Source organism: Macaca thibetana, chromosome 19, assembly GCF_024542745.1.
Source record: "Macaca thibetana thibetana isolate TM-01 chromosome 19, ASM2454274v1, whole genome shotgun sequence".
NCBI classification, from domain to species: domain Eukaryota; kingdom Metazoa; phylum Chordata; class Mammalia; order Primates; family Cercopithecidae; genus Macaca; species Macaca thibetana.
In genome coordinates this window covers 13,648,878-14,100,320 of record NC_065596.1, presented here as the reverse complement: position 1 = coordinate 14,100,320, position 451,443 = coordinate 13,648,878, and the positions used below count along the sequence as shown (strand labels likewise).

Genomic DNA, 451,443 nt, shown 5'->3' with positions numbered 1-451,443 from the left:
TCCATCTGAAAAAAAAAAAATTAGCCTGGCATGGTGACGGGCACCTGTAATCTCAGCTACTTGGGAGGCTGAGGCTGGAGAATCGCTTGAATCCAGGAATCAGAGGTTGCAGTGAGCCGAGGTCGCACCACTTGCACTCCACAGCCTGGGTGACAGAGTGAGACTGTCTCAAAAAAAAAAAAAAAAAATCAATAGTTCAGAAAATACCGAGCACCCCCTGCATGCCCGGCGGCAGAGCCCCTGCCTTTGTGAGGCTGGCATGGGGCAGGAGCTCCGACTTCTTTACCCTCCCCCTCGGTCCCCAGGCTCTCTGTGCTTGGCCTGAGAGAGCCCATCATCATGGTGCCTTCTGCCTGACTTCCCCATGGCAGGACTGATCTGCCCGGCTCCCTGACACCTGCCTCGTGGACCTGACCCCCTCCTCACTTTGTGCCTCCAGAGCTATGCCAAGACCAAGACGAGGGCCGAGGTACGGGGTGGTGGCCGGAAGCCTTGGCCACAGAAAGGCACCGGGCGGGCCCGGCATGGCAGCATCCGCTCTCCACTCTGGCGAGGAGGTAACTGGGGACAGGGTGGAGGGGGCAGAGAGGGGTGGGGGAGCCAGGGAAGGACCTGGGTGTTTACTCACAGCTGCGCACATCTGGCGTGGTATCGTGTCAGCCCTGTTCCCTCCACCTCATGGAACCACTGGGCTGGTGACATTGGAACTGAGGTCCTTGGACCTCACTACCCATGTTGGGGGACAGATCTGGGAGCCATCCACTCCTCCTTCTCTCATGCCCTCCCTCTTCAGCCCGTGGCCACAGCCCCTCTTGACCTCACCTCCTGTCATCCTCTTCTGACCCACACTTCCCACAGCACCCGCAGAGCTCTTCCTAAATCTCCCACCTCCCTCAGCCTTTGCGTGGAAGCTGAACTCCTGACCTTGTCATCGTGGGCCCTGGTGGCTGCACACCTTGCCCCCTCATCCCCTCCTTTCCCTCTCTGACCAGGCAGAGATGACTCTCTTTTTTTTTTTTTGGTTGTAGTTGTTGGTTTGTTTTTAACTTTTTATTTTCTTGGATGCTAACAAGATGATTCAGGGTGGTGCCAGCCACCCCGTCACCTGTTTACCTGGCCAGCTCTCCTCACCTTTCAGGGTTCTGGGCCACACCTCCTCCAGGAAGCCTCCCTTGATCTCCTTTCCTTCCACATCCCCCAGGGCTACCCTGATTTCTTCTACAGCTGAGCCTCTTTTCTGCCCTGCCGAAATGTGAATGGCATGAGGGCAGGGACCATGTCTGTCGTCTTCTCTGCTGCATATCCAAGGCCCAGGCGAGGGCGGACACCAACACATGGTGCTTGCAGGGGTCTCCCCAACTGTTATTGCTCCCAAATCATACTGCTAGCTCCACTGGAAAGTGTGCCTGATGCCTCCCTCTCCCCCTAGACCTGAAAGTTCGAACCTCCTCATAATTTCAGCATTAACAGCTGTGCTTGAGTTAAGTTCACCCTCTAGCCACTCGACGGAATCCACACCATAACTCCTGGTGTCCTATGAGGCAGTAACTGTCTGATCTCAAGGTGATTTGTTTTTTTTATTGTTTGCTTTTGAGGCAGGATCTCACTGTATTGCTCAGGCTGTAGTGCAGTGGCGCAATCATAGCTCACTGCAGCCTTGAGCTCCTGGGCTCAAGTGATCTCCGTCCTCAGCCTCCCAAAGTGCTAGTATGAGCCACCTTCGCCAGCCCTGTCTCAGAGTGTGACAGCTGGGGAAACTGAAGCCCAGTGAAGCAAAGTCACTGGTCCCATGTTGTCCCTGATCCAGCCTCCCCTGAGGCCCCACCCTCTCTGCCTGATTCCTGGCAGTGCCCCCTCTCTCCTGTCACCCCATGCCAGCCACTGCAGCAGATTGCTGACCTCCAAGCTCTGCAGTGGCCCCTCCCTGCTCACACGCCTCTGTCCCCACAGGAGGTGTTGCCCATGGCCCCCGGGGCCCCACGAGTTACTACTACATGCTGCCCATGAAGGTGCGGGCCCTGGGCCTCAAAGTGGCACTGAGCATCAAGCTGGCCCAGGTATAGCCATGGGGGGCCCAGACAGCTGCTAGAGGTGGGGCTGCTCTGGACCCAAGGCTCAAACCATCCTTTCCTTTCACCAGGATGACCTGCACATTATGGACTCCCTAGAGCTGCCCACCAGAGACCCACAGTACCTGACGGAGCTGGCGCGCTACCGCCGCTGGGGGGACTCCGTGCTCCTCGTGGACTTGTGAGGACACAGGGCAGAGCAGGGGCAGGGGGCCTGAGCTCTGTACTCTGAGGGTTCAACCCCCACTCCCTGTCCTCTCTTACAGGACATACGAGGAGATGCCACAGAGCATCGTGGAGGCCACCTCTAGGCTCAAGACCTTCAACCTGATCCCGGCTGTTGGTGAGCTAAGGCCCAGGCCCCCAGAGTGTGCACGTGCAGTCTCCACTGTTAGAATCACAGCGGTTCAAATCCAGCGTCTGGTCGCTGAGTGGCCTTGGGCAGTGACCACGCGCCCAGACCCAACTCTCAGCTTGCCCAAAGCAATAATCTTTCCTAAAGAGGTGCTTGGCTGGGGATGGTGGCTCATGCTTGTAATCCCAGTACTTTGGGAGGCCAAGACAGTCTGGCCAATATAGTGAGGCTCCCATCTATACTAGAAATAAAAAAGTTAGGCGTGGTGGTGTGCACCTGTAGTCCCAGCTACTCAGGGGGCTGAGCTAGGCGGATAGCTTGAGCTCCGGGGGCCAAGGCTTCAGTGAGTCATGATCGCACCACTGCACCCAAACCTGGGGGAGAGAGCGAGACTCTTGCCTCAAAAAAAAAAAAAAGGCTCCAAGGTCACCTCTGCCAAAGCCACAGTCTGTTCCTTTCACAGCCACCAGATGGCGACGTGAGCCTGAGTCAGGTCCTGTCCCTCAACCCACAGCCCTTGCTGGCTTTCCCAGCTCTCTCAGGATGAAAGCCCAAGTCCTCAGGGTGGCACATCAGGCCCTGCATGACCCGCCCCGTCACTCCCCTGCCCTCCCATCGTTTGCCCTGGGTCTCCCTCACCGGAATGGGAGCCAGGAGTCCCAGCCAGGCACAGGGCCGAGCCTGGCATTCCGAGGGACTCGGCCAGCAGATGATGATCTGGGAGCAGCTCCTTGGCCAGAGGCTTACAGGCAACAAGCGGCCGGGCAGGGTCTGGCCCTGGGCTGCTGGGCTCACAAAGTCACACTAGACCACGGTGAAGGTCTCTCTTCTGTAAGCACAAAGGGACTCCAATGTGGGTGGGATGAGGAGAGAGGCAGCCCCGCCCTGACCGTCCCCCACCCCGCCCCCAGGCCTAAATGTGCACAGCATGCTCAAGCACCAGACGCTGGTCCTGACGCTGCCCACCATCGCCTTCCTGGAGGACAAGCTGCTCTGGCAGGACTCGCGTTACAAACCCCTCTACCCCTTCAACCTGCCCTACAGCAACTTCCCCTGACCCCCGCCCCACGCTACCCAGGGCCCGGTGGCCACCCCGTACCACTCATGATGTGAAGCACCTCTTCTGAGCCAGGCAGAGCCCGTGGCTGACTTGGGAGCCTCAGGCCCACGCCCACCCTTCGAGGATGGTGCCACCTGGACCCCCTCATTCCAGGGAGGAAACTGAGGCCACAGGGAGTGGCCATCGCCATTGGGAAGGGGCGACTCCACAGAGAGCCCAGGCGGGCTCCTGCATCCATTCTCTCTTTGTTTTTAAAATAAATTGTATTTTTGAATCAAGGAGGATAAACAGATAACTTCTCAGTGTCATTTTTAATAACTGCATTGGGCACGTTGGGCTCCTTCCCAGGTTCTGGGCACCGCTGAGGATCCGCCATCTCAAGAGGCTCACAGTCTGGTTTCAGGGAACCCCAGGGCTGTTTGTGGAAATTACAAGAATTCACTTACCCGGTGAGTCAGACTCCCGGAGCTCACAGGTGCGTGGGCGCCAGCACTTCCTAGGAGCTGACTCCTGCCACATCCTTCTCCTGAGCACTGCTGCCAGCCATTCCCACCCCGAGAGTGTTTGCAGTCCTGTCTGCGACAGTACTTCATGCAGTCTGAGAGCGTGTGCTTGATTGTGCAATTAGATGTCATGTGTAAACCTGAGTTTTCAGAGTGACTTCCTGTAAGCACAGTCAGAAAAGTAAATGTCTCGCTGTAAGTGAGCAGATAAGCACATGTTTAAAAACACCAGCTGGGCGTGGTGACTCGCACCTGTAACTTTAGCACTTTGGGAGGTCAAGGTGGGAGGAGCACTTGAGCCCAGGAGTTCCAGACCAGCCTGGGCAACATGGTGAAACCCTGTCTCTGCAAAAAATACAAAAATTAAGTGGGCATGGTGGTGTCTACCTGTGGTCCCAGCTACTTGGGAGGCTGAGGTGGGAGGATCACCTGAGCCTAGGAAGCAGAGGTTGCAGTGATCAGAGTGAGCCACCACACTCCAGCATGGGTGACAAAGTGAGACACTGTCTTACAAAAAAAAAAACAGCATCCCAATTTTTGATTTTGCTGAGGTTGTTTGCCTGCCAAGTTAATTTTTCTTAACAGCCATAACAGACTATAATGCAGACAATGTGATCGATTTATTTAAAGTCAACCAGCTGGGTGCGGTGACTCACGCCTATAATCCCAGAACTTTGGGAGGCTCAGCCAGGTGGATCACCAGAGGTCAGGAGTTTTGAGACCACCCTGGCCAAGCCGGGAGTGGTGGCGGGTGCCTGTAATCCCAGCTACTCAGGAGGCTGAGGCAGGAGAATTACTTGAATCCAGGAGGCAGAGGTTGCAGTGAGCCAAGATAGTGCCACTGTGCTCCAGCCTGGACGACAGAGGGAGACTCCATCTATAAATAAATAAAATAAAGTCAATCAGGACTGCCTTCTGCCTGTGTGGGCCTGGCCAGGCTAAGCAGTCACACAACCATCCCTACGTGCTGGGCCACCCCTGACTGAAAACCTCTCTGGAATTCCTCTCTCGGGATTGCCTTCGGAGATTGCAACACATTCTCCAAACACCCTCAGTGGACATAGACTTTGCTCCTTGAAGCAGCAGATTTGACTAAATAAAAAAGAAAAAGCTATTAAAACCAGTTGGCCGAGCGTGGTGTCTCACGCCTGTAATCCCAGCACTTTGGGAGGCCGAGGCTGGTGGATCACGAGGTCAGGAGATCGAGACCATCCCGGCTAACACGGTAAAACCCTGTCTGTACTAAAAATAAAAAAAATTAGCCGGTCGTGGTGGCGGGCACCTGCAGTCCCAGCTACTCAGGAGGTTGAGGCAGGAGAATGGCATGAACCCGGGAGGCAGAGCTTGCAGTGAGCCAAGATCACGCCACTACACTCCAGCCTGGGTGACAGAGTGAGACTCAGTCTCAAAAACAACAACAGCAAAAAAAAAAAAACAGTTAAGGCCAGGTGCAGTGGCTCACGCCTATAATCCCAGCACTTTGGGAGGCCTAGGTGGGTGGATCACGAGGTCAAGAGATCAAGACCATCCTGGCCAACATGGTGAAACCCAGTCTCTACTAAAAGTACAAAACATTAGCTGGGCGTGGTGGTGGGTGCCTGTAGTCCCAGCTACTCAGGAGGCTGAGGCAGGAGAAACACTTAAACCCGGGAGGCGGAGGTTGCAGGAGTCGAGACCGCACCACTACACTCCAGCCTGGCGACAGAGCAAGACTATCTCAAAAAAAAAAAAAACCCCACACAGTTAAAGGCGTGCCGAAGCTCAGAAGAAAATGCCGCCTCACTACTGTTCCTCTTGCCAGTCTTGTTGGGGCATCAAGGCCTAGAGTAACACCCAGCTGTTGGCCTGACAGTGCCTGGCCCAGCCTGGAGAGTTGCAGCCAGGAGTATAAATGTGGTTCAGTCTGCGTAATACCTGTCAGGAAACATGGTGAGACCAACTGCTGCCCAGACAGATTTTCAAAAGAAGTGGGTCAGAACGTATTCCCCCACACCGGAATCCCTCAGCCAGATTGAGGATAAAAACAGGCATCAGAAAAAAAATGATACAGACGGGCCTGGTGGCTCATGCCTGTAATCCCAGCACTTTGGGAGGTTCAGGCGGGAGCACAGGAGTTTGAGACCAGCCTGGGCAACATAGTGAGACCCTATCTCTACTAAAAATAGAATAGGGTATGGTGGTGTGCCTGTGGTCCCAGCTACTTTGGAGGCTGAGGCAGGAGGATCGTCTGAGCCCTGGGGGTGGAGGCTGCAGTGAGCTGAGATCGCACCACTGCAATCCAGCCTGGGCAACAGATCAAGACCCTGACTCAAAAAAAAGAAGAAAGAAAAGACAACTATCATACACTGCCTAAAATGTGCTTTAAAATAATTGGCATATGGCCGGGCTCGGTGGCTCAAGCCTGTAATCCCAGCACTTTGGGAGGCCGAGATGGGCGGATCACGAGGTCAGGAGATCGAGACCATCCTGGCTAACATGGTGAAACCCCGTCTCTACTAAAAAATACAAAAAACTAGCCGGGCGCGGTGGCAGGCGCCTGTAGTCCCAACTACTCGGGAGGCTGAGGCAGGAGAATGGCATGAACCTGGGAGGCGGAGCTTGCAGTGAGCTGAGATCCGGCCACTGCACTCCAGCCTGGGCGGTAGAGCGAGACTCCGTCTCAAAAAAAAAAAATAAATAAATAAAATAAAATAAAATAATTGGCATAGTTGGACATGGTGGCATGCACCTGCAGTCCCAGCTACTTGGAAGGCTGTGGCCAGGAGTTTGAGACCAGCCTGGGCAACACAGCAAGACCTCGTCTCTATAAAAAATAGGCTGGAGCAGTGGCTCATGCCTGTAATCCCAGCACTTTGGGAGGCCAAGGCAGGTGGATCACTAGAGGACAGGAGTTCAAGACAGGCCTGGCCAATATGGTGAAACCCCGTCTCTACTAAAAATACAAAAATTGGTGGGACATGGTGGCAGGTGTCTATAATCCCAGCTACTTGGGAGGCTGAGGCAGGAGAATTGCTTGAACCTGGGAGGTGAAGGTTGCAGTGAGCCGAGGTCACACCACTGCCCTCAAGCCTGGGGTGACAGTGCAAGACTTGGTCTCGAAAAAAAATGAATAATGAATGAAGGAATTAATGGATTAATTAGTTAATTAAATAGGTGGGGTATACGAGTTTGTTAGGGCTGCTGTAGGAGTGCCACAAACTGTGGGGGTTGGGGGGGTTAGTCAACAGAAATTTATTCTCTCCTGTTTCTGGAGGTTGGAAATCCAAGACGAAGAACAGGATTAGCTCCTTCTAAGGGAGTCTGTTCCAGATCCCTCTCCTAGCCTCTGGCGGTTTGCTTTGCTGACAATATTTGACATTCCTTGTCTTGTAGCCACACTGCTTCAGTCTCCACCTTCATCTTTACATGACGTTGTCCCTGTGGGTATGTGTCTGTTTCTGTGTCCAAATTTCTCCTTTTTTTTTTTTCATTTTTTTTTTTTCTTTTTCTTTTTTTTTTTTTTTTTCAGACAGAGTCTCACTTTCTTGCCCAGGCTGGAGTGCAGTGGCTCGATCTTGGCACACTTGCAACTTCCGCCTCCTGGATTCAAGTGATTCTCCTGCCTCAGCCTCCAGAGTAGCTGGGATTACAGGCAGCCACCACTACACCTGGCTAATTTTTGTGTTTTTAGTAGAGACAGGGTTTCACCATATTGGTCAGGCTGGTCTCGAACCCCTGACCTCAGGTGATCCACCCACTCTGGCCCCCCAAAGTGCTGGGATTACAAGCGTGAGCCACCGAACCTGGCCTATTTTTTTCATTTTTTTTTTTTTTTTTTTTTTTCAGACAGAGTTTTGCTCTTCTTGCCCAGGCTGGAGTGCAATGGCGCAATCTCGGCTAATCTCAACCTCCGCCTCCCGGGTTCAGGCAATTCTGCCTCAGCCTCCCGAGTAACTAGGATTACAGGCATGCTCCACAATACCTCGCTAATTTTGTATTGTTAGCAGAGACAGGGTTTCACCATGTTGGTCAGGCTGGTCTCGGATTCCCAACCTCAGGTGATCCGCCCGCCTCAGCCTCCCAAAGTGCTGAGATTACAGGCATGAGCCACTGAGCCTGGCCCTCTCCTTTCTATTTTTAAAATCTTTTTTGTGGCTGGGAGCAGTGGCTCACGCCTGTAATCCCAGCACTTTGCAAGGCCGAGGCAGGTGGAACACTTGAGGTCAAGAGTTTGAGAACAGCCTGACCAACACAGTGAAACCCCATCTCTACTAAAAATACAAAAGAATTAGCTGGGCGTGGTGCCGGGTGCCTGTATTCTCAGCTACGAGAGGCTGAGGCAGGAGAATCGTTTAAACTCTGGAGGCGGAGGTTGCAGCAAGGTGATATTGCGCCACTGCACTCCAGCCTGGGCAACAGAGCGAGTCTCCATCTCTAAATAAATAAATAAATAAGGAGCTGTATTTCAGAATTTGGAGAAGGTGACACTAAGAGTACAGAATACACAGCTTTTGTTTGTTTGTTTGTTTTTATGGTTTTTTTTGTTGTTGTTGTTGTTTTGAGACAGAGTCTCGCTCTGTCACCCAGGCTGGAGTGCAGTGGTGCAATCTCGGCTCACTGCAATCTCTGCCTCCCCGGTTCAAGCAAGTCTCCTGCCTCAATCTCCCGAGTAGCTGGGATCATAGGTGCCCGCCACCACTCCTGGCTAATTTTTGTATTTTTAGTAGAGACGGGGTTTCACCATGTTGGTCAGGCTGATCTCGAACTCTTGACCTCATGATCCCCCCACCTCGGCCTCCCAAAGTGCTGGGATTACAGGCATGAGCCACCGAGCCTGGCTCCAAAAAATATTTATTAAAACTATGTTAATGCTGGCCGGGCATGGTGGCTCACGCCTGTAATCCCAGCACTTTGGGAGGCTGAGGTGGGCGGATCACGAGGTCAGAAGATCAAGATCATCCTGTCTAACACGAGATTCTCATGCCCCAGCCTCCCAAGTAGCTGAGATTACAGGCTTGTGCCTCCATGACCAGCTAATTTTTGTATTTTCACTAGAGATGAGGTTTCACCAGTTTGGGCAGGCTGGTCTCAAACTCCTGACCTCAAGTGATCCACCCACCTCGGCCTCCCAAAGTGCTGGGATGACAGCTGCCTGGTCAGCAACTGTTGTTTAGACATACACATTTTATTTGCTTGTCCAGCATGATCAGCCCTCCACTTTTTAAATTTTCTTTTATTTATTTTTTTTGAGACAGAGTCTCACTCGGTTGCCCAGGTTGGAGTCCCGTGGCGTGATTTTGACTCACTGCAACCTCTGCTTCCCAGGTTCGAGCAATTCTCCTGCCTCAGCTTCCCGAGTAGCTGGGATTACAGGTGCGCGTCCCCATGCCCGGCTAATTTTTGTATTTTTAGTAGAGACAGGGTTTTACCATGTTGGCCGGGTTGGTCTCGAACTCCTGACCTCAGGTGATTTGCCTGCCTTGGCCTCCCAAAGTGCTGGGATTACAAGTGTGAGCCATTGCACCCGGCCTTAAATTGTATTTTTTATTTTTTTTTGTAGAGACGGGCTCTTGCTGTGTTGCCCAGGCTGGTCTTGAACTCCTGACCTCAAGTAATCTTCCCACCTCGGTCTCCAAAAGGGCTGGGATTACAGGGGTGAGCCACTGCACCCCACCTTCCCTCTACTTCTTGATGGTTTGCTTCTGCTATGAATGTGCATGTCCAGTTGTCTGCTTCTTAGAACAGATATTTACCTTCCTCATTCATCGGCCATTGGAGGACTGGGACCACTCAGATTATTGATCCGGCCCATTCTTCCGGGAGAGTTTCCTGGTGGCTGTCTTCCATCATCATAACCGGAATCAGATGAGTTTCCGTAGCCTTTTTTTCCCCCCACATCTTTGCTGAAGCAGAGTTTTGAAAAACAAAACCACAAACTAAGCTATTCCCCAGAAGAAATCTGTAATCAAAGATAAGGTCTGCCAGGCACAGTGGCGCTCACGCGTTCTGGAGGCCAAGGTGGGTGGATCACCTGAGGTCAGGAGTTCTAGACCTGCCAGGCCAACATGGTAAAACCTCGTCTCTACTAAAAATATAAAAATTAGCTGGTTGTGGTGGCGCATACCTGTAATCTCAGCTATCTGGGAGGCTGAGGCAAGAGAATTGCTTGAACCTGGGAAGTGGAGGTTGCAGTGAGCCAAGATTGCACCACTGCACTCCAGCCTGGGTGACAGACAGAGCAAGACTGTGTCGCAAAAATATACATAAATAAAATAAAAAGTAAAATAAAAATACAAAAGTTGGTTGGGTGCGGTGACTCACGCCTGCAATCCCAGCACTTTGGGAGGCTGAGGCGGGCAAATCATGAGATCAGAAGTTCAAGACCATCCTGGCTAACACGGTGAAACCCTGTCTCTACTAAAAATACAAAAAATTAGCTGTGCGTGGTGACACACGCCTGTAGTCCCAGCTACTTGGGAGGCTAAGGCAGGAGAATCACTTGAACCTGGGAGGTGGAGATTGCAGTGAGCCGAGATCGTGCCACTGCACTCCAGCCTGGGTCACAGAGCGACTCCATCTCAGAGAAAAAAAAAAAAATTAGCATGGCGGTGGGCACCTGTAATCCCAGCTACTTGGGAGGCTGAGGCAGAATTTCTCGAACCTGGGAGGTTGCAGTGAGCCGAGCCAAGATCACACCTCTGCACTCCAGCCTGGGCAACAGAGCAAGACTTTGTCTAAAAAAAAAAAAAAAAAAAAAAAAAGAAAAAAAAAAATTTAAATAGGCCGGGAGCAGTGACTCATGCCTGTAATCCCAGCCCAGCCCTTTGGGAGGCCAAGGTGGGTGGATCGCTTGAGGTGAGGAGTTCGAGACCAGGCTAGCCAACATGGTGTAACCCTGTCTCTACTAAAAACACAAAAATTAGCTGGGCCTGGTGGCACACGCCTGTAATCCCAGCTACTTGGGAGGCTGAGGCAGGAGAATCACTTAAACCTAGGAGGCAGGGGTTGTGGCAAGCCAAGATCGTGTCACTGCACTCTAGCCAGGGTGACAGAGCGAGACTCTGTCTCAAAAAAATAAAAAAGAAATTCAGCAAGTGAAGAGTTCAGCAATTCAAATATTAAGGTGAGTGTAAAGGAACGCCCAGGATGTGGCCCAGGATGGAGTAGGGGGATATTATTTTAGCAGAAAGCTCAGGCCACAAGACAGGAGGAGCCAGCCTTGTTGGGGATGAAGGGAAGAGCATTACAGGCTGAGGGAAATGCAAGGCGGTTGCATGGGACACCATGGGATGGCTTCTGCCCTCGGTGGGCAGCCTCTGGTCTGAGGCCATTCTTTGGCCTGCCTGAGACTGCCTGGCACCCGGGAGGAAACCCTGCCCTTCCTGAAGATAGAAGCAAAGGTCTGGGGAATCTCTGCTTCCGTTTTCCTTGAGAAAAAGCTTAAAGGAGCAGAGGACTGGTAGGTGCCTCCTCCCTCTGCCAGCCTGCCCCCCACCATGGCCATCCCACTCCCATCTCAAAAAGGCTCGGACCCTGATCAAGGAGTCATCTCCCTTGTCCCAGCACCTCCAGTTGGCCCAGTCTCCAAAACGGATGTCAAATTCAGCCCTTTCTCCAAGCACACTGCCCAGTCCAGGCCCCATTATTCATCTGGACTACAACAGTCACCACCTCTCCCATTTCCTAGCTGCAGCTCTTGAAGCCTCAGCTGGGCCCTTGTGAACACTTGAGTCAGGGCAAGGTCCTTCCTCCGCTCACAACCCTCCATAGCTCCCACCTCACTGGGCATAAAAACCAAAGTCCTGGCCGGGCATGGTGGCTCAAGTCTGTTATCCCAGCACTTTGGGAGGCCAAGGTGGGCGGATCACCAGAGGTCAGGAGCTAGAGACCAACCTGGCGAAACCCCATCTCTACTAAAAATACAAAAATTAGGCATGGTGACGCACCCTTGTAGCCCCAGCTGAGGAGGGAGAATCACTTGAACCTGAGAGGCAGAGGTTGCAGTGAGCCGAGATCACGCCACTGCACTCCAGCCCGGGTGACAGAATGAGACTGGGGTTCACAAACAGACAAAACAACAAAGTCCTCCCCAGGTAACAGGCACTTTCACTTATCTGCCCTGTCATCTCCCTGCCTGCTCCTCTCCTCCAGTCTCTTCCTTTGCTAAGCCTGCTCCAGCCACGCTTGTCTCCTGGATGTTCCTTTTTTTTTTTTTTTTTTTTGAGGCAGAGTCTCACTCTGTCACACAGGCTGGAGTGCAGTGCATGGATCTTGGCTCACTGCAACCTCCGCCTGCCGAGTTCAAGAGATTCTCCTGCCTCAGCCTCCCAAGTAGGTGGAATTACAGGGATGCACCACCACACTCAGCTAATTTTTGTATTTGTGTAAAGACGGGGTCTCCCTATGTTGCCCAGGCTGGTCTTGAACTCCTGGGCTCAAGGGATCCTCCCATCTCGGCCTCCCAAAAGGCTGGGATTACAGACGGGAGCCACCGCGCCCAGCTGGATTTTTGTCTGACTCTGTTCATTCTTGCGTCCCCAGTACCTGAAAGGATGCCAAGCACACAGTAGTACACTTAATAAACATTGAGCCACATGTTGAGAAAAGAACGGCGCCATTGTGGCTGCAAGTGGGACTTGGACCGCGCGGGGGAGCTCGCCGCCCGCGCACCTCGGGCTGGGGCGCGAGTCCGTAGAACCCGCCCGAGGAAGAACCCGTGGCGCAGGATTTTCCCAGGCCGTCTGAGGACCAGGGACGTCCCCAGTCCCACTCTGTGACTTTGCTCAGGCCGTTCCGGGGCGGGAATTCAGTACCCCTCAGCCCCCCAAGAAAAAAATAACCCCGTGGAAATTCCTTGGGAATGACCGAGGCGGGGAAAATATGCGTCTCTGGATGGCCAGTGACTCGCAGCCCCCTTCCCCGATAGGAAGGGCCTGCGCGTCCCAGGCCCCTTCGCTTCCCTTTCTGCTGCGCGACCTCCCTGGCCCCTCTGAGATCTCCACGGCGACGCCGCGCGCGCCCCACAACAGGAAAGCCTTAGGCGGCGCGGCTTGGCGCTTGGAGACTTCAGAGTCCCCAGCCTCGACGTGGTGGATGTCGAGTCTTGGGGTCACACGCACAGGCGGTGGCCAAGCAAACACCCACTCATATTTAATGCACGCGCCTGGGTTGCGGGAGCCTCGCGCGGAGGGCAAGGGTTCGAGCACCCCCTCTCCCTGCCTCACCTCGGAGCCTGGGGGCTGCCTTGTTTCCCAGCTGCAGGAAGGGGTTCGAGCGCCCCTTCTCCCTGCCTCGCCTCGGCGCCTGGGGGCTGCAGCCTCAGTTTCCCAGCGACAGGTAGGGGTTTCGAGCGCCCCCCTCTCCTCCCTCGTCAAGATCCAAGCTAGCCGCCTCAGTTTCCCCGCGGAGCCTGGGACGCCAGCGGAAGGGCTCGGCGCGTGGGGATCACGCAGCTTCCTTCCTTTTTCTGGGAGCTGTAAAGACCCTCCCGCGGCCAAGGCCGAAAGGGGAAGCGAGGAGGCCGCGGGGGTGTGAGTGCCCACGGGTGTAGAGAGAGGACACCGATTTCCCCGGACGTGGTGAGACCGCGCATCGTCACTCCCATGGTTCGCGTTAGCCGGGAGGTGCCTGGCTCTGCTCTGGCCGCTTCTTGAGAAATGCCCGTGTTAGCTGGGTGGGGACGTGACCCTAGGGGGAGGGGCACCCCTCAGTGGAGGGAGCCCGGGGAGGATTCCTGGTCCCCCACCCAGGCAAGGGGCTCATCCACTCGATTAAAGAGGCCTGCGTAAACTGGAGAGAGAGGACTTGAGTTCGGATCCCTTCGCAGCCTGGAGTCTCAGTTTACTGCTTTGTGAAATGGACACAGTAACAGTCCCCACTCTCCGGGGTAGTTGGCAGTATTTAACAGTACTTAATAAACCGCTTAGCGCGGTGTAGACCGTGATTCAAGCTTAGCCTGGCCGGGGAACGGGAGGCGTGTGGACCGGGAGCAGCCCCCGGGGTCATCGCCCCGCCACCACCGCCCGATTGCTTTAGCTCGGAAATTCCGGAGCTGCAGCGGCCAGAGAGGGAGGACGACCCTGCTCGGCCCTGGCACCCTCTCAGTCCGGAAATACAGCAGCATTTGTTCCGGAGGGGAAGGCGCGAGGTTTCCGGGAAAGCAGCACCGCCCCTTAGCCCCCAGGTGGCTAGCTCTATAAAGGACCTCGCGCCCCACTGCGTCCCACTCGACGCTGAGCTCCTCTGCTACTCAGAGCTGCAACCTCGGCCTCGCTATGGCTCCCAGCGGCCCCCAGCCCGCGCTGCCCATACTCGTGGTCCTGCTCGGGGCTCTGCTCCTAGGTGAGTCAGGGGTGGGGATTGCCATCGGGCCAGCTCCGCAAAACTCCGGGAGGACCGGTTCCCAGGTCAGGTCATGCATACTTAGGTAGCTGTTTATGGGAAGGTGGGCTAGAGACAGCGATTGAAAGGCAACAGTCAGTGGGTTCGAATCCAGACCCTGCATCACCTCCACGTGTGGCCTGGGGCTATACATTGCAGCTTTGAAAAAGGGGGTTGGAGATGGAGGGGAAGGGCAGACCTCATTTTGTTGCCCAGGCCGGTCTTGAACTCCTGGGCTCTTGTGTGAGCCACCGCCTTGCTTGGCTAGATTGGGCCTCTTAAACTTCAGTTTCTCAGCTGTAAAACGGGAAACGTCATAGCAGCCACCTGGCAGGGTATCTTGGCCCAGCACAGCACCTGGCCCCAGGACTCAATCATGATGGTTTGGGAACTTGGCTGTGTGCCAACCCAACAAGGCTTAAGGGACCCCCACCCACTTCAAGATGTATATTCTGTTCCTCATCCTCTCTGCCCCTGGGGAAGTCCAGGGCTGCTTCTACTCAGGGGAATTCCAGAGCTGACTTATCCGTGGCCCAAGGCTGAGAAGTGGGAGGCGCCAGCACACCCTCCCCCAGCTCCAGCCTAGCTAGGACAGAGGGAAGGGGTCAGAGGATCTTTCCCGGTGGTGTAAGTTTGGGGAACCAGGAAGGTGGGAGATTGACAGCTTGGTTAACAGCTCAACAAAGCCTCAGATCCAGGCCAGCGTGGTGGTTCATGCCTGTAATCCTGACACTTTAGGAGGCCCAGACTGGTGAATCACTTAAGGTCAGGAGTTGGAGACCAGCCTGGCCAACATGGTCTCTACTAAAGCCCGTCTCTACTCAAAATACAAAAATTAGCTGGCATGGCGGTGGGCACCCGTGATCCCAGCTACTCGGGAAGCTGAGGCAGGAAAATCCCTTAAACCCAGGAGGCGGAGGTTGCAGTGAGCTGAGATGGTGCCACTGCACTCCAGCCTGGGAGACATAGAGAGATTTGGTCTCAAAAAACAAAGCGTTCTGATCCAGACTCAGACCCAGATCACACTGCTTTCTAACTGAGTAACCATTTCCCTTTATGAAATGGGAATGGTCCCAGAATCTCCCTTGGAAAATATATGGAGTCAATGTTCTCACACCCCCATCCAAGATAGAACAAATCCGAGACAAGAATCTTTGAAGTGGGGCAGTGCTGGGCTCAGACATTTTTTCCCACCTTCGGAGGCAGCAGAATCTGAGGGACCTAATACAAATAGGCCTGCCCTGCCGCCTGCCCTCCCTCCATCCCTCCCTCCCTCCCTCCCTTCCTTCTTTCCTTCCTTCCTTCCTTTTTTTGAGACAGAGTCTCACTCTGTCACCTAGGCTGGAGCGCAGTGGCGCGGTCTGGGCTCACTGCAACCTCTACCTCTCAGGTTCAAGCGATTCTTCTGCCTCAGCCTCCCTGAGTAGCTGGGACTACAGGCGTGTGCCACCACGCCCGGCTAATCACTGTGTTAGCCAGGATGGTCTTGATCTCCTGACCTCGTGATCTGCCCATCTCAGCCTCCCAAAGTGCTGGAATTACATGCATGAGCCACAGTGCCCACCGTGTAAGCCCCTTCTTTCTTTCTTTCTTCCTTCCTTCCTTCCTTCCTTCCTCCCTTCCTCCCTCCCTCCCTTCCTTTCCTTCCTTCCTTCCTTCCTTCCTTCCTTCCTTCCTTCCTTCCTTCCTTCCTTCCTTCCTTCCTTCCTTCCTTCCTTCCTTCCTTCTTTCTTTCTTTCTTTCTTTCTTTCTTTCTTTCTTTCTTTCTTTCTTTCTTTCTTTCTTTCTTTCTTTCTTTCTTTCTTTCTTTCTTTCTTTCTTTCTTTTTTCTTTCTTTCTTTCTTTTATTTTGAGATGGAGTCTTGCTCATCCCGCAGGCTGGAGTGCAGTGGCACTATCTCGGCTCACTGCAAGCTTTGCCTCCTGGGTTCACGCCATTCTCCTGTCTCAGCCTCCGGAGTAGCTGGGACTACAGGCGCCCGCCACCACGCCCGGCTAATTTTTTTGTATTTTTAGCAAAGACAGGGTTTCACGGTGTTAGCCAGGATGGCCTTGATCTCCTGACCTCGTGATCCGCCCGCCTCGGCCTCCCAAAGTGCTGGGATTACAGGTGTGAGCCACCACTCCCGGCAGCCCCTTTCTTACCTGCCCTTACCTGCAAGATAGCCAGTTGCTACCTGCCCTGTGCTGAGTTACTTGTATTAGCAAGGAACAGGGTGGCTATACTCACACACCTTACAGATGGGGAAATTGAGGCCCAAAGAGGGGGAAGCTACGTGTCTCAGGGAGTGAGGAGCCAGTCTGATTCCTGGAGGGCTGACTCTCTCCACCTTACTTCTTGGGAGGGAGGAGGGCACCAACTTCACGTTAAAATCTGGTTGGACACAGTGACTCACACCTGTAATCCTGGCATTTTGGGAGGCTTAGGTGGGAGAATCGCTTGAGGCGAAGAGTTTGAGATCAGCCTTAGCAACATAGTGAGACCCCATGTCTACAAAAATGTTTTTCAAATATTAGCCAGGTATGGTGGTGTCCTGTAGTCCCAGCTACTTGGGAGGCTGAGGTGGGAGGATCACCTGAGCCCAGGAGTTCAAGGTTACAGTGAGCTATGATTGTACCACTGTATTCCAGCCTGGGTGACAGAGGGAGACCTGTTAAAAAACCAAAAAAACCGATGGCTAAAATCCTCCCATGGCTCCCTATTGCCCTAAGTATAAAGAACACATGTGGCCGGGCACGGTGTCTCACACCTTGTAATCCCAGCACTTTGGGAGGCTGAGGTGGGCAGATCACTTGAGGCCAGGAGTTTGAAAGCAGCCTGGCCAACGTGGCGAAACCCCGTCTCTACTAAAAATACAAAAATTAGCCGGGTGTGGTGGTGCTTGCCTTAGTCCCAGATACTCTGGAGGCTGAGGCAGGAGAATCACTTGAATCTGGGAGGCGGAGGTTGCAGTGAGCTGATATCGCGCCACTGCACTCCAGTCTGAGTGACAAAGCGAGACTCCATCTCAAAAATAATAATAATAATAAATAACAGCACACATCTTTAGCATGGCCTTCAGTGCCCATGGGATCTTCCTTAATTGATCTCCCGCTCTTCATCCTTGCTCACTCAGCTCCAGCCACCCTGCCCGAGGACCTCTGTACTTGCCTGGAACTTACTTCCCTTTTCTCTGGACAGCCAGCCCTTTCTCATAATTTCGATCTCTGCTGAAATATTACCCTGTCACCAAAGCACTGTCTATTCTATCACCCTGTTTTGTTTTTGTCAAAGCTCATATTAACATCAGTTATTAATTATCTTGTTTGCTCATAATTTTTTTTTTTTTTTTTTTTTTTTTTTTTGAGACAGAGCCTCGTTCTGTTGCTCAGTCTGGAGTACAGTGGCACAATCTTGGCTCACTGTAACCTCCGCCTCCCGGGTTCAAGTGATTCTTGTGCCTCAGCCTCCCAAATAGCTGGGACTACAGGCACATCCCACCATGACCGGCTAATTTTTGTATTTTTAGTGGAGACGAGGTTTCGCCATGTTGGCCAGGCTGATCTCAAATTCCTGACCTCAAGTGATCTGCCCGCCTTGGCTCCCAAAGTGCTGGGATTACAGGCGTGAGCCACCATGCCTGGCCTGCTCATGAATTTTCTCTTTAACTTCCACATCGAAGGCAAAGTATTGTCTTGTTGAGGCTGTGCCTCCAGCACCCGGCGCAGGCTGGGCGCACATTCCCATTGATGAACCTGATTTGTAATGCCTGTCACCTCTTCCCGCGTTTCTTCTAGGACCTGGCAATGCCCAGACATCTGTGTTCCCCCCAGAAGTCATCCTGCCCCGGGGAGGCTCCGTGAAAGTGAATTGCAGTGCCTCCTGTGACCAGCCCATCTCGTTGGGCATGGAGACTCCGTTGCCTAAAAAGGAGATACTCCCGGGTGGAAACAACTGGAAGATGTATGAACTGAGCAATGTGCAGGAAGATAGTCAACCAATGTGCTATTCAAACTGCCCTGATGGGCAGTCATCAGCTAAAACCCTCCTCACCGTGTACTGTGAGTAACTGAGCCCGGAGGGCTGGACTAGGCAGACTGGAGTGGGAGAGACGTAGAGGGGCACCTGCAGTGGCCTGGGAGAATCTTTGTTACTTGCTGGTAGGGTCAAGGAGGGGCTCCTTGAAGGGCAGGTGGGGACATCCTTAGAAAGTCCCTTTAGGCCAGGCACGGTGGCTCATGCCTGTAATCCCAGCACTTTGGGAGGCCGAGGCGGGCGGATCACGAGATCAGGAGATCGAGACCATCCTGGCTAACACGGTGAAACCCCATCTCTACAAAACAAAAATACAAAAAAACTAGCCGGGCAAAGTGGCGGGCGCCTATAGTCCCAGCTACTCAGGAGGCTGAGGCAGGAGAATGGCGTGAACCTGGGAGGTGGAGCTTGCAGTGAGCCAAGATCCGGCCACTGCACTCCAGCCTGGACGACAGAGCGAGACTCCATCTAAAAAAAAAAACAAAACAAAAAAAAAACAAAAAAATTAGCCAGGCATGGTGGAGTGTGCCTATAGTCCATCCCTGGGAGGCTGAAGCAGGAGAATCACTTGAACCCAGGAGGCGGAGGTTGCAGTGAGCTGAGATCATGCCACTGCACTCTAGCCAGCCTGGGTGACAGAGTGAGACTGTGTCTCAAAAAAAAAAAAAAAAAAATTAGCTAGGCATGGTGGCATAAGTCTGTAATCCCTGGTACTCATGAGGCTGAGGTGTGAGGATCACCTGAGCCCAGGGAGATGGAGGCTGCAGTGAGCTATGATCATGCCACTGCACTCCAGCATGGAAGACAGAATGAGACCCTGTCTCAAAAACAAAAACAAAAAAACAGCAAAAAAAAAAAAAAAAACCCAGTCCTGGAAAGAGGTCTATAGGTGTCCCTACCTACAAGGGAAGTGGTGGGAGTTATGGCACTATTCACTGCCACTTTGTACAAAGGGCAAATGGGAAAGGCTAGAGAGAGAAAGCGTGGCTTGGCCATACCACAGAATAGCATGCGACCGTGTAGAAGAATCAGGAAGTTCCTGTGAACTGAAAAAGAATAAGCTCTGGGGTGTATTGTAAAGTCAAAATGAAAGAAGGTGGCTGGGCGCAGTGGCTCATGCCTGTAATCCCAGCACTCTGGGAGGCTGAGATGGGCGGATCACCTGAGGTCAGTAGTTCGAGACCAGCCTGACCAACATGGAGAAACCCCGTCTCTACTAAAAATACAAAAAAAAATTAGCCAGGCATGGTGGCACGTACTTGTAATCCCAGCTACTTGGGAGACTGAGGCAGGAGAATCTCTTGAACCTGGGAGGCAGAGGTTGCGGTGAGCCGAGATTGCGCCATTGCACTCCAGCTTGGGCAAGAAGAGTGAAACTCCGTCTCAAAAAAAAAAAAAAAAAAACAAAAGAAAAGAAACGAAAGAAGGTATGTTGAATATGAATGGCATGCCACCCTCACATTAGGGAGTGGCAGAGGGGCAGTTTCGGGGAGGCTGTATGTATGTATAAAATAGTCCTAAGAGGAAGTGGGAGAAATGACAATATTAGTTGGCTATGAGAAGACAGGCTGTGAGGCTGTGGGAGACGGTTTGGGTGTGGAGAATTCTTTTTTTTTTTTTTGAGACAGAGTTTCACTCTTGTTGCCCAGGCTGGAGTGCAATGGCACGATCTCTGCTCACTGCAACCCCCGCCTCCCGAGTTTAAGTGATTCTCCTGCCTCAGCCTCCCGAGTAGCTGGGATTATAGGCACCCGCCACCACGCCTGGCAAATTTTGTATTTTTAGTAGAGACAGGGTTTCTCCATGTTGGTCAGGCTGTTCTCGAACCCCAACCTCAGGTGATCCGCCCACCTCGGCCTCCCAAAGTGCTGGGATTACAACGTGAGCCACTGCGCCCGACCGAGAATTCTTTTTTGTTGTTGTTGTCTTTTTGAGACGGAGTCTTGCAATGTCCCCAGCCTGGAGTGCAATGACGCGATCCCGGCTCCCTGCAACCTCTCCCTCCTGGGTTCAAGCGATTCTTCTGCCTCAGCCTCCCAAGTAGCTGGAATTACAGGCGCCCACCACCATGCCCGGCTAATTTTTGTATTTTTAGTAGAGACAGGGTCTCATCATGTTGGCCAGGCTGGTCTCGATCTCCTGACCTTGTGATCTGCCCGCCTCGGCCTCCCAAAGGCTGGGATTACAGGCGTTAGCCACCGCGCCCAGCTGAGAATTCTCTTTGCGTTCTTCCTACTTTGGGGACTTTGAATGGTGGGAATTAGTTACCAAGGCCAAAATAAGGAATTCAAATGAAAACAAAACAAAATCAAAGAAGAAAAAACAGAAGAGCACTGGGCAGGCCAGGCACAGTGGCTCTATATGCCTATAATCCCAGCGATTTAGGAGGCCGAAGTAGGAGGATCGCTTAGAGGCCAGGAGTTGGACACCAGCCTGGGCAACACAGCAAGACCCCATAGCTACAAAAAATAAAAAACCTAGCCAAGCGTGGGTGGCATACTTGTAGTCCCAGATACTCAGGAGGCTGAGGTGGGAGGATCGCCTGAGCCCGGCATGTCCAGGCTGCAGTGAGCCGTGATGACACCACTGCACTCCAGCCTGGGTGACTGAGAGAGACGCTGTCTCTAAAAAATAAAAACTGGCCAAGCGGCTTTGGGATTAGCCTTGGGTTCTAGTCCTAGCAAGGCCTTTAACAGTGTGGGGGACATGGCTTCTGTGTTTACTTTGCAATCAGGTAAGACCTCCTCTGATGGGTAAAATGACACGATGAGGGACAAAGGACGTTCTCCTATCATTGTGTCAGGACAAGGAAGCCTCTGGGTAAATGATCAGCTTTGCTCCTGATTTGGAGGGTGGGTGAGCAGATGCTGACCTTCCCAGGTGAGGGAAGTCCCTGAACATTCCAAGCAGCTTCTGAAACCCCCAGGGAAACCTCTTTGAAGGTCTTTTCTGCATCTCTGATAAGTTGTTTTTTTGTTTTTGTTTTTATTTGAGACAGAGTCTTGCTATGTTGCCCAGGCTGGATCACTGCAACCTCCATCTCCCAGGTTCAAGCAATTCTCCTGCCTCATCCTCTCTAGTAGCTGGGATTACAGGCACCCGCCACCATGCCTGGCTAATTTTTGTATTTTTAGTAGAGACAGGGTTTCACCAAGTTGACCAGACTGGTCTCGAATTCCAGATCTCTGGTGATCCACCCGCCTCAGCCTCCCAAAGTGCTGGGATTACAGTCTTGAGCCACCACTCCTGCCTCTGCCTGATAGCTGAGAGCGTAGAATTCCAGGTTTGAGACCTGGCTCTGCCACATTTCTCCCTCTATGACTGTCAGTGCCCCACTTTGCCTGAGTTTTTACCTCTGTGAAATGGAGCAGATGGCTGGCACAGGTAGCAAAGGAGTAAAAGGTGTGTGGGAGGGTGTTACCTGAGAGAGACTGTAGCTTAGTCTTGCGCCACCCCTAGTGTAAACATAAAGAAGCCTCCCTGGATGGCTCAATCTTCTCCAAAAAGGTTAGAGGTGTAATTCCTAGAGGTGGTGACCACTAGCTGGGCTTTGAAGGATGTGTAGGAGTTCATAAAGACAGGCATTCTGGGCAGGGGGAACAGCCTGGGCAAAAGTTTGGAGCAGGGAGGAATCTTGATGGGGGCAGGAGGAGGAGGAGGTAGGTTAGTGTGGGCCAGGTGCAGTGGCTCACACCTGTTATCCCAGCGCTTTGGGAGGCCAAAGCAAGAGGATTGATTGAGCCCAGGAGTTCAAGACCAGCCTAGGCAACATAGCGAGACCCTATCTCTAAGAAAAAATAAAAAAATTAGCAGGGTACAGTGGCATATGCTTGTACTCTCAACTACTCTGGAGGCTCAAGTGGGAGGATCATTTGAGCCCAGGTATTTTTTTGTTTTTGTTTTTTTGAGATGGATTCTCTCTCTGTGGCCCAGGCTGGAGTGCAGTGGTGCCATCTTGGCTCACCGCAGCCTCCGCCTCCTGGGTTCAACCGATTCTCCTGCCTCAGCCTCCCGAGTTGCTGGGATTACAGGTGCCCACTATCATGCCCAGCTAATTTTTTTTTGTATTTTTAGTAGAGATAGGGTTTTACCATGTTAGCCAGGCTAGTCTTGAACGCCTGACCTCAAGTGATCCTCCTGCCTCGGCTTCCCAAAGTGCTGGGATTACAGGTGTGAGCCACGGAGCCTGGTCAAGCCCAGGAATGTGAGGTTACAGTCAGCTGTGATTGCACCGCTGCATTCCAGCCCGGAAGACAGAGAGACCCCACCCCTAAAAAAAAAAAGTTGATTGATGGGAGGAGGGGTGAGGTTGGCAGTGCCTTGAATGCCAGGTGGAGGAGCTGGGACTTCCCTTCTCGGGGTGATAGGGAGTCTTGGAGGGTTTGTGAGCAGGCCAGGGATTAGATAGCTGAAGGCTGGATTTACCGGAAGCCAAACAGCAGTTGGCTATGGTCCTTGTCCACGCGGCCCATGTTGTGGGCAGTGACCGTATCCAAGAAGGGAAGGACAGACAAGTATTTGAATACTTCAGTGACCAGGATTTGGTAAAGGACTGAAGGTCAGAGTCAGGAGAGGTGAGAGCAGGAGACACTCCCTTCCCTCTGCACCAGGCAGCTGAGCTGGGTTTCCTCTAGGGGCTGAGGTTTGAGGGTACCTCAAGTTCTCTAAGAGTCTGTAGGAGGTGGTAAGAAAGAAGAGCTGGAAGGCCGGGCGCGGTGGCTCAAGCCTGTAATCCCAGCACTTTGGGAGGCCGAGACGGGCGGATCACGAGGTCAGGAGATCGAGACCATCCTGGCTAACACGGTGAAACCCCGTCTCTACTAAAATACAAAAAAAAAAATTAGCCGGACGAGGTGGCGGGCGCCTGTACTCCCAGCTACTCGGGAGGCTGAGGCAGGAGAATGGCGTGAACCCAGGAGGCGGGGCTTGCAGTGAGCTGAGATCCGGCCACTGCACTCCAGCCTGGGCAACAGAGCCAGACTCGGTCTCAAAAAAAAAAAAAAAAAAAAAAAAAAAGAAGAGCTGGAAGTCAGAGTTTTCTTGACCATATATATATATTTTTTTTTTTTAACAGCTTAACAGCTTTCTGTTTTATTTTTAGACACAGGGTCTCACTTTGTCACCCAGGCTGGAGTGCAGTGGTACAATCATAGCTGACTGCAGCCTCCAACTCCCAGGTTCAAGAAATTCTCCTCCCACCCTTAGCCTCCTGAGTAGCTGGGACTACAGGTGTGGGCCGCCAGAAAGCCCAGCTTTGTTTTTTGTTTTTGGTGTTTGTTTTGAGACGGAGTTTCACTCTTGTTGCCCAGGCTGGAGTGCAATGGCACGATCTTGGCTCACCACAACCTCTGCCCCCCAGGTTCAAGCAATTCTCCTGCCGCAGCCTCCTGAGTAGCTGGGATTACAGGCATGCGCCACCACGCAAGGCTAACTTTGTGGTTTTAGTAGAGATGGTGTTTCTCTATTTTGGTCAGGCTGGTCTCGAACTCCCAGCCTGAGTTCGAGATCCACCCACCTCGGCCTCCCAAAGTGTTGGGATTATAGGCATGAGCCACTGTGTGGCCCTTTTTTTTTTTTTTTTGAGATGGAGTCTCCCTCTGTCACCCAGGCTGGAGTACAGTGGCACGATCTCAGCTCACTGCAAGCTCCGCCTCTCGGCTTCACACTATTCTCCTGTCTCAGCCTCCCGAGTAGCTGGGACTACAGGCGCCCACCACCACGCCCAGCTAATTTTTTGTATTTTTAGTAGAGATGGGGTTTCACCGTGTTAGCCAGGGTGGTCTTGATCTCCTGACCTCGTGATCTGCCCGCCTCGGCCTCCCAAAGAGTTGGGATTACAGGTGTGAGCCACCACGCCTGGCCTGGCCAGGCTGGTCTTGAACTCCTGACTTCAGGTGATCCATCCGCTCCAGCCTCCCAAAGTGCTGGGATTACAGGCATGAGCCACCGCGCCTGGCTGAAGCACAGCTTGTTTTTTATTTTTTATTTTTTTTGAGAAATGAGGTCTCGCAATGTTGCCCAAGCTAGCCTTGAACTCCTGGCCTCAAATGATCCCGCCTTGGCCTCCCAAAGTACTGGGATTACAGGTGTGAGCCACCATGCTCCAGCCTTGCTTTCTTGAGATATGATTTAGAATACCATGAAATTCATCGCTTAGATGGGGTTTCGCTATGTTGGTCAGTCTGGTCTCGAACTCCTGGCCTCGTGATCCACCCGCCTTGGCCTCCCAAAATTCTGGGATTAAAGGCATGAGCCACCGTGCCCTGCCAACCTGTTTATTTTTTATTTTTCTTTGAGATGGGGGTCTCCCTATGTTGCCCAGGCTTGTCTTGAACTCCTGGCCTCAAGTGAGCCTCTTGCCTTGGCCTCACAAAGTGCTAGGATTACGGCCTGAGCCATCACACCTGGCTAACAGGTTTTTTGTTTTGTTTTGTTTTGTTTTAAAGAATGTCTAGACCAGGTGTATTTGCTCTCACCTGTAATCCCAGCACTTTGGGAGGCCAGGGTGGGCAGATCATTTGAGGTCAGGAATTGGAGACCAGCCTGGGCAACATGCTGAAACCACATTTCTACTAAAAATACAAAAATTAGCTGGGTGTGGTGGCGCATGCCTGTAATCCCAGCTACTCAGGAGGCTGAGGCAGGAGAATCGCTTGAACCCAGGAGGCAGAGGTTGCAGTGAGCCAAGATTGCGCTATCGCCCTCCAGCCTGGGCGACAGAAGGAGACTCAGTTTAAAAAATTAATTAATTGGTTAAAAATAAAAATACAGGCCGGGCGCGGTGGCTCACGCCTGTAATCCCAGCACTTTGGGAGGCCGAGGCGGGCGGATCACAAGGTCAGGAGATCGAGACCATGGTGAAACCCCGTCTCTACTAAAAAAATACCAAAAATGAGCCGGGCGCGGTGGCGGGCGCCTGTAGTTCCAGCTACTCAGGAGGCTGAGGCAGGAGAATGGCGTGAACCCAGGAGGCGGAGCTTGCAGTGAGTCAGGATCGCGCCACTGCACTCCAGCTTGGGCGACAGAGCGAGACTCCGTCTCAAAAAAAAAAAATAATAATAATAAATAAATAAATAAATAAATAAAATAAAAATACAAAAATTAACCAGGTATGGTGATATGTGCCTGTAATCTGAGCTACTCAGGAGGCTGAAGCAGGAGAATCGCCTGAACCTCAGAGGCGGAGGTTGCAGTGAGTCGAGATCGAGCTACTGTTTGCCCAGTCTAGTGCATTGGGCTGCTGAATTTATTTGACCAGACACCTAGCAATTGACTTTGAAGTTCTTTTCCACTTTTCACTCTAAGATGCTGCTGTCATGAATAAGGAATTTTTGATCCCCTTCACAAACACTCGGGTCCCTCTTACCAGCTATCACTTGACATTCCTATCTGCTTAGGTGTCTGGGAGTGTTTGGGGGAGATACCGAAGAGGTGGGGCTCCCAGGCAGGTGCGGTTTGTCTGTTAGGCAGGCAGCAAGGTCCAGTTCACCAGACACCCCCACCTCTGTTTTCCCGCAGGGACTCCAGAACGGGTGGAACTGGCACCCCTTCCCCCTTGGCAGCCGGTGGGCAAGAACCTTACCCTACGCTGCCAGGTGGAGGGTGGGGCACCCCGGGCCAACCTCACTGTGGTGCTGCTCCGTGGGGAGAAGGAGCTGAGCCGGCAGTTAGCGGTGGGGGAGCCCGCCGAGGTCACGACCACGGTGCCCGTGGGCAGAGATGACCACGGAGCCAATTTCTCGTGCCGCACTGAATTGGACCTGCAGCCCTATGTGCTGAAGCTGTTTGAGAACACCTCAGCTCCTCACCAGCTCCAAACCTTTGGTGAGGATTGAAGAAGCCAGCAGGGAGAGGGTGGAGGTGGGGTATCCTGCAATGGGGTGCCTGTGGCCACAGGATCTTTTGAGACAGGTGTGGCCCCGGCTAAGGGATGCGTGTGTTCTAGGCTGCTGAGTCACCCTGGAAGAGGATCTCGCAGGAGGGGGAATGAAATGCCCCAGAGAAGGGTTTCAGGATGTCCATCCCCATCTGCTCACACCTTCCCTCTCTCCCTAGACCTGCCAGCGACTCCCCCACAACTTGTCAGCCCCCAGGTCCTAGAGGTGGACACGCAGGGGACCGTGGTCTGTTCCCTGGACGGGCTGTTCCCAGTCTCAGAGGCTCAGGTCTACCTGGCACTGGGGGACCAGAAGTTGAACCCCACAATCACCTATGGCAACAACTCCCTCTCGGCCAAGGCCTCAGTCAAGGTGACCGCAGAGGAGGAGGGCACCCAGCAGCTGTTGTGTGCAGTAATGCTGGGGACCCAGACCCAGGAGACACGGCAGACAGTGACCATCTACAGTAAGAAGAGGCAGGGGTGGAGCGGGGCTTCTCGGGGGTGTGACCTGAATCCGGGACAGGGCTCACTGTGTGCTCATCCCAGGCTTTCCGGCACCCAACGTGAATCTGACCAAGCCAGAGGTCTCAGAAGGGACCGAGGTGATAGTGGAGTGTGAGGCCCACCCTAGAGCCAAGGTGATGCTGAATGGGGTTCCAGCCCAGCCACCGGGCCCGAGGTCCCAGTTCCTGCTGAAAGCCACCCCGGAGGACAACGGGCGCAGCTTCTTCTGCTCTGCAACCCTGGAGGTAGCCGGCCAGCTTGTACACAAGAACCAGACCCGGGAGCTCCGTGTCCTGTGTGAGTGGGGCTTCTGGTCAATGACCCCTATCCCCCAAAGCCCAATCCCTGAAGTCCCATCAGGTCTTGCCCTCCAAGTCCTGCCCCTACCCACCTACATGGCATCTTGTTGTGTTTTTCCAGATGGACCCCGACTGGACGAGAAGGATTGTCCGGGAAACTGGACGTGGCCAGAAAATTCCCAGCAGACTCCAATGTGCCAGGCTTGGGGGAACCCCTTGCCCCAGCTCAAGTGTCTAAAGGATGGCACTTTCCCACTGCCCATTGGGCAATCAGTGACTGTCACTCGGGATCTTGAGGGCACCTACCTCTGTCAGGCCAGGAGCACTCGAGGGGAGGTCACCCGCGAGGTGACCGTGATTGTGCTCTGTGAGTGAGCTGGCGTGCACAGCTGGGTGGGGGAAGGGGCCATGAACCCGATGCAATCCTCACCCCCCATTGTATCCTCCCCACAGCCCCCCGGTATGAGGTGGTCATCATCCCTGTGGTAGCAGCCGCAGTCATCCTGGGTACTGCAGGCGTCGCCACGTACCTCTACAACCGCCAGCGGAAGATCAGGAAATACAGACTACAACAGGCTCAAAACGGCACCCCCATGAAACCAAACACGCAAGCCACGCCTCCCTGAACGTATCCCAGGACAGGGCCTCTTCCTCGGCCCTCCCATATCGGTGGCAGTGGTGCCACACTGAACAGAGTAGAAGACGTATGCCATGCAGCTACACCCACTGGCCCTGGGATGCCAGAGGACAGGGCATTGTCCTCAGTCAGATGCAGACAGCATTTGGGGCCATGGTACCTGCACCTAAAACACTAGGCCACGCATCTGATCTGTAGTCACATGACTAAGCCAAGAGGAAGGAGCAAGACTCAAGACCTGATTGATGGATGTCAAAGTCTAGCCTGACGAGAGGGGAAGTGGTGGGGGAGACATACCCCCACCATGAGGACATACAGCCGGGAAATGCTGAAACTTGCTGCCTGCTGGGTATGCTGAGACCCCACAGACTTACGGAAGAAGTGGCCCTCCACAGACATGTGTAGCATCAAAACACAAAGGCCCACGCTTCCTGATGTATGCCAGCTTGGGCACTGCTGTCTACTGACCCCAACCCTTGATGATATGTATTTATTCATTTGTTATTTTACCAGTTATTTATTGAGTGTCTTTTATGTAGGCTAAATGAACATAGGTCTCTGGCTTCACGGAGCTCCCAGTCCTAATCACATTCAAGGTCACCAGGTACAGTTGTACAGGTTATACACTGCAGGAGGGTGCCTGGTGAAAAGATCAAATGGGGCTAGGACTTCTCATTGGCCAACCTGCCTTTCCCCAGAAGGAGTGATTTTTCTATCCGCACAAAAGCACTGTATAGACTAGTAGTGGTTACAGATTCAGGGATTACCCAGTGAGGCCTTATTCCTCCCTTCCCCCCAAAACTGACACCTTTGTTAGCCAGCTCCCCACCCACATACATTTCTGCCAGTGTTCACAATGACATTCAGTGGTCATTCCTGGACATGAGTGCCCAGGGACTATGCCCAACCTATGCCTTGTCCTCTTGTCCTGTTTGCATTTCACTGGGAGCTTGCACTCTGCAGCTCCAGTTTCCTGCAGTGATCAGGGTCCTGCAAGCAGTGGGGAAGGGGGCCAAGGTATTGGAGGACTCCCTCCCAGCTTTGGAAGCCTCATGCGTGTGTGTGTGTGTATGTGTGTGTAGACAAGGTCTCCCTGTCACCCAGGCTGGAGTGCAGTGGTGCAATCATGGTTCACTGCAGCCTTGACCTCCTGGGCTCAACTGATCCTCCCATCTCAGCCTCCTGAGTAGCTGGGACCATAGGCTTACACCACCACACAAGGCAAATTTGATTTTTTTTTTTTTTTTTAAGAGACAGGGTCTTGCAACATTGCCCAGACTTCCTTTGTGTTAATAAAGCTTTCTCATCTGCCTCAGCCTTGTGTGAGTTGAGGGGAGGTGTCATATCCAGCTGGAGTCCTTTCCAAGCAGCCACAGCCAGATCCTCCCACTTCCTCTCCCAAGAAAACATTGTGGGTTGATGGCCATACCCTGAGGTTCTGGTCCAAATCTGGGACTTTCTATGACCTTCTGGTCTCTAGTGAAAACTAAAGACTCCTCTCCAGAAAAAAAATTTGGTTTTCAATGAGGCCTGGAATCTCATTCTTGACCGGGGGAGGGGAATTTTTGCAGGACTCCCCGGCCCTCCGTTGGGGCGTCCCCTCTCTCTCTAGGGTGGAGTCGAGGAGGCGGGGCTGCGGGCCTCCTTATCTCTAGAGCCGGCCCTGGCTCTCTGGCACGGGGCCCCTTAGTCCGGGCTTTTTGCCATGGGGTCGCTGTTCCCCCTGTCGCTGCTGCTTTTTTTGGCGGCCGCCTACCCGGGAGTTGGGTGTGCGCTGGGACGCCGGATTAAGCGGGCGCAAGGCCCCAAGGGTAGCCCTCTCGCGCCCTCGGGGACCTCAGTGCCCTTCTGGGTGCGCATGAGCCCGGAGTTTGTGGCTGTGCCGCCGGGGAGGTCAGTGTGGCTCAATTGCAGCAACAGCTGTCCCCAGCCGCAGAATTCCAGCCTTCGCACTCGGCTGCGGCAGGGCAAGACGCTCAGAGGGCCGGGTTGGGTGTATTACCAGCTGCTCGACGTGAGGGCCTGGAGCTCCCAGGCGCACTGCCTCGTCACCTGCGCAGGAAAAACACGCTGGGCCACCACCAGGATCACCGCCTACAGTGAGGGACAGGGGCTCGGTCCCGGCTGGGGTGAGGGGAGGGGGCTGGAAGAGGTGGGGGGAGGGTAGTTGACAGTCGGCTCTTTAGGGAGCGCCCGCGGCCCTCACGCAGAGGCTCCCCCTTGCCTTAGAACCGCCCCACAGCGTGATTTTGGAGCCTCCGGTCTTAAAGGGCAGGCAATACACTTTGCGCTGCCACGTGACGCACGTGTTCCCGGTGGGCTACTTGGTGGTGACCCTGAGGCTTGGCGGCCGGGTCATCTATTCCGAAAGCCTGGAGCGCTACACCCACCAGGATCTGGCCAACGTGACCTTGACCTACCAGTTTCCTGCTGAACCCCGCGACTTCTGGCAGCCCCTGATCTGCCACACGCGCCTCAATCTCGAAGGCCTGGTGGTCCGCAACAGCTCGGCACCCGTTACACTGATGCTCGGTGAGGCACCCCTGTAACCCTGGGGACTAGGAGGAAGGGGCAGAGAGAGTTATGACCCCGAGAGGGCGCACAGACCAAGCGTGAGCTCCACGCAGGTCGACAGACCTCCCTGTGTTCCGTTCCTAATTCTCGCCTCCTGCTCCCAGCTTGGAGCCCCGCGCCCACAGCTTTGGCCTCCGTTTCCATCGCTGCCCTTGTGGGAATCCTCCTCGCTGTGGGCTCTGTGTACCTGTGCAAGTGGCTACCTATGAAATCCCAGGCGTAAAGGGGGATGTTCTATGCCGGCTGAGCAAGACAAAAGAGGAATATGGAACCATTTGGGGAATCGGCCAGACATGGTGGCTGACGCCTGCAATCCCAGCACTTTGGGAGGCTGAGGCAGGAGAATCGCTTGAGCCCAGGAGTTCGAGACCAGCCTGGACAACATAGTGAGACCCCGTCTATGCAAAAAATACAAAAATTAGCCGGGTGTGGCGGCCCGCACCTGTGGTCCCAGCTACCCGGGAGGCTAAGTTGGGAGGATCGCTTGAGCCCTGAAAGTCGAGGTTGCAGTGAGCCTTGATGGTGCCACTGCACTCCAGCCTGGGGTACAGAGCAAGACCCTATCTCCAAAAATAAAATAAAAATAAAAATAAATATTGGCGGGGGGACCCTCCAGAATCAATAAAGACTTCCTTAACCAGCCTCTGCCCTGTGACCTAGGGGTCCACATTACTGCCATTCTTCGGAGGAACTTTTTTTTTTTTTTTTTTTTTTTTTTTGCGATCACTTTCTCCAAGTTCCTTGTCTCCCTGAGGGCACCTGAGGTTTCCTCACTCAGGGCCCACCTGGGGTCCCAAAGCCCCAGACTTTGTGTATCCCCAGCAGGTGTCACAGAAACCTCTCCTTCTGCTGGCATCATCGAGTGGGATCAGCGCGGGGCCCGGGAGGGCCACAGGCAGGGGCAGGGTGCGGTTCATGGTATGGCTTTCCTGATTGGCGCCGCCGCCACCACGCGGCAGCTCTGATTGGATGTTAAGTTTCCTATCCTAGCCCCACCTTCAGACCCTGTGCTTTCCTGGAGGCCAAACAACTGTGGAGCGAGAATTCATCTCCAAAATAACTTACCATGCTGGGGTGAGACCACGAATGGTGGGGAGGGGAGGGTCCCGTGGACATATTGAGGGACATGGATACGCAGAAGACGTATCCATGTAGTGGCAGCCGGCAAGGGGTGATCAGATGTCTACATGGAATATCACAAACTCGAATTCTGAAGATGTCCTGGTAGTCACCCGGCCAGATGAGCACATGGAGTTGGGGGGTGTCAAAGCTTGGGGCCCGGATGCGGAGTCAAAAGCGTCACCTTTGGTCCCTCGTTCTTGCATGGAGGTCCAGGGCCCCCGCCCACCGAGCAGAAGGCGGACTCAGGGGCGCTCCAGGGTGGCTGGAGCTCACACACGCTGAGTAGACACGTGCCCGCTGCACCCTGGGTAAATACAGATCCGGAGCCGAGCGGATTCTAATTTAGACGCCCGCGAACGCTGCGCGCACGCACACGTGTCCTCGGCTCGCTGGTACTTTCGTCCCGCCCCCTCCGTCGCGTGCCGGGGCTGACCTGGAGGGGGGCTTAGGGGTGTGGCTCCGCGGGGTCAAAAGGAAAAGGATCGGTGAGAGAGGCATCCCCACACCCTCCCCTAGAACTGTCCTTTCCCTATGTAGTGCCTCCCAAATCTCTCTTAGTCCCCAAATGCATCCCCGCCCTAAGGGGGGCTGGTGGGAGGAGCTACATGTGGGGGCGGAGCTCGGAGTCCAACTCATTATCATGGCATCTCAGCCAGGGCTGGGGTAGCGGTTTGGAAAGGGCAACCCAGCATCCCCCGATCCCAGAGTCGCGGCCGGGGATGACGCGGGAGAGCGTGGTCACCCCCAGAAGGCTCCGGGCCATCATGCCGGCCTCCACGTAGACCCCGGGGGTCGCTCGCTCCTGCCAGCTCGCCTTCACTAAGGCCAGGAGCTTAGCGCAAGCTCGCCTCCCGCCCCCCCACCGCCTCTGCCGCCGCCCCCTCCTTGGAAACCAAGTTACCAACGTTAAACCAATCCCCGAGCGCAACTCTGCCTCCCCCACACCCCACCCGCCGCGCCGCGCGGAGCCGTCCTCTAGCCCAGCTCCTCGGCTCGCGCTCCCCTCGCCTCCTGTGCTTTCCCCGCCGCGGCGATGCCAGGGCCTTCGCCAGGGCTGCGCCGGGCGCTACTCGGCCTCTGGGCTGCTCTGGGCCTGGGGCTCTTCGGCCTCTCAGGTAAGAGTCCCGCTCTGGCTTGGGGTGGACAGGGCGGGGGCGGAGTCCCTGGACCTGGGAAACGGCCTCCTGTCCCTCCCAGCTCCGCCCTCGCCTCGCTCCCACGCCTCTGCCCCCACCTGGAGCCTGAGTCTTCTCCCCTTCCCCCTCCTCCCCAACACACACCCGAGTCCCAGCTTCCCGACTCCTCGATCGCCCCTACCCGCTTCGAGATCCTAGGTGTTCTTCCGCACCCAACCCTTCGCCCTGGAGACCCAGTGTCTCTCCTGTCCCCTCCCCGGGTACCTTCTCACGCTCTGCTGTGCACCATGGTCCACGAACTGGCATCTTCCCCACTCGCGGTCCGCGAAGACTCCATCTCTCCAACTACCGTGACTCAGAGGCGCTGTTCCCGCTCCACCCAGAGCCCTGGCAACCGGGTCCCTCAGCTGTTCCCGCGGTTCCTTCCATGAGCCCAGCCCTGCGTCCCGGCTCCGTGTTCTTCACCAGGTGTAGGGTCCTTCCTGATCCTTGACCCAGCCTCGTCTCTCCTTTGCCCTTGCCGCAAACGCACTCTCCTCGTATCCCGGCATTCTGCCCGGACCCTGAGAATCTGTTCATCTCCCATCCCCCACCCGGGGTCCCCTTCTCTGAGCCTTGCTGCGTTCATCGGAGACCCCACCTTTCCTCTCCTCTACCCCCTCCCCCATGCTTTCCCGCCGCTCCATCGGCGCTTTGGGGGCCAGGGCTCTCTGCTACCACGTCCCAGAGACACCCTCGAGGTTTAGACTCTGGGAGCGCGCCTTTAAACCGGAGGCCTGGGCAGGACGCGGGACGCCTGGGTTCTTTCCCCGGCTGCAGCCTCTCCTCCTTCTCCCCGCCCTCCGAGAATCCTTGACTCGACACAGGGGCGCTAAGATGTCAGGGAGTTGGCTCCCCAGGCTGAGCCCGCGTTTCCCTGGGCAGCGGTCTCGCAGGAGCCCTTCTGGGCGGACCTGCAGCCCCGCGTGGCGTTCGTGGAGCGCGGGGGCTCGCTGTGGCTGAATTGCAGCACCAACTGCCCTCGGCCGGAGCGCGGTGGCCTGGAGACCTCGCTGCGCCGAAACGGGACCCAGAGGGGTTTGCGTTGGTTGGCGCGGCAGCTGGTGGACATTCGCGAGCCGGAGACCCAGCCCGTCTGCTTCTTCCGCTGCGCGCGGCGCACACTACAGGCGCGTGGGCTCATTCGCACTTTCCGTGAGTTCTGGGTGGCCACGCGCGTACTCCACTACTTTCCCTCCCTCCCAGGCCCCGCCCCCTGGGTCCCAGGGTCCTCCCCTTCAGGCCCCACCTTCTGTATCCCACCCCCTCCCCTGGGTTCCAAGTTCCGGCATTCCAAGAGCGGAGGACTCTTCCCTCTTGCAGAGCGACCAGATCGCGTAGAGCTGATGCCGCTGCCTCCCTGGCAGCCGGTGGGCGAGAACTTCACCCTGAGCTGTAGGGTCCCCGGCGCCGGGCCCCGTGCGAGCCTCACTCTGACCCTGCTGCGGGGCGCCCAGGAACTGATCCGCCGCAGTTTCGCTGGCGAACCACCCCGAGCGCGGGGCGCGGTGCTCACAGCCACGGTACTGGCTCGGAGGGAGGACCATGGGGCCAATTTCTCGTGTCGCGCGGAGCTGGACCTGCGGCCTCACGGCCTGGGACTGTTTGAAAACAGCTCGGCCCCCAGAGAGCTCCGAACCTTCTGTGAGTGGGTGTGGGGAGGAGATGGGGACCAAGTGGGGTCGGGTCGGTGTTTAGGAGGTTTAGAGGCAGATACATCTGAATGCTGGTAGTGACTTCAACCCTCACCGACTGAGCTGTTGCCCCCTCCGTGCCTTGAGGATGATAATACGATAAGATAGTGCATGTCAAGTGTTTAGGACATATTGAGCGCTCGGAACACAGTTCGTTCAAACTTGGTTCTTCGACCCCTAGCCCTGTCTCCGGATCCCCCGCGCCTCACTGCTCCCCGGCTCTTGGAAGTTGGCTCGGAAAGGCCGGTGAGCTGCGCTCTGGACGGACTGTTTCCAGCCTCAGAGGCCAGGGTCTACCTCGCACTGGGGGACCAGAATCTGAGTCCTGATGTCACCCTCGACGGGGACGCACTCGTGGCCACTGCCACAGCCACAGCTAGTGCAGAGCAGGAGGGTGCCAGGCAGCTGGTCTGCAACGTCACCCTGGGGGGCGAAGATCGGGAGACCCGGGAGAACGTGACCATCTACAGTAAGGAGGGAGGCGGGGTCTCCGCGGCTCGGAGGTGGGACCAGAGGAACGCGAAGGCGGGGCGAAGAGTGGGTGGGACCTCAGTACCAGAACAGGCGAGACCCGAGTGTCCCGAGAGGGCGGGGCAGGTGGGGGCGGAGACGTAATCATTGGGGTAGAGGAGCCTGTACAGCCTGAGAGGCGGGGCGCGGTACCCTAGTTCCATATCAGCACCCCAGGATTCAGGCAGATAAGAGGCGGGCCTTGATCGGCGGGAGGGACGTGGTCAGTATACTCCGACTAAATGCTCCGCCCCCAGGCTTCCCGGCACCACTCCTGACCCTGAGCGAACCCAGCGTCTCCGAGGGGCAGATGGTGACAGTAACCTGCACAGCCGTGGCCCAAGCCCTGGTCACACTGGAGGGAGTTCCAGCCGAGGTCCCGGGGCAGCCCGCCCAACTTCAGCTAAATGCCACCGAGAACGACGACAGGCGCAACTTCTTCTGCGACGCCACCCTAGACGTGGACGGGGAGACCCTGATCAAGAACAGGAGCGCAGAGCTTCGAGTCCTATGTGAGTTGGTGATAACCCCTCGCCCCACACCTCCTGGTAATTTCCAAGGACCCGCCTGCTCCCTGGCCATGTCGTGGAGGCGGGGCCATTTCTCACGGTCCACGTCTAAGCCTCTGTAACCCCACGCCCTGCCCGCAGACGCCCCCCGGCTGGACGATTCGGACTGCCCCAGGAGCTGGACGTGGCCCGAGGGCCCAGAGCAGACGCTGCGCTGCGAGGCCCGCGGGAACCCAGAACCCTCAGTGCACTGTGCGCGCTCCGACGGCGGGGCCGTGCTGGCTCTGGGCCTGCTAGGTCCGATCACTCGGGCGCTCTCAGGCACTTACCGCTGCAAGGCGGCCAATGATCAGGGCGAGGCGGTCAAGGACGTGACGCTGACGGTGGAGTGTGAGTGGGGGTGCGCAGGGTGCATCTCTATCTGGTTCAGGATCTGGGGGGTGGCCAGCTTCCAGGGAAGAGTAGGAGTAGGGTATGAGGTGTCCCTTTGGGTGGGGTTTGGGGAAAGGGAAGAGGCTGGTTAGTGGGGTTGGGAAAGATCTTGGAGGATGGAAGAGACCGGGTGGGCGTGTCCCTAGCCCAGGGCGTGGTATGTGGGCGGAGTCTTGGAAAGGCGGGAGGTCCAGAATGTTAAAATTTTTAGACCGAAAAAGGCGCCCCTGGTGGCTCAGGGAGCTCCCAGACAGAGTGCATGGATCGACTATCGTGACACCCCCTTGGATTGGCGTCCAAGGGTTGTGCAGGAACAACCCTTAGTGGAAACCTTGAAAGGCCAAGGAAGATCTAGGGACGTCAGACTTGCCCCCAAACCCCAAAGCCAACAATACGCTCCCTCCTCCAGACGCACCAGCGCTGGACAGTGTGGGCTGCCCAGAACGCATTACTTGGCTGGAGGGAACAGAAGCCTCGCTGAGTTGTGTGGCGCACGGGGTACCGCCTCCTGATGTGATCTGCATGCGCTCTGGAGAGCTCGCGGCAGTCATCGAGGGGCTGTTGCGTGTGACCCGGGAGCATGCAGGCACTTACCGCTGCGAAGCCACCAACCCTCGGGGCTCTGCGGCCAAAAATGTGGCTATCACGGTGGAATGTGAGTAGGGGCACCGCGGAGTGAGGCAGGATCTGTGGGACAACCCCGGCTGGACTTCCTGGCCCGCGTGTGAGCCCCTGCAATCCTGTTTCCCAGATGGCCCCAGGTTTGAGGAGCCGAGCTGCCCCAGCAATTGGACATGGGTTGAAGGATCTGGGCACCTGTTTCCCTGTGAGGTCGATGGGAAGCCACAGCCAAGCGTGAAGTGCGTGGGCTCCGGGGGCGCCACTGAGGGGGTGCTGCTGCCGCTGGCACCCCCAGACCCTAGTCCCAGAGCTCCCAGAATCCCTAGAGTCCTGGCACCCGGTATCTACATCTGCAACGCCACCAACCGCCACGGCTCCGTGGCCAAAACAGTCGTCGTGAGCGCGGAGTGTGAGCGAGGCCCAGGCGGGTGGGGAGCGGGGGTGCCCCACGGTCCGGGCACTCCCTGACATCCCCCATGGCTGCTTTGCAGCGCCACCGGAGATGGATGAATCCACTTGCCCAAGTCACCAGACGTGGCTGGAAGGGGCTGAGGCTTCGGCACTGGCCTGCGCCGCCCGGGGTCGCCCTTCCCCAGGAGTGCTCTGCTCTCGGGAAGGCACCCCGTGGCCTGAGCAGCAGCGCGTGTCCCGAGAGGACGCGGGCATTTACCACTGTGTGGCCACCAATGCGCATGGCACGGACTCCCGGACCGTCACCGTGGGCGTGGAATGTGAGTGGGGGCAGCACTGGATGGAGGGGACACGGCCTCGGAAGAATGACTCGCAGCGGTGGGAGCATTCAAGGGCACCTTTCCCAGTCCCATTCTCGGGGACAGGGAATTCCAGCCTAAACCAGGGGTAATGAAAATTCTAGCCAGGCGCGGTGGCTCAGGCCTGTAATCCCAACACTTTGGAAGGTTGAGGCGGATGAATCACTTGAGGCCAGGAGTTGGAGACCAGCCTGGCCAACATGGCGAAAAACCCTCTCTACAAAAATCCAGTCGTGGTGGCGGGCGCCTGTAGTCCCAGCTACTTGGGAGACTGAGGCAGGAGAATCGCTTGAGCCTGGGAGGCGGAGGTTGCAGGGAGCCGAGATCCCTCCACTGTACTCCAGCTTGGGAGACAGAGTGAGACTCTTTCTTAGAAAAAAAAACAAAAGAAAATTCTAGGGAATAGGAGCACGGCCCTCCTCAATCCTGGATTAGAACACTGGCCTGGGCTTCACCTCCTTCCTTTCAGTGAAGAAGGGCGAGGAATTTTAGCCGCAACAGCAGCCTGATTGTCGGGGAAGGAGGCTCTGATAGGAGGCAGGATCCTTTTGTGCCCATCAGAGGCGCGGTGGTCTCACATCGATCGTGGTGGGCCGGAGCAGGGCATTTGATCAGTGGCTGGGCCGGCGCTAAGCCCCACTTCACCTTCTGTGCCCTTCAGACCGGCCGGTGGTGGCCGAACTTGCTGCCTCGCCCCCTGGAGGCGTGCGCCCAGGCGGAAACTTCACCTTGACCTGCCGCGCGGAGGCCTGGCCTCCAGCCCAGATCAGCTGGCGCGCGCCTCCGGGTGCCCTCAACATCGGCCTGTCGAGCAACAACAGCACACTGAGCGTGGCAGGCGCCATGGGAAGCCACGGCGGCGAGTACGAGTGCGCAGCCACCAACGCGCACGGGCGCCACGCGCGGCGCATCACGGTGCGCGTAGCAGGTAAGTGGCAGCTGGGGAGGGGCGAGGCGAGGTATCTGCGAGGGGGCGTGACCTGGGAACTGAGGCGGCCGACCCCGCCTGCCTCCCTCTCGGTCCAGGTAGATGAGACATAAGTGGGACAGAGTAGAAGTCAAGGGTGGAGCTGTTGATCACACTTTGGAGGGTGGGAGATGGAGGTGGCGGGGGGACTGAATTCAAGGGGAGGGACCCTCCAGGGCTGTCAGTACTGCAGGAAAGGACTTAAAAACTTGGAGTGGATTCTGCGTGGTGGATACTTGACCCAATTCACCTTCCACTGTGGGGAAGATTGGGGAGGGACCAAAGTCATTGGATGATGGAGGGAAGGGTCAAGATCGCCTTCTCTCACTTCCTGAAGCTCATGAGGCTGGATTCTCTCTGGGGTGGGGAGAACCTGACCTGGTCCTGCCAATCCTCGTTTTCTGGGGGATGGGGAGAGTTGACTTGTCGCTAGGGGGCTAAGTGTGGTCACCATTTTATGTCACCATGGGCTGAAGTGCGATGTAAATTGAGTCTTGGGTCGCCCTGGCACTGGGAGTGGCCTTCCTGCGTGGGGTCTGTCCCTTCTCCCAAGGCCAGCCAGTGAGCTCCCCGGGGCATGAGGACTGACCTCGTACCTGTGAGGGGGCGGGGGACGGTGGGGGAAGCCCCCCGGAGCTTGGCCACCCTCCGCGAGGGTCTCCACCCCGCAGGTCCGTGGCTGTGGGTCGCCGTGGGAGGCGCGGCGGGGGGCGCGGCGCTGCTGGCCGCGGGGGCCGGCCTGGCCTTCTACGTGCAGTCCACCGCCTGCAAGAAGGGCGAGTACAACGTGCAGGAGGCCGAGAGCTCGGGCGAGGCCGTGTGTCTCAACGGCGCAGGCGGCGGCGCTGGCGGGGCGGCGGGCGCGGAGGGCGGACCCGAGGCGGCGGGGGGCGCGGCCGAGTCGCCGGCGGAGGGCGAAGTCTTCGCCATTCAGCTGACCTCGGCGTGAGCCGGATCCCCTCTCCCCGCGGGCCGGGGGATGCCCCCCAGACGCACACGGGGGCTTATTTATTGCTTTATTTATTTACTTATTCATTTATTTATGTATTTCAACTCCAAGGGTGTCACCCCCATTTTCTACCCATTCCCCCAATAAAGTTTTTATAAAGGAACTCCCGGTCTCCGCCTCTGTTTCTGCAAGGTGGAACAAGCCCAGGGTACCAATCGTGACCTCCCGGGTTATTCATTCCAAAAGCGATTTTTGAGGGGGCCAGGGATGATGGCTCAGGCCTGTAATCTCAGGACTTGTGGGAAGCCCAGGTGGGAGGATCCTTTGCACCCAAGAGTTTCAGACCAGCCTGGGCAACATAGGGACATTCTACAAAATAATATTTTTTTCAAAAATTGGACAGGGCAGGTCGCGGTGGCTCACGCCTGTCATCCCAGGATTTTGGAAGGCTGAGGCGGGCAGATCACGAGGTCATGAGATCTAGACCATCCTGGCCAATATGGTGAAACCCCATCCCTACTAAAAATACAAAAAATTAACTGGGAGTGGTGGCACACGCCTGTAATCCCAGCTACTCGGGAGGCTGAGGCAGGAGAATCGCTTTAACCCCAGAGGCAGAGGTTGCAGTGAACCGAGGTGCAGTGTCTAATATATATATATATATTAGACAGGGCCGGGCACGGTGGCTCTCGCTTGTAATCCCAGCACTTTGGGAAGCTAAGGCAGGTGGGTCACTTGAGGTCAGGAGTTCGAGACCACACTGGCCAACAGGGTGAAACCCGTTCTCTCCTAAAAATACAAAAAAATGGCCGGGCACAGTGGCTCACGTCTGTAATCCCAGCACTTTGGGAGGCTGAGGCGGGTGGATCACGAGGTCAGGAGATCGAGACTATCCTGGCTAACATGGTGAAACCCCGTCTCTACTAAAAATACAAAAAACTAGCCGGGCGTGGTAGCGGGCGCCTGTAGTCCCAGCTACTTGGGAGGCTGAGGCGGGAGAATGGCGTGAACCCAGGGGGCGGAGCTTGCAGTGAGCCGAGATCGCGCCACTGCACTCCAGCCTGGGAGACACAGCGAGACTCCGTCTCAAAAAAAAAAATACAAAAAATACAAAAAATACAAAAAATTAAGGCCAGGTACAGTGGCTCACGTCTGTAATCCCAGCACTTTGGGAGGCTGAGGCAGGCGGATCATGGGGTCAGGAGATAGAGACCATCCTGGCTAACATGGTGAAACACCGTCTCTACTAAAAATACAAAAAATTAGCTGGGCGTGGTGGCACATGCCTGTAGTCCCAGTTACTTGGGAGGCTGAAGCAGGAGAACTGCTTTAACCCCAGAGGCAGAGGTTGCAGAGAGCTGAGATCGCACCACTGCACTCCAACCTGGGGAGACTCTGTCTCAAAAAAAAAAAAAAAAAAATTAGCTGGCGGTAGTGGCACCTGCCCTGTAGTCCCAGCTACTCGTGAGGCTGAGGCAGGAGAATTGCTAGAACACAGGAGGTGGAGATATTGCCATTACACTCCAGCCTGGGCAACAGAACTAGACTCTGCCTCCAAAAAAAAAAAAAAAAAGTGTTTTTTGAGGGGGCTGGGCATGGTGGCTCTGGCCTGTAATCTCAGGACTCTTGGGAGGCCCAGGTGGGAGGATCCCTTGTGCCCACGAGTTTCAGACCAGCCTGGGCAACATAGTGAGACCCTACAAAAAATACGTTTCCAAAAAAAATTTTTTTTTAAATGGAGTCTTATTCTGTCACCCAGGCTGGAGTGCTGTGGTGTGATCTTGGCTCACTGCAACCTCTGCCTCCTGGGTTCAAGCAATTCTCCTGCCTTGCCTTGGCCTCCTGAATAGCTGGGACTATAGGCATGCACCACCATGCCCAGCTAATTTTTGTAGAGATTTAGTAGAGATGCTAAATTAGCCCAGCTAATTTAGTAGAGATGGGGTTTCACCACGTTGGCCAGGCTGGTCTCGAACTTCTGACCTCAGGCAATCTACCCGCCTCGGTCTCACAAAGTGCTGGGATTACAGCTGTGAGCCACCGCGACCGGCCTATTTTTCAAAAATTAGCCAGACTTGGTGGTGCATGCCTATAGTTCCAGCTACTTGGGAGGCTGAGGCAGGAGGATCCTTCGAGCCCAGGAGGTCAAGGCCACTTCCAGCTATGATACTGTCATTGTGCTCCAGCCCAGGTGACAGAACAAGACCCTGTCTCTAAAAACAAACAAAAAAAATCCAAAAACTTTTTTTGAACACCTACTATGTGTCAGGAACAATCTAAGTTGTCTTTTTGTTTTTTTTTTTGAGACGGAGTCTCTCTGTCGCCCAGGCTGGAGAGCAATGGTGTAATCTCAGCTCACTGCAACCTCCACCTCCCGGGTTCAAACGATTCTCCTGCCTCAGCCTCCCAAGTAGCTGGGATTACAGGTGCAGGCCACCACGCCTGGCTAAGTTTTGTATTTTTAGTAGAGACGGGGTTTCACCATGTTGGTCAGGCTAGTCTCAAACTCCTGACCTCGTGATTCACCCGCCTCGGTCTCCCAAAGTGCTGGGATTACAGGCATGAGCCACTGCACCCGGCCAGCTATCTTTTCTCAGTGTGACCTAGAGCTCGTCGTCTCTCAGTGCCTGTTTTCAGCTCTCTTCACACCCTTGGGCAGGGGTGGGGGCCTCACTCCTTCCTCCTACTTATCTCTTCCGTCCAGCACTGCCCTCTGATCCGGGTCACTCTTGGAGGTGGGAGCTAGGTGCTTCCCCCAGGCCTGGTTACTGGCAGAGCTGAGGCCGCCTTGCCAGGATGGGTGGAGGCCCTCTCCATCGCGCCTCTGCCCTGAGACTTGGGTGAGACCTTCCTGGGCAGGCACTGGCCGATGCTATGGGTGTCAGCCCTTAGCATGTCCTGCCTGTTAAAGGGTGCACCCCTGCCCCACCCTCAATGCCTCCTTCATCCTGTGTCCATCCACAGTGCCTCAGTTTATCCCCACCTTACCTTTCCACTCAGCCCATCATGATTCAGAACAGACACACACAGGGTATCAGCTGCAACCCCCACTACACGGCACCTTCCCCCCTCATCCCCAACAGCATAAGGCACAACAGCTGGGCCTCCTCCCCACAGCCTCCTCCTCTGCCCCTCCTCCCTCAAAAGTAGGAACACGGAGCCCTAGAGAAGGAAGCCAACCCCATGCAAACACGTAATGAGCAAACATAAGACGGGGAAATGGCACAAGAGGGCAGGCCCATGCTCGGTGGTGAGCCAGGGGCCAGGTACAAAACCCAAAAAGGCACCAGCCAGGGGCAGCCCCAGCCACTCACACCACCTCACCTTTTCTGCCTGTGCCCCCCCTGCTGAATGATCTCCCTCCACTCCTACTGACGGGCGCGGTGGCTCAAGCCTGTAATCCCAGCACTTTGGGAGGCCGAGACGGGCGGATCGCGAGGTCAGGAGATCGAGACCATCCTGGCTAACACGGTGAAACCCCATCTCTACTAAAAAATACAAAAAAAAAAAAAAAAAAACTAGCCAGGCGAGGTGGCGGGCACCTGTAGTCCCAGCTACTCTGGAGGCTGAGGCAGGAGAATGGCGTGAACCTGGGAGGCGGAGCTTGCAGTGAGCCAAGATCCGGCCACTGCACTCCAGCCTGGGCGACAGAGTGAGACTCCGTCTCAAAACAAAAACAAAAACAAAAACAAAAACAGAGCCTTCAGATGAGGTATTTATTTTAGTAGGTTGGTGCAAAAGTAATTGCTGTTTTTGCCATTGAAAGTAATGGCAAAGGCCGGGCATGGTGGCTCATACCTGTAATCCCAGCACTTTGGGAAGCTGAGGCGGGCAGATCACGAGGTCAGGAGTTCAAGACCAGTCTGGCTAACATGGTGAAACCCTGTCTCTACTAACAATACAAAAAAAATTAGCCGGACATGGTGGTACATCCCTGTAGTCTCAGCCGCTTGCGAAGCTGAGGCAGGAGAATTGCTTGAACCCTGAAGTGGAGGCTGCAGTGAGCCGAGATCACGCCACTGCACTCCAGCCTGGGCCACAGAGTGAGACTGTCTCAGAGAAAAAAAAAAAGTAATGGCAAAAACTGCAATTACTTTTTCTTTTTTTTTTTTTTTTTTTTTTTTGAGACGGAGTCTCAGTCTGTGGCCCAGGCTGGAGTGCAGTGGTGCGATCTTGGCTTACTGCAGCCTCTGCCCCCCAAGTTCAAGCAATTCTGTCCTGCCTCAGCCTCCCGATGGGATTACAGGCACCCACCACTATGCTTGGCTAATTTTTGTATCTTTAGCAGAGATGGGGTTTCACCATGTTTGCCAGCCTGGTCTCGAATTCCTGATCCACCCACCTCGGCTTCCCAAAGTGCTGGGATTACAGGTGTGAGCCACTGTGCCCAACTTATTTTATTTTTTAATTAATTTTTTGTTTTTGTTTTTGTTTTCAGATGGAGTCTCTGTCTCCGAGGCTGGAGTGCAGTGGCACGATCTCAGCTCACTGTAAACTCTGCCTCCCAAGTAGCTGGGATTACAGGCACATGCCACGCCTGGGTAATTTGGTAATTTTTGTATCTTTAGTAGAGACAGGGTTTCCCCATGTTGGCCAGCCTGGTCTCAAACTTCTGACCTCCGGTGATCTGCCTGCCTCGGTTTCCCAAAGTGCTGGGATTACAGGAATGAGCCACTGTGCCTGGTTGGGCATACATCTTATTTTTTTCTTTCTGATAACATAGGGATGTTATCAGAAAACATCTAACATCTATAGTCTATGTTATAACATAGATTATAGGGATGTGCCACCATGTCCGGCTAATTTTTTTTGTATTGTTAGTAGAGACAGGGTTTCACCATGTTAGCCAGACTGGTCTTGATAACAAGCGATTCCCCTCCCTCAGCCTCCCAAGTAGCTGATACTACAAGCGCCTGCCACCACGCCCGGCTATTTTTTTGGTTTTTTATTAGAGGTGGGGTTTCACCATGTTAGCCAGTCTCTAACTCCTGACCTCAGGTGATCTGCCTGCCTTGGCCTCCCGAAGTGCTGGAATTACAGGTGTGAGCCACCATGCCCGGCCTGAGTGGTGGGAGGTGTCTATTTTAGACTGAGCAGTCAAGAAATCTTCTCTGAAGAGGTGATGTTTGGGCCAGGCCTCCGCAAACGATTAGAAGGTGTCAGCCATGGGGAGATGTGGAGGGAGGGTGTTCCAGGCCAAGGAAGGGTAAGATAAAATAATTCAGCTGGGCGCGGTGGCTCAAGCCTGTAATCCCAGCACTTTGGGAGGCCAAGACAGGTGGATCACGAGGTCAGGAGATCGAGACCATCCTGGCTAACCCGGTGAAACCCCATCTCTACTAAAAAATACAAAAAACTAGCCGGGCGCGGTGGCGGGCGCCTGTAGTCCCAGCTACTCGGGATGCTGAGGCAGGAGAATGGCGTAAACCCGGGAGGCGGAGCTTGCAGTGAGCTGAGATCCGGCCACTGCACTCCAGCCTGGGCAACAGAGCGAGACTCCTTCTCAAAAAAAAAAAACGATAAAATAATTCAGGGATCTGAGGGCAGAGGAATCTGGACTCCAGTTCTCCCATTCAGGGCTGCCCAGTTGAGATAAAGAGGATCTCATAAGGGTGTGTGGCTTTGTGGCTCACTCATGCCCACAGGACCATGCCTACCCTACCCACCTTTTTTTTTTTTTTTTTTCCTGAGTCTCCTTCTATTACTCAGGCTGGAGCACAGTGGTACAATCACAGTTCACTGAAGTCTTGACCTCCAGGGGCTCAAGCGATCCTCCCACCTCAGTGTCCCAAGTAGCTGGCAGTACAGGTGTGCACCACCACCCTTGGCTCATTTTTTGATTTTTTTGGTAGACATGGGGTTTCACTATGTTACCCAGGCTGGTCTCGAACTCCTGGGCTCAAGTGATTCTCCCACCTTGGCCTTCTGAAGTGTTGGGATTACAGGCATGAGCCACCACACCCAGCCCACCACCCAGTCTTGACTCTCCCTTCTCCCTCCCTCCCAGTGAGTGCTGGTGGCCTGTGTGTCACGCCTGCTGAAGGCTGCCTCTGACTTGTGGCTTTTGACTTCAGGCCTGGGAGACACCCTTTGGCTGGGTTAGGGAGATCTTGAAAGGGGGTAGGGGACACAGCAGGGGGTAAGGAGAGTGACACACTGCAGGCACAGGTTGGGTGACAGATGAAGGATCCATTGGTATATGCTGCCCGTGTGTGCCATCTACTTGTGTGTTTTAGGTGTGTTTTGTGCATGTGTCCTGTGCGGGTTGTATCTGTGACACAGCTACGTGTCAGCACATCCCTGTCGATGTGTGTCTGCTGATATGTCCATCAGCATGCACGGCTGTCTTGCATGCGTCTTTTTTGACACGGAGTCTCGCTCTGTCACCCAGGCTGGAGTGCAGTGGCACCATCTCAGCTCATTGCAACCTCTACCTCCCGGGTTCAAGCGATTCTCCTGCCTCAGCCTCCCAAGTAGCTTGGATTACAGGCAGATGCCACCACGCCCGGCTAATTTTTGTATATTTAGTAGAGACGGGGTTTCACCATGTTGGCCAGGCTGGTCTCAAACTCCGGATCCACCTGCATCCGCCTCCCAAAGTGCTGGGATTACAGGAATGAGCCACTGCGCCCAGCCAGACATGTGTCTTTTTTTTTTCCCTCTGTAGATAACAGGGTCTCACTATGTTGCCCAGGCTGGTCTCAAACTCTTGGCCTCAAGCAATCCTCCTGCCTCAGCGTCCTAAAGTGTTGAGATTACAGGCGTGAGCCACTGAACCCGGCTTGTGTGTGTTTTTCTGTGTCTGTTGTGTGTGTCTGCGGGTAGTGGCTGTTTCCATGCATGGGATATTGTGGTAAATGTGGCTAATTCCCCGTGTGGGGGCTGCTGCTTGTGGATAAGACTGAGTCTCTGTGCATGTACATGTGTGCGCATGCCCCTCACAACCCCAACGAGAAAACACCTGTCCACCTTACCAGGCTGGCAGAGGGGCACAGGAGACGGGATCCCAAATCACAGGCTTTTTCTCTCTGAGTATCTCTGTACTTTATTGTCCCTGCTGTAACAATGCTCATCCTTCCTGAGAGCGTCTCCTGAGGGGGCCTCAGCCAAGGCTGCCTGGAGAAGGAGCCAGTGACCCCTAGCAGGCTCTGCCACCTGAGGCCTGGGTCTTCCCCTGGGATCCTTGAATCTGGAGATGGCAGAGAGGAGGCAAGCTGGCTCTTTCCCCGATCCTCCTAGGAGAGCTGCTTCTGCCCATTCTCCCACTGGTGAAATGGAGGCAGAAGAAGCGGTTCAGCAGGGTGAAGGTGGGTTTAACCTTCCTGAATGGGGTCCAGGGACACTCCACATCTGCCACATAGCCTCTTGGGCTGGACATTTTTCCTGGGCACCAGCCAGCAGCTGGAGCAGCGAGTGCCATATTTCTTGTACCTAGGGTTGGGGGACAAGAAACTGCCATTTAGGATGCAGTGGGGGCCCAGAAACTGCCACAAGGAAACCACTTTTCCCAAGAAGTAGGTGTTTTGCTTTTTGCTTTCCCCATATGCCACGCTGGTTACACCTGGACTGATTTGGGGACCCCCACCTCAATTCCCTCCTCCATTCTAAGGACCTGATCCCACAGGCGTTGCAAAGAGGGGTCCCATCTTCGGCGTCTCTCCAGAGCGGGGTCCTCTGGGTCTGACAGGAAGCACAGCGCCGGGGCTCTGAAGGGTCAGAGGTCAAAGGGCAGGGGTCAGAAGCCACGCAGATGAGCTCAGGAGGCCTGTGCGGGGTCGGGCATTTTGTGGGGGTCTCAGTCAAGGCCCCACCTGGCTCTGGACCAGCCCTGGGAGTTGCCAGCTCTAAGCCACAGCAAAGCCAGGAAGGGAGACAGATGGCAGCATTCCGCAGAGGAGGAAGCTGGGGGTGGGGGTGACTCAGCCCAAGTGGAGGGGGGTGGTGCAACTCCTCCCGGAGGGTCTAAATGGGGAAGCAAGATGGAGAAGGGGGGGCAGGGCGAAAGGCAGGGAAGACAGGAAATTGGCCCCCAAAATATTTATAGCTCTCGGGTTTTCAGGACTCACCCAGGGCCTCGCTGCCTGCTGAGTGGGCCTCAGTGCCTCTTGGGTGGGCTGCAGGGCCCCCAACAGCATCTGCAGGGGATTCCTGAGAGCGGCTACTACAGGGCAGGCTGCGGGGCAGACAAGGTATTAGCATCGGAGGGGATCCGTAGCTTGTCCCCAGTAGCCCCCCAAAATGAAGATTTAGTATCAAGGTATCAGGCATCCCCCAAGGAGGCAATTGATATCTGAATGGCCTGGCTTTGCTTCTCATTAGTAATAATAATAATATTATTATTATTATTTTTGCAGATGGAGTCTCGCTCTGTCGCCCAGGCTGGAGTATAGTGGTGCCATCTCAGCTCACTGCAACCTCTGCCTCCCGGGTTCAAGCAATTCTTGTGCCTCAGCCTCCCGAGCGGCTGGGAATACAGGCGCACAACACCATGCCCAGCTAATTTTTATATTTTTATAGAGATGGGGTTTTACCATGTTGGTCAGGCTGGTCTCGAACTCCTGACCTCAAGTGATCCACCTGCCTTGGCCTCCCAAAATTCAGGGATTACAGGTATGAGCTACCGCGCCTGACCTAATTATTATTATCATCATTATTATCATTTTTTTTTTTTTTTGGGACGGAGTCTCGCTCTGTCACCCAGGCTGGAGTGCAGTGGCGCAATCTCAGCTCACTGCAAGCTCTGCCTCCCAGGTTCACGCCATTCTCCTGCCTCAGCCTCCCGAGTAGCTGGGACTACAGATGCCCGCTGTCACACCCGGCTAATTTTTTTTGTGTTTTTAGTAGAGACGGGGTTTCACCATATTAGCCAGGATGGTCTCAATCTCCTGACCTCATGATCCACCCGCCTCGGCCTCCCAAAGTGCTGGGATTACAGGTGTGAGCCACCGCGCCCGGCCAATTATTATTATTTGAAAAATAGTAAGCACAAGGACAGCCTGCCAGGTTCCAATCCCAGTTCTCCATGTCCTTGCTCTATGAGCCTGGATACATTATCTCCTACTCTGTGCCTCAGTTTCCTCATCTGTAAAATGGTCTTCCCAACACAACAGCTTTTTTTTTTCTTTGAAAATTTTATTTATTGATTTTTAAAAAGAAATGGGAATCTGGGTAATATAGGGAGATCCCGTCTCTAGAAACATAAAAAAATTAGCCAGGAGTGGTGGTGCAGGCCTGCGCTCCCACCTACTTGGGAGGCTGAGGAGGAAGGATGGCTTGGGCCTGGGAGGTCGAGGCTGCAGTGAGCCATGATTGCGCCACTGCACTCCAGCCTGGGTGACAGAGCAAGACCCTGTCTCAAAAAAAAAAAAAAAAAAAGTGGGCAGGCATGGTGGCTCACGCCTGTAATCCCGACACTTTGGGAGGCCAAGGTAGGTGGATCACCTGAGGTCAAGAGATCGAGGCCATCCTGGCCGACATGGTGAAATCCCATCTCTACTAAAAATACAAAAATTAGCCAGGCTGGTAGTAGGCACCTGTAATCCCAGCTACTCCAGAGGCTGAGGCAGGAGAGTCGTTTGAATTCAGGAGGCAGAGGTTGCAGTGAGCCGAGATCATGTCATTGCGCTCCAGCCTGAACGACAGAGTACGACTCCATCTCAAAAAAAAAAAAAAAATTATTGTTTTGGCGGCATAAGTTATAATTATAATTTTTATAATAACAATAAATAAGTAAAAATTAGAGATGGGGGTCTTACTATGTTGCCCAGGCTGGTCTTGAACTCCTGGGCTCATGCAATCCTCCCACCCTGGCCTCCCAAAGGGCTGGGATTACAGGCGTGAGCCACCAGGCCCAGCCCCCCAAAGGTTTTTTTTTTTTTTTTTTTTTTTTTTTTTTTAAGGGGTCGGAGTCTTGCTCTGTCGCCCAGGCTGGAGTGTAGTGGTGCCGTCTCTGCTCACTGCAACCTCCACCTCCTGGGTTCAAGTGATTCTCCTGCCTCAAGCCTCCCAAGTAGCTGGGATCAAGTAGCTGGGCTTATAGGTGCCCATCACCACTCATGGCTTTTTTTTTTTTTTGAGACTGGGTCCTGTTCTATGGCCCAGGCTGCAGTGCAGTGGCGCTATCTCAGCTTAGCTTACTGAAGCTTTTGCCTCCTGAGTTCAAGCGATTCTCCTGCCACAGCCTCCCAAGTAGTTGGGATTACAGGCACCTGCTACAATGCCCAGCTAATTTTTTGTATTTTTAGTGGAGATGGGGTTTCACTATGTTGGCTAGGCTAATCTTTTTTTTTTTTTTTGAGATGGAGTCTCACCCTGTCCCCCAGGCTAGAGTGCAGTGGCACGATCTTGGTTCACTGCAACCTCTGCCTCCCCAGTTCAAGCAATTCTCCTACCTCAGACTCCTGAGTAGCTGGGATTACCGGTGCTTGCCACCAGGCCCAGCTAATTTTTGTATTTTTAGTAGAGATGGGATTTCACCATGTTGGTCAGGCTGGTCTCGAACCCCAGACCTCATGATCCACCCACCTCGGCCTCCCAAAGTGCTGGGATTACAGGCGTGAGCCACCACGCACGGCCTGGCCAGGCCTTGAACTCCTGTCTTCAGGTGATCCGCCTGCCTTGGCCTCCCAAAGTGGTGGGATTATAGGCATGAGCCACTGTGCCTGGCCTCCCCAGGCTTTTGAATGAGCCCATACACATCAAATACTGCCTGTTAACCTCTTATTGTTGTCACTACCAACAAATAGTAGCTGTTAACATCACTGGGAAAAATCACTGCAGCCGCAGCTGCAGCCTAAACTGCAGCCTAAGCAGGGCCAGGCCTGATTCATAAAGAGACCAGGTCTCACACTGGGAGTGGGGAGCGACTGAGTCAGGAGGGGCAGGACTGGATCTGGCACCAGCTCAAGTTGTCAACCAGAGACTGGGCCACGTGTAACCTAGGGCACGTGTGAGGGTCCACACTGACACCAGGGAGCACCCCTACCTCCCACACTGGTGTTTGTGTTGTTACTGGGAGAAAGGGCGCCCTGGCCCGAGCCGGCCCCTACCTGTACGTGGGGATGATCTGCAGGCTGGAGTCTGGCTTTATCTGAAACGTCAGAGTCACCCCCTCGAACCCAGGGTCCACTTCCTCAGTGCCCCGGCAGGGATTCGGCTGTTTCCGGGGCCTTCTCTGGGGTGGGGCAGGGGGAGTCCCCGGGGGCTGCAGGCGGCGGTCCTTTTGGCTGATCGGGGTCTGTGTGTCCTTGGAATCCCTGTCCAGCAGCAGGCGGCCCTGAGTCCCCAGAGCCATCGGGTCCCAGCAAGGCCCCAGGACCGGGGTGTCCTGGGTAGGGGACTGACCCAGCCTCTCCACTGTCTCTTGGAGGAAGCGCAGGGCGGTGACCGAGTCCTGGCATGCAGGCCAGAGGGACCTGGGGAGAAGGGCAGTGGGGTCACTTTTTCTTGGGTGACTCCTGGGTTTAGCCGGCCAGGGGCTTCCAAACTTGGGCCGGCTCTTTGTGTACCCTGGGGCAGCTACACACTCCACCTGAGGTTCAGTCATTTCTAACTCCGGGTGGAAGGTTTAAGAGTTGCAAAGTAATTGCAGCTCACCTCGCCCAGCGTGGGCCTCCCAAGCACACTCTCAGCCCTCCACATCAATCAACCCTTTACGGCACCCGTAGATCACCCAGAAAGGGACCGCCCTAGGTGACCGAGGCAGGATTTCAAGCCTCTGGCTGCAGGATCGAGAAAAAGGTTACTTTTTTTCTTTGTGTTTCTTTTAGAGACCGAGCTTCACTCTGTACCCCCGCCTGGAGTGCAGGGGCGTGATCAGGACTCAGTGCAGCCTAGAACTCCTGGGCTCCAGCGATCCTTCCGCCTCAGCCTCCCGAGTAGCTGGGACTTACAGGCGCGCGCCACCACGCTGCTGGCTTGCCATAATATGATTACGATTTTTATCATTTTCATTATTATTGACTTGCCCTCCCTAACCCCTGGATGATCCCTGGGGAGTGCCTATATCAGCCCCAGAGACATGGAATTGCATGGCCTCTGATCCCTAGATGACCCCAAGTGTCTCTGGGGACCAGAACCTCTTTGTAAGTTTCAGCAACTATTATAAAATTGCCACTTCTGGATAACCCCAGGAACGAGAGGTCACGACCCCCTGATCACTGAACCAGCTGGTGAAGTGCTAGCGGGGTCTGGGGAAGGGGTTTGGCCTTACGCACCTCCCACTGATTCTGCAGCATCCTGGGGTCCTCGGCTTCTCCTGGGAGGGGGATCCTCCCAGCGGCTCCAGGTCCAGACAGGGTGGCGCCAGCAGCTTTGCTGGCATCGAGGAGTCCGGGGCTGGCTCGGCCTCCATTGCGCCCCAGCCCAGCCCCCTCCCTAATTTCACCCGGCCCTGTCCCGCTGGGCCCACCCGATGAAACCCACCTGGGGGGGGGGCGGGACCTGTGGGGTGGGAGCGTTCCTGGCCAAGGATGCGATGAGCCTCAGCTGAGAGCGACCAGCCTCGGAGGCGCCTTTCCTCTTTCTGGCTTTTTTCAGGTCATCTGCGCACCCCTGCGTGCCAAGGGCGGCCTGGACCCCACCAAATCCTTCCGCAGTTGCGGGGCGGGGCCTTCCATGCTGGCCCTACCCCTCGGAAATGGGGGCTCCCAGGCCTCTGCTTCGGATCCCCAGCGGGATCTTAGATCCCAGAGGGAGAAAAGAGTCGGGGACCCACCACAGCAGATGCAGTTTTTTTTTTTTTGAGACAGGGCCTCATTCTGTCACCCCGGCTGGAGTGGAATGGCCTGATCACCGTTCCACTGCAGCCTAAATCTCCTGGGCTCAAGTGATCCTCCCACCTCAGTCTCCCGAGTAGCTGGGACCACAGGCACTTACCACCACTCTACGCTAATTTTTACTGTTTTATAGAGACAAGGTCTCGCCATGTTGCCCAGGATGGTCTTAAGCTCCTGGCCTCAAGTGATTCTCCCATCTTGGCCTCCCAAAGTGCTGGGATTACAGGTGTGAGCCACGTGTAGACCCCAGATCTGTCCCCCAAGGACACTCATCATGCTGGAGCCTGTGATACTGATTTATTGCAGCTCCAATCTGAGTCCACTCCTACTCACACCGATTCTCAGGGGTTAGGGGACGGCCACCCCACTAGGGGCCTGGTCCCTGCCGGAGCCTGGACACGGGAATCTCTCCCAAGCAGGGGTGTTGTCATTCGCAGGGGCTTCCACGTCTCTCCCGGGCCTGTCCGCTCCCTGGGCAGGGCTGGCACTTGGCTATTCCCTCAGTCTGGGCCCTGGGGTCATGGCAATGTTTAACAGTCCAGGTGTCCACGTCAGTGGGGCTTGGGGACGTGGCCATCCACGTAGAAGTTCCTGGTGATCTTGGGCAGGGTGAATTCCGCTCCTTCCAGCTCCGGCGTCAGCACGATCTGGCAGCCCAGCCGCGAGTTCTCCTGGAGGAGGGGGGCCATGTCTAGCATGTCGTCTTCCCTGGGGTGGCGACACGGGCAGTGTTAGCCAAGGGCAGGCTAGCTGGGTGGGTGAGGGGCCAGAGGCAGGGGAGGGAGGAAGCTGACTGAGCGCAGGGGGTAGTGTGCGGGGAGGCAGCTCCCCTTCCAGGAGCTGAAGTGGGGAGGATGGTGGGGGCTGTTCAGTGCTTCAGGGTGAAGCTCCCGGCTAGGCAGGGCTACCCCACTCACCTCTCCTCGGGCGGAGGCAGGAGATCCAGGTGGTCTTCACTCACGTACACGTGGCAGGTGGAGCAGGCCAGGGAGGCTTCACAGGCCCCTAGGGGCGGGAAGTGAAGTGGGCGCAGGTGAGTGGCAGAGTCAGGAAGGGGCCGCTCTGCGAAGGGCGTAGAAGAGTAGATCTCTCCTCCACCACGTGCCTCACATCTCCCTCCCGGGCCTGCAGCCCCACGGTGTGCACCAGGCACGGTGTCATGTCCTCAGTGTCCTTAGCTGGCTGTTCCCCAGTGTGTAGGGTTTACAAAGGGACATCCGGGAGGCCCCATTTCCCAGGGACTCCCCAGCAGGCTGAGATGCAGAACCATTAAAGGGCATGGACGAGGTTGCCAGGTAGCTAAGAGGGGAAAGTCCAGGCAGGCTCCCTGCAGCCTGTGAGCCCTTGCTGTGACCCTATCACGGTGCTGGGCAAATGTGTCCCCACCTCTCCGCTGCTCTTGGAGGATGGACCAGCTGACTCAGCAGTCAGTGTGGTGGGGGAAGGAAAGAGGGATTAGATTTTTTTTTTTTTTGAGACAGGGTCTCACTCTGTTGTCCGGCCTGGAGTGCCGTGGCTCAGTCATAGCTTACTGCCTCCAACTCCTGACTTAAGTGATACTCCCACCCAAGCCTCCCAAGTAGCTGGGACTACAGGTGCACACCACCACACCTGGCTAATTTTTTTTTGCTTTTCTTTTTGTGTTTTTTTGAGGCGGAGTTTCACTCTCCTTGCCCAGGCTGGAGTGCAATGGTGTTATCTTGGCTCACTGCAACCTCCACCTCCCAGGTTCAAGCCATTCTCCTGCCTCAGCCTCCTGAGTAGCTGAGATTACAGGCACGTGCCACCATGCCCGGCTAATTTTTGTATTTTTAGTAGAGACAAGGGTTCACCATGTTGGCCAGGATGGTCTCAATCTATTGACCTTGTGATCCACCTGCCTTGGCCTCCCAGAGTGCTGGGATTACAGGTGTGAGCCACCATGCCCGACCATTCCTTTGTTTTCCTTTATAATTTTTTTTTTTTTTTTTTTTGGAGAGACGGGGTTTCACCATGTTAGCCAGGATGGTCTCAATCTCCTGACCTCGTGATCTGCCCGCCTCAGCCTCCCAAGGTGCTGCGATTACAGGCAGGAGCCACTGTACCCTGCCTGTTATTTTTTTTTAAGAGATGGAATCCTGCTCTGTTGCCCAGGCTGAAGTGCAGTAGCGTGATCTCAGCTTACTGCAAGCTCTGCCTCACGTCATTCTCTCTCCAGATTCACGCCATTCTCCTGCCTCAGCCTCCCAGAGTAGCTGGGACTACAGGCGGCCGCCATCATGCCTGGCTAATTTTGTTTTTGTATTTTTAGTAGAGAAGGGGTTTCACCCTGTTAGCCAGGATGGTCTTGATCTCCTGATGTCGTGATCCGCTCGCCTCGGCCTCCCAAAGTGCTGCGATTACAGGCGTGAGCCACCACACCTTGCCAGGCCACTGACCTCTACTGGCCCAGCGCAGTGGCTCATGTCTGTAATCCCAGCACTTTGGGAGGCCAAGGCAGGTAGATCAACTGTGGTCAGGAGTTTGAGACCACCCTGGCCAACATGGTGAAACCTCATCTCTATTAAAAATACAAAAATTGGCCGGGCGCGGTGGCTCAAGCCTGTAATCCCAGCACTTTGGGAGGCCGAGACGGGCAGATCACGAGGTCAGGAGATCGAGAGCATCCTGGCTAACCCGGTGAAACCCCGTCTCTACTAAAAAATACAAAAAACTAGCTGGGCGAGGTGGCGGGCGCCTGTAGTCCCAGCTACTCGGGAGGCTGAGGCAGGAGAATGGCGTAAACCCGAGAGGCAGAGCTTGCAGTGAGGTGAGATCCAACCACTGCACTCCAGCCTGGGCGACAGAGCGAGACTCCGTCTCAAAAAAAAAAAACAAAAATTTAGCTGGGCATGGTGGCGGGCGCCTGTAATCCCAGCTACTCGGGAGGCTAAGGCAAGAGAATCACTTGAACCCGGGAGGGGGAGGTTGCAGTAAGCCAAGATCACGCCATTGCACTCCAGCCTGGGTGATAGAACGAGACTCTGTCTCAAATAAATAAATAAATAAACAAATCAGGCCGGGCGTGGTGGCTCAAGCTTGTAATCCCAACACTTTGGGAGGCCGAGACGGGCGGATCACGAGGTCAGGAGATCGAGACCATCCTGGCTAACATGGTGAAACCCCATCTCTACTAAAAAAAAAAAAAAAAAAAACTAGCTGGGCGTGGTGGCGGGCGCCTGTAGTCCCAGCTACTCAGGAGGCTGAGGCAGGACAATGGCGTAAACCCGGGAGGCAGAGCTTGCAGTGAACTGAAATCTGGCCACTGCACTCCAGCCTGGGTGACAGAGCGAGACTCTGTCTCAAAAAAAAGCAAATCTATTTCACATTCCAATCTCTGTCCTAGACTACTGGCTACTGGATTCCAGAACAGAACTTGACGTAGGCCTTTCATAACCCCTCCCAACATATCTTCCCCTTTAATGATAAAATCAGGATCCCTGATATATTCATTCCAAAAGCAAACCCTGTATGTTTTCTTCCAGACAACCCTTCCCAAGTTACTCATGACATAATTATATATTTACCTGTGGGATTATTGTCCCTATTAGGCCGAAATGGGTGTGAAATGACAGAGGCCTTATGTGTTTTGTATATTGCTGCCTGACGAGCAGTAGGTATTCATAAAAAGGCAACACAGATTAGTGGCTAAAATGGACTGGTGAGTCTAGTATTGTCACTCACTTGACCTTAGACCAGGTCTACTTAACCTGGGGTTTAGTTTCCTCATCTATAATATGGAATAACAGTCTCTACTACTCAAGTTGTCATGAAGATTCAGTCAGTGAATATGTATTAACATAGTTAAAGATATATATATATATATATTTTTTTTCTTTTGAGACAGTCTCGCTCTGCCATCCAGCCTGGAGTACAGTGGTGCCATCTTGGCTCACTGCAACCTCTGCCTCCCAAGTTCAAGTGATTCTTGTGCCTCAGCCTCCCAAGTAGCTGGGATTATATGCATGTGCCACCACACCCCGCTAATTTTTGTGTTTCTTGTAGAGACAAGGTTTCACCATGTTGGCCAGGCTGGTCTCAAACTCCTGTCCTCAAGTGATTCACCTGCCTCGGCCTCCGAAAGTGTTGGGATTACAAGCGTGAGCCACTGCGCCTGGACAAGAAATTTCTATTATTATTTTTCTCTCAACAAATTATCAAACACCTGTTACATCCTGACAGACAAGGCAACAGATAAGCATGAATAAGAACATGGGTCTCCAGTCTCACTGGGGGACAGATGACAAAGTAGGAAACAAAACAGCCTGGCATCGTGGCTTGTGCCTATAATCCCAGCTACTTGGGAGGCTGAGGTGGGAGGATCACTTGAACCCAGGAGTTCAACGCTGCAGTGACGTATGATTGCATCATGGCACTCCGGCATTGGCAACACAGCAAGGCTGTGTCTCTTGAAAAGACAAAAAAGTGAGAAGTGCTATATATCATATCACACTGATGAGACAGAGTAACTAGCGCATGGGTACTTCAGCTGGGCTGAGGGGAATGGGATTGTTAGGGACATGACATTTACATTGAGGTCTGAAGGATGAGAAAGAGCCAGAATGTTTGCTGGGCAAGCACTTCAGACAGAGGGAACAGCAAATGCAGTGGACCCGAGGCAGGAAGGAATGAGCTGGACTATTTGAGGAACCACAAGAAAGCCAGTGTGGGCTGGGTGTGGTGGCTCACGCCTGTAATCCCAGCATTTCAGGAGGCTGAGCGGGTAGATTGCCTGTCAGGAGTTTGAGACCAGCCTGGCTAACGTGGTGAAACCCTGTCTCTACTAAAAATACAAAACTTAGCTGGGCTTGGTGGTGGGCGCCTGTAATCCCAGCTAGTCTGGCAGGTGGTGCAGGAGAATCGCTTGAACCCGCGAGGTGGAGGTTGCAGTGAGCTGAGGTGCAGTAAGCCATTGCACTCCAGCCTGGGCAACAAGAGTGAAACTCCATCTCAAAACAACAACAAAAAGAAAGCCAATGTGGCTAGAATACAGGGAGGAAGGGGGAAGAGAACACAAAATCCTGGGAGTCAGGAGTCCTAGTGATCTCTAATAAATGCTTAATAAATAAGAGCTTGGCAACAGATGAGGCCGTGGTAAGGGGTTTGGATTTTAGTCCATATTTGGTGGGAAAACTCATGAAGAGACACACCTGGTTTGTTTTTGTTTTTGTTTTTGTTTTGGACAAATGGATAAGGACCTCCTTAACTCCCTGTGCCCAGTTCCTACCTTCCAGGTCCACCCCGTGGCGCTGTGCCAGATGGAGAACATTGTCTCCGACTCTGCCGCTCACTGGGATCCGCTGGCCTGAGCGGTCTACGAACACCACGTTCACCCTGGGGACAGATGGAGGTGCGAATGCCGAACTGGATGATGGGCTCAGGGCCCGGGTAGAATCTGGGGTTAGGAAGTAGGGACTGAGGCTTGACGCACAGGTGCTGAATAGGGCAAAGCAGAAGGGGGACCGCGAGATGAAGCTACAGGGCAAGATGGGGACCAGAGGAATTCCGTGGGATGAGGAATGGGGGACTTGGCCCCCTGCACTCACACGTCCCCGGGCTGCTCGGGGCCGCCGGTCTCCTCCTCTCCCGCCGAGCGCGAGCCTGGAAAACACGGTTGAGTGAGCGGCTGCGCAGAGCCCCGCCCCGCCGGCATCTGACGGGTTAACGCTGCCCGCCCCGGGCGCCTCAGGTACCTGTCGCTTGAAACTTTCTGGTTGTCCCCGGCGCCACCCCCTCCCCCGACCCCGAAGTGCCCCCAGTTCGGTTCCACCAGGTGCCCCTTGCAGTCTGAAGCAGAACCCTGGCACTCACGCCGCCCCGGGTCATGGAGGCAGCCATGACGTGCATCACGTGACCCACCGACTGAGCATGCGCCGCGCCAGGGACGCGAGGTAAGGGCCCGTAATCACTGGAACAGAAGCGCAGATGTTTGCTTAGGGCCTGCGGTGACAAGGAGGGAAGAGCAGGGCGGGATCCAGCTCAGGTATACCCGCGGGGCCATCCCAGACCTCCCACTCAGGCCCACTGTTTGTCCCAAGAACCAGCCAACTCTGATTTCTTTAAAACCATTTACTTACAAACTTTAATTCAGCAAAGGTCCGTGTGGGGAGATTGGGGTGGGGTCCGGGGGAATAGTCCCCTTGGAGTGGATGTGGACCCCCAGAGTCAAGGGAGGGAAGCTAGTGGCCCAGTTGGCTGGGGGCAAGGCCCAGGGTCACCTCAGGTCGACAGGTCCTGCTGGTGTGCGGGCCCAGAGCTTATCTTCATGGAGTGCTGGTTTCTGGCCCTGGGCTGAAAGGAGGCCAGCTCCGGGGATCTGGCCTGGGGTGGGCAGGCAGAATTCAAGAATTCATCTTCAACAAGGGAGTGACAGCAGAGGCTCTGGGAGATGGGCACAACGTCCGACTCCCACAGACAGACAGCAGGGGATTGGCAGAGAAAGCCCATCTCTGCACTGAGGCCCAGGCAGGAGGGGGTGGTGGGGCTGGTTAGCCAAGATGAAGGCTTTGCCCTTGTACTGTCCCCAGGGTGGAGATCCTAGGTAGGGTGGCCCAATCCCTAGGCCAGAGCTGTTTGGTCCATAGTCAAGCTCCCAGAGCTTGGCATCTGTGGCTCTGGCCAGCAGGGCCTGGGGCCCAGCTTTTAAGGCATCAGAAGGGGAGGGGGCTGCGGCAGGGACCCCGGGCCCCGGGGCTGGGATATTGGCCAGATGGGCAGGCAGGGGCAGGAGACAGCCATGCCTGCAGCAGATGTGGGAAAAAGAGCTGTTTCAAACTGCAAAGTGTGGAATGGTGGCCCGGACAGGCCGGACCTTGAAGGAATCACAGCTGGGGGTTGTCCGCGGTGGTTTTAAAAATAAAAATTAGAAAAGGAAACAGAAGTCAGTTGTCAAAGTTAAAAAAAAGGAGACAGTCTCTGTATCCTCACGGGAGGTCAGGGAAACCTCCAAGGCACTCGAAAGGCCAAAATTACAGGATCAACGAGGCAGGAGGGCTCCGGAGAGACGGGCACATCGGAAGAGGAGATGGGGGGAGGGAGGGAGAGCAGGCCGGGGCCCCTCTCTCTTAAGGCTGCAGGGTTTCGGTGTGGGGAGCAAGCCAGAGGTGCAATGAGGCCTCCAGACTCCCCCACACCCCTTGGGCTCCTGGGGCTCCAGCTGATTGGTCAGTAAAGTCTTTCAGAGATTTTTCTATTACCGAAAGAGAGAAAATGGTTTAAAAAAACACAAAACAAAACACCAGAAAACCCAAAAGCGATTTGGTGCAGGCCCTTGAGTTATCTCTGGCACCAGCCACTTAGAAAATCCTCTTCCGCTTCAGATAGGAGTCTGCGTAGTGGCCGCCGAGGCCCTGGGAGTGCTGGCCCACATAGCTGCCTTCTGGGCTGGGCTCGGGCGAGGGCAGTAGGTGGGCAAAGCTGCGTTTCTGGCCGCCCAGTGGGGTCTGGAGACAGAGGGCAGGGCGGGGCAGGTCAGGGGCCGCTGGGGGGCCGGGGCTCCCCAGCCCTGCATGTCCCCACCCCCTGCCCGTACCTTCAGCAGGTGGCTATGACCATTAGGCCCTGGGCCGAGGCCCAGGAGCCCTTCTCCGGAGCCCAGTGGGGAAGAGCCGATCGCCTGGAAGAAATGGAGAGGTGGAACAGGTTACTCCCTGGGGGCCAGAGGAAGCACCCCTCCCGCCCGGCGCCCGCGCCCTCCCCGCCCTCCCTGTCCCCGCAGGCAAAGGGTTTCAGGTTTCAGGTTCAAATCTTGCTTCTGCTACTTTCTAGCCATGAGACCTGGGGGCCAATTGCTCCATTTTATTTGAGCCTCGGTTTTCTCATCTGTCAAATGGGGCCAAGTAGCACCCACAGCCTGGGCTGTAGAGGGAGGAAGTGACAGAAAGCCTGGAAGGCTAGCAGTGCTAGGTGCTTGATGCACAGGGTGGATAGAGGACAACAGGCTGTTGCTACTCCACCCTGAGCAAGACCGACCCCTGCCACCACCCCAGCTTTGGCCTGGGTACCGAGGGTCACAGAGCCCCGGTGGCAAGCACCCCCGAATCGTAGCTGTCCCAGGATGCCTGTGTTCAGCCAGAGAGGCTCCTCACCTTGCTGAGGTGGCTCTGCTTGAGGCCAGCCTGCAGGCCGCTGGTGAAGTAGGAAGTGGGCGAGCCTGAATAGAAGTGAGAGAGGGGGCCCCCGCCACTCCCACCGCTGCTCCGTTCACCGAAGCCACTGGGCGGGGGGGACATCTGCGGAAGAAGGGTCGGTGGAGTGAAGCAGACAATTGTAGTACCCAGCCCTGTGTATATGATCCTCCAAAATGATTCTGGGCTTTTTTTTTTTTTTTTTGAGATGGAGTTTCGCTCTTGTTGCCCAGGCTGCAGTACAATGGCATGATCTCGCTCACTGCAACCTCTGCCTCTCAGGTTCAAGCGATTCTTCTGCCTCAGTCTCCCAAGTAGCTGGGATTACAGGCATGTGCCACCACGCCCAGCTAATTTTTTGTATTTCAGTAGAGATGGGGTTTCTCCATGTTGGTCAGACTGGTCTCAAACTCGTGACCTCAGGTGATCCACCCGCCTCAGCCTCCCAAAGTGCTGGGATTACAGGCGTGAGCCACCATGCCCAGCAATTCTGGGTTTTGCAAAGACTAGCTTTGACTAATAGGACTGAGGAGAGCTGGCACGTGGGTACCCGCCTCCTCTTCCTCCTCCAGGAACCCGGGGATCATCACTGCACGAAGGGACACAGAGAAACTGTTCCAGCTTATGGACGCCAAATATGTGAGGCCACGTAGCTCACTGAGGCCCAGGTGAGTGCCAGGGACCGCCCACTGCCCCACAGAGTAGCAAGAAGTAATACAATGCCTGGCATGGCACCGTGGCTCATGCCTGGGATCCTAGCACTTTTGGAGGCCAAGGTGGGAGGATTGCTTGGGCCTAGGAGGTCTGGACCAGCCTGGGCAACATAGGGAGACTTCGTCTCCACAAAAAGTACAAAAATTAACCATCATGGTGGTGAGTGCCTATGGTCCCAGCTACTCAGGAGGCTGAGGTAGGAGGATCGCTTGAGCCCAGGAGTTTGAGGCCGCAGTGAGCTATGATGGAGCCACTGCACTCCAGCCTGGGCAACACAGTGAGATCCTGTCTCAGAAAAACCCCACAAAGAACACACAAAATACAAGGTCTGCTATTCTAGGCTACTAAGTCATGGCACAGCCTGTCATATAGTAAAAGCTGATTGCTACACACACCATACCAGGTGGCTCTCACCTTGTGTCGACTGGGTCCGTGAGGCCCAAGGGCTGGTTCCCGTGGGTGGGAGAAGAGCCGCCGTGGTCCCACGTCCTGAATCAAAGTGGGAGAAGCACAATGGGTTGGAGTCTGTCCCAGCCTCACCCCTGGCTGAACTCCGCTGGCAGAGCTGTCATCAGGGAAGACAGCCCCCACCACTCTGGGACCAGGAAGAGGCAAATTTGGGGCTGGATGCAGCTTGGCCCCAGGGATGGCTGCTGTGAAAGGGGTGCCCCCCATGGGTCTAAGTGTTTGGAGTTTCCCAGGCAAGCTGGGAATTCCAGGTATGTGGACTCTTGCAGTTTTCCTGTGTTGGCGTTAATTTCCGTTGTTATTTGTTTGAAATTCAGAGGGGGCGTTAATTTCCGTTGTTATTTGTTTGAAATCCAGAGGGGGCCAAACATCACCCAGGTGACCTATGGGCGGCCAGTTTGCAATTTATTTTATTTTTTTTTTTTTTTTGAGATAGAGTTTTGCTCTTGTTGCCCAGGCTGGAGTGCAATGGCGCGATCTCGGCTCACCGCAACCTCCGCCTCCCGGGTTCAAGCAATTCTCCTGCCTCAGCCTCCCTAGTAGCTGGGATTACAGGCATGTGCCACCACGCCCAGCTAATTTTATATTTTTAGTAGAGACAGGGTTTCTCCATGTTGGTCAGGCTGGTCTTGAACTCCCAACCTCAGGTGATCCGCCCGCCTCGGCCTCCCAAAGTGCTGGGAATACAGGTGTGAGCCACCGCACCTGGCCCAGTTTGTAATTTCTGACCTGCCAAGGAGTTTGGCGTCATAGAAGGACCAAATCTCCAGGAGCACAAACAGGAATCAAAGGTGAGAGAGAGGGACAGAAAAGGTAAGCCCTGTCTCTGAGGAGAGACAGTGTGGCCTAAGTCCTCTTGGGAGAGACAGACAGACAGAATCAGGATGACAGACAGACTGAGACACAAGATCCTCCAGGTCTTGGGAATGGACAGACAGGCAGGTGGACCGGGAAGCAGGGGGTGATGTGCAGAGAGACAGGAAACTTTAAGGGCATGAGGCTGGGCGTGGTGGCTCTTGCCTGTAATCCCAGCACTTTGGGAGGCTGAGGTGGGCGGCTCACTTGAGGTCAGGAGTTTGAGACCAGCCTGGACAACACAATAAGACTCCGTCTCTACCAAAAATTTAAAAATTAGTTGGGCATGGTGGTGCATGTCTATGGTCCCAGCTCCTCAGGAGGCTGAGGTGTGAGAATCGCTTGAGCCCAGGAGGTTGAGGCTGCAGTGAGCTATGATAGCACCACTGCCCTCCAGCCAAGGCAACATAGGGCGATCGTCTCTAAAAAAAAAAGAAAAAAAAGCAGAGACCATATCCGGCACGTTCCCTGTCGCCTCCCTAGCACATGGCCTGGCATAGTCCATCCTAGAGAAATATCAGTTTGGAGAATGATTTGGCCTCAGGGGACAGAGAGCTGCAGCCAGGCACTCACCGAGGGGTAGTCGAAGCCGTAGCTGTCAGATAGCCCTGGTTCGGGGGGCAGGCGGGCGCTGCTGAGGGGGCTGAGCAGGCGGGACTTGAGCTGGAAGGCTTTGCTGCTGCTGCTGCCACCTCCAGGGGCTGGGGGGTTAGGTGGGGGGCCCTCAGCTGGGCGGCGGCTTCTCCCGGCGCCTCCCCAGGCCCGGGCCTCCTTACCCGCCAGGTTGCTGGCCGGGAGCAGGCTGTGTAGGTTCAGGTAGGGATTCAGGGGAATCCGGTAGTCCTTGGGGGGCTCCCCCAGCAGTGAGACCTGCAGCAGGAGGGCCAGATTCACGAGGGCCCCCAGGAAAGGGGACTCTGTGGAACAGGAGGCTGGTGTGGTGCCGCGCGCAGGGCAGGGCCTTACCCCAGGGGGCGTCGGCAGAGGCCCACTGTCTTTCTGGAGGCCTCTGAGGCCAGAGCCTCGGAGCCCCACAGGGGCGGGGGGAGGAGTGAGCTGGGCCGCTGGGGGACCCAAGCCCAGGGCCTCCCGGTCACCCCCAGCAGGGCCAAGCACGGATGGCAGCAGGGGTGGTGGCTTTCCTCGCCGGGGCGGCAGCTCCGGGGGCAGGCCCCCTCCTAGGGAGGGAAGGAGGATTTCAGGGGCCCAGGCTCAGAGGACCCCTCTCCCCAGGGCCCTCCAGCTCCCACCTGGACCAGGGCCCAGTGGTCAAGAGACAAATCCATGCTGGCCACTGAGCAGAGCTCATGCCTGGGCCCTGGGGGAGACACCCAACTGATGGACCAGGGCGCGGGGACCCACAGAGGTTGGGTCACTCGTCCAAGGCCACGTAGCAAGGAAGGAAGCGGAAGTGGCTGGGGGACACCGTGTGGGCGGGGTCTGCGTTACCTGCAGGCAGCTCCCCCAGGAGGGGGTTGGCCGGCTGGGCCCCAGGCTGGAGGGCGCCCAGGGGTGAGTCTCCCAGGATGCCGGGCTTCTAGGGACAGAGCAGACAGTTGCAGATGGCGGCAGGGTGGCCCAGGGAAGCAGACAGGTGTGGCCCAGAGTCTTGGCAGACACACCCTGACCCCAGGGCTCGGTTGGTCCTGGGCAGACAGGCATGGGGTTCCCCAGTGCCCGCCACACTCCAACCCCATCATTCGTCCCATCAGCCATGGTGACCGAGGGTGTCCTGAGCGCCAGGCCCCAGTTCCCTGGCCAGTGATTACAGCACAGTATCAACTGCAGCCACATGGAGTGGGACAGCCATACAGTGTTACAGCCACTTTTAGTCACAGAAGGTCAGACCCACAGGCTCACGTACTCTGTCAGTTACCACCAGACAGATACACTGACACTACTGACTTAGAATCCAGGGAACCACACCAGACAGGGCGGAGCATGGGTGTACGTCTGTGTGTGTGCGTGTGCGCACGCGCGCATATATGTCTTTGTTTCTGCGTGCGTGAGTCTGTCTTATGTCTCTCTGTGTGTCTATGTGTGTCTTTGACTTATGTCTGTGTCTGTCTCTGTGTGTGTATATCTGCATCTTTGTATGTGTGAGTCTGTATGTGTACCTGTGTTTCTAGGTGTGAGTTGTGTGTGTGCGTGTATGTGCGTGCGCACTGAGGGGATAGACCTGGAGTTTCTTCCCCAGGTGCCTCTTCCACAGGGGAGCTTCCGAGCAGTCTATTCACAAAGTGGTGCCCAGCAGCCGTGCTCCCAGCCCACACCCAGTTTCAGGCTGTAAATGGGCGTGTCCAGGTCCCCTCACCCCACCCCAGGCACCAAGTCCAGGGGCCCTCTCCAGAATGGAGGGAAAGACGGCAAACCCTGTCATGAGCGATTGCCAGAGGGGGATGGGGATGTGGGTGGGAAAGGCAGGGGTTGGGGGGAGTCGGCCTCACCTGGGTTCTGGGCCCCCAGGGCACAGCCAGAGGTCCCCCCAACCCACCAATTGCGCCAGCTGTGTTGAAAAGAGCAAGGAGGGGCTATAGAGCGGTGGGTGAGGGGGACGTGTGTGTTACCTTCTGGCCTTGGGTCTGCAGGGCGAGCTGCAGCAGCGCCGTGGACAGGGCTGGCCCACTGAGCAGCGGCATGGCGGGGGGAGCACCCAGGAGGCCTGCAGGGAGACATAGGAGGATGGGTGGGGGTCCCTGTGTCCTCCCTGCCCCGCCTCATGAAACACAGCCCTGAACCCGTTGAAGGGGCAGGAAACTGATGCTCTAGGGCTGGGGGGTGGGCAGTGGACTTGCCCAAAGGAAGGGCCTAGAAGGAGCAGAGGCTAGTCCAGTGAAGTCCACCCCCTCTTGCCAGCACCCCAGCTCACTGCAGGCCGCTGTGTGGCCCTGGTCGCAGCCCCCAGTTGTGGACAACAGCAGCTCCCCCTATGACTCCACACTCCCCCTCAGCCCTACTCCTGGGCTCCTGTCACTGTGGCCAAGATGAGCAGTTTCGGGGAGTGCCGGAGACAGTGCTGCAGCCCGTTCTGCACAGTGGGGGCCCCTGCCCAGCCCCACCTTACCCTGCTTCCCCCCCGCACTGCCGTGGAGCAGGGGGTTGAGCAGCAGCTGGAGGGAGGCAGACGGGCCCAGGTTGTTGAGCAGCTGCAGGATGTTGGGCTCAGGGAGGAGTCCCTTCCCCCGATTGAGGGCCTGCAGGAACAGAGCAGCTCAGAGCGCCGCCGGGGCCCTGATATCCCCATGGGGCTCCCATCCCCACCCCTCCACCCCTGCCCACACAGGCTCACCGTGGCCTGGGCAGCGATGAGAGCGGCCAGCATACTGCGGCCGGGGGGCCCAGGGGCGCAGAAGGAGACTCGCAGGTGGCTGCCCCCCAGGGCCAGACCGTCCGCCTGCTGCTGTGCCTCCTCCGCCATCTCAGCCGTCTCATACTCCAGCACCGCGAAACCCTTCAGCTGCCCATCCTGGCCGCACGCCAGCTGCCGGAGGAAAGCAGGCAGTCATGAGCACCCGGGCAGCAGTGACTGCACCACCCCGGGAAGCGACAACCGTAACCAGACTCTGCTTCCCCATGAGGGTGAATTCCACACCAGGCCTTCACTGCCCTGCGCCTCGTTCCTGCATCAGCTCATCTGATCTTCCCAATGACCCTGGGCGGCTGCATCATACCCATTTATCAGAGAAGGCAACTGAGGCACGGAGAGGTCAGCGCACTCAAGACCACACAGCTGGAGGGAGGGCGGAGCTGGGAGCCGCCTCACCACCAAAGCCAAGGCCACGGACGCAGTGGCTCACACATGTAATACCAGCACTCTGGGAGGCTGAGGCAGGCGGATCACGAGGTCAGGAGATCGAGACCATCCTGGCTAACACAGTGAAACCCCATCCCTACTAAAAATACAAAATTAGCTGGGCGTGGTGGCGCATGCCTGTAATCCCAGCTACTTGGGAGGCCGAGGCACGAGAATCAGTTCAACATGGGAAGCAGAGGTTGCAGCAAGCCGAGATCGCACCATTGCACTCTAGCCTGGGCGACAGAGTAAGACTCTGTCTCAAAAAAAAAAAAAAAAAAAAAAAACAAAGAAAAGAAAAGAAAAAAAGGCAGCCGGGTGCGGTGGCTCAAGCCTGTAATCCCAGCACTTTGGGAGGCCAAGACGGGTGGATCACGAGGTCAAGAGATTGAGACCATCCTGGCTAACACGGTGAAACCCCGTCTCTACTAAAAAATACAAAAAACTAGCCGGGCGAGGCGGCGGGCACCTGTAGTCCCAGCTACTCGGGAGGCTGAGGCAGAAGAATGGCGTGAACCCAGGAGGCGGAGCTTGCAGTGAGCTGACATCCGGCCACTGCACTCCAGCCTGGGCGACAGAGTGAGACTCCGTCTCAAAAAAAAAAAAAAAAAAAAATAAAGAAAAAAAGGCAGGCACTGTCAGTGCCCTTACTTTGTAGGTGGGAAAACTCAGGCTCAGAGAGGGACAGTCCCTTGTCCAGGTCACAGTCTAGAGCTGGGATCAGACAAGGCCAGGCTGACAGCCTTCATGGGACCAGCCACATCAGGGTACTGGTGATGGCTGTCCCAAGAAACAGTGCTGCAGCAGGATGTGGTGGTACCGGGCTATGGTCCCAGCTGAGTGGGGAATACTGCTTAAGCCCGGGAATTCAAGATTACAGTGAGCTATGATTGAGCCACTGTACTCCAAGGACAGAGCAAGACCCTGTTGCTTAAAAACAAAGAAAAGGAGGCCAGGCGCGGTGGCTCATGCCTGTAATCCCAGCGCTTTGGGAGGCCGAGGTGGGCGGATCACCTGAGGTCAGGACCAGCCTGACTAACATGGAGAAACTCTGTCTCTATTAAAAATACAAAATTAGCCGGGCATGGTGGCTCATGCCTGTAATCCCAGCTATTAGGGAGGCTGAAGCAAGAGAATCACTTGAACCTGGGAGGCGGAGGTTGTGGTGAGCTGAGATCACGCCATTGCACTCCAGCCTGGGCAACAAGAGCCAAACTCTGTCTCAAAAAAAAAAAAAAAAAAAAATCAGCAAGGGGTGGGGAAGGAAGGGCTCTCGTTCCAGACAGTGGCCAAGCCAGGTAGCAATGCTAAGGGAAGTGGCTGGGCCTGGGCCCCAGCACTTGCTGAATGCCCGGGCAGCAAAGGTGCAGGTAGCAGCCCTTTGCCTTGGCCCACGCCCTGTGCCAAGGTCTGGGCACAGATCTCCCATAACCACACCCATCGTTTTGGTTTTTTTTTTTTTTGAGATGGAGTCTTGCTCTGTCGCCCTGGAGTGCAGTGATGTGAACTCAGCTTACTGTAACCTCCGCCTCCTGGGTTCAAGTGATTCTCGTGCCTCAGCCTCCCCATAGCCGAGATTACAGGCATGCACCACCACGCCCAGCTAATTTCTTTTTTTTTTTTTTTTTTTTTTTTGAGACGGAGTCACGCTCTGTTGCCCAGGCTGGAGTGCAGTGGCCGGATCTCAGCTCACTGCAAGCTCCGCCTCCCAGGTTTATGCCATTCTCCTGCCTCAGCCTCCCGAGTAGCTGGGACTACAGGCGCCCGCCACCTCGCCCAGCTAGTTTTTTGTATTTTTTAGTAGAGACGGGGTTTCACTGTGTTAGCCAGGATGGTCTCGATCTCCTGACCTCGTGATCCGCCCGTCTCGGCCTCCCAAAGTGCTGGGATTATAGGCTTGAGCCACCACACCCGGCCTTTTTTTTTTTTTTTTTTGAGATGGAGTCTTGCTCTGTCACCCAGGCTGGAGTAGAGTGGCGCGATCTCAGCTCACTGCAACCTCCGACTCCCGGGTTTACGCCATTCTCCTGCCTCCGCCTCCCGTGTAGCTGGGACTACAGGCGCCCGCTACCGCACCAGGCTAATTTTTTGTATTTTTAGTAGAGACGGGGTTTCACCGTGTTAGCCAGGATGGTCTCGATCTCCTGACCTCGTAATCCGCCCGTCTCGGCCTCCCAAGTGCTGGGATTATAGGCGTGAGCCACCACGCCCGGCCTAATTTTTGTATTTTTAGTAGAGACGGGGTTTCACCATGTTGACCAGGCTGGTCTCGAACTCCTGACCTCAAGCAAGCTGCCCGCCTTGGCCTCCCAAAGTGCTGGATTACAAGCACGAGCCACTGTGCCCGGGCATAATCACACCCATCTTAGGGATGAGCAGAGAGAGACTCAGAGGGGTCACAGAGTGATCAAGGCCACACAATTCCTAAGCAGGGGGACTGATGTGTGAACCTCAAGCTGCCTCACTGTCAAGCCCATCCTCCATTCAAACAGGTCACCTAACATTAAAGGTGAGCTCCTTGGAGGACGTCACCTCAATGCCTGGTACTCATCAGATGCTCAACAAATGTTTGGTGAGATCAGGCCCAGTGGCTCGAATCTGTAATCCCAGCACTTTGGGAGGCCGAGGCAGGAGGATCGTTTGAGCACAGGAGTTTCAGACCAGTCTGGGCAACATAGGGAGATCCCATCTTCACATAATTTTGCACCCATCACCAAGCCTGGCTAATTTTTTTTGTATTCTTAGTAGAGACAGGGTTTTTTTTCTGTTTTTTGTTTGTTTGTTTGTTTTTGAGACAGAGTTTCACTCTGCCACCCAGGCTGGAGTGCAGTGGCGGGATCTTGGCTCACCACAACCTCTGCCTCCCAGTTTCAGGCGATTCTTCTGCCTCAGCCTCCCAAGTAGCTGGGACCACAAGCACATGCCACCACACCCGGCTAACTTTTTTTTGTATTTTTAGTAGAGACAGGGTTTCACCATATTAGCCAGGATGGTCTTAATCTCTGACCTCGTGATCCGCCCGCCTCGGCCTCCCAAAGTGCTGGGATTACAGGCATGAGCCACCGTGCCTGGCCTTGAGACAGGGTTTTACCATGTTGACCAGGCTGGTTTTGAACTCCTGACCTCAAGTGATCTGGGGTTACAGGCATGAGCCACTGCACCCGGCCTCTACGTAAAATTTTAAAAATCAACTGGCCATGCTGATGCATTCCTGTAGTTCCAGCTTATATGGGAAGCCAAGGCAGGAGGATCTCTTGAACCCTGGAGGTCAAGGCTGGAGTGCACTCCTCCAGCCTGGGCTCCTGCAGCCTGGGTGTTAGAGTGAGAACCTGTCTCAACAAAAAAATAAAAATAAAAAAAATAAGGCCAGGCACGGTGGCGCACACCTGTAGTCCCAGCTACTCGGGAGGCTAAGGCAGGAGAATGGTGTGAACCTGGGAGGCGGAGCTTGCAGTGAGCTGAGATCACGTGACTGCACTCCAGCCTTGGCAAGACTCCATCTCAAAAAAAAAAAAAAAAAAAAAAAAAATTTAGTGAATGTTCCAGTGGAGAAATGAATGGGCAGCTGTTCACAATAATCTGATCATGAAGCACTAACAACCCCATTTTGAGATGGGGAAACAGGCTAGAAGAGTACCTGTAGCTGGTCATGACCCTGTGACCTTTGATCTCCACATAAGAAGGTAAGGCCAGGCCAGCACAGTGGTTCATGCCTGTAATCTCAGCATTTTGGGAGGCCGAGGTGAGCAGATCACTTCAGGTTAGGGGTTTGAGACCAGCCTGGCTAACATGGCGAAACCCCATCTCTACTAAAAATACAAAAATTGGGTCTGGTGGCGGGCGCCTGTAATCCCAGCTACTTGGGAGGCTGAGGCTGGAGAATCACTTGAACCCGGGAGGCGGAGGATGCAGTGAGCCAAGATTGCGCCTCTGTACTCCAGACTGGGTGACAGAGTGAGATTCTGTCTTAAAAAAAAATAATAAAAAATAAAAATAAAGGTGAGGCCATTGTGCTGACTCATCTTCTGTCCTGAGCCCGCACAGGCGGCCTGGTATGTAGCAGGTGTCCAAGAGAAGGCGGCAGAATGAATGAATGAATGAATGATGAGTAAACAGAGAGGGGATTCCCATGGCTCATAGATACTCAGCTTTTTGTTTCTTTGTTTCTTTGAGATGGAGTCTCGCTCTGTCGCCCAGGCTGGAGTGCAGTGGCACGATCTCCACTCACTGCAACCTCAGCCTCCCAGGTTCAAGCAATTCTCCTGTCTCAGCTTCTCAAGTAGCTGAGATTACAGGCACACACCGCCATGCCTGGCTACTTTTTTTTTTGGTTGTATTTTTAGTAGAGATGGGGTTTCTCCATGTTGGTCAGGCTGGTCTCAAACTGCTGACCTTAGGTGATCCGTCTCAGCCTCCCAAAGCTTTATAAGCGTGAGCTACTGCGCGTGGCCTGTTTTTTTGAGATGGAGTGTTGCTCCGTCACCCAGGCTGGAGTGCAGTGGCGCGATCTCGGCTCACTGCAAACTCTGCCTCCCAGGTACAAGCGATTCTCCTGCCTCAGCCTCCTGAGTAGCTGTGATTACAGCCCTGTGCCACTACACCTGGCTAATTTTTTTTGTATTTTTAGTAGAGACAGGGTTTCACCATGTTGGCCAGGCTGGTCTTGAACTCTTGACCTCAAGTGATCCACCTGCCTCGGCCTGTCAAAGTGCTGGGATTACATGCATGAGCCATCTCACCCAGCCTGTTTCTTGTTTTAAATATAGAGATGGTGTCCCACTATCTTGCCCAGGCTCGTCTTGAACTCCTGGACTCGAGTGATCCTCCTGCCTCTGCCTCCCAACAGACACCTAGTTTAAATGGGGCACCAATACCCCACTTACATGAGAGGGACCCACTCAAAGCCACAGAGCTCGGGGTCTGAGCCCAGGACTCTTTTTTTTTTTTTTTTTGAGATGGGGGTCTAGCTCCATTGCCCAGGCTGTAGTGTCATTGTGCTGTGGTGCGATCAAGGCTCACTGCAGCCTCAGACTCCCAGGATCAAGCGATCCTGCCACCTCAGCCTCCGGAGTAGCTGGGACTACAGGCGCACCATCATGCCTGTCTAATTTTTGCATAGAGAGGATTTCACCATATTGCCTAGGCTGGTCTCAAACTCCTAGGCTCAAGGGATCCGCCCACCTCAGCCTCCCAAAGTGTTGGGGTTACGGGTGTGAGTCACTGCGCCTGGCCAGGCCTACCCCTTCTAAGCCTCTGCACTGGCCTCCTCTCAGTGGTCCAAGCTCCGGAGCTAGGCTGTGGTATTCTGATCCCAGCTCTGCCAGACCCTGGCTGTTTAACTCTGGGCAAGTTACTTGACCCCTGTGTGCCTTGGTATCCTCACCTGAAAATGGGAGTGATACCTATCTCTCAGGGTTGCTACAGGATGAAGCAACTAAAGGTTACGTACTCAGAGTCCACAGTGAGTGCTGGAGGAATGTCCCCTTCAGGATCTCTGGGGATCAAGACCTTCTGGGGGCTCTTAGAGAGTGAGTCTGGCCTATTCTCGCCCCACTGCACCTGTCACAGGGCGAGGCACACACACAGAAGTGCCTGGCACATGTGGTCTGAATGAACAAGGGGCTGTTTTGCCAACCCATTGTGCAAGTATTGAGTCCCTGCTTACGGAAGAGGAAAACTGTAGATCAGAGAGCCAGTGACTGGCCCGAGCTCGAGGGTGGGGCTGGGATCTAGCGAAGCCTCAGTCTCTGACCTCAAGGTTCAAATAGACTGTGGGCTCCTCTGCAGCCTCCTCAATGCCTGGCCAGGGTCTGGGACCCCATGGGAGGTTTGATGAAGGTACCAGCGAATGAGGAGGTGAGTGGTGAGCAAGCCTCGAGATCCAGTTACAAGAGTGGCCTCACCTGCATCTGACAGAGCGACAGTGAGGCCTGAAGTTGCACAGGGATGCAAATCCTCTGGCCGGGAGCGGTGGCTCACGCCTGTAATCCCAGCACGTTGGGAGGCCAATGTGGGTGGATCACCTGAAGCCAGGAGTTCAAGATCAGCCTGGCCAACATGGCAAAACCCCACCTCTACTAAAAATATAAAAACTATCCAGGCATGGTAGTGGGGCACCTATAATCCCAGCTACTCTGGAGGTTAAGGCAGGAGAATCGCTTGAACCCAGGAGGCGGAGGTTGCAGTGAACTGAGACTGCATCACTGCACTCCAGCATGGTTGACAAAGTGATACTCTGTCTCAAAAAAAAAGAAAAGGCAGATGACTCCAAAGACTCCCTCAGGTGCTCCGGGCCTGGCACCTGCTCCCCAGTGCTCTCTGCAGGGCTCACCTGGCAGAAGGTGGGGCTGTGGACAGCTGACAGCGCCCGGCACAGAGCGTCCACATCATTGAAGCCAGGTGGTAGGCGGTCCACACAGAGGCAGCGGGAGTGGAGAAGGGCAGGCGTCAGTTGCCCGGCATCCGTCCAGTGCACGTAGAGGGTGCGCGGTCCCAGTGGCTTGCCCAGCAGGTCCGACTTGGCACGGGCAGCCGAGTCCTTCTTCATGTACTCGGCAAAGCCATACCCCTTGGAGTGGCCAGTGCGCTCACTGTAGACCAGGAAGCAGCGCTCCAGGCTGCCGAAGGGCCGCACCAACTCCTCGAACTGCTGCTGTGTGAGGCTGGGGGGCAGGTTGGCCACGCACAGCAGGGCATCCGTGGGCTGCAGCTGCACCGACAGCTCGCGCTCCCGTAAGCAGCTCTGGTGGAAAGCGTTGATTGCGGCCTCGGCCTGCTCCCCATTCAGCAGGGTCACGAAGGCTGCGGTGGGAAGAGGGCAGTGCGAGGTCAGCCGGGCCCCGAGGGCCTGCCCCTCCACCCTGCCACCCTGCAAAGCAGGTGGGACTTCAAAATGCTGGGCATTTCAGGTGCCTGCCGATCTGAACAGTTGCCAGCCTTGGTGACTCACACAGGCGAGCACGCCTGCCATTGACTCCAGGCTCCACGAAGCCCACTCCCTCTCCCAGCCCTGCGTCCACCCGCACCCATAGCAGCGCCCACCAACTGTGGACCTGGCTCTGTCCTAAGAACGCCGTGGGTCACTCGGATGATACCAAGGGCAGTGGTTAAGCCCATGCTCACTGAGGCCCAGATTTAAGCCCAAGCCCCAGGTGGCTTGGGGGTATTAGTTTCCTCATCTGTCAAATGGTTGTAACTTAATCATCACAACCAACATTTTGCCAGTGAGGAAACGGGCCCAGAGCAGCACCCCTGTGCCCAAGTAGGGGAGCCTGGACTTGAACCCAGGCAGCTGGACTCCAGAGCCCCACTCTACACTGCCCACCCCTGCCACCTTTCCAGGCCACCAGTGCCCTGAACCCTGCTGCCACATGCTGCCCCAAATTTGCAATCCACCCAGAGGCCACAGGAAGCTTTGTTCAAAATGATAACCAGATCACGCCACATCCATCTGGTGGCTTCTAGCTGCAGGGTGCAGTGCAGCCTGCGTGGGCTCGCTGACCTCCCCTCCCATCTCACTACTGCTATCCGGACCACACCAGGCACACTCCAGAGGGGCCTTCGCAGCTGCTGTTCCCTAAGCGTGGAACACTGAGCCCCACCTCCTCACCTGGCTAACCTGGACCCACCCAGGTAGAAACCCTGTCTCTACTAAAAATACAAAAATTAGCCGGGTGTGGTGGCACATGTCTATAATCCCAGCTACTTGGGAGGCTGAGGCAGAGGAATGGGCTGAACCCAGGAGGCAGAGGTTGCAGCGAGCCAAGATCACACCACTGCACTCCAGCCTGGCGACAGAGCAAGACTCCATCTCAACAAAAAACAAAAAACAAAACAAAACAAAAACACACAAGCATGGGTGACTGGCTGGGTAAGGAAGAGGCAAGAGGGGTAGGAAGAGAATGAACCCACGGCCAAACGTTGTCAAGAATTAGCTCAATGCCAAGCGAGTGGAGTAGGAAGAGAATCAGCCCAATGCCCAGTGTTCTTCAAGGAGAACATGAAGGCTGTCCCAAGATGACAGGATGACAGGCAGATTGGGGCAACCTGCCATTTTGGCCTGGGGGGCAATACTGGGCCTGAAGTTCAGAGCAGCAGACAGTGAGCCAGAGCCCTCCCATCTTCAGGGACGGTCATTCCCTGCCCTGGCCCACCCCATGGCCCCACAAACCTGTCCCTTTGTATTTGTCCACAAAACAGTATTTGAGCTCATAGTCACTGAGCAGGTCATGTACTTCCTGTGGAGATACAAGATAAAAGACAGGGAGTTACTGGAGATGGAAGGGGGCAAACCGGTGCCGCCCTCATAGCTGCCACCAGCTATGAAGGCAGGTCAATTACCACCCCCCATTTTACTAATGAGGAAACTGAGGCTTGATGCAGTAATTTGGCCAAGGTCATTCTGCTCATACCTGGCAGAGCTGGGATTCAGAACCTAGATGCAGACTGTGCTATTACCCAGGCAACATGCTCTTAAAGGGTATACCTTTAGCTGGCTGGGTGGGGTGGCTCATGCTTATAATCCCAGCACTTTGGGAGGCCGAGGCGGGTGGATCACCTGAGGTCAGGAGTTCGAGACCAGCCAACATGGTGAAACCTTATCTCTACTAAAAATACAAACATTAGCCAGGAGTGGCTACTGGTGGCGCCACTGGTTATAGGTGGCGCACACCTATAATCCTAGCTACTCGGGAGACTGAGGTAGGAGAATTGCTTGAACCCAGAAGGCAGAGGTTGCAGTGTGCCATTGCACTCCAGCCTGGGCAACAAAGGGAGACACTGTCTCAAAAAAAAAAAAAGGCCGGACTCACGCCTGTAATTCCAGCACTTCGGAGGCCGAGGCGGGTGGATCACGAGATCAAGAGATCCAGACCATCCTGGCCAACAAGGTGAAACCCCGTCTCTACTAAAAATACAAAACAACAGCTGGATGTAGTGGAGTGCACCTGTCGTCCTAGCTACTTGGAAGGCTGAGGCAGGATAATCGCTTGAACCTGGGAGGTGAAGGTTGCAGTGAGCAGAGATCAAGCCACTGCACTCTAGCCTGGCTACAGAGTGAGACTCCATCTAAAAAACAAAAAAAAAAAACAAAAAAGGAGTATGCCTTTAGGAAAGTCATTTAACCTCCATGAACCTCCTTTTGCAAGATTCACTGTTTCTAACAACTCTGTAAGTGAAGTTATTAACAAACTCATGTTGTACACGAGAAAACCCAGGCTAGGAGAAGTGAAGAGATCGGCTGGAGGCCATGCAGTCGGGCAGTGCGGCCACCCATGGGTACCTGACTGGGAAGCCCACCTACTAGTAAGCCTCACATTCGGTAAGTTCACATGCCTCCCAATTTCCTCCTCCTGATAAGGCTGCCCTCTTGCAAGCCAGCTCATTTATTTTCTTTTTTTTTTAGAGACAGGGACTTGTTCTGTCACCTAGGCTAGAGTGCAGTAGCATGATCATAGCTCACTGCAGCCTCAATCTCCTAGGCTCAAGTGATCCTCCCACCACAGCCTCCTGAGTAGCTGGGACTACAGGCACGCACCACCATGCCTAATTATTTAAAATTTTTTGTAGAGATGGGGGTTTCACTATGCTGCCTAGGTTAGTCTTGAACCCTTGGGCTCAAGACAGCCTCTTGCCTCAGCCTCTTAAAGTGCTGGGATTAAAGGGATGAGCCACCGTGCCCAGCCTCAAGCCAGCTTTGAAGGCAAAGTGCTGGGGCCTGCTGGGGCCAGATACACTATGCATCTTGCAGGAGAAACAATGTGTTTCCTGCTTAGAGACTGCAGACACTGAGAGGAAGACCCAGAAACAAACCTGACCATTCTTAATGATGCCTGCCCCGATCTGTCCCCAAATTCAGCCCCTCCCAACATCCCTGGGGTCCCACTAGCCAGGTGCCCACCCATGGGCAGGGAGGGCCAGTGGCAGGTGTGCTGGTGGGCCAGAGAGCAGGGATTCTCAGCAGAAGGAAGCGAGAACCTGTTTCACCGCCATAGGGAAGGGCAGTATAGATGCCATTTCCCCGGGTCCAAAGAGCATCGGGAAGCGCTTCCCCATGCTGGCCCCATGAGAAGGGCACTCCTAGCAGGAAGATTAGCCACGAGGGGATCCATAGAACACAGGCCCCACTTCCTTCCTGTAGGTCTGTAGGCTGGTGGCAGGAGACCCCATTTTCCCAAATTAATCCTGAGGTTTTGGGGGCTGAGAACCAGGGGCTGCTTTTACTTCCGGATTTATCTCTGAGAGCAGTGAATAAACGCGTGAGATGGAGGGGCATACTCTCCGCAGTCCTGAAACTTATGGATTTGAGGTCCCGCCACCCTGTGGTAGAGTGGGTGGAGAAAAGCATCATCCAAGCAGGGGGCAACTGGTGGTCCAATGTACCAGCCCATTCACAATTCCCCAACAGGACCAAAGCTGTCCGCCCCCTTCCATCACTTGGTGTCGACCAAGCCTGTGGTCGCCCCTAGCAACGCCCTCCCTCACTTCACAGCCGGTTTCCCCTTTCATCACCGCCCCCCACATCCCTCTCTTGGTCTCTCTCGATCCCGCGTGGATCCGGTGCTTAGACGCCCCCGCCAACGACCCCCGCGCACCTCAGCGTTGGTGTCGCCCGGTTCCCCCCGCGCACGCGCACCGTGGTATTTCCCGCCACGCTCCTACACCGCCCCCCCCTCCAATACCTGGTTGGTCACGTCCCCCGGGAGGCCCCGAATCAGTATCTTGCGGCGGTTACGGAACTGGCGCTCGGTGTGTTCCAGGCGTTTCCGGATCTCTTCTGGATCTAGAGGCGGCAGTTCTTCTTCGGGCGCCCGGCGCTCCGCGGCATCGTCGGCTTCGACCTCGGCCCCAGACTTCGGGCTCAGCAGGGGCCGGTGAGTAACGGACACGTCCGCCGCCATCTTGGGAAACCCGGCGCCTTCTGGGACCAGCGAGCCGGGGCGGAGCGGCATAGAGCGGCAACGAGGGCGCGCCCGTCGATTGGCTGAGAGAAGCCCCACCTCGTTCCCTCCCCCCTTATCCCATTGGCTAGGCCCCAGCCCGCCTCTCAAGAGTTCAAGGTGCGTCTGCGCGCCACAGACCCCTCCTCCTTCCGTCGCAGCGACGCTACTCAGTGGATGTGCACCTGGGTGGGAGAGCCTTGCAGCGCGGGTGGAATCAAACCACAGATTAGGGAGTTTGAAGGCTTTATTGGTGCAGAATCTGAGGGCACAGCCAAGCCCCTGCCAACTTTGACCCCGGATCCCAGCGTCACTCAGCTCTGGACGGTTCTTCCCCCATTGCCTCTGTCGGCTGCATAGACGTGAGGGGCAGAGAGGTGCTCTCCTGCCTAACATGGTACCTGCCGCTCCGTTTATGCTCCCTGAAGACGTACATTAAGGCCACTACGACAGTCACCACGCCCAGGATCACTAACACCGCCAAGAAGACAGGGACAAAGTGGGACTTCGGAGCTGTGCAGAGAAAGCGCTAAGTCAATATGCGTCCCCCCCTGTCTCCAACCCCCCCCGCCCCCCGCGGCTTGCCAGTCCAGGCCCGCGGCCCAGTGTTAGCTCACCCTCAATATCCATCACCACGACCAGGGTGTATTTGCCTCGTGAGCTGGACGCTTGGCATTGATAAGTGCCATTATGTGTTACATTGACGAAGAACGGGATCCCCACCGGCACCTCCCGGTTGGAGCCTTCCTTCAAACACCGCAGCTGGGGGTACGGGTTGCCCCTGGCTTGGCACTGCAGGACGTGTCTCGTTTTGTCTTTCCACTTCAAGTGCTGGGGGCATGTGGCTCGGTCAATTTTGGGACCATCTGTGGAACCACCATGTGTGATCAGACACCCAACACACCCGAGGCACGGTGGTGCAGAGGAGCGTCTAATCTTTCCAGGGCAGGGGTGAAGGGATTAAAGGTCAGGGTGACCGACTCACACAGGACACGCAGCTGGACGCTGCTGTTCCTACACAAGAACTCGCCGTCCACCTCGAGAGTGGCACTGCAGAAGAAGTTGCGTCCGTCGTCACTCTCGGTAGCATTTAACTGAAGTTGAGCTGGCTGCCCCGGGGCCGCGGCTGGAACTCCGTCCAGCGTTACCTGGACTCGAGCCCCAGCCATGCAGCTCACGGTCACTGTGGACCCCTCGGGGGCGCTGGGCTCGCTCAGGTTCAGAATGGGTCCTAGGAAGCCTAAAGGCGGGGCATTGCCCAGGAGCTTAATGAACAAGACCTTCCTGCAGGTCAAGCCGCTCCCTCCGCCCTCCCCTTTCGTCTCGGGATATCCGGGCCACGCTTTCGGCGTTCAAGCCTCGCCCTCTTTCTGGGCTTTGTCCAACTTCGGGCACTCAGGCCCAGCCCATGTTGCAACTACTATTGGGGCAAGTCAGGCCCCACCTTTTCGGCTAGTCTCCGCCCCCTCTGCCACGCCCCCAGACTGCTGAGGCCGCGCCCCCTTCCCACGCCTCCTCTTACTAAAGACCGTCAAGTTCTCCCGGGCCTCCAGTCTCTCGCCCCCTAGGATCACGTTGCAGACGATTTCCCGCGCACCCTCCTGATCTGCGCGCGCTGTGGCTGTGGCTGTGGCCGTTAGCATGTCCCCGTGGTTCATGACTGTCGCATTCAGCATCTGGTCCCCCAGTGCCAGGTAGACCTGGGCCTCTGAGGCTGGAAAAAGCCCGTCTAGAGTGCAGTTCACCGGCCACGACTTTTCCACCTCCAAGAACCGGGGGGCCACGAGGCGCGGGGGGGTCACCGGCAGGGCTGGGGAGAAAGGTGGGCATGAGCACAACCCCCAGGACTGTGCCTTCCTCAGGACACCTTCATCCCCCCCATCAGGAATTCTTGCCTACTGCGTCACCCTTCTTCCCAGGACACACACGGCCATGAAAACGGCCTTCTCCAAAGATCCCACGGCTTGGGCCTCCCTTCTGGGGCCACCCTGCCCAGTGGCCTGGGGCTTTACTTCTCAGAAGCCTGTGAGGTCCGGGGCACCCCACTCTCATGAGCCCCAAGGCCAGGGCACCCTCTACCCTGACTCAGCTCATCACCCACCATCTGAAGCCCCTTCGCTCACCAAAGGTTTGGAGTTGGCGGGGGGCTGAGGTGTTCCGGAAGAGTTCCAGCCCCTGGGGCTTCATGTCCAGTTCTGTGCGGCATGAGAAATGGGCTCCGTGGTCCTCTCTGCTGGTCAGCACAGTGGTATTGACCTCTGCTGGCTCCCCCACTGCTGGCTGCCGGGTCAGCTCCTCCTCCCGGCGGAGCAGCACCACCGTGAGGCTGGTGCGGGGCGACCCACCTTCCACTTGGCAGCGCAGGATCAAGTTCTGGCCCACCGGCTGCCAAGGAGGCAGGGGTGCCAGCTCCACGCGCTCCGGGAGGCCTGAGAGAGGAAGGGAGGATGGCACTTAGCGGGTCTTGCAACCCCACCCACCCACCCCAAGGACTGGGGAGGAGACAGGGCGGTCCTGCCGAGAACTGTGAGCTTTGAGTTAATAAACTTACAGGGCTTAGAACTGGGCCAAAGCGTTTGCTATTATCATTAATGCAGTGATTATCATTTCCTGTGTTGTCAGACACCTTGCGAGGCACTAAACAAAATTTTCTGTTCTCCAGGATGGCACAATAAAAAAAAAATTAATAAAGAAGAAGGAAGGGATGAACGTTTATGACTATTTGACATGAATATTACAAATTCCTGTTTATGGCCAGGCGCTGTGGCCCACGCCTATAATCCCAGAGCTTTGGGAGGCTGAGATGGGTGGATCATGAGATCAGGAGTTTGAGATCAGCCTGGCCAACATGGTGAAACCCTGTCTCTACTAAAAATACAAAAATTAGCTGGGTGTGGTGGTGGGCGCCTGTAATCCCAGCTACTTGGGAGGCTGAGGCAGGAGAATCGCTTGAACCCGGGAGGCAGAAGTGGCAGTGAGCCGAGATCACACCATGGCACTCCAGCGACAAGACTTTGTCTCAAAAAAAAAGAAAAAAAGAGAAGAATAGAGAAGATTTCACTAGGTTGTTGTGTGCATGAAGGTGGATGACCTCTTGAAGGTCTAAGGAAAGATACTAAGGAAAGATATTAATAAGCAGTAACTATTTTTTCCCCCCGAGATGGAGTCTTGCTCTGTCGCCCAGGCTGACGTGCAGTGGTGTGATCTTGGCTCACTGCAACTTCCGCCACCCGGGTTCACGCGATTCTCCTGTCTCAGCCTCCCGAGTAGCTGGGGCTACAGGAGTATGCCACCATGCCAGGCTAATTTTTTTGTATTTTTAGTAGAGACGGAATTTCGCCATGTTGCCTAGGTTGCTCTTGAACTCCTAAGCTCAGGTCATCTGCCCGCCTTGGCCTCCCAAAGTGCTGGAATTACAGGCGTGAGCCACCGTTCCCGGCCCTTTCTCTCTCTCTCTCTTTTTTTTTTTTTTTTTTTTTTTTTTGAGACAGAGTCTCGCTCTTGTCGCCCAAGCTGGAGTGCAGTGGCAGGATCTCGGCTCACTGCAACCTCCGCCTCCTGGGTTCAAGCGATTCTCCCACCTCAGTCTCCCAAGTAGCTAGGATTATAGGTGCCCGCCACCATGTCTGGCTAATTTTTTATTTTATTTTTAGTAGTGATGTGGTTTCACCATGTTGGTCAGGCTGGTCTCAAACTCCTGACCTCAGGTGATCCACCTGCCTTGGCCTCCTAAAGTGCTGGAATTACAGGTGTGAGCCACCATGCCCGGCCTATTTTTGTATTTTTAGTAGACGGGATTTCACCATGTTGGCCAGGCTGATCTTGAACTCCTGGCCTCAAGTGATTCACCCACCTCAGCCTCCCAAAGTGTTGGGATTACAGGTGTGAGCCACGGCGCCTGGCCTTTTTCTCTTTTATGGATGGAGAAATATATAGCCCAGAGAGGGGAGGTGAATTACTTAAGGACGCACAAACGGTAAGTAGCAGAGGCGCCTCCTGGATATCATGTCTAGGGACTCTGTTGGCCCCTTCTCCTAGCTTCTGGCCTGAACACCTGCTTTGGCCTCTACCAGAGATTAGTTCAGTTCTCTCCAAGCAGGTTCAGACACTCAGGGCTTTCCTGGTTCACCAGCCCTGTGGCAGCCTCTCAAGATGCTCTGGTACAGTCACAGGAGACTTGACACTCCCAGGCTGGGTGCCCTCCCAGGTACACCTACAAAACCCTGGGCCTCAGGGTGGGCACTGTGGCTCATGTCTGTAATCCCAGCACTTTGGGAGGCCAAGATGGGCAGATCACCTGAGACCAGGAGTTCAAGACCAGCCTTGCCAACATGGTGAAACCCCGTCTCTACTAAAAATACAAAAATTAGCCAGGCGTGGTAGCACGTGCCTGTAATCCCAGCTACTCAGGAGGCTGAGGCACGAGAATCACTGGAACCCAGGAGGCAAAGGTTGCAGTGAGCTGAGATAGTGCCACTGCACTCCAGCCTGGTGACAGAGCGGGACTCTATGTCAAAAAAAAAAAAAAAAAAAAAGAGCTAGGTGACTCACGCCTGTAATCCCACCACTTTGGGAGGCCGAGGGAGGCGGATCACTTGAGGTCAGGAGTTTGAGACCAACCTGGCCAACTTGGCAAAACCCTGTCTCTACTAAAAATCAATACAAAAATTAGCCAGGCGTGGTGGCACATGCCTGTGATCCCAATTACTAAGGAGGCTAAGACAGGAGAATCACTTGAACCCAGGAGGCAGAGTTTGCAGTGAGCTGACATCGCGCCATTGCACTCCAGCCTGGGGGACAAGAGCAAGACTCCGTCTCAAAGGATAAAAAAAATAAAATCAAAAAGTAGGCCAGGCATGGTGGCTCACGCTTGTAATCCCAGCACTTTGGGAGGCCAAGGCACTTGAGGCCAGGAGTTTGAGACCAGCCTGGGCAACATGGTGAAATCCCGTCTCTACTAAAAATAAAAAAATTAGCTGGGCGTGGTGGTGCACACCCGTAGTCCCAGCTACTCAGCAGGCTGAGGCAGGAAAATCTCTTGAACTTGGGAGGTGGAGGTTGCAGTGAGCTGAGATCGTGCCACTGCACTCCAGCCTGGGCAACAGAGTGAGACTCCATCTCCAAAAAAAAAAAAAAGAAGAAGAAGAAAAGGCCAGGCATGGTGGCTCACGCCTGTAATCCCAGCACTTTGGGAGGTCGAGGCAGGTGGATCATGAGGTCAGAAGTTCGAGACCAGCTTGACCAACATGTTGAAACCTTGTCTCTACTAAAAATACAAAAATGAGCCGGGCATGTTGGCATGTGCCTATAATCGCAGCTACTCAGGAGGCTGAGGCAGGAGAATCGCTTGAACCCGGGAGGCAGAGGTTGCAGTGAGCCACGATTGCACCACTGCACTCCAGCCTAGGGGACAGAGCAAGACTCCGTCTCAAAAAAAAAAAAAGAAAAAGAAAAAAAAAAAGTAGCCAGGTACAGTGGCTCAGGCCTGCAATCCCAGCTACTGGAGAGCTGAAGAGGATTGCATGAGCCCAGGAGTTTGAGACCAACCTGGGCAATATAGGGAGAGCCTGTCTCTAAAATAAAAGTATAAAAAAGTGTAAATATAAAACCTCTATTCACCTACTGCTGACTGAAAGGGGTACCCCCTTTTTTTTGCTTAAGAGACAGGGTCTTACTTTTTCGCGCAGGCTGGAGTGCAGTGGTGCAATTATAGCTCACTATAGCCTTGAACTCCTGGGCTCAAGCAACTCTCCCACCTCGGCCCCCCAAGTAGCTGAGACTTCGGGCATGTACCACCATGCCCAGCTAATTTTTTTTTTTTTTTTTTTTTGAGACGGAGTCTCACTCTGTCGCCCAGGCTGGAGTGCAGTGGCGCAATCTCCACTCACTGCAAGCTCCGTCGCCTCCCGGGTTAATGCCATTTTCCTGCCTCAGCCTCCCTAGAAGCTGGGACTACAGGTGCCCACCACCACACCCGGCTACTTTTTTTGTATTTTCAGTAGAGATGGGGTTTCACGGTGTTTGCCAGGATGGTCTCGATCTTCTGACCTCGTGGTCCGCCCACCTCGGCCTCCCAAAGTGCTGGGATTACAGGTGTGAGCCACCACGCCCGGCCCCAGCTAATATTTTTTATTTATTTTTGTAGAGACAAGGTGTCCCTATGTTGCTCAGCCTGGTCTTAAATTTCTGGGCTCAAGCAATCTTCCTGCCTTGGCCTCCCAAAGTGTTGAGATTATTGTTGGGGTCAGGCAAGGTGGCTCACACCTGTAATCCCAGCATTTCGAGAGGCCAAGGTGGACAGATCACAAGGTCAGGAGTTAAAGACCAGCCTGGCTAACATGGTGAAACCCCATCTCTACAAAAAATACAAAAATTAGCTGGGCATGCTGGCGCATGCCTATAATCCCAGCTACTTGGGAGGCTGAGGCAGGAGAATGCTTGAACTGGGACCTGGGAGGCAGAGGTCGTGGTGAGCCAAGATGGCACCGCTGCACTCCAGTCTGGGCTACAGAGCAACAGACTTCATCTCAAAAAAAAAAAAAAAAAACTTGTTGGGGCAGGGTGCAGTGGCTCATGCCTGTAATCCCAGCACTTCGGGAGACCAAAGCAGGCGGATTACCTGAGGTGAGGAGTTCAAGACCAGACTGGCCAACATGATGAAATGCCATCTCAGGCGGGCGCAGTGGCTCAAGCCTGTAATCCCCGCACTTTGGGAGGCCAAGATGGGCGGATCACGAGGTCAGGAGATCGAGACCATCCTGGCTAACACGTTGAAAGCCCGTCTCTACTAAAAAAAATACAAAAAACTAGCCGGGCGAGGTGGCGGGCGCCTGTAGTCCCAGCTACTCGGGAGGTTGAGGCAGGAGAATGGCGTAAGCCCGGGAGGCAGAGCTTGCAGTGAGCTGAGATCCGGCCACTGCACTCCAGCCTGGGCTGGACAGAGCCAGACTCCGTCTCAAAAAAAAAAGAAAAAGAAATGCCATCTCTACTAAAAATACAAAATTACCCGGGTGTGGTGGCGTGCATGTGTAATCCCAGCCACTCGGGAGGCCGAGGCAGGAGAATCACTTGAACCCAGGAGGCGAAGGTTGCAGTGAGCCGAGATTGCGCCACTGCACTCCAGCCTGGGCAAAAAGAGCGAAACTCTGTCTCAAAAAAAAAAAAAAAAAAAAAAAAAAAAATGTTGGTTGGGGCCCAAGTTAATTGATTTCACAACTGCTGCCTTGGCATGAGATTGAGATGTGTCTCTATGTCTTTGTATCTCACACACACAAATGTCCAGGTCTGAGCTCTGGGTCAGAATCCTGGTCCATTCTTTGCAAACTGAGGGTCTCCATTCTCCTGAGCCATCGGCCACCTGCCCACACCACTACCCAACACCAGTCCCACCTCCGGACACATCGACTCACTGTACACGGTGATGTCAGAGAAGCCTGTTATCTGGGAGCCATTGCAGTACCCTGAACAGAGGATCCGACTGTTGCCAGTCACGTTGCTGAGCTGGAAGGCTGCCCAGCCCGTGCCATTGTCCACCAGCTCCTTTGATAGGGACGTCTCCAAGATGATTTTCTTAGAGCTGGGGCAATCAGTACTGCAGTTCACCAACAGGGACCCTCCAGCAGGAAACACAGGGTTCTGGGGCTCCACCCGCAGCAGGAACTCCTGCCCCTGGGCACCTTCAGGAACATGAAGAAATCCTGGTGTTTGTTTTGTTGCCCCCCAACCCGCGTATCAGCAGGCCCCACCATTTAACACCTCTTTCCTTGTGCCGAGATAGAAGGGTTCCCACCCTCATGGTCCAGTGGGAAAGGCAGAATCCATCAGGGACCAGGGAGAACTCAGAAGGAGGCCAGAAGAGGCTCTGATCCAGCATAGGAGGAGGTGAGTCAGGGAAGGCTTCCTGGAGGAGGGGACCATGCCAGCCTGAAACTGAAAGCTAAGTAAGAGTTAGCAAGTGAAAGGGACAGGTGATCCTGGCAGAGGGAACCACATACGCAAAGGGCAAATTTCAGGAGTTCAGATGGAGCAGGAAGCGTGAGGGGGGTGTGTGTGTGTGTGTGTGCTGGGGAAGAGGGATGGCGTAGAAGCCGTATGCTGGGGCCTGACCACCTGAAGGCAGAACTAAGGAACCAGAACTTTCTCCCGAGGATACGGGGTCAGCAGCCAGGTCGCAGTGTGGCAGGATGCAAAGAGTGTTGCATTCTCTTCCTCCACCTTCTACTGAGCCCCAAAACCCAGCCCTCTCCAGCCCTCCTGGGCTTGACCAGCCTCACCTGGGGTCAGCAGACAGCAGACCAGCAGAGTCCAGCAGGCCCCGGGCCACGATACGGATGGTACTATGGTGGCCATTCTGACAGAAGAAGGTGCCTTCCTGAGGTGCCCCAAGGGCAGGCAGGGGGAAAGGCGGGGCCTCCCACTGAGACGGAAGCACAGCGGTTAAGATTGCAGAAGTCTGGGGACTGCACCTTACCCAGGCCTGTGGGGAGAAGGGGATGCTGTGGCCCTGGGGGGCTAGAATGGGGGACCCAGACGGGGCTCTGCAAAGTGGCCAGCACTGCTGAGTCTCCCCCAGGGACAGGGCTGGTCTCAGTTGCACTGCTGGCCCCCAGTTCCTAGCCAGGAAATGCTAACTGAACTGGCTTCCTTTGTTCTCAGCACTGGGAAGCCTGGGTGTGGGGGTATGAGGCATCTCCTTCCGGCTGAACTTAGGTGGGGAGGGGAATATTCTGTTCCCAGAGAGGAAGTTAATGGGGGAAACCTGTAGGCACCACTGTTTAGATGCTAAGGTGGGATTTCAAGGAAACATAAAACAAACAAACAAACAAACAAAAAAACCAGAAGCAGAGTCTTGCTATGTTGCCCCGACTGGTCTTGAGCTCCTGGCCTTGAGATGGCCTCCTCCCATCCTGACCTCCCAAAGTGTTGCGGTTACAGGCGTGAGCCACAACGCCTGGCCACCTTTGAAGATCTTGAGGACATCTCCCTATCTTTGAAGATTTTGGGGATCCCCCCTCCCATGCACGAAGAGCTAAGGTAGGTGATTTGGGGACAGCTGAGTCCCTGAGCCACTGTCCTTCCAGGATTCGATTTGGCTTTTGTTTTGTTTTGAGACAGGGTCTCACTCTGTTGCCCAGGCTGGAGTGCAGTAGTGGGATCTCGGCTCACTGCAGCCTCTGCCTCCCTGGTTCAAACAATTCTCCTGCCTCAGCCTCCCGAGTAGCTGGGATTACAGGCATGTGCCATCATGCCCGGCTAATTTTTGTACTTTTTGGTAAGAGATGGGGTTTCACCATGTTGGCCAAGCTGGTCTCAAACTTCTGACCTCAAGTGAGTCGCCTGCCTTGGCCTCCCAAAGTGCTGGGATTACAGGCATAAGCCACCTCACCCAACCTTCCAGGATTCTACTTGTAACTGGCCTTTACCTCATCCTGTTGCCCCCTTGCCCACCTTTCCAGGCAGCTGGTCACTTCATTCCAAGGGAAGGCACCAAGGGGACCAGGGGGGACTCCCACCTTTGACCTGCCGCTGACCTCAGGCCTCTGACCTGTCTTCTGGGCCTAACATCTGAGCACCAGAGAGGGACCTTGTTGAGGGCCTTGATGGAGCCCTGCATTCACCCACTTTTCCCAGACCTTGAGGTCACAGCACCTCCTCTCTCATCTGGAGCACCCCCACCTTCCTAATCAGGTCCCTCCTCTATTCCTCTGCCTTCCAAACAATTCATTTCCCATCTAGTGTTGAGAGAGCAGCTAAAACCCAAGTCTAGTGTATTTGTAAATAGCAGGGCCCAGTAGCATGGACCTGGTGCCTGTAGTCCCAGCTCCTTGGAAGGCTGAGGTGAGAGGATCGCTTGAGCCTGGGAGATCAAAGCTGCAGTGAGCTGAGATTGTGCCCCTGCACTCCAGCCTAGGCGACACAGTGAGACCCTGTTTCCAAAAAAAATAATAATAAAATAAAATAAAAAAGATGCCAGACTTAGTGGCTCAAGTCTGTAATCCCAGCAGAACTTTGGGAGGCTGAGGTGGGCAGATCAAGAGGTCAGGAAATCGAGACCGTCCTGGCTAACACAGTGAAACCCCGTCTCCACCAAAAATATAAAAAATTAGCTGGACGTTGTGGCGGGCGCCTGTAGTCCCAGCAACTCGGGAGGCTGAAGCAGAAGAATCACTTGAACCCGGGAGGCAGAGGTTGTAGTGAGCGGAGATTGTGCCACTGCACTACAGCCTGGGTGACAGAGCAAGACTCCGTCTCAAAAATACATATATATATATATATATATATATATATATATATATAAAATAGATATATAAATATAGATCTATTATATCTATTATTATATATAATAGATATATATTATATATTATAGATATGATTTATAATAATTATGTAATAGTGAGACCCCGTTTCTAAAAATAAAAAAGAAAGAAATATTTGTAAATAAGTAATATTTCTTTTTTGTTTTTTGAAACAGAGTCTCACTGTGTCACCCAGGCTGGAGTGCAGGGGCGCAATCTCAGCTAACTGCAATCTCAGCCTCCTGAGTTCAAGCGATCCTCCCACCTCAGCCTCCCTAGGATCTGGGACCACAGGTGCACACCACCATGCCTGGCTAATTTTTTGTAGAGACGGCTTTCATCATATTGCCCAGGTTAGTCTTGAACTCCTAAGCTTAGGGGATCTGCCTGCCTTGACCTCCCAAAGTGCTGGGATTATCAGTGTACCCTTCTACACCCTCCAGTAATATTTCTGATGATGAAGTATTTCTGGGCCAGGAGTAGTGTCTCACACCTATAATCCTAGCACTTTGGGAGGTCAAGATGGCCTTGAGGTCGGGAGTTCCAGACCAGCCTGGGCAGCATGCCAAAACCCTGTCTCTACTAAAAATACAAAAAATCAGCCAAGCTTGATGGCACACACCTGTAGTCCCAGCTACTCAGGAGGCTGCAGCAGGAGGATTGCTTGAGTCTGGGAAGTGGAGGTTGCAGTTAGCTGAGATTGTGCCCCTGCACTCCAGTCTGGGCGGCAGAGAAAGGTCACCTACACATGTTTAAGGAGCTCCTGCACATATCTCAAGCCGTTGACAAGAAAGCAAATACAGTCTGGATTGCAAACAGTGTATAAATTAAACTCCAGCTGTTTTTTTTTGTTTTTTTTTTTTGAGACAGGGTCTGACTCTGTCACCCAGGCTGGAGTGCAGTGGCACAGTCTGGGGCTCACTGCAACCTCTGCCTCCCAGGTTCAAGTGATTATCCCACCTCAGCTTCCTGAGTAGCTGGGATTATAGGCACGCACCACCACACCCGGCTAATTTTTTGTATTTTTAGTAGAGACAGGGTTTCTTTTTTTTTTTTTTTTTTTTTTTGAGATGGAGTCTCGCTCTGCCGCCCAGGCTGGAGTGCAGTGGCCGGATCTCTGCTCACTGCAAGCTCCGCCTCCCGGGTTCACGCCATTCTCCTGCCTCAGCCTCCCGAGTAGCTGGGACTACAGGCGCCCGCCACCGCGCCCGGCTAGTTTTTTGTATTTTTTAGTAGAGACGGGGTTTCACCATGTTAGCCAGGATGGTCTCAATCTCCTGACCTCGGCCATGTTAGCCAGGATGGTCTCGATCTCCTGACCTCGTGATCCGCCCGTCTCGGCCTCCCAAAGTGCTGGGATTACAGGCTTGAGCCACCGCGCCCGGCCGAGACAGGGTTTCACCGTGTTGACCAGGCTAGTCTCGAACTCCTGACCTCAGGTGATCCGCCTGCCTTGGCCTCCCAAAGTGCTAGGATTACAGGCCTGAGCTACCACAACTGGCCTCCAGCTGATTTTTGACAGCCACATTGTTGCTATAGTATCCTTTTTAGGAGTGATGGTGATGGTCTCTGGTTCTCCTCATTCCCACAAAGGTTGTTGAACCACAGCACCAGTAACACTGAGAATGCTAAGGGCTCTAACCCAGGCTTTCTCCCAGGTTCTCTGGTGTGTGCCCTCCTGGTGACAATGAAATTGAAGCTAATTGCTTTCACTGGTTGAGTCTCTGATCTTGAGTGGCTGTGTCCACATTTCTTTTTTTTTTTTTTTTCTGGTAGGAATAACTACTTTTCTGCATCCATACTCCATAGACTCTGTCATTTTCAGACATCCTGGGATGAAAAGATTTGGCTTTTTTTTTTTTTTTTTTTTTTTTCCTGAGACAGGGTCTGGCTGTGCCGCCCAGGCTGGAACGCAGTGGCTTAATCATGGCTCACTGCAACCTTGACCTCACAGGCTCAGGTGATCCTCCCACTTCAGCCTCCCTAGTAACTGGGACTATAGGTAGGTGCCACTACACTCAGCTCATTTTTGTATTTTTTCGTTTTTTTTTTTTTTTTTTTTTTTTTTTTTTTTGAGACAGAGTCTCGCTCTGTCACCCAGGCTGGAGTGCAGTGGCCGGATCTCAGCTCACTGCAAGCTCCGCCTCCCGGGTTTACGCCATTCTCCTGCCTCAGCCTCCCAAGTAGCTGGGACTACAGGCGCCCGCCACCTCGCCCGGCTAGTTTTTTGTATTTTTTAGTAGAGATGGGGTTTCACCGTGTTAGCCAGGATGGTCTCGATCTCCTGACCTCGTGATCTGCCCGTCTCGGCCTCCCAAAGTGCTGGGATTACAGGCTTGAGCCACCGCGCCCGGCCATTTTTGTATTTTTTCTAGAGATGAGTGTTTGACATATTGCCCAGGCTGATCTCGAACCCCTGGACTCAAGCGATCCTCCCACCTCAACCTCCCAAAGTGCTGGGATTACAGGAGTGAGCCACTGTGTTTGGTTTTCACTCAGGCTATTAAACAATGAAGGTAGTTATTGATCCTGTCTCTTTCATATTCTTCTTCTTGTTTTTTTTTTTGAGGGGTGGGAATGAGTCTCGCTCTGTTGCCCAGGCTGGGCTCACTGCAACCTCCACCTCCCGGGTTCAAGTGATTCTCCTGCCTCAGCCTCCTGAGTAGCTGGCATTACAGGTGCACGCCACCACACCTGGCTAATTTTTGTACTTTTATTAGAGACGGGGGTTTCACCATGTTGGTCAGGCTGGCATATTCTTCTTTCTAAGAACTGAAAGTGAGGGGGCTGTATGGAATATCTTCATGCACCAGGAACTGAGTTCTGAAGATGATATTATTATTATCAGTATTTCTTCAGATGAATTCTCACTTTGTTGCCCAGGCTGGAGTGCAGTGGTTCAATCTTGGCTCACTGCAACCTCTGCCTTCCAAGTTCAAACGATTCTCCTGCCTCAGCCTCCCAAGTAGCTGGAATGACAGGCACCTGCCACCACATCTGGCTAATTTTTCTATTTTTAGTAGAGACAGGTGTTTCACCCTGTTGGCCAGGCTGGTCACATCTGGCTAATTTTTCTATTTTTAGTAGAGACAGGTGTTTCACCCTGTTGGCCAGGCTGGTCTCGAACTCCTGACCTCAGGTGATCCACCTGCCTTGGCTTCCCAAAGTGCTGGGATTACAGGCGTGAGCCACCGTGCCCAGCTGAAGATGATCTTACTAAATTGCTGTTCTGATAATCATGGATTGACACTGTTCCTTTCCTTTATTGTGAAAAAGCTAAACTTGGCTGGGCATGGTGGCTCACATCTGTAATCCCAACACTTTAGGAGAGTGAGGTGGGAGGATTGCTTGAGGCCAGGAGTTTGAGACCAGCCTGGGCAACATAGGGAGACCCCCATCTTTATTATTAAAAAAAAAAAAAAAATTAAAGAAAAAATTAAAAACCCTCTAAAAGCCTTTTGGGAATCTTCAATAAAAACATGGGACCTATTCCATAAATAAACTTTATTTTTTTCCTTTGCGACTGAGTCTTGCTCTGTCACCAGGTTGGAGTGCAGTGGCACGGTATTGGCTCACTGCAACCTCTGCCTCCCAGGTTCAAGCAATTCTCCTGCATCAGCCTCCCAAGTAGCTAGGCCTACAGGCGTGTGCCACCACAACCAGCTAATTTTTGTATTTTTAGTAGAGTCAGGGTTTCACCATGTTGGCTACGATGGTCTCAATGTCTTGACCTTGTGATCAGCCTGCCTGGCCTCTGAAAGTGCTGGGATTACAGGCATAAGCCACTGTGCCTGGACTTTTGTTGTTGTTGTTGTTGTTGTTGTTGTTGTTGTTGTTGTTTTTTTTGAGATGGCGTCTCGCTCTGTCTCCCAGGCTGGAGTACAGTGCCGCAACCTCGGCTCACTGCAACCTCCACCTTCCGGGTTCAAGCAGTTCTCCTGCCTCAGCCTCCAGACTAGCTGGGATTACAGGTGTGTGCCACCACACCTGGCTAATTTTTGTATTTGTAGTAGAAATGGGGTTTTGCCATGTCGGCCAAGCTGGTCTCGATCTGCTGACCTCAGGTGATCCACCGACCTCAGGTGATCCACCTGCCTTGGCCTCCCAAAGTGCTGTGATTACAAGCGTAAGCTGCTGTGCCCAGTCAAAATATCATATATTATGTACAGAAATAATAAGATCAGCCAGGTGCGGTGGCTCATGCCTATAATTCCAGGACGTTGGGAGGCTGAAGTGGATGGATTACCTGAGGTCAGGAGTTCGAGACCAGCCTGGCTAACATGATGAAACCTGGTCTCTACTAAAAATCCAAAAAATTAGCCAGGCATGGTGGCTCGTGCCTGTAATCCCAGCTACTTGTGAGGCTGAGGCAGGAGAATCACTTGAACCTCAGAGGAGGAGTTTACAGTGAGCCGAGGTCGCACCATTGCACTCCAGCTTGGGCAACAAGAGAGAAACAATGTCTCAAAACAAAAACAAACAAACAAAAAAAAAACAAACAAAAAACCCAAGAAATAATAAGACCATTTGGAATTACTGGACTAATAGAATAGTTAAGGTTTCTATAGAAGCAACAAAATGTATTTTGAAAGGGCTGCTAACTATTGATACTGACAGTATTTCATTCCTATGAGTGATTCAAGCATATTATAAATAGCTAGTAAAAGCCTGGCCAACATGGCTACTAAAAATACAAAAAATTCACTGGACGTGGTGGTGCACGCCTCTACTCCCAGATACTTGGAAGACTGAGGCACAAGAACTGACAGCCTGGAGGCGGAGGTTGCAGTGAGCCAAGATCGTGCCACTGCACTCCAGCCAGGATGACAGAGCAAGATTCTGTCGCAAAAATAAAAATAAATAAATACCTCGTAAAGGGAACAGAGCCTGTGGGGGGTTGAGCAAAATGTACTAGCTGTACCTGCACTGAGTATAACGGCTTTATGATTATGAGGAAACAACCTTTTTTTTTTTTTTTTTTTTTTTGAGATAAAGTCTTGCTCTGTCGCTCAGGCTGGAGTGCGGTGGTACAATCTCGGCTCGCTACAACCTCCACCTCCCCGGTTCAAGTGATTCTCCTGCCTCAGCTACCCAAGTAGCTGAGATAATAGGCGCCTGCCACCACACCCAGCTAATTTTTTTATTTTTAGTAGAGACAGGGTTTCACCATGTTGGCCAGGCTTGTCTTGAACTCCTGACCTCAGGTGATTCACCCGCCTTGGCCTCCCACAGAGTTGGGATTACAGGCATAAGCCACCGCGCCCGGCCCCAGCCAAAATCTTTAATAGCAATGCAGAAAAAGGAAAAAAAAAGCAGGCCAGGCGCGGTGGCTCATGACTGTAATTCCAGCACTTTGGGAGGCCGAGGTGAGCGGATCACTTGAAGTTAGGAGTTCGAGACCAGCCTGGCCAACATGGCGAAACCCCATCTCTACTAAAAATACAAAAATTAGTCAGGCGTACTGGCCCCAGGCCTGTAATCCCAGCTACTTGGGAGACTGAGGCAGGAGAATCGCTTGGACCCAGGAGGCAGAGGTTGCAGTGAGCCAAGATCATGCCACTGCACTCCTGCCTGGGCGACAGAACAAGGCTACATCTCAAAAAAAAAAAAAAGTTAACAAGACAAACAACCTAGTTTCATCCACAAATATGTTGCAAGGGGGCAAAAGACATAAAGAGGAACCCATAGACCAAAAGAGACTTACAGAAAACTGGCCTCGACCAAATGCAATTGGGGACCTTGTTTGTATTTTTGTTTAATTTAATTTAATTTTTTGAGATGGAGTTTCACTCTTGTTGCCCAGGCTGGAGTGCAGTGGCGCAATCTCGGCTCACTGCAACCTCCGCCTCCTGGGTTCAAGCATTTCTCCTGCCTCAGACTCCTGAGCAGCTGGGATTATAGGCGCATGCCACCGCACCCAGCTAATTTTTGTATTTTTAGTAGAGACGGGGTTTTGCCATGTTGGCCATGTTGGTCTCTCTTGACCTCAGGTGGTCTGCCTGCCTCGGCCAACCAAAGTGCTAGGATTACAGGCGTGAGCCACTGTGCCTGGCCCTGTATTTTTATTTTTTATTTTATTTTTTCAGAACTAAAAGAGACTTACAGAAAACTAGCCTCAACCAAATGCAATTGGGGACCTTGTTTGTATTTTTATTTAATTATTCAGAACTAAACATAAATGATCTATTGGGCAGGTGTGGTGGCTCGTGCCTGAAAGCCTAGCACTTTGGGAGGCTGAGGTAGGGGGATCATTTAAGCCCGGGACTTCACCAACCTGGATAACATGACGAAACTTCGGCTCTACAAAAAATACAGAAATTAACTTGAGCGTGGGAGGGGGAGGTTGCAGTGAGCAGAGATTGCGCCACTGCACTCCAGCCTGGATGACAGAGCAAGACTCTGTTTCAAAACTATGGGGACAGTAAATAACAGATCAGCGGTTGCCAGGGGTTAGTGAGAAGAGAGGGATGAATAGGCAGTGCATGAATGACTTAGCGCAGGGAAACTACTCCATGTGATACTATATTGATGGGTTCATGCTTTACACGTTTGTCCAACCCCACAGAACGTACAACAGCAAGAGTGAACCCTCATGTAAAGTACAAACTTCAGGAGAAAATGATATGTCAGTGGAGGTTCATAGTTTTTTTTTTTTTTTTTTTTTTCTCAGATGGAGTGTCGCTCTGCCGCCCAGGCTGGAGTGCAGTAGCACGATCTTGGCTCACTGCAACCTCCACCTCCACCTCCCGGGTTCAAGCAATTCTCCTGCCTCAGCCTCCTGAGTAGCTGGGAGTACAGGTGCCCACCACCATGCATGGCTAGTTTTTGTATTTTTAGTAGAGATGGGGTTTCACCATGTTGCCCAGGCTGGTCTTGAACTCCTGACCTCCCAAAGTGCTGGGATTACAGGCATGAACCACCGTGTCTGCCGAGGTTCATAGATTCTAACAAATGTATCACTGTGGTATAGGATGTGGACAGCAAGGGAGGTTGTGCAGGGGGGTGGGGGGGAGGGGGCATAGGAGAACTCTGTATTTTCCACTCAACTTTGCTGTAAACCTAAAACTGTTCTTTTTTTTTTTTTTTTTTTTTTTTTTTTTTTTTTTTTTTGAGACGGAGTCTCGCTCTGTCGCCCAGACTGGAGTGCAGTGGCGCGATCTCGGCTCACTGCAAGCTCCGCCTCCCGGGTTCACGCCATTGTCCTGCCTCAGCCTCCGGAGTAGCTGGGACTACAGGCGCCCGCCACCACGCCCGGCTAATTTCTTTTTGTATTTTTAGTAGAGACGGGGTTTCACCGTGTTAGCCAGGATGGTCTCGATCTCCTGACCTCGTGATCCGCCCGCCTCGGCCTCCCAAAGTGCTGGGATTACAGGCTTGAGCCACCGTGCCCGGCCAACCTAAAACTGTTCTAAACAAATTGAGTTGTTATCCTATTACTCAAGAGGCTAAGGTGGGAGGATCACTTGAGCCCAGGAGTTTGAGACCAGGCTGGGCAGCAGAGTAAGACTCTGTATCTACAAAAAATTTTAGAATTAGCCAGATGGCCAGGTGTGGTGGCTCACACCTATAATCTCAGCACTTTTGGAGGCTGAGGTGGGTGTATCACCTAAGGTCAGGAGTTCAAGACCAGTGTGGCCAACATGGTGAAACCCTGTCTGTACTAAAAATACAAAAATTAGCTGGGCATGGTGGCAGGTGCCTGTAATCCCACTACTGGGGAGGCTGAGGCAGGAGAATCACTTGAACTTAGGAGGTGGAGGTTGCACTGAGCTAAGACCGTGCTATTGCACTCCAGCCTGGGGGACATAGTGAGACTCCTTCTCCAATAAATAAATAAATAAATAAAATAGGCCGGGCGCGGTGGCTCAAGCCTGTAATCCCAGCACTTTGGGAGGCCGAGACGGGTGGATCACAAGGTCAGGAGATCGAGACCATCCTGGCTAACATGGTGAAACCCTGTCTCTACTAAAAAATACCAAAAACTAGCCGGGCACGGTGGCGGGCGCCTGTAGTCCCAGCTACTTGGGAGGCTGAGGCAGGAGAATGGCGTGAACCCGGGAGGCGGAGCTTGCAGTGAGCTGAGATCCGGCCACTGCACTCCAGCCTGGGCGACACAGCGAGACTCTGTCTCAAAAAAATAAAAATAAAAAATAAAATAAAATAAAATAAAAAGCAAAAAGTTAGCCAGGTGACATGGCAGGAGCCTATAGTCCCAGCTCTTACGGAGGCTGAGGTGGGAGGATCACTTGAGCCCGGGAGGTCAAGGTTGCAGTGAGCTGTAATAGCACCACTATACTCCAGTGTGGGTGACAGAGCGAGACCCAGTCCCCACCCCCACAAAAAAGTCCTTTTGGGGATATTTAAGTGCCTTTCACAAATGTGTCTGACTCATAATCTATCTCACCATCTCAAGTCACACAGGTTAAGTAGAAACACTTTGCCGAACACCAGAATAACAGTAATACATTTTTTCTTTTTTTTTCCAGACAGTCTTGCTCTATCGCTCAGGCTAGAGTGCAGTGGTGCGATCTCAGCTCAATGCACTCTGCCTCCCAGTTCAAGTGATTCTCCCGCCTCAGCCTCTAGAGTAGCTGAGATTACAGGCGTGTGCCACCACACCTGGCTAATTTTTGTATTTTTTTTCTCTCAAATCTTAATTTTGTTTCCTCAACAAGAACAAACTTGGTAAATAACCAAGATTGTTCATGGTTTCATTTTTTTTTAAGTTCTAGGGTACATGTGCACAATGTGCAGGTTACATAGGTATACATGTGACATGTTGGTTTGCTGCACCCATTAACTCGTCATTTACATTAGGTATTTCTCCTAATGCTATCCCTCCCGCAGGCCCCTACCCCACAACAGGCCCCGGTGTGGATATGTGATGTTCCCCGCCCTGTGTCCAAGTGTTCTCATTGTTCAATTCCCACCTATGAATGAGAACATGCAGTGTTTGGTTTTCTGTCCTTGTGATAGTTTGCTGAGAATGATGGTTTCCAGCTTCATCCATGTCCCTGCAAAGGATATAAACTCATCCTTTTTTATGGCTACATAGTATTCCATGGTGTATATGTGCCACATTTTCTTATTTATTTATTTATTTATTTTTTGGAACGGAGTATCGCTCAGTCGCCCAGGCTGGAGTGCAGTGGCCGGACCTCAGCTCACTGCAAGCTCCGCCTCCCGGGTTTATGCCATTCTCCTGCCTCAGCCTCCTGTGTAGCTGGGACTACAGGCGCCCGCCACCTCGCCCGGCTAGTTTTTTGTACTTTTTAGTAGAGACGGGGTTTCACCGTGTTAGCCAGGATGGTCTCGATCTCCTGACCTTGTGATCCGCCCGTCTCGGCCTCCCACAGTGCTGGGATTACAGGCTTGAGCCACCGCGCCCGGCCTGTGCCACATTTTCTTAATCCAGTCTATCATTGATGGACATTTGGGTTGGTTCCAAGTCTTTGCTATTGTGAATAGTGCCACAATAAACATATGTGTGCATGTGTCTTTATTTTTTTTGAGACAGAGTTTTGCTCTTGTCACCCGGGCTGGAGTGCAATGGCTCGATCTTGGCTCACTGCAACCTCTGCCTCCTAGGTTCAAGTGATTCTCCTGCCTCAGCCTCCCAAGTAGCTGGGATTACAGGTGCCTGCCACCATGCCCAGCTAATGTTTGTATTTTTAGTAGAGAAGGGGTTTTGCCATGTTGGGCAGGCTGGTCTCAAACTCCTGACCTCAACTGATCCGCTCGTCTCGGCCTTTCCAAGTGCTGTGCTGGGATTACAGGCGTGAGCCACTGTACCCAGCCAACTTCATTTTTAAAATTTTTATTTAAAAATAATATAGGCCAGGCTTAGTGGCTCACGCCTGAAATCCCAACACTTTGGGAGGCCAAAGCAGGCAGATCACCTGAGGTCAGGAGTTTGAGAGCAGCCTGACCAACATGGTGAAACCCCGTCTCTACTAAAAATACAAAATTAGCCAGATGTGGTGGTATATGCCTGTAATCCCAGCTACTCAGGAGGCTGAGGCAGGAGAATCGCTTGAACCCAGGAGCGGAAGGTTGCAGTAAGCCGAGATAGCACCATTGCACTCCAACCTGGAGAACAAGAGCAAAACTCTGTCAAATAAATAAATAAATAAATAAATACACAGGGTCTCCCTATGTTGCCCAGGCTGGTCTCGAACTCCTGGACTCAAGGGATCCTCCTGTTTCAGCCTCCCAAAGTGCTGGGGTTACAGGCAATGAGCCACTGTGCCCAGCCAACAATAATATTGTATATTTATTAAGCACTTGTTTGCATGTCTTTCTGCTAAGCATTTTCAGACACCACCTCATGAGCTCTTTACATGAGTCCTGTGAGGTAGCAAGTCAGTAGTTATTGGCCAGGCGCAGTGGCTCACGCCTGTAATCCCAGCACTTTGGGAGGTGGAGAAAAGTGGATCACCTGAGGTCAGGAGTTCAAGACCAGCCTGGCCAACATGGGAAACCTCATCTCTACTAAAAATACCAAAATTTAGCCAGGCATGATGGCGGTCACCTGTAGTCCCAGCTACTCGAGAGGCTGAGGCAGGAGAATAGCGTGAACCTGGGAGGCGGGGCTTGCAGTGAGCCGAGATCGTGCCACTGCACTCCAGCCTGGGTGACAGAGTGAGACTCCGTCTCGAAACGTAAACAAAAACAAAAACAAAAACAAAAAACTTAGCTGGGTGTGGTAGCACATGCCTGTAATCCCAGCTACTCAGGAAGGCAGGAAAATTGCTTGAACCCGGGAGGCGGAGGTTGCAGTGAGCCAAGATCGCGCCAGTGCACTCCAGCCTGGGCGACAAAGGGAGACTCCATCTGAAAACAAAAAAAGACTCCATCTCAAAAAAAAAAAAAAAGTTGAGGCCTGGTGTGGTGGCTCACCACCATGTAATCCTAGAGCTTTGAGACACCAAGATGGATGCATTGCTTGAGCTCAGGATTTTGAGATCAGCCTGGACAACATGGCAAAACCCAGTCTCTACAAAAAGTATCAAAAAAAAACAATTAGCCTGGTGTGGTGATGCAGGCCTGTGGTCCCAGCTACTGGGGAGGTTGAGGCCAGAGGATCACTTCAGCCCAAGAGGTGGAGGTTGCAGTGAGCTGAGATTGAGCCACTGCACTCCAGCCTGGGTGACAGAACCAGACCCTGTCCAAAAAAATAAAACTGTTAAATAGTTGAATCCAGCTACCTCTGCGCTGTCTCATGCTAGCTGCTGTCCACAGGAGACCAGATCCCCAGCTAACCCACCTTTCTGAAAGAGGGCTCCAAGAATCACGGGCTCCAGCAGAGGAAACAGGAGTTTATTACCAGATGGTGGAAATGGTGGGCCTCAAGTTTGGAAGCTGGGGGTTCAAGGGCCGGATTAGTGACCCTACACATCGTGGGTCCTTCAAAATCATGGTCAGGTTCACGGCCATGGAAGAAAAGTAAGTTCACAAAGGTGGGGTCTCCAGACAGGAGTAAGGCACAGGGTGTAGGTGAGGTTGACGTCTCCCTCTTGGTTTCATCCTGGGGCAGGAAGCAGAAGGCCCCATCTGCAGCCACTGCCTGGTTCAATCCTCCCAGGCAGGGCTGCCATCGTGCCTCAGCACACACTGAACACGGAAGGGGCCTGGCCTTGGTACTTCTCATGGACTGTCTTCAGGATGGGTATGAGGTTCTCGAAGGTTGGGCGGAAGGACGCCTCTGTCTCCCAGCAGTTCTTCATGAGATGATAGACCTAGAAGGAAAAACCAGGGCTGGTGGGGGCTGCCCTCTCCACAGCAGGATGGTGGGGTCAGGGAAAGACAAAGGAAGTCTCACCTCACAGGGACATTTGTCAGGTCGTGGCAGCCTCTCCCCTCGTTCCAGCAACTCGGTGAGTCTCAGAACTGTCATCTGACCCTGGGTGATGCCTATGAGCTCAAGGAATTTCTACAGGAGAAACAAGGCAAGCTCTTTTCAAGAGGCAATGAAAGCCGGGCGCAGTGGCTTATGCCTGTAATCCCAGCACTTTGGGAGGCTGAGGCGGGTGGATCACCTGAAGTCAGGAGTTCGAGACCAGCCTGGCCAACATGGTGAAACCCCATCTCTACTAAAAATACAAAAATTAGCTGGGCGTGGTGGCGGGCGCCTATAATCCCAGCTACTTGGGAGGCTGAAGCAGGAGGATCACTTGAACCTGGGAGGTGGACGTTGCAGTGAGCTGATATTGTGCCATTGCACTCCAGCCTGGGCTACAAGTGCGAAACTCCGTCACAGAAAAAAGAAATCACTCTGCAACTTCGTGAAATCGACTGCATGGGTTCCAATCCCACCTCTTACACTTCTCAGCTGTGTGACTTTGAATTTGAGTTCACTTCTCTGGGCCTCAGTTTTCTCATCCATAAAATAGGGTAATAACATCTGCCACCAGGGATTACTGTGAACGTTAAACTAATATTCATAGAGTAAGCCTGAGTCAGGTGTTTGCTGTTATTATTAAGCCTCACAGCAGGTTGTTCTTATCATCCAGAATTTTTTTTTGAGACAGTCTCTCGCTCTTTCACCCAGGCTGGAGTGCAATGGCATGATCTTGACTCACTGCAACCTCCGCCTCCTGGGTTCAAGCATTTCTCCCTGCCTCAGCCTCCTGAGTAGCAGGGATTACAGGCACCTGCCACCACGCCCGGCTAATTTTTGTACTTTTAGTAGAGACGGGGTTTCGCCATGTTGGCCAGGCTGGTCTTGAACTCCTGACCTCAGGTGATCCACCCACCTCAGCCTCCCAAAGTGTTGGGATTACAGGCGTGAGCCACTGCTCCCGGCTTTTTTTTTTTTTTTTTTTTTCAGAAACACGGTCTTGGGAGGCTGAGGCATGAGAATCGCTTGGGCAACAAATATGAAACTCCATTAAAGTTTCACATTTAATGGAGGTGGAGGGAGGTGGAGGTTGCAGTAAGCAGAGATCACGCCCCTGCTCTCCAGCCTGGGCGACAGAGCAAGACTGTCTTTAAAAAAAAAAAAAAAAAAAAAAAAAAAAAAAAGGCCCGGCGCGGTGGCTCACACCTGTAATCCCAGCACTTTGGGAGGCCAAGGCGGGCGGATCAAAAGGTCAGTAAATCGAGACCATCCTGACTAACACGGTGAAGTCCCGTCTCCACTTAAAATACAAAAAAATAATTAGCCGGCCGTGGTGGCAGGCGCCTGTAGTCCCAGCTACTCGGGAGGCTGAGGCAGGAGAATGGCGTGAACCCGGGAGGCGGAGCTTGCAGTGAGCCCAGATCGCGCCACTGCACTCCAGCCTGGGTGACAGAGCAAGACTCCGTCTAAAAAAAGAAAAAGAAAAAAAAGAAGATGCGAGGTCTCACTACATTGCCCAGGCTGTTCTCGAACTCCTGGGTTCAAGCAGTGCTCTCGCCCCCGAGCTCCCAGTGTTGGGATTACAGGAGTGAGCCACCGCGCTAGCCTTTTTATTCTCACAAAAGCACTTTGGAATAAGCCCCTAACACACCCTTGGCTCCTCCCCCAAAGTCAGGGCTGGCCAATCCCTGTGGCCCATGACTACGCATTGATAGACCTGGGAGTGCACACAGGAACCAAGCTGGACCAATCAGACCAAGTCCTGAGAATTAAGCAGAAAAAAGGACCACTAGGACCCTGAGCCAGAGGTATGGGTTCCCTGAGGGCTAGGGGGCACTATTATCACCACACAGAGAGAAACCTTGCCTGACAGATGATACCACAAAGAACAGTAGATCCGAGAGATGGAAAACAGGATTCCTGATGAGATCTGAGGGTCCAGGATGAAGTCCCTGGCTCCCCCATCCATGAAGTTTGCAAATAGCAGAATAAATTGTTCCTATTTTGCCTGCCTCCGTTTGAGGGTTTCTGTCACAATTTGTGGCTCCCTGCACTGTAGGTGGGCCATTTTACAGATCAGTACTGTGAGCTCTTGTGGGTGAGTACTGGCGAGAGTGAGGAGCTGGGATGTGAACGCATGCTTTTCAATTTTTTTTTTTTTTTTTTTTTTTTTTTGAGACGGAGTCTCGCTCTGTCGCCCAGGCTGGAGTGCAGTGGCTGGATCTCAGCTCACTGCAAGCTCCGCTTCCCGGGTTTACGCCATTCTCCTGCCTCAGCCTCCCGAGTAGCTGGGACTACAGGCGCCCGCCACCTCGCCCGGAGTCTCCCTCTTGTCACCCAGGCTGGAGTGCGGTGGCACGATCTCGGGCTCACTGTAACCTCCGTCTCCGGGTTCAAGCGATTCTCCTGCCTCAGCCTCTCAAGTAGCAGGGATTACAGGCACACACCACCATGCCTAGCTAATTTTTTTTTTTTTTTTTTGTATTTTTAGTAGAGACGGGGTTTCACCAAGATGGCCAAGCTGGTTTTGAACTCCTGACCTCAAGTGATCCGCCCGTCTCGGCCTCTCAAAGTGCTAGATTACAGATGTGAGCCACCGCGCCCGGCCTAACTACATGGTTTTCTAATTGCTCTAGCAAACTCCTGGTGGGGCTGCGGGCCTGGCTCTCACCGTGGGGGGGCTCTGGCTGGAGTCACAGTGCGTCAGCAGCTCATACAGGGTCACCCCGAAGGACCAGACATCGGACGCATAGTAGAACTTATACTCTTTCAGGCACTCTGGGGCATACCTAGGGGAAGGGGGTCACTCAGGCCTCGGGGGGCTGCACTGAGGGTTTGGGGATCAGACCAGGCTGAAGCCCTCACCTGAGACTGAAGGACCCTCTGGGTTCAGTTGGGACCCACGCTAAAGAGCGCAGCCTGAGCGGGGTGAGGCGTTCATTGGCTAGGCCGGGTTAACCCTGCTCACCAGGCCAAGCCGCACTCTATACACAGCCCCTTGTCTCCATAGGCCCCACCCCCGCACGCACTTCACCGAGACCATGCCGTCATGAGACTCAGCATCCGTCTACTCCACCCTGCCTGTTTCAAGTGACCCCAGCACCCCCTCAGACTGCACCCCGCCTGATCACCAGAACACGGGGCTGTCCCCATCCTCGCGCACGCGGTAGTACTCGTGGCCTTCGGGCACGGCCTTGGCTAGGCCAAAGTCCCCGATCTTGACCAGCTTGTCGTTGTCCAGCAGCACGTTGCGCGCGGCTAGGTCTCGGTGGATGTAGTGCTGCGCGTGCAGATAGGCCATGCCCTGGGGGCGGGGCAGGGCTCGTCAGTTTCAACAGGGCGGGGTTCGGCCGGGGGCGACCGCAGGACCTGAGCAGCCAGCAAGGCTGGGAGACAGTCAGGTCAGGCCTGTGGCTACCCGGCCGCTGGAGAGGGCCGGATGGCAAGTGGCACCAAGCAAAAGGAGGTTAAGCCAGAGAGCAGGGACGGGGCTAGACTAGCAACGCTGGGCAGGAGGGCGAGTTGGGAGGGGCCAAGCCTGCAGTGCGTGGTCGCTTGGAGGAGGGGGTGTGGCCAAGCAAGCCGACCAATTCGGAGGTCAGCGCAAGGACAAGAGGGCCTGGGCAAATAAGCAGGGGTGGAGCGTGAGAGCAGACTGCATCGGACAGCTGAGGCCAGCCCAAGCTGAAGAGGAAGGGGCAAGCTCCGGAAGCAGGGGCGGGGCCGACCCACCTCGCAGATCTGCTGGGCGAAGAGCAGCAGCTGGGCCAGCCCGACGCTGTGCCGGGGCAGGTAGTCTCGGAGGCTGCCCAGGGGCACGTACTCCATGACCAGCTGCAGCGACTTCTCGCCTGCCGCGGAGAGGGGCGGCCCCCGTGGGGGGCGATAAAGGGCGGGCCGGGGATCGCCTACCCTGAGCCCAGCAGAGCCCCTCCAATGTCGGGAGGGAAGGCCAAGACCCGCGCACAGAACCCCATTCTCACTTGAGGGAGCTGCTGGTGGCTCCCGTCCATCCTGGCCCCAGCAGGTAGCACCCCCCAGATAGGAAGGAGGCAGCCTGACCACGCTCACCCAGCTGCCAAGAATCGCGTCCTGCAGCCTGGGGTTGAGAGTCTCTAATTGGCTAGGCCAGACTGGCCCCGCCCACAAGGGCACACCCACGCTCTAATCACGCCCCCTCGAGTATCGAGGGATTGCCGGGTCCCGCCCACCTTGGTCCTCGCAGCAGCCCTTGTACTTGACGATGTGCTCGTGATAGAGCGTGCGCAGAATCTCAATCTCCTGCTTCCAGCCCGAGCGGTGCTGGGGGCCGCAGTCTGCCTTAAGGGCTTTCACCGCCACCATCTCGCCAGTGCCGTCGTTGGTCGGATCGTAGCAGTACAAACTGACCTTGCCGAAGTGACCCTGGTCGGGAGCGCACCAGGGTCAGCTCCATCTCCCCAAACCCTGCACCACTCCCCAACCCCCGATTTCCCAGGCCACTCCTCCAGGCAGATGCTTTCGGAATACCCCAGGCCCAGCCCACTCCGCGCTATTAAGACTCCCTGGCACCTAGACCTCCCTCAAAGCAGAGGGTCTCACCCACATCTCCTGGGAATCACCTTAGGCAGGTATTTATCCTCAACCCCCAAACTCCTCCCCGACCAGGTGGGCCTTTTAGCAGCCCGGGCCCCACCCTCACCTCGCCCAGATCTCGGATCTTTTTCAAATAGCGCTTGTGGAAAACCGTAGGGTCTGACGCCGATGAGTCCGGGTTCACAATCAAGACATCAGCAAGATCTGGAAGAGCTGCGGTGGGTAAAGGCCTGACCCCGATCCTTTCCCCAGCAGGCACACACTTGGGAGTCACAAAGCCAGCCACAGCTACCCCAGGATCTGATCCCAGAGGTAAGAAAACTTTTTCCTGCAACAGCTGAATCCACTTACTGTCCAAAATGATGCAGAGTTGGCTGCATCAACACTGACACCTGTTTGGGAGGCCGAGGCGGGAGGATCACTTGAGCCCAGGAGTTCAAGACCAGCCTGGACAACATGGTGAAACCCCATCTCCACAAAAAAGTTAAAAAAAAAAAAAAAAAATTAGCCAGGTGTGGCGGCACGTGCCTGTGGTCCCAGCTACTCAGCAGGCTGAGGTAGGAGGATTGTTTGAGCCCAGGAGTTTTGAGGCTGCAGTGAATCTGGGCCACAGAGAGAGACTGTCTCTTAAAAAAAAAAAAAAAAAAGAAAGAAAGAAAAAGAAAAAACAGAAAAACCTGACATCTGGAAGTTCTGAGATTGGATAGAAGGCACAGATATTTCATAGAGAAAAAAGAAAAACTGGTCAGGTGTGGTGGCTCACACCTGTAATCCCAGCACTTTGGGAGGCTGAGGCAGGAGGATCCCTAGAGCTCAGGAGTTCCAGGCTGCAGTGAGCCATGATCGTGTCTGTGAATAGCCACCACACTTCTGCCTGGACAACACAGCAAGACCTAGTCTTTAAAACAAAAAAAGAGAAAGAAAAATGTGATATGACCAGTCGAAAATGGCATATTAGGCCGGGCATGGTGGCTCATGCCTGTAATCCCAGCACTTTGGGAGGCTGAGGAGGGTGGATCACCTGAGGTCAGGAGTTTGAGACCAGCCTAGCCAACATAGTGAAACCCCGTCTCTACTAAAAATACAAAAATTAGCTGGACATGGTGGTGGACGCCTGTAATCCCAGCTACTCGGGAGGCTGAGGCAAGAGAAGTGCTCAACCCGGGAGGCGGAAGTTGCAGTGGACCAAGATCACGCCATTGCACTCCAGCCTGGGCAACAAGAGCAAAACTCCATCTAAAAAAAAAAAAAAAGAGGCCGGGCGCGGTGGCTCACGCCTGTAATCCCAGCACTTTGGGAGGCCGAGGCGGGCGGATCACAAGGTCAGGAGATCGAGACCACGGTGAAACCCCGTCTCTACTAAAAATACAAAAAATTAGCCGGGCGCGGTTGTGGGCGCCTGTAGTCCCAGCTACTCGGGAGGCTGAGGCAGGAGAATGGCGGGAACCCGGGAGGCGGAGCTTGCAGTGAGCCGAGATCGCGCCACTGCACTCCAGCCTGGGCGACAGAGCGAGACTCCGTCTCAAAAAAAAAAAAAAAAAAAAAAAAAAAAAAAAAAGAAAGAAAGAAAAAGAAAATAGGCCAGGCACAGTGGCTCACACCTGTAATCCCAGCACTTTGGGAGGCCGAGGCGGGTGGATCACGAGGTCAAGAGATCGAGACCATCCTGGCCAATATGGTGAATTCTCATCTCTACTAAAAATACAAAAACTAGCCGGGCGTGGTGGCGGGCGCCTGTAGTCCCAGCTACTCGAGAGGCTGAGGCAGGAGAATTACTTGAACCCAGGAGGCGGAGGTTGCAGTGACCCAAGATTACACCACTGCACTCCACCCTGGCAACAGAGTGAGACTCTGTTTCAAAACAAAAAAAAAAAGAAATAAAATAACATATTAATTTTTTTAAGAAAACAATACAAAAATTTTTTTTTTTTTTTTTTTTTTTTTTTTTTTTTGAGACGGAGTCTCGCTCTGTCGCCCAGGCTGGAGTGCAGTGGCGCGATCTCGGCTCACTGCAAGCTCCGCCTCCCGGGTTCACGCCATTCTCCTGCCTCAGCCTCCCGAGTAGCTGGGACTACAGGCGCCCACAACCGCGCCCGGCTAATTTTTTTTGTATTTTGAGTAGAGACGGGGTTTCACCGTGGTCTCGATCTCCTGACCTTGTGATCCGCCCGCCTCGGCCTCCCAAAGTGCTGGGATTACAGGCGTGAGCCACCGCGCCCGGCCACAAAAATTTTTTTAAAAGAAAAAAAAAAAACTGCAATGGTCTAAATCTCTAATCCAAAGAAGTTGTGTCTTTGCCCAGACAAAACATTAAGGAGGCCAGGCACAGTGGCTCATGCCTGTAATCCCAGCAATTTGGGAGGCTGAGGCGGATAGATCGTTTGAGGTCTAGAGTTTGAGACCAGCCTGGCCAACATGGCAAAACCCCACCTGTACTAAAAATACAAAAATTAGCCAGGCAAAGTGGCACGTGCTTGTAATCCTAGCTACTTGGGAGGCTGAGGTGGGAGGATTGCTTGAACCCAGGAGGTGGAGGTTGCAGTGAGCCAAGATCGCGTCACTGTGCTCCAGGCTGGGTGACAGAGCAAGATTCCATCGCAAAATAAATAAATAAATAAATTAATTAATTAATAATAAATAAAGGAGAGCTCAGGGCAGCCAGGCAGGGCATGCTTATGAACGCCACTGCAAGAAATTGGCACACACCCTGAACCACTGTACAGACACCTCTCGTGCGCTGTAGGCACACAGCAGGGATCCCAGCCCCGTCCCACTTCCCCAGGGTCCCAGCACTGGGATGGAGCTCACTGTGGGGCTGCAGCCGGGTGAGGTCACGCAGGATGGTGCGGAATGAAGGCCTCTGGGTTGGCTCATAGGTCAGACACTGGCTGGTGAGTGTGGCCAGCTCTGGGCAGGAGGGCTCGGGCAGCCGGTGCTGCCTCTGGTAGAAATGCTCCTTCTGTTGGGGAAGGGACTCAGAGGAGTCAACATCCTCCCCTCGCCCCCACCCCTTCCCCAAGAGGCAGAGTCAAGCCCCCACAGTGGACCGCCAGGTGCCCACTCTTATCAGTCCCATTATACAGATGAGGCAACTGAGGCTCCACAAAGTGGGAGGACGTGCTCACAGCCGCAGAGCCAAGCCTGGGACCCAGGTCCAGTGATTATGCAGAGCTGGAGTGTCACAGTCAGCCTCCAGCCCGGAGGTCCCCTCCCGCCCCTCCTATAGACCACAGCTCCTCAATACACTGAAGCCTCAGCCTTTGCACAGGCCATGCACTCTGCCTAGGCTGCCCTTCTTAGCCGGACTTGTTGGCATAATTCTACACTTAGATAAAACCTTTTCTGGGACCAGGCACTATGGCTCATGCCTGTAATCCCAGCACTTCGGGAGGCCAAGGCGGGCAGATCACCTGAGGTCAGGAGTTCAAGACCAGCCTGACCAATATGCTGAAACCCTGTCTCTACAAAAAACACAAAAATTAGCCAGGCGTGGCGGCGTGTGCCTGTAATCCCCTCTACTCCGGAGGCTGAGACAGAGTCACTTGAACCTGGAAGGTGAAGGTTGCAGTGAGCCGAAATCATGCCATTGCATTCCAGCCTGGGCAACAAGGCGAAACTTCGTCTTAAAAAAAAAAAAACCGTCACTCACAAACCTCCTCTGGGAAGCCTTGTCTGACCCCGCTGCTGAGTGAGGCACATCCTCCACCCCTCTTCCCCACTCCGCAGCCTGGGCCTCTCCCATCACTGCCCTGGTCACTCTGCCTGAAACTGAAATCAAGTCTCTTACTTGCCTTGTGTGTACCAGGCACAAGTGACTTCCACAAGGACCTAAAAAGGCTAGGACTACATTGAGCCCCAACGAGTGGACCACCTGCTGGTGGCCCAGACAGACTTGAAGTCACGAGACCAGAGGGGAGGCAGCTTTGAGCTCTGATTCTGTCCTCTGGATTCCTTGGAGAGGTCCCCATCGTGGGGAGGGCCCAAGGGTCTCCTAGACATACCTCGGAGGAGCTGCGGCTCTGCAGCGGGGCCTCTCCATCAAAGCAGATCTCCAGGAGGGTGGCACCAAACCCCCACTTGTCCATGGCAATGCTTAGGCTGTTGGGCCCACCTGGGAGGCATTCGGGGGCCATCCAGGGGATCCGCTCCACCCGCTCTGGGAGGCCAAGGTCAGAGGTCACCAAGGGTGAAAGGAGCAGGGGAAGCCCCCGACTGTGCCCAGGTCCCCTCCGGTACTCACCCTCCCTGGAGAGGGCACCGAGGCCCACGCCAGGATCACTCAGCTTGATGAAGGGGCTCGTGCCCTCTGCCAGCCCCAGCCGAGCCAGCAGGATGTTCCGGCCACACACATTACCATGTACCAGGTTCTTGTTCTCCTGAGGTGGGCAGGAGAGGGGGTGTGGCCACTCAGGAGGGGCACAGATGCCAACCCCAAACCTGGACCCCATAGGGACAGTCAATGTGAAAAGGACAACTGTGACCATCACTGGGTTTCTTTTTGTTTTGTTTTTTGAGGGGGGTTTTTTTTTTTCTTTTGTTTTTTTGCGACAGGGGCTCATTCTGTCTCTCAGGCTGGAGTATAGTGGCACGAACATAGCTCACTGCAGCCTCAAACTCCAGGGCTCAAGTCTTCCAAGTAGCTAGAATTACAGGTGCACACCACGACGGCTGGCTCATTCTTAAATATTTGGTAGAGATGGGGTCTAGCTATGCTGCTGTCCAGGCTGGGGTACAGTGGTGTGATCATAGCTTACTATGGCCTCAAATTCCTGGGCCCAGGTGATCCTCCCACCTCAGCTTCCTGAGTCCCTGGGCCTACAGGTGCAAGTTACCACATTGGATAATTTTTTTTTTTTTTTTTTTTTTTTTTTTTGAGACAGAGTCTCACTCTGTCACCCAGGCCTCCCAAGGCTACTTCCTCGGCCTCCCAAGTAGCTGGGATTATAGGCGTGCACCACCACGACCGGCTAATTTTTGTATTTTTAGTAGAGATGGGGTTTCACCATATTGGTCAGGCTGGTCTTGAACTCCTGACCTCGTGATTTGCCTGCCTCGGCCTCCCAAAGTGCTGGGATTATAGGCATGAGCCACCGCACCCGGCCTCACATTGGCTAATTTTTTTTTGTATTTTTAGCAGAGGCAAGGTTTCACCATATTGGCCAGGCTGGTCTCAAACTCCTGACCCCAGGTGATCCACCTGCCTTGGCCTCCCAAACTGCTGGGATTACAGGTGTGAGCCACCACGCCTGGCTATTTATTTTTTAAAGACGGGGCCAGCTGGGCGTAGTGGCTCACGCCTAGAATCCCAGCACTTTGGGAGGCTGAGGCGGGTGGATCACGAGGTCAGAAGTTCGAGACCAGCCTGACCAACATGGTGAAACCCCATCTCTACTAAAAATATAAAAATTAGCTGGGCATGGTGGCAGGCACCTGTAATCCCAGCTACTGCGGAGGCTGAGGTGGGAGAATCATTTGAACTCGGGAGGCAAAGGTTGCAGTAAGCCGAGATCATGCCATTGAACTCTAGCCTGGGCGACAGGGTGTAACTCCATCTAAAAAAAAAAAAAAAAAAGACGGGGTCTCGCCCTGTTGCCCAGGCGGGTCTCGATCTCCTGGGCTCCTGGCCCTCCCTGACTGACACAGGCCACACACCAGGTAGCTGAGGGCGCTGGCTAGCTGCTGGGCCACCACCATCTTCCAAGCCATGGGCACATGGCCCCGCTCCCTCCGCAGCCACACGTCCAGGGGTCCGTGCTCCACGTACTCTGTCACCATGATATCTGCAAAGACACAGCTGCTCTGGGGTGACCTGCCTGCTTCTGCCCTCTGGATGGCAGGGAATTGGAGGAGAGGCCAGGGAGGGACTTGGCATGTGGCTGGGGAGGTGTCAGGGCAGAAGTGTGGGTGGAGTTTGGTCAGGGTTGAAAGTGAGTTTGGGGAGAGAAGAAATGCGGAATGCAGCAAAGGCAGTGGTGGATGAGGGCATTGGGGTCCAGGTGGTGTGGGGCATGGAGGAAGTTGAAGTTCAAGAGAGAAAGGTGGGCCGGGCATAGTGGATCACGCCTGTAATCCCAGCACTTTGAGAGGCTGAGGCGGGTGGATCACCTGAGGTCAGGAGTTTGAGGGCAGCCTGCCCAACATGATGAAACCCCATCGCTACTAAAAAAAAAAAAACACACAGCCGACATGGTGGCTCACGCCTGTAATCCCGGCATTTTGGGAGGCCGAAGCGGGCAGATCTCAGGAGTTCGAGACCAGCCTGGCCAATATGTCGAAACCCCATCTCTACTAAAGATACAGAAAATTACGGTGAAACCCTGTCTCTACTAAAAATACAAAAAAATTAGCTGGGCATGGTGGTGGGCGCCTGTAGTTCCAGCTACTCAGGAGGCTGAGGCAGGAGAATGGTATGAATCTGGGAGGTGGAGCTTGCAGTGAGCCGAAATCGTGCCACTGCACTCCAGCCTGGGTGACAGAGTGAGATTCTGTCTCAAAAAAACAAAACAAAACAAAACAAAAAAAACTTGGGAAGCTGAGGCGGGAAGATCCCTTGAGCCCAGGAGTTTGAGACTAGCCTAGGCAATATAGTGAGGCCCCCATCTCTACAAAAAATTTTAAAAAATCAGCTGGGTGTCCCACCTCCTCCACGGCACACGCCTGTGATCCCAGGTGCTCAAGAATCTGAGGCAGGAGGATTGCTTGAGTCCAGGAGGTTGAAGCTTCAGTGAGCCATGATGGCACCACTGCATTGCAGCCTGGGCAACAGAGGGAGACCCTGTCTCACAAAAAAGGAGATAAAGGTGAGCCTACAAAGTAAGCAACTAGGGATGGGGGGGATGGGCGTGGATAAGCAGACGCTGGGGGCTTGAGGTTGGGGTTTAAGTGATGTTGGGGTACCAGAGTAGTCAGGGGGCTGTGGGTCAGGGCGTCAGCCAGGGTCCAGGGGAAAGTGGGGAAGATGCACACACACAGGGGGTTGAGGGATGGGCGGGTCTAGGGTTGCTCTGTACAAGGGCTTTACTTTTTATTTATTTATTTATTTTTTTGAGACAGAGTCTCACCCTGTCGCCCAGGCTGGTGTGTAGTGGTACAATCATGGCTCACTGCAGCCTTGAACTCCTGGGCTCAAGTGATCCTCCCATTTCAGCCTCCCAAGTAGCTAGGACTACAGGTACATGTCACCATGCCTGGTCCTAATTCTTTAAATTTTTTTTTTTTTTTTTTTTTTTTTTTTTTTTTTTTTGAGACAGAGTCTCGCTCTGTGGCCCAGGCTGGAGTGCAGTGGCGCGATCTCATCTCACTGCAAGCTCCGCCTCCTAGGTTCCCCCCATTCTCCTGCCTCAGCCTCCTGAGTAGCTGGGACTACAGGTGCCCGCCACCATGCCTGGCTAATTTTTTGTATTTTTAGTAGAGACAGGGTTTCACCGTGTTAGCCAGGATGGTCTCGATCTCCTGACCTCGTGATCCGCCCACCTCGGCCTCCCAGAGTGCTGGGATTACAGGCGTGAGCCACTGCACCCGACCAATGTTTAAATTTTTTGTAAAGATAGGGTCTGGCCATGTTACCCAGGCTGGTCTTGAACCCCTGGGTTTAAGCGATCCTCCCACCTCAGCCTCCTAAAGTGCTGGGATAGGTGTGAGCCACCACACGTAGCCTATACAAGGAGTTTTGAGCTACCTGCAGAGGAAAGGAAGAGGTGGGGTTAGGCAGGGTTGGATGTGCAGGGGCTGAGGTCTAGGAGGTCAGGACACATCAGCGCTGGAGTCTGCCTGAGGCCATAGTGCTGATGGGGCCAGGGGCAGATGGGTGCTGGATTGTAGAGGTTGTTTGGGAGGTAGATGGAAATGGGGATGTAGTTGGGAATCAGGGTGGGGGCTGAGACTGAGCGCAGGTGAGGGTCGAGGTGTTGGGATGTAAGTTATAGGCTGGAATATCGTCAGGAGTTGGGGTCTAGGTTGAAGGTCAAGGTATAGCCCAGGATCAGAGTACAGGTGAGAGTCGAGAAATAGGGATAGGTTGGGGGTGTAGGTCGAGGGTTGGGGTACAGATCAGGGTGTGGGTATAAGACAGGGGTGGGCTGCCAAAGGGGGATGGGTATGGCGGGACCCACTCACTTTCAGGGCCGCGCACACAGACGCCGTGCACGAAGGCCAGGTGCACGTGGGAGACCTGGCTCATGAGGCTGGCTGTCTCATAGAAGGCCTGTGGGGGCCGGGCAGGTCAGGTGGCTGCAAAGCCGACCCCTCCCATCCCACCCCCTCCAGACACACCCCTCCCATCCCACCCCCTCCACAGACACACCCCTCCCATCCCACCTCCTCCACAGACACACCCCTCCCATCCCACCTCCTCCAGACACACCCCTCCCATCCCACCCCCTCCACAGACACACCCCTCCCATCCCACCTCCACCACAGACACACCCCTCCCATCCCACCCCCTCCACAGACACACCCCTCCCATTCCACCTCCTCCACAGACACACCCCCTCCCATCCCACCCCCTCCACAGACACACCCCTCCCATCCCACCTCCTCCACAGACACACCCCTCCCATCCCATCCCCTCCACAGACACACCCCTCCCATCCCACCCCCTCCACAGACACACCCCTCCCATCCCACCTCCTCCACAGACACACCCCTCCCATCCCACCTCCTCCACAGACACACCCCTCCCATCCCACCCCCTCCACAGACACACCCCTCCCATCCCACCTCCTCCAGACACACCCCTCCCATCCCACCTCCTCCACAGACACACCCCTCCCATCCCACCTCCTCCACAGACACACCCCTCCCATCCCACCTCCTCCAGACACACCTCTCCCATCCCACCTCCTCCACAGCCACACCCCTCCCATCCCATCCCCTCCAGACACACCCCTCCCATCCCACCTCCTCCACAGACACACCCCTCCCATCCCACCTCCTCTAGACACACCCCTCCCATCCCACCTCCTCCAGACACACCCCTCCCATCCCACCTCCTCCAGACAGACCCCTCCCATCCCACCTCCTCCAGACAGACCCCTCCCATCCCACCTCCTCCAGACACACGCCTCCCATCCCACCTCCTCCAGACTCACCCCTCCCATCCCACCTCCTCCAGACACACCCCTCCCATCCCACCTCCTCCAGACACACCCCTCCCATCCCGCCTCCTCCAGACACACCCCTCCCATCCTGCCTCCTCCAGACCCCCCAGGCCTGGCCCTGCCACTCACCAGGGCGATGTCATGGTGACTCGGGTCCAGCACTTTGAGCACCACTCGTAGCTCCTGCCCACGGTCCCTTCCAGGCACAAGGGGGTCCTCGTCGTCCATCTTGCCCTCCTCAGGGTCCCCACTGCCCTCCACTCGCAGGCGGCCCTCGTACACGTTGGTCCTTGTGCCCTGGCCCAAGTGGGACAGCTGCGGAACCATGTGGCACAGAACACTGCCGTGGTGAGAGTTCGCAGCTGATCTCCCAAGGCCCCCAGCACCCACATCCCCAGGGGCCCTGCCCTTGCCCCGGGCCCCTTCCCTGCTCCCACCTGGGTGATCTCCTTCTGGTCAACCCGGTGGAAGCTGAGCTGGCTGAGGTTGAGTGTCCTGGTGCTGGCCCGAGCCCCCCGCATGATGATGAGGTTGGAGGTTTCTGGAGGCAGGTGTGAAGTCATGGAGGGTGGGCCTGCGGGAGAGATACCACATCCCACCCAGAGGTCCCCCCATCGTCGTACCTCCTGGTTGGGGCAGGCAACGGCGACGCAGAGAGAAGCAGTCGTCCCCGGCCCTCAGCAAGCAGCCCTGCAAGGCGGCCCCAAGTTCCCGAACGCTGGGGAAGGACCGGCCCCAGCCCTCCAGCACAAAGGCCCCGGCCTGCTGCTCAATGGGGAACTTTCGGAGCCGCAAGCTCTGTGTGCCGTCTGGTGCCTGGCGGGAGGTGGCAGAGATGGGAGCGGTGAGCAAGGGACCAGGCAGGGAGCGTGTCCAGCCCCAGCCCCAGCCCCCAGCCCTGGGCACACCTGGCTACGCTGGGCCACTGTGAGGATCAGGCGGTAGGGGTGGCTGGTGCTCCACTGAATGAGGTACAGGCCGTCCTCGGGCCGCAGCTTGGCCTGCACAAACGGCTCCCTGGAAAGGGGTCCAGGGGGACTATCAGGCCACCTGGGCCACTGCTAGACCCATACCCAGGAACAATGACACTCATTACCTGCTTAGAGGTCACACACACAGCTAGGACAAGTGTGAGACACAGCCACTCTTGTGAGGACACTAACTCTGGACACACACAGCCCCTTACATGGAGACACAGCGCAGCAGGAGGCACACACCTGCTTTTTTGTTTGTTTTTTTGAGACAGAGTTTTGCTCGTCACCCAGGCTGGAGTGCAATGGCGCGATCTCAGTTCATTGCAACCTCCACCCACCTGGGTTCAAGCAATTCTCTTGCCTCAGCCTCCCCAGTAGCTGGGATTACAGGTGCCTGCCACCATGCCCAGCTAATTTTTATGTTTTTTTTTTTTTTTTTTGAGACGGAGTCTCGCTCTGTCGTCCAGGCTGGAGTGCAGTGGCCGGATCTCAGCTCACTGCAAGCTCCGCCTCCTGGGTTTATGCCATTCTCCTGCCTCAGCCTCCCAAGTAGCTGGGACTACAGGCGCCCGCCACCTCGCCCGGCTAGTTTTTTGTATCTTTTTAGTAGAGATGGGGTTTCACCGGGTTAGCCAGGATGGTCTCGATCTCCTGACTTCGTGATCCGCCCGTCTCGGCCTCCCAAAGTGCTGGGATTACAGGCTTGAGCCACCGCGCCCGGCCAATTTTTATGTTTTTAGTAGAGAGGGGGGCCGGGCACAGTGGCTTACGCTTGTAATCCCAGCACTTTGGGAGGCCGAGGTGGGTGGATCACGAGGTCAGGAGATCGAAACCATCCTGGCTAACACGGTGAAACTCCATCTCTACTAAAAATACAAAAATTAGCCAGGCGTGGTGGCAGGCGCCTGTAGTCCCAGCTACTCGGGAGGCTGAGGCAGGAGAATGGCATGAACCCGGGAGGCGGAGCTTGCAGTGAGCCAAGATTGCGCCACTGCACTCCAGCCTGGGCGACAGAGCGAGACTCCGCCTCAAAAAAAAACAGAAACAAAAGCAAAAAACAGAGAGGGGGTTTCACCATGTTAGCCAGCCTGGTCTCAAACTCCTGACCTCAGGTGATCTGCCAGCCTCAGCCTCCCAAAGTGCTGGGATTACAGGCATGAGCCACCGTGCCTGGCTACCTGCTCTCTTTTTTTTTTTTTTTTTTGAGATGGGGTCTTGCTCTGTTGCCCAGGCTGGAGTGCAGCAGCATGATCTCGGCTCACTTCAGCCTGAACCTCCCAGGCTCAAGCGATTCTCCCACTTCAGCCTCCTGAAGAGCCAGGATTACAGGTGTGCCCGGCTAATTTTTGTATTTTCAGCAGTTACAAGACCTTGCTACGTTGCCCAGGCTGCTCTTGAACTCCTGGGCTCAAGTGATTTTCCCACCTTGGCCTCCTAAAGCGCTGGGATTACAGGCGTGAGCCACCACAGCCAGCCTACTCCTGCTCTTGTACTTGATGCCAGACGGGCCCTGACAAGGTGACACACACTCCAAGACAGGAAACAGCCATCACGAGCCGGATGGGCGCACACCCAGCCACGGCCACCGCCACTCACAAGGGTGACACACGATAGATGGCTAATCACACAAAGGACAACAATCCCAGACATACCTAATCACCCAGTGTGACAAGGCAACACAGGGGCCGGGGCAACCCAGACACAGAGGTGACACAAACATGCACTATAAAGTGTCATGGCTACACAGGCCCAGACACCTACATGTGCAGTGGCTGACACACGTGGTCCCTAACACCTGTCTGTACAGGGGGCAGCACACATATAGCATTTTTTTTTTTTTTTTTTGAGACGGAGTCTCGTTCTGTCACCCAGGCTGGAGTGCAGTGGCCAGATCTCAGCTCACTGCAAGCTCCGCCTCCCGGGTTTACGCCATTTTCCTGCCTCAGCCTCCCGAGTAGCTGGGACTACAGGTGCCCGCCACCTCGCCTGGCTAGTTTTTTGTACTTTTTAGTAGAGACGGGGTTTCACCGTGTTAGCCAGGATGGTCTTGATCTCCTGACCTCGTGATCCGCCCGTCTCAGCCTCCCAAAGTGCTGGGATTACAGGCTTGAGCCACCGCGCCCGGCCTACATATAGCCTTGACAGCTGTCACAGCCACAGGCCTCACAAGGTGAAATGCCCACTTCCCCCTCCCCTGGCATCACAAGTAGGACAAGGGTCAGAGTCACAGGAGCAGTGATCCGACTAGGAGACAGCCACAAATCACGACTTGGCAGCACAAAGGACAGCCACACACGCCCCTGCACCTGATGATGACATAAGTACTGGCAACTTCACACCCTCAGGCCCACAAGTCACACACAGGACCGCTGAGACAGTGACTCACAAGTTGCCAGCATGGGCAGCCGCCTGCAGAGGCGGAAGCATCCAACATACCGCTGAATGATCACCAGCCCAGGGTAATGACAGTCCTGTGAAAATCACCAGTTCTGTGCAATGACAACCTCAACACACCATGACAGTCACAGCAGGGCGTGGTGGCTCACGCCTGTAATCCCAGCACTTTGGGAGGTGGAGGCAGGTGGATCACCTGAGGTCAGGAGTTCGAGACTAGCCTGGCCAATATGATGAAACCCCACCTCTACAAAAATACAAAAATTAGCCTGGCGTGGTGGCGAGTGCCTGTAGTCCCAGGTAGTCAGTTGGGAGGCTGAGGCAGGAGAATCACTTGAACCCGGGAGGCGGAGGCTGCAGTGAGCTGAGATCACGCCACTGCACTCCAGCTTGAGCCACAAAGACGTGCACCCACACGCACACCCTGCACAGCCCCTAGGGCTCACAGTCTAGTTGGCAGCCTTGGCAGTGGCCCCCAGTGCCTCCCCACCCAGCACTCACAGCAGGGGTCCATGGATCCCATCCTGGATGCTCATCACCAGCCGTGGGGGAGCCACCTCGTGGCACAGGTAGTGGCTGGAGTCAGCCGTCAGGCGGAAATAGCCGTCCACCAGCGACACGAAGGACAGCGCTGCAGCCCGGGAAGGCAGGCTCAGCTCCTGCCAGCCAGGGGAGCATCAGGAGAGTGTCCTCCCAAGCCATGGCGGTCCCTAGCCCGGCCCCCTCCCCGGGCCTCACCAGGCACTTGTTGTCCTGCCGGTGGATGCTGACACAGCACTCTTTCAGCACCACGTGGGTGATGTCCCGGAAGTCGCAGAAGTAGGCCCACAGTGGCTCCCGCAGCCTGTCCGCCGGCTGGCCGATTGCCTTGTGAGCCTTGGCCTTCTTCCCAGACAGGCTGGCTTGGGGGTTCCTGCCGCTGCCGCCACTAGAACCCTGAACACCCCGCAAGTGGGGCAGAGGATGGAGAGGGCAATGCCCGTTTATACTTCTGCACTTTCCCCTGGGGGGAGACTGGAGCCAGAAGGGCCAGGCACCAACCTAGGTTGACCTCCCAAGTCCCAGTGTCACAGGCGGGATGGGGACCCACCCCATAACATACACATGCTGGAAGCCGGACCCTTAGGGACGGCAGAGAGCGGAATCCTGACCCCCTCACACTCAGGTGCCAGTCCCCAGATGAAGGGGTTCCCTGGAGGTGCAGACTCCAGAAATAAGGTCCCCAAGGGGTAAGCAGATGGAGGACCTTCTCCAAGAAACTGGCCCCAGCAGACAGGTGCCCCAGAGCCATGTGGGGAGAGGGCTCAGGTCAGCCACCCTCAAAGGCCAAGGCCAAGGATGAACAGAGACCCCCACCCCAGCCCAACCTGAACCTCCAGGGCGGAAGAGGCACCTTGCTCACCTCCTCCTTGTTCACCTCCTCCTGTACTGGCCACCACTGGATGCCACCAGTGCCTGTCACCAGCACCTCATGGGTTGGGGGTCTAGCAGCAGACTCAGGGCCAGGGTCTGTAGGGGCCTCCCCACTGTCCCGGATGTAGCAGGGCTCTCCCTCTGCCTGGGCCAGCAGCCTCAGGTGGCACACGGGCACACGCTCTGTGCCAAAGCGGGGTGCCAGCCGTTCGAGTGTGGCCAGGTATTTGACCATGACCATCTGCTGGGAGAGTCGGTCCGGCTGGAAGTCCTGCAGGAACCTGCGGAAGACGTTCCGAAGGCGCAGCCGGGTCAGGGCGCTGTGCTGCCGGATCTGCCGACGGAAGGAGAGCGGGATACAGTCCTTGAAGCTGGGGGGAACACAGGAGTGGCTGGTCAGGGACCTGGGTTGCAGACCCAGCTGGGTGACACAGGGCAAGTGGCTTAACCTCTTTGAGCCTCAGCTGCCTCATCTAGATAACAGGCACACTAGCCAGGGTGGTGAATTGAGCCTGTAGTCTCAGCTACTTGGGAGGCCAAGGCGGAAGGATCCCTTGAGGTCAGCAGTTCGAGACCAGCCTGGCCAACATGAAGAAACTCAGTCTGTCTCTACTAAAAATACAAAAATTAGCTGGGCATGATGGCAGGCACCTGTAATCCCAGATACTCAGGAGGCTGACGAAGGAGAATCTCTTAAACCTGGGACGCAGAGGTTGCAGTGAGCTGAGATCGCGCCACTGCACTCCAGCCTGAGTGACAGAGTGAGACTCTGGCTCAAAAAAAAAAGCAGAGGCACGGCAATATGCGAAGTCTACCCTGGCTCCCAGATGCTCAGGACACTTCCCCCTGCCTACACAGCATCCCCACCCCATTCCTAGACACCTGGTCTTCTTGGCCACCTCCTCCAGGGGGACACCACGGCAGAGAGCGAGGTGACAGAGGTGCAGAAAGGCCATGCCCAGGCTCTCATTCTTAAAGTGGTGGATCTCCTCCTCGCTCGATAGCTCCCACAGTGATGCCACGTCATTCACAAACTCATGCTTGCCCTGGGAACAGGAATTTGAGCAGAAAGGGAGGTGTGAGAATGTGTTCACTCTCTAGCCCAGAGGTATCCAATCTTTTGACTACCCTGGACCACACTGGAAGAAGAACTGTCTTGGGCCACACATAAAATACAATAATACTAATGATAGCTGATGAACTAAAAAAAAAAAGAAAAGAAAAGAAAAAGAAAAAAAAAATCACAGGCCGGGCGCAGTGGCTCACGCCTATAATCCCAGAACTTTGGGAGGCCGAGGCGGGCGCATCACCTGAGGTCAGGAGTTTGAGACCAGCCTGACCAATATGGAGAAACCCCACTTCTACTACAAATACAAAATTAGCCGGGCATGGTGGCACCTGCCTGTAATCCCACCTACTCGGGAAGCTGAGGCAGGAGAATCACCTGAACCCGGGAGGTGGAGGTTGCAGTGAGCCGAGATTGCGACATTGCACTCCAGCCTGGGCAACAAGAATGAAACTCCATCTCAAAAAAAAAAAAAAATTGCAGCAAAATCTCAGAATATTTTAAGATAGTTTAGGAATTTATGTCAGGCTTCATTCAAAGCTGTCCTGGACAGCATACAGTCTGCAGGTCAGGGGTTGGACAAGCTTGCTCTAGCCAGAGAACTCTAATTTCCTGCATCTCACCGCCTTGAGGAGGGGAGAGACCACCATTTACCGGAAAGGCCAAATATACAGCATACACCCCTCCTCTTGTCAATCTTGTGCCTGTGACAGACATTACTAATCAATCACAGCACTCTTTCCCCTTCAACCTGAACTTAGCTGGGCATGGTGGCTCACACCTGTAATCCCACACTTTGGGGGGCTGAGGCAGGTGAATCACTTGAGGTTAGGAGTTTGAGACCAGCATGGCCAACATGGTGAAACCCCAGCTTTACTACAAATACAAAAATTAGCTGGGGGTGGTGGCAGGCACCTGTAATCTCAGCTACTTGGGAGGCTAAGGTGGGAGAATCGCTTCAACCTGGGAGGTGGAGGTTGCAGTGAGCTGAGATCACGCCACTGCACTCCAACCTGGGCGACAGAGCGAGACTCCATTTCAAAAAAAAAAAAAAGATCCCCAGATGGCATGAGTTGAAACCCATTAGCTATAATGAATCAGGGAGGGAAATGGGGGCTCCTTAACTGCCCCTAAATCTCCCACAAATAGTCTTGCCCCCCGCAGCCCTGCTCATACCTGCTCAAAGAGGTACTCAAATGAGGATGGGTCCAGGAGTTGCATCCCCTGTGCTGTCTGATCTGAGGATGCCTCGGTTCCTGGGGGCCCACAACGGTACACAGCCAGCTCCTGAGGATTCATGCCATGCCAGTTCCGGAAATAAAACCTGCAGGACGGGAGGGACGCAGCTGGGGCTTAGCACAGAGTCAGACCAGCTTCAGCACAGGAGGGGACGAGCTTTGCAAAGGGGTCTCCACCCACCTCATGCGGAAATACAGCATCAGGCTTGCATCTCTGGGGATCTCTAGGATGTGGTTTGGGGGCAACCAGACTTGGGCCTGAGCATCGAAGAGGGCAAAGAGATTGAAACAAGGAGGAGTGATACCTGGACCAGGGGAGAAATGAGGTCAGGAGTCATGTCATGTGCTACCGTCAGACCCGAAGACCCTGCAGACCCAATGTCTGCCTTCACACTCCCTCTGAGGCCCCCTCCCCCACCTGCAGCTTCAGTCACGTTGCCCCTGGGCAGAGGACAGTGCGTATGTTGACCATGCTGTGGCCTCACAGGAGGACTACATTTCCCAGCCTCCCTTGCAGCTAGGATGGGGCCAATTGCACTGGTTTCTGGCCAAAGGGATGGGCACATTTCCAAGCCTGGAAATAAATCCTCTTGTCACCTTCACCACCTGAGGTATGTTGAAGGCTTCTTGTGCCAGATGGTGAAGCTATAAGATAGAGGTGAACCATCCAACCTGTACTTGATTTTAGGTGAACCTTTTTTTTTTTTTTTTTTTTGAGATGGAGTCTTGCTGCCGCCCAGCCTGAAGAGCAGTGGTATGATCTCAGCTCGCTGCAACCTCCACCTCCTGGGTTCAAGTGATTCCCCTGTCTCAGCCTCCCGAGTGGCTGGGAATACAGGTGCGTGCCACCACACCCGGCTAGGGCTACTTTTTGTATTTTTGGAAGAGACAAGGTTTCACCATGTTGGCCAGACTGTTCTCAAACTCCTGACCTCAGGTGATCCACACACCTTGGCCTCCCAAAGTGCTGGGATTACGGGCCTGAGCCACTGTGCTCGGCTGATTTTAGGTAAACCTCGATTGTCTTAAGATTTAGGGGGACTGCTTATTCCTGCAGCAAAACTAATCCTAGCCTGACCCACATAACTCTACAAACTGCTGCAATTGTCTGGCATCTCCCTGAACTCCAGCCCCTTCCTGGCTGGAGAAACATCCAGTCACATCCTGGCTGTCTCCCCCTGGACATCACAGGCCCCCACTTACATATGCTTTGTTCCAAACAACACATCTTACCTGTGGTCGGCAAACTCCAACCCTCCCCTCCTCTGCCCAATTATTTTATTTTATTTTATTTTTTAAGGGTTGGGGTCTTTCTTTGCCACCCAGGCTGCAGTGCAGTGGTGCAATCCTAGCTCACTGCAGCCTCAACCTCCAGTGCTCCAGCGATCCTCCCACCTCGGTCTCTGGAGTTGATGGGATTATGGGTATGAGCCAGTGTGTGTGGCTTCTACCCAGTTCTTCAAACCAGGAACTTGGTCCTTATCTTCAGCCTCTCCCACCAACTCCACAACATATTGGTTACCAAGACCTGCTCTTCCTGCACTCTACATGTCCTGGGGATCCATCTGCCACCTTCAAATGCAAACCTCAACCCCAATCCAGTCTCCAGACTTGCTGCAATTTCCCATACCAGCTACCCAGGGCATCTTTCTTTCTATTGATGTCATTTAAAAATTGTATCTGTTGGCCGGGTGCAGCGGCTCACGCCTGTAATCTCAGCACTTTCACAGGCTGAGGTGGGCGGATCACAAGGTCAGCATATCGAGACCATCCTGGCTAACACAGTGAAACCCCATCTCTACTAAAAAACACAAAAAAATTAGCCGGGCGTGGTGGCGGGCACCTGTAGTCTCAGCTACTCGGGAGGATGAAGCAGGAGAATGGTGTGAACCCCGGAGGTAGAGCTTGCAGTGAGCCAAGATTGCACCACTGCACTCCAGCCTGGGCGACAGAGCGAGACTCCGTCTCGAAAAAAAAAAAAAAAAATTGTATCTGTCAGCTGGGTGTGGTGGCTCATGCCTGTAATCCCAGCACTTTGGGAGGCTGAGGTGGGCGGATCACAAGGTCAGGACTTCAAGACCAGTCTGGCCAATATGGTGAAACAACATCTCTACTAAAAAATACAAAAATTAGCCGAGCGTGGTGGTGCATGCCTGTAATCCCAGCTACTCAGGAAGCTGAGGCAGGAGAATTGCTTGAACACGGGAGGCAGAGGTTGCAGTGAGCCGAGACTGCACCACTGCACTCCAGCCTGGGTGACAGAGTAAGACTCCATCTCAAAAAAAAAAAAAGAAAAAACAAAATTGTATCTGTGGTGTGGGCATGGTGGCTTATGCCTGTAATCCCAGCACTTTGGGAAACTGAGGTGGACACATCACCTGAGGTCAGGAGTTCCAGACCAGCCTGGCCAACATGGTGAAACCCCTGTCTCTACTAAAAACACAAAAATTAGGCCAAGTGCAGTGGCTCACGCCTGTAATCCCAGGACTCTGGGAGGCCGAGGCAGGCGGGTCATGAAGTCAGGAGTTCTAGACCAGCCTGGCCAGCATGGTGAAACCCCGTCTCTACTAAAAATAAAAAAATAAAAAAAAAATTTGCTGAGCCTGGTGGCACGCACCTGTAATCCCAACTCCTCGGGAGTCTGAGGCAGAAGAATTGCCTGAACCCAGGAGGTGGAGGTTGCAGTGAGCCAAGATCATGCCACTGAGCTCCAGCCAAGCTGGACAGAGTGAGATCTAAAAAAAAAAAAAAAAAATTGGCCGGCCATGGTGGCATGCGCCTATAGTCCCAGCTACTTGGGAGGTTGAGGCAGGACAATCGCTTGAACCCAGGAGGCAGAGGTTGCAGTGAGCCGAGATTGTGACACTGCACTCTAGCCTGGTGACAGAGCAAGACTCTGTCTCAAAAAAAAAAAAAAAAAATTATATCTGGCTGGGTGCGGTGGCCCACACCTATAATCCCAGCACTTTGGGAAGTTGAGGCAGGTGAAGCACTTGAGGTCAGGAGTTCGAGACCAGCCTGGCCAACATGGCAAAACCTCGTCTCTACTAAAAATACAAAAATTAGCTGGGTGTGGGGGGTGCGCATCTGTAATTGCAGCTACTCAGGAGGCTGAGGCAAGAGAATTGCTTGAACCTGGAGGTGGAGGTTGCAGTGAGCCGAGATCACACCACTGCACTCCAGCCTGGGTGAAAGAGCGAGGCTCTGTATAAAACAAAATAAAATAAAATAAATAAATAATTTTATCTAAGGCTGGGTATGGTGGCTCACATCTGTAATCCAGCACTCTGGGAGGCTAAGGCGGGAGAATCACTTGAACCTAGGAGTTCAAGACTAGCCTAGGCAACATAGTGGAGACCCCCCCGTATCTTTTTTTTTTTTTTTTTTTTTTTTTTTTTTTGAGACGGAGTCTCGCTCTGTCCCCGGGCTGGAGTGCAGTGGCCGGATCTCAGCTCACTGCAAGCTCCGCCTCCCGGGTTTACGCCATTCTCCTGCCTCAGCCTCCGGAGTAGCTGGGACTACAGGCGCCCGCCACGTCGCCCGGCTAGCTTTTTGTATTTTTTTTTTTTTTTTTTTTGAGACGGAGTCTCACGCTGTTGCCCAGGCTGGAGTGCAGTGGTGCGATCTCGGCTCACTGCAAGCTCCGCCTCCTGGGTTCACGCCATTCTCCTGCCTCAGCCTCCTGAGTAGCTAGGACTACAGGCGCCCGCCACTGCGACCGGCTAATTTTTTGTATTTTTAGTAGAGACGGGGTTTCACTGTGGTCTCGATCTCCTGACCTTGTGATCCGCCCACCTCGGCCTCCCAAAGTGCTGGGATTACAGGCTTGAGCCACCGCGCCCGGCCGTTTTTTGTATTTTTTAGTAGAGACGGGGTTTCACCCTGTTAGCCAGGATGGTCTCGATCTCCTGACCTAGTGATCCGCCCGTCTCGGCCTCCCAAAGTGCTGGGATTACAGGCTTGAGCCACCACGCCTGGCCAACCCCCCCATATCTAAAAAAACTAAAAATAAAATAAATTAGCTGGGTGTGGCTGGAGTGCAGTGGTGCGATCATAGCTCACTGTACCTTCGGCTTCCTGGACTAAAGCAATCCTCCTGCCTCAGCCTCCCAAGAAGCTGGAACTACAGGCGCATGCCACCATGCCCAGCTGATTTTTGTAGTTTTTGTAGAGAACGGGTCTCACCATGTTGTCCTAGCTGGTCTCAAACTCCGGGGCTCAAGCGATCCTCCCACCTCAGCCTCCTGAGTAGCAGGGAGGGTGAGTAGCTCAGCCTCCAAAGTGCTAGGATTATAGGCATAAGCCACTGTGCCCGACCCTGAAGTAGTGTTTATCATTTTCATATCCTCTACAATCTAGTCTTAAATGTTATGAACTGTGGCTGGGCAAGGTGGCTCATGTCTGTAATCCCAGCACTTTGGGAGGCTGAGATGGGCAGATCACCCGAGGTCGGGAGTTCGAGACCAGCCTGACCAACATGGAGAAACCCCGTCTCTACTAAAAATACAAAATTAGCCGGGCATGGTGGCGCATGCCTGTAATCCCAGCTACTCGGGAGGCTGAGGCAGGAGAACTGAACCTGGGAGGCGGAGGTTGCGGTGAGCCGAGATCGTGCCATTGCACTCCAGCGTGGGCAACAGGAGAGAAACTCTGTCTCAAAAAAAAAAAAAAAAAAAAAAAAAAAAAAAAAAAAATCAAATGAATGGTAAATGTGTAGTATTATACTGCAGATATCCCTCTGCAATGTGCTTTTTCACGCTACAAGAGTTTATAAAGCTTCATACAGAATGATATTAGTCATTCTGGTTAAATTCGTTTTCCTGGCTGTACCATATTTCAGTATTCAACAAGATTGCAATTTGTTTAGGCAGTCTCTTGTTGAGGGACTTTGCAATGGTCTCCCCTTTTCCATATGATAAACAAGGCAGCTCTAAACATTCTCCTAAGTGTCCCTGGGAGCACAAGAGCTGACTGTTTATAGAGTGACTGTCACTGTCCAGGAGTGGAACTATATGACCTCAGGGAAGATGTTTCTGGGCTTTTTTTTTTTTTTTTTTTTTTTGAGACGGAGTCTCGCTCTGTCACCCAGGCTGGAGTGCAGTGGCGCGATCTCGGCTCACTGCAAGCTCCGCCTCCCGGGTTTACGCCATTCTCCTGCCTCAGCCTCCCGAGTAGCTGGGACTACAGGCGCCCGCCACCTCACCTGGCTAGTTTTTTTTGTATTTTTTAGTAGAGACGGGGTTTCACTGTGTTAGCCAGGATGGTCTTGATCTCCTGACCTCATGATCCACCCGTCTCGGCCTCCCAAAGTGCTGGGATTACAGGCTTGAGCCACCGCGCCCAGCCTAGGCTTTTTTTTTTTTTTTTTTGGAAACAGGATCTCACTCTGACATATAGGCTGGAATGCAGTGGTACAATCATGGCTCAGTGCAGCCATGACCTCCCTGGCTCAAGCAGTCCTCCTGCCTTAGTCTCCTGTGTAGCTGGGAGCTACAGGAATATGCCACCACACCCAGCTATTTTTTTTTTTTTTTTTGGAGACAGCATCTTACTCTGTCACCTCAGCTGAAGTACAGTGGTATGATCGCTGCTGCAACTTCAACCTCCTGGGCTCAAGCAATCCTTCCACCTCAGCCTCCCGAGTAGCTGGGACTTACAGGTGCACACCACCACACCTGGCTAATTTTTTGTATTTTTAGTAGAGACGGGGTTTCACCATGTTGCCCAGGCTGATCTTGAACTCCTGGGCTCAAGTGATCCTCCACGCTCAGCCTCCAAAACTGCTGGGATTACAGGCATGAGCCACTGCACCCAGCTTCGACTGTGTTATCAAACCACTCTCCAAAGTCACACCATGGAATTATACTGCCCCTCTGCGAAGAGAGGATACCTCCCTGTGAAACAGTTTTTGTTTTTTTAGATGGAGTCACCCAGGCTGGAGTGCAATGGTGCAATCTTGGTTCACTGCAACTTCCGCCTTTCAGGTTCAAGTGATTCTCCTGTCTCAGCCTCCTGAGTAGCTGGGACTACAGGCACAGGCATGTGCCACCATGCCCGGCTAAATTTTTGTATTATTATTATTTTTTTTGGATGGAGTTTTTGCTCTTGTTGCCCAGGCTGGAATGCAGTGGCGCAACCTCGGCTCACTGTAACCTCCACCCCCTGGGTTCAAGCAATTCTCCTGCCTCAGCCTCCTGAGTAACTGGGATTACAGGCGCCTGCCACCACGCCCGGCTAATTTTTTGTATTTTCAGTAGAAAAGGGGTTTCATCATGTTGACCAGGCTGGTCTTGAACTCCTAACCTCAGATGATCCACCCACCTCAGCCTCCCTAAGTGCAAGGATTACAGATGTGAGCTATGGTACCTGGCCAATGTTTCGTATTTTTGTTTTTTGAGACCCAGTCTCACTCTGTCACCCAGGCTGGAGTGCAGTGGTGTAATCTCAGCTCACTGCAACATCCGCCTCCCGGGTTCAAGCGATTCTCCTGCCTCAGCCTCCCAAGTAGCTGGGATGACAGATGTGCGTCACCATGCCCAGCTAATTTTCGTATTTTTAGTAGAGACGGGGTTTCACCATGTTGGCCAGGCTGGTCTCAAACTCCTGACCTCAAGTGATCTGCCCGCCTCAGCCTCCCAAAGTGCTGGGATTACAGGCGTGACCCACTGTGCCTGGCCTGAGACAACTTCTTAAAGAACCAGTCAAAAATACAAATAAAATAAAAAAAGAAAAGAACTAGTTAGACTGCTTCACTCTCTGGCTTAAACCTTCCATGGCTCCCCATTGCTCCCGGAGAATGCCCAACCCCTTGATTCTGAGTACCCCCACCCTGGCTTTTGCCTGCTATGCCCCAGTTTCAATTGTTACTTCCCCTTCCAAACTCTTAAAATTGATACCCCAGTCACCCTGAAGGTCTTTCACTTCCTCAAACAGATCAAACTCTCCAGGCCTCCATGCATGCTGTTCCCTCTGCTGAGTGTGTTTCACTTCACCCCGCACACCTGTCTGAGTCCTTTAAGAATCATGGGGCCAGGCGGTGCGGTGGCTCACGCCTGTAATCCCAGCATGTTGGGAGGCTGAGGTGGGCAGATCACGAGGTCAGGAGATCGAGACCATCCTGGCTAGCACAGTGAAACCCCATCTCTACTAAAAATACAAAAAATTAGCTGGGCGTGGTGGTGGGCGCCTGTAGTCCCAGCTACTCGGGAGGCTGAGGCAGGAGAATGGCGTGAACCTGGGATGCGGAGCTTGCAGTGCGCCGAGATTGAGCCACTGCACTCCAGCCTGGGCAACAGAGCGAGACTCTGTCTCAAAAAGAACAAAACAAAGACTCTGCCATGACTGGGCTCGAGGGCACACACCTGTAATCCCAACACTTTCGGAGTCTGAGGTGGGTGGATCACTTGAGGTCAGTAGTTCGAGACCAGCCTGGCCAACACGGTGAAACCTCTGTCTCTACTGAAAATACAAAAATTAGCTGGGTGTGGTGGTGGGCGCCTCTAATCCCAGCTATTCAGGAGGCTGAGGCAGGAGAATCAGTTGAGCCTGGCAGGTAGAGGCTGCAATGCATCATGGCTGCACCACTGCATTTCAGCCTGGGCAACAGAGAGAGACTTTGTCTCTACAAAAGAGAAAAAAAATAAAAGACTCAGCCATCAATGGGGAAGTAGGAAGTGTTATAGAAATTGATTACAGTGCTCCCATCCAGTCATGGAAAGCTCGGAATTGGGGAGGTAAGAGGAGTTTCTGGAGGAAGGTATATGTAACCAAAGCCACCTTAGAAAGGCCTTCCCTTGGCTGGGCATGATGGCTCGTGCCTGTAATCCCAGCACTTTGGGAGGCTGAGGCAGGTGGATCACCTGAGGTCAGGAGTTCGAGACCAGCCTGGCCAACATGGTGAAACCCCTTCTCTACTAAAAATACAAAAACTAGCTGGGCGTGGTGGTGCACGCCTGTAATCCCCAGCTACTCAGGCGGCTGAGGCAGGAGAATGGCTTGAACCTGGGACGTGGAGGTTGCAGTGAGCCGAGATCACACCACTGCACTTCAGGCTGGGTGACAGAGCGAGACTCCATTTCAAAAAAAAAAAAAAAAAGTCCAGGTGTAGTGGCTCACGCCTGTAATCCCAACACTTTCAGAGGCTGAGGCAGGCAGATCACCTGAGGTCAGGAGTTCAAGACAAGCCTGGCCAATGTAGTGAAACCATGTCTCTACTAAAAATACAAAATTTAGCCAGGCATGGTGGCACGTGCCTGCAATCCCAGCTACTTGGGAGGGTGAGGCAGGAGAATTGCTTGAATCTGGGAGGTGGAGGTTGCAGTGAGCTGAGATCGTGCCATTACACTCCAGCCTGGGCAACAAGAGCAAAACTCCATCTCAAAAAAAAAAAAAAAGAAAGTCCTTCCCTCCTCCAGAGGAAATTGCGTTTCCAAATATATCTACTACAGACTTTTTTTTTCTTTTTCTTTTGAGACGGAGTCTCACTCTGTCCCAGGCTGAAGTGTAGTGGCACGATCTCAGCTCACTGCAACCTCCACCTCCCGGGTTCAAGCGATTCTCTGGCCTCAGCCTCCCGAGGAGCTGGGACTACAGGCATGTGCCACCATGCCCGGCTAGTTGTTTTTTTTTGTTGTTTTGTATTTTTAGTAGAGGCGGGGTTTCACCGTGTTAGCCAGGATGGTCTCGATCTCCTGACCTCATGATCCGCCCACCTCGGCCTTCCAAAGTGCTGGGATTACAGGTGTGAGCCACCATGCCCGGCTCGACTTTCTTTTTTTAATGACATGGGGTCTCACTCTGTCACCCAGGCTGGAGTGCAGTGGTGTGATCTCAGCTCACTGCAACCTCTATGTCCCAGGTTCAAGCCATTCTTCTGCCTCAGTCGCCTGAGTAGCTGGGATTACAGGCGCGCACCACCACACCCGGCTAGTTTTTGTGTTTTCAGTAGAGCTGCCATGTTGGCCAGGCTGGTCTCAAACTTCTGACCTCAAGTGATCCACTAGCCTCAGTCTCCCAAAGTGCTGGGATTGCAGGCGTGAGCCACCGCGCCAAGCCTGACTTTCTTTTTTTTTTTTTTTTTTTTGAGACGGAGTCTCGCTCTGTCGCCCAGGCTGGAGTGCAGTGGCCAGATCTCAGCTCACTGCAAGCTCCGACTCCCGGGTTCACGCCATTCTCCTCCCTCAGCCTCCCGAGTAGCTGGGACTACAGGCGCCCGCCACCACACCCGGCTAATATTTTGTATTTTTTAGTAGAGACAGGGTTTCACCATGTTAGCCAGGATGGTCTTGATCTCCTGACCTCGTGATCCGCCCATCTCGGCCTCCCAAAGTGCTGGGATTACAGGCTTGAGCCACTGCGCCCGGCCCCGACTTTCTTTTTTTTAATGACACAGGGTCTCACTCTGTCACCCAGGCTGAAGTGCAGTGATGCCACCATACCTCATTGCAGGCTTGAACTCCTAGGCTCAAGCGATCCTGTTGCCTCAGCTTCTCAAGTCGCTGGGACTACAGGCATGCACCACCATGTCTAAAAATTGTTTTGTTGAGACAAGGTCTCCCTATGTTGCCCAGGCTGGTCTCCAACTACTGGCCTCAAGCAATCCTCCTGCCTGGGCCTCCTCAAGTACTGGGATTACATGTGTCAGTTACTGCACCTGGTCAAGTTTTCTGATTTATTCTATTTCTTCCTGTCTTCCCTACTAAAATTTCAGCTCTACAAAGGCAGTGATTTGCAGCTGCCACACAGTAGATGCTTACAAAGTGTTCACCGAATGAACGGGTGGATGGATGGATGGATGGATGGATGAATGGATGGATGGATGGATGAATGGATGGATGGATAGATGGATGAATGGGTGGCTGGATGAATGGGTGGTTGGATGGATGGGTGGGTGGATAGGTGGGTGGATGGATGGGTGGATAGGTGGGTGGGTGGATGGATGGATGGGTGGAAGGTGGATGGATGGGTGGGTGGGTGGATGGGTGGATGGGTGAGTGGGTGGATGGGTGGGTGGATGGATGGATGAATGGGTGGGTGAATGGGTGGATGGGTGGGTGGGTGGGTGGAGATGGGTAGATGAGTGGATGGATAAATGGATGGATGGATGGATGAATGGATGGATGGAGAGATGGATGAATGGGTGGCTGGATGGATGGATGGGTGGATAGGTGGGTGGATGGATAGGTGGATAGGTGGGTGGGTGGGTGGGTGGATGGATGGATGGATGGGTGGAGGGTGGATGGGTGGGTGGATGGATGGATGAATGGGTGGGTGGATGGGTGGATGGGTGGGTGGGTGGGTGGATGGGTGGATGGATGGATGAGTGGATGGGTGAGTGGATGGGTGGGTGGATGGATGGATGGATGGGTAGGTCGGTGGGTAGATGGATGGATGGATGGATGGATGGGTGGGTGGCTGGGTAGATGGATGGGTAGATGGGTGGGTAGGTGGATGGGTGGATGGATGGGTGGATGGATGGGTGGGTGGGTGGGTGGGTGGGTGGACAGATGATGAATGGGTGGGTAGATGGGTAGGTAGGTGGGTGGATGGATGGGTGGATAGGTGGGTGGGTGAATGGATGATTGGATAGATGGTGGACGGGTGTGTAGATGAATAGATGGATGAATGGTTGGGTGAGTGGGTGGATGAATGGGTGGGTGGGTGGATGGGTGTGTGGATGGATGGATGGATGGGTGGTTGGGTGGATGGATGGGTGAATGGATGGATGGGTGGATGGGTGGGTGGGTGGGTGGATGGATGGGTGGATGGGTGGATGGGTGGGTGGGTAGGTGGATGGATGGGTGGATGGATGGGTGGGTGGGTGAAAGGATGATTGGATAGATGGTGGATGGGTGGGTGGATGGATAGATGGATGAATCGTTGGGTGGGTGGGTGGATGAGTGGGTGGGTGGGTGGATGGGTGTGTGGATAGATGGATGGATGGGTGGGTGGGAGGATGGATAAATGGATGGATGGGTGGATGGGCAGGTGGGTGGACGGATGGGTGATTAGGTGGGTGGACGGGTGGGCAGATGGATGGGTGGATGGATGGATGGATGGGGCCCAGCTGCCGCTTGCACACCCACCCCAGTCCCCATGGTGCCAACACCTCAGACTCACCGACTTTATGTGCAATGTGGATGCAGACTTCCTCAGCTGTCAGCGATGACTCGCTGAAAGTGACCCAGGGCTCTCCGCCGCCTGGACCAGCCCAGTGCAGAAGCACCTTCAGGCCTCCCATGGCAGCCATGGGCTGAGCTCCATCCCCAACGGGCTTGCTGCCCCTGGTCGTCCCCCGATGGCGCAGAGGCATGCTCCCAGCAGGTGGCTCGGCTGCAAAAGGGACAATCTATCAGCTCCCAAGTCTCAGCCCAGAGACCCCCGTTAGCTCCTCAACCTTCCACCCACCCCCGCTGAGGCCTGAGGGGAAGATCCTGGGCTCCCATCTTGGCATGACATTAGACACCCGATTCCCTCTCTGAGCCTCGTTTTCCACATTTGTTGGACAGGGTTGGGGTATGCATCCCCACCTAGATCTCTCATCAACGATAACACTGAACCCTCCTCTCTTTACACAAATTGACACCGATATAAAAATCTCCTCTGGCCAGGTACAGTGGCTCACGCCTCTAATCCCAGGACTTTGGGTGGCTGAGGCAAGACGATCGCTTGAGCCCAGAAGCTGGAGACCAGCCTAGGCCATATAGCAAGACCCCGTTTCTACAAGGCATTTTATTTTATTTTACTTTATTTTGAGACAGAGTTTCACTCTTGTTGCCCACGCTGGAGTGCAATGGTGCGATCTCGGCATACTACAACCTCCGCCTCCTGGGTTTAATTGATTCTCCTGCCTCAGCCTCCTGAGTAGCTGGCGCCCACCACCACACCAGGCTAATTTTTGGATTTTTAGTAGAGACGGAGTTTTGCCATGTTGGCCAGACTGGTCTTGAACCTCTGACCTTAGGTGATCCACCCGCCTTGGCCTCCCAAAGTGCTGGGATTACAGGCGTGAGCCCCCGTGCCCAGACTGTACAAGAAATTTTTAAAACTTAGCCAGGTGTAGGGGCACACATCTGTAGTCCAAGCTACTCAGGAGGCCGAAGTGGGAGGATCTCCTGAGCCCAGGAGTTGGAGGCTGCAGTGAGCAGTGATCACACCACTGCATTCCAGCCTAGGTGACAGAGTGAGACCCTTACTCTAAAAATATAAATAAACAAATACATAAATACATAAAAATATATAAAAAGGGCCAGGCGCGGTGGCTCATGCCTGTAATCCCAGCACTTTGGGAGGCCGAGGCGGGCAGATCACAAGGTCCAGAGATTGAAACCATCTTGACCAACATGGTGAAACCCCATCTCTACTAAAATACAAAAAAATAAATAAATAAATAAAATAAAAATCTGCTCTTAACACACCTCCCCAAAATAACCAGACGGGCAGGTGTAGTCAAACAGACCTGAAGGCGAGTCCTGGAGCTCCCTGTGTCAACTCAAGCAAGCCACTTGGCAATTCTGGGCCTCAGTTTCCCCATCTGGAAAAGGGAGGTCCTCAGGGTGTTGCCATCAAAAGATGGTTGTAATGTTTCAATATAGTTCTGCATATTACACATTCAGCACAGACCCTGATATAGGCACACACAAAAATAACAAATATGACTAAAACAAGAATAACATCATTGTTATTAGTTTCATCGTGGTGATGGCCTTTCTCTTTCAGGTGACAATTCTCCTCTCCCACACATACCCCCATGAGTGACCTCAATCCCTGTTGACTCCCCAAAGCCTAGGAGAGTTTATGTCCAGCTCCATCCTCCCAGTCCAGGGCCTGAGGCTCCTGAGGGCGCCAGTATGGAAGTGAAGGGGCTGTTAGTTCCACCCATGTTGCTGGTTTCCTCATCTGGAAAATGGGCATGTAAGAGTGTCTACCTCAAAGGATTGATGGGAGGATTCAACGCGAGGAGGCAGAGAAAGTGCCTGGTATACAGTAAGCGCTTAATCAGCGTTTGCCATTAATACCTATTCATGTTATAGATGAGATCCTGGGGATGGGGCTTTCGGGGAGCCTACTTCCTCCTTCCTCCTTTCTTGTCCCCACTGGACCCGGAACCAGCTTTGAAGACGGGATCGGGGTGAGGTTTGCAACTGGGAAGGCTGCACGCCCCCATGTCCCCCCCTTCAAAACCTCTAAACCCGGCCAGCAAGGGCGGGAACTGGAATGTGCACCCACCCGGCATCGGGGCAGTGCCGAGGTACCAGGTGCTCCCATCCAAGTGCAGCCTGTCTAGCGCAGCCAGTCCCCGCGCCTCCTTCCTGAGGACCTTCGGCCGCGCCCCTTCCGCGCCCGCGTCCAGACTCACCCTTCCCAGGGGACAAGAGCTCGAACCCGGACCCCACCCCGCCCCTGCGGACAGCCACTACGTCCCCCGCCGAGACGCCTCCTCCCATTGGCCGCCTGAAACGCGCACGCCCATTGGCAGCTGGTCTGTTCTCCTCGCACGTCACCTTTGGAAGTTCTTTTTTTTTTTTTTTTTTTGGCCATGGCAGCGGCACTCTGATTGGTCCTGGGGCTCACTCGTCGCTCAGCCGCGATTGGCTGAGTCGGCACCCGGATGCGCTGTCGCTTCTGCTATTCGCTGGCACGTGGTGGACGGAGACGTGGGAGGGGCTGGCGAGAGGCGAGCCGGAGAGCGAAGTGTGTGGGCAACGCGGCCGGATCCTGAAGTTCCCCTCTGTGCTGTGGAATTGGGTCAGGCGTGTGCGGTCCTGACCCTAGGGCACAGCTACATGTCCTCACCTCGGTGTTCAAAGCTGCACCGGGCAGCATTCAACCCTCCGACGCCCTGCCCTGTGGCTTCCACGTTCCATCCTGTCCTATCTCCTTTCCTTCGTTTCTACCTGGCCGACTCCGCCCTGCTGGCTGGAATTCCCCCTCCTTCACTGCCTGGAAGCATTCCTCGCCCACCTGCTCCTGTCCTCTTCCTCATCACCGGCAGCCCTGTCCCCTGAAGCTCACTAGCGGTCAGGGTAGCAGCCTGGACGTCCCACCAGTTGTGAATTCAAATCCCCACTCCGCAAGTCGTGCCCGTTTGCTGAGAAGCCTACAGCCTGAGCGTTTCACAATACGTTATCTCATTTAATGCTAGCAGCAACTCCCTGTATGGCGGCTCTTATTATCCCCATTTCACAGAGGAAGAAACTCAGGCATAGAGAGGTAGCAAAGACCGTCCTCTGACCCTTATTCTGTGCCGTGCCATAACCAGTCCTCGACTTTGTCTTTCACCTGCCCAGCCAAGTCTTAGCAAAGAATCCTATTAAGTCATCCGCTCATCCTTGATATCTGATCAAGTTCCTCATCTTCCACCTTTTGTTGTTATTTATTTGTTTATTTTACGACAGAGTCTCCCTCTTGTTGCTCATACTGCAGTGCAATGGCGCGATCTCGGCTCACTGCAATCTCCGCCTCCCGGGTTCAAGCGATTCTCCTGCCTCAGCCTCCCGGGTAGCTGAAATTACAGGCGCCCGCCACCACGCTCGGCTAATTTTTGTATTTTTAGTAGAGACGGTGTTTCACCATCTTGGCCAGGCTGGACTCGAACTCGTGACCTCGTGATCCACCCTCCCAAAGTGCTGGGATTACAGGCGTGAGCCACTGTGCCTGGCCCTTTAATTTTTAAATTTTGTGGCTAAGTTTTAAATTTTTGTAGAGATGGGGTCTGGCTATGTTGCCCAGGTTGGTCTTGAACTTCTGGCCTCAAGTGATCGTCCTGCCTTGGCCCTCCAAAGTGGTGGGATTACAGATGTGAGCTAAGATACCCAACTCCATGGAGCTGGTCTTAACTGCCATGGCCAAGGGACATGTGGCTGCTTCTCTCTGAATCAGAAAATATGGGGGAAAAAACCTCACAGAGCAGCTGTGGACATTCAGTATGAAAATGCTGAAAGAGACCAGGCATGGTCTCTTTCATGCCTGTAATCCCAGCACTTTGGGAGGCCGAGGCGGGCAGATCACCTGAGGTCAGGAGTTCGAGACCAGCCTGGCCAATATGGTGAAACCCCGTCTCTACTAAAAATACAAAAATTATCTGGGCATGGTGGCAGGCACCTGTAATCCCAGCTACTCAGGAGGCTGAGGCAGGAGAATAGCTTGAACCTGGGAGGCAGAGGTTGCAGTGAGCCGAGATTGCACCATTGCCTTTCAGTCTGGGCAACAAGAGCTAAACTCTGTCACAAAAAAAAAAAAAAAAAAGAAAGAAAGAAAGAAAGAAAAGAAAAAGAAGAAGAAAATGCTGGTAGTGATAGTGGCCGGGCGTGGTGTCTCATGCCTGTAATCCCAGCACTGTGGGAGGTTGCAGTGAGCTGCGATTGCCCCACTGCACTCCTGCCTGGGCAACCGAGCAAGACCCTGTCAAATAAATAAATCAATTAATTAAAGAGCTGACATTTTCCCAGCCTGGACACTGGGCCAAGGGTGGGTATTTAGCCATCCCTGGGTCTTCTCAGTTTCTTTTTTTTTTTTTTTTTTTGAAACGGAGTCTTGCTCTGTCGCCCAGGCTGGAGTGCAGTGGCACGATCTCGGCTTACTGCAAGCTCCGCCTCCCGGGTTCACGCCATTCTCCTGCCTCAGCCTCCCAAGTAGCTGGGACTACAAGCACCCGCCACCACGCTGAGCTAATTTTTTGTATTTTTAGTAGAGACGGGGTTTCTCTGTGTTAGCCAGGATGGTCTCAATCTCCTGACCTCGTGATCCACCCGCCTCGGCCTCCCGAAGTGCTGGGATTATAGGCGTGAGCCACCGTGCCCAGCCTCTTCTGTTTCTTTGCGAGTGGTATCAGCACCCTCACTTGACAACTGAAGAAAAGAGGCTAAGGAGGCTGTTTTGCCAAGGCCTAGGGCCTCCTGCCCAAACTCAGACCTGGTCCATAAGGGAGGCTGCAGACCCCACATGTGACTAACAGGCCGGGGTTTCCCAGGACTGAGGGGGTTCCCCAATGAGGGGCTTTCCATGCTAAAATTGGGACAGTCCTGGGCAAGCCAGGGCAGTTGGCCACGCCACTACAGTGGGTTTTCCGGAAGGAACAAAAGCTGGGGGCTTCCCCTGGCTCTGCGAGGGCTGCAGGGAGGGGCCTCCTCAGAGCCCACTGGTACCTGGGAAAAGCCAAGAGTTGATGGATTGAAAGTAAAATACCTTTGTGTTTTCATGAATAGAGAAGTTCAGGGAACAGCCAGTCTCCTCCACAAAACAACAATGAGATGGGTTTCCTGGGAAATCTTTTTTTTTTTTTTGAGGCAGAAGGTTTCACTTTTGTTGCCCAGGCTGGAGTACAATGGCACGATCTTGGCTCACTGCAACCTCCGCCTCCTGGCTTCAAAGGATTCTCCTGCCTTAGTCTCCAGAGTAGCTGGGATTACAGGCACCTGCCACCACACCCAGCTAATTTTTGTATTCTTTGTAGAGACAGGGTTTCACCATCTTGGTCAGGCTAGTCTCCAACTCCTGACCTCAGGTGATCCACCCGCCTCGGCCTCCCAAAGTGCTGGGAATACAGGCATAAACCACCGCACCCAGCCTCCTGGGAATCTTTCCACAAAAATTCTACACTTCTTTGAGCACGTGTGTGAACCTGTGTTCTCTAGAAAATTCTCAGGAGCAACCCCAAATGGGACACTCGGTGCTGGCCTGAGAGGATACAGAAGAGTAACTTACACATATGAAGGCTGGCACCAGACGGGCTGAGTTCAAGTCCCAGCTCCATCACTACATGATCCTGGGCGGTCCCTTAACCTCAGCGTGCCTCAGTTTCCTCCTCTGCAAGATGTGACTATTTAGTCCCAAACCCAGAAGCATGTCAGGGGCATCAAATGAGTGAATACACTTCATTAGCCAGGTGTGGTGGCGCACGCCTGTACGGAGGCTGAGGCAGGAGAATCGCTTGAACCTGGGAGGTGGAGCTTGTAGTGAGCTGAGATCATGCCTCTGCACTTTAGCCTAGGCAACAGAGCAAGACTCGGTCTCAAAAAACAAACAAAAAAAAGGACTGGTGGTGGATAGCCAGATGGAGTGTGTGTCTCTTGGCTGTCATTTGAGCTACTCAGGAGGTTGAGGCAGGAGAATCACTTGAGCCCAGAGGTTAGAGGCTGCAGTGAGCTATGGATTGCGCCACTGCACTCTAGCCTGGGTGACAGAGCCAGATCCCATCTCTTAAAAAAAAAAAGAGGGGGGGGCAGGCACAGTGGCTCACGCGTGTAATCCCAGCACTTCAGAAGGCCAAGGCGGGCAGTTCACTTGAGGTCAGGAGTTTGAGACCAACCTGGCCAACATAGTCCTCATAGTTTTGTATTTTTTGTGTCTACAAAAAATACAAAAATTAGGCCGGGCGCGGTGGCTCACACCTGTAATCCCAGTACTTTGAGAGGCCAAGGCAGGCGGATCACGAGGTCAGGAGATTGAGACCATCCTGGCTAACACGGTGAAACCCCATCTCTACTAAAAATACAAAAAAATTAGCCTAGTGTGATGATGGGCACCTGTAGTCCCAGCTACTCAGGAGGCTGAGGCAGGAGAATGGCGAGAACCCGGGAGGCGGTGCTTGCAGTGAGCTAAGATCTCGCCACTGCACTCCAGCCTGGGCGACAGAGGGAGACTCCATCTCACACACACACACACACACACACTTAGCCAGGCATGGTGGCAGGCGCCTGTAATCCCAGCTACTTGGCAGGGTGAGGAAGGAGAATCGCTTGAACCCGGGAGGCAGAAGTTGCAGTGAGCCCAAGATCATGCCACTGCACTCCAGCCTGAGTGACAGAGCGAGACTCCGTCTCACAAAATACAAACAAAACCTTCAATAACAAGGAATGCAGTATTTTGAAAAACTGAAAATAACACCAAAATGTCTATGATGAACAAAAATTATCATTATTTTTTGAGATGGAGTCACTCCCTCTGTCGCCCAGCCTGGAGGCACGATCTCGGCTCACCGCAACCTCCGCCTCCCAGGTTGAAGCGATTCTCCTGCCTCAGACTACCAAGTAGCTGGGATTACAGGCACGCACCACTACGCCCGGTTAATTTTTGTATTTTTAGCAGAGACGGGGTTTCACCATGTTGGTCAGGCTGGTCGCGGACTCCTGACCTAGTGACCTGCCCTTCTCGGCCTCCCAAAGTGCTGGAATTACAGGCGTGAGCCACGGCGCCCGGCTCAAAAATTAAAATTTTAACTCGCCAGGGCACATTGGTCTCTAGTCCCAACACCTTCGGAGGCTGAGGCGGGCAGATTGCTTGAGCTCAGTTCAAATCCAGTCTGAGCAACATGGAGAGAACCCTGTCTCTGAAGAAAAAAATAATAATAAATAAATAAATAAATAAATAAATAAATAAATAAATAAATCTTGGAAGGTGTGCGAGGCTCATTCAGGGCTCCAGGAGTCCCCTGTAGCCCTCACCTGCTGTTCCCGCTCATACACAAAGCACTAAGGAAAGTGACTGGATTTGCAGCTCACTCCTGCCCCCTGGTGGTGATCGGCTTAGGCACAACAGCATTCCAGGGGTTTTTATCCAATGCTTTTACAAATATTTCCTGAAGGTCCCCTTTCTGGCACTGTGGATGTTGCAAGAAAAACTCCGTGCTCTGGTGGCACCCACAGTACATGGGAGGTGACAATACACAGTTCTGTGTCAAGAAGGGCATGTGAGGCAGGTTTGGTGGCCGAGCATGAGGGCAATTAAAGTAGGTCAAGGAGGGCCTCAGAGAAATGGCATTGATCTGTGGTCTGAGGGACAAGCAGTCCCCTCAGGCGATGTCCCCTGGGAGAGGTGGGCAGAAGTCTCTACTGGATTGGAGGTATTTCATGTCTTAAACTGATGTGTACCTGGGTGTTTATTGTACTTTAATCTTAGCTCACTGCAGCCTTGACCTCCCGGGCTCAAGCAATCCTCTTGCCTTAGCCTCCCAAGTATCTGTGACTACAGGTGCGCACCACTGCGCCCAGCACTGCACCTCTTTTTTTTTTTTTTTTTTTTTTTAGATAAGAGTCTTTGTTGCCCAGGCTGGAGTGCAGCGGTGTGATCTTGGCTCACTGCAACCTCCACCTCCCAGGTTCAAGCAATTCTCCTGCCCCAGCTTCCTGAGTAGCTGGGATTACAGGCACACGCCACCATGCCTGGGTAATTTGTTTTAGTGCAGACTGCGTTTCGCCACATTAGCCAGGCTGGTCTTGAACTCCTGGGCTCAAGTGATCCTCCCGCTTTGGCCTCCCAAAGTGTTGGGATTACAGGTGTGAGCCACGCCTGGCTGTGCACTCTCCTTTAAGACTTTTCCTGTGGCAGAAATATTTTGTAACTTTTGCAGAGAGCCAGCAAGTGCCAAGGTCCCCGTTCAGAGAATGAGCGCCAGGTGCCAGTTGTCTGAACCATTACCTCACTTGTCCCCATCACTACAGCCTGAGGAGGGCACTAGTGTGACGATGTTAGCCCTAAGAACAGGGACACTGAAGCTCAGCACATTACCTAAGCCCACACTAAGAGAAATTCCAAGTGCTCAAGGGCCAGCATGGAGTTGGGGACAGACAACAGGGCAGGGAGGTAACAGGCAGATGGCGCTGGGGCCTGGTCAGTCATAGGGAGGACTTTGGCTTCTGTTCCCAGGGAGGGGAGTCCTGTGAGGCTTTTGAGCAGAGGTGGGACATGCCCCGACCCTGATGTTCACAGATGCCCTCTGGCTGCTGCCTGTTGGGGAGCTAGCTTGGAGTGGTGAATGGGAAGGAGGCTGGGGCAGGAATTAGAGCCAGAAGGGATGGGGACCTGGAGGCCACAGGGACAAAAGGCAGTGGTCAGAATCAAGATATCTGGGGGGGGGAGACCAGGTGTGGTGGCTCACACCTGTAATCCAAGCACTGTGGGAGTCCAAGGTGGGCGGATCACTTGAGGTCAGGAGTTCAAGACCAGCGTGGCCAACATGGTGAAACTCCGTGTCTACTAAAACACAAAAAATTAGCCGGGCGTGGTGGCGGACACCTATAATCCCAGGAGGAGGCTGAGGCAGGAGAATCGCTTGAATCCGGGAGGCGGAGGTTGCAGTGATCCGAGATTCCACCACCGCACTCCAGCCCCGGCGACAGCTAGACTCTCAAAAAAAAAAAAAACCAAGGCCGGGCGCGGTGGCTCAAGCCTGTAATCCCAGCACTTTGGGAGGGCGAGACGGGCGGATCACGAGGTCAGGAGATCAAGACCATCCTGGCTAACACGGTGAAACCCCGTCTCTACTAAAAAATACAAAAAATTAGCCGGGTGAGGTGGTGGGCGCCTGTAGTCCCAGCTACTCGGGAGGCTGAGGCAGGAGAATGGCGAGAACCCGGGAGGCGGAGCTTGCAGTGAGCTGAGATCTGGCCACTGCACTCCAGCCTGGGCGACACAGCGAGACTCCGTCTCAAAAAAACAAAATAAAACAAAACACCAAAAAACCAAAACACATCTGTTGGGGCCAGTGCTGGCCATAGGGTGGGGAGATATAGTCCAGGATGCTGCTCCAAAAGGTGGTAAGGAAGCTGGAAGGCCGGGGCTCTGTGGGCAGGTGGGCAAGATCCACAAAACCCTAGGGAACGTTGACTTGGTTTGCAGATCACTACTGCCCTCTGGTGGTGATCAGCTTGGGCAACCCTGCTTCTGGAGGTTCAAGTAGGGACAGGGGAGTGGGTAGGTGAGAACTGAAGGTTAGAGGCTTTTGAGGCCTCTGGAGGAATACTGTTCCAAGTGGTGGAACAGCATGTGTGAGGCGAGGACCCACGATGGCTGGTGGGCAAAGGACCAGAGAAGCACAGGCTCAGTCCCCAATAATTCCACCAGGTTTCCCTCCCACCTAGAAGAGATGAGCTGCCTGAACAGCCCTCCAGCAGCCCAGAGAGCATCTGAAATTCTTTATTGGAACATCATTGCTGTTTGCCAAATAGAAGACACAGACAGCAGACGAACAGTGAAAACAGAGCCCAGTGACCAGAGCTGGCCCCTTGGCTGGGGACCCTCCCCTACTACCTGGTGGACCAGCCTGGCAACCTCTGCCCCTCCCCGGACCCCCGGGCCTTTGGCATAATGCTGATGGGGGGCTGCAGGCAGTGAAGCCCCTTGACTCAAAGCAGAGACTTGAATGGGCGCTGGAGAGTGGGGACAGTGGAGAGGCCAGGGAGGGCTGGGCGGGCCCCCCGGGCTGGGCCGAGCAGCGCAAGTGGAGGAAGCCAGGAGCGGGCGAGATGGCATCTATCCGTTTTCTGAAAAGGGGCACATAGGGGCCTGGAAGCAGGTGGTGGTGGTAGCTGGGGCAGGTCACACGCTGACATCCTTCTCATCTCCCGTCTTGGGAACAGCCTCCAGCAGCGGGTCCCCAGGACCTGCCTCTTCTCCCTCCTTGGCCTCACTGGCCTTAGAGTTGGGGACCCAGAGGCCGGAGTCAATGCAGCGTTGCATGTGGTACTTCGCGTCCTGTGAGGAGAAGGGCAGGCAGATGAGGTGGGGCCACCACCCAGGGGTCCCCATTATCCCCTGCACATCCCCAAGCTGGCTTCCTGCCTATTGATATAACCAATTTATTTGAGATGGAGTCTCACTCTGTCACCCAGGCTGGAGTGCAATGGTGCAATCTCGGCTCACTGCAACCTCTACCTCCCAGGTTCAAGTGCCTCAGCCTCCCAAGTAGCTCGGGTTACAGACACCTGTCACCATGCCTGGCTGATTTTTTTACTTTTAGTAGAGATGGGGTTTTGCCATGTTGGCCAGGCTGGTCTCAAACTCCTGACCTCAGGTGATCCGCCTGCCTTGGCCTCCCAAAGCGCTGAGATTACAGGCGTGAGCCACCGTACTCAGCTGGAACTTTAAATTTTATTTAACTTTAATTTAAATTTAGATAGTGCAATCTAGAACAAAAGCCAGCAAATTTTTTTAGTAAAGGGACTGACTAAATATTTCTGCTTCCGCAAGCCATATGGTCTCCGTCACGACTCAACTCTGTGGCAGAGCAAGATCGGTTGTAGATGACAGTGAAACAATTGAGCATGGCTTCTTTGTTGCAATAAAACTTTATTATAAAGACAGGCAGTGAGTCTGGGAGCTGCGGTTTGCAGAAGCTGGTCTAGATGGCTATGCCCATAGAAGCTTCTAGAAACTCATGGCCAGTCCTGCAGCTAGACCCATTTTACAGACGAGAAAACCAGGGTGACCAACCAGTGAGCCAAGTGGTAGGAATAGGGTCAATCGTGTCCTACTTAGATTCAACGTCTATTGCCACTTCCAAAAATACAGCCAGTGAGACCTTCTTTATAAAAACATAATTTTTAGAAAAAAAATCAGTGAGATGTCATGGTGTCAGCCTATAATCCCAGGTACTTGGGGAGGCTGAGGTGGGAGGATCACTTGAGCCTGGGAGGTGGAGGCTGCAGCCTGGGTGAGAGAGGAAGACCCTGTCTGTCAAAAAAAAAAAACAGATGGCCAGGTGCAGTGACTCACGCCTGTAATCCCAGCACTCTGGGAGGCTGAGGCGGGTGGATCACAAGGTCAGGAGATTGAGACCATCCTGGCTAACACAGTGAAACCCCGTCTCTACTAAAAAATACAAAAAAATTAGCCGGGCATGGTGGTGGGTGCCTGTAGTCCCAGCTACTCGGGAGGCTGAGGCAGGAGAATGGTGCGAACCCGGGAGGCGGAGTTTGCAGTGAGCAGAAATAGCACCACTGCACTCCAGCCTGGGTGACAGAGTGAGACTCTGTCTCAAAAAAAAAAAAAAAAAAAAAAAAACCAGACAAAATCCAATTAACAGCCAGCATTTACCAGCCCCTGCCGTGTGCTCAGCTCCTTTCCCCACACGTTTTGTGAGCTGATATTGAGAGAAAATATGGTTTGCATAAGGAAACTGAGGCTGGACTCAGTAACAGTGACTATCAGTCACAAGGGACATACGCTCAAAGCTCAGCATTTATCTGCTGGATGCTGGGACACAGTAGGTGCTCAATAAATGTGGGTGTGTGCCAAGGTAACACGACCCCCCTTAGTCCTTGGAGAAGCCTTGGAGGGGCACTTTCACCAACTGGCTTCAGAGACTTGGGACACAGGGCTGGGGGAGACACATGGCCCGCTGGAAAGGCATGGGATGTGGGGGTTACTCACGGTGGGGTCCATCTTGCTGATGGCGTCTTGCAGCATCTGCACGTCCTTTACATCGAAGCACTTCTGGAGTTCCTGGGGGTATAGAAGGGCTGGGGTCAGGGGCTGGGTCCCTGTGCCCTGGGGGGTCCCGCTCAGGGTCCTCCTGCCGCCCGCCTGGGCTGGGGAGCCGCACCTCAGGGAGGGACTCGTAGACCTCGACAGGGTCCAGGCCGCCGGGGCCAAGCCGCTTCTTGCGCTCCTCCTCCTCATACTCCTTCATGGCCTTCTCAATGCGCAGCTTGGCACGGCCCCGCACACGCTCCTTGAAGGCTTCTAGCTCGTCGTTGAAGCCCTCCATGTACTGGCGATCGGCTGTCTATGGGGGTCGGGCAGTGCTCACTAGACTTGGCCCAGTGCTCAGGAGGGACTGGGGGCCCAGGACCCTCCAGCCACAGCTCCTCAGAGGTGCCCCAGGGCTCCCTAAGTCTGTTCCTGACTTACATAAAGGGCTTCCCAAGGCCTGGGCTCCCCTGCCAGGGACCTCATCTGGCATTTGCTAAAGACCACCTCCTTGGGAGCCCTGCTCTACTGCAGATCCGAGACACTCGTGTCCTCAGTGTCCCTGCATGGGCACCTCTAACTCAACACGGCCACCTCCCAGCCTGCCTTGTCCTTGGTCTCCCCAGTCTTGGTAAGGGTAGCCCTGTTCCTCCAGGTGCGCAAGTTAAAAACCCGAGAGGCTGGCAGGCGCCTGTAATGCCAGCTACTTGGGAGGCTGAGGCATGAGAATTGCTTGAACCCAGGAGGCAGGGGTTGTAGTGAGCTGAGATCACGCCACTGCACTCCAGCCTTGGTGATAGCAAGACTGGGTCTCAAAAACAAAAAAAAGCCCAGAGCCCTAGAGGCACCCTCACCTCTGTCCTTTACCCACATATCCACATGGGGACCTCCAGCACATCCTAGTGCTCCCATTTTTTTTTGTAATGCAGTTTTGCTCTGTTACCCAGGCTGGAGTGCAGTGGAACACCACAGCTCACAAATTCCTGAGCTCAAGTGGTCCTCCTGCTTCAGCCTCCCAAAGACTTGGACTATAGGACTCAGTCACCAAGCCTGGCCTGACCTCCACTTTTAAAGTCTGGCAGCATCCGCCCACTTCTCTCCCCCTCCTTGGCCCCGCCCTCTCCTGATCTAGGATTGGGTGATTGGAGGGGCTTGAGTCCCAGTGGACAGGAGTCGGCCTTACCCAGAGCGCTGTGGGCTGGTTCCCTGGGGAGGGGGCCTCCAGCCACCTGGCAGCTCAGGGGACCCTACCTTAATCTTAGTGAAGAACTGCCGGAAGCAGGCCCGGGGGTCCACCTTCAGGCTCTTGGCCAGCTCCAGGATAAACTGCATGACGATTGTCTGGTGGGCCACCTGCTCCATGAGTGCACATTTCTGCCAGGGAGAACAGGCACAGTGTTACCAAGTGGCGGCCTCAGGGCAGCACCTTTTCACAGCCCTGGGGAAAGCTCCACTCACCTCCTCCACCTCTAGGTCAATGCACCAGATGACCAGGTAATTGGCCGTCTCCTCGCACACCAGGTGGACATTGTCTGACAGGTACTTTTGGCTGTCATCCCAGCGGCGGAGCATGCCTGTGGGAAGATGCTGGCAAGGTGCTGGAGGGCCCTGGAGGCAAAGGGCCTGCCCCGACCTTGCCCCCCATAACCTCACACGCCCCACTCACCAAAGTGCTTGATCTGTTTCTCGTACTTTTCCACGAAAGTCTTGTGTTTCTGCTCCCTCACCTCCTCTGAGTCCTCCTCTGTCTTCTCGGGCTTGGTGTTGACCATGCTCTGTGGTAGGGTGAGAGGGGGAGTGGGCTGGGGCAAGGCTGCGGAGCGCCTCGAGTGCGGCCGGGCGGGCCGTGGCCGCAGCGCCCATCCCATCCACGGCGGAGGAGGTGACGAAGCCATGAGCATCAAGGTGGCGGGAGCGTGGGCATGGGCCTTGGGGCAGATCAGAGGAGGGGACCGGTGGGGTGTTTCATCCGCCCGGCCCTCCAAGCCTGTCCCCCCTCCCACGTGGCCCCCGTCCGTCCCTCAGCTCTCTGCCCCACACCACACTCTTCAACTACACCGCCGCGGTCCTCCCCTGACCAGGCATTGGGTGCGCATGCGTCCTGGCTGCATACTCGCTGGCTGCGCAAGTGCACTGCCCGCCCCGCCCGCCCCGCACACCTTGCTGAAGCCGTCTTTGCTGAGCGTGTCCACGTTCCAGGGCATGCTCTTCTCCTTCTTGCGCATCTCTTCCAGCTTCTGCTCCCAGCTCCGCTCCTCTTTGCGCAGCTGCTGTGCCTCGGCCTGCAGCCGCTCCAGCTCTGCCTTGCCGCCCTCAGCCACCTCCAGCTCCTTCAGCTTCCTCTGGCATTCGGCCACCTTGCGCTTGCACTCGCGGCAGCCCCTGTCCAGTTCCTCCTTCTCCTTCTGGAACTGCTCCATGCGCTCCACCCGGGCCTGCGGGCAGGGGCGGCCTATCAACTTTGGGGAGCGGCCTGTCCCTTACCCCCAGCCCCATACCCAATCCCCGCACCAGAGATGGCCCCGGGAAAAAGTATGCCTCCACCTCCCGTGCCCTGGTCTCCCAGCTTCCGCCCCTGCCCCCACAGGTGCCGACGCACACCCAAGTGGGGTCCGGTCCCTCCGTCCTCCGCTCATAACCCTGGCGGCTCCCATCTCACTCAGAGCAGAGTCCAGGTTGTCACCACAGCCTACGTAGGCTCTACACAATCTGCCCCGGCACCTCCCCTGCTAACTCTTCCTTCCAGCCACACTGGCCCCTCACTTTTCTCACCTTTTCTTGAGACCATATTTTTTTCTTTTAGAAAAAAAACAAAAAAACAGGGTCTCACTCTGTCGCCCAGGTCAGAGTGCAGTGGCCCAATGACGACTTACTGAAGCCTCGACCTCCCTGGGCTCAGGCAATCCTCCCACCTCGCCTCCTGAGTAGCTGGGACTACAGGTGTGCACCACCACGCCCAGCTAATTTTTGTATTTGCAGTAAAGATGGGGTTTCGCCATGTTGCCCAGACGGGTCTTGAAGTCCTGGGTTCAAGCGACTCTTCCGCCTCAGCCTCCCAAAGTGCTGGGACCACAGGCAGGAGCCACTCTGCTCTGCAGAGCCTGCTTTTTTCTTGAACTTCAAGGCCTTCACACTGGCTGTTCCAACTACTTGGAATGATTTTCCCTCAGATCCCCCCACAGCTGACTCTATGGCACCTGCCCCATCTGGGCTCCATGTTGCCTTAGCGAGGACCCCTTCCCTAACCACCTTCCTATTGATGGCAACCTCCCGCTGCCCCCGTCTGGAATTCCCTGCCTCAACACCAGCCACCACTCACATCATATGACAATTATTTATCACGTTTTTGGGTACTGCCCCGCCCCGCTCTCTAAATATGGGAATGTGTTTGCCATTTTGTCTCCAGAACCAGGAACTTGGCCTGGCGCAAAGCAGGGGCTCAGCAAATGCTTGTTTTTTTGTTTTTATTTTGTTTGGTTTTCTTTGAACAAGGTCTTGTTGTCATGCAGACTAGAGTGCAGTGGTGCGATCATGGTTCACTGCAGCCTTGACCTCCCAGGCTCAAGAGATCCTCCTGCCTCAACCTCCCAACTAGCTAGGACTAAAGGTGCACAGAAACCACCATGCCCGGCTATTGGTTTTTTTTTGTTTTTTTTTTAGATGGAGTCGCCCAGGCTGGAGTGCAGTGGTACGATCTTGGCTCACTGCAACCTCTGCCTCCCGTTTTCAAGAGATTTTCCTGCCTCAGCCTTCTGAGTAGCTGGGATTACAGGCATGCGCCACCACACCAGGGTAATTTTATATTTTTAGTAGAGACCAGGTTTCTCCATGTTGGTCAGGCTGATCTGGAACTCCTGACCTCAAGTGATCCACCCACCTTGGCCTCCCAAATTACTGGGATTACAGGCATGAGCCACTGTACCAGGGCCCCTTCTAGATGTTTCTTTGTTCCACCCATAACCTTGCTCCAGGATCACTGCCTAGGCCCCCTTAGTTCTGTCTCCAGCCCAGCATGCCCTCCTGAGCCCCAGCTTGGTGTCTACCTGCTTCCCGCTCACCCAAGCCCCAGATGTCACTCCCCAGGCATTCCTTTCTCCTGATAACAATGCCTCATCTCCTCAGGCTCCTGGTCCCCACCTCACTCCCTGCCTCGCTCAGACCTCCATCTGGGTCCCCATCGGATCATTCAGGACCCTCCGGAGACCCCTATGTGGCTCCACCATCACCCCTCCTGAACCTCAGTGGGGGCTGTTCTATTCAGAGCCGCTGATCAAACCTGGAAACATGCCACCACCTTCAATTGCTGTCCCTCTCCAATCCAGGCACAGCTGCTGCCAGGGAGGCCGGTGAAACCCGCGCATTTGACCACGTGACCAGAGTCCTCCCCACTACCACGTCTTGGGGGGTCTGAATTCAGATGGGACTTCTGATCCTGGCATCCTGGTCCTGGGTCCCAGGCAGATGCTGGCCCTCATGGTTCCTGGAAAGTGTGGCCTTTCTCTTGCCTCTTGGCCTCTGCACGTGCGGTTCCCTTACCTGCTTTGCACCCAAAACTCAGCTTCGACAGAGCCTTCCCCAAATGTTCCCTGCCTGGGGCACCACTGATCCCCAAAGGACCTCCTGTGACCATCTGACATGGTGAGGGTGCTGGAGGACAGCCTTGGGGCACCGGCCCTGGGTCCTAGCCCACAGCCACCATGTACTGGCTGGGTATCCCTGGGCCATCCCCTAACCTCCTGGAACCTCAGTTTCCTCATCTTGTCAAACAGTCAACAATGCTGACCGCACAAGCTCGTCTCAGAAGAAACTAAGGAGATGATTAAAGTAAAATGTCCCGAGCCATGCGGGCCCTCAGCATGCACCCTTCCTGCGCTGGCCAGGGTCATTACCATCTGTGTAAGGGGATAGTCTCTCTCTCTCTCTCTCTCTCTGGGGAGCACTCTGGTGCTTTAAAAAGGAAATATCATCAAATGCTTAGTTTAATTTCTGGCCCAGAGCACACGCTCAATAACTGGGAGTGGTTGTTACTACATGGTCACAGCACCCGGCTGTGCCACTGATGGGAGATGAACTTTGGCCATGTCACTGAAACCTCTCCCGGCCTTGGTCTTCCCCTCTGTGAAACGGAGTCTCACAGGATCACTGTGAGGACTGAATAACTCTATGGAAAATGCTTCCAAAACAGCCCTCAGTAGGCGTGTCCCACTGTTACCATCTCCGTCCTTGTCACTGCCACTTGAATGGTCTGCTGACTCATTTCTGTGCCTTATCTGAGGCTGTGTCCCCAGGTTCTAGGGCAGGGCCAGGCAGACCTGGTCCCTATTCTAATACCCCAGGGGACTGACACAGCCAGCCTGAGCCTCGGATTCCCCCATATGAATAAGGGGTCAAGAAGGCCTACATGGTTGGGCGTGGTGGCTCACGCCTGTAATCCCAGCACTTTGGGAGGCTGAGGCGAGTGGATCACCTGAGGTCAGGAGTGTGAGACCAGCCTGGCCAACATGGTGAAACCCCATCTCTACTAAGAATATGAAAAGTAGCTGGGCGTGGTGGCGAGCACCTGCAATCCCAGCCACTCCAGGAGCTGAGGCAGAATCGCTTGAACCTGAGGCAGAAGTTGCAGTGAACCAAGATCACGCTAGTGCACTCCAGCCTGGGTGACAGAGCATGACCCTGTCTCAAAAAAAAAAAAAAAAGCTACCCCTCATGAGATAAACTGCAGCTGCAGGCTGGCACAGTGGCCCATGCCTATAATCCTAGCACTTTGGGAGGCCGAGGTGGGAGGATCACTTGAGCTCAGGAATTCGAGACCAGCCTGGGTAACACAGTGAGATTCCATCTCTTAAAAAAAAAAAGTTGCTGGGCAGGGTGGCTCACGCCTGTAATCCCAACACTTTGGGAAGCCAAGCGGGCAGATCATGAGGTCAGGAGTTTGGGACCAGCCTGGCCAACATGGGGAAACCCGGTCTCTACTAAAAAAAATAGAAAAAGTAGCCAGGCATGGTGGCACGCACCTGTAGTTCCAGTTACTCAGGAGGCTGAGGCAGGAGAATTGCTTGAACCCAGGAGGTGGAGGTTGCAGTGAGCCGAGAGGGCACCACTGCACTCCAGTCTGGGCAATAGAGTGAGACTCTGTCTTAAAAAAAAGAAAAAAAAAAAAAAAAGCAACTGTGGCCTCTGCAACTCCCTTCCTCCACGATGAGCCTGTGTCACCCTGGAGCCTGCCTGCCACCCTGCAAGCCACTGCTGGGCAGCCATCAGTCTCCCCTGTGTCCTCTGAATAGCCGCCAGGGAGGCCACAGCTAAAAAAGGCCTCTTGGAGTTGGTGGGGGCGGCAGCCTGCCCAGCCTGGGCTTTACACCTCCCATTGGGCAGGGGCTGTAGCAGGCTGAGCAGGGGAGAAGCCACCCCAGCAAGCAGGGCCCACAGGTGTCACTACCCTCCTGCCTTAGAGTTAGGGAAACTGAGGCTCACGAAATCTCAATGTCATATAACTCATTAGAAGAAACCATTAACAGCAGCTATCTCTGGGCAGGAGAGTCGGCGAGCTGGGGCTAGGAAAAGGGATTCATTTGTCCCCTTTTGGAACCTTTGGAATTTTTTGTTTTTTTTTTGAAAAGACAAGGTCTTAGGCCAGGCTTGGTGGCTCACACCTACAATCCCGGCACTTTGTGAGGCTGAGGTGGGTGGATCGCCTGAACTCAGGAGTGTGAGACAAGCCTGGGCAACATGGTGAAACCCTGTCTCTACCAAAAATACAAAAATCAACCAGGAATGGTGGTGTGCACCTATGGTCCCAGCTACTCAGGAGGCAGAAATAGGAGGATCACTTGAGCCCGGAAGGTGGAAGTTGCAGTGAGCCGAGATGGCACCACTGCACTCCAGCCTGGGTGACAACGCAAGACCCTGTCTCAAAAAAAAAAAAAACAAAAAAACAAACAAATCAAAATTAAAAAAAAGAAAAAAGAAAGACAGACAAGGTCTTGCTATGTTGCTCAGGCTGGACTTGAACTTCTGGGCTCAAATGATCCTTCTGCCTCAGCCTCCTGAGTAGCTAGGACTATAGGCATGTGTCACCACATGTGGCTGTGGAATTTTTTTTTAACCATTCACAAAAATTATTTAAATGATGATGACGGTAATAGCTACTGCCCCAAAAGGATTACAAATATTAAACGAATAAGGTAACCCTTACAACAACCCTATGGGGTGGACATCATTCAGATTCTCAGGTGCTCAGGCACAGAGCAATCAAACAATTCCCTGGCACTCACGCAGCATGTGAGTGATACAGACGGAGCTGAGATTTGAACCTAGTCAGGCCTGTGCTCAGAACCACAGCGATCTCTCCTTCCCCTCCACAATGCTTCCTTCCAAACCTGCCCCAAGTTTTCCTGCCCAGTCTTAATTTATTCTTACAAAAGTCTCAGGGAGGTGGGGTCATAGTATCCCAGGTTTCGTACGGGATCAGGGAGGCCTGAGTCTTGCCACATCAAAGAAAGAAAGAAGCAGCAAGAGGCAGGACTAGGATTGGAACGCAAGCTTGCCTGTCCTTGAACCTGTGCTGGAGACGCTGAAGCCCCCTGCCTCCCTTACGTGCCACTACAACCACCGGGTTCTCAGCGGTAGGACAGGAAAAGCTCCGTGCCAGAGGGAGGAGGGTGTGGCAGGTACACTACGCTGCAGGAGGGGGGCCCTCCCACTCGGCAGGACCAAACCATTCTCCACAGTAGTAAAGATTAACCTCTTTATGTGACAGAAATAGGTCTTCCCAAGAATAGTCTTTGGAGCTTTGTGGAAGTCTTAAATATTTCATAATAAAATGTTACACACGGCAAGAAATAGAAGCGCTAGAACTTTCTTCCCACACTCCAGTGGCTCGCTTGGCAGGTACACTACCCAGGAGACTCAGGATTTAAGGAAGAGGTCTGGAGGTGGGACTGGGAGCTAGATAAAGAGACTAATGCCGTATTCTGGAGTATTCCAAAATGATGGGGAAGGGACCTTCTAGTTGTTTCTTGGATAAATGATGGGGAGTTGTCCTATGGGAGGGTGGGGTAAGAGATCCTCACTAGAAGGTTCTGAAAGGTATATGCCCTTAGTTTAAGAGTACAACATGGCTGGGTGCAGTGGCTCACGCCTGTAATCCCAGCACTCTGGGAGGCCGAGGTGGGTGGATCGCCTGAGGTCAGGAGTTCGAGACCAGCCTGACCAACATGGAGAAACCCCGTCTCTACTAAAGATACAAAATTAGCCAGGCGTGGTGGCGCATGCCTGTAATCCCAGCTATTCAGGAGGCTGAGGCAGGAGAATTGCTTGAACCCGGGAAGCAGAGGTTGCAGTGAGCCAAGATTGTGCCACTGAACTCCAGCCTGGGCGACAAGAAGGAAACTCCATCTCAAAAAAAAAAAGAGTACAACAGACACTGATATGTGATTTGGGGTAGCAGGAGGTTAAACCTTTAAGTCTTAGTCACCCCATTGGCTTGTGAGCACTGAGGGGGTGGTAGGACATGGATCACTCAGACTTGGGATTCTGGGGTCTGGATTTGGGGGTTCTGTTGTGGTCCGATAGAAGAAGGGGTAGTGAATTTAGAATCAGACCAGGAGTCCCTGGAAAAGAGCAGGGACAATTTGGGTCACAGAGTAGCGATCAGGTTGGGGACACAAGGTGGGGTGGGTTTGGGGTCCTGGGCTTGAGTTAGGGAAGTTTCCAATGCTGGCCAAGGCTCATACAGGAAGCCAGTCTGGGAGGTGGGTGGTGACAGGGTCTGCAATACCAAGTAGGGGCAGGGGCTCTGGCTGGGCCGGAAGCCACGTGGGCAGGATTTCCTGGTCTAATGGGAAATGGGTCTACCCGAGGCCAAAGGAGAGGCTGGAATGTGAGGCTCTGTCGGGGTGGAGCTGGTAGTTAGATCCAGAGGGGAACCAGGTTCCACAACCGAAGTCCTCGGTGAGACTAAGGATCCTGAAGGGGGACGGCTCTGCACTCTAGGAAGGGGGTCCCGGGTGTGGGCAGGGACAGGAATATCAGAGTAGCACAGAGTTCCTTGTACCGTTTAGAAAAGGAGTGGCGACTCCGGATCTGAATGGGAACCCCGGATCAAGATCCCGGAAAGTAGATCCCAGGACAGACCAAAGTATTGGGGGTCCAGACTACGGAGGTGGGGGAGGGCGACGTGAGATCCCAGATAGGGAGTGGATACCCGAATAGGATGAGAGATCATCTAGAAGAATTTGGGGACCAAACTTTGAGGCAGAGTTCTGGGTGTAAATGTTAACTCCGAACAGAATTAGGGAGACTCGTCTAAGGGAGTCCAGACTGAAGAAGTTCTAGGGGGTGAATAGGGAATCCCACGCAAAAATCGGAGCAGGGGGTTGGGGGGAGATCCCGAGCAGGGACTCAGGGTACCAGTGGTACTGGGGTCCTGGAGTTGAATCGAGGCTCCTGAAAGTCCAGACTGAGGGGGTGAGAATCCTACGTGTGAACAGTGGGGTCCCTGGGCAGTATCGGGGACCACAACTCTGGAGCGGGGTCCGGGAGTGGGGAAAGGGATGGGCGCGCGCGCCTTACCTGATGCCGCCAGCGGAAGAGGCTGGCCGTGTCGATGTTGGGGTGCGTCTCGTCTTCATCATCAGACACCTCAATGTGGTCCCACACGCTGTAGTCCACCATCTTGCCTTGGCGGCCCAGCCCGCTACGGCTCGGTTGGCGGCGACGGCGGCGGCGCTGGAGACTTGGTGCGCGGAGCCCCGCCCCTTCCGCTTCCGCCCGAGTGCGGGGGAAACCCCGCCCATGCCTGACGTCACATCCCTAGTAACCGCGGCAGCGGCACTGGCTACCCATTCTGCCTTAAAGGGCCTTGCGCAAGCGTTCCAGTCCCCTGGAGTTCCCGCAGAGACTCCACCTTATCGGGCGCAGGGGCTCCGCTAGGTCTCCTGGGGGCATACGAGTGGGCACTTCAACTCCTAGCCCCCCTCATCTCCCGCCTCTCCACGGTGGGCGTTTGGGGTGGCAGGGAGAGGACGGTTGATGAGACTAAGAGGACTGTCCCCTCAGCTACGCCGCAGTGACGTCTGCAAGGGGTACGGACACGGCGGGAAGGCCCTCTCCCTGCCCTTCGTAAACGGGGACCTAAGCCTGCTCTGGAGAGGGGCGCCTGACGACTCCTGGGACTTTCTCAGCCCGAGGAGGACTGGACCTGCCCTGGGGGTGTCTAAATCGAGGGTGGTATGGCCCTCCCCTTGAGGGGTTAAACATGGAGGGGAGATTGTGGCTCTGCCTTGGGAGCTGGGGTTTCCCCACCTCGGCAACAGCCTTCTCCTCGTCCTCCAGCTCCGGCCATTAGCAGCAAGGACTCGCGCGCGCGCGCGCGCACACACACACACACACACACACACACTTTGGAATCACCCGGACCACACACACACACACACACACACACACACACACACACACACACACTTTGGAATCACCCGGAACACACACACACACACACACACACACACACACACTTTGGAATCACCCGGACCCCCCATAACGGGTCTCGGCGCCCCACCCCGCGTGACCGCTGGGTGTCGCTAGAGTCTAGCCTACGGCGCGTATTCCTGGCCCCGCGCTTGGTGGGGGAATCTTGGAGGGGTGGAAGGGGGCTTTCCTTGTCGTCACAGTCTGGGGTCACGCATAGTCCCTCCCCGTTTGTCTGGGGGTACCCTTCCTCCGCCGGGGCTCTAAGGACTCCATTACTCTAAGCATGCAGGGCCCTGGCCTCACACTTCCATGCATCCCAATCCACGCTTTTATACCAGGATAATAGGCCGCGTTGCAGTCTCGGGCCAGGATTATTTCAGATTAAAGGGTGCTCCATCGGGGGTCAGGCTGGATAGGAGGAGCTCCAGCCACTCGGGTGAGGGGCGCCTCTTCCCAGTCTCCCCCGGAGCCGACGTCGCAGGCGGTGCCCGGAGAGAGCGAGCGAAAGTCTCCAGATGGGGGGGATTCCCCAGTGCATAGAGGGGGAGGGGCCATCGGACAAAAACGCCCTCCCGCTGCCGCCCCTCCCCCTCGCGCTTCATTCAAACCCGCGAGTGGGCGGCCAGGGGCGGAGGAGTCCCCATCTCCTCCCCCTCCCTCTTCACCTCTACCCTGGCAGTCCAGCACATCAGTGGCCGTCACGGCCCGGGCACGCGCGCGCACGGACCCACACCCCGGCGGCTCTCACGATCGCACACACACATACACACACACCAGCAAACAAAGGGTCTGGACACCCCCGTCCCCTCCCGCCCCCCAGGCCAGAGAGGGCGGGGCATCCCCTCCCCAGCCCCCCGCAAGGTAAGCTTGGGGCTGCGAGCTGCGGTGGGGAGGGGGACCCGGTGCCATGGTGGGAGGGGGCCAGGACTGTAGGGGGTTCCCCGGCTCCCCAAGAAAGCCGTACCCCCACCCCCACCGTATGCCCTTCAGGGCTTCGGCCCGGTCAGCAGCATGGGGGTGTTGGGAGAGAATCCGAGATGTCAGGGATTCCCGGATCGGCGCGGGGGTCTCTTCCTGGCTCTGGAGACTGGAGCTGCCCAGCTTCAGCAAAACAGCGTTCCCGGAGCCTCAGCTTCCAGAACCGGGGATAGGGCGCCGGAAGCTTCCCCATCAACGCCGAGCATTTCCTAATCTGCCAGCACAGCACCTCCAGCCCTGGGGACTGAGAAGGAGAGAGACCCCTAAGTTGCTTTGCACTGTCGCTCTGTCCCCGGTCCCTACCCCACCCCCCATCGGTGCAAACCCTGCTATGTGTCTCCTGCCTGTGATGTGGATGGGGGGGCGTTGCGGGAATTAGGAACGTTTTTTGGGGCTACCCTTGCTTCTTCTGCTACATCCCATAACCACATAGCACTGAGCTGCGATGGGGCTTTGCCTTCCTGAGTCTCAATTTCCTCCTCTGCAAAGTGGGTAACGACACACACCTAGGATTCCGCGAAATCGTGCTCGCAGAGCCTGCTTTTGCGCCATCGTTTTGTTTATTAGCTCATTTTACATCTCTTTACCAAGTGTCTACTTACTATGTGCTGGGCACTGTGACCAGGCTTTGGGGCAGCAGCAACCAACCAACCCAGCAGGGGGCCCTGCTCCCGGCTAGTGAGGGAGCAGGATCCCTGTATAAACATACAGATCCCCACGGGTGATTTCCTACTGTGAAGACTAAAATTCCGTCCTTGGACAGAGAGAGCCTAGGGGGAAATGCACTCAAGATTAATGAGGGAGCTGGGCGCAGTGGCTCACGCTTATAATCCCAGCACTTTGGGAGGCCGAGGCGGGCGGATCACTTGAAGTCAGGAGTTCGAGACCAGCCTGGCCGATATGGTGAAACCCCATCTCCACTAAAAATACAAAAATTAGCTGGGCATGGTGGCAGGTGCCTGTAATCCCAGCTACCCCGGAGGCTGAGGCAGGAGAATCGCTTAAACCCGGGAGGTGGAGGTTGCAGTGAGCAAAGATCACACCACTGCACTCCAGCTTGGCGACAGAGTGAGACTCCATCTCAAAAAAAAAAAAAAAAAACAGATTAAATAAGACTTCTGGATCCTGCCTGCCTTCCTCCTTGGGTCTGCGCTCCATGAGGGCAGGATTAGGTCTAGAACAGTGGCTGGCACACAGTAGGTGCTCAATAAATGTTGAATGAGCCTGGCACCCTGGTGTGAGCCTATAGTCCCAGCTACTTGGGAGGCTGGCTGGAGGATCCCAGTAACACCTGTCTCTAAAAAAATAAAATAAAAACAAAAAATAAATCCTTAGCTGGGCATGGTGGCACGCGCCTATAGTCCCAGCTACTTAGGATGCTGAGGCAGGAGAATGGCTTGAATCCAGGAGGCGGGGGTTGCAGTGAGCTGAGATAGTGCCATTGAACTCCAGCCTGGATGACAAGAGCGAAACTGTCTCAAAAAAAAAAAAAAAAAAAAAAAAAAACAAAACTTAAATGACTTAAAGAGGGGATTAGATTAAGACTAGATTCTAGAACTGTAGATTAGGAGGAAGGCTTAGCATAAACCAATCCACCCCCACTCCCTTGAATTTGATACAGGAGACAGTGAGTCCCAGAATGTCAACATTTCTATAACATTGAAGACGGGCCCAGCACAATGGCTCACATCTGTAATCCCAGATACTTGGAAGGCTGAGGTGGGAGGATCGCTTGAGCCCAGGAGGTCGAGGCTGCAGTGAGCCATGATCACATCACTGCACTTCAGCCTGGTAGACAGAGTGAGACTCTGTCTCACCAAAAAAAAAAGAAGAAGAAGAAGAACATGGTTAAAACAAGTGTTGTGAACAACTGGGGACAGAGACCAGAACTGAGCACTGGACACCCCAGGAACTCCTGGTGTCCAGCCAGTGCCCACTCTTCCCCACATAGCATATAGACACAGCACTGCTTTCATCTATTCAATATTTATTCAGCACCTACTATGTACCAGGTGCCAGGGACACAGCGATTAACAGAACAAAACTGCCTGCCCCAGTGGAGCTGACATTTAGTGGAGGAAACTGAAATGAAATAACATGATCAAAAAGATGTAATGACACATTGTGATGAAGACACTGATGGAAATAGAGGGCGTGTTTGGGTATTTAGAAAGACTTCCTGGAGGGAGTTGAATTCAGCACACACACACTCAAACCCAGACAAACAGAATCCCACTACTACACAACACAGGCAAATGACCATGGGTACTGAGTGGCTGAGTAGAGATTTAAACCTGGAACCTGCATTTCTTTTTTCCTTCTTCCTCTTTTTAACTAATTAATGTATTTATTATACTTTAAGTTCTGGGAAAAATGTAGAGAACATGCAGGTTTGTTACATAGGTATACACGTGCTATGGTGGTTTGTGGCACCCATCAACCTGTCATCTACATTAGGTATTTCTCCTAATGTTATACCTCCCCTAACCCCCAACCCCCAACGAAGGGCCTGGGTGTGTGATGTTCCCCTCCCTGTGTCCATGTGTTCTCATTGTTCAACTCCCACCTATGAGTGAGAACATGCGGTGTTTGGTTTTCTGTTCCTTGTGTTAGTTTGCTGAGAATGATGGTTTCCAGCTTCACCCATGTCCCTGCAAAGGACAGGAACTCTTTTTTCTTTCTTCCTTTCTTTTTTTTTTCTTTTTCTTTTTTTTTTTTAATTGAGACAGAGTCTCACTCTGTCACGCCCAGGCTGGAGTGCAGTGGCTCGATCTTGCCTAACTGCAACCTCTGCCTCCCAGATTCAAGTGCTTCTCCTGCCTCAGTCTCCCGAGTAGCTGGGATTACAGGCACATGCCATCACACCCAGCGAATTTTTTGTGTTCTTAGTAGAGATGCGGTTTCACCATATTGACCAGGCTGGTCGAGAACTCCCAACTTCAGGTGATCCGACCGCCTTGGCCTCCCAAAGTGCTGAGATTATAGGCGTGAGCCACTGTACCCAGCCTTCCTTTCTTTTTACAGACAGGATCTTGTTCTGTCACCCAGGCTGGAGTGCAGTGGCAATCATAGCTCACTTGCAGCCTCAAACTCCTGGGCTCAAGCAATCCTCCTGCCTCAGCCTCCTGAGTAGCTGGTATTACAGGCACCTACCACCACGCCTGGTTAATTTCTTTTTTTTTTTTTTTCATTTTATTTTAAAGATGGAGTCTCCAAGAGTTGGAGGCTGCAGTGAGCTATGATCGCACCACTGCATACCTACCTGGGCAACAGCAGGAGACCCTACCTCAAAAAAGAAAAGAAAAGAGATGGGGTGTCGCTATGTTGCCCACGCTGGTCTCAAACTGCTGGCCTCAAGTGATTCCCCTGCCTTGGCCTCCCAAAGTGCTGGGAATATGGGCGTGAGCCACTGCGCCCAGCCCCCGGAACCTGCATTTCTAGGCACTGTGAAATATTGTTTTCCTCTGCATCTTCACACAGTGACACCCCCACACACCTACACATTCATATTACAGTCACACAGGCACAGCCAAACTCTTATTCACATAGACTCATGTGGTATTGCCCTAACACATAGATTCCTGCGGGTACAATTTAGTTTCAACTACGCAACACTTAGACTCACAGAAAGTTCCACTAGCCCAGTTGCACAGGCACAGACAGGTATGAAGTTCATGCACATATATGCATGTATTTGCACACACGTGCACACATGCCTGGAGCCCTTCACAATCCTTCTAAGACCTGCGTCAGCTTTGAGCATAGAGCTTGGGCAGCCGTGAATATTCAGTGCCACAGCGTAGGCAGGGGCTTTTATTCTCACTTCCCTGTTATTTGCTGCACATCGCCACATCCTTCTGTTGAAGGAAGTGGGGAGTGGGCAGGATGTCAGGCTGGGTGACATCAGCTCTCCTCTGCCAGGCCAGGCCAGTGGCTCCCAGGCTGGGCTGGTAGCTGATGGTGCTGACAACATGGTTGGGGGAAAAGGACTCTGGCGGCCTGAGCCTGATGCCAGCTGTCCAGAGCAGCCTGTGCTGCCATCTGGACCCCCCTCCCCAGCAGCCTGCTGTCCAGGGGAGGAGAAGGCAGGCTTAGAAGCATCCTCCACCCTGAGCGCTCCTGGGCCCTGCCTCCCTCGCCTGGGCTGCAGCCAGGGCCGATTGCCGCAAATGTGCACTAGTGTCCTGACAGCAGTAAGGGGCATGACTCTGCCTCTCTCGCCTGGCCAGCTGGACTCCTCCAACATCGCCTTCTTCATTGCTTTTTTCATTTCACAAGTCCTCGAGGCTGGCAACAGAATTTGCAGAGCCCAGGGAAAATGCACACACAGGGTTCCTCTTCAAAATTACAAACAATAGGCCGGGAGCAGTGGCTCACGCCTGTAATCCCAACACTTTGAGAAGCTAAGGGAGGGGAATTGCTTGAGGCCAGGAGTTTGAGACCAGCCTGGCCAACACAGCGAAACCCTGTCTCTACTGAAAATGCAAAAATTAGCTGGGCATAGTGGCAGGCGCCTGTAATTCCAGCTACTTAGGAGGCTGAGGCAGGAGAATCATTTGAACCGTGGAGGCGGAGGTTGCAGTGAGTCAATATCATGCCATTGCACTCTAGCCTGGGTGACAAGAGCTAACTCCGTCTCAAAAAAAAAGTATAAGTCTAAGGCAAAGAAAACGCAAGCAGAGTCAGGGGGATAGGAAGAACATTAGGATATTTGAGGTCTGAATATGTTCTAGGTGTTTGAAGAACAGCAAAGGGGCTGGTGGGTTGGCCAGACATTGTAGCTCATGCCTGTAATCCCAGTACTTTGGGAGACTGAAGCGGGAGGATCACCTGAGCCAGGGAGTTCCAGACCTGCCTGGGCAACATGGCAAGACCCCCCTCTCTACAAAAAATTTAAAAATTAGCTGGGCGTGGTGGTGCTCGCCTGTAGTCCCAGCTACTTGGGAGACCGAGGCCAGAGGATCACTTGAGCCCAGGCATTCAAGGCTGCAGTGAGGAGTGATAGCGTCACTGCACTCCAGCCTGGGCAACAGAGTAAGACCCTTATCTCTTAACAAAATGAAGACAGGCCGGGTGCTGTGGCTCACGCCTGTAATCCCAGCATTTTGGGAGGCCGAGGTGGGCGGATCACGAGGTCAAGAGATCGAGACTATCCTGGCCAACATGGTGAAACCCCGTCTCTACTAAAAGTACAAAAATTAGCTGGGTGTGGTGGTGCGTGCCTGTAGTCCCAGCTACTTGGGAGGCTGAGGCAGGAGAATCATTTGAACTCAGGAGGCGGAGGTTGCAGTGAGCCGAGATTGTGCCACCGTAGTCCAGCCTGTCAACAGAGAGAGACTGTCTCAATAAACAAAATTTGTTTTAAAAAAGGGAACAGAAATAAATTCACATGCATTACTTCACTTCATCTTCACAACAACCCCATCAGATGGGTGTGAATATTATTCCTATTTTACAGATGATGAAACTGAGGGCCAGAGAGGCTGAGTAATTTGCTCAAAATTATACAGGCAGAGCTGAGAGATACTGTGAGTTCAGTTCTAGACTACCACAATAAAGCGAGTATCACAATAAAGTGATACACAAAATTTTTGGCTTCCTAGTGCATGTAAAAGTTATGTTGACACTATACCATATGTGCATATGCAATATATACATTATAGACAATATAGACTATATACAATATAGACATAATGCAATAGCATTATGTCTAAAACAGCATCATACACCTTAATTTTATTTTTATTTTTTTTTGAGACGGAGTCTCGCTGTGTCGCCCAGGCTGGAGTGCAGTGGCCGGATCTCAGCTCACTGCAAGCTCTGCCTCCCGGGTTTTTACGCCATTCTCCTGCCTCAGCCTCCCGAGTAGCCGGGACTACAGGCGCCCGCCACCTCGCCCGGCTAGTTTTTTGTATTTTTTAGTAGAGACGGGGTTTCACCGTGTTAGCCAGGATGGTCTCGAACTCCTGACCTCGTGATCCGCCCGTCTCGGCCTCCCAAAGTGCTGGGATTACAGGCTTGAGCCACCGCGCCCGGCACACCTTAATTTTAAAATACTTTATTAGCTTGGGCAACACAGTAAGACCTCGTTTCTACAAAAAAAAAATTTTTAATTAGCCGGGCATGTTGGGGCTCACCTGTGGTCCCAGCTACTTGGGAGGCTGAGGTGAGAGGATCGCTTGAGCCCAGGAGGACGAGGCTGCAGTGTGTTATGATCACAGCACTGCACTCCAGCCTGTGCAACAGAGTGAGACCCTGTCTCAAAAGCAAAACAAAAAAACCTTAAAAACTTTATTGCTAGGCCAGGCACAGTGGCTCAAAAAATTAGCCAGGCGTGGTGGCAGGTGCCTGTAGTCCCAGCTACTTGGGAGGCTGAGGCAGGAGAATGGTGTGAACCCAGGAGGTGGAGGTTGCGGTGAGCCAAGATCCCACCACTACACTCCAGCCTGGGCGACAGAGTGAGACTCCGTCTCAAAAAAAAAAAAAAAACCCACAAAAAAACAGTAAACTTTATTGCTGCCCGGGTGTAGTGGCTCACGCTTATAATCCTAGCACTTTGGCTGAGGCAGGCAGATCACTTGAGCCCAAAGGTTTGAGACCAGTCTGGCCAACATGGTGAAACCCCGTCTCTACCAAAAAAATACAAAAATTAGCCGTGCATGGTGGTGCGCACCTGTAGTCCCAGCTACTCCAGAGGCTGAGGCAGGAGAATTGCTTAAACCCAGGAGGTGGAGGTTGCAGTGAGCCGAGATCGCGCCTCTGTACTCCAGTTTGGGCAATAGAGTGAGACCCCGTTTCAAAAAAAACCAAAACCAAAACCAAAAAAAATCTTTATTTCTAAGAAAAGCTAACCATCATCTGAGCCTTTGGCAAGTCATAATCTTTTTCCTGGTGAAGGGGCCTGCCTCAGTGTTGATGGCTTCTGACTGATTAGCGTGGTGGTTGCTGAAAGTTGGGGTGGTTGTGGCAATTTTTAAAAATAGGAGAACAGTCGGGCACGGTGACTCATGCCTGTAATTCCAACATTTTGGGAGGCTGAGGCAGGTGGATCACTTGAGGTCAGGAGTTCGCGATCAGCCTGGCCAACATGGTAAAACCCCGTCTCTACTAAAAATACAAAAATTAGCCTGGCATGGTGGTGGGCACCTGTAATCCCAGCTACTTGAGAGGCTGAGGCAGGAGAATCTCTCGAACCCGGGAGGCAGAGGTTGCAGTAAGCTGAGATGGCACCGTGGCACTCTAGCCTGAGTGACAAAGAGAGACTCAGTCTCAAAATAAATAAATAAATAAATAAGATAATAATAATAATACTTGAAAGTCAAATGTACTCCTTGATCAATGGGCTGCAGAATGGATGTTGTGTTAGCAGGCATGAATATATCTCCTGTACATCTCCATCAGAGCTCAGTTGCATTGACAATGAGCAGCCATATTTTGAAATGAACCTTTCTTTTTTTTTTTTTTTTTTTTTTTTTTTTTTTTTTTTTTTTTTGAGACGGAGTCTCGCTGTGTCGCGCAGGCTGGAGTACAGTGGCCGGATCTCAGCTCACCGCAAGCCCCACCTCCCGGGTTTACGCCATTCTCCTGCCTCAGCCTCCCGAGTAGCTGGGACTACAGGCGCCCGCCACCTCGCCCGGCTAGTTTTTTTTTTTTGTATTTTTTAGTAGAGACGGGGTTTCACCGTGTTAGCCAGGATGGTCTCGATCTCCTGACCTCGTGATCCGCCCGTCTCGGTCTCCCAAAGTGCTGGGATTACAGGCTTGAGCCACCGCGCCCGGCCAAAATGAACCTTTCTTCTGCACAGGAAGTCTCAACTGTCGGCTTAAAATATTCAGTAAACAGATGTGCTGTCACCCAGGCTTTGTCGTTCTATTTATAGCGCAGAGGCCTAGTACACTTAACATCATTCTTTTTTTTTTTTTTTTTTTTTTTTTTGAGACGGAGTCTGGCTCTGTCACCCAGGCTGGAGTGCAGTGGCGCGATCTCGGCTCACTGCAAGCTCCGCCTCCCGGGTTTACGCCATTCTCCTGCCTCAGCCTCCCGAGTAGCTGGGACTACAGGCGCCCGCCACCTCGCCCGGCTAGTTTTTTGTATTTTTTAGTAGAGACGGGGTTTCACCGTGTTAGCCAGGATGGTCTCGATCTCCTGACCTCGTGATCCGCCCGTCTCGGTCTCCCAAAGTGCTGGGATTACAGGCTTGAGCCACCGCGCCCGGCCAACATCATTCTTAAGGTCTCCAGGATTTTCAGAATATTAAATAAGCATTGGTTTCAACTGAAAGCCACCAGCTGCATTAGCCCTTACCAAGAGTCAGCCTGTCCTTTGAAGCCAGTCATTGACTTCACTTCTCTCTAGCGTGAAAGTCCTAGCCGGCGTCTACTTCCAATAGAAGACTATTTTGTTGGGCGGGCGCCGTGGTTCACACCTATAATCCTAGGAGCGTGAGACCAGACTGAGCAACATGGCGAAACCCCGTCTCTATAAAAATACAAAAAATTACTTGGACATGGTGGTACACATCTGTAATCCAGCTACTCCGGAGGCTGAGGAATGAGACTCGTTTGACCCGGGAGGTGGAGGTTGCAATGAGCCACGATCTCACCATTGCACTCCGGCCTTAACAACAGGCTCTTCCCATCCCCCTGACTCTGTCTCAGAAAAAAAAAAAAAAAAAAAAAAAAACCGGGCGTGGTGGCTCACACCTGTAATCTCAGCACTTTGAGGGGCTGAGGCAGGCGGATCATGAGGTCAGGAGATCGACACCACCCTGGCTAACACGGTGAAACCCCGTTTCTTCTAAAAATACAAAAAATTAGCTGGATGTGGTGGCAGGTGCCTGTAGTCCCAGCTACTTGGGAGGCTGAGGCAGGAGAACAGGAGGCGGAGCTTGCAGTAAGCCAAGATCACGACACTGCACTCCAGCCTGGGCGATAAAGTGAGACTCCGTCTCAAAAAAAAAAAAGAAAAGAAGAAAGAAAAAAAGACTATTTTGTCTACACTGAACGATTTGTTGTTGATTGTAGTCACCTTCATCAATAATTTTAGCTACATCTCTTCTGGGTAACTTGCTGCAGCTTCTATTTCTTTTTCTTTTTCATATTAAAACACGTTTACTTTTTAGGCCGGACATGGTGGCCCATGCTTGTAATCCCAGCACTTTGGGAGGTTGAGGTGGGAGGTTGCTTGAGCCCAGGAGTTCCAGACCAGCCTAGGCAACATGGCGAAACTCCATCTCTACAAAAAATACAAAAATTAAGGCCAGGAGTGGTGGCTCACACCTGTAATTCCAGCACTTTGGGAGTCCGAGGCAGGTGGATCATGAGGTCAGGAATTTGAGACCAGCCTGACCAACATAGTGAAACCCTGTCTCTACTAATAATACAAAAAATTAGCCAGGCGTGGTGGTGGGTGCCTGTAATCCCAGCTACTCAGGAGGCTGAGGCAGGAGAATCACTTGAACCCGGGAGGCGGAGGTTGCAGTGAGCTGAGATTGTGCCATTGCACTTCAGCCTGGGCGACAGTGCAAGACTCTGTCTCAAACAAACAAACAAACAACAACAACAACAAAAAATTAGCTGGGCATGGTGGTGTGTGCCTGTAATCCCAGCTACTCAGGAGGCTGAGGTGGGAGGATTGCTTTAGCCTAGGAGGTCAAGGCTGGGGGCCACAATGAATGGGTACCATTTCTTGCTCTGTTTGCTGGAGAATACAGGTTACAATCAGAGTGGTGAGTGCTTCAATGCGGGTAGAAAAACCTGCAGTGGGGGTGCAGAACATGGACTGGAGCAGTCTGGCTGAAAAATGGAGGTGACCTTTAAGCTATCTTTATACATTTATCCATTTGTTCAACAAATGTCTGTTGAGGGCCCACCAGGTGCTAAAGGCTAGGTTGAAGAAATGACGTTTACATTCATTTCCATTAATTTACATTGAACTGAAGTGCTAGCTAAGGCAATAAGGCAAGAAAAAGAAATAAAAACCAGACTGGGTGTAGTGGCTCATGCCTGTAATCCCAGCACTTTGGGAGGCTGAGGCACAAGGAGTGCTTCAGTCCAGGAGTTTGATACCAGCCTGAACAATATGGCAAGACCCCATCTCTACAAAACAACAAAAATAAAAATTAGCCAGGCATGATGGCAAGTGCCTGTAGTACCAGCTGCTACTCTGGAGGCTGAGGTGGGAGGATAGCTTGAGCCTGGGAGGTCAAGGCTGCACTGAGCTGTGCAATGATGCCACTGCACTCCAGCCTGGGCAACAGAGTGAGACCCTGTCTCAAATAAATAAATAAATATTTAAAAATAAAGAAATAAGAACTAGGCTGGGTGTGGTGGCTCACACCTGTAATCATAGCACTTTGAGTCTGAGCTTTAGTTTGAGCTCAGGAGTTTGAGACCAGCCTGGGTAACATAGTGAGACCCCAGTCTCTATTTAAAAAACAAAAACAAAAGAACCAAAGTAGGTGACAAACCAGCTAGTACATAGTAGAACTGTTAGGAACATTACACTATCAGGTTCTCAACAATAACCTGACATTGAACAGGTTATTAAACGCCTATTATGTTCCGGATTCTGTTCGGGACACTTGGGAGATAGTAATGAATAATACTACATTATTATTAATATAATAATTAAAGTTTTCGTGCCCTCCTGCAATTAATATTCCAGTGTGGGGAGACACAGACAATAAATGTAATAAATAAATTACATAGTGTGGTATGGGGGGAAGAGCAGGAAAAGGGGGACCAGAAGTCCTAGGAGGTTGTATTATATTTTTTTTTTTTTTTTTTTTTTTTGAGACGGAGTCTCAATCTGTCGCCCAGGCTGGAGTGCGGTGGCCAGATCTCAGCTCACTGCAAGCTCCGCCTCCTGGGTTTATGCCATTCTCCTGCCTCAGCCTCCCGAGTAGCTGGGACTACAGGCGCCCGCCACCTCGCCTGGCTAGTTTTTTGTATTTTTTTAGTAGAGACGGGGTTTCACCGTGTTAGCCAGGATGGTCTCGATCTCCTGACCTCGTGATCCGCCCGTCTCAGCCTCCCAAAGTGCTGGGATTACAGGCTTGAGCCACCGCGCCCGGCCTGTATTATAATTTTAAGTGGGGGTGGAGTAAGAAAGAAAGAAATGCCTGAAAGGATGAGATGTAAACAAAGACCTAAAAGAGGTAAGGAACCTGCGGATTTTTTTTTTTTTTTTTTTTTTGAGAGATGTAATCTCAATCTGTTGCCCAGGCTGGAGTGCAGTGGCCTGATCTCAGCTCACTGCAACCTCCGCCTCCCAGGCTCAAGCGAGTCTCCCGCCTCACCCTCCCGGGTGAGTAGGTGGAATTACAGGATCCCGCCACCACGCCCGGCTGATTTTTATATTTTTAGTAGAGATGGGGTTTCACTATGTTGGCCGGGCTGGTCTCGAACTCCTGACCTCAAGTGATCCACCTGCTTTGGCCTCCCATAATGCTGAGATTACAGGCCTGAGCCACCACACCCGGCCAACCTGCGGATATTTGGGGGAAGAGTTCCAGGTGGAGAGAATTGGAAGTACAAAGGGCCAGAGGCACCAGCATGCTTGCTGTGTCCAGAGACAGCTAGACCAGTGTGGCTGGAGCTGAGGGCAGGGAGGTGACTGGGCATATCTAGCAGGACTGTGTGGGCCACGTGAGGGCTTTGACTTTTCCTCTGAGTGAGGTAAGAGCCATTGAGGGCTCTGGGTAGAGGAAGATCATGATGTGAATCCAGTTCTAACAGGCTCCCACGGGGTCAGATGTTACCACGGGGTCAGATTTATTAAACATTTACTGAGTGCCAGACACTATTCTGTTCAATATGATTTGATCTCATTTCATTTTCACATGGACCCTATAGAGAATATCATCCCATTTCACAGAACAGAAACTGAGGCTCACAGAGTTTAAGACACTGACCCATGGCCAAACAGCAATAATCTTCAGCGCCTGGGTGCCAAGGTAAAGTAAGCCGGCCTTTCCCTCCCCCAAGCATTTCAGACAAGGATCGGTGGCTGCAGAGCGCACCCATCTTCGGGAACGGCGTCTGTGTCCCTGTCTGTCTGTTTCTATTTCCACACGTCCCTGTCTGTCTCCACGCGCCTCTGCCTGTGCGTCCCCCATCTGTGCCCAAGCCGTCGTCTCTCTGCGCCCGGCCCCCGCACATCGGAGCTATTTCGGGTTTAAGGCTTAAAAGCCCAACAGCTCGGAGGAGACGCTTCCTCCGGCCCCCGGCTCGGACCACGCGCCGCACGCGGCCAGCTCTGGGAGCTCCCAGTTTTTTCTGCGGGATCCCCGAGCCGGGGAAGCCCCCGCGGGAGGAAGGGTGGGGGCTGGGGCGACCCGGGCCCGGAGGCTCTCGGCCCCCCAGTGGCCAACCCGGGCATTGACGCCGTCAGGAGCCCAGTCGTGCGTCAGCTGTCGCCCTGGCAACGGGCGGGCGACGTCACCCATTGGTGGTCCGTCAGTCACCCGCTGACGTCACGTCCCAGGAGGGGTAAAAGGCAAGGCGCGGGGGCGGGTTCTAGGCCCGGCCGGCAGGGGGAGCCCCGGGGCACTGATGGCAGATGCGTTTGGCTTGGTCTTGCAGGAGGCCCTGGCCCTGCCAACATGGCCACCGCAGCCCCAACGGCGCGCTAGGTTGGCAAGATGAAGAGGAGTCGCAGTGCCCTGTCCGTGGCAGGGACCGGGGACGAGGTGCGAGAGGAGGCGCTTGGGATGGGGCGGGGCTTCGCCCCTGGGGAGACTAGCGCCCTCTAGTGACCATGGCTATTTCTTGAACGCGGCTTCACTACCTCCAAGCTGTGAGGAGTTTGATCCCTTTGTGCCTCAGTTTACTCCTTGATTCCATTTTTCTCCTGCTGCCCAGATTAAGAGGCTCTCAGCCGGCCCAGGGACAGAAGGCAGAGGCTTCTCAAATGAGGAGAGGATTTTGGCGAGGAAGTGGGAGGGGGCGCTAGGGGTGGTGAGGTCTTGAGAGTCTCAGATGTGAGGGAGGGGAGGGGGGCATTGACATTAAGACCAAGAGGGGCCCTCTTAGATGTGGAGGTTGGGAAGAGACCCTAAAAAGGTGATGTGTTAGAGAGATCTCACACTTAAGACAGAATGTCTAGATGTGACAGACCCCCAAGGCTAGGGCATCGAGAGGGGACCCCACAAAAATTATGGCTGAGAAGGGGCACTCTCAGACCTAAGAGATGGTAGGGCACCCTTTGTGGGAGGGGTCAGCGAGTGGTTCACACGTGAAGGGGAGCCTATACCCCCCATTAACTACTCCCTTAGACATCTAGGTAGGGGTGTTCTTGCGGAGCGGGGCTCAGAGCTTCCCAGCCAGGCCACGCCCCCATTCCACTTTATCCCTCCCCAGAGGCCGAGGGAGAACCCCGAATCCGGCCATGCCAACATGCTGGGGGCCGACCTGCGTCGCCCTCGCCGCCGCCTCTCGTCCGGTCCTGGCCTGGGCTGGGCCCAGCCTGAGACCTCGGACCCTAGGGTCCCTCTGCCGCCACGGCCCACCACGCTGCCGCTGCGGATCCCACCGCGGATTTCCATCACCAGGGCGGAGAACGACAGGTAGGTAGGAGAGGGAGCAGAGTGGGAGCTGGGTTGGGGAGGCACAGTGCCAACTGGGCTAGGTCCAGCCACCAGCCCTTCCCGATCTCCACGCTCCCTGTCGTTTGCAAAACTAGTTGCAACTTGTACTGTGGCGGGCTGTGACACCCCTCCTCCAAGGCAACCTTCGCAAGCTCTAGGAAACCCTTCTTTCATTTTCCAGCTGCCTGAGTCAGCAAGGGGCAGGACTGAGGAAAGGGGTGTCATGTCTCCAGCCCCCAAGATGCTCCCATATTCACAGAGCTGGGGCAGGTTGATCAGGCGGCTGTGCACCGGCTTTCGTGTCCCCGCTGGGAGGATCAGGTTTCTTCTCCGCCTTGAAGGGGATGGGATGGTGGAGTCTTGGAAGGGGTCTGGACTGGCATTTTGCTTTCTCCTGGGGAGATGTGAGAAATATCTGCGAGCTCTGGGTTCACACAGCACCTCTTGCTGGTTCTCATCTGGGGACCTTCCCGGTACCCAACCAGTTTCTCAGAGTACTCAACCCCCTTCTTGGCTCAAGAATGAGCTGGAAAGTCAGACAGCTGAGCTAGTCCTGGCTTCTGGCTGGCCCCTGCCCCCATGCCCTCCTCTGGTCACCGCTCTCGGCAGTTCCAGTCTACCCCCACCCCCATCTATTCAATTGGAGAGTTCCAGGGTCTCTGTTTCCCTCATGGTCCAAGGTTCATTTCCAGACAGGGAGAGCAAGTGACTGTCACTCGCCCATGGAGCTGCTTAATTATACCTCCCCATGTCCATCCCACTAGCCTCAGGTCCAGATCAGTTTATTCCCCCGCTCAGATCACCGTTCCTCGTTTCCTCCTTCTTCTGCAACCCCAGCTGTGGCCTGACATCCCCACCCGCCTCGCATTACGCACCCCCACCCCCCTCCACATCTCTAACCAACGTTACAGCTTTCCCCCGCCAAGAATTTGGCCCAGCCCAGGACTCTCAAATATGATCTGGGGAGAACTCGCAGCCCCTGCAAATTCCCTAGAAGCCGTTTTGAGTGTGTAATGGCGGGGGGTGTTCCTGAGAGAAGTGGGGGACACAGTTCTGGCCCTTGGGATACCCCGCGGCTGCTGAGGGGGGGCCGGTTTTTGCTCGGCGTTCGCCCACCCCGGGAGCCCCCTCTGGCGGGGAGAATAGTGGCTGTGGGGGTTGAAGACGGGCAGTCTTTTTTTTTTTTTTTCAAATAAGGAGAAGAGCGCGGGGGGAGGGCGGTAGCAGACGGCATCGCCTGCCCTGGGGAGCCCGTGAGAGGGGGCGCACGGGGGCTGGGGTCTGTTCCCCGGGTCGCGCAGCAGAGCAGTTTCGCGTTCAAGCTCTTATCGGCGTTGGGGGTGGGGGTGGGACACGCGGGCGCGTGCACTCCCCCCGCCCAGCAGCCAGCCTTGGGGGGGGGGGTTGAGGGGGATGGGGGCGCGCTCGGATCCCGCTTGCTCTCTGCTCGCTCGCTCGGCGCGGCGCTGGGGGAGGCGGGAGCGTGAGTCACGGCGACTCCCGATTTAGGTGCCGGAAGGGGGGCTCTGCTGGCGGGGGCCGCAGGGAGGAGGCTCGCCTGTTTACTCGCCTGAAAAGGGCACGGGGGTGCGCTCCGCAGCTACCCGGGACCTTCCTCAGTTTACCTCCCGCAGAAGCGCTTTAGAAGAGGCAGCGATGTATAGAGCGGTGGGCGGGCAGCTGGGGTATCCGCCATAGGGTGTCCTCCTGGAGCCGCAAGGGAACCAATGGGACACACCCCAGAAACACCCCAAAGAGGCCCCAGGCCGACCACACACACACGCACGCACACGTACACGCACACACTAACATACATAGACGCCCTCCGACACTACAGACGACAGAGGCCGAATTTCGTGCACAACTCCGCAAGCACACACCGACCACAGACGCATCCAAGCGCTTGAGAACATATTCACAGTCCCCAGGCCACCTGAAAAAAGACCACGTAGGGATGCACATCCTCCAAATAGGTAGCACATGTGCGCACACATCCTTCATCCACAGACACACACAATTATACACACAGCCAAATTCAGAGAAACGGGCAGACAACAGCAGCCAACCACGTGCGCACACACACTTCCAGCCGACACTGAAAACACAGACAACCCTTGGAAGAGGCCACGTGCGCGCACATCCCGCCCCGGGCCCGCACCATCACTATCCTCCGACGCACAGACAGGAGATCCCACACACTCTGCCGCCGCCCGCTGCAGGCACCGCGCCGGTGGCACCAGGACCACTCCTCAAAAACTACCGTCGGCCACGGGTAGCGGCGAGGACACGCCAGCACCGGACTCCGCCCTCGCCATGATGGACCGACTGACTGACACTCTGGCAACCAGTCCGGTGTCTTCTTCCAGATTGGATTAACCGTTTAACTCCTTCGTGCCCGTGCGCGCCGCGGCCAAGCAGGGTGCTTTGAAGAGAGCCGAGTTTCAGCGCCCCCTCCCACCCCGGAGCGGGGATCTGCGTGGGCGGGAAGGGCCCCCCCTCCTTAGGTAGCTGCCCCCCACTGGCCCGGACGGAGGAGGAGTGGGGCGGCGCTGACAGCCGCGGCGGGCGGGGGGCGGGGAGGGGCGGGACGGGGCGGAGGAGCCGGGGCTGGCGCCGAGCGGGGCGCGGAGCGCGGAGAGAGCTGAGCAAGCAGAGCTCCAGGCGCCGAGAGGAAGCCGCAGAGCCCGGCCCGGGGGCGATTGGCCCGCAGCGCCCCCGGGTCTGTCCCCGGGGCGCCATGGCCCTACCGCGGCCGGGCGCACCCGCGGGGCCCTGGGCTCGCTGGCTTGAGCGCAGCTGAGGGGGGTGTAGGTTGGAAGGGCCAGGGCCCTCCGGGGCGCAAGTGGGGGCCGGCGCCATGGAGCCCCCGACCGTCCCCTCGGAAAGGAGCCTGTCTCTGTCACTGCCCGGGCCCCGGGAGGGCCAAGCCACCCTGAAGCCTCCCCCTCAGCACCTGTGGCGGCAGCCTCGGACCCCCATCCGTATCCAGCAGCGCGGCTACTCCGACAGCGCGGAGCGCGCAGAGCCGGAGCGGCCGCCTCACCGGCCCATAGAGCGCGCCGATGCCATGGACACCAGCGACCGGCCCGGCCTGCGCACGACCCGCATGTCCTGGCCCTCGTCCTTCCATGGCACTGGCACCGGCAGCAGCGGCGCGGGCGGAGGCAGCAGCAGGCGGTAAGACTCCCCTTGGCGGATGCGCGCGGAACCGATGGGCGCGCAGGGAGGAGGCAACTCGAGCCGCCGGCCGCAGGGGGCGCTAGGATGCGGGTGGGGTCGGTTTGGCTGGCGGGGGCGGAGGGAGTTCGGCTGCGGGGGCGTCTAGGACCTGGCCGCTGGTTGCCCGCGTTACGGCTTCCTGCTGAAGCCCAGCCTGGGGTCCATTTAGGGGGTGCCATGCTGCGCGTGGTGTTAACGAGGTCTGGGTTGGGGAAGGGGGCTGCACCTTTAGGGGTCTGTATTCTTAGTGACAGTGCAGGACAGCGGCTAGGCTGGGAACCACTTGGAGAGACCTTCCTGGGGACACTATTCTGAGGGCTAGATTCGCAGTGTTTGGGGTACCGTTGGGGCACTCTGTAAGCGGGTGCCTGCTAGGACCAGGATCTTTAGTTCAGGGTCGGGTGCTCTCAGGGTTCTATGGGGTGGAGGACTCTATTGCGGGGATGTTAGTGGACTCTTCCTGCAGCAGCTGGGGTCTGAAATCCAGAGGGTGCCTCTTGGGGGAGCACTGTTTTGGGAGCCTTGTGTTAGGTTGGAGTTTCCCTCTCAGGGCAAGAGTGTTAGGGTTCAGTAGCTGTTCAGAGGCAGGAAACAGTGGTGGGGGGGCACAGTCCCAGCACAGAGGGAAGGAGTCCCCGACTGCAGAGGTGACAGCATAGTGAGGGTGTGTGTGTTGAGCTTGGTCTTCTCCGACGGTATCCTCCGACTGACCTGCGTTTGCTCCAGCTGTCCGGGTATGACCAGCTGTGGCTGCCTCAGTTGTGGGCTCTGCGTGAGCTTCTGGGGTCTTGTGATGGTGACACGATGACTATGTGTTCTCCAGGGACAGTGTAATTGTGACAGTATGACTGTGTATTTCCCGGGTAGTGTGACTGTGTGTTTCTGGGACACGGTTTGTGACAGTGACTGTGTATGCTTCAGGAATGCTGTGAGTGTCACAGGGTGACTGTGTGGCCTCATGGGATGCAGTGATTGGGACAGAGTGACTGTTTCTGCTCCTAGGACAGTGATTGTGCAGTGGTGTCGGTGGTCTAGGGACAATGATTGTGACAGTGTCATTTCTGGCATGCAGTGATTGTGGCACTGGGGTGTTTACACTTGGAAAACAATGTGATTGAGTTCGTGGAACAGTCTGTGCTGCTTGGACACTGTGATTGAAACACCGTGGCTGTGTGTTAGTCTTCGCCAGGTGCTCACGTCTGAGCGTCGGTGCTCTGACATGTGGCCTGTGTTCCCTCTGCCTGGTGTATCCTAAGAACTGGTGTCCTCTAACCACCTGGTGTTTCTTAGTTATTGTTCCTGCTCTGATGGTGCTCCAGGGTCTGATTGCATGTGCTCCAGCGATGTGTGCAACTGACAGCTTTGCTCGTGTGCTCTACCTGGATGCCCCACTGCTGGGGATATCACCAAGACGGTCAGATTCAGGCTTCTTATCCCTGGAGTTCCTGAGTGAGGCCCCTCTAAGATGTAGCCCTACTCTTCCTAAGTCTCTTTGGGGGTCTTCAGCAGTCATTGCAGCCCTCCAGGCCACCCCCACCTCTGTTCTGGTCACCCCCAAGCCCCAGTCCCCCTGCACCCCTGTACCCACCAGGAAGCAAGTGTCATGGGTCTAGTACATATGGGCTAATATTTCCCAAAGGGAACTGGAGGGAGGCTGAAGGAAGAGAAAGCTGGAATCAACAGAAAATGCTAAAACCGGGGGCAAGGGGCCAAACTGTCACATGTCACTGTCCTAAGACACCAAGGGGTGGGTGAAATGCAGTAGGATCCGGGCCCCATTTCTTTGCAAGGCTCTAGAGACTCCTCCTAACCTGGTCTCTGGGGTGCTGAGTCTTAGGGGACAGTGGCTGAGCGGTAATAATCATCATTTTGGTGGGTATCCATCTCGCAGTGGGTCACCCTCGGGCTCCATGCCAGGGACTTTTCCATGCATCCTCATCCCCAGTGCCAGGGTATTCCAGCAGGGTATTCCTGCTGGCATATGGGGAAACTAGGGCCTAGAAACAAAACGCTTTCTCTCTCTCTTTTTTTTGATGGAGTCTTGCTCTGTCACCCAGGCTGGAGTGCAGTGGCGTGATCTCGGCTCACTGCAACCTCTGCCTCCCGGATTCAAGCGATTCTCCTGCTTCAGCCTCCTGAGTAGCTGGGATTACAGGAACCTGCCACCACACCCCACTAATTTTTGTATTTTTAGTAGAGATGAGGTTTCACCATGTTGGCTAGGCTGGTCTCAAACTCCTGACCTCAGGTGATCTGCCCACCTTTGCCTCCCAAAGTGCTGGGATTACAGGCATGAGCCACTGCGCCCAGCTAAACCCTTTCTCTTTCTCACCCAAGCTCACACAACCAGGAGATGGGGGAGCTGGAATTGCAATGCAGGTCTGCCCAATTCCTGTGCATCTTTGTATAAGTGTCTTGCCCTCTCTGAGCCTCAATTTTCCAGTCTGTAAAGTGGGGCTGTTGTTGGCATTGCCGTGTGGGGGTCAGTTTGAGGGTTCTGTGAGCTTGGGGATGTGTGTAAAGGACTTAACATAATGAGTAGATCTCCATTCAGGGACCTGGACTAAGGAGGGGGGACCTGAGTGGATCCCATTTCTCCAGGGTGAGTAGAAAAAACAGGAACCTTAACCACATCCCCACGTAGACTCCGGTTTCTGTTTCACTGTGGGCCTGTGCACCCTTCAGTGTCTGTGCTGAGGTCCAAAGCTGGGACTGATGGGTGGGCTGTAGCTGGCATCGGTACCAGCGTCCTTCCCCCTCCCCAGGGAGAAGGAGAAATGTCTCTGATGGCAACCTCAATGCTTAGAACGGACATTTCTTCAAAAAGGGGATTTTAGCAGGGCACACACAGGATTCGGTGCTCCCCATATTGGAGTTCATCCAGCTACCACAAGGAGAGTCCAGTGAGCTCCCCCATTTGGGTCAAAGGAATCCCCAGAGAGAGGGCACTGCCCCCCGCAACCCGAGATGTCATCCAAACCTCCCCTGAGGATGTATGAGACGGCTGAGTCACGGCACAGCCACAATCTGTCAAGAGGCAGATGGAGAGGGAGGAAGAGGAGGACTTTGGTGGGGGGGAGGTGGGAAGCTGTCTGAACTGGGGACGGGGCCAACATACAGACCCCGCGTCCCCCCTCCCTGGGCCCTAAAATGCTCCCCATCAAGGTGGGGGCACAGCGTGGCCCCAGGAGCAAGTGGAGGCAGCCGAGCTGGGGTCTCCGTCTGGTCGCTGGTCTCTGTCTCCACTTGGGTCCTCGCCTCCCCCTGTCCCTGGCGCTCCCAAGTCCCTGGATGTGGGTTGAGAGCGGGTCTCCCCGCGCGCCCTCTGCCGGACGACGAGGAAGGCACAGCCTCGGTATGCGCTCCGAGCGCGGACCTGCCTCAGGGACGCCGCCAGTCCCGGAGCAAAGCAAAGTCGCCATCACCGTCGCGGCGCCCAGTATTATTATTTCATGCTTATTGAGCGTCCTGGAGAGCGGGCGCCAGGCCGGCTGACCGCAGGCTGCGTGTGGGGTCCTCGCCCTCCCGGGCTTGGGACCAGGCCGCTTTCCCCATGCGCCAGCCCCTGCCACACGCTGCGGGGACTGCCGCCTGGAGGACAGGGAGGAACCTGGCCGAAAAGTTGCAGCGGTGGAGTTCCCGTCCCGCCTCCGCTCGCTTGCCGGGCAGCCTGATGAACTCCAGCATCCTTGGCTCTGCACTTCTGTCCGGGAAAAAGAGACCATGGGACTTACCCAAGGTCACACAGCGAGGAAGGTGAGAATGGGAGTTAAAAACCAGATCTCGGCCGGGCGCGGTGGCTCACGCCTGTAATCTCAGCACTTTGGGAGACCGAGGCGGGCGGATCACGAACGAGGTCAGGAGTTCAAGATCATCCTGGCCAACATGGTGAAACCCCGTTTCTACTACAAATACAAAAATTAGCCGGGTGTGGTAGCACGCGTCTGTAATCCTAGCTACATGGGAGGCTGAGGCAGGAGAATCGCTTGAACCCGGGAGGCGGAGGTTGCAGTGAGCCGAGATGGCACCACTGCATTCCAGCCTGGCAACAGAGCGGGACTCCATCTCAAAAAAAAAAAAAAAAAAAAAAAAAAAAAAAGCAAAACAAAACAAAACAAAACAAACAGATCTCATCCACTCCAGACCTCTGAGTAACATTCACATGGCAGCCCTGCCTGCTGACTCGCTGTGTGACTTGGGGCCAGTGATTGTGCCTCTCTGAGCCTCAGTTTCCTCATCAGTCAAACGGGGCTGAAAAATAAGAACTGTCCACCCCCAGGGCTGTGGTGAGGCTGATATGTTTGACGTAGGCGCTGGGCACCAGGAGCTGGTGTTCTGAGAAAGTACTTCCTCAAATGACATCAGCAGAGAGAAAGGGGGCGTCCCCCAAACCGCAAGCCCGGGTGGCGGGGAGGGTGCCCCATATTTCAGTGGTAACAGATTGACTGCAGGCTCTTACGACTTTAGGAAAACTGGGGCTTTGGACCTGGGAGAGCCACAGTCTGGCAGGGTGAGAACAGAATTGTGGGGACATCTGAGCCCATTCTTTTCATTGTGGAGTATGAAAGAGTTCAAATCTGACTGGATGCGGTGGCTCACACCTGTAATCCCAGCACTTTGGGAGACTGAGGCGGGTGGATTATTTGAGGTCAGGAGATTGAGACCAGCCTGACCAACATGGTGAAACCCTGTCTCTACTAAAAATACAAAAATTAGCCAGGTGGTAGTGGCGCACACCGAGTAGCTGTAATCCCAGCTACTCAGGAGGCTGAGGCAGGAGAATCCAATCGGTTGAGCCTGGAAGGCAGAGGTTGCGGTGAGCTGAGATCGGGCCACTGCACTCCAGTCTGGGCGATAGAGTGAGACCCTGTCAAAAAAAAAAAAAAGGAAGGAAGGAAGGAAGAAAGGAAGAGAAGGAAAGAAAATAGTTCAAATCTGCTTTTGGCCAGGCAAGGTGGCTCACACCCAGCACTTTGGGAGGCTGAAGCGGGAGGATTGCCTGAGGCTGGGAGTTTGAGACCAGCCTGGGCAACATAGTGAGACCCTGCCTCTACAAAAAGAACAAAATAAGGACGGGCGCGGTGGCTCAAGCCTGTAATCCCAGCACTTTGGGAGGCCGAGACGGGCGGATCACGAGGTCAGGAGTTCGAGACTATCCTGGCTAACACGGTGAAACCCCGTCTCTACTAAAAAATACAAAAAACTAGCCGGGCGAGGTGGCGGGCGCCTGTAGTCCCGGCTACTCGGGAGGCTGAGGCAGGAGAATGGCGTAAAAACCCGGGAGGCAGAGCTTGCAGTGAGCTGAGATCCGGCCACTGCACTCCAGCCTGGGCGACACAGCGAGACTCCGTCTCAAAAAGAACAAAATAAAATAAGTAAATCCAGCTTTTGTCCTGTACTTGCTGTGTGACCTTCACCTGTCAGAGCCTCAGTCTCCTCATTTCTAGCAGATTCGTTCATTCCACAAACGCTGAGCGCCTTCAGAACTGTGGCTGAGAATGCTGTAGACCAAGTTTGTCCAGCCTGTGGCCCAGGATGGCTTTGAATTCGGCCCAACACAAATTCGTAAACTTTCTTAAAACAATGAGATTATTTTGTTCTTTTTTTTTTGTTTTGTTTTTTGTGTTTTTTTGTTTTTGTTTTGCTCATTAGCTATTGTTAGCGTCAGTGTATTTATGTGTGGCCCAAGACAATTATTATTCTTTCAGTATGGCCCAGGGATGCCAAAAGATTGGACACCTTTGCCATAGACACAATCCCTGCTGTCCTGAAATTGTCAGACTACAGGGTGAAGCAAAAATAGTAAGTAAAGGGCCGGGCACAGTGACTCAGGCCTGTAATCCCAGCACTTTGGGAGGCCGAGGCAGTTGGATCACTTGAGGCCAGGAGTTCGAGACCAGCCTGGCCAAAACATGGCAAAAACCTGTCTCTACTAAAAATACAAAAATTAGCTGGGTGCACGCCTGCAATCCCAGCTACTTGGGAGGCTGAGGTGGGAGGATTGCATGAACCCAGGAGGCAGAGATTGCACTGAGCCAAGATTGTGCCACTTCACTCTAGCCTGGGCGACAGAGCCAGACTCCGTCTCAAAAAGGAAAAAGAAGAAATAGCAAGTAAAGCTGTATGATAATTCAAGATGGTCACACACAAGATATGGAAAAAAGAGGGATCCTGAGGTCAGGGAAGGCCTCTCTGAGGAGGTGACATTTGAACAGAGACCCAAATAAAATGAGGGAGGTAAGGGCCGGGCGCAGTGGTTCACGCCTGTAATCCCAGCACTTTGGGAAGCCGAGGTATGTGGATCATGAGGTCATGAGTTCAACACCAGTCTGGCCAGGATGGTGAAACCCCATCTCTACTAAAAATACAAAAATTAGCCAGGCGCGGTGGCAGGCGCCTGTAATCCCAGCTACTCGGAGGGTGAGGGAGGAGAACTGCTTGAACCCAGGAAGTGGAGGTTGCAGTGAGCCAAGACCATGCCATTGCACTCCAGCCTGGGTGACAGAGCAAGATTCCATCTCAAAAAAAAAAAAAACTGAGGGAGGTTGCTACGTGGGTATCTGATGGAAGAGGATGCCAACCAGAGGGAAGAGCCAGTGCAGAGGTCCTGTGGTGGGAGTGTGTCGGATACGTTGGAGGCAAGTGTGTCTGAGGCAGAGTGAGCGAGGAGGGAGTGGAAGAAAAGGAGGGAGTGAGGTGACAGGAAGCTCATGTAAGGACTCATAGACCATGAGGCCATGATCAAGGTTGGCTTTAGGCCTCAGTTTACATCTGGCTTCCTAGGACGGGACAAGCAACATTGAGCTGGAAGGAAACTCATCCATAAAGGGCTTGTGTAGCCTCATGGCTAAAATTCCTGTCTCTGAGGCCAGACATCTGGGTCCATAAGCCAGCTCTGATCTTTCTAGATTGGGAGACCCTGGCCAAGTCACTCCTCTCTGGGCCTCGGCTTCCCCGTCTCTGAAATGGGCCTAGTAAGAACTGTATTCCCAAGGGCTGATCTGATGAATTGGCAAAACAATTCAGGGAAGCTAAGTGCACTGAAACCTTAACTGGTCAGTGAACAAAAATGCATTTCTGGGACCGGCATAGTGGCTCATGCCCAACACAGTTTGGGGGGCTGAGACGGGTGGATCGTTTGAGCCTGGGAGGTGGAGGTTGCAGTGAGCCAATATCATATCACCGAAAAAAAAAGAAACAAAAAAGAATATCACCTGTTAGGTATCTGGTGGGTATTTTGTGAGGATTAAATGAGATCATAAGACCAGGTGTGGTGGCTCATGTCTGTAATCCCAGCACTTTGGGAGGCCACGGCAGGCAGGTCACCTGAGTCCAGGAGCTCAAGACCAGCCTGGGCAACATGGGAAAACCCCATCTCTAGAAAAAATACAAAAAATTAACCAGGCATGGCCGGGTGCGGTGGCTCACACCTGTAATCCCAGCAATTTTGTGAGGTCGAGGCAGGCGGATCACCTGAGGTCGGGAGTTCAAAACCAGCCTGACCAACACGGAGAAACCCTGTCTCTACTAAAAAATACAAAATTAGCCAGGCATGGTGGCGCATGCCTGTAATCCCAGCTACTTGGGAGGCTGAGGCAGGAGAATTGCTTGAACCTGGGAGGCGGAGGTGGTGAGCCGAGATCGCGCCATTGCACTCCAGCCTGGGCAAAAAGAGCGAAACTCCATCTCAAAAAAAAAAAAAAAAAAAAAAAAAAAAAATTAGCTGGATGTGGTGGCACACATGCTACTCAGCTACTGAGCTACTTGGGAAGCTGAGGTTGAAAGATCACTTGCCCGCAGGAAGTTGAGACTGCAGTGAGCTATGATCACGCCACTGCACTCCAGCCTGGATGACAGAGTGAGATCCTGTCTCAAAAGAGAGAGAGGAGAGACAGAGAGATCATAGCAGGATATAGAGAGATGCGCAGGAAGCTTTCTAAAGGATTAGTTGCTATCATCACCATCATGGTCATTATCATCATCGTCTATATCCTCTGGCTAGTATAGTGACTTGCATATTATAAACCCTCAGTAAATATTTGTCAAATAATGATAATAACTGTAGCTCATATTAAGTGAGTGCTTACTATGTTCAGACACTTTTCTGAGCCCTTTATGTGTCCATTCATGGGGTGAGTGTAGTATTATACCCATTTTACAACTGGGGAAACTGAGGCTCAATGAAATGAAGTGACTAGCCCAAGATCAAATGGCTAAGAAGTGCCAGAGGCCACACGCAAGCCCAGGCCTCCTCACTCTGGCCCCCATGGCATCAGAGCCAACACTAGAGAAGAAAAGATATTTCACAGAGGTGGACTCGAAAATAGAGATGCACTGCTGGGGCGCGGTGGCTCACACGGGTAGATCACTTGAGGCCAGGAATTCGAGACCAACCTTGCCAACATGGTGAAACCCCATTTCTACTAAAAATACAAAAAAATAAAAAATTTAAAAAAAATTAGCCAGGCATTGTGGCACATGCCTGTAATCCCAGCTACTTGGGAGGTTGAGGCATGAGAATCCTTTGAACCTGGGAAGCAGAGGTTGCAGTGAGCCAAGATCGTGCCACTGCACTCCAGTCTGGGTGACATTGTCTCAAAAAAAAAAAAAAAAGATAGAAAGCAAGAAAATAGAAATGCACCCCCTTTTCTTTTTTTTTTCTTGAGACAGGGTCTCACTATCTCAAGATGGTGCAGTGGCACCATCGTAACTCACTGCAACCTCAACCTCTTGGCTCAGGTGATCTTCCCACCTCAGCCTCCAAAGTAGCTGGGACCACAGGCTCATCCCACTATGCCTGGCTAATTTTTGTAATTTTTTTTGTGGAGATGAGGTCCTGCCATGTCACCCGGTCTGGTCTCGAACTCCTGGGCTCAAGTGATCCTCCTGCCTTCACCTCGCAAAGTGCTGGGATTACAGGCGTGAGCCACCAGGCCCAGCTTCTAGGGGTGTCTTAAGAGTTGTAAGACACACCAGGAGAGGTGGCTCACGCCTGTAATCCCAGCACTTTGGGAAGCTGAGGCGGGTGGATCACGAGATCAGGAGTTCAAGACCAGCCTGGCCAAGATAGTGAAACCCTGTCTGTACTAAAAATACCAAAAAAAAAAAAAAAAAAAAAAAAATTAGCCGGGCACAGTGGCAGGCGCCTGTAATCCCAGCTACTCGAGAGGCTGAGGCAGGAGAATCACTTGTTGCAGTAAGCCAAGATCGTGCCACTGCACTCCAGCCTGGGCAACAGAGTGAGACTCCGTCTCAAAAAAAAAAAAAAAAAAAAAAAAAAAAAAAAAAAGTTGTAAGACACATCTCAGGACCTGTGGGTGGCATTCTAGGTTGTCCCCAAGGACTGTGGGGTGCATCTTGGGATTCTGTTCTAGGGTGTGAGACTGTCTTAGGAGCTGGAGAGGAATCTAGTTGTGTCCCTGGGGTCTATTGGGGCACCCCAGATTTTGCTGGCATCTGCATGGTTACTAGGGCATTCCCTGAGTCTGAAGGCATTCCCGAGGTTGTCTTGGGGTCTCAGCACTTGTGGGGGCATCTCAGGGATGCTGTAGAACCATTCAGGGATTAAGGGACATCTGAGGGACTGTGGAGGTGTTCCCGGGGTCTGTGGAGGACTCTAGGATTTGGGGGGAACCTATATTTGGTCTATGAAAATGGCTCTGTGGGTGTGGGGGATTCTGGGGGGACTCGGGGGAGGGTCTATGCATGATGGGATGATGAGAGTTGGGGATGATGGGGAGCTCTGGAGGAATTTTGGGACATCTGAGGAACTGTGGTGAGGGTTCTGGGATCTGAAGGGTTTTCCCTGGGATCTCAGAGCACCACTGTCAGGGAGTTTGTGGGAGCGCCCCCAGAGATTTGGGGGTATCCCTGGCATTTGTGGGTGCATGCTGGGATTCTTGGGGCACTCCTGGGGCTTGTGGCATGTCTCAGAAACAGTGAGGACACTGCTAGGATTATGGGGGCATCTGGGGAGCTATGAGAGTGCCCCAGGGTCTATGAGGGTGTCTCAGAACACCTCTACGTAGTGCTGAGAAGCCTTGGGATTTGGGGGGTACCCCTGGACTTCTTGTGTGGGGTTGTCTCAGGGACAGTGAGGGTGCTCCTTGGGATTCTGAGGGACTGTGGGGTGGCTCCTGGGGCTTATGGGTCCTGTCAACACCACGGGGAGTTTGCAGGAGTGTCCCCAGAGATTTGGGGGTGTCCCTGGTGTTTGTGGGGACGCGTCCGGCGATTGTGAGGACATCAGAGCCAATGCGGGCGGCTTTGGGGTCTGCGGAGGAGTCCCCGCCAAAGCCTTGCGGGCGCCCCAGACCCGCCCCGCCTTGGGGGCGGCTCCAGCGCGAAGCCGGAAGGGCCGAGGCAATAGGGCGGGGTAGGGCCCGCGGGCCCGGGGCTGGGCAGGCGGCCTGCGTGGGCCTCGCGGGGTGGGCGGCGCAGCTCCCCAGCGCCCGCCGAGGCGGGGCCGCCCCGCGGCCATGGCACGGCCACGCGGCCTAGGTCGCATCCCGGAGCTGCAGCTGGTGGCCTTCCCGGTGGCGGTGGCGGCTGAGGACGAAGCGTTCCTGCCCGAACCCCTGGCCCCGCGCGCGCCCCGCCGCCCGCGTTCGCCGCCCTCCTCGCCAGTCTTCTTCGCCAGCCCGTCCCCAACTTTCCGCAGGCGCCTTCGGCTTCACCGCAGCTTCCAGGATTTGAGCCGCCAGGCGTGGGCTGGGGCTGGGTAAGTGCAGCGCTGGTGGCCGTGGGTTCAAGTCGCCCCTGGCCACCTGGCGCGCGCCGAGGTCTGGGGTTCGTGGCTCACTCTCTACAGCCTCACTTTCCTCTTCTGTCACATAGCAGCGATCAAAATCATCCCTGCCCGCGAGGGTTGCCGTGGAGACCTCTGATAGGGCATGCAGTAGAAGTTTAATAAATGTTGCATCCCTCCCACTTCCTGTGCAAACCTGAAGCTGCGGTCATGCTTTGGAGGAGTGAGGGCGACCTGCCATCCAGGTCATGTGTTCATCCTGGGGATATGTATTCAGTTCTGTCAGCCTCAGTCTACTGGCCTGTGAAATGGGGGCAGTCGTGCCCTCTGGGGGTGGCCGTTTGGTGAGGCTCGGTGTCACTCCTTGTACCGGGCCACGGAGGGCAAATGGAAGTTCCCTTTCTGGCCAGATGGGGTGGGCTGCGGGGGCGGGAAGTCTGGGGGTGACAGGCTCCGAGGCCACATCCGGTCTGGTTTTCTAATGTCCTTATATCCTGGAGGCAGAAGTTGGCAGCCCGGAGTTGGGCACTGGCTGGCCCTGGGGGCTTCTCCGGGTCCTCTGCCTCCCGCTCTTCCACCTACTTTACGTGTGCAACTGAGGCACAGACCGAAGGAGGGCACGGCGGGGCAGGATCAGGTCCAGCGACTGGCCCCAGGAACGAAATGGGGCGGGGACAGAAGAGGAGGAGGGGCCGGGGCCTTTGGGAGCCCCGCGTGGGGTCCGCAGGCTGTGTGGAGGGAAATCATTCCCTCTCTCCGGGTCTCTCTCTCTGCGTCCTGCATCTCTGTCTCCATTTCTGTCTCTTCTGTCTCTGTTTTGTCTCTCCTCCCCACCCCTGAGCTGCACCTTCCCCTCCCCTGGGTTTGTGTCACCCGACCCCACACTCGGAACGAGTCCCGTTTCCCGGGGGCGCATGGCGATCAGAGACCTCGAGCGGGCCCAGCACGACGTCAGGGCGGGGAGGGGGGAAAGGCGGGGCCGGAGGCGGTGGCAGGAGGGCGGGCCTGGAGCCGGGAAACCGGAGCCCCGGGGCACCCCAGAGGCCTAGGAGGGAGGAGGCGGGGTGTGGGGGGGGGGAAGTGTGCGTCCGATTCCACAGAACCCCTGCAGGGGGAGGCAGACAGAGCGCCCGTGCGCTCCCCTCCCCCGTGCAGACGCGGGAACGCCCGACCGCCCGGGGCTGTCCCTGGGGGGGTCACCAGAGGCGTGGAGGCGGTGCCGGCAGTGGAGGCCGCAGACACCTTGGGCCTGGCCAGCAGAACGCGCCACACCGCCCTGCCGCCGTCCCCATGCGCGCCCCGACGACAGCGCTTGGCTCCCATGCGCTCCGGTGCAGCGCCCCGGGCCCGGCCCCGGCCCCCTGCCCTGGCACTGCCCCCCACGGGCCCCGAGTCCCTGACCCACTTCTCCTTCAGCGATGAGGACACCCGTCGGCACCCTCAGGGCAGATCTGTCAGGTGGGTGACCCGTGGCCAGTCAGTCCTCTCTTTTAATACTGAAGGGCACTGGCTGTGCTGGGGGGTGGGGGTGCTGAGTCTACTTGGGTGAGCCCCCTAAGTGGCTTCCAGGATCTGGCTGGGGCCCCACCCCCTTTCCTAGCCCTAAAGGGCTGGGGTGCTGCTGAGGGCTTCTTGAAGGTGGCGGCCCCCAAAATGGGTGCTGGGTCCATTCCTGCCTATCCAAGGTAGGACTTGTCACCCTCTTTGTGCCCCTAAACCTGGGCTTCTGGCATTCACTTTGACTGCAAATATGGGTGTCCAGCGTCACCTGGGCTCCACTCCCAGGCCACTGGCCTAGAACCAGGTCCCTAAGTCCCTGCCTGGCTTAGTGTCTCCAGCCTTACCTTCCCCACCCCCTCTCATGCTGGAGCTGCCAGGCTGTAAACCAAGCTGGGCTGGGGGTGGGGCAGGGAGACTCTGGGATGCATGGAGGGTGTTTAGAATAGGCTGGACTGAGCTGGGGCTGTGGGTGGCCTTTAAGTTCTGAGAACTCTCAGGGGTTTCTAGCCTTGTTCTTGCTTTCCTGCTTCATGGCCCGTAACACAGACACGCACACAGGGCCACACGCAGGGCAATCCCGGTCGCCTGGTGTTTACTGTACTAGGTGTGGGTCTTCTGGCTGCACCGAGAGGACCCTGCAGTTGACTCATAGCCGCACACAGGTGACACACCGACCACAGCAACCCTGGCCCACCCCTTGCACATCCTCGTCTACACTGCGTTCCTCCACAGTGAGGAACTCTCTGTGAGAGTGAGACACACTCTCACCAAAATACACACCCAGGGCCCACACGTGTTCCTGCAAGCTGGACTCCCACCTGCACCAGATCCACACAGGAACGCACCTCATGCCCACACAAGGGTCAGGGACTGTCACAGTATCAGTGCGACACGGTCTCATGAAGTCACCCAGACTCAGAAATACACAAAGACACAGAGATGCACACAGGCACCCATGAGCACCCAGCTCCTGCTCACACAGGCAGATATGCGACGCCACAGAGATGTCTACTGTGCGACGCCCAGGGGCACACAGACCTCCCTCTCCTCCGGACTCTTACATACTCAGCCCCCCAAACAGCTGTGTCACCTGGCACCACGCGCCTGCCTGGGAGACACACACTAGTACCCGCCTTCAACCTCTGTGTGACCTTCACAAAGCAAATGCCAGGCCTTTCCATAAAGGCTGCCTGGCACCACCTACAAGTGAGTCAGGTGGAACAGCACGGGGAGCCAGGGGAGACACCAGGCCTGCCTGCTCTGTGAGCCCCGGGGGAAGACACTCGACGCAGATTTGTAGCTAAGCTGCCTGGGTTCAAATCCATGTTCTAGGCCGGGTGTGGTGGCTCATGCCTGTAATCCCAGCACTTTGGGAGGCTGAGGTGGGAGGATGGCTTGAGCCCAGGAGTTCGAGACCAGCCTGGGTAACATAGCAAAACCCTCATCTCTATAAAATAAATAAATATTAAAAGAAATCCATGCTCTGCTACTAATACCCATGGCATTCATCCTTTCTGTGCCTCAGTTTCGTTTCCTTTCCTTTCTTTCTTTCTTTCCTTCCTTCCTTCTTCCTTTTCTTTCTTTTCTTTCCTTTCTTTCCTTTTCTTTTGACAGGGTCTCGCTCTGTCACCCAGACTGGAGTGCAGTGGAGCGGTCTTGGCCCACTGCAACCTCTGCCTCCCGGGTTCAAGCAATTCTTGAGCCTCAGCCTCCTGAGTAGCTGGGATTACAGGTGTACACCACCAGAGCCCAGCTAATTTTTTTGTATATTTAGTTGAGACAGGGTTTCTCTTTGGTGGACAGGCTGATCTCAAACTCCTGGCCCCAAGTGATCCATCCGCCTTGGCCTCCCAAAGTGCTGGGATTACAGGCATGAACCACCGTACCCGGCCTCAGTTTCTTTGTCTGGAAAATGGAGCATTAATGCATGTTACAGTATGCACAATGCCTAGAATGTGGCCTTCACATAGTTTGGGTTTTTTTTTCTTTCTTGAGATGGAGTCTCACTCTGTCACCCAGGCTGGAGTGCAGTGGTGCGATCTTGGCTCACTGCAATCTCCACCTCCTGGGTTCAAGCAATTCTTCTGCCTCAGACTCCCAAGTAGCTGGGATTACAAGCGCCCCACCACCACGCCTGGCTAATTTTTGTATTTTTAGTAGAGATGGGGTTTCCCCATGTTGGCCAGGCTGGTCTCGAACTCCTGACCTCAAGTGATCTGCCTGCCTCGGCTTCCCAAAGTGCTGGGATTACAGGCATGAGCCACTGTGCCTGGCTTTTTTTTTTTGAGACAGCATCTCTATCACCCAGCCTGGGGAGCAGTGGTACCATCTCTGCTCACTGCAACCTCTGCTTCCCAGGCTCAAGCGATGCTCCAACAGGCATGAGCCACTGCGCCTGGCCATAGTTCTTGTTATTGTAATCTTTACTAATGTATTCCTTTCCCCTGCCCCCATTCCCTAGCTTGTTTGTGTCCCATCAGTCCCTGCAGTAGTCATCCCCAAGGCCTAGACTCTCCCTGGGCTGCACAGCCCTCAACAAGCCCAATTTCATGCTCCCAAAAGCCCTCGTGGGAAGGCCTAAGGGCCACATGGAGGGGGAAACAGGTAGCAACTTCATTTGAAAGTGTCACCAATGGCCGGGCGCGGTGGCTCACGCCTGTAATCCCAGCACTTTGGGAGGCCGAGGCGGGCGGATCACAAGGTCAGGAGATCGAGACCATCCTGGCTAACACGGTGAAACCCCGTCTCTACTAAAAATGCAAAAAATTAGCCGGGCGAGGCGGCGGGCGCCTGTAGTCCCAGCTACTCGGGAGGCTGAGGCAGGAGAATGGCGTGAACCCGGGAGGCGGAGCTTGCAGTGAGCCGAGATCGCGCCATTGCACTCCAGCCTGGGCGACTAAGCGAGACTCTGTCTCAAAAAAAAATAAATAAATAAATGAAAGTGTCACCAAATGGTCAGCCTGAGGCCAGATGTGGTGGTCATGCCTATAATTCCAGCACTTTGAGAGGACGAGGCTTTGGGAGGCAGATTGCTTGAGTCTAGGAGTTCGAGACCAGCCTGGGCAACATGGTGAAACTCTGTTTCTGCTTAAAAAAAAAAAAAAAAAGCAAAAATTAACTGGGTGCGGTGGTGTGCGCCTGTGGTCCCAGCTACTTGGGATGCTGAGGGGGGAGGATCGCTTGAGCCCGGGAGGCCAAGGCTGCAGTGAGCCATGATGGCGCTACTGCACTGCAGTCTGGGTGACAGAGCAAGACCCTGTATCAACACACACACACACACACACACACACACACACACACACACAATGATTAGCGTGCCTAAGAGGGAGTCTCGGGCAGGTCATTTCACCCCCAATGGAGGGTCTGGGCACGTGGCTGTGATGTAAGGCTGGCAGCTGCCTCTGTGTCTGGGTTGCAGCCTTGGGTCCCCTGGTGATGTTGCTGGAGTGGCCTCTGGCCTAACTTTGGGCCACCCTGAGCAGTCAGTGGCAAGCCAGGTAGGGGTGACTCTCCATGGCTCAGGGGTCTGATTCTGGGGCATAGCTGGCCCTGACTCTCCCCTATCCCCACCAACTCCCAGTCAGCAATTCTATAGCGCTGTCCCCTCCCCTCTGTCCTCCCTCAGCCCAGGGGACATTGGCTTTTGAAGCACAAACAGCAGGGCCCCAGGGAGCGTCCTTTTCCCATCCAGGCCTCTGGGCTCCTGCTGACGTGAGCTGAGTCCCTTGGGGCTGGTGGATGTGCCAGGATGCTAGCTGGGCACCCGCTTGGGAACACGGTCTCACCTTCCTAAACTGCAGCTTAAATTCCTAGGCCAGGGAGTTGGAGGTGGGGCATCGTCTGTGTGTAGAATTCTCTCCCCTTCTCTGGAGCTGAAAAAAAATCCATCCTGGGCCTTAGGAGACAGGACATGGTTCTTAGACAATGAAGCCACCAACCCCTTGTCTCCTTATGCCATGGGAATATTAACAGGACCTATATGTTGCTGGATACAGTGGCTCACGCCTATAATCCCAGCACTTTGGGAGGCCGAGGCAGGTGGATCACCTGAGGTCGGGAGTTCGAGACCAACCTGACCAACATGGAGAAACCCTGTCTCTACTAAAAATACAAAAGTAGCTGGGCATGATGATGCATGCCTGTAATCCCAGCTACTCAGGAGGCTGAGGCAGGAGAGTTGCTTGAACCTGGGAGGCGGAGGTTGCGGTGAGCCGAGATCACGCCATTGCACTCCAGCCTGGGCAACAAGAGCGAAACTCTGTCTCAAACAACAACAACAACAAACTAGGACCTATATGTTAATTTATAGAGTGAGTTGGAGCCTTCTATGGGTTAATGTATATAAAGCCCTTTTTTTTTTTTCTTTCTTTCTTGTGATGGAGTCTCGCTCTGTTGCCCAGGCTGGAGTGCAGTGGCACGATCTCAGCTCACTGCAAGCTCCGCCTCCCGGGTTCACGCCATTCTCCTGCCTCAGCCTCCCAAGTAGCTGGGACTACAGGCACCTGCCACCACACCCAGCTAATTTTTTGTATTTTTAGTAGAGACGGGGTTTCACCGTGTTCGCCAGGATGGTCTCGATCTCCTGACCTCGTGATCCGCCCGCCTCGGCCTCCCAAAGTGCTGGGATTACAGGTGTGAGCCACTGCACCCGGCCATAAAGCACTCTCGTAGTGTCAGGCACACAACAAGCATTCAATAAATATCTTGTTATTATTACTCTATGCCTGAAAGGATCTAACCTGGCACCCAGGACACAGCAGATGCTCAATAAACGGACATTATCAGCCGGGCGTGGTGGCTCACACCTGTAATCCCAGCACTTTGGGAGGCTGAGGTGGGTGGATCACCTGAGTTCAGGAGTTCGAGACTAGCCTGGCCAACGTGGTGAAACCCATCTCTACTAAAAATACAAAAATTAGCCAGGTGTAGTGGCACGCGCCTGTAACCCCAGCTACTCGAGAGACTGAGTCAGGAGAATCGCTTGAGCCCGGGCGGCAGAGGTTGCGGTGAGCTGAGATTGCATCACTGCACTCCAGCCTGGACGACAGAGCAAGACTCCATCTCAAAAATAAATAAATAAATAAATAGGCCGGGCGCGGTGGCTCAAGCCTGTAATCCCAGCACTTCGGCAGGCCGAGACGGGCGGATCATGAGATCAGGAGATTGAGACCATCCTGGCTAATACGGTGAAACCCCGTCTCTACTAAAAAACACAAAAAACTAGCCGGGCGAGGTGGCGGGCGCCTGTAGTCCCAGCTACTCGGGAGGCTGAGGCAGGAGAATGGCGTAAACCCGGGAGTCAGAGCTTGCAGTGAGCTGAGATCTGGCCACTGCACTCCAGCCTGGGCGACAGAGCGAGACTCTGTCTCAAAAAATAATAATAATAATAAAATAAATAAATAAATAGCTAAATAAATAAATAGACATTATCATCAAAGGCCCAAACTGATGATCTATGATTATCTCACCTTAAGAGTGGGGTTTTTTTTTGTTGTTATTGTTTTTGTTTTTTTGAGACAGTCTCTCGCTCTGTCGCCCAGGCTGGAGTGCAGTGGCTCGATCTTGGCTCACTGCAATCTCCGCCTCCTGGGTTCAAGCGATTCTCCTGCCTCAGCCTCCCGAGTAGCTGGAACCACAGGCTCCCACCACCACGCCCGGCTAATTTTTGTATTTTTAGTAGAGACGGGGTTTCACCATGTTGGTCAGGCTGGTCTTAAACTCCTGATCTCATGATCTGCCCACCTTGACCTCCCAAAGTGCTGGGATTACAGACATGATCCACTGTGCCCGGCCTCTTTTTTTTTTTTTTTTTTTTTTTGAGATAGGGTCTCACTGTATCGCCTAGGCTGGAGTGCAGTGGTACGATCACAGTTCACTGCAGCCTCAAAATCCTGGTCTCAAGCAATCATCTCGCATCAGCTTCTTGAGTAGCTGGGACTATAAGCATGCACCACCATGCTCAGCTAACTTCTTAATTTTTTGTAGAGATAGGGTCTTGCTATGTTGCCCAGGCTGATCTCAAACTCCTGGCCTTAAGTGATCCTCCCACCTCAGCTTCTAAAAATGCTGGGATTTTAGGCATGAACCATCCTGCTTGGCACACTTTATCCATTTTTGAGTGTATAGTTCAGTGGCATTAATTACATTCACATTGTTGTGCAACCATCACCACTATCTATCTCCAGGATTTTTTTTTTTTTTTTTTTTTTTTTTGAGACAGGGTCTCACTCTGTCACCCAGACTGGAATACAGTGGCACCATCACTGCTCACTGCAGTTTCAAACTCCAGGGCTCAGGTGATCGTCCCACCTCAGCCTCCCGAGTAGCTGGGACCACAGGCACACACCATCATGCCTTGCTAATTTTTTTCATTTTTTTGTAGAGATGGGTCCTTGCCACATTTCCCAGGCTGGTGTCGAACTCCTGGGCTCAAGCAATCCTCCCATGTGGGCCTCCCAAAGTGCTGGATTATAGGTGCAAGCCACCTCACCCAGCCTCAAGACTTTTTTTTTTTCTTTCTTTCTTTCTTTTTTTGCGACTGAGTCTCGCTCCGTCACCCAGGCTGGAGTGCAGTGGCACGATCTCGGTTCACTGCAACCTCTGTCTCCCAGGTTCAAGCAATTCTCCTGCTTCAACCTCCTGAGTAGCTGGGACTACAGGTGCCTGCCACCATGCCCAGCTGATTTTTGTATTTTTAGTAGAGATGGGGTTTCACCATGTTGGCCCGGCTGGTCTTGAACTCCAGACCTCAGGTAACCCGCCCGCCTCGGCCTCCCAAAGTGCTGGGATTACACCTGTTTTTGATTGGGGTTACAGTGGTTCTCTCAACAGCAGGTAGGAATGGATTGTTTGTGAGTGGGGAGGAATCAGAGCAGCAGAGAGACCTGATCAGAAGGGATAGTGCAGCAGGTGAGAGAGGAGGCGATGTGACCTCAGGGATGCGAAGAGTCCAGGCCTTCAACAAGGTCTCTCTCTGGAACTCAAATCTGAGGCCCAGGAGGCAGGTCAGAGGCTGAGAGACGGGGTGGATGGAGGTAGGAGTGCCCCCTGGCTCCACAGCCCCTTCTCTTGGAGTGAAGAGACCAGCTGTCTGGAGGGGAGAGCAATTGGGAAACAGGACACGGGTAAAGGCCAGTTACAAGTGGCATCCTGGAGAGAAGGTGGCTCAGGACACAGCTGTCCCCAAAATACCCTCCTTGGCATTGCATGCAGGGGATGGAGGAACCCCAAGACCTTCAAAAGTAAAAGTCCCTTCAGGAACCATCCTAATAGGCGTGACATGGTATCTCCTTTTTTTCTTTTTTGAGATGGAGTCTTGCTCTGTCGCCCAGGCTGGAGTGCAGTGGTGCAATCTCGGTTCACTGCAGCCTCTGTCACCTGGGTTCAAGCAATTCTCCTTCCACAGCCTCCCGAGTACCTGGGATTACAGGCACCCACCACCATACCCGGCTAATTTTTGTATTTCTAGTAGAGACAGGGTTTCGGCATGTTGGCCAGGCTGGTCTCGATCTCCTGACCTCGAGTGATCCACCCACCTTGCCTCCCAAAGCGCTGGGATTACAGGCATGAGCCACCTCGCCAGGCTCATATCTCTTTCTTTTGATTTGCATTTCCCTGATGAGTGATGTTAAGGATTTTTTTTTTCATGTGCTTATTGACTGTTTGAATATCTTTTCTGCAGAAATGCCTATCAAGTCCTTTGTCTATTAAGCCCAATTATTTATTATTTATTATTTTGAGACAGGGTCTCACTCTGTTGCCCAGTCTGGTGTGCAGTGGCACGATATCAGCTCACTGCAGTCTCTGCCTCCTGGGTTTAAGTGATTCTCCCACCTCAGCTTCCTAGTAGGTGGGATTACAGGTGAGAGCCGCCACGCCCGGCTAATTTTTTTATTTTATTTATTTATTATTTTTTTTTTTTGAGACAGAGTTTTGCTCTGTCGCCCAGGCTGGAGTGCAGTGGCATTATCTCAGCTCACTGCAAGCTCTGCCTCCCGGGTTCATACCATTCTCCTGCCTCAGCCTCCTGAGTAGCTGGGACTACAGGCGCCCGCCACCATGCCTGGCTAATTTTTGAATGTTTAGTAGAGACAGGGTTTCACCATGTTACCCAGGTTGGTCTCGAACTCCTGACCTCAGGTGATCCACCCGCCTCGGCCTCCCAAAGTGCTGGGATTACAGGCATGAGCCACCGCGCCCGGCCTTGAGTTAATTTCTGTATGTGGTCCAACTCTTCAGTTTTCTCAGCACCATCGTTTTCAAAAGAGTTCTTTCCCCATTGCATAGTCTCTGGGGTTAGACTGGTAGGTAGATTTCGGGCTATGCTCTGACTGGGTGCAAGTGGAGAGGTAGAGAGGATAGGAGCCCCCTGTTTCCCCTTTTTAGGTCAGCCTATGGAGAGTCACCATAAGACTTTACTGGAATGGTCTCTCTACTAAGAAATAAGTTTGAAATCTCCTAGGCCTGCCGGGTGCCTAGAATCCCAGCACTTTGGGAGGCTGAGGTGGGCAGATCGCTTGAGGCCAGGAGTTTGAAACCAGCCTGGCCAACACGGTGAAATGCTGACTCTACTAAAAATACAAAAATTAGCCAGACGTGCTGGTGCATACCTGTAATCCCAGCTACCCGGGAGGCTGAGGCAGGAGAATCGCTTGAACCCAGAAGGCAGAGAGGTTGCAGTGAACCGAGATCGTGCCACTGCACTCCAGATTGGGCGACAGAGTGAAATCCTGTCTCAAAAACAACACAAAGCAAAACAAAAATGTATAAGAAGACATGCTTTGAGTTAGGCATAGTGTCTCATGTCTGTAATCCCAGCACTGTGGGAGGCCAAAGCGGGAAGATCTCTTGAGCCCAGGAGTTACAAACTATCCTGGGCAACATATTACTATTACTATTATTACATATTACCTTATTACTATAATTACTAATTACATATTACCTTATTACTGTTACTACATATTATCATATTACTATTATTACATATTAGAAGTTACTAATATACATAATAGTAATATTACATATTACTATTATTACATATTACTAATATATGTAGTATTAGTAATATTACATACTATTATTACATATTACCTATTACTACAAAAAATTCAAAAATTATCTGGGTGTGGGTGGCACATGCCTATAGTCCCAGCTACTCTGGAGGCTGAGGTCGGGGGATTGCTAGAGCCCAGGAGGTTGCAGTGAGCTATGATGGTGCCACTGCACTCCATCCTGGGCAACAGAGTGAGACGCCATCACTAAATGATAAGCTGCAAACTTGGAGAAAAATACATGATAAGGGATTTGTATCCAGAATATACAATGGGCCAGCTGCGGTGGCTCACTCCTGTAATCCCAGTGCTTTGGGAAGCCGAGGCAGGTGGATAATTTGAGGCCAGGAGCTCAGGACCAGCCTGGCCAACATGGTGAAAGCCTGTCTCTACTAAACATACAAAAATTAGTTGGGCCTAGTGGCGTGTGCCTGTAATTGCAGCTACTTGGGGAGACTGAGGCAGGAGAGCCGCTTGAACCCAGGAACCAGAGGTTGCAGTGAGCCAAGATCGCGCCACTGCACTCCATCCTGGGCGACAGAGGGAGACTCTGTTAAAACATAAATAAATAAAATAAATAAAAAACAGAATATATAGTGAATCCTTAAAACTCAATAATCAGGAGACAAACAACTGGAAAGGGAAGGTTTCTGTCCTCTCTACAGCTGTGTTCTTGTCATTGTATTTCCATTCCAGCCACACCAGCAAAAAAGTCATATCCTGCCTCAGGGCCTTTGCACTTGCAGTTCCCTCTGCCTGGTTTGATTTTTCCTACTTCCTACCTCCTGACTCGTGGCTGGCTCCTTCTCATCCTTCAGGCCTTTCTGAGATGTCACTTCTTCAGGGAGGCCCGTCCCAACCCCAGCATGGTGCAATCTAGTTCATGTAGCCATTATTCATATGTTCAATGATTCACTCGATGAACTTTTTTTTTTTTTTTGAGATGGAGTCTCGCTCTGTCTCCCAGGCTGGAGTGCAGTGGTGCCATCTCGAGTGCTAATTTTTTGTATTTTTAGTAGAGACGGGGTCTCACCGTGTTAGCCAGGATGGTCTTGATCTCCTAACCTCCTAATCCGCCTGCTTCGGCCTCCCAAAGTGTTGGGATTGGATTATAGGCGTGAGCCACCGCACCCGGCTAATTTATGTATTTTTTATTTTTATTTTATTTTATTTTATTTTATTTATTTATTTTTTTTTGAGACGGAGTCTCACTCTGTCGCCCAGGCTGGAGTGCAGTGGTCAGATCTCCGCTCACTGCAAGCTCCGCCTCCCGGGTTCGCGCCATTCTCCTGCCTCAGCCTCCTGAGCAGCTGGGACTACAGGCGCCCACCACCTCGCCCGGCTTATTTTTTTGTATTTTTAGTAGAGACGGGGTTTCACCGTGTTAGCCAGGATGGTCTCGATCTCCTGACCTCGTGATCCGCCCGTCTCGGCCTCCCAAAGTGCTGGGATTACAGGCTTGAGCCACCGCGCCCGGCCTCTTTATTTTATTTTTTATTTATTTATTTTTTTTTTGAGACAGAGTCTCGCTCTGTCGCCCAGGCTGGAGTGCAGTGGCCGGATCTCAGCTCACTGCAAGCTCCGCCTCCCGGGTTTACACCATTCTCCTGCCTCAGCCTCCCGAGTAGCTGGGACTACAGATGCCCGCCACCCCGCCCGGCTAATTTTTTGTATTTTTTAGTAGAGACGGAGTTTCACCATGTTAGCCAGGATGGTCTCTCCTGACCTCGTGATCCGCCCGTCTTGGCCTCCCAAAGTGCTGGGATTACAGGCTTGAGCCACTGCGCCCGGCCTTTTTATTTTTATTTTTTCTGAGACGGAGTCCCTCTCTGTTGCCCAGGCTGGAGTGCAGTGGTGCAATCTCGGCTGACTGTATCCTCTGCCTCCCAGGTTCATGCAATTCTCCTGCCTCAGCCTCCCCAGTAGCTGGGACTACAGGTGTGCTTCACCACGCCCAGCTAATTTTTTGTAGTTTTAGTAGAGACAGGGTTTCACCAAGTTGACCAGGCTGGTCTTGAACTCCTGACCTCAGGTGATCCACCCACCTCAGCCTCCCAAAGTGTTGGGATTACGGGCGTGAGCCACCATGCCCAGCTCAATAAACATTTACTAGGCATTTACAGTGTGCCAGGCCATCTCCTCAGCCCTGGAGACAGAGCAAACAAAGTAGACAAAAATCCCTGCTCTAGCCAGGCATAGTGGCTCATGCCTGTGTTCCCAGCACTTTGGGAGACCAAGACAGGAGGATCCCTCAAGCCCAGGAGTTCGAGTCCAGTTTGGGCAACATAGTGAGACCCCCCCCCCCAAGTCTCTACAAAAAAATTAGCCGTGGGCTGGGCGCAGTGGCTCATACCTGTAATTGTAGCACTTTGGGAGGCCAAGGTGAGCGCATTGCTTGAACCCAGGTGTTCCAGACCAACCTAGACAACATGGCGAGAGCCCCATCTCTACAAAAAATAACAAAATTTATCTGGGGGTGGTGGCATGTACCTGTAGACCCAGCTGCTTGGGAGGCTGAGGTGGGAGGATCTCTTAAGCCAGGGAGGTGGAGGTTGCATTGAGCTGAGATTGTGCCATTGCACTCCAGCCTGGGCAACAGAATGAGACCCTGTCTCATCAAAAAAAAAAAAAAAAAAAAATTAGCTGAGCTTTCTGGTATACACCTGTAGTCCCAGCTACTTGGGAGACTGAGGTGGAGGATAGCTTGAGCCCAGGAGATTGAGGCTGCAGTGAGCTGTGAGTGCCCTACAGGACTCCGGCCTGGGCGATAGAGCAAGACTTTGTCTCAGGAAAACACCAGGCTAGGTGCGGTGGCTCATGCTTGTGTTCCCAGCACTTTGGGAGGCCGAGGTGGGTGGATTACTTGAGGTCTGGAGTTCGAGACCAGCCTGGTGAACATGGTAAAATCCTGTCTCTACTAAAAATACAAAAATTAGCCAGGTGTGGTGGCAGGTGCCTGTAATCCCAGCTACTTGGGAGGCTGAGGCAGGAGAATTGCTTGAACCCAAGAGGTGGAGGTTGCAATGAGCCAAGATCCCACCACCGCACTCCAATCTGGGTGACAGAGCAAGACTGTCTCAAAAAAAAAAAAAAAAAAAAAAAAGATGAATTAAATATGTTTATGTCAAGTAAGCAGCGTGATTTTACTTTGTGTGTGTGTGTTTTAAGGAAGAGAAATGGAAAGTATTGGGCCAGGCGCGGTGGCTGACGCCTGTAATCACAGCATTTTGTGAGGCCGAGGCGGGCGGATCATCTGAGGCTGGGAGTTCGAGACCAGCCTGACCAACATGGAGAAACCCCATCTCTACTGAAAACACAAAATAGGCTGGGCGCCGTGGATCACTCCTGTAATCCCAGCACTTTGGGAGGCCAAGGCGGGTGGATCACCTGAGGTCGGGAGTTCAAAACGAGCCTGACCAACACGGTGAAACCCCGTCTCTACTAAAAATACAAAATTAGCCAGGTGTGGTGGTGCATGCCTGTAATCCCAGCTACTAGGGAGGCTGAGGCAGGAGAATCACTTGAACCCAGGAGGCGGAGGTTGCGGTGAGCCGAGATTGCACCATTGCACTCCACCCTGGGCAACAAGAGTGAAACTCTGTCTCGAAAAAAGAAAAAATATGTTATGTTTAAAATTTTAGCTGGGTTGGTCAGGGGAGGCGTCTCTGTGGCGGTGACATTTGAGCAGAGGCCTGAAGGTGGGAAGGAGGAGCCACTGCAAATCTGGGCTGGAGAAACAGCCTGTGCAAAGCCCTGAGGCAGGACTGTGTCTGAGTTTTTTGTGTTGTTTTTTTTTTTTGAGATGGAGTCTTGCTCTGTTGCCCAGGCTGGAATGCAGTAGCGATATCTCGGCCCTGACTGCAACCTCCACCTCCTGGGCTCAAGCGATTCTCCTACCTCAGCCTCCCAAGTAGCTGGGATTACAGGCACCCACCACCACACCTGGCTAATTTTTGTATTTTCATTAGAGATGGGGTTTTGCCATGTTAGCCAGGCTGGTCAAGAACTCCTGACCTCTAGTGATCCGCCCACCTCGGCCTCCCAAAGTGCTGGGATTACAGGCGTGAGACACCTCGCCTGGCCTGTGTGAGATTTTTAGGGAATAGTGAGGAGGACATTGTGGCTGGAGCAGAATTAGTGAGGGGGGAAGGGGAAGTCATGGGATAGGACCTGTGAGCTGCAGTGAGGACTTTGGATTTTGCCCAGAGTAAGGTGGGATCCATAGAAGGTTCTGAGCAGAGGTAGGACTTAACCTCATTCAGGTGTTTCCAAGCTCCCCCTGGCAGCCATTGAAGAAAGATTAGGGGTTGAAAACTGGACGGGGGTACCAGGGCAGAGGTGAATGCAACCAGTCCTGCTAGGGATGAGGGGAGCTGGCCAAGGAGTGGGTGAGAAGTAGACAGATTCTGGACAGATTCTGGCAGCAAGGCTGATTTGAGGTGCAAAGGAAAGAGTGAATGATCCCATAAATTTTGACCTTGGGGTGTCCCCACCACAGTAGTGGGGACGGGTGCCGGCGCGCAACAAGTTTCATCTTTGCCATTCTGTGTCTCCCATCTCTTTTAGGGTATCAGTCTTTCTTCTTCTTTTTTTTTTTTTTTTTTTTGAGACGGGAGTCTCGCTCTGTCGCCCAGGCTGGAATGCAGTGGCGCAATCTCGGCTCACTGCAAGCTCCGCCTCTGAGTTCACGCCATTCTCCTGCCTCAGCGTCCCGAGTAGCTGAGGCATCTGTCTTTCTTTAACATCCTCCACTTGGTTGGGCGCAATGACCCAGGCCTGTAATCCCAGCACTTTGGGAGGCCAAGGAGGGAGGATCACATGAGGCCAGGAGTTTGAGACCAGCCTGGCCGACATGGTGGAACTCCATCTCTACTAAAAAGACAAAAATTAGCCAGGCGTGGTGGTGCGTGTCTGTAATCCCAGCTACTTAGGAGGCTGAGGCACAAGAACCACTTGAATTCAGGAGGTAGAGGTTGCAGTGAGCCAAGATCGTGCCACTGCACTACTCCAGCCTGGGCCACAGAGCAAGACCATGTCTCAAAAAAAAAAAAAAAAAATTCTCCACCTGAATCTTTGCCAGGAATTCCCTTGGTCTCCTCATTCCCTCCCACCCCTTTTTTCCTTCGAGACGGTGTCTTGCTCTGTCACCCAGGCTGGAGTGCAGTGGCGCGATCTTGGCTTACTGCAACCTCCACTTCCTAGGTTCAAGCGATTCTCATGCCTCAGCCTCCCGAGTAACTGGGATTACAGACACCTGCCACCATGCCTGGCTAATTTTTGTATTTTCAGTGGAGACAGGGTTTCATCATGTTGGCTAGTCTGGTCTTGAACTCCCAACCTCAAGTGATCTGCCCCCCGCCTTGGCCTCCCAAAGTGCTGGGATTACAGGCGTTACAGGCGTGAGGCATGAGGCATGAGCCACCACGGCTGGCCTCCTCATTCCTCTTAACCTCCGTCACAGCGTTTCAGCTTCCTGACCCCTTTTCTCACCTATCCCCTGCAGCTTCGAGGCAGAGAATGGGCCGACACCACCTCCTGGCCGCAGCCCCCTGGACTCGCAGGCGAGCCCAGGACTCGTGCTACATGCCGGGGCGGCCACCAGCCAGCGCCGGGAGTCCTTCTTGTACCGCTCGGACAGCGACTATGACATGTCACCCAAGACCATGTCCCGGAACTCATCGGTCACCAGCGAGGCGTGAGCATCCCCCTGCCCACTTGCCAGTTCCCCCAGGCCTGGTCCTGCTGGAAGCTGCCCTTCCCAGCAAGGAGTGGGGGGGCACCCACCCCTATCCTGCTCAACACCCCTAACCTGTCCTCCCCAGTGAAGGGTAAGCAGCCCCCTGCCTCTCCTATAAAGGACTCAGTTCCTCTTTTTTTTTTTTTTTTTTGACAGAGTCTCGCTCTGTTGTCCAGGCTGGAGTGCAGAGGTGCGATCTCAGCTCACTGCAACCTCCGCCTCCCGGGTTCAAGTGATTCTCCTGCCTCAGCCTCCCCAGTAGCTGGGATTACAGGCACCCGCAATCATGCCTGGCTAATTTTGTATTTTTAGTAGAGATAGCGTTTCACTATGTTGGCCAGGCTGGTCTCAAACTCCTGACCTCAGGTGATTCGCCTGCTTTGGCCTCCCAGAGTGCTGGGATTACAGGCGTGAGCCACCGCGCCCGGCCTCAGTTCCTTTTTTAAAAAATATATTAAAATAGTGATCGGGTCTCACTATGTTGCCTAGACTGGTCTCAAACTCCTGGGCTCAAGTGATCCTTCCACCTCAGCCTCCCAAAGTGCTGGGATTGCAGGCATGAGCCACCCCGCCTGCCCTCAGGCAGGCGTTATAAAATAACATTTTATAGTGTGTCCAGCCAGAAAGGTGTGAGTGTCCACCCACTGCGTCCTCCCACAGTGTGTGCATCTCACCTGACCCACCCCCCGCCCTTCCCCTAGGTTTTCCTGAGCTAACCCCTCTTATCATGACACTTGTTGAGGTGTGAGCTCCCCTTGAACCTGCTCTGCCTCTTCCTCTCTCACTGGGTTCCTCCAGGCCTTGCCCCCAGCCATTGCTGTGCACACCTCAGCCCCCTTGGCCCCCTTCCTGTTCACTGCTCCCTCATCAAGCCCCGCAACATATTCACCTCAGGTCAGGCTTGGAAGCTCACACTCATAATCCTAGCACGTTTGGAGGCTGAGGCAGAAGGATTGCTTGAGCTCAGGAGTCTGAGACCAGCCTGGCCAACATAGCAAGACTTCATCTCTTTTTTTGTTTTTGAGATGAAATCTCACTCTATCACCAGGCTGGAGTACAGTGGCACAATCTTGGCTCACTGCAACCTCTGCCTCCTGGGTTCAAGCGATTCTCCTGCCTCAGCCTCCCAAGTAGCTGAGACTATAGGTATGCATCACGATGCCCAGCTAATTTTTATATTTTTAGTAGAGACAGGATTTTACCATGTTGGCCAGGATAAGATGTCATCTCTTTAAAATAAAAAATAAATTAAAAGGTCAGGCACGGTGGCTCATGCCTGTAATCCCAGCACTTTGGGAGGCCAAAGTGGGCAGATGGTTCCAGGCCAGGAGTTTGAGACCATACTGGCCAGCATGGTGAAACCCCGTCTCTACTAAAAATACAAAAATTAGTGGGGCAAGATGGCACATGCCTGTGATCCCAGCTTCTTGGGAGGCTGAGACAGGAGAATCGCTTGAACCTGGGAGGCGGAGGTTGCAATGAGCTGAGATCACGCCACCACACTCCAGCCTGGGTGACAGAGTGAGACTCTGTCTAAAAAAAAAAAAAAAAAAAATCCCAACCATATTCACCTCTCCCCTCTTCCCTTTTCCACTTTGTCTCTTCTCCCCCGACCTACCTGAGCCACCCTCCTTGACTGCCATTTCTTCCACCATCAGCTCTGGACACATGTCCACCCTTATGCAGGACAAGTGTTCTTTCCCTAGGTCCCACAGAGTCCCCTCCCTCCCGCTCAGCCTCCCTGGGTCCAGCCTCACAGGGCATCTACCCCAGAGAGTTGATACTCTGCGGACCCCTGACCTGCCTCTGTCCTCAATCACAGGCACGCTGAAGACCTCATCGTAACACCGTTTGCTCAGGTGAGACCTCTTCCCAAATGGTTAAGGAAAGAAGGAGATCCAACGCTCCGCCACACTTGGGGACAGGGCCCAGCCCCACCGCCCCTCTGGGGAGACCCCCTCCCAAATGGTTAAGGAGAGAAGCGGCTCCAATGCTCTGCCACACTTGGGGACAGGGCCCAGCCCCGCTGCCTCTCTGGGGGGACCCCAGTCCTCACTGTCGCTCCCCATCCCAGGTGCTGGCCAGCCTCCGGAGCGTCCGTAGCAACTTCTCACTCCTGACCAATGTGCCCGTTCCCACTAACAAGTAAGTGAAGGCTGGGCTGCAACAGCTGTGATCATAAGGTGAAGCATACCCAGGTTCTGCTCTCAGTGCTGCTGTGTGACCTCGGGTAGGCAGGTGACCTCTCTGAACCTCTGTTTGGACAACAGCTCCCAGAGAGCCAGAGAGCCATTGCAGCTCAGGCACCTAAGACACAAAGGTGTTTTTGTTGTTGTTTTTTGTTTGTTTGTTTGTTTTGAGATCAAGTCTCACTCTGTCACCCAGGCTGGAGTGCAGTGGCGTGATCTCGGCTCACTGCAACCTCTGCCTCCCGGGTTCAAGTGATTCTCCTGCCTCAGCCTCCCGGGTAGCTGGGATTACAGGCATGCGCCACCACACCGGGCTAATTTTTGTATTTTTAGTAGACATGGGGTTTTACCACGTTGGCCAGGCTGGTCTCAAACTCCTGGCCTCAGGTGATCCACCTGCCTCAGCCTCCCAAAGTGCTAGGATTACAGGTGTGAGCCACCGCGCCCAGCCCAGAGGTTTTTATAAATAAAGATTTAGGGGTCTGGATGCATGGTGGTGAGGCCACAGCCACAGTCCCCAGGCCCACCCTGGGCCTTGACACCAAGTTGCTGGGCAAATGGCATTCCGTGGTGCTTCTGTTGCCCCTCTGTAAAGTGATGATCACAGCCAAGCGTGCTGGCTCATGCCCATAATCCCAGCACTTTGGGAGGTCAAGGCAGGAGGATCACTTGAATTCAGGAGTTCAAGACCAGCCTGGGGGAAACAAAATAAGACCCTGTTTCTACAAACAAACAAACAAACAAAAAATTAGCCCAGCATGGTGGCATGTGCCTGTGGTTCCCACCTACACAGGAGGCTAAGGCAGGAGGATCATTTTGAGCCCAGGAGATTGAGGCTGCAGTGAGCCATATTCCCACTACTGTACTCCTGCCTCAGTGACCGAACAAGACCCTGGTTCAAAAAATAAATAGATAAATAGAGTGGGGATTGCAATGCCTCCATTAGATAACTGCTGTGAGGAGAGATGATGTCTAGAAAGTGCTAGAATATTACCCTGCACGTAGTAAGGGCAGAATACATAGGAGTGGATCTTCATTGTTTTAGGGCAAGAGATGTGGCTGAGAGCTGCCAGTCCTTCTAGGCGTGGGAGATAGAGACATCCTTAGGGGCTTGGGGGATCTGTGGGGAGTTAGTCAAGAGAGCAGAGATCTTGGAAACCCAGGACCTGATCTTAAAGCAGATCAGCCACGTGGTCTTGAAGAAGCTGTTTCACCTCCTTGAGCCTCAGTTTCCACATCTATACAATGGATTTTTCTGGGGCTCATTGAGGCTGCAGGCAGAGTACATGGCAGCGTCCCTAGGACACGGCGAGCATTCAGACAAATGAAAATTGGCACTGTTCATGGAAAGCGGGAGGCAGGGACCTGGTGGGGGGACCCAGGCTGATGTTGCAGCCCCATTTTTTTTTTGCAGGCGGTCCCCGCTGGGCGGCCCCACCCCTGTCTGCAAGGCCACGCTGTCAGGTAGCTAAGCCCAGAGGGGTGGGAAGGGGCCCCTCTTGCTGCCCCAGTGGGGGTCCCTCAGCCCCTTCCCCACCCAGCAGTCCATTCACCTGGTGAACCCCTTCACCGCGGGCTGGGGCCTCTGGGCTTCTGCCTACAGACCTTCTCAGTCACTACCCTGGCTGCCCCTTCCTTAGAAGAAACGTGTCAGCAGTTGGCCCGGGAGACGCTGGAAGAGCTGGACTGGTGTCTGGAGCAGCTGGAAACCATGCAAACTTACCGCTCTGTCAGCGAGATGGCCTCGCACAAGGTGTGCAGGTGGTGGGCAGAACCCCTGGGCGGGGCTGGTGGGGGCGGGGCCAGTGGATAGAGCCAACCACTGGATGCGAGCAGTGGGCGCGGCCTGCGGATGGAGCCAGCCACTAGGTTGTGCCTGTGGGAGGAGATAGCTACTGGGTGTGGCTGATTAGGGCGGAGCCAATCCCTGGGCGGGGTCTGGTGGAGATGGGCCCTATGGGTGGAGCCAACCACTAGGTTGGGCTTGTAGGCGAGGCCTACTATTGGGCGTGGCTCATGAGGGTGGGGCCAATCTCTGGGTAGGGCCTATGGTATGGGGTCAGTCCCTGGGTGGGGCCAATCCCTGGACGGCAGCTTCAAGGCTTGAAGCTCCTGTAGATTCTGACTTTCCCCAGGGCTGGAAGAGCCTGATGTGTGTTGTGGGGTGGGGTGTGTCCGTCTGGTTGTGCATATATCAATAGGTGACCGTTTCCGTTGGGGGGCTTTATGCTTTTATGGTCTGCAGAGGTGTATCTGTGGCTGTAGGTCTGTGTAGCTGCTGGTCTATTGGCTACGCATTTGCAGTGCTCGTGTGTTGGCAATAGATTCTGAAGAGTGGCACGCCAGTGTGTACCTGTGGAGGGTGTATAGGTGTGCACGGGTGATTATGCAGAGCTATAGGTGTGTGGGGCTCTGCCAGAGGGGTGCGCATGTCTGCAGGAGACAGTTGGACCAGATGGGAAACTGAATGTGTGGCTCTATGTGTTTGTGAATGTGTGTGTGTTTGCAGGGCTGCAGGGGTGACTGCAAGGCTCCCATGTACAGTTGTGCAGACCGTGCACTGCACAACTCCAACGGACACCATTCAGGAAGCGGGCAGTATGTGTGAATGATGCTTCCTGGAGTTGGAGAGAGTGGTAGCAGCCCTTGTGGGCGGGTGTCTATCAAGAAATGATCTGTAGGTGTGAGTGTCTTTGTTGGGGAGTGCTTACAGCAGTGGGTGGAGGCTTGTATGGGAACATACCAGTCCGAGGGCGATTGTGTCCCTGAGGGTGGATCAAGCATCTGAAATGTAGCTGTGTCTCTGGATATGGGTCTGAGGGTGTTTCTGCAATGGTGTGCGTGTGTGTGTGTGTGTGTGTGTGTATTTCTGCATCTGTGAGTGTATTTCCTTATGGATTTGTTGGGGTATGTTTGTGTCCAAGGACAGTGGATATTTGCAATGGTTGGAAAGTGTGTCTGTGGGTGTGTTTAGTGTATGTCTGTAAGTGTGGCTGGCTGGGGAGGCCAAGGCAGGCGGATCACCTGAGGTTGGGAGTTAGAGACATGGAGAAACCCCATCTCTTCTAAAAATACAGAATTAGCCGGGTGTGGTGGATGGTGCCTGTAATCCCAGCTACTGGGGAGGCTGAGACAGGAGAATCGCTTGAACCCAGAAGGCGGAGGTTGCAGTGAGCCAAGATCGTGCCATTGCACTCCAGCCTGGGCAACAAGAGTGAAACTCCATCTCAAAAAAAAAAAAAAAAAAAAAATTGTGACTGGCATCTCGGTGTCTGTCCCTAGGTGTGGGTCTGGATGTAGGTCTGGATGTGGGTCTGTGCCCTTGGATGGGGTGTGTCTGAAGGCATTTGCTATATGCTTAGCTGTGCACCTGTATATGTGTTGGATATCAGAGTTGTGACTGTCTCCGGGTTTGTGTGTGTGTGTGTGTGTGCTATAAGTGTACAACAGAAAGCATTGGGGTATCTGTGTGTATTCAAGTGTCAAGTGCCTGGATGTGTGTGGGTGTCCCTGGAAGGTGTGTCTCAGGGTGTTTGTACGTTTGTGAATGTAAAGTGGGTGTGTGTTTCTATCTCTGGGTGTGTCCATGGAGGGGACGGGTCCTGATGTGGACAGCCCACCTAGGTTCTGGCTGAGGCCCATGGTCTCTGATGCCCCTTTAACGCCCCCCCACCCCCAGCACCACCTGACATCCCATGCAGCCTGCCAGTGCTGCAGTGAGCACACACGCACACACACGGGTGCACACACAGAGCTCCGCAGCCTTCTCCTGGGACCCTTGCCCTGCCCCCCTCCCATGGGCACGGACCCCCCACCGCCTCCACCCACCACCACGGGGGGGCCCATTGGGGCCCAGGGCTAGCGGACCATGTAACCAGCGCTGCCGCTGGGAGCGCGGAGGGGAAGGGAGCCCCCAGCCCTGCTGGGCCGGCCCAGGCCCCTCCGCGGCTCCCCCTTCCACTACCCACCTGCCCGGCACCCCTTCCCCGGTGGTTATTAACCCCGGGACTCCCCAAGCCCAGCCTCCGTGTGCAACAGCCCCAGGCGGGCTAAGTCTCCAAGATGCCCTTGGTGGATTTCTTCTGCGAGACCTGCTCCAAGCCGTGGCTGGTGGGCTGGTGGGACCAGGTAGGAGAGTGCAGGGTAGTGGGTGGGCAGGCATCCCGGCGAGCTGGGCCCCTGGTGTGGGCTTGTGTGTGAAGCTGTGCACGTGTGTGGCCTGGAGATGAAGCCTTGTGACTGTCTCTGTGTGTGGCCCAGGGCTGGGCGTGGATGGCGGGCAGCTGGGGGTGTGTGACTCTCCCTGGGGGTGGACTGCAGGTCCCTCACTGGGTGTGACTGTGTCAGTGCCTGGATGTGTGTGTGTGTCTGCGATGGTGTGTGTCTGCCTGAGTGTAGGCTTGTTTGCCTGGGTCACAGTGTGGCCCTGTCTAAGATCATCTAGCTCTGACTGTGGTGTTGTGTGTTGGGCTGTGTGTCTGAGCCCAGAGCTGCCTGATATTTTGGGGACATGTGACCCCAAATGTCAGTGACTGTCTTATTTTGCATGCCCTTTGATCTGTGTGTCTGGGTTGTGTGACGCTGTGTAGGACCGAGAGCCTGTGATTGTGTGTGTGGTTGTGTGATATTTTGTGGGTCCATCTTGTGTGGATGTGTGTGTCTCTGTACCCAGGGTCTCTGGGTGGCACTGGGAGGAGGGAGCTCCCTGTCCCAGCATGGGCCATGCAGGCTCACCCCTCCTGCCAAGTGTCCCTCCTGCTTCCCTGGACAGAGTCTGCTCCTGTTTTTGGGGTGCTGTGGCAGAGCTTGGGGGTGGGGAGCCAATGCCCTTTCTCCTCTGTGTACAATGTCACAGCAGAGGCCTGTGCAGAGTGGCATGGGGGGACCAGGAGGGGCCTCCAAGCCCGATTTTGGGTATACTCTGTTCATCCGTGCATCTATCCACCTCTCTGGGGTTGGGGGAGAGGGGGCTAGGATGGGAACCCCCCTCCCCCTCCCCTGGGTGATCAAACTGGGATTTCCTCAGCTCACCATTCTCCCCAGCCCCGGCCAAACCTTTTTGTCCCCCAGAGCTTGGTTACCACGTTCCCTTTTTCCAAACTGAGCTGGGGGCCAGGAGCCAGGACTCCCAGGATTGGGGTCCATGGCTGGGAAGACTTGGGTCGGGGGCAGCTCTGGGAAGGCAAGGGTTAAGGGGCCTCCGGCTTGCCCCCCTTTTCCCCAGCTCAGCAGCTGGTTGGAGGGGGAGTTGCTAAGGAGACTCCCATCGCCATGGCGACGGGATTCTCCTGCTTCCCCATTGGTTCCCTGTTAGGCAGGAGCCCCTCCCTTCCACAGGTGCCCCTGTGGCTCCTCCTTGGGGGAAATGGGGAGGGGAGCCCCTCTTTCCTCAGGCAGGGAGGGTTATGCTGATCATGATTCCCCAAACCTGGGGACCTCCATCCAGAGCTGGGAGGAGAGGAAGGGCTGACCCCACCCCCCAGCAGTCTTATAGGGCCTCTGTTGGCTGAGCAGAAAAATAGGAGGGACTCATGGGGTCTTTAGGCGTTCTTGGGAAGGACTGACACCCTCCCCACCACTGTGCTTCCCCCATCATTTCTTCCTTGTTGACTTCTTTACCTTAGTTCAAGAGGATGTTGAACCGTGAACTCACACACCTGTCAGAAATGAGCAGGTCGGGAAACCAGGTCTCAGAGTACATTTCCACAACATTCCTGGGTGAGTGAGGGGAAGCACATGGGATTGGAGGGGGGACACTTGGGGTAGAGAGGGGTCTGCCTCTGACCCTGGGTCCTGTTGGTCACATTTTCTTACGGACTCGGACTCTCAACTCCCCAAAGGTCAAAGTCACCCTATCCAACAGCCCTCACATTGCTGATGCCTTCAAACTCTGTGAGACCCCCAGCTTCTATAGAACCCAATATTTGAAATCATCCGTGAGCTGGAAACCCTTCTAAACTTTAAAAAGCCTCCAAGTGCCAGGCACGGTGGCTCAAGCCTGTTATCCTAACACTTTGGGAGGCTGAGGTGGGCGGATCACTTGACATCAGCAGTTTGAGACCCACCTGGCCAACATGGTGAAACCCCCATCTCTACTAAAATACAAAAAATTAGCCAGGCATGGTGGTGGGTGCCTGTAATCCCAGCAACTCAGGAGGCTCAGGCAGGAGAATCACTGGAACCCAGCAGGTGGAGGTTGCAGTGAGCCGAGATCACTCCATTGCACTCCAGCCAAGGCAACAAGAGTGAAATTCTGCCTCAAAAAAAAAAAAAAAAAAAAAAAAAAAAAAAAAAAAAAAAAAATTTAGCTGGGCGTGGTGGTGTGTGCCTGTAATCTCAGCTACTTGGGAGGCTGAGGCAAGAGAATCACTTGAACCCAGGAGGCAGAGGTTGCAGTGAGCCGAGATCACGCCACTGCTGCACTCCAGCCTGGGTGACAGAGTGAGACTCTGTCTCAAAAAATAAACCAAAAAAAGCCTCCTAGCTGGAAAGCCTCCCAAACTGAGTAGAACCCCAAATTCAATAGAATTTCCAAACTTGGATTGACTCCCTTCCAAACTCAAGAGAGATGCCCAAACTCAGTAGAGTTCTCAAACTTAAGGGAAGTTCTGTGCTTCCGAGTCCACAAAAGGCCCCCAAACTTTAGCAAACCTCCAAACTGAAAAACCCCCCAAATTCAATAGGATCTCCAAACTTGGTATGACCCCCCCAATTCAGTAGACTCCCAAAATTTTAGAACCCTAATCTCTAGAAGATTATCAAGCTTAAGAACCTGTAAGAGGCAGGAAGAGGCAGCTCATGCCTGTAATCCCAGGAATTTGGGAGGCTGAGGCAAGAGGATCGCTTGAACTCAGGAGTTCAAGACCAGCCTGGGCAACATAGTGAGAACCTGTCTCTGCAAAAAAATTAAAAACTAGGCCGGGCACAGTGGCTCACACCTGTAATCCCAGCACTTTGGAAGGCCAAGGTGGGCAGATCATGAGGTCAGAAGTTCAAGAACAGCCTGACCAACATGGTAAAACACTGTCTCTACTAAAAATACAAAAATTAGCTGGGAGTGTTGGCGCATGCCTGTAATCTCAGCTACTCAGGAGGCTGAAGCAGGAGAATTGCTTGAACCTGGGAGGTGGAGGCTGCAGTGAGCTGAGATTGCATCACTGCACTCCAGCCTGGGTGACAGAGTGAGACTACATCTAAAATAATAGTAATAATAATAATAAAAAAATAAAAAATTAGTCGGACATAGTGGTATGTGCCTGTGGTCCCAGCTACTTGGGAGGCTGAGGCAGGAGGATCACTGGAGCCCAGGAGTTCGAGGCTGCAGTGAGACATGATTGCGCCACTGCACTCCAGCCTGAGCTACAGAGCTGAGATCCTGTCTCAAAAACACAAACACCTGTAAGATTCCTAATTCAGTGGAACCCCAAATGCAACAGAATACCCCAGATTCACTGGAACCCTTAAGTTCATGGGTTCCTCAAAATGCTCAAGCTAAAGATGTCCCCCAAAACTCAAGATAATTTAATCCTGGCAGTTTATCACCACACCCCAAAGGCCCCCAAATTCAGGAACCACCCAGACAAGCTCAAGAAAAGTGTTGGGGCTGGGCGTGGTGGCTCATGCCTATAATCCCAACATGTTGGGAGGCCAAGGCAGGCGGATCACTTGAGGTCAGGAGTTGAAGACCAGCCTGGCCACAATGATGAAACCGCATCTCTACTAAAAATATAAAAATTAGCCAGGCATGGTAGCGGGCACCTGTCATCCCAGCTACTCGGGAGGCTGAGGCAGGAGAATTGCTTGAACCTGGGAGGTGGAGGCTGCAGTGAGCCAGAGATTGTGCCACTGCACTCCAGCCTGGGCAACAGAGGTAGACTGTGTCTCAAGAAAAAAAGTGTTCGGAGTTTCCAGTGCTCCCATCAGTGATGGTGGGGTGTGTCTCTGAGTTCTGAGGATCCACCCAATGGGAGCATAGCATGCAAATGACCCGTATTAGGCCCTGTCATTGACTAGCTAGCTCCAGGTCACAATGGGTGACCTTGGGGAAGCTCTGGGAGCCCCTGAAAGCTCAGGAAAAGGGCTCCTGGGGCTGTCCCCTAGGCAGGCTGGTGCCAAGGTGGGTGGGGGGGGCAGGGACATGGAGCCAGAGACCACCCTTCCCTCTCTCTTCCCAGCGATGCCACCCCCCGCACCAGCACTCTTAACCCCCATGCTAGGGTCTTCCCCACCCAAAAAGGTTCCCTGGGTTGTCGGGGTAGGCAGCGGCTCTCCCTGGCGTCCCCACCTCACTTCCTGACTTCCCAGGCCACTCTCCATCCCAATCTGATGATCAGACTGGGGCCATCCCAGAGCCCTGGGCCCCTACTCCAGCCCACCACCTCCCAGAAGATTTCCCACATCCCCTCTGGTTTCCTGACTCTGAGTAGCCAACGGCATCACAACTGGAAGGGTTCTGCCCTTTCGGGTGAGCCTTCCCCGTACGTGGTAGAGGGCTGAAGGATAAGGGAGCCACCAGGGGTGGAGGGGGTGTTCACACTTGTTCCCGCTTCCCATCTTCTGCAGACAAACAGAATGAAGTGGAGATCCCGTCACCCACGATGAAGGAACGAGAAAAACAGCAAGCGCTGCGACCAAGACCGTCCCAGCCGCCCCCGCCCCCTGTACCACACTTACAGCCCATGTCCCAAATCACAGGGGTGAAAAAGTTGATGCATAGTAACAGCCTGAACAACTCTAACATTCCCCGATTTGGGGTGAAGACCGATCAAGAAGAGCTCCTGGCCCAAGTGGGTGGGGGCTCAGTAGGGGCAGGGCTGGAGGGGGTGGTCTCCTGGGACCCCGAGAAAGACTGGGCGTTGGGTTATGTCTTAGGCCAGGTTTCCTAGAAGCAGAGCCTAAGGTGAGGGTTTGAGTCCATCTTGAGGCAAGCATGCTGGCGCTTTGTACCTCTGTATCATTCATTGCCTGGGGGCGGTCCCCAGGGGTGGACGTATCACCTCTTCCACGTAGCTCCTGTTGGGACTAGTCAAAGTGGGCAGCTGTGAGTCTTAGCAGGCAACACTCCCAGCTGCAGGGGGATTGGCGTACAGACCAGTAACACTGATCCAGACTGCGCCCCCATAGTGTCCCCAACGGTCCAGACCCGGGTTTCACTCCTAGCTCTTCCAGGAGACAGTGGCAGTGGAAGTGATCCATCTTTGGTGGCTCACTCAGCCGAGGCTCATTGTAACCCTCTTTGAGCCACCTCCTCCAGTGAATCTTCCGTTCAGTCACCTGGCGTTTAGTTATTTATTTATATTTATTTATTTATTTTGAGATGGAGGCTTGCTGTGTCGCCCAGGCTGGAGTACAGTAGCATGATCTCGGCTCACGGCAACCTCCACCTCCCTGTGTTCAAGCGATTCTCCTGCCTCACCCTCCTGAGTAGCTGGGACTAAAGGCATGTGCCACCACACCTGGCTAATTTTTGTATTTTTAGTAGAAATGGGGTTTCACCATGTTGACCAGGCTGGTCTCAAACTCCTGGCCTCAAGTGATCCACCTGCCTTAGCCTCACAAAGCGCTAGGATTACAAGCGTGAGCCACTGCACCCGGCCAACTGGTGTTTATTAAGCAGCTACTATGTGCTGGCTGTTTTCTGGATTCTGGAGAGGCATAGAAAATAAGCCCTTCTTCCTTTCTCCTCTGGGGCTGGTGAACAGCTTAGCTAAGAGGCTGAGCTGTGCTGGGGGCCTGTCGTGCTGGGTTCCCACCCTAGCTTTGCCACTTATGAGCTGCATGATCTTGGAAAAGTCACATTGCTTCTCTGAGTCTTGGTGCCTTCACCTGCCAAATGAGATCAAGTACTTAGAGCAATACTTGGCAGATCATAAGTGCTCAAAAGACAGTGGCTGTGATTGCTTTCGTTATTTTGCAGCCCAGTAGGACGAGGGCAGTACATTCTGTGCTGTTGAACCTGTCACCCACTGGGTGAGCAATAATGGTGCTTCCTTCAGACCAAGGCTTCAAACTCCTAGGAAATATTCTCCAGGGCCCTGAGTTTTACAGGCTACTGACCTCTGGCCTCCGTCTCCACCAGGAACTGGAGAACCTGAACAAGTGGGGCCTGAACATCTTTTGCGTGTCAGATTACGCCGGAGGCCGCTCGCTCACCTGCATCATGTACATGATATTCCAGGTGATGGGGACAGCTGGGAGTGGGCCCGGGTGAGGGGCTCAGAGTGGCACGCTGGGGGCCAGCAGAGGTCACCACCCTGCCCCTGCCTGCTCTCAGGAGCGGGACCTGCTGAAGAAATTCCGCATCCCTGTGGACACGATGGTGACATACATGCTGACGCTGGAGGATCACTACCACGCTGACGTAGCCTACCATAACAGCCTGCACGCTGCTGACGTACTGCAGTCCACCCACGTACTGCTGGCCACGCCTGCGCTAGATGTGAGTGACTGCCCTGTCTCCCCGTCCCCGTCTGTCTTTGTGACTGCCTCTTCAGGCTCCTGTGTGTCTCTCTGACCCTGGTACTCTGACCTCCATCTCTTTTTGACCCTGCTTCTCTCTTTTTTTTTTTTTTGAGACAGAGTCTCGCTCTGCCGCCCAGGCTAGAGTGCAGTGGCACGATCCCAGCTCACTGCAACCTCTGTCTCCCGGGTTCAAGCGATTCTCCTCCCTCAGCCTCCTGTGTAGCTGGGATTACAGGCACCCACCACCATGCCTGGCTAAGTTTTTAAAAATATTTTTAGTGGAGACAAGGTTTCGCCAAGTTGGACAGACTGGTCTCAAACTCCTGACCTGCCTTGGCCTCCCAAAGTGCTGGGAGTACAGGCGTGAGCCACTGTGCCTGGCCAAAAATCTTATTTATTTAAAAAAAAAAAAAAATGTTTTAGGCCAGGTACGGTGGCTCACACCTGCAATCCCAGCACTTTGGGAGGCCAAGATGGGTGGATCACCTGAGGTCAGGAGTTCGAGACCCGCCTGACCAACATGGTGAAACCCCGTCTCTACTAAAAATACAAAAATTAGCCGGACGCGGTAGGGCACGCCTGTAATCCCAGTTACTCCAGAGGCTGAGGCAGGAAATTGCTGGAACCCAGTAGGTGCAGGTTGCAGTGAGCCAAGATCGCGCCACTGCACTCCAGCCTGGGCAACAAAGCGAGACTCCATCTCAAAAAAAAAAAAAAAAAAATTGGGGAGGTCAGGCAAGGTGACTCACACCTGTAATCCCTGCACTTTGGGAGGCCAATGCAGGTGAATCACCTGAGGTCAGAAATGGCCAACGTGGTGAAACCCTGTCTCTACAAGAAATATTTTAAAAATTAGCCAGGCGTGGTGGTGGGCGCCTGTAATCCCAGCTACTTGGGAGGCTGAAACAGGAGAGTCGCTTGAACCCAGGATGGGGAAATTGCAGTGAGCCAAGATCGTGCCATTGCATTCCAACCTGGGCGACAAGAGCAGAACTCTGTCTCAAAAAAAAAAAAAAAAAAAAAAAATTAAGGCCGGGCGCAGTGGCTCAAGCCTGTAATCCCAGCACTTTGGGAGGCCGAGACGGGCGGATCACGAGGTCAGGAGATCGAGACCATCCTGGCGAACACGGTGAAACCCCGTCTCTACTAAAAAAAAAAATACAAAAAACTAGCCGGGCGCGGTGGCGGGCGCTTGTAGTCCCAGCTACTCGGGAAGGCTGAGGCAGGAGAATGGCGTAAACCTGGGAGGCGGAGCTTGCAGTGAGCTGAGATCCGGCCACTGCACTCCAGCCTGGGCGACAGAGTGAGACTCCGTCTCAAAAAAAAAAAAAAAAAAAAAAAAAATTAAATTTGAAACAGGGTCTCGCTAAGTTGCCCAGGATGGCCTTGAACTTCTGGCCTTGAAATCCTAGGCTCAAGTGATCCTCCCATTTCAGCCTCCTAAGTAGCTGAGACTACAGGCAGTCACCACCATGCATGGCTTCAATTCTGTTATTCTAACGTCCGTCTCTCTCTCCCAGGCAGTGTTCACGGACCTGGAGATTCTCGCCGCCCTCTTCGCGGCTGCCATACACGATGTAGATCACCCTGGGGTCTCCAACCAGTTCCTCATCAACACCAGTGAGTGGCCCTCGCCGGGGACGGGGGTTTGCTGAGTTGGAGGCGGGGCTGGCCAGGCTTGGGGCGGAACTGACTAGGCTGGAGGCGGGGCTGGCGGGGCTCGGGGCGGGGCTGGCGGGGCTGGGGGTGGGGCTTGCTGGACTGGAAAGGTGATGGCCGGGCTGGGGTAGTTGACTGGGCTGGAGGCGAGGCTGCCCAGGCTGAGAAGGGGTTAGCTAGTTGGGGGCGGAGTTGGCCCTTCTGCGGTTGGGGCTGCACACGTGGGCCCTCCCCTGACCTCCGGGCTGGGCTGCAGATTCGGAGCTGGCGCTCATGTACAACGATGAGTCGGTGCTCGAGAATCACCACCTGGCCGTGGGCTTCAAGCTGCTGCAGGAGGACAACTGCGACATCTTCCAGAACCTCAGCAAGCGCCAGCGGCAGAGCCTACGCAAGATGGTCATCGACATGGTGGGCGGGGCTGGGGTGGGACGGAGCGGGAAAGGAAGCCTTGGAATCGAGGGCTTTGGGGAGGAGTGGGTCTGAGTCCCAGAGGAACCCTCAACCTGGACAGAGCGGGCGGCTTCTACCTGGTGAAAACTTCGGATGCCCGGGTCAGTCTGGTGGGCTGATCAGTCTGGTCAGCAGCCCCAGTGACGCCCCCTTGCCCTCAGGTGCTGGCCACGGACATGTCCAAGCACATGACCCTCCTGGCTGACCTGAAGACCATGGTGGAGACCAAGAAAGTGACCAGCTCGGGGGTCCTGCTGCTGGATAACTACTCCGACCGCATCCAGGTGCCCCCATGCCCCATCATCTAAGGAGGCGGGACACTCCCCCAGCCACACCTTTAGGTCTGGGTAGCTAGCTGCCCCTTCCTCAGCTTCTTTCTCCCATGTGGCCCATCTTCCTGTCTCTTTCGTTTTTCTTCTTCTTTTTTTTCTTTTGAGACGGAGTCTTGGTTTTGTTGCCCAGGCTGGAGTGCCATGGCGCGATCTTGGCTCACTGCAACCTCTGCCTCCCAGGTTCAAGTGATTCTCCTGCCTCAGCCTCTGGAGTAGCTGGGATCACAGGCATGTGCCACCATGCCCAGCTAATTTTGTACTTTTAGTAGAGAAAGGGTTTCTCCATGTTGGTCAGGCTGGTCTTCAACTCCCCACCTCAGGTGATTCCCCACCCCCCCCCACCCCGCCTCAGCCTCTCAAAGTGTTGGGATTACAGGCGTGAGCCACCGCGCCCCGCCCTCTTTTTTTAAATTTATTTTTATTTACTTTGTATGTTTAAAGGAGAGCTAGGATCTCACTATGTCACCAGGCTGGTCTCAAACTCCTGAACTGAAGTGATCCTTCTGTCTTGGCCTGCCAAAGTGCTGGGATAGCTGGCGTGAGCCACCACACCTGACCTCTTTCTTTTTCTGTCTGTCCGCTTCTCCATCCTCACTTTCCAATCCCTTCTCTCCTTCCCGTCTCTCCCACCATTTCCTCCCATTTCCCCTAATTCTTCCTGTCTTCTCATCAACCCCTTCCAGGTCCCCCGTCCCTCTCCCTCACCATCTTCTCCATCTTCTCTTCCCTCACCCTCCTTCTGACTCCCCCCATATTTTCTCCATCTTCCACATACCTCTCCCTGCTACCTCCTCTGTTCTCTCTTCTCCCCACTTCCTCTCCCCACTCCCCACACCCTCCCTCCCCAGGTGGGAGATAAGAAAGCCTAAGAGGCTTGGTTTGGTGGCTCATGCCTATAATCTCAACTACTCTGGAGGCTGAGGCAGAAGGACTGTTTGAGGCCAGAGGTTTGAGACCAGCCAGAGCAACATTGCAAGATCCGCTTTCCTCTCCTCTCCTCTCCTTCTCTTTCTTCTTTTCTGTTTTTGTTTGTTTGTTTGTTTGAGACCAGGTCTCTCTGTCACCCAGGCTGGAGTGCACAGACCTTGGTTCCCTGCAAACTCCACCTCCTGGGCTCAAGCAATTCTCCCGCCTCAGCCTGTACAGTAGCTGGGATTACAGGTGCCTACCAGCAGACCTGGCTAATTTTTGTATTTTTAGTAGAGACAGGGTTTCGCCATGTTGGCCCGGACAATCTCAAACTCCTGACCTCAAGTGATCTGCCCACCTTGGCCTCCCAAAGTGCTGGGATTACAACAGCGCCCGGCCCCATTTCTTTTTCTTTCTTTCTTTTTTTTTTTTTTTTTCCTGAGACGGAGTCTCCCTCTGTCGCCCAGGCTGGAGGGCAGTGGCACAATCTTGGCTCACGCAACTTCCGCCTCTTGGGTTCAAGCAATTCTCCTGCCTCAGCCCCACTATAGCTGGGATTACAGGCATGCGCCACCATGCCTGGCTAAGTTTTTTGTATTTTTAGTAGAGACAGGGTTTCACCATGGTGACCAGGCTGGTCTTGAACTCCTGACCTCATGATCCACCTGCCTCAGCCTCCCAAAGTGCTGAGATTACAGGTGTGAGCCACTGCGCCCGGACCCCATTTCTTAAAAAAGAAAGAATGCCTGAGGTCTCAGACTGGGACAGAGGCATAGCCTCTGAAGATTCCCTGTGCCCCGACCCCATGCAGGTCCTCCGGAACATGGTGCACTGCGCAGACCTCAGCAACCCCACCAAGCCGCTGGAGCTGTACCGCCAGTGGACGGACCGCATCATGGCCGAGTTCTTCCAGCAGGGTGACCGTGAGCGTGAGCGTGGCATGGAAATCAGCCCCATGTGTGACAAGCACACTGCCTCCGTGGAGAAGTCTCAGGTACAGGCTCGGGACATTGATGTACGGGGACAGGGTGGGTCTCCCCAGCCCATCTTGGCCTGAAGTGCTGAGGCCCAGGAGCTCCTCTCCTGCCTTTCCACAATGCCAAGTTTTCCTGTTTTTTGTTTTGTTTTGGTTTGGTTTTGAGACAGTCTTTATTGCCCAGGCTGGAGTATAATGGTGCAATCTTGGCTCACTGCAACCTCTGCCTCCCAGGTTCAAGTGATTCTCCTGCCTCAGCCTCCCGAGTAGCTGGGATTACAGGCACGCACCACCATGCCCGGCTGATTTTTGTATTTTTAGTAGAGATGGGGTTTCACCCTGTTGGCCAGGCTGGTCTCAAACTCCTAACCTTGTGATCCACCCGCCTCGGCCTCCCAAAATGCTGGGATTACAAGCGTGAGCCGCCGTGCCCAGCCTCCTGTTTGTTTTTCTTTAATTTATGTTCTATTTATTTATTTTGAGACCAGGTCTTGCACTGTTGCCCAGGGTGGTGTGCAGTGGTGTGATGATAGCTCACTGCAGCCTTGAATTCCTGGGCTCAAGCAATCCTCCTGCCTCAGCCTCCAGAGTAGCTGGGACTACAGGTGCACACCACCAGACTTGGCTAATTTAAAAAATTTTTTCATCGAGATAGGGGCTTGCTATGTTGCCAGTCTTGTCTTGAACTCCTGGGCTCAAACCTTGACTTCCCAAAGTGCTGGGATATGGGGTGAGTCACCATACCCGGCCTTGTTTTCATTTTTCTTTTTCTTTTCTTTCTGAGACAGGGTCTCATTCTGCCATCCAGGCTGGAGTTCAGGGGCGTGATCTCGGCTCACTGCAACCTCCACCTCCTGGGCTAAAGTGATCCTCCACCCCCGCCTCCAGAGTAGCTGGGACTACAGGCGTGCACCACCATACTCGGCTAATTTTTGTATTTTTCATGGAGACGGGGTTTTGCCATGTTGCCCAGGCTGGTCTCCAACTCCTGGGCTCACTCAATCCGCCTGCCTCAGCCTCCCAAAGTGCTGGGATTACAGGGGTGAGCCACCCTGCCTGGCCCCTCTCCACTTTATATCCTCCCTGGTGAAACCCAACCATCTGAGTTTGATGTCTCTGCCCTTCCAGACCTGGGTTTCTAGACCTCAGCACTGTTGACATTTGGGTGATCATTTTTTGTGCTAGAAGCTGCCCCGGGTATTACAGGGTTTTTAGCAGAATGCCTGGTCTCTACCCACTAGATGCCAGAAGCATCCCTCTGCTCATCTTTTTTTTTTTTTTTTTTTGAGACAAAGTTTTGCTCTTGTTGCCCAGGCTGGAGTGCAGTGGTACAATCTTTGCTCGCCGCAACCTCCGCCTCCCGGGTTCAAGTGATTATCCTGCCTCAGCCTCCTGAGAAGCTGGGATTACAGTCATGTGCCACCCACTCCCAGCTAATTTTGTATTTTTAGTAAAGACGATGTTTCTCCATGTTGGTCAAGCTGGTCTCGAACTCCCAACTATGCTGGAGGCTGAGGCAGGAAAATCGCTTGAACCCAGGAGGCGGAGGTTGCAGTGAACCCAGATCGTACCCTTGCACTGCAGCCTGGGTGACAGAGTGAGACTGTGTCTTAAAAAAAAAAGAGAAGGCCGGGCGCAGTGGCTCAAGCCTGTAATCCCAGCACTTTGGGAGGCTGAGACGGGCGGATCACGAGGTCAGGAGATCGAGACCATCTTGGCTAACATGGTGAAACCCCGTCTCTACTAAAAAATACAAAAAACTAGCTGGGCGAGGTGGCGGGTGCCTGTAGTCCCAGCTACTTGGGAGGCTGAGGCAGGAGAATGGTGTAAATCCAGGAGGCGGAGCTTGCAGTGAGCTGAGATCTGGCCACTGCACTCCAGCCTGGGCAACAGAGCGAGACTCCGTCTCAAAGAAAAAAAAAAAAAAAAGAGAAAAGAAAAACAGAAAAATACATACAGGGCTGGGCACAGTGGCTGTCACCTATAATCGCAGCACTTTAGGAGGCCAAGATAGGCAGATTGCTTGAGCTTAGGAGTTTGAGACCAGCCAAGGCAATGTGACAAGATGCGGTCTCTACAAAAAATACAGTAATTAGCTGAGTGTGGTAACGTGCGCCTTTAGTCCCAGCTACTGGGGAGACTGAGGCGGGAGGATCACTTGAGCCCGGGAGTTCAAGGCTGCAATGAGCTATGATCACACCACTGCACTCCAGCCTGGGTGACAGAGAGACCCTGTGTCCAAAAAAAAAAAGTGTGTGTGTGTGTGTGTGTGTGTGTGTATATATATAAACTGCATCAATGTGTATGTTTTTTGTGTGTGGTTTTTTTGTTGTTGTTGTTGAGACGGATTCTTGCTCTGTCACCCAGGCTAGAGTGCAGGGGCGCAATCTTGGCTCACTGCAACCTCTGCCTCCCAGGTTCAAGCAATTCTCCTACCTCAGCCTCCCAAGTAGCTGGAACTACAGGCACGCACCACCACGCCCAACTAATTTTTGTATGTTTGGTAGAGATGCGGTTTCACCATGCTGGCCAGGCTGGTCTCGAACTCCTGACCTCAAATGATCCAACCACCTTAACCTCCCAAAGTGCTGGGATTATAGGCATGAGCTACTGTGCCTGGCCCATAAGCATGTTTTTCATTTCATTAGCTCCCACAATGTGGTGGTACCATCCACCCCATAGGCTGCACATTTATACGTTCTTCCCCTCCACCAGGTGGGTTTTATTGACTACATTGTGCACCCATTGTGGGAGACCTGGGCAGACCTTGTCCACCCAGACGCCCAGGAGATCCTGGACACTTTGGAGGACAACCGGGACTGGTACTACAGCGCCATCCGGCAGAGCCCGTCACCACCACCTGAGGAGGAGTCAAGGGGGCCAGGTCACCCACCCCCACCTGATAAGTTCCAGTTTGAGCTGACTCTGGAGGAGGAAGAAGAGGAAGAAATATCAATGGCCCCGATACCGTGCACAGCCCAAGAGGCATTGACAGCGCAGGGATTGTCAGGAGCCGAGGAAGCTCTGGATACAACCGTGGCCCGGGAGGCATCCCCAGCGCAGGAGTCATTGGATGTTATGGCACAGGATGAGTCCCTGGAGGCCGAGCTGGAGGAAGTGTATTTGACACAGCAGGCACAGTCCACAGGCAGTGCACCTGTGGCTCAGGATGAGTTCTCGTCCCAGGAAGAATCCGTGGTTGCTGTAAGCCAGAGCAGCCTCTCCGCCCTGGCTCTTCAAAGCCCCGTTCTCCCTGCCTGGAGGACCCTGTCTGTTTCAGAGCATGCCCCGGGCCTCCCGGGCCTCCCCTCCACGGCGGCCGAGGTGGAGGCCCAACGAGAGCACCAGGCTGCCAAGAGGGCTTGCAGTGCCTGCACAGGGACATCTGGGGAGGACACATCTGCACTCCCAGCTCCTGGTGGGGGAGGGTCAGGTGGAGACCCTACCTGATCCCCAGACCTCTGTCCCTGTTCCCCTCCACTCCTCCCCTCACTCCTGTTCTCCCCCAACCACCTCCTCCGCTGCCTCAAAGACTCTTGGCCCTCCTAAGAAAAAAGAAAACGAAAGGTGGGTTTTTTTTTTTCTCTTTTCTTTTTTTCCCCTTTCCCCCCGCCCCCACCCACGGGGCCTTTTTTTTGGAGGTGGGGGCTGGGGAACGAGGGGCTGAGGTCCCGGAAGGGATTTTATTTTTTTGAATTTTAATTGTAACATTTTTAGAAAAAGAACAAAAAAAAGAAAAAAAAAAAAAAAAAAAAAAAGAAAGAAACACAGCAACTGTAGATGCTCCTGTTCCTGGTTCCCCCTTTCCACCTCCAAACCCCTCCCCTCACTGCCTCCCATGGCCCCCCAAGTTCCAGGCTCAGTCTTCCAGCCACCTGGGGCTCTCCACCTGGGCCCAAGCAGGTGTGGGGCCTCCTTCGGGCGTTTTCTTCTGAATTTTAGAGGATTTCTAGAACGTGGTCAGGAATAGCCATTCTAGGCGGGGCTGGGGCCGGGGTGGGGGGCAGTCACTGTGGGAGGTCCCAGCTCCAGCCCCCTCTGGTTTGCTGCCTCCTCTCCCTGTTAAGAGTCTTCCACTTGATTTTGCACAATTCCGGCGATAATCCCGGCGATAATCCCGGCGATAGTGACTAGAGAGTCAGGGAGCTGGGGGAGCTGTTCACTTTAGGATATGCGGTGGTGTGGAAGGGGGCGTTCCCACCGCCAGCCTCGGGCCTGGGATTTGAGGATGGCCCTAGACCTCCTCTACTCTCCATCCTCTTTCCCTTCCACTTTGGGTTCACTTTGAATTTTCTCCGTTTTTGGGGGGCGGTGGCTCTGATCCATGCACACCTCCCCCCTCCCCACCCCACTTCTAGCTGCTTCTCCTCTTGTTTCTGCCTTAATAATTTCCATGGCCACAGGTGAGGGGGTTGCCGTGGCTGCCTGCACCTTGCGTGAGGCAGGGCCAGGCGCCCAGAACCCCCATCCTGGCTGCACCTCCCTTTCCAGGGTCCTCCAGACCCTACCTTCCACACTCTGATCACAGCCCCCGACCTTTTGCCCTAGGAAGAAGCAATAATGGTGTATACCCTCATTCTCATTCCTGGGCAACCCTTCCGTCCACTCTGTCACCAAAATAATTTCTCCTCCATCCCTACCTTGCCAATCCGCTCCCTCTCCCCCAGCTAGTCCTGAGCAATACGGCAGACAGATGCAAGGCCATTTTTCTCCAAGCCATGGGGGACTGTTTGGAAGGAAAGATCCCCTCTGTCCCTCCTCCCCTCACCCCTCGGCCTGGTTCTGCAGCTGGACCGACCTCATTCATCGCCTGCCCCCGACCCAATTCTGAGCACACGGTACTGTAGCCCCCAGTTCCTCCCGAGCCTTCCATCCGTCTGTCCACCCCAGGGGGAGGTAACCCCCGACTCGCACTCCCTCGATGCTGTCTGTACAGGGTTCATATTTTGTAGCGAAAGTCGTTTTCGTCCCAGCCGGCGATCGGAGTGGGCCTTTTCTTTTCTTTTTGTTCATTCTTTATCTTTTTTTCTTTTTCTTGCTTTCTTTTTTGTACATACTGTAAGGTTGGTTTGTAAATTATTCTACAGAGGCAAAAAGGGAAAATAAAAACTTGCCCTTCCCTGGCTGACCCAGTCGGGAAGGTAGGGAAGGGGGTCTCCTGTTGGGAGACTCTCCGTTCCTGCTGTATTATACAAACTGTACCATAGTCCCGGGAAAAGGGTGGACTCACCGCTGTCGTTTTATGGGAAGTCGTGTCATCCTAGGGGTTGGGGCTGGGCAGAGCCTGTCCCCTCCCCCTTTGCCAGGAGCCAGGGGGTGACTGGAGAGACAGACCCCACCCCCAAGCAGGGCTCCTCTCCCCAGGGTGGGCACAGGACCTCTGTACGCTGCTTGTGTATTGTCCACTTTGACGATCAGTCATTTGGTCCGTTGATCAATAATCCTTCGATCTTGTCTCCAATTAAACCGAGGCTTTCACCGATTTTCCTGACTGATGTGGCTTCATTCCCCCACGTTGTTTGTTGAGGTGTCTCCCCGCTGCATCGTCGGCTTGGGTTGGGGAGGGAGTTTCTGTCCCTGCTTGTTCCCCAGCAGACGGAATTGGGAAGTAGAGCTCAGACACAGACATTCTCCAGCCTGAGTCGGGTTATAAAATGGAAATTCAAGCCGTGCAGGGGTTATTTTGTTTTGTTTTGTTTTTTGTTTGTTTGTTTTTTTTTGTTTTTTTTTTTTTTTGAGGCGGAGTTTCGCTCTGTCTCCCAGGCTGGAGTGCAGTGGCCGGATCTCAGCTCACTGCAAGCTCCGCCTCCCGGGTTTACGCCATTCTCCTGCCTCAGCCTCCCGAGTAGCTGGGACTACAGGCGCCCGCCACCTCGCCCGGCTAGTTTTTTTTGTATTTTTTAGTAGAGACGGGGTTTCACCATGTTAGCCAGGATGGTCTCGATCTCCTGACCTCGTGATCCGCCCGTCTCGGCCTCCCAAAGTGCTGGGATTACAGGCTTGAGCCACCGCGCCCGGCCTTTGTTTTGTTTTTGAGATGGAGCTTCGCTCTTGTTGCCCAGGCTGGAGTGCAATGGCGTGATCTCGGCTCCCTGCAACCTCCACCTCTCAGGTGCAAGCGATTCTCCTCCCTCAGCCTCCTGAGTAGCTGGGATTACAGGCGCCTGCCACCATGCCTGGCTAATTCTTTGTATTTTTAGTAGAGACGGGGTTTCACTATATTGGCCAGGCTGGTCTCAAACTCCTGACCTCGTGATCCACCCGCCTCGGCCTCCCAAAATGCTGGGATTACAGGCATGAGCCACCGTGCCCGGCCATATCTTTTCCCTTTTTAAATACTGCATGGGGCTGGGTGCAGTGGCTCACGTACTTGAATGCTGTTAATTCCACTCACCGAGACTAATTTTCCCACATTTATTAGACTCCTTTTTTTTTTTTTTTTTTTTTTGGTGGCAGAGACTCTGTCACCCAGCCTATAGTGCAGTGGTGTGACATGATCATAGCTCACTGCAGCCTCAACCTCCTGGACTCAAGTCATCTTCCTGCCTCAGCCTCCCATGTAGCTGGGACCACAGGTGTGTGCCACCATGCCCGGCTAATTTATTTTTTATTTTGTAGAGACAGGGTCTCGCTTTGTTGCCCAGGCTGGTCTCAAACTCCTGGGCTCAAGCAATCCGCCTACCTCGGCCTCCCAAAGTGCTAGGATTACAGGCGTGAGCCACCACACCCAGCCCTATTAGGCTAATTAACAAGCCCCTGATTTTACCAATAGAAGGTTTCTGATATTATACTAATGAGCAAAACTTCTGAATATAAAGATATGGATAGTGGAAATGTTTGTGATTTGGACATTTGTTAGAATACTGGTTACCTCGGCTGGGCACGGTGGCTCACTCCTATAATCCCAGCACTTTGGGAGGCCGAGGCAGGTGGATCACTTGAGGTCAGGAGTTCGAGACCAGCCTGATCAACATGGTGAAACCCCCATCTCTTTTTTTTTTTTTTTTTTTTTTTTTGAGACGGAGTCTTGCTCTGTCGCCGGGCTGGAGTGCAGTGGCCGGACCTCAGCTCACTGCAAGCTCCGCCTCCCGGGTTCACGCCATTCTCCTGCCTCAGCCTCCCGAGTAGCTGGGACCACAGGCGCCCGCCACCTCGCCCGGCTAGTTTTTTGTATTTTTAGTAGAGACGGGGTTTCACCGTATTAGCCAGGATGGTCTTGATCTCCCGCCCGTCTCGGCCTCCCAAAGTGCTGGGATTACAGGCTTGAGCCACCGCGCCCGGCGAAACCCCCGTCTCTACTAAAAATACAAAAATTAGCTGAGCGTGGTGGCACGTGCCTGTAGTCCCAGCTACTTGGGAAGCTGAGACAGGAGAATTGCTTGAACCTGGGAGCTGGAGGTTGCAGTGAGCCCAGATCGCACCACTGCATGTCAGCCTGGGTGACAGATCGAGACTCTGTCTCAAAAAAAGAATACTGGCTGCCTCTAGGGTTTAATAAACCAGGATGCACATGAAAACACACAGTGCTTGAGTAGGTAGACACAAGGGGACGCTAGACATATGTTTTTATATCATGCATGTTCTGAAACAAATGTGAGCATCTTGCCTGGGTCCAAGGAAAAGTCCACCTGCCTACTCTGCCTTTTGTTTCTAGTCCGGGGACTCTGAGATATTTTTCTTTTTTTTTTTTTTTTGGTAGAGATGGGGGTCTCCCTATACTGACCAGGATGGTCATGAACTCCCAGGCTCGAGAGGGACTCTGGTTGGTGACCTTGGGTTTGATCTCTCTGAGCTTCCCTTGTTTCTTCTACTAAATGGGGATGTATTAGCTGGGTGTAGTGGTGTGCACCTATAGTCCCAGCTACTCTGGAGGCTGAGGCAAGAGGATCACTTGAGCCCAGAAGGTTGAGGCTGCAGTGAACTGTGACTGAGCCACTGCACTCTAGCCTGGGTGACAGAGTCAGACACTGCCTAAAAAAAAAAAAAAAAAAAAAAAAAAGTAAATAAATAAAATGGGGCCAGGTGTGGTGGCTCACACCTATAATCCCAGCACTTTGGGAGGCTGAGGTAGGCCGATCACCTGAGGTCAGGAGTTAGAGACCAGCCCGGCCAACTTGGCGAAATCTCATCTCTACTAAAAATACAAAAATTAGCCAGGCGTGCTGGCGGGGATCTATAACCCCAGCGACTCGGGAGGCTGAGGCAGAAGAATCACTTGAACCCGTGAGGCAGGGGTTGCAGAGAGCTGAGATCGCAACATTGCACTCCAGCCTGGGCAACACGAGTGAAACTCTGTCTCAAAAAACAGAATTAATTATTTAAATAAAATGGGATAACAACAGTTCCAGAGTTAAAGAGTTGCTCTATAGTACGGTTTGTCCAGTAAAACTTTCTTTTTTTTTTTTTTTTTGAGACGTAGTCTCACTCTGTCGCCCAGGCTGGAGTGCAGTGGCGCAATCTCCACTCACTGCAAGCTCCGCCGCCTCCCGGGTTCACGCCATTCTCCTGCCTCAGCCTCCCTAGAAGCTGGGACTACAGACGCCCACTACCACGCCCAGCTAATTTTTTTGCATTTTTAGTAGAGACAGGGTTTCACCATGTTCGCCAGGATGGTCTCAATCTCCTGACTTTGTGATCCGCCCGCCTCGGCCTCCCAAAGTGCTGGGATTACAGGCGTGAGCCACCACGCCCGGCCTAAAACTTTCTTTAAAAAAAAAAAAAAAAAGGTGTAGAGGTGGGGTCTCACCATGTTACATGCCCAAGCCGATCTCCTGGAAATCCTGGGCTCAAGCAATCCTCCTGCCTCAGCCTCCCAAAGTGCTAGGATTACAGGTGTGAGGCCACTATTCCCGGCCTTAGTACAATTTTCTGTGGTAATGGGAATATTCTGTACCTGTGCTATCCAACAAGTTAGCTACTAGTCACATGTGGCTATTGCGCCCTTGAAATGTGGCCAGTTTTAATTTCCCACCACAGTGGTGGCCAGGAGCTACTGTATTGGACTTAAGTTCTAAAACTTCAGCCAGAGTTAATGGAAAGTATTTCGGCTATACAAAGAGTTGTTTGACAACAGCTGTGAAGATTCGCAGTAGATAGAGCCTAGAAAAGTGGGAGGAGAGAAGCAGAGCTTGAAAACTAGGTAGAAGTTTTCAGGGAATCTGAACTTTGTGCAAGAAGCAAAAAGACAGATATTTTCCCCAGGGACTTTCAAAGGGAGGCAGAGATGGAGAAAGGGCTTTGGGCTGGGGGTCAGGAGGCGACAGTACCAATCCTGCAGTGGACTGTGGGTGACCCTAGGCGAGATTTCTCCTTCTAGGCCTCAGTTTCCCCAAGTGTAAAAGGGCAGGCCGGGTGCGGTGGCTCACACCTGTAATCCCAACACGTTGGGAGGCTGAGGCAAGCAGATCGCTTGAGGTCAGGAGTTCGAGACCAGCCTGAGCAACATGGTGAAACCCTGTCTCAACTAAAAATACAAAAGGATTAGCCAGATGTGGTGGCGCATGCCTATAGTACCAGCTACTCAGGAGGCTGAGGCGGGAGAATCGCTTGAACCTGGGAGGCGGAAGTTGCAATGAGCTGAGATCGAGCCACTGCACTCCAGCCTGGGTGAAAGAGCAAGACTGTCTCAAAAAAACAAACAAACAAAAAAACACCAGGCGTGGTGGCTCATACCTGTAATCCCAGCACTGTGGGAGGCCAAGGCGGGTGGATCGCCTGAGGTCAGGAATTCAAGACCAGCCTGACCAACATGGTGAAACCCCATCTCTACTAAAAATACAAAAATTAGCTGGGCGTGGTGGCAGGCACCTGTAATCCCAGCTACTCAGGAGGCTGAGGCAGGAGAATCTCTTGAACCCAGGAGGTGGACGTTGCAATGAGCTGAGATCGTGCCACTGTACTTCAGCCTGGGCAACAGAATGAGACTTTGTCTCAAGAAAATATAATTTTTTTTAAAAAAAAGGGCAGATATGATGTCCCGAACACCTCCTGTATTGGGACAGACTGAAAATGTGCATCAAAAACGGCAGTGATGGCCGGGCATGGTGGCCTACGGCTGTAATCCCAGCACTTTGGAAGACCGAGGCAGGTTGATCACCTGAGGTCAGAAGTTCGAGACCAACCTGGCCAACATGACGAAACCCCGTCTCTACTAAAACCCCAAAACTTATCTGGGCATGGTGGCATGTGCCTGTAATCCCAGCTACTCAGGAGGCTGAGGCAGGAGAATTGTTTGAACCCGGGAGGCAGAGGTTGCAGTGAGTAGAGATTGTGCCATTGCACTCAAGCCTGGGCAACAAAAGTGAAACTCTGTCTCCAAAAAAAAAAAAAAAAAAAAAAAAAAAAAAAAAGGCAGTGACATGTGACCCTCAGCTGGCTCTCCTGGGTAGGAGTTCACTTTTCTTCAAGCAAAGGTGAACAAGGGCAGTGGGGCACAGCAGGGAGGCCATGTAATCTGAAGGAGGCCAGGGGGACCTGGGGAAGGGGTGAAGTCGGTTCAGTCTCTGAAATTGACATCAAGGCTTGCAGGCTTCCTGGTACTGGTCTTGGGCAAATGGCTCCGCCTCTCCCAGCCTTTAGAGGGCTCTGTCCTGTGCTAAACTTTTCAAGAGGATTATCTCATTGACTCTCCAGCTGTTCTTGAGAATGAGCTATCATTGGTTCCATTTTGCAGTTGAAGAAACTGAGGGCTGGGATGAGATAGCACAATATGGAGAAAATTCAAGGAAATAAGACGAGGACCTCGCTTCACCCAGTGCCTGTTCAACAGTGATAGCTGTCCCCATACTTTTATGTTATTTCAGGTGTACGAAATCTTGAGATGTAGGTAGTATTTCTCCCTCTTTAATAACATAAAAACATGTCAGTGCAGGCCAGGTGTGGTGGCTCACGCCTGTAATCCCAGCACTTTGGGAGGCTGAAGCAAGTGGATCACCTGAGGTCAGGAGTTCGAGACCAGCCTGACCAACAAGATGAAGCCCAGTCTCTACTAAAAATACAAAAATTAGCCGGGTGTGGTGGCGCACATCTGTAATCCCAGCTACTCCGGAGGCTGAGGCAGGAGAGTCCCTTGAACCTGGGAGGTGGAGGTTGCAGTAAGCTGAGATCACGCCACTGCACTCCAGCCTGGGCAACAAGAGCGAATCTCAAAAAAAAAAAAAAAAAAAAAAAAAAAAAGTCAATGCAAATCAAAATAAGACATTTATTTTTTTATTTTCTTTTGCAAAGCATTTTCACAGCTCATTTCTGTTCATGGAAGCGAGAACATACAGCTTTCCAGGAATGGTCTGACAATATTTATCAAAAACATAGCCAGCTGGGCGCAGTGGCTCTTGCCTGGAATCTCAGCACTTTTGGAGGCTGAGGTGGGAGGATCATTGGAACCCAGGAATTCAAAACCAGCCTGGGTGACAGTGAGACATGTCTTTCTCTTTCTCTCTTTCTCTCTCTCTCTCTCTCTCTCTCTCCCCCCCCCACCCCCCCTCCTCTCTCTCTCTCCCCCCTCTTTCTTTTCTTTCTCCCTTCCTTTCCCCTTCCCCTTCCCTTTCCTCAGTTTCCCCCACTGTAAAATCCAAACAACAAATTAGCTGGGCGTGGTGGCGGGCGCCTGTAATCCCAGCTACTCAGGAGGCTGAGGCAGGAGAATTGCCTGAACCCGGGAGGCGGAGGTTGCAGTGAGCCGAGATCGTGCCACTGCACTCCAGTTTGGGCGAGAGTGAGACTCCGTCTCAAAAAAAAAAAAAAAATCCAAATAACAATAGCTCAGGTTTACCGAGAGGTTGTTATGTGACAAGCCCTGTTTGTTTTACGTAAATCATCGGGGTAAATGCTCACAACAGCCCTATTAAGTAGGTACTATTATTATAAAAAGGGTCACAGGCGTAGGCAGGGAAGGAGGCAGGGCTGGGAGTCGAAGACCGTGAGCGCCGCCTAGAGTAGGGCTCGGGGAGGGGGAGTCGGGGGACCGGGGTGCTAGATAGGGACCCGGCGCACGCGCAGAACAGGTGGGAGGCGTGGCGAGAACGAGCGGGAGTTTTTTTTTTCCCGACTACGATTGGCTGATGTAACTGTCATCACTTGAAAAGGCAGCCAATGAGAGGCGCGGCCGCCTCGCCCATGGAAGCCGAGGGCTGAGCTAAGCGAGGCGTGCGGAGCCAAAGGCTCTCGACCGACAGCGGGCGCCACGGACCCCAAAGTGGTTGAGGGGATCCTGCCACTCCCGCTGAAAGTGGCCCCAGCGTCGTTCCTACTCTCTTCGGCAGACCCCGGCATCGTCCTCCTTTTCCCGAGAATATCCTGACATCAGTCGCCCGTTCCAAAAGGGGACACTTGGAGTCATCCCTTTTTTCTGAGTGACCCTAGAGTCGTCCTTACTTCCTGAGGGGGATCCTGGCGTCATCCGCCCTTCTTGAGGGAACCTGCTGTCACTCCCCTGTCCTGATGGCCAGCACCGCATTGTCCTTTCTTCCTGCGGGAAACCCAAACTTCATCCGCTCTTCCTGGTGGGGACCCCCATGCCATTATCCCCTCCTGAGGGGACCCCAGAGCGTCCCCCTTCCTCAAGGCTTCCCAGCGTTGTTTCTTCTTCCCGAGAAGGGGCCTGGTGCTGTTCCCCCATTTCCAGAGTGTTTCCTATCGTTGTCCTCCGCACACTCAGAAGGGATCTGTCATCCCCTCTTTTTCTGAGATCAGTCCCTTCCTCCTTTCCAGTTTAAGGTCGACCCCTGCAAGGCTTCGGTGACCCCCATAGATAGAAGTCCCAAAGACCCCCTGTGTCCCTTGCCCCCAGCTGAGCAGAGGGGAAGGCAAAAGACTCAGCTCACCCCGCGAAGATGGGGAGAAACCGAAACTAGCTGTTAAAGGAACCCACTATGTCACATGAGAAGTCATTTAGGGCCGGGCGCGGTGGCTCATGCCCGTAATCCCAGAACTTTGGGAGGCCGAGGTGGGTTATCATATGAGATCAGAAGTTCGAGACCAGCCTGGCCAACATGGTGAAAAACCCGCCTCTACTAAAAAATACAAAAATGAGCCGGGAGTGGCGGTATGCGCCTATAATCCCAGCTACTCCAGAGGCCGAGGTAGGAGAATCGCTTGAATCCCGGAGGTGGAGGTTTCAGAGAGCTAAGATCACACCACTGTATTCCAGCCTGGGCAATAGAGTGAGACTCCATCTCAAAAAAAAAAAAGAAAAGAAAAAGAATTTGCCTGTTAACTACAAAATTTTTAAACAACTTCTATATATACTCAGTTAAGGCAGACAAAACAAATCTCTATTTCATTCACTGAGCCAATATTAATTTTATTTATTTATTTATTTATTTATTTATTTATTTATGTTTTGAGAGGGAGTCTGGCTCTGTGGCCCAGGCTAGAGTGCAGTGGCCTGATCTCGGCTCACTGTAAGCTCCGCCTCCCGGGTTCACGCCATTCTCCTGCCTCAGCCTCCCGTAATATTAATTTTTTTAGACACTTCCACACAGATTTACATTTTTAAAAAATTGTCAGGTGTGGTGGCTCACGCCTGTAATCCTAGCACTTTGGTAGCCTGAGTTGGGTGGATCACCGGAGGTCAGGTGTTCGAAACCAGCCTGGCCAACATGGTGAAACCGTGTCTCTAGTAAAAATAGAAAAATTAGCCAGGTACGGTGGTGGGTGCCTGTAATTCCAGCTACTTGGGAGACTGAGGCAAGAGAATCGCTTGAACCCGGGAGGCAAAGGTTGCAATGAGCCAAGATTGCGCCATTGCACTTCACCTGGGGGACAAGAGTAAAACTCCCTCTCAAAGAAAAAAAAAAAGAAAGAAAAGAAAAAAAAATTATTGAGGTGATATTAACCTAACATGTATCAGCTAATATTTCTTGAGGGGCTTTATGCTAATGATGCACAAAACAAATGTAGACCCTGCTCTCATGGTGCTTATAGCTTAACTGGGAAGTTGGACATTAACATTACAACTACAAAATGAATACCTCATACATTGTTGTGGTATGAGGAATGATGAGGTGGAGGCTAATTTAGACTACAGGGTGAAGAAGGCTTTGAGGATGTACCATTTAAAAGGAAACTTAAGAGCTGGGCGTGGTGGCTCACGCCTGTAATCCCAGCACTTTGGGAGGCTGAGGCAGGCAGATCACGAGGTCAGGAGTTCAAGACCAGCCTGACCAATATGGTGAAACCCTGCCACTACTAAAAAGACAAAAATTAGCCAGACATGGTGGTACATGCCTGTAGTCCCAGCTACTTGGGAGTCTGAGGCAGGAGAATCGCTTGAACCCAGGAGGCGGAGGTTGCAGGGAGCCTAGATCACACCACTGCACTCCAGCCTGGGCGACAAAGCGAGATTCTGTCTCAAAAAAAAAAAAAAAAAAAGCCGGGCGCGGTGGCTCAAGCCTGTAATCCCAGCACTTTGGGAGGCCGAGACGGGTGGATCACAAGGTCAGGAGATCGAGACCATCCTGGCTAACCCGGTGAAACCCCGTCTCTACTAAAAAATACAAAAAACTAGCCGGGCGAGGTGGCGGGCGCCTGTAGTCCCAGCTACTCGGGAGGCTGAGGCAGGAGAATGGCGTGAACCCGGGAGGCGGAGCTTGCAGTGAGCTGAGATCCGGCCACTGCACTCCAGCCTGGGTGACAGAGCGAGACCCCGTCTCAAAAAAAAAAAAAAAAAAAAAAAAAAAGGTTGTGCCATAAAATCAGTTACAACCCTGAGCAGTGGATAGGGTGCTGGTGCTTGCAGGAGAGCTAGTCCTTTAAATAGGGAACTTCCTCAAAGCATGTGTACTTTTATTTGATTTATAAGAAATATTATTTTGTCCGAAGTTTTAAAGAATGCTCTTTTATTTTATTTATTTATTTATTTATTTTGAGACGGAGTTTCGCTCTGTCGCCCAGGCTGGAGTGCAGTGGCCGGATCTCAGCTCACTGCAAGCTTCGCCTCCCGGGTTTACGCCATTCTCCTGCCTCAGCCTCCTGAGTAGCTGGGACTACAGGCGCCCGCCACCTCGCTCGGCTAGTTTTTTGTATTTTTTTTCAGTAGAGACGGGGTTTCACCGTATTAGCCAGGATGGTCTCGATCTCCTGACCTTGTGATCCGCCAGTCTCGGCCTCCCAAAGTGCTGAGATTACAGGCTTGAGCCACCGCGCCCGGCCTTATTTTTTTTTTTTTAACGGAGGTTTGCTTTTGTTGCCCAGGCTGGAATGCAATGGTGAGATCTCAGTTTACCTCAACCTCCACCTCCTGGGTTCAAGCGATTCTCCTGCCTCAGCCTCCCGAGTAACTGGGATTACAGGCATGTGCCACCACGCCCAGCTAATTTTGTATTTTTAGTAGAGACGGGGTTTCTCCATGTTAGTCAGGCTAGTCTAGAACTCCCTAGCTTAGGTGATCCACCCACTTCAGCCTCACAAATTGCTGATATTATAGGCGTGAGCCACCCCACCTGGCCGGCAGAGTGCTACTTTTAAAACTAGGAACAAGCCAGGAGCTCATCCACTCTTATTCCTTTTCTAACTTTCTTTCTCTGGAAATAGTTCCTCTTTCACCCAGAGGCCCACAAGAGGGTGCTGTCTGCCTTTTAGATGGAACTTCCTGACTCTGCCCTGAGGGTATTCGTCACTGAGCTATACCTCCCGGGTTCAAGCCATTCTCCTGCCTCAGCCTCCCGAGTAGCTGGGATTACAGGCCCATGTCACCACGGCCAGCTAATTTTTGTATTTTTAATAAAGATGGGGTTTTGCCGTATTGGCCAAGCTGGTCTCGAACTCCTGACCTCAAGTGATCCACCTGCCTCAGCCTTCCAAAATGCCAGGATTGCAGGCATAAGCCACACCCCCAGCCTATTTATTTATTTATTTTAAGACACAGTCTTGCTCTGTCACACAGGCTGGAGTGCAGTGTTGCAATCTTGGCTTACTGTAAACTCTGTCTCCTGGGTTCAAGTGATTCTTCTGCTTCAGCCTCCTGAGTAGCTGGGGTTACAAGCATGTGCAACCACACCTGGCTAATTTTTGTATTTTTAGTAGAGACGGCGTTTCACCATGTTGGCCAAGCTTGTCTTGAACTCCTGACCTCAGGTGATTCGCCTGCCTCAATGTCCCAAAGTGCTGGGATTACAGGCTTGAGCCACTGCACTCAGCCTTATTTTATTTTAGAGTCAGGGGTGGCCGGGCGCGGTGGCTCACGCCTGTAATCCCAGCACTTTGGGAGGCTGAGGCAGGCGGATCATGAGGTCAGGAGATCGAGACCATCCTGGCTAACACAGTGAAACTCTGTCTCTACTAAAAATATAAAAAATTAGCCGGGCGTGGTGGCGGGCGCCTGTAGTCCCAGCTACTCAGGAGGCTGAGGCAGGAGAATGGCGTGAACCCAGGAGGTGGAGCTTACAGTGAGCCAAGATTGCGCCACTCCTGTCCAGCCTGGGCGACAGAGTGAGACTCCACCTCAAAAACAAAAAAAAAAGAGAGAGAGAGTCAGGGTATCGCTGTGTTGCCCAGGCTAGAGTGCAGTGGTGCAATCATAGCTCAATGCAGCGTCAAACTCCTGGGCTCAAGTGATCTCCTGCCTCAGCCTCCCAAAGAGCTGTGATTACCAGCATGAGCCATTGTACCTGGACAGCCTGTGAATTTTACTGATTTATTATTTTTATTTTTGAGATGGAGTCTTACTCTGCTGCCCAGGATAGAGTGCAGTGGTGTGATCTTGGCTCACCGCAACCTCTGCCTTTCGAGTTCAAGTGATTCTCGTGCCTCAGCCTCCTGAGTAGCTGGGATTACAGGCATGCGCCACCACCCACGGATAATTTTTGTATTTTTTGGTAGAGACAGGGTCTCACTACATTGCCCAGACTGGTCTCCCAACTCCTGAACTCAAATGATCCGCGCATCTCGGCCTCCCAAAGTGTTGGGATTACAGGCAGCAGCCACCGCACCTGGCCCAGCCTATGAATTTTATTTATTTATTTATTATTATTATTTTATTTATTTACTTATTTATTTTTTTGAGACGGAGTCTCGCTTAGGCTAGAGTGCAGTGGTGCGATCTCCACTCACTGAAAGCTCCGCCTCCCGGGTTCACGCCATTTTCCTGCCCCAGCCTTTCCAGTAGCTGGGACTACAGGTGCCCGCCACTAGGCCCGGCTAATTTGTTTTTCTTTATTTTTAGTAGAGACTGGGTTTCACCATGTTAGCCAGGATGGTCTTGATTTCCTGACCTCGTGATCCACCCGTCTCGGCCTCCCAAAGTGCTGGGAGTACAGGCGTGAGCCACCGTGCCTGGTCATAAATTTTAAATTATACAGCTAAAGTGGTCTGCTGTTAAATGTTATCATGATCATTCTAACTTCAACAGTCTTGACAATTCTGCCCAATTTCAGCATTTCAGGTTTCCAGTATTTGCCTCATTCCTAAGTAAATAATACCACATTACGAGGCAAGGTGACACACACCTGTAATCCCAGCACTTTGGGAGGCCGAGTCAGGGGATCCCTTGAGCCCAGGAGTTCAAGACCAACCTGGGCAATATGGCAAAACCTCATTTCTATAAAAAATACAAAAATTAGCTGGGCATAGTGGCACACGTCTGTAGTCCCAGCTACTCAGGAGGCTGAGGTGGGAGGATCACTTGAGCCCAGGAATTCAGCGCTGAAGTGATCTACAATCTCCCCACTTCAGCCAGGGCAACAGAGTAAGACCTTGTCTCTGAAAAAAAAAAAAAAAAAAAAAAAAAAAGAAAAGAAAAATCGAAAGAGAAGAACTATTAAGGAAGTAAAAGAGTGATACGTTTGGTTGTGTCTAAATTTACGAAGCTGCACGCGGTGGCTCATGCCTATAATCCCAGCACTTTGGGAAGCTGAGGTGGGTGGATCACTTGAGGTCAGGAGTTCGAGACCAGCCTGGACAATATGGTGAAACCCTGTTTCTACTAAAAATACAAAAATTAGCTGGGTGTGGTGGTGCTTGCCTGTAATCCTAGCTATTCCAGAGGCTGAGGCAGGAGAATTGCTTGAACCCTGGTGGAGGAGGTTGCAAAGTTCCATCTTGAAAAAAAAAAAAAAAAAGTAGGCCAGGCATGGTGGCTCATGCCTGTAATCCCAGCACTTTGGGAGGCCGAGGCGGGCGAATCACCTGAGGCTGGGAGTTGAGACCAGCCTCACCAGCATGGAGAAACTCTGTCTCTACTGAAAATACAAAATTAGCGGCCGGGCGCGGTGGCTCAAGCCTGTAATCCCAGCACTTTGGGAGGCCGAGACGGGTGGATCACAAGGTCAGGAGATCGAGACCATCCTGGCTAACCCGGTGAAACCCCATCTCTACTAAAAAATACAAAAAACTAGCCGGGCGAGGTGACGGGCGCCTGTAGTCCCAGCTACTCGGGAGGCTGAGGCAGGAGAATGGCGTGAACCCGGGAGGCGGAGCTTGCAGTGAGCTGAGATCCGGCCACTGCACTCCAGCCTGGGCGACAGAGCAAGGCTCCGTCTCAAAAAAAAAAAAAAAAAAAAAAAAAAAAAAAAAATTAGCCAGATGTGGTGGCACACGCCTGTAATCCCAGCTACTCGGGAGGTTGAGGCAGGAGAATCACTTGAACCCAGGAGGCAGAGGTTGCTGTGAGCTGAGATCACGCTATTGCACTCCAGCCTGCGCAACAAGAGCAAAACTCTGTCTCAAAATAAAAGGAAAAAAAAAAAAAATGAGCTTGGGGAGCCCTGGGAGATGTGACTAGGAATTAGCTCCTTGTCTTCCAAGGCAGCTGAAACTGAAGGACAGCTGTGTGGCTTGCCTATGGGGAGAAAGATGCCCTACATATCAAAATGCGATGGGCAAAGATTACAAAACGGTTTCAAATACCAGCCCTAAGTCAAAGAGGAGTGTGTTTCAGGAGAAGAGCCCTTTCTGGCCCCGGGTTTCAGACCTCCAGCCCAGAGCCAGGGTGAAAGACACTAGTTAGTCTGTTCTTTATTTTCCTTGGAAAATTACAGGGTTACTTATCAACAAAATAACTGTCCATCCGGTGGGGAAGTGCCATCCGGTGGCTTCTATGTACAGGCCCATCCCTGGGAACCACATTTCCAGAGGGGGCCTCCGCCTGAGGCCCCCATTGGCCCCCTCCCAGGTATCCAAGAACAAATCACAAGGTGAGGGCTGCCGGCGTGGCTGGCTGGGTGGGTGGGACCCAGGCCTACTACCGGGCCAGAGGGTTTGGGGGCCTCTCTCCTGGAAGCCTGCTCTTTCCACACCCCCTTTCCCAGCCAGGCTGTCTTGGACACTCCTGGGGCTCCGCTGAGAGGCACATGATTCCCGCTTTGGACTTCTTTTTGAGATGTCATTTTAACACTGAGGCATCGCGGCCTCCCTTCCCGGAAGATGGGTTATTTGCAGTGCTGTCTTTTTTCTTTTAGTCCTGGTTTTTGTACAAAAACAATGATACTCCCCATTGGACTGTATTTTCGCCCAAGAAACAAAAGTGCCTCAACAGGTACAGTTCTGCTGGTCGATCTGCTTCCGGCAGGGCTCCATGGTGACAGCCACGCCCACTCCGCTCCGGCCCGATGTCATTCGGGTCACCTCGCTCCAGGTGTCTGTATCTGGGTCGTAACACTCCACACTGTCCAGGAACGTGTGACCATCATAGCCTCCTGCAGGAAGAACAGAAGGGACGGTCACCACCTGTCACACCACATCCAAGAGCAGGGGACAGAAAGAGGGAGAAGCAGCTGTGAGATGCAAAAGCAGGCCGGGCGCAGTGGCTCACGCCTATAATCCTAGCACTTTGCAGGGCTGAGGCGGGAGGATCGCTTGAGGCCAGGAGTTCGAGGACAGCCTGGGCAACATAGCAAAACTCGAGTCTCTTACTGAAGAAAAAAAAAAAAAAAAAAGGCCAGGCGCAGTAGCTCAGCCTGTAAATCTAGCACTTTGGGAGACTGAGGTGGGTGGATCACTTGAGTCCAGGAATTTGAGACCAGCCTGGGCAACATGGTGAAATCCCATCTCTACCAAAAAAAACATAAAAATTTAGCCAGGCGTGGTGGTGCGTGCCTGTAGTTCCAGCTACTAGGGAGGCTGAGACAGGAGAATCACTGGAACCTGGAAGGCAGAGGTTGCAGTGAGCCGAGAGCACGCCATTGCATTCCAGCCTGGGCAACACGAGCAAAACTCTGTCTCAAAAAAATAAAATAAAAATAAATAAAAACAGCCGGGTGCTGTGGCTCACGCCTGTAATCCCAGCACTTTGGGAGGCCGAGGTGGGCGGATCACAAGGTCAGGAGATTGAGACCATCCTGGCTAACATGGTGAAACCCCATCTCTACTAAAAATACAAAAAAAAATAAAAATTAGCCGGGCGTGGTGGCAGGTGCCTATAATCCCAGCTACTCGGGAGGCTGAGCCAGGAGAATGGCATGAACCTGGGAGGTAGAGCTTGCAGTGAGCCGAGAGTGCGCCACTGCACTCCAGCCTGAGCAACAGAGCCAGACTCCGTTTCAAAAATAAATAAATACATAAATAACATTAAGCCGAGTGTGGTGGCTCACGCCTGTAATCCCAGCACTTTGGGAGGCTGATGTGGGCAGATCACCTGAGGTCAGGAGTTCAAGACCAGCCTGACCAGCATGGTGAAACCCCATCTCTACTAAAATATAAAAATTAGCAGGGCATAGTGGTGGGCACCTGTAATATCAGCTACATGGGAGGCTGAGGGGGGAGAATCGCTTGAAACCAGGAGGCGGAGGTTGCAGTGAGCTGAGATCGCGCCATTGCACTCCAGCCTGGCAACAGAGCGAGACTCCTGTCTCAAAAAAAGAAAAAGCCCCAGCGCGGTGGCTCACGCCTATAATCCCAGCACTTTGGAAGGCTGAAGTGGGTGGATCACGAGGTCAGGAGTTCGAGACCAGCCTGGCTAACATGGTGAAACCCCATCTCTACTAAAATACAAAAAATTAGCCAGGTGCGGTGGCACACACCTATAGTCCCAGCTACTCAGGAGGCTAAGACAGGAGAATTGCTTGAACCTCCAGGAGGTGGAGGTTGCAGTGAGCTGAGATCATGCCATTGCACCCCAGCCTGGGCAACATTGCGAGACTCCATCTCAAAAAAACAAACATTAGCCGGGTGTGGTGGTGCGTGCGTGTGGTCCCTGCTACTTGGGAAGCTGAGGCAGGAGGATGGCTGGAGCCCATGAGGTTGAGGCTCCAGCAAGCTGTGATCACACCACTGCACTCAGCCTGGGCGACAGAGCGAGACCCTGTTTCTAAGAAAAAAAAAAAAAAAAGGAAAGCAAAAAAGCAAAAGCAGCCACAGTCCACAAGAGATGGGGCTAGTCGGGACTCTTCCCCGCCCCCAGGGCCTCACCAAGGACGTAGATTCTCCCCTGGTGGACAGTGATCCCCAGGGCACTTCGCCGGTGCTTCATGGGGGCTACGAAAGTCCACGTCTCTGTTTCCACGTCATAACGCTCCACGCTGTTCAGCTGGTCCTGACCATCATAGCCCCCGGCAGCATAGATGCAGTTGTGCAGGACACAGACGCCTAAAGGGCACCGTGCAGAGAAGGTGACTCTGGAGGACTGGCTTTGGGAGCCCCAGCCATCACCTCCTTGAGGGAGACCTTTCCTCTCTCCTCTCCCTTCTCACCCTCAGAAATGAAGCATGGAGAGAGAGAAGCTTGGACTCTATCAGAAGCCAGTGCTTCTGTGGTTATCTCAGGGTGAGGGTTGCAACAGGGGGTCTCTCCCAGGCCTGGCTCAGTTTCACCCCAGGATGGTGGGGGTGTTCCTGGATGCTCCCCTCACTACCGTCCCCACCCACCTGCCCCGCTTCGGATGGTGTTCATTGCTGTGATCATTCGCCACTCGTTCCTCTCTGGGTAGTAACGCTCAGCTGAATTAAGGCGGTTTGTCCCGTCAAAGCCCCCCACGGCATAAAGCAGACGATTGAGGACGGCCACGCCCACCCCGATCCTTCGTGTCAGCATTGGGGCCACCAAGTGCCACTCATCCCGCTCTGGCTCATACCTGCAAGGGCATAAGAAAAATGGGGACAATGGCCATTATAGCTGACCTTCGTGGAATACTTAAGGGCCCGATACCCCTTTTTTCCCTTTTTTTCTTCCTTTAAAGAGACAGGGTCATCAGGCGCAGTGGCACGTGTCTGTAATCCCAGCACTTTGGGAGGCCGAGGAGGGTGGATCACCTGAGGTCAGGAGTTTAAGACCAGCCTGGCCAATATGGTAAAACCTTGTCTCTATTAAAAATACAAAAATTAGCTGGGTGTGATGGCAGGTGCCTGTAATCCCAGCTACTCGGGACGCTGAGGTGAGATAATCATTTGAACCTGGGAGGTGTAGGTTGCAGTGAGCTGAGATCGTGCCACTGCACTCCAGCCTAGGCGACAGAGAGAGACTCCATCTCAAAAAAAAAAAAAAAAAAAAAAGAGACAGGGTCTTGCTCTGTTGTCCAGGCTGGAGTGCAGTGGCACAATCACAGCTCACCGAAGTTTCAAACTTTTTCTTTTTTGACGTGGAGTGCAATGGTGAGAGCATGGCTCACTGCAACCTCCGCCTCCTGGGTTCAATCAGTTATCCAGCCTCAGCCTCACAAGTAGCTGGGATAACAGGCACCTGCCACCATGCCTGGCTAATTTCTGTATTTTTAGTAGAAATTGGGTTTCTCCATGTTGGCCAGGCTGGTCTCTAATACCTGACCTCAAGTGATCTGCCTTTGGAAAGCTGAGGCTGCCTCAGCTTTCCAAAGGGCTGGGATTACAGGCATGAGCCACCACGCCCAGCCTGCAGCTTCAAACTCTTGAGCTCCAGGAACCCTCCTGGCTCAGCCTCCTGAGTAGCTGGGACTAGAGGTGCACACCACTGTGCCCACCTCCACTAGAACTCTAGTGCTTGCAGTCATTCTCCAAGGACTGAGGTATCAGCAACTCCATTTTCCAAATGAGGAAACTGAGCATCCTCGCCATCAATTGCTCAAGTTCAAAAACACATCTGATGGCCGGGCGCGGTGGCTCACGCCTGTAATCCCAGCACTTTGGGAGGCCGAGGTGGGCGGATCGCGAGGTCAGGAGATGGAGACCATCCTGGCCAACACGGTGAAACCCCGTCTCTACCAAAAATACAAAAAAATTAGCCGGGTGTATTGGCCCGCGCCTGTAGTCCCAGCTACTCCGGAGGCTGAGGCAGGAGAATGGCGTGAACCCCGGGGGCGGAGCTTGCAGTGAGCAGAGATGGCGCTACTTCACTCCAGCCTGGGCAACAGGGCAACAGAGCAAGTCCATCTCAAAATCAACAACAACAACAACAACAAAACCACATCTGATAAACCCCTAGTGGCTCAGCCATATCCCCCACTTCACAGATGACAAGATAACATCTTAGAAAGGAGAAATCACAGATTCAGCATCACTCTTTAATGCTCAAATAGTCCTTGAGGTCCGGCACAGTGGCTCACGTCTGTAATCCTCGCACTTTGGGAGGCTGAGGTGGGGGAATCTCTAGTGGTCAGGAGTTCGAGACCAGCCTGGCCAACATGGTGAAACCCCATCTCTACAAAAAAAAAAAAAATTAGCCAGGCGTGATGGAAGGCACCTATAGTCCCAGTTACTCCGTGGGCTGAGGCAGGAGAATCACTGGGAGGTGAGGTTGCAGTGACCCAAGATGGCACCAGTGCACTCCAGCCTGGGCAGCAGAGCAAGAAAGACAGGGTCTTACTCTATTGCCCAGGCTAGTCTCCTGGACTCAAGCAATTCTCCCACCTGAGCCTCCCAAAGTCCTGGATTACAGGTATGGGCCACCACACGTACCCAACAATTTCGAACTGATGGAACTTTTTCCAAATCTGCACAAAGGAACCATATGGGTTTGTGACAGTCCCCTAAGCATTTCCCAGCTCCAGGCACAGAATCCAAGGTCACGGACTAGAACTCTCCAAGGAGCTTAGCTTCATCCTGAGGCCTCCACTCCCTGAAGACAGGGAGAGGAAGCCGCCTCAGGAAGAATCCCCAGACTTCAGTGTCTTGGGACTTGCCAGTAGGACCCTCAGAGCCCACGCCCAGGACCTGCCACTCACCTCTCCACACTGTTGTGGTGGATGCAGCCGTGGGAGCCGCCGACTGCATAGATGTGCCCATCGATGACCCCCACCCCGATGCGGTTGCGCGGCACGCTCATGGGGGCGCAGGGCGACCACTGATTGGTCATAGGATTGTAACAGTCCAGGGCGCTGGAGTCGGTGTTTCCGTCGGGGGAGTTGTTCCTGCCGCCCACAGCGTACAACAGCCCGCCCACCACGCAGCCAGCCAGGCCGCTCCGTGGCACCTGCAGGTCCGCCAACCGGAGCCAGGTGCCGTCACTGGGGTTGTAAGCCTCCAGGTAGCTGAGCGACTGTCGGAAGTAGCCGCCCGCGGTGTAGATCAGGCGGCCCACCTTGGGCGCCCGGCAGGGCATCACCTGCGTGGGCTTGTGCAGGGTGAGCTCCTCGAAGATCTTGACCAGGTAGTCCTTGCAGCGGGAGTCGGACTGCAGGATCTCACACTTCTGCAGTTGCATCTGCAGAAAGTTCGGCGTCAACGAGTGGCAGCGCACGGCCCGCAGCAGCGCCTGGACATAGAACCGTCGCTGTTCGCAGTCGTACTTGACCCAGTTGATGCAGGCGTGGAAGACCTCGGACTCGCAGCGCACGTTCAGGTCGTCACGGCTGATGAGGGTCACCAGTTGGCAGTGGGATAGGTTGAAGAACTCCTCTTGCTTGGCCACCTGCAGTGGGCGACAGTGGGACGGGCTGACTCCCGAGTCGCCCCCACACCTCACCAAGCAGGACAGGGATAATGAGTAACTCACCACTGCGGCTGACAGTCTCAGCTTCCTCATCTGCTAAATGGAGATTCAAATAATAGGAACCGCATACACTGTGATGACTAAATGAGTTAATACTGCCGGGCGCGGTGGCTCACGCCTGTAATGCCAGCACTTTGGGAGGCCAAGGCTGGCGGATCACGAGGTCAGGAGTTGAGAGATCAGCCTGGCCAATATGGTGAAACTCCATCTCTACTAAAAATATAAAAATTACCTGGGTGTCGTCGCACACGGGTGCCTCCCAGCTACTCGGGAGGCTGAAGCAGAAGAATCGCTTGAACCCGGGAGGCAGGAAGTGGAGGCTGCAGTGAGCCGATATTGCACCACTGCACTCCAGCCTGGGCGACAGAGCAAGACTCCGTCTCAAAAAAAAAAAAAAAAAAAAAAAAAAAAAAAAAAAAAAAAGGGTTAATACTATGCGCCAGGTATGTCATTAGGACTCAGGGAAATGGGGCAGAGACTCAATAGATGGTGTATCCTGGGGTATCATTTGGTTTTGGTTTTTGTTTGTTTTTTGAGACGGAGTCTCACTCTGTCACCCAGGCTGGAGTGCAGTGGTGTGATCTAGGCTCACTGCAACCTCCGCCTCCCAGGTTCAAGCGATTCTCCTGCATCAGCCTCTCAAGTAGTTGGCATTACAGGCGCCCACCACCACGCCCAGTTAATTTTTTATTTTATTTATTTTGATATGGGGTCTTACCCTGTTGCCCAAGCTGGAGTGCAGTAGTGAGATCTTGGTTCACTGCAACCTCCGCCTCCAGGGTTCAAGTGATTCTCCTGCCTCGGCCTCCCAAGTAGCTGAGATTACGGGGGTGTGCCTCCACAGTGGCTAATTTTTTTTGTATTTACTTTTAGTAGAGAAGGGGTTTCACTATGTTGGCCAGGCTGGAATTTTTGTATTTAGTAGAGATGGGGTTTCTTCACGTTGGCCAGGCTGGTCTTGAACTCTTGACTTTAGGTGATTCATCCATCTCAGCCTCCCTAAGTGCTGGGATTACAGGTGTGAGCCACCGGACCTGGACTGTTTTTGCTTTTGAGACAGGCTCTGTCACCTAGGCTGGAGTGCACGATCATAGCTCACTGCAGCCTTGAACTCCTGGGCTCAAACGATCTTCCCACCTCAGCTTCCTGAGTCGCTGGGGATACAGGTGTGTGCCACCATGCACAGCCAATTTTCATATTTTTATGGTAGAGACTGGGTTTCACCATATTGGCCAGGCTGGTCTAGAACTCCTGACCTCAAGTGGTCCACTCCCCTCACCTTCCAAAGTGCTGGAATTATAGGCATGAGCCACTGCACCCAGGGCTGGTCTTAAAATCTTTTTTTTTTTTTTTGAGATGGAGTCTCGCTCTGTCGCCCAGGCTGGAGTGCAGTGGCGCAATCTCTGCTCACCGCAAGCTCCGCCTCCCAGGTTTACACCATTCTCCTGCCTCAGTCTCCCGAGTAGCTGGAGTAGCTGGGACTACAGGCGCCCACCACTACGCCCGGCTAATTTTTTGTTTTTTAGTAGAGGCGGGGCGTCACCAAAGTGCTGGGATTATAGGCATGAGCCACTGTGCCAGGGCTTTTTTTTTTTTTGAGACAGAGTCTCGCTCTGTCACCCAGGCTGGAGTGCAATGGTGCGATCTCGGCTCACTGCAACCTCCACCTCCCCGGTTCAAGCGATTCTCCTGTCTCAGCCTCTCAAGTAGCAGGGACTATGCCACCACATATGCCACCACATCTGGCTAGTTTTTTTTTTTGTATTTTTTTTTTTTTTTTTTTTTTTTTGAGACAGAGTCTTGCTCTGTCGCCCAGGCTGGAGCGCAGTGGCCGGATCTCGGCTCACTGCAAGCTCCGCCTCCCGGGTTTACGCCATTCTCCTGCCTCAGCCTCCCGAGTAGCTGGGACTACAGGCGCCCGCCACCTCGCCCGGCTAGTTTTTTGTATTTTTTAGTAGAGACGGGGTTTCACTGTGTTAGCCAGGATGGTCTCGATCTCCTGACCTCGTGATCCGCCCGTCTCGGCCTCCCAAAGTGCTGGGATTACAGGCTTGAGCCACCGCGCCTGGCCTTTTTTTTGTATTTTTAATAGAGATGGGATTTCAACACATTGGGTCAGGCTGGTCTCAAACTCCTGACCTCAGGTGATCCACCCGCCTCAGCCTCCCAAAGTGCTGGGATTACAGGCATGAGCCACCGGGCCCTGCCCTCTCTTATCAATTTCTATAGATAATTTCCTTCAGAGAAACGAAAATGAAACCAAAAATGGTAAAGACATTGCGTGGACCAAAGAAAACATGACTAAGGTTCAGGCTTACAGCTTGCAACCTGTAATGGGTGTCCAATAAACATTTGCTGACTGTCCGAAAGGCTGGGCTGCCCCAGGATTTGGCTGCTTTTCACTGCACTCTGTCCCCACCTTTGACCCCAGAGAAACTAGGGAGCCCAGAGACACATGAAGACCTCGCCTTCCCCAGCTGTTCACCAGTGTCCCCACATGCGTAGACAAGGAACTCAGAACCCCAGTTGTTTTTTAATGTTTTTTTTTTTTTTTTTGAAACTGAGTCTCGCTCTGTCGCGCAGGCTGGAGTGCAGTGGCTTGATCTCGGCTCACTGCAACCTCCGCCTCTCGGGTTCAAGTGATTCTCCTGCCTCAGCCTCCTGAGCAGCTGGGACTACAGGCGCGCACCACCAGGCCTGGCGAATTTTTATATTTTTAGTAGAGATGGGTTTTCGCTATGTTGGCCAGGCTGGTCTTAAACTCCTTACCTCAGCTGATCCACCCACCTCAGCCTCCCAAAATGCTGGGATTACAGGCGTGAGCCACCACGGCTGGCCTCAGTTTTTTTTTTTTTTTTTTTTTTTAGACTGAGTTTCGCTCTCGTTGCCCAGGCTGGAGTGCAACGGTGCGATCTTGGCTCACAGCAACCTCCGCCTCCTGGGTTCAAGTGATTCTCCTGCCTCAGCCTCCCGACTAGCTGACATTACAGGCATGCACCACCATACCCGGCTAATTTTTTTGTATTTGTAGTAGAGACGGGGTTTCTCCATGTTGGTCAGTCTGGTCTCAAACTCCCATTCTCAGGTGATCCGCCCGCCTCGGCCTCCCAAAGTGCTGGGATTACAGGCTTGAGCCACCGCGCCCGGCCCCCAGTTGTTTTTTGTTTATTTGTTTGTTTGTTTAGAGACAGGGTCTCATTATGTTGCCCGGGTTGGTCTTGAACTTTTGGCTTCAAGCAATCCCCCCACCTAGGCTCCCCAAACTGTGGGGACTACACCACCGTGCCCAGCCCAGAACCTCCTTTTCCTCCAGGTTCCTGCCTTCACATCTCAAGGGGAGACAGTGATGAGCACTCATCCATCCTTGGTCCTTCTCCTGACACTGCCCCCAGCCCCACCTCCCCGCTCACCTCCCCGAAATGCATGTAGATATACTCCCGGGCACGCTGGTGCAACTCCACACAGCCAATCTGCTCGGCGAAGTTGGCGATGCCGATGGCATTGCTGGGGTCCAGCTGCTGCACTAGGAAGTCACTGCAGGCACGGACAACGCTGTCGATCTGGTACATGACAGCGCCGTTCATGACGTGAAGGACACACTTCTCGCCCATGGAGATGGAGGCCGTGTAGGCGAATTCGATGAGGCGTTCCATGACCTTGGGGTGGATACCCTCAATGGACACCACCTCCATGCCCTGCTCCCGCAGCCCATTGGTGAACATGGCCTTGAAGACGGGGCTGGATGAGGCTAGCACCACCTTGTGGGCCATGAACTGGGCGGCAGGCGCGTCCTGGTACTTGACCTGCAGTGTGACGTCACACAGCTGCTGGCTGAGCCGCAACTCGTTCATGATGCCGAACGCCTGTTTGGTATGATCCTCCAGGGTATAGCTGAAGGTGCGGTTGCCATGCTGGGAGGGCGTCACCTCCGCCTTGCACTCAGTGGAGGCATACATCACCGCGTCCCCTGACCCCTCAGGGCACTGTGACCGCAGGGGCAGGAATCGGCTGCAGGCCCCAGCCCTGCTAGGCTTGGGATCTGGCTGCATGGGGTTCCAGAAGATAAGCAACACCACCACCTCTGGCACTCAGGGGCCTGGAGGGGAGAGAGCAGAGGGCAGGGGGCACGGGTTGGGGCTGGGCCAGCACCTGCAGGGTCTCCTTTTGTAAGATAAAGCAATTCCTAGGTCAGTTTTCCTGCAGAGTAGGTGAAGCAGAGTCCATTTGCAAATTTGCAAACATCCCCCTGACCTGACCAGCCCAAGAGCCCATCTTAAAACATAGATGAGGTCATGTCTCTCCCCTGCTCTGGATCCTCCAACGCCTCCCACAGTACCTAGTAAAACTGAACTCCTCAACAGCCTGCAAAGCCCTACGCAATTAGCCCCTGCCACCTCTTCCCTTTGATCACTCTGTTTCAGTAATCTGGTGGCCTTTCCCTTTCTAGAGCATGTCGGGCTCATTCCTTCATTCGCCTCACCATTTGTTGGGCACCTACTGTATGCCAGGCACTGATCTGGGTGCTGAAGACACAGCAGTGAGCAAAACACACAAAAATCCTACCTGCTGGAGCTGACACCTGCGGGGAGGAACAATCATAAACTAAAATAAGCAAGACCTGGAAAATCAGCTTCATGAAGAAAATTACAACAGCATTGTGACAATGTGAGAATCAGGTGCAGTTTTTTTTTTTTTTTTTTTTTTGAGATGGAGTCTCACTCTGTCACCCAGGCTGGAATGCAGTGGCTCGATCTTGGCTCACTGCAACCTCTGCCTCCCGGGTTCAAGCGATCCTCCTGCCTCAGCCTCCCGAGTAGCTAGGACTACAGGCGCCCACCACCACGCCCAGCTAGTTTTTGTATTTTTAGTAGAGACTGGGTTTCACCATGTTGGCCAGGCTGGTCTCAAACTCCTGACCTCAAGTGATCCGCCTGCCTTGGCCTCCCAAAGTGCTGGCATTACAGGCGTAAGCCACCGTGCCTGGCCCTGGGTGCAGTTTTTCAAAATCTGACAGGCCAAGCTTCTTTGAGAAGGTGAGGTTAGAGCTGAGACAAGGATGAAAATTATCATAAAGTGGGAGGCTGTGGAGTAGTTTTCCAGGCAGAGGAAATAGCAAGTGCAGTGGCTCAGAGGCTGAGACAGTCAATCTGGAGAATTGAGAAGGAGTGCAGTGAGAGCTAAGGACTTAAGGAAGGGTTTCATGGAAACCCCTGGAGCCTGGAGGGCCAGGAGATGAGTTATGTGTTTTGTGTTTTGTTTTTCGAGACAGAGTCTCGCTCTGTTGCCCAGGCTGGAGTACAGTGGTGCGATCTTGGCTCACTGCAACCTCTGCCTTCCAGGTTCAAGATATTCTCAGTCCCGCGCGGTGGCTCACGCCTGTAATCCCAGCACTTTGGGAGGCCGAGGTGGGCGGATCACGAGGTCAGGAGATGGAGACCATTCTGGCTAACACGGTGAAACCTCGTCTCTACTAAAAAATACAAAAAATTAGCCGGGCATGGCGGCGGGCGCCTGTAGTCCCAGCTACACGGGAGGCTGAGGCAGGAGAATGGTGTGAACCCGGGAGGCGGAGCTTGCAGTGAGCAGAGATCGCGCCACTGCACTCCCGCTTGGGCAACAGAACACGACTTGGTCTCAAAAAAAAAAAAAGGATATTCTCATACCTTGGCCTCCTGAGCAGCTGGGATTACAGGCACCAGCCACCACCATGGGCTAATTTTTTGTATTTTTAGTAGAGATGGGGTTTCACCATATTGGCCAGGGTGGTCTCGACCTCCTGGTCTCAAGTGATCCCCCTCCTCGACCTCCCAAAATGCTGGGATTACAGGCATAGGCTGCTGTGCACAGACATGAGTTATGTTTTGAAAGGAGTGGGGGATCTCCAAGTGGTTCCCCACAAGTGGATCTGCAAGTTCACACTCCCCTCTTTCTGGGGCTCCACTCAGAGTCCCCTCTTCCCTGTTCTATTGTCATCACTGAGCTTGTCAGGAACTGAAATGACCTCCTTTGCTTGTCTGTTGATCGACTGTCTCTCGTCCCCGGCCCCAGCGCCGCAAATGGCAGGGAACCCTATGTAGGTTGGCGTCGGGCCAACCCTCTCCTGTGCCTCCCGCCTGGGGCCTGGCACTGCGCAGGGGTCAGTACACGGGTGGTTGGCTAAATGCCCGTGCCACCGTGCCTGCCAGAGCGGCCTTCTCCACCCTCCCTGGGTGCCACTCGGCCCCCCCTCCGGTGCCAAGGCCCTGGGCTTGCGTCTTGGTCTTTGGCCAATCGGTCAACGATGCCCCTTGGGCACCGGGCACTTCCCCCACCCTACAAAGCGACAAGTGGGCGACTGCGCATGCCCCTCCTGAGCCGCCACCAGGCCCAGAGAGGCGAGGAAGTGACCCCGCCGCGGCGTCTCGGCTGCCAATCCCAGAACGCAGACTGAGCCCCCCAACGCCTCGGAGGCCCCGGGCCTCCGTCTGCTCCGCGCCTCCGGGTTCTCTCGCTCGGTTTCCGCCGCTCCCGGGCCACCCCGAGAGTTGCGCCGTCCAACAAAAAGATTGGACCCAGGCCTCGCCCTCCTGGCCCTCCGAGTCCTGGCGGGGAACTCGGAGGCTCCCTGAGCCGTGGCGCCCGGTTTCCTGGTCTCCGGGCACGACCGCAGGGGCGCTCGCGGCCCGCGATGCCCGCAGCCCGGGTACATCCCGCCTCACTCACCCCGCCATGGCCGCGCTCCGGCTCCGCCTCCACTGCCGAGCCTCGGCGCCTCCATCGCTGCGCGTGGGGGAGGCGCGGAGCGCGCGCAGGTCACCATGACTAAGCAGAGCCGGGCGCCCGCCTTGTCACAATAAAAGTCCCCGGGCCCTGGCCTCGGGCGGTAGGGACCGCGGAGGGCCGCTCCCCAGCCCCCGCCCACGCCTGCGGTCGCCGAGCTGCGCGGCCACCACTGCTGCCAGCATGGCCGCGGGGCGGGGGCACGCGGCCCTGGGCGCGCTCAGCCGCGTGGTCCGAGTCGCGGGGAGTCTGAACCCCGAGTTCCAGACCCGCGCGTCCCGGCCCGCACCGGGGATGGGGTGGACAGCCCTCCCCGTCGCTGCTGCCGGAGCGCTCACCTCGGCCACCGGGTCGCCTCCGTAGGGGGTCCCTCGGGGTGGGGATGTCCGGGGCGCGCAGGGGCTCCGGGTACGGTGATGCCACCCGCACACTGCGCTTCCGGGAAGCCCGGGGGTCCGCGGCCGGGTCCGGGAGATTCCTGCCTTACCTTGGCTGTAGGAGACCCGCGGGCGCCTCCGCCGTCGGGGGGCCTCGGCGCCAGGGCTGCGTGGCCTGCGGGGTCTCGGTTGTCGGTTGGGGAGAGGCCTCGGGACGCCCGAAAAGGAGGCGGGGAGAGGGCGGAGAGGGCGCGGCGGGGAAGGAGCGGCGATTCTCCCGCCCTTCCCGCAGGTGCCCGGCGCCCGTCGGCGAGGAGTGGGGCATCGGGCGGGGACGCACAGCCTGGCCCCCCCTTCTCACTGTCTCTTCCATCTCCTGGTTTCCTCGCCGGGCGTCTCCTGGCGGGGCTGCGCGCCACCACCTGCTATTCTTTTAACGACGCACAGCGCCTGCCTCGTGGTCTGGCGGCCACAGGATCTAGGGAAAATTGTCTACCTCGCTGGGTCTGCCTGTCTGCCTGCCTGCCTGCCTGCCTGCCTTCCTTCCTTCCTTCCTTCTTTCTTTCCTTCTTTCCTTCCTTCCTTCCTTCCTTCCTTCCTTCCTTCCTTCCTTCCTTCCTTCCTTCCTTCCTTCCTTCCTTCCTTCCTTCCTTCCTTCCTTCCTTCCTTCCTTCCTTGTTTTCCTTTCTCTCTCTTTCTCTCTCTCTCTTTTCCGTTAGAGACAAGGTCTCGCTCGGATCTGCACACCCAGGCTGGAGTGCAGTAACGCCATCGCGGCTCACTGCAGCCTCGAGCTCCTGCCCTCAAGCGATCCTCCCACCTCAGCCTCCTGAGTAGCTGGGACCACAGACACGCGCCACCACAACCGGCCAATTTTTAGGGTTTTTTTTTTTTTTTTTTTTTTTTTTTTTTTTCTGTAGAGACGGGGTCTCGCGATGTTGCCCAGGCTGGTCTTGAACACCTGGGTTTAAGAGATCCTCCATCGACCTCCCAAAGTTCTGGGATTATAGGTGTGAGGCGTTGGGTCCAGGCCCCGGGTTTTCCGTGTGTGTGTGTGTGTGTGTGCGTGTGTGTGTTTTTAATTGAGACGGAGTCTTGCACTGTCACCTGGGCTGGAGTGTAGTAGCTTGATCTTGGCTCACTGCAACCTCTGCCTCCCAGGTTCAAACAATTCTTCTGCCTCAGCCTCCCGAGTAGCTGGGATTACAGGTGCCCGCCACCATGCCCAGCTAATTTTTTGTATTTTTAGTACCGATGGGGTTTCACCATGTTGGCCAGGCTGGTTTCGAACTCCTGATCTCGTGATCCGCCCACCTCTACCTCCCAAAGTGTTGGGATTACAGGCGTGAGCCACCACGCTCGGCCTTCCTTGTCTTTATTTTTGATTTACTTCCTATCAAAAGGCGTGTGGCACCCGTCTTTAGGGGGGGTTCAAACCCCGAATCTGCCTCCTGCCAGTTCAGCGCCAGTAGGCGCTTACTTAGTTCTCTGTGGTTCAGTTTCCTCTCTGTAAAAGGTAGTAATATAATAGCACCTATCTACCAGATTATCATTAAGACTAAATGCGGGGCCGGGCGCGGTGGCTCATGCCTGTAATCCCAGCATTTTGGGAGACCGAGGTGGGCGGGTCATGAGGTCAGGAGATCGAGACCATCCTGGCTAAGACTATGAAACCCTGTCTCTACTAAAAATAAAAAAAAAAAACTAGCCGGGCGTGTTGGCGGGCGCCTGTAGTCTCAACTACAAGGGAGTCTGAGGCAGGAGAATGGCGTGAACCCGGGAGGCAGAGCGTGCAGTGAGCCGAGATCCCGCCACTGCATTCCAGCCTAGGCGACAGAGCGAGACTCAGACTCAAAATGAATAAATAAATAAATAAATAAATAAAATAAAATAAACCTAAGTGTGAATACTAGCGCCCAAGAGATAGAAACCATTCCATTGCCATTTTTCATGACTGGGGATACTGATTTGTCATGTACACCGTTCATCATGTAACATTAACTTTTAAATAAATGTATGTAAGTTTATTTTAAAGAATTCATCTAGGCTGGGTGCGGTGGCTCACAACTGTAATCCCAGCGCTTTGGGGGCCGAGGCAGGTGGATCACGAGGTCAGGAGTTCAAGACCAGCCTGGCCAACATGGTGAAACCCCATGTCTACTAAAAATACGAAAAATAGCAGGGCGTGGTGGCGGGCGCCTGTAATCCCAGCTACTCAGGAGGCTAAAGCAGATAACTGCTTGAACCCGGGAGGCAGAGGTTACAGTGAGCAGAGATCGCGCCACCACACTCCAGCCTGGGCAACAGAGTGAGACTCCCTCTCAAAAAAAAAAAAAAGAATTCGTCTAAATGTCGTCTAAATTATCATTACTTTAAAAAGATAGAGAGGCCAGGCGCGGTGGCTCATGCTTGTAATCCCAGCACTTTGGTAGGCCAAGACGGGTGGATCACCTGAGGTCAGGAGTTCGAGACCAGCCTGACCAACATGGTGAGACCCCCCCCCCCCCCCCCCCCCCCCCCCCCCCCCGGCTCTACTAAATACAAAAAATCAACCGGGCGTGGTGGTGGGTAGGCAGAGGTTGCAGTGAGCCGAAATCCTGCCATTGCACTCCAGGCTGAACAACAGAGAGAGACTCCCTCTCAAAAGGGGGAAAAAAAAAAAAAGATGGGGTTTCGCCATGTAAGTGAATAATAAATGGAAACTCTAGGTCTCTGGAGCCTCCACGGTGAATTTGAAAAACTGAACGTCCTGGCTCAGGTTCTGGAAGGAATCACGTGTAGGGCTATGTTAGAGTTACCCGGCTACCCGAAATCCTTGCTGCGTGTAGCTGCGTGTAGCTGCGTGTAGCTGCGTGTAGCTGCGTGTAGCGGCAGTCTGCAGTTCCAGACAGCTCCTCAGGGGGGCGCCCCAGATAGTCCGTGAAGACGTTGAGTGGCCAAGGTTGTAACCAGCACCCTCCTGGCACGTTGCAGAAAACAACCTTTCTAATATCTCTCAAAATCAAACCTACAGGTCCGGTGAGCCAGGTGCTTGTAGAGATTTATCCAAGGTGCACTCGCACACATACAGGAGGAAGCACGTGCACACACATTTATTGCATTATAATGCATATCATGGCAAAAGGACTGGATCCCATTCACATGTCCCTCTGTAGAGTCCTGGCTTAATCAGTGGTGGCACTTCCTTGCTAAGAAATACTATGAAGCCAGTTAAAAGGAGCAACACATTTACTGCATGGATATGTACCTAGATCTTCTATTTTTTCTTTTCTCTTTTTCTTTCTTTTTTTTTTTTTTTTTTTTTTTTTTTTTTGGAGACGGAGTATCATACTGTCACCCAGGCTGGTGTGCAGTGGTGCGATCTCAGCTTGCTGCAACCTCCAAGTCCCAGGTTCAAGCTATTCTCCTACCTCAGCCTCCCGAGCAGCTAGGATTACAGGCTTAAGCCACCACGCCCGGCTAATTTTTTGTATTTTTAGTAGGGACAGCGTTTCACCATGTTGGTCAGTCTGGTCTTGAACTCCCGACCTCGTGATTCGCCTGCCTCGGCTTCCCAAAGTGCTGGGATTACCGACGTGAGCCACCTCACCCGGACTCCTCTTTTATTTTATTTATTTATCTTTTTTTTGAGACAGGGTCTTGCTCTGTCACCCAGGCTGGAGTGCGGTGGCACAATCATAGCTCACTTCAGCCTTGACCTCCTGGGCTCAAGTGATCCTGCTGCCCCAGCCTCCCAAGTAGCTGAGACTACAGTCACTCACTACCACACCCAGCTAACTTTTTCTTTTCCCCTGCTTTTTTTTCTTTCTTTTGTAGAGCTGGGGCTTCACCATGTTGCCCAGGCTGATCTCGAACTCCTGGGCTCAAGCGATCCTCCCTACTTGGCCTCCCAGAGTTCTGGGATTACAGGTGTAAGCCACCATGCCCCACTTTTTTTTTTTTTTTTTTTTTTTTTGAGACGGAGTCTGGCTCTGTCGCCCAGGCTGCAGTGCAGTGGCGTGATCTCGGCTCACTGCAAGCTCCGCCTTCTGGGTTGACGCCATTCTCCCACCTCAGCCTCCAGAGTAGCTGGGACTACAGGCGTCCGCCACCTTGCCCAGCTAATTTTTTTTTGTATTTTTAGTAGAGGCGGGGTTTCACCATGTTAGCCAGGATGGTCTTGATCTCCTGACCTTGTGATCCGCCCGTCTCGGCCTCCCAAAGTGCTGGGATTACAGGCGTGAGCCACCGCACCCGGCCTTCTTTTTTTTTTTTTTTTTTTTTAACAGGGTCTTGCTATCACCCAGGCTGGTATGCAGCAGTGCAATCACAGCTCATTGCAGCCTCGAACTCCTGGCTCAAGTGATCCTCCTGCCTCAGTCTCCCAAGTAACTGGGACTACAGGTGTATGCCACCACACTTAGCTAAGTTTTTTATTTTTTGTATAGATAGTGTCTCACTATGTTGCCCAGGTTGGTCTCAAACTCCTGGGTTCAAGTGATCCTCCTGCTTTGGCCCTGCAAAGTGCTGGGATTACAGGCATGAGTCACTGTACCTGACCAGGCCTCCATTTTTTTAATGTAAAAAAACGGCCAGGCCCGGTGACTCACGCCAGTAATCCCAGCACTTTGGGAGGCCAAGGAGGGCAGATCACCTGAGATCAGGAGTTCGAGACCAGCCTGACCACCATGGTGAAACCTCATCTATACTAAAAATACAAAATTAGTGGGGCATGGTGGCACATGCCTGTAATCCCAGCTACTCAGGAGGCTGAGGCAGGAGAATCACTTGAACCCAGGAGGTGGAGGTTGCAGTGAGCCGAGATCGGGCCACTGCACTCCAGCCTGGGCAATAAGAGCAAAACTCTGTCTCAAAAAAAAAAAAAAAAGAAGTGCTATGGACCGAATTATGCGCCCGTACCCCCTTTTCATGTGTTGTAGTCCTAACCCTCAATGGGATGGTATTTGGAAGTAAGGCCTTTGGGAAGTGATTAGGTCTAGATGAGGTCATGAAGGTGGGAACCTCATGATGGGATTAATGTCCTTATAGGAAGACCACACCAGAGAGTGCTCTCTCTCTTTTCTTTCTTTTCTTTTTTTTTTTTTTGAGACAGGCTGGAGCGCAGTGGTGCGATCTCCTTGCTCACTGCAACCTCTGCCTCCCGGGTTCAAGTGATTCTCCTGCCCCAGCCTCCTGAGTAGCTGGAATTACAGATGTGTGCCACCACACCCAGATACTTTTTGTAGTTTTAGTAGAAGAGGGGTTTCAACATGTTGGCCATACTGGTCTTGAACTCCTGGTCTCAGTTGATCCACCTGCCTCAGTCTCCCAAAGGGTTGGGATTACAGGCGTGAGCTACCTCGCCCAAACTGCTCTCCATTTCTTTCCCCAACATGTGGGAACACAGTGAGAAAGCGGCTGTCTGCAAGCTCAGAAGAGAGTCCTCGCTAGAACACAACCATGCTGACATTCTGTTTTTTTGAGATGATGTCTCGCCCTGTCACCCAGGCTGGAGTGCAGTGGTGCGATCTCCACTCACTGCAACCTCTGCCTCCCAGGTTCAAGCAATTCTCCTGCCCCAGCCTCCCAAGTAGCTGGGATTACATATGTACGCCGCCACGCCCAGGTAATTTTTTGTATCTTTAGTAGCAACGGGGTTTCACCATGTTGGCCAGGCTGGTCTCGAACTCCTGACCTTGTGATCCACCTGCTTCAGCCTCCCAATGTGCTGGGATTACAGGCGTAAGCCATGGTGCTCGGCCCATTTTTTTTTTTTTTTTTTTTTTTTTTTTTTTTGAGACCGAGTCTTACTCTGTCACCCAGGCTGGAGTGCAATGTTGTGATCTCAGCTCACTGCAACCTCCACCTTCCGGGTTCAAGTGTTTCTCCTGCCTTAGCCTCCCCAGTAGCTGGGATTACAGGCACCTGCCACCACGCCCAGCTAATTTGTTTTTGTATTTTTGGTAGAGACAGGTGTTTCACCATGTTGGCCAGGCTGGTCTCAAACTCCTGACCTCAGGTGATCCACCTGCCTGGGCCTCCCAAAGTGCTGGGATTACAGGGATGAGCCACAGTGTCCGGCCCCAGGCTGGCATTCTGATATTGAACTTCCTACCCTCCAGAACTATGCAAAAGTAATTATTGGAACTTAAGCCACCCCATCTATGGTATGTGTTATGCAGCCCAAGCTGACTAAGAGCAAGACATTACAAAACGTGTGGGTATTGCCAGGCGCTGCGGCTCATATCTGTAATCCCAGTACTTGGGAGTCTGAGGCAGGTGTATCACTTGAGCTCAGGAGTTTGAGACCAGCCTCAAAAAAAAATTAGCTGTGTGTGGTTGTGAGCTGTATTGTGGTTGTGAGCCAGGTGTGGTGTGGACCATGTGGTCCCAGCTACTACACAAGAGGCTGAGGCAGGAGGAGTATTGCTTCAGCCCAAGAGATGCAGGCTGCAGTGGGCCATAATTGTGTCAATGCACTCCAGCCTGGGCAACACAGCAAGACCCTATCTCAAAAAACAAACAAAAAAATGTGTGGGTGTGCAATATTTTAGAAGATATACTTTTTTTTTTTTTTTGGTGACAGGTCTTGCGGTATCACCCAGGCTGGAGTGCAGTTGTGCAATCATAGCTCACTGCAGCCTCGACCTCCCAGGCTCAGGTGATCCTCCTACTCCAGCTTCCCCAGTGTCTGGGACCATAGGCATGTGCCACTATGCCCGGGTGATTTTTTTTTTTTTTTTTTTTTTTAGACAGAGTCTCGCTCTGCTACCCAGATTGGAGTGCAGTGGCATGATCTCGGCTCCCTACAACCTCTGCCTCACAGGTTCAAGCAATTCTCATGCCTCAGTCTCCTGAGTAACTGGGATTACAGGCACCTGTCAAAACGCCCAGCTTTTTTTTTTTTTTTTTTTTTTTGCATTTTTAGTAGAGATGGGGTTTCACTGTGTTGGCTAGGCTGATCTCTAACTCCTGGCCTCAAGTAATCCTCCCGCCTCGACCTCCCAAAGTGCTGGGATTACAGGCATGAGCCACCGTGCCCAGCTCACCAGGGTGATTTTTAAATCATTTCTAGAAACTGAGTCTCCCTATGTTGTGTGGGCCCGTCCCCAACCGCTGGGCTCAAAAGATCCTCCTGCCTCAGCCCCCCAAAATGCTAGGATTACAGGTGTGAGCCAACATGCCCAGCCAAGACATACTATTAAGTCAACAAAGCAATATGCAGAACAGTGATAAATTTGTGCAAAAAGACAGGAGGTGTATTTACATTTCATTTTGGCAAGGCGAATCCACAGACTAGCTCTGGAAGGTCCCCAGGAGTCCCACTGTGATCACCACAAGGAAGGGGAACTGGGCGCTTTTTTTGTGGGCGGGGGGGGATGGAGTTTCCCTCTTTTTGCCCAGGCTGAAGAGCAATGGCATGATCTCGGCTCACTGCAACCTCTGCCTCCTGGGTTCAAGTGATTCTCCTGCTTCAGCCTCCCTAGTAGCTGGGATTAAGGGTGCACGCCACCATGCCAGGCTAGTTTTCTATTTTAAGTAGAGACGGGGTTTCCCGATGATGGCCAGACTGGTCTCAAATTCCTGACCTCAGGTGATCCGCCCGCCTCAGCCTCCCAAAGTGCTGGGATTACAGGTATGAGCCACTGCGCCTGGCCGAACTGGGTGCTTTTTAAATTTTGTAGAAAACTCATAAGAGAGTGTGCCTGTGTTCCAACTGGTTGGTTTCCTGTGCGTGTGGCCTCCAGGGGCACTCTGAGCGTGGCCAGCAGGGACTCGGGGTCCCCCCAGTCTGGGATAGCTGTCCCCAAAACATCGGTTTTTTTGTGGCTGCCTGCAGTTCCAAGGTTTCCCAGAAGGTGGAGCGCTGCAGTCTGAACCCAAAGCCAGACGCCCCCCAGCCCGGCCCCGGGGCCCATCCAGCCTTTCAGGGATCAAGAATGCGCCTGGGGACATGCCCGGGACCAGGGCCGGGACCAGCACGTCTGGAGCCTTTTATGGGCACAAACGGCACCCTGGCATCGTTCCAGCCACGAATGCAGACCCCCGTGGGAGTGGCTGTTGGCCTGGCTTTGCCAGACCCGTCTGGAGGGGTCAGATACCAAGCCGGTTCCTCCTGGGGCCTGAAGCTTAGGCTAATGTCCTGGCTCGGACACTGAGACAAGGTACTCCCTGTCTGGAATTTCCTCATCTGTCTAATGCAGATTAGGAAACCTACCTTGCAAGGTTGCTATAAGGCTGAAAAATAGGTGTGTCCCAGAACTATGCAGAGAACTAACCAGGCAAAATGAACTCTTATTTTAGGCCGGGTGTGGAGGCTCACACCTGTATCCCAGCACTTTGTTTTTGTTGTTTTGTTTTCTGAGACGGAGTCTTGCTCTGTTAGGCTGGAGTGCAGTGGCGCGATCTCAACTTACTGCAACCTCCAGCCTCCCGGGTTCCAGTGATTCTCCCTCCTCAGCCTCCCGAGTAGCTGGGACTACAGGTGCGCAGCACCATGCCTGGCTAATTTTTTTTGTTTGTGTATTTTTAGCAGAGGCGGAGTTTCACCATGTTGACCTCTAGAGATCCACCTGCCTCGGCCTCCCAAAGTGCTGGGATTACAGGTGCGAGTCACTGTGCCGAGCCTATATCCCAGCACTTTGGGAGGCCAAGGTGGGTTGCTTGAGCCCAGGAGTTTGAGACCAGCCTGGGTAACATGGTGAGAAATCATCTCTCAAAAAAAATTCAAAACATGTTTGGTGTGGTGCACCAGTAGCCCCAGCTACTCGGGTGAGGAGTTGAGGCAAGAGGATCACTTGAGCTCAGGAGATTGAGGCTGCAGCGAGCCGTGATTATGCCAGTGTACTTCAGGCTGGGCAACAGAGCAAGATCCTGTCTCAAGAAGAAATCAAAAAACGGGCGGGCGCAGTGGCTCACGCCTGTAATTCCAACACTTTGGGAGGCTGAGGTGGGTGGATCACAAGGTCAGGAGTTTAAGACCAGCCTGATCAATATGTGAAACCCCATCTCTACTAAAAATACCAAAAATTAGCCGGGGTGTGGTGGCGGGTGCCTGTAATTCCAGCTACTCTGGAGGCTGAAGTAGGAGAATCGCTTGAACCCAGGAGTCAGAGGTTGTAGTGAGACAAGATTGTGGCACTGAACTCCAGCCTGGTGACAAACTGAGAGTCCATCTCAAAAAAAAAGAAAAAAAGAAAAGAAAGGCTGGGTGCGGTGGCTCACGCCTGTAATTCCAGCACTTTGGGAGGCCAAGGTGGGCGGATCACGAGGTCAGGGGATCAAGACCATCCTGGCTAACACCGTGAAAACCCGTCTCTACTAAAAATACAAAAAAAAATTAGCCAGGTGTGGTGACGGGCACCTGTAGTCCCAGCTACTTGGGAGCCTGAGGCAGGAGAATGGCGTGAACCCAGGAGGCGGAGCTTGCAGTGAGCCGAGATCATGCCACTGCACTCCAGCCTGGGTGACAGAGCAAGACTCTATCTCAAAAAAAAAAAAAAAAAAAAAAAAAAACACCAAAAAACCTCTTATGTTTACCTAAAAGACATGATTTCATTACACAGGCTGCAGTGCAGTGATGCAAAAATAGCTCACTGCAGCCCTGAGCTCCTAGGTTCTGGAAATCCTCCTTCAGCCTCCCCAGTAGCTGTGACTATAGGCATGCGTAACCACAACTGCCTAATTTTTGTAGAAATGGGGTCTCACTATGTTGCCCAGGCTGGTCTCAAACTCCCGGCCTCAATTGATCCTCCTGCCTCATCCTCCCAAAGTGTTGGGATTTGCAGGCATGAACCACTGTGTCTGGCCTTACTTTGTTATCTTTTTTTTTTTTTTTTTAGACGGAGTCTCACTTTGTTGCCCAGGCTGGAGTGCAGCTCATTGCAACCTCTGCCTCCCAGGTTCAAGGGATTCTCCTGCCTCAGCCTCCCAAGTAGCTGGGATTATAGGCGTGAGCCATCACACCTGGCTAATTTTTGTATTTTTAGTAGAGATGGGGTTTCATCATGTTGGCAAGGCTGGTCTTGAACTCCCGACGTCAGGTATCTGCCCACCTCGGCCTCCCAAAGTGCTGGGGTTAGAGGTGTGAGCCACTTCACCCAGTCTATTATTATTATTTCTTTTAATGAAGGGTCTGACACTGCATTTGAAGAAATTTTATTAACTGGGTATGGTAGTGCACTCCTGTAGTCCCAGCTACTAGGGAGGCTGAAGCAGGAACTCCAGGCTTGATCCTAGGAGTTCCAGGCTGCAGTGAGCTATAATCGTGCCCATGGAACTCCAGCCTGGGTGACAAAGCACAAGATCCCAACTCAAAAAAGAAAAGAAAAGAAAAGAAAAATAAAAAAGAAATTTTATTATCAGATAGGATTTGGCTGAGTCTCCCAGAGTCAAATGTGGGGATGCCCCGCCCTTGGCATTGTCCTTGACAACTTTATTCCACTCTTACACTCAATTCCTCAGTAATTCTGTCTGCTGCCTCCAAAATCTATCTAGAATCCACTGGGTCTGGGCTTAACTGGAGTCTCCATCATTGTTCCTGTGGCTCAGTGCAGCCCCCCTTCACCTTCTCTGGCTTTCACCCTGTGATGGAGGCCACAAGACGCCTGTGATTATCTGAATCGGGGCAAGTCCCTCCTCAGCTTAGAACCTTCTATGGCTCCCACCTCACTCGGAGCAAAAGCGAAGTCCTCCATGTCACCCACAAGGTCCTTCGGGAACTACTCCTTCAGCTCCTTGTCTCCTCCCATTCTCCCCCTCCATCCCTGCTCCAGGCACACCCGCATCCCTGCCTTTCTTAGAACACACGGGCACATTTCAGCCTCAGGGCCTTTGCCCATGCTATTCCCTCATCCTGAAATGCTTTTTCTTTTGGTCTTCCCAGGACAGAAGCCTCAGCTCACATCACAAGTCACTACCTCTGCAGAGAGGCCTTCCCTGACCACCATTGCCATCTCTGTCGTGTGTCACTGGAATCATCTCCATTATTTCATCACCGAGTTCTTTTCTGTGATCCCAAGCAGAACGTCAATTCCACGAGGACACAGATTTTTGTCTGTTTGTTCACTGTTGTGGGGTGTCGCTCCATAAATACATTTCCCTGCATCTTTCCCGACTGCACCTTCAGCTGCATTTCCTACAAATTCCTTTATGTAAAAAGAACAAGTGTGTAAAACTTGGGAGAACAGTCGTGAGCCGAGGATGTCAGTCTGCAGCAGGTTCTGGTACCAGAGTCCGGGCGGCTGTTGGTGCATCAGGGCTGCCTGTGATGCCGCTGGTGTCCCGCCCGTCGTGCTGGGGCGACGAGCGCTCCGAGCGGCTGAAGCTCCCATCCAGGCCCGGGGGCAGGCAGCGGCGCAGGCCCCCGGAAGCCTCAGCCGCACTTCCCGACTTCTGGGAGCCACCCAGGCCTCTGCCGCAGGAGTGGCGGCCGCAGCAGACGAGGCGCAGGATCGCGTAGCGCAGGTCGCGGTTGGTGAGCGTGTAGATGATGGGATTCAGAAGTGAGTTGGCCATGGCCAGTCCCAGGAAGGGATCAGCCTGCAGGAGTACAGGACAGGCTCGCGCCGGGCACGCCACGTCGAGCAACAGTAGCAGGAAGAGTGGGCCCCAACATGCCACAAAGGCCAGGAGCACCACGCTGAGCGTGCGCAGCAAGGCCAGCGAGCGCGGCTTGCGACGCGCGCGGGTCGAGGTGGTCCCTGCAGTCCTGGGCCGCGCCCGCAGGCGCCGCGCGTTGGCACGCACCTGGCAGTAGATGCGCGCGTAGAGCGCACAGATGGCGGCCAGGATGCCCACGAAGGCGAGCACGCAGAAAAGCACGTAGGCCTTGGCGTAGAGCGGCAGGACAGTGGAGCACGCGTCCAGGCGACCCAGGCAGTTCCAGCCCAGCGCTGGCAGGAGCCCGAGGAGCAGCGACACGCCCCAGGCCGCGGCCGCCATCGCCATCGTGCGCCCCCGACTGGAGACGGGTGCGGGCCCCTTGCGCGCCATGGTGAGGCTGCGCTCCAGCGCGATGGCCAGGAGGCTCAGCACCGACGCGGTGAGTGCCACGAAGACGCCTCCCTCCCGTGCGAACCAGAGCGCGGGCGACAGTCGTAGCGTGAGCGGCCCCGACAGTAGGATGTTGGCGGCGTAGGCGGCGCCTGCCAGCAGATCCGACAACGTGAGGCTGCCCAGGAGCAGGAACATGGGCGCGTGGAAGCGCGGGTGGCGTCCAAGCACCAACAGCACGGCCAGATTCTCTAGCACGATGAAGGCGCACACCGCCAGGCACACCACGGCGTCGGCGCGCAGGCCCGCACCGGGCTGGTAGCGCGCACCGCGGAGCTTGCCGGTGTAGTTGTAATGCAGGACGATGACCTCGCTCACTGGCGCCGGCCGCAGCAGCCCCGACTCCATGGGCCGCGCGCCCCAAGGCTGTTGGAGAGGCAGGATACCGTGTCAGGCCGGCTAAGCCGTGGGAAAGGGGCCCTACCCCCTGACCGTCACCCCACACACATGGGGTCCAAGGGGAGTTCAGCATGGAGGGATAGAGTCCGTGGAGACAGACATACACACAAATAATATCACGAGGGGACAAGGTGACATACCAAAAAAAGGGACATTAATAACACAGGCATGGCTGGGCGCGGTGGCTCACGCCTGTAATCCCCTCCTGTAATCCCCGCCACGCTCAGCCTGAGGCAGTGGCTCACGCCAGGGAGGCCGAGACGGGCGGCTCACGAGATCAGGAGATCGAGACCATCCTGGCTAACACGGTGAAACCCCCCGTCTCTACTAAAAACACAAAAAATTAACCAGGCATGGTGGCACTCGCCTGTAGTCCCAGCTACTGGGGAGGCTGAGGCAGGAGAATCGTTTGAACCCAGGAGGCGGAGGTTGCAGCCAGCCGAGATTGCACCACTGCACTCCAGCCCGAGTGGCAGAGCAAGACTCTGTCTCAAAACACACACACCCCATACACACACACACACACGGCTGGGTGTGGTGGCTCACTCCTGTAATTCCAACACTTTGGGAGGCTGACGCCCAGGAGTTTGAGATTAGCCTAGGCAACATAGGAGGACCCTGTTTCTACAAAAAAATACAAAAATTAGCCGGGTGTGGTGGTGTGTGCCTGTAATCCCAGCTACTCAGTGGGAGTCTCAGCTGAGGTGGGAGGATCACTTCAGCCCGAGAGGTCAAGGCTGCAGTCAGTGTTGATTGTGCCACTGTACTCCAGCCAGGGCAACAGAGCAAGACCCTGTCTCACACACACACATAAAAGCAGGAAGTTCCAGAAACACACAGAATGCACACAAACACAACACACACAGAAAGAGACACACTACAAGGGCAAAACACACAGTCACACACCATCAGGGAAACCAGAAAATACATCATACAGGGACAGAGCGACACAGGCAGAAAAACACAGCGACCAAAATTCAGTCACACAAATACGGGGTCTCCCACCCAGTGGCACAGGCCACAATTTCACAACCTCCACTCACACTAGCCTGGGGCCCAGTGCACCACACTCCACACTCTTGTCTCACTGCACACAAAGCTTTTTCCTGCCAAAACCCCCTCATCCACCCAAAAACCCCACGAGAAAGTTGCACCTTGGCCAGGCACGGTGGCTTTCGCCTATAATCCCAGCACTTTGGGAGGCCGAGGTGGGAGGATCACTTGAGCCCAGGAGTTTGACACCAGCCCGGGCAACATAGTAAGACTTCACCTCTACAAAATAATTTAAAAATTAACCAGGTGTGGTGTTATGCCCCTATAGTCCCAGCTACTCAAGAGACTGAGGTGGGAGGATCACTTGAGCCTTGGAGGCCGAGGCTGCCGTGAGCCATGATCGCACCCCTGTTCTCCAATCCGGGCAACAAGAGCAAAACTCCGTCTGAAAAGAAAAAAAAAAAAAGGTTGATTCTATTCACTCATTTTACTAAGGTAGAGCCTGCGGACAGAAGAAAGGATCCACAAGAGGCAGACACTGCACTCCAGCCTGGATGACAGAGCAAAACTCATCTCAAAAAACAAACGAACATATTTTGATGGAAACATATAGCATGTATACTTTTCTGGGCTCAATTTCTTCACTCAGAATAGTAATATTGAGTTCACCTGATGTGATTGTTATATACCAATATTATATGTTATATACCAATATACTCTTACAGAGGGGCACACATGTCATTAAACTATAATAACATTCCTCACCTGCCTCTGTGCCCTTATTAATCCCCACTTCCTTTAGTCCTAATTTACAGATGAGAAAAGTGAGGCTCAAAAGAAATGCTTCGTATCCAAGCAGGCGCAAAGGTTTCCATGCTCCCACACAAACATCCATGCACAAACCGTCCCCATGCAAGTCCGAATGATAAAACCAAGGCCTGGGGAGGGGAATGGATCTCTTTTGCACAAAGCAGGGACTCGGACATCCCAGAGAGCTTCAGTCACACACACAGAATCAAGGCAGGCAAATACAGACAGGCAGGAAGTCGCTGGCTCACCCATGCTTGAGGTGGGGAGCCCAAATACAGGGAGACAGTTACACATGCTCTGATGGGTAGGCCACCCCCATAGGCCCAGCTTGCCCGGCAGCAGGACTGAAGTATGGAAACTTGCAGTGGTCCGGCCAGGAGCGGGTGGCCAGGGGATTCCAGCCACCTTCACCCCGTATCCCAGGTTCTGCACCCAGCTGGGGCGCTCCCAGCTTCCCTCTCCCCAGAGGCCTCCAGAAAAAGTTCGGGGAATTCCCTGAAAGGAGTGGTGCGCCTTTTTAGACCTGGAAAGTGGCCGTCAGGGCGATCCCCTCCAGGTCAGGCCCAGCCCCGCGCCCCCAAGGGCCCCCAAGGGCCCCCAAGGGTCCAGTGCCGTCCACTCACTCTGAGCCCTGGTCGTGCGCCCCCCGCAGTCGCGCTGCCTTGAGCCGAGTGAGCGGACGCCGCTCCAGGGGCAGGGCTGGAGCTGGCAGGCGACGGGGCGGGCCAGCGAAGCAAAGGGCCGGCGGTCGCCAACAGTTGCCCCCTCCCCTTGGGGCCCGGGCGCTCAGCCCATGACTGCCAGCCTGTGCCACTCGCCGCGGCACCGGAGCGCGCCCCGGCGGCGACTGGCACAGGCGAGCCCTCAGCTGCCCCGGTGGGAGGACTCGGAGAGGCGAGAAAGGGAGGGTTCTGCAGCAGGGCGGTCGCAGCCTGAGCCTCTTCTCCCCAGCAGAGGGGTCTCCTCTGTCCTGGGTGTCCGGGTACTGCGCCCTCCCCATTGCCCACCCACCTGTGAACTGAGCTCCCTGGGCTGCACGCCAAGGACGTCCCGTCGATGGTTCGGTGGGTCTTCAGTGGATTGCTTAGCAGGAGTATTCAGTGGGGGCCACCTTAGCCCGAGTCCTCTCCCACCAGCAGATAGGTCCCCGCTGCTCCCGGGCACAGGCCCCTCCCAATTTCCCGCTCCCGCCCTCGGCTCAGGGCGAGTGGGGGTGGGGCAGGCTTGGGCAGGATTGTGATGGGAACTTGCCGCTCCTCAGATAAGGAGGGTCTGTCCCGCCCCACCCCCTGGATTCCGTGTTCCCCCGACAGATTCTTTCCTACTCTTATCGCTGACGACAAAGTGATTTACTCATTAATGGTGTTTCTGGGCTGTGTCCTTATCAGACAGTAAACCCCACCAGCATAAGAATTTTTTTCTTTTTTTTTTTTTTTTTTTTTTTTTTGAGACAAGATCTCGCTCTGTCGCCCAGAGTGTAGTGCAGTGGCATCATCATAACTTACTGCAGTCTCGACCTCCCCGGCTCAAGCCATCTCAAGCCATCCTCCCATCTCAAGCCATCCTCCCATCTCAAGCCATCCTCCCATCTCAAGCCATCCTCCCATCGCAGCCGGCTGAACATAGCTGCCGGGACTCCAGTCGCTTGCCACCATGCCCAGATAATGAATGAGTGTCTCCCTCACTTCCTCTGTATCTCCCTCAGGAGGATCTCAGAGTCTCTTGCCTGCGTGTCTCTTTGTCTCTGCGTGTCTCTTTGTTGCTGTTTGTGGTGCTCTCCCACGCCTCTCCCAGGCCACTGCTCCTCCAACAACCAGTCCCGCTGGCCCCGAAACGACCCCACCCCCACTTCCCAGGAGCTTCCAGACGGTCCCAGCTCTTCCACCCTGAGATTCAGGAAGGGAGGCTGGGTCCCGCTGCTGCGACCTTCTCCAGGACTGTGCCCTTTGCCCCTGATGCTTCAGGCCCTGCTGGCCGCAGGGAGAGGAGGGGTGAGGGCGGCCCAAGAGAGATGAGCCAGAGGCTGAGAATAAGAGTGGATCGGGGATGCCCTTGTGGGAGGAAACTCAGGGGGCACTCAGGCCAGGTCAGGCCCCCATGTAGCCCCTTGGGGGTCCCAGCCCTCCCGCCCCCGCTGTTCCTTGGGTGGGCAGAATCTTTCCTGCCTGCTCTGCTCAAAGACACAGCCAATGGGACATGCAGGGTGGGACGGTGTTCACCCTTCGGTGCCAGGTTCGCCACAGTCCTGTGAACCAAGTCAACTCCAATAGTGCCCACTGGGATGACCGCTGAAGATCTCCCAACATGGCTGTGCCTGGCACCCAGTAGGTGCTCAGTAAATGACCTCCTTCTGTAAAGGGGAAACCGCACCCCAGGGTGGGGAGGTGGCTGCTTCACACCTCCCAGGCGCCAATCTCACCTCTCTCGAAAATGAGGCTCTTCCGGCTGTGGGTCCCAGGCGCAGCAGCCTGCCTCTCCCGCTGCCTCCCTGCACTTCCTTCCCACGACTTGGGACCCTGGGGACTCAGGATCCAGGATCTCGACAGATATTGGGAGTCCCATCCCTAACTGCCAGTCCACAATCCTGGCCACAGTTCTTAAAACTCAGATCACGTTTCTCTCCTGCTCCAAAACTCAGATCACGTTTCTCTCCTGCTCCAAACCCTCCCGTGGCTCCCTGTGTTTCTCAGAGTAAGTGATCAAGTCCTCAGTGAAGACCCCACAAAGACAAGGCCATGTGCTGTTCTGATCTGTCTCATTCTGTTACTTCCGTGCCTCTCTCTGCTTCACTCTTCTTCCGCCTGCCGGGCTCCTCCGAGTTCCACACGCACTTCAAGACTTTTGAACCTGGGGGCCAGGTGGCCTGGAGCACCCTTCTCCCTACCCCTTCCCAGCTGGTCAACTGGTCACCTCCTCAGAGAGGCCTTCCCTGATCTGTCCTTCATCTCAAATGGCCGTTGGCATTATCTGAAATCACTTTGCTTTATTTTATTTTGTTTTATTTTATTATATTTTTGAGCCATAATCTCTCTCTATTGACCAGGCTGGAGCACAGCGGTGCGATTTGGGCTCACTGCAAACTCCACCTCTGCAACCTCCGCCTCCTGGCTTCAAGCAATTCTCCTGCCTCAGCCTCCGGAGTAGCTGGGATTACAGGCATGTACCACCATGCCCAACTAATTTTTGTATTTTTAGTAGAGGCGGGGTTTCACCGTGTTGGCCAGGCTGGTCTCCAACTCCTGACTTCAGATGAACCTCCCACCTCCGCCTCCCAAAGTTCTGGGATTACAGTCATGAGCCACCGCGCCCAGCCACCTTGTTCATTTCATTTATTTATTCATCTTTACTAATGTGTATCTCTGACCTACAGCCTCAGCTCCAGGAAGGCAGGTCTGTCCCTCTGCCCAGATTCCTAAAGCTTAAGGGCTCACAGTCTTTTTGATCTTTCTTTTTTGAGACAGCGCCTGGAGACTCTGTCATCCAGGCTGGGGCGCAGTGCCATGATCAGAGCTCCCTGCAGCCTCGACTTTCCAGGAGTCAAGCAATCTTCTGCCCAGCTTCCGGAGTAGCTGGGACCACAGGTGCGAGCCACTGCCAAGGTGGGCGGATCACGAGGTCAGGAGATCGAAACCATCCTGGCCAACACGGTGAAATCCCATCTCTACTAAAAAAAATACAAAAATAAATAAAAATAAAAATAAAATTGAGATAACCGCACCCACTCCAAGGTTGTTGTTGAAGAAGAAATGAACAGCCGGAACAGAGCCAAGGTACACAATGAGAGCTCCACAAATGTTAGTGAAGGTATTATTGGTCACCACTGTATCCCCAAAGAAGAATTAGGGCAATGGGCTCATAAGGAATCAGCCCCAGACATTGCCACCACCTGCCCCCACTCCATCCCTCCTCCCACACCCCCCCCAGGCCAACTGTCTCTTCCCAGGTACAGGGCACTCCTGGCCTCTATGTTCCTGCCATACCTTGCAGCAGCCCGCCCGTCTGAAGCATGCCTAGGCCAGCACACCTGCTGGGCCGGTTCTGCTGCCAGCACCCTCACCCACAGGGGCAGCTCCGCCCGCTGCTTGCTCTTGCAGAGCTGGGTCTGCACTTTCCAGAGTGCAAACTGCCTTCCATGGTACCCTCAGATCCCCTTCACCCACTTCCATTCCCACCCTCCCCACTCCCCCAACCTTTTTTTTTTTTTTTTTGAGACAGAGTCTTACTCTGTCACCCAGGCTGGAGTGCAATGGCACGATCTCGGCTCACCGCAACCTCCACCTCCTGGGTTCAAGCGATTCTCCCGCCTCAGCCTCCTGAGTAGTTGGGATTACAGGTGCACGCCACCACGCCCTGCTAATTTTTGTGTTTTTAGTAGAGACATGGTTTCACCATATTGGTCAGGCTTGTCTTGAATTCCTGACCTCGTGATCCACCCACCTTGGTATCACAAAGTGCTAGGATTATAGGCGTGAGCCACCCCGCCGGGTCTTTTTTTTTTTTTTTTTTTTTTTTCTCTTGAGATAGGGTCTGGCTCTGCCACCCAGGCTGGAGTGCAGTGTGCAGTGATCTTGGCTCAGTGCAGCCTCCGCCTGTTGAGTTCAAGGGATCCTCCCACCACAGCCTCCCAAGTAGCATGCGCCACCATGCCCACCTACGTTTTTTGTATTTTTGTAGAGACAGGATTTCGCCATGTTGCCCAGACTGGTCTTAAACTACTGGGCTCAAGCGATCCTGCTGCCTTGGCTTCCCAAAGGGCTGGGATTATAGGTGTGAGCCACTGCACCCGGCCCACATTCCCTTTTTCACAGTCCTGAAACTTAAATGTGACTGCAGGGAGGTGTGAACTGACAACTTTCCCACAGCCAGAGACCAGAGAGGCAGGGTTTGGAGGGCTCAAACTGGAGGCCGGAGGGTTAACTCCAAGTCACATGCAAAAGGCTTGTTTGTGCAGCTCAGCGAGGTTTCACACTCAAACAGCTATCTGAACTGGACAGAAATGCTGTACTCTAGCCAGTAAATTTGTTTCTCTTAGAAGTACAAGGCAACAGGCTGGGCGCAGTGGCTCACGCCTCTAATCCCAGAACTTTGGGAGGCCGAAGTGGGTGGATCACCTGAGGTCAGGAGTTGGAGACAAGCCTGACCAACATGGTGAAACCCCATCTCTACTAAAAATACAAAAATCAGCGGGGCATGGTGGCGCACGCCTGTAATCTCAGCTACTCCGAAGACTGAGGCAGGAGAATTGCTTGAACCGGGGAGGCAGAGGTTGCAGTGAGCCAAGATCGTGCCACTGCGCTCCAGCCTGGGTGACAGAGTGAGACTCCATCTCAAAATACAAAAAGAAAAAGAAGTACAAGGGCAACAATTCTGAAAATGTCTTCGTGGTAACATTGAACAAATAAGTACATGTGTTGTAGATATGAATAACTAGGTTTCATACTGTTGGGGAAAAAAGTGACAAGTAAGTCAGGTACTGCTGCACTGAGGTTATCAGTATGAGCTCAAGTTTATTTTAATAAATGGATAAGAAAATAAATACAGATATGTGATCAGGCACTGTGGCTCACACCTGTAATCCCAGCACTTTCAGAGGCCAAGTGGGAGGATCTTGAGGTCAGGAGATTGAGACCATCCTGGCCAACATGGTGAACACTGTCTCTACTAAAAACACAAAAATTAAACCAGCCGGGCGTGGTGGCGGCGCTTGTAGTCCCAGCTACTTGGGAGGCTGAGGCAGGAGAAGGGCAGGAACCTGGGAGGCGGAGCTTGCAGTGAGCTGAGATCCGGCCACTGCACTCCAGCCTGGGCAACAGAGCAAGACTCCATCTCAAAAAAAAATTAAAATTAAAAATACAAAAATTAGCTGGGCGTGGTGGCACGTGCCTGTAATCCCAGCTACTCGGGAGGCTGAGGCAGGAGAATCGCTTGAACCAGGGAATCAGAGGTTGTAGTGAGCCGAAATCATGCCACTGTACTCCAGCCTGGCGACAGAGCGAGACTCTGTCTCAAAAAAAAAAAAAAAGTTGGGCACTATGGCTCATGCCTATAATCCCAGCACTTTGGGAGGCCAAGGCGGGTGGATCACGAGGTTAGGAGTTGGAGACCAGCCTGACCAATATGGTAAAACCCCATTTCTACTAAAAATACAAAAAAAATTAGCCAGGCAAGGTGGTGCATGCCTGTAGTCTCAGCTACTCAGGAGGCTGAGGCAGAAGAATCGCTTGAATCCAGGAGGCAGAGGTTGCAGTCTGCTGAGATCATGCCACTGACTCCAGCCTGGGCAACAGAGCAAGACTCGGTCTCAAAAAATTTTTTTTAAATTAGAATGTGGTGATGGTTGCAGCACTCTGTAAAATACACTAAAAACCGGCCAGGCGTGGTGGCTCACGCCTGCAATCCCAGCACTTTGGGAGGCCGAGGCAGGCGGATCACGAGGTCAGGAGATCAGACCATCCTGGCTAACATGGTGAAACTCCGTCTCTACTAAAAAAAAATACAAAAAACTAGCCGGGCGTGGTGGCGGGCGCCTGTAGTCCCAGCTACTCGGGAGGCTGAGGCAGGAGAATGGCGTAAATCCGGGAGGCGGAGCTTGCAGTGAGCTGAGATCCGGCCACTGCACTCCAGCCTGGGCGACAGAGCGAGACTCCGTCTCAAAAAAAAAAAAAATTTTTTTTTAAATTAGAATGTGGTGATAGTTGCAGTACTCTGTAAAATACACTAAAAACCACAGTTGTATATTTCAAATGTGTGAATTTGATGACATCTGAATTATACCTCAATAAAGCTGTTAAAATTATATTTGACATTTGTCAAGTGGTTAGTTCAAGGCAGAGCAATGTGCTGATCTTTCTACACCATGTTACATTCCCACCCACAACATCATGTGAGAAGGAAAGGGACTTTTATGTCTGCATTTTATAGATGTCCCGGATTGAGATCTGAGAAGTTAAGCAAGCTGTCCACAGTCACAAAGCGATGGGGTGAACAAACTACAAAGGTCTGGCATTGGAGCCCTGAGGCCTGGCCACCTCGGGCTTCCCCTCTGGTCCCCTGCTTCTTACTTGTCCTAAGCTGAGCTCACAGCACACTGCAATGATTTTAGTTTCTGCCACACAAACGTTCTTTCCAGCCTCCAGGCACCTGGATTTGGATTTGCTGGTTCAATTCTTCTGCCTGGCTGTTTTCCTTTTTCTTTTTTCTTTTCTTTGTTTTCTTTTCTTTCTTTCTTTTTTTTTTTTTTTTTTTTTTTTTTTTTTTTGAGAGGGAGTTTCTCTCTTGTTGCCCAGACTGGAGTGCAATGGTGAGATCTTGGTTCACCGCAACCTCCGCCTCCCGGGTTCAAGCAATTCTCCTGCCTCAGCCTCCCAAGTAGCTGGGATTACAGGCATGTGCCACCACCCCTGGCTAAGTTTTGTATTTTTAGTCAAAGCGGGGTTTCACCATGTTGGTCAGGCTGGTCTTGAACTCCTGACCTCAGGTGATCCACCTGCCTCAGCCTCCCAAAGTGCTGGGATTACAGGCGTGAGCCACCACACCTGGCCTGTTTCCCCTTTTCTTCCCATGTAGCCTGTGAAATGAATGTCTAAGTGTGACGGCTTAGCCAGGATGGTCTCGATCTCCTGACCTCGTGATCCGCCTGCCTCGGCCTCCCAAAGTGTTGGGATTACAGGAGTGAACCACTGCACCCAGCCAAGGGTTTGCCTATTTTGGACATTTTATATCCGTGGAATCATATAATTTATTGTATTCTGTGACTAGCTTCTTCCACTAAGCATAATTATTGAAGGTCAACTCACATTGTAGAATGAATCAGTACTTTATTCCTTTTTTTTTTTTGAGATGGAGTCTCGCTCTTGTTGCCCAGGCTGGAGTGCAGTGGCACGGCGGGATCTCAGCTCACTGCAATCTCTGCCTCCTGGTTTCAAGTGATTCTCCCTGCCCTGGTCTCCCGAGTAGCTGGGACTACAGGCACACACCACCACACCCGACTAATTTTTGTATTTTTAGTAGAGACAGGGTTTCACCATGTTGGTCAGGCTGGTCTCAAACTCCAGACCTCAGGTGATCCACCCGCCTTGGCCTCCCAACGTGCTGGGATTACAGGCATGAGCCACCTTGTCTGGCCCTTTTTTTTTCTTTCTTTCTTTTTTAAATAGAGATGAGGTCTTGCTATGTTGTCCTGAACTCATGGGCTCAAGCGATTCTCCCACCTGTGCCTCCCAAAGTGCTGGGAGCTCACAGGCGTGAGCCACCGCGCCCAGCCCAACTTCATTCCTTTTTATGGCTGAGTAATATTCCATTGCACGGACAAATATAGGACATTTTAGTTGCAGTCAAACTCTAAGTTCCTTCCTTCCTGCCTTCCTTTCTCCATTCCTTCCTTCTTTCCTTCCTTCCTTCCTTCCTTTCTCCATTCCTTCTTTCTTTCCTTCCTTCCTTCCTCTCTCTCCCTTTTTTTTTTTTTTTTGAGACAGGGTCTCATTCTGTTGCACAGATTGGAGTGCAATGGTGTTGTTATCATGGCTCACTGTAACCCCAAACTCCTCAGTTCAAGTGATCCTCCCACCTCAGTCTCCCGAGTAGCTGGAACTACAGGCATGTGCCGCCACACCTGGCTATTTATTTATTTATTTATTTTTGAAACGGAGTCTTTGCTTTGTCACCAAGGCTGGAGTGCAGTGGCCTCATCTCGGCTCACTGCAAGCTCCGCCTCCTGGGTTCACACCATTCTCCTGCCTCAGCCTCCCGAGTAACTGAGACTACAGGCGCCCGCCACCGTGCTCGGCTAATTTTTTTTGTATTTTTTAATAGAGACGGGGTTTCACTGTGTTAGCCAGATAGTCTTGATCTCCTGACCTCATGATCCGCCCGCCTCGGCCTCCCAAAGTGCTGGGATTACAGATGTGAGCCACCACGCCCGGCCTACACCTGGCTAATTTTTTGTATTTTTTGTGGAGACACGGTTTCACCATGTTGGCCAGGCTGGTCTCGAACACCTGGGCTCGGGTGATCCACCTGCCCCAGCCTCCCAAAGTGCTGAGATTACAGGCATGAACCACTGTGCCCAGCCTAGACCGTTTTCTAAAGCAATGGCACACTGGCCAGTCATGGTGGCCCATATCTATAACCTAGCACTTTCAGAGGCTGATATGGCAGAATCACTTGCCCCTGGGAGTTCTAGAACAGCCTGAGCAACATAACGAGACCCCCATCTCTACAAAAAATAAAAAATTAGCGATGGTAATGTGCACCTGTAGTCACAGCTACTCAGGAAGCTGATGTGGAAGGATCACTTAAACCCAGGAGTTCTAGGTTACAGCAAGCCATGATCACACCACTACACTCCAGTCTGTGCAACAAAATGAGACCTTGTCTCTAAAAAAAAAAATACACAAAAGAAAAAGAAGGAAGAAACTCATTTAATTTTATTTATTTATTTTTTCGAGACAGAGTCTCGCTCTGTCACCCAGGCTGGAGTGCAGTGGCGTGATCTCGGCTCACTGCAAGTTCCGCCTCCCAGGTTCAGGCCATTCTCCTGCCTCAGCCTCCAGAGTAGCTGGGACTACAGGTGTCCGCCACCACCCCCGGCTAATTTTTGTATTTTTAGAAGAGACGGAGTTTCATCGTGGTCTCAGTCTCCTGACCTCGTGATCCGCCCACCTCCGCCTCCCAAAGTGCTGGGGTTACCGGCGTGAGCCACTCGCCCAGCCAGTGAGACCCCATTTATAAAAAAAGAAAAAAGAAAACATTAGCCAGGGCTGGTGGTGTGGTGGTGGGCGCCTGCAGTCTCAGCTACTCAGAAGGCTGAGGCAGGGAGGATCGCTTGAGCCCAGGAGTTCAAGGCTGCAGTGAGCCATGTTCACCTTACTGCATTCCAGCGTGAGCGACAGAACGAGATCCTATCTCAAAAAAAAAAAAAAAAAAAATAGAAACAGGCTGGGCACGGTGGCTCATGCCTGTAATTCCAGCACTTTGGGAGGCAAATGTGGGTGGATCACCTGAAGTGAGGACTTCAAGACCAGACTGACCAACATGGTGAAATCCTGTCTCTACTAAAAGCACAAAATTAGCTGGGCGTGGTGGCACATGCCTGTAATCCTAGATACTTGGGAGGCTGAGGCAGGAGAATCGCTTGAACCCAGGAGGCAGAGGTTGCAGTGAGCCGAGATCATGCCACTGCACTCCAGTCTGTGCGACAAGAGCGAAACTCTGTCTCCGTTGATCACACAGTGACCAATAGATCTGCACCTACAGTGCAGTCCATCTTTCTTTTCTTTCTTTTGTGTTTTGGGCAGGGGGGCGGCGGGGGTTAAGGTCTCACTCTGTCGCCCAGGCTAGAGTGCAGTGGAACACAGTTTCTTGCAGCCTTGACCTTCTGGGCTCAAGTGATCCTCTTCCATTAGCCTCCCAAGTAGCTGGGACTACAAGCATGCAACACCATAGCCAGCTAATTTTTTCATTTTTCGTTTTTGTAGAAATGGAATCTCCACATGTTACCCAGGCTGGTCTCGATCTCCTGGGTTCAAGTAATTCACCCACCTTGGCCTACCAAAGTGCTGTGATTACTGGCATGAATTCACTACGTTACCCAGGTTGGTCTTGAAAACTCCCGGCTTCAAGGGATCCTCCAACCTCGCCCTCCCAGAATGTTGGGATTACAGGTGTGAGCTATCATGCCTGCCAAACAGCATACATCCTTTTATTGCTTTAATAAAAATGTAATTTTATTTCCCTTTGAAGGATACAATTGAGAAGTATAATTACTATGATGTATAATTTCTCCACCTGGGGGTAATTGCTTTTTTTTTCTTTACTTGACTTTTTTTTTTTTTTTTTTTTTTTTTTAGCCAGAGTCTCACTGTTGCCCAGGCTGAAGTGCAGTGGCGCAATCTCGCCTCACTGCAACCTCTTCCTCCTGGGCTCAAGCGATCCTCCTGCCTCAGCCTCCCGAGTAGCTCGGACTACAGGTGCCTGCCACCAGGCCAGACTCATTTTCTTTTCTTTTTTTTTTTGAGACAGATTCTTGCTCTGTCACCTGGGCTGGGTGCAGTGACACAATCTAGGTTCACTGCAACCCCCGCCTCCTGGGTTCAAGCCATTCTCCTACTTCAGCCTCCCCAGTGCTGGGATTACAGGTGTGTAACACCACGCCCAGCTAATTTTTGTATTTTTAGTAGAGACGGGGTTTCACCATATTGGTCAGGCTGGTCTCGAACTCCTGACCTCGTGATCCACCCACCTTCCCCTCCCAAAGTGCTGGGATTACAGATGTGAGCCACCACACCGGGCCCTAATTTTGTATTTTTAGTAGAGAACAGGTTTCACCCTGTTGGCCAGGCTGGTCTTGAACTCCAGACTTCAACTGATCTGCCTTCCTTGGCCTCCCAAAGTGCTGGGATTACAGGCATGAGCCACTGCACCCAGCCTCCAGTGTCTGGGAATGTGCCGTTTGTCCTACCAGGGATACATTTCCTTCCTCTCTTTTCTTGGCTAACTCCTACTCATCCATTAGATTCCATGATAGACATTTCCAGCATAGACAACAATCCATTGAATGAAAAACTGCCATTTGCAGATAGCTGGCTCTCCTGACTAATTCTGACCATTGAAGTAGGAGTGAGGTGACATACATTATTCTGTATGTCAGTCAGTTCTGAACAGAGGCATCCAAAAATTTATGCATGGCTCTCCTGTCTGCCTCTTGCTCCTCTGTGGTAACCGAAGCAGAGAGTTTCAGATAGTGCATCCACAAGATGATGGGAGACTTGTCATCCTGGGCTCCTGAATGACTGTGTGGAGCTAAGCCCCTGCCAGCCCATATATGATGCATAGCCTGAGGAAGAAATCAACTTTGATTGTGTTAAACCATTGAGCTTTGGGCTTGTTACTGCAGCAAATCTTGACCTATTCTGACTAATACAGAACCCAACTTAAATGTGGCTTCCTCAGAGAAGTCCTCCTGGATCACAGCCCCCAGATTCAGTTTCTTCCCCCTTTTGTAAGCTTGTATGTTCCTACTTGATCATTACTGCAAACATAACTGTGTAATTATTTGTGTAATGAGTTCATCATCTCTGTGCTCCACCCCATCTCCAAAACCCCAAGGGGAGACAACAGTGTGGATTTTCCACTGCTGCAGCCCGGACTCAAAATAGTGTCTGGTGCATAGTAGGTACCCTGGATACATTTGTTGAATGAAAGAGTTTTGTGGCAGGGCGCGGTGGCTCATTCCTGTAATCCCAGAACTTTGGGAGGCCGAGGCAGGCGGATCACGAGGTCGGGAGTTCAAGACCAGCCTGGCCAATATGGTGAAACCCTGTCTCTACTAAAAATACAAAAGTTAGCTGGGCATGGTGGCACGCGCCTGTAGTCCCAGCTACTCAGGAGGCTGAGGCAGGATAATCACTTGAACCTGGGAGGTTGAGGTTGCAGTGAGCCGAGATCGTGCCACTGTACTCCAGCCTGGGCAACAGAGTGAGACTCTGTCTCAAAAAAAAAAAAAAAGAGAGAGAGAGAGTTTTGCATCCTTTCAGCCAAAGGCAGCAAGGCCAGGCACAGTGGCTCATGACTGTAATCCCAGCACTTTGGGAGGCTGAGGCGGGCCGATCATCTGAGGTGAGGAGTTCAAGACCAGCCTGGCCAACATGGCAAAACCTTGTCTCTACTAATAGTACAAAAATTAGCCTGGGCATGGTGGTGCAAGCCTGTAATCCCAGCTACTCAGGAGGCTGAGGCAGGGGAATCACTTGAATCCTGGAGGTGGAGGTTGCAGTGAGCTGAGATTGCACCACTGTACTCCTGCCTAGGCAACAAAGTGAGACTCCATCTCAAAAAAAAAAAAAAAAAAAAAAAAAGGCAGTAATTAGCAGGACTCATTTCTAGAACATCATTCATATAACCCACAGGGTAATGGATGCGTGAGAGGCGGGACTGGATGACCCCAGAAACGGGGGAAGTTTGACAAGGAACATGATCTATCGTGAGAAAGTGCCTATCCACGTAGTTTTCGTTTTCTTAAAGACTGTAATTTGTTCCAACAACTGCTCTGCCTGGGAGGGATTTCCAGGCATGATTTATTTCACTAAGAGGCATGGGAACCGGGTGGAGATGCACGGAAACATTTTTTGAATTGTTGAAAGGCCCAGGATAAAATTCATGCACAGACATCACAATGCGGTCAGTAGAAGGAAATGTTATCTTACTGGGTTCTACTCAAGGGCAGTTTTGAGTCAGTGCCCTAATGCCACCATACGATTTGTTTTCTCAACTCTGTTAAGGAATACCTGACATGTAATAAGCTGCACATACTTAAAATATTCCATAGCGGAACATGGGAGCACATGCCTGTAATCCTCGCTGCTCGGGAGGCTGAGGAGGGAGGATCACCTGAGCCCAGGAGTTTGAAGCTGCAATGAGCTGTGGTGGCACCATTGCACTCCAGCCTGGGTGACAGAGCGAGACTCCATCTCAAAAAAAAAAAAAAATAATAATAATAATAATAATAATAAATAAATAAATAAAAATAAAAAATAAAATAAATAGTCTGGGCATGGTGGTGCCTGACTGTAATCCCAGCTATTGGGGGAGGCTGAGGCAGGAGAATTGGGAGAATCATTTGAACCAGGAGACAGAGGTTGCAGTGAGCCGAGATTGCAGCACTGCACTCCAGCCTGGGTGGCAGAGCGAGACTCCATCTCAAAATAAATAAATAAAATAAAATAGTCTAGTCCCTACACATCTTCTCCAACACTTGTTAAGATTGGTGTTTCTGGCCGGGCGCGGTGGCTCAAGCCTGTAATCCCAGCACTTTGGGAGGCCAAGATGGGCGGATCACGAGGTCAGGAGATCGAGACCATCCTGGCTAACCCGGTGAAACCCCGTCTCTACTAAAAATACAAGAAAATTAGCAGGGTGAGGTGGCGGGCGCCTGTAGTCCCAGCTACTTGGGAGGCTGAGGCAGGAGAATGGCGTGAAACCGGCGGGGCGGAGCTTGCAGTGAGCCGAGATCGCGCCACTGCACTCCAGCCTGGGGCACAGCAAGACTCCGTCTCAAAAAAAAAAAAAAAAAAAAAAAAAAAAGATTGGTGTTTCTCATTTTAAAGGTTCTAGAGGATTTTGGGGGGTATCTGATTTCCATGTTATTTTGAATTTCCCTGATGGCTAATGATGTTCAGACTTCCCCCCCCCCCCCCGACCAGAACCTTCAAGTCCAACTTTTTTTTCTTTTTGTAGAGACAGAGTTTTACTATGCTGTGCAGGCTGGTGTTCAACTCCTGGCCTCAAGCAATCCTCCCACCTCGGCCTCCCAAAGTGCTGGGATTACAGGTGTGAGCCACCAGGCCCAGTTTTTTTTGTTGTTGTTGTTCTTAACAGAGACCAGGTCTCACTCTGTCACCCAGGCTGGAGTTAGTGGCATGATCTCAGCTCGTCACAACCTCCAGCTCCTGGGCTGAAGTGATCTTCCCACCTCAGCCTCACAAATAGCTAAGACCAGAGACATGTGCCACCAAGCCCGCCTATTTTTTTTTATTATTTTATTTTATTTGTTTGTTTTTTTGAGAGGGAGTCTCCCTCTGTCGCCCAGGCTGGAGTGCAGTGGCATGATCTCGGCTCACTGCAAGCTCCGCCTCCCGGGTTCATGCCATTCCCCTGCCTCAGCCTCCCAAGTAGCTGGGACTACAGGCACCCGCCACCGCGCCCGGCTAATTTTTCGTATTTTTAGTAGAGACGGGGTTTCACTGTGTTGGCCAGGATGGTCTCGATCTCCTGACCTTGTGTGATCCACCCGCCTCGGCCTCCCAAAGTGCTGGGATTACAGGCGTGAGCCACTGCGCCTGGCCTATTTTTTTAATTTTTATTTTGTAGAGACAGGGTCTCCCCATGTTGCCCAGGTTGGTCTTAGACTTGAAATCCTGGGCTCAAGCAATCCTCCTGCCTCAGCATCCCAAGTGCTGGGATTATAGTCGTGAGCCACCGTGCCTGGCCATAATGGATATTCTTTTTTTTTTTTTTGAGACAGGGTCTCTCTCTCTCTGGTACCCAGGCTGGAGTGCAGTGGCGCACTCACAGCTCACTGCAGCCTCCACCTCCTGGGCTCAATCCTCTCATCTCAGCCTCCGGAGTAGCTAGGACTACAGATGAGTGTTACCCTGCCAGCTTTTTTTTTTTTTTTTTTTTTTTTTTTTTATAGAGACCACGGTCTCACTATATTGCCCAGGCTGGTCTCAATCTCCTTGGCTCAAGTGATCCTCCTGCCCTGGCCTTCCAAAGTCCTGGGATTACAAGTGTGAGCCACTGCACCCGGCTAAGAGTTTTGTTCTTACGGCCGACTTAGAGACTCACAAGTAATGACATAGCTGATTAGGAATGACGGTATGTGTGATCAGGTGGACCTGAGAACACACACAGGGTGACTTGCCCAAGCTAGAGGTCAGGACAAGCCTCTGAGCTGTGGGTGGGCAAGCTGAGGCCTGCTGGAGAAGAGGAAGAAACAGACTCCATTCATTTCCAGGCTTGCAGTAATTAATTAGCACAAACTGGGTGGTTTAAAACAGACATGTATTGTCTCACAGCTCTGGAAGCTAGAAGTCCAAAGTCAAGGTGATGGTAGAGCTATGCCCTGTCTGAAGGCTCTGGAGGGGAATTCATACTTGGGTCCTTCCTAGCTTCCCGTGGTTTTTTTTGTCAACCGCGCCCGGCTGACAAATTTTTTTTTAAATTAGTCAGGCATGGGGGTGTGCTCCTATAGTCCCAGCTACTCGGGAGGCTGAGGCAGGAGGATAGCTTGATTCTTGTAGTTGGAGGCTGTAGTGAGCTAGGATTACACCACTGCACTCCTGGGCCACAGAGCGAGATCAGGTCTCTAAAAATTAATCAGTTAGGCCGGGCGCGGTGGCTCAAGCCTGTAATGCCAGCACTTTGGGAGGCCGAGACGGGCGGATCACGAGGTCACAAGATCAAGACCATCCTGGCTAACACGGTGAAACCCCATCTCTACTAAAAAAAAAAAATACAAAAAACTAGCCGGGCGAGGTGGCGGGCGCCTGTAGTCCCAGCTACTCGGGAGGCTGAGGCAGGAGAATGGCGGGAACCCGGGAGGCGGAGCTTGCAGTGAGCTGAGATCCGGCCACTGCACTCCAGCCTGGGCGACAGAGCGAGACTCCATGTCAAAAAAAAAAAAAAAAAAAAAATGTGGCCAGTAGAATATTGAAAATTATATTTCGTGTTATTTTTCTACTGGATTGTACTTCTCCAGTTTTCAGGGGTTTTTTTTTTCTTTTTTTGGTCTGTTTGTTTTTGGGTTTTTTTGTTTGTTTGTTTGTTTGTTTGTTTGTTTGTTTTGAGACGGAGTCTTGCTCTGTCGACCGGGCTGGAGTACAGTGGCCGAATCTCAGCTCACTGCAAGCTCCGCCTCCCAGGTTTACGCCATTCTCCTGCCTCAGCCTCCCGAGTAGCTGGGACTACAGGCGCCCACCACCTCGCCCGGCTAGTTTTTTGTATTTTTTAGTAGAGACGGGGTTTCACCGTGTTAGCCAGGATGGTCTCGATCTCCTGACCTCGTGATCCGCCCGCCTCGGCCTCCCAAAGTGCTGGGATTACAGGCTTGAGCCACCGCGCCCGGCCTTGGTTTTTTTTTTTAAAGAAGGAGTCTCAATCCCGTTGCCCAGGCTGGATTGCAGTGGAGCAATCTCAGCTCACTGCAACCTCCACCTCCCGGGCTCAAGCAATTCTACTGCCTTAGCCCCCCGAAAAGCTGATACTACAGGTAGCCACTACACCTGGCTAATTTATGTATTTTTTAGTAGAGACAGGGTTTCATCACGTTGTCTAGGCTGGTCTCGAATTCCTGACCTCAAGTGATCCCCCCGTCTCGGCCTCCCAAAGTGCTGGGATTACAGGTGTGAGCCACAGCCCCCGGACTCTTCTGAGGTTTTTTTTGGCATGATGGAATTTGTTTATAAAAAAACCTTTCTGCCGGGCGCGGTGGCTCAAGCCTGTAATCCCAGCACTTTGGGAGGCCGAGGCGGGCGGATCACAAGGTCAGGAGATCGAGACCACAGTGAAACCCCGTCTCTACTAAAAATACAAAAAATTAGCCGGGCGCGGTGGCGGGCGCCTGTAGTCCCAGCTACTCAGGAGGCTGAGGCAGGAGAATGGCGGGAACCCGGGAGGCGGAGCTTGCAGTGAGCCGAGATCGCGCCACTGCACTCCAGCCTGGGCGACAGCGTGAGACTCCGTCTCAAAAAACAAACAAACAAACAAACAAAAAAAAACCTTTCTAAGCTGAGTGCGGTGGTGTGTACCTGGAATCCCAGCTACTCGGGAAGCTGAAGTCGGAGGATTCTTTGAGCTCAGGAGTTGGAGACCAGCCAGGGCAACACAGCAAGACCCTGTCTCAAAAAAAGAAAAAAAAAAAAAAAAAACAAAAATAACCCAACTAGGTCCTTTCAGCTGTTTGTGGATTTGAGGGGTCAGACGTAGCAGCTAAGAGACCAGGGACTGTGATGATGGATGCTGGACCCAGGAGGGCAGTGGTGGGAATAAGAATAACAAGAACAGTCATAATTTACACTGACGTGGTGAAGACCATGTGCCTGGTACTGTTCTAAGCATTTTGCATAATCATTTCATCCTTCTCCCAAACACTAGAAGGGAGGCAGTATCCCTATCCCATTTGGCAGATAAAGAAACTAAGGCAGTGGCCGGGTGACTCACCCCTGTAATCCTAACACTTTGAGAGGCTGAGGCAGGAGGATCACTTGTGCCCAGGGATTCGAGGCTGCAGGGAGCAATGATTGCACCATCACACTTCAGCCTGGGCAACAGAGTGAGACCCCGTCTCTCAAAGAAAAAGGAACTGAGGCAGAGAGTGGTGAGGTCACTTATCTGAGTCATTTGGCTGCAGAGTCTATACTGAGCGCAGAAGCCAAAGATCCCTGGCCCTACACTGGGCTCAAAGTGGTCAACTCCAGAGGAATGTGGTTGTGTGTGCCCATGGTCCTAGCTACTCAGGAGGCTGAGGCAGGATCACTTGAGCCAGGAGGTCAAGGCTGCCGTGAGTCCTGATTGTACCACTGAACTCCAGCCTGGGTGACAGAGTGAGACTCTGTCTCGAAAATAATACAGCTGGGCACAGTGGTTCATGCCTGTAATCCCAGCACTTTGAGGGGCTGAGGAGGGCAGATTCCCTGAGGTCAGGAGTTCGAGACTAGCCTGGCCAACAAGGCAAAACCTGTCTCTACTAAAAATACAAAAAATTAGCTGGGCGTGGTGGCACACGCCTGGAATCCCAGCTACTTGGGAGGCTGAGGCAGAAGAATCACTTGAATCCATGAGGTCGAGGTTGCAGTGGGCCGAGATCGTGCCACTGTACTCCAGCCTGGGCAACAGAGTGAGACTCTGTCTCAAAAAAAAAAAAAAAAAAAGGGAATTGGGGTTGGATGCAATCTTGAGGGTGGGGCCCTCGTGATGGAATTAATGCCCTGACAAAAAGAAGAAGATACATGAGACCTTTCTGTCTCTCCACGTACTTGCATCAAAAAAAAGGCATGTGAGGACTGGGCACAGTCATGCCTGTAATACAAGCATTTTAGGAGGCCAAGGTGGGAGGATCCCTTGCACTCAGGAGTTTGAGACCAGCCTGGCCAACATGGCAAAAGGATACAAAAATGAGCAGCGCATGGTGATATGTGGCTGTGGTCCCAGCTACTCAAGAGGCTGAGGTGGGAGGATCTGCCTGAGATCAGGATGTCTTTCCTTTTTTTTTTTTTTTTTTTTTTTTTTTTTGACACAGAGTCTCCCTCTGTTGCCCAGGCTGGAGTACAGTGGCACAATCTCAGCTCACTGCAAGCTCCGCCTCCCAGGTTCACACCATTCTCCTGCCTCAGCCTCCTGAGTAGCTGTTACTACAGGTGCCTGCCACCACACCCGGGTAATTTTTTGTATTTTTAGTAGAGATGGAGTTTCACCATGTTAGCCAGATGGTCTTGATCTCCTGACCTTGTGATCCGCCTGCCTTGGCCTCCCAAAGTGCTGGGATTACAGGCGTGAGCTACCGAGCCCGACCGAGACCAGGATGTCAAGGCTGCAGTGAGCCGAGATCATGCCACTGCACTCCAGTACTGGCAACAGATTGAGACTGAGAAAAAATAAAAATAAAAGAAGAAAGAAAGGAAGGCATGCGAGAGGATATAAGAAGAGAAAACCAGCTGGGCGCGGTGGCTCACGCCTGTAATCCTAACGCTTTGGGAGGCCAAGGCAGGCAGATCACTTGAGGTCAGGAGTTTGAGACCAGCCTGAGCAACATGGAGAAACCGCGTCTCTACCAAAAATACAAAAAATTATCCAGGTGTGGTGGTGGGCGCTTGTAATCCCAGTTACTCGGGAGGCCGAGGCAGGAGAATTGCTTGAACCTGGGAGGCAGAGGTTTGAACCTGGGAGGCAGAGGTTGTGGTGAGCCGAGATCACGCCATTGCACTCCAGTCTGGGCAAAAAGAGCAAAACTCTGTCTAAAAAAAAGAAAAAAGAAAAAAAAAAAAGAAGAAGAAGAGAATTCCATGAAGAACCATGCTGGCACCCTGATCCGGGACTTTCTAGCCTCTAGAACTGTGAGAAACAAAGGTGTGTTGTTTCAGCCCCCAAGGCTATGGTATTTATCAAAGCAGCCCAAGGGGACAAAGACAGTAAGGTTGTGATAACTACTCCCATGTGGGTAAAAAAAAAAAAAAAAAAAAAAAAAGACAGGAAAGAGAAGGAGGCCAAGGGTGGAGATGGGGGAGAATTTTGAGAGTGGTAATCATTGTGCAAGGGTGATATCTGAAAGGGCGCACTTGGCTGGTTGCAGTGGCTCACACTTGTAATCCCAGCACTTTGGGAGGCCCAGGTGGGCGGATCACCTGACGTCAGGAGTACAAGACCAGCCTGGTCAACATGGTGACATTCCGTCTCTACTAAAAGTACAAAATTAGCTGGGTGTGGTGGCTCACACCTGTAATCCCAGCTACTCCAGAGGCTGAGGCAGGAGAATCGCTTGAACCTGGGAGACAGAGGTTGCAGTGAGCTGAGATTGTGCCATTGCACTCCAGCCTGGGCTATAGAGTGAGACTGTCTCAAAAAAATAAAATAAATCAATAAATTAATAAATTAAGGAAAGAGAAAGGGGTCAATTGTGATTGAAGGGGTCTGGGAGGAGACGTGAAAAAACGAAAGTCGGAGGTGACTGACCCTTTTGTGCCTTCTTCTTGGATCACACCCTCATTCAAATATTTCTCTTACTTCCTCCAGAAAGCTGAGGACGGAGCCCTGGGGCTGGCCACTAGAGGCCACCCTCTCCATGGCTCACAGGGTCACTGCATTGTCATCATGCAGTTGGCTCTCATTGAGCCCCAACTGTTCCTCAAATACCACTCTAAGCATTTTACATGGATAAATTCAGCTCATTCCCATACATCTTTATGAGTTAGATGCATTTAAAATGTTTTCCTGGCTGGGCGAAGTGGCTCATGCCTGTAATCCCAGCACTTTGGGAGGCTGAGACAGGCGGATCACCTGAGTCAGAAGTTTGAGACCAGCCTGGCCAACATGGTGGAACTTTGTCTCTAGAAAAACACAAAAATTAGCTGGGCGTGGTGGTGTGCGCCCATAATCCCAGCTACTCAGGAGGCTGAGGCAGGAGAATCACTTGAACCTGAGAGGTGGTGGTTGCAGTGAGCCGAGATCGCACTACGGCACTCCAGTCTGGACAACAGAGCCAGATCCTGTCTCGACAAAACAAACACTGAAAAAAACTTCCCTGGCGCACTTTATTCATCCCTCCCTCCCGCGCCTGCCTACCCGTGGATATTTTTCCCTGAGCATAATTCTCATGAAGATTCGTCTATGTTGTTGCGTGTATTCCAGCCCTATTTTGCACATGAGGAAACTGAGGCACAGCGGCGTGACTTGCCCCGGAGGTCACACTAGTCGATTTGGTCCCAGCCCAGGGCGGGTTCTGGGTCCGCAGCCCGCGCAGGTGCGCTCGGGTGGCGGGGCGGGCGCAGCAGGTGCGCAGTCTCACCTGGGCGCCTGCCAGGTCAGTCCTGGACCTAGGGGCGGGGCCAGGGGCGGGGGCTCCCCAGCTCTGCTGCCTCCGATAAGGGCCTGAAGGGACTGTCGCGCTCCTGGCGGTGTGATAAGGAGGGCGTGGGGAGGCCGCGGGGAGGCGTCGGGGTTTGAGGTCCCCGCCTGGCGACCCAGGATCGGGGCAGGAAAGGCGGCTGGGGCGGGGAGAGGGCGGGGAGGGGCGGGGAGGGGCGGGCCGTCTGGCTTGGTCACGCCCACCGTCATCCGGGGTCCTGGCCCGCTAAGATGGCGATGGCTATGGCAGCTGAAGTGGCGGCTGGTGCCGGGCCCGGGACCCTGAGGACGGGGGCCGAGTAGCGCCTTCCCAGGGCCCCGTGAACCGGCCGCGGGTCGCCCTTGGGGGGCAGCGACCACAGGCCCCCACCTGGGCCCTCGGTCCGCCCTCCCGGCGCGTCCATGAACTCAGTGTCGCCGGCCGCCGCGCAGTACCGGAGCAGCAGCCCGGAGGACGCGCGCCGCCGGCCCGAGGCCCGCAGGCCGCGGGGTCCCCGAGGCCCAGACCCCAACGGTCTGGGGCCCTCCGGAGCCAGCGGCCTCGCTCTTGGCTCTCCCGGGGCTGGCCAGAGTGAGCCGGACGAAGTGGACAAGTTCAAGGCCAAGTTCCTGACAGCCTGGAACAACGTCAAGTACGGTGAGGAAGGGGCCCGGAGATCGTGGAGGTGTCGGGGGCCTTTGAGGAAAACCAGATCCCGGTCCTGCCAGTTATCCCACCCTTGTTCCCGTCCTGAGTCACCTGTGGGTCCCCTCCCTGCCCTGCCCAGGGTGGACCTGTGGCAGGTCCAATAGACAGTGTTTTCAAGCTCCGCCCATTCCCCTGTGTGACCTTGGGCAAGATCCTTTCATTCTTGGCGCCTCCGTTTTTGCCCCTCTCTGTAAAATGGGTACAATAATCAGAACTGCCTTCCTTCATCCTGAATTGACGGTGGACACTCCTGTAACTGTCACTGGGGGCCCCACCTCCGACTTAGAGGGCTGTTGCACGGAGTCCCCAGAGCCACCCCGGAGATAGGAACTAGGATCGTGCCCATTTCACAGATGGGGGAATGGAAGCGCTGTTGCTGTCATGCAAGTGCTTCATCTCGCTGGGCGCTGCCCCTACGTCTCCCCAGGTTGGGCGGTTAAAAGCCGGACCAGCTTTAGCAAGATCTCCAGCATCCACCTCTGTGGCCGCCGCTACCGTTTCGAGGGCGAGGGTGAGCTGGTGGTTGGGACCTGGGTTGGGGGAGGCCTCTCCACGCCCGCCCGAGTGTCCCTGGTGGCAGCTGACAGACCCGCTCTTGTAGGTGACATACAGCGTTTCCAGCGGGACTTTGTGTCCCGCCTGTGGCTCACATACCGCCGGGACTTCCCACCCCTTCCTGGGGGCTGCCTGACCTCGGACTGTGGCTGGGGGTGCATGTTACGCAGTGGCCAGATGATGCTGGCACAGGGCCTGCTGCTACATTTCCTGCCCAGAGGTGAGCCATGGCAGGGAAGGGGTGCACTCGGAGTACACGGTCAACCGCCATATCAGCAGTATTAGAATTACTTGCAAACTAAGAGTTCAAAGTCACGTTAGAATTGTGTGTCAAGTAAATTTTGGAGAGATGAGAGTTGTTTATAAGAGTTTCAGCTGAAACGGTGGCTCATGCCTGTAATCTTAGCACTTTGGGAGGCTGAGGCAGGTGGATCCCTTGAGGTCAGGAGTTCAAGACCAGCCTGGCCAATATGATGAAACCCCATCTCTACTAAAAATACAAACATTAGCCGGTTGTGGTGGCTCGCGCCTGTAATCCCAGGAGGCTGAGGTGGGAGAATCGCTTGAACCCAGGAGGCAGAGGTTGCAGTGAGCCGAGATCACACCACTGCACTCCAGCCTGGGCAACAGAGGGAGACTCTGTGTTAAAAAAAAAAAAAAAAAGTTTCACCGGGCACGGTGGCTCACGCCTGTAATCCCAGCACTTTGGGAGGCTGAGGCGGGTGAATCATGAGGTCAGGAGTTCAAAACTAGCCTGGCCAAGATGGTGAAACCCCATCTCTACTAAAAACACAAAAATTAGCTGGGTGTGGTGGTGGGCACCTGTAATTTGGGAGGCTGAAGCAGAGAATTGCTTGAACCGGGGAGGTGGAGGTTGCAGTGAGCCAAGATCCGTGCTACTGTACTCCAGCCTGGGCAGCAGAGCGAGACTCCATCTCAAAAAAAAAAAAAAGTGTTTTGGCCGGGCACTGTGGTGCATGCTTGTAATCCCAGCTACCTGGGAGGCTGAGGTGGGAGGATTGCTTGTGCCCAGGTGTTCAAGCCTGCAGTGAACTATGATCCTGCCACTGCACTCCAACCTAGGTGACAGAATGAGACTCCAGCAACAATAACAGGTCGAGTGTGGTGGCTCATGCCTGTAAGCCCAGCACATTAGTAAGCTAAGGCAGGAGGATCACTTGAGCACAGGCGTTCGACACAGCCTAGGCAACATGACAAGACTACTGTCTCTACAAAAAAATTTTAAAAATTGGCCAAGTCGAGGTGGTGGGCGCCTGTAGTCCCAGCTACTCGGGAGGCTGAGGCAGGAGAATGGCGTAAACCCGGGAGGCGGAGCTTGCAGTGAGCTGAGATCCGGCCACTGCACTCCAGCCTGGGCGACAGAGCCAGACTCCATCTCAAAAAAAAAAAAAATAAAAATAAAAATAAAAATAAAAATTGGCCAAGTGTGGTGGCATGTGCCTGTGATCCCAACTACTCAGGAGGCTGAGGCGGGAAAATCTGTTGAGCTCAGGATTTAGAGGCCGTAGTGAGCCGTGATCGTGCCACTGCACTCCAGTCTGGATGACAGTGAGATCCTGTCTTTATTTATTTTATTTTATTATTATTATTATTATTATTTTTGAGACTGAGTCTTCCTCCATCATCCTGGATGAAGTGCAGTGGAGAGATCTCAGCTCACTGCAACCTCTGCCTCCCAGGTTCAAGCAATTCTCCTGCCTCAGCCTCCTGAGTAGCTGGGATTACAGGTGCCTGCCACCATGCTTGGCTACCTTTTGTATTGTTTTTTTTATTAGAGAAGGGGTTTCACCATGTTGGCCAGGCTGGTCTTGAACTCCTGGCCTCAAGTGATCCGTCTGCCAAAGTGCTGGGATTACAGGCGTGAGCCACCGTGTCTGGCTGAGATCCTGTCTTTAAGTAACAAAAAGTAAATAAATAAATAAGGATAAGGATAAGTTTCAGGAATATGTAAATTCTGTTGAATTACGGGGTTCAGGAGCATTCGCATTGTGTGCGGTGCATGTGTAGATGGGACCTCTGCCCCCCACACACTAGCACTGTTTGACTGTGTGCTCCATTCCACCAGACTGGACATGGGCCGAGGGCACGGGCCTGGGCCCCCCTGAGCTGTCAGGGTCAGCCTCTCCCAGCCGGTACCATGGGCCTGCCCGCTGGATGCCCCCACGCTGGGCCCAGGGTGCCCCTGAGCTGGAGCAGGAACGCCGGCACCGGCAGATTGTGTCCTGGTTCGCCGACCACCCCCGGGCCCCCTTTGGCCTACACCGGCTGGTGGAGCTTGGGCAGAGCTCAGGCAAGAAGGCAGGTGACTGGTATGGGCCATCGCTGGTGGCACACATCCTCAGGTGAGGGCCGCTGCAGGGATCACGGGAGTTGCTGGGTACCCGCAGGCACTCAGGCCTTCTCTCCTGCCCCCAGGAAAGCCGTGGAGAGCTGCTCCGAGGTCACCCGCCTGGTGGTGTACGTTTCTCAGGACTGCACAGGTAAGGGGCTGGAGCCAAGATCACGGGGGTCCCACCCTGAGCCAGACTCTGCCTCGCCCGATTCTTAGAGTTCGTCTTCCTCAGAGGTTGGAACAAGTTCTGGGGCAGAGGGACACTGGGGAAGGATGCAAGGCCCATGCAGCAGGAGATGGTCCCTCTTCTCCATCTCTCCCTCTGGAACAAGAAACTTTAAGGGCTTCTCGAGTGGTAGAATAGAGACATAAGGCCAGGTATGGTGGCACATACTGTAGTCCCAGCTACTCAGGAGGCTGAGGTGGGAGGATTGCTTGAGCCCAGGAGTTCGAGGTTACAGTGAGCTGTGATTATGCCATTGCACTCCAGCCTGGGCGACAGAGTAGGATCCTGGCATAAAATTAAAAAAAAAAAAAAAAAAAAGGCCCGGCACAGTGGCTCACACCTATAATCCCACCACTTTGGGATGCCAAGGCGGGTGGATCACCTGAGGTCAGGTCACTCTGTCACCCAGGCTTGAGTGCAGTGGCATGATCTCGACCCACTGCAACCTCCGCCTCCCGGGTTCAAGCGATTCTCCTGCCTCAGCCTCCCGAGTAGCTGGGACTACAGACACACACCACCATACCAGGCTAATTTTTCTATTTTTAGTAGAGACGGGGTTTTACCATGTTGACAAGGCTGGTCTTGAACTCCTGACCTCAGGTGATCCGCCCACCTCGGCCTCCCAAAGTGCTGGGATTACAAGCTTGAGCCACTGTGCCGAGCCCCTGTAAAATTTTTTTTTTTTTTTTTTTTTGGAGACAGGGTCTCACTCTGTCACCCAAGCTGGAGTGTAGTGGCACAATCTTGGCTCACTACAACCTCCGCCTCCTGGGTTCAAGTGATTCTTCTGCCTCAGCCTCCTGAGTAGCTGGGACTACAGGAGCATGCCACCATGCCCGGCTAATTTTTTTTTTTTTTTGGTATTTTTAGTAAAGACGGGGTTTCACTATGTTAGCCAGAAGGGTCTCGATCCCCTGACCTCGCGATCCGCCTGCCTCAGCCTCCCAAAGTGGTGGGATTACAAGCATGAGCCACCATGCCCGGCCACCCCTGTAAATTTTTTATACAAGATTGTAGGTGTTTGGGACAAGATTCGATTTTCAGAGAACCGCATCTCCAAAACGGGTCTAATCTACTTCTCTAGGAGCACGAAATGGGCTTATGTAGCTGCAAGGCAGGGGGCAGGAGAATGGGCCCAAGTAAACGGGACTAGAGGAGGAGGGACACACCAGGATGTTTGGTTTGGGGGCCGAGTGCCCAGTGCTCCAGTTTCTGTATTGGCAAACCAAGGCATGGAGTCACTGAGGACCTGTCAGGCCTGGGGCTGGGGAGGAGCTTGAGAGAACAGTCTCTGCCTCTTTCCACTGTATATACTTTTGGTCTACATCCCAGGGCCTCAGTTGCCCATTCTGTAAAATGGGGATGTCCACACCTGCCTGGAGGTCCTGGGATTTTCTGGGGGCGTTTGGGGGGCACTAGAACGATGATTAGTGATGACAGTGTTGCCCACTGAGAAATTGCAAGGGTGAAGTTGAGTCGCTGGGGCCTGAAGGGTGGCAAGAAGGTGACCTGCTGCCGTCCCGTCCCTCCAGTGTACAAGGCGGATGTGGCACGCCTGGTGGCCAGGCCAGACCCCACAGCCGAGTGGAAGTCTGTGGTCATCCTGGTGCCCGTGCGACTGGGTGGCGAGACTCTCAACCCCGTGTATGTGCCCTGTGTGAAGGTAGGTTCAGCTGAATTCTAGGATGCCTCCACCTGGGAGCCCTCCAGACTTGTTTAGTTTGGGTTGGGGCTGCTGTTTATGCGGCCCTCATCCTTCTCTTTTTTTCTTTTTTCTTTTTTTTTTTTGAGACGGAGTTTTGCTCTTGTTGCCCAGGCTGGAATGCAATAACGTGATCTCAGCTCACCGCAACCTCCGCCTCCTGGGTTCAAGCGATTCTCTTGCCTCAGCCTCCCAAGTAATTAGGATTACAGGCAAGCGCCACCACACCCACCTAATTTTGTACTTTTAGTAGAGATGGGGTTTCACCATTTTGGTCAGGCTGATCTTGAATTCCTGACCTCAGGTCATCTGCCCTCCTCGGCCTCCCAAAGTGCTGGGATTACAGGCATGAGGCACACTGCACCAGCCATCCCTTTTTTTTTGAGACAGAGTCTTGCTCTTTCAGCCAGGCTGGAGTGTAGTGGTGCAATATTGGCTCATTGCAACCTCCGCCTCCCGAGTTCAAGCAATTCTCCTGCCTAGGTCTTCCAGGTAGCTGGGACTACAGGCACGTGCCACCATGCCTGGCTAACTTTTGTATTTTTAATAGAGATGGGGTTTCGCCATGTTGGCCAGGCTGGCCTCGAACTCCTGACCTCAGGTGATCCACTCGCCTCAGCCTCCCAAAGTGCTGGGATTACAGGCATGAGCCCCTGCGCCCAGCCCATCCCTTCTTTTTTGATACTATGGAGCACCTGCTATGTGTGCTCCCCACTGTCCCGACTGCTGGGGGTTCAGAGGGGAACAAAACAGGCAGGAATTTGGAGTGTGCCCGCTAGGAGCAGACATTCTGATGGGAGGATGCTCAGCAGTGGCTCTGTAACCAAAGTGGCATCACCACTTGGAATGAAGCCAGGCACAGTGACTCACACCTGTAATCCCAGCACTTTGGGAGGCCGAGGCAGGAGGATCTTTTAAGACCAGCCTGGGCAACATAGTAAGACCCCCATCTCTACACAATTTTTTTTGAAAACAGAGTCTCGCTTTCTTGCCCATGCTGGAGTGCAGTGGCACCATCTCGGCTGACTGCAACCTCTGCCTCCCAGGTTCAAGAAAATCTCCTGCCTCAGCCTCCCAAGTAGCTGGGATTACAGGCGTGCGCCACCATGCCTAGCTAATTTTTATATTTTTAGCAGAGATGGGGTTTTCCCATGTTGGCCAGACTGGTCTCGAACTCCCGACCTCAGGTGATCCACACACCTCGGTCTCCCAAAGCGTTGGGATTACAGGCATGAGCCACCGCGCCCAGCCTCTACACAAATTTAAAAACACAGTAACCCAGTGAAGGGCAGATGAGGGTAGCAGCAGAGCCTAGAAAAGCCCCTCTGCAGCCACCAGGCAAATGAGGAGCCAGAGGAGAAGTGCTCCAGGCAAGAGGAACAACAAGACAGAGACCCTGAGACTGGAAAGTCCCCTGTGTATTTGCATCTGAATAAAAGCCAGTTTTCCCAGTGACCCACAGAGCCTGGCACTATTTGTCCCCACCACCTTCTTAAGGTCATCTCTCGCCTTGACCTCATATCCTTCTCCCACACTCTGCTCCAGCTGCAGAGGCCTCCTCACCTGTTTCAGACACTCCTGCCTCAGGGCCTTTGCACTTGCTGCCCCTGCTGCTTGGAGTGCTCTTTCAGCAGCGATGCAGGTGGCTCTTTGTGTGTGTGTGTGTGTGTGTGTGTTTTTGTTTTTTGTTTTTTTTGAGACGGAGTCTCGCTCTGTCACTCAGACTGGAGTACAGTGGCACAATCTCGGCTCACTGCAAGCTCCACCTCCTGGGTTCACACCATTCTCCTGCCTCAGCCTCCCGAGTAGCTGGGACTACAGGCGCCTGCCACCACTCCTGGCTCATTTTTGTATTTTTAGTAGAGATGGGGGTTTCACTGTGTTAACCAGGATGGTCTTGATCTCCTGACCTTGTGATCCTCCCGCCTCGGCCTCCCAAAGTGCTGGGATTACAGGCGTGAGCCACCGCGCCCGGCTCCTTTTGTATTTTTTATTAGTTATTTAAATATTTGTTCATTTATTTTACTAACACTAACCATCAAAAGAAATCCTTCAGCTCTTTCCATCATCTCTCAGTAGGGCCTATCCTGACTCTCTTATTTATGATTGATTGATTCAGAGTCTCTTGTTAGCCAGGCTGCAGTGCAGTGGTGCGGTCTCACCTTATTGCAGCCTTGACCTCCCCGGCTCAAGTGATCCTCTCACTTCAGCTCCTGAGTAGCTGGGACTACAGGCGCACGTACCACCACACTCAGCTCATTTTTTTTTTTTTTTTTGTAGAGACAGGGTCACACCATGTTGCCCAGGCTGGTCTTGAACTCCTGGGCTCAAGTGATCCTCCTACTTCGGCCTCCCAAAGTACTGAGATTACAGACATGAACCACTGCTTGGCTCCTGTTTTAAAATATTTTTTGCATGGGAGGTTTTCCAGTGAGAACCAGAAAACCTATGAGACAAATTCTAAAAGAGTGATAATATTTGACCTCCTTACTTAAAATCACAAGGCTCCCTTCCCTCTTTTATTCTTTTCCATATAGTTAATCACCTCTAACACATGAGATACATCATGTAATTGACTGGGCATCGAGGCCCATGCCTGTAATCCCAGCACTTTGGGAGGCCGAGGCAGGTGGATCACCTGAGGTCAGGAGTTTGAGACCAGTCTGGCCAACATGGTGAAACTTCGTCTCTACTAAAAATACAAAAATTAGCTGGGCGTGGTGGCGGATGCCTGTAATCCCAGCTATTCGGGAGGCTGAGGCAGGAGAACTGCTTGAACCCAGGAGGTGGAGGTTGCAGTGAGCCAAGATCGTGCTACCGCAATTCAGCCTGTAATCCCAGCACTTTGGGAGGCCGAGGTGGGCAGATCACCTGAGGTTAGGAGGAGTTCCAGACCAGCCTGGCTAACATGGTGAAACCCCGTTTTTATTAAAAATGCAAAAAATTACCCGGGCGTGGTGGCAGGTGCCTATAATCCCAGCTACTTGAGAAGCTGAGGCAGGAGAACTTAGGAGGCGGAGGCTGCAGTGAGCCGATTGGGCCACTGCACTCCAGGGTGGGTAACAGAGTGAGACTCTGTCTCAAAAAAAAAAAAAAAATCATGTAATCGTCTTCCTTGTTAGTCTCTCACACTAGGATGTCAGCTCCTGAGGGCAAGGGTTTTGTGGTCTTGATCACTGCTGCCCTCCAGAGGCTGGGTTCTCAACGGAGGAGGCGTTTGCTAAGCGTTTGTTGAGTGGCTGCCTGACAGCACCTGCCCACCCTCCTCCCTGCAGGAACTTCTGCGCTGCGAGCTGTGCCTGGGCATCATGGGCGGGAAACCGCGACACTCACTGTACTTCATTGGCTACCAAGGTAGGCCCACCCCCTCCTCACTCCCCCCACGCCCCACCGCACCCCCACTCACACCTGCACCCCCTGCAGATGACTTCCTGCTGTACCTGGACCCTCACTACTGCCAGCCCACTGTGGATGTCAGTCAGGCCGACTTCCCCCTGGAGGTGAGTGGGAGCCCCAGTGTGTGGTTGGGGCCGTGGCAGGTGGGCGGCAGGGGCCTCTGAGCCTCCCTCATCTGTCTGCTCCAGTCCTTCCACTGCACCTCGCCCCGCAAGATGGCCTTCGCCAAGATGGACCCAAGCTGTACTGTGGGCTTCTATGCTGGAGACAGGAAGGAGTTTGAGACACTCTGCTCAGAGCTGACCAGGGTGAGCAAGAGGAAAGCTGGAGTGGGGTGAGGGGGGTGGTCGGGCAGGGCTGGGGGTGAAAGAGAAACAGAGGCCTCGAGTCCAGCAGAGCTGGGGTGCTGCTTCCAGGCTGGGGGTCCACCCCTGAAAAGGTGGGAACGCCAAAGCCAACTGTTAGGTCAAGGCCGTCCTGCGAGTTGAGGGCGTCACCCCTTGGAGGCAGCTGTATCCAGGGGCTCAAGTGGTAGAAAACCTCTCTTGGCCCTGCTGTCCGACCAGGGCTCTACCCTTATGGGGGCAAGAGATGGCCACCAGCCCTTCTGGGCACCCACCCTCTGGTCATTGGAAGGGGAACGTGGGTTTTGCAGCAAAAATCCCATGACTGTCAGTCTTTGGCCGAGCTGGGTCACATGCTCATGGCTGAGCCAATCACTGTGGCCAGGGGATGGAGGGTGCTGATTGGCTGCCCTGTCTTGGAGAGGCGGTCCTGAGAAGCACCTGCTAAATAAACCTGGGCTAAGGAACATGGCTTGGCACTGTTTGTGGCTGAGCCTGTCTCCCTCCTCCCGCCAGGTCCTCGGCTCCTCCTCAGCCACGGAGCGGTACCCCATGTTCACCCTGGCCGAGGGCCATGCTCAGGACCACAGCCTGGACGACCTCTGCTCCCAGCTCTCCCAGCCTACACTCCGGCTCCCTCGCACAGGGCGGCTCCTCAGGGCCAAACGCCCCAGCTCTGAGGACTTTGTGTTTTTATAAAGGGAGGGGATGAGGGAAAAGATGCAACACTATTTATTTTTTTATTTATGTCATGTCGAGTGTGGGATCTTGAGCTCTGGCAGTGAGAACTTCCTGTTCTCAGCCCCTCAAGCCCAGCTGCAACCAGTCTGGGGCCATTCAGCCAGGGACAGAGCCCATGCACCTGTCTCCCACCAGCGGGGCCCTCCTGGCAGGGTAGGGAGGGAGGACCCCGGGCACCCCCCTCAGGGCCTGACTCACGTACTGTAGTTTGCACTGGACGCCTGGGCCCTCCCTGTCCCAAAGCCCCCTTGGGGGAACTGTGGCTGCTGGGGGCCAATAAAGTTGTGTGACTTGATCGTGGCTGTGGCTGGGCGCAGCGTTCTAAGGGGATGTGAGGTCTGGGAGGTGTCTCGAGATGAGAGTTCCAAGTCACGGGAAGTTTAAGTCAGCCTCAGTTTCCACATCCATAAAATGGGACGACTTCCTTACCCGCAGCTACACGTGTTTAATTTTTTTTTTTTTTTTTTTTTTTAAGAGACAGGGTCTTGCTTTGTCGCCCAGGCTGGAGTGCAGTGGTGCAATCATAGTTCACTGCAGCCTCAAATTCCTGGCCTTAAGTGATCCTCCTTCCCCAGCCTCCTGAATAGCTGGGACTACAGGCATGTGCCACCACATTTTGTAGAGATGGAGTCTCACTGTGTTGCCCAGGCTGGTCTCCAGTTCCTGGGCTCAAGTAATCCTTTCACCTCAGCCTCCTAAAGTGCTGGGATTACAGGTGTTCCTGGCCACAGATGAGAGGTTCTCTGCAGCAGATGGTACTTGTGGGTGCGAGACCTGTCCAGGGCTTGATTTGAGGGGAGGAGCCTGAGGCCCCTGCCTGCTCCCAGTGCTCAGGAGCTGTTCTTGGGCCCCTGTTGTTTCCTCCGCTGCCGGCCCAGCTGGCGGAAGTACAGCCGTTTGGGGTTGAGGCCAAAGGCCTGCAGTCTCTGGCGGCTGAACTCGCGTCCACCAAGCATCACAGTGGGGCCCAGCAGCCGTGCCTTCTTGGCCCTCCTTCGCCTCTGGGGGGCTGGCTTCTTGTGGGGTGATACAGGGGCCTCCTCTTCCTGTGCTGGGGGACTCTCCGGCCGGGGCCGCTTCCCGCCAGCCCCATCAAGCCCTGGCAGCTGCCTCTGTGGGCCGGCTCCGTCTCTCTGTGGCTTCCCTGTGGCTTCCGCGGGCATCTCTGCCCTGAGGGAGAAAAGTCAGGGCTCAGCCCAGGCCTGTCAAGATCAGGCCTGTTCCTGAGGACGCATGCCCCATTTTACAGGCAAGGAACAGAGGGGCATAGTGAAGCGGCCGCGCAGCGACCGAGGGCCTGCCTGGGGATTCAGACCTGGGTCTCAGGCCAAAGCCAGGGCTTCTCTACGGAACCCAAAGGCTAGGTTGTGAGGCTGAGGATTCTGGTATTTGTGCCTGGGCCTGCCCTAACCTAGTCACATCAATTAACTCATTTTAGCTTTTTTTTCCTTAGAGACAGGGTCTTGCTGTGTGGCCCAGGCTGGAGTGCAGTGGCACTACCGTAGCTCACTGCAGCCGAAAACTCCTGGGTTCCAGCAGTCTTCTGCCTGAGTCTCCCAAAGTGCTGGGCTTATAGACGGGAGCACAACCTGGCCTCATTTTAGCTTTAAATAAACTGTGCTCCTATCACCCCTGCCTTCTAGACTGGGTGAAAGCAGTCCTAATAACAGCTAAGACCTATGGGGCATTTACCACATCTTAAAAATTTTACGAGAATTAACTCATTTCATCCTCGGCAACCTGATAAGGCAGAACCGTCTCTATCTCCATCTTATGAGAAAGAGGCCCAGAGAGGGGTAGCGACTTGCCCAAGGTCACACAATGATGGTGCCCATGAAGGATTCGAACCCAGGTCTCAGAGCAGGGGGCGCTGCATTCCCAAAGTCATGCAACAAGAGGCTGACAGAGCCAAGACTCAAGCCTGGGCCTGGCGGGCTCCCCACCCACGCTTCCCCAGCCAGCACTGCTTACTCTTCTCGGCAGAGTGACTTGAAGACCTGCCGCTTTTTCCGTGAGTTCTGGGCCTTCTGGCTGTATGCCCGCTTGTCCCGCAGCTCCTCCTGCTCTGACCTGCAGTCAGATGTCCCTGTGTTAGGTGCTCTGGGAAGTACCCGGGGCTGCCCGCGCTGCCTTCAGCGCGCCTGGCTCTGCCCCGCCCCCTGCGCACCTGGCCCCGCCCCGCCTCATCACCTGTACATGCAGGTCTTCTTCAGGGAGCACCACCGGTTCAGCTCCTTATCGTCAGCAGCAAGGATCTGCGTGGGAAGGGAGAGTGGGGACCTGCTGTGATATTCCCCAGGCAGGGTCTTCCCTGAGCCTAAGTCACGTCATTAGTCAAACCGGTAATGCTGCTACCACCCAGCAGGGCTGCCATGATGGCCAGAGACAGCTGATCTCTACAGAGGCCAATATTTTTTGTAGAGGTCAGCAGATGGGGTAACTGAGGCTCAGAGAACGGATCCTTGCCCTAGGCCACGTGGCTGGGAAGTTGGCTGAATTGATTCCAGTTTGAGCCCCAGGGCCTTTGAGCCGTCACCCATACCCAGCCATGGCCTCAGAACGGGCAGGGGTCACTGCCAACCCCCAGGCTTCTTAGTTACATATGAGGCTGTCATTCCCAGCCTCCAGGCCTGTTTCCAAACCTACCGGAAGGGCATCAGAAAGAGGAAGTGAGTGAATGCCGATGGTATAAGCTCAGTACACATCAGCTATTTTTACTGACCATGAAAACGGTCACACACCTTCAGCTGTCATCAGTCAGGGATAGTAGGTGCCTGCAGCCTGGCAGTGCCACACACTTTGGTCTCATTTCTGTTCCTTCCATAGTCACCAAAGTTGGGGTGTTATTAATTACTGTCTCATTTTACAGATGGGGAGTTGAGGCACAGATGGGGGAATCACTTGTCCAAAGACACAGCTGGTGAGTAGCCAAGCCAGGGCTCGAACCTACCTGGGCCCTCTGGTTCCAGAGGACACCAAGTCTTTTGTTGAGACAGGGTCTCACTATGTCGCCCAGGCTGGAGTGCAGTGGCAGACTCACAGCTCACAGCAGCCTCAACCTCCCGGACTCAAGCAACCTTCCTGCCTCAGCCTCCCAAGTAGCTAGGACTAGATCTCCCTATGTTGCCCAGGTTAGTCTCAGAACTACTGGGCTCAAGTGATCCTCCCGCCTCAGCCTCCCAGAGTACTGGGATTACAGGTGTGAGTGAGTGTGCCCAGCCCTGCTACCAAGTCTTACCAGCCAGACTGCTGCTGATACATACTGACAGGAATAAAAGTAATATTGGCTGGGCCTGGTGGCTCACACCTGTAATCCCAGCACTTTGGGAGGCTGAGGCAGGCAGATCACATGTGGTCAGGAATTCGGGATCAGCTTGGCCAATATGGTAAAACTCGTCTGTACTAAAAATACAAAACTTAATTGGGCATGATGGCACATGCCTGTAGTTCCAGCTAGTTGGGGAGGCTGAGGCAGGAGAATCATTTGAACCTGGGAGGCGGAGTTTGCAGTGAGCTGAGTTTGCACCACTGCATGCCAGCCTGGGCAACAGAGCAAGACACTGTCTCAACCAATCAATCAAAAAATAAACAAAAATAAAAAGTCATATTGGCTGGGTGTGGTGGCTGACATGCAGAATCCCATCACTTTGGGAGGCCAAAGCAGGAAGCTTGTTTAAGCCCAGGGAGTTTGAGACCAGCCTGCACAACATGGTAAAACATCATCTATACAAAAAATAGTTTTAATTAAAAAAAAAATTAATTGGGCATGGTGGCACATGCCTGTAGTCCCAGCTACTTGGGGGGCTGATGTAGGAGGATCACTTGAGCCCAGGAGGTTGGCACCACTGCACTCCAGCCTGGGTGACAGAGCGAGACTATGTCTCAAAAAAAAGAAGTAATATTTACGGGGCGTGCCACGTGCGAGGCACTGTTTTAAGCCCCCACCTTGTAGAAGGTAGTAATGTTACCTATGAGGCAAGGTAATGTTATTAGTACTGTCATTAGGACTATTAGCATTTCTTTTCTTTTTTTTTTTTTTGAGACAGAGTTTTGCTCTGTCACCCAGGCTGGAGTGCAGTGGTGCAATTTCGGCTCATTGCAACCTCTGCCTCCTGAGTTCAAACGATTCTCCTGCCTCAGCCTCCCAAGTAGCTGGGACTACAGGCACCAGCCACCACACCTGGCTAATTTTTTTGTATTTTTAGTAGAGACGGAGTTTCACCATGTTGGCCAGGCTGATCTTGAACTCCTGACCTCAGGTGATTCACCTGTCCTGGCCTCCCAAAGTGCTGCGGCCTCCCAAAGACGTGAGCCACCGCGCCCAGCCAAATATTACCATTTTCTAGATGAAGAAAGAGACTGCCATGTTGTGGCATTTCTGAGCAACAGAGACTGGGTCAGGGCCAGCTCTCTACCCCTCCACATACCAGGTGCCCTCTGCAGTGTCTCTGCCCGCCCGGGGCCCCTACCTCCTCAGTGCTGAGGCCGAAGTCGCAGGGCACCACGGTGCGGTACTTGAAGCGACAGGGCAGGTCGTCGATGATGTCCTCGTAGTCCAGCCGGTAATACTCATCCAGGTACTCCTCAAACGTCTTGTCCCCTGCTCGAGACAGAGCCAGGCTGCCGGGCTGTGCCAGGCCCCGCGGAGCCCCCTGCCCACCCACGGCCTGCCCACCTGGGCCTCACCGGGTTCAAACACTGGCTTCTCCTGCCCCACGGCCGCGGCGAAGGGCGACTTGCGCTTCTTCTTGCCCGTCGAGGGGGCTTCACGCTTTTTCCGTGGCTGGCTGGGGTCGTAGTCAGCATCCATCTGCCAGGAGGCACAGGTCAGATCCCACCAGCCCTCCATCAGGGCCCCTGGGACTCCCCCAACCGGTGACACCTACGTTGAAGTTGGGGTCCTCACAGTGCAGCTCCTGCTGGCTCCAGTCTCCCTCCTGCTCAGGCCCGTCCCACGTGTCCCAGTTCCAGTCATCTGGATGCAGAGAGAACAGACAGGTGGGGCCAGTGTGGGACCTTGGGCTTCAGGCCCAGTCCCCAGTCCCCAGTCCGGTGCCTCAGCTGATCTCACCTTCAAGCCCTTCCTCTTCCTCAAATTGCGGCTTCTCCTCCTCCACGGCCCCGTAGTACTCGTCCCCAAAGCACTTCTGCAGGGTCAGGGCTGGGGGTTACCAGGGCCCACTCGAGACAGAGGAGCTGAGCCCCCACGATGCCAATGAGCCCCTCCATGGCAGCTTTATTCCTCCTGCAGCTCGTGGGACTCCCCAGAGCCCTCCCAGGACCTAGCTCCTGAGGTGGGGGAACCCTGCATGTCCAGGACCCTCCGCCAACTGCCCTGCTCTCTACCCTGTGATGTACTAGCTGCCATTCACTTCCACACATCCACAGTTAGCCTTTCTACAGGCCTTTGCCCCTGCGGTGCCCAACACCTGGTGTACTACTCAGGTCCCGGGTCTTTTTTTTTTTTTTGAGACAGAATTTCGCTCTTGTTGCCCAGGCTGGAGTGCAATGGCACTATCTCGGCTCACCGCCAACCCCTGCCTCTTGGTTTCAAACGATTCTCCTGCCTCAGCCTCCGGAATAGCTGGGATTACAGGCATGTGCCACCACACCCGGCTAAGGTCTTTTTTTTTTGAGACGGCGTCTCACCCAGTAGCCCAGGCTGGAGTACAATGGTGCGATCTTGGCTCACTACAACCTCAACCTCCCAGGTTCAAGCGATTCTCTGCCTCAGGCTCCTGAGTAGCTAGGATTAAAGGCGCCTGCCACCACACCCCGGCTAATTTTTTATCTTATAGAGATGGGGATTCTCCATGTTGGCCAGGATGGTCTCTGTCTCCTGACCTTGTGATCCGCCTGCCTTAGCCTCCCAAAGTGCTGGGATTACAGGCATGAGCCACTGTGCCCAGTGAGAGCCACATTTGTGTGAGCTCAGCGTCATGGTGGGCCGGGATGAGGGCCGCACCTGCATGAGCTGGTCGTGCTGGGCGGGGTCGAAGTCATCTTCAAGGTCCCCCTCCTCGAGGCCCAGCGTGTCATTGCCTGTGACTTTCCGCAGCTTCTCCAGCTTGGCCAGAATCTCCTTCCTCTTCAGGTTCTTCAGCTGCTTGAGCTCTTCCTGCTTCTTTGCTTTCTCCTGCAGGCCCAGGCAGAGGGAGGGAGGGCATGGGCTTTCCTGCAGGGCTGGGGGGTCCTCCCCAGCTGGCCGCCCCCACACTCACCCTCTTCTTTCGCTCCCGAGTCTCCTCCCTCTTCTCCTTCCTGCGCTCATCCTTACGGCGCACGGAGGACGCGATGCTGCGTGGGTAGGTCTTGACCTAGGGACAAGCAGAAAAGCCCAGAAGGGCCTCAGCGATGGTGTGGAGTTCCCTGGGCCTGGACCCCGGGGGCCGAGTCCTCCCCAGCCCCAGCCACACACCGATGTCGAGTCCGGCTCCTCGAAACGGAAATTGTACTTCTGTTCGAAGTCCTCCTGTTTCTTCAGAAACAGCTCCCCCTCGTCTGAGGAGTCATCCACAGCCAGCTGGACTGGGGGGCCGGGGACCCTGAGGAACAAGATGTGATGACGCCAGGGGGCCAGCCAAGCGAGGTCGAGCCCCCCTTTCCTGCACGCCTGGGTGCGAAGCGTACGAACTCATTTAATCCTCGCAAGAACCCTACAAGGTGCACGCTGCTATTGTCCTCATTTTACAGATGGGGAAACTGAGGCATGGAAGTCTCAAAGCAGAACCAGGATTTGTGGCAGTGCCACCTGGCTCCAGAGCCAACACTCTGTGGCTCTGCCTTGCAGAAGACTAACTCTGCCACCCTCTGTGAAAAAAAATACACACACGGTGCCCTCTGCCTCCTGGCCAGTGCCGCCTGGGAATACGTCAGGAAGCGCACCCAAAATCTAGGCCCTGGGGAGAGGCAGTGGCTCACCCCTCCTCTTCCTCCTCCTTTTCCTCCTCATCTTCCTCCTCCTCGTAGCGTTTGTTGAGGATGTAATCCCGCAGAAACCGCTCCCCTTCATCCAACTCAGGGTCGTTCCAGTATTCCTTGAGATGGGTCTGGGGGTGACAGGAGACAGGACTCTGGTCAATGAGGGACAGGGAAGGAGGGCAGGCATGGTCCCTCACAGCCAGCCTCTGGAGTAGGTGACATTAGCCCCATTTTGGTTTTTTATTTTTTTTTTATTTCAAGACAGGGTCTTGCTCTGCCGTCCAGGTGAGAGTACAGTGGTGTGATCATAGCTCACTGCAGACTCCACCTCCCGGGCTCACAAGATCCTCCCACCTTAGCCTCCCAAGTGTCTGAGACTACAGGCGCGTGCCACCATGCCTGGCTAATTTTTTCATTTTTTTGTAGAGTGGTTTTGCTGTTGTTGCCTAGGCTGATCTCAAACTCCTGGCCTCAAGCAATCCTTCTGCTTTGACTTCCCAAAGCACTGGGATTACACGTGTGAATCACGGCGCCCACCCTATCCCCATTGAAAGAGATGTAGGAGCTGAGGCCCAGCGATGTGCACATCCCATCTTCAGAGGGTTATCTCTGTACATGGGTTGGATGGAGGCAGAACGGACGGTCTACTCCATCAGCGGCCATGCGTGAGAACTCACCAGTTCCTTCAGCGACTCTGGGTTCCCAATCTCTTTCTGCCCCTTCAGCCACTCGATGTAGTCGGCCTCCTCCTGGGCCTGGGGGAAAGCTAGCACTGAGCATCTGCAGATGCCCAACCACCCGCCGCCCTGTCCCCAGCAGTCCAGTGAGGCCCCGGTACACACCTTCTCCTGCCTGGTTTTGGCACGTTTCTGCAGCAAACTGGAGCCGCCCTCCCCAGCGCTGTCCTCGTCTTCACTGTCCTCCACAAATGCCCGGAAGCTGCCCACGAGAGAAAACAAGCCTCAGGACAGGCAGGCTGGCCCCTGTCTGCTGCCCCAACATTTATTTTGTAGAGCCGTGGTCTCACTATGTTGCCCAGGCTGGTCTTGAACTCCTGCGCTAAAGTGATCCTCCCTCCTCTGCCTCCCAAAGCCCTGGGATTACAGGCGAGAGCCACCTCACCCGGCCGGCTGCCCCAAAATTAATCCCATGTACTAAGCCCTGAGCTCTCCTTTCAACAAGCTCAGAGCAGTGCTGTGATGTTATTAACCCCGTTTAACTGATGAGGAAACTGAGGTACATAGAAAGTGACAGAGCTCAATTTGAACCCATGCCTATCCAACCCGAGCCTCAACTTTCCTCCATTGGGCCATTCCCACCCACCCAGCCTCACCTTTCCTTGAGCTGTTTCTGTTCCTCCACATAACTTTGCGATGATGTCTCCTGCAGAGAGGGCCATAGGTCTCAGGCCAGCCCTGGGCCCCTCAGCCCCCCACACCAGCCTCCACCCCACCCACCTGGAGTCTATGATTGGAAGTCTCCCCGTCTGAGTTCTCCTCGTCGACATATTTGCTGTAAAGGAAAAGTGGGGTCTTCAGAATGTATCTTCTAGGGCCCACCTGTCCCCGTGCCCATGTGGAGCGGCTCTTCCAAGCACCGGCTGGCGGGGGTCATCGGAGGGCTATGGAATCACTGAGGCCCCTGCTCTCAGGGGTACCTGCGATTCTGGTGAGTTTCCAGCCTTTTTTTTTTTTCTTTTTTTTTTTTATCTTTTCTTTTCCAATCATGGGTGACAGCATTTCTTTTTTGGAGCCAGAGTCTTGCTCTATCCCTCAGGCTGGAGTACAGTGGCATGATCTCGGTTCACTGCAACCTCCACCTCCCAGATTCAAGCGATTCTCCTGCCTCAGCCTCCCCAAGTAGCTGGGACTACAGGCGCCCGCCACCACATCTGGCTAATTTTTATATTTTTAGTAGAGACAGGCTTTTGCCATGTTGGCCAGGCTGGTCTCAAACTCCTGACCTCAGGTGATCTGCCCACCTCAGCCTCCCAAGGTGCTGGTATTACAGGCATAAGCCACCATGCCTGGCCTTTTTTCTTTTTGAGACAGGGTCTTATTCTGTTGCCCAGGCTGGAGTGTAGTGGCCTGATCATAGCTCACTGCAGCCTCCATCTCCTGGGCTCAATCCTCCCGCCTCAGCCTCCTGAGTAGCTGGGACTCCAGGTACACATCATCACGCCCAGCTAATTTTTAATTTTTTTGTAGAGGCGGGGTATGTTGCCCAGGCTGATCTCAAACTTCTGTCCTCAAGCGATCCTATTGCCTCAGCCTACCAGAGTGCTGGGATTATGGACATGAACCACCACGCCCAGCCCAAGTTGCCAGCTTTTTTCCTCCCTGCCCCTAAGACCCCCATAGACCTGACAGGACTGGGAACCAGCGGGTGGGGATGTAGGCCTTCTCCATACCCTGCCTTCTCCAAGATAACCTTCCTCTCGTAGTCCTTCAGGTACATGGGCCGCACTTTCTTCTGCTTCTCCGAGGCTGCTGGCTCCTCCTCGCTGTCCGACGACGATGCTGTTAACCCACCAAAAGACACCTGCCATCACCCACAACCCCCTTCTTTCCCCTGGCAGAGAATCCCACAGGGCAGGGCCAGGATTAGACAAAGGATTCAAATCCCGAATCCACCAATTCCCGGCTAAGAGTATTGTGCTTCTCACCATCTGGTGGGGTTGGGGTCATTCAGTCTGCAATTCCTGCTTTGATTCTGCCCACATCGGCCTCCCAAAGTGCTGGGATTACAGGCGTAAGCCACCGCACCCAGCCATTATTATTATTTTTTGAGACAGAGTCTCGCTCTGTTGCCCAGTGCATGACGTGATGTCAGCTCACTGCAACCTCTGCCTCCCAGGTTCAAGCGATTCCCCTGCCTCAGCCTCCTGAGTAGCTGGGATTACAGGTGTGCACCACCACGCCCAGCTACTTTTTGTATTTTTAGTAGAGATGGGGTTTCACCATGTTGGCCAGGCTGGTCTCGAATTCCTGACCTCAAGTGATCCTCCTGCCTCAACCTCCCAAAGTGCTAGGATTACAGGCATGAGCCACCATGCCCAGCCTGATTAATTATTATAATTAATTTTTTTTGAGAGTTGGGGTCTTACTCTTGCTCAAGCTGGAGTGCAGTGTCAATATCCTAGCCCACTGCTCACTGCAGCCTCCAACTCATGGGCTTAAGCAATCCTCCCACTTCAGCCTCCCGAACACCTGGGACGATAGGCACACACCAGCATGCTCAGCTGAGTTCTGAATCTTTTGTAGAGATGGGGTCTTGCCGCCAGGTGCAGTGGCTCATGCCTGTAATCCTAGCACTTTGGGAGGCCAAGGCGGGTGGATTACCTGAGGTCAGGAGTTGAAGACCAGCCTGGCTAACATGGTGAAACCCTATTTCTACTAAAAATACAAAAAAGTAGCTGGGCATGGTGGCATGCACCCATAATCCCAGCTACTCAGGAGGCTGAGGCAAGAGAATCGCTTGAACCCGGGAGGCAGAAGTTGCAGTGAGCCCAGATCGTGCCATTGCACTCCAGTTTGGGCAACAAGAGCAAAACTCTGTCTCAAAAAAAAAAAAAAAAAAAAAAAAAGCTGGGCACAGTGGCTCACGCTTGTAATCACAGCACTTGTAATCACACGCTTGTTATCACTCCCACTTTGAGGTGGGCGGATCACCTAAGGTCGGGAGTTCGAGATCAGCCTGGCCAACATGGAGAAACCCTGTCTCTACTAAAAACACAAAATTAGCTGGGCATGGTGGCACATGCCTGTAATCCTAGCTACTCAGGAGGCTGAGGCAGGAGAATTGCTTGAACCTGGGAGGCGGAGGTTGCAGTGAGCTGAGATTGCGCCTTTGCAGCCCAGCCTGGGCAACAAGAGTGAAACTCCGTTTCAAAAAAATAAAAAAAGAGATGGGGTCTCGCTATGTCACCCAAACTGGTCTCAAATTCCTGGCCTCAACTGACCCTCCCACCTCAGCCTCCCAAAGTGCCGGGATTAGATGCTTGAACCACCTGCCCAGCCTGGTGGAGTTGAAATCATTCAGTCAGCAATTCCCAAATTGAACAGTGCCAAGGACAAAGTCATTAACCCCACCACCAGGTAATAACCTAGGCTCTGCTAAGGACTTGTGACTTGTGAAGCAATTCATTCAACAGTCAAAACAGATAAATTGTGTAAACTGGGCAAGTCTCAATCTATCCTTAAAACAGCCCTGAGGGGCGATGCTACCGTTAGATACACTTTACAGACAGGAAAGGAGGCTCAGAGAAGTCAAGTCACTTCTCTGAATCCATTCAGGAAAGGACCCCGGATTCTGTTCCTGAGGAAGGAGAGGCTTAGACAGGAGTGGCCCCGGACCTGTTCTGTTATAGAAGGTGGCATCTTTCTGATAAATGCGGGGGTCCTTCTTCTTCAACAAGGAGAGCGTTTTGTAAAAGTCCCGCTCCTGCTGGGGGTCAAATTCCTAGGACGGGAAAAGGGTTGGGGATAGGTTTCAGAAGGGGGGTAATAAGAGCCCTGGCACCAGCAAGTGAGCTCAGCAGTAGGGATTAGGATGGAGGGAGCGGGGATCTGGCTGGGGAAGAGAGGCAAGCGGTCAAACAGCAGGAGAGAGAGGGGCCCTCTTGGGGTGGGCAGGGGCAGGCCACAGGTAGATACAGGATATGGGTAGAGGAAGATGGGGACAAGGAGAAGGTAATTCCTGGGGAAGACAAGGACTTGACAAGGGGCAGGTGGGCCGAGGGCACAAGGGAGACAGTGGGGAGGGGCTGGGCCAGGCCGTACAGTGGGGCCAAGATCAGGGTTGATGTGAGAAGTTGGGCACCCCACGTGGCGCAAGGAGTACACTAAAAAATGGCTAGACTCGAGGATGAAAGGGGAAAGGGGGGTTCCTAGGGGACAGAGTCGCCCCACACATCAGAGTGGGCAGGTGGATGTTAGCAGGGGGTAGAAAATAAGGGGGATTTGGCTCTCCTAGGGAGAGGGAGGGCGCTGTCTGTCCCTCATGGGATGGGGAACGGGGGATGGACGCTCCCGCAGGGCGCTCTGGGGTCGGGGGTTGCCCCCCTGTCTACATCGGGGTCGGAGTGCAGTGGGGGGGCTTGGACGCCTCCGCACGTCCAGGACGGGGCGCGGACGCGCACCACGCGCTCGTCGCTGGAGTCCGACTCAGAGCTGGAGTCGCTGCCGCTGTCCCGGTCCCCGTAGCGATCCTTCACTGCGGGACACAGACGGGATGCCCCCCAGGTCAGCCGGCTGGACCAGCTCGACTCCCCACTTCCCAACCGCCCATCGCAAGCAGGCTCCCGCGCGCATGCGCCCCGGACTCACGCCGCTGCAGTTCCTCGCGCTCCCGGTAGCGGTTGTACCGCGCGGCAAACGCCGTGTTCACCCGCAGCTGCGACGACCCGCGCGGTTCCGGCATGGCGGCTCTGTGGCCCATTGCGCACGCGCATTGAGGACGCCCTGGACGGGGCGGGGCCGCCCTCGGTCCCGCCCGCATCCAATTTCAAAAGAGGCGGACCGCACCTAACCCCGCCCCTGGCTTTTCCGGGATCCCCTTCGCCTCATGACCGCAGTCACCGCCCACCGCTACGCCCCTGCGGGGAAGGCCGCGGCCACCGCCCACCCGCCCCACCCCCGGTGCTCCGGGCACCCAGCTGACATCTGGGGGCCCTTTCTCCACTCGCGGTTTCCTGCTTCCCTTCCGTTCCGACAGCGAAAACCGCTGCCCCACCCAGCTCACTCACCCTGGCGCCCTGGGAATTACTATTCTCTCCCCTCACCCACCGCATCCACGATCCCCGACCCCCGTCCTCATCCCCATCAACATCCGGGATGTGTAACTCTCCATCCCAGACTCAAAAATCTGAAGCCACCCGCGCTGTGATCATGCACAAGTCTTAATTTAATGGGTAAAAACATTAAATTATTACAACATTTTTTTCCAATAAAGCATAATAAATAGAATCCATTTCTTTTAAAACGCTGTACAAGAGACTGGAAAACAAGCTTCCAACAGAATATGAATAACTCATTCTACCTTCTTACTGATTTGGGACTCTCCCCCCACCCCCTGTGCCCGAAGCAACGTGCACACTTCAGGTCTCTGAGCACAGCCAGCCAAGGTCACCAGGTTCTACGCTCCCTGGAGGTGATTTCACTCTTAAACGCTCTGCCCTTGGGTCTTGTCTGAGGCCCCAACAGCCTGGGGCGCAGAAAAAACTGAACCGTTTAGGTGGCTGTGGCCTGCAGGAGCCCTTCTCTGTCCAACACACCAAAAGGAGTGAGAAAAACAAATGAGAAACGTCCCCCAAATACCCACACACCCCAAAAACCAACACCTATAAGCCACAAACTGGTGCTCCTCCCCTACTGCGGCAGCGGGCAGGAGAAACAAGAAGAGAAAGTGTTTCTTCCCCTCTCTTCTGATACATAACCCCACGGGGTTCTCTTCCTGGATAGAGTGACCCCAGATCACAGCGGGGCCACCATGTGCCCCTGCAGGATGTCCACGAGGTCCTGAGCCCCTCTCTGCAGTGCCAGTTCCAGGGGTGTGAGACCCCTGGCGTCCCTGCGATGGAGATCAGATTCAGCCGCCAGAAAGCTGACCACAGCAGTGTGACCCTCTTGCACCGCCAGATGGATAGGAAGTGCCCCGGTGCCATCAGGCGCGTTGACATCAGCCCCGTGCTCCACTAGGACCTTCAGGGTGTCCAGGAATCCAGTGCGGGCTGCGTCATGGACTGGACTGGTGCCGGAGGTGTCCTGGACATTGGGGCTGGCACCTTGCTTCAGCAACTCCAGGGCGATGGCGGTGCTGCCAAACATCATGACCTGTGTGAGGGACAGAGGATCAGGAGGTCCTCAAGGGAGGGGTTTCCAAAAAAGGGGTTACTGGCCGGGCGCGGTGGCTCACGCCTGTAATCCCAGCACTTTGGGAGGCCGAGGCGGGCGGATCACGAGGTCAGGAGATCGAGACCATCCTGGCTAACACGGTGAAACCCCGTCTCTACTAAAAATGCAAAAAATTAGCCGGGCGAGGCGGCGGGCGCCTGTAGTCCCAGCTACTCGGGAGGCTGAGGCAGGAGAATGGCGTGAACCCGGGAGGCGGAGCTTGCAGTGAGCCGAGATCGCGCCATTGCACTCCAGCCTGGGCGACTAAGCGAGACTCTGTCTCAAAAAAAAAATAAAAATAAATAAATAAATAAATAAATAAATAAAGGGGTTACTGGAGAGAGAAGGGTCATCCAGAAAGAGGCATCTCCCCGGAACAGGAAATGCCAGAGGAGGGATCCTCTAGTGAACGGAGAAGCTGCATAAGCCCCCAGGGGACTGTTTGAGATGCAGAGAAAAAGTTCTCCTGGGAATAGGGACCCCCCAAAAGCTGGTCACTCCCTTAAGAATGAGACCCCCCAACCCAGAGAACAGCCCCCATGGAAACTTTCAAGGAACCTAAGACTCTCCCGCAAGGGACCAAAGACGCCCCCAGATATGGGCAATCACCAGGAAATATAAAATCCCCTCCAGGAAATGGGCCCCCAGAGATGGAGAACTACCCCCAAAGAATTGATAGTCCTCATAAGGGAAAAGAGATGTCAAAGGAAAGCGAACCCCACCCCCTTCTCCAGGAATTAGCCTCCTCCTGTATAATGGTGATGTCACCTCAGAGTACCTGAGAGCTCCCTTCAGGAAGCGGGATTCCAAAAGCAATAATAAAAGAAGAGAAAAGAGACTCCTCTCTAAACTCTCCCAGGGAATATAAGGATGTCTTGCGATCTGACACTGTTCCTCCACTGGGGCCCCCACACTATAGCTAGGATCCGCATAATCTTTAGGAATGAAGACCCCACCCCCAAGTAACCAAATATGTCTCAGAGAGCCCCCTACAAAATGAGGAACCCCTGGAGACAGGACCTCTCCTTCCAGAGATCGGATCTCCCCATAGAAGCCCCAAGAAACGTGAGCCGTCCCCATGGAAACGGTATCCAAAGGAGCTGAACCCGCACCCAATAAGAACCTCCCCAGGGAAAGTGAATCTTCCGCACTCAGAGAACCAGGAATCCTCCCAGAGAAGATGCTAAAAAGCTCTCCCCTCCCCCCACAACCTAGCCTCACCCACCACCCACCTTCCAAAGGGGACCGTGGGGGAACAATGAAAGCCTAGAGAAGAAGGACCGGTTTCCAGTGGGTCACCACCAGGGCCAGGAGACCAGAGGAGAGGGGCTCTGGGGTCTCGATCCTCACCCCGCCGAGCCACCCCGCCCCCGACCTGGGCCGGCCCGGCCTCACCTGCAGCGCCGTCTTGCCGAAGCGGTTGAGGGCGTCGGGATGCACCAGCTCGCGGTGCAGAAGGCGGCGCACCTCCTGCACGTCGCCCCGGGCCGCGGCCCCACTCAGCCGGTCGCCGGAGCGGACCTCCTCCAGCAGCATGTCGACACTGACGGCCTGCGAAGACCCCCGCCCCGCCCCAACCCGGTGCTGTCAGCACGGAGCAACCGGCGGGCGCTGGCCCGAGCAGCCCTCCCGGGACGCGGCCGCGGTGCGCCCGGCTGCTCTGCACTCCCGGCCCGGCTCCCCAGCCCAAGACCCCGGCCCTCCTAGCGGGCTCCTCCCCCTGTCAGCCGGAGGCAGGCGAGGGGCTGGGAGCTGGGCCCAACCCTCGGCCGCCGGCGGGGCCCTGCCCGGCGCCCGCCCCTTGGGGGCCGGGTCTCCCCCTAACTCACCCTCCCTCCTCCTTGCCGGGCGGGGTCTGCTCTGAGCCTGCGCCGCCGCCGCCGCCGAGGCAGCAGCCAGGGGGCGGAGCCAACGTGCTCCCGGCCACGCCCCGAACGCCGCGGATTTGTTTTCTTACAAACTCGCTACTGTGTAGCGAATCCGCGTTGCCCGGCGCGCGACCTTACGGCGTTCCTCCCGCAGGGCCTGCATAACCAATGGCTGCGCGTCGCCGGGGGAATTTCGAGCTCGGCGTGAAATGCGTTGTTCCTGATTGGTCAGAGCTCAGCAACCGATGGACCGCCGGCAATGGCGGGGTTTTCGGTTTTCAAATGAACCCGGCAGGCGGGAAAGACGGCCGCTTTAACTGACCCAGGGAGAAAGGTCAGGGGCAGGGTAGCGCGGGCTGCTCTGGGACCTCGGCGCCTCCTGGGGGAAGGGAGGCAGGGCTGGGGCCACCCAATCCGAGGTCCCACTACTAATTCATTGGCCCTTACTACGCGCTGGGCGCTTTATTTCATTCATTCATTCATTCACTGTGTGCAGGGGGCGTCCTGGGAGCTGGACGCGCACATTCAAGCAACTAAATAATATTAGATAGTGTCAAGCACCGTAATAAAGGGAAACGGGGAGACGGGGTGGATGAGGAAGGGATCACCCTGACTGGCTCAGACTGAGCCAAGAGGAAAGGAGCCTGCAACTGCCACGTGGGAAGGCCTGGGAGGACATAGTCGCAGCCAGACAGGGACTCAGGTCTTCGCTCAAAGATTTACTTAGTACCTCCTAGAGGTTCCCGAGTGGAGAGCACGCCAGGAGGCCCCTGCTGCAGGGACACCTATGGTCTGGGGCCAGAGACGATAGTTAATTTTTATTTATTTATGTATTTATTTTTGAGTCAGGGTCTCACTCCCGTCACCCAGGCCGGAGTGCAGTGGTGCGATCACAGCTCACTGCAGCCTCGACTTCCCCGGCTCAAGTGATCCTCCCGCCTCAGCCTCCCGAGTAGCTGGGACTACAGGGACTACTGGCTAATTTGTATTTTTAGTAGAGACGGGTTTTCACCATGTTGCCCAGGCTAGTGTTTTTTGTTTGTTTGTTGTTTGTGTTTTGCTTTTAAATACACTTCTTTTTTTTATTTTGGGGTTCTTGCTATGTTGCCCAGGCTGGTCCCGAATTCCTGGGCTCAACGGATCCTTCTGCCTTGGCCTACAAAACTATTGGGATTACAGGCGTGAGCTCCAGCGCCCCGCCAATAGTTAAATCTTTTTAGAATGGTAGAGGCGACTGACCCGATGAGCCTAGCCGTTGAAACAGAAAGGCAGTGAGGGCCTCCCTGAGGAGGTGACATTTGATTTGAGACTTAAAGGTGAGGGAGGGAGACTTGTGGTTATATGGGGAAAAGCGCACCAGCTGGGAGGCACAGCAGATGCTAAGGCCCAGAGGTGGGAGTGTGCCTGGTGTGGTACAGAGGAGGGGACAGCAGGTAGGTGGGGGATCGGGGTGGCAATTGTGCAGATCAAGCCGTGGCTTTTTTTTTTTTTTTTTTAGACGGAGTCTCGCTCTGTTGCCCAGGCTGGAGTGCAGTGGCGCCATTTTGTCTCACCGCAAGCTCCGCCTCCCGAGTTCACGCCATTCTCCTGCCTCAGCCTCCTGAGTAGCTGGGACTACAGGCGTACACTGTCACACCCGGCTAATTTTTTTGTATTTTTAGTAGAGACGGGGTTTCACCATGTTAGCCAGGATGGTTTCAATCTCCTGACTTTGTGGCCTGCCTCGGCCTCTCCAAAGTGCTGGAATTACAGGCATGAGCCACCACGCCTGGGTTTTTTGTTTTTGTTTTTGTTTTTGTTTTCTGAGACAGTCTCTCTCTCTCTGTTGCCCACGCCCGACCAGGCCATGACTTTAATAAGATAGGAACGCCGAGCGCAGTGGCTCACACCTGTAATCCCAACACTTTGGGAGGCTGAGGCAGGTGGATCACCTGAGGTCAGGAGTTCGAGACCAGCATGGCCGACATGGTGAAATCCCATCTCTATTTAAAAATACTAAAATTGGCCTGGAGCAGTGGCTCACGCCTGTAATCCCAACACTTTGGGAGGCCAAGGAGGGCGGATCATGAGGTCAGGAGTTTGAGACCAGCCTGACCAACATGGTGAAACCCCGTCTCTACTAAAAATACAAAAATTAGCGGGGCATGGTAGTGCGCGCCTGTAATCCCAGCTACTAAGGAGGCTGAGACAGGAGAATCACTTGAACCTGGGAGGTGGAGGTTGCAGTGAGCCGAGATCACACCACTGTACTCCAGCCTGAGCAACAGAGCGAGACTTCGTCTCAAAAAAAAAAAAAAAAAAAAAAAAAAAGCTGGGCACAGTGGCTCATGCCTGTAATCCCAGCACTTTGGGAGGCCGAGGAGGGCAGATCATGAGGTCAGGAGTTCGAAACCAGCCTGGTCAACATGGTGAAACCCCATCTCTAATAAAAATACAAAAATTAGCTCGGCATGGTATTGGGCGCCTGTAATCCCAGCTACTCGGAAGGCTGAGGCAGGAGGATCACTTGAACCCGGGAGGCGGAGGTTGTGGTGAGCCGAGATCGCACCGCACTCCTCCAGCCTGGGTGACAGAGCGAGACTCCGTCTCAAAAAAAAAAAAAAAAAAAAAAAAAAAAAAGCCGGGCGTGGTGGTGGGCGACTATAATCCCAGCTACTCTGGAGGCTGAGGCAGGAGAATTGCCTGAACCTGGGAGGCAGAGGTTGCAGTGAGCCGAGATCAGGACTCTGCACTCCAGCTTGGACTACAGTGAGACTATCAAGAAGGAAAGAAAGAAGGAAAGAAGGAAAGAAGGAAGGAAGGAAGGAAGGAAGGAAGGAAGGAAGGAAGGAAGGAAGGAGGAAGAGAGAGAGAGAGAGAGAGAGAGAGAGAGAGAGAAAGAAAGAAAGAAAGAAAAGAAAGAAAGAAAGAAAGAAAGAAAGAAAGAAAGAAAGAAAGAAAGAAAGAAAGAAAGAAAGAAAAAGAAAGAAAGAAAGAAAGAAAGAAAGAAAGAAAGAAAGAAAGAAAGAAAGAAAGAAAGAAAGAGAAAGAAAGAGAAAAAGGAAGGAAAGAGAAAAGAAAGACGCGATGCTAACATGCGCCCTCTAGCGGCTTTTGGGGGAACAGACTGAAGGTGGGAAGCAAATCAACAGCAGAGGACCAGGGAGATGACCCGGGACTGAGGAATGGACACGTGTTGCCCACTCCCATTGCAGCACTTCAGTAATGTCCCCATTCAAAAAGCACATAGACAGTGGCTAGATTCATCTTTTTAATGACATCCTAAAATTCAGAGGAGGGGCCAGCGGGGCCTCTGGGCTCAGCAGCTGTGAAAGAGGGACACGCAACACCCGCTAAGGCAGGTCGTTGCAAGAAGGCACTCGCGAGGGGGACTTCAAGCCCCTCCTCTATTTCTTCATATAAAATCAGGGGGACGGGGAAAGCTCCAAGGGCGAGGGAAGCAGAGAGAGTTTCTCTCCCAGCCTATGGAATAAGGAAGATGTGAAGAAGGGGCGGGTGCTGGGAGCAAGAAACTGCCAAGTCCAGGACCTGCCCTCACACAGCCACACACAGCCCGCACCTTCCCTCCCTCTAAAATCTGCATCTGGGGCTGTAGGGAAGCCCCGTGTTCGAGCCCCCATCTCTTCTCCTAGCTGGTACGAAGTTGGTAATCTGCAGAGAAAGAATGAGGAGGGGCCATCTCAGAAATGGGGAGGGCGGCCAGTCACGGTGACACACTTATAATCCCAGCACTTTGGGAAGCCGAGGCGGGCAGATCACTTGAGGTCAGGGGTTCAAGACCAGCCTGGCCAACATGGTGAAACCCCATCTCTATTAAAACTAAAAAATTAGCTGGGCGCAGTGGTGGGTGCCTGTAATCCCAGCTACTTGGGAGGCTGAGGCATAAGAATCGCTTGAACCCGGGAGGTGGAGGTTGCAGTGAGCTGAGATTATGCCACTGTACTCCAGCCTGGGTGACAGAGTGAGACTCCATCTTGAAAAAGAAAAGAAATGGGGAGCGGGGGAAGGAAAAGGGACAGCCTCCCACACCCCCTCAATGTATCCCCTATCCCAGCACTTATGATCAACAAGGCTAAGAATGGTGCTAAACACAGGGACTGTAACCGTAGCAACAAAGTGGTTTCCAGGCAGTAGATGGGAGTGCTATAGGTTCAGCCCCTTCTCCAAACTCACGACCACCCTAGAGCTGACAACTGCCCCCGCTTTTTTTTCCTTTTTTGAGCCAGGGTCTCACTTTTGCCCAGGCTGGCGCGATCACAGCTCACTGCAGCCTCCACCTCCTAGGCTCAGATGATCCTTCCACCTCAACCTCCTGATTTGCTGGGACTACAGGTGTACACACCACACCTGGCTAATTTTTTTTTTTTTTTTTTTTTTTTTGAGACAGAGTCTCGCTTTGTCGCCCAGGCTGGAGTGCAGTGGCCAGATCTCAGCTCACTGCAAACTCCGCCTCTGGAGCAGCTGGGGCTACAGGCGCCCGCCACCTAGCCCAGCTAGTTTTTTGTATTTTTTAGTAGAGACAGGGTTTCACCGGGTTAGCCAGGATGGTCTCGATCTCCTGACTTCGTGATCCACCCGTCTCGGCCTCCCAAAGTGCTGGGATTACAGGCTTGAGCCACCGCGCCCGGCCCCCGCACCTGGCTAATTTTTATACTTTTTTGTAGTGCAGGGGTTTTGCTGTGTTGCCAAGGCTGGTCTGGAACTCCTGAGCTCAAGCGGTCCTCCCACCTCAGCCTCCCAAAGTGCTGGAATTACAGATGTGAGCCACCACACCCAGCCAACTGCCCTCATTTTAAAGACGTGCAAACCGAGGCCCAGGGTGCCATGACAAGAAGGGACCGTTCGCTTTTTTTTCCTTTTTTTTTTTTTTTTTTTTTTTTGAGACAGGGTCTCTGTCGCCCAGGCGGGAGTGCAGTGGCGGGATCTCAACTCACCGCAACCTTCGCCTCCTGGGTTCAAGCAATTCTGCCTCAGCCTCCTGAGTAGCTTGGATTATAGGCACATGCCACCAGGCATGGCTAATTTTTGTGTTTTTAGTAGAAACAAGGTTTCACCATGTTGGCCAGGTTGGTCTCCACCCGCCTTGGCCTCCCAAAGTGCTGGGATTACACGTGTGAACCACCACACCCGACCCTCGTTGGTTTTCTGAGCTAGAATGTGGTGAAACCCCCAAGTCCCTACCCACTGCCTTTCCCTCACCCCATTGTCCCCAGGAGCTGGGCTGCCTTACCGCCACTCTGGGTGATGTAGCGAACCCAGGGCAGGGCCTGGTAACCACTTTTCTCAATGATCTTCATGTATCGGACCTAGAAGGGAATGAAAAGAGGTGGTCCAGGATTGCAGGAGGGAGCAGGCCAGGGCCAGGGAGAAAGAGATGGCTTAGGCCAAGGGGCTACATGGCACAGGCTGGGATCGATGAGAGGACATCACATGGTCTTGGCGGGACAAGGTGGCACAGGCAAGGGAATGGTGAATGGCTTTGGAGGTGGAGAAGGGACAGAAGTGAACAAGCCAGTGGGGAACGAGGTGGCACAGGCCGGGGGAGAGGGAGCCCAGACTGTGGGCAGATAAAGGTAACACTGCTCTAGGGAAAGACCAGGCAACCTTCAGAGGAGTGTTAACACAGGCCAGGGGACTGAGGTGACTCGAGCCAAGGGACAGGAGAGAGGGGAACCCACCAAAGTCAAGGGGAGGAGCCTCCCTGCCCGCTTATCTCACCTGGATCCCAGAGACAGTGAAGTAGGGGATCTCAAACTTGACCCCGATGGGGGGCCGGCCCTCCACCTCCTCCTTTTCCACGCTGGGGAGGCCAAAGTGGGCTCGCATCAAGTACTCCTTGCCCCCCTGAGGGAACATGGGGGCATTAGGCACACCAGGGCCCCCCTACGCTCCTGAGACCTTCCTTACAGCAACCCCCGGAGCAAGATCTGCTCACAGCCCATTTCACAGACAGGAAAATAAACGCTCTTTAGCCTGGGCAACATAGTGAGATCCCATCTCTACAAAAGTTTAAAAATTAGCTGGGTACAGTGGAACATGCCTGTAGTTTCAACTACTCGGGAGGGTGAGGCAGGAGGATCCCTTGAGTCTGGGAGTTTGAGGCTGCAGTAAGGCATGATCGCACCACTACACTCTAACCTGGGTGACATTCACCAGGGAAGATTCTGATTGCAAAACCCAATCAGGGTTTTTTTTCTTTTTTTAACTACCATGTCCTGTTTTACAGGCACTGATGATCCACCTCTCCCAAGATCACGGGGACAAACTAAAACCTCTAGCAGCCAAGAGATGTGAGTCACCTGATCCTGCCCACTTCACAGATGGGCAAACTGAGCCTCCTTAAGTGAAAATGGGTTTCCCAAACCCACCCAGCTCAGCAAAGCAATAGTGAGGAAGTTGAACCCAGGGCTGGTTTCTTCGAGACATTGGCAGGGGGATATTTAAATCTACTCACTTCCCATCATGGAAGTTTACCCATCTTTGAAATAAACTGGCCTGGTTCCTAGCTTGATCACTCCCACAAAATAATCACTTGCATACATATGTACCTCTCTGATGTATTTGTATTTCTTTCTTCTTAATTTTTTTTCTTGAGACAGAGTGTCACTCCGTCACCCAGACTGGAATGTGGTGGCGCGATCTCAGCTCACTGCAACCTCCACCTCCCAGGTTCAAGTGATTCTCCTGCCTCAGCCTCCTGAGTAGCTGGGATTACAGGCACGCGCCCCTACGCCCGGCTAATTTTTGTATTTTTAGTAGAGACGGGGTTTCATGTTGGTCAGGCTGTTCTTGAACTCCTAACCTCAGCTGATCCACCTGCTTAGCCTCCCAAAGTGCTAGGATTACAGGTAGGAGCCACCACGCCCGGCTCCTTAATTTTTTTTTTTTTTTTTTTTGAGACAGAGTCTCGCTCTGTCACCCAGGCTGGAGTGTACAGTGGCACGATCTCAACTCACTGCAACTTCTGCCTCCCTGGTTCAAGCAATTCTCCTGTCTCAGTCTCTTGAGTAGCTGGGATTACAGGCATGTGCCACCACACCCAGCTAATTTTTATAATTTTAGTAGAGATGGGGTTTCACCATGTTGGCCAGGCTGGTCTCAAACTCCTGACCTCGTGATCCGCTCACCTCTCAACCTCCCAAAGTGCTGGGATTTCAGGTGTGAGCCACTGCGCCCACCTCCTCTTAATATTTTTATAGAGGTAGGGTCTCACTGTATTCTCCAGGCTGGTCTCCAGCTCCTGGGTTCAAACAATCTGCCATGTCAGCTTCTCAAAGTGCTGGCATTCCAGTCATGAGCCACCACACCTGACTGGGTCTCTGATTTACTCTCTGCCTTGTTCTCATGCCTCCTGGGCAGCCCCTACACTGCTCCAGTTCCCTCCACCCCCAGATCCCCCGCCGGTCCCTGGTGCTTACCGGGAAAGACTTAATACTCCAAATCACGACGTTTCTCTCTGGCACATACTTGGCGCTGCCCACACTGGTCTTGAATCTGGGGGAGTCAGCATCGCTGGGTACAGGCACAGCTATCTCCACGCTGTTGGCCACTGACTGTTTCTTAAACTGCCCCTTGGCCTGTCAGGGGAGCATGAAGAATTCGCTTGCTCATCCTTCAAATATTCACCAAGCCCTTTTATTTACTTATTTTTTTTTGAGACGGAGTCTCGCTCTGTCGCCCAGGCTGGAGTGCAGTGGTGAGATCTCAGCTCACTGAAAGCTCCGCCTCCTGGGTTCATGCCATTCTCTTGCCTCAGTCTCCCGAGTAGCTGGGACTACAGGCACCCGCCACCACGCCCGGCTAGTTTTTTTTATATGTTTAGTAGAGACGGGGTTTCACCGTGTTAGCCAGGATGGTCTCGATCTCCTGACCTCGTGATCCACCCGCCTTGGCCTCCCAAAGTGCTGGGATTACAGGCGTGAGCCACCACGCCCGGCCAGACTTTGTTTTTTCTTTTTTTTTTTTGGAGATGAAGTCTAGCTCTGTCATCCAGGCTAGGGTCCTTGTCTCACTGCAACCTCCTCTTCCTGGGCTCAAGCAATCCTCCCACCTCAGCCTCCCAACTATCTGGGACTACAGGCACTCACCACTGGGCTAATTTTTGTATTTTTTGTAGAAATAGGTTTCACCATGTTGCCCAGGCTGGTCTCAAAGTCCTGGGTTTAAGTGATCTAATCATCCCAGCCTCCCAAAGTGCTGGGATTACAGGTGTGAGCCACCATGCCCACCCGAAATCATGTATTGTTAATAAGCGTTCCCCCAAGGCCCACCTTGACCATGATCTCCACGCGGCTGTGGGAGAACTTCTCAATGACAGACTCAATCCAGATCAGTGGCTTGACCTGTGTGAAGAAGGGGGGAGTTCTTGGAGACGGGTCACTCTCTTTCTTTTTTTTTTTTGAGACAGAGTCTCGCTTCTTCACCCAGGCTGGAGTGCCATGGCGTGATCTCGGCTCACTGCAACCTCCGCCTCCCGGATTCAAGCAATTCTCCTGCCTCAGCCTCCCCAGTAGCTGGGATTACAGGCATGTGCCACCACACCTGGCTAATTTTTGTATTTTTAGTAGAGATGGGGCTTCACCCTGTTGGCCAGGCTGGTCTCGAACTCCTGTCCTCAAGTGATCCGCCCGACTCAGCCTCCAAAAGTGTTGGGATTACAGGCGTGAGCCACCGCGCTGGGCCCAGCGTCACTCTGCAGCCTACCCCATCCTACCCCACCCACATGTGGCTGGACCCCGCCTCACCTGGGTGCTGAGGCGGTAGGACATGAGCTCAAAGTCACCGTCAGGCGGGATGAAGGAGATGGTGCGGTCGTTGTCAAAGCGAGAGAGCCGCACGCACTGGTGGAATTTTACATCCTCCAGCTCTACCGATTTGTTCTTGCCGCCTGAAACTCAGAGTGGAGAGTGCAGAGTGACCCTGGGGAACAGGAAAGGATCCCTCCCTACCTTCCCTGCCCACCACTATCACCGATTTCACATATGGGGAAACTGAGGCCCAGAGAGGATGAATAAAAACTGGGAGAGTAGAGCTGGAATCCAAACCTAGCATCTGTACCCACAGGGCCTGGAATTTTTTTTTTTTTTTTTTTTTTTTGAGACAGAGTTTCACTCTTGTTGCCCAGACTGGAGTGCAATGGCACGATCTTGGCTCACCACAACCTCCACCTTCCGAATTCAAGCAATTCTCCTGCCTCAGCCTCCTGAGTAGCTGGGATTACAGGCATGTGCCACCACTCCCGGCTAATTTTGTATTTTTAGTAGAGACGGAGTTTCTCCACGTTAGTCAGGCTGGTCTCAAACTCCCGACCTCAGGTGATCCGCCTGTCCCGGCCTCCCAAAGTGCTGGGATTACAGGCGTGAGCCACCACACCTGGCAGTGTCTGACTTTTATTTTATTTTTTTATTTTTTTTATTTTTTTTGTTTTTTTTTTTTTTTTTGAGACGGAGTCTCGCTCTGTCGCCCAGGCTGGAGTGCAGTGGCGCGATCTCGGCTCACTGCAAGCTCCGCCTCCTTGGTTTACGCCATTCTCCTGCCTCAGCCTCCTGAGTAGCTGGGACTACAGGCGCCCGCCACGGCGCCCGGCTAATTTTTTGTATTTTTAGTAGAGACGGGGTTTCACCGTGGTCTCGATCTCCTGACCTTGTGATCCGCCCGCCTCGGCCTCCCAAAGTGCTGGGATTACAGGCGTGAGCCACCGCGCCCGGCATGTCTGACTTTTAAATATCTGACTTTTAAATATGATGCTGAGGCCGGGCGTGGTGGCTCACACCTGTAATCCCAGCACTTTGGGAGGCCAAGACAGGTGGATCACAAGGTAAAGAGATTGAGACCATCCTGGCCAACGTGGTAAAACCCTGTCTCTACTAAAAATACAAAAAAAAAATTAGCAGGGCGTGGTGGCACTTGCCTGTAGTCCCAGCTACTCGGGAGGCTGAGGCAGGAGAATCGCTTGAACCCAGGAGGCAGAGGTTGCAGTGAGCTGGGATCATGCCACTGCACTCCAGCCTGGTGACAGAGCGAGACTCCATCTCAAATAAATAAATAAATAAGATGCTGAGCCAGGCACAGTAGTTCACACCTGTACTCCTAGTACTTTGGGAGGCCAAGACAGGAGGATCGCTTGAGGCCAGGAGATTAGACCAGCCTGGGCAACAAAGCGAGACCCCCGTCTCTATAAAAAATTTAAAAAGTAGGTGGTCCATGCCTGTGGTCCCAGCTACTCGAGAGGCTGTGGTGGGAGGATCACCTGAGCCTCGGAGATCAAGGCTGCAGTGAGCTATGATCACACCACTACACTCCAGCCTGAGCGACACAGCAAGACCGCATCTCTAAATAAATAAATACATAAATAAGATGTTATGGGCCGGGCGCGGTGGCTCACGCCTGTAATCTCAGCACTTTGGGAGGCCGAGGCGGGTGGATCACAAGGTCAGGAGATCGAGACCACGGTGAAACCCCGTCTCCACTAAAAATACAAAATATTAGCCGGGCGCGGTGGCGGGCGCCTGTAGTCCCAGCTACTCAGGAGGCTGAGGCAGGAGAATGGCGTGAACCCAGGAAGCGGAGCTTGCCGTGAGCCGAGATCGCGCCACTGCACTCCAGCCTGGGCGATAGAGCGAGACTCCGTCTCAAAAAAAAAAAAAAAAAAAAAAAAAAAAAGATGTTATAATGTCTCCTCCTCCCAGTGGGATATCATCTCTGTAAGAACGAGGGTTTGTCTTTTTCTTCACTGCTGTGTCCTCAGAGCCTAAAACTGCACCTGGCACCCAACAGTCGCTCAATCATGAAATAGCCTTTGAAACAGTCTTTGAAACAGTCAACCGCTGGCTGCAATACTGGCCGTGACCAGCAGATGGCGTGGGAGCACTTATTTCAAAACCGGCGGCGATTCTCTAAGTCCCCACGTGGGCCAGGTTTGCGACTCCCCTGTGCACTTCTCAGAAGAAAGGTCCCCTAAATACTTACGGCCAGTGAGCTCGAAGAGCACGCGGTCATTGAGGCCCAGCCGCAGCTCTGGCATTCCCGACAGAAAAACCTTGAGCTTGATGGTACCAACGATCTCGCTCAGCAGGACGCTGCCGTTGGCGTTGACCTGAGGATGGATGTGGGGGGTGGTCAGCAGGCATCCAGCTCCCTCTCCCGCAGCCAGGCCCTGGAAGGGGTGCGGGGGAGGTATGCGGGCTTACCAGCAGGTTGACAGACTCTATGACATCAATGAAGACCTCGTTCTTCTTATACTTGATACCCTCAGAGCGCCAGGACACAGCGTTAGTGACAGTGGGTGGCACCCGTGACTTGCCTGTCTCCAGCTTGTTGCTCTGCTGAGTGATGTACCTGGAGTGAGGGCGGTAGGGACAGGCAGCTGGACACAGGGACACCTCTGTGGACCTCCTCCAGTTACTTACACCCACAGTCCAGCCTGCCCCCAGGGGTCCACTCACTCCTGCAGGATCTTGCTGTCGGTGGTCTGCGGGAAGCCAAAGTCCATGAGCTCATCCAGCAACTCATAGACGATGACAAAGTTGTCCCGGATGCTCTCCTCCTCCAGCTCCTTGAAGTATTCGCAGAATACCTGGGGGTCAGGGGAGAGAGACACCCACAAAAGTGTGGCTAAGGGCTGGGCACAGTAGCTCATGCCTGTAACCCCAGCACCTTGGGAAGCCAAGGCACAAGGATCACTTGAGGTGAGTTCCAGACCAGCCTGGGCAACACAGTGAGCCCCTATCTCTAACAACAACAAAAATTTTATTAGGAGGTCGAGGCCTCAGTGGGCCATGAGGATGCCACTGGAGGAGGCACTCCAGCCTGGGCAACAGAATAAGATCCTGTCTCAAAAACAAAAAAGGCGCCGGGCGCGGTGGCTCACCCTGTAATCCCAGCACTTTGGGAGGCCGAGGCGGGCGGATCACAAGGTCAGGAGATCGAGACCACGGTGAAACCCCGTCTCTACTAAAAATACAAAAAATTAGCCGGGCGCGGTTGTGGGCGCCTGTAGTCCCAGCTACTCGGGAGGCTGAGGCAGGAGAATGGCGTGAACCCGGGAGGCGGAGCTTGCAGTGAGCCGAGATCGCGCCACTGCACTCCAGCCTGGGCGACAGAGCGAGACTCCGTCTCAAAAAAACAAAAAAGGCCAGGCATGGTGGCTCATGCCTGTAATCCCAATAATGGGAGGCCGAGGCAGGCAGATCACTTGAGGTCAGGAGTTTGAGACCAGCCTGGCCAACATGGTGAAAGCCCGTCTCTACTAAAAATACAAAAATTAGCCAGGCATGGTGGCACCTGCCTGTAACTGCAGCAACTAGGGAGGCTGAAGCAGGAGAATTGCTTGAACCCAGGAGGTAGAGGTTACAGTGAGCTGAGATTGTGCCACTATACTCCAGCCTGGGCAACAAAGTGAGACCCTATCTCAAAAAAAGAAAAGAAAAGAAAAGAAAGTGTGCTGAATGCTTGAAAAAGTAGGCAAAAAAGGCCAGGTGTGGTGGCTTTTTTTTTGAGACTAAGTCTCACAGTGTTGCCCAGGCTGGAGTGCAGTGGCGAGATCTCAGCTCACCACAACCTCCGCCTTCCAGGTTCAGGTGATTCTACTGCTTCAGCTTCCCCAGTAGCTGGGATTACAGGTGCACGACACCATGCCCGGCTAATTTTTGTATTTTTAGTAGAGACAGGGTTTCTCCATGTTGGCCAGGCTGGTCTCAAACTCCTGACCTCAAGTGATCCACCCGCTTCAGCCTCCAAAAGTGCTTTGATTACAGGCGTGAGCCACCGTGCCCAGCCTCTACTAAAAAAAAATTTTTTAATTAGTGGGGCATGGTGTCTCAAAAAAAAAGAAAAGAAAGAAACAAGCCAGGGATGGTGGCTTATATCTGTACTCACAGCACTTTAGGCGGCTGAGGTGGGTGGATCACTGAGGTCAGGAGTTTGAGACCAGCCTGGCCAAATACAGAAAATTAGCTGGGTGTGGTGGCACATGCCTGTAATCCCAGGTACTCAGGAGGCTGATTCAGGAGAATCCCTTGAACCCAGGAGGCTGAGGCTGAGAACCCAGAGGTTGAGGTGAGCTGAGATTGTGCCATTGCAGCCTGAGCAACAAAAGCGAAACTCTGTCTCAAAAGAAGGGAAGGGTCCAGGTGCGGTGGCTCATGCCTGTAATCCCAGCACTTTGGGAGGCTGAGGGGGGTGGATCACCTGAGGTCAGGAGTTCAAGACCAGCCTCACCGACATGGAGAAACCTATCTCCACTAAAAATACAAAAAAATTAGCCGGGCATGGTGGTGCATGCCTGTAATCCCAGCTGCTCAGGAAGGCTGAGGCAGGAGAATCACCTGAACCTGGGAGGCAGAGGTTGTGGTGAGCAGAGATCACACCATTGTACTCTACCTTGGGCAACAAGAGCAAAACGCTATATCAAAAAAAGAAGAAGAAGAAGAAGGGAAGGGAGGGGAGGGGAAGGGCTTCCAGACTTTTTTTTTTTTTGAGATGGAGTCTCACTCTCACCCAGGCTGGAGTGCAGTGGTGTGATCTTGGCTCACTGCAACCTCTGCCCTCCAAGTTTAAGCAATTCTACTGCCTTAGCCTCCAGAGTAGCTGGGATTACAGGCAGTTGCCACCACACCCGGCTAATTTTTGTATTTTTAGTAGAGAAGGGGTTTCACCAGGTTGCCCAAGCTGGTCTCGAACTCCTGGCCTCAAGTGATCCGCCCGCCTTGGCCTCCCAAAATGCTGGGATTACAGGCATAAGCCACAGTGCGTGGCCTTTTTTTCTTTTTTTTTTTTTTAAAGCACAGAGACAAGAAGTCACTTGCTCAAGGTCACACAGCGAGGAAGCAGGGAACCTGGGATTGGATGCCAAGTCTTCCAGCTTAGCTGAGCCGTACACTCTCTGAGACATTCTTGGTACCTGCCCTTTAGGGAGAGATGACTTCATAAGTAGCTGATGAGATGCAGAGTGATGGGGCTTTGATGGTGGATGTACAGGGACACGAACAAGGCCCCAGGGAAGGGCTGAGTGTGGTGGCTCCCACACTTTGGGAGGCCGAGGCAAGAGGATTGCTTCAATCTAGAAGTTCTAGACCAGCCTGGGCAATATAGCAAGACCCCGTCTCTACCAGAAAAAAAAAAAAAGAAGGCCCAGAGAGATCTGGGAAGGCTTCCTATCAGAAAAGGATTTTGAAAGAGGCTGGCAAGAGGGGTAGACAGATAGACCAGTCAGCCAATGGGACGCTAGTACCTACCTCTATTGTCTTATACAGGAAGGAGTACACCAGGGAGGCATTGGCGTTCTTCGATGTGGTGGCCACCACTGGGGGCAGCAAGGTTAAGGAAAAGGTGTCATTTATGGAGGAGTAAATGGAATACAGACCCTGAACCTCCACCCTGTCCCTTGCCACCGCCCTCATCTCTACCTGCCCCTGCCCGCTAGCCTGAGCCACAGAGATGTGCTGGGCAACGCCTGTCCTCAGCCCACCCTCTCTCGGCCTGAGGTGCCACCATCGCCAATACCCCCCACACCCACCCCCAGGGACACCACGTGGGGTGGATACAGTAGAGGTTGCTGTGTTTGATCCATAGGAAGTGGACTTCGCCGTGGCTCAGCAGCGGGGCCAGGGCGCCTTCCTCCTCCCTCTGTACCAGCAGAGGCATGAAGTGCTCAATCTTGCTCATGGCCACATCGCCCTTGTAATTGCGGCTGATCAACGGCTGAGGGTGGGAGGAAAGGACCTGGTCACCACCAGCATCCAGGAACCTACCACGCTGCGGGGGCACAGTGCCCGGTTCTGACCCTACTTCCTAGCTGAGGGGCTCGGGCAAGGCTCTGCCGCCTTGTGCCTGTTTCCCGCTCTATAAAATGGGAGTGTGATGATAACAGCTAAATGGGTCTAGGACCCTCACTAAGCACCAGGCTGTGTTTTAGTAAAGAGTAGGCGACAGCTGGACACAGTGGCTAATGCCTGTAATCCCAGCATTTTGGGAAGATGAGGCGGGTGGATCATAAGGTCAAGAGATCGAGACCATCCTGGCCAACATGGTGAAACCCCGTCTTTACTAAAAATACAAAAAATTAGTCGGATGTGGTGATGCACGCCTATAGTCCCAGCTACTCGGGAGGCTGAGGCAGGAGGGTCACTTGAACCTGGGAGGCGGAGGTTGCAGTGAGTTGAGATCGCGGCACTGCACTCCAGCCTGGCGACAGAGCAAGACTCCGTCTCAAAAGAAGAAAGAGAAAGAAAGAGAGAAAGGGAGGGAGAGAGGGAAGGAAGTCAGGCAGGCAGGCAGGAAGGCAGGCAGGAAGGCAGGCAACTAAAACAAGAGTAGATGTTTGCTAACTTATTAGTTCTTGCCACAACCCTGTGGGGTAGATGTTATCATCATCTCAATTTCACATAGGAGAAGTGAGGTTAGAAACCATGTCCGTTGGAAGCATATGGAAACTGGCGATTGATCTAAGTCATCCTGGGTCCAGAATCCCTGCTGCTGCCCCAGACTTCATTTGCACCAAAATGGGATTATTTAAAAAAAGAAAAAGACAAAGAAAGAAAAGTCCAGGTGCAATGACTCACTCATGTAATCCCACTGCTTCGGGAGACCGAGGCAGGAGAATCGCTTGAGGCCAGGAGTTTGAGACCGGTTTTGGCAACATAGCGGGATTCCTCTACAAAAAATTTCAAGAATTAGCTGAGCATGGTGGCCTGCACCTGTGTAGTCACAGCTACTCTGGAGTCTGAGGCAGGAGGATCGATTGAACCTAGGAGGCTGAGGCTGCAGTGAGCTGTGATTATACTACTGCACTCCAGCCTGGGCAACAGAGTGAGACCCTGAAGAAAAGAAGGAAGGAAGGAAGGAAGGAAGGAAGGAAGGAAGGAAGGAAGGAAGGAAGGAAGGAGGGAAGGGAGGAAGGAAGGAGGGAGGGAGGGAGGGAGGGAGGGAAGGAAGGTAGGAAGGAAGGTAGGAAGGAAGGGGAGAGAAAGAAAGAAAGAAAAGAAGGAAAGAAAAGAAAAAGAAAGGAAAGGAAGGAAAGGAAGAAGGATAAAAAAAGGAAAAAGAAAAATGATTATTCATATGATTGTGCCTGGTAGTCAGGAAGCCATCCATAATAGTGAACACTTCTGGCTGGGCGTGGTGGCTCACACCTTTAATCCCAGCACTTTAGGAGGCTGAGGCGGGCAGATCATGAGGTCAAGAGATCAAGACCATCCTGGCTAACATGGTGAAACACCGTCCCTACTAAAAATATAAAGATTAGCTGGGTGTTGTGGCACATGCCTGTAATCCCAGCTACTCGGGAGGCTCAGGCACGAGAATCACTTGAACCCAGGAGGTGAAGGTTGCAGTGAGCTGAAATCACACCAGCCTGGTGACAGAGCGAGACTCCGTCTCAAAAAAAAAAAAAAAAAAAAGTTACTACTTCCTAAGGTTGTTTCGTCCAGCATCTGAACAGGGAGGACCCATGGCAGGTTCTCAAACATCTTAGTTCTCACTATTAATATTAACGGGAATATTATTTTCATCGCCACTCTTATTTTGGCTATTAAATGACAGGACAGGCTGGCTGCTGTGGCTTACACCTGTCATCCCAGCACTTTGGGAGACTGAAGCAGGGGATAGCTGGGGCCCAGGAGTTCAAGACCATCCTGGGCAACATAGCAAGACACCATCTCTACAAAAAAATAAAAATAGGCCAGATGTGGCTGGGCGCAGTGGCTCATGTCTGTAATCCCAGCACTTTGAGAGGCCGAGGTGGGTGGATCACGAGGTCAAGAGATTGAGACCATCCTGGCCAACATGGTGAAACCCCATCTCTACTAAATATACAAAAAATTAGCTGGGCATGATGGCATGCGCCTGTAATCCCAGCTACTCAGGAGGCTGAGGCAGGAGAATCACTTGAACTCGAGAGGTGGAGGTTGCAGTGAGCCAAGATCATGCTGTTGCACTCCAGCTTGGGCGACAAGGTGAGACTCCATCTCAAAAAAATAAAAAATAAAAATACAAAAATTAGCCAGGCACGGTGGCACATACCTGTAGTCCCGGCTACTCGGGAAGCTGAGGCAGGAGAGTTGCTTGAATCTGGGAGGTGGAGGTTGCGGTGAGCCAAGATGGAGCCACTGCACTCCAGCCTGAGTGACAGAGCAAGACTCCATTAAAACAAAAAAAAATTAAAAATAGCCAGGCATGGCTGGGCGCGGTGGCTCATGCCTGTAATCTCAGCACTTTAGGGGGCCAAGGCGGGCAGACCACCTGAGGTCAGGAGTTTGAGACCAGCCTGCCCAAGATGGTGAAACCCCGTCTCTACTAAAAATACAAAAAAATTAGCCTGGTGTGGTGGTGGGCACCTGTAATCCCAGCTACTCAGGAGGCTAAGGCAGTAGAATCGCTTGAACCCGGGAGGCAGAGGTCGCAGTGAGCCAGGATAGCACCACTGCACTCCCGCCTGAGTAACAAGAGTGAAACTCCACCTCAAAAAAAAGCCGGGCATGGAGGGGTCAGCCAGCAGCCCCAGCTACTCAGGAGTTTGAGACCAGCTTTGGCAACATAGCGGGATCCCTCTGCAAAAAAATGTCAAGAATTAGCCAGGCATGGTGGCCTGCACCTGTGTAGTCACAGCTACTCCAGAGACCGAGGCAGGAGGATCGCTTGAGCCCAGAAATTTCAGGATGCAGTGAGCTATGATTGCACCACTACACTCAAGCCTGGGAGACAGCAAGAGACCCTGTCTCCAAATTAAAAAAAGACAAGAGGAATAAAAGGACTTCAGGAAGAGGCAAGGCAGCCACAGATCGGGGGAGTTAGAGGCCCCTGTTCCAGCTGCCTTCCCCAGGTATTAACACTGTGGATGCCGACGGTGATGGAGATAATTTCAATTTGCTGAGTCCCTAATATTTCCAGAAAGGCCACTGTGCTAAGTAGTTTACACGCAGCGAGTTGTATTAATTCTCATTGGGTGGGGACCTCTGTTGCTCCCATTTTTACCTACAGAGAAACTGAGGCCCTGGGAGGTGATCGCCTTGGCCTCAGGCATAAAGCGAGTGAATGCTGGAGGTGGGATTTGACCCGGGATTTCCAGGGATTGCGGGGGCGGGGGGTTGTTCCCAGGCCCCTTGCTGGGGCCTCCGTGGCCTGCGCGGAGGGGTCGCCCCTGAATCCCCGGGAGCGAGACCTCACCTGTCCGTCTCCCAACTCCTCATGCCCAGCCTCACCTTGCCCTTGACGTCGAGAATGAAGACAGCCGAGGCGGACATGGTGGCAGCTGAGGGACCTAGGAGGCGGGCAGGGAGCGCCGGGAGGCGACAGCGGCGCCGCTTCCTTCTTCCTGCGGAAGCGCCTGCGCCCAGGTGAGAGCCCAGGTGTGTGCGTCTTAAAGGGGAGGCGGCCAGGTGAGCAGCGCTGTCGGCCAACGTGAAGACGGCTGCGGGGCCGGGAGAGGTACTACGACTTCAGATGCGTCTGCTGCCCCCCTTCACTTTCCCTAGCCACCCAGCAGTAATGACGGGTGGAGACCCCAGACCAGTCATCCATCCTTCCATCCATTCATTCATCCTTCCTTTCATTCATCTGTCCATTCACCATCCAACCATGCATCCTTCCATTCTTGCATTCATTAATCCATCCATTCATTAATCCATCCATGCATCCACTCATTTAGCCATCTTCCATCAATTCATTGATCCATCCATCCGGCATCCATTTATTCATCCATTTTTGCATTCATTTATTTATTCATCTATCCATTATCCATCCATCCATCCATTTATTCATCCATTCATTCATCCATTCTAACATTCATCAATTTATTCATCTATCCATCCATCCATCTGTTCATCCATTCTTGCATTAATTTATTCACCTAAACATTTATCAATCCATCCATCCATCCATTCATCCATTCTTGTATTCATTAATTAATTCATCTATCCATTCATCCACCCATCTATCCATCCATTCATTCATCCTATCATTAATTCATCCATCCATTCATCTTGTTTCTCCTCAGTCTCACCCACACACGTCAGCCCCAGTACAACAGGGACTTTGTCTGGTTCATGTTTATGTCCCTAGTGCTCAGCACTGAGTGCTCAAAATTTGTCCAATTCATTCATTCACTCATTCATATAATAAATTTTACTGGTGAATTTTACTGAGTGAATTTGAAATACTCATTCATTCAGTAACAGGAACTGTGGACCAGAACAAATGTACTTGCTTTTATTATTCTTTTTTTTTTTTTTTTTTTTTTTTTTTTTTTTTTTTTTTTTTTGAGACGGAGTCTCGCTCTGTCGCCCAGGCTGGAGTGCAGTGGCCGGATCTCAGCTCACTGCAAGTTCCGCCTCCCGGGTTTATGCCATTCTCCTGCCTCAGCCTCCCAAGTAGCTGGGACTACAGGCGCCCGCCACCTCGCCCGGCTAGTTTTCTGTATTTTTTTTAGTAGAGACGGGGTTTCACCGTGTTAGCCAGGATGGTCTCGATCTCCTGACCTCGTGATCCACCCGTCTCGGCCTCCCAAAGTGCTGGGATTACAGGCTTGAGCCACCGCGCCCGGCCACTTTTATTATTCTTACAAATTACTCTTATTCATTCCAAAAAACCTTTTTTTTTTTTTTTTTTTTTTTTTTTTTTTTTTTGAGATAGAGTCTCGCTCTGTTGCCCATGCTGGAGTGCAGTGGCATGATTTTGGCTCACTGCAACCTCTGCCTCCCAGGTTCAAGCAATCCTCCTGCCTCTAGTAACTGGGATTACAGGCAAGCATCGCCACACCCGGCTAATTTTTTTTTTCTTTTTTTTTGAGACGGAGTCTCGCTCTGTCGCCCAGGCTGGAGTGCAGTGGGGTGATCTCGGCTCACTGCAAGCTCCGCCTCCCGGGTTCACACCATTCTCCTGCCTCAGCCTCCGGAGTAGCTGGGACTACAGGCGCCCACCACCGTGCCCGGCTAATTTTTTGTATTTTTAGTAGACACAGGGTTTTACCGTGTTAGCCAGGATGATCTCGATCTCCTGACCTCAGGTGATCCACCTGCCGTGGCTTCCCAAAGTGCTGGGATTACAGGTGTGAGCTACTGCACCCAGCCAAAAAACCGTTTTTTGTAGAGACAGGGTCTCACTCTGTACCCTAGACTGGAGTGCAGTGATGCAATCATGGCTCACTGCAGCCTCGACTTCCTGGGCTCAAGCCATCCTTCTACCTCAGCCTCCCTAGTAACTAGAACTACAGGCACAAACCGCCACACCTAGTTAGTTTTTTTTGAGACGGAGTTTTGCTCTTGTTGCCCAGGCTGGAGTGCAATGACACGATCTCAGCTCACTGAAACCTCCGCCACCTGGGTTCAAGCAATTCTCCTGCCTCAGCCTCCCACGTAACTGGGATTACGGACATGAGCCACCACGCCCAGCTAATTTTTTTGTATTTTTGGTAGACATGGGGTTTCTCCATGTTAGTCAGGCTGGTCTCGAACTCACGACCTCAGGTGATCTACCTGCCTTGGCATCCCAAAGTGCTGGGATTACAGGCATGAACCACCACTCCTAGTCACACTTAGCTTTTTTTTTTTTTTTTTTTTTTTTTGAGATGGAGTCTCGTCCTGTTACCCAGGCTGGAGTGCAATGATGTGATATCTGCTCACTGCAACCTCTGCCTCCCAGGTTCAAGCGATTCTCCTGCCTCAGCCTCCCGAGTAACTGGGATTACAGGCGTGCGCCACCATGCCCGGCTAATTTTTTGTATCTTTAGTAGAGACGGGGTTTCACTATGTTGCCCAGGCTGGTCATGAACTCCCGACCTCGTGATCCACCTGCCTTGGCCTCCCAAAATGCTGGGATTACAGGCGTGAGCCACTGCACCTGGCCCATACCTAGCTAACTTTTTTTTGGTTGTTTTTGTTCTATGTTTTAGATGGAGTCTGGCTTTGTCACCCAGGCTGGAGTACAATGGCTCAATCTCTGGTCACTGCAACCTCTGCCTCCCAGCTTCAAGCAATTCTCTGCCTCAGCCTCCCAAGTTGCTGGGATTACAGGTGCCTGCTACCATGCCCGGCTAATTTTTTTTTTTTTTTTTTTTTTTTTTTGTATTTTTAGTAGAGATGGGGTTTCACCATCTTAGCCAGGCTGGTCTTGAACTCCTGACCTCGTGATCCACCCACCTCAGCTTCCCAAAGTGCTGGATTACAGGCATGAGCCACCGCGCCCGGCCCACCTAGCTAATTTTTTAATTTTTTGGGGTCTCTGTATGTTACCCAGGCTGGTCTCACACTCCCGGGCTCAAGCAATCCTCCCACCTTGACCCTCCAAAGTACTGGGATTACAGACGTAGTCTGAGCCACTGTACCTGGTTTGTGCAGATTAAATGAGTTATTCTGTGCAACGTGGTGTTGGAAGGGAACTTGGAAGCTGACTGTCAACCATGTCGCTGAGAAGGAGGAGGATGAAGATGATGATCTGGATGATGATGTAGCAGTTGAGAGCACAGATGCTGGGTTTGATTCTTGACACCACCACACACTGGCTGTAAGGCATGGGCTGGTGATTGCACCTGCTGTGCCTCAGTCTCCCCTTCTGTTAAATGGGTATAACAGCTATGGTGCCCTCTCCTGCAATTGCATAGCCAAATGCCTGGCACAACCCCTAGCTCCATGCATGTTTCATGCACACCAGCTGCTGCAGACCCAGATTCCACCCCATGACTTTCCTTTTTTTTTTTGAAACGGAGTCTTGCTCTGTCACCCGGCTGGAGTACAGTGGTTCAATCTCAGCTCACTGCAACCTCTACCTCCCAGGTTCAAGCCATTCTCCTGCCTCAGCCTCCTGAGTAGCTGGGACTACAGGTGCCCGCCACCACACCTGGCTAATTTTTGTATTTGTATTAGAGACAGGGTTTCACCGTGTTGGCCAGGATGGTCTCAAACTCTTGCCCTCGTGATCCACCCACCTTGGCGTCCCAAAGTGCGGTAGTATTGAGGACAGGGCAGAAGGAAAGGGAAAGTAAACCTCAGCCTTGCTCAGAACCACCTTGCTTGGCTGAGGGAAGGAGATGTCCTTCAGGGCCTCCAGGGAGCAAGACTCAGCCTACCTAGACCTCACCTGTCCTTTCCCCAAACAGCGCCCCCAGCCGTTTATCAGCCCCTGGAGGTGGGGACTTAGAGAACAGCAGCTATCAGGATCATCCATTTGCCTCTCCACCTGAAATTAACATCAACATTGACAGCAGCACTGCACTTTAATGAAAACATTATCATCCGGGCCAGGAGCCGTGTTTCATGCCTGTATCCCAGCACTTTGGGAGACCAAGGTGGACAGATCACTTGAGGCCAGGAGTTTGAGACAAGCCTGGCCAACTTGGTGAAATCCCATCTCCACCAAAAACACAAAAATTAGCCAGGCGTGGTGACGCGCGCCTGTAATTCCAGCTACTTGGGAGGCTGAGGCAGGAGAATCACGTGAACCGGGGAGGCGGAGGTTATAGTGAGCCGAGGTTGCACCACTGCACTCCAGTCTAGGTGACAGAGTGAGACCCCATCTCAAAAAAATAAATAAATAAAATGAAAAATAAAAAGTTATCATCTGGCACAGGTCTCCTTCGTGCCATCTTGGAAAGTCAGAAGCAGGGACACAGAGAGGTGAAGGCACCTGCCCAAGCCCGCGGCCACACAGCCTGGAGGGAGCTGAGCCAGAATTCAAATCTGAGTCCCAGGATTTAACAGTCTGGTCCCAGCCTGCTTCCGCCTACTTTGCTATATTGCTGGATGCAAATATTACTATTAGTAACACTAACTCTGGCTTAAATCGTGCTCACCCTAAGTGAGGGTGGCCCTAAATGTCTCCCATGTAGGAATCCTCAAGACAATCCCTTGAATTAGGGAAGCCCATTTTCTTGTATTTATTTATTTATTTACTTGTTTATTTTATTTGTTTATGTGTTTGTTTATTTATGACAGGGACTTGCTTTGTCACCCAGGCTGCAGTACAGTGGTGCAATCACAGCTCACTGCAGCCTCAATCTTCTGAACTCAAGAGATTCTCCCATCTAGACCTCTCCAGTAGCTGGGACTGCAGGTGAGCACCACCACTCCCGGCTAATCTTTAAATTTTTTGTAGAGATGGGGTCTCACTCCGTTGCTCAAGCTGGTCTTGAGCTCCTGGCCTCAAGCCATCCTCCCACCTCAGTCTTCCAAAACACTGGGATTACAGATGTGAGCCACCTCCCCCAACTCTATTATATTCATTTGACAGATAGGGAAACTGAGGCCCTGAGAGGGTAAGTGATTTTTACGATGTCATCCAGTCCGAAGAAGCAGAGCTGGGATTTGAGCCCTGGAAAGCACAAGATTTTTTTTTTTTTTTTTTTTTTTTTTTTTTTTTTTTTTTCTGAGACGGAGTCTCACTCTGTCACCCAGGCTGGGGTGCAGTGGTGTGACCTTGACTCACTGCAACCTCCGCCTTATGGGTTCAAGTGATTCTTCCGTCTCAGCCTCCCAAGTAGCTGGGACCACAGGTTTGTGCCACCATGCCCGGCTAATTTTTGTATTTTTAGTAGAGATGGGGTTTTGCCGTATTGGCCAGGCTGGTCTCGAACTCCTGACCTTGTGATTGGCCCACGTTGCACGTTGGCGTCCCAAAGTGCTGGGATTACAGGCTTGAGCCACTGCGCTTGGCCTTTTTTTTTTTTTTTTTTTGAGACGGAGTTTTGCTCTTGTTGCCCAGGCTGGAGGCCAATGGTGCGACCTTGGCTCACCATAACCTCCGCCTCCCAGGTTCAAGCGATTCTCCTGCCTCAGCCTCCCTAGTAGCTGGGATTACAGGCATGCACCAACATGCCCGGCTAATTTTGTGTTTTTAGTAGAGACAAGATTTCTCCATGTTGGTCAGGCTGGTCTCAAACTCCCAACTTCAGGTAACCTACCCACCTCAGCTTCCCAAATTGCTGGGATTACAGGGGTGAGTCACTGCACTTGGCCTTGATTTTTTTTTTTTTTTTTTTTTTTTTGAGGCAGGGTCTCTGTCACCCAGGCTGGAGTGCAGTGGTGTGATCTCAGCTCACTGCAACCTCCATCTCCCTGGGTTCAAACAATCAAGCAATTCTCCTACCCCAGCCTCCTGCACAGCTGGGACCACAGGTGCGTGGCCACCACACCCAGCTCATTTTTATACTTTTCGGTACAGACAGATTTCACAGTGTCGCCCAGGCTGGTCTCCAACTAGTGGACTTAAGTAGTCCGCCTACATCGGCCTCCCAAAGTGCTGGGATTACAGGTGTGAGCCATCTCGCCCAGCCTAAAGCCCAAGACTTTATATTGCTTCTGTCCAAAGGAGGGGGGTGGTCCTTCATGCTCCCAGCAGCTGTCTGCTGAGGTCACCTAGGGGGATGCAGTCACTGCTGGGTCCTCACCCCAGCCTAGACATTGCTGAACCTCAAAATAACTCGTCTCCTGGCGACCGGGTGCGGTGGCTCACGCCTGTAATCCCAGCACTTCGGGAGGCTGAGGCGGGTGGATCACCTGAGGTCAGGGGTTTGAGACCAGCTTGGCCAAAATGGTGAAACCCTGTCTGGACTAAAAATACAGAATTAGCCAGGTATGGTGGCGCATGCCTGTAGTCCCAGCTACTTGGGAGACTGAGGCAGGAGAATCACTTGAAACCGGGAGGCAGAGGTTGCAGTGAGCCAAGATTGCACCATTGCACTCCAGCCTGGGCAGTAGAGTGAGACTTTGTCTCAAAAACAACAACAACAACAACAAAATAAAGAACTCATCTTCTGGGTCCCTGAGATGTTTTCAGGCAGTAAATAGAACCCGAAAGCCTGGGCCCAGTGCCCTGGAATCTGAAGCTCCAGGCCTGTTTGGCATGAAAAATTCATGAGCCCAAAAGCTTCCTCGGGGTCAGAGAACAGAGCAGCTCTGTGTGCAGGCTCTGCCTGTCCCGCCTGCCCCACCTCAGTGGTGACCTCCCCCATCCCCCTGAGGCTGTGGCCTTGTCCTAGTTCCTTCTGGATGCCTGGAGCCTCCCCCAGCCTCTCCCAGGGACCATGCCTCTAGGCCCTGTCCACAATCCCTTCTCCACACCACTAAAGGGATCTCTCTGAAACTCACAATTATTTTTTGACTCTCACTCACTCTCATATCCTCTATGCTCCCCCCCATTGCCCTCCAACCACCCCCACCTGGCACAGTCAGACACCTGCTGACCTCTGCCACAGGGCACCACCTGAACCTGCTGCCCCAGACACCCTAACTTCCCGAATTTCAGTTCCTCTCCTGCTGTTTCAAGCCATCCTCCCAACTCAGCCTCCCAAGTAGCTGAGACTACAGACATGTGCCACCACAGCTGGCTGGCCACTTTAGCCATTTTGAAGTGCACAGTTCGGTGGCATTAAGCACTTTAATGGTCATGCAACCATCACTACCATCCATCTCCAGAACTTTCTCATCTTCCCAAAGGAAAACTTGTCCCCATGAAACACTCCTCCTCCCCGTCCCAACCCCTGGCACCCATCATTCTTCTTCTCCTTCTTCTTTTTTTTTTTTTTTTTTTATTTTGAGATGGAGTCTCGCCCTGTTGCCCAGGTTGGAGTACAGTGGCACAATCTCGGCTCACTGCAGCCTCTACATCCTAGGTTCAAGCAATTCTTCTGCCTCAGCTTCCCTAGTAGCTGGGATTACAGGCACTCACCACCACACCCGGCTAATTTTATTTTATGTATTTTTATTTATTTATTTTATTTATTATTATTATTATTTTTTTTTTGAGACAGAGTCTTGCTCTGTCGCCCAGGGAGTGCAGTGGTGTGATCTTGGCTCACTGCAAGCTCTGCCTCCCGGGTTCACGCCATTCTCCTGCCTCAGCCTCCCAAGTAGCTGGGACTACAGGTGCCCACCACCATGCCTGGCTAATTTTTGTATTTTTAGTAGAGACAGGGTTTTGCCATATTGGCCAGGCTGGTCTCTTGGCCAGGCTGGTCTCGAACTCCTGACCACTTTGGGAGGCCCTCCTCGGCCTCCCAAAGTGCTGGGATCATAGGTATGAGCCAATGCACCCAGCTTTTTTTTTTTTTTTTTTTTTTTTTTTTTTGAGACGGATTCTCACTTTGTCGACCAGGCTGGAGTGCAGTGGCAGAATCTCGGCTCATTGCAGCCTCCTCCTCCTCCCAGTTCAAGCGATTCTCCTGCGTCAGCCTCCCAAGTAGCTGGGATTACACACATCTGCCACCACCCTGGGCTAATTTTTGTATTTTTGGTAGAGACTGGGTTTCGCCATGTTGGCTAGGCTGGTCTCAAACTCCTGACCTTAAGTGATCCACCCACCTCGGCCTCCCGCAGTGTTGGGATTACAGGTGTAAACCACTGCGCCCAGCTACTCAGGAGTCTGAGGTGGGAGGATCACTGGAGCACGGAAGATCGAGGCTGCAGTGAGCTATGGTTGCACCACTGCACTCCAGCCTGGGTGACAAAGCAAGATCACATCTTAAGAAAAGATTGTGCTGAGCCAGTTCCTGAGAAAACAACAAAATACAAAATAAAGAAAGAAAGGAAAGGAAAGACGAAAGTTCCTTCCAGCAGAGATATGAGAGGAAAAGAAAAAAAAAGTCCCCTGTGACATCCCCATACCCCAATCTTCATCCCTCTCATAACCACTGGCTCATTCAGATCTTTTTCAGCTGGGTTACGTGCAAGGGTGTGTGTGTGTGTGTGTGTGTGTGTGTGTGTGTGTGTGTGAGATATTGTACCCTCTTTCTCCTCTTTCTCTCTCTCTCTCTTTCTCCCATGCCATATAAGACTATACAACTTGTGGACAGGCACAGTGGCTCTCGCCTGTAATCCCAGAACTTTGGGAAGCAGAGGCGGGTTGGAGCACTTAAGGCCAAGAGTTCGAGACCAGCCTGGGCAACATGGCAAAAAAATCTGTCTCTACTAAAAATATAAAAACTGGGAAGGCTTGGTGGCTCACGCCTGTAATCCCAGCACTTTGGGAGGCTAAGGCAAGTGGATCACCTGAAGTCAGGAGTTTGAGACCAGCCTGGCCAACATGATGAAATCCTGTCTCTACTAAAAATACAAAAGATTAGCCGGGTATGCTGGTGGATGCCTGTAATCCCAGCTACTCGGGAGGCTGAGGCAGGAGAATTGCTTGAACCCGGGAGGCAGAGGTTGCAGTGAGGCGAGATCTCTCCACTGCACTCCAGCCTGCGTGACAGAGCGAGACTAAAACAAAACGAAACAAACAAACAACAACAACAAAATATATATAGAGAGAGATTAAGCTGAGCATGATAGGGAACACTTGAAATCCCAGCTATCTGGAGGCTAAGGCACATAATCGCTTGAACCCAAGAGAAGGAGGTTGCAGTGAACTGAGATCGTGCCACTGCACTCCAGCCTGGGCAACAGAGAGAGACTCCGTCTTAAATTTAAAAATAAATACTACTTGCTATTATCACTCAACAATATGACCTGGACGCTACTCCGGAAAGCATGTGGTTGAAGGGGAAGGAAGTGTGTCTGGGGTGTAAAGTCCGACTCCCTGGGTTCAGATCCTTGCAGAGTAACAGGCTGATTATGTTACTATGGGTAAATTATTTCATCTCTCTGGGTCACTTTCTCCAATTGGAAAATTGTTATAATGATTTAATATAGAGTGCTTGGGCCAGACGCGGCAGCTCAAGCCTGTAATCCCAGCACTCTGGGAGGCCGAGGCGGTGGATCATGAGGTCAGGAGATTGAGACCATCCTGGCTAACATGGTGAAATCCCTTCTCTACTACAAATACAAAAAATTAGCTTGGCGTGGTGGCGGGCGCCTGTAGTCACAGCTACTCAGGAAGCTGAGGCAGGAGAATTGCTTGAACTCGGGAGGCAGAGGTTGCAGTGAGCTGAGAGCACGCCACTGCACTCCAGCCTGGCTACAGAGTGAGACTCCATCTCAAAAACAAAAACAAACAAACAAACAAAAATATATATATATACACAGAGAGAGACAGAGTGCTTTACTGGGGGAGCCTAGATCGCGCCACTGCCCTCCAGCAGCCTGGGTGACAGAGTGAGACCTTCGCTCAAAAAAAAAAAGGTGCTTGGCCAGTGTGGTGGCTCATGCTTGTAATCCCAACACTTCAAGAGGCCAAGATGGGCAGATCAGTTGAGGCTAATGAGACCTGGTCTCTATTTCAAAAAAAAAGAAAAAGAGTTTGAAAAATAATAATAATCTAAAGCACAGGCCGGGCACGGTGCCTCACGCCGGTAATCCCAGCACTTTGGGAGGCCGAGGCACGCGGATCACAAGGTCAGGAGATCAAGACCATCCTGGACAACCTGGTGAAACCCTGTCTCTACTAAAAACACAAAAAATTAACCAGACGTGTTGGCGGGTGCCTGTAGTCCCAGCTACTTGGGAGGCTGAGGCAGGAGAATGGCATGAACCCGGGAGGCAGAGCTTGCAGTGAGCCGAGATAACGCCACGGCACTCCAGCCTGGATGACAGAGCGAGACTCCGTCTCAAAAAAAAAAAAAAAGCAGTTAATGCCTTGTCTGACTCTGACTAAGCTTTCTATAAACATTCACTCTTTCTTTCCTTTCCTTTTTTTTTTTTTGAGACTGAGTCTCATTCTGTCGCCCAGGTTGGTGTGCAGTGGTGTAATCTTGGCTCACTGCAACCTCCAGTTCCCAGGTTCAAGTGATTCTCCCGCTTCAGCCTCCCAAGTAGCTGGGATTACAGGCATGTGCCACCACACCTGGTTAATTTTGTGTTTTTAGTAAAGACAGGATTTCTCCATGTTGGTCAGGCTGGTCTCGAACTCCCAACCTCAGGTGATCCTCCCACCTCGGCCTCCCAAAGTGCTAGGATTACAGGTGCGAGCCACCGCGCCTGGCCTTAGAGACAGGTTTTCATCATGTTATCCAGGCTAGTCTTGAACTCCTGACCTCAAGTGACCCTCCTGCCTCCCAAAGTGCTGGGATCACAGGTGTGAGCCACTGCTCCTGACTAAACATTCACTCTTATTATAATCTGCAGGCCCACCTCCTTTTTTCTTAAACGACTTAAAAAATTCTCATTTTGAAATGTAACATATATTTATTTATTATTATTATTATTTATTTTTATTTTTTTTTGAGACAGTGTCTCATTCTGTCACCCAGGCTGGAGTGCAGTGGTGTGATCTTGGCTCACTGCGACCTCTGCCTCCCGGGTTCAAGCGATTCTTCTGCCTCAGCCTCCCAAATAGCTGGGATTACAGGTGCGCACCACCACGCCCGGCTATTTTTTTTTTCTTTGTATTTTTAGTAGAGACGAGGTTTCACCATATTGGCCAGGCTGGTGTTGAACTCCTGACCTCGTGATCCGTCCACCTCGGCCTCCCAAAGTACTGGGATTACAGGCGTAAGCCACTGCGCCCAGCCTGTTTATTAAGGTCTCACTTTATTGCCCAAGCTGGTCTGGAACCCCTGGGCTCAAGCAGTCCTCCTGCCTCAGACTCCCAATGTGTGTGACACACTGCATCCATGAAAACGTAACGTACGTATATAAATGTAACATACGTATACATGTAATATATGTTATATACATATGTTACATTATATATATAGTGTGTGTATATGTGTGTGTATACATATACACACACATATATATTTGCATCATAAATGTTATTCCTGACGTGGGACAGATTTCTTTCATCCCCCCAGGTGAATCACATGGTACCGTGGACAGACCTAGGAAGCCCTCCCTTTCACCATCTCCAGGGAGGTAGTGAGAACGGCAGGTGCCGTGGACTGGGAAGGCTTTGGAGTTTCCCAGCCTACCTCTTCTCCCTTTCTCAACAAAGGATACCCGTTCCCTATTATTCCTCTTATCCACTCTTCCCTTTTTAAAAAAAACCCACAAAACCGTCATCAATAAAAAAACACAAAGAAAACCTTTTCAAGTATTGGGAGTTAGGGGTCCTGGGCTGGGACTTGGGGTTACAGGTCACCAAAAAAGAGGGAGGGGAAGAGAAGGAGGGGCTGTCCCTACTGCTGGCTTTCTTCTTTGCTGCATGCTATGGCAACTGTGTGTCGACCTCCTCTGCTGGCAACTGTACATACGGGACCACTGAGCCTGGAATGAAGCAGTCTTTTTTTACATTTTTTTTGAGACAGAGTCTCACTCTGTCGCCCAGGCTGGAGTGCAGCAGCATGATTTCAGCTCACTGCAGCCTCCGTCTCTTGGGTTCCAGCAATCCTCCTGTCTCAGCCTCCCAAGTAGCTGTGATTACAGGTGCCCGCCGCCACGTCCAGCTAAGTTTTGTATTTTAGTAGAGATGGGGTTTTGCCATGTTGGCCAAGCTGGTGTCAAACTCCTGACCTCAGGTGATCCACCTGCCTTGGCCTCCCAAAGTACTGGGATTACAGGTGTGAGCCACTGCACCCAGGCTAGACATTCTTCACTGATAAAATGTTAGGCTGTTTCTCAAGGTGTGTAACCCTGATGTCAGCTCATTTGATGTTGAGATACTGATCCACCAAATAGAGGGTGCCCCAGACATTCAGGTCATCCTTGAGTTCCACGACCACATTCTTGCCCACAAAGGACTTGAAAAATGAACAGAAGGGCAGGGCGCGGTGGCTCAAGCCTGTAATCCCAGCACTTTGGGAGGCCGAGACGGGCGGATCACGAGGTCAGGAGATCAAGACCATCCTGGCTAACACGGTGAAACCCCGTCTCTACTAAAAAATACAAAAAACTAGCCGGGTGAGGTGGCGGGCGCCTGTAGTCCCAGCTACTCGGGAGGCTGAGGCAGGAGAATGGCGTGAACCCGGGAGGCGGAGCTTGCAGTGAGCCGAGATCCGGCCACTGCACTCCAGCCTGGGCGACAGAGCAAGACTCCGTCTCAAAAAAAAAAAAAAAAAAAAAAAAAAAAAAAAAAAAAGAAAAATGAACAGAAGAGCATGATGCTGGCGACCTGACCAGGAAAAGCAACACATATTTTATTTTATTTTATTTTATTTTATTTTATGTATTTATTTTGAGATGCTGTCTCACTCTTTCACCCAGGCCGGAGTGCAGGGGCACAATCTTGGCTCACTGCAACCTCTGCCTCCCGGGTTCAAGCAATTCTCTGCCTCAGCCTCCTGAGTAGCTGGGATTACAGGTGCCCACTGCCATGCCTGTCTAATTTTTTTTTTTTTTTGGCATTTTTAGTAGTGACAGGGTTTCACCAAGTTGGTCAGGCTGGTCTTGAACTCCTGACCTTGTGATCCACCCACCTCGGCCTCCCAAAGTGCTGGGATTATAGGCACGAGCCACCGTGCCCGGCCAGCAACACATATTTTAAAAGGATAGACGTTGGTTGGGCACAGTGGCTTATACCTGTAATCCCAGCACTTTGGGAGGCTGAGGTTGGTGCATCACCTGAGGTCAGGGGTTCGAGACCACCCTGGGCAACATGGCAAAACCCTGTCTCTACTAAAATACAAAAATTGCCACTGAACTGCAGCTTGGGCAACAGAGCAAGATTCTGTCTCAAAAAAAAAAAAAAAAAAAGGCGGAGGGGAGTGGGATTGAGAAGATCAAGTATTCACAAATTGAACTAAGGTATGTAACTACAATTCTGTTTCCATTGCCCAGAAGCTGCTCCTGTCATCCCAGTAGTTATTACCGTTCCAAAAGTCAACCACTGATCTATGTTCCATCATTATAGGTTAATTAGCAATGCCTGTTCTAGAACTTCAGAAAAAAGTGTGTGGCTTCTTTCACACAGCATTATGCTTTTTGGGGAGAGATTCATCCATATTTTTGCCTGTATCAATAGTTTATTCCTGGACCAGGCGCTGTGGCTCACACCTGTAATCTCAGCACTTTAGGAGGCTGAGGCAGAAGGATCACTTGAGACCAGCCTGGACACCCATAGGGAGACCCTCCTCTCTATAAAAATTTTAAAAATTAGCTGGGTATGGTCAGGTGCGGTGGCTCACACCTAAAATCCCAGCACTTTTGGAGGCCGAGGTGGGAGGATCACCGGAGGTCGGGAGTTTCAGACCAGGCTGACCAACATGGAGAAACCCCGTCTCTACTAAAAATACAAAATGAGCTGGGCGTGGTGGCACATGCCTGTAATCCCAGCTACTCAGAGGCTAAGGCAGGAGAATCACTTGAACTTGGGAGGAGGAGGTTGTGGTGAGCTGAGATCACGCCATTGCGCCACTGCAATCCAGCCCGAGCAACAAGAGTAAAACTCTGTCAAAAAAAAAAAAAAAAAAGAAAAAATTAGCCAGGCATGATGGTGTGTGCTTGTAGGCCCAGCAACTTGGGAGGCTGAGGCAGGAGGATCACTTGAGCTGAGGAGGTCAGGGCTTCAGACAACTATGACTGCACCATCACACTCCAGCCTGGGCAACAGAGCAAGATCCTGCCTCTAAAAAAAAAAAGAAAGAATAAAATGTTCATTCCTCATCACTAAGGAGAATCCCATGGTATGGGTGAAACCCATGATGGTTTGCTTCACCATTAATCGGTTAATGGGCATTTGGGCTGCTCCTTGTTTTTCTGCCCATTACAAATAAGGATACTATAAAGCTGCCATGAACATTTATATGAATGTCTCTGTGGGTTTTTTCTTTTCTTCGCTTATATTTTTCTTGGGTATATACCTAGGAATGCAATTTCTAGGGCATTAACTTTGCAAGAAACTGCCAGATCGTTTTCCAACTGGTTGTGGCATTTTACATTCTCACCAACAGTGTAGGAGAGCCCCCATATGCTTCCCATCTTCCTCAACACTTGGTTCGACCAGTCTTTTTAATTTTAGCTATTCAGGTGGGAGTGCAATGGTATCTCATCGACATTTCGATTTACATTTCCCTGATGACTTTGTGCTTTATTATTATTATTTTGAGACAGGGTCTCATTCTCTCACCCAGGCTGGAGTGCAGTGATATTTTCACACGTTTTTCTTTCTTTTTTTTTTTTTTTCTTTTTGAGACAGAGTTTCACTTTTTGCCCAGTTCTGTTGCCCAGGCTGGAGTGCAATAGCGTCATCTCGGCTCACCACAACTTCCACCTCATTGGTTCAAGTGATTCTCCTGCCTCAGCCTACTGAGTAGCTGGGATTACAGGCATGCGCCACCATGCCAGGCTAATTTTTTGTATATTTAATAGAGACGGGGATTCTCCATGTTGGTCAGGCTGGTCTCGAACTCGTGAGTTCAGGTGATCTGCCCGCCTCGGCCTCTCAAAGTGCTGGAATTACGGGCGTGAGCCTCCGCGCTCGGTCTGTTTTCACCCATTTTTTCCACAACAGCTGTCGAGGCTACAGGCAACACTTCTTGGTTACTACATCCCATGCACACACACCTGCAGTGATTTGACCAGGGTCAGTGCCAGACAGGAATCGCACCAGGTGAACATGACTTGGATTTACTCTTTCTGCCAGAAAGCATTCTGCTTCAAAGCATTTACTCCCCTGATTTTATGTTGTCAAACTCTAAAATTCTTACCAATCTGATGAATGGAAATGGCATCTTTTGGTATGTTCAGTGGTACACCGTGATTAATAGCTACCTATCAATTATTTATCTATCCATCATTTATTATTATTAATTATTATTATTATTTTGAGACAGGGTTGCCCAGGCAGTGAAACAATCATAGCTCACTGCAGCCTCAAACTGCTGGACCCAAGTGATCCTCCTACCTCAGCCTCCCGAGTAGCTGAATTACAAGTGTGCATTACCAAACCCGGCTAATTATTATTATTATTATTTTGTTTTTTTGAAATGGAGTCTAGCTCTGTCGCCCAGGCTGGAGTGTAGTGACGCGATCTTGGCTCACTGCAAGCTCCGCCTCCCGGGTTCACGCCATTCTCCTGCCTCAGCCTCCCGAGTAGCTGGGACTACAGGCACCGGCCACGCCTGGCTAATTTTTTTGTATTTTTAGTAGAGACGGGGTTTCACCGTGTTAGCCAGGATGATCTTGATCTCCTGACCTCGTGATCCGCCTGCCTCTGCCTCCCAGAAGTGCTGGGATTACAGGCGTGAGCCACCGCGCCCGGCTAAGCCCGGCTAATTTTTCAAATTTTTTGTACAGACGAGAGTCTTCCTATGTTGCCCAGGCTGGTCTGGAACTCTTTGGCCCAAGCTATCCTCCCGCCTCAGCCTCCGGAGTGGCTGGGATTACAGGCCCGCGCCACCACGCCCAGCCTCGATATCTCATTGACGATGAAATGCATAGATGAATGAATGAATGAATGAATGACAGACCTCTCTTTGCTCACCGTGCACACCCTCAGGAGGGTTACTTGAGAGCCAAGACTGGAAACAAAGGTTGGGGCCCCACCCATCCCGGGCCAGGACCCGCCCCCGGGACCCGCCCTCGCCCGCTCGAGGCTCCCATTGGAGGAGGCGCGCGGGGGCTGGCCCGGCGGGCGGGGCGGGGCCGGGGCCCGGGGCGGGGCGCTGCAGCCCGCGGAGCCTCCCGCCCGCCCGGGCTGGGGTCGCGCTGGCTCGGACTCCGCTCCCCGCCCCGCTGCGGCCATGGAGGACGAGCGGAAAAACGGAGCCTACGGTAGGAGCTGCCTCCGGTCAGGGGCCGCCTTTGCTGACTTGGGGGTGGGAGGACCTTGAGCCAGGGGGACATCTGAGACCCTAGGCACCCGCCCTGCCTCTGGAGGGCCCTCCGCGCTCGGGCCCCCGCATCCCACACTGCGCGGATCCCACGCTCCCTGCTTCAGCCGGGTCGCCCTGCGTCCCCTCCCCGGGAGCCCCAGCTCCCCCTCCGGCTGATGGGCCGGTGCTCATGGCGCATGCTCCGCCCGGGGAGGTCCCGTTATCTGGGTGGCTCAGATGGCGGGCGGGGGAGGGGAGGCGCGGCGATCCGGGCTCGGAAAAGAGACAGGGCCCTGACCTCCCCAAATCCCCTTCCTCTTCCAAACCCCTTTGTCCACTTCTTCCTCCTGCCGCTTTCCGCCAGAAGTAGCCGTCCAGGGCTTTTAGCCAGATGGGGAAACTGAGGCAAGACTGGGCAGACCGAATACCCAGCTGACAGCCCACCGGGTCTGGCTAGCCGCCTGGAAACGGCGGAAAGAAGGGCATCTTTGGTGAGGAGGCAGGAAGGAAGCAGGAAACAATTGAGAAACTTTCCCCTCCCTGTGCAAGGGGCTAGGGGCCCCCACCTCCCATTTCGGGAGGTGCTGGCGGCTGGAACTTCCTCCGGCGAACCTCTTGGGGCGGCCTCAGGCATTTGGCCCTGGGCATGGGCCCAGGATGTGGGCTTCTCTATCACCAGCGCCCTGTGGTTCCACCCTCCCCTGGATTCCCACGGTGGGGGGAGTTGCCATCCTTAGTTTCTCCTTTCTCTTCTCCATTTTGGGTCCCCAAGACCCAACTCAGTCCCAGCCCCATGTGGTACTACCCTGGGGGCAAAGAAGCACTGTCGCGCCCCTCTTTGTGTGACAAGAACTTCCTGGAAACTGTGACACTGAAGGGCCTTGGGGAGGGGGCCGGAAACTGCTCGAAATTATTCAAGAAAAACAAGTTGGGTAGAGCTGTGCCTCCCTGCCCCTAGGGACTGTATGGCCTCAGGAGGCTACCGGGAGAGACAGATCAGGGAGGCTGGGACCTTCCCTGCAGAGCCCAGTCAAGGGGAGGCAGCAGTACCTGGCCACCTCCCAGCACCCCCTTCTCGATTGAAGCTGCTGCCCAGTCCTCTGGAGGGACCCCCTTGGTCTTGATTTGGGCTCAAATCCCAGCCCCAGCGGCTGCGGGTGCTGTGTGTTCCTTGGGTGTGGCAGGCTGTCTCTCACCTGAGAGTCTCAGCCTGAGGTTCCAGCCAGGTCTTGCCTGCTTGTGGGCAGCATCTGAGGGGGTCTTGGGTCTCTATGAAGTTTGGCTGGGACAGGGATGAGGGGCAGAGAGGACAATGATATGATTCACCCAGCCTTGAATTTGGCCAAAGGATGGAATTGAGCTGTGGACGGAGCTGGGCAGACCTCCCAGGCCCACACATGAGACAGGGGACCCCGCCAGACAGAGCTTGTTCTGGGCTTAAGGGAGTACCTTCAATTAACAAATATTTGTTGAGCACAATTTAGGCAGGGGTCTAGACACTGGAAACCCAGCAGTGAATAGAGCAGTGAAATCCTTGACCGCAGGGAGTAGTCAAGGGAAGGAATGTGTAATTTTAGGTTGTAAGTTGTGAAGCAAAGAACGGGACATCGTGTGATCTTGTGTGGCAGAAACAGCAGCGATTATTTTAGGTTACTAAGGGTTGGAAGTTGAGCCAGCCGTGGGAAGATTTAGGGGAAGTGTGTTTCATGCAGAAAGAACAGCAAACAAACCACATTGTTACTTAATTATATTTTGCCTTGGGGCCAGAGGGGCCATCTGGTTTGATTGCTTGAAGTAGGGGTTTTGCTTAGCTTGGAGTAGTCCCTTCACATCAGAACCAAAAACCTGGGGGCCTTGGACTGGCCCATAAAGTCCCTGATAGATGAAGGGAGCTTTAGGGAGCTTTCCCCTAGGGATGGTGTGGAAGAGTGACTCACTTATCCTACCCTCCTGCCCAGTGGCTTCCCATCCATCGTGAGTTTAGGGGCTGACATCAGACAAACCCAGGCTCAAATCCTGGCTCTGACATTTAGGAGCCGTGTGGCCCTGGGTGAGTCCGTGACCTCTCTGAAGCTCTGTGTCTTTGTCTGTAGGACTCGGTGGACCACACTCACTGGTAGAGGAAGCATTTTGCATAGTCTGGCAAGCTCGATGTGCTCAGGAGGCCCCTGGGGCTGGTATTACTGAGGACATGGCTTTCCCCTGAGCTGATGGAGAAGCAACCCAAGGCATTGACTTGGGTGAGACCAGGTTGGGCAGGAAGTACATTCCTCAGCAGAGATCATATCTAAAGGAAGGCAGCAGTTCCGAGGGAAATGGGGAAATGGCTCTGGGCCCCGGCGGATGTCAGCAATGGGCACTGCCATCCTTCCCATCCAGCCCACGCTTGGCAAGAGCAGTGCAGAAAAAGATTCTAGAATCCAAAACAATAAACTCTGACCATGGAGAAATAAAACTAGGGTCGGCAGGGGGTCAGTAGTGATGCTTATTTAAAAAACGGACTCTTGCCAGGTGCGGTGGCTCACACCTGTAATCCCAGCACTTTAGGAGACCGAGGCTGGCGGATCACGAGGTCAGGAGATCAAGACAATCCTGGCTACCACGGTGAAACCCCTTCTCTACAGAAAATACAAAAAATGCCGGGCCCGGTGGCTCACGCCTGTAATCCCAGCACTTTGGGAGGCCAAGGCGGGTAGATCACCGGAGGCCGGGAATTTGAGACCAGCCTGAGCAACACGGTGAATCCCCATCTCTACTAAAAATACAAAGTTAGCCAGGTGTGGTGAGTGCCTGTAATCCCAGCTACTCGGGAGGCTGAGGCAGGAGAACCGCTTGAACTTGGGAGGCGGAGGTTGTGGTGAGCCGAGATTGCGCCATTGCACTACAGCCTGGGCAAAAAGAGTGAAATTCAGTCTCAAAATGAATAAATAAATAAGAAAAACACAAAAAATTAGCGTGTCTGTAGTCCCAGCTACTTGAGAGGCTGAGGCAGGAGAATCGCTTTAACCTGGGAGGCAGAGGTTGCAGTGAGCCAAGATGGCGCCACTGCACTCCATCCTGGATGACAGAGCGAAACTCCATCTCAAAAAAAAAAAAAAAAAAAAAAAAAAAATGGACTCTTGGCCGGCCGAGGATTACAGACTCATGCCTGTAATACCAGCACTTTGGGAGGCTGAGGTGGGTGGGTCACTTGAGGTCGGGAGATTGAGGTCATCCTGGCCAACATGGTGAAACCCCATCTCTATTAAAAATATAAAAATTAGTCAAGCATGGTGGTGCACATCTGTAATCCTAGCTACTTGGGAGGCTGAGACAGGAGAATTGATTGAACCTGGGAGGCGGAGGTTGCAGTGAGCTGAGATGGTGCCACTGCACTCCAGCCTGGGCTATGGAGTGAGACTGTCTCAAAAAACAACAAAAACCAGACTCTGGCTGGACAGTCACTGATGCCTGTAATTCCAGCACTTTGGGAGTCCCAGGTGGGAGGATCGCTTGAGCCCATGAGTTTGAGACCAGCCTGGGCAATATAGTGAGACCCTGTCTCTACAAAAAATTTAAAAATTAACGGACTGTGGCGGTGCTCACCTGTAGTTCCAGCTACTTGGGAGGCTGAGGTGGGAGGATTGCTTGAGCCCAGGAGGCAGAGGTTGCAGTGAGCAAAGATAGTGCCACTACACTCCGGCCTGGATGACAGAGGAAGGCCCTGTCTCAAAATAAAAAGGAGATTCCAGCTGGGTGCGGTGGCTCATGCCTGTAATCCCAGCACTTTGGGAGGCCGAGGCTGGCGGATCACGAGGTCAGGAGATCGAGGTCAGGAGATCCTGGCTGACACGGTGAAACCCGTCTCTACTAAAAATACAAAAAATTAGCTGGGCATGGTGGCTGGCACCTGTAGTCCCAGCTACTCGGGAGGCTGAGGCAGGAGAATGGTGTGAACCCGGGAGGCGGAGCTTGCAGTGAGCCAAGATCGGGCCACTGCACTCCAGCCTGGGCGACAGAACGAGACTCCGTCTCAAAAAAAACAAACCTCCCCCCCAAAAAACAAAACAAAACAAAACAAAACAAAAAAGCAGATTCCCTTGTCCCATTTGCCAGAATACAATTCAGCCTGCAGTGAGGCCCTGGCACCTGATTTAAGCATATATACATATGACTGGGTGTGGTTGCTCACGCCTGTAATCTCAGCACTTTGGGAGTCCGAGGCAGGTGTATCACCTGAAGTCAGGAGTTCAAGACCAGCCTGACCAACATGGTGAAACCCTGTCTCTACTAAAAATACAAAAATTGGCCAGGCACAGTAGCTCACGCCTCTAATATTAGAACTTTGGGAGGCTGAGGCGGGTGGATCACCTGAGGTCTGAAGTTCGAGACCAGCCTTACCAATATGGTGAAACCCTGTCGCTACTAAAAATACAAAAATTAGCTTGGCGTGGTGATGTACACCTGTAGTCCCAGCTATGTGGGAGGCTGAGACAGGAGAATTGCTTGAACCCAGGAGGCAGAGGTTGCAATGAGCTGAGATTGTGCCATTGCACTCCAGCCTGGATGACAAGAGTGAAACTCTGAAAAAAAAAATTATATATATATTAAAATATATCTAGGCCGGGCGCGGTGGCTCAAGCCTGTAATCCCAGCACTTTGGGAGGCCGAGACGGGCGGATCACGAGGTCAGGAGATCGAGACCATCCTGGCTGACACGGTGAAACCCCGACTCTACTAAAAAATACAAAAAACTAGCTGGGCGGCGAGGTGGCGGGCGCCTGTAGTCTCAGCTACCCGGGAGGCTGAGGCAGGAGAATGGCGTGAACCCGGGAGGCGGAGCTTGCAGTGAGCTGAGATCCGGCCACTGCACTCCAGCCTGGGCGGCAGAGCGAGACTCCGTCTCAAAAAAAAATAAATAAATAAAAATAAAATAAAATATATCTATACACATACACATATATATGTATATATGAAAAGGTTGTTACTTGCCGCGATTTTCTTTGAAAGGGATAATACAGTCACTTGCTTTAAATACAAAAGATGCTATGGTTTTATGATGAAAGTTTCCCTCTTTCTCTCTTACCCTGGACCATACTTTATTCTTTGTTGTTGTTGTTTATACACAGGGTCTCACTCTGTTGCCCAGGCTGGGCTAGAGTGCAGTGGTACGATCATAGCTTACTGCAGCCTCAAATTCCTGGGCTCAAGTGATCCTCCTGTGTAGTTGAGACTTATAGGTGAGTGCCGTGATGCTCAATTCATTTTTTTTTTTTTTAAGAGGCAGGGTCTCACCATGTTGCCCAGGCTGGTCGTGAACTCCTGGGCTCAAGCAGTCCTCTTGTATTGGCCTCCCAAAGTGCTAGCATTATAGGCATGAGTCACCACACTCAGAGTTTTATTTGTTTATTTGTTTTGCCTAATGTATATTGGAGATGATCTCGTGTCAAAACCTCCAAAGCTTCCTCAATCATTTATTGTTATTATTATTTTATTTTTTTAAGAGACAGGGTCGCCTGGCATGGTAGCTCACTCCTGTAATCCCAGCACTTTGGGAGGCCGAGGCGGGCAGATCATGGGGTCAGGAGATCAAGACCATCCTGGCCAACACGGTGAAACCCCGCTTTTTTTTTTTTTTTTTTTGAGACAGAGTCTTGCTCTGTCTGCACACCCATGTGACATCTGTCTCCCCCCAACACATGTGGGCATCTCATACTCAGTGCGGCGGCATCTAAGCTTTTTTTTTTTGAGACACAGTCTCACTCTCGCCCAGACTGGAGTGCAGTGGCACAGTCTCAGCTCACTGCAAGCTCCGCCTCCTGGGTTCATGCCATTCTCCTGCCTCAGCCTCCCAAGTAGCTGGGACTACAGGTGCCCTCCACCACGCCCGGCTAATTTTTTGTATTTTTAGTAGAGATGGAGTTTCACCGTGTTAGCCAGGATGGTCTCAAACTCCTGACCTCGTGATCTACCCGCCTCGGCCTCCCAAAGTGCTGGGATTACAGGCGTGAGCCACTGCGCCCAGCCACCCTGTTTCTACTAAAAATAAAAAAATTAGCCGGGCATGGTGGCGTGCACCTCTAGTCCCAGCTACTTGGGAGGCTGAGGCAGGAGAATCACTTGAACCCAGGAGGTGGAAGTTGCAGTGAGCCGAGATTGCGCCACTCCACTCTAGCCTGGGCGACAGAGCGAAACCCTGTCTCAAAAAATAAATAAGCCGGGCGCGGTGGCTCAAGCCTGTAATCCCAGCACTTTGGGAGGCCGAGGCGGGTGGATCACGAGGTCAGGAGATCGAGACTATCCTGGCTAACATGGTGAAACCCCGTCTCTACTAAAAATACAAAAAACTAGCCGGGCGTGGTGGCAGGCGCCTGTAGTCTCAGCTACTTGGGAGGCTGAGGCGGGAGAATGGCGTGAACCCGGGAGGCGGAGCTTGCAGTGAGCCGAGATCACGCCACTGCACTCCAGCCTGGGAGACACAGCGAGACTCCGTCTCAAAAAAAAAAAAAAATAAAATAAAATAAATAAATAAATAAATAAATAAATAAATAGACAGGGTCTTGCTATGTTGCCTTGGCTAGCCTAGAACTCCTGAGTTGAAGGGATCCTCCCACCTCAGCCTCCTGAGTAGCTGGGACCAATTACAGGTGTGTGCCATGGCTCCCAGCACAGTATTTTTTCACAGTATCATGGAATAGTACATTTGTGGATGGACTGTCTTTTATTTAGCCAATCAAAGGGAATATTTATTTTAAACTTTTTTTTGAAGTAGGAAATACATACATAAAAGGGCGTAGATCCTAAATATATGAGGCTGAAGGAGCTTTCACAAGTTGAACACCTCATCTGGCCAGCACCCAGATAAGGAAAAAAGAACATTTCCAGGGCCTTGTCATGTGCAAGAAGGGTCTATCTGTATTATTATTATTTTATTAGTATATACACATATATATATATATATATATATTTTTTTTTTTTTGAGACGGAGTCTTGCTCTGTAGCCCGGGCTGGAGTGCAGTGGCCGGATCTCAGCTCACTGCAAGCTCCGCCTCCCGGGTTTTTAGGCCATTCTCCTGCCTCAGCCTCCGGAGTAGCTGGGACTACAGGCGCCCGCCACCTCGCCCGGCTAGTTTTTTGTATTTTTAGTAGAGACGGGGTTTCACGGTGTTAGCCAGGATGGTCTCGATCTCCTGACCTAGTGATCCGCCCGTCTCGGCCTCCCAAAGTGCTGGGATTACAGGCTTGAGCCACCGCGCCCGGCCTATATATTTTTTTTAATTTGAGACAAGGGCTCACTTTGTCACCCAGGGTGAAGTGCAGTGGTACAATCTCAGCTCACTGAAACCTCTGCCTCCTGGTTTTAAGCAATTCTTCTGCCTCAGCCTCCCAAGGATCTGGGACTACAAGGTTCAAGTTACCATGCCTGATTAATTTTTGTATTTTTTGTAGAGACCGGGTTTTGCCATGTTGCCCAGGGTGGTCTGGAACTCCTGGGCTCAAGCTATCCACCTGCTTCAGCCTGCCAGAGTGCTGGAGCTAGAGGCTTGAGCCACTGCACCCAGCCTACCGTTTTTTTTTTTTTTTTTTTTTTTTTGAAATGGAGTCTTGCCCTGTCACCCAGGCTGGAGTGCAGTGGCGCGATCTCGGCTCACTGCAACCTCTGCCTCCTGGGTTCAAGCCATTCTTCTGCTTCAGCCTTCCCAGTAGCTTGGACTACAGGCACGTGCCACCATGCCCGGCTAATTTTTGTATTTTTGGTAGAGACAGGGTTTCACCATATTGGCCAGGCTGGTCTTGAACTCCTGACCTCATGATCTGCCCGCCTTGGCCTCCCAAAGTGCTGAGATTACAGGCATGAGCAACCGCGCCCGGTCCAGCCTACATTTTAAATTGAAGTGTAATTTGGTGTTTTTTGTTGTTGTTGCTCCTTTTTTCTTTTTTTTTTCTAGACAGAGTCTTGCTCTGTCGCCCAGGCTGGAGTGCAGTGGCATGATCTCAGCTCACTGCAACCTCCGCCTCCTGGGTTCAAGCAATTCTCCTGCCTCAGGCTCCTGAGTAGCTGGGATTACAGGTGCACCTCACCACGTCCAGCTACTTATTGTATTTTTAGTAGAGACGGGGTTTTGCCATGTTGGTCAGGCTGGTCTCAAACTCCTGACCTCAAGTGATCCACCCGCCTCAGCCTCCCAAAATACTAGGATTACAGGCATGAACCACTGCGCCTGGTGAAGTATAGTTTACATACTAAAAATCACACATTATTAGTTTTTTTGTGGAGATGGAGTCTCGCTATATTGTCCAGGCTGGTCTTGAACTCCTGGGCTCAAGTGATCCTCCCACCTCAGCCTCTTAAAGTACTGAGAATACAGGTATAAGCCACCGTGCCCAGCCCGTAACTCTTTTTAAATGTACAGATCTATGATGTTACATTTATTTATTTATTTATTTATTTATTTATTGAGAGTCTTGCTTTGTTACCCAGGCTGAAGGACAGGGCACGATCTCGGCTCACTGCAGCCTCTGCCTCCCGGGTTCAAGTGATTCTCGTGCCTCAGCCTCACGAATAGCTGGGATTATAAGCACGCACCACCATGCCTGGCTAATTTTTGTATTTTTAGTAGAGACGGGGTTTCACCACGTTGGCCAGGCTGGTCTCGAACTCCCAACCTCAAATGATTCTCCCACCTTGGCCTCCCAAAGTGCTGGGATTACAGGCGTGAGCCACCGAGCCCGGCTAATGTTACTTATATTTAGATTGTTGGGTGGTGGCCTGTTTTTGTAAGGCTGGTGGGCTAAGAATGGCTCCTTTATTTTTAAATGGTTGTAAAAAAAGAAAAAAATATATATATGCAGAGATGATATGTGAACCACAAAGCTTAAAATCTTTAATATCTGGTCCTTAACAGAAAACATTTGCAGAGCCCTGGTAGAGAATTCTCCCTAGAGACTTTTCCTTATTATTATTATTTTTTTGAGATGGAGTTTTGCTCTTGTTGCCCAGGCTAGAGGGCAATGGCGTGATCTCAGCTCGCTGCAACCTCTGCCTCCTGGGTTCAGGTGATTCTCCTGCCTCAGACTCCTGAGTAGCTGCGATTACAGGCTCCTGCCACCACGCCTGGCTCATTTTTGTATTTTTAGTAGAGACGGGGTTTCACCATGTTGGCCAGGCTGGTGGGGAACTCCTGCTCTCAAGAGATCTGCTCGCCTCGGCCTCCCAAAGTGCTGGGATTACAATTGTGAGCCACCACACCCCACCGAGACTTTTCTTTTTTCTTTTGCCATTTCCCAATCAATCCCCAAAGTGAGCATTTGATTTATTTATTTATTTACTTACTTACTTACTTACTTACTGGTTGAATTCCTGGGCTCAAGCGATCCTTCCCCTTCAACCTCCTGAGTAGCTGGGACTATAGGCATGTGCCTCTATGCCGGGCTAGAGAGTATTATTTTAAAATATGATTTTAGGCTGGGCACGGTGCCTCACGCCTGTAATTCCAGCCCTTTGTGAGGCCGAGGCAGGCAGAGCACGTGAGGTCAGGAGTTCAAAACCAGCCTGGCCAACAGGGAGAAACCCTGTCTCTACTAAAAATACAAAAATTAGCCAGATGTGGTGGCGCGTGCCTGTTATCCCAGCTACTTGGGAGGCTGAGGCAGGAGAATCACTTGAACCTGGGAGGCGGAGGTTGCAGTGAGCTGAGATGGTGCCACTGTTCTCCAGCCTGGGGGATAGAGTGAGACTCCATTTCAAATAAATAAATAAATATGATTTTATAAAAATGAAATAAAATATGATTTTTAAACTCTTGGTCAGGCCCATGAGCTGGAGCCCAGCCTGGGCAACATAGCAAAATCCTCATTTCTACTATAAAAATAAACAAGGCCGGGCACGGTGACTCACCCCTGTAATCTCAACACATTGGGAGGCTGAGGTGGGTGGATCACGACGTCAGGAGTTCAAAACCAGCCTGGCCAAAATGGTGAAACTCCATCTCTGCTAAAACTACAAAAATTAGCCAGGCGTGGTGGCAGGTGCCTGTAATCTCAGCTACTCGGGGGGCTGAAGCAGGAGAATCACTTGAATCTGGGCAGCAGAGGTTACAGTGAGCCGAGATTGCACCACTGCACTCCAGCCTGGGCAAGAGAGTGAGACTCCATCTCAAAAAATAATAAACAAACAAACAAACAAGAGACCTGGTGCAATGGTTCACTCCTGTAATCCCAGCTGTTTGCGAGGCCAAGGTGGGTGGATCTCTTGAGTCAAGAGTTTGAGACTAGCCTGGGCAACATTGCAAAACCCCTTCTTCCCAAAAATATACAAAAAATTAGCTGGGCATGGTGGCTCATGCCTGTGGTCTGAGCCACTCTGAAGGGTGAGGTGGGAGGATTGCTTGAGCCTGGGAGGCAGAGGTTGCAGTGAACCAACATTGTGCCACTGCACTCCAACCTAGATAACAGAATGAGACCCTGTCTCAAATATGCAAGTAAACAAATAAACTCTTACATAATAAAATTAATAAATTCCCTCTGTTCTGGCAGGGGGACGAAAAACTAATTATAAGTAAGTCCTCAAGTCCATGGAAGATTTTAGCTTTCCACGTGAAAGAATCTTCTACAAATCTTTGGTTAACTGTTTTCACCTCAGAGGTAGCTCAGCCAAGAAGTCTCCTTCCAGATTGTGACCTATTAATTTCTGTTTGTGTGTGGCATCTGGATCTTTTTTAAGCTTCTTAGACTGAGCCGGGTGTGGTGGCTCACTCCTATAATCCCAGCACTTTGGGATGCCAGGGCGGAAGGATCACTTGAGCCCAGGAATTTTATACCAGCCTGGGCAACATAGTGAGACCCTGTCTCTACAAAAAAAATTAAAGGCCGGGCGCGGTGGCTCACGCCTGTAATCCCAGCACTTTGGGAGGCCGAGGCGGGCGGATCACAAGGTCAGGAGATCGAGACCACGGTGAAACCCCGTCTCTACTAAAAATACAAAAAATTAGCCGGGCGCGGTTGTGGGCGCCTGTAGTCCCAGCTACTCGGGAGGCTGAGGCGGGAGAATGGCGTAAACCCGGGAGGCGGAGCTTGCAGTGAGCCGAGATCGCGCCACTGCACTCCAGCCTGGGCGACAGAGCGAGACTCCGTCTCAAAAAAAAAAAAAAAAAAAATTAAAAATTAGCAGGGCGTGGTGGTGTATGCCCGTAGTCCCATCCGCTAGGGAGTCTGAGGTGGGAGGGTCACTTGAGCCCAGGCGGTCAAGGCTGCAGTGAGCTATGATTGTGCGCCTGCACTTCAGCCTGGGCAACAAAGGAGACTCTGTCTCAAAAAAAATAAAAAACATTAAATGTTTCTAGAAGCAAATCTCTGGTTTTGTGCCTAGCACAGTCTAGTATACAGTAGGGGCTCTATCTTTTGCCCTTAACCCTTCTGAGCCTCCCCACCCAGATGCTGTCCTCAAACCCTTTGTCAACAGGAGGTGTCTGGGCAGCTGGTGATGCTCATTCCCCAGGCACAGACTTCCGGGAAGGCAGAGGCCAGCGGCTGGCTGTGTGGGTGAGGCTTTGGGTTGCTGCAGCCCTTGGGGACTTGGCCAGTATCCGGAAGCTGTGGGGGCTGGGTGGCATTTGATGTCCTGGCACCAGCACTGTGACTGGGCAGGCTGCGGCCGTTCTCTTATCACCCACGCCCACTGCACTGGGTGGGTCAGTCGTCACAGCCAGCAAGGCTGGCACCCGAAGGCTGCCTCCCCCAATCCTGGCCTTGTCCAACAGCTCGGTTTTCCCAATTTTTCTTCCACACCATTGCTGCAAGATTATCTCTGCTTCTCCTAGTACCTGCCGAGGAAAAGGCCCGGGTGGGCTCCAGCAGGGCGTTGGTTTGATTTGTGGCTGTGTTCCTCACCAGCCGTGTGGTCTGAGCAAGCAGCCTCGGCGTGCCCGTCGTGAAATGGGATCACACTATTGGTTAGTGGGGATAGGAGGAGTTGTTTTTGTTTTGTTATTTTTATTCGTTTGGTTTATTTTTATTTATTTTTATTGTATTTAATTAATTAATTAATTTATTTATTTATCTTTTTTTTTTTTTGAGACGGAATCTTGCTCGGTCGCCCAGGCTGGAGTGCAGTGGCACGATCTCGGCTCACTGTAAGCTGCGCCTCCTGGGTTCACGCCATTCTCCTGCCTCAGCCTCCCAAGTAGCTGGGACTACAGGCGCCCGCTGCCACGCCCAGCTAGTTTTTTGTTTTATTGTGCTTTGTTTTGTTTTTGAAAGGAGTCTCGCTCTGTTGCCAGGCTGGAGTGCAGTGGCGCAGTCTCGGCTCACTGCAACCTCTGCCTCCTGGGTTCAAGCGATTCTCCTGCCTCAGCCTCCCAAGTAGCTGAGATTACAGGCACCTGCCACCACGCCCAGCTAATTTTTGTATTTTTAGTAGAGATGGGGTTTCACCACAATGGCCAGGCTGGTCTTGAACTCCTGACCTCGTGATCTACCCGCCTCGGCCTCCCAAAGTGCTGGGATTACAGGCATGAGCCACCGCGCCCGGCCGGTTTTATTTTTTTTAGAGACAGGGTTTCTGTCATCCAGGCTGGAGTGCAGTGGCATGATCACATGTCACTGCAGTCTCTGCCTCCCGGCTCAAGCGATTCTCCCACCTCAGCCTCCTGAGTAGCTCGTACCACAGGCACGCACCACCACACCCAGCTAATATAGTTATTTTTTTGTTTTTTCTTTTCTTTTCTTTTTTTTTTTTTTTGAGATGGAGTCTCGCTCTGTCATCCAGGCTAGAGTACAGTGGCGCGATCTTGGCTCGCTACAACCTGCCTCCTGGGTTCAAGTGATTTTCCTGCCTCAGTCTCCCGAGTAGCTGGGACTACAGGCGCCCACCACTACGCCCGACTAATTTTTTGTATTTTTGGTAGACACAGGGTTTTACCGCATTGGCCAGGCGGGTCTCGAGCTCCTGACCTCAAATGATCTGCCTGCCTTGGCTTCCCAAAGTGTTGGGATTACAGGCGTAAGCAACTGCACCTGGCCAACTTGAAGACTTTGGCTGGGTGTGGTGGCTCATGCCTGTAGTTCTAGCACTTTGGGAGGCCAAGGCGGGAGGATTGCTTGAACCCAGGAGTTTGAGACCAGCCTGGGCAACATAGTGAGACCCCGTCTCTTTAAGAAAAATGGAAGAGGGAGGTAGCAGAGTCAGAGGAGGACATGGAACAACGGAAGCGAGGTGGGTTTGATGTGACTGCTGGCTTTAAAAATGGAAGAAGCGGCCAGGAGCCAAGGAATGTGGGTGGCCTCTAGAAGGTGAAACAGGCAAGGAAACAGATTTTCCCCTAGAATCTCTGAAAGAAACACAGCCCTGCCTATACCTCGATTGTAGCCCAGTGAGATGCATTTTGTACTTCTGCCCTCCTGAGCTGTGAGATAATACATTTGTGTTTTTAATTTATTATTATTATTATTGTTATTATTTTGAGACGAGTTTTGTTCTTGTTGCCCAGGCTGGAGTGCAGTGGCGCGATCTCGGCTCGCTGCAACCTCTGCCTCCTGATTTCAAGCGATTCTCCTGCCTCAGCCTCCTGAGTAGCTGGGATTACAGGCACACGCCACCACGCCCAGCTAATGTTTTGTATTTTTAGTAGAGATGGGGTTTCACCACGTTGGTCAGGCTGGTCTCAAGTTCCTGACCTTAGGTGATCCACTTGCCTTGGCCTCCCAAAGTGTAGGGATTACAGGCATGAGCCACCGCGCCCAGCCATAAATTTGTGTTTTTTAAGCCACCAAGGCATTGGTGTCTTGTTACAGCAACCATAGGAAATAATGCAGTTGACCCTCAAACCACATGGGTGTGAGGGGCACCGACCCCCTGTGAAATTAGAAATCTGCGTATGCCTTAAATTTTTGTAGAGACAGGGTTGTGATCTGTTGGTCAGGCTGGTCTCGAACTCCTGGCCTCAAGAGATCCTCCCACCTTAGCCTCCCAAAATGCTGGGGTTGCAGGCATGAGCCACCATGCCCGGCCTGCTTATAACTCCCTAAAAACTTAATTAGTGATAGACTACTGTTGACTCAGCCTTACTGGTAACATGGAGGTCAGGAGTTTGAGACCAACCTGGCCAACATGGTGAAATCACGTCTCTATTAAAAACACAAAAATTAGCCAAGCATAGTGGTATGCACCTGTAATCCCAGCTACTTGGGAGGCTGAGGCAGGAGAATCGCTTGAACCTGGGAGGTAGAGGTTGCAGTGAGCCAAGATTGTGCCACTGCACTCCAACCTGGGCAACAGAATGAGACTCCATCTCAAAAAAAAAAAAAAAAAAAAAAAAAAGAAGAAAAGAAAATATTATTAAGTTGGTGCAAAAGTAATTGCATTTTTTGCCTTTCCTTTTAATGGAAAAAATATTAAAATGTAAGGAAAAGAAAATACATTTATTATTCATTAAGTGGAAGTGGATCATCAAAAAGGTTTTCAGAGGCTAGGCGTGGTGGCTCACACCTGTAATCCCAGCACTTCGGGAGGCCAAGGCAGGTGGATCATTTGAGGTCAGGACTTCAAGACCAGCCTGCCCAACATGTTGAAAACCCTGTCTCTACTAAAAAAAAAATTAGGGGCCAGGTGCAGTGGCTCATGCCACCTGTAATCCCAGCACTTTGGGAGGCCAAGGTGGGAGGATCACTTGAGGTCAGGAGTTTGAGTCCAGCCTGGCCCACATGGTGAAACCCCATTTCTACTAAAAATACAAGTTAGTTGGGCATGGTGGCTCACACCTGTAGTCCCCGCTACTCAGGAGGCTGAGGCACAAGAATCGCTTAAGCCCGGGAGGGAGAAGGTGCAGTGAGCTGAGGTCACACCAGTGTACTCCAGCCTGGGCAACAGAGAGAGACTCAAAAAAAAAGATGGTCTTCACATTGAGTGAGCTGAGGAGGAAGAGGAAGGGAAGTGGTTGGTCTTGCAGTCTCAGGGATAACAGAGGCAGAAGAAAATTGTGTTTAAGGGGATCCGTGAAGCTCAAACCTGTGTTGTTCGAAGGTTAACTGTCCATTGACTTGGGAGCTGGATAGCTTGGGTCTGCTGATTGCAATCTTTCGCACCATGGGCATCTTCTTTCTCTCTAGGCCTCAGTTGATCTGTCTGTCAAATGGGGATAATGATAGAAGTTGCTGTAAAGATGAAATGAGGTGGGTTGGACATGGTGGTTCACACCTGTGATCCCAGCACTTTGGGCAGCCAAAGCGGGATTGCCTGAGCCCAGGATTTAGAGACCAGCCTTGGCAACATAGCGAAACCCTGTCTCTACCAAAAGTACAAAAATTAGCCGGGCATGGTGGTGTGTGCCTGTAGTCCCAGCTGAGGTGAAGGATCACTTGAGCCTGGGAGGTTGAGGCTGCAGTGAGCTACGATGGTGCCACTGCTTTCCAGCCTGGGTGACAGTGAGACCCTGTCTCCAAAGAAAAAAAAAACCGGATGAAATGAGGTGAACCATGTAACATTTTGTTATTTTATTGATTGATCAATTGATTGAAACAGAGTGAAACTCTGTTTCAACATACACAGTGAAAAAGACAGGGTCTCATTCTGCTTCCCAGGCTGGAGTGCAGTGGTGCAATCTGAGCCCTCTGCAACCTCTGTCTCCTCAAGCTCAAAGATTCTCTCACCTCAGCCTCCCAAGTGGCTGGGACTACAAAGGTATGCCACCACGTCCCGCTAATTTTTGTTTTTTTTGTTGTTGTTTTGTTTTGTTGTTTTTGTAGAGACGAAGTTTTGCCTGTTGCTTAGTCTAGTCTTGATCTCCTGGACTCAAGTAATCCACCCCCTTGGCCTCCCAAAGTGCTAGAATTACAGGATTCAGCCACCATGCCCTGTCTCTATTTTTACCTTTTTTTTTTTTTTTTTTGAGACAGAGTCTCGCTCTGTTGCCCAGGCTGGAGTGCAGTGGCCTGATGTCAGCTCACTGCAAGCTCCGCCTCCCAGGGTTACGCCATTCTCCTGCCTCAGTCTCCCGAGTAGCTGGGACTACAGGCGCCCGCTACCTCGCCCGGCTAGTTTTTTGTATTTTTTAGTAGAGACGGGGTTTCACTGTGTTAGCCAGGATGGTCTCGATCTCCTGACCCCGTGATCCGCCCGTCTTGGCCTCCCAAAGTGCTGGGATTACAGGCTTGAGCCACCGCACCCGGCCATGTTTTTACTTTTATTTTTAGAGACCGGGGCCGGGCACGGTAGCTCACGTCTGTAATCCTAGCACGTTGGGAGGCTGAGGTGGGCAGATCACCTGAGGTCAGGAGTTCAAGATCAGCCTGGCCAATATGGTGAAACCCCATCTCTACTAAAACTACAAAAACTAGTCAGGCATGGTGGTGGGTGCCTGTAGTCCCAGCTACTCAGGAGGCTGAGGCAGGAGAATCGCTTGAACCCGGGAGGCAGAGGTTGCAGTGAGCCGAGATTGTGCCACTGCACTCCAGCCTGGAAGACAGAGTGAGACTATGTCTCAAAAAAAAAAAAAAAAAATAGAGACCGGGTCTTGCTCTGTTGCCAAGGCTGTAGTGCAATGGTGCCATCACAGCTCACTGCAGCCTGTAACTCCTGGGCTCCAGTCACCCTCCCACCTCAGTCTCCCTGGCAGCTGGGACTACAGGCACGGACCACCATGCCCAGCTTGTTCTTCTTTTTTTCTTTTTTTTTTTTGAGACGGATTCTCTCTCTTGCCCAGACTGGAGTGCAGTGGTGTGATCTTGGCTCACTGCAAGCTCTGCCTCCCGGGTTCATGCCATTCTCCTGCCTCAGCCTCCTGAGTAGCTGGGACTACAGGCGCCCGCTACCACGCCCGGCTAATTTTTGTATTTTTAGTAGAGATGGGCTTTCACCATGTTTGCCAGGATGGTCTCCATCTCCTGACCTTGTGATCCACCTGACTCGGCCTCCCAAAGTGCTGGGATCACAGGCGTGAGCCACCATGCCCGGCCGCACCTGGCTAATTTTTTTGTGTATTTTAGTAGAGACAAGGTTTCACTGTGTTGCCCAGGCTGGTCTCGAACTCCCGAGCTCAGGCAATCCGCCCGCTTCGGCCTCCCAAAGTGCTAGGATTACAGGCATGAGCCAACGTGCCCGGCCTTTTCTTCCTAGTATACATTCAGGGCTACTGAATAAAGAATTTATCCTTTCCCTGCAAATTCTACATGTATCATGTATACAATTTTTTTTTTTTTTTTTTTTTTTTTGAGACAGGGACACACTCTGTTACCCGGGCTGGTGGGCAGTGGCACAGTCACAGATCCCTGAAACCTGAACCTGAACCTCCTGGGCTGAAGTGATCCTCCCACCCTAGGCTTCCCCAGTAGCTGGGACTACAGGCACATCATACCCAGCTAATTTTAAAAAATTCTGGCCAGGCACAGTGGCTCACACCTGTAATCCTAGCACTTTGGGAAGCTGAGGCGGGTGGATCGCTGGAACTCATGAGTTCGAGACCAGCCTGGGCAACATGGCAAAGCCCAGTCCCTACAAAAATTACAAAAAATTAGCCGGGTGTGGTGTTATGTGTCTGTAGTCTCAGCCACTTGGGAGGCTGAGGGAGACTGGCTTGAGCCTAGCGGGTAGAGGTTGCAGTGAGCCGAGATTGTGACACTGCACTCCAGCCTGGGGGGCAATAGAGCCAGACCCTGTTAAAAAAAAAAAAAAAAGTGTTTTTTGTTTTTTTTTTTTTGTTTTTTTTTTTTTTGAGCCTCAGAGCCTACTTTGGCTCGGGAGGCTGCTCGATTTGCAATACAAAAAAAAAAAAAAAAATTTGTAGAGACGAGGTCTCAATATATTGCCCAGGCTAGTGTTGAACTCCTGGACCCAAGCAATTCCCTTGCCAAATGTTGGGATTACAGGCGTCAGCCACTACACCTGGCCTGAGATTCATTTAAGTATAAAATTAGCAAATCTCCACTGGACACAGTGGCTCATACCTGTAATCCCAGCACTTCCGGAGGCCGAGGTAGGTGGATTGCCTGAGCTCAGGAGTTCACGACTAGCCTGGGCAACACATTGAAACCCCGTCTCTACTAAAATACAAAAAATTAGCCGGGCGTGGCGGCATGCGCCTGTAGTCCCAGCTACTTGGAAGGCTGAGGCAGGAGAATTGCTTGAACCCAGGAGGCAGAGGTTGCAGTGAGCCGAGATCATGCCACTACTCTGCCCTGGGTGACAGAGCGAGACTCCATCTCAAAAAAAAAAAAAAAAAAATTGCAAATCTCCAGCCTGAGCAACATGGTGAAATCCTGTCTCTACAGAAAAATCCAAAAAATATTAGCTGGGTGCAGTAGTGTGTGCCTGTAGTCCTAGCTACTTGAGAGGCTGAGGTGGGAGGATCACTTGAGCCCAGGAGGTGGAGGTTGCAGTGAGCCAAGATTGTGCCACCACACTCCAGCCTGGGCAACAGAGTGAGGCTTTGTCTAAAAAAAAAAAAAAAAAAAAAAAAATTCCCAGGCACTGTGGCTCATGCCTGTAATCCCAGCACCTTGGGAAGCTGAGGTGGGCAGATCACCTGAGGTCGGGAGTTTGAGACCAGCCTACTGAACATAGTGAAACCCTGTCTCTACTAAAAATACAAAAATTAGCCTGCATAGTGGTGTGCGCCTGTAATCCCAGTTACTCGGGGGAGCTGAGGCAGAAGAATCACTTGAACCTGGGAGGCAGAAGTTGCGGTGAGCCAAGATTGGGCAGCAGAGCAAGACTCCATCTCAAAAAAAACCAACACAAATTAATTTTTAAAGTACGTGCCCTTGGGAAATTCTAGGCTGAGTTTTTATTTTCAGTGTTCACTCTATATACATGGATTATATATTGTGGCTATTCATTCAACAAATACTTATTAAATGTCTGTTTTATGTCAGGTGCTATGCTGTATACTGGGGACGCAGCCTGAATGAAAGACACATAAGTCCCTGTCCTTATGCAGGCAATAGGCAAGAGGGTAGATAATTAACAATCAATAAGCAAATGTGTAACGTGTCAGATGGTGATAAGAAGCAAAATTTATCACATCTGTAATCCCAGGGCTTTGGGAGGCCAAGGTGGGAGGAAGGCTTGAGCCCAGGAGTTTGAGACCAGCCTTGGGCAACACAGCGAGACCCTGTTCTACAAAAAATTTTAAAACTAGGCAGGCATGGTGGTGCGTGCCTATAGTCACAGCTACTTGCTGAGGTGAGAAAATCACTAGAGCCCAGGAGGTTTAGGCTTCAGTGAGCTATGATTGCTCCACTGCATTCCAGGCTGAGTGATGAAGCAAGACTCTATTTGATAATAACAACAAGCAGAAAGTCATAGGGACCAGGTATAGTGGCTCACGCCTGTAATTCCAGCACTTTGGGAGGTCCAGATGGGCAGATCACTTGAGGTCAGGAGTTCGAGACCAGCCTCGCCAACGTGGTGAAAGCCCGTCTCTACTACTAAAAATACAAAAATTAGCCGGGCACGGTGGTATGTGCCTGTAGTCCCAGCTGCTTGGGAGCCTGAGGCAGGAGAACTGCTTGAACCTGGGAGGCAGAGGTTGCAGTGAGCTTAGATGTCACCACTGCACTCCAGCTGGGGCGACAGAGTGAGACTCTGTCTCAAAAAAGAAAAAAAAGAAAGAAAAAAATGAAAGAAAGGGAAAGGTCCTAGGACTGAGAGGAAAGGGATGGTGGGTTTTTTTGTGTGTGTGTGTGGGTTATTTATTTATTTATTTATTTATTTTTGAGACAGAGTTTCGCTCTTGTTGCCCAGGCTGGAGTGCAATGGCACGATCTCGGCTCACTGCAACCTCCGCCTCCCAGGTTCAAGCGATTCTTGTGCCTCAGCCTCCCGAGTAGCTGGGATTACAGGCATGTGCCACCTTGCCCCGCTAATTTTTGTATTAGTGGAAATGGGGTTTCTCCATATTGGTCAGGCTGGTCTCGAACTCCTGACCTCAGGTGATCTGCCCACCTCGGCCTCCCAAAGTGCTGGGATTATAGGCGTGAGCCACTACACCTGGCCTCACCCGGCTCATTTTTGTACTTTTAGTAGAGATGGGGTTTCACAGTGTTGCCCAGGCTGGTCTCGAGCTACTGGCCTCCAGTGATCTGCTTGTCTTAGCCTCCCAAAGTGCTAGGATGACAGGTGTGAGCCACCACGCCCTGTCAAGGTGGTATTTCAGGTGAGGACTGAAGGCAGTGGAGTTGTATGGACATCTGGGAGAAGAGCATTCTAAGCAGAGGGACCGAGCAGCTAGTGCAAAGGCCCTGAGGTCGGACCATGCCTGCTGAGTTTGGGACGTACCCAGGAGGCCAGTGAGGCTGGAACAGAGTAAGCCATGGAGAGAGAGGAAGCGGGTGAGGGCAGGAAGGTGACAGGGCAGATCACGCAGGGCCTTGTGGGCTGTGGCGAAGAGTTGGGCTTTTTCCTCGGAATAAGGCGGGAACCATGGAGGTTTCTGAGCAGAGCAGGGATGTGCCCTGACTTACGTGTGCACGGATGTCTCTGGCCGCTATAGGGACAATAGAAAGTGTCTATGTTGGTCCTGGCATAGTGGTGGGCGCTGTGTGAAAGGGTGGGTGCTTGAGGAGCAGGTGAGAAGAGGTTGGATTCTGGATAGCTCTGAAGGCAAGCAGAGAGGTAGCCCAGGTTCCTGGCCGGAGCACGTGGGAGGATGGAGCTGAGTCACTGGATAATCAGAGGCTCGGGCAGGCCAGGCGCGGTGGCTCACACTTATAATTACAGCACTTTGGGAGGCTCAGTTGGAAGGATCCCTGAGGCCAGGAGTTCTAGACCAGCCTGGGCAACATTGTGAGACCCCGTCTCCACTAAAAGTACAAAAAATTACCTGTGTGTGGTGGTGCATGCCTGTGGTCCCAGCTACTCAGGAGGCTGAGGTAGGAGGATCGCTTGAGCCCAGGAGGTCAAAGCCACAGTGAGCTGTGATTGTGCCATTGCACTCCAGCCTGGGCGACAAAGTGAGACCCTGTCTCAAAAACAAAAAAGCGGCCGGGTGCGGTGGCTCACGCCTGTAATCCCAGCACTTTGGGAGGCCGAGGCGGGCGGATCACAAGGTCAGGAGATCGAGAACATCCTGGCTAACACGGTGAAATCCCGTCTCTACTAAAAATACAAAAAATTACCTGGGCGTGGTGGCGGGCGCCTGTAGTCCCAGCTACACGGGAGGCTGAGGCAGGAGAATGGCGTGAACCCGGGAGGCGGAGCTTGTAGTGAGCTGAGATTGGGCCGCTACACTCCAGCCTGGGCTACAGAGCGAGACTGTGTCTCAAAAAAAAAAAAAAAAAAAAAAAAAGCTTGGATGCCGCTGCACTGAGTATGAGATGCCCACATGTGTTGGGGGGAGACAGATGTCATATGGGTGTGCGGTTTCCTGAGGGCTCAATTTTTGGGATTCCTCAGTGTGAAACTGGTGGGCGGGGCCTGAATAAAATGTCCCCAGGGCACCCCATGTAGTTGGGAACGGAAGAGGCCTGTGGCTCGCTCTCTTTGTCCGCTGCTTGGAATGGGTAGGGTGGGACCAGCTAGCCTTTGGGCTGCCAGAGACTTCGAGAACCACAGGGCTTCTTTCAGAGTCTGGGTCACCCCAGGGCATGACTTGGTGCCTCGGGCCTCGCCTGTGGTCCAGGTGTTTAGACAGGGCCCCTCTGCTGGAGGTAACTAGGAGGAAGGCGCCTTTTTTTTTTTTGAGACTGAGTCTCGCTCTGTCGCCCAGGCTGGAGTGCAGTGGTGCGATCTCGGCTCACTGCAAGCTCTGCCTCCCGGATTCATGCCATTCTCCTGCCTCAGCCTCCCGAGTAGCTGGGACTACAGGCTCCTGCCAACATGCCCGGCTAATTTTTTGTATTTTTAGTAGAGACAGAGTTTCACCGTGTTAGCTGAGAGGAGCCGGGCACATTCCTCAGCCCCGGGCTCAAAACAAACAAGCCCAGTACAAACACACCCCATCCTCCCATCTCACCACATATCGCCACATATCTCTCAAACTTCCTGAGCCCAGTACAAACACATCCCTTAGCCAGGATGGTCTCGATCTCCTGACCTCGTGATCCGCCCGTCTCGGCCTCCCAAAGTGCTGGAATTACAGGCGTGAGCCACCATGCCCGGCTGAGAGGGAGCCTTTTTAAGGATAAGCTGAGTTAGTGACCAGAATCCTGCCTGCGAGTCCTAGAGTCTAAGGCAGCAGCAACAATTATTGGACACTAACTGTATATGATCACGCTGAATGTATAAGCTCATGCTGTCTGTGTACTCCCAACACCAAATGTATATTCCTGCTGAGGATACCTCCACGCCACCTGTATAACGCATGTTAACCAAATAATCGGTTGCACTATAAATATCTATAAATATTCAAGTAGGGCCAGGTTGCCTGCAATCCCAGCACTTTGGGAGGCTGAGGTGGGAGGATTGCTTAAGGCCAGGAGTTTGAGACTAGCCTGGGTAACACAGTGAGATCCTGTCTCTATTTTTATTGTATTGTATTTTATGTTTTTTGAGACAGAGTCTCGCTCTGTCGCCCAGGCTGGAGTACAGTGGCATAATCTCGGCTCATTGCAACCTCCACCTCCCAGGTTCAAACCATTCTCCTACTTCAGCCTCCCCAGTATCCGGGATTACAGGTGCCCACCACCACGCCTGGCTAATTTTTGTATTTTTAGTACAGACAGGGTTTTGCCATGTTGGCCAGGCCGGTCTTGAACTCCTGACCTCAGATGATCTGCCCGCCTTGGCCTCCCACGGTGCTGGGATTACAGGCGTGAGCCACCGCGCCCAGCCCGTCTCTATTTTTAAAAATAATAATAATAAAAATAAATAAATTCACAAGCGGCCTCAAAGTTGGAAGATACTGGCTGCGCTCAGTGGCTCATGCCTGTAATCCCAGCACTTTGGGAGGCCAAGGTGGGTGGATCACCTGAGATCAGTAGTTTTGAGATCATTCTGGCCAACATGGTGAAACACCGTCTCTGCTAAAAATACAAAAATTAGCCGGGTGTTACGGCACGCGCCTGTAATCCCAGCTACTCCGGAGGCTGAGACAGGAGAATTGCTTGAACCTGGGAGGTGGAGGTTGCAGTGAGTCGAGATTACGCTACTGAACTTCAGCCTGGGTGAAAGACTCTGTCTCAAAACACACACACACAAAAGTTGGGAGATACAGTGAGACCAGTTGTATTTTATTTTTTAATTTTTATTTGTTTTTTGAGACAGAGTCTCACTCTGTAGCACAGGTTGGAGTGCGGTGGTGCAATCTCGGCTCCCTCAACCTATACCTCCCTGGCCCAAGCAATTCCCCTGCCTCATCCTCCCCAGTAGCTGGGATTACAGGCCCACGTCACTACACCTGGCTAATATTTTTGTATTTTTAGTAGAGACAGGGTTTCACCATGTTGGCCAGACTGGTCTCAAACTCTTGACCTCAGGCAGTCTGTCCACATTGGCCTCTCTAAGTGCTGGGATTACAGGCATGAGCCATAGCACCCAACCAGTGAGATCAGTTTTAGTACGCAAAGGAGTATATAATCAGCATGTGGGTGGATAGTTGGTGTGGGGGTATACAGTAGGCATGGGGGTATACAGTAGGCATGGGGGGTGCGGCCAGCTGTACCATGCTGGTATCCTCCCATAGTATACACCCATGATGGCTGTATACGTCACACAAACTGTATACCCTTCACCCCTACTATATACCCACAAACAGATTAAGTGCCTCTGTGATAATTATATACATCCATGTTACCTGTGGCTTCACTGACCATATGCCCCATACTTGCAGCATCCCATACCTGCTCTGTACCCCTATGTTGATTGAACACCGTTACAGTGATCATACAGTATACCCATTGCCAACTGTGAACCCTGATACTAAGTGTGTACCCCTGGTATGCCATGCCTGATCTATGCAGTGTTTTTCTTTTTTTAGATTGTTTTTTAATTTAATTAATTAATTAATTTTTTGAGACAGAGTCTCGCTCTGTCGCCCAGGCTGGAGTGCAGTGGCGCGATCTTGGCTCATTGCAATGTCCACCTCCTGGGTTCAAGTGATTCTGCTGCCTCAGCCTCCCAAGTAGCTGGGACTACAGGTGCGCACCACCATGCCCAGCTAATTTTTGTATTTTTTGTAGAGATGGGGTTTCACCAACTTAGCCAGGATGGTCTTGATCTCTTGACCTCACGATCTGCCCACCTTGGCCTCCCAAATTGCTGGGATTACAGGAGTGAGCCTCCACACCCAGTCTATTTTCTTTTTTCCTTTTTCTTTTTTTTTTTTTTGAGACAGAGTCTCACTCTGTCCCCCAGGTTGGAGTGCAGTGACGTGATCTTGGCTCATTACAACCTCCACCTCCTGGGTTTAAGCGATTATCCTGCCTCAGTTTCCCAAGTAGCTGGGATTACAGGCATGTGCCACCACACTGGCTAATGTTTGTATTTTTAGTAGAGAAGGGGTTTTGCCATGTTGGCCAGGCTGGTTTCAAACTCCTGATTGCCGGTGATCCACCCACCTCAGCCTCCCAGAGTGCTGGGATTACAGGCGTGAGCCACCATGCCTGGCCTATTCCTGCTCTTTGAGGTCAGTTTTGGTTTCATACTTTAGCCTCATTTTGCAGTTGAGGAAACTGAGGCTTAGGGAAGATAAGGCCTTTTTAAGTATCTTCTAGTTCAGAGGGTGCAGAAGGAGCATTTGAATTAAGGGCGACCCAGGAGGATGTGGGCTTCAGAAGGGTGGAGTTTGGATCTCTCTGGTGCCTCACTGTACATGGTGCCCCGCCCAAGGCCTGTACCCACTAAGGGCTGAATAAATGCTTGTTCTAAGGCCAGGCCCAGTAATGCAATTGGGGGCCACGGTGGGAGGAGCCCACAAGTCCAGGAGTTAAAGATGAGCCTGGGCAACATAGCAAGATCCCATCTCTACAAAAAGAATTAAAAATTAGCCGAGTGCAGTAGAGCACCTGTAGCTCCAGCTACTTGGGAGGCTGAGTCAGGAGGATGGCTTGAGACGGGAGGTTTAGACTGCGATGAGCTGTGATTGCACCACTGCACTCCAGCCTGGGCAACACAGGGAGATCCTGTCTCAAAAAAAAAAAAAAAAAAAAAAAAAAGCAGACAAAAAGAAAACTCATTTCCTGCACAGGTTGGAGAAGTTTTCAGCCCCAACACTCCACAGTTGGTTGTCTGCGTTTGGGCGGTGGGCCGTTTTCCCTCCCAGTGCCTCAGTTTCCACACCTGCAAAACGGAGTCACAGAAACGCTCTTTCAGGGTGGCTAGGGGTTCTGGGCGGTGTCGCCCGGTGGCGGAGTGTTCCCGGGGTGAAGCCGCAGGGTTCTCGGGTGGGGGCGGGGAGGGCTAAATCCGGCCGGCCGGTGAGTGGCGGGAGCAGCTGCCGCCCCGCCCGCGCCCTCCCGGGTCCCACAGTCTGGGCAGCTGCCCAGCTTGGGCCGGTCTGACCGGTTTGGGCCGCCCCGCCTGGCGCTGTGCTGGGAGGAGCCGCCGCCAGTCGCGCGGTCAGTGCCTCCCTCCAGACTCGGGAGGGCCGAGGGGGCGCGGGACAGAGCGCGGGCGGCCGCCGGGGCTGGTCGCCTGCAGGGATGGGGGACGAGCGGCCCCACTACTACGGGAAACACGGTAGGCAGCGACCCCCGCCCACAGCCCCGGGCCGACCCCTCGGCCCCTCGGTGGGGGCCTCGAGAGGACATGGGGCGCAGGGAAGGGGGCTGGAGGGGGAGCGCAATTGCAAATCTGCGCCTGGAGCCTCCCTACCATCAGCCAGCCCCCCTTACCCCACTTTTCCCCCGGAGCCTCGCAGACGACCCTCCTTACTCTCCCCCACCCAAAGGACCTGCCCCTGTAGCCCTCTGCCTGGCACTGCTGCCAGCGCCCCCTTCCCCCTATCCCATCTCAGACCTTCCCCGTCTCCACCTAGTTCCCTGGTGGCCACCATTTCAGCCCTCTTACCAGTGGGTGGCCGCCAGTTAATAAATTTGTTCACAATTAGTGATTCCTCCTTCCTCCCCAGTCCTGGCCTGCCAGAACTGGGGGCTTGGGTGTGGTCACCTGGAGGTGGGTGAGGCAGAAAATTCCACAGGTCTCAGAAATTCATTCTTGCCGAGGCAAAGACACCCCTAGGGGCTTTTGGGAGGGGGCGCTCTCCCAGCCCTGTCTTGGTTCAGGTCTCCAACCCCATCAATCTTTTTGACTTTCAGGAACGCCGCAGAAGTATGATCCCACTTTCAAAGGACCTATTTACAATAGGTAAGGGCTTTGGGTTTTGGAGGGTTCTCCCTGCTAATACTACCCCAATCCCTGTCTCTTCACACACCCCCACCCCCGATCTGTTCTCCAACAGACTAGTGACAAATATTTGAAACTTGTTTTGTTTGTTTGAGACGGAGTCTTGCTCTGTCGCCAGGCTGGAGTGCAGTGGCGCGATATCGGCTCACTGCAACTTTCACCTCCCAGGTTTAAGCAGTTCTACCACCTCATTCTCCCGAGTAGCTGGGATTACAGGCATGCACCCGGCTAATTTTTTGTTGTTGTTGTAATTTTAGCAGAGATGTTTTGCTGTGTTGCCCATGCTGTTCTCGATCTCTTGAGCTCAAAGCGATCCACCTGCCTTGGCTTCCCAAAGTGCTGGGATTACAGGTGTGAGTCACAACATCTGGCCTGGATTTAATTTTTACCATGTTCGTATTTTTTGTTTATTTATTTATTTTTGAGATAGAGTCTCACTCTGTCACCCAGGGTGGAGCGGTGCAAACTCAGCTCACTGCAACCTTCCCCTCCCGGTTCAAGCGCTTCTCCTGTCTCAGCCTCCCAAGTAGCTGTGACTACTCAGAGGCTACTCAGGAGACTGAGAAAGGAGAATTGCTTGAACCTGGGAGGTGGAGGTTGCAGTAAACTGAGACTGCTCTACAGTACTCCAGCCTGGACGACAAGAGTGAGACTCTGTCTCAAAAAAATAATAACAAAACAATAAAATGCAGCCAGGCACGGTGGCTCACACCTGTAATACCAGCACTTTGGGAGGCCAAGGTAGGTGGATCACTTGAGGTCAGGAGATCAAGACCAGCCTGACCAACATGGTGAAACCCTGTCTCTACTAAAAATACAAGAATTAGCCAGGCGTGGTGGCGGGCACCTATAATCCCAGCTACTTGGGAGACTGAAGCAGGAGAATTGCTTGAACCTGGGAGGTAGAGGTTGCAGTAAGCTGAGATCGTGCCACTGCACTCCAGCCTGGGCAACAGAGTGAGACTCCCTCTCAAAAAAAAAAAAAAAAAAAAAAAGACTAGCTTGGGCAACATAGCTAGACCTTATCTCTACAGAATATATATAAATTTAAAAAAATGTATGGTGGTGTGCACCTGTAGTCTCAACTACTTGGGAAGCTGAGGCAGGAGGATCGCTTGAGCCCAGGAGTTCGAGGCTGTAGTGAGCTATGATTGTGCCGCTGTCCTCCAGCCTGGATGACAGAGTGAGACTCTATTGCACAAAATTAAAAAATGAAATGAAATAAAAATAAAAATGCATGTGCCTTTGGTACAGCATTCAAACCACTCAGGAAAATTTGTCCAAATAATACACGGATGAGGGTGTTTGCAGAGGACAGATGGGCCCATGGTGCACATGGCACCAAGGCTTCTCCAAACGCTGCCCCTCTGCTCCCCAGGGGCTGCACGGACGTCATATGCTGTGTATTCCTGCTCCTGGCCATTGTGGGCTACGTGGCTGTGGGCATTATAGGTGAGTAGAGAACGGGGCAGGACTTGGAGTTCCAGGGTGGGCGGAGGCAGCCATAGCCTCTGGAGTGGGAACACGGCTGGATTTCAGGAGTGGTAGTGTCTCAGTATCCCTGAATCTTTCCACAGCCTGGACTCATGGAGACCCTCGAAAGGTGATCTACCCTACTGATAGCCGGGGCGAGTTCTGTGGGCAGAAGGGCACAAAAAACGAGTGAGTTGACTCCTTGGGGCATGGCGGGGGGCTAGAGAGGAGGGGTCAGAAGGTTCTAGGCGTTCCCCATCTCCCTAAGTCTACTTAACAAGTGCTTACAGGCTGGGCGCAGTGACTCACGCCCGAAATTCCAACACTTAGGGAGGCCGGGGCAGGAGTATTGCTTTAGGCCAGGAGTTCAAGACCAGCCTGGCCAACATGGCGAAACCCTGTCTCTAATAAAAATACAAAAATTAGCCGAACATGGTGGCACACGCCTGTAATCCCAGCTACTTGGGAGGCTGAGGCAGGAGAATCACTTGAACCCAGGAGGCAGAGGTTGCAGTGAGCCGAGATCACGCCACTGCACTTTAGCCTGGGGGACAGAGCGAGACTCAGTCTCAAAACAGACAAACAGCTGGGCGCGGTGGCTCACACCTGTAATCCCAGCACTTTGGGAGGCCAAGGCAGGCGGATCACGAGGTCAGGAGATTGAGACCATCCTGGCCAACACGGTGAAACCCCGTCTCTACTAAAAAAAAAAAATACAAAAAATTAGCCGGGCGTGGTGGCGGACGCCTGTAATCCCAGCTACTCAGGAGGCTGAGGCAGGAGAATGGCATGAACCCGGGAGGCGGAGCTTGCAGTGAGTGAGATCATGCCACCGCACTACAGCCTGGGCGATGGAGCGAGACTCTGTCTCAAAAAAAAAAAGCAAACAAAAATTAGGTGGATGTGCCCGGGAGCAGTGGCTCAAGCCTGTAATCCCAGCACTTCGGGAGGCCGAGACGGGCGGATCACAAGGTCAGGAAATCGAGACCATCCTGGCTAATCCGGTGAAACCCCGTCTCTACTAAAAAATACAAAAAAAAAAAGCTAGCCAGGCGAGGTGGCGGGCGCCTGTAGTCCCAGCTACTCCGGAGGCTGAGGCAGGAGAATGGCGTGAACCCGGGAGGCGGAGCTTGCAGTGAGCTGAGATCCGGCCACTGCACTCCAGCCTGGGCGACAGAGTGAGACTCTGTCTCAAAAAAAAAAAAAAAAAAAAAATTAGGTGGATGTGGTGGGGACGCCCCTCTGGTCCCAGCTACCCAGCAGGCTGAGGTGGGAGGATCGCTTGAGCTGGGAGGCCAAGGCTGCAGTAAGGTTTAATTGTACCATTGCTCTCCAGCCTGGATGACACAGCGAGACCTGGTCTCAACAAAACAACAAGAAAACAAGTACTGATAAAAGTTCCACCACCCTCAGCCACTAGTCCAGTCCTTGGGGACACACAGCTCTAAATGAGATAGTAAGCATCCTGTTCTCTGGCAGCACACATTTTAAGGGCGGGAGAGACTGAGAGGGGACAGTCCTGGATCAGACGTCAGGTGGTGATGAACAGGTGAGACAGCAGAGCAAGCACAGCCTGAGCAAGCACAGTCACTTCCTGGCTCTGTGACCTAGGGCAGGTGTCTCAATCTCTCTGAACCTCGTTTTCCTCATCTCTAAAATGAGGATCATAACGGTCCCACCCTCATCGGGCTATTTTGATGGTTAGATGTGCCAATACATGTACAGAGCTTAGAATGCCACCTGGCATCGCTGGGCACGGTGGCTCACACCTATCATCCCAGTACTTTGGGAGGCTGAGGTGGGAGGATCAAGACCAGCCTGGCCAACATGGTGAAACCCCGTCTCTACTAAAAATACAAAAAAATTAGCTGGGCATTGTGGTATGTGCCTGTAATCCTGGCTACTCGGGAGGCTGAGGCAGGAGAATTGCTTGAACCTGGGAGGCAGAGGTTGTAATGAGCCGAGATCATGCCACTGCACTCCAGCCTGGGCAACAGAGCAAGACTGCATCTCAAAAAAAAAAAAAAAAAAAAAAAAAAGAATGGCACCTGGCATAGAGTTGCTGATGCTGCAGTTTTTAAATTATTATTATTATTATTATTATTATTGTGAAACGGATTTCGCTCTTATTACCCAGGCTGGAGTGCAATGGCGCAATCTCGGCTCACTGCAACCTCCATCTCCCAGGTTCAAGTGATTCTCCTGTCTCAGCCTCCCGAGTAGCTGGGATTACAGGCACACGCCACCACGCCTGGCTAATTTTTGTGTTTTTAGTAGAGATAGGGTTTTAGCATATTGGTCAGGCTGGTCTCGAACTCCTGACCTCAGGTTATCTGCCTGCCTTGGCTTCCCAAACTGCTGGGATTACAGGTGTGAGCAACCACACCCAGCCTATTATTATTATTACTATTATTATTACTATTTTGATACAGTATCTCACTCTGTCAGCTAGTGGCAGGATCATAGCTCGCTACAGCCTGGAACTCCTGGGCTCAAGCAATCTTGCCACCTGGGCCTTCGAAAGTGCTGGCACAAGACAGGCCTAAGCCACCCTGCCTGGCCCTATATAAAATACCTTTTTTTTTTTTTGAGACGGAGTTTCGCTCTGTCACCCAGGCTGGAGTGCAGTGGCGTCATCTCGGCTCACTGCAAGCTCCGCCTCCCGGGTTCATGCCATTCTCCTGCCTCAGCCTCCCGATTAGCTGGGACTACAGGTGCCCGCCACCACACCCGGCTAATTTTTTTTTGTATTTTTGTAGAGACGGGGTTTCACTGTGTTAGCCAGGATGATCTTGATCTCCTGACCTCGTGATCTGCCTGCCTCGGCCTCCCAAAGTGCTGGGATTACAGGTGTGAGCCACCGTGCCCAGCCCATCTTTTTTTTTTTTCTTTTTGAGACAGAGTCTCACTCCGTCGCCCAGGCTGGAGTGCAATGGTGTGATCTTGGCTCACTGCAACCTCCGCCACCCAGGTTCAAGCAATTCTCCTGCCTCAGCCTCCTAAGTAGCTGGGATTACAGGTGCCCGCCACCACACCCGGCTAATTTTTTTGTATTTTTAGCAGAGACGTGGTTTCTCTATGTTGGCCAGGCTGGTCTCGAACTCCTGACCTCAGGTGATCCACCTGCCTTGGCCTCCCAAAGTGCTGGGATTACAGGCGTGAGCTAACATGCCCAGCCACAGAAAATATCTGAAAGGAAACAACAGTCCGGGCACGGTGGCTCATGCCTGTAATCCCCGCACTTATGGAGGAGGATTGCTTGATGCCAGCCTGGGCAACGTGGTGAAACTCTGTCGCTACCAAAAATACAAAAAATTAGCCAGGTGTGGTTGTACATGTCTGTAGTCCCAGGTGCTCAGGAGGGCGAGGTGGAAGATCACTTGAGCCCAGGATCACTAGAGGCTGCAGTGAGCCAAGACTGTGCCACTGCTCACCAGCCTGGGCAACAGAGAAAGACTCTGTCTCAAAAAAAAAAAAAAGAGGCTGGGCGCAGTGGCTCACACATATAAACCCAATACTTTGGGAGGTCGAGGCAGGTGGATTGCCTGAGGTCAGGAGTTCGAGACCACCCTGGCTAACACGGTAATACCCTGTCTCTACTAAAAATACAAAAATTAGCCGGGCATCATGGCAGGCACCTGTAGTCCCAGCTACTCGGGAGGCTGAGGCAGGAGAATTGTTTGAACCCGGGAGGCGGAGCTTGCAGTGAGCCGAGATTGTGCCACTGCAACTCCAGCCTGGGCGACAGAGCGAGACTCTGTCTTAAAAAAAAAAATAAATAAAATAAAGTTTACTATAGGGTGGTTAAGAAATCTTAACAGGTTGGGTGTGGTGGCTCACACCTATAATCCCAACACTTTGGGAGGCGAAGGCAGGTGGATCACTTGAGGTCAGGAGTTTGAGACCAGCCTGGCCAACATGGTTGAAACCCCGTCTCTACTAAAAATACAGAATTAGCCAGGCTTGGAAGCGGGCACCTGTAATCCCAGCTACTCGGGAGGCTGAGGCAGGAGAATCGTTTGAACCCAGGAGGCGGAGGTTGCAGTGAGCCAAGATCGTGCCATTGCACTCCATCCTGGGCAACAAGAGCGAGATTTCGTCAAAAAAAAAAAAAAAAAGAAGTCTTAACAGTTTCCATTCTCCCTTCTCCAACTCCAGGAACAAACCCTACTTGTTTTATTTCAACATTGTGAAATGTGCCAGCCCCCTGGTTCTGCTGGAATTCCAATGTCCCACTCCTCAGGTAACCTGTCCCCACCATTCCCTTTTTCCTCTCCCCACTTTCCATCCTTTTCCCCCTGTGAATGTGGGCTGGGACCTCTGTCCTGAGTGGTCTGTCCCAACCCCACCCAATGCCTTCCTTCTTCCCGCCCAGATCTGCGTGGAAAAATGCCCCGACCGCTACCTCACGTACCTGAATGCTCGCAGCTCCCGGGACTTTGAGTACTATAAGCAGTTCTGTGTTCCTGGCTTCAAGGACAATAAAGTGAGTTGTAGACTGTCCTGAGAGCCCAGGTATGGGCAGCGGCAGTGTACTAGCCTTGGGGACTCACCTCCCTCCATCCCTCTTGGCAGGGAGTGGCTGAGGTGCTTCGAGATGGTGACTGCCCTGCTGTCCTCATCCCCAGCAAACCCTGTGAGTCAGGGGATCCCAGGAGACTCAGGTGGGGACGGGGAGGCTGTGCAGAGGCTCAGCCTGACTGGTCCCATCCTCTGCTCCATGCAGTGGCCCGGAGATGCTTCCCCGCCATCCACGCCCACAAGGGTGTCCTGATGGTGGGCAATGAGACGACTTATGAGGATGGGCATGGCTCCCGGAAAAACATCACGGACCTGGTGGAGGGCGCTAAGTGAGGAGATTGGCGCACCACACCGGGGTCGCACTTTCCTGGGTGGGACAGGCATCCCCTGGGGTTGACCTGATCACAGAAGAGGGTCTGACCTGAGCCTCGGTCTCCTTCCCCCAGGAAAGCCAATGGAGTCCTAGAGGCGCGGCAACTCGCCATGCGCATATTTGAAGATTACACGGTCTCTTGGTATTGGATTATCATGTAAGTCAGGAGGGAAGGGGCCTCTCCCCTGGCTGCCCCTTCTAAGCCTGGCCGGGGATGGAGTCTGTTCATGACCATTTTCTTTTCCCCAGAGGTCTGGTCATTGCTATGGCAATGAGCCTCCTATTCATCATCCTGCTCCGCTTCCTGGCTGGCATTATGGTCTGGGTGATGATCATTATGGTGATTCTGGTGCTGGGCTACGGTAGGTTACCCCCTCCCCGTGACTCTTCTTTCCTGAATCTGCACACTGCCCTGCCCTTTCCCATGCAAATGGCCCATCAGGGAAAAAAAAGAAAATGTCAGGCTGGGTGCAGTGGCTCACACCTGTAATCCCAGCACTTTGGGAGGCCAAAGCAGGCAGATCACTGAGGTCAGGAGTTCGAGACCAGCCTGACCAACATGGAGAAACCCCATCTCTACTTAAAATACAAAATTAGCTGGGCATGGTGGTATATACCTGTAATCCCAGCTACTAGGGAGGCTGAGGCAGGAGAATCGCTTGAACCTGGGAGGCGGAGGTTGCAGTGAGCCGAGTTCACGCCATTGCACTCCAGCCTGGGCAACAAGAGCGAAACTCCGTCTCAAAAAAAAAGAAAAAGAAAAAATGTCTCAGCGCTGTAGTTAAGGATGCATACTATGGTACCAGAATAGCAGAGGTTCAAATCCTGGCTTTGCCAATTCCTTGGGCAAGTGCCTCAACCTAACTGTGCTTCAATTTCTCTTTTTTTTTTAATTTTTATTTGAGACCTAGTCTCACTCTATCGCCCAGGCTGGAGTGTAGTGGCGTGATCTCTGCTCACTGCAAGCTCTGCCTCCCGGGCTCACGCCATTCCCCTGCCTCAGCCTCCCAAGTAGCTGGGACTACAGGCACCCGCCACCACGCCCGGCTAATTTTTTGAATTTTTAGTAGAGATGGGGTTTCACCGTGTTAGCCAGGTTGGTCTCGATCTCCTGACTTCGTGATCCACCTGCCTCTGCCTCCCAAAGTGCTGGGATTACAGGCGTGAGCCACCGCGCCCGGCCTCTTTCTTTTTTTTTTTTTTTTTTTTTGAGACGGAGTCTCGCTGTGTCGCCCAGGCTGGAGTGCAGTGGCGCGATCTCGGCTCACTGCAAGCTCTGCCTCCCGGGTTCACGCCATTCTCCCGCCTCAGCCTCCGAGTAGCTGGGACTACAGGCGCCCGCCACCACGCCCGGCTAGTTTTTTGTATTTTTAGTAGAGACGGGGTTTCACCATGTTAGCCAGGATGGTCTCGATCTCCTGACCTCGTGATCCACCCGCCTCGGCCTCCCAAAGTGCTGGGATTACAGGCTTGAGCCACCGCGCCCGGCCTCTTTTTTTTTTGAGATGGAGTTTCGTTCTTGTCGCCCAGGCTGGAGTGCAATGGCGTGATCTTGGTTCACTGCAACCTCCGCCTCCTGGGTTCAAGCAATTCTCCTGCCTCAGCCTACTGAGTAGTTGGGATTACAGGCATGCCCCTCCACACCCGGCTAATTTTGTATTTTTAGTAGAGACGGGGTTTCTCCATGTTGGTCAGGCTGGTCTCGAATTCCCGACCTCAGGAGATCTGCCCACTTCAGCCCCCAAAAGTGCTAGGATTACAGGCATGAACCACCATGCGTGGCCTGCTTCAGTTTCTTTCTCTGTAAAATGAGGGTAATTTATATTTCTAGTTGGCAAACTAAATGACAAGGAGGTAATGTGCAGATAAAATATGTGTAGGGGCCTGTTTAGTTCAGGCCTATGGAATCCAGAGGCACAATATTGTGCTCAACAAAACAATGCTTCATATTTTGGATTTTTGTTGTTTTTGAGTTTTTGTTTTGTTTTGTTTTGTTTTGAGACAGAGGCTTGGTCACCCAGGCTGAAGTGCAGTGGCACAGCCTTGGCTCACTGCAACCTCCGCCTCCCGGGTTCAAGCAATTTTCCTGCCTCAGCCTCCTGAGTATCTGGGTTTACAGGTGCCCAACGCCATGCCTGGCTAATTTTTTTTGTATTTTTAGTAGAGACGGGGTTTTACCATGTTGGCCAGGCTGGTCTTAACTTCCTTGTGATCTGCCTGGCTTGGCCTCCCAAAGTGCTGGGATTACAGATGTGAGCCACCATGCCCAGCCTTGATTTGTTTTTTGGGACAGAGTCTCACTCTGTCACCCAGGCTGGAGTTCAGTGGCATAATCACAGCTCACTGCAGCCTTGACCTCCTGGGCTCAAGTGATCCTCCCAAGTAGCTGAAACCACAGGCATGCACCATCATGCCTGGCTAAATTTTAAATATTTTTGTAGAGACAGGCGCTCCCTATGTGGCCCAGGCTAGTCTTGAACTCCCTGAGCTTGAGCAATCCTCCCGCCTTGGCCTCCCTAAGTGTTGGGATTATAGGCATGAGCCACTGTGCCCGGCCCATATTTTGATTATTCCTTGAACTTTCCTAGAAGAAAAATGCTTGGTAATCCAATCTGAGGACACTCATAGTAAAATATTCGTATGAATAGTGGTTTCTAGCCTGGTGTGGTGGCTCACGCCTGTAATCCCAGCAATTTGGGAGCCTGAGGTGGGTGGATCACCTGAAGTCGGGAGTTCGAGATCAGCCTGACCAACATGTAGAAACCCCATCTCTATTTTTATTTTATTTTTATTATTATTATTATTATTTTTTCTTGAGACAGAGTCTCTCTCCGTCGCCCAGGTTGGAGTGCAGTGGCGCAATCTCGGCTCACTGCAAGCTCTGCCTCCTGGGTTCACGCCATTCTCCTGCCTCAGCCTCCTAAGTTGCTGGGACTACAGACGCCTGCCACCATGCCCGGCTAATTTTTTTTTTGAGACAGAGTCTCGCTTTGTCACCCAGGCTGGAGTGCAGTGGTGTGATCTTGGCTCACTGCAAGCTCCGTCTCCCAGGTTCACGCCATTCTCCTCCTTCAGTCTCCCTTGTAGCTGGGACTACAGGTGCCCACCACCACACCCGGCTAATTTTTTGTATTTTTAGTAGAGATGGGGTTTCACCGTGTTAGCCAGGATGGTCTCGATCTCCTGACCTCATGATCTGCCTGCCTCAGCCTCCCAAAGTGCTGGGATTACAGGCGTGAGTCACTGTGCCCGGCCTTATTATTTTTTTTTTGAGACAGAGTCTCGCACTGTTGTCCAGGCTGGAGTGCAGTGGCACAATCTCAGCTCACTGCAACCTCCGCCTCCCGAATTCAAGCAATTCTCCTGCCTCGGTCTCCTGAGTAGCTGAGATTACTGGCCCCCACCACCACGCCCAGCTAATTTTTTTTTTTTTTTTTTTGGTATTTTTGTATTTTTAGTAGAGATGGAGTTTAGCCATGTTGGTCAGGCTGGTCTCGAACTCCTGACTTCATGATCTGCCCATCTTGGCCTCTCAAAGTGCTAGGATTACAATTGTGAGCCACCACACCCGGCCAACCCCATCTCTATTAAAAATACAAAATTAGCTGGGCGTGGTGGCGCATGCCTATAATCCCAGCTACTTGGGAAGCTGAGGCAGGAGAATCACTTGAACTCGCGAGTTGGCGGTTGCCGTAAGCTGAGATTCTGCCATTGGACTCTAGCCTGGGCAACAATAGTGAAACTCCGTCTTAAAAAAAAAAGAAAACAGTGGTTTCTAGGCAGGTTTATGCCTGTAATCCCAGCACTTTGGGAGGCTGAAGCAGGAGATTCACTTGAGTCCAGGAGTTTGAGGATGCAGTGAGCCATGATCAAGCAACTGCATTCCACCCCGGGCAACACGGTGAGATCCCATTGCCAAAAATAAATTTAAGGCCAGGCACCATGCCTCACACCTGTAATGCCAGCACTTTGGGAGGCTGAGGTGGGTGGATCACTTAAGGTGGAATTTGAGACCAGCCTGAACAACATGGTGAAACCCCATCTCTAATAAAAATACAAAATTAGATGGGCATGGTGGCGCATGCCTGTAATCCCAGCTACTTGGGAGGCTGAGGCGGGAGAATCTCTTGAATCTGAGAGGCAGAGGCTGCAGCGAGCTGAGATCGTGCCATTGCACTCCAGCCTGGGCAACAGAGTGAGACTCTGTCTCAAAAAAAAAATTAAATAAATAAATAATAATAATTTTTAAATTATCTGGGGGCCGGGCACAGTGGCTCCCGCCTGTCATCCCAGCACTTTGGGAGGCCAAGGCAGGCAGATCAGGAGGTCAGGGAAGATTGAGACCATCCTGTCTAACAGGATGAAACCCCGTCTCTAGTAAAAATACAAAAACTTGGCCAGGCTTGGTGGTACGTGCCTATAGTCCCAGTTACTTGGGAGGCTGAGGCAGGAGAATCACTTGGACCTGGGAGGCAGAGGTAGCAGTGAGCCGAGATCACGCCACTGCACTCCAGCCTGGGTGACAGAGAGAGACTCCGTCTCAAAAAAAAAAGAAAAAAAATTAGCTGTATGTACCTGTAGTCTCAGCGACTTGGGAGGCTGAGGTGGGAGAATAGCTTGAGCCCAGGAAGCTGAGGCTGCAGTGAGCTACGATGGCACCGCTGCAGTCCAGCCTGTATGACAGAGGTAGACCCTGTCTTAAAGTAATAGTAATATACTCAATGCAACCAAAAAAATAGTGGTTTCTAGCTGGGTGTTGGCATTTTAGGTAGCTTGATTTTTTTTTTTACTTTATCTCCCAAAGTGCTGCGATTACAAGCATGAGCCACCACACCATGCCTGTCTTTTTTTTTTTTTTCGAACCGGAGTCTCACCCTGTCGCCCAGGCTGGAGTGCAGTGCAGTGGCGCAATCTTGGCTCACTGCAACTTCTCCTTCCCGGGTTGGAGTGATTCTCCTGCCTCAGCCTCCCAAGTAGCTGGGACTCAGGCATGTGCCACCATGCCCAGCTAATTTTTTGTATTTTTAGTAGAGACGGGGTTTCACAGTGTTAGCCAGGATGGTCTCGATCTCCTGACCTTGTGATCCACCTGCCTTGGCCTTCCAAAGTACTGGGATTATAGGCGTGAGCCACTGCGCCCGGCCAAGCCTGTCTTTATTTTATAATTATAGTTTGCAAGCTAAGAAGAATGCTGAAAATTTTTTTTTTTTTTTTTTTTTTTTGAGACGGAGTCTCACTCTGTCACCCAGGCTGGAGTGCAGTGGCCGGATCTCAGCTCACTGCAAGCTCCGCCTCCCGGGTTCATGCCATTCTCCTGCCTCAGCCTCCCGAGTAGCTGGGACTACAGGCGCCCGCCACCTCGCCCGGCTAGTTTTTTGTATTTTTTAGTAGAGACGGGGTTTCACCGTGTTAACCAGGATGGTCTCGATCTCCCAACCTCGTGATCCGCCCGTCTCGGCCTCCCAAAGTGCTGGGATTACAGGCTTGAGCCACCGCGCCCGGCCGAATGCTGAAAATTTCTAATGCTGCTCTACATATTAATACCCAGGCCACTCCCGAGAATCACTGTTATAAGGTGGCGAGGGGGTCAGAGGGAGGTCTTAGCCATGCAGCATCCTGACACCTGCTCATTCATTCATTCATTCAACAGCTATCCTGGCTGGGTGTGGTGGCTCACGCCTGTAATCTCAGCACTTTGGGAGGCTGAGGTGGGCGGATCACCTGAGGTCAGGAGCTCGAGACCATCCTGGCCAACATGGCAAAACCCTGTCTCTACTAAAAAATACAAAAATTAGCTGGGCATGGTAGCGGGCACCTGTAATCCCAGCTACTCAGGAGGCTGAGGCAGGGAGAATCTCTTGAACCCTGGAGGTGGAGGTTGCAGTGAGCCCAGATCGTGCCGCTGCACCCCAGCCCGGGTGACAGAGTGAGCCTCCGTCTCAAAAAAAAGAGAAGTTAGACCCTGGCAGCACATGATTATGATTCCAAGTAGGGGGAAAGGGTTCTGGAAGGTCTCCTGTGAAGGTGACACTTGAGCAGAGAGACCTAAAGATGTGTGGGATCAGCCGGGCGCGGTGGCTCAAGCCTGTAATCCCAGCACTTTGGGAGGCCGAGGCGGGTGGATCACGAGGTCAGGAGATCGAGACCATCCTGGCTAACATGGTGAAACCCTGTCTACTAAAAATACAAAAAACTAGCTGGGCGCGGTGGCGGGCGCCTGTAGTCCCAGCTACTCAGAGGCTGAGGCGGGAGAATGGCGTGAACCCGGGAGGCGGAGCTTGCAGTGAGCCGAGATCGCGCCACTGCACTCCAGCCTGGGTGACAGAGTGAGACTCCGTCTCAAAAAAAAAAAAAAAAAAAAAAGGATGTGTGGGATCCAGCCATGGGGAGAGAATGCACCGGGCGGTGGGAACTGCAGGTGTAAAGTCCCTGAAGCAGGGGCTAGAAGAGGCAGCCTCTCAGCCTCGATGTTTGCTTCTGTTAAATGCGGGCAGTTGTAGCGCTTTGCAAAGTTGCAGGAGGCATTGGTGGACGGAGCTTGTGGTTTCCCCCATGCAGGAATCTTTCACTGCTACATGGAGTACTCCCGACTGCGTGGTGAGGCTGGCTCTGATGTCTCTTTGGTGGACCTCGGCTTTCAGACGGATTTCCGGGTGTACCTGCACTTACGGCAGACCTGGTTGGCCTTTAGTGAGTCACAGTCTCCCAATCCTGCCCCGACATGAGGCCTTGGAGGGAGTGGGGAGCCCAGGCGGCTCAGCCTTTGCCCTTTGCAGTGATCATTCTGAGTATCCTTGAAGTCATTATCATCTTGCTGCTCATCTTTCTCCGGAAGAGAATTCTCATCGCGATTGCACTCATCAAAGAAGCCAGCAGGTGGGGGCCGGGTGCCGGGGGTCAGGATGGAGCTGTCCCTAGAGTTGTGTCTTTTGCCCTGATGCCTGTGTCTCTGCTCCTCCCTAGGGCTGTGGGATATGTCATGTGCTCCTTGCTCTACCCACTGGTCACCTTCTTCTTGCTGTGCCTCTGCATCGCCTACTGGGCCAGCACTGCTGTGTATCCACCCCCAGACACCAATCTCTGACCCCAGGGATGTCTAAAGACCAACTTTGCCCAGAAGTGACCTGCATCTTAGGGACAGGGCTGGAAACTGGTGGGATAATGGATTCTTTCCCACGAAAGTCCCTGGGGTCCTCAGTCCTAGACCTCTGCTTCCTTAATGAACCTCCAGCTTCCTGTCCACTTCCAATGAAGCGGTCTATAAGATCTTTGATGATAGCTCCTGCTCACTTACTGCGAAAACCTGCAACCCAGAGGTGGGTGTCCCCAGGGTGGGGAGGGCAGGTATTGCCCCAGAAGGCCCCGGATGATTTTAAACCTCTCACGTCCCCTTGGAGGTTCAGCAAGCAATTGGCTCCTGTTGCATGTCCTGAGCTGGGTGTAGGGGAGAATGCACGGTGGGGAAGAGACTCTCTAACTGGATTGAACAACTTCCCAGGACAACCTGGCTTCCTGTCTTCAACTTGCCCTGGCCTTCACCCTGGGTGCTAAATCACCTATTTTTCCCTCTTTTCTTTTTTTTTTTAATGAGACAGAGTCTCACTCTGTCGCCAGGCTGGAGTGCAGTGGCATGATCTCAGCTCCCTGCAACTTCCAACTCCCTGGTTCAAGCAATTCTCCTGCCTCAGCCTCCCGAGTAGCTGGGATTACAGGCACACACCAGCACGCCAGGCAAATTTTTGTATTTTTAGTAGAGACAGCGTTTCACCATGTTGGTCAGGATGGTCTCGATCTCCTAACCTCGTGATCCACCAGCCTCTGCCTCCCAAAGTGCTGGGATTACAGGCGTGAGCCACCTTGCCCGGCCCATTTTTCCCCATTTCGTTTCCTGTCTCCATTCTCTCTTCTTGACCCTGGTGATGGCCACTTCTTGTTTCTAGAATTCTTTCCTTTGCACAAGCTGTGTTCCAAACCCTTAGTTCCTTCACTTAACTCTGATCCTTATGTCTCCTGTCCTACCTCATGGTTTTCCTGGCCCCACACCTGATGCTCAGAGCCCACTGTGAACCCCTGGCGCCTCTTTTTGGACTCGGTTCTCCCTTCTCTCCCACAGACCTTCCCCTCCTCCAATGAGTCCCGCCTATGCCCCAATGCCCGTTGCCAGTTCGCCTTCTACGGTGGTGAGTCGGGCTACCACCGGGCCCTGCTGGGCCTGCAGATCTTCAATGCCTTCATGTTCTTCTGGTTGGCCAACTTCGTGCTGGCTCTGGGCCAGGTCACACTGGCCGGGGCCTTTGCCTCCTACTACTGGGCCCTGCGCAAGCCGGACGACCTGCCGGCCTTCCCGCTCTTCTCTGCCTTTGGCCGGGCGCTCAGGTGGGCTGGCATTGCGGGCAGGATGGGGTGGAGGACGAGGCCTGGCCCAGCCACCGACCACCCCCTCGGCCCGCAGGTACCACACGGGCTCCCTGGCCTTTGGCGCGCTCATCCTGGCCATTGTGCAGATCATTCGTGTGATACTCGAGTACCTGGATCAGCGGCTGAAAGGTACGGCCCACCCACCACTTGCATTAGCTCCTGTTGGGGGGCGAGGCTGAATAGCAAACCAGGATTGGTTCTTGCTTGGAGGTGGGCGGTGCCAAGATCATAGAGCAGTGATGGATTTCTGTCTATGCCGCGGGGGAGCTCAGGAGTTGGCGTGATTGGGTCCTGCGATGGAGGAGCAAACCAGAGAACCTACTGGGTGGAATTCTTGCTGTTGAGGGGACAGGCCCAAGAGGACTGGCCCACCATTGATTATTGCTAGAGTGAATTGGAGTGGGATATATTTGCGCTGAAGGAAGCACGAATAAAACTGGTTTATTAGCTGAGCGCTGACTCACGCCTATAATCCCAGCACTTTGGGAGGCTGAGGCGAGCGGATCACCTGAGGTCAGGAGACCAGCCTGCCAACATGATGAAACCCCATCTCTACTACAAATACAAAAATTAGCCAGCCATGGTGGTATGCGCGTCTGTAGTCCCAGCTACTCGGGAGGCTGAGAGAGGAGAATCACTTGAACCCCAGAGGTGGAGGTTGCAGTGAGCCGAGATCGAGCGACTGCACTTCAGCCTGGGAAACAGAGCAAGACTCCATTTCAAAAAAAAAAAAAAAAACTGGTTTATTTTTCTTAGAGGAAGGGCTGTGGGGCTGGGATTGATTATACTTTGCTTTAGAGACAGGATCTTTCTCTGTCGTCCAGGCTGGAGTGCAGTGGCACCATCATGGCTTACTGTGGTCTCAAACTCCTGGGCTCAAGTCCCTGTCTCTTTGACAGCATGGACTCAGGAGACCTGAACATTGGCAAGTGTGTGTGATAGGGAAGAGGGGATCCCTTCCATGTCAGGCGGTGTCCCCTCACTTCTGCATCCCTTCCCTTCTCTTCCAGCCGCAGAGAACAAGTTTGCCAAGTGCCTCATGACCTGTCTCAAATGCTGCTTCTGGTGCCTGGAGAAGTTCATCAAATTCCTCAATAGGAATGCCTACATCATGGTGAGTGGGCCTGGGACCCCCAACCAACCCACCAGCTCCTGCTGGGTGAGAGGACCACCCCCCATGCCCACCCAGTGGGTCTGATCTCTCCCTCCCACTCTCCTCCAGATTGCCATCTACGGCACCAATTTCTGCACCTCGGCCAGGAATGCCTTCTTCCTGCTCATGAGAAACATCATCAGGTCAGGAATCAGCACCATCTTCCTCCTGCCACCTCCCTCTTCCCCTAGTCCCTGAAGCCAGCATTAACACCTGCCCCTCACTGTCCCCTGCAGAGTGGCTGTCCTGGACAAAGTTACCGACTTCCTCTTCCTGTTGGGCAAACTTTTGATCGTAGGCAGTGTGGGTAAGTGCCGCCCACCTCGCCTCTCAGGGTGTGGGAGCCTGATTTCTGTCTTCTGTGATGGGTGTCATCTTCTTAGGAGGCTATTTCCTATATCCAGAACCCTTCACCATCTTGCTTTCTTCTCCTTCTCCAGGGATCCTGGCTTTCTTCTTCTTCACCCACCGTATCAGGATCGTGCAGGATACAGCACCACCCCTCAATTATTACTGGGTTCCTATACTGGTATGGACCTCTGGGGAGAGATGGTGGTTTGGGAAGAAAGAGGTGTTGGGATTTGCTTGGTCTTCTTTGACTAGATAAATGTGGCTAGAGGTCAGAGGTGGGGAATTGATTATTTATTCGGACCACAAACTCTTTGTTTGTTTTTGCATCAGAGTCTTGCCCTGTTGCCCTGGCTGGAGTGCAGTTGTGCAATGTTGGCTCACTGCAACCTTTGCCTGCTGGGTTCAAGCGAATTCTCAAGCTTCTGCCTCCCGAGTAGCTGGGATTACGGGCGCCTGCCCCCACACCTGGCTAATTTTTGTATATTTATTTTTAAATTTTAATTTAATTTAATTTAATCTTTTTTTTTTTTTTTTTTTTTTTTTTTTTTTTGAGACAGACTCACTCTGTTGCCCAGGTTGGAGTGCAGTGAAATGATCTTGGCTCACTGAAACCTCTACCTCCCTAGTTCAGGCGATTCTCGTGCCTCAGCCTGCTGATTAGCTGGGATTACAGGCACATGCCACCACACCTGGCTAATTTTTTTTGTTTTTTGTTTTTTGTTTTAGAGACGGAGTCTCGCTCTGTCACCCAGGCTGGAGTGCAGTGGCCGGATCTCAGCTCACTGCAAGCTCCGCCTCCCGGGTTTACGCCATTCTCCTGCCTCAGCCTCCCGAGTAGCTGGGATTACAGGCGCCCACCACCTCGCCCGGCTAGTTTTTTGGTATTTTTTAGTAGAGATGGGGTTTCACCGGGTTAGCCAGGATGGTCTCGATCTCCTGACCTTGTGATCCACCCGTCTCGGCCTCCCAAAGTGCTGGGATTATAGGCTTGAGCCACCGCGCCCGGCCTTTTTGTTTTTTTGAGACAGAGTTTCACTCTTGTTGCCCAGGCTGGAGTGCAATGGGGTGATCTCGGCTCACTGCAACCTCCACCTCCCGGGTTCAAGCAATTCTCCTGCCTCAGCCTCCTGAGTAGCTGGGATTACAGGCATGTGCTATCATGTGTGACTAATTTTATATTTTTAGTAGAGACTGGGTTTCTCCATGTTGGTCAGGCTGGTCTCGTACTCCCAACCTCAGGTGATCCTCCCGCCTCGGCCTCCCACAGTGCTGGGATTATGGGCATGAGCCATCACACCTGGCTAATTTTTGTATATTTAATAGAGATGGGGTTTCACCATGTTGGCTGGGATGGTCTCAAACTCCTGATCTCAAGTGATCCGCCTGCCTCAGGCTCACAGAGTGCTGGGATTGCAGGTGTGACCCACCACCCCCGACCTCGGACCACAGACATTATTGAGCACCTACTGTGTATTCAGCATTGAGGTGGAGGGCTTCCCTCTAAAGGCCTTAGAGTTTGGGGGTAAACAGATATTCCTCCATAATGATATTGGTGAATGTATGATTGCAGACTGGGATACGTCACTAGTATGTATAGCACAGGGAACCGTTTGAACCTGTGGTGGGGGATCTGGGCAGGTGTGGGGGTCCAGGTGGTGCCATGCAGGTGATGTTGGATTCGAGATCTGAAGCTGTAGGCAATATCCAGGCAGAGGGAACAGCAAGTACAGTGGCCCTGAGGTGCGAGTGTGCCAGGAACAGTAAGGAAAGCAGTGGGGCTGATGTGGAAGGAGTAAAGAAGTGGAGATAGGGACCGGGTGCGGTGGCTCACACCTGTAATCCCAGCACTTTGGGAGGCTGAGACAGGTGGATCACTTGAGGTCAGGAGTTTGAGACTAGCCTGGCCAGCATGGCGAAACCCCATCTCTACAAAAAAATACAAAAATTAGCTGGGTGTGGTTGCAGGCGCCTGTAATCCCAGCTACTCAGGAGGCTGAGGCAGGAGAATTGCTTGAACCTGGGAGGCAGAGGTTGCAGTGAGCCGAGATCATGACACTGCACTCCAGCCTCAGTGACAGAGTGCTCTGTCTCAAAAAAAAAAAAAAAAAAAAGGTGGCGATACGGCCAAGGAGGTAATAAGGCTGTGGAGTGATTGAGCCTTCATTGCAAGGGCAGTATTGTACCTCAGTGTAGGTCTTGAAGCCCAGTGACCTAGTTTCTTATCTTGGATCCTCTATTTGCTAGTTCTAAGATGAGGAAGAGTAATCTTGGGCAAGTTATTTAATCCCTCTAAGGTCCACTGACTTTTTTTTTTTTTTTTTTTTAGATATGGAGCCTTGCTTTGTCACCCAGGCTGGAATGCAATGGAGTGATCTCTGCTCACACAACCTCCACCTCCCGGGTTCAAGCGATTCTCCTGCCTCAGTTCCCCTAGTAGCTGGGATTACAGGCACATGCCACTGTGCTCGGCTAATTTTTGTATTTTTAGTAGAGATGGGGTTTCACCCTGTTGGTCAGGCTGGTCTCGAACTCCTGACTTCAGGTGATCCACCCACCTCAGCCTTCCAAAGTGTTGGGATTACAGGCATGACCCCTTATGCCTGGCCATGATTTCATTGTATTGAATTTGTATTTTATTTTATTTTTATTTATTTATTTATTTTTTGAGATGGAGTCTCACTGTGTCGCCCAGGCTGGAGTGCTGTAGCGCGATCTTGGCTCACTGCAAGCTCCACCTCCTGGGTTCACGCCATTCTCCTGCCTTAGCCTCCTGAGTAGCTGGGACCACAGGTGCCTGCCACCATGCCTGGCTAATTTTTTTGCATTTTTAATAGAGACAGAGTTTCACTGTGTTAGCCAGGATGGTCTTGAACTCCTGACCTCGTGATCCACCTGCCTCAGCCTCCCAAAGTGCTGGGATTACAGGTGTGACCCACCATGCCTGGCGAATTTTTATTTTAATATAATAGAGATAGGCCGGGTGTGGTAGCTCACACTCTACTATAATAATAATAATGATAATAATAATAGAGGCAGGGTCTCCCTCTATTGCCCAGGCTGGTCTCGAGCTCTGGGCTCAAGGGATCCTCCCGCCTCAGCCTCCCAAAGTGCAAGGACTACATGTATGAGCCATCACACCCAGCCATGTCTACTGACTTCAGTCAACAAATGTTTATCTAGCAGCTACTTAGGCCCTGTGAGTCTTCAGATTGCTATGGATGTAGCAGTAAATGGGACTGGGTCTAGTGAGGATGTGGGCATTAAACCTGGAAAGCCCTAAACATGCATAAAATTGCAGCTACACCAAGAGCTCAGGAGGGGTGCCCAGTGCTAGGAGGACATAAAATAGGCTCTAGAGGCCGGGCATGGTGGCCCACACTTTGGGAGGCCAACGTGGGCAGATCATGAACGTCGCGAGATCGAGACCATCCTGGCTAACACAGTGAAACCCCGTCTCTACTAAAAATACAAAAAAACTAGCCGGGCGAGTTGGCAAGCACCTGTAGTCCCAGCTACTTGGGAGGCTGAGGCAGGAGAATGGTGTGAACCCGGGAGGCGGAGCTTGCAGTGAACTGAGATCCGGCCACTGCACTCCAGCCTGGGCGACAGAGCAAGACTCCGTCTCAAAAAAAAAAAAAAAAAAAATTAGTCAGGTGTGCTGGCACGTACTTGTAGTCCCAGCTACTCAGGAGGCTGAGGCAAGAGAATCACTTGAACCCGGGAGGTGGAGGTTGCAGTGAGCCAAGATCATACCACTGCACTCCAGCCTGGACAACACAGCAAGATTCCATCTCAGGAAAAAAAAAAAAAAAAAAAAAAAAAAGGCTCTCAGCCAGACGCAGGGGCTCACATGTATAATCCCAGCACTTTGGGAGGCCAAGGCAGGCAGATCGCTTGAGCTCAGGAGTTTGAAACCAGGCTGGGCAACATGGCAAAACCTCATCTCTACAAAAAAAAAAAATATATACAAAAATTAGCTGGGTATGGTGGCACATGCCTATAGTCCCAGCTACTTGTAAGCCTGAGGTGTGAGTATCACTTGAGCTACTTGTAAGCCTGAGGTGTGAGTATCAAGGCTGCAGTGAGCTGAGATGGTGCCACTGCACTCCAGCCTGAGCAACACAGTGAGACCCTGTCTCAAAAAAAAAATAAAATAAAAATAGAAAAGCCCGGCCGGGCGCGGTGGCTCAAGCCTGTAATCCCAGCACTTTGGGAGGCCGAGACGGGCGGATCACGAGGCCAGGAGATCGAGAGACGATCCCGGCTAACACGGTGAAATCCCATCTCTACTAAAAAATACAAAAAAACTAGCCGGGCGAGGTGGCGGGCGCCTGTAGTCCCAGCTACTCAGGAGGCTGAGGCAGGAGAACGGCGTAAACCCGGGAGGCGGAGCTTGCAGTGAGCTGAGATCCGGCCACTGCACTCCAGCCTGGGTGACAGAGCAAGACTCTGTCTCAAAAAAAAAAAAAAAAAGAAAAGCCCACTCTATGTGTCATAGGTGGTTTCCTGGAGGAGGTGGAACTTGAGAATTTGCTCTTTGAGCTGAAAGCAGAAGGTTGATGAGGCATAAATTAGATTTAAGTCAGGGCAATAGCACATGCAGAGGCCCAGGGGTTAAATAAAGCAAGGATGAGACTGGGTGCGGTGGCTTATACCTGTAGTCCCAGCACTTTGGGAGGCCAAGGTGGGCGAATCTCTTAAGCCCAGGAAGGGTAATGGATAACGTGGCAAAAACCCATCTCTACAAAAAATACAAAGGTTAGCCAGGCATGGTGGTGCACATCTGTAATCCCAGCTACTCCGGAGGCTGAGGTGGGAGGATCACTTGAGCCCAGGAGGCAGAGTTTGCAGTGAGCCGAGATCACGCCACTACACTCCAGCCTGGGCTACAGAGTGAGATCGTGAGACCCTGTCTCAAAAAAAAAAAAAAAAGGCCAGGTGCGGTGGCTCACGCCTGTAATCCCAGCACTTTGGGAGGCCAAGGCAGGTGGATCACCTGAGGTCAGGAGTTTGAGACCAGCCTGGCCAACATGGTGAAACTCCATCTCTACTAAAAATACAAAAATGAGCCTGGCGTGGTGGCGCATGCCTGTAGTCCCAGCTCCTCGGGAAGCTGAGGCAGAACGGCTTAAACTCGGGAGACGGAGGTTGCAGTGAGCCGAGATCACGCCATGGTGCTCCAGCCTAGGTGACAGAGTGAGACTCCGTCTCAAAAAAGAAAAAAAGAGAGGAAGAGAGAGAAAGAGGGCTTTGTGTATATCGCGGGGCCCTGCCAGCGGGGGTGAGGGGTTGGGATGTCATTAATCCAAAGAAGGTTTCTCAGCAGGGGAAGGACGTGGTCCCAGCGTAGGAGAGACACAGTGGGTGGGGGCTGCTCTGGGAAGGACGTGGAGCAGGGACGGCTTGTTTCTCCTTGCCCAGACGGTGATCGTTGGCTCCTACCTGATTGCACATGGTTTCTTCAGCGTCTATGGCATGTGTGTGGACACACTGTTCCTCTGCTTCTGTGAGTGACCCCTCACCCCAAACCTTGCTGGGCCCCAAATCCCTTCTTCCCACTGGGCATCACATCACCCTCCAACGGGGCACCACGGTCGCCTGCCCCCAGCTTCCCCGGGGCTTGGCTTCCCTCGTCCTGGGTCCCCAGCCTGTCTTCCTGGTTTCCTTTTGCGCTTAGAAGCAACTCCAACCTCCTGTCCACTTGCCCAGGCTGCAGCCTGGACGCTGCCCTGGAGCCCACCCGCGCTTCGCAGTTTCTGGCTTTGATGGGGGGGGGATCTGTGGCTGCCACTAACTCTGGTTTCTCCAACTGTTTTTTTTGTTTGTTTGTTTTTTTCGTCTCTCTTCCTCTCCTCCATGCCTGCTGGCTTCCCTGTTCTTCCCTGCCTCCCTCTTTCCCTCCCTTCCTGACCACCCCATTTTCCCCCTGCCGGTTCCCGGGGGGAGCCCAGGTGAGGACCTGGAAAGGAATGACGGCTCTCAGGAGCGACCCTACTTCATGTCGCCCGAGCTGAGAGACATCCTGTTGAAGGGGAGTGCGGAGGAGGGGAAGCGGGCGGAAGCCGAGGAGTAGAGAGTGAGGGAGGCTGGCGTGGGGGCCAGGTTTCCTCCATGTAGACTGGGGGTGCATGAAGCGGGGGGGCTTCCTGGCCTGGGAGTGTGGGGATCCTGTGTGTTCCTCGGAGCCCACTACAGTCTGCCCCTCTCTGGTCCCAGTGTGTCTGCTTTCTAACCCTCTGAGGCTTCTCTGTGACCCTTGTCCACCCACCCTGTCCCCGGAGGCCCCTGCCCGTGGGCTCCCCTCATGCCTCCTGCTCTGGGACCTCTCTCCGCAGTGGAGGACCTGGAGAGGAATGACGGCTCGGCCGAGAGGCCTTACTTCATGTCTTCCACCCTCAAGAAACTCTTGAACAAGACCAACAAGAAGGCAGCAGAGTCCTGAAGGCCCCGCGCTCCTCACCTCTCAAGGAGCCTCACGCCGCAGGGTGCTCAGTAGCTGGGTCTGTTCCCCCAGCCCCTTGGGCTCACCCGAAGTCCTATCACTGCCGCTCCGCCCCCTCCCCATGAGCCAGATCCCACCAGTTTCTGGACCTGGAGAGTCCGGGGTATCTCCTTCTTATGCCAAGGGGCGCTTGGAGTTTTCATGGTTGCCCCTCAAGACTACGAGAAATGAGTAAAAACCCAGTGGGGCCTCTTGCTGTCTGGGACGGCATGTGGCCCGACCTCCGCAAGCTCCCTCATGCTTCCTGCCCCCGTTTACACGACAACGGGCCAGACCACAGGAAGGATGGTGTTTGTGTCTGAGGGAGCTGCTGGCCGCAGTGAACACCCACGTTTATTCCTGCCTGCTCTGGCCAGGACTGAACCCCTTCTCCATACCTGAACAGTTGGCTCCAGGGCCACCAGAAGCATTTCTTTATTATTATTATTTTTTAACCTGGACATGCATTAAAGGGTCTATTAGCTTTTTTTCCATCTGTCTCAACAGCTGAGATGGGGCCGCCAAGGAGTGCCTTCCTTTTGCTCCCTCCTAGCTGGGAGTGACTGGGGTGGGGGTGTGTGTGCCCAGGTGGGGGTATCTCCTGGCTGGGAAGGAGGGAGCGGGAGGGAGACTTTTGCTTGCAGGGGTTGGCAGTGGAGAGCGGGCTGGAGAGGAGATCGCTAATAGCTGTTTAATGGAAACCTGCTGGGCTGGAGGGAGTTAGGCTGAATTTCCCGACTTCCTCTGCCAGTTATTGACACAGCTCTCTTTGTAAGAGAGGAAAGAAACTGAACCCACCCAAGGGATGATTTCAGGGGGAGAGGTGGAGGGCAGATGCCCTGGGCAAACCCGGCCCCTCTGCCCACACACCTCACTTGATGATCCTTTTGCCAAACTTGTCGAACTCAGGGGACCTGGCTTCCCGGTTGCCCCTCTGCCATATTCCAAGGCCCCCTCAGACTTCATGTCTCTGCTCATCAGCACTGTCCCAGGATCCTGGAGAGGGAGAACCCCCGACCCCAGGGGAAAGAAGGGGGGGTCTCCCCTTTCCTGTGTCTGCGCCAGCCCTGCCCCCATTGCGTCTGCACACCCCTGCGTGTAACTGCATTCCAACCACTAATAAAGTGCCTATTGTACAGGTCCAGGCCTGGTGTGTTTGTGGGGGGCAGTGAGCCAGTGGGCGGCTGGTAGGGGGAACCCCCACTTCCAAGGCCCTAGGAGTCTCTGAGCTGTGGCGATTCTCTCAACAGGCAGGAGGAGGGGGCCGGAAACCCACTGGCTGCTGGCTCTGCCTGAATTCCAACCTTCAGGCAGCTCAGATTTCCCCTGATTAGGCCCTAATCCCTGGATTCCAGAAGGCAGAGGCAGCCTGTCCACCTCCCCTATCACCCATCCTGGACACGTGCCCCCAGGGCCCAGGCACCTGAGGTCCTGCAGTCTATGCTCCCCAGCTACTTTGGATCTGCGAAGGGACCGCCCTTGGGGTGGGCCCTGCTGCCTGGAAGCTCGCTGCTGCCCCCTCGTGCCAGCTGCCTGTGTCAGTCACCTCCAGACAATCCGCCCCAATATTTCAACTGTCTTTGCTCTCCACTCCCCCTTCTCGGGGAATTTTTCTTCAATATCCACTTTTTTTTTTTTTTTTTTTTTTTCAGACAGTCTTGCCCTGTTACCCAGGCTGGAGTGCAATGGTGCAATCTCAGCTCACTGCAACCTCCGCCTCCCGGGTTCAAGTGACTCTCCTGCCTCAGCCTCCCAAGTAGTTGGGATTACAGGTGCATGCCACCACGCCTGGCTAATTTTTTTGTTTTTAGTAGAGGCGGGGTTTCGCCATGTTGGGCAGGTTGGTCTCGAATTCCTTACTTCAGGTGATCTGCTCGCCTCGGCCTCCCAAAGTGCTGGGATTACAGGTGTGAGAGCCACCTCGCCCAGCCTTTTTTTTTTTTTTTTTTTTTTTTTTTTTTTTTTTTTTTTTTTTTTTTTGGAGACAGGGTCTCACTCTGTGGACGAAGCTTAAGTGCAGTGGTGCAATCATGGCTCACTGCAGCCTCAGGTGATCCTCCCACCTTAGCCTCCTGAGTAGCTGGGATGGCAGGTACACACCACACCTAAGTTTTGTATTTTTTGTGGAGATTGGGTTTTACCATATTGCCCATGCTTTTTTTGTTTGTTTGTTTTTGAGACAGAGTCTCCCTTTGTGGCCCAGGCTGGAGTGCAGTGGCACAGTCTCAGCTCACTAAACCTCCCGGGTTCAAGTGATTCTCGTGCTTTAGCCTCCCGAGTAGCTGGTATTACAGGCACTCACCACCACATCCAACTAATTTGTTTGTTTGTTTGTTTTTGAGACGGAGTCTTGCTCTGTTGCCCAGGCTGGAGTGCAGTGGCGTGATCTCAGCTCACTGCAAGCTCCGCCTCCTGGGTTCACGCCACTCTCCTGCCTCAGCCTGGGCGATAGGGCGAGACTCCGTCTCAAAAAAAAAAAAAAAAAAAAAAAAAAAAGCTCCTGGCAGCCAGGCGCAGTGGCTCACACCTATAGTCCCAGCACTTTGGGAGGCTGAGGAGGGCGAATCACGAGGTCAGGAGTTCAAGACCAGCCTGGCCAACATGGTGAAAACCTGCCGCTACTAAAAATACAAAAATTAGCCAGGCATGGTGGCACACACCTGTAATCCCAGCTACTTGGGAGGCTGAAGCAAGAGAATTGCTTGAACCCAGGAGGCAGAGTTTGTGGTGAACCAAGATGACACTATAGAACTCCAGCCTGGGCAACAGAGTGAAACTGTCTCAGAAAAAAAAAAAAAAAAAAAAAAAATGGTGGTACGATACGTATAGCACAAAATTTGCCATCTCCATCTCTTTTTTATTAAGCAACTGGGTCTCACTATGTTACCTAGGCTGGCCTTGAACTCCTGGACTGAAGGGATCATCCCGCCTCAGCCTTCCGAGTAGCTGGGATGACAGGCACTCGCCACTGTGCCTGGTTTCTGTTTAATTTTTCGAGGAACCACCATAGTGTTTTCTGGCTTCATGCTTTGGCTCCACTTTCTTCTAGGTTGGCTCCACTCTCTGCCAAGTTCCTTTATCTGGGTATATTCCCTGCCTCCAACCACACTGTGCTGTGATAGTTAATTTTAGGTGTGAACTTGGCTGGATTAGAAAATACCCAGATTTGAGCTGTGATGTAAAAATAAGACAAAGAAAAAAAAAAAACAGTGGCTGGGCTCAGTGGCTCGCACCTACAATCAGCATTTTGGGAGGCCGAGGTGGGCAGATGGCTTGAGCTTGATTGAGTTTGATCGAGACAAGCCTGGGCAACATGTGGAAAGCTTGTCTCAACCAAAAATATGAAAATTAGCAGGGTGTGGTGGTCACGCACATGTTGTCCCAGCTACTCAGGAGGATGAAGTAAGAGGGTCACTTTAGCCCAAGAGGGGCAGTGAGCTTAGATCACACTACTGTGCTCCAGCCTGGGTGACAGAGCAACACCTTCTCTGATAAAGCATTACTTCTGGGTGAGCGTCATCCAATCTGCAGGGCTCCGATAGAACAGAAAAAGGAGAGAAAGGATTTTCCTCCCCAGAGCTGGGACACCCTCCTCCTCCTGTCTTGACAAGACTTATACTAGTGATCCCTGGTTCTCAGGCCTTCGACCTTGGACTTGGAATTACACCATTGGTGTCCCTGGCTCTGAAGCTTTAGGATTCAGACGGAACCTCACTACTGGTTTTCCAGGGTCTCCAGCTACTGGAGCTACTGGCTTTAGGGTCTGCAATGTGTGTGGTAGGACATCTCAGCCTCCATGATCACATGAGCCAATTATCCTACTAAATCCCCTCTCATCTACCTGCCTCCTATTAGCTTTCTTTGGAGAAACCTAATAATACACACATCATACATTTTCCTGGCTCTCTTTTTTTTTTTTTTGAGATGGAGTCTCCCTCTGTCGCCCAGGCTGGAGTGCAGTGGTGCGATCTCAGCTCACTGCAAACTCCGCCTCCCAGGCTCACACCATTCTGCTGCCTCAGCCTCCTGAGTAGCTGCGACCACAGGCGCCAGCCACCATCTCCGGCTAATTTTTTTTTTTTTTTTTTGTATTTTTAGTAGAGACAGGGTTTCACTGTGTTAGCCAGGATGGTCTTGATCTCCTGACCTCGTGATCTGCCTGCCTTGGCCTCCCAAAGTGCTAGGATTACAGGCATGAGCCACTGCGTCCAGCCACATTTTCCTGGCTTTAAGATGAGAAGTCTTCTCTTTTTTTGAGACAAGAGTCTTGCTCTGTTGCCCAGGCTGGAGTGCAGTGGCATGATCTCAGCTGACTGCAACCTCTGCCTCTCAGATTTAAGCGATTCTCCCACGCCTCAGCCTCCCGAATAGCTGGGATTACAGGCGCCCGCCACCATGCCTGGCTAATTTTTGTATTTTTAGTAGAGATGGGGTTTCACCATCTTGGCCAGGCTGGTCTTGAACTCTTGAACTGTTGCCACCCACCTCTGCCTCCCATAAGTGCTGGGATTACAGGGCCATAGAAGTCTTTTCTTGCTCCTAAGTCTCAGGCCTGGAGCTCACTGACTCTGACCAACCTGATTATGATCATTTACTCATTGTAAATCATTGAATGAATCATTCTGGTCAAAGTATGGGTCTAGTTTGGGAGTCAGGCAGTGGGGACCTGCCATCTGGACAACAGTTTGATGAAGGGAGAGGAATGGTTCCCCAACGACTGTGGTCATCCCAGTGTCCATCCCAGAGTGGTAACCAATGTCCACCCTGGGGGGAGTAAGAAGGGAACAGGCATATGACAAAAAGCTTTCAAGAGGGAAGTTAACTGGATGTGATTGGGACAGCCGGTGGAATCTTTCAAGATGAGGAAGACAATGAATAGAGAGGCTGTAAGGACAGCAGAGTCACTGAGAGCGACAGGACCTGTCTAGACAGAGGGATTGCAAGAGGGGGATGACCTCAATCTTCAACCAATGAGCGGGAGGGAGGGAAGAGAGAAGAAGGAACAGCCAGTTGACAGATGATGTCACTAAGGCAAGGAGGGGAGAATGGTGTTGTATATAGGGTTTGTGACCACTGAGTGGTGGAAGGGCAAGGGCAGAGGTGGGAGGTTGGGTCAGGATAGCAGTTCAGTAAGACAGGGCAGATGGCATCTTGCGTCTTCCATCCTTTATGGTGACCAAGGACTAGGAGCCTGATGGATGGGGTTTATTGGAAGGTTGGCCTGAAAACTTTTTACTTCAAAAAATTTTTTTTTTCTTTTTATTTTCTTAGACACAGTCTCGATGTCACCCAGGCTGGAATGGGGGGTGGCTCAATCTCGGCTCACTGCAACCTCTACGTCCCAGGTTCAAGCAATTCTCGTGCCTCAGCCTACCGAGTAGCTGGAATTACAGGCGCCGGCCATCATGCCCAGCTAATTTTTGTACTTTTAGTGGAGACAGAGTTTTATCATGTTGGCCAGGGTGGTCTTGAACTCCTGACCTCAAGTGATCCACCAGTCTCAGCGCCCCCAAAGTGCTGGGATTACAAGTATGAGCCACGGCACCCGGCCTTCTTTTTGTTTTTATTCTTGAAAACTTTTTTTTTTTAAATGTAGAGATGGGGCTGGGTGCGGGTAGCTCACACCTGTAATCCCAGCACGTTGGGAGACCAAGGTGTGTGGATAACTTGAGGTCAGGAGTTTGAGACCAGCCTGGCCAACATGAAACCCAGTCTCTACTAAAAATACAAAAACTAGCTGGGCATGGTATTGTACGCCTGCAATCCCAGTGACTTGGGAGGCTGAGGCAGAATTGCTTAAACCCAGGAAGTGGAGGTTGCAGTAAGCTGAGATCGTATCATTGCACTCCAGCTGGGGCTACAGAACAAGACTCCATCTCATAAATCAATAGAATAGAATAGAATAGAATAGAATAGAATAGAATAGAATAGAATAGAATAGAATAGAATAGAATAGAATAGAATAGAAGAATAGAATAGAATAGAATAGAATAGAATAGAATAGAATAGAACAAAATAGGAGATGGGGTCTCACTATGTTGCCCAGACTGGCCTTGAACTCCTGGGCTCAAGCAATCCCCCTGCCTCAGCCTCCCAAAGTATAAGATTACAGGTGTGAGTCACCGTGCCTGGCGAAGACAGCACTTTTAAGGAAGTTCTGGTTGGATGGGGCACCAGTTCAAGAGGTAACGATCACAACCATTACTGTTTTTGAAGCTTCAACTCCATGCCAGGTACTGAAGCAACCCCTTGATGTTGAATTAACTCCACATCAGTCCTTCTCCAAACCAAACCCTAGGTTTGGGTTTGACCCAAAGACTGTGCTTGTCATCATGATCCTATCCACCCTTTACTGTGTTTGGGGACCCTGGGGCAAGAAACGCCTTAGCGGAATGAGATCTTCAAAAGCATTTTAAGTAACCTTGGGCTCTCTGGAGTTCGGAGTCAGAAAACTAGTAACCATCCTCATTCTGCCACTTGGCAGCGCTGTTAGTTCAAGCAAGTCACTACCCGCATTGACCTGTTCCGAAAAAAGTCAGTCTAGGCTTTGTTATTAACATTCATAATCACAGTGACCTTGAACAATTTAAACTTACTTTAATCATTTTTTTGGTTTCGTTTTTGTTTTTTTGAGACAGGGTTTCTGTCGCCTAGGCTAGAGAGCAGTGGCCCAATCTCAGTTCACTGCAGTCTCAACCTCTTGGGCTCAGATGATCCTCCCACCTCAGCCTCCTGAGCAGCTGGAACTACTGGTGTGTACCACCATGCCCAGGCATTTTAACCAATTTTATCTTAATGCATGCCCCAATCATCTTACCAAACCTTTCTTCAGTTTTTAGCTCTATTTGTGAGACAGATCTGAGGCATAGGAAACGAAATTAAAAAGCCTTGTGCGAATAATTTGTCAATTTATGTGAAAAACAAGAATACAATTATGCATCTCTGAAAATAAAACTTTGTAGAGTTGGCCAGGTGCAGTGGCTCACACTTGTAATTCCAGCACTTTGGGAGGCCAAGGCGGACAGATCACCTGAGGTTGGGAGTTCGAGACCAGCCTGACCAACATGGAGAAACCCCATCTCTACTAAAAATACAAAATTAGCCGGACCTGGTGGCGCATGCCTGTAATCCCAGCTACTCGAGAGGCTGAGGCAGGAGAATCGCTTGAACCTGGGAGGCAGAGGTTGCAGTGAACCGACATCGTGCCATTACACTCTAGCCTGGGCAACAAGAGCAAAACTCGGTCTCAAAAAAAAAAAAACTCTGTAGAGTTACACAAAAAACTGTACAATGGCTGCTAAGAGGGAGGGAACTGGGTGTCTGAGGAAGACTTTGTGTTCTCATGTCTTTGGCACATTTGACGTATCATGTGACTATGCTACCTATTAAAAATCCACAGTAAAATGTAAATAAAATAGCAGAGGGTACAGTATGCACTTTTTTTGAGAGTCCATCATGGCTCACTGCAGCCTGGACCTCCACAGCTCATGCGATCCTCCCACCTCCTCCTTCCAGGTAGATGGGACTATGGGCACAGGCCATCATGCTCTGCTAATTTTTGTAGAAACTGGGTTTTGCCATGTTGCTCAAGCCGGCCTCAAACTCCTGGGCTTAAGGGATCCTCCAGCCTCAGCCTCCCAAAGTGCAGGGATTACAGGCGTGAGCCACCAAGCCCGGCCAGGCATTCATTTTTGTAATTGTTGCGGGAAACACAGGACCAGAGACACCAACGTGGGAAACAGGAGGATTTATTTAGGTGTACACCAGCTCAGTGGATTCATGTCTGAAAAGCTGAGCATTGAACAAAAACTGAGTGCGGTTTTTATAGGCAAACTTACAGAAGCAAAACAAAAGCAGTTAATGATACAATGACAGGTCATGTAATCTACAGCATAACTGTTGACTTAGCATAACTTGTGGCTTTGCACAGCTGTTGGCCTTGCAGCTGCATCGAAAGGAAAACAGAATCTACAAATCTTACTAAATACAAGCATTGGCAAACACAGTCATAACTAATGGTTCAGAGAAGGAGAGACAGTAAAGGAATTTGTTTTTCTTTTCAACTTTGCTCCGGAGGAGGGTGTCTGGAGCCCATTCCTTTGGCCTCGACTTTTCAGTGCTATCTTACAAGCATTCAAGGACACCACGCTTTTAAGGACAAGGCACTCGGTCACGGGTGCCTTTACTGATGTGAGCTGGCTAAGCAGAGGAAAACTTGTTCTTCGTTTCTTTTTAACCCTTGCCTTGCCACATAATCACATCTTTACACTTCAATTTTTTTTTTTTTTTTGGGAGATATGGAGTTGGAGTCTCGCTCTATTGCCCAAGCTGGAGTGCAGTGGTGCCATCTCAGCTCACTGTAACCTCTGCCTCCCAGGTTCAAAGTGATTCAAGCCATTCTTGTGCCTCTGCCTCCTGAGTAGCTGGGATTGTAGGTGCACACCACCACACCGGGCTAATTTTTTTTTTTTTTTTTTGAGGCTGAGTCTCACTCTATTGCCCAGGCTGGAGTGTAATGGTACAATCTCAGCTCACTGCAACCTCTGCCTCCTGGGTTCAAGCGATTCTCCTGCCTCAGCCTCCCAATTAGCTGAGATTACAGGCGCCTGTCACCACACTCAGTTAATTTTCATATTTTTAGTGGAGACGGTGTTTCACAATGTTGGCCAGGCTGGTCTTGAACTTCTGACCTCAAGTGATCCACCCACCTCTGCCTCCCAAAGTGCTGGGATTACAAGCGTGAGCCACCACGCCCAGACAGGAAACCCACTTTCTTTTTTTTTTTTTTTTTTTTGAGACGGAGTCTTGCTCTGTCACCCAGGCTGGAGTGCAGTGGCCGGATCTCAGCTCACTGCAAGCTCCACCTCCCGGGTTCACGCCATTCTCCTGCCTCAGCCTCCCAAGTAGCTGGGACTACAGACGCCCGCCACCTCGCCCGGCTAGTTTTTTTGTATTTTTAGTAGAGACGGGGTTTCACCGTGTTAGCCAGGATGGTCTCGATCTCCTGACCTCGTGATCCGCCCGTCTGGGCTTCCCAAAGTGCTGGGATTACAGGCTTGAGCCACCGCGCCCGGCTGGAAACCCACTTTCAACACCTCCTTGCTCTTCTCTTTTTTTTTTTTTTGAGACAGAGTCTCGCTCTGTTGCCCAGGCTGGAGTGCACTCACTGCAAGCTCCGCGTCCCGGGTTCACGCCATTCTGCTGCCTCAGCCTCCCGGGTAGCTCGGACTAATGGCGCCCGCCACCAGGCCCGGCTAATTTTTTGTGTTTTCAGTAGAGACAGGGTTTCACCCTGTTAGCCAGGACGGTCTTGATCTCCTGACGTCGTGATCCGCCTGCCTTCGCCTCCCAAAGTGCTGGGATTACAGGCTTGAGCCGCCGCACCCGGCCTTCCTTGCTCTTCTTGCTCCAAATCCTGGGAACATTTTAATCAACAGGCGGGCATCTGTCAAACCTCCCTAGCAACTACGCCTGCGGATGGCCAACCCGACCCTGGCAGAGCGTGGGGTTTAGTTTAAGCACAGGCTGCACATCGGGGACCTCATAAGGCGCCTGGGAGCATTCAAGGACACCACGGTTTTAAGGACAAGGCACTCGGTCACGGGCGCCTTTACTTCGGAGCTCCGCGCTGTTGCTGGCCAAGCGTATGTAGAGTCCCAGCCCCAACTTTCCCAGGAACTGGCCGTGAGCCCTCTAGTGTGATATTTTTTGGCCTGGGCCTCAGTTTCTCCACTGTCAATCGGGAAAGGGGAAAGCGGGCTGGAGAATCCCGACCAGGTCGGCTGTAGCCTTCGGAAGCTACGGCCCGGGGAGGCTACACAAAGGCAGGTCCGTGGGACGAAAGAACGCGCGCGCTCATTGGCGCCGGTCCCTGGATGAAGGGACAGCAACGAGGAGACGCTGGACCTGGCCGTTCCTCGCACGCATCTCTGACCTTCTGTGCCTCTCAAGAGAGATGCGGGAAGCACAGCCACCTCCACTGTAGCACGAAAGTCTCCGGCCAACATACCGCCACTAAGGTACACATGCGTCAAAGCCTCTCAGAGCCATTTCCGCTAACGTACTCAGGGCAACGGGCGTAAGATGGCGGACGCGCAGGCGCGAAATGCCGCAGCCGTGGGGAGGCTCCGCCTCTCACGCTTGCCTTGCATCACGTGGTAATGGCAGCTCAAAAACCGCCTTAGCAAAAACCAGAGCGTGACCTCGTCACGTGATAGAGGACTCCCAATACGGCAAAGGGAAGGCGCCAAAAGTTCTTGTCAGATGGCGAAGGAAACTGCGAAATTCGCCATTGTCACATGATAGAGTAACCTATCGAAAGCGGAGGGAAACGTGCCGAAGTCACCTGACTATGCACGCAAACACCCAGGCTTGTCCCACGTGATAACGCACGCCCGCCCCAAGACCCCCCTCTTTTCGCTCCTCCCTCCCATTTGGGTTGGGCCTGCGTCGAGGCGCAACGCGGCGTCAAAGGGGGCGGGGCTTCAGCTGATCACGTGTTCCCGCACCTCCCCGGCGCGCGCCTGCCCGCCCGCCCGCTCGCCCCCGGTCCGGACTCCTCCTCCTCCTCTTCTCGCCATTGCAGTTGGACCCAGCAGCCCGGCGCGCACCGCGTGGCTTTTTGGGGGAGACCCCGGCGGGCTGTGGCAGGAGGGCGGCGGCGGCGGCTGCGGTCGAAGAAGGGGACGCCGACAAGGTAAGCGTCAATGTGGCGGCGGCCGGGCCCGCTCCCGCCTCTGCCCCTCCCCCCGCCCGCTTTCCTCACCGAAGTCCCCACCGAGGGTTCGCGGTGACAAGGCTGGAGGGGTCCCGCGCTCGCCGCCTCCGCCCGGCCCCCTCATCCCGGCGGCTGACCGGTATCTCCCTTGCCGGCCTCGCTCCCGCGCTCGGCCGTTAACTCTCCTCCATTGTGCGGAGGAAACAAAATGGCGGCGACGGCGGCGGCGAGGACTCGGTGCGCGCGCAGCCGCTCCCCCCCACACGCGGCCCCTCGGCCGGCGGCGGCGCCACGCGCGGGGGGTGCGCGCGCACCGGGCCCCCGGCCGCCGCCTCCCCGGGGCCGGGCTTTGTCTGTTGCGGCCTCCTGGGGACGCGCGCACGTGCCTGGAGCACACACCCCCTCGGGTCCCGAGCTTCCCGGCGGGGTGACCCCCCTTCCTCACTCCTTACTTCTTTCCTATTCCCTCCTCCTCTTTGTCCCAGTCCCGCCCCCGGTTCCAGGAGAGTCCCAGGTTCCTGAGGCGGGAAACGTTGCCTCCTTTGTCCTCACGGGGCGCGGAGAGGCGGACCCCTCCTTGGAAGCCCCTTCCCACGCGGACTGCAGAGGAAGCCTTTGTGGGTTCGTCGGGTTTCCAAATCTCTAGTCAGCCAGGCCTCTCTCAGATCAGGGTCCAAATTTGGAAGGGTTTCAGCTTTCTTTTTCTTTAGTTCATTTGTTTTCGTTTTTGAATGTTTTTCCAGATTGTATTTGCCTTCCCTAGAACGGCAGTCTGTTTGGGTGCAAGCTTGGACCCTGAAACGTGGATGCTTAAACCCCCTTTCTACCTTTATTTTTCCTCGTAGTTGAGCGATTGAGATTCTCGAGGTTACGCAGGAGGTTCTGCCCCAGTTAATCTACCGCCTGGATGAATTATTTGGGGTGTACGGCGGTCTGCATGCTCTCCCCCAGTTCCGTGACCAAATTTGAGGAGAGTAAGGGATCTCTTCTTCATATATCCAACATTGATTGCCAGTTGCTGCTTAGGTGACATGGATCAGCAACGAAGCATCAGTTTCAGTGGCATCCTTTTCTGGACTCCGGTAATTCAATGATGCTGAATCTCTTTCAAGATTTTGCTCACTTTAAAATGAGCGGTGTGATGGCATATTTGTGGTCCACATGGAATCGCGAGGTGCCATCCGAAGTTAGGGTTGAAATTTAGGACTTTTTAAGCTCTCTTTTCCTCAGGTATTTGTGGTTGGGAATCTCCATGGATTGCTCAAAGTGCTGCCACTATGCCTTGTGCTTGATGCTTTGTGTGTGGTCTCGTGGGATGTAGTTACAGCAGCCGCCCAGACTGTGAATTAAGTATGGGAACCAGGGCCTCATTCACAGCTGGAAAGCAGGGGGAGGCCGCAGGACACTTGCAGGCGCTCCTCTCCCTGTTCTGTGGTGCCGGGGTCCCTTGCCTATGTGAGTGGCTCGTGGTCCCTGGGATTTGTGAATGGAATCTGCAGGCCCCAGTGTTGTTTGGAATATTCTTCAGTTCAGATTGGAGGCTGGCCATGAGTGCCAGGCTTGGCCTTGCCCCCACTGGGCGCTATTTATCAGTCTCCCTATCTTCCTGGAGCTCAGCCGCCTCTTCCTGGAGCTGAGAGGTGCCTAATTGTTTGTGGTTTTTCTGATTGAACTTGTTTGGTGCCTCTAGGCAAAAATTCCTTTGGCTCCTTCTAGTATTTGCAGAGTCTTGAAGGCCCATATTCCTGAGCATGAGGAATCTAAGTCTGTTTCTTATTTTTCCTGAATTCTTCATGTTAAATACCACATTGACAAAGGACAGCTACTAATACTTTGATCACACAGACATATACGGTGCTCCCTGGTTAAGGCCTCCAGGTAGGGGACAGGTAGAGTCAGTGATGGGGAAGAAGCCTTCCCCTAAGTCCCTTTCCTTCAGGCTTTACCAAGATGTGGGGGTTAGAAGTCTTCTGGGAAAAGCCTTTAGTCGTTTTCTTTGGGCTGGGGCCTCTTCTCTTATGGACTGTTTTCATCCTCTTTGTCGGTTTCTTTTGATTACCTTTCATGGCTCCAGAGGAGTGATTCCTTCCCCCATTTATACCTCTTGGACTTGCCATCCTGCTACATTTTGTCAGCAAGTTAATTCACCTTGTGCAGTTTTGAAAGATGTGTAAGTGTTAACATTTAGTATTGTGTAAGTGTTAACGTTTAGTATTAGCCCAGGAAATTGTGACCTTTTATTTGAATCTTGCTGTGATTGAACCTTTGCAGGAACTAGGATTTTCTAGGGTTTTTGTTTGTTTGTTTGTTTTGTTTTGAGTCAGAGTTTAGCTCTTGTTGCCCAGGCTGGAGTGCAGTGGTGCGATCTCGGCTCACCGCAACCTCCACCTCCCGAGTTCAAGCGATTCTCCTGCCTCAGCCTCCTGAGTAGCTGGGATTACAGGCATGCTCCACCACACCCAGCTAATTTTGTATTTTTGGTAAGACGGGGCTTCTCCACGTTGATCAGGCTGGTGTGGAACTCCCGACCTCAGGTGATCCACCGGGTGATCACCACTCCCAGCCTCCTAGGTTCTATTTATTGGATGCTTTTTATGTTAACCAAGTTCTAGCAGAGAAAGATTTGATTTGTTTCCATCAGGAAGTTTGGAATCTGAGGCAGATAGTGGTTTGAGTGGCATCTTTGCACAATGAATGAGTAAAGAGATTTGGGGCCTGGGAGGCATGAGGCAAACTTTAGTTTACTGCTGAAGCATATATCCATTTTATCTGAAACAAGTAGGTTTTCCGTCTGTATGATTATACAGAGTAAGCTGGTGTGGAAATAATTGTGAAAGTAGGGTAGGCAGGTGGGTGGTGGTTGGAGGCCTCGTTGGCGTGCTGATTTTTAAGAAATTTTTATGATATTTATGATCTCAAAATCCTTGTGAAACTTTTCCCTGAGAACACTTCACAGGTGATTCCATTATAAATAGCAATAATAGCCAGGTGTGGTGGCTCACGCCTGTAATCCCAGCACTTTGGGAGGCTGAGGTGGGTGGATCATGAGGTCAGGAGTTTGAGACAATCCTGGCCAACATGGTGAAACCCCGTCTCCATCTCTACTAAAAAAAAGAAAAAAAACAACAACAAAATTTTCTGGGTACGGTGGCACACACCTGCAGTCCCAGCTATTCGGGAGGCTGAGGCAGGAGAATCGCTTGTACCTAGGAGGCGGAGGTTGCAGTGAGCTGAGATGGTGCCACTGCACTCCAGCCTGTGTGATGGAGCAAGACTCCGTCTCAAAAAAATAAAAAGCAATTGGAAATTCAGATACATTTAGCATCAGCTGTGTTTAGGCGTTTTGTAAAAGTGATGTCCAGTTAAAATTTAATTTTTTTTTTGAGACAGGGTCTTGCTCTGTCACCCAGGCTGGAGTGCAGTTGCGTGATCTCCACTCAACTGCAACCTCCGCCTCCCAGGCTCAAGAAGCAATCCTCCCACCTCAGCCTCCCAAGTAGCTGGGATCACAGGCACATGCCACCACACCCGGCTAATTTTTTGAATTTTTTGTAGAGACAAGGTCTTTCCACGTTGCCCAGGCTGACCTCAAAACTCTTGTGCTCAAGCAGTCTGCCCACCTTGGCCTCCCAAAAAGCTGGAATTACAGGAGTGAGCCATCGCTCCTGGCCAGAATTCAATTTTTTTTTTCTTCTCATTAAATGTTTATGTAGTGAAGAAATTGAAAATGTAGCTAGTAGTTTATTATTATTTTTAAACTTTTAAACCAATTTTATTTTTTTTGTAGAGACGGGGTCTTACTATGTAGCCCAGGCTGGTCTCAAATTCCTGGGCTCAAGTGATCCTCCTGCCGCAGCCTCTGAAAGTGCTGGGATTACAGATGTGAGCCGCCTTGCCCAGTGGCACTCATTTTAAGACAAAAATATGTTTATTGTCTGAGGGCCATTCTCTTGTGGAATATGTGATCACCATGGATCATTTAGTCACAAAGTTGAATGTGTATTACAGTATGTAAATTTGCTCCAAATTATTATTATTTTTGAGCCGGAGTCTGCTCTGTCGCCCAGGCTGGAGTGCAGTGGCGCCATCTCGGCTCACTGTAAGCTCCACCTCCCGGGTTCACGCCATTCTCCAGCCTGAGCCTTTCGAGTAGCTTGGGACTACAGGCGCCCGCCATCACGCCCAGCTAATTGTGTTTTTAGTAGAGATGGGGTTTCACCGTGTTAGCCGGGATGGTCTCCGTCTCCTGACCTTGTGATCCGCCTGCCTCAGCCTCCCAAAGTGCTGGGATTTCAGGTGTGAGCCACCGCGCCTGGCCAATTTGCTCCAAATTATTTTTATAATTTTAAGTGATTGTGAGAAGTTCTACTTGGCAGTGTGAAGTACGTAATTTTCCGTGAACATGTGCGACAGCTGTCCTTACCTTTTTGAGGATTTTGCTTCAATCTGAAGGTTAAGGTCTTACTTAGATAAAGATAAAAGGTCTTGGAGATGAATTAGTCTTCCAGGCCACTTTTTATCCTGTTACTTGTCTATAAAACTACTTTCTCATATCAGAGTGGTTTTTTTTGTTGTTTTGGAGATGGAGTCTGTCATCCAGGCTGGAGTGCAGTGGGACGATCTCGGCTCACTGCAACCTCTGCCTCCTGGGTTCAAGTGTTTCTCTTGCCTCATTTTTCTTGCCTCAGCCTCCCGAGTAGCTGGGATAACAGGCGCCCACCATCACTCGCAGCTAATTTTTTGTATTTTTAGTAGAGATGAGGTTTCATCATTTTGCCCAGGCTGGTCTCAAACTCCTGATATCAAGCGATCCACTGCCTCAGTCTCCCAAAGTGCAGGGATTACAGGTGTGAGCCACAGCGCCCAGCCTAATTTTTGTATTTTTTTTTTAATTTTTTTTTTTTTTTTTTTGAGACGGAGTCTCGCTCTGTCCCCCAGGCTGGAGTGCAGTGGCACGATATCGGCTCACTGCAAGCTCCACCTCCCGGGTTCACGCCATTCTCCCGCCTCAGCCTCCGAGTAGCTGGGACTACAGGCGCCCACCACCACGCCCGGCTAGTTTTTTTTTGTATTTTTAGTAGAGACGGGGTTTCATCATGTTAGCCAGGATGGTCTTGATCTCCTGACCTCGTGATCCACCCGCCTCGGCCTCCCAAAGTGCTGGGATTACAGGCTTGAGCCACCGCGCCCGGCCTTTTTTTTTAATTTTTGTATTTTTAATAAAGACTGAGTTTCGCCGTGTTGGCTAGGGTGATCTTGAACTGGCCTCACTCAAGTGATCTGCCCGCCTCGGCCTCTCAAAGTGTTGGGATTACAGATGTGAGCCACTACACCTGGCCTGCAGTTATTTCAAAGTAAAAAGGTTTTACTTCATCCTTTGCTACTAAACAGTTCATATGTTTGAATGTTAATATTTAATGTCCATGTGAGAGATGGTCTTTTTTAAAAAAAAAAAAATCTTAACTGGAAAAATACAGTTCTGGGAAAAGTAAACATTGAAGTATACACTGAGTTAAAGAAAAAAAAAAAAAAAACAAGGCTTCACTCTGGGAATACATGGGGAAGGATTGCCTCTGCCTCCAGCCAGATATGGGAGGATCTCTCAACCATGCTTCTCTCACCCCCTTGCTACCTGAGAGCATGCTGGAAAGAGGGTTTGATAATTCCCACGTGAAGTCATGTTGAATGTTTTTCTGTGGTGGCAGATTTTAAAGCATTTCTGTTGGTTCATCCAAGAGCAGTTAATGTTTTTCTTTTTTTTTTATTTTCTTAAGGACTGGCCCTCACTATGTTGCCCAGGCTGGTCTTGAACTTCTGGGCTCAACGAATCTTCCTGCCTCGGCCTTCCGAGTAACTGGTACTACAGGCATGCACAACTGTACCCAATTTAATCCTCTTCATCTGTTGCATTTGTAGTAGTATGTTCACAAAACATTCCCCATAATGCCACCTTTAATCCTTGCTGTCTGCAGCCCGAGGCAGGTGGTATTTTCATCCTCATTTTTCACCCAGCACCAGAAAGGTAAGTGATTTGCTGTAGGTCCCAAAGCTGCCAGGTTGGAGAGCCCAGGGGCAAATCCCAGGCTTCTAACTCTAGGACTGTGGGCACTCCACAACACTAGTGAGCCTGGAGTCCTGGGTCTCCAGAAACATTTGAGGAACAACTTGTGTTTTTTTTTTGTTTTTTTGAGACGGAGTCTCGCTCTGTCGCCCAGGCTGGAGTTCAGTGGCCAGATCTCAGCTCACAGCAAGCTCCGCCTCCCTGGTTCACGCCATTCTCCTGCCTCAGCCTCCTGAGTAACTGGGACTACAGGTGCCCGCCACCTCGCCTGACTAGTTTTTTGTATTTTTTAGTAGAGCCGAGGTTTCAACATGTTAGCCAGGATGGTCTCGATCTCCTGACCTCGTGATCCACCAGTCTCGGCCTCCCAAAGTGCTGGGATTACAGGCTTGAGCCACCGCGCCCGGCCTTGAGGAACAACTTGTATTTGCCAACTTTTTTTTTTTTTTTTTGAGATGGAGTCTAGCTCTGTCGCCTAGGCTGGAGTGCAACAGCACGCTCTTGGCTCACTGCAACCTCCGCCTCCTGGCTTCAGGTGATTCTCCTGCCTCAGCTTCCTGAGTAGCTGGGATTACAGGCGCGCGCCATTGCACCCAGCTAATTTTTGTATTTTTAGTAGAGATTGGGTTTTACCATGTTGGCCAGGCTGGTCTCAAACTCCTGACCTCATGATTCGCCCGTCCTGGCTTCCCAAAGTGCTGCGATTACAGTCATGAGCCGCTGCGCCCAGCTGTATTTGCTAGGTTTTTATTTTGTCAAGGAAAATATATTTAAATTAGTGATCATTCACCATTTCCATTTTTCATAAGTAACAAGATTGTCTTTATCACCAAAACTATAGGAATAAGATAAAGGACAGTCCTTTAAGTTTAAAATATTTATTAAAATCTTTATTTCTGGCTGGGCACGGTGGCTCACGCCTATAATCCCAGCACTTTGGGAGGCTGAGGGTGGAGGATCACTTGAGGTCAGGAGTTCAAGACCATCCTGGCCAACATGGTGAAATCCCATCTGTACTAAAAATACAAAAATTAGCCAGGAATGGTGGTCTGTGGCCGTAATCCCAACTACTTGGTAGACTGAGGCAGGAGAATTGCTTGAACCCAGAAGGCGGAGGTTGTAGATGAGCTGAGATCACACCACTGCACTCCAGTCTGCGTGACAGAGCAAGACTCTGTCTCAAAAAAAAAAAAAAAGGCCGGGCGCGGTGGCTCAAGCCTGCAATCCCAGCACTTTGGGAGGCCGAGACGGGCGGATCACGAGGTCAGGAGATCGAGACCATCCTGGTTAACACGGTGAAACCCCGTCTCTACTAAAAAATACAAAAAATTAGCCGGGCGCGGTGGTGGGCGCCTGTAGTCCCAGCTACTCGGGAGGCTGAGGCAGGAGAATGGCGTGAACCCGGGAGGCGGAGCTTGCAGTGAGCTGAGATCCGGCCACTGCACTCCAGCCCGGGCGACAGAGCGAGACTCTGTCTCAAAAACAAAACAAAAAAAAACAAAACAAAACAAAAAAAAGCACTTTATTCCTAACTTTGATGTAGTAACACTGTTGCAGTCTGAATGATGAACCATTGCACTGGACTTCACGTTGTTAAATATTTCAGAATGGCATCGATAGCAAGATTTTAGACTGGCATTGCTGGGATTACAAGCGTGCACACCGGGCTAATTTTGTATTTTTAGTAGTGTTGGGGTTTCTCCATGTTGGTCAGGCTGGTCTTGAACTCCCAACCTCAGGTGATCCACCCGCCTTAGCCTCCCAAATGGTGGGATTACAGGTGTGAGCCACTGCGTCCAGCCAGTTGCTTTCTGAGAATAATTTTTAGTGTGCCCTTGATGGCGTGAATCTGTCAAAGTTTAAGGAGTCACCAAGACTCCTAGCTCGAGTGTATCATTTCAGCTCACAGCCCAGGATGGGCCAGCTCCAGAATTCAGGAAACTAGGAGGTGGGTTGAGTCTATGTAAATTTCAAAGCCTAATTTGGCCTCTCTAAGGCGAATATTCACTTCAGGACTATTTGCTAGAGTTGCTGGGAAGGCTGTAAGATTTATGAAATACCCCGAAGACAGGTCGGGCCATACCTGTGAGGGTGTTGCCACTGTACCTGTCCATTGCACAAACATCTGTTAATCCACTTATGCTCAACTAACTTGGGCATGTTTCTTTTCCAGCAACAAGTGCCATGAACCTCACAGTGTAATTAGTGAGAGGTCAGAAAGATGGCCGTTGCACCACAAACATAATGTTCTGTGGTTGAAGCTTGTGTAACTGCATGCTGTGGGTGGGCTGGATTCAGGAACAAAAGAAAAACAAATCCCTGTGTGTTAAACCATCCCAAACCACCAAGAAGTCATGTTTAAAATCGCGATACTTCACTTAGCACTTGATCCTGCCTTGAGTTTGTTTTCAGAGAAGCTGCATGTTGCTGGTGCCCAGGATTGAATCATAAAAATTGTAAGAATAGTCATTGCTGGTGCCAGGTTTGAATAAATGTGGTTGCAAGAGCAGCATTGTTCATCGTTTCGCAGCTTTCGTTTAAAGTTAGATTGGTAGGGGCAGCGGGGTGTTGCTTTTGAGTGGGTGCTGTAGGCTTCTTGCCAGCAGTGTGCCTCACTAAAAATCCTCTTGAAAGGGAAGTTTCTGACCAGGCGCGGTGGCTCACGCCTGTAATCCCAGCACTTTTGGGAGGCCGAGGCAGGTGGATCACAAGGTCAGGAGGTCGGGACTGTCCTGGCTAACACGGTGAAACCCCGTCTCTACTAAAAACAGAAAAAATTAGCCGGGTGCAGTGGCAGGCGCCTGTAGTCCCAGCTACTCGAGAGGCTGAGGCAGGAGAATGGCGTGAACCTGGGAGGCGGAGCTTGCAGTGAGCCGAGATGGAGACAGAGGGAGACTTTGTCTCCAAAAACAAATTTTTTTGTAAAAAAAATTTGTAAAAAAAATTTTTATTTAAAAAAAAATCGGCTAATTTTTTTGTATTTTTAGTAGAGATGGGGTTTCACCGTGTTAGCCAGGATGGTCTCGATCTCCTGACCTCGTGATCCGCCTGCCTCTGCCTCCCAAAAAGAAACAAAAAGGAAAGGATGTTTCTGCTCACCCTGCAGATTCCTGGATCAGTTAATGAGACGAATTCCAAGAAGCTGGCTTGGATGTCAAATTTGTCTTGGGCACACAGAGAGAAATGGTTTGTTGCCCTGAAAAGGAGCAATAACTGTAGTTTTTAAACATTTGTTTTAGTTCAGATAATTACTACTCTTATTCATTTTGTCCACGTGAGTCGGAAAGCATTGCTCCCGTTGCCTGGTCTAAGGGAGGAGGACCCAGGCATGTAACGGACTGCATGCCGGCCAGTTGTGGTCAGAGCCAGCTGGAGGCTAGCGAGGCCCTTCAGGGGTCTTTTCAAGGGTCTGCCTCAGGGAGCAGAGAAAGATGAAGTGAGGCACTCATTATAGCAAGGGCACACCCACGTTTCTCGTTTTGAACAGTGAAGAGAGCAGATGGAAAGCCACATGCAGGGCATTTGCTGAAGACAGGTGTGTTGGGGGCGTGTGTGTGTCCTCTGAGGCATTTTGGATGGGATGATATTTTGACCAAATCATACCTTGTGCTTCAGTGCTTCAGTGGTTGATGGGTGGCTTTTTTTCTTTTTTTCGAGACAGAGTCTTGCTCTGTCGCCCAGACTGGACTGCAGTGGCGCGATCTCGGCTCACTGCAAGCTCCGCCTCTCGGGTTCACGCCATTCTCCTGCCTCAGCCTCCTAAGTAGCTGGGACTACAGGTGCCCGCCACCACACTCGGCTAATTTTTTTGTGTTTTTAGTAGAGATGGGGTTTCACCGTGTTAGCCAGGATGGTCTCCATCTCCTGACCTCGTGATCCACCTGCCTCTGCCTCCCAAAGTGTTGGGATTACAGGTGTGATCCACTGCGCCTGGCAGTGGGGTGGTTTTCTACACCTAACTCTCTAGTTTGTCGCATGGCGTTTTTATTATAGATTGTATCAACTGTGGGTGGACTTTAGTCTTTTAACAGTTTTCAGAGTATGAAGTTTGGACGTAAACTCTAATGTGGGAAATTAGTTTTGTTTTTGTTTTTTTTAAGTATGTTTATGGACTTATGGATATATATAAATTTAATGTGTCAAATCTGTTTATTTTAGTAACATCTTTTGAAAATGTTCAAACATACAGAAAAAGGTGATACAATTTTAGTGAACACTCAGGCCAGGCGCAGTGGCTCACGCCTGTAGTCCCAGCACTTTGGGAGGCCGAGGCGGGCCGATCATTTGAGGTCAGGAGTTTGAGACCAGCCTGGCCAACATGGTGAAACCCCATCTCTACTAAAAATACAAAAGTTAACCTGGCATGGTGGTAGGTGCCTGTAATCCCAGCTACTCGGAAGGCTGAAGCAGGAGAATTGCTTGAGCCTGGAAGGTGGAGGTCACAGTGAGTCAAGATCGCGCTACTGCACTCCATTCCAGCCTGGGGAACAGAGTGAGAGTCCATTTCAAAAAATAATAATAAAGAATTTAAGCTGGGTGCAGTGGCTCACGCTTTTGTAATTCCAGCACTTTGGGAGGCCGAGGCAGGCGGATCACTTGAGGTCCGGAGTTCAAGACCAGCCTGACAAATGTGATGAAACCCCGTCTCTACTAAAAATACAAAAAAGAAATTGCCAGGTGTGGCTGGGCGCAGTGGCTCACGCCTGTAATCCCAGCACTTTGGGAGGCTGAGGCGGGAGGATCACGAGGTCAGGAGATGGAGACCATCCTAGCCAACATGGTGAAACCCTGTCTCTCCTAAAAAACAAAAAATTAGCCGGGTGTGGTGGCACATGCCTGTGGTCCCAGTTGCTCCGGAGGCTGAGGCAGCAGAATGGTGTGAACCTGGGAGGCGGAGCTTGCAGTGAGCCGAGATCATGCCACTGCACTCCAGCCTGGGCGACAGAGCAAGACTCCCTCTCAAAAAAAAAAAAAAAAAAAAAAAAAAATCCAGGGGTGGTGGCGCATGTCTGTAATCCCAGATACTTGGGAGGCTGAGGCAGGACAGTCGCTTAAACCTGGGAGGCAGAGGTTACAGTGAACCGAGATCATGCTATTGCACTCCAGCCTGGGCAACAAGAGTGAAACTGTCTCAAGATACGATAATAATAAAATAGATTTAATGAATACCTATCTATATACACAGCCTAGGTTGTGCTGTGGGCATTTAACTGCTTGTGTTTTACGTATTTGTCCATCCACTTATAGTTCTCTTCACTCTTCACTTTATTGATTGATCAGAGACAGGGTTATACTTTGTTGTCCAGGCTGGAGTGCAGTGGTACAGTCATAGCTCAGTGCTATCTCAAACTCCTGGGCTCAAGCAGTCCTCGCGTCTCAGCCTCCCAGAGTGTTGGGGTTATAGGCATGAACCACTATGCCTGGCCTCATTTTTTTTTTTGTTTTTGATTTTTTGAGATGGAGTTGCCCAGGCTGGAGTGCAGTGGTGAGATCTTGGATCACTGCAGCCTCTGCCTTCCTGATTCCAGCAATTCTCCTGCCTTAGCCTCCCAGGTAGCTGGGATTACAGGTGCATGCCACCATGCCCAGCTAATTTATATATTTTTAGTAGAGACAGGGTTTCACCATGTTAGTCAGGCTGGTCTCGAACTCTTGACCTCAGATGATCCACCTGCCTCAGCCTCTGGAAGTGTTGGAGTTACAGGCATGAGCCACCATGCCTGGCCACTTTATTTTGGTGATACATTTCTTTTTTTTTTTTTTTTTTTTTTTTTTTTTTTTTTTTTTTTTTTTTTTGAGACGGAGTCTCGCTCTGTCGCCCAGGTTGGAGTGCAGTGGCCGGATCTCAGCTCACTGCAAGCTCCACCTCCCAGGTTTACGCCATTCTCCTGCCTCAGCCTCCTGAGTAGCTGGGACTACAGGCGCCCGCCACCTCGCCCGGCTAGTTTTTTGTATTTTTAGTAGAGACGGGGTTTCACCGTGTTAGCCAGGATGGTCTCGATCTCCTGACCTCGTGATCCGCCCGTCTCGGCCTCCCAAAGTGCTGGGATTACAGGCTTGAGCCACCGCGCCAGGCTGGTGATACATTTCAAACTAAGTAGCAGAAAGTTGCAAGTCTTCCCTTTACATATTAACTGTATTTATAGGGTTTTTTTTTTTTTGGGTGGCGGGGTACAGGGTCTCACACACTGTTGCCCAAGCTAGAGTACAGTGGCACAATCTTGACTCACTCCAGCCTCCCATCTACCGGGCTCAAGTAATTCTCCTCCCTCAGCCTCCTGAGTAGCTGAAATTAATGGGCAGGGCCGGGCGCGGTGGCTCAAGCCTGTAATCCCAGCACTTTGGGAGGCCGAGATGGGCGGATCACAAGGTCAGGAGATCGAGACCATCCTGGCTAACATAGTGAAACCCCGTCTCTACTAAAAATACAAAAAACTAGCCGGGCGAGGTGGCGGGCGCCTGTAGTCCCAGCTACTCGGGAGGCTGAGGCAGGAGAATGGCGTAAACCCGGGAAGCGGAGCTTGCAGTGAGCTGAGATCCAGCCACTGCACTCCAGCCTGGGCAACAGAGCGAGACTCCGTCTCAAAAAAAAAGAAATTAACGGGCAGGTGCCACCACGCCTGGCTAATTTTTTCCTTTCTTTCTTTTTTTCTTTTCTTGAGACGGAATTTCGCTCTTGTTGCCAAGGCTGGAGTGCAGTGGCGTGACTGGCTCACTGTAGCCTCCACCCCCTGGGTTCAAGCGATTCTATTTTCTCAGCCTCCCGAGTAGCTGGGATTCCAGGCATGCACCACCAATGTCCGGTTAATTTTGTGTTTTTAATAGAGACAGGTTTCTATTTTGCCATGTTGGCGAGGCTGGTCTCAAACTCGCAACCTCAGGTTATCCACCCACCACAGCCTCCCAAAGTGCTGGGATTATAGGGGTGAACCACCACACGCAGCCTATCTGGCTAATTTTTTTTTTTTTTTTTTTTTTTTTTTTTTTGAGGCGGAGTCTCGCTCTGTCGCCCAGGCTGGAGTGCAGTGGCTGGATCTCAGCCCACTGCAAGCTCCACCTCCCGGGTTTACGCCATTCTCCCGCTTCAGCCTCCCTAGTAGCTGGTACTACAGACGCCCCCCACCTCGCCCGGCTTGTTTTTTGTATTTTTTATTAGAGACAGGGTTTCACCGTGTTAGTCAGGATGGTCTCAATCTCCTGACCTCGTGATCCGCCCGTCTCGGCCTCCCAAAGTGCTGGGATTACAGTCTTGAGCCACTGTGCCCGGCCCTATCTGGCTAATTTTTAGAATTTTTTTAGAGACAAGGTCTCATATTGCCGAGGTTGGCCTTGAACTACTGCGCTTAAGTGATCTGCCTGCCTCGGCTTCCCAAAGTGCTGTGATTACAGGCATGAGCCACTGCTCCTGCCTCACTTTATTTTTGTGAGGCGTTTCCAACTAAATAGCAGGAAGTTGTAATCTTCCCTCTTACATATTAACAAGAATTTAGTATTTATTTTCAGTTGGATTTTTATTTTTTTCTTTAAAAAATTTTTTTGTATATTCACTCAGGCTGGTCTTGGGACTCCTGACAAATGCTCCTCCCAACATGGTGAGCCACCATGCGCAGTCTCTTTCTTCTTTTTAAATAATGCACAGATCTTTAGTATACCAGTCAGTGAATTCTGGCCACTGCATATACCCAACCCTTGTCAGGGGGGAGAGTGTAACCATCACCTCAGAAAGCTTGGGAGGGCCCCTTCCCATGTGATCCCTGCCACTGTCCCCTAGAGGCTATCCCATCACTGACTAGTTTTGCTTATTCTAGAACTTCACATAGGTGGAAGCATGATTCTTTTTGAATTTGTCTCAAATGTAGCCAGTGAGATACCTCATAAGTCAGCTCCCATGTCCTCAGGACAAGACTGCTCTAATCACCAGCGCTTCGTTGCTTTCTGGTGCTCCAGTAGGATCCAGGCTCACCTGGTATATCCCCTGCTGCAGATTACGATCCACCTCTCCCAGGAGCTGCTTTCAGTAGATTTTTGTTGTGGTGGTGGTGGTGGTATATTTTTATTTACTTATTTTGAGACATTCTTTCTGTGTGTCACATAGGCTGGAGTATAGTGGCGCAATCTCGGCTCATGGCATTCTCCACCTCCCCAGTTCAAGGAGATTGAGGAGTTCAAGACCAGCTTGGCCAACATAGTGAAACCCTGTCCCTACTAAAAATACAAAAATTAGCCGGGCGTGGTGGCACGCACCTTTAGTCCCAGCTACTTGGGAGGCTGAGACAGGAGAATTGCCCGCAACTGGCAGATGGAGATTACAGTGAGCCAAGATCGCACCACTGCACTCCAGCCTGGGTGACAGAGCGAGACTCTCTCAAAAAGACGAAAATAGTTCGCCATGCGTGGTGGCTCACACCTGTAACCCCAGCACTTTGGGAGACTGAGGTGGGAGGATCACTTGAGCCCAGGAGTTCGAGACCAGCCCACACAACATGGCGACACCCCGTTTCTACAAATCGTTTTTTAAAATGTATTATCGAATTTTTAAAACATGCACAAAAGAGTTACAGTATCCATTACCCAGCTTCAGCAGCCGTCAGTGTTCTGCAGTCTTGTTTCATCCTTCTCTACTATCTGCTCCCTGGTATATTTCAGAGCAAATACCAGGTATATAATTTCAGCCATAAATTTGTCTTAAATATGTGTGGAACAGTTAAAGGTGGTTCTTTACAGCACAACCACAGTATTATTCCCCTAACTGAAGTAACTAATTCCTTCATAAGGATTCACTTCATGAACAAGATTCCCAGTGTCCTTGCGACTATCCAGGGAAACCACAGCCAAGGGAACTGGCTTGGCAGAATCATTGGGGAATGAAGGCCCTTTGGAGCTTGACTCTGGCTTGGTGAAGAGACATGGGAGGTGGAGGAGAGGATGCCCTTTGCACACACATCACTCACACCTGGCCCTCGCTACAGCCTGGGGAGGCAGATTTTTTTCAGCAGTAGGATCTGGTACTAGTTGTTAGGTCTGTGGGATATGTGCTGCATGCTTCAAGTAGGTTGACTTGTTTCATTTTCATAGTCCTGCCGAGGGTAGAGGGGCCGCTTCCATGTTGCTGATGCAAGAAGGAAGCTAGTGGGCTGGGCAAGTGGAGTTTCAGGTCCAAGTCTGTGCGGAAGCTTTCCCTGGACGATTGATCGAGTGGCTCACCCCATGGTGTGAGTCTCAGGCGCGTTGAGTCACTGAGCCCAGGGACTGGCTTTCTGCCCTTTTCATCCCATGCCCCCCTCACACTCCTCCTCTCTTGTATCCCTCCCCTGTCATGGAGTCTTTGACCCCACCACGTCCTGTTGCTGGGCTCTGCAGGCGTATCATTTGACCCCTAGGTTTTTTTTTTGTTTGTTTGTTTGTTTTAATGAGACAGAGTTTTGCTCTCGTTACCCAGGCTGGGGTGCAGTGGGGTGATCTTGACTCAGTGTAACCTCTGCCTCCCCGGTTCAAGCAATTTTCGGGCTTCAGCCTCCTGAGTAGCTAGGATTACAAGCATGTGCTATCACGCCTGAGTAATTTTTTGTATATTTAGTAGAGACAGGGTTTCACCATGTTGGCCAGGCTGATCTTGAACTCGTGACCTCAGGTGATGCCCCTGCCTCGGCCCCCCTAAGTACTGGGATTACAGGCGTGAGCCACCGTGCCCGGTGACCCCTAGGTTTTATTTATTCATTTATTTATTTTGAGGTGGACTCTCTATTGGCCAGGCTGGAGTGCAGTGGCACAATCTCAGCTTGCTGCAATGTCTGCCTCCTGGGTTAAAGCTATTCTCCTGCCTCAGCCTCCCTAGTAGCTGGGATGACAGGTGTGCGCCACCACATCCATCTAATTTTTGTAATTTTGGGAGAGACGCGGTTTCACCATGTTGCCCAAGGTGGTCTTGAATTCCTGACTTCTTTTTTTTTTTGTTTTTTGAGACAAAGTGTCGCTCTGTCGCCCAGGCTGGAGTGCAGTGGTGCAATCTCGGCTCACTGCAAGCCCTGCCTCCCGGGTTCACGCCATTCTCCAGCCTCAGCCTCCCGTGTAGCTGGGTCTACAGGCGCCTGCCACCGCACCTGGCTAATTTTTTGTATTTGTAGTAGAGACGGGGTTTCACCGTGTTAGCCAGGATGGTCTCGATCTCCTGACCTCATGATCCGCCCGCCTCGGCCTCCCAAAGTGCTGGGATTACAGGCGTGAGCCACCTCACTCAAGCACCCTTAGGTTTTTAAGTTTGGAATATTTAGATTTTGCAGTTAGATTTTGCTAGGTAGTCTTGGGTATTTTGGGAAGTTCTTGTTTTGGCCAGCATGTCAGAATTTATCCTTGATGCTTGGGCCTTTTCAGGTTTGAGCCTGCTCTGCTGGCTGGGAACTAGTTTAGTCGGAAGGGGCTGGCAGTTGCCTGTGGGGGTAGATTCATCTTGTGTGTATTGTGCTGATGGGGTTCTTTGGTTGTTTACTCATTTGGAAGATTTCGGTATGGACCAGACTGTTTGTGTAGAGTGGGAATTGAGTAGGTTGGAGTCGACATGATACTGAGACTGAAATAGTAATTATGGCTTAGTTTGTCCTGAAAGATTCTGTTGTGCACTTCAGTTGTCTTAGCCTCTTCAGAGTTGAACCTGCCGTGGTTGTCGTCGTCCACCTGATATTTCAGATACTCACTTTTCGGGAGGTTCGTTCTTTCTCATTTTACAGAAACCTTTTGGGACCCTTTGCCACATGTCTTTCTTTCATCTCTTCATTACTGTCAGGGATTAGAGCTCCTTCCCTCTCTTTTCCTTCTCCAAGCACCAAGATTTTGATGTGAACTTTTTTTTTTTTTTTGAGATGAAGTCTTGCTCTGCCACCCGTGCTGGAGTGCAGTGGTGTGATCTCCGCTCACTGCAGCCTCCATTTCCTGGGCTCAAGAGATACTTGTGCCTCAGCCTCCCAAGTAGCTGGGACTACAGGCGCCCACCATGCCCAGCCAATTTTTGTATTTTTGGTAGAGATGCGGTTTTGTCATGTTGGCCAGGCTGGTCTCAAACTCCTGACCTCAAGTGATCCACCCTCTTCGGCCTCCCGAAGTGGCGGGATTACAGGCGTGAGCCACTGTGCCTAGCCTGATGTGAGCATTTCTACCTGTAGTGTTTTTTGGAGACCTGTTAATATTTTCATACTTGTAAAAATGGGCATATTTATGGTAAAGGAAGATAAAAAAGAAAGTAAAATACCATGTGAGTGTCTGTAGGCCTGAAGTCAAATCAGATTTCTTGAAACCATCTGTTTTCATTTTTAGGGTGTTACGTAGTTAATGCCTTGGCTTAGCAGTGGTTACTTGGAAATAAAGATGTGTTCTGCTGTGTTGACAGGCCCTTCATGAGGCAGCACACATGTCATTCTTGCTACTGTGTACCTGGCTGCTAAAATGAATCCTACTATAAGTTATATGAAACTAAAAAGATTTTCTGATCTTATAGAGCTGAAGTATTGATAACACCAAGGAAATCTATCACGATTTGAAAAGATAAGCAAAAGTTTGATTTCCAGACACTACAGAAGTAAAAATGGTAAGTTTTTGATCACAGATACTATTTCTTCACTCACGTACAGAGATGTTTGTAACCTTTTCCAAAGCATTTGATTCCATTACCATTTTTATTAGCCCTTTTGGATTATAAAGTAGTATTATCTATTCTGTATTCCATTCTGTCTCCCACTGCCCAGACACAACAGCTGTTTCAGTTTGCTTGTTCCTCCTTGGTCCTTCAATTGTGCTTCTGCAGGCTTGGTTTTTACACACAAGCAATATAGCATCATTCTGAATTGTGCAGCTTAAAAGATGGACGTTGGGCTGCTTGCTCTCTTTACATCATTTTTAACTTAATTCTCACATCCCTAGCGTCCAATGAGAATTTTTGTGAATGATGACCGCCATGTAATGGCAAAGCATTCTTCCGTTTATCCAACGCAAGAGGAGCTGGAGGCAGTCCAGAACATGGTGTCCCACACGGAGCGGGCACTCAAAGCTGTGTCCGACTGGATAGACGAGCAGGAAAAGGGTAGCAGCGAGCAGGCAGAGTCCGATAACATGGATGTGCCCCCAGAGGACGACAGTAAAGAAGGGGCTGGGTAAGTGAAGTTTTCTGTCGTCGTTTTCTTTCTTGTAGAGAGGGTAGCCAGGGTAGGGGTTGGTACTTGTTTTCTTTTTTTTTTTCTTTTTGAGACGGAGTCTCGCTTTGTGGCCCAGACTGGAGTGCAGTGGTGTGATTTTGGCTCACTGCAAGCTCCGCCTCCCGGGTTCACGCCATTCTCCTGCCTCAGCCTCCCAAGTTTAGCTGGAACTACAGGCGCCCGCCACCATGCCCAGCTAATTTTTTGTTTTGTTTTGTTTTTGTTTTTGTTTTTTGTTTTTTTTGAGACGGAGTCTCACTCTGTCACCCAGACTGGAGTGCAGTGGCTGGATCTCAGCTCACTGCAAGCTCCGCCTCCCGGATTCATGCCATTCTCCTGCTTCAGCCTCCCGAGTAGCTGGGACTACAGGCATCCCCCACCTCGCCCGGCTAGTTTTTTGTATTTTTTAGTAGAGACGGGGTTTCACCGTGTTAGCCAGGATGGTCTCGATCTCCTCACCTTGTGATCCGCCTGTCTTGGCCTCCCAAAGTGCTGGGATTACAGGCTTGAGCCACCGCGCCCGGCCAATTTTTTTGTATTTTTGGTAGAGACGGGGTTTCACCCTCTTAGCCAGAATGGTCTCGATCTGACCTCGTAGGGTAGGGGTTGGCTCCTGTTTTCTAAGAAACTTCAGCCTGTCTTGGGACCTCTGGGTCATGGTCAGACTGAATTCTTCACTGAGCTGAGTGTTGGTCTGTCCCTCAGGGAACAGAAGACGGAGCATATGACCAGAACCCTGCGGGGAGTGATGCGGGTGGGCCTGGTGGCAAAGGGCCTCCTACTCAAGGGGGACTTGGATCTGGAGCTGGTGCTGCTGTGTAAGGAGAAGCCCACAACTGCCCTCCTAGACAAGGTGGCCGACAACCTGGCCATCCAGCTTGCTGTAAGTGTGGCGGTCACTGCCGGGTAGGTGGGTGGTTGGTGGGCGTGCTGGTTGAGGATGTGGGGCCCCAGAAGAAGTGTCCAGCTAGGCCATGCTCCAAGAAGCACATGCCAGACTTGCCCTGGCACTTGCTGTGCATGTGTCTTCTCAGTAGGTGACGAGCAGGACACCAACAAGCCACTGAGCTTCTGTGGAACCTGACTGCAGGGGTCATAAGGACCCCGTGCCTATTTTGTGCCAGGCTGCACACAAGCCCAAGGTCATTGGGCATAAGCTTCACATCTAGGCTCCATTGGATGGATGGCTAGATAGATAGCAGAGTTGTTACCTCTTCCGTTGGATCCAAAGCTAAATGTAAAGAATTGTTCTTTTCCTTTTGAGATGGAGTCTTGCTCGGTTGCCCAGGCTAGAGTACAGTGGCTCGATCTCAGATCACTGCAACCTCTACCTCTGAGATAGACAATTCTCCTACCTCAGACTCCCGAGTAGCTAGGATTACAGGCGTGCACTGCCACACCCAGCTAATTTTTATATTTTTAGTATAGACGGGGTTTCACTATGTTGGCCAGGCTGGCCTCTAACTCCCGACCTCAGGTGATTATTCATCCACCTCAGTCTCCCAAAGTGCTGGGATCACAGCCGTGAGCCACAGCACCCGGCTGAAAATCTTTTCTATATGTTTATTTTTATAAATAGAGATGGGTTCTTGCTGTATTGCCCTGGCTGGATTCAAACTTTTGTCCTCAAGCAGTCCTCTCGTCCCCAGCCTCCCACAGTGCTGGGATTAGAAGTGTGAGCCACCACACACTTTTTTTTTTTTTTTTTCCTGAGATGGAGTCTTACTCTGTTGCCTAGGCTGGAGTGCAGTGGTGCAATCTCGGCTCACTGCAACCTCTGCCTCCTGAGTTCAAGCGATTCTCCTGCCTTAGCCTCCCGAGTAGCTGGTACTACAGGCACGTGCCGCTACATCCAGCTAATTTTTGTATTTTTAGTAGAGATGGGGTTTCGCCATGTTGGCCACGGTGGTCTCGAACTCCTGACCTCAAGCCGTCTGTCCACCTCAGCCTCCCGAAGAGCTGGGATTACAGGCATGAGCCACCGCGCCCGGCCAATGTTTTGTTTTTTGTTTTTTGTTTTTTTTTTTAAGATAAGGAAGGTCTTGCTCTGTAGCCCAGGCTGGAGTGTGGCAGCACAATTATAGTTCACTGCAACCTCCACTTCCAGGTCTCAGGTGATCCTCCCATTGCAGCGCCCTGAGTAACTAGGACTACCAGCATGTACTACCACTCCCAGCTAAAATATCTTTTAAAAAAAAAAAAAAAAAAAAAAAAAAACGTATTTGTTTCATTGTAAAACTATTGCATAAATAATGGTCTCTGTTTATTGAGTGTTTGCTAAAGTCAGGCTCTCAAACAGATGTGCTCTTGATGTGTGTTATTTCATCTTCCTCTAAGTGGGACAGATGATGTGACAGAGCTGCAGGGCAGCTGAGGAATGGATCCCAAGACCTACGGCTGGGCTGTTTGGAGGCATCAGAACCTCTGCCAGGTGTTGCCTCCTCAGGATACAGTCCCCCTGTATTTATGTATAGGATAAGCAAAAAAGAAGTATACAAGCATCTTTGAATCTTTGACAGAGTCTTGCTGTGTCATCCAGGCTGGAGTGCAGTGACATGAACTTGGGTCACTGCAACCTCTGCCTCCGTGGCTCAAGTGTTCCTCCCACCTCATCTTCCTGAGTAGCTGGGACTATAGGCGTGCGCCACCACACCCAGCTGTTTTGTGTGTATGTGTGTGTGTAGATGAGCTTTTGCTGCGTTGCCTAGGCTGTTCTTGAACTCTTGATCACGGGCCTGAGCCACCATAGCCTTTGAATGTTTTAGTCTTATTCCTTAGAAAAACCTGGTTTACTTACACAATGCAGATTTGTATTCTCTCACATGGGACTGACAATTTTAGGTTCAGGACAAAAATTAAAATATGGAGCTAATGTAAATGCATTAGATACTTCTGAGGAGCCATTGAAGATGAAGGTGTGAAATTTTTCTAGTGATAATTTTCTTTTTTCTTTTGAAAGTACATCAGCATAGTGGTAATTCTTTTTCTTTTTTGAGATAGCCTCGCTCTGTCCCCCAGGCTGGAGTGCAGTGGTGTGTGATGTTGGCTTACTACAACCTCCGCCTCCTGGGTTCAAGCGATTCTCCTGCCTCAGCCTCCTGAGTTGCTGAATTACGGGTGCCCTCCACCATGCCCAGCTAATTTTTGTATTTTTAGTAGAGACCATATGGGCCAGGCTGGTCTTGAACTCCTGACCTCAGGTATTCTGCCTGCTTCTGCCTCCTTAAAGTTCTGGGATTACAGGCGTGAGCCACTATGTCCGGCCCATAGTGGTAATCAGGGGTCAGGGGAGGCGGGTGGGGGTGGGCGGCGGGACGGAGTTTCACTCTTGTTGCCCAGGCTGGAGTACAATGGGGGTGATCTCAGCTCACCACAAACCCCGCCTCCTGGATTCAGGCAATTCTCCTGCCTCAGCCTCCTAAGTAGTTGGGATTGCAGGCATGCGCCACTATGCCTGGCTAATTTCGTATTTTTAGTAGAGATGGGATTTCTCCACGTTGGTCAGGCTGGTCGCTCTGTCACCCAGGCTGGAGTGCAGTGGCGTGATCTCAGCTCACTGCAAGCTCCGCCTCCCGAGTTCACGCCATTCTCCTGCCTCAGCATCCCGAGTCGCTGGGACTACATGCGTCCGCCACCGCGCCCAGCTAATTCTTTTGTTTTCTTTCTTTTTTTTTTTTTTTTGAGACGGAGTCTGGCTCTGTCGCCGAGGCTTGAGTGCAGTGGCCGGATCTCAGCTCACTGCAAGCTCCGCCTCCCGGGTTCACGCCATTCTCCTGCCTCAGCCTCCCGAGTAGCTGGGACTACAGGCGCCCGCCACCTTGCCCGGCTAGTTTTTTGTATTTTTTAGTAGAGACGGGGTTTCACTGTGTTAGCCAGGATGGGCTCGATCTCCTGACCTCATGATCCGCCCGTCTCGGCCTCCCAAAGTGCTGGGATTACAGGCTTGAGCCACCGCGCCTAGCCCAGCTAATTCTTTTGTATTTTTTTTTAGTAGAGACGGGGTTTCACTGTGGTCTTGATGGCCTGAACCTCGTGATCTGCCCACCTCGGCCTCCCAAAGTGCTGGGATTACAGGCGTGAGCCACCGTGCCCGGCCCCCGCCCCCCCGTTGGTTTTTTTTTTTTTTTTTTTTTTTTTTTTTAAAGAAGACAGGGTCTCTTGCTCTGTTGCCCAAGCTCGGGTACAGTGGTGCAATCTCAGCTCACTACAGAGTTGATTTTCTGGCCTTAAGCAATCCTCCCACCTCAGCCTCCTGAGTAACTGGGACCACAAGCGTGTGCCACCATGTCTGGCGAATTTTTTAAATTTTTTGTAGATACGAGGTTTCACTATGTTGTTCTGGCTGGTTTTGAGCTCCTGGCCTCAAGCTATTTGCTTGCCTCAGCCTCCCAAAGTGCTGGGATTAGAAGCATGAGCCATTGAGCCTGGCCAATAATTATTCCTTAAAGATGAAAATAATAGGGGTTTTAAAAATCATTTCTAGGCCAGGCGCGGTGGCTCAAGCCTGTAATCCCAGCACTTTGGGAGGCCGAGACGGGCGGATCACGAGGTCAGGAGATCGAGACCATCCTGGCTAACACGGTGAAACCCCGTCTCTACTAAAAATACAAAAACTTAGCCGGGCGAGGTGGCAGGCGCCTGTAGTCCCAGCTACTCGGGAGGCTGAGGCAGGAGAATGGCGTGAACCCGGGAGGCGGAGCTTGCAGTGAGCTGAGATCCGGCCACTGCACTCCAGCCTGGGTGACAGAGCGAGACTCCGTCTCAAAAAAAAAAAAAAAAAAAAAATCATTTCTAGTGGTTCCTTAAGAGGGGTGAATCACCCCCCTGCCCTGATAACATTTGGCAGTGTCTGTTGACAGCTTGGTGATGGGGTGCTGTGGTGCTGTCAGCACCTGATGGGTGAAAATCAGAGATGCTACTCAACACCCTATCATGTGCAGTGTAGCTCCCCCAAGAATTTTGCAGCCCAGAAGTTCAGTTGTGCTGAAGTTGAGAAATCCTGTTTCAGATTTTTTCAGTGTATTTATTCTCCCAACATTCTTAGCTTCCTTCGCAAAAATATTAAAAAACTTGAATTTTCTTTTCTTTTTTTTTGAGACGGTGTCTTGCTCTGTCCCCTGGGCTGGAGTGCATTGGCACAGTCTCAGCTCACTGCACCCTCTGCCTCCCTGCCTCAGCCTCCCAAGTAGCTTGGATTACAGGCGCCTGCCACCACTCGTGGCTTTTTTTTTGTATTTTTAGTAGAGACGGGATTTCATAATATTGGCCAGGCTGGTCTTGAACTCCTGACCTCAAGTAACCCGCCCGCCTCGGCCTCTCAGAAGTGCTGGGATTACAGGTGTGAGCCACTGCCCTCAGCCAAAAGCTTGAATTTTCTTTGTCACGTTATACACGGTGGTATCAAGAATAAAGATAGTTGTGCGGGTCGTTGTAGATGTGCATTTGCAGCAAGTACATACTTTTAGATGCATCATAGGATACTGCACACTGGCTATTTCACTGCACACAGGTTTTATTCCACATTGTCTGGTTGCTCATCCCAGCATGGAAGTAGCAGTGGCTGGATGCCCACTCTGCAGTGTCCTCCGCTTTCCGCGCAGTGTCTGGTTGAGGCTTCCAGCAGCCTTGTGGTGTAGTTCATGTCATTAAGTCCATTTTACAGATTAGAGCCGTAAGTCTGAATGAGAGATTTATCCAAAGTTAATTACCCACTAAAGGGCAAAAGCAGGAAAGGAGGGTCTCCTCCTCCTGGCTCCTAAACTCTTTGCCATTGCTTTTTTTTTTTTTGAGATGGAGTCTTACTCTTGTCACCCAGGCTGGAGTGCAGTGGCATGATCTCAGCTTACTGCAGCCTCTGCCTCCCAGGTTCAAGTGAGTCTTCTGCCTCAGTCTTCTGAGTAGCTGTGACTACACGTGTCAGCCATTGCACCCAGTTAATTTTTGTATTTTCAGTAGGGATAGGGTTTCACCATGTTGGCCAGGTTGGTCTTGAACTCCTGACCTCGGGTGATTCTGCCTGCCTCAACCTCCCAAAGTTCTGGGATTACAGGCGTGAGCCACCACACTTGGCCTAACAATGCTTTTTTGTTTGTTTGTTTTTGGTTTTTTTGAGACAGAGTCTCGCTCTGTTGCCCAGGTTGGAGTGCAGTGGCGTGATCTCGACTCACTGCAAGCTCTGCTTCCTGGGTTCACGCCATTCTCCTGCCTCAACCTCCCGAGTAGCTGGGACTACAGGCACCCGCCACCACGCCCAGCTAGTTCTTTTTGTATTTTTAGTAGAGACGGTTTCACTGGGTAGCCAGGATGGTCTTGATCTCCTAACCTTGTGATTCCCCCCACCTCGGCCTCCCAAAGTGGTGGGATTACAGGTGTGAGCCACTGCACCTGGCCTAACATTGCTTTTTTGTTTGTTTTTATTTTTTTTTTGTTGTTGTTTTTTTGAGACAGTTTCGCTGTATTGCCCAGGCTGGACTGCAGTGGCGTGATCTCGGCTCACTGCAAGCTCCGCCTCCCGGGTTCACGCCATTCTCCTGCCCTCAGCCTCCCGAGTAGCTGGGACTACAGGCGCCTGCCACCACACCCAGCTAGTTTTTTGTATTTTTAGTAGAGACGGAGTTTCACTGGGTTAGCCAGGATGGTCTCGATCTCCTGACCTCATGATCTGTCCACCTCGGCCTCCCAAATTGCTAGGATTACAGGCATGAGCCACCGTGCCTGGCCTTACCATTGCATTTTTAAGCCCCTTTTGGAAATTGCTTATTTCACTGGTTACCCCCTCTAGTACCCAAAACGTGGCCAAAAACCTGGACAGTTAGGTGGACACCCCAGGTGAAGTCACTTCTGGGACATCATACCCAAGAAGTTGGCCTTTCTGCTGCAGGAATAGGTGGAGCCAGATAAAATTGTTGATTGCTTTGAGGAGAAAGTGTTTTGAAAGTTGCATTTTATTTTTTAGGCTGTAACAGAAGACAAGTACGAAATACTGCAATCTGTCGACGATGCTGCGATTGTGATAAAAAACACAAAAGAGCCTCCGTTGTCCCTGACCATCCACCTGACATCCCCTGTTGTCAGAGAAGAAATGGAGAAAGTATTAGCTGGAGGTAGGGAGGCCGAGACAGGCCGGCAGGGCTTTGAAAACGTGGTGTTCCCTCACTATTCAAATGTGCTATTCAGTTTTAGACTGCTTTGGTAAAAGGCTACGTTGTAGATTGACCACCTTTACTCTGAGATCACATCTCCCGTTGGCTTTGAGTACTTGGGAGTTTGACAAAACGGTCACACTAAAAGTGAGTAGCACTTTTCGTAGGGGACTGCACCATTTTCCTTTTAACTTCATCCTTGAACATTCTCAAACGTGAATGTGGTAGTTGCTTTTCCGTGGAGCCATTCTCTGGCTGTGGAGAAGTGTGTCCCTGGTGATTCTATGGTTTTAAAGATGAGACAACCAGACGGTTTCTGCATGAGCACCACGTTGGAGTTTACCAACAGCCTGTGCTGCAGCTGAGCTGAGGGCCTCTTCGTTTGTCCTCTGCCGTGGCTCTTATCATGTAAAGTGACAGAAGCACAAAGAGCTGATACAGAGTTTTGGATAAAGTTTAAACAGTTGTCCAATTTTTCAGACTACCTCATTGGACCTCGCACTAATAATGTGCTCACAGTCCATGGCCCGCCCCTCGTGTGCCTGTCTTCAGGCCTTATCCAAACCCCTGGCGTGCAGATGGCAGAGAAGACAGACGCTCGGCTTGGCCGCAGCATAGGCTGGCATAGCGCCCTTGTTGCTGTTTACCTTTGGTTCTCATAGCTGATTCCGACTACCAAAGCCCTTCTAGTTGATCAACGTAGGGACGCTGGACCTTTGACCAACAGGACACTCTCTGTCAAGGGCTGGGGCTAGGGCAGTCCCGCCTGGTGGGCGGAGTTGGTCCCCTTTGCCGCATATGCCTTGGGATGGCTGTTGTGGGATGCAGAGAGGGAGTTCCTTTCCTCTCCCCCGGCCTTTTTAATTTTTTTCCTATTGAACATTTTAGCATAGCTAATTTATTGGGAGAACATGGGGAGGAGGCAAGGGAAGAGGATTAGAAGATAGGCTCCACCTATCTCTCCCCTCCCTCATGAGATTATTCCTTTTAGAATAACTCCCCACTTTTGTTTTTATGTTTCTTTTATTTTTTCTTTTTCTTTCTTTTTTCTTTTTCTTTTTTATTTTTGGATGGGGCCTCCAATTTTTACAATTTCCTCACAGGGCAGAGTTCAATGTGCTCTAGTTTCTCCTTCCCTGGTCCAGGGTGGAGATGAATTCAGCTTCTGGGAAACTCAGCTGCCCTTTAGAAAGCTGCCACATCCCCTTTCCACCTGACAGAAACCCCTTGGTCAAACTGTGCCTTGTCTTCTTATTCCATCCATGAATAGAAACGCTATCAGTCAACGACCCCCCGGACGTTCTGGACAGGCAGAAATGCCTTGCTGCCTTGGCGTCCCTCCGACACGCCAAGTGGTTCCAGGTTTGCATTTTGTTCTTCTCTTTGTCTTTTGGTAGAGAATTCCTAAGTTTTAACTTGGCTAACTGTCACCATAAAGATTCCTTAACATTGACGATAGCCGTGCTGAGCTTAGCACCTGCGGTTCTGCAGGTCCTAAAGGAGTGCACCTCAACAAATTCGACCCCAAAAGAGGCTGAGACTGAATTGGTGGGCTGCTGCTGCTGCTTTGTGTTAAGAGTAATACTTTCTTGTACACGTAGTGAGATTGCTGCTGGCCACACCCTTGGTGGTCGCCATCGTTGACTGTTTACCCTTGGCAAAGCAGCACCGTGACACTTGTGGTGTTCATGTTGACCTGTGCCCTGGGCGGTGCCTCAGACTGAAGAGCCTGTGTTTTGTTCCCCTAGGCTCGAGCCAACGGACTGAAGTCCTGTGTCATTGTGATCCGGGTCCTGAGGGACCTGTGCACTCGCGTGCCCACCTGGGGTCCCCTCCGAGGCTGGGTAAGGATATTGCTATGGCTACTAGGGGATGGTGTATGCAGAGTCTCTAGGATATCCCAGGAACACTTGATGATCACGGGGCAGGAGTGGCCCCTTGATGTGTGGCTGGTGTGTACTCTCCAGAGCTGCCTGTGGAGCTGCTCCTGCTTGCCACACCTGGGGTTGGGGTTGGGGTTGGGACAGTGTGGGTCAGGGCCCTTTGCAGGGGTCGCACAGCTCAATCCCAGCAGGAGGCTGACGAGGAGGTGGGAATGATCCCTCTGGGAAGGTTTGCAGATGCTCTCACGCAGGACCAGTTCTTACCAGCTGTTGCTATTTTTTTTCAGCCCGCAGTTGGGGTGGTTTTTATATTTGTAAATAAATGGTTAGATTTTAAGTATGAGATACTACATTATAATCTCAGCTTGGTCTCTGAGCTCACAGAGCCTGCAGGATGTCATGTCTGGTCCTCCCTGTCCTAGGTGCACTGGCTCAGGCTTAGCCCTGAGGCTTTGACTTTACCTGACTGGATGGCTATGAGTCCCACGTGTGCCCTGACCCACTCATCTAGTGACAGCTCCCTAGTGGCGGCCGGCCTCATCCTGTAGGTTCTTGGCTCACTGTCCCTCTTCCCTTTCAGCCTCTCGAGCTCCTGTGTGAGAAATCCATTGGCACAGCCAACAGACCGATGGGTGCTGGCGAGGCCCTGCGAAGAGTGCTGGAGTGCCTGGCGTCGGGCATCGTGATGCCAGGTTGGGGCCTTGTGCTTCGCAGGTTGCAGGGAAAGGACAGGGTTCCAGGCCGCCTCCTGGCGGGTACACTGACTGGGTTAGGACAGGAGCAGCCCCGTGTCCACTCCCTAGAGCTGAAGCATGTGACTACCCTCTGGCACCATCATATCCAGCCCTGACCGGGTCCGCAGCCGTCATTCAGAGGGCGGATCCGGGGCAATGGTGACCCACTCCCACGTGACTTTCTTGCTCTGAGACACTTGTGAATTATTTCTGTCAAGGGCTGGACGCCGAGTGGGTCACCGAGCTAGGCATGTTTTCCAGAGCTGGGTGTGGATGGGGCGCGGGGGGTAACACACCTAGTTCCCTCAGCCAGCACACCTCTTCAGAGATGCTAAAAGATAATCCTCTGCATATCTTCCTTGTTTCCTGCCTTCAGATGGTTCTGGCATTTATGACCCTTGTGAAAAAGAAGCCACTGATGCTATTGGGCATCTAGACAGACAGCAACGGGAAGATATCACACAGAGTGCGCAGGTATAGTCATCGCCATTGCCAACGTGCGCCCTGACCCAGTCTGTAATCGCTGGCTTCCAGTTCCATTACTGGGTATTCCCAGGGTAGCCCCTGGACTCGTAGGCTCAGGTCGGGAACTGAAGGCAAAGGGATCGTGTCTGATACAGGGCGCCCCAATCTGGGCTGCTTCTTTCCCCTGGTGCCATGCCTGGTTGTCGTCTGCCCCCTCCCTTGGCTTGCTCGAGTGCCATTTTCGGACACTGAGTGGTGCTGGGAGATGTGTTTGCTGTGCGGACTGCTCCGGGGGACCTTCCCCTGCAGGCTACCACATGGCTCCGTGTGGCAACCAGTCCCCAGGTTGGGGTCTCCTGTATTCCTCTGGAAGGGGGGTGGTCACAGGCTGGCCTTCCCCCACAGCAAGGCTGGACTTGAGCATTCAGGCTCTCCCCTGGCTGGTGGGGGACCCCTTGCTGTCGTAGAGGAGACCATTAGCAGCCCTTCAGCTCTGTCCCTCCTCAGAAGGCAGTAGTGAGCGCACACTCCATGACCGGGAGCACAGGGCAGCTGAGTCAGAGCCTCTTCCCCTTCTCCAGCACGCACTGCGACTCGCTGCCTTCGGCCAGCTCCATAAAGTCCTGGGCATGGACCCTCTGCCTTCCAAGATGCCCAAGAAACCAAAGAATGAAAACCCAGTGGACTACACCGGTAAGCCCACGGCGGTTGCCTGATGGCTGGGGCTCCAGGAAGAGTGGCCATCTGCATCTCTCAGCCATGCCCTGCTCTCTCCTTGCAGTTCAGATCCCACCCAGCACCACCTATGCTATTACGCCCATGAAACGCCCAATGGAGGAGGACGGGGAAGAGAAGTCTCCCAGCAAAAAGAAGAAGAAGATTCAGAAGAAAGGTACAGGCCGGGCGCGGTGGCTCACGCCTGTAATCCCAGCACTGTGGGAGGCCGAGGCGGGAGAATCGCTTGAGCTCAGGAGTTTGAGACTAGCCTGGGCAACATGGCGAAACCCCGTCTCTACAAAAAACACAAAAATTAGCTGGGTGTGGTGGCGCATCTGTAGTGCCAGCTACTTGGGAGGCTGAGATGGGAGGATGACTTGAGCCTGGGAGGCGGAGGTTGCAGTGAGCAACTGTATTCCAGCCTGGGCAACAGAGCGAGACCTTGCTTAAAATCAGTGTTGAAAGATTTAAAAAACTAAGTAGATAAAAAAGCAGGAAGGTGCAGACCTCCCCTCGTGCTGCTGCTTTATCTATCTGGTCCTACGAAGGCTCACCCTGAAGCTATAGGGAGTGCCTGCTTTTGTTTCATTTTTCTTACTTGTGATTTCTGAGTCCTTTAACAATAATGAGGCATGATTGGGGATGTATAAGATGAGTAGGATGATGGTGCCATGGCTGGAGGCCACAGGAGAGGTGCAAACTGGGTTCAGTTTGTATGGCTGCCCCACCCACTGTGTTACGCCACAGAGGCAGGCCCGGGGGCTAGGATTGGCAGAGCTCTCGTGGAGACCTGCCATCGTGCTGATCCAGAGCCACCTTGGTGTTCTCTCTGTAGAGGAGAAGGCAGAGCCCCCCCAAGCTATGAATGCCCTGATGCGGCTGAACCAGCTGAAGCCAGGGCTGCAGTACAAGCTGGTGTCCCAGACTGGGCCCGTCCATGCCCCCATCTTTACCATGTCTGTGGAGGTTGATGGCAATTCATTCGAGGCCTCTGGGCCCTCCAAAAAGACGGCCAAGCTGCACGTGGCCGTTAAGGTAAGTGTGGCCAGCGTCACTATCTTCTAATAGCAGAACCATGATCTTTGTTTTGGGCCCCATATGAGCCATTGTCTCTCAGGGAAGGCATGTAGATCCTAAAAACACACATAGTTAGATGGCGGGTATTTGCAGGTCACATGTGCCAAGAACGCCTTCCCACTGTGGCTGGCAGGCAGAGGGGTCCCCAAACATAGTTGGACATTAGGGCCTCCTGGGAGCAGAAGCCGAAAGGAAACAGTCCTCCTCCAGATGACTTTCTGGGTGGGTGCCTGTAGGCCATGAGGAGGCCCTGCATGCATGGCTCCCGGGCTGAGCCCTGCTTCAATGGGACCTTGGGGGTCTTGCTACCTCTGCAGGTGTTACAGGACATGGGCTTGCCGACGGGTGCCGAAGGCAGGGACTCTAGCAAGGGGGAGGACTCGGCTGAGGAGACTGAGGCGAAGCCAGCGGTGGTGGCCCCCGCCCCAGTGGTAGAAGCTGTCTCAACCCCTAGTGCGGCCTTTCCCTCAGATGCCACTGCCGAGGTGAGCACATGGTGGGTGCTGGGAGTCACTGCCAGACAGAGCAGGCAGCCATGTGTCCTGTCAGTGAGGTGGTTACTGGTCCTTGATAATTTGCCCCAAAAAGCTGACCTTTCAGGCCAGAAGCCCACACAGGAAGCTGGGTGCTGCCCTACAAGCTGTGTGGGGGAGAGCCTTGTGGATGTTGTCTCAGCATCCTAGGCTACATTGGGGTGGCCCTGGGTTGAGAACATGCTGTTCAGAGGGGAGGCACAGGGAAGGGGCCACATTGCTGGAAGGCCTTCACGAGAGTGGGTGGAGACTGTCTGGCAAGGACTGGCAGTGTATGAGCAGCAGACGCCCGGCCTCAGTCCTGCTGCTCCTCCTGTGTGACTGGAAAGCCCATAGCTGAGTTTGTCGGTCGTTCTTTCTGTTTTCCCTGAGAACGTAAAACAGCAGGGGCCAATCCTGACAAAGCACGGCAAGAACCCAGTCATGGAGCTGAACGAGAAAAGGCGGGGGCTCAAGTACGAGCTCATCTCCGAGACCGGTGGCAGCCACGACAAGCGCTTCGTCATGGAGGTGCGTGGCCTGGAGCTGCCTGCTGGGGCATCCCATAGGGAGGCCTGGGGTCCCCCTGCCCCTAGAGGGAGGCACTAGGTCACCTCTGTCTGCACTTTCCAGGTTGAAGTGGATGGACAGAAGTTCCAAGGTGCTGGTTCCAACAAAAAGGTGGCGAAGGCGTACGCTGCCCTTGCTGCCCTAGAAAAGCTTTTCCCTGACACCCCTCTCGCCCTTGATGCCAACAAAAAGAAGAGAGCCCCAGTACCCGTCAGAGGGGGACCGAAATTTGCTGCTAAGGTGAGCAGTGACCCTTGAATCTCCTGGCTCAGGCATGGGTTCTCCTGCAATGTGAGCACAAAGGGAATGTCACTTCCTGTGTTCTCTTCTAGCCACATAACCCTGGCTTCGGCATGGGAGGCCCCATGCACAATGAAGTGCCCCCACCCCCCAACCTTCGAGGGCGGGGAAGAGGCGGGAACATCCGGGGACGAGGGCGCGGGCGAGGATTTGGTGGCGCCAACCACGGAGGCTACATGAATGCTGGTAAGGGCCCTTGTACTGCACTGTCCCCATCTTCCACATGTGCATGCTCTGGGAACAAGTGTGCGGGGCTCCTGGAGTGGGCCTGAGACACTGCTGGTCCATGGTAACCCTATCTTTCCCCTTCCAGGCGCTGGATATGGAAGCTACGGGTACGGAGGCAACTCGGCGACAGCAGGCTACAGTAAGTGCGTTTCTCTCTGTCTGACCTGGGAAGCAGCCGCAGTGTAGCTTCTGGGCCTGAGTTAGCAAAGGGCGGCCAGAGCAGCCTCGAGGAGGCTGTAGAAGGGGCACACACCTTTTTGCGGTGAATAGGTCATATGGCCCTCGACCCCCCCCACCCGCCCTGCAGTGGGATTGATTGTGTTAACACACAAACTCGTGTAACTGCAAAGTTCCTTAAAAGTTAGAATTTTAAATTTCTCTGCTTTAAGCCATGCGAAGCACCAATCTTGTGAATACGCTTTTCCAGCCAGTGCACAGCTCTTGTCTTGAGAAGGAGCCTTCATTGGGGGGTTACAGGAGCAGAGAAATCTAAAACATGAATTTCAAATGTGGCGCTCTGTGCCCTTTTTCAAAAGAATTCTAATTTCTTCTCTCTGCTCTGTCTCCCCCTTTTGTAGGTGACTTTTTCACAGACTGCTACGGCTATCATGATTTTGGGTCTTCCTAGAGCGTCTAAAAGTATTGCACACAAAATCAACTTTTTACTCCAATTTCCTCCAACTCCAAAACCCAAAGTGTCCGTGCTGTGTCCCTGTGCTTCACTGGGTTTCTCAACCGTGGCTTTTCACCGCAGCTTGTCTGAAACTCTTAGCCTGCAGAATTTAAGACAATGGCAGTTTTTATCGTGATTTGCCTTTGAACTTGGTCCTATTGAAGTTCACACTAAGTGGAAAACAATTTTTTCAGAGAATGTATTTTTGTGCAGAATTGCACAGAATTCTAGAGACAGCGTTGTTCGGCATCAAGGCAAAAGCCCACCTTTGCTTTTTATGGAAAGCATTACTTTATTTAAAGAGACAGACATTGACGCATTTTAATCTACCTTTGTCTTAATTTACAGCAGGTTTTGTATGAATTTTTAACCTTTTAACAAACTCCCAAATCTGGTTGATGCCTTTGACAGTGATGAAAACGATTTCACCACATCTGAATCCAGAGAAACCGGCTTTTTTCTTATTACGAGCATGTGAAAACGTTGGGAACGTGGGGAATTGTGTATTGCGCTGAATTAGCTTCTCCCGCCTCTTGTAATGCTCTGGTGGGTTCTTGTTTGGGAATGCAATGTTTTGTGGCTGGTTTAGCTAGAGAGTGAACTCTCAAAGGTATCAAAACTGTGCTTCCATTATTAGTGCAAGAAACAGACAGGCTTTAAGGGGTAGATGACGTGAAATTTTGCAAGTCTTAATTACAGCTGCAGATGCATGGGATTCTGGATTTTTTTGTTTTTAGTTTATTGGGACTTTAATCAAGGAGAAAGAACCGCGATGTTCCCTGCTTCTTCAGTAAAGGGCTGGTTTTTCCGTGGGCAGAGGTGGTGCTGCTGCATGTGCAGCTGCCACAGACTCCAAAGGCATAGAAGTTTCTGTCTACAAACACACACAGAGTCATTCTGGCTCTTTACTGAGGCCCCTGTTTTCTGGCAGGTGTCCTCCTTGGAAACTGGTTTTGGCTCTGATCAGCGGTTATTTTTTGCAGCAAAGCCTGCGTCTGTATTGACTTGCAAGATTTTACGTTTATTCAGGCAAAAACTGGTCAAAATGGTTACTACGTGATTTGTTCCCAGAGGTTTGAAACATTCAGTGAAACTTTTTAAAACTTTGATTGCATGATGTATTTTTTTTTTAGAAAGTTATTGTTTGAGAATAATGTCTTTTTATACCAGGAAAATAGTTATCCTGAATGACGTTGAAAACTCCCCCTCCCCTTTATTTTTTTTTAATCAATACATGTGAAAGTAACAAGCCCTCGGCCCTTGCGTCTTCATTCATTCCCGGCTTCAGGCGGGGCGAGGTGGTGTGCTCAGTGCAGGACACTGGGGAAGCTGGGGCAGTGGGGCTGTGGGGTGTGGGTCCTGGGTCCTGGTCGGGGTGTTCTGAAGATCCCATCCTCCCAGTCTCCTCGCTGAGCTGCCGCATGTTCGCTTTCTGGCATTGTGGGACACGTCCTCCCCCTTGGTGTCTTGGCTTTGTGATGGGGGGCGAGGGAGGAGGCCTGCCTGAAGAACACAAACCGAAGGTTGCAGATAGTTCTGTCCACATTGTCATGTAGGCAGCCCACCACACCAGCGTGGGGTATACATCTGCAGTGGGTGGAGGCACGTGAGGACTCCCAGTTACCCCACCCAGGAGGCGGTGGGCCCTTGGTGTCCTCAATCTGGGAAGGAAGGACAGGCAGTGTGGGAGCCTCCCCTTCCATCCCACCCACCCTGGGCCTGGCGGTCTGGGCAGCTTAACTGGGCAAAGGTGGCTGCATTCACAAGCCGACCCGCTCTGAGAGCCCAGGAACTCAGCTGCACCTGCTGAGCGCTTGGGCATTGCCCAGCTTGGCTGGAGAGCTACCACCATGACCTGGCCTCCCGCCTCACCCACCCTCTCAGCCTTCCCACGCCCGTTCGTGGAGACCCCCTCTGTGGGCCTCCCTTGCAAGGCTTGGGGTGCAGCATTCCCTCAGCCAGTGCCATCCCCTTTGTTCCACTCAAGCCTCTGGTGGGGCTGTGTATTGACAAACCTAGTTGACCAGAAGTGGGGTCTCGCTGCTACATTTTCAGCTTGCTGAGAATGTGGTGGCTGCACTGCACGCTCTCAGCCCTGCTGCTCAGTCCCACGTGCACCCAGCAGCTGTGCTGGGGACAAGGAAGGGGCGTCGGGGACATCAGGGCTGTAGGTCTAGGCCTCACCTCGCTGTCTTGGCCCCAGCTGTGGCCAGTCTTCCCCCACCAACCAGACTGGGGCCTGCTCACATCCTGAGTCACATGCTTGCCACGAGTATCACAAGGGAGGTGCCTGCATCATTGACTAAGTCTCAATTTGTCTTCCATGAACCAAACCAGCTCAGACCAGTTGGTCTCAGGATGATGACGGTCCAGGGGCCTCTTTAAACAGTATCTCTTGGGGATCTCCAGGCCTGTGCCTGTGGAGCCTGTTTCCAGCACAGCAGGGAGGAGGGGGGTGGCCGCTGCTTCTCTGGGGCTTTGCTTTTCCTGTCACCATTGGGGATCTCTGGGTAGCCGTCAGCTAGCTGTGAATGTCGTCCCGCGCTCGGAGTCCATCTCATTGTAATGTTGACATCCGCTGCAAAAGCTGCTGGCGCGTGCTGCTTGGCAAAGCCCCATTGTTGTCATCAGCTGCTGGGTGAGTGGAGCTGAAGGCTGGGCCAGCCTGAATGGCTGCGCTAAGGACCGGAGCCACTGCTCCTCTCCCTCCTTTTTCTGCTGCCTCTGACCCGGGCTTGTGGGTCAGCCTTCAGGACCCATGGCTGCCGCCTGCCCTTCCCTCCCTTCCCCCTGCCCTTTCCCGTCCTCCGCCTGACCCACTGCCTCCCTGTTTAGGTCAGTTCTACAGCAACGGAGGGCATTCTGGGAATGCCGGTGGCGGTGGCGGCGGGGGCGGTGGTGGCTCCTCCGGCTATGGCTCCTACTACCAAGGTGACAACTACAACTCACCGGTGCCCCCAAAACACGCTGGGAAGAAGCAGCCGCACGGGGGCCAGCAGAAGCCCTCCTACGGCTCAGGCTACCAGTCCCACCAGGGCCAGCAGCAGTCCTACAACCAGAGCCCCTACAGCAACTATGGCCCCCCGCAGGGCAAGCAGAAAGGCTATAACCATGGACAAGGCAGCTACTCCTACTCGAACTCCTACAACTCTCCCGGGGGCGGGGGCGGATCCGACTACAACTACGAGAGCAAATTCAGTGAGTTGGCTTCCAGAGCTCCTTGGCTGGGCCAGGGTCCAGGCCCCAGCAGTGCAGCCCATGGAGTGGCGGAAGCTCGGCACTGCCCAGACCACTGGCCGAGGGCCTTAGGAGGAGGACACGTGGTGTTGGCTGTGGGCGGGTGCTAGGAAGATGGGGCGTGGGGCCCCTTGGTGCCGTCTTCGCCACTTTCTCTGGTGTGTTCTCCGAAGGCAGGGGTAGCTGAGGCCTCTGTCTCTAGGCCCTGGCTGTGGGTGAGGCTGCAAGGTGACTTCCTGGGACTTGATCTAGAGAGTTTTGCATCCAGCCCCTGCAAGAGCCTGATCTCTCCACCACCGCCTCTCCCGCTTCCTCATGCACAGACCCAGCAGGCCCAGGCTGCACCAGTGGCCCGGTGGGGCTGAGTAGGTGTGTCCTTGGGACCCAGCAGCTCTCAGCAGCAGGCCAGGGACTTGACAGAGGCTGCACTGGGTGTGCGGGTCAGAAGGGTGTGCTGTTTGTCTGGTGCTGCTGGCTGAGGAGAGACAGCTGCTGGGGTCTCGTGCACTTCCTCAGCTGCTGCTGGGAAGTTTGGGCTGCAGGAGCAGTTGAGAAGGCACCCCACAGCAGGGCTTTGGAGCTTGGTGACCAGCCCAGGGCCAGGTGACCCTGCAGGGCTGCAGCTGGCTCCTGGCGCTTATCTGTTGGGCTGATGTGTGACATTGAAGCAGGCAGGGAGAAGAGTTAGAGGCCCAGGGTCTGGGCCAGGGGCCGGCCGCGTGTGAGGCGCACCACAAGGCACCTGGGCCACCCCAGTTGTGTGTGTCCTGGGGCCCCTTAACCACCCTGTCTTCTTTCCCCCAGACTACAGTGGTAGTGGAGGCCGAAGCAGCGGGAACAGCTACGGCTCAGGCGGGGCATCCTACAACCCAGGGTCACACGGGGGCTACGGCGGAGGTTCTGGGGGCGGCTCCTCATACCAAGGCAAACAAGGTGGGCCTGGAGCCCCTGGTGGCACAGCATGGGGGCCCGGCACCTGCTGTGAAGCGGGATGTGGACCTGGTGGGAGCAGACGGCAGCGTGGGCAGGGCTGCAGTGGCAGGTGGGCCCTGTGAGAGAGAATACACACTTGGGTGCACTGGCAGCTGCTAAGGCTTTCGGGAGCGGCTGGAGAGCCAGCAGTGTCCCCACTGTTAACCGCTGGTACCTGTGTGAAATGTGGGTGACACGGAGGCCAAACAGCGGTTCCCCTGGTTCTGGCCAGTAGCTCAGCTGTGGGCTCAGGTAGCTTCCCCCAGAAACAAGGGTCACAGTGGTCCCACCTCTCGGAGTCTTGGTGTCAGCCTTGTCCAGTAATGTGTGGTAGGCAGGCAGAGCCGCATAGGAGGCCACGAGTCTTGCCCACCTGCATCCTGGCCGAGTCTTGGGTGTGGGCTGCCTAACCTGAGCCCCGCTGGCTGGGCCCCTCGGCTCTAATCCACCACTCTCTCTCCTAGGAGGCTACTCACAGTCGAACTACAACTCCCCGGGGTCCGGCCAGAACTACAGTGGCCCTCCCAGCTCCTACCAGTCCTCACAAGGCGGCTATGGCAGAAACGCAGACCACAGCATGAACTACCAGTACAGATAAGCCCCCGCGGGGCGGAGATTTCTACCTTCTGCACTTACTCCCCATCAGAAGATCGAGTTTTATGCATCACAGTTAACATGTCAGCTGGCCCTCCAGGCCCCCGCCCCCACCCCGTCCACGTTGCTGTGTCGTGAGGTGCAGCGGGTCACCCTGTGGCCCGTCCTGTGACCCATATTTAGCTGTGTTTGGGACTCCGTGTCTTCAATGGTTTGTTAGTTGCCATTACAACTTTGTCTGGGTAGAGTTTTTGAGTTCTTGCAGTTCAGTATCCCTTTGTCTATTCACACTTGGTGTTAGTGGTAACTCAGTTTGTCTTTAAATAGTTACGGAAGGGATACGTCATTTGTTAATGCTTTTGTGAAGTGAGTTAAACGAGCTTTCTGTATTTTAATGCTTTAGTGTTTCAGTTTTATAAGTGAAGATTTTATTTTAAAAACCAGTGGGAAAGAGTGGGGGGTTTCTTTTTATGTCTGGGTCATTCAGGCAGTACATCTGAATTAAGCTGAATGTAGACAAATAAAGAAAAACAAAACTGCGCCCGTCTTAGGCCTGGGTGTCTGACCCACCAGCAGCGCAATGAGCAGGTTTCCCCGCTCTGTCCCTGCTCGGGGACAGCAGGGCGGGCCAGCAGGATGCTCCCTGGTCCTTAGAGAGGGTCCAGTTCTGGCCTTCTAGACATTTTACTCATGCTCAGCGAAGGCTGGTTGCTGGTCTCCTGGGCTGTGTAGACCCGGTGTCCCACCAGGCTCCAGGCTCCCACCGTCCGCAGAGGGGCTCACAGTGCCCATTCTGGTCTTGGGGAACCCATCACAAAACAGGCAGGCTTTTTCTGCTCCCTGATTTTGGTGTGGTTCTAAGTACACCAGTGATGTCCTCTGTAGGGGCGTGCCTGTGGTGGAACACACAGCCCAGTTAAAAAGAAAGGGCAGGTGAGGCCTGGGTAACCCCAGCCACGGATCGTCAGTGGCTGGAGGGAGCTTCATGTCTGTGCTGGAGCTGCAGCCTGCTCGCCATCTGGAGGCTCAGCAGAGTGGGGAGTTGGGGTTCTCACACCAGCAGATTTCCCTAGAGCGTGATTCTCCCATCTGAGGCAATCTCGCCTCCCAGGGGAAATTTTGCAATGTTTGGAGGATGTTGTCACAGCTAGCAGGTGCTCTGGGATCTAGTGGATACAGGCCAAGGATGCTGTCAAGCATACTATGCTTCCCAGAAGAGTGGCCCACAGCGGGGACCTGCCCTATCGAAATATCAGGTGTGTGGAGGTGGAGACCCCACGCTAGAGCAGCCCTTCTAGCTCCACCTTGCCTGGGGAGGGAGGAGGAGCTCTGGTTTCAGAGCATTGCTGGGATTGCCTTTCCCCAGGATCCCTGTCGGCCATCCGGGAAGAACTGTACTTGCCAAGCCTGGGACCACACATCTACAGAGATCCTGCTTTGCTGACCTGAGCCCCAGGCCTTGGCCTCCTGTGCTTGGGTAACCATGGCCACTGGGAAAAGTGAGGACCATTTTTGACTCAGAATCATTCAGCTAATGTAGAATATCAAGTGTGCTTTCAAAGGATGAAGATTTGCTTTCTTGGAGAGGTGAAAGAACAAGTTGTGTGCTAGAAAACTGTTGAGGAATTCTCCTTTGTGTTAGAGCAGAGGAGGTCCCAGATACCAAGTGGCCCCTCCCAGGAAAGGGTGGGAGAAGAGGACCTGAAGTACCCTGAGATCCTAGCAGTGCACACAGTGGAGGGATGAGGATGGATGAGTCCTACCCCCAATTTTGATGGGATGTGTTCATGTCCTGTCTCCTCTCTTGGACATATTAAGGGGTTGGGACAAGAAGAGACTCCCGTGAGATCAGCAGACCTTGTATTTGAGGAGAGAATACCAGCCTGTAACACCCATGGAAGGGATGCCTCCTGGCCCCACCTGCCAAATACCTCCAAACTCCGGGCAGGCGCCTGCATTCTCAACACAGGACTCTACTTGCAGTTTCCCGCTCAGTGATCGCTACCAGGGTTGTTTCTGAATGCAGACCCACCACGAGGGACGGATTCCATCCGCCTGCCCTGCTGCAGATCTGCCGCATAGCAGGCGCGTGTCTTGGAGAGAACAGCTCTGAGCACAGCATCCTTGGAGCCCTCAGTCCGCTCAGGGGCCTCACCGGTGCTGATTATGCCGTCATGCCGCTTGCCTGTGACAGTATCCCAGCTACAACAGGACGCTGGGTTCAGGAAGATGTGGCTATCACCTTGAGCACTGACAGTGGCCTTCTGGGCCAGTTGCCTTCCAAACCCAGGAAGCTGACCTGCAGGAGGGCCTACAAATGGGCCCTGTAAGAGCTAGGCAACAGTTGGCTTGTGATGAGACACCTCGACGCTTTGGGTGGATGGTGTCCTACATGAGTTGATAGGATGGGGTGCTTGGTGGATGGGCCGTGGAGGTCCGTGAGCGGGAACTGGGCACACACCATCCCAGAGGGCTCAGGATGCCCCAGGAGGGAAAGAAGGGCAACAGACTACACGATTGGACATGTGTGGTTGGCTGGGATGAATTGGAGGGAGGGCCGGGGGATTGGTACTGATTCCAGGGAGGAAGTATTGGGGCTTGATGAACTATGATGAAAGGAGGCCTCTGAGCCATAACAAGGGGCACATCCAGGATTTCCGCCACCCTGGATTTAGTAGAGCCAGTAGGCCCTGGTTGTCACTCTGGGCAGGGATGCTGTCAGCCCTGAGGGTTGCCACCCACCTGTTTGTTGTCCTCTGTACTGGCAGGGAAACATACACCCCTTGTCTCACCACAAACTTTGCTTGTGTAGTCAGTAGGGCTGACCCTGCCCCAAGGACTCACTGCATGTACCCGGACCCCTAGGCCTGGCCTTTGCAGCAGAGGTGGCAGCTTCTGGATTCCAGCTGCAGCTGTGAGCCCCATGCTGGCTGTGCACTGCACGGGCCTGAGACCGCTGGATACAATGTTGGGCAACAACTCAGCCAGCCTGATGGCAGGCTCAGAGGCTCACTCTAACCCATCCCAGAATAAATGGAGACTTCATGTGTTCATTGTTTCATTCACTCAACATGCGTTCGTTCATTTTTTTTAAGAGAGACAGGATAGACCTGTAATCCCAGCACTTTGGGAGGCCGAGGCGGGCAGATCACGAGGTCAGGAGATCAAGACCATCCTGGCTAACATGGTGAAACCATGTCTCTACTAAAAATACAAAAAATTCAAAAAAAAATTAGCTGGGCATGGTGATGGGCGCCTGTAGTTCCAGCTACTCAGGAGGCTGAGGCCAGAGAATGGTGTGAACCCAGGAGGCGGAGCTTGCAGTGAGCCAAGATCATGCCACTGGACTCCAGCCTGGGCAACAGAGCAAGTCTCCATCTCAAAAAAATAAAAAGAGGATATTGCTCTGTCATCCAGGCTGAAGTGCAGTGGCATCATCATAGCTCACTGCAGTCTTGAACTCCTGAGAGCTCAAGCGATCCTCCTGTCAGCCTCTGGAGTAGCTGGGACTACAGGGCTGTTCTTCCATACCTGACTACTTTTATAGAGGTGGGTCGCCCAGCCTAGTCTCAAACTCCTGGACCTTAAGCAACTCAGCTTCCCTATAGTGGCTGGGATGACAGTGCCACTGTGCCTTGCTGTCCTGTTTATTATTGGGTGGTGATTACATGTCAAGTCTGGTGCTGGTTGCTGGGAACCTGCTCTCAACCCACATGGCTCTTACAGGCACAAAGAGGGCTGTGTCACAGTGGGACAGGGAGTGCCTTGTCAAGGGTATCCCCTCAGGTGAGAAAGGATGGGTGAGTTGGACCCAGGAGTGTTAGGAAGTGAAGGGGAGGCCAGGCAGAGGGAATAGCTTGAGCAAAAATTCAGCTGGGGTATGAGGATGGGCTTGAAGAAGCTGAAGTCAGATGGGTAGAGCATTTTGGATGCAAAATGAAGGAATGCTGGGAAATGAGACTGGAGGTCAGTGGGATCTTGAGGGCCCCCAAGTGGAGGGCCAGGCACAGGAGTGCTTTCTAAGGGCAGTGGGGAGCCATGGGTGGATTCTGACCTGGGAAGACCTCAGGCCCTTTCAGGCTTCCCAAGAATATTATTTATTTTGTTGGCCAGGCTGGAGTGCAATGGCACGATCTCAGCTAACCACAACTTCCGTCTCCCGGGTTCAAACGATTCTCCTGCCTCAGCCTCCTGAGTAGCTGGCATTACAGGCATGTGCCACCACGCCTGGCTAATAGTGTATTTTTAGTAGAGACAAGTTTTCTCCATGTTAGGCAGGCTGGTCTCGAACTCCTGGCCTCAGGTGATCCACCTGCCTCGGCCTCCCAAAGTTCTGGGATGACAGGTGTTAGCCACCACACCCGGCTATTTATTTTTTAAGATAGAGTCTTGCTCTGTCGCCAGGCTTGGTTTTTTTTTTTTTTTTTTTTTTTTTGAGACGGAGGCTTGCTCTGCCGCCCAGGCTGGAATGCAGTGGCCGGATCTCAGCTCACTGCAAGCTCCGCCTCCCGGGTTCACGCCATTCTCCTGCCTCAGCCTCCCGAGTAGTTGGGACTACAGGCGCCCGCCACCGCGCCCGGCTAGTTTTTTGTATTTTTTAGTAGAGACGGGGTTTCACCGTGTTAGCCAGGATGGTCTCGATCTCCTGACCTCGTGATCCGCCCGTCTCGGCCTCCCAAAGTGCTGGGATTACAGGCTTGAGCCACCGCGCCCAGCCTCGGTTTTTTTTTTTTTTTTTTTTTTTTTTTTTTTTGAGACAGTCTTGCCCTGTCGCACAGGCTGGAGTGCAGTGGCATGATCGCAGTTCACTGCAACCCCCGCTTCCTGGGTTCAAGTGATTGTCCTGGGTCGACCTCCCCAGTAGCTGGGATTACAGGCGTGCACCACCCCGTGTCTGGCAAATTTTTTGTATTTTTAGTAGAGACGGGATTTCAGCATGCTGGCCAGGCTGGTCTCAAACTCCTGACCTCGTGATCCACCCGCCTTGGCCTCCGAAAGTGCTGGGATTACAGGCGTGAGCCACACTGTGCCTGGCCAACGAAACTTTTTTTTTTTTGAGACGGAGTCTGGCTCTATTGCCCAGGCTGGAGTGCAGTGGAGTGATCTCAGCTTACTGCAACCTCAGCATCCCAGGTTCAAGCTATTCAGCCGCAGCCTCCCGAGTAGTTGAGTGAGATTACAGGCACCTGCTACTACACTTGGCTAATTTTTGGATTTTTAGTAGAGACAGGGTTTCACCATGTTGGCCAGGCTGGTCTTAAACTCCTGACCTTGTGATTCGCCTGCCTCAGCCTCCCCAAGTGCTGGGATTACAGGCGTGAGTCACCGCGCCCAGCTGAAACAGTATTTTTTAGACAGGGTCTTGGTCTGGTGTGCAGTGGTGCCATCATGGCTCACTCATCCTCCTGAGTAGGACTACAGGCCACACTGCCTGGCTAATGTTTGTTTTTCTTCATAGATTCAGGGTCTCAGGTTGGTGTCCAATTCCTGCCTCAAAGCTTCCTCTCTTCGGCCTTACAAAGTGTTAGAATTAACAGTTGTGAGCCACTGCGCCTCAGTACAGTTGTTTTGGTTGCTTAGCTGAGTGGGTGTGTGGGAGAGGTGAGAATAGGGGTCCTGGAGACCACAAGAGGCTTGAGTTCTGGAACATCAGAGCTGAGGTTTACAGTGATTTTTGCGGCCGAGTACACTGGTTTTGATAAGGGAAGCGCTCCCAGACTCGAGGGTTAAAAACGGTATGTCAAAGAAAAGGGGCCCATCTCATTCTCAGGGAGACGATCATTCTCTCCACGGAGTAACCAAGAAGTCCATGAACTCCCAACTCTTGGGGCAGTGCGTTTGTCTTCCCAAAAGATCTGGCGCCTAAGGTCATCTTGCTTGCCAACGGGGCAGTAGGTGGATGGCAATGTCACAGAAGGGCAGTTCACACACGTCCGATGAATAAACTGGAGAAATCCTCCAGGCTACCGAAATGACCACCCAAACTCAGAGTTCCAAGGACCCTTATTTCATTCAGCAAAACCCCTAACTCCCTTCTCCCAAATGTTCTGTATTCCTCAGTCAGTGCTCAGAAGTCCGTATTCTGGACCCAGGACCTCAGCACCCGCTCCCTAAGGCCAACCACATAGTCCCCTATTTGGGGGCTCCCCTGAGCAGTCGCGGGCGATCCCAGAGAAGGCAAGGTTGGGGATCTGACATCCCCGGTCACGCACCTGGGATGCTGCGCAAGCCTCCATGTGAAGAGCGCGGAAACCGCCCCAGGCCCAACAGCTGCAAACCACCGCTTCCAAACTTTCCGCTGGTCCCTAGGCTCCGGGTGCCCACCGCGCCTTCCTTCCTTCCTTGCGCAATTAACAAGCTCCGACTCCAGATGGGATTTCGCAGGCCCCGACCTGTGTATAAATTCTCTTCGTCCTGGGGTTGTCAGCAACCTTTTTTTTTGGAGACGGAGTCTCCCTTTGTCGCCCAGGCTGGAGTGCAGTGGCGCCATCTCCGCTCACTCAGTGCAACCTCCGACTGCCTGGTTCAAACAATTCCCCCGCCTCAGCCTCCTGAGTAGCTGGGATTACAGAAGCGCCACCACGCCCGGCAACAAACTCTTCTAATTGGCCGCACTCGCCGGCCCCGCCTTCACAGAGTGTGCCACTGCGTGGAGCGCGCAGCTTCTCATAGGACGTTTACGCAGGCTCCGCCCCCTGATCGGCCGCTTTCCTGGTCTCCAGGCAACGCCTATGGCGCTGTCCACCGTGCTGAAGCCGCACACCAAGCACCGCCTCTAGCTGTAGGCTCATGGCGCCCCCAGCTCTCCCAACACGGGCCACTAAGCCTCCGCTGCGCCCTATCCCCAGTTTATCTCTTGGTGATAGTTAGAACCCACTTCCTTCCACGCTGACTGACAAAGCCCTACTGTCTCATCCAGCTCAGAGGAAAACCCGAGGCTTCCCACGATTTTGTGCCCTCACCTCCACACCCTCATCTGCTCGCCTCCAGCCCCACTGACCTCTGTGCTGCACAGCTGACAATCCAGACACATTCCCACCTCCAGGCCTTTGCTGTTAACTGTTCCCAAGGCCGGGAATGCTCTCTCCGATTCGGCATGACTCCTCCATCCTACTTTCAGGCCTTAAATCCCACCTTCTCAGTGAACCCAGCCCTGACTATCCTGTCCTACTGAACACATTGACCTCTCTATATATGTATGTATGTATATAATTTTATTTTTAGTGTTTTCGAGACAGGGTCTTGCTCTGTCGCCCAGGCTGGAGTGCAGTGGTGCGATCATAGTTCACTGCAGCCTCCACCTCCCGGGCTCAAGCTATCCTCCTGCCTCAGCCTCCCGAGTAGCTGGGATTACATGTGTGCAGCACTGCACCCGTATAATTTTTTATTTTTAGTACAGACGGGGTTTTCGCCGTGTTGCCCAGGGTGGTCTCCAATTCTTGGGCTCAGGCAATCCACCTGCCTCAGCCTCCCAAAGTGCTGGAATTATAGGCGTGAGCCACTGCATCCGGACTAGAATATATATTTTTTAAGTGGGTGGATTAAGCCTCTTGTTGATAATTGTTGAAGCCGGGTCATTGGTTACAAGGTGATAACTATGCAATTCTCTGTACGTTTGTCTATGCTTGAAAAGTGTGTAATAAAGAATGTCAAGGGGCACTGTGATCTCCAGGAAGGGCAGAGAACCAGTATTGGGGGCTACACAGCCAGTGATGGTACCCCAACGCCCACCCCAGACATAGCCCAGTGAAGAAGCCTCTGTCACAATGACTAAGTACAGAGAGTGTAGTTGATGCCACAAGGATTACTGTGGCTGGACACCAGATGTGCAACCACCTATAAATTTCCTGAGTGTAGCTTCAGTTTTGATATAAACTGTTCTTATTTTCATGAATCTCTGTAGCATGGATGTAGCTGCCTCCAACCCCTGTCCCTAGTGTTTTCTAGCCCAAGGGCCTGTTTCTCCTTACCACTGGCTTTTGATCCAAATTGTGAATGGCAGAACCTGAGCTTGTGCAGCCTGGCGGCAGGGCAGGCTGGGAAAGTAACTGTCAATTATAACTTCTATGGAAAGGCAGACTTAGCCTTAACAGAAATGACATTCTCTCAATGCAGGGGAGTATGATGGGGGTCAGGTGTTAGGTGGCCAAGAAAAGCAGGGGTTATACTAGCTTCAGAACAGCAAATCCAGGCAACCCTTAATCCAATCAGCCATTCATCCAATCATGGTGATTGCATTCTAAAATGCAGAGGATTCCCTCCAACATTCCGGAAGCTTCCGATAACCAAGAATGGCAAGCAGGTCAGAGCTCCAAGAGAAGTTCACCCAGAAAGGAAAGAGGCTCACATTGGATAAGATAATGAAATGCAGTTTTTGAAACCTAAACCACAGAGCGGCAACATTGGCTGCACACAGAAATTCCTTGAGGCTTGAAACAAAAAACAAAAGAAAACTGATGACTGAGTCATAGATTTTTTTCTTTCTTTCTTTTTTAAAGAGATGATCGGCCAGGTGCAGTGGCTCACGCCTGTAATCCCAGCACTTTGGGAGGCCGAGGCGGGTGGATCACCTGAGGTCAGGAGTTTGAGACCAGCCTGACCAACATGGAGAAACCCCGTCTCTACTAAAAATACAAAATTAGCCGGGCGTGGTGGCCCTTGTCTGTAGTCACAGCTACTAGGGAGGCTGAGTCAGGAGAATCGCTTGAACCTGGGAGTCGGAGGTTTCGGTGAGGCAAGATCACGTTATTGCTCTCTAGCCTGGGCAACAAGAGCGAAACTCTGTCTCAAAAAAAAACAAAAACAAAAACAAAAACAAAAAACTCCACAGGTAATTCCATGTGCAGCCAAGAGTGAAAAACAGTGGTTCTGAAACTTGAGTGGGCATCAGAATGAGATAGAAGGCTTGGCAAGAAGCAGATTTAAACACATATTGGCCAGGCGCTGTTGCAATCTTCCTGCCTCAGTCTCCCAAGTAGCTGGAATTATGGGTAACTTTTTAACTTTTTTTTTTGCCGTGTTGCCCAGGCTGGTTTCTAACTCCTGGGGTCATATGATCCACCCACCTTGGCCTCCCAAAGTGCTGGGATTACAGGCATGAGTCACTGTGCCTGGTAAAAGTTTTTGAAAAATAAAAATATTAGCTGGGCACGGTGGCTCACACCTGTATCCCAGCAGTTGAGGTCAGGAGTTCAAGACCAGCCTGGCCATCATGGTGAAACCTCATCTGTACTAAAAACAAGAAATAGCCGGACGTGATGGCTCACACCTGTAATCCCAGCACTTTGGGAGGCCAAGGCGGGCGGATCACCTGAGGTCAGGAGTTCAAGATCAGCCTGGCCAATATGGAGACACCCTGTCTCTACTAAAAATACAAAAAAATTAGCTGGGTGTGGTGGCACATGCCTGTAATCCCAGCTACTCAGGAGGCTGAGGCAGGAGAATCGCTTGAACCTGGGAGGCAGAGGTCGTAGTGAGCCAAGATCGTGCTATTGCACTCCAGCCTGGGCAACAAGAGCAAAACTCCATCTCAAAAAAAAAAAAAAAAAAAAAAAAAAAAAAGGCTGGGTGCAGTGGCTCACGCCTGTAATCCCAGCACTTTGGGAGGCCAAGGTGGGCGGATCACGAGGTCAGACGATCAAGACCATCCTGGCTAACACGGTGAAACCCCATCTCTACTAAAAATACAAAAAGTTAGCAGGGCGTGGTGGCGGGCGCCTGTAGTCCCATCTACTTGGGAGGCTGAGGCCGGAGAATGGCATGAACCGGGAGGCAGAGCTTTCAGTGAGCTGAGATCGTGCCACTGCACTCCAGCCTGGGCAGCAGAGGGAGACTCTGTCTCAAAAAAAAAAAAAAAAATTAGCCAGGCATGGCAGCGGGCACCTGTAATCCCAGCTGCTTGGGAGGCTGAGGTAGGAGAATCACTTGAATGCGGGAGGTGGAGGTTGCAGTGAGCTGAGACTGTGCCACTGCACTCTATCCTGAGCAACAGAGTGAGACTCTGTCTCAAAAAAAAGAAAAAGAGCCGGGCGCGGTGGCTCACGCCTGTAATCCCAGCACTTTGGGAGGCCAAGGCGGGTGGATCACAAGGTCAGGAGATCGAGACCACGGTGAAACCCCGTCTCTACTAAAAATACAAAAAATTAGCCGGGCGCGGTTGTGGGCGCCTGTAGTCCCAGCTACTCGGGAGGCTGAGGCAGGAGAATGGCGTGAACCCGGGAGGCGGAGCTTGCAGTGAGCCGAGATCGCGCCACTGCACTCCAGCCTGGGCGACAGAGCGAGACTCCGTCTCAAAAAAAAAAAAAAAAAAAAAAAAAAAAGAAAAGAAAAAGTAAAGAAAGGATGAGTGTTGTAGACAAAAGCAGGTGCAAAGGCCCTGAGGTTGCCTTGCTGGTGTTCAGGGGTGTTTTCCAGGTGTGGCCTTACTAAGGATGCCCCACCCTCTGGGCAACTGACATCCTTAGCCTTTCTTACAGGATAGGAGGCTTGAGGCTCTTGGAGACACCCTCTTGGCCAGAGTAACCCAGTTTGACAATTGAAAGGACATCTTCTGGGACAATAGCGCTCTCTGCTGGCCAGGATAGACATCAGATCCAGTTGTAATGATAACAATTACTATATAATATTGTATATTATTATTATCTTTTTTTAGGGTTTGAGTCTCACTCTGTTGCCCAGCCTGGTGTACAGTAGCCCGATCATAGCTCACTGCAGCCTCCAACTCTTCAGCTCAAGTGATCCTCCTGTCTCAGCTTCTCGAGTAGCTGAGACTACAGGGGCATGCCACCACACCATGTTAATGTTTTTGTGTTTTTTTTTGCTTTTGTTTTTGATTTTTGAGATGAAGTCTCGCTCTGTTGCCTGAGGCTGGAGTGCAGTGGCGCGATCTCAACTCAACTCTGCGTCCCGGCTTCAAGCGATTCGCCTGTCTCAGCCTCTCGAGTAGCTGGGACTACAGGCATGCACCCCCATGTCTGGCTAATTTTTTAATTTTTTTTATTTTTTATTTATTTATTTATTTTTTTGAGACGGAGTCTCGCTCTGTCGCCCAGGCTGGAGTGCAGTGGCCGGATCTCAGCTCACTGCAAGCTCCGCCTCCCGGGTTTACACCATTCTCCGGCCTCAGCCTCCCAAGTAGCTGGGACTACAGGCACCGCCACCTCGCCCGGCTAGATTTTTGTATTTTTAGTAGAGACGGGGTTTCACCGTGTTAGCCAGGATGGGCTCGATCTCCTGACCTCATGATCCGCCCGTCTCGGCCTCCCAAAGTGCTGGGATTACAGGCTTGAGCCACCGCGCCTGGCTAATTTTTTAATTTTTTTAGTGAAGGGGAGGTTTCACTATATCGGCCAGGCTGGACTTGAACGCCTGACCTCCAGTGATCCACCCACCTTGGCCTCCCAAAGTGTTGGGATTACAGGTGTGAGCGCCTGGCCCATACCCTGTTAATATTTTTAATTTTTTTTTTTTTTAGATGGAGTTTTGCTCTTGTTACCCAGACTGGAGTGCAATGGCGTGATAGTGGCCCACTGCAACCTCTGCCTCCTGGGTTCAAGCAATTCTCCTGCCTCAGCCTTCCGAGTAGCTGGGATTACAGGCATGTGCCACCATGCCCGGCTAATTTTGTATTTTTACTAGAGACAGGGTTTCTCCATGTTGGTCAGGCTGGTCTTGAACTCCCAACCTCAGGTGATCCGCCCGCCTCGGCCCCCCAAAGTTCTGGAATTACAGGTGTGAGCTACTGCACCCAGCCACACCCGGTTAATTTTT

General features: G+C 52.8%; 17 protein-coding genes, 1 non-coding gene and 1 pseudogene across 51 annotated transcripts in view; 9 read left to right on the top strand and 10 right to left on the bottom strand.

Annotated features, from left to right (window-relative positions):
• MRPL4 (mitochondrial ribosomal protein L4) overlaps positions 1–3,772 on the top strand; it is a 7,916-nt gene extending 4,144 nt beyond the window's left edge. The window contains exons 5-9 of one of the 2 annotated variants that reach the window (XM_050770656.1): positions 440–557; positions 1,951–2,057; positions 2,141–2,250; positions 2,336–2,412; positions 3,336–3,772. In XM_050770656.1, the coding sequence (XP_050626613.1) occupies positions 440–557; positions 1,951–2,057; positions 2,141–2,250; positions 2,336–2,412; positions 3,336–3,481 (558 nt within the window). In that variant the 3' untranslated portion in view covers positions 3,482–3,772. Of the gene's footprint in view, positions 1–439; positions 558–1,950; positions 2,058–2,140; positions 2,251–2,335; positions 2,698–3,335 lie in introns of those variants that run through there. The other variant, XM_050770655.1, reaches the window with a different exon arrangement.
• A 10,092-nt stretch (positions 3,773–13,864) lies between these two features.
• On the top strand, positions 13,865–28,992 carry ICAM1 (intercellular adhesion molecule 1). The gene is made up of 7 exons (XM_050770426.1): positions 13,865–14,307; positions 18,124–18,387; positions 25,880–26,185; positions 26,417–26,704; positions 26,787–27,041; positions 27,165–27,410; positions 27,497–28,992. Exons 1-7 carry the CDS (start codon positions 14,241–14,243, stop codon positions 27,667–27,669), a joined length of 1,599 nt encoding a protein of 532 aa, XP_050626383.1. The 5' UTR covers positions 13,865–14,240; the 3' UTR covers positions 27,670–28,992.
• Positions 28,993–29,079: 87 nt separating this feature from the next.
• Positions 29,080–30,894, top strand: ICAM4 (intercellular adhesion molecule 4 (Landsteiner-Wiener blood group)). The gene is made up of 3 exons (XM_050770714.1): positions 29,080–29,779; positions 29,910–30,212; positions 30,359–30,894. The coding sequence occupies exons 1-3, from the start codon at positions 29,386–29,388 to the stop codon at positions 30,475–30,477; spliced, it is 816 nt and encodes a 271-aa protein (XP_050626671.1). The 5' UTR covers positions 29,080–29,385; the 3' UTR covers positions 30,478–30,894.
• A 1,102-nt stretch (positions 30,895–31,996) lies between these two features.
• ICAM5 (intercellular adhesion molecule 5) lies at positions 31,997–39,166 on the top strand. The gene is made up of 11 exons (XM_050770105.1): positions 31,997–32,491; positions 33,437–33,706; positions 33,875–34,195; positions 34,427–34,714; positions 35,013–35,267; positions 35,406–35,654; positions 36,106–36,351; positions 36,448–36,726; positions 36,809–37,048; positions 37,749–38,015; positions 38,726–39,166. Exons 1-11 carry the CDS (start codon positions 32,410–32,412, stop codon positions 39,001–39,003), a joined length of 2,775 nt encoding a protein of 924 aa, XP_050626062.1. The 5' UTR covers positions 31,997–32,409; the 3' UTR covers positions 39,004–39,166.
• Positions 39,167–46,028: 6,862 nt separating this feature from the next.
• On the bottom strand, positions 46,029–51,742 carry ZGLP1 (zinc finger GATA like protein 1). The gene is made up of 4 exons (XM_050770715.1): positions 50,052–51,742; positions 47,070–47,176; positions 46,616–46,709; positions 46,029–46,434 (listed from the first exon to the last, which is right to left on the bottom strand). Exons 1-4 carry the CDS (start codon positions 50,546–50,548, stop codon positions 46,317–46,319), a joined length of 816 nt encoding a protein of 271 aa, XP_050626672.1. The 5' UTR covers positions 50,549–51,742; the 3' UTR covers positions 46,029–46,316.
• A 320-nt stretch (positions 51,743–52,062) lies between these two features.
• Positions 52,063–57,657, bottom strand: FDX2 (ferredoxin 2). 2 transcript variants are annotated; one of them, XM_050770870.1, is made up of 5 exons: positions 57,491–57,657; positions 57,344–57,398; positions 57,025–57,131; positions 52,697–52,784; positions 52,063–52,487 (listed from the first exon to the last, which is right to left on the bottom strand). In XM_050770870.1, the coding sequence occupies exons 1-5, from the start codon at positions 57,642–57,644 to the stop codon at positions 52,331–52,333; spliced, it is 561 nt and encodes a 186-aa protein (XP_050626827.1). In that variant the 5' UTR covers positions 57,645–57,657; the 3' UTR covers positions 52,063–52,330. The 2 variants fall into 2 exon arrangements, with proteins under 2 accessions (XP_050626827.1, XP_050626828.1); XM_050770871.1 differs by having other exon boundaries at positions 52,063–52,450.
• A 194-nt stretch (positions 57,658–57,851) lies between these two features.
• On the bottom strand, positions 57,852–76,775 carry RAVER1 (ribonucleoprotein, PTB binding 1). 2 transcript variants are annotated; one of them, XM_050770208.1, is made up of 14 exons: positions 76,433–76,775; positions 73,924–73,990; positions 72,085–72,554; positions 65,250–65,441; positions 65,025–65,154; positions 64,528–64,622; positions 63,410–63,497; positions 62,927–63,138; positions 62,737–62,830; positions 62,534–62,661; positions 61,052–61,126; positions 59,885–60,028; positions 59,329–59,412; positions 57,852–59,239 (listed from the first exon to the last, which is right to left on the bottom strand). In XM_050770208.1, exons 1-14 carry the CDS (start codon positions 76,700–76,702, stop codon positions 59,093–59,095), a joined length of 2,196 nt encoding a protein of 731 aa, XP_050626165.1. In that variant the 5' UTR covers positions 76,703–76,775; the 3' UTR covers positions 57,852–59,092. The 2 variants fall into 2 exon arrangements, with proteins under 2 accessions (XP_050626165.1, XP_050626164.1); XM_050770207.1 differs by having other exon boundaries at positions 62,534–62,830.
• A 144-nt stretch (positions 76,776–76,919) lies between these two features.
• Positions 76,920–85,682, bottom strand: ICAM3 (intercellular adhesion molecule 3). Its single transcript, XM_050770396.1, has 7 exons — positions 84,964–85,682; positions 84,100–84,366; positions 78,814–79,119; positions 78,213–78,500; positions 77,676–77,930; positions 77,308–77,556; positions 76,920–77,203 (listed from the first exon to the last, which is right to left on the bottom strand). Exons 1-7 carry the CDS (start codon positions 85,037–85,039, stop codon positions 77,001–77,003), a joined length of 1,644 nt encoding a protein of 547 aa, XP_050626353.1. The 5' UTR covers positions 85,040–85,682; the 3' UTR covers positions 76,920–77,000.
• Positions 85,683–98,288: 12,606 nt separating this feature from the next.
• TYK2 (tyrosine kinase 2) lies at positions 98,289–133,107 on the bottom strand. Of its 9 annotated transcripts, none has more exons than XM_050770055.1 (25): positions 132,810–133,107; positions 132,040–132,204; positions 130,701–130,913; positions 119,764–119,887; positions 119,521–119,668; positions 118,161–118,324; positions 117,268–117,649; positions 116,604–116,801; positions 116,367–116,524; positions 113,406–113,514; positions 113,121–113,313; positions 112,935–113,038; positions 112,627–112,812; positions 111,515–111,602; positions 109,052–109,179; positions 107,640–107,775; positions 107,401–107,555; positions 106,208–106,358; positions 103,506–103,612; positions 103,036–103,228; positions 102,557–102,675; positions 101,956–102,128; positions 101,496–101,613; positions 98,807–98,917; positions 98,289–98,723 (listed from the first exon to the last, which is right to left on the bottom strand). In XM_050770055.1, exons 3-25 carry the CDS (start codon positions 130,891–130,893, stop codon positions 98,589–98,591), a joined length of 3,573 nt encoding a protein of 1,190 aa, XP_050626012.1. In that variant the 5' UTR covers positions 130,894–130,913; positions 132,040–132,204; positions 132,810–133,107; the 3' UTR covers positions 98,289–98,588. The 9 variants fall into 9 exon arrangements, with proteins under 9 accessions (XP_050626012.1, XP_050626015.1, XP_050626013.1 ...); XM_050770058.1 differs by having other exon boundaries at positions 132,040–132,114; positions 132,940–133,035; XM_050770056.1 differs by having other exon boundaries at positions 132,940–133,019.
• A 7,372-nt stretch (positions 133,108–140,479) lies between these two features.
• Positions 140,480–326,360, bottom strand: LOC126942503 (hsp90 co-chaperone Cdc37). Of its 9 annotated transcripts, XM_050770154.1 has the most exons (18): positions 326,238–326,345; positions 322,584–322,740; positions 322,275–322,342; positions 319,485–319,615; positions 319,230–319,377; positions 319,009–319,135; positions 316,785–316,927; positions 316,311–316,382; positions 315,459–315,617; positions 313,880–313,884; positions 152,343–152,538; positions 144,929–145,204; positions 144,436–144,544; positions 144,228–144,343; positions 144,021–144,143; positions 142,903–143,085; positions 142,731–142,802; positions 140,480–141,053 (listed from the first exon to the last, which is right to left on the bottom strand). In XM_050770154.1, exons 1-18 carry the CDS (start codon positions 326,277–326,279, stop codon positions 140,898–140,900), a joined length of 2,283 nt encoding a protein of 760 aa, XP_050626111.1. In that variant the 5' UTR covers positions 326,280–326,345; the 3' UTR covers positions 140,480–140,897. The 9 variants fall into 9 exon arrangements, with proteins under 9 accessions (XP_050626111.1, XP_050626116.1, XP_050626115.1 ...); XM_050770156.1 differs by lacking the exons at positions 140,480–141,053; positions 142,731–142,802; positions 142,903–143,085; ... (3 more) ...; positions 144,929–145,204; positions 152,343–152,538 and adding exons at positions 311,278–311,691; positions 313,271–313,346 and having other exon boundaries at positions 313,759–313,884; positions 316,785–316,933; positions 326,238–326,360; XM_050770157.1 differs by lacking the exons at positions 140,480–141,053; positions 142,731–142,802; positions 142,903–143,085; ... (3 more) ...; positions 144,929–145,204; positions 152,343–152,538 and adding exons at positions 311,278–311,691; positions 313,271–313,346 and having other exon boundaries at positions 313,759–313,884; positions 326,238–326,360.
• Positions 154,578–392,752, top strand: SLC44A2 (solute carrier family 44 member 2). 3 transcript variants are annotated; one of them, XM_050770231.1, is made up of 23 exons: positions 154,578–154,581; positions 342,434–342,548; positions 368,753–368,801; positions 370,219–370,292; positions 370,418–370,502; positions 374,472–374,556; positions 374,689–374,799; positions 374,889–374,949; positions 375,040–375,163; positions 375,281–375,364; positions 375,457–375,569; positions 381,766–381,897; positions 381,984–382,083; positions 382,171–382,263; positions 382,439–382,523; positions 383,321–383,583; positions 383,660–383,754; positions 384,636–384,739; positions 384,848–384,921; positions 385,015–385,085; positions 385,219–385,307; positions 390,551–390,635; positions 391,465–392,752. In XM_050770231.1, exons 2-23 carry the CDS (start codon positions 342,518–342,520, stop codon positions 391,569–391,571), a joined length of 2,115 nt encoding a protein of 704 aa, XP_050626188.1. In that variant the 5' UTR covers positions 154,578–154,581; positions 342,434–342,517; the 3' UTR covers positions 391,572–392,752. The 3 variants fall into 3 exon arrangements, with proteins under 3 accessions (XP_050626188.1, XP_050626186.1, XP_050626187.1); XM_050770229.1 differs by lacking the exons at positions 154,578–154,581; positions 342,434–342,548 and adding an exon at positions 367,639–368,174 and having other exon boundaries at positions 391,081–392,752; XM_050770230.1 differs by lacking the exons at positions 154,578–154,581; positions 342,434–342,548 and adding an exon at positions 367,653–368,174.
• On the top strand, positions 166,777–220,520 carry PDE4A (phosphodiesterase 4A). 5 transcript variants are annotated; one of them, XM_050770139.1, is made up of 16 exons: positions 166,777–166,908; positions 167,579–167,784; positions 197,825–198,016; positions 199,881–199,917; positions 200,133–200,203; positions 201,662–201,711; positions 201,888–202,000; positions 205,872–205,965; positions 208,810–209,033; positions 210,326–210,424; positions 210,521–210,685; positions 212,229–212,328; positions 212,624–212,778; positions 212,982–213,104; positions 214,873–215,055; positions 217,753–220,520. In XM_050770139.1, exons 1-16 carry the CDS (start codon positions 166,861–166,863, stop codon positions 218,485–218,487), a joined length of 2,595 nt encoding a protein of 864 aa, XP_050626096.1. In that variant the 5' UTR covers positions 166,777–166,860; the 3' UTR covers positions 218,488–220,520. The 5 variants fall into 5 exon arrangements, with proteins under 5 accessions (XP_050626096.1, XP_050626095.1, XP_050626097.1 ...); XM_050770138.1 differs by lacking the exons at positions 166,777–166,908; positions 167,579–167,784 and adding an exon at positions 170,427–170,982; XM_050770140.1 differs by lacking the exons at positions 166,777–166,908; positions 167,579–167,784 and adding an exon at positions 181,503–181,744.
• On the bottom strand, positions 257,320–262,565 carry S1PR5 (sphingosine-1-phosphate receptor 5). The gene is made up of 2 exons (XM_050770585.1): positions 262,251–262,565; positions 257,320–259,403 (listed from the first exon to the last, which is right to left on the bottom strand). The coding sequence occupies exon 2, from the start codon at positions 259,383–259,385 to the stop codon at positions 258,189–258,191; it is 1,197 nt and encodes a 398-aa protein (XP_050626542.1). The 5' UTR covers positions 259,386–259,403; positions 262,251–262,565; the 3' UTR covers positions 257,320–258,188.
• Positions 282,576–292,653, top strand: ATG4D (autophagy related 4D cysteine peptidase). The gene is made up of 10 exons (XM_050770496.1): positions 282,576–282,990; positions 283,469–283,552; positions 283,643–283,816; positions 285,683–285,959; positions 286,033–286,097; positions 287,708–287,838; positions 291,153–291,231; positions 291,301–291,377; positions 291,462–291,581; positions 292,134–292,653. The coding sequence occupies exons 1-10, from the start codon at positions 282,756–282,758 to the stop codon at positions 292,314–292,316; spliced, it is 1,425 nt and encodes a 474-aa protein (XP_050626453.1). The 5' UTR covers positions 282,576–282,755; the 3' UTR covers positions 292,317–292,653.
• LOC126943654 (U7 small nuclear RNA) lies at positions 290,296–290,357 on the bottom strand. Its single transcript, XR_007721795.1, has one exon. It is a non-coding gene; the product is annotated as a U7 small nuclear RNA (small nuclear RNA).
• On the bottom strand, positions 292,327–366,848 carry KRI1 (KRI1 homolog). Its single transcript, XM_050770241.1, has 20 exons — positions 366,845–366,848; positions 304,607–304,716; positions 304,420–304,493; positions 303,635–303,740; positions 301,690–301,798; positions 300,737–300,791; positions 300,613–300,662; positions 300,122–300,218; positions 299,957–300,034; positions 299,280–299,407; positions 298,777–298,903; positions 298,580–298,675; positions 298,324–298,494; positions 297,430–297,505; positions 297,245–297,333; positions 297,045–297,168; positions 296,828–296,958; positions 294,549–294,613; positions 294,330–294,428; positions 292,327–293,528 (listed from the first exon to the last, which is right to left on the bottom strand). The coding sequence occupies exons 2-20, from the start codon at positions 304,698–304,700 to the stop codon at positions 293,189–293,191; spliced, it is 2,109 nt and encodes a 702-aa protein (XP_050626198.1). The 5' UTR covers positions 304,701–304,716; positions 366,845–366,848; the 3' UTR covers positions 292,327–293,188.
• CDKN2D (cyclin dependent kinase inhibitor 2D) lies at positions 305,161–308,103 on the bottom strand. The gene is made up of 3 exons (XM_050770883.1): positions 308,002–308,103; positions 307,568–307,723; positions 305,161–306,112 (listed from the first exon to the last, which is right to left on the bottom strand). The coding sequence occupies exons 2-3, from the start codon at positions 307,706–307,708 to the stop codon at positions 305,753–305,755; spliced, it is 501 nt and encodes a 166-aa protein (XP_050626840.1). The 5' UTR covers positions 307,709–307,723; positions 308,002–308,103; the 3' UTR covers positions 305,161–305,752.
• Positions 392,753–402,120: 9,368 nt separating the features above from the next.
• Positions 402,121–442,739, top strand: ILF3 (interleukin enhancer binding factor 3). Of its 8 annotated transcripts, none has more exons than XM_050770117.1 (20): positions 402,121–402,306; positions 419,877–419,966; positions 420,299–420,528; positions 421,276–421,453; positions 427,526–427,673; positions 428,983–429,074; positions 429,461–429,556; positions 430,176–430,287; positions 430,706–430,803; positions 431,376–431,487; positions 431,576–431,686; positions 432,347–432,546; positions 432,906–433,073; positions 433,494–433,631; positions 433,734–433,910; positions 434,003–434,156; positions 434,284–434,337; positions 437,707–438,069; positions 438,913–439,041; positions 439,545–442,739. In XM_050770117.1, exons 2-20 carry the CDS (start codon positions 419,964–419,966, stop codon positions 439,676–439,678), a joined length of 2,697 nt encoding a protein of 898 aa, XP_050626074.1. In that variant the 5' UTR covers positions 402,121–402,306; positions 419,877–419,963; the 3' UTR covers positions 439,679–442,739. The 8 variants fall into 8 exon arrangements, with proteins under 8 accessions (XP_050626074.1, XP_050626078.1, XP_050626080.1 ...); XM_050770121.1 differs by having other exon boundaries at positions 402,127–402,306; positions 433,506–433,631; XM_050770118.1 differs by lacking the exon at positions 402,121–402,306 and adding an exon at positions 402,658–403,409.
• LOC126942829 (uncharacterized) lies at positions 441,427–442,739 on the top strand (annotated as a pseudogene). The gene has a single exon (XR_007721615.1). The product of XR_007721615.1 is annotated as an uncharacterized LOC126942829 (transcript).
• Positions 442,740–451,443: the final 8,704 nt, after the last annotated feature.

Coding starts and splice junctions, on each gene's coding strand:
- ICAM3 (XM_050770396.1), bottom strand. CDS start 85,039: ATGGCCACCATAGTACCATCCGTATCGTGGCCCGGGGCCTGCTGGACT. Junction 79,120..84,099: donor CTCTGACATCACCGTGTACA/GTGAGTCGATGT, acceptor TTCCTCTCTCAG/GCCTCCCGGAGCGCGTGGAG. Junction 77,557..77,675: donor CGTCCAGCTGCGTGTCCTGT/GTGAGTCGGTCA, acceptor GTGGTTCCACAG/ATGGTCCCAAAATTGACCGA.
- LOC126942503 (XM_050770154.1), bottom strand. CDS start 326,279: ATGTCCGCCTCGGCTGTCTTCATTCTCGACGTCAAGGGCAAG. Junction 319,616..322,274: donor TCCTGTATAAGACAATAGAG/GTAGGTACTAGC, acceptor CCTGACCCCCAG/GTATTCTGCGAATACTTCAA. Junction 145,205..152,342: donor TCTTCCGCTGGCGGCATCAG/GTAAGGCGCGCG, acceptor CCCTGCCCGCAG/GCCCGGGTGGAGCGCATGGA.
- KRI1 (XM_050770241.1), bottom strand. CDS start 304,700: ATGCCGGAACCGCGCGGGTCGTCGCAGCTGCGGGTGAACACGGCGTTT. Junction 301,799..303,634: donor CACCTTCTATAACAGAACAG/GTCCGGGGCCAC, acceptor GTGGGTTAACAG/CATCGTCGTCGGACAGCGAG. Junction 299,408..299,956: donor CAGAGTCGCTGAAGGAACTG/GTGAGTTCTCAC, acceptor TGTCACCCCCAG/ACCCATCTCAAGGAATACTG.
- PDE4A (XM_050770138.1), top strand. CDS start 170,663: ATGGAGCCCCCGACCGTCCCCTCGGAAAGGAGCCTGTCTCTGTCACTG. Junction 205,966..208,809: donor CATTTCCACAACATTCCTGG/GTGAGTGAGGGG, acceptor CATCTTCTGCAG/ACAAACAGAATGAAGTGGAG. Junction 210,686..212,228: donor TGGCCACGCCTGCGCTAGAT/GTGAGTGACTGC, acceptor TCTCTCTCCCAG/GCAGTGTTCACGGACCTGGA.
- ICAM1 (XM_050770426.1), top strand. CDS start 14,241: ATGGCTCCCAGCGGCCCCCAGCCCGCGCTGCCCATACTCGTGGTCCTG. Junction 14,308..18,123: donor GCTCGGGGCTCTGCTCCTAG/GTGAGTCAGGGG, acceptor CGTTTCTTCTAG/GACCTGGCAATGCCCAGACA. Junction 26,186..26,416: donor TCACCAGCTCCAAACCTTTG/GTGAGGATTGAA, acceptor CTCTCTCCCTAG/ACCTGCCAGCGACTCCCCCA.
- TYK2 (XM_050770055.1), bottom strand. CDS start 130,893: ATGCCTCTGCGCCATCGGGGGACGACCAGGGGCAGCAAGCCCGTTGGG. Junction 113,515..116,366: donor GGGATCCATGGACCCCTGCT/GTGAGTGCTGGG, acceptor ACCCCTTTCCAG/GGAGCCGTTTGTGCAGGCCA. Junction 107,556..107,639: donor CGGTGCCCTCTCCAGGGAGG/GTGAGTACCGGA, acceptor TTGGCCTCCCAG/AGCGGGTGGAGCGGATCCCC.
- RAVER1 (XM_050770207.1), bottom strand. CDS start 76,702: ATGCCGCTCCGCCCCGGCTCGCTGGTCCCAGAAGGCGCCGGGTTTCCC. Junction 73,991..76,432: donor CGGGGGACGTGACCAACCAG/GTATTGGAGGGG, acceptor GTATCTCCACAG/GAAGTACATGACCTGCTCAG. Junction 63,139..63,409: donor CCTGGGGGAGCTGCCTGCAG/GTAACGCAGACC, acceptor TTCCCTCCCTAG/GAGGGGGCCTGCCCCCGGAG.
- CDKN2D (XM_050770883.1), bottom strand. CDS start 307,708: ATGCTGCTGGAGGAGGTCCGCTCCGGCGACCGGCTGAGTGGGGCCGCG. Junction 306,113..307,567: donor TCGGCAAGACGGCGCTGCAG/GTGAGGCCGGGC, acceptor TCCCTCACACAG/GTCATGATGTTTGGCAGCAC.
- S1PR5 (XM_050770585.1), bottom strand. CDS start 259,385: ATGGAGTCGGGGCTGCTGCGGCCGGCGCCAGTGAGCGAGGTCATCGTC.
- ICAM5 (XM_050770105.1), top strand. CDS start 32,410: ATGCCAGGGCCTTCGCCAGGGCTGCGCCGGGCGCTACTCGGCCTCTGG. Junction 36,352..36,447: donor TGTGGCTATCACGGTGGAAT/GTGAGTAGGGGC, acceptor CCTGTTTCCCAG/ATGGCCCCAGGTTTGAGGAG. Junction 38,016..38,725: donor CATCACGGTGCGCGTAGCAG/GTAAGTGGCAGC, acceptor TCCACCCCGCAG/GTCCGTGGCTGTGGGTCGCC.
- ILF3 (XM_050770117.1), top strand. Junction 427,674..428,982: donor GGAGAAAGTATTAGCTGGAG/GTAGGGAGGCCG, acceptor ATCCATGAATAG/AAACGCTATCAGTCAACGAC. Junction 433,632..433,733: donor ACAAGCGCTTCGTCATGGAG/GTGCGTGGCCTG, acceptor TGCACTTTCCAG/GTTGAAGTGGATGGACAGAA.
- FDX2 (XM_050770870.1), bottom strand. CDS start 57,644: ATGCACGTCATGGCTGCCTCCATGACCCGGGGCGGCGTGAGTGCCAGG. Junction 52,785..57,024: donor CCACGGGGTGGACCTGGAAG/GTAGGAACTGGG, acceptor TCCCGCCCCTAG/GGGCCTGTGAAGCCTCCCTG. Junction 52,488..52,696: donor CTGCCTCCGCCCGAGGAGAG/GTGAGTGGGGTA, acceptor TCGCCACCCCAG/GGAAGACGACATGCTAGACA.
- ATG4D (XM_050770496.1), top strand. CDS start 282,756: ATGAACTCAGTGTCGCCGGCCGCCGCGCAGTACCGGAGCAGCAGCCCG. Junction 291,378..291,461: donor AGGCCGACTTCCCCCTGGAG/GTGAGTGGGAGC, acceptor TGTCTGCTCCAG/TCCTTCCACTGCACCTCGCC. Junction 291,582..292,133: donor TCTGCTCAGAGCTGACCAGG/GTGAGCAAGAGG, acceptor TCCTCCCGCCAG/GTCCTCGGCTCCTCCTCAGC.
- ZGLP1 (XM_050770715.1), bottom strand. CDS start 50,548: ATGACTGAACCTCAGGTGGAGTGTGTAGCTGCCCCAGGGTACACAAAG. Junction 46,710..47,069: donor AGCAGGCAGCGAGGCCCTGG/GTGAGTCCTGAA, acceptor CTGACCCTTCAG/AGCCCCGGCGCTGTGCTTCC. Junction 46,435..46,615: donor TGCAACGCCTGTGGGATCAG/GTCCTTAGAATG, acceptor CCCCAACCCTAG/GTACAAGAAATATGGCACTC.
- ICAM4 (XM_050770714.1), top strand. CDS start 29,386: ATGGGGTCGCTGTTCCCCCTGTCGCTGCTGCTTTTTTTGGCGGCCGCC. Junction 29,780..29,909: donor CACCAGGATCACCGCCTACA/GTGAGGGACAGG, acceptor CCCTTGCCTTAG/AACCGCCCCACAGCGTGATT. Junction 30,213..30,358: donor ACCCGTTACACTGATGCTCG/GTGAGGCACCCC, acceptor TCCTGCTCCCAG/CTTGGAGCCCCGCGCCCACA.
- SLC44A2 (XM_050770229.1), top strand. CDS start 368,138: ATGGGGGACGAGCGGCCCCACTACTACGGGAAACACG. Junction 374,557..374,688: donor TCCAATGTCCCACTCCTCAG/GTAACCTGTCCC, acceptor CTTCCCGCCCAG/ATCTGCGTGGAAAAATGCCC. Junction 375,570..381,765: donor GATTCTGGTGCTGGGCTACG/GTAGGTTACCCC, acceptor TCCCCCATGCAG/GAATCTTTCACTGCTACATG.